Here is a 410,000-nt window from a genome sequence, read left to right as displayed (position 1 = left end):
TGCCCTTTACGTTACATCTCACTGGCTTAGAGCAGAGGAGCTGCAGAGCGATTTGCATACTTACGTGCCCTTTACCAAACAACTTCCTTCTTACGCGCCGGTTGCCAAAGAAACAGCCTAGACTTGTTTAATCATTATTAACCAAACTGCCCTGTAAATCCTAAAGGTCACCGTATTGAACTACCTGATTTATCATTTTCAACTCATACTGACTATTTTAGGTTTATCTCTTTTGTCTTTTCTTATTAGAAATTGTGTTGCTGATCTGATCCTAAGTATTATATTTGTTTTCCCCAAATGTCCTTTTTGTGGTCTCAATAACAAGTGACTATATACAGTATTTTTTTAGTCGTCTATATAAGTCTGCAAATTTTTCAATAATTCTGTCTGTGCTTTATAACTTTCTTATACAAAGGCAATCTATTTGCTGCCTTTATTGTCAGAAGGCTGCTGTCAAAAGGTTTTCAGGCACACTCACAACAACAAGCTGCTGATGTCTAACAAGCTCTGCACTGGTGGCAACACTATTGTGCAGGACTGTCTCAGAAAGAGACAGTTCTGGAAGTTGTTAGTTACTCTTGGACGTCCTGAAGTCTTCTTAGCTGCAACCAAATATCCAACGCAAAGTTCTTTTACTGGAAAACCGTTCTTTTAGGTGCAAAGCGAGGATTCCAGCATTAGAGACTGTTTTGACAGAGAGTGCTTGGACATTTCTGATATTCTGGTTAAAGGTTAAAGTAGCAACACTAATGTTGTGTTTTCCAACTTTGCAGCCTAATTGAATTATAGATTTTTTAAAATTATTGCATAGAGGGATTTTTAATGCCTAAATGTGATTGACTGGAAACATTGCAAATATATGCTCTATTACAACATTTAATGTCTGAGGAACCACAGTGAAAAAGACCAAAAAGCAATGAACATTTTTACCTGGTTTTTGGTGTTTTTTAAACTCTTGTGGATTCTGACACTCATAAAGTTTGCTGCTGCAAAGATAAGTCTGTACATAAATAACTTTTCTCACTAGTTTCAGTTTATTTAAAGCAATCCATGTTCACTGTGTGCTTTACTCAGAGAAAAAAAGGTATTTCAGGTTAGGGTTATTTTTTTCCAGTTAAATGATATAACATAGAGTAATTTTATTTTACTTAATGGTCAAACATACATGTGATTATCATCAATACATTTTCACATTTGCATTTTCTTAGGGAATGGGAAAATTAAATGAAACTACTGCTCGTCTAAATTTAATTTGTCTTAACCTACAAGTTTTCTGTCCCTTTTCTAGATACAAATAGCATATAAACAAGACAAAGAGGGTGTTTTTTTTTTAAAGGAAATGTGTCCAAACAAAATTAGGGACAGTAAAGGGCTCATAATTGTGGAACATGACTTTCAGTCCTGTGTTCAGGGGAATATTTGGACTGTAATGACCCACTAGATACCACTAGATGGCAACAGAGGATCTGTTTGATGGCAGAAACGTTCTTTGCCTCATGTAAACATACGTCAACATAATTACAAAGTCCCATAATTTTTGTCAAACAATTGGGGTGGAGGGGGAAAATATGCTGAAGAGCGTTGCATGATCAAAAACATCATAAAAATTTAAAAGAAAATTCAATTTAGTAAAAAAAAAAAAAAAGATTTTTCTATGTAAAACATACAATGATAATGTCCACTTAACAGTGGAAATTAAATAAGGATCATATAAATTATAGATATTTAACAAAAATAACAGATAGATAGATAGATAGATAGATAGATAGATAGATAGATAGATAGATAGATAGATAGATAGATAGATAGATAGATAGATAGATAGATAATTTTCAGCCATACTGATCTTATTGAAAATATTTGGTGAAACCCAAATTCAGCATAACACTGCCATAAAACTATTGCTTTTGTGACAATAGGACACTGTAGACACAAAGTTGACCATTAACTTTTTAAAACAAAGCAGAGAAAAATGTTAGTTAGAACTTATTTTAATTTCTAGCGTTTTAATTGATTTATACAAACTGTTAATTTCACTATCTGTTTTAACGCATTTTAAAAACTCTTCTATTGTTTTAACATTTTATTTATGCATTTTTTTCTGTTGTAAATGTGCAGACTTGATTTTGTTTAGTGTTTAATTTTCTGTTGCATTTGCTCTCTTTGTGTGCACTTTGAGAAAAGCTAATTCTGGTAAGGGACCAGTTTGATTAAAAAGCAGGCAATGCAACAAGGCCGTGCAAATAAAGAGTTATAATTATTACATTGTACAATAAACCATCCATTATCCATCCAACGTCTGGTGCCTATCCTCAGCATTCATTAGGCGGGTCAGGTTACCACTCCATCACAAGGTACAATGACCCCAACAACCTGAATTCACCATTCATGTATTCAAATTGATTCATTCATTATTTATGTAGTTATTTATCATTATTTGTGTTTTCATGTAGTTTGGGTTTCTGTTGTTACCTGTTATTGCCTCTAGGTGGCCTCGGCCCAATCTGACCTTATCTCCTGCTCGCCATGTCACCAGAAGTTACTCATTACTCCTCACACACCTGCGTCTACCAACTGAAGAGTTGCACATTGTGGCTAATCTTTTGTTCTTGCTATTTGTTTTTAGTACCGTCTTTGAATTGTCCCTGGATTTAGATTTTGAGCCCAGTTCTGGACCGCCTCTCCAGTCCTTTAAACATTTAATTCTGTCACTTCTCTCTCTACTCTCCCCTGGTTCCTCTGACTGATCGGGTCCCGGCGTTTTATCCTGATCCAGCAGAAATAGAGATCTAGCGTGAAAACTGTGATTTATTAGTCAAACACGCAGCTGAACAGTGTGTCACTGTCACCTGTGTAATGGTGCACAAGTAGGGCCCTTGGGGCAGGCCTCTTGTCAGTGTGGCTGCTGCTCAGTAAAAGTCACTCCAGCACGAGAGGTCAAACGGCGTGTGACTTGGCACGTTCCCCTCCGGATCAGTCAGCGTGGCCATGTGCCACAGATAATGCCGCCTTCAATCCCTCCTTATCCTGCAGCTCAACCCTTCACCTAAAGAGGAGGATCTTCACTTTCCCTGCAGGTAGAAGCACACCTTCCCTGTCCTGTTGCAGAGTTTTTTTTTTTTTTTTTTTAATGGTTTGATGTCCAGCTGATTCTTCTGCCCGACATCAACATGATGAAGGAGGCTTTTGTGCTTGGACACAGCGGGAGCCTTCCTCTGCAGACGGCTCAACACAACCGCCCTTATAAATCACGTAAGTGGCAGCTTTAATCTGTTTTTCTATGAGCGGTTTTCACACAGACTGTTACTGCGGCTTTTTAATAAAGCACATTGTTTCCTGTTGCTTTAGACTAAATGCTGGCAAAATTACCCTTAGTTCCTCTTTAAACTTAAGCATCCAAAGCTATGAGATATATCAGGGAAAGAGTTATTTTAGACTATTTACTTTAGCAGTAAATTTGAGGAGCTAGTTCTTCAGACCGTCTCTGCTGAGTGGCTCTTTGTTGTCCCATTGCTGACCGCTCCCACTGACATCTTTAAAGGGCAAAATGTCACTTGCTATTTTCCTCCCAGATCCCGTTGACCTTTTTAAAAAATGTTATCACATTTGCAGGTGTCTCAACATCGGCATCAGGATGTCGAACATCTTCCTCTGCATCCGTTATGGGATCAGTGGTTGAACTCTACTGGGAATAAACTAAAACTCACTGATTTGGGCAGTTTTTATGTCAAATCACGGAGGCTCCAACATGCATGTGAAATATTTTGGGTTTAAAGCTTTTAATGTGGAACTTCTCGTCCTAGCTTCAAATCTACACAATGTGCATCTTTTGCAAGACAACTGAACTGAGAGAGACAAGGTGACGGTGCAAGAGATCAAAAAAGGTTGTTAAAGATTTAGGGATGAAAAAATTAGCCCCCCCCCCCCCCCCCCCCAAAAAAAAAAAAAAAAAAATCTTGATTCAAAGGTACATGATCATAAAAACATAATTCCCTTTTAATATTCTGGTTACATATAATTTTATTCAGTTTTTTTTTGGATGCACTTAGTTGTTCTCAAACTTTGTTTTCTCATTTCGGTTTCTGCTCGATTTTCTGATCTAAGAAAAAAACTAAACAATGACATTGCAAATAATAGTGAAACATTCATTCATGTGTAAAATGCTGAATTCAGATCAGAGTAAACACATTGGGACTTAGGTGTTAGTAGAAGCGGTTTTCAGATTGCCACCGCTCCGTTTTTATTAGTTAGGAGATGAAGATCGGAAATATCACACACGGTGCATCGGGTTTCTAAGTGGACACCAAACCTCTGTTGCTTTCATGGTTTAATAGGATTTAAGTAATTTTAAAATCTGCTAGAGAGCAGATCATTTCTACATCCAAACCCTAAAACTTGCAGAGTTTCTATATTTTTACTATAATTGAAGGATAAACTTAATCCAGGACCAAAGGGGAGAAATAATCTTAACTCTTTACAGATGACTAACCATTAAATCATTTTAGAAAGGAAAGTATTTCTCCAAATATTTAACAGAACAATCTAATTGTTCTTGTTTTCCGTCCTCTATAATAACTGGTGCTAAAAAAAACAAACGCAAAGTATTTGCTAGTAATAATCATATTTGTTTAGCATTGCTTTCCAGTGCAGCTTCTTTTTAATTAATCCTGGTTAGCTTCGGAGGAATAATTCTAGATATCCAAAAAGGATAAAGGGACAAAGAAAAATGCTTAATTATTTAGCAGTGACTCTCAGTGGTGTCATGCTCCACTGAACTAATGACGGCAGCAGCTGTCAGCAGCGCAAATTAAATCATGTTCAAATTATTCTTCTGTTCTCAAGGTGAACTACAGCTCAGGGGGTAATTTACAATGATGTCACACAAATTCATAGCTCAACACCAGATTCCAATCATGTGAAAGTATATATTTGTCTTTGTATCTTCATTACGTATAATTGTTTTTTTTATTTATTAACTACCAGACAAATTTGCATGTTCATGTATTTTACATAAAATACTGATTCCTTTTAAAAACTGAAGTGACTACATAACGAAGGAGCACCCCCATTGCGTATAATGACTGAAAAGTAAATTTTCAATTAACACATTCTAGGCTGGAAATGTCCGGCCTGACTCTCTGATTGTGCCCAGCATGCAAAGCAGGCATTCTTTGACTGTGCCCCCCCCCCCCCCCCATCTCACACACACACACACACACACACACACACACACACACACACACACACACACACACACACACACAGTTGTGAGACGTTAAAATCAGACATAAAGTGGACAATAAACCTCCGTCGCTTCTCTTGTTGTATCGAGCTAACTCGCTAATGCAAAAGGAATGCAAATACTTTTATTCGCTCCTCCTTTTATTTGATGGTGAAAAGAGTCTTTCACTCGGCCTCTGCATAATACGGGGTTGCTGCAGCAACAGCCTCCCTCCTTTTTAAAAAGAGAGCAGCTTGACTGAAAGCCACTGTTACAACGGGCCGACATGTGCCACTGAGCATCTAAAGGCCGGTTTTTAGAGGAATAACTTCACGTGATAACAGACAAAAGTATAAATACGGCATTTTAAGTCAATATTTGAAACAAAAATAGCCTGTTTTAAATCATTTTTATTTAATAGGCTGCACTTATTTTGTAAATATGAAAAGAAAACCAGTTTGTGTTGAATAATTAAAATGACCAAATGCATCATCTGCCTTATATATTCCTATGCTGACCCTCTGTTATATCCACCCAACCATCCATCCATTGAGGAAGCGACATTTATTATTTATTATTTTTAGTTTCTTCAGAGTTTTAAGTCCACCGGAAGAAATCCTCCCTCTGGTGTTGTCCATCGTTATCTCCAGTCCTCGATTATCTGGCCAGTTTTTCAAAACACTTACCTCTGATTATGAAATGTTGCTTTAAAGATTTTAGTTTACTGTAGATGGAAAGGGAACCGTTGAGCCGCTCAGTTAAAATGTTTCTTTGTTTTATTGCTTTTTCATTTATGTTTTGTTTATGATAATGATTGAGTTTGTCATCCTGGTTCTGTGCATGACCAGTTTCATTTGTGGGTTGACTATAGGACTCCGTTTTTTTGAAATTCACAAATGGAAATCTTTATTTTCCTTGCCAGGCCCCATTTGTCCAAGATTATAAATTTCTACTTTTTATAACAATGAATTGTGGTCTTAGTTTTTTTCCCCCTCTGTCAACTCCTTTTTCTTCTGGACAGTTCAGATATTGCAGTTTTCTTCTAGATCTAAATTTGTCACAAGCATTCATCTCATCAGGTTTGTCAGATTTAGATTTTAAAATGGCAACACGTCCAAGTGCGGAAATCTTTGTAAGCTTTCTTTTGATCAACGTTAAACTGACATTTCTTTCTTCTGTTTAGACCTTCTTTTGATTATTTAGAAAGATTACATTACAAATTAGAAACAGCCTTTCTGTCTGATCACAAGGCGAAAATGAACACAGGTCGTTTCCTAAACCATCTTTGACATTGTGATCAGACTTCAGACAAACTGCAATGTGGGATTTAAAATACTTTTAATTACACTGCACTGTGGGAAAGTAAACAAAAAAATTCCACCTGGCTCCCATATTCTGCATGACAGCAACTGAAGTTAAATAATTTATCTTCAAGGCTATTTTTATATGTGTAGGCTATGTAATATTAACAAATGCTCTGCTGGTTGGGATCCCCAGCCTCCACTGGGCTGGATAAGCCTTGGCTGCATGCAGCTGGGAGCCCTCCCCTTTTATTGTCGGCAGGTCCCTTTAATAAGTGAAGTGGAAGTGAGCTGAGGCAGCTCGTTGCCAGAGAATCTAGTTTTTCTCTGCAGAGCAGCACAAAGGCTGAGGTCTGTGGACAGAGGGAGGGGAAATCCCAGAAATGATTGGAGTTTGTCAACAATCCTCATTGTATACATTTTATGCAGATTAGACAGCATTAAGGTGAGTCTCTACGGTAATTTTTGATGCTAATTCTAATTTTTTTCTTTCTTGTAAGAGTTTTGATAAAATGCTTTAGATACGTAGCATTTCTTAATAAATACAAAGTGCAGCCCAGCCTGACTTTGGAGAATCTCCCCTCTTTGTTTTTATTTGCAGGTGACGAGCAGCAAATGCATAGCTATGCTTCCTTTTTACAATCTGTGAAAACTGTAGATAATCTTTTTTTTTTTCTTCGGATGCACAGCTAGTCTCAAAACGAAACTTGGATCTTCAGATTATTGATTGATTGATTGCTTTATTCAACAGACTCGTGGTCCACAAAGAGATAAAAAACAAAACAAAAAAAAAAGAAACAAGACAAATTTAAAAAAAACTAATAGAATAAAAGAAAAATAAGTAGAATAAATACATAAATAAATCTTATAAAACACTTGCATACCAATGTTTCCACAGAGCCGACTGGAATCTTAGCGCACTGAGAGAGGGATGTGAAAACATTACAATAAGACTATTCAATGAGCTGCCCATATTTATAAAAATAATCTCTTTTAAATCACAGAATATGACCAGTGTGCTGTAAGTAACGCTTGTATTTTGCAACATGGTGCAGAAAAAACATCTTCACTGTGATAAGCTCTCAACCGATTTGCCATGGAATATTACCTTTGAGTCGAGTCGATTCATTAAACCTCTTGATTAAGTCTGAAAATATAAAGTTTTTAGAATAAAGATCTCGTAGTCTAACCTTATTTTCAGCTTGCAGATTTCCCCTAGATTATTTTAGATGGTGCAAATCTCATTTCAGCTCAAACTGAGGAATAAATTCAGGCGTAACAGTTATGTTGGTAGTCATAATAATCGGGCATTTAGATGCTTCTAGATCTTTTCTCCAACACACCTGAACCAAATAAACAGCGCGTTACTAGGCCTCGGCATCGCTGCAACTCTTGCTGATAAGGGAATTCAACCATTTTATTTGGGTGTGTTCAAAAGTTGCAGGACAGTAGCTCTTGAGGACTGGAACTGGGGATCCCTATGAATACAATCAACATCTGAAATGAGTGAAGTTCTGATCTGACACAATCAGAATGGACAAAAATGTGTATTTTTTTTCTTTTGCAGCTCAGATATTGAGAAATTGGATAACTTCAAACTTTACAAATTTTATCAAAGACTCAAAAAGCATCCTGCTTGCTTTTCAGGACCAAAAACTACTGAAGGGTGGTATAAAGTCTCCAGTGTGATAAAACTGCTGTGTTGGATTTTAAAGAATGAGGCAGAGCTACATAACTTGGATACCTGGTGCCTCTTTATCATCTTTTCGTATATGTTTTGTTGATTCTCATTAAGAACTTGATAAAACAAGTTGCTCATTCTGGTTTCTGACAGGTTTTATTTATGTGGGGACCTTTTGAACTTTTAATCTTTTGTAACTCGTGGAAGGAAATCTTCCACAGAGTCTTTATTTGGTGGCGCGCCTCAGGGGTGAGTCCTGGACCTCGCATTTTCCTGCTAAGGAGCAACGACTAAAGATTTTGTGCCTGTAAATACGGCAAACTTTCAGGTTATTCACAACATAGTTCACATGTTCTGGAGAGAGGCAGAAAAAAATGTCAGACTGTGTTGCTCACGATCTGTTAGGGATAAATTAAGACATCCAGGATGGACAAAAGTGATACCAGAGGTTGATGCTGTTCCTTAATACTCATGATGATCTGGCAGCGTGTCCACGAGCCACAATGTAAGCGGATTAATTTGTTACTCTCCATGGTTGAATCTCATCAATATCCCTGATGTCAAATATGTTTTAAGGCGATTTGTTTTCAGTCCCTCTGACTATATAGATGATAGTTCCTGCTGACAGAGATCCCAGTCATGTAGTAAAGTCTGCATAAGTCTCTCACTGCTGTAGCTTTTCATGCTGCAGTGGCAGCAGAGGATCCGTGGGAGTAGGAAGCAGCCGCTAAGATGACTCAGTGCTCCAGAATGATGTAAAATGTTCTCTTTACTCCACTGATAAATGCAGCAGTTTTTTCAGACCTATCACTTTGCAATGAGCATCAGAATGCTGTTTTTCAGGCATGTGCAAAAGTTTTGAACCATCTACGACTTATTCACACCCAAGACTTAATGGGAGGCATCACTCATTGATTTCTTGACCTTTTTTTCATTTTTGTGATTTGGTCAGCATTACATGCCTCTGAAAAAGTCAGATATTTGACTTAAAATGAAAGAAAAGTCAGCAAAAGATTGAAAAATAAATACATTTAGATCTCCAGAAAGACCAGAGAAACGGAAACAATGGGCTTAAATTGGGGGCAACCGGACTTTCGTTCAGTTCTTTCTGAAAAATGTTTCCACACCTATCCAGGAGTCTTTGTCTATTCTGGTGGCTCGCACTTGAAAGTCCGTTTGCCTCCAATTTAAGCCTGTTTGCTGTTGAGATGACCCGGATAACTGAGAATTTGCACAGACATTGGTCAAGTTCATCATCCATTTAATTTAAAATGCTAGATTTGCCTTAAAAGTAAAATGTAAAGAAATAAAGGATGACGAAAGACCCAAAAGTATCAGAAACTGCACAGGTTTCTGTCATCTTCTATCACAATCCAATCACAGCTTATCACAAACTTCCCAAAGCTGAGACGTGACTAATTTTTCAACTTAGAAATGAGTTTGGAAATGAGTTTTGAATCTAAGGCAAACGAACACAAAAAATAAGAACTATAGTATAATTGACTACAAACATCAATTCAATGTAAAAAGGGAAAAAAACGGAAAAAAACAACAATCTGAATCCAGACTTGCATATAATTCAGTTAAATTTTATTTATATAACACCAATTAACAATACGTCATTTCAAGGGACTTCACAAAGACTAATTCACAAAGAGGCAATGATCCAGGAATACACTCTTATCTTGGAGGTAGTTGGCAGACTTGCTCCATAGGTGGCTGAGTCTAGGAAAGAAACACAGTTAAGTAGACACACACTGAGCCAGTTTTCCAGTCAACAGGAGAAAAACGAGCACACGTACATTTAGTGGCAGTAAAAGCTCAGCCAATAGCTCTGTCTGGGAGAGAGACAGGGTTGGACTCTAAAAGACAGAGTCAGCTGTAAAATCTAAAAGATTGAATTGATGAAAGCAGGGACTGCCCCCCAGGATGTTGTTACTGCTAAACGGAACGCCATGACAGACGTATCCACTATGAAGAGAAAAAAGACAGAACAAGACGTTGAAATAACAACAAATAATGCAAAACTGGAGAACAGTAGGAGAACTCTATAGAGTGAGAGAAACAGACCCTGATGTCCTCCAGCAGCCTATAGCAGCATAACTATAAAGGTAGCTCAATTTGTATATTACTTTAAGACCAATACAAACAGAGGCTTTCCAGAAAATCTGGCCAACTGAAGAGTATGAACATTAAAAGTATGAACATGAAAAGTATGAGCATGTACAGCACTTAATACTTAGTGTGGCTCTTTTTCCCTGGATTACTGCAGCAATGTGGCGTGGCATGGAGTCCCTCAGTCTGTGGCGCTGCTCAGGTGTTATAGAGCCCAGGTTGCTCTGATTGAGGCCTTCAGCTCTTCTGCATGGTTAGGTCTGACTTATCCCATCTTCCTCTTCCCATAGTTTTCTATGGAGTTAAGGTCAGGCGTGTTTGTTGGCCAATCAAGAACAGGGATACTATGGTCCTCAAACCAGATACTGGTAGCTTTGGCTCTGAGAGCAGCTAAGTCCTGTTGGAAAATGAAATCTGCATCTCCATAAAGTTGATGAGCAGCAGGGAGCGTGAAGTGCTCGGAAACTGATTCCGCTTTGAGACTAAGCATGATGTTTTTCTGTTGCCTGTGCTCTACTGCTGGTATCGATGTTGATGTTCTGACCTGTTGGACCTCTCAGAATGACTGGACTCACAGAATCACTGTGAGCTCTGCTCCTGACTTTACGCAGCAGCGTAGGATGGAGTAAAGCTTGATTAACACGGGACATCAGCCGGCCAGGTGGTTCTTGTCTGACTGGGACAGATTTAAAAGTAAATGTTGATGCTGGATGTTGTCAAACCGTAAAAAGGAAGGGTCGCCGTGGAAATTGGGGCGAACGTTTCATCGACGGAAGAAGTCGTGTATAGTTTTTGATTAAGTTTAATCAGTTAGAAAGTGAACCAGAAGTCTAGCGGCAGCTGCTTCTGAAGAGCTCTTCACGTTTCCCCGATGTAAATCTGAATGGAAAACTAATCGGATTTCAGTATTTCTGTTTCAGTCAGGGGCCGTCTGCTTTGCTGTGAGTAATCTAGTTAAAGAGGGGCGGGGGTTTGTTCACAAATTCATATGTCCTCTGCAGACTGCCTGTAACATAAAAGCTTTAAAGAGACGGGGAGACTCTCTGGGGACGTACAGGTCTGTGACAGGTGGACGTCAGTGTCAAAGTGTGTGGGTGGGTAAGCACGAAAGAAATGCATGAAAGGTTTTTGTTTTCGACAAACTAATATTCCCCTGCCAAGATGTAGTAAAAACAATTGCATGCAAACAATAAGAGGAAGGCTGCCGTCTTGGCAGCTGCGTTTGCACAGGATGTTCGTTTGATCAACTTGTTTTTGTAATGTGCAACTGAGGCCTGATATCTAAAACCACACTTTGCAAAGACTAGGGTTAACGGCGAGTAAATTTTTCCCTTTGCCTGCTTCTAGATTGTGTTTAACTCTAAATCCGTTTGGCAGCTGGTCCAGATCTTTTTGATTTTTAGTCCTGTTTTGTCTGTAGTTATTTTTTCATCACCAACCTTGCTTTGATCCCTTCAGAGCCAAAAAAGGACAGAGCAATGGCTTTAGTCCAGCTAGTTTACCATCACATTTATTGGAAAACAAGATTTTGAGTTTTAAAGGTTTCACTTGGGCAAAATTATGAGGCTCTATCTAGGGATGCAACGATTATCCTTGAGATGAATGGAATCAGATGATTTCATTATTATGTCAAGCGTGAGCTGTAAATGTATCACCACAGCTATTATCAGGGTTGCTGCTAAAAGCTAATCGCCAATGTGCTTTTTTAAAAAGAGATTCAGATGGTTGACATTGTTTTGGCGGTTTTTTCACCTGCTCAGCGGTGCTGCTCAATCCACAAATGTATTTTCCTCGCAAGTATGGGGGAGAGGAACAATAAACAGGTTTTCCAACAGTACAAGATTGTTAATTTCCTAACTTTTTGTGCTGTTTCTATAACGACGGCTTTATATTTCCTTTTGATTTCTGAAGACCCGTGTTTCATAACGAAGAGCCGTCAAGTTTAAAATTTGGGGAGGATGCTGTCTCAGCTGAAATCTGGCGTCATGAAAGAATCACGGCAAAGTCTCTGGTCAGGAGCTGAATTTGGTGGTTTGTGGCCGTTCGGTGTGACAGACACACCAACCTGCAGTTCAGCACAGACCCAACCAATGGTGACTTGGGAAAAACATCGGGCCCCTTCTTTATTTTCTGGGGAAAGCTTCCAGTATGACTGCTGCTGCAAGCTCCGTCTGATTGCTGTGATGCTAAAATCTACACCAAGATGCATAGGTTGCTGTCCATTTATTGCTGGACCGGTTCTGCAAGACAACATTTTTGCTGCAGCATCAAGTCGTGCAGTACAGCTAAGATTTTTTTTTTTTTTTTGGTGTCTAGCATGCACAGTCTCATGTGTATAAGCCATTTTAGATATTTGTTATCTTTAATTTATGTCGCGTGTCAGGCTTTAGAGACAAATGGGAAGAATTTTTCTGGCAGAAACCAGAATCTGCAGGATATGGTTTTGCAAACATTGGAAATCAGTGCATCTCCAGTTTATTTTCAGCTGCCTTGCAGGAAATTAAAGCTTATTCATAGATGTGGACAATCTGAGAAGAGATGGAGGCAGAAAGGGGAACTGCCGTCGCCTTTTTGTTGCACACCACTGCACGGACTGTATAAAGTGTTGCAGGAGCTTCAGACTCCCTCTTCCTTTTGATGTACCTTTCAGACTTTTGCCCTCTCTAGGCTTACAGGATTTAAGCCCCTCCTCCCTGGCCTCTCTCACTGTCCTCTGATTGGTCCTTTCTTTCCCTGTACGCCACCACAGGGTCCTCCCCCTCCTCTGGCTCTACCCTCCCTGTGGCTGTCAGTGTGTTTGGATTATTGTAACCACTCAGGCCTCTCACATGTGCTCCCTCTGTTCATCCACTGTGCGCACCACAGCATAGCAGCCATGAGCAGGATTAGGTGACAGAGAGCAGTCTGCTTCCCCTTCTGAGAAAAGACAGGAAAGGAGGCAGCCATGGAGTTAAAGTAAGTGGGGGACTTCTATTTTTACCTTCAGTTTAAATGGAAAAAAGGATAAACGTAAGGACAATCTTTATAATTTAAAGGAATGGATGATCTGCAACAAGAATGAGGAATGCCTTCTGCCTTTTGCCTGATGTTTTTTTTTTTGGCTTCTAGAAGAGGAAAGTCTTTTTTAAAATACCTCTTCAATTAGGGTTATTTCCCTAGGGGACATCTCCGGGTTAACTCTTGAAAGACGAGTTCCAGCTGCAGATTAAACCGCCTCAGGTGCTCACATAGAGCAACACATATTTATGTGCCCATGCCTTTTCATTTACGCTGCACCTGTAAGTAAACAACCAAATTGTTGAGTTTATGTAATCAAAAGCCATAAAAATCAGGAAGTATTCGATGTCAATTTTGTATTTATAATGAATTTTCTAAGGGCTTTTCATCTGTGCTGGAGTTGGGATTCATAATAATGATTCAAGAGGCGTACTTTAAGCAGATATAAGCCTGCTAAACAGAGCTTATGTAACAAACTGCAAAAATCTTAAGTGATAAACTTAGATACAGTATTTATCAAAGTAGAATAGTGTTATTTAACAAACTGACTCCACGCTGGAGCTTTTAAACATCGCAAACGACGATAAATGTCAACCGATTCTGATACTAGAACAGTTTTTTTTTGTTTGCATTTCATTTAGAAAGCGCCGTCTGTCTGAACGTTGAGCTGCAACGTTTTCAGCTTCACTGGATTCAGCTTGACAGATGTGCAGCATGGACGGTTTCCAGTTTCCTTACAGCTGCAGAACTGTACCCTTCGGTTTTTTGTCAGCGGCGAAAACGCATGCACTCTGACACGGAGACACAGAGCTTTGTCTTATCTCCTGCGCGCAGAGTGCAAGGTTGGCTGATATATACGGCCTGGCGGTTTCTTCCCTCTTGTTTTCATTTAAAAAGCGTGTTTATAATTAGAAAACGCAGAAGTTTCCTTCCTTTTTGAGCAGCAAAGCAAATGTCGTGTGTCCAACATATAAAAGCGTTAAAAACCACCCAAACTAGAACGTTTGAACCTGGTTGAATACGCAATGTGACCCGTTGGTTCAGACGGATGGGTGGGATGCCGGGTCAGATGTCGAGGCGTGCTCTGCCGCCGTAATCTCTCATCATCCCGCCACCGCTGGAAGTTTAAGATTAGCCTGAGAATGTTACAATGGATGGCTGTAGCAGAATTGGCTCATAACTGATTTCACTGAAAAAGGAGGTTCTAACTGTAGGAGACTCACCAAAGCAGCTGAAGACAAATCTAGTGAAAGGCCTGACATCCAATCCTTGGATTTATAAGTTTTTAGCTGCAAAAAACGTAGAAAACAACCAAACTGTTGGGTCCCGTATAAACAAACCCATTAAGAACCAAAATAACAATCAGGGATGGCGATCAAATCCCCCCTGTACCCATTCTCCCAAGCCGCCCAGTGGAGCCTAAGTCAAGATGGTGAGTTAGCGGCCCAGAAATCCTGTCGTATGCTGAAGCATTGCTGCCATCACTTAGTAGACCTCTGCACTCCTGACACAGCTCACTTCAGTATTTTAAATATAGCTAAATACAGCAACTATTCGTTTTTCATCCAGGTTTGAAATACAGCTAAATATTGGGAAAAAAAACTAAAAGAAAACGCTTCACTGCACTGTACCAGATGCCATTATCCTCTATTAAATAATAAAAAATTACATAATCTTAATGATATTGGGGTCTGTAGTTGTATAATTATTTATTCATTATGGTTTATGCATTATTTTTTACATTCGTAAATAAGTTCATTCAAAGCCACATGATTAAAATGCATGCAGAGGATTTACAACTTCTACAACTGTTTCCAAATTATACATATTACAAATTACTACTGAAATGCTGGAGATGGGCACCAACACCCCTCGCGACCCCATGAGGGATAAAGCGAGTAAGAAAATGGATAGATGGACAAATTAATACTAGTATTCCTTATTCCCATTCCGTAATTGCCCAGTGTGTGTGTGTGTATATATATATATATATATATATATATATATATATATATATATATATATATATATATATATATATATATATATATATATATATATATATATATATATATATATATATATATAATAGAAAGAGCACCTGCTAGCTAACCATTATTAATAAAACTTTTATTCATAATAAAACTTTTGAAATGATCCCCCCCTCTGTATTTTTTACAAATCGCTATATATATATATATATATATATATATATATATATATATATATATATATATATATAATAGAAAGAGCACCTGCTAGCTAACCATTATTAATAAAACTTTTATTCATAATAAAACTTTTGAAATGATCCCCCCCTCTGTATTTTTTACAAATCGCTATATATATATATATATATATATATATATATATATATATATATATATATATATATATATATATATATATATATATATATATAATAGAAAGAGCACCTGCTAGCTAACCATTATTAATAAAACTTTTATTCATAATAAACTTTTGAAATGATCCCCCCCTCTGTATTTTTTACAAATCGCTATATATATATATATATATATATATATATATATATATATATATATATATATATATATATATATATATATATATAATAGAAAGAGCACCTGCTAGCTAACCATTATTAATAAAACTTTTATTCATAATAAAACTTTTGAAATGATCCCCCCCTCTGTATTTTTTACAAATCGCTATATATATATATATATATATATATATATATATATATATATATATATATATATATAAAGGGGTTAGTAGAACATAAATCAGTAGGTGATGGGCCGGTGAAGACCAATTGCTGGGACACTGTCGGTGCTTTAATAGCTGCCAAAAACAGAATGGGGGAGCACTTTTTTTCTAAATCAGTCCCTCAGTCTGACTGGGCAGAGGTGCTGTTGTTGTGGAGTGTAACACAGTGGGTTGTGTGTTTGGAAATAAAGAGAGAGATGGTAGAAACAGCTGAGGTCAGTGCTCTGGAAAGAGCTGCGAGAGACCAGCAGAGAGACCTGAACCGTCATCCAAAAACTGGGAGATGTAATCAAAATGAAGCGGTTTGCGTGTCGGTGAGTGGAACGGCCTTCTTGTTTGTGCTCGTCTTTGAAGGCTTCGTGGTTCGTAATGTGGATAAGAGTGAAACAGATTAATCAGGTTAAGCTGCATATTTATGCACTTTTAGTTCAAACATGTGGGTGCCTCCAAGCTGTTACAGTTTTTTGTTTGGTAATTTTGTGTCTTTTACTTTATGTAACTGAAAGATTATGTCAGGTCCTTTTTCCCTTGGCCTACATGGGATTCTAACCAGCAGTCTTTGAGTAATCTGCAAAAGACAGGTGTTTTTCCACTAATGAGGAGTAAATATCTAACTCATTGGGTGCTTTTACACTTTTGTCGAGTATCTAGCTTCAGAGTACCCTGGGTATTTGATTGTTTGGTAAAATTAAAGCAAAAACAAAATGGACAACAGCTGAACAAATTAGAGATGGGGCCTGATCCGTTATTGGTCTACGACCCAATGTCTGACTGATGTTATTGGATGCCGGACCGAGAATAGTGACCCAGACTTGTATTTTGGCACTTTGAAAGTAGAAATGAATCTTTATTCAAACCGACGTTTCATACGTAAACGCATCAACAGACGTTTGTTAGATTTGGCAGATGACTTTAAAATGTAATTGTAAGGTGGAGAACCATGCTGGTCCTCCACTTGGCCTTTTTTGGATAGACGGTCATGTCTTTAGCGAACATTTAGAAGAAGACTCCATGCAGAGACTTGGATGAAGGATAAAGTGTTTTATTTGTCATTATACATACAAGGTACATACAACGAAATCACGTAGATCAGATGGAGGGTTAGGGATCCACGGAGGAGCAAACTGCTGTTCCACTTGGCAACAACAACGGTGCTAATCAGTAATAAAAGTAAAAAAGCTAACAAATGTTTACCATCATATGTTGACTTGTTTAAATAAGAAGCTCCTGTTTTATTGAGCTGTTTGGTGTGTTTTCTCTAAATTGCTCACCTACACCCGTTGTTTATTGTGACCTCTGCTCGTAAAATCAATCTTGTATATATATATATATATATATATATATATATAAATATAAATATATATATATATATATATATATATATATATATATATATATATATATATATATATATATATATATATATATATATATATATATATATATATATATATATATATATATATATACTGCTGAAGAAAAGAAATGTGCACAGTGTGCGCCACTACAGCTGATAGTATTTGTATTGTTTATTTGTATTGGACTGGGATTAAAAAAGAGCAGTATTGATCAGAAAACCTTGACATCTACAGATATTTATTTTTCATATAGTTCTGGAAATATTGAATGTTGAATGTGTTTTGACAGAAGCTGTGTGCTGCGGGGACGCTGGTGTGTATATTTGCATGATCAAAATGCAAATACCGTTTCTACCTGCCAAAGATCCAACCCGACTTTATTTGTACATTGCTTCAAAACAACATAGTAGACCATAGTGGTGTACACAAATATTAAGTAAAAAGACATGAAATAAAAGTACTAAAAATGAATAATAATAAAAAGGTTAACACTTTAAACTGAATTAAAAGTCAAGTAAAATATGTTTTAAGGAGAGGATTTAAAAACTTTAAGTGCATTTGTCTAGCTGATATATAAAGGTCATTTAATCCACAGTTTAGGGGCAGTGACTGAGAAAGCAGGATCCCCTCTAAGTTTGCTCTGTTTTTAAGGATGGCCAACAACTGCTGATCTGAGTAAACATGAAGGAGCATAGAGCTGAAGCAGATCAGACGGATTTGCTTTAGAGAAGAGCAGCTGTCCTCCAAATGTAAAGTATTGCTTGTAGATTTCATAGAAAAACACTCAAAACAGTTTTTGCATGTAAGGCTTGCCTTTCTGGGACATTTTATAGGTTACAGCTCTTGGATTATGGCGTATTTTCCCTTTTTTAATTGATGAGAAAATTTAAAGTGATTGGTCTAAGTAATTTTTAATCCCATTGCTTGTTGCTGTCTCTACCCTGACGTCATCGTCACATTTCCAGGCTTTCGGTGCAGTTTTCTTCTGCGTTACTCCTCTGAGTGAGCTCACTGTGTTTGGACAGGGCTGAGATGAGATCACTGAACACAGCTGTGGAGCTGCCACATATACCGACATGTGCTGGAAAAATGTCCGATAACACCAGAAATTTCTGACAAAGCTCTTCCTTCTTCACAAATTTCCGCCTCAGTAGCCACAGAAATGGAAGATATGCTAAAAATCTCTTCCTACCAGGGCCGGTTGTACGCTGGGGCAAGAGGGGGCACCCCATCCCCCTCACTTTGGTCATTGTTTATGATCATTTTTATCTCTTTTTTTTAAAGTTATTGTTAGTTATTAGGGTTACTTTAATTTGAGATATAAATTTGCTTAATGGAAATCCATAAAATTATGTAGTTGTTAAAATTTAGGTGAAGGATATTTGTTTTGTTCTTTTCCCTGCCTTTCTCCTCATATGTGTGCCTAAAACCGGCCCTGCCTCCGGTAGTTACTTTCTTGCGTATTTGTAACCAAACTATCTTAATAGTTGAATATCTTAATTCATGATTTTGATTTTTAACAAAATTCTGCTCTGCCAGATTTTTTTTTAATGTGTAGGATGTTTGATACGTACAAATGAGAATAGGAACATCAACTCCGTTAAGCTCGATACATAAAAAAGGCCTTTTCATGAGTTTTTTCTCACTGTTTTGTTTTACGGTTGTTTTTTATAATGTTAAAAATGTCCTTTTTTACAAGACAATTTTTTTTGGTGGAACAACTGTCCAAAAACATCCCTGTTAGGTTAATTGGTCTCTCTAAATAGCTCTTAGGTGGAGGTTTGTGTAGTTTGGTTTGTCCTGTATGTCTCCGTGTTGCCCTGTGATGGACGGGCGACGTCTCCAGGGTCTTTCCCACATTTCGTCCAATACACGCTGGAGATGGCCACCTTGTGTTTTCAGCCTTTATCTGCATCTTATGACTGAAGAGAAAGGGTGCTGGACCAGTATATTGAGAGATTAGCTCTGCCTTCCTTTACCTCATTAGAAACGGTGCTGTTTTACTCCCACTTTTACTTGAGGTAATGACGGGTTTCTGGTCTGCAGAGACCTGTCTACCATATTCCATCTGGAAACCAATGCTTCAGATTTGGAGCTGACTTGAGCAGCTCCAGTGCACAATGAAGGCCATGACCTTGAAGATGCCAACAGCACCAAAGAGGGATTCCCAAACCAAACACGTTCATCTCCATGACACGAACGCTACAGAGAAGAGTAAAGACAAGGTGGAGTCCAGTGGTGGAGAAAGTACTCAAACAATGTACTTAAGTAAAAGTACAAATACACAGACAAAAATGTACTCAAGTAAAAGTCAAAGTACCACATTATTATTTTAAGTAAAAGTAAGAAAGTACAAGCTTTTAAAACTACTTAAGTATTAAAAGTAAAAGTACTTGCCAACCATAATACCTAACGGCTTATATAATGTCATTAAGTGTACCTATCGTATTTAGTTTTAACTGTAACTGTTACATGGAGATTATTTTAATGGCGCTAACATTTATTTAATAACCAGGACGTGAAGGAGTTTAGCGTCAACTTATATGTAACATTCATGGCGGGAGACGTGATCACGACCGCAGTAATCACTGTTACTTGCAAGTTCATGCTAGCTTACAACAATATACAGTAATCGTATTTATTTACTGCAGTCGAGTTCAACAAAAAGCTTGCTAAGATTACATAAAACTTCACTAACACAAATTAATTTAACATCGATAGCGTTTAGCAACTTAACTTACCTCAATATGTTTTTTCAAATTTGATGGTGAATTTTTGAAAAATAGAATTTCATGCTTTTAGGGAAAGCAAAGGCGGCATTGGAATCTCCAGGAAGCGTTTTTTGACCCAGTTATTTCAAAGAAATCTTTTAAATAAGGCCATGGGTGGGGCAGGTCTTCTGGAGGATGACTATCCTTGGACTCCATTCTGGGAGTTAATGATTCTGCAGGTCCTGCGTACTTTGCTGCTTTTCTTGAGGGAGGGCCTAATGGTTATTTCCCGCTTTGGATTGGTTCAGCAGACTGATTCTGCTCTCGCCATTGGATACTTTCAAACTAACAAACAAATCAAAAAACCGAAATGCGTCTTGGATGTAACGAGTAACGAAACGCTGTATAGAAATGTAGTGAAGTAGAAAGTACAGATACTTACTGTTAAATGTAGTGGAGTAAAAGTAGAAAGTATCCATTATTAAATCTACTTAAGTAAAGTTCAGATACACGGAAATTGTACTTAAGTACAGTAACGAAGTACTTGTACTTTGTTACTTCCCACCACTGGTGGAGTCCAACAAAAATATCAAGAGTAACAAGAACGTGGACACAGCTCTTGCTTTGGCCCTTAACAGCATCATCAGAACCCCAACAAAACTCAAAAGTCCAGACAACCAAACTCTCATGACCTGCTCAGGAGCTCCGAGGATAAAGATCTGGTCCACCGTGCCACACAGTGTTCTTCCTGAATCAGAGTTGTGACAATCTATCCGTCTTCTTTCCAACACCCTAAAGAACTCATTGTATGGAGCTTTACGAACGTCAGCACTCGTGACCGACCTGAACTCTGCCCCTTTTTCCTTTTTGATGGCGTTCTGTCTTTGCTTCCAAAGCGTATTTACTGTCTGACCTTCCTTATGTTCCTTTCTCTGTTTCTGTTTGCGCTGTGACTCAGCAGCCAGACACACCCCCACCCCCCACACACATCAACCCAGGAAGACCTTTATGTTCCTGGCCATGGTGGGAACCCTCTCCCATCCGTTTAACGTATGTCTGCTTGTCGGCTCACGTGCAGTCAGCCAATGCTGCATGCTCTCGTTGCGCCAGGCCTGGAGTGACGCAGCATTTTCTGCTGGCCGGGTGAGGGGAGGGGAGGGGGGTGGGATGGATGAATGGATGGGAGAGAGCTGGGAATAGAAGAGATGGGAGGAGAGGAAGTGTTGAAGAAGAGGAAAACGGGGAGGGATAAAAGATGATGTAAAACTGAAACGCAATCTGGCACCGGCTAAGCTTCTCAACTTCGCTCCTGTCTGCACACACCCATGAGAGCACGAAAGAAGCCTGCGATGCTCTCTCACATCCCGGCACCCCTTGTTCGGATGGAGGCGACGTCTCCGGTTAGGACATAACTTGAAGGTATGTTTACGGTGATTTGATGCTTTACTTTATCGTCCCGGAGCCTGACAGAGGACAGCGCCTGTTGATCTGCTCAGCCGTTCGTACCGGAGCCTTGATGTTGTCCCATTCCCTGCATATCTCTCTCTCTCCTCCACTGTTCTTCATGTGTACCTCTCTCTCTCGCTCTCTCTGCTTGGTGGATGACGGCGACCACATCAAGCAGGAATTATTCCGCTTAGCTGCAGCGGCTCTGATTATATAAGAGCGGAGCGTTGTGTGCGGCTGCTGCGACCTTGTGCACTGTCAGCACAGCACTCGCTGTTGTGTTGTGGCTGTCTGCGGGATTTAGGAGTTTTACTAATCAGAGCAGCATTTGATGCTCCGTTCATCTGCACGATCGGCTCTGTGCAGCTGGTGAGTTAAGGATCTCATCTGAGCTTTGGGTTGTCTTCATTCAGATCATCCTCCTGCTACAGTTTTTACGTAAGGACACCCATTTTGCCATTTAAAAGATTTGATCATGTTGTAACTTTAAGCTGTACTTGGATATTTATCTCTCTGTCTGCTGAAATGCTAGCTTTTTGATCTGCTTTAGCAACATCAAATATATTAAATGCATAACATTTCTGCTACTTTGAAAGCTCATTAGCTTTTTTGGATGATATGCCTGGTCTTGGAGAGGAAAATCTGTATAAAAGAATCAGATTAAGACGAAAAGGGGGACGAGGACGTGCACTCAGGACAAAAAAAAAGAAAAGAGATCGCCCCCCAAGGGTTTTCTTTCCAGCAGCAGAGGCGATCTGTTTTTGTGTTGAATGTGAGGAGACAATGAAAGCTGTGACACACTTTCTAAGTTAGCTGCCAGATTTTGTTACAGAAAGATGAAAGGGAGGATTTCTCTGCAGAGTAACGGAGCAGAACTGGTCAACAGATTGTGAGCGATGCTCTTTCAGGCTCTGCTTCCATTTCCTGCGAGTGCTTTACTTCCCATTTAAATATTAATCGCCTAAAAAGCCTGTCTTGACAAACATAAAGTGTTTCCCAACACAAGCATTGAGACTCATAACAGAGTCTTTTTTTTCTTCTTAACCTTTATGTTGCTTGGTGGATTGTAGCAGGACGTCACTTTTCAAGTACATCAAAAACTGAAGCATTTTCATTTGGTCAGTAGCTGTTTTGTTGGAGTTCTTGAAATCAAGGGGAGTTTAATTAATTTGTTTTTTAACTTCACAAAATGCCTTATTTTAATTCAAATTTTAAAAAAGTTTGGTTTATTCACTTACAGACCCTTTGATTTTAGAGGATGGGTTGCTTCAAAACTCATTGAATTTTTTATCTTCTCTTTTTGATATCAGTTGTGACGTTAAATGGTATATTTAAATAATCTCTCTGTGCTGCAAACAGCTACAAAATTAAAAAACAAAGTGTAATAATACTTTCAGAAAGAGCGTTTTAAGTGTTTCGGTGACACCAAGCTGGCTCTCTAGCTTTGGAAAACCTGCACACATATAACGGATCTAAAACAAGTAAAATGTTCTTAAAGTTAGTCTATTCGTCCTTGATTTGAGCCAGTAAATAAGGTTATCTGCCAATGGAATGAGTATCTTTGCCCCTAAAATAAGATAATTAGACATCCTGCACTTGAAATAAGTTAATGGAGATGAATTGTTCCTATTTTAAGTGGAAAAATCTTATTCCATTGGCAAATCATCGTATTTACCTGCTCAAATCAAGGACAAATGCACTCATTTAAAGAAAATTTTACTTATTTTAAGTACTGTTTTTGCAGTGTGGTGTATGGGTCACACCTATCCAGTGTCACAAAAAGAAATTTTTCTTGTAACCGAAAACTTGGATCATTCTCACTCAAATGTATTTATTTTTTGGGGTAATCCCAATGACGCTGCTTCTGTGTTTGATCGAACTCTCTGCACTTTCTTCACTGTCTGTTCTCCACTGGCTTGATTTGTCACTTTGCAGGGTGCAGCATAAGAGGAAGCGGGGCTCCTGTTTCAGAGTTTTAGGATGGCCACGGAGGGCTCCACTATTCCCAGTCCCGTTGTCCGCCAAATCGACAAGCAGTTCCTGATCTGCAGCATATGCCTGGACCGCTACGAGAACCCCAAAGTGCTGCCCTGCCTGCACACCTTCTGTGAGAGGTGAGTGGAGACGGTGCGATACGGCATGTGGGACAACACCCATAATTCTGTGAATTTTATCTCCATTTTTTTCTTTGAATAAGGAATAAGCAGAATAACATGTTGTAAAAGGTGGATGACTGTCTTCTTTGGTCTAAATGTTTCTGGATTGTCATGTTACATTTGTCAATATATTTGTCCCATTAACTTTTTTTTTTTTAGCCTTTTGTTTGTGTAGTGATAATAATTTTGGCATTTTCATTTATTTTAAGTAAAGTGGAGAATTTTCCACTTCGTTTTTTGTTTATTTAGTTGTTTTCCTACTCAGAAAGCAGAAGAATCTGGTAATACCGTTAAGTTTTTTCAGGGGTTTTACACCAGGCAATTTGGATTGGTGACATAATGTTAAACTGTGCAGCAATGCTTAGATGTATATAAAAAAAAAAAATCTGATTTTATCATGTTGCCCTGCTAAAACAGATTATAATGTAATTGAATTTGATGTGGTTTAAAACTTTTGAGCTGGACTGTATCTCCCTAGATTTTCTGATGTTTCAACATCATGCATAGTGACCAATAAAAGCTCAACAAATCCATGATTAATTGGAACAAAATCAAATGTATTATATCAAATCCATCTCCAGGTGCCTGCAGAACTACATCCCGGCCCACAGCCTCACCCTGTCGTGCCCTGTGTGCCGCCAGACATCGATCCTCCCGGAGAGGGGGGTGGCGGCGCTGCAGAACAACTTCTTCATCACCAACCTGATGGACGTGCTGCAGCGAAGGCCAGATACCTGCAGCCAGGAGGCCGCCACCCTCAACAACATCACCGCCGTGGCTACGGCTCAGCTGCTCTCCTGCCCCAACCATGGAGGAAGTGTAAGAGATGCTCCCAACACAACCAGCCTCTTTTAGTCTACTTTGTGTTTTTTGGCTTAATTTCAGTATTTGAGTTAGATTATGTTTTTATTCACTATAAAACGGATTTACTTCCTGGGTGTTCTTTGAAAGAGATCAATAACTGCAGAATGGAGGAATGAACAATATTAGACATTCATATAAATGGTGAACAGAACTGGCCCCAGGATATACACTGCAAAAACGGAACTAAAAATGAGTAATATTTTCTTAAAATAAGAGTATTTTCTTAAAATGAGAGTACTTATAATGAGAGTATCCTTGATTTGAGCGGGTAAATAAGATGATCTGCCAATGGAATAAGACTTTTGCACTTAAAATAGGAACAACTCATCTCCATCATCTTATTTCAAGTGCAGGATGTCTAATTATCTTATAGTAGGGGTCAAAATACTCATTCCATTGGCAAATAATCCTATTTACCTGCTCAAATCTAGGACAAAAACACAAATTTTAAGAACATTTTGCTTATTTTTAGATCTGGTTTTGCAGTGTAACCCTGGGGAACACCCTTTATACATTGCCAGATTATCTGAAAAGTGGTGTATTGGGAGGTTGCATTCAGAATCTGGAATCTGATTCTGATAAACGGTTCTGATAAACTGATAAAAGTTGGGGTGCTGAACGCGGCTGAGTGAATTGGTGTGAACACTTTGTGCGTTTTAGGTGATGGAGTTTTACTGTCCTCCGTGCGAGACGGCCATGTGTCAGGAGTGCACCAGTGGCGAACATGGAGAGCACCCGACCGTGCCTCTTAAAGACGTGGTGGAGCAGCACAAGGCCTCGCTACAGGATCAGCTGAACGCTGTCAAGAAGAGGTAGAACGCGACAGCTCCACTGTTTCCACTGGATTTTGGAGGAATCCCTCCTTTCCTTTCTTTCTTGGCTAATCACTGCACAGTGCCCCCTCATCCATCTAGGCTGCCGGAGATAGACTCCGCCCTGCTGACGCTGTCGGAGATCCTCCAGCAGCTGACCAACCGGAAGAGCTCCATTGAAGACGACATCCATACGACCTTTGATGAGCTGCAGAAGACGCTCAATGTTCGCAAGAGTGTGTTACTCATGGAACTGGAGGTCAACTACGGGCTCAAACAGAAGGTGAGGACGGGGGGGACGTAATGTCCGGAAACGGATCACACCCGGTCTGTGTTCGCTGTAGGTTTACACGGAGCTTTAGGGGTCTGAATATCCTGCTGGTTTTCCTTTCTTCCCTGACTTTGTATAATTAGTCATTAGTTAAAACCAGAGGTTGGTAGTAACTAGTTACATTTACTCAGTTACATTTACTTCAGTTACATTTTGAATAAAATTTACTTTTAGTAGTTTTACTGCCCTGTAATTTTTACTTGAGTCACATTATTACTCAAGTATCGCTACTCTTGACTAAAGCTGCTCTACCTGCTGTGAGTAACGTCATGAATAAAGAAAATAGTTTTAACCAAATGTGCACCCCAGAGACAAAAACACAGAGTTTATGTTAAAGTGAAACATCTTATTTACACACAAGCTTTTTTATGAGCTTATTGAGCCATTTGGGGGTCAAATGAACGTACAGTAAACAGTAGATATTGTCATTGGAAGTACTTTGCACTGTTCTAACATGCTATATATACATTAGCTGCTGTAAGTGTTGCTTTCAAGTTTAATGTTGGAAAACGATGATTGAGAAAACTGTTTCTTCTGCATGAAATTGTTGTTTTGTGATCATGTTACTCTGCATATTTAATTTTTGTCTTTAAAATACTACAGTTTGCACATAATCTTATATTTTAGTCTGCACAATTGCATAATCTTTAAATATTAAATCACCAGTTATTAGTTTGTTACGGCTGCAGTTACATAGTTACTCAGTACTTCAGTAGCATTCTTACTGAATACTTTTTTTTACTCTTGAGTAATATTTTGGCTGACTACTTTTTACCTGAGTAAAAATATGTTGAAGTAGTGCTACTCTTACCACTCTACCCACCTGTGGTTAAACCCCTGGATAATTTGAAGCCAGTGGACAAATTAAAGGCTTCTAAACGATTATCTTAACAAAACAGGAACTGAAGCAGCTTTTTTATTGACATTTACTGATATTCTTTGGTAAAGGCCCAGCCCTATATGCTCCTACAAAATAAAAATGTCTATAGCTCCAAAACCTTCTTGAACCTTGAGGAAAATATTAAATATGTGGCCAAGTTATATAAATATATGGAGTTAATTACAAAATTATTCATACCTCCTGTCAGATTTAGGTTTAAAGTATTTTTTTTAATCGTGTTGTAAGGAATCACTTTCAAAGTTTTAATTTTATTCAGATTTTACTGATTTTTGTTTTTATTTCAAGGGCACGTCATTATTGCTAATAGCGTGGTTTCATTTTTGCTTCGCCGCCCTCCATTGCGTGGTAAATTATTGAGAATTATTTTTAGAGACTGGACGTGTTTATTACACTGCAAAAAGGGAACTCAAAGTAAAATTTTCTTGAAATGTATGTATTTTTCCTTGATTTGAGCAGTTAATAAGACTATTTGCCAATGGAATAAGATTTTTGCACTTAAAATAAGAACAATCCATCTCCACCGTCTTATTTCAAGTGCAGGATATCAAATTATCTTATTTTAGGAGTAAAAATACTCATCACATTGGCAAATAGTCTTATTTAGCTGCTCAAATCAAAGAAAAATACACTAATTTCAGGAAAATTCTACTTACTTTTAGTTCCTTTTTGCAGTGTATGTTTGCATAGAAGAGTAAAGGATAAGCTGCTCTCCTCTAACTCGTCCCAGTTCTCTCACCAGGCTGCTTCTGGTGGTCTGTTTGTCAGGGCTAAAGTTTCCCTCACATCCAGTGACCCGCTGGGGGATCAGAGCGAGCCACCCTTCGCTCGGGGAGTTCGCTCACATGTGCAGCTAATGATTTACAATTCACTGACTGGCCTGAAGTCAGCACACTTGACCCCTGGGGGAAACCAAACATGTGACGTTCTGTGGTGCCGGCGCTGTGGCTAGATGGAGCCAGTGAGCCGTGATGTTTTTTTTTTTATATACTTCTGGGTTGATCTGGGTGTGTCATGTGCAGTGAGAGCGTACAGTACAGCTCTTCCCTTCACTCTGGAGACACTTTATCCCCGCTCTGGCTGCGTCTACAGAGGGTTACTTAGGTTTCTGAGCTTCCGCGAGAGACAAATGAAGGGGTTTGGATGAGATTTATGAGATAAAACCATTAATGGCATCATACTCTGAAAAAGAAGATGACTCTGATGAACAGATGTTGGTGAGTCGCTCTACTGATGTTCCAGGATTTACGTTCACCAGCAGCTAAATATCCCTGGTTTGTGATTTCTTGTTAATAGTTTTAAAGCTTAACCATAAAACACGTCACATGCGGGTAATATGTAGCCAGTGCTCTGCTCTTAGTGTGATTACCGTAGTTCATGCTTGATAGATCTTTTCTGTGCAGCAACTTTAAACGCACGGCTGCTGCAACTGACGAAGCACCTCTTTCCTTTTTTTAATAATCTAGTTGGTGTTTCTCTTGTAAACAGGCAGAAGGTGTCGAAGTAAACTGAAACAAAAACAATAGTTGACGGAAGAAAAACAGGAAAAACTGGCATTTGTTTCCAATCAACATTATGCAGGGCGACCTAACGTATCATGTAACATCTTCCAGTTTACTGAAAGGGATTTATGGGGCCGTGAGGCTGAAATTACCGCAAACATCTTTACAAGCCGATGCAGTGCTTTGTGAAATTATTCATACCCCTTTTCCTCCTTTTACCATTTTTTTCACAGTTTGTCACATTACAGGCAGAAACCTCTGTGCAGATTATTTTATATGACGGACAACGACAAAGTACTACACGATTGTGAAGCAGAAGGGCAATCTGAAAAGTGATGTGTATATTTGTAGCTGGCCCCCTTTTTACTCTGCTAACCCGAAACAAACTCCTGTGCTGCGAAGGGCCAATAGAAATACAGCTGCTCCATGAAGATGTGTGTTAGAGAGCATTAGTGAACAAACAGCATCACCGAGACCAAGGAACACAACAGGCAGGTCAGGGATAAAGTTGCAAAGTTTAAAGCAGGGTTGGGATATAAAACAAAATCCCGAACTTTTTTCAATTCCTATTGACTGACAGGTTGCATAAGGAGAGCATTATCTGGCCATAATGGAAGAGTGGCAGTATGAAAGCCGTGATTAACATGTTTGCCGTTCACCTCAAGCTTTTAAACGTTTTGACCTACGTGCAAAATTGTGTGACGGAAGAGGAACACGTCATCCTGAACACACCGTGCCCACAATAAAATGGTGTTGGCAGCATCGGTCTGTGGGAATCTTTCAGGAAAGGTCAGTTTTGTCCCAGATTTAAAGGAGGAAGGACAATCCTTAAAGAGAACCTGCCAGAGGCTCCAAATGACTTGGAGCTGGCAGTGACCCTGAACATAATCAGAGCTACAGTGGATTCAGATCAACGCGAAAATGTCAAAGGCCCAGTGAAACGCCAGATCCTTTGTTTACACCTATGTAATTACCACAGGGAAGCCTTATTAACATCGTAAAAAGCCGATGTTAACATAAAGCAGAATCATATTGCCTGTAATCAGACACAATTTGGGTTTGACTGCGCATAAAATGATCCGTGTCTGTTTTCTGTTGTGCTTACACCCTAATGTTGGCTTCAGATTGGTTTATTTGAAGTAAAAGGCATCATTTAACCCCAGTGTCCCTCTGCTGCCCCCTGGTGTCGCCATGCGTAGGTTCTCCAGGCCCAGCTGGACACCCTGCTGCAGGGCCAGGAGGGCATCAACAGCAGCTGTAACTTCACCGAGCAGGCCCTGAGCCACGGCACCGAGGCCGAGGTGCTGCTGGTCAAGAAGCAGATGGGCGAGCGCCTCGTCGAGCTGGCCAATCAGGAGCTCCCCCTGCAGCCCGGCGAGAACGACCAGCTGGACTTCCTCGCGGAGACGGATGGATTAAAGAAATCCATTCACAACTTGGGCACCGTGGTGACCACCAACGCCGTCGCGTCCGAGACGGTGGCCACAGGCGAGGGGCTGCGGCACTGCGTGGTGGGCGTGCCCACAGTCATCACCATAACCACCAAGGACAAGGACGGGCAACTGTGCAAGATGGGCAACGCAGTCATCACGGCGGAAATCTCCTCCCCTGACGGGAGCAAAGTTGACGGAGAGATACTGGACAACAAGAACGGCACCTATGAGTACCTGTTCACTGCTCCCAAAGAGGGTTCCTTTAACCTATCGCTGCGCTTGTACAACCGACATATCAGAGGAAGCCCTTTTAAAATAAAGGCCAACCTGCACGCGTCCCCGAATGCGGACGGCACAAAGAAGAGGCTGAAGTCTCCGGGCAGCGGACACATCAAGCAGAAGGCCATCAAGAGGCCGGCGAGTATGTACAGCACGGGGAGGCGGAAAGAGAATCCCATCGAGGATGATCTTATCTTCCGAATAGGTGAGGAGGATTACATTAAGTTTCCCAAGTGCTGCAAGAAGGTGGTGGGGTGTAGTTGGCACAACAATGCATACATTAAACTTATTAAACTTAAGGCACAACCTATGCACAAATGCAAATATGGTACCTTGCAAATGTCTTGACTCATCCCTCATATACTTTACTATCAAGTGCCAAACTGTCTAATAGGTCCCTAGTGCATTTAAACTAGATTCTGTGGGATTTTTGCTGACTTTTAAGTTTTTCTTTGAACTCTGGATGCTGCTTTACACGTTTCATGGCAGATTTTTGTGCCATTTTAGCAGAAAATGAGTAAACAGGACCGACTGTATGACAAAAGAAGTGTCAGGCCTAGACAAACCTATCTAAAAGTCAAAGCAGCAGGGAAAAAAATAAACTGATTATCTGGACTGTGCATAATTAACAGCAAAGCAAACTAAAAGTAAGTCAAAATGTCTTAAAATGTATATTAGTCCTTGATTTGAGCAGGTAAGCTCAAATAATCTAACAATGGAAAAAGATGTTTGCACTTAAAATAGAAACAACAGATCTCCATCTTATTTAAAGTGCAGTATATCTAATTATTTTAGGCTTAAAAAAAATTTAATTCTATTGGCAGATAATCTTAATCACCTGCTCAAAACACAAAGACAAATACACTCATTTCAAGAAAACTTTACTCAATTTTAGTTTCCTTTTTGCAACACCATCATTGCTTAGGAACGTGCGTTTTATAGTGTTCTTCTGTATTTTTTTCTTAAATTCAACTAGAGAAATAATAATAAATTGTCTTTTATACAAGAAGCTGGTTTAAAAAAACCTGCCTAAGTCAATTCGCCCTTTCACTGGTTCCCTTTCCATTTGTTGTTTTTATCCATCATGCCATTTCGTAACCATTATAAAAGAATTTGTCTTATTAATTAAATGAGCTTGATACATCACTTTTCTACTGAGGTGGTTTGTTTGCTGCGTTGTTTCTCATGTAGAGCTGAACATCAACAGCAGAAAGTTGTTAGCTGTGGGTAATGACACTATCTGCTTCAGCCAGCATTTTCACAAGGTCTATTGTTTTCCTGGGTTTACCTGCGCATTCAAAACATGTGACCGGGTCCAGTGGTGTTTATCACTGAGAACAAATGACCTTGGTCCCTCAGATAACTGGTTATTGAACCAAATGACGCACCAAACTTGTTGATGTCCAGAATCCTCCTCTAATATCATGCCTCATCCTGTTTTCTCATGTCAACAAAGAAAGCTGCTTGTTTAAGGTGTTGCCTCGAAATACTTCCACATAGCGCACCTCCACTTAAGCGTCATGTTGTGAATGTATCTATCACGAGCTTACAAAGCCGACGACATCATCATCTGGACTTTCCCACTATGTTTAAGGTTTAGCAGTCAGGCTGTGTGGAAACGTCTGAGTTTAAGGAAAGTTGAAAAGATTTTCTGAAAAATGTTTGCAGATTCCCATTTTTATCCTCCATCAATTTCAAGATATGGTAAAGGGAACGTCGATCTTCTTTTCTTTCAGGTACCAAAGGAAGAAACAAAGGAGAATTCACAAATCTGCAGGGAGTGGCAGCCTCCTCGCAGGGAAAAGTGCTGATAGCGGACAGCAACAACCAGTGTGTTCAGGTACATAAAGTATTAAAATGTATGCAAATATCACCGGAGGAGTTCATGGAGTTTCTTCTATTATTCTGGATTAAATCTACTGGAAATCTGTCTTCATTTGGTCAGGTTGTTTTTAAGAATATTTCTTCTGGGTATGTTTCACACGCTGCAGGTATTTTCCAACGACGGCCAGTTCAGGAGTCGCTTCGGGATCCGGGGCCGGACTCCGGGTCAGATGCAGCGGCCGACGGGCGTGGCTGTCCACCCCAGCGGTGACATCATCATCGCCGACTACGACAACAAATGGGTCAGCATCTTTTCAAGCGACGGCAAGTTTAAGGTACGTTTTTATATTGGATCTTTGGTCAGGTATAAGGTTCTTTAACCACTAGTTGCAATAACACTGGTTGTCTGCAGTACTGGGAGAAGATTAGTTCCTGCTCAAGTAAACGGGTCTAAGATAAGATAAGATAGTCTTTATTGATCTTACAATGGAGAAATTCACTCGTCACATTGGCTCATACAAGAAGGTGCAGAGTAGGGAAGGTGCATTCAGTTATATACAGTGAATCTTCATATATACGATGGATCAAAAAGCATACCAAAAAATACAAAAAAAAAGGAAATAGGAATGGGCATATGGGTCTCCTAAACGCTCTCACTTCTCCAGAACAAAGTGGGCTCGGGGAAACTGATGGGGCCTAAGGGCGTGGCGGTGGACAGAAACGGACACATCATCGTGGTCGACAACAAGGCCTGCTGCGTTTTCATCTTCCAGGCCAACGGCAAGCTGGTCACCAAGTTCGGTAGCCGTGGCAATGGAGACAGACAGTTTGCAGGTACGCCCAAAGACACTTCAGAGATGTGGCTTCAAACCCATCGTATAGACACATAAGTCAACACAGGTCCCTTTTTCCATGGCTGACAATGTAACGGCCCCCCTTTTCTGGTTTGGTGCATCGCTAAAAGTTAATAAATATAGTTTATTCGTTTCCATTCATGAGCTACAATTTAGAAATGTCTGAAATGTTTTGTTGTATTCAACGTATTCCAGGCCCCCACTTTGCTGCTGTCAACAACAACAACGAAATCATTGTGACCGACTTCCACAACCACTCAGTGAAGGTGAGCGCATCATCAGAGCATGTGGTCCATGGCGGACTCTTCACTCACCCCCCAGAAGTACAGAGTTTAGGTTTTTGGAATCAGAATCAGAATCAGAAATGCTTTAATAATTCCAGAGGGAAATGATTTAAATGCCGGTTGCTTGAAGAATTTATGTTTCACGTTGACATAACAGAGGAAACTTGAACAAAATCTCTAACAAATTAATGCTTCACTGTAACTTTGTGATTTTTTTTTTTTTCTTGTTGGCGTCCAAAATTTTGTATATTTTTCCTGAAAATACTCAGTGCTGCATGCAGATAATGTGAATTTATCTTTAAATTCACATTATCTGCGTTGACAATCGATGTGTACCGAGTCAACAAAGTAAACGAAGATCATAACTATGTTAAATGATTTTAAAAAAAAGGAGACGACAAGGTTTTTAAAGCGAGTACCCGTCCTTTTCAGTAGCCTTAAAGACATTTTTTATCAGCAAAAACCTGGTCGGTAACGAAGACTCTAATAAGCCAGGGTTGATAAAATGGGGTAGTTACACACACGACTTCATGGACATTATGTCTGTTCTGCTGTTTAATAAAACATGCAGGTGTTCAACACGGAAGGGGAGTTCCTGCTGAAGTTCGGCTCCAACGGCGAGGGGAACGGCCAGTTCAACGCCCCCACCGGAGTGGCAGTGGATGTCAACGGGAACATCATCGTAGCCGACTGGGGCAACAGCAGGATACAGGTCAGCAAACGACTAAACCTCTTTAAAAAGTCCACACTGAATTCAAACTTGTCCAAAGCCCTCTCCATACATAAAATTATCCTTGTGAAGTATGCGTAGAAAGAATTGGAATCATTTTTATTTAAGGAGCATAATACCACTAGAAAAAAACAACCTTTCTATAAGATGTATTGAGTAGGTTTAAGCTACTATAGCTCTAATGCTACACTCCAATCATTGTTGGTAATGCTCTGTATGGACCTCTCATGCCAATAGAACAGCCTTTAGTCTTACATATGTGTTACATGTTCATAAGTGCTTTACATGAACAGCACTAGGAATCCTAGGAATTGTAATGGGCTGATGTCAAGTTAAACCTTCTGGTATTTTACACCTTTCACTTAATAAATGTACTGGAGACGAGGGAAAAATAAATGTTAGTTTGACATTTTGCTTCTGCAGAAATAAAAAAAAGTTTCTTTTTATTCATCTTTTATGAGAGTGATCAGTAAGTTTGATTAGTGTGAAACACGTTAACCAGAGAAGAAAATATTTTTAAACACTGGAGTAAAACCTTAATATAAAGCAGCAGATTTATAAACTCTTTTACCCCTATTAGTTTGTACTCTAGCATTCATTTAAATAAAACTAGTGTATGAACCGCTTTGAAGATTGGGTTACACTTTATTTGAAGGGGTGTACATAAGACTGACATTACACTGTCATAATCATGACATAACACCTGTTATGAACATAAATGACTCATTATGAATGTTTAGGACTGTTGTCATTCGGTAAATTATGACACTATTAAAGCAAAGTTGACATTGTTTAAAATGTCTTTATGACAACTTGACATTGACAGAGACAAGGTTAAATTTAGGGCTTGATTTGGGATTAGATTAAATTACGGGCTTGATTTGGGATTTGGTAAAGTTAAGGGCTTGTCATAACACAGATATTTCAAACAATGTCAACTTTGCTTTAATAGTGTCATAATTTACCGAATGACAACTATACATTCATAAAGAGTCATTCATGTTCATAACCAGTGTTATGTCATGTTTATGACAGTGTAATGTCAGTCTTATGTACACCCCTTCAAATAAAGTCTTACCGAAGATTGTTTTTTAAATAATTTTTGGAATGCATTACCTGCCTTGGCAGAATCCCAGCGCTGATGCCGTTGATGCTTCTGTTTCGCAGGTGTTTGATGGCAGCGGCTCTTTCCTCTCCTACATCAACACATCGGCAGACCCGCTCTACGGCCCGCAGGGATTGGCGCTCACCTCCGACGGACACGTGGTGGTGGCGGATTCTGGCAACCACTGCTTCAAAGTCTACCGCTATCTGCAGTAGCTCACCTCTTCCCGTATGCGTACCGCTTAGAAACTGTAGACCGGAAGCCTCTGCTCTCATCAACTCATCCATTCCTTCCTCCCACCGTGCCATCCGTCAGACTTCTTTCTCCTGATTCTGAACAACTTGCTCACAGGTCGCCGCTGTTGGTTGGTGCTTTCAGGAGTCGACCACAATCTCGTTCATATTCCATTTGGAGTTTGTTGATGTGACAAGGGAAGCTTTAACGGCGATACACCTGTGATATCTCAACAAACTGCGGAAAACTGCAAACTGAAGCTGCTGCACAGGCTTTGAAAATTACTTGCTTGTTAATTGAGGTTAAGATAAGTGTATTAGACTATAGTTTAGGTACCTGAGAGAAAAAAAAAACGGATTTTAGAACTTGTTACAGCACCTTTGAGTTAAAATGCCCTTAAGACGACTCACGATTTGCCTGTTCACTACCTGAACACCGAGTTTGCTGTAGGATGGTTTGGAGCATGACTAGGCGTTGCTGTGCATGCCGTTTTTAACGAACATCTTCAATACTGCAGTGCACTGTTTTCAAAAACAAAGGGTTCAATATCACTACCGTAAATTTTTAATGAAAAATTATGAAAAGACAAACAATTTGGCTGTCACAATTTTAAGTAGAGTTGATTTCTTGATTAGTTTAAAAAGTTTAAATTTGTGCATTTATATCACAAACATAGGCCACAAAGTGACACAGGGTCATATAATAATATTTAAATTGATTAAAGTTAAACTGGGCATACAGATTATAAATGTATCCACAATTGATTGTGCCAATAATTATTTTAAGCGTAATTGATTAAATGTGAAATTCCTTTATTAAAATTGTAAGTTATATTCAAAAATCCCTTCCAGTTATTGTAGTTTCTATTTAATTTGTGGTTTCTGTCCCACTGAGGACCAAACGTGCCACGATCCAACAATAATAAATACATTCAATAAATGTGTCATTACAAATGTTAATTTGCCCAATTCAATAAATGTGTCAATTAATAAAACTTGGATTTATTATGTTAAAATAAAGTCCATGATAAAACATTATTCACTCTGGCTCATACCATAAAGGCTGCAACAAGATTGAGAAATAATTAGCCCAGAAAAACTTTCGATATTTTTATTCATTTAGTGTATGCATTTGCAATGTTGATCACATATAAAAAAAATCCACTATCTATTGAATAGTGGGACCTTTGGTGCTGAATAGTGCAGCAGTGCACCATAAAATAATTTAAATTGTCAGCGTTGGTCATCATATGTACCCTCAGCCTCTGAATGCTTTACCTGCACAGCAAGTTCACTTCAGGCCATAAAAGTTTTTTTTTTTTTTTAAATGGATTGTTTCATAACGGATTGCCACGTTTTAAAACTGTTTTAGTTATCTATAAATTCTGGTACGTTTGGACCTCCACAGGCATCTGCTGTGTATATGTGAACATGATGGGCCTGTGTTCCAGATGTGCAGGGATCCTACTTGAAAACTGTCCCCATCCTGCAGAACAATGGCTTTAATTTTACACCACTGGTCCCAGAACAGCTAAAGTGGGATGACCCTCACTCATCCTAATGTGCGCTTATGTTTTTTCAACATTTTTGCAAGTAACCGGTTGATGGTGACCTTGTAGACCTAGAAGATATGATTATGTATATATACATTTGGTGTACATGTTGTACAGTAAAATTCACATCCGTTTTAAAACCTTCGTCATAATCTGTCTCTAAGCACACAGTTGTCAGTATTTGTCTAAGTTCGGTCATCCAGTTTTTACACAATCCTGTAAAGTTGTTTTATTGTCTTGTGTATATATATTTGTAATGCCAAATTGAATAAAAGTGCCCAAGAAACAACGGCAGTGTTTTAAATTAATGCAGAAAATACATGGGAGGGAGGGGGAAGAAGAGATAAAATTCTGTGGTAAGATGATGTAGTTTAAAGAAAAATAGATTCATTATACAATGGTGTGGTATAGTCATACGGTGTTTCTAATTTAATCCAGAAGAGGGCAGCAGTAAATCAGACGATCACGTTGATGCCTTCAAAGATAATCGGGAAATAAAATGAATTCACTTTTAAATAGATTTTTATATATGTACATTCGTACTTTCAATTTAGGGGGGCCATTTCTTGCTTCTTCTTCATTATAATCTCGAGTCATCTATTTGCAACTCAATGATTCAGCATTCTTGCCTCTGAATTACATGGAAGTATGAAAATGTACGGGGTTACCTGAATGCAGCATTCAGGTGACGTTGCTCCGCGGGAAACTCTCCACCACCCAAACGACATAACTTTGTTCGGGGTACAGATGTACTAAAAACGGTGTCTTTCAAATAAGTTACCGGAACATACATACCCAGTGTTACTTGTGCAGTCCCGTCTAAAAATGGTAAGTCTGTGTTTTTAGCTTAAAATTTATCATTTACGGCCAAGTTCTTTGTGTACCTAGCTAGATTGGAGTTGTTTTCCAAGCTAGAAACGCCACCCAGCTGTCTACCTGCTAAAACACAGCGAGACACCCCACAAAAGAGTGGAAATGACGCACGGTTCTTCATTTTATGGCCTTAAAAGCAAATCCCCGTCGAGAGAACGAAGAGTTGACGTCTCGTTTGACCTGTTGAAATGGATACGTCAACCCGTCCGCCATATTGCGGGGGGCAAATTCGCCTTCGAAAACAAAGATTGACGTCGAACTGATATTAAAATGTCACAATATACACGTGCTGTAGTATTCGTAATGGTGGTTAATGCCAAAAACTAAAGAGGACTGCAAATCAGCAGGGAAAAGTTAATACAAAACACTGCGCTGAAAATGCTCCTATCTTATTTCACCTTTAAAATATACGATAGACTACTTAATTTGATCACAAGTTATTTAAACTGTGTATTTTAGACTTTTTCCATCTTTTTTCTCGTGATTTTAATACTGTTACTATGTGCATTAGTGATTAATTTGTCTACTCACAATCATTACGTCAGACACATTTCCCCAGTTTTATGTCAGTTTATGTTAACATCGCCAGCTTCTAACTAACGTAGTTGTTTCAGAACAGTAGAGTTAAATGAAGGCACACTGATTTACACTATTGTGGTCATAGTGTAAATCAACACACAGCTTTTTTGTTACGTCATGGGTGAAAAAAATCCAAAGAAAACTGTCAAGATATCAGGAAGATAATTTGGGACCTCTAAGTGTGGTCCAACCTTGGGTTCAATTTGCAGAAGCCTGAAGAAGCCCCGTTCTTCTGTTAAAACAATTGGATCCCAACTGTTAAGTAGGGGGGTGGCAGCATCATGATGATGTGCAGATGTTTTTCTGCAGGAGGTAACAGTACATTTCACTAAATAGATGGCTTCATGAAGAATTACTATTACCGTATTTTTTTTAAGACCTACCGGATTATAAGGAGCATTAAATATTCTTCTCAAGTGTTCTGTTGGGATGACAGAGTAGTTGAACTACACTGCCCTGTTTCTAATAAGATATGGTAAGCTTTATTGATTTCACATTGGAGAAATTCACATGTCACATCGGCTCAGTAATCAGTAGTCATAGGAAAGAGGAGTCAAGTAGGACGAGGTGCATCAAATATATACACAGTATGTCCTCGTTATACCATGGATCAAAAGGAGTAGGTAAGAAAAAGCAAAAAGAAAGAAAAAAAATTATTAGCCAAAAAAAATTTAACTTTCATATTGAATTACCTTTCTATATTTATTGTTGCTAGCGCGTACTCCGGGCGTGGGCTGCCTTACATGAATGCACTTCTAGTTTAGACATTACAGTCAGGCAGTCTTGTGGACAGCTCGGGTGTCTGATTGGGTAGTGACCACTGAGCTATATAATACACTGGAGTGCTGATTTTGCCGAAAAACTGAAGTCACTGGCTGCCATCCCATAGGATTTGGTTGCAACAACAAGCAGTTTTCTGGCTGGGTGAAAACGTTTCACAGGTAATTCTACAGTCAGTGGATGTATTAACACTATCATCTACTAGGAAATTAGGTGCTGAAATATTTTACATGTTATTCATATTAAATATATATGTATATATAAGTATGTGTATATGTATATATCTAGACATATGTATACACATATGTAAATATATGTTTTTGTACATTGTTATTTATATATTTATAAATGTTAAACATATATATTTAAATGAATAAAATGCAAAATATTTCAGCACATGACTTTCTCAGTACTTAATAGTTTTAGAACATAACATAAAAGGCATTTGACATTTTAAAAGTCTTAAGCCCCCCCTGAACATGAGAAAATCCTCGTTATTCGATGCTGTAGCGCACATATTCCCCAGTTACTAGGGGGAAATAGGGAGTACCAATATGGCGGCTGGTGGCTTCAAAGCGACTCGTTCAAACAGACGGTGATTAGCACTCCAGTGTATTATATAGCTCAGTGGTAGTGACGCAGTGTACCATAATGCTCCGAATATCCATTGCACATTGTACTTGCACATTTTGAGAGATTTACGGTAAGTACGGTAATCATATTAAAAGGCGCACCGGATTATAAGGCCGTAGTCAATTTCTGAAAAAAATTAAGGATTTTAAGTGCGCCTTATAGTCTGAAAAATACGGTATGTGGAAACACTGAAGCGACAAAGTTAAAGCTTGGACGCAAATGGTCTTCCATATGGACAGTGACCCTATGCATACTGCCACATTAATGACACTGAAACACAACAAACAAACACCAGTTCTGTCAGGAAGAACCAAATACTGACCAAGTGTATGTAAACTACTGTTACTATTATGCTGGTATTTACTAAATAGAAATTATTTTGGTAATCACAACTTGTCTAAAACTTGAAATGTTGATTCTGTTTTGATGAGGCTTTTTTTTTTTTTTTTAAGAGTATGTAAAATCTAAACTAACTAACTAAACTAACTAAATAAACTTAATATAAACTTAAATAAAAAAAATAAATCTAAACTAAACTAACTACATAAACTAACTTTCTGGCCTTTTTCGTTGAGAATTATGCAAAGCCGCTTTACAATTTTATGTGGTGGCGCCAAATTATGATCTGTACATCCCATGTGATGTAGTTTTTGCAGAATTCACAGTAGCTAGCATCTTAAAGGCGAACATTACTGGCATCTGCTGGCCGGAGTTATTTATATATATTTTTTTTTCAAGTCTGTTCAGCTTTCATCATTCTTGTTTTTGCAGACGGTTTCCTGTGCCCGATCAAAAGCTGCTCTACCAGCTTTGCAGACGAGGTTTAAAATAAATAATTTAGATTTTTTTCCCCCCACTATCCCAGGTTTGCTTGGTAGTTTATTCATCAGGGACAATGGTTGCTTTCAAGCATTAAAGTGAATCAACGCTAGAAGGTACAGCCACACGATTACATCCAATTGTTTTAACAGAAGAACGCGGCTTCTTCATGCATTCTCTGTAACATTCCCCTCTTTAGGATTTTTTTTTTGTCAGGGTGGTCGTTGCGTTCCTGGCCCCCATACCCCTCTGTCTCTTTAGGAGAGGCGCGGCCTGTTAAGTCTAGTTCTTGGAAGTCTGTCATGGCATTAATTTATTAAAGTCAACTGTGCAAAAGAGCAAACGGCTCAGAGCGCATATCCCTCTGGCATCACATGACAACTGGACGAACCGTAGCATCGCCGAAGCTGCCAGGACACTTTTGAAAATGAAAAAAAAAAAAAAGAAAAAAGGAGCAAAGATGTTTCCCCACCAGTTGTTAGAATATATATTGATACAGCTAAAAGACGAGGGTTGACAAGTTTTCTTATTTGGCGCACTGGCTTAATGAAATGATGATCTTAATCTAAACCTGGAAGAAAAAGCTAAAGCTAGGAATGTCTTCTTGCGCAGCGTCAGAAACCACTGTTTTATATTTGAGCTTTTTCTTTAGCAGGGATCCGTGACTTTTCTTGTGTTGAAGCCCCTATTGGCACGGGATGAGCATTATCCAGGAACCCCGTGTAATATAAATGACGTCTGCTTTTTACGTGGCGGGTTCCCACGGGTTAAGACATGAGATTTTGCTGACATTTACCGACGTCTCCCAGGTCCGGTGTTAACCCGCCGCGTGTTGCGAACCCGTCTGAACCAGGGAGTGAGTTGATGTTAAAACTATTTTGCAGGCTAAGGCCGGTGGGCCGGTGCCGTGTTACTGCCAGCGCCAGCCAGCTGGCAGCCAACAAAAGGAGGAAAATGATTCTTTTCACACACCGCGAGGCATGACCTGATCCACCAGTAGCGTCTGACATCGCTCCTTCCCTCCAGCCTTTTCTTTTTAATGCCGTACGTTACGGACCTATTGGGTTTCGCCGGCCCCGGGACCCAAAAGCTTTTCTAAACGCGCCGATGCAGCCTGGATTATTGACGTATAAGGTTTTTCTAGAGCCCAGTTAAAAAAAAAAAATATGAATATCAAATGCCATTACAAAACATTGTTTTTTTTCCACATGAACCCAAATTAATTCTTGAAATTAAGTGATTTTAGTGTTTATTTAGGTCATTTTGGCTGTGGCCTTTCATCTGGTGCATCTAATTTATCTTACAGTTGCATATACTTAGATGTTTTTGGCACCCTGTGTAATTTAAAAGGGTTATGATTTAGAATATTAGACTTTCTGTCAGTTTTTGTTAGCAATGAACTCACATTTTACTCTATAATTTCATAATCTCCATCTTAACTGTAGTTCACTGGCTTACTTTTTCTGTAAATTGTGTAAAACGAATCAAACTTAAATGCATGCCTATTCACATTGTATTCGTTTTATCACAAGACCTCAGAGGTCAGCAAAATAAAGTAGGTAATTGACGGAGGAGTTTTTACTTTACAAATTACTGACATGGCCGATTAGCACAGGGTTAAAAACACAGATGATCTCCGTATTTATTATAAATCACATGGGGTCATTAGGTAAAACTAATCTTGTTAGAATAGGTATCCATCAGGTACACCTTAAACAAAAGAAGGGGTACTGCTGTCCATGGTGCAACACCCAGTAAGTTTTTACTTTTTTACTGATTAAAATGTCCCTCGAGATGCTGCGATACACTAATCTCACAACTAAAACCTGAAATTTATTAGTTATTGATCAAGTCATTTCTGACAGAAAAATGTATTTTACTATTACAGCATTACAACATAAAACGGTATAACAACCTTAAACTAGTCATGGATGTTATTTAGGAAGCGCTAAATAAGACTGGGATGAGTAAGTTTGGATGACCATATTTGATTAACTAATTTCTGAGCTGTTCAGATATAGATTAGGAGTTTAAATGCAACATGAGGTTATCACCGTTTGTTGACAGCAGGCCAGAACTGGTAGGGAGACATATTTTAACAGAAACTTAATTTGACACGCCAAGTTTAGATTTAGATTTATTAACACGTACAGCATAACTTTTGTTTTTTTTAAAAGAATAAGTTGTAGTTGTGGATTGAAGGGCTGGTGGTAGTATAATCCAAATAGAAGTTAAACTTCAAGACTGCCTTTTGTCTTTATTTACTAAACTGGGTCAATCTTTTTTTCTTTAAATCTGCTTTTTATTAAGTTTAGGAATTTTTCAAAGACAACAAATTTTATTTGTATAGGCTGTTCAATTCAAATACTTAAGTCTCAGTTTTTTTTTTTTTGTTTTTTTTATTACTGTATCCAGGTTTAAATGTATAAACTGTTTTACCACTAAAGGGGGGTTATATTTATTTCTCTGTGACGCATCTCCATGGAAGTAAAATAATTATCCAAGGAAACATTTAAATACAAACACATTCAATTTGTTGAATCCTGTGCTTCTGCTGTATTATACTGTTAAAAAGCTATTTAAGAAAAATAAAATAAAATAAACTGAGAAGACAGTGAAGCCAAATATGGAGCGTGGAAATCTGCGTTTGAATTAATTTCCCGCTAATCGCTGTTCTTGTTGCTTCCATATGTTTGCTAATGACATTCGACTCTCTGTTGCAGTCAAAGAAGAAAGGACTCAGCTTGGAGGAGAAGAGAACTCGCATGATGGAGATTTTCTTTGACTCTGTAAGTTTTTTTTGTTTTGTTTTTTAGTTGCCGGTAAGCTAAAGAGCTCTTTGTCTTCTGTTATTAGATCTTTATACTGTTCTGAGGTCAAAACATCAGATTTTTCTGTATCAGTTACACGCTGAAGCAGAGGTGATCTCAGCGCACTCTTCCTGGTTACATTTTGATAGAGAAGTTCTCAATCAATGCAGGTGTGTCCCAAAAGAGTTGCTCATACCCAGCAGCAGGTGGTGTAATGGGGCGTGGTTGGTTTTGTTTGTAACAAAATGTTTTAAAACCCAAAAAAACATTACTTTGCGTCTCAGCTGTCTGTCTCCACAGGTGGCTGGAGTTAGGACTCTGTGATTTAAGATAAGATAAGATAAGATAAGCTTTATTGATCTCACATTGGAGAAATTCACTTGTCACATCAGCTCACTAGTCAATAATCAGAAGAAGGTGCCAAAAGTAGGACAAGGTGCATCGGTTATATACAGTGTGTCCTCGTTTATACAGTGGATCAAAAAAAGAAGTAAATAAGAAAAATAAAAATACAAAATAGAAATAAGGCAGAGGATGTCTTATGTACATTCACGGTGACTTATATACATGTGTATTGACATATATTCAGGTGGCAATAGCAGCAGAAGTCACTTCTTTCAGGATTATTGCACAGTGTATTAAATAGAATTGCACATTAGTTATTGCACGTTGGTTCTTACAGTTATAGTTACAGTTATAATGACGTTTATAATTACAGTTATCGTGCAGCATTGTATAATCTGATAGCAGCAGGGATGAATAACCTAACGTAGCGCTCCTTTTTACAGACAGGATGTCTTAAAATCTGTTCCAGTTAAATGTTAAATTGTTATTATTGAAAATGTCGGCTCTCTGCAGAGGGTGGTTGTGGTAAAGCAAGTTGCCCAAATCCAGTCCTCTAAGGCTACGACGCAGCAACTTTCCAATGCATCCCTGCTCCCTGAATTCCCTCTCCAGCATGTCATTCGATGTTTAGGTGTGTTGGGGAAGGGATGCAGCTAAAAGTTGCGGGATAGTAGCTCTTACGAGCCCCTTTACAGTGAAAGTCCCAGGATTTAAATACCAAAGAATTTTTTTTTTCTTGGGCAACTCCTAAATAGTTTGTGTGCTTCTGTTTCCATTTGCTTCAAGAGACATCAGAAACATTATATAAATCAGCCGAATGATGTATGCTGAGTCCAGCTGGCGGTAGTAATAAATAAACAAACCAAAGACCAAACACTCAAAGTCCAGCTGAAAAGTCTCTATCTCGCCATTTCACAAAAACAAGATGGAGAACGCACAACTGGCAAATGTCCCCTTCCTTTGGTCAATTCAGCAACAACACGCAGGTCTCACATATTGCGGGCGAAAGGAACGCAGAAAAACCCAAAAAAGGGTCCAGCAATCCCTGTGGCTGAGCGGCAATCCCGGCGTAACTCCGAGACCAAGACCTTTTATCTGGGAAAGTGTGGAAATTGAAGTTACTTTGGTAAAATTGTGTCGAAATATGCGAATGGCTTTCAAAGTGCCATTTAATGGCTGAAAGTCCCTGCAGTGGAAAAGGGGGGCTTGACTGGACTTTGGCAACCATGGGGTAATATAAATTGAATTGAACTTGAAGACTTCATTGTCATTGTAAAGAAAAGTAGAACAAAATTACAGTTTAGTTGCAGAAAATTATTCCTGGAAAAAAGGGTTCCTAAAATAAAAATCATGCCTCAGATATAAATGTACGCATCAACTTTACAAAATAAATAAATGGAACTAGTACATTTTCAGGCTGAGTATGAGCCAAACGGAAACGGATCGGAAAGGTCAGGAGGAGTTCCACTTCTGCTTCGTTGACACGGTGGAGTTCCAGACGAGGAGTTCTACTGAATGAGGGAGTCGATTGTGGCATAAAAAAAATCTGAGGCTGGTGCAGGACATGTGCAAACAAAGAGAGACGGTGGTGAGGTGTGTGGTAGGAGTGACAGATGGGTTCAAGGCGGGGTTGGAATTACATTAAAGAGCAGCTGTGAGCCTATTATGGCGTGAAATGATGACAGAGAGGCAAAACTTCCTGTATGCAGATGACATTGTGATCTGCAGTAAGATTAGGAAGCAGGAGCCCAGAGAAAGAGGAAGGACAATTTTCTGTTTGAATAAATGTTCTGTAAAAAAGACATTGCTTAACAGTGTGGCTGAACAAAGTTTCACTTTTAAGTTTTCCTCAAGATATACATTTTTAACAAAATGTTATACTGGGACTCTTTATAGGATGATTGGTTTGGTTCCAAAGCTGTTCTCTCACATCTTGGTCGAAACAAAAAACAAAATCAGCCATAAATCTGATCATAAGAATCACATTCAGTCTTTTTATGTAGAGTTTGTTGGAAAAACAACATTGCTATTGGAAATAAGGCAAGCTTCATGCTATTATTTAAATTATTAATTTAAAGTTCATTTGGAGTTTATTGAGCAGTTTCGGTGCAAATAGATTCCCAGCAATTAAAGGTACGTGGAAATGTTTTAGGTTTTGTTCAGATTTCACAAATGATTATCCTCCATGGAAATTATTCCATCTCATTTGCGTTGCATTAGTTAAAATATCAGGGAACTAAGTCCTGCCTACAGATATTAAGCGATTAAAACAGATTCTGTGTTTGTTCTTGTTGGAGAAATATGAATGTAATCATTTTATTTCTATCAAGTTACAAGAATTTGGTTTGTTTTAAGAGTTTGCTTTCAGGAAGTTTCTGTTGTTTTTAACCTTAGACAGGGAGAACAAATGGTCCTCCCAGATAAGGAATGCCTTGCCTTATCCAGCTGTGCATGAAGCTGGTGACTGATCACCATCCGCAATAAAACTTGTTCCCTTCTTTGTTTTCAACCCCCATGTTGTAAATTCCTGAATCCCTCTGACCCAACCCTCCTGACCCTTTTTTGATGTCTGATAATAAAGGCAAATAGACAGAGGTAACCAGCGCAGTCGAACTCAAGCTTGTGATAGAACAAGCCTCATCCTCCTGGTTCTTCTGCCCTCTTTCTGATGGAAGAGTCTAAACTTGTGTTAGTGTTGGTTTTCTTTCCAGGGTTATTAAACTTAACTCTATCAGTTATTGTTACAAATAAACATGTACACCCTAATTTAAGCGTATAACATTTTGCATAACATTTTCATTTTAACATCAACCCCTTTTTTTTTTTGCAAATCATCTAAAATATTCCTTCACTTGGGAATTATCACACCTCCTCATGTTATTTCCAGGGAGATGTAATTTTCTTCAGCATCACTGATCTCTAGCAAATGAAACTCTGAAAGTGAAAGTGAAATTATTTTTGCTCTTTTCATACAAATGACAGGGAGTGGTTCTAATTTGAATCCGTATGTTGCCTTCTGCTGTCGCCACTTCCAGGGTGATTAAAATTCAGTTATTTCACAGGTTGTTTTCCTGACTCTGACTTATCATTGTGATTTAAATGAGATACAACATACTTTCTCAAAAAGTGTTTTTTTAATTATTATTAAAGTGCTATAATGGATAATATGGGCATTTTATGGGCTTAATAAATAAACATGATACAGTTTTGTGAGGTTTCTGTATTTTTTTAAAGCCAAAGTTAAGTATGCTGAAACCATAAAATGTGGAAGGTTACGGGAAACGCCTACAAAACTCCTGTTCTTGTACTAGCCTTCCGAAAAGCTAAACATAAACTAATACACATGTAGATGTATTTTAAATGGCTCCAATTCTATTAGCATAAAACCATTAAATTCAACTTCCTAAACATGTTCTCTGACTTTTTCCAGAAAGACGTGTTCCAGCTTAAAGACATTGAGAAGATTGCCCCCAAGTCAAAGGGCATTGGTGAGTAATGATCCTTTTAAGTTGAATTATTACCCCTTAGTGGTGCCCGGTTATACGCAGGGGTTACAAACCTGCTCAAAATACAATCATAGTTTACTGACTGACAGTAATACAATATGTACAAATTGTGGGAATATGTTAGGAGGGATTTCACATTCCTTGCACACAGACATCGCTCTTGCTTGGACTTGCAGGGAAGTTAGTTGCTTCCAGGGTAAATGGGTTGGGCCGTAGAAGCTTCTGCTCTACCGTGTTCGTCTTTGCAGAGCTCTGAATTGTTTACCTGAAGGCGACCGCCCTTGATGTCCTGAGAATCGGCATGGGTTTAAGTTATTTAATGTTTAATAAATAACTCTCGGTTTGTTGGGTATTGTTTGGTGAATATCAGCCCAAACAGCTGATATTAGGTCAACAGTTGAATTGAAAGATTCGAGCACTGGCGTCCTTTTAATCCTTTTTAACAGCACACTCTGCACACATACGGAATAAAAGAGTGACAGCTTCTCTTCAACTTCAAGAATTTATTAACAGAATTAAATGGACATCTAGAGAACAGCCCTATATAATGCTGTTTATCTGAATTAACACTATATTTCAATTAACAAATCCTCACTACTAGGCTAGTGTAAATTAACTAAAACTACTAATCAAAATGAAGACAAAAAAAGAAGCTGAGGAGCTATGTACAGTACACACAAAAGAAACAAAGACAAAATAAAAATAGTTGAAAACCATTATCATAGTGATTCAGTGAATCCCGGTTCACTGCAGATCCAAGTTAGAGAACCAAAGTTTATCTTGAAGGTGCATTTGTGCAAGTTGCGCACATTTTAAAGTTAAATATTATTTACTTTCTTTCCTATACATGCCCTTACAATTGCCTGATGTGTAAAATGAGTTTTCTTCTATTTACCACAGTTGCCTCTATACGCCCCATTAGCCAGCTTATAAGAGAGCAATTTGGCACATGGCGCTCAAAATATGCCGTTCTCTCACCCTGATGCTAGACGTTACCGGTATATATGCTAAATCCAAAATATATAAATTCAACCTTGGAGATTGGAATAAAACTGCTGAGTTTGTGCTAGTGAAATAACACCAGAGATCTGCACTACCAGCACATTTCCTTCACAAGAAGAGATATTATAAGTAGTGTTGCACCGATACCAGTATCGGAGGGGCCCCCAATCCAGCACTAAAATGGTGGTATCGGTATCGGCGAGTACCAACAAATAGGCACCGATACCATTTTGATGTTTGTATGTCACTTGAACGCAGCCTTATCTCTCCCGACTAGTATTATACATGTTATATAAGTTCATGAAAGTTGCACTATTTTGGCATTTGAGAGCCTAAACTCAGGGTTTAAAAGAGATTATTCAATTATTAATGTAATTTTACTGTCTTACTGTTGCACTATTGTTATACATGTTATAATTTCACGAATGTTGCACTATTTTGGCCTTTGAGAGCCATAAGTTTATTCAACTATTGTCACCCATTCCAGGCTATAAAAAGTTCTACTACCCTAAATAATATACCTTCATATATACACACACACATCAATTTCAAACAGATGGTATCGTTATCGGCCAATACTGCACAGCCAGGTATCGGGTATCGGTATCGGGGCCAAAAAATGGCATCGGCGCAACACTAATTGTAATAAAAGAAGCCAGTGGGGTATCTGAACTGTGCAGAAGCATATTAGCCGTTTTTTTTAGTTTTTTAGTTTGCACGACCTGTAGAGGGGAGAGCTTGAAGGGACTAGAAACAGTCCACTCAATGTTTTTTAATTTCATCCTCATCTCCAGCCTGGTTTTTGCCGTTGTTTTACCTCCTCTCAGTGGGTGAGCTTTTATTTTCAGTTTTAAAAGAGAGGAAAGCGTGTGAGAGGATCACATTTCACCGCTAGCTGTGTTCTGCTCCATTACAATCGCTCATGCAACAAGCTCTCTAAGGCCAGCGTTAAAGTAGCAGCCCGGCTGCAGGTGTGTGTTTCCTAGCTCAGCGAGTTTCTTGACTCTTTCCTGCAGGTGTCTGCAGAAGTAAGACCTGATGGGGATGATCCTCCAGATCACATGATGTTATCCCTAATGCCCGATCCAGACATGGCTTAGCTTGTAGTTCTTTTTAAAAATCCCCAAATGGCATTTATTCCCCAGAGAGGCCTCACTTTATGGACGGCTGTGCTTTCAGCTCCGATGACGGTGAAGGAGGTGCTTCAAAGCCTGGTGGATGACAACATGGTGGACTGTGAACGGGTCGGCACATCCAACTACTACTGGGCTTTTCCAAGTAAGGCCTTGCATGCTCGCAAGCACAAACTGGAGGAGCTGCAGAAACAGGTGAGAGCGGACAGTTTCTGTAGCCTTGACAGTAGAATTACTGTAGAGAACTCTGCTTTAATGGGCCCCAGGCATGGGCCCAAAAACCTGTGAAAACCTCAGTTAAACATGCCATCGCTAGCTGAAATATTTCCAAACAGCAGAGATTGCTTCACCTGTTGCTGACAGGCAGTGTGCAGCAACAGGTGGGGGGTGGATAGCGCCACAATAGTTCAGTTCAGTTCCGTTTATTCATTTAGCGCCAGTTTATAGGATCATCTAAAAGCACTTTACAAAGTCAACGATATCGAAAAATTCAGAGAGATCGGTGAAAATCTTTGTAAGGAAACGAAGCAGATTGCATCGAGTCGTTGACATGCGGCGTTCACTCCTCCTGGATGAGCAAGTAGAAGCAGTGGACAGTCGCCTGCCCTTGCGTGAACATTTTGACTCCGTTTGTGAACATAGTATGTCTGGAAACAACAACCCTTCGATGCAAGACTAATTTCAGACTTGTTCAGATTGAACAAGTCTGAAATATATATATATATATATATATATATATATATATATATATATATATATATATATATATATATATATATATATATATATATATATATATATATATATATATATATATATATATATAATAAAGGAAAAAATATATGCAAAAATATAGCCTAGAATAATCTTCAGAGAAAAGCCAAAAGTAGACTGGTTTCAAATAAACAAAACTGAAGTCTATGAACACATTTAGTTTTAATATTTTGACTATTAACACACGAATCGGGGTTTATAATTATATATATTTTTTAGATCTCAGTTTTGAAGGGAAAACTCTTGTTTTCTGCTCATTTTCAAGAGGATTGTTGTGACATAAAAGTCAGTCTGTGAAGAGTTTCTAGTCTGTGATGACCCATTTCCATCTCTGGCTGCCTGGTTGACAGATGGTGTAATGTCAGCATCTCTTCTTAGACTATCAGACACCATCTTATCTATATCTGCAGTGCAGGAAAACAGCTGTTCAGTCAGAAATAAGTAATTTGACAGCATTTGCTAATGTGGTCATGTAATACAATCACTTTACAAAGCTTCTTGTTTTATCACTGGTGGAAACAATCTTTCCTGGATGTTATTATTTTTTTATTTTTTTATTGATTTTGCTTGTTCATAGCATTAAGATTTTCTCATGTTGGCAGTTTGGTTCTTGTCAGCATATGTAAATGTAGTTGTGCCATGGGCTGAAAATAAAATCTCAGATTTTTGTATTAATTTGCTGTTGAATGTTAATATAATAACTACACAGTCATGCAATTCAGATAACAGCTACTAAAATACCAGCCATCCAATTTGAGGTTCGATCTGATCGAAAAGAATCGATCCTAAATCTTGAGAAACGGAATCAAATCGATTTTTTGAAATTTGAGTCGATACCCAGCCTTAGTAGACTGGGTGCCATTCCGAACTTAGTCCCGCCCACAACGTTTTAGGTCGGAAAGTTCGGTCTAGCATTGCTCAATAGTAGCGCGAGTATGCTCGCCCAATATCTGGCGGGCCAATCAAATTGTCAGGGCGGGCTTTATACGATGATGGACAGATGATCAACAGTAACGTAATCAACCACGTCACCAAAGCGCGCTTGGGTTGAATTCGTTTACAACAACGGTGGCTGCCGCTGGAGAGTTGAGGTGTGTAGATTCTGCTATTAGGTCTGTTCTAGAAGATATCGACAGGTTTGTGTGTTGAAGGACTCCTTGGATCCTTACATTCTTTTTGCAACACCGGCAAAAATCGTTAACGCTCATCTTCTTATGCTAGGCTAACAGTTGAGTTCCATTGACAACAACTATGCGTCGCTTAACATTCGTCACACACTCCATTGCTCTTATTGGTTGTAGGTCTATCCAATTGAGTGCAGAGGAATTTTTTTTCCTGGTTCGTTCGAAACACGCCCCATAATCACAGCTCTATGGAGCAGTATCAGACTCAAATTCTGACTAGAATTGAGTATGATCATGTCAGGCTACAGCCTTAGGCAAGGCAAGGCAAGGCAAATTTAGTCCTTACAGCCGCCATTAACTACAATTACTTTATAAATTTGCTGTTGAATGTTAATATAATAACTACACAGTCATGCAATTCAGATAACAGCTACTAAAATACCAGCCATCCAATTTGAGGACGGATCTGATCAAAAAGATTCGATCTTAAATATATTTGTATAGCACATTTCAGTACAAAGACAATGCAAAGTGCTTTACATGATTAAAATATAGGAAAATAAAACGGAATAAAAGCAAGTAGCAATAAAGTGTAGAAACAACATAAAACATGGGAGAATAGAAACTAAAAGCAAACATTAAAAACAGTTGGACTACAAAGTTGAACTAATGATGTTTCAGTAAAACAGTTTAAATTGAACAGTCGAAGGCAATCCTAAACAAATGTGTTTTTAATCTTGATTTAAAGGAACTTTCAGCACTTTTACAGTTTTTTGGAAGTTTGTTTCAGATAAGTGAAGCATAAGAACTAAATGCTGCTTCTCCATGTGTGGTTCTGGTTCTGGTTCTGCAGAGTAGGCTGGAGCCAGATAACAAGTCTGTGATGTACTTAGGTACACAGCACAGACGCACCTTTAGTATCAGAAATGTCTGCAGGTTGGAACAGAATTTTCCGATCTGTTAAAACTACGTTGGGATCTGAACCCAATAACGGTACTGGATCTGATCAGCCCCACCTATAGAAACCCTGATGTTGTTTTCTTTTCTTTGTCTGTTTTTTTCCTCCAGGTTTCCGACGCAAAGCAGCGGAAAACGACTCTAAACAAAGCAGTTGAAAAGGCAAAAGTGGGACGTGAGGATACAGTAAGAGACCTTTCATGCGACAGAGAAACTCGCACAATAATCATTACAGCTGTGCATAAAAATCGATACAAAGGTTAATATTGATGTTTTTAAAAACGATTTAATATCGATATTCTGGCCTTAAATATCCATATACCTCCCAACCCCTAGGGGGCGTTATTACAGTGCGCCATTACCGTTCACAGCGAGGAAGAACATATGAGATGAATTTGCGGAACAGCCGACAGGATTTAAGAAGTGCCTTCGTCCCTAAAATCAGACGTTTGGGCCCATTTTTGGTTTCTGTGAAACAATAAATGCATTGAACCAAATGCACTTTATTTTCCCGCTAATATATCAGTGTTTAATAAACTGAACATAAATATAATATTTGGCTGGTTTTGTTGATTGAATGACTTTGAGCGATGTATCGGGAATCGTATCGAATCGTGAGCGATGTGTCGGGAATCGTATCAAATCGGCTCATCCTACATGATACCCAGCCCGAATGATCATGTTTGCTGCATGTCGGTCTAACGGGCAACGTGTGTGCGTGCAGAAAGAAAGAAGCTCTCTGCTGAAGGAGCTGCAGTCCCTGAGAGACGAGCGAACGCAGCTGCAGGCCGAGCTGGAGAAGTACCGCGAATGTGACCCAGAGGTCATCGAGCAAATCAGTGAGTATATTCATCCACAATCAGACTTCAAAAAGTCTGACGTTTCAGGGGGCATCTTGATTTGTGTACTGCTTGAGTTCATTATGGCCGTTTTCGCTAAACAATGAGTCCCACTGTGGGAAAACTAGAAAAATGTCCTGAACAGGCCACCTTCCTGACACAGTCAACGTCATCGAGATAGAAAACGTGTCTGTTCAGCAGCAAATTCTCACAACATGTCATCCTACAGCATTCACACACACCCTGCTGTCTGTTAAGAATCTCACCTTGAAGCTAAACCAGTTGATTACTGATAATAAGGTGTGTGTAGAGCAGAAGCAAAGGGCTCACTTTCTCCTGAGGTAGAAACTGGGTTTGTATGAAGAGCCTAGATCAAGGGTCTGCAACCAGGACCGTCCCACAATGCCTAAAAAGGATAAAGAACTAACTAAAACAGAAAGATGGTGAACGAACCAGTAATATTTTTTTTTTTAAGATTTATTTGCTATTAGGTTGGAAACTATGTGCTTATTTTTTTTAAGATCACTTTTCACAAATATCAACATCCCATAAAAAGGAAAATGTATTTGTCCTCCTTTTGCAGAAGCTTTTTTTTAGGGTTGAAACAAAAACAGAAATAAATGGCGGTTCTTTAAATATGACAGGAAATACTTTGTTGTTAATATTTTTTTCAAAAAGGTCATGTATCATTGGCAGCTCGGAATGTTTTTTTTTTTAATTATTATTTAGCTGGACGAAGGGCAAAAAAAACATCTCTTTAGCTGGTAAAGGCTGCAGAACCCTGGTCTGAGTGAACCTTGGAGGTTCTGGTCTCACGGCGCTGCTTTGTCCACTAGACGTAAACCGTTCCCTGGTTCTTGCACACAGGCTCACCAACAGGGCCACACGGTGCACAGAGCGTTCAGGACTTCACGCTGCTTTTTGTTTGTCTTGCTCTGCTGTGTTACAAGGACCGGGTTTCTTAATGTACCCATGTGACACTCGGGTGGTGTAATAAAACTATCTGCTCTGTTTACTTACACCTCCTGATGTTGCACCAGCCCTGCATCATGTTTACACTCGTTTCCCCTGTTCTTTTCCACACCGGCGTTTCCATCTTCTCTGCATGCAGACGCTCGGAAATGCACACAACTGACTTTTTAGACCTCCACCAGGCAGGTTTTTCCCCGGCCAATAAAAACGGAGCATTAAATACTTGCTTGTTGCAGAATGACTGAAAATAACAGTGTTTAGTTTTTAAGGATCTAATGATTTGGGGGAAAATCTGAAAATCTTATCACCATTCTGACCATTTACTGGTTTTATATTATATAAAATGTTTATTTTAATAATTTGGGTCTTCAGGACCTCCTTGATTCGGCCTTACTTCAGTAACGTTGGTAGGAAAACATTCCCACGGCTCCTTTTAGGCCTCACCAAAACATTTCAGCGAGCTGAGGTCTCGAGTTGCGCTGTTATTGCAACAATTTGACCCTCTTTCAGACAATCTGCGGTAGATTTGCCTTCCATTTTATTTTTGTCCTGCTGCATGAACCCCTTTGGGGAAACCTTTATTTTATAAAACAATATATTTTTGTTGGACGGCAAGGTGCTCAGATACTGTAGCTGCAAAACAAGCCCAAATCATCAGTCCTCCTCCTCTGTGCTTCTCAGCTGAATTGAGGAGATTGTACTCATAGTGGATGTTTTTCTCCATGCCTGTATGTGCATTAAACATAAAGCAGAAGCGTTTGTTTAATTAAGATCCTTGAGATCTTAAGATGTACCAGATCAGAAAACTGCCAAATTCCAATTGGACAGTTTTTGCTAGAGCAGGAGCTAAAACACAAAATAAAAATCAGCTAAAACCTAAAGAACTCTCACTATTTTCAATTGCAAGACGAACTTCCTAACTCCTGTCTAATGATCTAATTAACTTTCTCTTATTTACCGTATTTTTCGGACTATACGTCGCTCCGGAATATTAGTTGGATCAGTCAACAAATGCGTCATAAGGAGGAAAAGTACATGTACAAGTCGCACCAGACTGTACTCATTTATTTAGACATTTATTTTACACAATCCAAGACTAAAAACTGACATTTAATCTTGTGAGCCAATGTATGAAATTACACAGCTGCATCCACAACCGCCTGAGTAACATGGAACACACCTGGGAGGATGAATGGGGTGAATTAGCAACTCCAACCAGCGATGTTTTATCCAGCGCATTTCAGTGTAACGGGACGTTCTGATAGTTGTCAAAATTACTCTGAAATTAAACGGTGAGCGTAACGGTGCTACATACTAAGCTAACAGTACGACACAGATGTGTCAGAGCAACATAAAGCTAATGTGCATTAGTGAAGTTGTAAACCACCCGGACAACAGAGCTGTAAGCTAACGCTAGCTGTTATTAGCTTCACGGACAGACTAATAACAGTAAGTAGTAATAGTAATATCATCTTTATTGTCATTGAAGCATACATTGAAACATACATTACAACGAAATTACAATTACAAGACCCTTAACTGGGGTCTTGCTCAGGGACCCAGAGTGCAGGCACTGGGGATCCTACCGGGTACTTGCATCCTTTTCAGAGCGCAAGCGCACTGCTCTAACCACTCGGCCACGACCTCCCAGGTCTGGGCCCTTCGAGCTGCACCACGCAACGCTCCGTTGTGTGAATGCAAACTGAAACAGCTAAACAACGTACAAACATGTGTTCAGTCTTTGTTGTCCATAAGTTAATGTTTTAATAAATTTTTTAAGTGGTACAGGAGCAGGATATAGTTTTCACAAGCGAGCCCTATAGACAGTAATGTTTACTCCTTGGTTCATGCTGGTCAGCATGAATTACCATTTAAAATTTATATATTTAATCGTACCTGAATATAACTCGCAGGATTGGCCAAACTATGAGAAAAAGTGTGACTTCACTGCAAAAAGGGCACTAAAAGTAAGTAAAATTTTCTAGAAATTAGTCTATTTTTTTATTGATTTGAGTAAGTAAATAATACTATTTGCCAAATGGATTAGTAGTTCTACCCCTAAAATAAGATAATTAGATATTCTGCACTTGAAAAATGATGATGGAGATGATTTGTTCCTACTTTAAGTGCAACATCTTATTCCATTGGCAAATAATCTTATTTACCTGCTCAAATCAAGAAAAAATGCACTCATTCCAAGAAATATTTACTTCATTTTAGTTCCCTTTTTGCAGTGTTATAGTCCAAAAAATGCGGTATGTGTTACAGTCCTTGGAAATTAAAATTGGTCAAAAAGTGAATTTGTCTGATCAGACCTCGAAGTAATCTTGAAGAAAAATATGGTCTTCCACTGGTATTTTATATAATCATAAATAAACACACCACAATCTGAAATCTAACAAACAGTTTGAGACAGTGGATTGTATCTGCTCTGTTTTCACTCATCTGTCTGCACACGCATATGGGTCTGATTTCTCTAGCTTTTCCCCTAAAACACACACACACACACACACACACACATTCGTGTAAGACCTACGGAGTGAGGACCGAGTAAAAGCACTCACAAAGTGAGGACCAGTAGTTCTGAGCTACTTAGAAAGATAACGTTTTTATTTTCTGTCACCAGGTGTCACAGACACACAATACACCACTTCAGATTTTGCAAAAGAATTAAATTACCAAAAAAGTTTTTTACCATCAGTGTGAGGACCGAGGAGTTCAACCAACTTTTTTGACATTTTAAGTAATTAAGAAGTAAATGTACTTAAGATTTGAAAACAAACATGTTTTTTACGTTTTACTGATTAATGCACTGAAGAATAATCCAATGCTGTACTAAAAATGAAAGCTTGAGGTTGTGTGGCTCTGATTTATTACCCCTTGATAAATTAAAAGTTTTAACAAAATAATCCATTGTACTTTGAATAATGTTTATTTTAGAAACAAAGCATTTTTTGTGGACATTAGCAGAGCCTAACAACTGTTGTTCCTAATCTGCAGCATGAATTCCTCTTGCACATTGCAGAATGCACATGCATGACTCTGATTGGATAATAGCTTAATGGGCCATCTGCAGGTTGTGAATGTTGCAAAGTTGAGGGTCGGGGAGGGGTCACTCAGTGGTTGCTGGCTCAGACTTAAGCCTGAGATATTTTCTGTAAAAACAGGCATGACTTTGCACTCACTTTTATTCTAGGGGCATATGTTTAGGATTCTTTTTTAGTTTTTCTGTATGATTATTATTAATTTAGTTGTCATTGGTATAAAAATATTTTTGTTTATATACAATAAACATGCTGTACTGCCCTAAAAAGCTCAATTTAATTAATTTATAGAAAAAGGTTTGTGTCATAATTTTAACCGAGGCTGTCATATATTTAATCATAACAGCAATTCCTCTTTAAACATATTTTAAACAGCAAAGAAATCTACTGTTCAAAATGTTAAAACTCAGAAATCCAAAATTAAAATTACTTTACAGGAAGAAAACAAGATACACTATGATTTCTATGATTTCTTAAATATCTGCCCATAATAAGCATTAATTGGTCCCCAAGGTAATTTTATATAGGGCCTAAAGTGATACAGGCAAGATCTTTGAATGGAGTCATGAGGGAAAATCTGCCATTTTGTGAAACACTTGTTTTGCCTTCCTGCTGCAGGTGGGAGAGGTTTTGGCAGGAATGCATGGTACCATTTGTAGGGGAAGAGTTGATAAAGAGACTGGCTCATGCATGACATTTTAACTATATCCTACAGCCTGCAGTATGGTCCATCACTGTTCTGCACTGACATACCAGAAATGGGATTGTGTTTGACACTGTTGTTAAGGCTAGGAAGATTGGATCTGGATGTGTGTGGTATTGTTGTGAAGAGCCTGATTAGATGATTAAAACAAGTCCTCCCCCTTTTTCATAACCCATTTTCAAGTGCCAGAACTCAACCCTAAAATGATGATTGTGGCCTTTGAGGCTTTCTATTAGGCATAGGCTGGAAGCAAATACTCTCTTTCATCAAAAGCTTAAAAGCAATCTTTTTCTGGGGCTGAGTAGAGGGCAGCATGCAAACAATTGGAGCATGCACAGAAAGTTGAATAGAGGTTCCCTCAGTGTCCGAGAGAGACATTTGTCATCTAGTCTCTGAACCTGCTAGGAACAGGTTGGAGGCCCAGAAATGATCCACCCATAGTGTCACCAACCTATGGAAAGTGGCATAAGATTATTTTTTGGTCAAAAGTTCAATTTTGGCCCAGATTTGGTGAGGCTTTGTGACTGAAGGAGACCAATCTCACAGCTGACCTTTTGTGACCTTTAAGGTTTTTCCCTTTTTTGATGCACTTTTCAGTGGAGGATTTTGATTAATCTCACAATGTAGCATCTCCTGGTATTGCGGAACACAACCCCATTAGCGGCTAAGAACTGTCATATAGCTAACCTGAAGTACCTGTAGGAAGGTTCCTGTGCTCCACAGATACACCAGAAATGGGAGTGTGTTTGACCCGGCTGCTACGGCTAGGAAGCTCTGATCTGGATGTCCATGTTATAGTTGTGAAAAGCCTGATTAGACGATTAAAACGATACCTCCCCTTCCTCCATAACCAGTTGGCAAGTGCCAGAACTCAACCCTAACATGACAACTGAGGCCTTCTATTAGGCATAGGCTGGAAGTAACGACTCTCTTTCATGAAAATCTTAAAAGCTATAATAATTTTAACAAAAGAATCCATTGTACATTGAATAATGTTTATTTTAGAAACAAATAATTTTTGTAAACATTAGCAGAGCCTAACAACTGTTGTTCCTAATTTGCAGCATGAATTCCTCTTGCACATTGCAGAATCCACATGCATGACTCTGATTGGATAATAGCTTGATGGGCCATCTGCAGGTTGTGAATGTTGCAAAGTTGAGGGTCGGGGAGGGGTCACTCAGTGGTTGCTGGCTCAGACTTAAGCCTGAGATATTTTCTGTAAAAACAGGCATGACTTTGCACTCACTTTTATTCTAGGGGCATATGTTTAGGATTCTTTTTTAGTTTTTCTGTATGATTATTTTTAATTTAGTTGTCATTGGTATAAACAAAAGAATCCATTGTACATTGAATAATGTTTATTTTAGAAACAAATAATTTTTGTAAACATTAGCAGAGCCTAACAACTGTTGTTCCTAATTTGCAGCATGAATTCCTCTTGCACATTGCAGAATCCACATGCATGACTCTGATTGGATAATAGCTTGATGGGCCATCTGCAGGTTGTGAATGTTGCAAAGTTGAGGGTCAGGGAGGGGTCACTCAGTGGTTGCTGGCTCTGACTTAAGTCTGAGATGTTTTCTTAAGTAAAAATAGCCATGACTTTGCACTGAGTTTTATTCTAGGGGCATAATGTTTAGGATCCCTTTTAGATTTTCTGTATGATTAATTTTAATTTTGTTATCATTGGCATAAAAATATTTTGTTTATATACAATAAACATGCTGTACTGTCCTAAAAAGCTCATTTTGATTAATTTATAGAAAAAGGTTTGTGTAATAATTTTAACTGAGGCTGTCATAGATTTCATCATAACAGCAATTCTTCTTTTCACATATTTTAAACAGCAAAGAAATCTACTGTCCAAAATGTTAAAACTCAGGAATCCAAAATTAAAATGATTACTTTACGGGGAAAAAACAGCATACTCTATGATTTCTTAAATATCTGCCCATAATAAGCATTAATTGGTCCCCAAGGTAATTTGATAGGGCTTAAAGTGATACCAGCAAGATCTTAGAATGGAGTCATGACGGAAAATCCGCCATTTTGTGAAACACTTGTTTTGCCGTCCTACTGCAGGTGGGGGAGGTTTTTGCAGGAATGCATGGTACCATTTGTAGGGGAAGAGTTGATAAAGAGACTGGCTCATGCATGACACTTTAACTATATCCTACAGCCTGCAGAACTGTCCATCGCTGTGCTACACTGACATACCGGAAATGGGAGTGTCTTTGACTCTGCTGCTAAGGCTAGGAAGATCTGATTTCGGTGTGCGTGGTATTGTTGTCAAAAGCCTGATTAGACAAATAAAATGAGACCTCCCCTTTCTCCATAACCTGTTGGCAAGTGCCAGAACTCAACCCTATTATGACGATTGAGGCCTTTCAGACTTTCTATTAGGCATAGATTGGAAGCAAATACTCTCTTTAATCAAAAGCTTAAAAGCTATATTTTTCTGGGGCCGAGTGGAGGGCGCCAAGCAAACAATTGGAGCATGCACAGAAGGTTGAATAGGGGTTCCCTCAAATCAGATAGAGACATTTTCCATCTTGCCTCTGAACCTGCTAGGACCCGGTTGGAGGCCCAAAAATGACCCACCCATACCATCACCAACCTATAGAAAGTGGCATTAAATTATTTTTTGGTCAAAAGTTCAGTTTTGGCCCAGATTTGGTGAGGCTTTGTGACTGAAGGAGACCAATCTCACAGCTGACCTTTTTTGACCTTTAAAGTTTTCCCCCTATTTGAGGCACTTTTCAGTGGAGGATTTTGATTAATCTCACAATGTAGCATCTCCTGGTATTGCGGAACACAACCCCATTAGCGGCTAAGAACTGTCATATAGCTAACCTGAAGTACCTGTAGGAAGGTTCCTGTGCTCCACAGATACACCAGAAATGGGAGTGTGTTTGACCCGGCTGCTACGGCTAGGAAGCTCTGATCTGGATGTCCATGTTATAGTTGTGAAAAGCCTGATTAGACGATTAAAACAATACCTCCCCTTCCTCCATAACCAGTTGGCAAGTGCCAGAACTCAACCCTAACATGACAACTGAGGCCTTCTATTAGGCATAGGCTGGAAGTAACGACTCTCTTTCATGAAAATCTTAAAAGCTATCTTTTTCCGGGGCTGAGTGGGGGGCAGCAAGTGAACCATAGGAACATGCACAGAACCTTGAATACAGATTCCATCAACAGCAGAGAGAGAGACTTCTGCCGTCTGGCCTCTGAACCTGCTAGGACCCAGTCAGAGGCCCAGAAATGACCCACCCAGGCACTATAGCGTCACCACCCTATGGAAAGTGGCATTAGATCCCTTTGTGGTCAAAAGTTCAGTTTTGGCCCAGATTTGGTGATGCTTTGTGACTGAAGGAGGCCAATCTGACTGCTGACCTTTTGTGACCTTTGAAGTTTTTCCCCTATTTGAGGCACTTTTCAGTGGAGGATTTTGAATAATCTCACAGTGTAGCATCTCCTGGTATTGCGGAACACAACCCCATTAGCGGCTAAGGACTGTCATGTAGCTAACCTGAAGTACCTGTAGGAAGGTTCCTGTGCTCCACAGATACACCAGAAATGGGAGTGTGTTTGACCTGGCTGCTATGGCTAGGAAGGTCTGATCTGGATGTGTATGTTATTGTTGTGAAAAGCCTGATTAGACGATTAAAACGATACATCCCCTTCCTCCATAACCAGTTGGCAAGTGCCAGAACTCAACCCTGACTTGACAACTGAGGCCTTCTATTAGGCATAGGCTGGAAGCAACAACTAATTTTCATCAAAAGCTTAAAAGCTATCTTTTTCTGTAGCTGAGTTGGGTGCAGCAATTAAACAATAGGAGCATGCACAGAAGTTTGAATAGGGTTTCCATCAATGTCAGAGACATCTGCTGTCTGGCCTCTGAACCTGCCAGGACCTTTTGTGACCTTTGAGGTTTTTCCTCTTGTTGAGGCACTTTTCAGTGGAGGATTTTGATTCATCTCACAGTTTAGCATCTCCTGGTAATGCAGAATACAATCTTGTTCTTACCGTTTCTCAGTTCAAGTTTCAAAATTATACTGTCTTTTCCTGCTCAGTGGTCCTCCAGAGAGTTCAGCAGCCTTAATGAGCTGAGCTCTGCTTTCATCCTGTCACCAGCCCGTTAACCCCATCATCCCTGCTGTTACCAGTCTGTTATTATGTCTACCTGTTACCTGCTTCTCCAGGACTCTTCTGCCATCTACACATTGTTTAATTGTTTAATTAATTTTAATCTACACATGATTATATTACAAAAAATTTCAACATCATGTCTAGCTTGAATATCATGTTCCCTGTCTGAGCATTGAATAAGTCTGAAGGCATATTACCATTTTTATTTATGCATAAAGCCTGAAAATACATATTTGGTTGATACTGATTCAATCTATGTTTTGCCTACACTATAAAAAATGTACTGCCTATATATTAAATAATAAACTGATCACTAAAAAAGGCATTCAATCTGGGAAGATTTGGGTGCAGCGCCAAAAGAACACCTATAGGGGGAGCAGTAGAGAACCAGTTTGGTGGAAACCTGAGTGCAGTTGCAGAACTATACACTAGAGGGACCTAGTGAGAAGAGAATTGTGAACCTTCAGACTTATTTTACATTAAAAATGAGGACCTTTTATAAAAAAGACAGAGTAACATCTATATGGCTAGTAGAGCTCATTACTATATGAAAGACAGTGAGGACCAGGAAAATGTCCTCACTTCCCAAAATTTACCTCACTTTGTTGGTTAAAAACTGGTGATGGTCCTCACTCTGATGCAAGAACAAACACACACACACACACACACACACACACACACACACACACACACACACACAGCTCTGCTGCAGATAACCATCTCCACTCAGAAGACAGCAGCATGCTGCTGGGTGCTGACTGTGTCAAACTGTTACGTCTGCTGCACAGAGGGTCTGATTGAAGTTGCACAGCAGACCTGTACCTGCACAACAAAGCCCACTGAGGACATCGTATTCAGTTTCAGGGAACATCGGACTCTGCTTTACTTTCACTTTAACGTGCATTAAGCCAGATCCATATCACTGACTTTGTTCTGGACTAATCGTAGGTTTAAGTTCATTCTGTTTTAAAAAAATAGCCTACATGCATTTCTATTCTCCCGTAATCCCCGAGACAACTAGGCAAACAAAATGTCAGACACATCCAACTTCAAAATACGTGTTAAATCCATATTGCCACACCCACATACACCTATAAACTTGTAGTGACAGGTCTTTTTTACTGGTTGGGGAGTGGTACTTTTACCAACTAGTATTGGTAAAAAGCCTTTTGTTGTAGGCATTTAAAGCAATTACGTATGAGCACAAGGGTGGAATAACAATGTTTAGGATTCATCAGGTTTCAGTGTTGACACTGGCCGCCACGCCCGCAGTTACCAATAAAAGGCTGTGACCTAACAATGTTTTTTTTGTAATCCCTAAAAAGCTTGTTATAAATCACAACAGCCTACCTGTAATTATATCTGTACACAGCTTACACGCTGTCATGGAAAGTGTGAAGTCGGATTTCTATCATGCTCCACTTCTGGATATTAAGGGGAAAAGAAAAAAATGTACCGCTCTATCTATATCTATATCTATATATATCTATATATATCTATATATATATCCTGCACATGTTGCACTCTTTGTGTCAAGTATCCAGAGAGGGTGTCAGAATAACCCATCCTGCGCTTATCAAGGTCGCAGAGTCTGTGGAAAGACAGAATCCACATTGTTTGAAATCTAGAAGAAAGTTTCCACAGTCAGTGACGATTTTGGTGCCCTGTCATCTGCTGGTTCTGGTCCACTGGGTTTTCTGGAGTCCAAAGTCAACACTAACCTGACCCTAGCCAAATGAATTTCGCTCCGCCTAGCTCCACTCATCCATCTGGAACTGATCCATAGGAATGGCGTTTCAGAAGGCTGGGCCTTATCAAAAATCCTTGCATATGATTGGATAAGCCACTTGTCTGTCATCTTTATCGACGTGCTATTTCAACCACTCACACTGAAGCCAACCCGTAACGCTGATGAGAGCGACGCAGGAAAAAACAAAACTTGCCAAATCCGGTCGGGAGAAGGGCGAAAACATCGTTTCCACCAACAAAAGCCTTCAGAGCCGTTCTCTGATGTTCTTTTAATGAAACAATATCAGGTAGATTGGACAACACAGAAGAAATAGCAGCATCAATGTTAACGCTTGCTTCCTCGACGCAAGCCGCCATTGTTGTCTGAATCAAAACAGTCTCACGTCGCGGTCGCTTCTCCACTACGTCACATCTATGAAACTCCAGCCCTGCGTCCTGATTGGCTGGACAATAAAATTGGTTGGAGAATCTCTCTATGGGAGAGATCCCAGATGGATGTGAGTGAAGCTAGGCGGAGCTAAGCGGAACGAAATTCTTCTGGCTCGTCAGGTTACTTCAACGCATCCGTCTACCAGGAAGTTTTACAGCACTTCGAGCTTCCTTTTACTAGTTTTATAAAATATGCTGGTTTCATTTTCCACCAGGCGTTTGGTACTGGCCCACTTGGCCAAATGTACCAATAGCTGGTTCTCTGACCCTGGTGTTACTCGATTGACCAACAAATGGAACTGACCTAAACCGCGTAGAGAATTTGTGGGATATTGTCACGAGGAAGATAAGCGACACCAGAACCAACAATGCAGATGACCCGAAGGCCGCTACCAGAGCAAGCGGGGCTTCCTGAAAACCTCAGCAGAACCACAGGCCAATTGCCACCATGCAACAGTGCCGTTACGCTGTAATTCATGCAAAATGAGTCCAGACCAAGTACAGCGAGCTGGGAAATGAACATACTATTCAGTAGCCGGACATTTGTTTTTAAAATATCCTTCTTTAATGATCATATAATATATTCTAATTTCCTTGAGCACTGAATTCTAGGTTTCAATTATCTGTAAGCCCTAATCATCAAAATAACAAGAAATAAAGGTTTGAAATATTTCCCTCAATTAGTATTGAATCAATATTTTCTGAAATCAGTGACAGAAAATATTGACCTTTTCATGATACTCTAACTTTTCATATACAGGTACATTTAAAAAAAATAAATGTTATGGTGTCAGATGTCCCCTTTAGCTTTTCCTTGTGGGCTCAAACAATGTGTACCACCTGTTGTAAAAGTCCAATTCTGTAGTTTTATAGGTTTGAGTATCTTAAACTACCCTTTAACTATGGAAAAAGAATCTCCACCTTTTCACATCACTGGCTGTCAGATTAAACTGTAAAACTTTGCTCTGTTTGACTCATTGAACCATTATTGTAAGAGTCCAGCATCTTTTTGAAGGTCTTGTACTGTCAGAAATGCACTTTGTTTTGTGAAAATTTTATTTGCCTCTGCATTTGTCTCAGGATAAACTTGAGGCAATGTGATGCAAATGCTAATTGTAAAATGTGTCTTGCAGGAAAGTCAAACGTCGTAGCAAAAGAAGCGGTGTCCAGATGGACGGGTGAGTTCTTGATGTTGTGATAAACGTATAATCATTAACAACTGATGATCCTATGACATTAAGATGCACAAATCACCTAACTTGCTGGAGTAAATCTCCTAGTTTTTCCTATTATTGTTAATATGTAGTGAATTCAGTCGATGAAATGGTTTAACGTTATAGTTATGCAAAATATAAAAGCAAGAATTTAGTTTTCCATACTTGCGGATGTGCATAAACTGTCTTAATGGCAGTGAGTTGATGCAGTCTGCTTTTGTTTTTAGACTGGAGTTTCATTATCAGCTGAATTTACCCAAAATATTTTGTTATAATTAGGAGTGAATGGGAATGTATTGGATTAAATCTGAATCTGACTCTATAATCATAAAGAATTGGTTTGATTTGAATTGAATCCGAGCTAATTGGGTCCAAATTGGTCGTATTTGTTACGTTTCTTGAGTTTACATTGTCAATTGGTGCTCTATAAATAAACTGGATTGCAGCGGAGTTTCTCCATTCGTTTCTCCACTGGACTTGTTTTCAACTACAGAAATAAAGTCCAGTTGCTTTGTTTTTAACTTTTTTTTGGAACATTCGTTAAAGCAAACTTTTCACTAGTGAAAACATGAAGAGAGACACAGGGTAACGTATGTGATTTTATTTTCCGAAAAGTTTTAAAGGGGATATATCATGCAAAATTAGCCCTTCAATACATTTTGTTGTGCACTTAGTCTCTAGATAAGCAGCAAAGTTTTATTTAATCTTTCTACGAGCTGCACAGATAACTTCACATTCTTTCTGGGACATATTTTAAGCTCAGTTTTTGCTGTTCTCTATTCGTTTTTTTTTTTTTTTTTTTTTAACAAATGTCACAGTATTTGCTGCGAAGCTGCTAAACAAGGTTGTGGGCTTCAGGCTAACCCATTTTGTGAATTCACCTTTTTTTTTTTTGGTTTCTCAGAGCGATTTTGTAGTCAAAGCTGAAGGGTGCAGATGCTACAGGTGGATAAATAAAAAAATATTCGGTTGTTGGGTGTATTAACCCACATAATTCATTACACCATCCCCCAGCATACTACAAAAATGGCCAAACAGGGTGGAGTGCAGAGCTCTATGATCTGGAGGGGGTGGGGTGCATTTAAAGGGACGGCACCAAAACGAGTTGCTCTCAGACGCATATCAGAACGGGGGTGAACAAAGGGGGATGTGGGGGTAAACTAACGGAAAACTGAGACCATAGTATTGCAGTTACACTTTATATAGACCACAAGTGATAGATTTTATTGTGAAAAGGATGAACTTTAAAGCATAAGCTGTCCCCTCTCAAACACTGCAAGTTCTGTTTTCATCTTTGCCGTGGAGTCAGTTTCCATTTTATGTCCAAATAGATTTCACTTGGAAAATGTGCAAGAAACAAGAGCCTTTTTAATGTCATGGCTATTCGGATACTTTCATCTTTCAGTTTATTAAAGTTTAAAAACTACAGGAAAAAAATCAGTCCATGAAAAACCTGAACAAAATATTAATAATCATTAAAAGAGGATTGCAACATTTCTATATAAGTGCCTATTTTCGAACAAGGTAAATAGTATTTCACCTTGGTTGCCTCTCTCTCTCTCTTTGTTTTCCACTTTTGCTCAGAAATCTCAACAGTGCCTCGTTTTCATTACGTTTGTTGCAAAGATCAGATTTGCCATAATCGGCCAAATCCTTTCCAGGTGCTGCAGATCCTTTAGAGCTGAGAGGACTTTTTTCTGTTTTTTACAAATTGTCTAATCTTCAGCCAAAACCTCAACGCTGACAGAAACAAAAACACGAGGGGTTTTCTGTCCGTCAGCTCAACCGGGGGCTTCCAGGAGTCGTTTCCCAACTGACTCCGTTTTATCGAGTGACATTTAGACCGTTTTATTTAACAGTACTATAATATGTAGTGTTGAGCGTTTGTTTCCTCTTTCAGACAATGTTTTTGCCATCAAGTCTTGGACAAAAAAGAAGTTTTCTTTCGACGACAGCCGCATCAACAAGGCCTTCGGCATCCCTGAGGACTTCGACTACATGGACTGATCAGGACGCCTTCCGTGAAAAGGGAAAAACGGCCAGACGAATGTTTGTTAGAGGTCTCTGTTGGAACCCTAGTTTTCTGTTTTGTCCCCTGGAGCGAAGATGACGGCACCAGGATTCAGTTGGTTTCACCGCTTTGAAAAGGGGCTGTTTGTTGGTGAGTCCGCCGACCCAGATGGACTCGGTCAGCAGACGCGTCGCATAGGTGCAACTGGAGACGAGTCGGAGCCAAGCATTAGCGGCTGGCTCCTTGGACACCTGTTTGGATGAAAACCGAGACCGCCGAGCTGACGATGGAAACAAATCAACACTCGGTGCATCGGTACCTCTAATTGGAGCATTTATATGTCTTATACAGATGGTTTGGGATCAAATAGTGGGGTACTTCTTCGTCTCCATTTTCCATCCTTGTTCACCATCGAGCAGCCTCGATTTGCTGCAGCAGAATAAAATGTTGAAGGCAGCTTTAGGGAATAGTTTGTAAATATTTACTTTCTGAGCTGCATTAAAGTTATTGCAAATATATTTAAGCCTTCATTTTGTATTTCTGCTACCAGTTGAGGTTTGTGGTGTTAAAACTTTTAGATTTTTTTTTTCTTTAGACCAGGCCTTCTGCTTTATATATTTATGCAGAATCTTTCATTAAAGCGTTTCTCCCACCAAAGCTGCACTTGTGCCTTCCGTGTGTACAAATGGGGAACTGTGTTGTCCTAAAATGTTGCCCTGTTTCCTCTCGTCACGTTCTGTTTTAAACAAATGCAAAATCTGGTATTTGGTTGTTCTGTGTTTACTCATCTGACCTAGATGAGACGCGTTGGTTGGCCGATTTAAATTTCAAATGTGCCATGTGCGGGCGGCGCAGCACCACGTTGGTTAAAGCTGTCTCCGGTTTTTTGTGTGAAGTTTGCATTTTTTTGTTATTCCACTTTGATCTTCTTGGGTTTCCTTTCCAATAAGCAAGACCTCCGTATTATATCTTTCTTTTTTTTTTTTTTTTTTTTTTATGGCCCTATGGGAGTGACTGTGTTCATCTTGTGATGGGTTGGCAGTGCAAAATGGGTGTAACCCACCTGATAACAGCTGGGATCGGCTCCAGCTCCTCCTCGATCTTGAACAGCAGGTTTAGCGCACTTTAAAAACATGCATCTGCGATGGCAAATCCACTATTTTAATTGAGCGTAATTTTTCGGGTAGGGCTCGATGTCCAGTTAGTTTGGCCTACAAACGTCTGCAGCGATGCAGCCGATGGGGGAAGTGGGGGGGGGGGGATGTGCTCTAGTTGCTGACACACCCACATGTGTGAAAAGTGGCTTCATGCAGGTACCTGTCCAACCTGTCCCAGCCATGATTCATTCACATGACATGCTGCCTGTCGACACTTTCATAACAGATGGAGTTTTACTCACTGACTTTCACAGAACTATTAAGTACAGCTTGTTTTGGTGAAGACGGGTTAGCCTCTGGCTCGGCTCCCTGAAGACCTCTCAAAGTATTTGCATACACAAAAGAACAGCTAGTTCCTTGTAGTGATTGGTAAACTGCTAATGCTCATTAATCAGTGTTGACATCAAGCCAGAAATGGGACAAGAATGCACACATTCTGTTTCTGATATACTAATGCAGATATGAGTAGTTTTTTTATTTTTTTTTCATCGCATTGTCTTAAATGACTTAAAGGTCCCCATTGGTCCTTTAAATCATTACTTTGTAAAGTGGAAAGCAAAAAAGGGTTCTAATTTTTGGATTTAACTTTGCATTAGATGCAAATAAAGCCTTGGGAATATCAAAATGATTATCAACTCTTACACATGGAAACAAACATCTTGTGCAAACCAGTAAAAGGCCAAACATGACACACGGTTGCATACTTCTGTGGTTTACAAGTATTTCGTAATGTAAAAAAAATACACTGGAGAATGTATAAAAGTAATTAGATCCATAATATGTCTCTAATTCTCTGTATCTCCCAGGCTCAATTGTCCCCCCCCCCCTTTCTTAGGGAGAAAGGGGGGGGGGCAATTTCTAATTAAGCTCATAGTCCACTCTGGCTCCAAGGAGAGCTCCGAAGCATCGCAGACCTGCGCACAAGACCAGGAAAGCGTTAATTCAGAGTTTTGTCTCACATTGGAAAGTTCTGCACCTTCTTTGGACCAGAACTACCAGGTTTTGCTGATGAAGAGGCTGATGTGCAATTAGGCGTATGGGGGGGGGGAAAGAGCAGTTTAGATAGCTGTTCAAGAGAAAAACGTAAGAAACCGTCCATATCTCACCTTGACCTGTTGAAAGTATATGTTATAAAATACTCTTGAACTTGATTTGAAGGTTTTAGCGTCAATAAATTAAAATGTTTTAAATTGTTTAAACATTTTTTCTTCAAGATTTAAAGGAATTGGTGTGCTGCTTTGTAAAAGTACAAATAATAATCAGCATTGTGTCAACATTGTTACAAATGGCATTGTGAATTAAGATTTATGCCATTTCTGCTACCAACAGCATTTTTTGGGGGGTGGACACTCATCATGGTTCTGGGCCCTATCTGAATACCCTTATAGAGCAAGGACTCTTTAACAGTGGAAGTGCATCAGCGGTCGCCATGATAAGTGCAGGAAAAGAAGCCTGCATGCTCCCTTCCACGGCTAGTTTGCCAAGGAACCACGCGATGTCCCTTACTGGCGCTTAAGGTATCCCACAATCCTCTGCGTGACGTGACGCATAAGCACAGCCTCCTCACAGAAATCAACGAAATCGGCCAGACAGGAGCTAGCTCGCTCTTTGTAGTTCATTTCCGGCCTGGATTTGACTCATCATCCATGTGTGTTTCTGTGTCGTAGTGACATCGGAGTTATGAAGGCTAGGAGCTACTATTAAGGGTATACGGATGGAGCACTGGTTCTGCTGGAGGTTGAGGTTTAATCCTGACTAGAGGTCAGGATTAAAGTAATTTCTCTCCACTGTCGCCGCATGCTTGCTCAGGAGGAAATTCTGAGGATTCATTGCAATCTGCCTTTTTTTTTAATGGACAGGTTTCTACTACTTTGATTCTGCTGTTTGAAAATTTTTATTTAATTTAACATGATTTTGGCCTTTTGGTTTGACTATTTTGACTATATATATATCTCTATCTATCTATCTATCTATCTATCTATCTATCTATATATATATATATATATATATATATATATATATATATATATATATATACACACACACACTTCATATGTATGTACTATATGTATGTACTATTTTGTTAATTGCTTTATGAGTGATCATTTGTATTTTAGGATTGTCTATAGCACTTTGGTCCTGGTGTTTAAAGTGCTTTATAAATAAAATTTGGTATGGTGTGTATATATATATATATATATATATATATATATATATATATATATATATATATATATATATATATATATATATATATATAATGATGTAATGAGCAGCCCGACCTGAACCGGATGTTGTCCCTAAACCCTAAAATGTGAAAAATGAAACAACTCCATAATAAAAATGTGTTTACATTCCACCGCCGCGGAGCACTTTAAACAAGCCTGACGCCTTTCCGTGGCGCTTGCTAGTGTCAGCCCCAGCCCGCCGCCGGAGACGTGCCAGTGACAGCCCCGACGATGGGCAGCTACACCCACTGCACGCCGAGCCTGTGCGGGCGGTGAGGAAGCCGCCGCTGCCGCAGCCCAGTGAGACAGAAGCAGCAGCAGCAGCAGCAGCGCGGCGGAACACACGGCAGGCTGCTAGCTGAGAGGGCGGCATGGCGCGGCTACAGGACGTCCACCAGGGCAGCCGCTGTCACAGGAAAACCTGGATTAATGTACTATTAGGAATACTTCAAATACTTCTGCCACACGTTCAGCACGGAGGGGCTCAGCTGCAAGGTTTGTGTTCACCTTTATTTTAGGTTTTTCTCTTTTTTTTTTTCCACGGGGGGAGGAACAATAACACAACCGTTGCTGCGAGAGAGAGAGAGAGAAGGGGGGAAAAAAATGAAGTTAGCTACCTGACAGCGTTACGCTAAAAAAATGGCAGAAGGGCTCGACTATCTCCCTATAAAGGAGGTCTGTTCGAGCTGGTAAATCTAAATAACGGGTTTTAGGGCAATTCTGTGCCGCTTAATGTGGTTTTAAGAGTATTTATTCCAAGTTGGTTAGCCTCTGAGCTAGCCTGCTGCTAAACCAGCAGCTAGCCTTTGTCAACTTCCCGAGCTGGACTCGTTTTCGTTTGTGTGTTTCACTCCGATTTCAGATCTTTATTTATTTAACCTCCCAAATAATTTAATTCAGAGTAACGATATAGTGCTAGTTCACAACATAAATCATCTCTTGATTAAATTCGGTTTTATTTCGTCCCAGTTCATACCTTTTTTTTTTTAGATTCAAGTCCCAGCCACAAACTGTTCAGTTCTAACTTAATGTTGTACAGTTCAACAAAGATAAGCAGAGCATGCAGTGCCAATTAGAAGGAAATAAAAAAAAGTTTGCCTAAAATCACCAGCTGATTTAAACAGACTGGACCATATATGCTTTCTATGAGACATGCCACAAAGTGAAAGAAAATCTTTGCAAATAATAATGCATGTGTAGGTTGTAGGAACAGTAAGCGACAATAGTTGATCGGTATGTCATCCAGCAGGTGCCTGCAGAGATCCTAACTATACATTTTATCAAAAAGGAAAGTTTTTTTTTTTTTAAATCCAAGTCCTCATGGTCCGCCGGATGTTTACGTGAGGGGGGAAAAAAAGTGGGAGCTTGGTCTGCAGAAGCTCCCATTCTACTTTTAAAATCTCTTTAAATGCCATAAGACAGGTTCGCTACTCGTTTTTGCATTTCGATTTCAACTTTTCCAGACTGAATTTTCTCGATTTCTTTCATTAGTTCTGAAAGTTTGTTCTGCAAAGTCAGTAGAGCACAATTGTCTTTAAATTACCTGTAAAAGACGAGCCTTACGTTTACTTTCAATTGGGCTGTGCTGTAAAGGACCCTCTATGTCAGGTGTGACCAAACTGTGGCCCGGGGGCCATTTGCGGCCCCTGTGATGATTTTGTGTGGCCCTCCATCTCCATTGTAAGAAAGATTTGGTCCACCTGCACAGGTGGCTGGTGCAAATGCCAACTTTTCATTCTTAATTAGGGCAAAATTCTTATAGACGGGTGAAAATCTTACGATTTAAAATGTTAGATAAAACGCAAAGTGATCATTTTTAGTAACCACCCTTTTTACATCCTCTTAAAAATTCATAATAAACAGGACCACATCTGTCCCAGGATGTTTTCTCAAATTCAGACTTTGGTTAATTTAATTCAGATTTGAATTAATTTGTTAAAATTGGTTAAATAGAGCAAGTGTTTTCAAAGAAATACTGACCCAAATCCTGTTCTTAAGTTGCTAAATAAGAAAGAATTCATTTTTTTCTGTGTTTTTCTATCAAGCCCAAAATAATTTGCTAACTAGATGACCATCCTTTGATAAGGCAAATGAGCAAAAAACCCTTTTAACTTGGGATGTACAATGATTTACACATCCCTTTGTGGCTAAATTTCTGACTAATTTGTTTACCTAAAATTATCATGTTTTGTAGAGCAGTTAAGAAAAAAAATTCACAAAATGTTTTGGTTATTTATTCAACACATCAGAGGACATCTGACCTGACGATTTCGGCCCATGTGGCAAAAAGTTTGGACACCCTGCTCTATGAACGTGGGCTTGAACTGAGAAGTGACTTCCTTGATGACTTGACTCAAGTAGGACGCGAGTCACAGATTTGATGACTCTGTCATTTTAGAAAGTACTTGTGACTTTAATTTGAGTACTAATGACTGGGGTACTAATGACTGGGGGCCCATTCCAGTTGCCCACAAGTGAAAGGCATAAGTTACAAGTTCATTGCAAAGCTGAAAACCTTCAATAATGAAGCGTAACATTTAAAGAATTTAGATGCTCGGTGACATTTAAAAGAACACTTTAAAAAAAATGTGTTGCATTTGATGGATTACTGGTTGTGACTTGCTAACAACTTGACATTTAAACCATAGGACTTGGGACTTGTTAGCCTTGACTAACATCTCTGAACTGAGACTCACCAGACTCGACTATAAAGACACGAGTCTTTCTTGTGACCTGGGAGGTAATGACTCTGACCCAACTCTGCACCAGGAAGCATTCATTCCATTATTGTCTTTAAGCAATAAGATAAGATTGGCTTTATTGATCTCACATTGGAGAAATTCACTTGCCACATCGGCTCATTAGTCAATAATCAGAAGAAGGTGTTAAAGTAGGAAAGGTGCATCAGTGCATAACTATCAACAAATTCAGTGCAGCCCTGGCCATTTTACGCTGTTGCTTAGCGACTTATTTTTAGATACAGAACACACAAACACTGAGTTCAAACTAAACCCTTTATTCAACCAGTTTATTACCAAAACTGCAGGTTTTTAAAAAAGAAAAAGGCTCTTTGAACTCTTTAAAGGGGGCGGGGCTTGGTTCCTGAGTCTACGTTGTGATTGGTTGGGAGGATATAATGACTCTAATATTAACCAACATGGCTAGAATGCATAAGGAAGTTAAACTATTGAACCTTTTTTATTGACCTTTTGTTTCTATCCTCGATATGCGTCTATCAATAGATATATATTCTTATTGAATTATCGTCCAGTACTATTTTGGCATGTTCCTTTTTATGCCGCAGAAGACTTTACCTGTGAAAATCAAGGTCTTTCAAACACGCTGCACCTACAAAGATGAGTAAGCTGGGCTGGATTGCCTGTTGGGACCCGAGGCAGCTTGGCGTTGTCTTAAAGGGCCACTGCCCAGTTTGTAGGCTTCTGGTAGCTCACAGGGCGGCAGGGTGTGGCTACAGCACTTGGTCTGCCAGGTTTAACCAAGCTTCTGCTAGACCAGCTTCTATCGTCTGTTTTTCAAAATTGACGTAACATATTTATCTGGACAACATCTGCATCGTCCCACGATAAAGCAATCCTTCAAGAAATCTTGTTTGTAAACCTTTTATTCTCTTTGTAAAAAACGAAATATTCATAAAGCCTCGTTTAAACTTTGATGTTTTTTTTTTTAGAGGCTGAAAGAGAGATGTGAATTTGCCCCTATTTAAAGTAAATATCTGCGGTTTCCCTGGTGAGAAGTTCAGAGACCGAAGGCTAGACCGAATGTTAGACTTAAACTGTGCTGCTGCAAATCAGAGATAAAAAATAATTTTAATATCAATCGGAAATCCTCTGCGTTTTGACAAATTCAGATGTTAGTGTTGGGGGAAAAAAGTCAATTTAGGCACAAAGTCTGGAACATCAAACCTTACTCCCGTGCTTTTCCAGACTTTAAAAGACAACCTAGGGACCCTTACGAGTAAACCTAAAGTCTGATGGCAAAGTGCTCCGGTGGAATAACATAAAACAACATTTTTTTTTAAATGTAAGACTGAACTTGATGATTTAGAACCCTGTTTATTAGAGATAACGATTTAGCAGAATTTAAAATCCAAGGGGCCGCGTGAGTCCTAACTCGTTAGAGCATTCTGGTTCAGCTGATTTGTCTTTTTGTTTTGCTCCTAATAAAAATAAGAAACTGCATAACATCACCAGTGGCTGCTAGCTCTTCCACAAAAACCTGTGTCTTATTTTCTGATTTCTTCTTCTTCTCCCATGAAGCCCTGGGTCAGATGTCCCCCAGCGTGGTCTGGCAGCCGGAGGAGACGGAGCCATTGGCCCCGCTGCAGGTACTCACTCTCTTCCTTCCTGACTGTGACAGACGGCAGCTTTTTAACGCGTGGATGTGAGAGAGTAGAAACGCCACGCTGAGGATTTAGGACAATTCTTGATTTGTTTGCATCCAAATAATAAATGAAACCGGAATGAGACGCTCTGTTTAGTTAATGCACACTTTAACCAATCTGTGCCGGGTTATTTTCCTTACTTAGGTTGTCGTGCTTGTCTCTTTTCGATTATTTTATTCTATTCCCATCACTTTCCAGTAGGGCTTTGGGATGATTATGTAATCGCGGAGCACAGCGGCCTCACTGATAACCTGTCATGAGGCCGTCACCTGACGCGCTGCGCTACCTGAGGGCGGTGAGCTGCACTTCCTGCGGGGCTCTTATCAAGAGGAGGCGCTTGTAATCGCAGCGAGAACAACGCGGCTGCTTTAGTGCACGGGTGTAAACCTTCAAAGATGTGCGAGGCGCGTTTTTAGTGCTGAATACGGTGGGAAAACATGTTGCAGGTCATTCAGTCTGCAGACAAGTGCAATATGTATGTTTCTCAATACTTCCTCAGCAGTCTGTACGCTGCAATGATTACCGCATTCGTGCCGGTTTAGGAAGCTGGAGAACTGTATTGGTTCGTTTTGGGTTTACCTGTCAGTTCGTTCGGTTGGCCGTCACATTTAACAATGGAGGACAGAGCGTCTGTATCAGTTACACGGGCTGCGGTCAGCAGAGCGTGGCGTTGGTGTCTTTACACGCCGGCGCTGCTGGTAGTCAGCTCGGCGTGCGGCTCAGGCTGAGCGCTCCGCTGAGCGGCGGTGCTGGAGCTGCTGCAGCGTTGGGGTCAGAGGTACGACTCTGCGTCCACCAGGACTTAATTCAGGCGCATCTGTAAAGTGCAGCGCACTGGTCTAATTCTAAAAGACTCTTATTAAGTTTTCTCCTAGTTTACTTTAACTCTACAAGCTTAAACTAGGGCTGAACAATTTTGGAAAATAATCTAATTGCGATTTTTTTTCTTAATATTGTGATTTAATGCGATTTTTTTAAAAATGTATTTATTTATTTTTTCCCCAGTTTAATTTATCATGTCTTTTTAAACATATACAAACAACAAATCATTTTGTTTCCTCGCTGTGCAGATTAGTTGCTAAAAGACCCACAGCATCTAGACTCAGTAATGATTGCGTTCTGCCTACAATATATTTCAACCAAAATTGCAATTTTGACTTTTCTCTGCGTTAACCACAAGCAACAAAAATGTAAACAAGGACTATTCAAAACAAGAACTTTTAATGTTTCTATTAATCAGAATATTATTCAAGAGAACAGCTTTTAGTTGATTTGGACATCAATCCTTGTTGAACATAAAGTGCAACCAACAAGCAAGTCTATGTATTAAACTGATTGACCTGTACTTAATGCTATGTATGATTTATATAAACTCTAAAACAAGTAATACAATTAGATTATCTCACTGCTGCAACTGTCTTCCCTTCCATGTGGAGGCAAACCCACTTTAAACTTTTTACCAACACCTAATGGGCGCGTCTAATTCACTAATTGTTACATAGCCAAAAATTGCAGACTCTGCAATTTGGAAATTGCGTTTTTTTTTAAATCGCGATTATATTGAAAATGCGATTAATCGTTCAGCCCTAGCTTAAACGCATCTTTTCCACTTTAACCTGTTGTTCTTCAGGGCTTACTTGGAGGGAAAGCGATGTCTTCCTCTGTAGTGTACCAGTCCTGAGCTGAGCCAGGGGGGGCGTTGTCCGCTACGCCAGTTCAAACCTTTCAGGTTGCAGCGTGTCTCTTCTTTCAGGAGCCTGTGGTGTTGTAAAGTAGAGGTGTGAGCTAACGTCGTTTCAGTGTGTAATTCACTCATTACGGATCATAATGTGTCCTTTTAGAGGCATTATTTTGAGAAAAGTCATTTAGTGTTTTAGTGCAGGAAGGGCAACGCGACTAGGGATGAGTCGGCACCGAGGGAAAGTGCTATGGTTTCATGTTGTAAATGCCGTTGTTTAGCAAAAGTAGTTTTTACCCAAAATGTCACGCTTCTTGGGACCTGAGCTGGTCTTTGCGCCTATATAGAGACTCTTTGGAAGAAGGCCCAGCAAAGACTTCACTTCCTGCATGATTCAGTCTCCATCAGTGTTCGGCTCAGCGCGTCCACTGACTGGACAGGACCGGTCCAGACTGCAGCGAACTTTCAGAGGGGATCATCGGGGCCGACCGTCCTTCCATCCAGGACGTGTGCAGGTCCAGGGCCAGGAAAAAGGCAGCTCTGCAGACCCCACACACCCTGGACACAAACTCTTTATAGACTTTTACCTTCAGAGGCTGTTTGCTCCTGCAGAACACGGTGGACACCTCACCGCTCGATTAGTCAGCTACACCGCTGTCAGACAAAACAAGCATAATGCAGATTCACACCTCCAAACCTCCCCTGTTTCCTTTATTTACACAGAACTAAACAGCTGTTTATATATGTATACCACACGTCTGACTCCTTGATTGTGCACAATCATGTCTGAACTAATTTTAGTTTTTTCTTTATTGATTAACACTAGTATAACATGCTGCCGTTACCCGGTTAAGAAGCTGGTCTCTCAGCTCTACAGCTAGCCTGTAGTCAGCCGTTTAATGGTTTTATAACACTATTAACTCAATAAGAGGGAAAAAGCAGCTCTGTTTTAGTGTCCATACCAGTCTGTATTAGTAGCAGCTAGAAGTGGTTCCAAATCTCCACATTTGTGTTTCTGGAGAGCAAGCAAAATCTTTCGGGTTCTAGGTCTTAGTGTGTGGCATCTTCTTTTAGCCTGCTGTCCTGACAGTGTGCAGCAACAAGTGGGGGAAGGGCAGCGCAGCATTACTGTGGCTAAAACAGCAGCATCTTATGAACATAAAGTGGAGACCTGAAGAACGATGTGATGGGACATTTTAGCCAGATTGTAACGGTGACTTTTATGAACTCTGATATACTTTGACACGGCTAACGGTTCTCGCCCAGACGGAAACCTCAATCGGCGACTTAACAGGAACGCTTACGCCGTTGTTGATGTTATTTTCCACGGGATTTTATTATTCAGACATGTAAAGCTCTGCGATAATAACACGTTTTTTTTTTTTTTTTTAGTGATGCTGCAGGTTAAAGGACACGAGGGTGTTTGGGATCTTTTTCTTCTTACTTTACTGCTGTTCTGTTGTGTAATCATCTAGTGGCAATGATTAATTGATTCATTAATAGATTTTTTTTTATTATTTTTCAATTATATCCTAACTTTTGTTCTTTGTCTAATATCTTTCCTCATGTCTTTGAAGTTCTCATTCGTGTATTTTCAGTAAAACATCGTCAAGTCCGTCTGAATCGTGATAAAAGACAACAGCCTAAAACAAAAGTTTAACGCTGCAGTCGGCGGGATGTAGCGGTGTTCTTTCACACCTCCGTGTTTTAAAATGAGCTTCAGGTGCCTCATTTTGGTCAACTTCTGTCACTTCTCGTCTCCCCTCGGCTTTTCTGTCTCCACTTCCCCTGCTCACGCGTTCAGTAGGCGGGGCCGGGGCCTGAAAAAGAAAAAGAGTTCAGAGGACGAATCCAGCGTTTTTCAAAATTTGGGATATCAGGAATTAGTGGATGGATTGTGGTTTGGTCCAGTCCCCGACTCAGCTGAGGTGGCAAGCATGGTGCCGTGGGTGGGTGGGTGGGGGGGCATGGGAACGGCGTGGACCGCTGGTGGGTCTGAACGACATCATCAGCTGTGGGTGTGATCAGCAGCGCCGGCCGCTCTGACACTTCCTCGTTTCATGCAGTCATTTAGCAGCAGAAGCATCATGTTTGGCACGTTTGTGCGTTATTTGTCGGCGTAATTCCTTCTGTAACTGTGTCGCTGCCGCTGCTCGTTGCAAACCAGTGGCCAGCCAGGGGCCTAATAAAGTAAAGTCTGAGGAGTACATGTCCGTGTTCATCAAAAACCCAAAATTATTACCAAGACCGTTTCTTTATTTCCTCTTTGCGCAGTGAATGAAGCGTTTTGTTAAATGATTTCATGGTGAAAGCCGCTGGGCTCGTGGCTCCTTTCTTTGGTCTTTGTCGAGGTCAAGATGGCGTCCGCCGTGTGGAAGGAAGGGAAGATCCGCGCCGGTTCTGGTAGTCATTTCTGGTTATTTAGTGAGTCCAGTTAGCCGTGTTCCCCTCCAGTAAGTGTGGTGTCATTACGCGGGACGGGAATTTCATCACATCATCGAGGGTTTTGTGTTTCTGATTTCACAGAACACCACTAATGTAGAAACTGAAACATTATAACACATTTCCATTTTTACTGGGGCCATTTCTTGACTTTAGCCCTTTTATAAAGAACAGGACAGGAAGATCCTGGCAGGGTCGTACCGATCTGGCTTCTTTCTCCAGACTTTTGACTTTGCAGCTCTGGCATTCACATTCAGATGTTTTTATTTATTTGTTTATTTAATCTATGCAAGGACGATAATTCATGGAAAGTATGTGCTGCTGGTTTCTTCCTGAAAGTTTTGAATCCGTGAAGGAGTTCCCGGGTCGGCTTGATTTATGCAACAAAGTGGATCCCTGATTGGTCCGCATCAGAACCTTTTAGCGTTCTGGGGGGGCTTTTCCCACCCAGGACCCTGGGGGTTGGATACTGACCGCTAAGTAAAGCGCCGACGGACCAAGGGACAATTTTCACAATAGTGCTGCAACTCTAAATAATACCTTGTTTCTCTGAAGTGGATCATGTACGGTACACAAGTACAGTTATTTATTTATGACGGCACTATTTATGCACTGTATTTTATTCTTTTCGTCGCTTGTCACACTACTACACATTGCAGGCGGGTACAGTGGCAATAAAGAGCCGTCTTATCTTAAGTCCAAAGATCTATTTGCTTTTGCTTGATGCATTTATGGAGCAGAAATGGTGGGAAATTTTAGCTTCAATGCAATTAACAAGAAGGGAAAAAAAAACACAATTTTTTATTTCTTTCATATTTGGCCTGCTAATCACCAATTAGAGGTTATCAAGTAAAAATTGGTCTATTCTGATGTCTGGCCGATTGACCGATAGATTGTTCTGGAATTTGGACAAAAGACGAAGGCTAGGCTTGCTCCTCTTCCTCTGCGCACAAGGCTAGACGCTGCTGCTGCTTTTAAACACTGCAAAAAGGGATCTAAAAGTAAGTCAAATTTTCTTGAAATAATGTATTTTCCCTTGATTTAAGCATGTAAACAAGACTATTTGCCAATGGAATGAGTATTTTTACCCCTACAATAAGATAATTAGATATCCTGCCCTTGAAATAAGATGATAGAGATGAAATGTTCCTATTTTAAGTGTAAAAATCTTATTCCATTGGCAAATAGTCCTATTTACCTGCTTAAATCATGGAAAAATACATTAATTTCAAGAAAATTTGACTTACTTTTAGTTCCCTTTTCGCAGTGCAGCCTTTCAGATCGGATCGATTTCAACGTGGACATCTCCAGACCTGAGCGTCTGACGCGCAGCTCGGCGAGCAAGGGCGTGTTTTTGTTCTGCTCTTTGAGATTTCTGAATAAGGAGCGCTTCAGTGTCCTGTGTTTGCCAGATTATCAATACCCGGGCTGCTCTCTGCTGTTGGCAGGCGCTCCCCTGGCCGTGTGGGTCTAAGTGAAGCAACATGAGGGGGAAGACAAGTCGTGTCCTGTTGCTGTAGCTCTGAGGAGACGACCACAGCTGCTGGTTCATGTGCAAACCTGGGCTCCTCTGTGCTGCTGTTCGTGCAACAGAGATTCCTTTCTCTCTTATTTTAAATCATACTCGTATAAAGAGATCAAATGTTTTTTTCATTTTCACATGGTGAGCCTAATGGTTAGAGCTTCCAGGCTGCCAGTCCTCCGGTTCAAATCCTGCAGACTTTCCAAAAACAAAGTGAAAAACAAAGCAACTGGACTTGTTTTCTGTAGTTGAAGACATTTCGCTTCCTCTCCAAACGTCTTCAACTACGGAAAAAGAGTCCAGTTGCTTTGTTTTTTACTTTTTTTTTTGGAATGACCAATCCTGCAGACTGCCTCTCTGGGTCCCTGAGCGAGACCCGTAGCCCCAGAATGCTCCCCGGGCCGCTCGTTGGAGAGGACGGGTTAAATGCAGACGACAAAGTGCAATAAATTAAAGATGGTGGTCATTATTATTGTTGTTGCAGTACATGGAAACAGTTTAAGATTCAGATTAAGACCTGACCGATTCATTTACCTGTAACGTGCGTCCAGTAGATACAGTATAACTACAACCACATACAAATACATACAAAAATACTTTATTCAGAATAGTTTAATGGATTATTAAACCCCAATATGGGATTAACGACGAGGGAAAACCGCACAGGTTAGTGCAGATGCCTGAAGCGAAATCTATACATGATACAATTAATTTTGGGTTAATTTTGGATGCAAACGTAAATGTCCTCTGAGGCTAGATGGAAAAATGTTTAACGTACGTTTATAAAGTTGGAGAAAGGCAGCGGTTGGTTCTTAGCGCCTCCTTACGTGCGTAAACCCGCCGTTTGGGAAGCGAGCAAAGGAGGGATTCCTCTGCGGCGCAGAAACCAAACACATGGCTCACTCAGAACACAATCACACCTTGTCTCTGTGTTGCGTAATCCTAACATCCCAGTTCTGTGGCGGTGGCACAAACACAGCCATTAAAGCCACTTCAGCACATTTCTGGTCCATCCACGTCAGAAGATTGTTCTGTTGCACCTTTTAATTAAGCCAAAAATACTGAGATGTTTCTCTTGGTCGTTGTTTAGCTTGTGTGTTTTTCAGTTGCCCTTCTTTGCTTTAATGGATTTCTAATTGACTTTTTGGCACCAAGCTTCACTTTTCTGGTCATTTCATTACTGCAACATCCACCAACAGTATCTCAAATCCCCAAATTTTGCCTGTCAGTTAGAAAAATGGTTATGTGTGTTTTTTCATGCGCTGTATCGCGTTTCAACCGTGTTTGGACGCGCTCAGGCTGGGGTAGCAGCAGTTTAGGCCAGCAAAGCTCCGCTTTAGATGCCTATTTACCAGTAAAGTAATATAATACGGCACAGCTGAGCAGTAGCACTTGAAACCGACTTCAGTTCTGACTATTCCTGTTAAATTGCCCCTGTGATTTGAGCGGCAGTCATAAATCTGTCTATTTAAAACTTCACGTAAGTTTTGGAAACAGAGTAAACATCTGACATTTTTTTCATCCTGTGTTCACCGTCAACGCTTGAAATATGTGCGGCATGCACGAGGTAAAGCACAAACATCCCAGAGCCGAACGAACCTGTTTCTGCAACAACACAGTGGTGAAAAATAAGCTCCTTCACATCGTCAACCTTGCTGAATTGTTTTCCTCTTTATTTACAGGTGGTGGAGGAGCGACGAAAAGATGGTCTTCCACTAGAAGACGGGTCAGTTTCCCTTAAAATAATCCGTAACTTCTGTCTTTTTTCCACCTGTTACTAACGCATTACATTGTTGCAAGATACTTTGAGTTATTGAAAGCAGAGTTGCATCTAAATTGACCCATTTAAAAAAAAAAAAAAAACGCAGATGAGGTCTTTGGGAAGTTTTGTTGCACGCTTGGACGATACAAACCACATTTATCTCTAATTATGTGAAGCCAGCAGAGATCGCATCGAGCCAAGAGGCACGTGGAGGAAATATGACCCGTGCTGCTTTGTAGCTTCATTTTCTAAGGCTTAAAAATGCATAAATGGAGGAGAACTGTCGAGAACAATTTTTTTTTTTGTTTTTTTTGCTCACAAATGACATGTGGTTGCACTTTGATATGCCTGTGTCCTTTTAAAAGCCGTCCCCAGTATGCAGGCGGTTGTTTATGTTAGTAAGGAGGGGGGGGGGGGGGGGGTGACGGGGAGAGTTTGGGGGCGTTCGTTCCAGAGGCACAGAACCAAATTCCTGCCTAATTTTAGAACTCCTTGAAGAAAAAAAAAAAAAAAAAAAGCAGAGGAGGTTATTTGCTGCCTCAGAAAATAGACGTTGCTGTGAGAATATCAGCAGTTTGTCTCGAGCAGCAGTCAGAGTGAAAGCTTGGAAACGGAGCCGTCGTGACGTCCTTTCCTGCTTCTCGTTGTGTTTCCAGGAGGATTGACGATGTGGGAAAGTAACGGGAGTAAAGACTGCCTTTGATAGAGAGGCAGTGGTTATGCAAAGTCTTCCCCTGACATTATATTCATACATTATGCTCATTTATTATCTGCCATAGTTAGAACTCTTTAACGATTAAATGAACTAACTAGTCGGCCTGTTATCGTACGCTTTAGTGGCTCTGCAGAAAAAAAGTTATTGTACAGAGTAGGAGTTATTTAATGGACAAACATGTCTGGGAAGCTTTCAGATTTAACGACAAAGTCTCGTTTGGTTGGTTTGCATCAGCTGAGGATACGGCTATTTATAAATCCAGGTGAGGTGTGAGGCGAATGCTGCTCTGGGCTGTTGGTTAATCTAAAAACAGACGGGGCTGTGGACCGGGAGGCCCCTCGTGTGTGTGGGTTATCAGCCACTCACCAGGCCTGCCATCACCCTCTCCCAGCCTAAAGGGCTAATCAGGAAGCACACGCAGAGGTTAATGACATTTCCATGTGTGCGAGGCCTCAAAATGTCCGATCTTCGCCGCTCGCTTTGGATCTTCGGTCATTTGAAACGACTCCCTTCTCAAGTGCCTTTTGTCACGCTGTTTGTTTCTAACGCACCAATCTGTGTGAATAAAAGCGGACTGAAGTTCTTCTTTTCTCAACCTCTCCACTGGAGCACAGCTAAGGTCAAAGCACACGGCAACTTTGTTTGACTTGCATCCCGGGGATCAAATGGCACCGAACACAAGTTGTTATTTTAGTACCGAGCGGAGCTCAGGACCTGCGCTCACTTTAATACAGAGCAGCACTTGTCCGTAGGAGATGGAGTGTTTTTTTTATTTTATTAAAGGGAACATCCTGAAAAACCTGTCATGCAGTGAATTTATGCAAAGTTATAGCGTCTTGCAAACTTCTTCGTTCCCTTTGTTGTTGTTGTTTTTTCTTTCATTTTGTCTAACTACAGCAACAGACCTCAGGGCGTTGTATCTGTTTGCTATCATGCTTTGCATGTTTTGCTTGCTTTGCCCTCTACTTCAGGAAAACTGCAGAGGAAATTGCCGCAGTTATTGTTAGCACTCTTAAATAAGGGATAAATTTGGGCCATGCAGAAGTATAAGGTCTGCCACCTGAGCTGTGGCTCTCTGCAGCTCCTCCAGAGTTACCATGGAACTTGGTTGTTCCTCTGATTAATGCTTCCACTGCCCGACGTTTTAACTTAGTTGAAGGAACGTTTCTTGCTTGGTTGCAGTTGTGTCAGACTCCTTCCGGTTTGCGCTGCGTTTTATTTAGAAGGGATAGCACGAATGGTGGCCGATGTTAAAAAAGTTCAAGTGGGCATGAATACGTTTCACAACACAGTATTACCGATTGTCTGAGAGTTTTCGTGTTTAAATTGATAAACGGTTATAGGCTGTATAAAATTCCTGACTTGATTAAGGTTGTTGCAAATAATCCAGAAATCGAAAATTTAACAAGAGCTAACATCTGCAAACAACACTTGTCTGAGGCAGTGCAACAAGAAACTGGTTTTCTGAGGTTATGCAAACTGCAAGAATAAAATCAGCATCAACTGCAACATTTCTGGTTGTCTGACACACAAATGAAACCACAATCGGAACAATATTTTGAGCTATTAAACTATACAGCTAGACAACAACCAGTTAAAGCAAACATCACTCAATCGACATGCCGTTTTCTCAACTACACTTCAAAAAAAGGTGCATTTAAAGTGTTTAAGGCACACGAGAGTTCAAAAAGTGCTCAAACAGCAGCTATAATCTGCTCTGCTGGTCCATAGGTCAGTTGTTCGTACACTGTACAGTTTTCCTTCAAGCTGCAGCATTAATGTTTGCTTTGTTGTGCGGTACAACTCCGGGATTTGAGTGTGCATGAAGTGGTTTTGTGAAGGAAGAACATGCCGTGGATTTAGCTACACCAGAAGTTGTTGGAATCCGGGTTTCTCCACAATGTGGGATACTGATCCTCACAGATGTATTCGGCCACAGCCCCCGTTTAGTTTCACAGCCTCTGGGGACTTGGGGTCTCTACTTATCAAACAAGTGGTAGAGTTGGCTGTGCTTCACTCTGCTACTGTAAGGGAAAACACGTCTGAGTAATGTTAGCTAGCTAAAAGATGCCTAGCCGCGGCTAACGACGAATAAAACGACTAACATTTTAACATTTCAGTTTAGCAGCAAGCTAAACGCGGCTAGCGCTGCATTAGCATGCCAGCCACAGCTAATTGCACAACATCAATGCGGACCAGCTGTGGCGCTGACAGCAGTGATACGTTTAACACAATAAGTTAAATTACGAAAGGAAACTTTAATTTACCAACGTGTCAGAATTCCTCACGAAGGCCGGGGTGTCGGTACTTCACATGTTTGGCCGAGTTCGTTGAACTGCTCGACTTCTTTCCACCACTTTAAACCACAGTTTGCACACATGCATGTAGAGATCTTTGGGTTTCCCTTCCCTACACCTCATATGCAAGACATTTGCACATTAGGTCTTTTTTCTTTTTCGGCTAACACTGGTTGGTCTGGTCTTCTTGCAGCCAGGCTTGTAGTAGTAATAGCAGATACATGTGTGTGTGTGTGTGTGTGTGCCTGCACAACGCCAGTCGCTCGCTCTGACTGTAGAGCGCGTCCACAGTGCAAGTCACACAGTATCCATACCCTAGCAACTCCGTATTGTGTCCAAATACAACATTTGAGTATCGGTACTTTTGGGAGTATCGATATTTTTGACAACCCTACTTGATACGGCACTAAATGCTTTATTACCTGCACCGATTCTCTGTGGACGTTTGCAGAGAAAGGCTGCATCGCTTTCAGAAATACTTTAAATACTTCATTAATTTTTTTACATACTTTTTACATTTGGCCCTTCATTTGCTTATCTATGCAGTTTTTTTTTTTTTTTGTGTGTGTGTTTGGAACGCATTTTAAGCTGTACTGCTTGGCAAGTTATGAATTAACAAGCCTTTACAGCAGTAGATTGTCAGAGTTAGCACTTCTCCCCTCCTCTTCCGTCTGTTTCACCCCGTTAGCACATGTCTACCAGCACTATAAGCTTATGCCTTATCAAGCTTCCCTCTATTAAAGTTTTTTTTACTGCCAGAAACGTGCAGTCCAGCTATGGGTCTCTGTTCTCACATATGTGAAGCTTTTACTATGTAGAATTTTACAATGAGGCTATTTTTCACTCATTTATGTTCGAGATGTTTACAAAGTGGGGAATTTTTTTCAATTGTAATAAACAAACTTCTTTTTTTACGCATTTAAATGGACATTTTAATGAAAATAGAAGAAAGGAAACTTGATGAGATTAATGTGTATTGATTCAGTCTTAATCGATACATTTACAAGCACATTTTAAACTTGAGAAAGGGCTCAAAACAGAAATGTTGTTAGTAAAGAGTCGCTTTTGTTAAGCAAAGCGATGCAGTCTTATGTAACCCTTCATAGCTTTACAAGGCGAAGCCTGCATATCGCACATTTTCTGTTGCCAAATGCATGACGTGTGTGTTTGCACACAGTTGATCTGAATCCAGGTTTTGGTGCCTGCGACCTCAGACTGAAAACCTGCAGAGAGGCTGCAGAGAGGCTGCAGAGAGGCTGCAGCGCCGCGTCAGTCACTTCCTCTGCTCTAGTCCTGCATCCACGATAAGCGACCCCACCGCGCTGCGGCGGAGGGACCGGCGTGGCTTGTGGACTGAACTGTAATGAGAAAAATAACAGCAACTGTTGTCCTCGATGTGACCGCCAAAGACGACAAATACAAGAGGATCGAGTTTAAAGTTGCTCTGCTCGCTGGCAGCCAGCCTATGTTTACTTTCCTAGTAGTTTTGTTTTGTTCCTTTCTGCTTTAACTGGTGATTTCCTTATTTATGTTGTTTCCTTAACGCTGTCATGTTGAGCGAAAAGTCGTCTCATTTCGCCGCATTTTAGGTTCTGACCCACTTTTATGTTTGCACTCGTTTCGGTGAGGATTGTTTCTTTATGAGACGTTTATCTTTAACTTTGACACACCGCAAACAGTGCATTTGACTTCTGCTTTTAGCCACTTTTCTGAAGCCGGTTTTAGGAGTTGTAATGCAGCTGTAGAATAAAAGCCCTCCTTTTAAAAAATGTATTTCCTGGTCACGGCTTCACTGTCAGTTGTTTTACTGGGCTATATAAAGTGGGAAAGCATAAACCAATGAGCTTTCTCGTGCTCTTAGGGCCTCTCACTGTTTATTGACAGGGATGCACGGAGGACAGCTACCGTATGCGTCAGCTGCTGCTTTCCAGCTTAGCCTCACCCATTTCTAACGCTTAGGATGTAACAATAAGCCACCAGAGGTACAGCTGATCAAAACGTCTTTAACATCGCAAAAACAACAGCAGTACATCGATAAACAAAATGAACATGAGTTTAGATTGGACATTTGAAACTAAAAATGAAAACTAAAAGTTCATGAGGAGAGGCGTCCTCATAAAGGTTCGTTACATCTCATTTTTTAACTCCAGGAACTTTACTAATCGAGTTACTGCAAATTATTCAAGGAATTATTTCAGCTCCACTAATAAGTATTAATAATTACTGAGGAGCAGCCAGTGTCATTGGATTACATGTTGACCCATGTTAAGGAATCCAAGAAAAATGTTTGAACTGGAGCTGCACAAATATACTGAATCTCAGTAAATTAGTAAAATGTTCTTAAAATTTGTGTTTTTGTCCTAGATTTAGGCAGGTAAATAAGATTATCTGCCAATGGAACGAGTATTTTGAGCCCTAAAATAAGATAATTAGACATCCTGCACTTGAAATAAGAAGATGGAGATGAGTTATTCCTATTTTAAGAGCAAAAATCTTATTCTATTGGCAGATCACTAAGTTGCCCTACTTTTTACATCATTGTTTAGTTTGAATCAGGGGATCACAGATCAGTCCGTCTTGTTTATATGCAAATGCTTTGTTTTATAGATACTTCTGCGTGTTTGGTCGTCTTCATTTGGTTAAACTCAGAAAGAAAAGCTAAGACGTCTTCCTGAGTCGGCCATTATTTAGTCGTTATGGTCTTTCCATTTTGCACATGGGAACGAGACAAAAATAGTTTTTACAAATTGGTTGCGTCTTACTGGCACAAAATAAAAAGTCTTCAGTCTTTAAGGCTCTGGTGATTCCCCTTTTTGTAATTTACACAGACTGAACTGACTCAGCTCTGTAACCGCCGTGCACCGGATAAATTCGACTCCACGTTTATCTCTTTCTACAGTTCATTGATAGATTTGTGCAAAAGGGACACGCTGTATTTGTTTGGACGTTTTCCTGATGTAACTCACGTTTTAACGCTTTTTCTATGTGTTTTCTGTCGAACAGCTCCTCTCCATATACGCAGGAGAACGGGATGCCTCTGCATATTCAGCCCCCAGTGTTGGATTTTGGGACACAGTAAGTGCTTTAGTTAAAGTTCCCGCTGACATGACAAGTTATCCAAACGTCAACAGTTTTTAAACACACCTTGCTTCCTTTAAAGTGGACAACTCCACTTTCAAATTCAACTTAGCTCATCTGCATAGCATCAATTCACAACACGTCATCTCAAAGCGCTTTACAGTCAATCATTCAAAGTTTCCTATCTAAGAAAACCCATCAGAGGACATCCCTCCAGGACATTACCGCTAAACAGAACGCCAGGCCAGATGTTGCTACTATGAAAAGAAAAAAACAAAGAAAACTAAAAGTTGAAGTAATGCAGAATTGGAGAGCAGTAGGAGAATGTAGCCGACTCGGGGAGGGGAAGTGGTCATTGTGTTCCTCCAGCAGCCTAAACTTATGGCGGCATAGCTACACAGTTTGCTTTGTACTCATAGCATTGAACTTTAAATGAGATGATGACATCACTTCCAGCTGAAGTATTATTTTTAAAAAGCAGGTTACGTCCTTCCTAAACCAACAATCCAAATAAAGCCAGAAGTTTGCTTTTCCAGTATTCACAGATACTGACCTTTATCAGAGGGTCTGAGAACCTCACTGTTTACCTTCATGCTCCAAAAACAAATTAGAAACCTTAATGCTCTGACCCGACTGCGGTTTCAGCCGGTCCTGTCGAGCACAAGCGGTGATACAGATGATTTATATCCTGAATCTGGAATGCAGAAACTAGGCACCCCAAATCCCAGCAGCATTGGAAAAATATTTCCCCAACTGGACATAATCGCTTTAGGGAATTTTTATCCACACAAAATACGTACTGTGGGACCAGAGTGCCCCCTCATCAATCTTGTGGTTTCGTTTTTTCATGTAAGGATTGTGGGAACATTTATATTATTACTGGTCAGCTGACTCATAAAGACTATTAAAATTAAATCATAAATGAATGTGGTGTTTTGAAGAAGGACTAAGCACCGTTTTTAAATGGATGGAAAGAAGAGAAAATAAGTAGCATTTCCAGGAGAACACCGTAATATTAGATTTTTTTTTTAGAGCTTTCTGGCAAAGCTAAAAGATAGAATTATTGAACTCAATCTCCTAGTTTCATGTTCGTCCAGGCCGTGCTGCAGTTCCCTAAAATGAAAGTCAAGCCACACTCTCAGACAAACAGGAAGTGAGAACAGTTCAGATGAGGCTTCACAAAATGTCTGATCACAAGTCCGTTTTCTGGATTCCTACACACTTTTCTATGTTCTACTTGCAGTACTTGAATAAAGTAAGGGTTATAATTCAAAACCCTTCATTTATGAGCATTGGTTTAGGTTTATATGCTGCAAATTAATCCTTGGTCTGTAAATCTTCTGTTTAATCTCTCATAGTTTATTTTTTTAAATTATGTCTTACAACTGTAACGATCCTTTGAGACTGTTTTGCATTTGTTTTGATTTTGCATAACTTGTGCAGAAAAGAAGTGCATATTCTTAGTAACCAATAAAAAAAAAAGTCTTGTATTGCTTTCTATTATTAATTATCTTCAAATACGGCTATATACCCAGCATTATAAGCACTACAAACATTTTTGGGGGGTAAAACGTATAGAAACAAAAAAGGGTGTAACATTTTTCACAGCTGCAACCAGTCAGATAAAAACATATGGGTGCTTTTTTTTTTTTTTTTTTTGTTTAATGCCTCAATGCGTGATTCAAACCAAGGTGTCGCCCAGCTCGACAGATTCTCTGAAAAAAACATCGAATGCCCAGTTGAGGATTGTGTAGGAAGCTGTTACTTCAATCTGTCTTTTTTTAAAGTCACTAGTGAGTCAAAAAAGGAGAAGTATTGAACACTGTTTTGAAATTACATAAAGAAAGATTAATCTTCACTCAAAGCAGCACCGTGTAAGTTTTGACCCAAGTATTATCTTAATTAGAGACATTTAAAGGATTTTTCAATGGTCCATGCAGGGTGCCCTTCTCAAAAACTCTCCTATGTGACTTGAGAGCATTGGATCCGTGGTTGAATGGGTCATGTGACCCGGAGCGGCGCTCTAGGTCATATTTAAAAAAAAAAAAAAAAAAAAAAAAAAAAAAAACAGATATGGCACCTATCTCATCAGAGATATTTTTGGTTCTCTGATGTAGGACTTAATCTAGAGGGGTGGATGTGGCCTTTTCTTTACAAGTAACTCCATGACGTCTCCATCTGCTGGTCCAAAGTGGTCTGCTATCAGATTCCAAAACACAGAGGGAGACTGTTTAATTTTACAACAGAGCAGTGTTGCCAGTGGCCTTCAATTCAATTCAATTTTATTTATATAGCGCCAATTCATGAAACATGTCATCTCAAGGCACTTTACAAAGTCAAATTCAATCAGATTATACAGATTAGGCCAGATTATACAGATTGGTCAAATCTGGGGTGCTAAACCTGGAAGTTACAAGTCTAGCGCCCCTAGTGGCTGTACGTTGCACGGTGCTGCTTTTCAAAACTACTTAACTAAATGGGAGAAGTCTCGGTTTACACTTGAAACTAATTTAGTAAAATCTTCATCTTTTATACACGACCTCAGCTAAAAACAATAAGAACGCTGAAGCTAACTCAAATAATGCAGGCCTACATTATAGTTATGCCTCCTGTTTTAACCCTGCAGTCGAAAATTAAGAGCGCTATAATTGCATAAGTTTAATGCTCCCACTTGCCTTCAAATTATAAGGAAGATAAATATTAGAAGAGATATGATATTTTAAGAGGAAGTAGGACTTTTTTCTGCTTTAGTTAGCTTTGGATGCTGGCAGAACAAGAGGTGTTTATTGGTTTTAAAACTTTTTTTGTCTTTTGTTAGGAGGGAGTCGCAGTGTCACTGATTGGTCAGGAGCATAGAGATAATCTTGGTGCTGATCTCATAACATGCTTCTCATTAGCATTCCCTCTCTGCGTATTAGTGCATATGCAACTTTACTGCTGAGAATACAGTGGTTTCAGGTTAAATGTGCAGAGCTCATAGTTGCAGAGCTCAGAGTGCAAATGACTTCTGGCTTCCTCATGCTGACAGAAAGCAATACGCTGATCTGTTGTTACTAGCAGAGGATGATGAGGCCTTTCTTACTGGAATACTATGAATATGTTTACACTTTTACTCAGCACGTTGTGTAGCGGATACGTTTAACATCTAAAAGTATGTGTAATTCCAGAAAGGAAATGGATGGTTTTGCTTCATTTTGGGTGTTTTGCTCCCCTTTAATTCAGCTAGCCACCATGCTTCAGGAGGAATGTTTTGTGTACATTTTTGCTGATCTTAATGCTCTGCTGTCTGCAGGCCGCTGGGGTTGCCGAGAGCTGAAACCATATATATACACAACCCCAGCCAGGAAGTCCCTGTGACCCTGCTGTCGATGTTTACATCCAGCATGCATTTTTACATACCTTCCTTTCACCGAAGAGTAAGTGGGCTCAGAGTATTCACACATGCCACTGTCTGTTGTCGCTGAAACGAATTGTGTGTGTGGCGCTGAAGTGTATTAAAATGTGCTTTCGTTTAATGTCGCAGGTGATCCCACCAAAGGGGAAGGCATCTTTTAAACTAATTTTCCTCCCATCTGAGGAGGGCAATGTAGAAAACACATTATTTATAAACACATCAGCTCATGGGCTGCTTTCATACCAGGTGAGTATAATAATAATAAGCTCTCCCAATATGCTTTTCATTGACTCTGAAAAGCTTCCCACTTTACTGTTGAGATCATGTGTTCATGTAGTATTCCCCCACGTCCGGTATATTTCTGTTTATTCACTAATGTGCTCTATCAACACTGATGGCTTAACATAACCTGGATTTATATAGAGAATAAATTCCACATAAGTGGGCTCTATTTAGTGTTTAAGTGATTTCTGAAGGTGACCGGTGGTACTGGATTTTATTTAGGGGAACAGAGTAACGGGGGATCAATCATGCACACCTGACTTATCATATTATTATTTGTGAAAATCTTTTTTAATTCCTCATATGTTGTGCTGGTCCAGAAATAGAATGACAGTAAAATGCTTTAAGATTTGCTGTATCAAGTGAATGTATATATGTTTTTGGCTTTCCTGCAGTTTGAATCAGTTTAAAAAAAAAAAAAGAGCTCAAAATTGCTATTTATTTAGTTTGTTTCAACTGTTATTAGAAACTGGAGCAAGTCCAGCCTGGGCATAAACTCGTATAATACTGCTTTGTTTGCTTTTTTTGTTGTTTAGCAAAGACAGAAGTTCTTGTCCTTCTGTGTTGTTGTTTTTTTAGGGAAATTTGATAACTGCACGTGTCAGAGTTGTATTCTGAACAAAGCCAGGTGCATATGATAATTAGATTGATTTATTGTGTGCCTATATGAACAGTAAAATCTGATTATTTTTTTTAATCTTAATACATTTCAGTCTGATCGTGAAATTTTGTGCATGTAAACATAGCTAATGTGTGTTTAGGTAATTATCTAGACTAACAGACATAAAGTGCACTACTTTCACACAAGCAGTTCTTTTTAAGTCTTAAAGCTTGGATTTATTTCTCCTAATTTTAGCGTGTTTTTCTTTTGTCAGTATCATTCCAATGTCTTACTCGTCCTGTAGTTTGCGTCTTTGTTGCGTTTCTACCCTCACTGATTGATTTCCCAACAGAGAATCCAGCTGATCTGTTTGATTCAATTCTACAGTGTTCTGTTGACTTTTCGAGTGAATCTTCCTGTTTTGTATTTCAGTGTTCAGCTGAAGTACGGTAACTTTAACTTCTTCTTTTTTTAGGTTTTTGGTGTGGGAGGCCACCAAACCTCATTAAAATCTTCCCAAAGAAAGGAAAGTCTAATATTCCCTCACATCCAGAGCATAAAGCTGACCCAAACTCAGGTACGCCTCTAAATGTTTGTGAAGGCTGTGCATAACAGTCAATAACAGCGCATCATTGGAAACAGCTGATTTCCCTTTTCCTGCTAGCCCAGATAAATAAGCCCACACACACACACACACACACACACACACACACACACACACACACAGACAGACGTTCACCCACTCTGATTAAATTACTTGGTGGCTGTTGAATCAGCAGGAATTATGAACTTTGCTTTTGTTTCCGTTAACACGGGCTCCGTGTTTTCAATATTTGACATTTCTCAGCGTCACACAGGAGGAAGACCAACGTCTAGCCTGTGCATAGATGTAGAGACGGTCTAAGGCAGGGAAAGTGTGTGTGAGAGGCATCTGAAACAAATTCTCGCCTCCACAACAGGAAGTGGGGTGACAGTTTGAAAATGTCAGCATGGCTGTGAGCTCTCACAATCACCCTGGCTGCTGCCTAATTGGTTAGTCACTTGGGACGCACTTGAGCCTGTTATTTTTCTATGTATTTTCAGTATTTGATGTTACTGCTAATGCGGTTTAACTTCATTTTAGGGGCGCTTTTCTCATACAGGTGGATGCGGCACACAGTGAGATATATGAAAAAACAAACGACATTTCAAACTTCAAAGAAAAATGTCATATGCAATAAAATGGCAAATTATAGCATAAAACAGTCCCATAGATAAGAATATAAAACTTATTTCATCTTCTTTTGACGAAACACAAAATAATAAAGTATAAATGAAAAGTAACTATTAAACCTCAACAAAAAGCCAGACTGAATAAGTGTTTTTTTGTTGTTTTTTTTGTTGCATTTTCTATTGAGAAAACAGATTTATCTTTTCATCAAAAGATAACAATTAAGAAAATTACACTGCAATAATAATAATAATACACAACATGTGACTGGCTTCAGTGCTGAAAGCTGCAGGATCTTAATTTTCAGCAGCACACGGCATGCAATGGTGTAAAAGGCAAGAGTTAAACTGTTAACACAAAAACTGCATTATGCACACACAAATTTCAGTATATATAATTAGGATCTTATCCAGACGAATGTAAAGTGCCGCTTTATTGTATGGTGGAAGAAAACGAATGAAGGTTTTGCCTTTTTATTGTATTTGTTTTGCAGATATAAAAAGTGTGGAAGCTGAAAAATGTGATCTAAATTCATATTCAGCCGCTCCACTCTCCAGTCCTCAGATAAAATCAGACGTCTCCTAATTTGTACAGAGATTCCACTTTTTCCTCACCATGTAAAAATAAACTGGCGGGACAGCCGTATAACACAGAGCTGCTCTGTTATTCTGCAGGAAGATGCCTCCAACATCACCATTCTGGGTCTACTCCTGGAGTGCAGATTAAAGGAGAGTTTTCTGAGCAGTCCTCAGGTACCGTTTGTCTTCTGCTTCAGCGTTTGTCTCTCTGCCCACTTTAGCTTGAGCTCATGTCACACACGCAACTCAAAAAAACATGCCCCGAAATAATTTTTTTTAAATTTAAAAGCTAAATATGATGTAACGTTGAAGATGGTATGCAAAAGAAAACATTCTATATCAATCCTTAATATTAATTGGACGTATTTGGGTGCTTAAGCTTTTTTTTCTCCTTTTGATTAAACCAGAGAACCAGGTTCTCTCAAACCTTGGCAGCATTGCTTCCTATGTTGATTTGTTTCTCTGGGAAAGGTACTTGGATCTCTTGCCCAACATTTAATAACTTTTCCAAGAGATACCATAATTACTACAGAACTCTTCACACTCATCATGTAATACAGTTGAAAGCAGGTCTTTCCACAACATTATCATTACTGTGTAGTTGTGATTTGATAAACTGAAATTGTTCCTTTTTGATCTGTTGGACCAGCGTCTGTTCAGCATATAGCCAATATAGATGTAGGTGTTTATCATTTTATTTCTTATTGTACCATTTCACATCATAATTTACATTTATTGTGACTGTATTGTTGTGCATTGCTTTTATTTTTACAATTTTCTCCGCTGTTTGTTCTGTCTGAGAATCAATAGATATCAACAACTTCAAAAAAATATGAATATAATCACACTTAATGTAACCTGTGTCCTGAAGAAGCTAATCTCAAAAGGCTTGTTTTTTTTTTTTAAGAGCTGTATTTGTGTTTGTGAGGCTTTGATTTTCAAGTGGTCCTCCAAAATTGTGGCCATTAGTTGGGGAGGATGTTGTGCAAAGATTAAGTAACAGTAACAGGAAATTAGTTTTGATTTTCTTGGAGATTAGGACAGCTCTACTGTCAGCAGATTGACACTCACTGAGAGAAATGTTTGTGGTTAGGGGGGGAAAAATTACATGAGCCCACCTCTGATGTTAAGCTTTTATGAAGTCGGACACATAAAAATTATCTCATCTTTACCAGGTTCTGAAAATATCTATTTCTACCTTCAACTTTCTAACAGATTTTACAGCAGAATTATTAGTATTATTAATAACGTAGATTTGCAATGTTAGATCTGAGTGATCTTTTGCCCTAAGTGGAAAATAGACCAAATTGGAGATGTTTGACCATAATGAAGAGCGTCATGTTTAAAGAAAACCAAACCCTCATACCAGCTGATTGGCTTGGTGGTGGAGGCGTGGTCATTTAGGCTTGACCTGTTGTCATGGTAGCAGCTCGCAGACATCGAGTCAACCACATCCTCTTTTGTTTTCAGACGTATTCTGGAGTCAAATCTTGCACCATGAGAAGAAAGTCTGCCAAAACTGGGTCACAAACAGGACGATGGTCCTAAACTCAGCAGCCAAACTGAAAATAATCAAGGGGTTGGAATGGCCTAGTCAAAGTCCAGACCCCAGTTTAATTAAAAGACAGAGGTGGGGCCGTAACCCTATAACGCTAAATGTATTTATTCATGATACCTCTACCTCCTCAGCAGTCAGTATTTTTCTGAACATACAATTTACAACATACAAATGAAAATATTTTACACGTCCTATATAAAAGTTCAGAAAATAGACCAAAAATCAAATTTTTGGTCTAACATATCAATTACAATACAAAGAAAGCCGGACTATTATTATTTTTATTTTTTTTAAGCAGCCAAAAATATTTTATTCATTTTTTTTTCTTTAAATGTGAAGTTTACTCACAATTACCTTTTTATCAGGCTGTGAAGAGATGATTTGCAAACACCAAACGTTAAATTCCTCCACTGTGGTGAAGATCATGCACTGTAATTAGTTTATTTTTAAACAGCTACAGTTTCTCTTTCTTACTGTAATATTTTTAGAACCTGGTGAAGGCCTGAACATTTCTATTATGTTCTGGTACAGCTTGCTGTTTAATTCAGTAAAAGGCTATGTTGTTGTTTTTGTCTTTGATTATAAGAGTTGCGTGAAAAGAAAATATTCAGCAACCGCCTGAGAGTTCTGTAGTTGTTATGTGTAAATGTATTAGACACGAGGTTTGATAAATACCTAGCTGACTAAATATTCTGTAAGAATGCATATTTGTAATATTTTCTCTTGTTATTTTTATTTTTTTGATAGGTTTAAGGTTGTTGTTTAAGTCAGTTTTTTCTTTCATGGTTTGACTCGCAGGCTTGTTGCCCTCCTGTCTTCTTGTTTCACTGATAAATTGGCACCAGTTGGCCCTTGTCTCAGTAAAGTCTTTCTAATGCTTGTATTGCCATATATCTATAAGTTTAGTCAACATTCATAACATACTAAAGCGCAAACTAATCGTCAGTCTAATCTCTTTTTTTTTTTTTTAAGTTCTCCAGTCTTTCCTCATTCTTCTAATGCTTCCTTTTCCTTGCACTTGGTGGCTGACTGGTATGCCTTTCCTCTGCCCTCCCAGGGGTCCTGCCTCCAGAACGAGGAGCGCCTCAGTCTGCAGATTAATCTGTCTGCTCCTGGTGACCGACCCGCTGAACTGGACAAGCTCAAGCCCTACGTCATCGAGCACATTTTGTTCCTGTTGGTCCCTCCCGATGTTGGACCAGCAGCCTTTGGTGGGTGCCAACGAGCCGAAACTAATCTAAACACGAGTCACACAAGAATCGCAGATGTGAAGCTTAGAGTTAAATTCTGAAGGCTATTTAACAGTTTTGGTTTCAGTTTTTAAATTACTTTAAGGCAAAGGATATTTTTTTTAAGCTGTCGTTCTGAAGATTACCCAGAATCCCTTTAAAAAATGTTAACATAAATATGGGTTTATTTATAACATAACGGTTTCTATCAACTAGAATGTTTCAAAATTGCCACATTTTTTTAACTATATAATATTAACAACAAATACAAATTGCTTTTAGCCTGACGCGTACCTGCAGTCAACTTTTAACTAGCTATGAACTTCATATGGCTTAAATATTATCAAACCATTCATTTTTAAAGAGAAACTTAAGCTACGTTAAGTTTTGTTCTACTTTAGGAGTTTATTAGGCAACGCAAATGTATTTGTATAGCAGTTTTCAGTGCAAAGACAATGCAAAGTGCTTTACATGACTAAAAAATAGGAAAATAAAACAGAATACGTTGGAATAAAATGTAGAAACTAGTGCTGTCAAGCGATTACAAATTTTAATCGTGATTAATCGCATAATTTCAATAGTTAACTCGAGATTAATCGCAAATTAATTGCATATTTAATCTTTCTATTTCTGAAAGTGTAAAAGCCTATTTGGGCATTTTAATATGCAATTTTTCAATAAATGATACTACTAAAAAAAAGAACATGCTAGCACAAAAATATATTTTTATTTTCAAGCACTTTTCAGAATTGGAATAAAAACATCCTGGCACTATAAAATGTTAACCCCTTGCCAATAATGGCTAAATCACTAATCATAACGCCCTGATGTTTACACAATGTGTAGTCAAATGTGTAAATAAATGAATATTTCATGCCGAAATATTTTTTGCCTCTTGAATAAAGATAAACATGGCATTAAGCATTTACATATAAAGTAATACTAATTTTACATTTTAATAAAGTCACAAGTTTTCACTCTCCCACACACATCTAATCCTGAGCTTTCACACCAACGACAATAACTTATTCGTATATCTTTGCATGCTGATTATATCTCTGCTTGAAATGGTGATCTGCACCACGTAATCTACTTTCAGCAGGGCAACATTGCTCTTTCTGCCTTTACTCCCTCGCCTCCTATGTCAGGATGCGCACCAGCGCGTTATGAGGCCGAGGGATATTTCAGCTGGTCATACTGTAGTGCGGCAGCGCCACTTTTTTAGAGCCCAAATAAGCGACTTCCCTTTCAGAAACAAGCCCAAAAAAACTGCAACCCGCAACTCATGAAACGTACAAGCGACTTTAGAAAAAAGAAGCCAAAGTTGCATGAAATAAGCAGACTTGGCATTAGTGAGCGCGGGTCTCTTTTGCTACAGTCTCTAGCATTCTTGGAACTACGGAAAGCGCTGAGGGCAAAAAAAACACACACACAGTCCGCAGAGCGCTGGCGGGGAAAAACAACGCGATTATTGCACGTGAAAATAAATGTCGTCGTTATGGTCTAACAACGCTAACGCGTTAATAACGCGTTAAAACTGACAGCCCTATTAAAAACAAAATAAAAAATGGGAAAATAGAAACCAAAACCAAATATTAAAAACAGTTGGACTACAAAGTTGAACTAATGATGTTTCAGTCATGTTCATTGAGAGTCATGTCATGCTTTCGGGCCCATAATTTTCAGCATGAAATCAAATGAATATTAAAGGTATTCATCACACTACTGACTGCAGGTACAGACCAAACAGCAGGGGGTGCTGTTGTCACATTCAGAATGATTTAGAAGCCCGGCATTTTCTGGACAAAAAAGGCAAATTTGCTCTTAAAATTACAATTGAATCGCTGTAGTACTAATGGATCTTCCTCACTTTGTATTTCTTTAACAGGATTTTTTTTCTCATCTCAATAAAACATGTTTGTACACCAGTGAGGCTAATCTTGTCTAATCTATCGGCATGTTCTTTCACAGGGGATGGAAAAATAGGAGTTTATATGTTAAATTCTGGAGCCAAGAAGCTCTATATAAAGGTGAGATTGTATTATTGTTTTTTTTATCATAATGTTGACCTACTATTTGGACTCTAACGCGATGTTTTCCTGTTTAACAGGACATGCAGGTGCTGTCAAAGGTGGAGGCCAGCCTCAACTTCAACAAGGTTCTTCTGAGACCAGAGGCAAAGAACTTCACTCAAGTGGCCTCCTTGGCCTGCAGAGGTGAGGCGTCTTCTCTTCTCGTCAAATTGCGTTTCCGTCAAACATTTAAGCTGATCAACTTCGTCCCTCCCAGGTTTATTGCCAGGCCACGGACAGAAATGCATAAGCCATATCAGTTTAAAAATAATGGGGAACAAGACAGCCTACAGCTTCCCAGGATTACATATCACACACAGGTAACGCGCGCGTTTGCTGCCATGTTGATGTGTGGTCTGGTTCGGATGATGATAATAATATTTTTTGCCTTATCTGTGCTTTCTGCAGATGGACAGTAGGGGATTTGTTCAGCTTGTTTCGAGTGAAACAAAGAAGCAGCAGTCAGATGGATCTGTGGTTCTCCAACCCTCACCCCCTGCCCTTCACCGTGATAAACGCCACTCTGTCTGAGAGGTTACAGGGTGCGGTGAAGGTGGGTGACCCCATCTCAGAATGATGATGTGTTATAATTCTTCCTCGTTTTTTTTGGTTGTTTTTTTTTTTAAACAGTTGTCTCTGCTGCCCCCTGTTTGTCAGGTGGTGAACTTCAGCAGTCCGTTGAGAGTTTCCACAGGCTGCTGGCACATCCTCTCCCTGCAGCTGCTGAACGAGTCTCTGCCTCTGAACCACATGCTGACGCTGAGTCTGGACACCAGCCTCGGCACCACCCTGCACCTTCCCTTCTACTTTCATTCAACTTCGTCAAAGGTGAACCTCAAGCTTTTCTGGCTGCTGCTTTTGGGAGTCTGAGAAGTAAATGGGAGGTGATTTAATAATCGTGTGTGTGTGTGTGTGCCAACAGGAGGAGGGGATGTTTGAGGCTGAGCACGAGTGTGCACGACAATGTCCTCTTCGCTTATCTGAAGGAGGTGAAATTTAGCCCCTTAAAACATCTGCGTGAGACAAGAAGTTGCCTCCTGGCGATTATTTGACTTAATGTTCCTTTTGTAACGTCTGCCAGGCCGCTTGGAGTGGCAGCACTCCCTTCTGCCAGAACGCTTCACCTCTTCCTGGGACGTAGACAGCAAGCTGGCTGCAGAGCTCTGCTCTCGATGGCGGAGTCACAAAGATAAATTACCTTGCAGGTGAGCTGCAACACCAACCCTCTTCTCTACATTTATGTTGTTTGTCCTCTCCGATCATTAAATGAATGTCTCTTCAGGTGGCCCAGGCTTCCTGTTGAGGGATCCTCTCCTCTGAACTTTGGCGCTACGCCTGTCAATGAGAGTAAAGTAAGCAACGTGTCATGCTTGGTTGCTGGAAAAAAAAGGCTTTTTTAACTTGTTGGATAAACCTGTGATATATATAATGTTCTGTCTGGTCCAGGTAAAGACGTTCCTGCTAAAGAATCCTTCGCCTTCAGGTGGTTTCTGTGGAGATTCGAATCCTTTCCCTCTACCCTTCTCCCAGCGAAGCTCTGGATCTTTTAACCAAATGGTAAAGCGTAGTAAATTAATAAAGTTTTGTGCTTGTGCCGTTTAGAGCTGTTATATTGGAGCACAGCATCCTGGTTGTTTATTTCCTTCTTCTCTATTAACAGGTTTAATTTCAGCTCCCAAACCGTGAACATCAGCACAGCAGAGTTTTCTCTGCTGACCTCTTCTCTAAAGGTTTGTCGTTTTAGTTGAACTTTAATGTAGACACAACTTTCTTGTCTTTTTTTTTTGCTTTTGTTGCAGTCTCTGACAGCATTTTCTCCTTTTCTGTACAGGAAGGTGAGAGCGTAGCAGGCGTAACAGGGGCGGGTGTCCTGCGTCTGCTGTTGCACCCCTGGGAGACGAGAGAGGTTGCTGTGGCGTTTACGCCCTCTGAACACAAACCAACCACCACCATTCTTGTTATCAGGTACCCTGCAAAGTTTTTTTTCAGTAGTTTTAGCCGAATACTGTATTTTTCGGACTATAAGTCGCTCCGGAATATAAATTGCATCAGTCAAAAAGTGCGTCTTAAAGAGAAAAAATATATAAATCGCCCCAGAATAAAAGTCCACTAAATCCAAGACTAAAACTGTAGGCAACTTATTCGATTACACACATACATCCACAACCGGCTGAATAACATGGAACATACCTGGGAGGATGAATGGGGTAATTTAGCAACTCCAACTGAGAAGGTTTTCTCCAGCGCATTTGAGCGTAACGGCCCGTTATGCTGAATGTTGTCAAACTTATGCTGAAATGAGACCGTGAGCGTAATGGTGCTACATGCTAAGCTAACAGTACGACATGAAGGTTTCAGAGCAACATAAAGCTCAAATGCATCAGCGACGTTGTAAACTGCCTGGACAACAGACCTTTAAGCTAGCGCTAGCTGTTATTAGCTTAACACAGCCCAATAACAGGGTTCTGTCACGGTTTGGGTCCTTTGAGATGCACCACACAACGCTTTGCTGCATGAATGCAGACTGAAACAGCGAAACAACATACAAACATGTGTTCAGTCTTTGTTGTCTATAAGTTAATGTTTCAATACTTTTTTTAAGTGGTACAAAAGCAGGATATAGTTTTAAGAAACCTAAAGCGCCATCTTGTGGCTATAGACGGTAAAGTTTACTCCTTGATTCATATTGGTCAATATAATTTACCGTTTAAATTTGATATATAAGTCGCTTCTTAGTATAAGTTGCAGGATCAGCCAAACTATGAAAAAAGTGCAACTTCTAGTCCGAAAAATACGGTACTTTGTTTTTACCCATTAACCAATCGGATATTTTTGTAAAGTTGTGTCTTCGCAAAACCAATTTTTGCCAATACTGATTTATTTTTAAGAGCTATTACTGACAGCATTCATGATAACTAAAAATGAAATTTCCTCACTGTTCTAAGCAGTTATTTATATTAGCCATCAATATGACTAGCATTACTAACACCTAACAACACGAGCCCTCTAGGGGGTGCTAGAGAGCTCACGAGTTTTCCTGAGACTTTATTGGCATTTAGTGAGTGTTAAAATCATTTTGAGCATATGCAAAATAAACCCACTCCAAATTATTATCAAAACTCCTTAATTTTATCAAATCTTCCTTCTATACACACACAAGAGCTCCATCTATGGCATTAGAATAATTTAGAGTAATAAAAATATGCTGTTAAGTTGAAAATCATCAGATTTTACTATCCAAACATTTCTCTGTGCGTTTCTAATCTATTTCTGTCTGTCAGGTATGCACGGTGATCAATGGTGTTCTTTTGTGTGTAATAAGAAGTTCTGCTTCCTTGTTTTTTCAGGAACAACTTGACAGTATTTGACATGGTGACCCTACAAGGCCACGGGGCCAAAGAGCTGCTAAGAGTCGGAGGAAAACTGCCCGGCCCGGGAGCGTCTTTACGCTTCAACGTTCCTCAGTCGACTCTAATGGAGTGTCGGGACGGTGAGAGCAGTGCTCTGATTTAGTCCATGCGCTGTCGCCACTTTTGGCTTTGGTTGAGCTAAAAAAGCTGAAAAGGATTAATGTCTTCCGCAGGTCTGCGCACCAGTAAGCCTCTTTTTGCGATCAGAAAGAGTTTTAAGGTGGAGAACGCAGGCGAGCTTCCTCTGACGGTCATGTCCATGAACATTAATGGTTATTCGTGTCAGGGCTACGGCTTCGAGGTGCTTCAGTGCCGCTCCTTTAGCCTTGAGCACAACACCTCCTCAGAGATCACAATTGCGTAAGAAAAAGTCAAATTTCTTATTTGTTTGTTTATTTATTGCTGCAGACTTTCCTTTTCCTCTCAGACTGTTACATATTCACCCTGTTTTTTTTTCTTTCTTTGTCTTCCTCTGATCTGTTTGTAGGTTTACGCCAGACTTCACCTCTTCCTGGGTGATCCGTGACCTCACCTTGGTGACGTCCCGTGGCAGCGCTTTCCCTTTCACGCTCAATGTGACTCTGCCCCACCACATGTTGCCGCTCTGTGCCCAGGTGGTACCGGGCCCCAGCTGGGAGGAAACCTTTTGGGTTGTCACCCTCATATTCACATGGTTAGTGAAGATTCACTGTTGTCCACCTACAGGGAAGGGGGGACGTAGTCGCCCCTGATTAAGGCGTTTTTCATTTCCCAGACTAAAGCATGAAAATCTGAATCTGAAAATCTGAGAGTAAATTATTCTGGGCCTGAATAAATGAGATTTAAATGCCCAGAAATAAATTCTGCCTAAAAAAACAGCAGATGTTTACATACAAAACTGCTTACTTTTGCTGTAAAGGAGGAAATAATAAATAAATGAATTGTAACTACAACATCTTGGTTACATCTGTAGCCGGTTTGGTCTCCACACAACAAACAGTTGAGAAGTTATGCATGTTTAGATGGAAAAAGAAATCCAGCTACTGGGCCATGTTTGGCACAATTTTTGGGATTTATTCCTTAATATTGAGAATGTGGTCATGAATCTCTTTATTTACACTCTGATTAAATAGAGTGTAATAATGAAAAACAGAGTTATGCCAATGAGTTTGACTTCGACGGATTCAGAGTTTTGTCGGCGCTTCTACGTGTCGAAACCAGGCCCACCAGGACACACACTTTTGGCTGAATGCGTTTTGCATGGTGTTTGAACTGTGGTCAGTGGATATTAGAGTGAATTAGATACTTTTTGGGGAGAAGATCTGGACATTTGATAAATGTGTTGGTCTCAGTCAGTCAGCTACAAGTGTTATTGTTGCTCAAACTCTCTTAAAAGGGGCTCGCAGCCTTAAGAGGTTTAAAAACCGCCTCCCTACCAGGGCCTTTTTCTGGGGTAAACTCTTTCACTTTTAATTCTAATAAACACGGTGGAAACTGTGGGCTGGTAAGCAGTGGCTCCAGAAAACTTCTCTGTTTTCCTGGAACAGGTTGCTGCAGCTATCGGCGTTCTCCGCCACCCGACCCGCTGTGCTCAGATCTCCCCAGACAGCTGTTCATGTGTGAGTGATGGCCGCCAAGGGAGCAGCTGAAACCCTAGTTAGCAGATTTTGCAGCATCCAAAGCAAAGGTCTAAGCTTTTAACGTCAGCGTTGCATTAAAGCGACCTGCATGCAAACAGACTGCAGCCGCAGAGTCGAGTCGGATCGGCTCTTAGAAACGGATCATGAAGCTGCGTGTGATCCAGCTGAGCGTTATGAAAATGTAGAGAATGCCTCTTTTAAGGTAATTAGTAGGGGTGTGCATTGGCACTGCCCTCACGATTCGATTCGATTACGATTCATTGCGATGCATCAAAATTCTGCTGCACACAAGGCAAATTTTTCATCAGTCATGAGGCAACAAAAGCAATCAGATAACATATTTTATTGGCTGCTATGTCTGTATCTTTGACATAAATGTCAATGTTAAATAAAATAAAATTGGTACAGGGATACTGGATATGGCATTCTCTCTGCTTTAGAACCTAAATTAAAATTAAATAGAGCAATAACAGCCAACTTTTCCCAGCAGTGACCATAAGTGTTTTTTTTAGCCATCTTGATTGTTGTTGTCATGCCCCCGGAAGTAATTGAAACTTCACAACTTGTCCATTTGAGGCCAGAAAATAAACAGTGACATAATCGATTATGGCACGTTGCCGCATCGATGCCCCGCATTGCAATGCATCGCTGAATCGATTATAGTAATTAGTAGTAATTAGTTTAGTTAGTAATTAGTTTACCGGGGATATTTAGACTTGGACAGCTTTGTCATTTTGTATGCACAAAGTGCGTACAGAACGAAATTTCGTTTGCATACAGCTTGAAAAATCACAGTAAATTGCACAAAATTTCAGGATAAAGATGCAGCAGCGATTTATATAAACAACTGAAATGTAAAACAATGTAAACAATGCAGGGGAAATAGACGGTGTGCGATTCACGGTATCCAGGAGAGTATTATTAAAACCGTGTAATATACGAATGTGGTGCAGAGTCCATTTGTGGCTTCAGCATTTCAACAGTCTGATCAATCCACATCAACAGATGCTTCATCCCAAGTAACTCGGATCGTGTTGTGACAAAAAAAAAAACCCTGATCAAAATGCCGCCACATTTAGGTAATTGGTGATTCTGTTTGTGTTTGCAGCTTCTCCTTGGTTGGCGTGTGTCTGATGGCCTTTCATCAGGCTCAGTACATCCTCAGGGAGTTCTCAACCCCGACCATCAGGAGCAACCACAACTCTGTCCTTTCCCGGGAGAACAGCTCCGTCAATAATATCACCCCCAATGGAGTGAAGTAAGTCCAGCACCGTTTATTAAGCACCTCGCTAAAGTTTGTGTCGCTATAATAACATACAAACTGTCATCTTTGCGTGTGTCTGCAGTAAATCCAAAGGCAGCTGTAAGACCTACATAGACACCTGTCACACGTCGGATAAAGGAAAGGGCCGCGGGTCTTCGGCTTTGGCCAACAGCCCCACCCCTCGTTCTCAGGCCTCCAAGAAAGGCTCCGCCACCGCCACCTCCCAGCCACAAAAGAAACACAAGGTGTCGCTCTATTACACCAAACATAAGCCCAGCTCAGCCGCAGCCGCAGCCGCCACCATGGATGAAGAGCAGGAAGACCTGAGCCCAGACAGCCCCCTCACCCCGGACTCCTGCAACAACAACAACCAGCCAGCGTTCCCCAGCGAGATGGAGAGCAAGACGCCCGCGGGCTTCACAGAAGACCTGCCAGGTAGTGTCGAACACGACGAGTCGGCAGCAGTTATGTTTCCCGTGGAAATACCTGCTGGGTTCCCTGAGAACGTCAAACTGGGTCCAGGACCCAGACCGGGCCTGTTGATCTGCAGCCCTGTGGAGCGGAGCTGCAGCGAGCGCTACGCCGAGAAGATGGCTTCAGGGAAAAGGGACGGCTCTGAGCTGGAGGTACGAACGGCAAGTGGCTGTTAACGTTTGTCACTCCGGAGATTCAGAGATCCCTCGGCTAATCTAGACACGTTTTCTTTTTTATTTTTACAGATCCAGTTTGAAGAAGATGCCAAAGACCAGAAGAAGAAAGTTGTGAATGCAGAGACTGGCCCAGCAGCGGGGAACAATAAGGGAAAGAGGAGTCGCAGGAAGACAGACAACGTCTCAAGGTAGAAAACACGTTCCTTCCTGTTCTACAAATTTACTGAAAGACGGGTGGAACCGACATTTACCACAATCCTGCCTGGTTTAACGTGGAAAAGTGTTTAAATTGAGGTTTTAATAACATTTCTGGTGCCAATATCATATATATATATATATATATATATATATATATATATAATATATATATATTAGGGCTGGGCAAGTTAACGCGTTAATTTCGCGTTAATTCATTAGACTATTAACGGCGATATTTATTTTATCGCGCATTAACGCATGTTGCTCACATGCTTTCAGTCAGGCAGCACTCTCCCGCTCCCCCTCCCCTCTCTTACATGGTCAGCGGCGCCAGCCAATCAGCACGCAGGCTCAGCCTGGCCCGCCCACTCAGCTCTCACACAAACTTAACAAAGAAACAGCTGAGAGAGACCGCAGCAGCGAAAAAACATGAACAGAGGAAGTAGCACCGTTTGGCTTTATTTTAATACCGTAAATGAAATCAAGCTGTATGTTTTGTAAAAAGCCGGTTCATTTCAGTGGAAACACAACCAATTTATCTAAGCACGTGAAAAAACATGAAAACGTCGAGCCCCAGAAACGGAGAGAGGAGACGAAACTTCTGTCATTGCCCCGACAGACCGACAGACGTCTCTGACTGAGGCGTTTCAGTCCTCCAGGGAACATCCAGGTAGATCAGTGGATGGATGGATGGATGGATGGATGGATGGATGGATGGATGGATGGATGTTACTGGAGCCCACACATAACATGTAATTAAGACCTTGAAAGAACCCAGTACATATATTAAAAAGTGTTATTTAAGATAAGATAACATTAGCTAATCCTTTTTTATCCCACGACGGGGAAATTTATAGGATTAAAGCAACAGGCAGGTGCACACAACACAGACAAAATTACATAAGGATTGAAATATATAAGAGGTGGATTAGCGAAAAAACACTGAACATAACATTATTATTATTATTATTATTATTATTATTATTATTATTATTATTTAATTGTAATAATAAAATAAAAACCACAAAACCCAAAAGATCAACAGTTTAATGATACATCAAGCTTAGGGACTGGCTAATATACAGCAGGTCAAAAAAGGCCATATTTTGGCTGCAGTGCTTGCTGTTCTCTTATGAAGAAAAGATCAACTAGTGCACTAAATTCAATAGATGGGTTGAAAATATCCAGTATAAAATAAGTGCTATAAATGTTACAACACTTTTGTTCATATGGCAGCAGAACATTAAAATAAAAGTGCTCTTTACACTACTTTTGAATTCATTCTTGGAGTTTGTAAATACAATGCGATTAATCGCGATTAATCAGGGCGATTAATCGCGATTAAATATTTTAATCGTTGCCCAGCCCTAATATATATATTTTTTTTTTTTTTTTTCATCAATCCTTCCAGTAGTTTTTAGAAATATTTTCATTTTATTTATCTTTTAATCTTGTTTTGGCAATTTTCAGACAGAATAATTTTTTTAATTCTGTGTTAATTAAGGGTAGAAAACTGTCTCCTCTTCACTAACAGACTCAAACGTCTCTGGAGGCACTTTTCGTTCCATATTTTAACCGTTTTTACCTGTTAAAACAATGGTTTTGCATGAAAAGCGCTTTACAAATAATTCTGATAGATTAACAAAGAGGTTTTCTACTAACCAAACCTTAATTATCCTTAGATAAATAAATTATTTCACTTTGTTGTTACCTGATGGCAATATACATTTTTTGTATATATTTTTCCAAATGTGTTGTTTAATAATTGTGTTTTGTTTTTTGATATTCGATTATGTTTTTCTATTTTTATCAATCCTTCCAGTAGTTTTTAGAAATATTTTCATTTTATTTATCTTTTCATCTTGTTTTGGCAATTTTGAGACAGAATAAAATTTTTAATTCTGTGTTAATTAAGGGTAGAAAACTCTCCTCTTCACTAAAATACTCAAACGTCTTTGGAGGCACTTTTTGTTCCATATTTTAACTGTTTTTACTTATTAAAACAAAGGTTTTGCACTAAGTTGCATGAAAATCGCTTTACAAATAATTCTGATTGATTAACAAAGAGGTTAAACCATAATTATCCCTGTTTTTGTTGTTATTTTCCCCCATAGTCCTCCAGAGCACAATGTTATTACAGTACCAGTAAGGGAAAAGGAACCGGACTGGAAAACGGCGGATCGCAACATGAGCGCAAACCGCAGCAGAACCCGCTTCTGCAACGGCTTTAAGTCAGAAATACTAAAATTCGGACAAGGTGCTGAAACCATCCTTAAACAAAATGGTGGGTTTGATGCTATAAGCTGCAGAACGTTGAACTGAATCACAGCTGAAGCTGAGCGTATTCAGTTTAAAGGGAAAAACTGACTTTAACGTCACTCTGTGTTGCATTTCCGGCAGGCGTGTGTCCAGCTCGCAGTCGCAAACGGTGTGGAGCGGAGCGGCGCGCGGGGGGAGTGTCGGAGTCGGGCTCGGACTCGGGCAGCTCGTCGGGAAGCGTGAGGGCCAGCAGGGGGAGCTGGGGCAGCTGGAGCAGCGCGAGCAGCGTGGAGGGAGACAAGGAGCACGGCGCTCGAATGCACGCCTACGCCGCCTCCACCAGAAAAAGTAAACGCCTTCCTTTGTCACGCTACTTCTGTTAGAAGTCTCACAGTTGGATAAATATGTCATGTTGGCAATAATTAATCCTCAGGATTTAAATTTTTTAAAGTGATTTATTTATTTTTTTGTTCTCCAGGAGATTCCATGCAGTATTGCGTCTACCCCGCAGAACCAGACTGCTACCAAACCACGAATAACAACTACACGCCCGCCAGGTAAACCAGAAACACCATCCGCTTAAAAAAGGCAGCGAAGAACGCAAAAAAAAACGTAAGGCTGAAATTTACTGTTAGCACAGCTGGATGCTGAAGAGGCATCTGTGACGGGACGAAGCGTGGGAACGGAGAATTTATACGTTGAAAACTAAAAACTAATCTCAGTTCAGAAAAGATGAAAGCTGTTGCTGTGGAAATTCATCACAGTCTGAATATTTGATGCTTTTCTTCAGGTGTTTTTCCTTAAGTCTTAAACTTGTTCATGTTGCGGTAAAAAAAGGAAAAAAAATATTTTCTTAGAAATAATCTGCCGGCATTTATTTGCTGTTGGGTTGGAGTACATTATGGCAAATCTACAGACCCCATAAGGGAGGGAAGTGATGATCCCAAACATTCAGACTTCCCCTAAAGCCTTCAACAACAAACAACCCCTAAATATAAATCATAAAGGTGCTAAAACAAATGTAATTTAAATCGCTGAACGATCAAACACGTGTAACCTGAGCTTTTCTTCCTATCCAGTTAGGTTGTAGCATGTTTGTGAATAAAGCTGCAGGATCTGAGACTTTCTTTGCGCTCTTCTTCTTCTTCTCGTCTCTTCTTCCATCGCTCAGTGACCGTTAGCGTTTTGGGCTAAAGTGTGACGCCTGCTGCCATGAGACGCTATAAATGTCTCCTCTCCTCTGACCGTCGTCTTTGTTTCTTTTCTTTTCTTTCAGCTCTAACCATTTGTACAACAAAGAGACGTGCCAAAGCCAAGACCCTGCACCATCAACCTTCGCCCCGACTTTCGCTGACGTCACTGCGAGAACGGACAGGAATATGGGTAATAAGACACGAGCGCTAAACGGACTCTCACATTGGTGAGTTTTTCCCCTTTCAGCTCTGATGGCGGCTTTCCTTTCACCCGCAGGTCATTATGTGCCGGAGGACACGTGGGCGGCTCCATCCATCCCTCTAACCAACGAGTTCAGATACAACACGCACGAAGCTTACGTACCTCAGACGGCAGTCACCGCATCATACAACGGGTAGGCGTCGGAGCGGACATGTTCTCCTCTACTGATGTCCCGCAGCGCGTCCGTGAGAAGATGTGTGCCACCTTACGGAGATGAAAACGGCCTAATTTCCATCAGTTTTTAGTAGTGCTGTCAGTTAAACGCGTTATTAACGGCGTTAACGTAAACCCATTTTAACGCGACAATTTTTTTGTCGCCGTTAATCGCGCGTCAAAACACACATACTAATGTTTTTTCCCCCGCCGCGCTTTCCGGACTGTGTTTCTTTTACCCTCAGCGCTTTCCATAGTTTCAAGAGTGCTAGAAAACTGTAGCAAAACAAACCCGCGCTGCAGTTTCTTTTACCCTCGGACACATGTGACTTTGGGCTTCTTTCTAAAAGCGCTTCTAAATTTCATGAGTCACGGGTTGCGTTTTTTTTTGGGCAGGTTTCTGAAAGTGAAATCGCTTATTTGGGCTCTAAAATAGGTGACGAAATAGGGGTTATTAAGAGACCTGCCTGCACTACATTTGAGTGTATCCAGCTGAAATATCCCTCCGCCATAGGAGCCGACGGTAGTAAAGGCAGACAGAGCAACTCTGCATGTATTTTCTGCAGTTTACGGTCCAATAACCGGTGATAACTGCTGAAAGTAGATTACATGGTGCATAATACCATGTCTATCTTTGTTTAAGAGGCAAAAAAAATATATCGGCATTAAAACAGGTATTTATTTACACATTTGTTTACACACTGTGTAAACATCAGGGCGTCAAGATTAGTCATTTAGCCATTATAGTCCAGAGTTTAACATTTTTCACTAGGATGTTTTCATTCCAATTCTGAAAAGTGCTTGAAAAATAACAAAATAAAAATATGTTTTGTACAAGCATGTATTTTATTAGTGTCATTTATTGCAAAATTGCACATTAAAATGCCCAAACAGGCTATTACACTTTCAGAAATAAAAGGATAAAATATGCGATAACTACCGACATTATGCGATTAATCGCGATTAAAATTTTTAATCGTTTGACAGCATTAGTTTTTAGCTAATATGTTGTTTTTTTGTAAAATATAACAAATTTTTCAACCATTGTAGTATAAACGGTTTGATGATTTGAACAGGTTTGGTAGTTAGTGATGCTTTTTGTTTTCTGAACACATTTCTTGCGCTAACGCAGTGAGGGTTTGTGGGTAAGGAGACGGTTACTGCGGTCTCATGCATCGATTTAAACGGCTCCAATGTTTTGTCCTCTGCAGGTTCACTTGGAGTAGCGCCAACAGCCATTGCACCAGTCCCTGCAGCTACATCGGTAAAAGCTCAGAACATCCGTCCAGTCATGCTGGCCGTTCCCCTTTTAACTTTTCTTTTTCAAACAACTTTAACATGTTTTCAGTAGATTTTAATCCTCTGTATGTTTGCTGGATCACTTCTTCAGGTAACGGACCGTTTCAGACTGGTTTCCCCCATCAGGACGTGCAGAACGTGCATGGCGGTCAGAGCAGCTGGACTGAAGAGCAGCCTCAGGAATCTCCCACCACCTGGAACGCAGCAGCCTGTGTGGGCAGCAAGGTGACGCCTCACATGACCCGACTCCACTTTTATTTCTGCTCCAATCCTTAGCTGTGGTGCTTAAAATCCCTTTGAGCCCAAACAATGAGACCGCAACGTGGGCCATTAGATAAGCGATGCGTTCAGCTGCTTCCATTAATGTCCGAAGGAAACCCTGCGGGAGGTTAGCACTCATGTTTCCAGGGGCTTTAACGAATGGCCGCCTTTATTTTAGCTGAAAAAGACACATTAAAACACATAGGCGGTCATTCAGGGTTCCCACGGGTCCTTGAAATCCTTGAAAGTTTGTGAATCTGAAAAAATAAATTCAAGGCCCTTGAAAGTTCTTGAAAACAGCCAAAAAAACACCTTGTCCTTGAAAGTCCTTGAATTTTTTTGTGGGGTTGAAAGTTCACACGGATGACGACTCATGTGTGATTATTTTACTACCACAAGATCTTTTAAAATGATGTTGATTCCGCAGACTTTTAATTTGCAAAAGTACGTTCGCTCTTCTTCGTTAGTTGGTAGGCTACGGTTTAGGCCTACGTGCGTCCAATAGGTTACATTCACACAGTGTTGCCAACTCAGCGACTTTGTCGCTATATTTAGCGACTTTTCAGAGTCAAAGTCAAAAACTAGCTTAATCAAAGATGAAAGTAAAACAAATTGATATAATTCTGAACATCTCAATGCTGCACTTTTTTCCATAAAATTCCATGAAACGGTGGGCTAATGTACATCTTATATGTAATGTAGTATGGCAAAGCCATGTACTGTGGATATAAATGTAGGCTATGAATATGATCAATATCAATGTAGGCTATAAATTAAGTCCACTTTCTTGCATCGCTTCTGACCCAACAACTTCTGTGCCGTTTAGTCTTTTTATTGAATTTGCATTGTATTAAAATATGATAACCTATTCAGCGGTCACAGTAGGTAAATGCCGCCACGTGTGGTCCTTGAATTTGAGGAAATTGGTCCTGGAAAGTCCTTGAAAGGTCCTTGAATTTGATGTTTACCAAGGTGTGGAAACCCTGTCATTGAAAGATCATAAATCAGTATTCACAGCAGTCTGTGGTAACGAATAAGTTCCCATTAGGCCAATTATATTACAGCAACGGAGGTTTAACTAATATAAACACAAATAAATCAGACAGGATTTACATAAACATCCATCTGTGCAAATAGAGATTCCAATCATAGCATAAAAAAGCCTTAAAACTTTGTTCAAACACACAGTTGCAGTGTTCAGCATAAAAAGAACGTTAGCGCCACCATGTGACCAGATAAAACTTCTACACCATGCCGGTGAGGCCTTTCAGACCAACACACATATGTCCTGCATCCGCTCCGTGGAAAGGAACTAAGGCTACGTTCACACTGCAGGTCTTTTCATTCATTCATTCATTTATTTATTTAAAAGGGGACATTAATCAACATTAAAACAATGTAAATGTACCCGAGTTAGCTAAGGAGTGCTAATTTTCATCGCTAGTCCCCCAGCCAGGTGTAAAAAAAAAAGGCAACCTTAAAAATAATCACAATTATAAAATCACAAGATAAAATTACAATGCATATTACATAAAAAACATTATGGTTAAGAAATACAATTCATGTAAAAAAAAATTATAAATTATTTAAATACACACAGATAACCTTAGTGCCCACAAGTTTGGCTCTCTACAAGCCATTTTTTTGCATTCTTTTTAAATTCAAAGAATGACAAAGACTCTTGATGCTTAATTCCAATTTTGCGCTGAAATCAGATATTTTTTAGGTGGCTTTTACTGTTAAATGCAACCGTAATCAGACGTCTGTCTGAACGGTTCAGGACCGCAAAGTGACTGGCGTCTGCAGATAGCAGAAAAAGAAGTCACACAGCAGCGCGTTTCTACAAGAGTTTTGTTTAAAAAAAAAAAACTCAAAGAAAAAAAAAACACAGCCGTCGTCTCTCCTTGTTATTAGAAAGCTGCTGAGTAATGGAAGCTGACAATATTAAGACCACACCGTAGAAAGATGAAGAAAGCAGCGCAGCTATTAGCAACAGTCTTTTATGGAGCGCTAGCTGCTGCTGCTGCTGTGTGGATGAGTAGAGAGACAGGAGAGAGATGTGAAAGACGGATAAAATGCAACATGACCGTTCAGACTGGATGCTTTGAGAAATATCTGAATTAGTGCCACATATGGAGGTGGCACAGATCTGATTTTTTTTTTTTTTTTTTTTTTTTTGGGCGGTGAAAATATCGGAATTGGGCCGGATACGGGTCGCATTTCCCTGCAGTGTGAACGTTGCCTAAAAGTCGCGGCAAAAGTCCAGATTGGAAACAAAAAGATTTTAAAGTAATACGATGGAAGTATTCAAAAAAGTCCCATTAGCGTCATCGGTTCAGATACATAAAAGACTTGATCAAGGTTGGCTTGTTGTTCCTCATCAGCTTAACACTCGTAGCGTCATTTATAAGGGGTTCAAACCGGAACGATAGTTTTACCGTCGAGTGGAAAGCAAACTGAACTGGAAGTTACTGTGTCTTCTTCTGGATTAGCAACAAATAAACACAGAAATTATGTCTTCATCATTTCCCATAACAGCATTTTCAAAATGACTTTACAGGAACAGAACAGAAAATGTTGGCCTAGAAATTTAATTTAATTTAGATTATTTTACATCAACATGGTAGCTAAACTGCTGACTCGTCCTTCCAGGCATGACGAGTGTATATATATATATATATATATATATATATATATATATATATATATATATATATATATATATATATATATATATATATATATATATATATATATATATATATATATATTTATTATTATTATTATTATTATTATTATTATTATTTTTTTTTTTTTTTTTGCAAGAGATAAACTAAAATCCCCCACCCTTTTTGTGTCTTAAAGCACATCAACCTGCAGCATGTACTTTTTTTCTGTTTTAATTTAAGAAGAATCAGGAAAAGGTTTAGGACAGGTGGTTTGATACATTTGGATGATTTAGATTTACCTTTTTTTGCTGAAAACTACTGTCAAGGACTGCAGCACATCTTTTGTTTTTTTTTTTATTTTAGCCATTAAGAAGAAAAACTCAGAATTAGCAGGTCAGACCTTAAGGAAAACAGAACGGTTTTGACAATCCTGATCAGTACATCCCAGGAAAAAATCTTAAGAAACCAAAAATGTTTAAAATAACATCATTAGTCCCAATTCTGTTTTCCAATTATTCTCTTCCTTAGTTCTCCACATGCAGCTGAAGCAAGTTGTTCCCAATCTCATCGCATAATCCTGACATGATTTCAAAATTAACCACAACAGGAAACAAGTCAGCTGTTCTATTGTAGAAATATAATTTTTTTATATTCATTCTAAAGTGACCAAAAGGAGTTAAAACTCTGGATATTTGGGAAGACTCCTTTTACAACAGTTGAATTAAAAACAGGGTTCCTGCGGATCCTTAAAAAGTCTTAAAAGGCATTGAATTCTGTAATATAAAACTAAGGCCTTAATTGGCATTAAAATGTCTTAAATCAGTCTTTCTTAGGTCTTAAAATTGTTACCAGGTCATAAATAGGATTTTATTTTTGTAATCCTTACCAAACAGTAAAATAATTGACACAATTATATTTTTTTTTAATTTACCGAACAGCTCATTGTAACCATTATTGGTTCCGTCCCGATAGCAGAACCAATAAAAACTGTTGCGGCCGGACCATAGCTGTGAAAAAGAGTTGGCACTGATTTATAGTTTATTTTAGTAGGGAACAAAACAAAGTTTGTGAATTCAGTTCAGTAGTTGTTAAAAATATATCTGGAATTTGTGTGTTTTTTAGCTTTCTTCCTATATGGAACATTTGGGTGAAGTTGTCGCAACCAGGTTTATCTTGTTTATCGTGAAGTTGGTCTTAACTTTTTATTTCAAGTGGCATTAAAAAGTCTGTGAATTTAACTTGCCTTATGCTGTAGGAACCCTGAAAAAAGTTCTCCATTTACCTTCTGCTGTTGATAACTCACTGAGAACAAAAGTGATGTTTCAGGAATAAAGGAAAAGCAAATCCTAACACCACAAAACTGCATAAATCAGCCCAACATCTAAAGATAATCTTTTCCTTTCTTCCCTCACAGCCGTATTTCTCCGGCACCCGCAGCCTCTCTCCCATGTCCAGCTTGTTCGGCTCCATCTGGACCCCCCAGAGCCACTTCCCACCCGAGCGATCCGCCCCGGTGTCGCCCATGTCGCCCATCACCCCCATCACCCCACCGCACTCCCCGTTCACCCGGGAGCCGGAGGGCACCTACAGGCCCATCCAGTACTCCAGCTTCAACCCGTTCGGGCCGCACATGAACCTGGACATCTGGAACTCGTCGTCCAACCGCAGCTCCAACTCCCAGCTCTCCAACGACTCCGGCTACTGCGGCGACGTGTGACTCGAAAAGCAAAAAGCAAAGCGGGACGGCGCAAAACCTGATCTATAAAAGAAAGGAAATAAACAAGAATGTTCTTTTTATCAACAGTGGGGGAAAATGTGAATATTTCTTTTCTTTTATGTTCCAGTTTTCAGATGTTAAATGTTGTGAGAAGGTGAAGCGTTTGTTGTATATTTTTCTAGATGTTTTGCAGTTTTGATCATAGAAAAATAATAAAAAAAAAAGGTTTTGTACTTGAAGAACAATTGTCTTTTATTTAAGTGACGCAGTGAAGTGTTTAACTTATTCAACGCTGAACGCAGAACCTGGCATCTCTGATGCAGATGAGCAAAAGAAAGCCTTAAAATAAACGCATTCTTTCATTAATATCATAATATCACTGCACAGTCTAGAAAAATCCAATATTTAGATTCGATTTGTTGGGGTAAAACTCTCACATTTGGAAAAAAAAAATCACTTTTTTTGCAAAAATTACCGCTTCCACATTTATTGGCGCCCCTATAAATTCATTTAAAATGAATGTAACAAAGGATAATTTTTGCTGCTTATAACTCACTGCAGCGTAATCCACCACTCCGTTTCCCTGAGGTATAAATATGACATCACAGACGGGCCAATCTCATTCATATCATTCAATCATTCATTCAATATCATTCATTTATCATTTGCTCATTTACAAAGTTCAACCAGTGGCTTGTCACACAAGGCTGGATGAGGACCTGTTTATCTTTCCCTTTCACACCGTGAGCAGGACGGTAAGGCGAGTCAAACCAAATCTCCACGCCTCTGTGTTGGAGGATGGCAGCAAAGAGGGAAAAAAATGAAAGACCTCTAGTCTGCATGACAGCTTGACTGGACCTGCTTTTGCCAGCCAGGTGTTTGGGAGTGACACCAGGAAGGAAACCTAATCCTACCGTAACAGAAGCGTGACGTTTGCTTAATGCATCTGCAACTTTAGCTGCAACCTAGTGGTGTGTTCAAACAAGGCAAAAAAAAAAAAAAAGGTGATTTTGAACTAAAATTAAAGGGCTGATTATTTGGAAAGGTAGCTTGTGGCCTCTGTTCGGTTCGTTGGAGGATTTGGGATGCTGTGGGCTTTTGCTATTAGAAGGTGAGATTTTTCTTTTAGTCGCAAAGTAATTCTACTCTCGGATGTCATCTTTATTTATCTTTATGGTTAAATGAAAGCATAACAAAGCTTCTCTGGTCAGGTGCTCCACCTCACAAATTGTAAGCCCATTGAAATCAGCTTTGCATACACATGAAAATATAAAAAAAGTGCATCATTCCTGCCAGCACATGTCTCTCATAATATTTGTAAAATACACTTCCGGCTCTCTCTAAATAATGCACTTTAGTCTTGAGTCTTCTTATTTTACTTTCTCAAATTGTCGGGGCTGATGGACGAATGCCCAAATGAAAACATAAGGCAAGGCAAATTTATTTATATAGCACAATTCAGTACAGAGACAATGCAAAGTGCTTTACATGATTAAAATATAGGAATAAAAGCAAGTAGGGATAGAATGTAGAAACAAAAAAAAAACATTTAAAAACAGTAAAACAGTTTAACTTGAACATTCAAAGGCAATTTTAAACAAATGTGTATAAAACGTCTCCCACGGCCATGTTGGCCTCCAGGCCTCAATCCTGTAGAAAACTCTGAGGCTAACGCTGAAGAGGAGAAAAAGAAGAGAGGACACAGGACTCTGGAGAGATTGTGCAAAAAGGAACGGCCCAACATCCGTCTCTCCAAATGAGCAAAGGTGATAGAAAACGTGTGTGCTAAAGTTAAAGGTTGCATTTGTCAGAATTTTCAGTTTCAGGTTCTGCTAAAGTAAAAAAAATAAATAGATTTTTTTTATTTTTTATTGTTACTGCCTCCTGATTTATCTCACGTTTCCCTTTTCTTCCTGAATGAAACGGGTCCGGTGGTAAAAGTCTTGAGTCTTGCCAAGTCTACGCCTGTTCTCCGGGGCGTGGTAGGCACTGGTTATTTGATTAAATGAGTAAATCATCTGTAAACTGATCTTCTCTCCACCCCATTCATCACTGGCCTGGGAAACTTCAAACCTGCATGGTGGCAGCAGCCAAAGGGGCCATTTCAGCTTCTTTTTTTGCAGTCTGTGGATGTTTACGGCTTAACCGAGAATCCAGAAGTTTTACTGTCACTGTGTGTTATAGTGGTGAATTTTCTTAAGGACATACTCCGGCGTAGGACACACACAACAAACAATAAACAATAGGTGCAGGTAATAACAGAGTGAACAATACAGGTTATTTTTAAAAAAAGATAAGTGCATACAAGATAGTCTTTGTGGTCTGAAGTCCCACTTAAACGCCATCCATTGTGTAGGATCAATCAGACGGCATCCCACAATTCCCTGCGCTGTCCTCACCACCCGAGCCAAGCCTTTCTTCTCCTTCACCGTGCAGCTCTGGGAAGTGCCGGCATCCTCTTGTCACGTGAGGCATGATGATGATGCAGCAGGAGGAACCCAGAACCCACTGCACCAGCGTAGAGCCACAGGGGAGAGTCGTCTGCATTGTTGATGGCTTTGCAGCAATCCCTCATACTGAGCAAGCATGAAGCGACCAGTGTTGTATAGTAATGAAATAAAAATACTTTACTACTGTATTTAAGTATATTTTGGAGTACCTTATACATTTCTCGAGTACAAAATTTTTTGATAACTTTTACTTTCACTTCACTATATTTCTGAACTTAATTGGATACTTTTACTCCAGTACATTTTCAATGTTTGGTTTTGTTACTCGTTACAAAAAGAGAGAGAGAGAGACTCACTGATTGACTGCGACAAAGTCAGGACTTGCCTGGGCTTGTTCATCACCACCAATGGGATAAGAAGCTGGTTCAGTGGTAAAGCAGGTTAAGTTAAACTTGTGGTATAGGTAGAGCATCTAATAGCAGAGAGTCCTAATTTTCTTAACTAAATGATATCTGCAACCACAGGTGTATCTTTTAGCACGTTTACCACTTCCTGTAGGTTAACTATCACTTTATCACTTAACCATGTTCTTAGTATACACCCCCTTTTCCTGCACTTGGTTGTGTACAATTTTAAAGTGCATTGCACTGACCTTACATGAAGAAGGAAAACTGAAAGCTTACAAAAAGGTTGTATTTTCTGTCCAAACTTGGTCTAAATTTCTCCTGCACTTGGCTGTTTATATTATTTCCAGTGAATTTGACTTTCAAAGTTTACCAAAATCTAAAAAAATGTCATTCAAACTGCATTTGCTATGTTTTACTTTTTACTTCTACTTTTTATTACATTACTTGAGTACATCTCTTTTTACAGTAATTTTCATACTTAAGTACAAGACATGTCAGATACTTTAAGACTTTTACTCAAGTAACATTTCAGTCATTGACTTGGACTTCTACCAAAGTCATATTTTGGAGAGGTACTTACTTTTACTTGACGAGATTTCAGTACTTTATACAACACTGGAAGCGACAGTGGAGAGGAAAACTCCCCTTTAACAGCAGAACCAGGCTTAGTGTGAACGCTCATCTGCCTCGACCCACAGGGGGTTAGAGAAGACAGAGCAGAGACACAGAAAGCTCAGAAGGACACATTGATCCAGGAGTACTTTCTATGTTAGAGAGGGTAATGCAGTGGTCAGTACCTAGGACCAGATGCCCCAGAACAATTCAATTCAATTCAATTTTATTTATATAGCGCCAGTTCATGAAACATGTCATCTCGAGGCACTTTACAAAGTCAAAATCAATCATATTATACAGATTGGTCAAAAATGTCCTATATAAGGGAACCAGTTGATTGCTTTAAAGTCCCGACAAGCAGCATTCACTCCTAGAGAAGCGTAGAGCCACAGGGAGAGTCGTCTGCATTGTCCATGGCTTTGCAGCAATCCCTAATACTGAGCAAGCATGAAGCGACAGTGGGAAGAAAAAAACACCCATTAACAGGAAGGAAAAACCTCCAGCAGAACCAGAACCAGGCTCAGTATGAACGGTCATCTTCCTCGACCACCATCCGTTATCTCAGTGGTTCGTTAATCTTAAGTTAATCAGGAGCTTCTTCTCTATTAAATGTATCCCTAATTCTGAAATTAACAATTCTACGTAGGTTTAATGGAAAGAAGTGCAGCTGTATTAGCATCCCTCTGAATTTCTCCTGACATGTTCTTGCTTTACGCCTTGTTTTTATTAATGGTTGTTGTCTCACAAGTTGGTGTTGTGCAGCAAGAAGGTCCTGAGCTTGAATTCTGGCCAGAGGTCTTTCTGCATCTGTGTAGGGAGCTAAACATTAGGGTGATGGCTAGGAGGCTTTCTAACCTTAAAGACTTGGAGCTCACCACCAAAGATATACTCCTAGAATACCAGCACAAACATGCAAAAAGCTGTTTAGCAAACTGAGGAAGGGTTTGGTGGTTGTAATGCATCAAAGTTATTTTTTCCATTGATAGTTTTCTATGTTTGATTTTTTTTTTCCCCACTTAAATAGAGATAACATTAAATCTATATCGACCAGGGGTTTAAACAATTTTGGTTGTATATGTTATAACACAAGTATTGTGTCTGTGTGTAGTTTGCCACCAATTTTTCCCCCAAAGAACTATTAGCAAAGCAGCTCTTACTGAGATGATCAACAAAATTCCTCAGAGAGAATCTGGTGTTTGCTGTTTTATTTTTCTTAATCCCTGCCACTTAAATGTTTTATTGTCTGATAAATTTAACCTTATTCAGCTAAATGTCTGTTAAAAAAGAAGTATGGTTCATGACTTGCATAATAAAGCATTTAAGTAAAAAAACAACCTTTTTTAAACCATGGAATTAATAGTTTAATCAACTTTCTCCCTAAAGTGTGATCAGTTGTAAGTAAGCATGAAATAAAACCGAATATCTGAGCGTGCTTTTGTGTGTTCAGGTGCTTGTGTGCCTAAAAACGCGTGTAATTCTTTGTCAGGCTCTCAAGAGCTGACATATTGCAGCTATTGATCTTTAGTCCTAAAATCAACACAGAAGCCTGGATACTGATGACAGGGAAGGCCAGAGGAGTCGGGATATCCTGATAACGCACACAGCATGCACATGTGCACGGAGGTACAGAGGTCTGCAAACATCAGTCAAACTTTCTCTGCAGGATTATTAAAGTTGCCGTTTTGTAAGGCCGATATTTATAGATACTAGAGCGTTATTTATTGGTTTAAGTTTTACTTCAGTCCACAGCTTATTCCTGACTTTATCTCCAGTAAAGATGACATGCATCCGCCAACAACAAACAGCACTTTGCAGAAGGATTCACACTTTGAATATGTTCATATCTGATGTGTTCTTTGAAAGATTTTACAACAAAAATATCTGAAAAGTGTGGCGTGCATGTTTTTCATAAGTTTGGGTATATCTGTCGGTTCACTGCAAAAACAGATCTAAAAATAAGTGAAATGTTCTTAAAGTTAGTGTATTTATCCTTGACTTGAGCAGGTAATTAAGATTATCTGCCAATGGAATGAGTATTTTGACCCCTAAAATAAGATAATTAGACATCTAGCACTTGAAATAAGATGATGGAGATGAATTGTTCCTATTTTAAGTGCAAAAAATCTTATTCCATTGGCAAATTCTCTTATTTACCTGCTCAAATCAAGGACAAATACACTCATTTTAAGAACATTTTACTTATTTCTAGTCCTGTTTCTGCAGTGATTTGCATAGCTAAGAACTGAAACGTTTGCCTTTTTCTTGAAGCTAGCTGACTAAAGCTCAGCCAGAATGGATGGAGTATCTGTGAAAGATTTCTAAGTATTGACACAAATTCTGAGTTGCATTTATTGTAGGTTTAAATGGACCCTTCTTGTACACTGATATGCTTTGATTCAAACCAGACCTACAAAAAGGTTGACCTCTTACCTGGCCTGAAGGTTTTTCAGCCTCTAACAGCTTTTCTTGCAGAATCGCCTTATTAAATTTAATCTTATTTAATCTTTTACTCTGACCAGACTCCCTGCCTCTGCTGAATAAAAGCCTCCACACAGCATGATGCTGCCACCTCCACATTTCACCATAGGGATGAAGTGTCTTGCATCATTCATTTTGTCTCTTAAATCTTGGTCCTTCCTTTTAAAGCTCTTGATTTACACTCATGCCTGTGCCTTGAGGTCTTGACGCTTTTAGTCATTCCCACCCAGAGCTTTAGGATCAGATGGGATTGGACCTTTCCGACCTCGATCCGTTGTCTATATCTGCCTATCCTTGTTGGGTTGCTGTTGCAGATGTCCAGCTATCAGAGAAGCAGAGGACATCTTGGACAGGTTGCCAGTCCATCAAACACAGAGACACACAACCACACTCTTACATACGGATAGCAACGATGCTACAAACTGTACCACCACACACACAGCTACTGGCTGTGTCAGCACCAAATTGAGGATTGTGAGCCCTTCTGTCCTTACATTACCTGACTTCTTTATTATTTCAAGAAGCAGCAAACCGCTTTTTTTTGTTCAAGCAAGCTTTTATTTTGACCATGCTATTTCAGGGCAGTGTGTCTTCAGGTATGGTACTTCTATGCCGTTTTATTATTCCTTGTTGTGAAGCACTTTGTTGCTTTCTATCTGTAAAAAGCATTTTAGGAATAAACTTTACCAACTCTTACTAAAGTTTTCCACCACACAGCATTTTGCACGTGTTCCACAAAGATAAATTTTTGTTTTATCTGACCAGAGTCGCATGTTTGCTGCGTCTCCCATGAGAAATAACAGGACATCTTGTTGCGTTTCAGTAATTTTGAGCTTCTTCGGTTTTCGTGGATTGCTTTAAAACCCAGACCTGCTTTAAATGACGTCTGCACTTTATCCCGGACCTGGTGAGGTCTTTGGTTATCCAGATGCTGTTTGTGTCGGTCGCTGTGGTTTTTCTCTAGATTGATCAGAACAAAAGGGGTGTAACACACACGCAGGCCACTTTTTTCCACATTTAAAATTAAAATTGTGCCTCACAATTTAGCAATAGCCCTTTGTTGCTCCGTCGCAGGGGTTTCAGACTCCAGTCCTCTTGGACCTGTTCAGATGAGTCCCTGGATTAACACACCACCTCTGTGTCATCAGCATGCAGGGAAGATCTTCAAAATCCTGCTGAGGACCCGATTGTTGGATTCAGGTTTGCCGAGACAGAGAAGCATCTGATGGACACCTAAAAACTAGATTGGCTGTGATGTGGATGAAAGGAGAAACGGTTTAAGGAGCGAGAATACGTTTGCAAAGCACCGTAATTAGATATGTTCCTGCTCCTCTGAGAAGTTGTCTGCCTTGTTCTCTCACTGCTTTATCTGTTGACTCTGAGAGCGTTAAACCACAAAAAGGTAACAGTCACCAACTGCCTCCCTGCAAATGTTTTTTTTTTTTTTTTAAACTTACTCAAAGTTCAAGTTTCCGATTTGTACCAGGCCCGTATTAAGACAATGTGGTGCCCCTGGGCACTATACCTCAAAGGCCCCCCCCCCCCTTACCCGTGCTGTCCTCCGGTCAAAAACATTAGACATAATCAAGGGGATTTCTGTAATGTAATTTACTATTTACTAACTTACACAACTACATGTAGGCATACGAGCAGTGAGCGATATACAAATATCTCATTTTAAAATGTTGAAATGAAAAAGATTTTGATTTATTTATTATTATGGTGACATCAGTGTTCACAAAATGAATAATGCATGGTCTTTCAACAATTTCAAGTAAATAATATAACAATTTATGAAAAATGTATTTTTAAAGCATGTGTCATGTGGAGCCCCCCCCCCCCCCCCACCATGGTTGGTGCCCCTGGGTACCGGCCCACTGGCCCCTTATGGATAATCCGGCCCTGTTTGCACGCATTGTTCAAATGCTTGTTCCAGAAGGCCAGAGGGTTGAAAACACATTAGAAAGGAAATTAAAGCTGCACATCTGGTTTTGTTTGCACATGTAAAGCCCAGCGGATCGTCGTGTTTTGGGACGTCTGGGTCTGATCGGGCCTGATCAGGCCAGGCGAAGGTGACCCCCCCCCCCCCCATCCCTCCCTCCTCGCCCCCTTTAAAAATCAAAACAGCGTGTGATCGGATTTCACGCTCTTTTATCCTTTAACTAGCCTGATAACAGGGACGGAAAAAGCAATGATGAGCTTGTGTACACGTGAGTAAAAGCTCTCCATCGTCCCTTAGCAGAGCGTCCATTAGGCTCGGACCCCTTCCCAGGTTGCCCGGCGATTGAGTAAACACGGCGTGTTTGACCGACCCGGCACGCAAATATTTGTTTTAGGAAGCTGCCCTCGTCCGACACGCGACACGCGTCTGCTGAGGTATATATACAGAGACGATGCTGCTGGACCACTGAGGCCCATCAGCTCACAGAGATTCATCTGTGACCCAGACCCTCGTTTCTAGGACACACGCTGAACACAGCCAAAGCGTCAGGGTGGCAAAGCACTTCCGGACGTGTTCAACGCTTCACATGGTCCTCTGTCTTGTGAATTCCCACTTCTCATCAGGGCCTCTGGTCTCTGCAGGTTTGGGAGGCGACATGGCCACGGGGGTCATCAGGAACTTCCACATCCAGGCCCCGACTCCGGCCTTCTTCCCCACTTTCCTGGACTCTCCGCGCGACAAGGATGAGGGCCGTCAGCCGAGGGAGAAGCCGCAGGAAAGAGAAGACGACGAAGATCAAGAGGAGGAGGAGGAGGAGGACGAGGAGGAGGAGGAAGACGAATGTTTGGAGCCGTTCGTTTTGAATCCAGCTCAGACCGCGGTGGACGTGACCAATCAGCTGCTCAGGTTCGCGGAGCTCATCAGCCGTGACGTCCAGCGGTATTTTGGCCGCTGCTGCGAGGACCGGGAAGCCTGCGACATGTACGACGACTCTGTCTCCGTGGTGACCAGCGGCCGTCTGCGTTACTACGACGACCTGCTGAGAATCGCGGGCGCGGGGACCCCAGAGGGGCCGGCGAGCGGTCCGGAGGCCCCGGACGACCGTCCTGGACTCGGCGTGCCAAAGGGCGGCAGCGGCTTGGGGCCTCTGGCCGAGCTGTTCAACCACCGGGTTCTGAGTCAGGTCAGAGGTCAGCCCATGATCCACAGGCACCTGCCGCTCAGTTTCTGGACAGAGCCGGTTCCTCGCTGCCCTCTGGTCGGCTTCGGCGGCCCGCCGGACGTCACGCAGGCGAGCGGCAGCACTCAGGCCGACGGACACGTCAACCCGCCGCCGCACCACAGCATCGCCAGCAGCAGCGAGCTGGACTTCAGCGACCTGCTGGCTTACTGGGATCCAAACCCGGAGTTTCCTCACGCGCTCATGGAGGACGTTCACACAGAGATGAGCGCGCAGCAGCTGCCCGGAGCCGGCATCTGAGACCTTTGCAGCTTTTAAAGAAACAGCGAATTTTCTGTTTGTGCTCAGACGGGGAAAATGTGTTAAAAGCTCCAAGAGTGTTTGAATTAGCGAAGTGTCTTAAAATCAAGCGGAGCACTATGACGAAAGCAGTGAGGCTCCATTTGTAAAAGTAAAACCTGTTGTGCTCTTTTTGGCATTAAGACAGCAAATTTTACTATGCTGCTTAAAAAATTAAAAGTTCAGAGACTTTGAACTATTTCTGATTTCTTGATTTTGAAATGCAGGTCATTTGTATTCTGAACTGAGGGTGAACGTCTTACTTGATACACTGCAAAAACACAACTAAAAATGAAGAAAATGTTCTTAAAATGTGTGTATGTTTCCTTGGTTTGAGCAGGCAAATAAGATGATCTGCCAATACAATAAGATTTTTGCACTTAAAATGGGAACAATTCATCTCCATCATCTTATTTCAAGTGCAGTAGATCTAATTATCTCATTTTAGGGGTCAAAATACTTGTTCCATTGGCAGATAATCTTATTTACCTGCTCAAATCTAGGACACAAACATTATTTTTGGGAACATTTTACTTATTTTGAGATCCATTTTTGCAGTTTAGTGAGTTGAGGTCTACCTGAGCGCACAGCTGGTACCAGGATCCGCTCCGCTGACGGGTGTGAGCAGGTGAAACAGCAAGACACCTGCTGGCTCTTCAGCTAAAGCTTTAAAAGAGTTCAAAGAGCTTCAAATGCATTAAACGACTTTCTAACGCAGAACTGTTCAAAGTTCCTGACTTTGTCCGTGTTTACCTGTGTTTGGGCTGAAGTTTATCCATTTTTTATTTTATTTTATTTATTTATTTTTTACTTTGACTGCTTGTTCATTCGTAATTTTTCCTCTCTGATCGTATCTGATAGACCAGCGTGAAGTAGTGCTTAGTGTGAAGAGGAGGAGAGGAGCTGAAGGTTTTATGCATCTAACAGCTTTACGCATCTAGAGACTGAAACGCTCTTCTTTGCGACAATTCAAGCCCAGGAAAGAAAGCCCACAGCATGATGGCACCCCCGCCGTGTTTTAGCATGGGGGTCGGTGTGATCAGTTTGATGTGCAGAGTTGGTTGCTCTCTCTCTCTCTCACACAGCATTTTCAATGCAGGGCAAAATGTTTAATTTTGATCTGATCTCAGTATAACTTACCTAACTTGTGGCAAACCAGAATCAGGACACCGTATTGCTTCCTTCTTGCTACCCTGTCACACAGAGCCACGGCTGTTGATCGTTTGCCTGGTGGACAGGATTCTCCTGTCTGAGCGGTCGATCTCTTAGCTGCTTCTGTGATCTCTGTGATTAATGCTCTTCTTTCCCGGCCTGTCAGGTGAGGTGGACGGCCACGCATCGCTAGTTTCACAGTTGTACTTCTCTCCATTTCCACAGGATAAATCGAACAGGTCTCTATGTGATGTTTATAGCTTTAGACATTGTTTTATAACCCTAACCCTGAATTAAACTTCTCCACAACCCTATCCATAACCTGTGTGGCGTTTTCCTCGGTCTTCGTGATTCTTTTTGTCAAACAAAGTCTCCATAAATATAAAAACAGGAAATATGTTGATGTCTGTGGTTGTAATGTGAACAAATGTGAAACTAGGGAAGCCGGTGTTAGTATCGTTTTTCACGAGGCACAGTGAGGCCAAACTTAATCTGAATCATCAGCAGGACCTGCCGTTATTTTTCCTGCATCCAGCTTCATGTCATTGTTTGAACTGTGAACATAATATGATGTGTGAACGGTGAGCTGGTTTTCCTCCCGTCTCCGTCACGGGGACTGTTTTTAGGAAAATGAGGTTCTGATAAGCACCAGGAAGTAGTTACTTAATAAAAAAAAGTGTTCAAATGCAAATATCTGTTCAGGATCTAATTGCAAACATGGCAACAAAATAGGGGAAAAAAAAGCTGTGAAATATATCAAATCTAATGAGTTCAGACCTAAAAAACGTTTTTGAACCAAATCTATTGCTTCACATGGCGTTACACGATTGGCCCCAAAGGGCCCTCGGCAGGCGCGGCCTCTGATTGGACGAGAGAGAAGGCCAGTCACATTCTGACACACACTCTCCGTCTTAGATAAATAAACGTAGGAACTTTCTGGGACGCATGTTTTGCAGGTTTCCTCACACCTGAGCCGAGGTGACAGAGCAGGTCGCACACACAGACATGAGGACGCACAAGCTTTTATCCATCGCTCTGCTGGGCCTGCTGCTGCTGCTGCTGCTGGGGGCCTCCAGCATCCAGGCCGCAGACCCCGATGGGGACCCCGAGGAGGCAGCAGAGGCACGGGGGGACGCATCGGCGGAGACGTCAGAGGACACCTCGGAGGAGACGGACGAGGAGCCAAAGAAGGAGAAGACAACCGAGATAGAAGAAGAGAAAGACGTTTTGGTTCTGCACATCAACAACTTTGACAGAGCTCTCAGCGAGAATAAGTATTTACTGGTTGAGTTCTGTAAGTAGAAATATTATTCCTTTTCCTATTAGGATTAAAAACAAGTTTAAAAAGTAAAGAGGCAGATTTTTGTTCGGGATGTGGTGTTTTAGAGAAAGCTGACATAACATATGTTATATTTGTGCTGAGTTTTTTAAGACAAAAACATTCATTTGAAGACGTGTGGATCTAAAGGGAAAATCACTGAAAGACAAAAGCATATGTGAATGTTAAGCATGAGCATTTCTGGCAATATCTGAAATATCTATATTAATAAAATTAAACAGGCGGCAAAGATAACCACGAGAAATCACCAAGCGTTACATCTTATTATCGTGTACTAGTGGGGGAACGTTATAAGTTGTCCTCCAGTATTTTCCACTCTGAGATACTGAGAAACAAATGGAGAAATGTCTCCACACGTGTGCTGTCATGTCCAGATGTTGTCCTGCTGCAACTCTCCCACACCTGAGCTCAGCAGCACAACAGCAGAGCTCCCCACGCGGAAATGAAGGGAGCGAAGGGGATGAAGGCCGAGCTCAACCGCCTCTGCTGCTATCAGCATCTAATTTCCCTGGGGAACGAGTGAACGAGTGATAGCAACAGGACAGATAACGGTTCCAGCCGATGGATGTCCACTCAACGCGTGCATTGTGCTGCGTTAAAGAGACTTTCTGTGTGCGTTTGTTTTCAAGACGCTCCCTGGTGCGGCCACTGCAAGCAGTTCGAGCCGGTTTACGCCGAGGCCGCGGAGAAGCTGAAGGACGAAGAGGCGGGGATGCGCCTGGCCAAAGTGGACGCCATCGAGGAGAGGGAGCTGGCCGACGAGTTTGACATCGGCAGCTTTCCCACTCTGAAGATGTTCGTCGGTGGAGACCGGCAGAAGCCTGTGGACTACACTGGTAGGGGCACAGACACTTTGATCTCTGACCAATAACCCAGAGTTAACGTTCAACCACCGCAAGTCCTTTTTAGTTCATCCATCTGGCACAAATTCATGACAAAACACTTTCAAATCGTATCCAGGATAACAGAATACATTCCATCCAGTTATGAAACAGTCAAATTCAGTTGACGCTGACCCGCGTGTGCATTCCGTGACAGAGATAAATAATGCGATAATGCAAATTTAATGGCTGCAATAACTGCATGCATAAAGGCACAATCCCAGATTAAGTAGAGCAAAAACCAGCAGGCTGAGTGAAGAGGTCGCTGTGTGCTCCGGCAGCTGAAGCCTGCAGCAGTTTATCTAAAGAGGTGGTTCAAGATAACCTAAGACACTAAGATCTTCCATCTGACCCTCTGACCCAAATGTGGCCCATTTCAGTCCTTCGGGGCTGGTGTCCTGCATGTTTCTGATCAGCTAAAACATGCAGTAGTTTTACTAGTTCTACTAGTTGAGTTTACTGCTTAGTCAATTAAACAAGGGGGCAATGAAAGCACAAACGGCTAATATATTGACTAGTTTTAAGGACAGTTTCTAAATATTTAACATTTATACCATAAATATGCATCACCGTTATCATGATTAGGTTGACTTTGGAAAAGGATCTCCAGAGCCCACATCTGCTGGTTTAGGCAAGGCAAGTTTATTTATATAGCACGTTACAGTAACAAGACAATTTAAAGTGCAGTACATAGAATATGAAAAAAGAAAACAGTACAGAGGAAAGCACATTTCAGTGGAATAGTAGCAGCAGGTTAAGATATAAGACAAGTTGGACTACAAACTCCAACAATAAAGGGGCTATAAGTAAGATTTTTACTGTAAAATCAACCTAAATCATTCCCACTTGTCACCCAGAAATAACATTCCCTATAAATAATCAGTCCTCTCCATCAATGATGTCTTAGTCAGAGTTTTCTCCTATCAAACCTAGAGGTAGGGTCCGCAAGTATTTCTGTTCAGAGTGCAGCCCGTGTTTACTTCCTGGTTCCTCAGCCAATCACATGAGAGTTCCCAGGGTTCCTAACACAGAGCGCAGCATTTGGTATTTTATTTTGGCAAAAGAGCAGCAGCCTGTAAACATAGAAGCCAGTAAGAGAAGCGGACCAGAAATAGAACAGAATACATTATATATCCTGTGTTAGTAAAAGTTCACAACAGCAACACACCGTTTAAAAACGGCATATTAGATTGTTGTGATTGGAAAGCTGTTGTACCGATTTGAGCCACAAGGTGTCAGTATCAATTGTAGCTCCTATAGCATTCAAAGGCAACTCTAAACAAATAGGTTTTCACCTTCGATTTAAAGAAACTCAGGGATTCAGCTAGTTTACTGTCTTCTGAGACCAAATGCTGCTTCTTCATGTTTGGTTCTGGTTCTGGGAATGCAGAGCAGATTTGAGTCAGAAGACCTTAGTGGTCTTGAGGGTTGATACCTTGACAACAAGTCAATCATGTATTTGGGTGCTAAGCCATTGAGTGATTTATAGACTAACAGGAGCATTTTAAAGTCTATTCCCTGAGATGCAGGGAGCCAGTATAGGGACTTTAGAACTGCGGTGAAACTTTGTGCTGTAAAGACTCCAACTTTGGGAACCGCTGTTCAAGATGTTTCCTCTGTTGCAGCAGAAATGGCTGAAAGGGTTGTATTACCTCTTTAGTAAACCATCACTCAAGTTCTGAGACACGCTAATGACTTCAGGCCAGCCTCTAATCATGTGTCTAACCATATCCAGTTCATTTGATTAATTAGTCTAATGCTCCACTGAAACAGGGGAATTACCTGCAGCAGATGGTAGCGCGCATATATTATTTAATATCTGTGAAGGAAGATTAGAAACACAAAGGTGGTTTTTAAACAGATAAATATACTGAAAGTTGATCTTCTTTTTTTTCTTCGAGTATAGAGTTACAAATGAAGTCAAATTAAATCCATCAGGATTAAACAACACATTATAATGATCGTTGTGAGGGATCTTTAAACTGACGTGGACATCTTTGTTCAATGCTTTACAGTAAATGCTGTAAAGTGATTAATATGTAATTAAAAAGAGATGTTAGATGAGAAAATATTTTGTTTTATAGTTGATTTATTCCTGCTCCACAGAATCAAATGGGATGCCTCACCCCTCAGCTTGAACTCTTGGGTTGGGGTTAAGGATGAGGGACAAGGGGAGAAATAGGTTCCTCCATGTGTGTTGAACCAGGGCGACCTTCTGAATCCTTTTAAACACATATTTGGGTGTAAATCCTTCTACTTAATAAAATAATATTACATTAAATGTAAATCGAATGCCCCATTATTCTGAAGATTTCTCTAAAGTGTGCGGTTATACTTTATTTTCCAAACATATAATTACAACAAACAACATGTTTTGGGAGTCATGTCTGTGGTACTCACCTTGGCCAATTTCTCTAAACAAATATCTCTGTCTATTATACATATTTCCATACATGCATCTCTTGTCTGTCTCTGATTTCCAGGTAAAAGATCAGTAGTAGGAATAATTCAGTGGATGAAGCGTCGCGCCGGTCCCGCTACGTCAAATCTCGATTCTGTGGACTCTGCGGCAAAGTTCATCGCCGCCCACAACATCTCTGTTGTTGGATTCTTCAACGTAGGTTTTCCTGCTGTGTTTTCGCCGCACTCAGCATCTTCCTCTTCCATGTTTAAAATATCTGTGCGGTTTCATCTCGTTCCTTTCCTCAGAGCCTGGAAAGCGAGTCTGCCAAGGTGTTCGAGGAGGCCGCTTATGATTTGACGGACGTTGAGTTTGGAGTTACTTCAACTCCTGAAGTGTTTCAGAAGTACGAGGTGAAATCAGACTCTGTGGTGCTCTTCAAAAAGGTACGAGGTACATATATTGCTTGGCAACCATGTTGGTGTTAAAATCCCCCAAATGTGCCTGCAACTATGATTATTTATATAACATTATGAAAGCAGCACAGATTCTAGATAAGCCCGGTACAGCAGGCTGGCAGAGAAAAAGAAGAATTCTTTAAGGATTTTATTGAGACATAAACAGATACTTATACGCTCTTTTGCTTCAAAAGATTAATCTTCTGCTTGGCACCACTTAAAATATATCATTACATTTTGAAACTAAACTAATACACAAGGAAAAATCACAAATATCTGTTGAAGCATGAAAGTAACAAACGGATGAAAAGTGAGCCTAGAAAGGAGCTGAAAGGCGATGAAGAGTGATTGTATCACAGAGCCCTCCAAGGGGTGCTGAAGTCTCACAAATATGCATTTTAAATTGAACAATCAGCTTTAAAATATTAATTAATATTAGTCATGTAAAACATTTTGGCACTAAAATATGCTGAATGTCAAAATTGTGTCTGAATTTCACACATCAGTTTTACAGGAATGCCATAAAAAGAAAAATGAATTGTAATTGCTGACATTTCTTCTAAATGTAAAGTGTTAAAATCACACATATATTCTTACTATTATTACTAATTAATCTCCAGTCAATTGTTTTTTAAAGTCTAAATACATTTATATTAGTTTGGTAATGCCTGCTCTCGTGTTTCCGCCAGTTTGATGACGGCAGAGAAGACTACATTTGGTCAAAAGAAGAGAAACTAGACATGTCCAACCTGACCTCTTTCATCAAGGAGAGCAGCCTGGAGCTCATCATCCCATTCAGCTCTGAGGTAACGCGTGAAGGCTCATCAACGTGAAATCGGAAATACAAATTTGAACTTATAATAAAGGCATTCCTGCTGTCAGGTAGCAGACAAGATCTTCACGTCTCGCATCCGCCTGCACAGCCTGCTCTTCATCAACTCCACGGTGGCGAGTCAGGCGGAGCTGCTGGAGGAGGCCAAACCCATCGCCAAAGAGTTTAAGGGCAAGGTAAAAACCTGGGCGTGTTGATCGATTAATCGATTATGTTGCACAGAAATAACTCGCTTTTCCACAAAGTGTGTTGGAGACACGAGTTCTCGCTGGAGACAAAGAGATCAGCACATAACAAGACACACTTTGTTTTACGATGGAGCTTCAGTGATTGTTTCACGAAGTAACTGAGAACACCACTTCCTGTGTGTGTCACCTAGATGCTGTTCATTGTAATTAATGTGACCGAGGCCTTGTCACATGTGCTAAATTATTTCGGAGTGTCAGAAAGCGACGCACCGACTGCAAGGCTCATCAACATGGAAACACAGAAGAAGTTCAGCATTCCCTCTGGAAGTCTAACGGCAGATTCGCTACGGCGGCTGTGTCAGGAGGTTGTTGACGGCAGTGCAAAGGTAAAGCAGGCCCACTCGTTAAATGCGGCCATTTGTCAGGATCGAACCCAATAACCCGTCCTGTTTTTTTACTCCAGCCGTACTATCGTTCTGAGGAGATCCCGGAGGACTGGGACAAAGAACCAGTGAAAGTCCTGGTGGGCAAGAATTTTGAATCTGTGGCTCTGGACCCGACCAAAAACGTCTTTGTTGAGTTTTGTAAGTCCTTCTGCGCCGCATTTTCCTCTTCCTTGTGTAATTAAGGTTTTTTTAAAAACTGTGCCTTAATATTTGGTAACATTTGGTAATGCCAAACAAGTTTGTTAAAAGGAGAGCCACCTCTCATTAAGATAACATAAGATAAGTCTTTATCGATCTCACATTGGAGAAATTCACTTGTCACATCGGCTCAATAGTCAGTCAATAGTCAGGAGTAGGAAAGGGTGCATCAATTATATACAGTGGATCAAAAAGAAAATGAGAAAAACATAAGAATATAAAAAAATACAAAAGAAATCATCCAATTCATTAATTGGATGAACACATTCCTGTGACCTCATCATCATTTTAAAGTGAAATTAGGAGCGAAAAATCCCCAAAGATGGTCGTTTTAAACCTAATTATACAAACGAATTTCAAATTATACAAACCTTTAGATACATACTTATAATTGTAAATTTTAACCTGCTCCATGCAATGAATGGAAGATCAAATTTATTCATGTTGCACATATTCAAACAACTCCTTGCTGTCCCAGTTTGCTGTACAGTGTAAGTAGAAACACGGAACAATAACATTAGATAAACACAGCACATGGATACAAGTGGATAAAAAGAGGGGAAAATTGTAATACAGTTACCTAGAAATAAATAGATAATAATAATAATAATAATAATAATCCGTATTCCTAACAACTGCCACATATACTATAGTTGTGAATCTAAGTTTATATATAAAATTTTTGTTAATTTTATTCATTACTTTAATGAATATTTTGTTTTATATGTTGTTATTTTGTACTTTCTTTAAATTGACATTATTTTTATTCTATACTTTAGGTTTAAGGCTAATTATTATTTACGTTTGGTCAAATAAATCATACTATCTTATTTTTCACGCGCCAAGTGTAGCTTTAGGGACTAAACTGAACGTGTGACCACAGAATACCACTGGGTGGCGCACTGGAGCAACAGAGAAGTGTTTTTTTTTTAGAAGCGATGGGAAGCGAAACGTCTTCAGCTTCAGAATAGAAGTCCAGTTTTTTTTTTTTAACCTTCTTTGGATTGATCATGACCTGAATGACGGAGAATATTCACCAACGTGTGTTTTAGAAGCGCATCACTTTGCACTACCGCCGATGGCCACTAGGGGCTGACTTGTGTTTTGGTACAAATTTGTTGTCTTATTGATTAAAAAGTATGTAGAGTTTTTTCAATATTACTCATAATTTTCTGTCCATCCATCCATCCATCCATCCATCCATCCATCCATCCATCCATCCATCCTCTCTCAGTGGGATGTGAGCAGATCACCCCCCGACCAGAATCCTAAGCCTCAGATGAATTATTTTGATGCAGAGAACCAGTGACTCTACTCCATGATAAAACTGCCTTCTCTAAAGCAGAGCCTGGCCTGAAAACCCTACAGTGGAAGCTGCTTGTATTCGGCTGAAATGTGTGTTTATTTAGTTAATTTCTCTGTAATAGAGAGCATCAAATATTCCAAAGAAATGGCTGTAGTGACTTGAACATTATAAATTCTTGTTATTCTGTCTGCAGTGGCCTTGGCTCCCCTAACCTCCTGTTTCTATTTGCGTAGATGCTCCATGGTGTGGACACTGCAAGGAACTGGCTCCTATTTGGGACCAGCTGGCACAGAAATATGCAGACCATGACAACATCATCATAGCCAAGATGGACGCCACCGCCAACGAAGTGGAGTCGCTGGTCATATCTGGATTCCCAACTATCAAATATTTCCCAGCTGAGGGCAAAGAGGTACAAACGCTCGGCTCGCCGCGGCGATGCGGATGAAACCAAGTGGACGACCTTTTCATTTCCTGCTTTCTCTCAGGTGGTCGACTACACTGGAAATCGGGACCTGGAGACATTTTCCAAGTTCCTGGATAATGGAGGAGTTTTACCAGAAGAGGATAGCGGCGAGGATGACGACGGTGACGATGAAGATGATGGTGAGGAGGATTCAGATGCTGAAAAAGAGGACGACACTGATGACCAGAGCAAGGTTAGCTTTTATTTTAATACCTCTTTAACCTTATTTAGTCATTTTACAGACACAAGCACAGTTTTCTCTTTCTTTTTCTGTTCCTCAGGAAGTAGACGAGTCTGCAGAGGTTCCTGCCAACAAGACATCCAAAGACGAGCTGTAATCATGCTGAACGCCAATTAAGATCAAGCTATCTCCCTCCAGTTTTCTTAATAAAAGTGATACAACTTGTAAATTCTTGCCTCTGCGCTCATGATTATTATGAGGGGTAAGCCAGTCAGTTAAAATTTAATTTGAAACCTTGACGGTAAAGACGGAAGTTGGATTAAAGGAAAGAAACACAACTGTTTATTCTCCTTATCAGAGTAACAGTTTTGTGATAATGTGGGACAATAGACCCAACAAAAAGCTGCACAGTTTTTTAAGAACCGAAGACTTAATGTGGAATGGTTGATGAAACAAAGGCATCATGAAGGCCAGTGAATGTAGCAGGCACGTCAGGGAAAAAGCGTTTAAAGCAGAAAGAAGTTCTAGAACAACATCCCACCAGAACATCACCAGAAACGTGAAGGAGTACTGAACAACTACAAACCTACCAAACATGGCTGTAAATTGGACAGACCTGGAAAGGAGAGCGTTAATCAGAGATACACCCAACAGGCCCACAGTAACTCTGGAGGAGCTGCTGAGGTCCACAGCTCAGGTGGGAGAATCAGTCCAAAGGACAGCTATGAGTCGGGCACTCTGCAAACCCGGTCCCTAAAGTTGCGTTTACACACGACATTTGGAGTGAGCGCTGTACATCTCGTCCCCACATAAAAGAGCTTTCAGGATCGTATTAACGTTCCGCGACGCGAAGGAAACGTTTAGAGCGATGCGACTGCCATGATTTGGGCAAATACAGCAAAGCAAAACTGCGAATAGAGCGAAGTTCGAGTTAAAAAAATCGGAACTTTTCTGTCAATTTGCGTCACGTCAAGTCTCCTTCTCATCCATTTATTTAAGCACAAAAATGTTTTTTATATGTTGCATATTTAGAGAGTACAGTTAGGAAATATTTCTATGGAGCAATGATGGATTTAATGACTGAAGACGCCTGCAGTTGGTGTCTCGGTGGGACATCCGTCCCCTGAGGGGCAGCAGGTCCTCATGCTGGTTCCTGGAAATGGAAGTGTAAGGTAGTGAGGTCAAGGGTCAGCAAGGTGAACCGAAGAAACCGCCTCAGTCACAGTTCCAGCTTCTGAAGACTTTTATTTTCAACCGGATTCTGAACATTTCTCTCTCTTCTCTGAGCTTCCAACAGCTCTGTTTTATAATCAAGTGGAAACACACCTGACACCAAACCACACCAAACCACAATTAAACAGGGAAAAGGAAAAACATATGAAAACTAAATAGAAAAACAAAAAAAAAATTATTAATCTAATTTAGAAACTCCTCTATATAATAAAATGGTCTGCAAAATAAACCATGTAATACAACAGAAGTCAAAAAGTTACTTTAAAGAAATAGCAATACTCCTAAAGAAACCCTCTAATTGGTAGCATCCAGCAAGACAATCAGTGACATCACTCAGACACTTAAGCAGGAAGTACTGGGCCGGCCCCTCCCATACTCCTGCAGATCTACAAGGGACAAACAATGGTGAGTAAAAAGGTAAACAAATATGAATATACTTTGAAACCAAATAAACAAATTCAACCAATAATCCTGGAGTAGCTTTAACCTAAACATATAGATGGAAACGGCAACACAAACAAACCCAGGATAGTAAGTGGAGCAGAGCTGCAAACTAATGTTTAAATTTAAGCAATATGGCCATCTACAGAAAGTAAATGAATCAGAAATAAGAATAAGGGACAAATGGTGAACACGAACTGAACCACTTTGTCACAGGAAGTACCGCTGGAAACCACCGTCCTCTTAATGCAGCTACAGGTGGAGGTACTCGCCGAACCGGGTGCGTCTCTGGAGGATCTGGCTGGGGGGGGGGGGGGGGGAAATGGCTGCGCTGTTAGGTGAAATGTCAAGCGTCCCACAGCTGGCGAAAAAATTTCCCCTGGATCACATTAGGTGTGAATGTATCTTTAGAAGGGCAAGAGGAAAAGAAACCCCCTGTTGAGGAGGTCAAAAATCTGTTTTCACACAGACCATACAACCAGAGCTACATGTGGAACACTTTAGGCTGGGATGGCCTAGTCAAAGTCCAGGCATGATTCCAATTAAGACTTAAAGAGTATCTTTACAAACTCTAGCAATCTAATCTGAATGATCTGAAGGAATATTTCTAAGATGAATGGGCAAAAATCTCAAAGCTGTTAGAGACTTACACTTCGAAGAGTTTCAGCTGTACTTTCTATAGTTGTACCAAGTGCTGACTCAGAATGCAAATGCACACTAGATAGTACAAATATTTGTTTGAATATATGAAAACAATGTATAGTCTTACCTCCATTTGTAAATCAAAGGGTGCGTTTTACCAGCAGCTTTTCATGAAGACACATTTTTTTCTCTCTGTTTTTTTTAAAATGGTAACATTTACACCGACCGACAGGTAGAAAATTTCCTTTCAGTCCGAGCTACCATCTGAAAACCTGCCGTTCGGTGGACGATCAGCTGCAGGATGAAGCGTCAGGTTCTGTGTCCCGTCAATGACTCACAAGTCTGTAATTTCTTTTTCCAAAATTGCAAAAGTCTCTGAAGAGCACTGACAAGTATTTGCTGATGTTGGCCCGTCTGGCAGCTGGAATGTTACACAACAAGGGAAAACTAACTGCTTCCCTCTCAGTTAAACATTTTTAATCTGAGTTTGCTATTTTTAATTGTACTGTATTTTTATCCGATGCCATGAATTTGCCCTCGCTCTACGGTCTTGTGGTCCTGTTTTCTGTTTTTATATTTTTACCCTAATCTGAATCGGCATGCTTCCAGTCGCCTATCGCTTTGCTACACTTAAATTCCCCCACAGGATATTTGTTATTTTATCCTCTATTTATATTACAGTTTCTTGTTTCCAAAACAATAAATAAAAAATACAAATAAAATAAAGTGATAATAATAAAACATGACAAAAAAATCCTAACCAGTGCCAACATAAGCACATTTTTGCAGGATTTAGCTGCAGAAAACTTTCTCTTAGATGTTTTAAATTCATATCTAGATAAGATAAGATAAGATAGTCTTTATTGATCTCACAATGGAGAAATTCACTCGTCACATCAGCTCATACAAGAAGGTGCAGAGTAGGGGAGGTGCATTCAGTTATATACAGTGAATCTTCATATATACAATGGATCAAAAAGAATACCAAAAAATACAAAAAAGGAAATAGGAATGGGCAAATGATGTCTTATTTACATTCTTAGTGGTCTATATATATATATATATATATATATATATATATATATATATATATATATATATATATATATATATATATATATATATATAAACATATCTATATACTTAAATATATACATATATCTATGCGCCTACATACATGCGTACCTACGCGTATATATGTGCATATACATTGTATACATTTGTACATACATACATACATGTGTACTGATTTATGTTCAGGTGTTGATAGCAGCAGAAGTCACTACATCAGGATTATTGCACGGGTTGTAGGACAGTGTATTAATTAGATTATTGCACATTAGTTATTGCACATTACTTATTACAGTTATGGTCACAGTTACAGTGCAGCATTGTAAATCATTGTAAAATCTGATAGCAAATATCTGAACATATTTGTCATGTTCAACTAACAATTCTTAAAATATAACTCAGTACTAGGTTCTAAATGCGTCAGAGATAGGCTGAACTACAACGATAGGCTGTATTTGTTGAACTGGGTGAAAGAAGGAAGCTCTCAGTGTAACCCAGATGCTTTACCGCCACAGACACAACGGTTTTATTTACAAACGCACATCTAGCCGTATTTTCCTGCCTAGATGTGCCCGTGTGTCTATATATAGAGCGAGCAGGTGAGGGCCTCAGGTGAGCCGGCTGTCTCCGCCCAGGGGAAACCAGGACGGCTGGTTTCACTGTGTGACAAGTGAAATGTTTCTAATTCCTGGAGGGAAACAGGTCCGACAGGCAGTGATGTCACGGCTCTTATCAACATGGTACGCATTTCCTTCTCCCAGCCATGTCTTCAGTCAGGCCTACTCCTTTGTCTGAGGTAAGTCCACCGCTCTTAGAAATCCTCCGTCTTCCTGTATTAATTGCGGATCAGAACCCTGTGGGTGTGTATGTTGGTTTGGACCCGGTGCTTTGGGTGGATGTGTGAGGAGTGGAGTTAGGATCACATTCAGTGGACAGGGCTCAGATGCGTCTTGTTTACTTAAGAACGGAGCCCCGAGTGAGCTGAAGTAACCTGGCTGTATTCAACAGGTACATTTAAAAGGCTGATTCTGTTGGTTTAGAAGATCATCTGCATCGTTTTTGGTCACTCACGTTCATCTTTATTGCTTTATTCTCAAGGGCGGATAAATAATTAACAATCGTTTAAAGAAAAGTGCCATTTTTTTTAAATAGACTTCATCTCCAAATCTGTTAGATTTCATTAAAACATCTCGTTTTCAAATTATTACCAATATGAAGTAGGTATAAAATGTTCCTCTAATTCATGTTTGGGCTATTTAAAAAACAACAACTGAGTATATCTGTCACTTTAAGTCTGTTGGGCAAGCTGAGAGAGGTAAACTCACGGTTAAAAACACACCCTCTCATTGTTTAGCAGCCTGGGGGAGGAGACGGTGCTTCCACAGCTCAATCAGAGCTCCACACTCAGATACTGCATTAACTTTGAATTGTAAAGACCTACACAGCTCATTAAGCACCCACATTGTTCCCAACAGACTTACTATTGCTAGTATCAACATGTGTGCTCGGTCCAATTGAACAAACTGGCCTTCTGTTCTGACTAAAGCAGCAACAAGCCTAGGAAATGTTAAATAAAACCTTGTTTTTTACAATGTTTTATCATCATGATTATTGCAATATGTGTTTTGCACTGTTGAGCAGTTTTCTTAAATCATGCCTTGTTTCTTCAGTTTTTGCTTCCAGGATACCCGAGTTTCTTTTAAGCATTTAAAATCGTCTGGAGCGATGTGTTTCCAGAGTTTATAAGGGGCTTTTAAAATTTCTGATCCTTTTTTAATTTAATATCTGCCCAGTTTTAAAGGATTTTTTTTCTTTTTTCTTTGTTAAGACTTCACTCTGTCTGTCACAAAAAGGCTCCTATTAACTGAAGGATCAGCCCCATTGTGTCCCCACAGCCTGTTGGTCATTCTGGCCTTTCCCTATTCCAAACCTTAGCAGCCATGATGTTTCTCATACCTGACTTTTTTATTTTATTTGGTATGAAAAGGAGATTTCTGCAACTAGAGCATATCGACCATGTCTGATTAAATAACCTCTTTGACAGCACATAATTTGAGTCATGGGTGTCCAAAATGTGGCCTGGGGCTCATTTCCGGCCCTCTGAAGGATTTTGCTCGGCCTCCAACTGCAATTCAAGAAGGAAGGCTAGGGCTGCAACAATTAGTCGACGTAATAGACATCAATTATGAAAAAAATTAGTTTAAAAATATATAAACATTGCTGTTTTAGGATGCAAGTTATTGATTAATAAGTTAATCTAAAGTTGACTGATCTTATAGATTGACTAACAATTAATTAATAAGCGTCCATTTTCTTAAAAACCTGAGTTTTCTCTTGTATCAAGAGGCTCTTTCCATAACATGAAGGTCTATTTCTTTTTACAAGAGGGAGATCATTATATTTTAACAATTTATTGTCCCACTTGTACTAAATAGTGACTGAATAAACGCAACTTGTGGTTTTGTCACACATGTATAAACTTGAGCATATTTATAAAATATACCAAAACAGGAACCTATTAGATTAGTGAATACAAGCAAATATATTGAATAGAATAAAATACATGCAACATTAAAAATCCCCACGAAATCTCTGCTTCGCAAAGCTGCACCGCTGAATGGGAGCTATTTAACCGACAACTTAAGGAGCTAGTTGAGTAAGGAGCTAAAAAGTATATCTAAAAACAGAACCGCATAAAGAGCGTTTTTTAATGTCGTCATTAAACAGTAAAAAAAATAAAAATAAAATCCCACACGACTCTGTTTGGAAAGCTTCATGTTGGGTGCGCCACTATATGCATGTTTAGTATATTAAGAAGCAGATCTGGGGAAAAAAATAATGACAAATTTATCATTTATGTTTCCATTTTTATATGTTAAAAATAGATTTTTGTTAACCTGGTTAGCCAGATTGATAATGTGTAGCGTTCTCTGTCCTGCACATTACCATTCTGGCTCTGCTCCCATCGAATCCGTTCAGGGAAAGGAGGGACAGTAAGCGGAGCTTTCCAAGCTGATTGGCCAAAGCAGCACTTAGTGCCCGCCTACCAAAGGTTGGTTTTAGCCAATCACGGCATCAAGAGAGAATGTCAAGCAGGAGGTGTCATGAAAACAACAGCTTCTAGTCAAGTCACTTCTTGCTGATCTTCTTTAAAGATAAACTCGTGAATTCTTACAAAACAGATGCGATAGCAGCAGCTAGTGCTTGCTTTGGTTCTGCTTCCGTCACAGCTGGTATGTCCCAACTTAAACCATAATACTGTAATGTGATATGCCGACCTGTTTTTGAGTTGGTCCTCCAACGGTTGAGAGTGAGACAAGATGGATTTTTGTGTGTTTGTGAACACACACATACTGCAAGAATTGAGCTTGCAGGCAATGTTAGATTTTTGTTGACCCTCAAGTAATCTCTAATTGACATTATTAATTTAATTTCACCTTTATTTATACAAGTAAATCTCCTTGAGACAAGAGTTCTCAGTTCTCACTTTCAACAGAGACCTGTTTGGGGGAGTGGTGGCCTGGTGGTTAGAGCATTGTGCTTGGGTCTCAGAGGTTCTGAGCTCAACTCCCACAGTCTGCCACTCTGGGTCCCTGAGCAAGACCCTTAACCCCACACTGCTCCCCGGGCGCCGCACAGTGGCAGCCCACTGCTCCCCAAGGGGATGGGTTAAATGCAGAAGTGAATCTCTCCATTGTGAGATCAATAAAGTTTAAATTATTATTATTTCAAATTTATTGTTCATGTAAAACAATGACATGTTAAGGCATATTATAGCCAGTAAAATAAATTAATGAAGAACAGGAACAGCAAGCCAATGATGTTTCTTTTTCTCTACTGTCCTTAAATTTTTTTTTAAAAACCTTTTGTTCAATTAAGCTGCATGGCTTCAGGTCCTGCCACAGTTTGCTCCAAGCAGCATTGTCAGAAAATGGTTCTGATCACATTCTGTCAAAGGGAATGGAAAATGTTGGTCTTAACTGTACATGAAGTTTGAGTATTTTATTAACACTTGTCAAATACTGCCAACGGAAATAAACATATATATGCAAGGTTTTATATGTAATTTTCTGGAATGTAATGGGAACTCTGGGAAATTAAATGGAGGGAAAAAAAGGAGAACTGACCTGCAGATGCGTATTATTTAATGACAACTGTTGAAAAGAATACATTTTATGTTGTAACTTTATGCATGTTATTGCCAGCAGTCAAAATGATAACATCTGCTAATTTTTCGTGTTCTAATATGTAACGAATATCAAAGATAAGATGGTTGGACACATGATCGACTGAGGGATGATGCGTCTTACTATTACTATTACGTCTTACTATTACTATTACTTTCAGGTCCAGCGTCAGGCCTATGTTGTTTCCTGCAAACGTTAAGGATAGATTCAAGTCATCTGCTGCAGGTTTTTCTGGTGTCCTCCAATTTTCTACTTTACTCTTTTTGAGCACACACGGTACAGTGACGCTTTCGTGCTCCGACACAAACACTAGACATAAAATAAGGGAAAAAGCAGCACAGCTTCCAGAGAACCTGGAGAGCCACTGATTTAATTCACTTCAGGAAAGTCGAAGAACATCTGGCTTCTTGGCCTCATCACTAACATTATTACCCTGAAGCCATACAACAACAACAGCTGTTTACATTCAATCAAGCTTACCCAATAATAAAACCAAAAAAGTAATCACAACCAATGATAATAGAGAATGAAGTCATGGAAATAATTTTTTTTATGCAAGTCTCTTAGAGGAACCATCAGCAGAGCCTCACACCTTCATTCCTGGGACAGCTCTCTAACAAACCAACAAACATTGAAGATGTTCTTTTAGGTAAACAAGGAGAAGAATTTCAGAACTACCCCAAAGACCTAATAAGGAGTCATCTCTAACCTTTCTTTGCTGCTGGTCTTTCCTCTTTCTAAGCAGGGGCCTGTTTGACTGGGTGATTTGCTGATGGAACCACCTTCATACGAGGAGGCCAGTCGCCACCTTTCTGTTCAGCTCGCAGGAGACCCGACCCAACCATCTCCTCCTTCCTACACCTCCGGCCAGTCCCCATCGACGCCTCCTCCGACCTATGTAGAGGCCGGTAAGATGTCTGACCCCCCGTTTTCAGATAACATAACAGTTTTCAGGATATTCTCTTAGGTAAAAAATGCGGAGGCAAATTTTAACATTAATTATCTTCCAGTCATATCAAAGCTTTTCTCAATGGCTTCATTTTACAAGACAAACTTCTACTTTCTACATGACCTAATCAGAGATGCACTAATTACAGCTGTTTAGGCTACATCTAATTTCTGATTGTTAGTCACTTTTACTTGTACAATTTTTATTTTAGCCGGTTTTAATTGCAATAGTTTACAGCATGCATCATTTTCTGGATTTCAGACCAATTAAAGATGCTTTAACATTTTCTGCACACCTGCAGGCAACAGAGCTTTCCGTCTCTTTGTCCTGCGGTGACCCCAATGCATGCAGACCTACTGAGTTCCTCCTGTCTTTGCAACTTTCTTTCTTTATGCAATTCAGAAGATGTAGATCAGTGGTGTCCCAACTTTTTGTCAAAATCCAGTGGAAATCACTTGTGGGCGACACTGCTGCTCTTGGTGAATTGTTGTCGCTCCTTTGGGACGTCTCTCAGTCTTTATCTCAAAAATATCGGTCAGCTGAGCCACTGCAACAGGAACATGCTCAGATACAGTACGTTAGCACAGATATGAATCTTTAAAGTAACTGTTAGATAATAATAGTGGATAAACCGCCTCGTGAAGATCAAGGGACACAGCAGACAGGTGAGAGGCAAAGACATGGAGACACTTAAAAATGTTGAAAATGCCACTTTGCTTTGCTCTGTTCAGTCCATAATCTGAAGATGGAAACAGTGGAAAGCAGAGGCAAGCAGAGAAAGCATTAATCAGGGAAGCTAAACGTTTGTCCCTTTTCTGGACTCGTGCAGCATACACCATGTCTAGATCTTGTAGACGGCGTCCTACAGTCCCATGTGCTGACCTCACCACCCATGCTAAATCCTTCCTCTCCTGTGCCGTGCAGCTCTCTTTCCCAAACTTCACGTAGATAAGTGACTAGAAGAAGGCCACTTAATAAAATATATAGATTACAGTTTGCAGTTTGGAAACCAGCCATGTACGAAACGAAACTCATCAAACATGAGGAAGGAGGAAAAGTTTAATGGTTTATCGTAAATTAAGAATTAAAGGGGAGGCGCTCATAAGCTGTTTAGCTTCAGCCGGCACCCTTTTCATCTTTGTAACTACTTATGATTTAAATTTGAATCTAATAAATGTATTTGAATTTTGATGAATTGTTGTCTGACATTTAATCATAAAATTTTTGTTCAAGATCATATAATAATAATAATAATAATAATAATAATAATAATAATAATATAATTTATTTAAAAGGTGCCTTTCTAGACACTCAAGGTCACCCTACAAAAGGATGAAAAAAAAACACAATGTCAGAAACAAAGTCAAAACACAGAATAAAAACCATTAAAAAAGTACAAAGGCTGGGACAGGGAAATTTATATTAAAGAGAATAGGCCATCTTAAACAGATGAGTTTTAAGTTGTGATTTGAAATGGAAAACTGAGTCCGTGTTTCTAAGTAGGAAACATATAAACTACTAAACAAGGTGTTCTGGTCAGATGGGCCCAACCTTTTTACCTGCTGGCTCAATGCAACTAAATGCTAACACTGCAAATCATCCTGAATGCATAATTCCAACAGTAAAAACATAGTAGTGGCAGCATCATGCTGTGGGAATTCTTTAGACCAGGTGGGAATGGGAAGCTGATGAAAGTTATTGGGAAGATAGAAAATAAGGAGCAATAATGGAAGAAAACGTCCATCTTCTGTCATGCTTATACCTGTTCGGGTCGTGAGGCATGCTGGTGCCAATTTCCAGCATTCAATGGGCAAAAAGGCGGGGTACACCCAGGACAGGTCACCAGGGAACACAGACACACACTCACACCTAAACAACAAAAAAATCCTTTGACGTTTGTGACAGAAATGTGAGAAATCGGGAATATGTTCAAGGTGTAAATTTGCAACTATCATGGTTTGGTTTAGGCAAGGCAAATTTATTTGTATAGCACATTTCAAAGTACAACGCAGAGTGCTTTACATGAATAAAACGTGGGAAAACAAAAACAGAATAAAAGCAAGTAAAAAAAATTCACAAAAACAACAACAGTTGGAATAAAATGTTGGAAAATTGAAACAAAATAAAACACAAGAAAATGATAACTTAAAGCAAATATTAATGATTTTAAAAACAGCTGGATTACAGACATAAACCAATGATGTTTCAGTTAACAGTTTAACCAGGTTTAACAGTCAAAGGCAATCCTAAACAAATGTGTTTTTAAGGAGGACCCAAGTTCAGGATGAGGTATTAGCAAAAAAGAAAGGCTTAATGATTATTTAAAAACCTTTAGAAATAGTCCTCAATTGGAGGAAGAGGATGGCAGGAGGCATTGGCCCATGGGTGAACCCAGCAAGGGAAAGAGAAAACCATACAGCTTTAATGCAGGGGAGAAGTGGGGAGAAGGTCGAAGCTCATTTCTCTTCCATTTAAGGGCTGAGAGTAATAACACAATTGAGCTGAGGAGAGAAAAGCAATGAACTGAAGGGGAAACATAGGAAATATGAGAAAATGTGCATGGATTCACTAACTAATCCACAAAATAACTAATATTAACAATCACTCAAGGATAAATACTCAAGGAAAGCACGATCTAGGAAACTTGAACAGATCAAAACACATTCACAAAACAAAATCAAATCGTCACAGTATATCGTTAACACCATCACTCATGGACATGTTTTCCCTCATCTCCTTTAAGGATGTTAAGGACCACAGACCTTTTTTATTTTTGTGCTGAAAATAAAATCAGCTTTCTTTTACCCCAAGGTGGTTTTAATTTGTATTTTTTTAAAGCAAACTTTTAAATGAAGTTCCTCTTTTCTCTTAACAGTTCACCCGAATGCCTTTCCTGTCCTGACTCTACCCACCGGGGAAACCGCTGTGGTCCCGCCACCTGGAGTCACAGTCCATCCTCTTACACAAAGTATTCAGTTTAATTTCAAACACTGTTCGCTACGTGCTTCCTAGTTCCTTGTGCGTATTTGACTCTCTTTCTTTCATTTTTTTTTAATGGCAGTTGATGAAAGAGCAGCCAGAAGTCACAGAGCTCCGTCTGTAGTGGTTGTGTCTCAGCCACAGCCAGTTCCCATCCACGTGGCAAGTCTGAGAGACTCTCCTGGTTTTGTTCGCTGTCCTCACTGCCAGCAGCTCGTCACCAGCAATGTCAAGTATGTGGCTGGGAGCTCTGCGTGGTGCACCTGTGTCATTCTTGGGTTGCTGGGGTGAGAGCAGAACACGCACACTCACACATGGAGGAGATACTATGGTGCTAATAATGTTGGATCTAAACGCTCTCCGTCTGTGTTTCAGGTTGATCTGCGGTTTCTGTCTTATTCCACTTTGCATGAAGAGCATGCAAGATGCACATCACTCTTGTCCAAACTGCGGCAAAAAACTGCACATTTATGAAAGATGACACGCCGTCAAGATCCATAAAGATGCTGCTTTCCCCCGTCAGCTCAGGATCTTGATAAATATTTATGTCACAATGTTGGTAAATGAATTTTTGAGATGTAAGTGCAGCTTGCTGTGACAGACTTGACGTTCCTCCATGTCTACCTTGATCTGTCACTCAGACTAAGGGTAGCGTCTCTTTGAAAAGGAAAAGCCACCTTTAAAATGTAATGTGAGAGGCAAGAAACATGACATCTTATTGATTACCTCTGCTGGAGCAAGGCACCAACCCCCTCCGCGACCCCGCATGGATAAGCAGGTATAGACAATAACTGGATGGACGGATGGTTACCAAACAGTTGATACAGGTTGATGTGTTACATATTTTAAGGTATTTTTCATAAGCATTTCTACATTATTTATAGTTGAAATGTTACAGGTGTTTTAGATGAACACTTAGTGCACTTTTCATGTTTTCTAAAGATTCCTGAAGTGATTATAAATGAAAGGCAATGATGAGAAAAGACCATGTTGAGTGCAGATCGAGCAAGCTTTACAAAACTTCAGACTGTGAGATTGAAGGAATATTTCTGTAATTTGTCATATTTAATTTTTCTGTTGTTTGTTTCAAAAGTTTGGCAATTTTTTTTTTTTTTTTTGGGGTTCTGTGAAATGGTTTGAGGAGTCAGTATGTTACATTCAGTTGCTGGTATTCGGAGTGGCTACAGGAAGAAGCTATGACTTAAACTAACAGAGTAACAAAGTGAGTCCAGTGCCAAAGGGAATTTTTGTCAATCCAGAAAAGATATGTTTGAAAACAATTTTATGATTATTTATGGCAAAATAAGTTTTGTTTAAGATGGTTATTTACTGAAAACTGTGTTAGCCTAAAGTCAGTTGGCCACAGCGGTCCAGTTAAAGAGAAAATAGCCAGGAATGCTTCACATATGCCATTTTCTAGCATGCGTCATGCGAGGAATGTTGTTGGTGAGTGACCCTTCACACGGGACCAAAGGCATTTTCACACCACAGCTTTTTAGTCCACTTTGAACAAGAGTGGCCCAGAGTGTAATTCCTCATATAGACCATTTTGTTTGGGTAGGTGTGAAAGCTTATCCAAACCCTGGTGCCAAACAAACACACAGACTCTGGGCTGTACCCTGCACTCTGGTGCAGTTGGACATCTTGCTGAGTGCAGAGTGAACCAAACCAAATGAAGCTGTGAAGTGTTGCTGTGATAGCAACCTAAGATTCAACTACAACAATAGAAATAGAGATTTCAGCAGGAACTTAGAGGGGTCTTCTGGGTTGCATCATTTCACTCCCCACTGTCCCCGATTAAGTGTGAGAGTTCCCTGACTGATTTTGATAGAATAGAATAACACAAATTTGTCAGTCCCTGGTGAAGGGACTGACACACACACTTCCAAATTGCAGATATGTATGATATCTGTGTCTTTTCTTTGCAAAAGCCAAGAAGTGAAAATGTAGTTTGAGCACAGCAGGGTCACGACTGCTGCCATTTGAGTCCTCTCTATGTTAATAACGTCCTATGCTTGGCTTATTGAATAGCAATAGCTCGAATTGCTGCAAAGTATTGGGGACTGGAGTTATTTGAAGATGTAAGAAGTTGACTTTGGAAGGCAGCAGAGTCTGATTAGCTACTAGCTTGACTCTTGGTTGAAATCACTTGATGTCTGTCCAAACACAGTTTGTTCAAATATTTTCCCCTTGCTCATAGTTTACTTAGCTGCACGGTGGCCCAGGTCTTACTTCCTGTGACAGTCAAAAAACATTACTGGCTAATTGCTTAATTGATCTCTAAATTGCTCTTCGGAATCAGTGTGTGCGTAGATGATTGTTGGTCCTGTGTGTCACTGTGTTGCCCTGTGCCCTGGGGACCTGACCAGGGTGGACCCTGCCTATCGTCCACTGGAGATCAGCATCCCCACACACCCCACTGCCCCTGCCAGGACAAGCCTGTATAGCAGATGGGTAGACAAAAGAAAGAAAGCCACACACACACACAAAACTGGACATTTAATTTAAATATATTAGTAATGTCAAAATACAGACATTTAGTATTTTTTTTTACTCAGATGTAATGAATGTTTACTTAATTAGGTAAGTTGAGTAGAGATGTTTCAGAAAACGAATTGATTTTGTTGCTCAGTTCTTTTCTGTAATGATCATTATTAGTAAATATTTTCATGTGTCGATCTTTTGATTGCCTTTGTGTTTTGATTGCGTCTGGCACATTATAATGAAATAAAAAAAAAAGACCTGGTCTAACCCCACTACTGTTCCCAGTTCCTTTCTTACACACCTTTTTTATATCTCACTAAATTACAACATCTTTAAACAATTCGTTAATTTATGTAATTCATTTAAAAATGTGAAACCTGTTTATAGAGTCATTACACGCTGACAGATTTATTTCTAACCTTTATTTCTTTAAGTTTTCATTATCAGTGCTTGTTTTTTAGAAAATATGATGATCCATAAAATTAATAAAGAGAAATTGTAATTCAGAAATGTTATATTAAGGTCCGTCATTGGGAAGATCGCTGACTCGGCGATTGTCCAGCAGACAGTTACTGACATCCTCCACAAGGACGATAACCTCCTTCTTAGTGAGAGAGAGGTGAAGGTTATGTACGTACAGTACGCGGAGGGATATCAGCCGGCCCGTTTACTATCTGTGGTACGGCAGCAAGCCCGGCCGGATCTCTTTAATTGTGTTAATAGTCGCTTATTTTCAGAGGTGGGTAGAAACTAGTTACATTTACTCAGTTACCTTTACTTGAGTAACTTTTTGAACAAAATGTACTTCTAGGAGTAGTTTTACTGCACTGTACTTGTTACTTTTACTTGAGTCATATCATTACTCAAGTATCGCTACTCTTACTTGAATAAAATGTCTGGCTTCTCTACCTATTGTGAGTAACTTCATGAATAAAGAACATAGATGTTTTAACCAAAATTGTACCAGAGAGACAAAAACCTAGAGTTTGTGTTAAAGTGAGACTTCTTATTTGTACACAAGCTTTATTATTTTAATGTTATTTTCTGCTGATCTCATTGAGCCATTTGGAGGTCAGATGAACGCACAGTAAACAGTAGATACTGTCATTGGAAGTACTTTGCACTATTCTAACATAGTATATGTACATTAACTGCTGTAAGTATTGCTTTGAAGTTTAATGTTTTAAATAATTATTTAGAAAAGTGTTTCTTCTGCCTGAAATAGTTATTTTTGCTAATTATGTAATTCTTTGTATATTTTTTCAGTTTTGCCTTTAAAATACCAGAATTTGCACATAACCTTATATTTTTGTCTGTACAATCGCATAATTTAAAGAAATTAAATTCATTTGTTATGATTAGTTACTCAGTAATTGAGTAGCCTTCTTACTGAATACTTGTTTGCTCTTACTTGAGTGATTAATGGGCTGACTACTTTTTACTTTTAACGTGAGTAAAACAAAGTTGAAGTAGTGCTACTCTTACTTAAGTACAATGTTTGGCTGCATTACCCACCTCTGCTTATCTTAGAGCCCAAACGTTGACTGCACGTTCAGAAACGAGCCCAAAGAAATCCTGATTAACGGAATTTACAAGAGACTTTAGAAAAAAACAACTGGACATGACAACACTGGCAAAAATAATTTCACACGATGACCGTAGCTATTAGCCTCAGCTAATACATGGAGGACATTTTACACTTATTATACTCCGAAGCTTCCATATTAGCTACCGCAAAGTCGGCTGTAATTCATTTAGCGCACCACTAGATGTTATGGCCTTTAGCCCCCCCAATAGAACCACATGCTCTAAGCAATGCTGCATTTATGCAGTAATTCATGCAAAAGGAAACTCAACCAAGTATTGAGTGCTAAAATGCACACTACATGCTTTTGAGTCAGATGAAATTCCTGTCTTTTGTTGTAATTTATTAGATTGTAAAACATCCATCCATCCACTTTCTTACTTTATCCATCATGGGGTCATGAGGGGTGCTGGTGCCTGGACAGGTCGATTGTAAAACAAATCTTCAAAATATCACTCAGGAAGTGCTGTGACTCTGTTGAATACATTGGTTTTACTTTTTAAACTCAGTTACAAAACAAGCGTACATTTGGATGGCATTCTAATCTACGCCATCGCATGTCTTTGTACTTAAACAAAACTTAACACCAGCCAGTTGACGTCAATTCCAGTTAAAAAAAAAGGGGAGAGGGAAAGGAGGGCCAATTTGCATTAAAAGGAACAAGTCAGTCACCTTTGACTGGAAGCTCGGTGACAGGAAAACAACAAAAAACTCTCTCTGTAATGGGAAAAAAGCTTTGGTTGGCAAACTGGTTGGGGTGTGGGGGACAAAATGGACAGCAAACAATAAACACTGAGCAGGCTGGTCTGACAAGCAGGTTATTGACTGCATGGAGAAAGGGAGGCAGGGCGTAGCTTGTTGGGAGGTTCACCTGGAGCTTAAGCTTCTAAGGTATGACTGTGTTTCCTATTAGGCAGTCTAGATCCACGTGGAAGTGTTTTAATGTGTGATCTAGACACAAAAGAAAAAGTAAAACTAAACAAAACAGGGAAAAGGAGGACAACAACTCTGCAGCCATTGGAATTGGCAGCAAAAAATTGGAAGCTGCAAAATTAATGCTATGTGTTTTACCTGAATGGTGTTGTTCAAAATGGTTTTGCGGATCAATCAGCCTAATGTCATGGTTCCTTGTTTGTTGTACAACACCTAAACAGAAATGTAAAACAGAGACAGCTCAGGTGCCGCACATTACGCCACCAGCGTTTGTTTTTGGTTCACAGTCACCCGGTTAGCTTTCCAGGAATTTCAGAATATTCCCTCTAATTATCCTTCAGGACCACAATGTAACAATTAGGTTGTAGAAACAAATTTCCTCCCTCTTAGCACCTCACAGTGCAACCCTTCAACCCATTATCTGGAAATGAAAAGAATGTGTCCCAGCTGCAAGCCTACCAATTAATGAACTGACAGGCCGGGAAGTCCATGGTAGATCTGGAGGAGCTACACGGCTCAGGTAGGAGAATCTGTTGACCAGACAACTATCTGACGTATACTCCAAGAAAGGCAGCAAGAACAAAACCAATGTTTGAAGGAACAGCATCACAAGTTTGTAGGCGACACAGCAAATGTGTTAAAGAAGGTGCTCTGGTCACATGAGAGCAAAGTTAAACGTCTTGATTTACACGGCTGCAGCTGACTCGAGACTGGAGCAGAGGTTAATGGTCCAGCAGGAAAATGACCGTAGACATACAGCCTGATCTGCAATGTAATGGTTTGGATCAAAGATGTTAACAGAACGGCCTAGTCAAAGCACAAGGCTGGCAGCAACTGCAGCACAAGGTAGTTCTACAAAGCATTGACTCAGATGGGCTGAATACAAATTCATGCCACACTTTTCAGATTTTTGTTTGCAATTAACATTGAACACTGATCCTACAATATTTTAATTTTTACAACTATAGACAGCTTGATGTTGGTCTATTGGAAGAGATCCAGATCAAATAAATGTAGGTCTGTATTTGTAACAGAACAAGATGTGGAAAAGGTTCAGGAGTATGAATAATTTTGCAAGACACTCTACCACAATATGAGCATGTATTGTTCCAAAGTTTAAAAGGACACGTGCACAATGTTTTAAAATAAACAAAGCTGAAACATCAGATTGCTTCTCTGCTGTCTGTAAACAAAAGGTACGAGGAATAAACATAGATAATTGCCGGCATTTGCCGACTAAATAATTGTCCAAATTATTTGTGCCTTCTAAAAGAGCTGTCCAAGTTGACCCAATACCAGAAAAGTTATAAAAATATTCACATGATGTTCCATTCTGCAGCCAAAACAGTAATTTGTGTTTGTTCAATTAAACAATGGCTGTTGCATAGAAAAGTTCTTTTAGTCTGGAGGTTTAAAGGTTCAGTCCTGAGGCGCCCTCTAGAGGGCCAAGGTTAAATTACATCGGTGCTGTCTTCAATTCAATTAAAATTTATTTATATGGCGCCAATTCTCAAGGCACTTTACAAAGTCAAATTCAATCAAAATAACCAGATTGTTTGTAAAATTATTCTGTAAATTAGTTGTTAGTTGACATCTCCCGTAAAAATGTAGAAATAGCCTTAAAATAAATTAATAAATACTTTTGTTAATAACAATATATACACATTACTGATTTTTTTCTGAAAGAAAAAATTATGTATTATTATTATTTTGGCACATGCAAAGATAAAGTAGTGTTTTCAGAGGGGGGTATATTTATTTATTGTGTATAACATAGATCTGAAATCATTAACTTCCTATTACTATAACTGTCTGCTTTGCTCTAACTAAGGGAGCACTAACGGCCAATTCAGCAAGTTTTTTTTTTTTAGTATATATGAAATGATGTATTCCATTTTAATACAAAACAGCAAGAGGCCATTGTTTGCTTTCGCTACTTGTCTTCAACTTTCATGCATCTTGTAAATTATGAGATAGCTGTTTGCATTTTGACCTTGTGAAGGTAAAGGACTCGCTGATATTAGTGAGCTGATATGATTCAAGCAGCAGCCAATAGCAGAACTACAGCAGGCCTCTGAGAGGGAAGTTAATCAGCAACTGATTGGTGGGTCTGTTTGCAGATAACAATAGCGTTGCCACACACCTTCCACCGTCTCACCTTCTCGTGAAGAACGTCCTGGGTCCGGTTTGTCAAACTGTCCGCTTATCCGTCATGAAGAAGCCGGTGCTGCTGCTGCTGCTGGGAGCCATGGTGTCCTGTGTGTGTGTTTCTGTCGCAGCGGACACACAACCTGACCTGAAGGAAGACAACGTGTTTCCAGGGAAGGAAGGAATTTTACAACTAGAGAAAGGAAACTTCAAACGGGCTCTGAGAAGACACAAGCAGCTGTTGGTGCACTTCTGTAAGACGCACACACACACACACACACACACACACACACACACACACACACACACACACACACACACACAGAGAATAACCTCCTGTGATTCGTCTCCCAGATACTCCGCTGACATCAGAAGGTCAACGTGTCGCTGCCGCGTTCGAAGCCGCCGCTGCAGAGCTTCAGGGGTCAGAGGTCACGCTGGCAGTGGTTGATGTGAAGAAGGAAAAGGACTTGGCGAAGACGCTCGGTGTCTCCGGCCAGCCCACAATCAGGCTCTACCTGTCTGGGGACATAAACAACCCGGTTGCCTGCCCTGGTATGTGCAAGCCTGCAACTTTTACACAATAGTTATGTGTGGTTCGTGCAACGCTCAGTAGATATTTTTTTTTAAAGATTTAGCCGAGGAAGATAAAGCGTATTTATTTATTTTAAATTAATTTGATCAGGGACAAGCTGGATGATGTGGATCAAAAATAATATCCTGATATTTTAGGCTGAATGCCAATATGCGATATTTACCTTGATACGTTTTTCTTTTTGTAGAGTAATTATAAAAAGCCGTCTCTGAATCAAAGCTTTATCCCAAATGTCTCAAACGTACATATTTTTTAACAGTTGATAAAAAATATGTGAGACAGCTGAAAAATAACCTACTGGAATACAAGTATAACTATGATGCAACATAGACCATCTCAATATAAACTGTATAATCTCATTTTATATCTCTTTTTTAAAAAATTGTGATATTTTTAAAATCTCTATATATTGCCTGGGCCTAGGGACAAGACATGAAACAATGTTACAATTAAAATGAACCGTTGTTCTGTCCACAGGACCTCTGGGTCAATTCGCAGACACAGTCACTGCTTAGGTTTTTAGAAGTCAACCTTTAAAAATAATAATACAAAGAAACTTAATGAAAACAAGACTGCAATGGAAAAAATAATACATAAAAAGTGCTGAACAGTGTAAGCTCTACAAGATACAGTTATAGCTTTTCTCTAAATTATAAAGGAAATAAGTGTTTTCAAGATAGAGAATTAAATCTGATATACTGGCAATAATATTTTTAGGTAGGACTATATTCTCCATTCCTGTCAGGATCACCTGTAAATCCTTTAATTTAAATATAAAAAAATAAAGGCACTTTGAAGAACGCTACACTAATTCACAAACAGACATTTATCACAAGATTCCTGTTTCTGCACGAATTCGAACCATGAATGAGGAGAACAGTTTAGTTTGAACTGTAAGCCCCTGTAAGAGAATTAAGTTTTTCCCCCATAAGAAACCCTGAAAATGTACCTCATGCTTGTGCACAATCTTTCAGAGGAAACAAGGCTTCATCGAGGGGCTTTTCTTCCTTTTCTTTGACACAAATGGCTACGTCTCGGATAAATTATATTTTCCTATGGGAATGGTCAACGTACCTCGTTGTGCCATTGGAAGAGAAAAGACGTCCCGGGAATGAACAAACTGATTAGCCTTTCTGACATTTTCTTTAAAGCAAAAATGTAGTATCTATCTTAACGTCTACTGGTCTGTGCTCAGGCATGTAGCTCACAATAGTTATATTCAATGTTAAAACTCAGGAATAAAGTAAAACACAGAGGAATCAAAAAACATGAGCACCAGGCAGTCAAGCATCCAGCCAAAAGTTATAACGTCATACTCAGACATTAGGGTCACTTTTGTACCAAAGCTTCTTGAAGAAGCTGCTGAAACTTTTAGGCTTTTAGTAAAGAATCTGAGTTTTTCTTCTCATGGATTGTTATAAAGTTCCTCAGAGCTCAGCTTCCATCTTGATCTGGCTGCAAAGGAGGGCGGGGTCAGCTGCTGACCTCGTTGTGGATCTCAGCCAATTAGAGGCCTCAGAGGAGCTAACTGTGGTTGGGTTCTTCAAGGTAAGCAAACACTTTTTTTTGTATTATTTCATCTAAGTTTTCGAGCTTTTCTCAAAGTCTTAACCTTTCTACATGTGAAGGAGCTGAACCATGAGTACGTTCAGGTGTTTTACGCTGCGGCCATCGACCTTCCTGACATCCGCTTCGCTGTGGTGCAGAGCGACGAAGTCATCAGCAAATACAACGTTCCTCAGGATGTTGTTCTGCTGCTAAGAAAGGTACAGATAGTAAAAAAACACAAAAAATCCTCTGAGTGAGAAAACTACAATAAAACAGTAAAAAAGGTTATTAAAACATTAGATATATGAATTATTAGATTGTTAATTCTTCATTTTAAATTGGTCAGCTGACAAGAGTGATAGAAAATCATTATTTAATTAGTTAAGTTTTAATTAGTTAATTAGTTAATCATTAAGTGGTTAGTTATCTAATTACTTATTTAAGTAATAAGATAATTAGATAACTACTTACTTAGTAGTTATCTAATTACTTATTTAAGTAATTAGATAACTACAACGGATATGAAGAAATAAAATAACAGAGGGATAAAAATTTCTACCATCAACTCTGAAATAAATTGTAGTTTTTTTTTTTGCTTGGAAGAACTTGAATATTCTCTGATGTTGTGAAGTGTTTTCCTCTAAAGCAGGAGTTTCTGAGCTAAAGAATAAAACACAAGGACATTTTTGGTTATTGCTGCATTATAAAGATATAAACAGACAAAACTAAACAAAACCTTGAGGGTAAAATTCTGAAATGAACAGAAAAAAACTCAGATATTTATTAATTCTAACCTTTTTTGCACAAATTAAAAACTTTCCAACATCAGAGAATATTTTACATTATTTATATTCTTCTTAGAAACTCTCATTCTCCTTTTTCTCAGATATTACCCCACATTCTACAAGGTTTATTTTTGTATGTATAACGGTCCTAATATACCATAATAGATAACAGTGAGCAAGCTTGTTATAAAATTACTAGAAAAAAAGCAAAATAAGGCATTTGATGAATGAATTTGATCATGTTGTGATGCTAAATATATTTACAATAGGGAAAAATCTTGTATTTTCATGTTTGTTCTTGTTTTTGGAATCCATCCATTCTGGGTTCTTATCTTTGATCGGGTTTCAGTCTCAGCTCATCCAGACTCACGAAATGAAGCCAGAAACATCCAAGGAGGAGCTGGTCGTGTTTATCTCCGTCTACCAGATGGATCCGGTCACTGAATACAACGGGCAGGTACAAATAAAAGATTTCCAGATACAACACAGTGCAAAGACCTTTAAATCAGCCTTAATTCAAAAAAGAAAAAAAAAATCAGCCTTAAGGCTCTCTAAAGCTTTTTCAGAGTTTCTCTCTTCATTTAAATGGGCAAAGTGAAAAAGTGTAAAGCTTAAAACACAATCCTCAACAGATTAACAGTATCTGACAGTCTTGTCTTCAGGGGATAATATATAAAAAAAAAAAATCTAAAGATCTATTAGGTGTCTCCTTTTGATAAAATCCACTGTAATGCACTTCAGCTTTGCTATCTTTGGTACTTTCTTTGGGTCTAAATAAAGAAATAGAGTCTCTGTGACAAACTGCCTGCAGTCTACAGTTGGCTCTCTGGCATTTATTTTCCACGCCTAAAGGATTAGGACCACCATTAACTGCAGTCACGGCTGTGGACTAAAAATAAGGGGAAAAACTGATCTAAGTCTAAAGAAAATCTTTGAACCATTGAACCTTGATGTAACCTTTCTATGTTCATGAAGCAGAAGAGGGAACAATTTAAGACTTTTGCACACTGAATACGTTCCCTCCACCTGGCGTCTGGACCTGCTGTTGTGTGCATGGATGTTTACTCTCTCTCTCTCTCTCTCTCTCTCTCTCTCTCTCTCTCTCTTTTCCTGCAGACAGCCTCTCAGATCCTAGGTTCCCCGGTGTTAAACCATGCCCTGCTCTTTGTCAACAAAAGCTCTGAGGACTTCAGAGAGATTTTCTCTGCTTTCCACGGCGCTGCAGAGGCCTTCAGGATGAAGGTACACACACACAGACGTCCTCGCCCACTTTTACGCTAGTTTCACCTCAGTCAGTGGCATAACTGTATCATTCTACCCCAAAACCAAAAATAGATGTAAGGAAAATGATCTTACTATATAGAAACTTTCGCTTCAGGACAAGTGAAATCTAATATTAGATTATAATACTATATATAGTTTTTAAAAAGCTATATTATGTAAAACGTGTAAAGAAACAATACTACTTAACTACGGCGATGCAAATACATGTAATTCTGACTCTCACATCTGCTGAACATTTGAGCACTGCCAGGATTAATCTTGTTCTCTTACTGTCTGGTTGTGGGACAAAAGCTAAATGTCCCTCAGAACAGCCGGATTCATACTGAGACTAAATTACTCACTTGTTTGCGCTGGATTTTATTTACAGATATCAGAGTAAAGGATGCTGAATGCAAGCCCTGGCTATTTATTTTGTATAATTTCTTAAAATAAATAAGTTATTCATGACCTTTCCCTCCACCTCATAGTTATACATTACATTGTGTTGGTTTATCTTGTTAAAATCCCAATAAACCAATTGAGGTTTATTGGGATTTTAACGATGTGACTAAATATGGAAAAGTTCAAACTGCAATTGTGTGCACATAAACTGAGTAGTTTCAGTTAAATGAACCCGCTCATCCATTAGTCTTTTTTTTTTAAATCCGTTGTTTTTTAAGGTCTGCATTTAATCTGTTGAAATGTGCTGGACCTTCTTGTAATCTTTCTCTCTCCCTGAAGGTCTTTTGTTCCCTTTTTTTTGGACTTTGGCTGCTTTTTCCTGCACATTCTGCTGATTTTCAGAGGAATGCTTTTTGTGTGCTGCTCTGTTAAAACACACAATGCTAACTTAATAATTGTGTGGCTAATTTCAGATCAAAGGTTTTTTTGTAAAGCCTTCAGAACGTCAGAAATGTCCTGAAAATAAATGATGAAAGAAATGAAGGTTGTTTGGTGGTTGAGTGGAATCCTGCCTGACAATTAACCATGTTAATGAGAAAGTCTGGCTCTAAGCATTTTAAAACATCTGGGGGGCTCTTTAAAACTTGTGTGCAACCCTGTAAATGTTTATTATTAAAGCTGTATTGTCAACCGGATATGAGTATTTAAGGTAACAACCATCTGAAGCTTTTCCACTATCACACCCTTGATCGTCAGTCAGATGGTGGGAACAGAGACGCCTGCTCCAGCTCTCGTCAAAACGATTGTGCCTCACATCTGAAACTAATTATGCAAATACAACGGATATATTTAATGAGCGCATTGTTTGGGATGAGAAAATTAACAGAGGAAGGGCAAGGAGACGCAGGTAGCTCTTATGATCTACAGCAGCAAACTGGAAGGGCAGAGGAGTTTGAAATTATTCTATTTTTAAAGGTTGATTTGCACCGTTTTATTTATATGATCGTTTTAGTCGAACTGTGATTTAGTAACTCTTGTTGCAATTGTATAGTTATTTACTTATTATTAAGGCACTTTCAAAAGTCAAAGTCAATCAGATTATACAGATTGGTCAAAAATGTCCTATATAAGGGAACCAGTTGATTGTTTCAAAGTCCCGACAAGCAGCATTCACTCCTGGGGAACCGTAGAGCCACAGGGAGAGTCGTCTGCATTGTACATGGCTTTGCAGCAATCCCTCATACTGAGCATGCATGAAGCGACAGTGGAAAGGAAAACTCCCCTTTAACGGGAAGGAAAACCTCCAGCAGAACCGGGCTCAGTATGAACGGTCATCTGCCTTGACCGAGTGGGGGTTACAGAAGACAGAGCAGAGACACAACAAGAGAAACAAAAAAGCACAGAAGCACACATTGATCTAGTAATCTGTTCTACATTAGATGGTAGTAGCGGATGATCTGTCTTCCCTGGATGATGTCACAGCTAACAGAACGCCAGACCAGGTGTACCTTCTATAAAGAGAAACATGACAGAGAGAACAAAAACTTAAAAGCTGAAAAGATAAGATGAAGTACAATGCAGCTGATCCTTGCATCCAAGGCAAATTTCTCCAAAGTTAGACCAATAAAGATACTTTGACTTTGAAACCGGCCATTTGATCTCCGAAGCCTTGAAGGTGTGCCTTCATGTCTCTTTGTCCAGATTCTGTTTGTCTTGGTGAACGTGGATGAGCATCGTAACGGCAGGCTCATGGAGTACTTCCGGGTCCGGCACTTTGATGCTCCTCACATCCGACTGGTGAACCTGACGGATCACGTGACCTACGGTTTGCCGTCTGAGACCTTGGATGTGGAGATCATAAAGCAGTTCTGTCAGTCCTACCTCGAAGGCCAGGCTAAGGTAAAACACGCACCGACATGCCGGCAGTCATGCAGTCGCATTGGCTCGATTGTGACACGCTTTGTTTGCTTTTGACAGCCCAAGATGCAGAGTGAGCCCATTCCCGAAGGATGGGACGAGAAGCCCGTTAAGGAGCTGGTGGGAATGAATCTAGAAAAAGTAGCATTCAACCCCAACAAGACCGTTTTTGTCTTGTTTTGTAAGTAAACGTCGTGTCTGTCTTCGTAGAGACCGTTAGCCCTTTTAATTTAACTTAAGAAATATTTTTATTAACATTTTCCAGCTCAGTTTGAATGCAGCGTTACGTGCTTCTACATGAAAAGTTCAGAGATGTCTTTACTGCTAAAATCCAGTAAAGTAAATGTGATTTTAAAAGCGAACATATCAGTGAAATTGTACCACCCGTTTTAAAAATTGTAGATGATATACGTAAGGAGGAGGGTTAGGGATGCTGTGGGCCAGGTTCTGCTCCGAAAGGGATCATGAACTTTTTGAAATACTGGGGCAGTTTATATAAGAATCTGTGGGATGTTTAGTAGTTTTTAAGCACTAATTAATGGATTTATATCTGGGTTTTACAACTATAGACCTTCCACTGTTGCCGTTAATGACTGGACAAAAATGCAAAAGAATTCAGCAAAGTTCTTAAATGTTATGGTATATATATATTTTTAAATATCTCCTAAGCATTTTTATGTAACACCTGCACATTTTTAAAAGTGTGAGGAATATTCTTTTCTGCCAATAGTTTGCAAACGACCTGATTTCTTTTGTTTTACAAAACTTGACGAAAATGCAGTAAGCCTAAAAGAAAAAATATATATATTTAACAAAACAAAACCTAAACAAGCTTCCTGTGGTAGTAATAATATAAATAACTAAAGCTATTGATTCAAAATGTCATGTTTCTTTTGTGGCTCTAAACAAATGTTGTTGAGGTGGAAGGAGGACAGAAATGACTCTCAGGGTCGTAAAGGTTGCTAATGCTGACCTCTTGTTTACTGGATGCCAGACTTTACCACGCAGTAACTAAGAACAATACCATATATTTCTCATATCCTGTCATCAAGGATACATGTGATTGCAGCACACAATTCAAGAATTATTAATGGTAATAAGGTTTAATTTGATTAGCTTTAAAATATACAATTTAGTATGTTTATAAAATGTATCTTTTTTTATGCTGCTCCAGACAAATTCTATTTTGTAGCAGCAGGGGCCAAAATAGAAAGGAAAGGAAAAGCATGCAGACCCCTGATCTGGAGAGATCAGACAGCTAAGGTGCCTTTGTGATAATCAGGTTGTTCCTATGAGATTGTTTTCTCCACAGACCACTGAAACCAAATTAAGAGTTGCATTTTAATAACAAATTTAAACATGATGATATTTTGCTGCAATAAAAAATATGTTTATTTGAAATTTTCTTAACTTTTGTATGTGAGCAGACTGCAAAACAACACACTTCACATAGGCTGCTCAGCAGTGGCGGTTCTAGACCAAATTTACCAGGGGGCCCAAGGTGGGGCTTGTGTATTTTTCATAGCGGGACATAAAAGAATGAAACAATAAAACAGGGCAATATTTAATCATTTAATAATATTAAGTGAGCCACTTGTGATTTTGTAATTGCAGGTTCCAGACCCTGATCTAGCAGAGGAAAACAGTGATCACATCTCAATATAGCTGAAGCTAAATGTGAAATATTTAGCTAATATAATCTTGTTAGAGTGAAACTATGAAGGGGGAAAAAATCAGTTATGGTTTCTTCACCAGTGCATATAATCGTCAGAAGTGTATTTATTGTTATGTCTTTGGTGCAGGGGCCAGGGCCAGTTCTACATGGGCACTGGCCCCTGTTGGCCCCCGTCTAGAACCGCCCCTGCTGCTCAGGAGAAGCTGCTTTACGTTTTATGTGATTTCTCAGCTATGGTTGTTTTTCTCTGCTACTTACTCAATTCTGAGGGCTGCACAGTGGCAACGTCGGTAGCACTGTTTCCTTGCAGCAAGAAGGTCCTGGATTCGGACCCCAGCCTGGGGTGTTTCTACATGGAGTTTGGATGTTCTCCCTAAAAATGGGTGGGATCTCGCTAGGTACTCCGGCTTCTTCCCACAGTCAGCTAAAATCGAGATTGTTAGCTCAGTTGGTCTCACTAAATCGCCTCTAGGTGTGAGTATGTGCTTGGTTTGTTTGTCCCGTGTGACTCTCCTGTGATGGACTGGTGATCTCTCCAGGGTGTAACCCGCCTCTTGCCCAATGACTGCTGGAGATAACCAGTCCCCCTGTGACCTTGCATGGATTTTTTTTGTCATAAAAAAAAAGTCATAAAATCTGATGGAAGAGACCAACTTTCTGGAAAACCTAAAATCCCAAGTAACTGGCCCTTTGATGCACTTAATGAAACCTGAAAGTGACAGAGCTGTACTAGTCAGGGCAGGATCTCACTTGACATGATAGAGATTCTGCTTTAACTAATTGGCCCAAAACAAAACTGCACTGGTAAAAGTTTTTGGAGTTAACTCACCATCTGACTGTTGTTGCTTGCTGTGGCTTTTCCTCCCAGATGTTCCGTACAGTGAAAAGTCCCGCGCCGTGTTTCCGCTGTGGGAAGAGCTCGCCCAGGCCTTGAAGGACCGGGAGGATGTGGTGGTCGCTCGGATCGACTCCTCGGCCAATGACATCAACATGTCGATGCAGGGGCCCTACCCATCGCTCTGCCTCTTCCCTGCGCTGTACGCGGAGCGGGTACGCAGCATGCATGGACTTTTTGTAAAAATGGGAATGCTTCTGCCTGTTTAAATAATCTATAATGCGTCTTTCTTTCTTTTTTTTTTGGGACTGCTAGGTGGTGGTTTACACTGGGAAAAGGAAGATAAAAGACTTGGTCAAGTTTGTTGATAAAGAGATGAAAAAGGCCCAAAAAGACAGAGTTAAGGTAAGTTGTGCATCAGTTTTTTAAGTTTGTGGGCGCTGTGATCTTTTTGCGATGAAATCACATTTTTGTGTTTTGTTTTTCCAGGAGGATGAAGACAGGAGGAAGTACATTGAGGCCATGAAAGAGGAGGAGGAGGAAAAAAAACAAAACAAGACCAAAGATGAGCTTTGATACAACAACCCAGACAAAGTGGTGCCTGTCTAAATGTTGTTCGGCTTTATATCTTTTTTTCTTAAACAAGGGTTTAGTTTCTTTGACTGAACTACTTGGCTGAGAAAAAGCATTTCCTTAGCTGTCAAATTTCCTTTGCTTGACCATGAAACATCATGAATAAAATGAAAATAACTGTATTTTTATATTCAGTTTCACCAGCAACATCCAGGCCTTATTACTGCCAGACCTGTATAATTGAGAAATCGATCAATAGAACCCGTCAGACAAGATGAAGTAGGCTTAAGATCTGAAAAACAAACTCAACGGCCCAATTGAAGGACATTCGAGAACAGATGGGTGCCATGGGTGGTACAACACATTTCCTCCACATAGGGATTTTACTCAGGTTCTCTGTGTCTGATATAAAAAAATAGTTTGATGATAAAAACATTTTAGAGTAATAAAAAAGCAACAAAAAACCCAGAATAGATATAAATGGGGAAAGGCTTTTTCTCAGCACCGTAAGATGCCATAAACAGTTTGGCCAAGTTATCAAATCAAACTTCACTTATCTCACGCTGACAGCTATAAGCATTTCTGGCTAGTTTGACAGTCTTTTTTTTTTTTTTTTTACAAAAGCTTCGGTTACTTCCAATATTCCACCAACACATTTTCATCCTTCTGTGCTCTGCAGAAGTGTGCAATCTGAACTATAAAAAGGAATTTTTTTGTCATAGTTTTGTACACAAGAAGACATAAGAACTCAGTATGGAGTCATATTCATTGAACTAGAACATTTTTCAAAAGTAAATCTATCTCACTAACCCAATTCACTATTTAATTACACACAAACAGGTGTTTTAAAACATTTATTACTGTTAACTATGATGGTTTTCTGTTTACAGCTACTGAAAACACAGACTAGAATATTACATCAAACCAATAAAAAAAAACAATTTTTAAATACAGAAATGTTGGTTTAATTAAAGAACATTTAATACCTGCGTAAAGGTTATTTTTGAAAAGGTACTTTTAATCTGAGAAGATAACCTCATCGGGGAAAATATTCTAATTCTCTGAATATTACTGTATGTGGACACTGACATCTTCCCACTATTAAAAAAATCGTTAATCATGGCATGACTATCTACTTTTTTATCAGTAGTGGATTTTGATATGGGCTATGTTCTTAATCTTAATTTAGTTTGAATATATTTTTTTATATAATTATTATTAAAGAGGTTGAAAATGATTGAATGGATGGATGGATTGATGGATGAATTATGAATCGATGATGGATTATGGATGGATGGATGGATGGATGGATGGATGGATGGATGGATGGATGGATGGTGGATTATGGATGGATGAATGGATTATGGATGGATGGATGGATGGATGAATTATGAATGGATGGATGGATGGATGAATTATGAATGGATGGATGGATGGATGGATGGATGGATGGATGGATGGTGGATTATGGATGGATGAATGGATTATGGATGGATGGATGGATGGATGGATGAATTATGAATGGATGGATGGATGGATGGATGGATGGATGGATGGAAGGATGGAGACGTGAAGAAAAATGCTGAATGCCCCGAAAGAGCCTGACTAAAACCCACTTCTTAACAGTGGAATAATGAAGTTATTTGCGCATCTTTGTCAGTCCTGCTGGTTGTAAAAAAATTCAAACGTGCATTTTTTTAAAAGCATGTATTTTTTATTAAATAATTATGTTAAAGCCAAAATCTAAAGTTTAAACCAACTTGGTGAAATAAACCGCGTTAGTCGCCAGCCAGCAGTGCATTGCGGCACATCAGGCTGCATTAAGGATCTAAACTCCTCTGAACAGCAAAACACCAACATCCACAAACGATAAAAGCAAACAACAAGAGGAAACAGAAACGCAGAGGCGCATTTGTTCAGATGTAGGCGCCGAGATTCGGGCTGCAGACACTCCGGAGACGCTGCAGCCTCAGACGAGCCTCGGTGACGCGCTGTGACTTCATCCGGAGGCTGGAGGAGGGACGCCAGCGCTCCAGGCTGCTCTCACACCGCCTCTTCTCGCCTTCTCAGCCGCGTCCAGGCAGCTGAAACCCGGGGAGGGATGGAGACAGCGGGCGCGTACGGCGCCAGGAAGGCCGGGAACGTCCCCTTCGATCCGGTCGCCTTTTTCACGCATCCCCGCACCATCCTCAGACTACTGTCGTGGGTAAGCCTCCTCTGCCATATGTGGGATGCGGTTCTGCGTAAATGGACGGGCCTGGCTGCAGCCCCCCTTCTCTCTGCCCCTCTGCTCCGCGATAATCTGACGCGTTTCCACTCAGGTGTTACAGATGTGCTTTAACACAAAGCTTAATTACCAGATGTAAGGAACCGAATTGATCCGTTTCTGTCTATAAGAGCCCAACGAGATGCGGCTTCATGCTTTAAAAGCTTCTGATCAGGTTGAAACCCCGTTTCCTTTGTGATGCTGTGCGGCTGTGAGTCATCATGTGTTCGTGTTTTCTCTCATTATCCAGAGGAACACGGTTTAATAGAGGCAAAAAGGTGCATTCGCAATAAAATAAAAATAAAATAAAATAACATCAAAAACTAAATGTCGAAGAGGAACTCCCGTGCATTTAACAGATCGATAATATAGTCGGCGCAAGCATGGAAGCTGTGAAGAATTAATAATTCATAATTTTTGCTTGAGAATTATAAACAAAATCGTCGCCAGACTGCCTCCATCTCTCAAAGTGACGCCACTTGAATTGTTAAAACAATGAAACAAAAATGTCTTTGTTTTCACGGAAAACAAAGAAAAAGCAACGTTTCCAAGCGAAGGACAAGAGCCTGAAGGAAAATCAGCTTTTTATTCAGTAATCTGAGAAATCTCCGAACACGCAGTAGATTCACCAGGTTGGGGAACCAGAAGAAACTGTTCTGTTTCAGTTTTGACACACATGATTCAGATCAGGTGTCCATAAATGGGGCATCCGTGGATGAATCATAATGGATTCATTATGTTACAGGCAGTTACTGAAGCATCCAACAGTCAGTAAATAAAGTTAACAAAACTAGATTAAATTTAGTTAAATCCATCCATCCATCCATCCATCCATCCATCCATCCATCCATCCACCGACTATTAATCCTTCTGGGTAGCTACTCAATCCTACTTATAATGCCCTTAACACAAACACAGAGGCCAAAGTGCTAGATTAAAGCAAAAATATTAAATTATGAATACATCTACATAAAATTCATAGTTAATTATTAATTATTTTGTTTGAACACAATGAATGAAATAGATTTTGTTTTATAGAAATAATAAAATAAAAAAAGGGACAAGTAAGAACCTTTGTGCAAATCTGCCTTAAGTTTCATGGTTTGGTCGCGGTTTGAAAGTTTGCAGTATTGTTGATGAATAATTATAACACTTCCAGTGTCTAATGTAATCTTAGGTTGCATGTAACTACATTTCGGCTTGGTTTTTCAGACGAATGAAAGGTTTTCGAGCATCGGTTTGGGCTCATCCCCTCTTAGATGACAACTCTTCTCTGTCTGCAGGTTTTCTCCATCGTGGTGTTCAGCTGCATAGTGAACGAGGGCTACATCAACATCGGCAGTGAACGTTTGCTGTGCGTCTTCAACAAAAACTCTGATGCCTGTAACTTTGGTATGACCATCGGCGTGGCCTGTTTCCTCGGCAGCATCTGTTTCCTGATCCTGGACGTTTACTTCCCTTCCATGAGTAACCTCAATGACCGAAAACGAGCCGTGCTGTTTGACCTCATCTTCTCTGGTAATGAACAGGCAGGCGAAATAAAAATCCTGTTTCTAAACATGCTTCTGCCTGATTTAAGCAAAGGGAGAATAGAAAGTTTCAGAAAATCCAAAACAAAGGATAGACGTGGGAAAGTGTAAAAACAGGCTTGTTTGTCTCCTCCAGGTGTTGCCAGCTTTCTGTGGTTTGTTGGATTCTGTTTTCTGGCCAATCAGTGGCAGGCCACGTCTCCAGACGAGCTGCCATTGGCCCAGGGCTCGGACGCCGCCAGAGCCATCATCGCTTTCTGCTTCTTTTCAGTCCTCAGCTGGGTCTGTACCTTTTTTATTCTCTCCATCCTTTTACAGTGGCTCTATCTATTTTAATCATCATCACCATCATCTAGGTCATTTGTTATCTGGATTATTTGTGTCTGCTGGACATAAAACACATTTATTTCCTTCATGCGGACAAAAGGGCACTCCCCACCTCTTGTGTTGTTCCATATTAAAACACACATTTACACACACTGCAGTTGTATGGAGGCACAAAAGTGCTTCAGGTCCACAAATAAAATAAATGCTTAAAACTAAAAACTAAAATAGAAAATAAAAACGTGAATATTTTACTCAACATAACAATCTATTAACCTGACCCTAGCCAGATGAATTTCGTTCCGCTTAGCTCCGCCTAGCTCCACTCACATCCATCTGGGACATCTTCCATAGAGAGTGATTTCTTCAACCAATTTTATTGTCCAGCCAATCAGGACGCAGGGCTGGAGTTTCATAGATGTGACGTAGTGGAGTAGCGACCGTGAGACTGTTTTGATTGAGACAACAATGGTGGCTCGCATCGAGGAAGCAAGCGTTAACATTGATGCTGCTATTTCTTCCGTGTTGTCCAATCTACCTAATATTGTTTCATTAAAAGAACATCAGAGAACGGCTCTGAAGGCTTTTGTTGGTGGAAACCATGTTTTCGCCCTTCTCCCGACCGGATTTGTTTTTGTTTTTTCCTGCGTCGCTCTCATCAGCGTTACGGGTTAGCTTCAGTGTGAGTGGTTGAAATAGCACGTCGATAAAGATGACAGACAAGTGGCTTATCCAATCATATGCAAGGATTTTTGATAAGGCCCAGCCTTCTGAAACGCCATTCCTATGGATCTGTCCCAGATGGATGAGTGGAGCTAGGCAGAGCGAAGTTCATCTGGCTAGGGTCAGGTTAACAATCTATGTCATTGGCTCAAAATCCTTTGCTGTAGCATCATTAGAGAAAAAGATGAGACAAATGCTAAAAGGGAGAAAAGGTGAAAAAATAGAGGAGAGGAAAAGGAGAGCGCAAGATAACATCCTCGGAGTCTGCTTCTACACCTGCAAAGAGAGATATAAAAAGAACAGGAAAACAAACCGACAACGTTTTACAGGCACAAACAACCAACGTCTTGATACCATCACTGAAGAATACACAGTATTATTTAATACGGGATGTATAAAGTGACAGATAAAGATAATAATAGGGGTTTTCTGTATAGAAGTGCATCTGTAAGCACCTGAATCCAAACACCTGTAGGTGTTTGTGAGAATGCACTTCTGTATGTAAAGCAGGGATAGCTGTCTCCCTCCATCCCAGGGAAGAGCAGAGAGGAGCCCCACTTGTAAATTCTTGACACATTTAAATGCTTTTGTGCATTTATTTTTTCATTTAATGTCAATGTTTGAATTTAGGCCCAAGCCTTTTGCCATAGAGCATGCATGTTCTTCTCATGCCTAAATGTCTCCAGCCTTCTCCCACAGTCTAACACCAAGCTAGTTAGGTTGAATGGCCACTTCCTTAGAGTGAGCATGTTTGTTGATGGCTGTTTGTCTGATTTGCTCTGTGGAGGGTGGACCCTGCTTTTAGAGCAAGCCAGCGCTCACTGCTGATTCCAGCAATATGTGAGATCTCTCATTAAGTCACAAAAATGAAGAAAAAGACTATAATTTCTTTTTACAGTGAGTGAACATTCCTTATGTCCTGTACTAGATTGTTTTAAAAGATTTGCTTCTTTTTGTTAAAGTCCTTCACTGGAATTAAATTGAGCGGTTTGTGTTGTGAAGAGCTATATATTTCTACAATAATTAAAATAGATCCAGAGAATTTTTGAGGGATTAAACCTTTTAAAAGTTCAAAGTAGAAATCTCAGAACTGCTCTAAAAACAACACAATGTACAGACCTATAATTGCAAGGCTGTATTGTCTAATCAGCTTTGTGGATTATGTAAGTTTTAAGCAAATGTGCATTGTGATCTTGACTTGCGTTTAATATAAATTAGTTTCCTGGTTACTATTTTAGGTTATAACTTAAAGTTAAAGTTTGATTCTAAGCTTCTTGCGTTAAAGCCCTAAAGCAGGGGTGTCAAACTCATTTTGGTTGAGGGGCCGCATTCAGCTTAATCTGATCTCAAGAGTGCCACACGAGTTAACTCATTGCAAGATTAAATAGAACTAATAAATGTGGACTTGTTGATTTTTATATTAAGTTAATTTCACTTTTACACAATATATTATGAATAATCTCAGCGTTTTTAAGAAAAGTATGTGCAATTTCAACAATACTTTTACACAGTTAAATAGTTACTGGTGCATTATGCATAAGAACTGATCACAGTGATTATACAATGTTGAAAAACATTTATTCACATTTTTTGGAACTTAAAAACACTGTCCTGCATGACAAAATACATCAAACAGATAAAAATTAAGAAATGATTTGAATTTTTCCACACCTGAAGGTTAATCTGTTAATTAAAACACAGCGCCCCTCGTGGACAATATAGGAACTGCATATTTTCAATTAAATGAAGTACATGTTTTTTCAATAATTGTTTTATCATTCTCTTCCTTTTATCATTTATTATTTTTTTTTATAATGATAATGCATTTAGCCACAGGGCCGGACTAAATTGTTCGGCGGGCCGGATCCGGCCCGCGGGCCGTATGTTTGACACCCCTGCCCTAAAGCATCATTGAAACATGAACAAGGGGTTGAATAAAAAAAGTTATCATCACTTAAAACCTTTTGCTAACATTGAGAAATCATAAATATGATTCTGCATGCCATTTAATCTTCAGACCAAAACAATAGAGGAGGCCTTCATCATGACATTAGAAAGCATAAAAATAGGTTTTTATAAAAACTTGTGGAGTCTATTTTAACAGCTTTCCTGTGCGTTATTGAGTATTTTCAGAAATCTCTGTTCCACTCGTTCTGTCTGATGGCTAATGCTGACCCAAAAGAGTCAAATAAGATTAATTCAGAGGAAAACAGAACCAGCAACAAGAGCAGATCTTAATCAGAATCAAAGCAAAGCCTTACCCGTTATTTTAAGCTTTGGTTGAGTAATTTTGTACACTATCCAATCTTTAAAGCTCCAACCAACCTCTTTTGCAAAAAGTCATCACCCAAAAACATTACTCAAGAATAAAAATGTATTCGGTACAAAAGCTACATAATTATTGAGTTCTTAAGCAGTACTCATTACATTACATACAGTTAAAATATAATATTATGTGCAGGTTCTGGTACTCAGAATCATAAGATAAAAAATAAATAAAAATAAATCACATTGATATATTAAAAAAAATAATTCTGGAGGAGGAAAAACACATTTCCAGATCTCAGTTTTTCCACAACATAAAACCTTTGAAACCAACATATACAGTAGGTCATGTATACATTTTAGACGAATGGTCTTCCATTGACAATATCTCGTGTTTATCTCCTGTTTATCGCATATTCAGTTTAACTTCAAATGGCAAATCAGACTCATCAGATACAAAATAACGTTAGTAAAATGAAGCTTGTTTGCAAACTAGAAGCCTCACAAGACGTCTGGTGGGACTGTGGTTAAAATGTGTTAATTAATTATTTAGTTAAAGGAGCAATAAGCAAAATATAAATTTTTTGACAGAAATAACTAAAAAAAAGGGTATGTGAAGAACTAAAGGTATCTTTTTAGATGGATTATGGTATGACGTCACACCACATCTCTCTATGTTGTTCTCCAGTCTCGTGTTTACATAGCCGGGCCGGCTACGCATGCATGTACGTGCATGTGAACAGCTGCCACTCAGGGCTTAGCCCCTCCCTGCCCTAAAATGCCACCATCAGAGCAGCGCAGCATTGGAGCAACATGGCGAGCACCCCCAGCAGATCAAAATGTTCTTTTGCTAACAGCGTTATAAAGTTATGAGTTACTTACTTCTTCCAAAGAAATGTTCCTCTTAAAGGTGATGCTGTTTTGCTGTGTCCTTTACAAATATGTGCATATAAGGCGATGAGTAGGAAGAGAAAGGAGGGGCCAGGTGGCAGCTATAGTGGAGGTAGAGAGGCACACCTTGTCTTGTTTTGGTCTACAGACAGAGCTTAAACACCACCTAGTGGTGAAATATCGCTCTTTGCTCCTTTAATTGACCGGAGGTGGGTAGATTAGCCAGAAATTGTGCTCAAGAGTGGTGTTACTTCAAAATACTCAGGTAAAAGTAAAAAGTATACTGCTGTTAACTTCTCCTTAAAGTTTTTTTTTTAAGTTACCCAAGTAAATGCAAAGTTACTACCCGCTTTTGTTTGTAAATTATCTACTGATGAACATCTTTCTCTTTCAGTGCAAACCTCTGGAAGCAATATATATTGTTGTTGGCTTGTATCGCTAACAGTAGTTAGCACCAAAACCAATAGCAAATCCCCACCGTTTAACAACCATTCGGGTGTGATGTCATTTCCTGCACCAAACGCCAGCCTGCGACACAAACTCAACCAAGCATTGGTCAACTCTAGAGAGAGAATTTTAGCTTTATGAAGCCTTTCTTCTTATCTAAATCACAAAAGGGGAGGAGTTAAATGTTTTTCTTTTTGGCTTCAGGGCTTCCTTAGAATTAGACTAGTTTTACAAAATGCCATTCCGTTCTGGAGTAAAATTTCTATTGTTTTTTTAAACTTATTTTGTAACATGAATTTGAGCACAATCTATATACTGAGGCCCTTATTATGTGTAGTTTCCACAATAATGAAACACTGCAATGCCAAAATGATGCTAAATAAAGAGCAATTTCACTGTTTTGGTAACAACCAGGCTAACTTTGATCACCTTTCTTTCAAAATCTAGAATGAACACATTCAGATTCTTCAAAGCAGTTTCTTTACACTGATACCTTTTGTTCCTAAAACTTCCTAAAAATTGCAGTTTTGTCATTTTTCTCCTTTTAGACACATCATAAGGACCTTTGGTACAGTTCAACCAGAATTTAAAACTGCCATAATATAGATCAGGTAGTACAATGGAGCTTTTTAAAAAAGATTTTAATGAGTGTCTGTTCATTAAGTAAGCCGAAGCCCAAATACTGATTTGTAAACTATTAAAATCAAGGTTTATAAGGAAAATCAAAGAGAAAGCACAGCAAATGAAGAAATCGAAGTAGCAATCAGCTTTTGTCCTTTTAAAAACTGAAAAACAAATAAGCCAGGATTAGATTCCTGAACTGTGCAATAATTGTTGATCATTTAAAATTCTTTGTTTTCACAAAAATATTGCCATTGTCTCAATCTCTTTTGTCTATCGTCTTGCATCTTTACACGCCTATAGTTTGCATCAAAGCTGACTGAGACCTCTGAACATCTGAAGACTGAGTCTTAATTATTGTTTATGCTTGTGTCACTACCAGGCCGTGTTGACGCTCAGCGCGCTTCGACGCTACATGACCGGCGCCAACACAAACATATTCACCTGGCAGCACCTTGATCCACCTCCAAGAAACGTCCGGGCCACTCCGTACCCCATCCCCAACGGCGGCACCATCGTTACCACCAACCCTTACCAAGCCCCGCCCTTCACCGAAACCCTGGACCCCCAGAAGCTCACACAGCAAAGACCCATGGCTCCTGCTTTTTAGAAACACAGATAGAGTTGACGTGAGCTGAACGACACGGCACACCGAGGTGGACCTGGGGGCCACGCGCCCTGCCGGTTTTAACTGGGTTTTAACTCCCCTCCAGGGGAGCGGCGGGATTCTGGGTCATGTGATGTTACATCTATTTTCACCAAGGCAACTGCTGGCTGAGCTTAGTTAGTCGTAACACTTGTTCTGTACACGCGCGCGCACACACACACACAGACACACACACAGATATCGATGCACGCGAGCGCAGATGTTCTCACTTACCACCTGAATGCAGTCGCACACCTGGAAACACATGTACAGATCCACACAGAGAAACATCCTGGCTGCATGTTCATACGGTGAAGTGGAGATTAACATAGACGTAGACCAGTGAAGACGCTTTACCTGCCTTACGAGCGGACGCAGTAGGGGGAGACGCGGAAGCTTTGTAGCTCTTTATTAAACACAAGCTGGTCACCATGCAGCTGAAGTCATGACCGAGATATTGTGAAATGAACGGGAGCGGCGGCAGCACCTGCAAGAAATGCAAGTTTCCTGGCAGGACTGCTTAGTATAGTTTCAGTGTAAAATATTGATGTGTTTGAATATTTTATTGTGATCTGTTGGTTAAAAAAAATGAAATAAACAATTCATCAGCACCAGTGATCCGAGCTATGATTCTGGCTTCTGTTCGCCTGGCCTCTTTAAGCGTCTTCTTTTCTTCCCCCGATCTTGGAAACAGTTTTCAATGTGATTATGTATCGCAAGCGACATCCGAGGATGTGTTAGGCATATTAATCAACATCTGCTGGAAGCCCGTAATTAGATAGAGTCGTGCTGAATTCATTAGCAGTAGCAGGCAGCTGCTGAATGTCGGCCGTATTTTTAGATTGTAGGACAGGCGCAGGGTAGAAACCAGCATCGTCTATCAATCCTTAGGAGGAAAAAAAAAAAAAAAAAGAATCAGGAAAAAAGAGGCGTATGAAAGTCAGACAGGAAGTGGTTTTATTCCAGCTCTGTCCAATCACGTATAGCTCACTTATCGATATAATCCTGATAAACTGACATTCAGAAATGTAGAAATACAGCTTTCTCATATCGGACTTGCAGTTTTAATAAAATATAACCTTCTCTACAAACGGTAAGCATTGTTTAGTCACTTGCATAAGCCCTTCTGTAGCTCCATCTAAGTCGCCTCCCTGCTCCCGTGCAGCTTTGTCTCTTTAAACAATGAAGAGAAAAAGGGGGGCAGGCTCCAAGTTCAGACAACAGGGGGCCCTCTAACTCTGCAGAGCTCCAGTCACATGCTTCACACTCAACTGTGTCTGCACTACTTCTACCCTGAGAATACAAAGACGTCCAAAGGGAGGGGAGAGACAGAAAGAAAGGAGAAAAAAAAAAGGAGTGAAGATACAAATGGATGGGAGCAGGGGAGGAAGAAAGAAGAGAGGTAGACACAACTAAAGCCCAGGTCACACTACATGCTTTGATCTGAACGGTTCAAAAAGCTAAATTGATTCTCCAGGCCTCTCGGGAACTGGGTGTATCCAGTCATGTTCCTCACAGAAAATCAAAAACGCATCAAGGTGCTGCAGATTTGCAATCAATGAACAACATTCAGTGGCACCACTGGTCAATACGCCAGAGATGAACAAAGGAGAAAGATCACATTTAAACCAAAGCAGTTTTCCTCTTTACATTTCTTTAAGACAAACAAACGTTCAGGGTATAATCCAATTACACCTTCAATCTTTTGAAACATCCAATCATTAAGTTTTGATAGCCACCGTAAACAAAAGAAATCAAGTTGGACTTAAAAAAAATATGTTTAAGACGTGAGGAGATTTTGTTTGGTGAAATCACTTAATAAAACTGGTGAAACAACAAGATGAGCATCAGCTACTATTATTGTCAGTTGTGACAGGTGTTCAGCTTATTATAAAAAATGTGTTTTGGCTAATAAGTTGTTTTGAACAATTGATGCTTTCTGATCAAATAAACAAATGCAGTGCCTTGCTAAAGCATTTTCACCCTTCAAACAGAATTTTTTAAACCACAGACTTCAAAGTATTTTCTTGAGATTATATGTGATAGACCAACGCAAAGTCATACATAACAGTCAGCTGATATATAAATGTTAATCATCATAAAAATCTGAAAAGCTTGGCATGCATTCAACAGCTCCTTTTACTCTGATACCCGTAAATAAAATCCAGTGCAAGAAACTGACCATAGAAGTCACTTAATGAGTCTGTACGTAAATAAATCCCTGTTCTAAGGCAGCTGCTCTGTGAAGAACTGAGGTTTGTTGAACGACGTTTGTGAGCAAACAGCATCATGACGACCAAGGGACACAGCAGAAAGGTCATGGAGAAAGTTGCAGAGAACTTTACAGAAGAGTTAGGTTAAAAAACAATGTTCATCTATTCCATCCACCATCCAAGAATAGAAACACTACGGCACAACTGCAAACCCAGCAATGCGTGGCCTAAACTGACAAGAGGAGCAGTGAACATCTGGACAAGCTGCGGAGATCCATAGCTCAGATAGGCGTATCTGAGGAGAGATGGCGATAAAATAAAGCTAGTAGATGACTTACGTTTGCAGTTTGCAACGAGCCGTGCACAGAACACAGCAGCAAATGGCTAATATGTCAGCTTCTGGCTGAGAAGATGCTGTGTGGGGCGAATAAGTGGAAAATCACCCTGAACACAGCACCCCCACCGTCAAACCTAGTGGTGGCAGCGTCAGCAGGAATAAGAAAACTTGTAAGAGGCTGAAAAAGACTTAAGCCATGGGTGGAAGATCACCATCCAGCGGGGTAACAGCCCTAAACACCTAGGGAGGGCACAAATGTGATTCAATTAACATGTTTATATTTATGTAGCGCCTATTTAAGACACATATCATCTCAAGGCACTTTCCAAAGTCAAATTCCATCAAATCATACGGAATGGTCAGAAAGTATTCTATCTAAGGAAACCCAGCAGGTTGCATCAAGTCTCTCCAAGCAGCATTCACTCCTCCTGAAAGAGCGTAGAGCCACAGTGGACAGTCGTCTGCATTGTTGATGGCTTTGCAGCAATCCCTCATACTGAGCATGCATGAAGCGACAGTGGAGAGGAACACTCCCCTTTAACGGGGAGGAAAAACCTCCAGCAGAACCAGAACCAGGCTCAGTGTGAACGGCCATCTGCCTCGACCGACAAAAAGCACAGAAATACGATCCATTGATCCAGGAATCCTATCTATGTTATATGGTAATGGCAGATGATCTGATAATGGCAGATGATACTCGCCATCCAATCTGACTGAGCATGAGGTGTTTTGCAAAGAAAAATGGGCAAACGATTCATGGTCTTTCGATGTGCAAAGCTGATAGAAACATTTAATTCAAGATGTAATTGCAGTAAAATCTGGCTGAATGTACTGACTCAGGAAAGGTTGAACACAATGACACACCTTTCAGATTTTTATTGGTAAAACATGTCGAAAGCAAGGAATCAATTTCATTTAGATTTGCAATTACGCACCACTTTGTGTCGATCCGTCACAGGAAATCCCACTCAAATGCACGGCAGCTTGTTTTTGTGACGTGACAAAACGTGGAAAAGTTCAAAAAGGGTGTGAATACTTATGCAAGGCACTGCGCAGAAGAAACGTTACAATCTCTGTGTTGTACTCTGACCTAGGCTTGTAGGAAAAAGACGACTGATGGGGAGGAGAGCAAGCAAGAGGAAGGTTTTACCACTTGAGTAAATATAGCCGAGACGTGGCAGCTACCGTGCCTGAACTAAAGCTAAGACTATGATAGAAGAAAAGGAAACTTCTCTTTTACGTGTGCATTTTCTTTGTGAGCAAGAATCACAAAAGTGTCTTTAGATCTCCTCCCTCATACACACATCGTGACTTGTTCTCACACACTGAGTGATTCTGAAAAGAGAGCAGGACAGGAAACCCTCCCGTTTCCCATGGCAGCTCCCGTCCTTCTGATGCGTAGATCTTTAGTCAGTCATCCACGGAGCTCCCCTCCTGCTGATTAGGAGAGAGGCATGTGGCGTCAAACGACAGAGTCCGCCTCCTCAGCTCGACGCTGCTGTCTATAAACTGAGTCGCCATTGTGACTGGCTCCTCCCCCGGCGGCGGGCTCATCCGCTGCTTCCTGCTCCTCCCTGAAACGGGCGACGCCGAGTCACTGAGCCGATTCCGGTGCTCCCCAGGACTCGGGGAGAGGTGTCCGCTTGTCTGTAAAGAGCCGGGAGGAGGCTGTGTGACTGAGCTGTTTATAAGATCGACCTCCTCATCAGCAGCGTCCAGCTTGGGGGCGGGGTCTGATCCAGCGCCAGCGCCAGGGCAGGCCGCTCTGGAGTAAGAGAGCGGAGAGGAAAGGGTGGATTCAGTGCTGGTGACCTTCAAGCTGCACGAGTCCTGCGGGCTGACGGGCCTTTTCTCTGCGTCTGTGTCTGGCTGCGAGCCGCAGATGGCCTGCTCAGGTACGTGTTCGTGGGTAGTGGTCTCGCTGTGGCTCCGGCTGTGGCTCCTGCATGAGATCACCCTCTGGGGGTGAGCGTATTTCAGTGTGTGCACGCTGGACGATCGCTGGCGCGACGGAGATGACGAGGCCGTGGGCACAGTGAGGCAGGTCTCTGCCAGGTCGTCAGCCGAGCCGCTCTGATCCAGGGAGTCGCAGCGCACGGCCTCCTGGACACACACAACATGCACAAACACACACGTGTGCTGAGATATTATGAAATTAATTGTCACGACATCATTTTAAATGTGCTTCTTGATACCTGCAGACCATCTGCAAAATCTGCAAGGATTTGCTGCTTTTGCTGCTGTGGAGTGGTTTACCACCAGAGCTACAAACTAAAAACACATCTGATCAGACAGGCCTTTTACTTCTAGCTGTTCAATTGTGGATAACTTTTGTTTATTTCATGGTTTTATTTTTCTATGTAGCTCTTAAAATTGTTTTGAATTGTGCTGTTATGCACATTTTAGTTTTTAATCAAATTTTCCTACACATTTTTATATTTTATCTATTTGTCTCAGCATCTATTTTTTTTTAGCTTTTAAAGCACTTTGTGCACCATATGGACTGTTGAAAAGTGCTATATAAATAAACTTTGATTGATTGTACTGAATAAAATATTTTTGTCACCATGTTTTCCTTTCAGTATGCAAGTTATTTAAGCATCAGTTTTATAAATCTTTTTTTTTTTTTAATTGGCCATTTTGCCCACAAAAGCAATGATGCAACAAATAACTAAGGTAATGTGATGCAGGTAGCCAGAAATCATTTGAAAATAATTTAAAAGAGCAATAAGTAAGAAATATACTTTAAAATCAACCTAAAACATTCTTATTTGTCACCTAGGATGGAAGTAACATTCCCTATAAGCAACCGGTCCTCTCCATCAACAATGTTTTAGTCAAGTTTTTCTCCTTTCAAACTTAGTGTGTAGCCTGTGTTTACTTCCTGGTTCCTGAGCCAATCATATGAAAGTTCCCAGGTTTCCTAAAACAGAGCGCAACATTTGGTATTTTATCTTGGCAAAAGAGCAGCAGCCTTCAAACATAGAAGCCAGTAAGAGAAGCGGATCAGAAAGTAGAACAGAATACAACATCATAGACCTGTCCTGTGGAAGTTAAACTTGAGTGAGGTTTCACAGCAGCAACGGACCATTGAGGAAACGGCATAGGCTGTTGTGCATGTGTTCTTCCAATTTGAAACCCTAGGTGTCATTATTACTTATAGCCCTTCAAAAAAAATCCTTAAATATTATTTCTACAAAATGATAATTTTTAAAAGGTGTTCATCCATTAATGCATGCAATCCTCTCTTTGAACTCCTAAATCTCTTCTTGGTACCATTTCCAGCCGAGGAAGAGGAGCGATCCAAGCCAATTGATACATACAGTAGTTCCTCGAGTAAGTTCTCTGTTTATCCCTTAGTCTGCTCCTCATGGGAGGTGCCAGAAAAACCTTCAAAAGGAGCCACCAAGGACCTTTATCTCTATTTTCCAAAACATGCATACTCATACTTTATAAAGCATTTCTCAGCTTGTATGATGCCTAAACTGCTAATCTTGTTATCAACTAACATAGAGGTCCTGGAGGATGATGTGGATGTGAAAATTTGACAGTAAAATTTTCTGGGCCTGAGTAAATGAGATTTAAATACCTAAAAAATAAATTTCGCCTAAAAAAGGCAGATATTTACATACAAACTTCTTACTTTTGCTGTAAAGAAGGAAACAAACACGATCTGTAGCCAGTTTGGTCTTCACACAACAAGCAATTGGGAAGTTATACATGTTTAGATTGAAGAAAAAATAAAAATCCAGGCGGACCCCTATTGTTTTTATGCCATTTTGGCACAGTTTTGGCACAATTTTTGAAACTGAAAATATGGGATGCTATTATATATTTGGTAGATACTTTTGTGGAGGAGTCTCATATAACATATGATACGTGTGTGTCGGTTAGCTACAAGTGTGTGATTGTTGCTAAAGAGCTCGAGCTCCCTTGAAAAGATGCTCGTGGCCTTGAAAAGATGTTAAAGTGACACTGTGTAACATTTAGCCACTAGGGGCGCTAGACCTGTAACTTCCAGGTTTAGCGCCCCTGAAGGCCTCCGGCACTGTCAAACAAAAACAAAACTAAACAGTGTCGATCGGTGTTGTGAAATCTGATCACAGACCAGCAGATTGAGAAGTCATCATGTTACTTGTAAAGACAAGGCCACATTGACTTCTAGATGAAATCCCACATCAGAACCAAAAATATGTCTGATCAGCTAAGTGTCATATCTGTTTTGTTTTGCTGTTACCAGCTCAGACTGCCATAAACTAGAATGAGCGGCGCGCTAGGTCACATGACCCATTCAGTGAAGGATCCGACCCTATCAAGTTACATAGGTGGGTTTTTCAGGAAAAATCATTTAAAATATCTCAAATTAAGCTTATACTTGGGTCAGAACTTACATGGTGCTGCATAATGAGGCATTTAAAGCAGAAAATTTGTCGCTGCTTTGTGCACCTCTCAATGGCTCGGATGCAAAGTAGAGACCCTGAGTCTGCCATATTCTTGGTATCAAAATACAAGTGTCCACAGCGGATGGATCACTTTGAAACTACATCTACACGTACATTTCTAAATGACAAAAAAAGATGCCCAGCTGCCTCACAGCAAAGTTTACACAAACACCAATTTCACTTAGCAGTCTGTGGGGAAATATGCACAGATATATTGAGTCGATTTTCTCTCCTTAAATGTCTGCCTGAATGCATGTATAAAAGGTTGCCAGTTTGTTTTGTAGCAGCTATCTGAGACAAAGTCATGTTCTGGTATTTTCAAACGCTGGGGTCCCCGGGGTGCATCTCCCTGCATGTTGAAGATGTTTTCATATTTCAGAGCTGAATATTTAAATTAATGTGTGATTAACAAGCCTCCCGAGGCCTTCATGACAAGCTGTTGTAGTAATCCATTCCTTTGAACCTGGTGTGTTTCAGCAGAGAAATATTTAAAAACAAGCAGGGCGAGGGAAACAATGGATCTTCAGTCTGAGTCAAAATGCAACGCTGCGTTCGAGCCCTTCGTGGCAGGCTGAACTCGCAGCGGATGGAAATTATACAATCTGCCACTTTTCTCATGTCTGTTCTGTTTGCACATCATTTGATAGATTCAGCTCAAACATTTTAACAGTTAGCAAGGGACAAGAGCAAGAGTCCCGCTGAAATCTCTTCAGAAATGGGAAAGCCTTTGTTACCAAGAACATTTTATTCTAAGCACAGCTTAAAGCTGAGGTTGTGTTTTTTAATGGATTTATTTTCTTTAGTACAAACTTACATAACCAGACTCACCACCATTTCAAACATGCAGCATAATCTGCTTTAATCCAGGCTTTAAATTAAGTGAGATTATAATATTGTTAGTGTAATTTAAATGCAAATGAAATTTAAAAGTTTCTGTGCATCAGTGAACAACTGAAATGTGAATTTAATGGGAGATAAAAGCGGAAAATGACGCACCTGTCTCCTTAACTGTCTGCCTGCAGAGCGGAAGGATGCGGGTCTCTTCAGGACCGAACTCTCTGGAACGTAGGTGGGACTGAGCTTGTTTCTGTCCAGACTCTCCTCAGGACTGAGCCAGCAGGCGCGTCTGCTCTCAGCATCTGTAGGACTCAGCCTGACGGACGGATATCTGTCTATACTGTGGCTGGACAGCAGCTTCGGACTGTCTGTGTTCGGATCCGGGTTCAGCCTGTATCCGTCCATGCTGTGAGTGGAGCTGAGTCTGTGTCTGTTTATCCGATGCGTCGGACTGAATCTGTACCCGTCTATGCTATGAGCTGAGCTCAGTCTGTGCCTGTTTGTCCGATGAGCCGAGCTGAGCCTGTATCCGTCCATGCTGTCGGCTGGAGTCAGTCTGTGTACTGGGCGCCTGTCGGTGGCCGGAGAGGCGCTGAGCCAGATTATTGGCCTGGTGCTGCGTCCGGACCCCAGCGAAGCGTGGCTCATTGCAGGCAGAGCTCCTGGAACCTGCAGCAGAGAGCTGCCTCCGCTGGAACCCAGAGAGGACATGGAGCCTGTGCGCAATTATCCAGTGATTGGACATAAAAACAGATTAGGATACAGGATTTCGCTACAATGAAATCAGTACTTTCATAATTAAAACTTATTTAACATGAATTAAAAGTGGAATCTTTCTTCAATTCATTCTTTAAACTCATTGCTACTTTACAGTGCCCCATAAAAGTATTTGCACCCTTTTCATTTTTTCAGATTTTGTTAAATTGAAGTATATGAATTTTGCTGGGATTTTACGTGATAGACTAACACGCTTAGCCGTACTGGGTTGCAGGTGGACTGGTGCCCATCTCCAGCGTTCAATGGGTCAAAGATGGGGTCCAGCTGGTTTTCAGTGTGGCATCCCTTTATTTACTCCGATACCCTTAAATAAAACCAACCAGTTTCCCTCAGAAGCCACTCCTTTTCAATCTTGAAACTTGCTCATGTGAGCTCTCTGTCCAATCAGACTGAGTTAAACTATTTTGCAAAGAAAATGGGGGGAAAAAAATCAATCTCAAGATGTGCAAAGCTGGAAGAGACACGCCCTGAAAGACTTGCAGCTGGAAGTGCACAAAAAAAGATGGATCCACACAACATTGACTCAAAAAAAGCAGTTTTGATCAGTTAAAATCCCAATAAAACATCCTTAAATATATGATATTAATGTGGCAAAATGTGGAAAAGTTCAATAGGTATGAAAACTTTTGCAAGGCACAAATTTCCCATCTGATGTACATTTTTCTGCTATTGTTGCTAGACAGCAGAAAAACACTTAATTTCAACAGACATTCAGACTATTTTTCTAATCACAGCTATATAAAAAGCACAAATTTTTAAGACGTTTGTTGTAATACTTTGGTGTCACTTGAATTCTGGAAATGAAAAGTCAGAAAATAAGAATCAAGATCAAGGATTAGTTGTGTAACAGCTGACGACTCGGACTCCATCTTATCCTCATAGGGAAATATGAGGGACTCCTTTCTCCACAAAGTAGCTAGATTGTCCTAAAAAGGACATGCATGGTTTAAAGTCTTCAAGTAAAAAAAAAAAAAACAGCTTAGCTAATTATTAAAATGCTCATGAAGGTGCTCATTTGAGCCAAGATCCAGGTTGAATGTGTGTTCATGCATAACATTGACTGTGCTCTGGGCCCAAACCAAGCGCACAGAAACATGATTTATATTCAAAAATTTTAATTAAAAAAAGTTTTTTTATGTGTGCAAATCACAAGTGTCTCTGTAGTTTAAAGATTTAAACTATGCTACAAGCTCAGAATACGTTGATTTGAATCGATCAGAGAACCACAGATGGTCCAAAGAGCAAAAAAGCAAAAAAAGATACACTAAAAATAATGGTTTGACAGTAAAAAGGGTTTTTCATAACAGCTACTTCGTTTAGAGATATTAAGTGGACATTTACATCTAGCTCATATTTCAATGGGATCATCAGTTTAAAAACAAGAACCAAGTTGGAAGTGGACCAATGATCCTCTTATTGATATCACACTTAACCTTCTGAGCCACCAAGCCTACTAATCACATCTGGGAACATCACACAGTAAAGTGGACTTTGTGCCTCTGGAGTAGTCAAGGTTGAACGTTCTCAGTGCTTGTGTGTGCACATTTTTACTGTGGTTGACCTCCCTGTTTTACATTAACATATATAAACACTCGTACTGCAATGTCCTTGAAGGCTCTCTCTGGCAGCACAGAGGCTGTGGATTTCCATAGTTAGGATTTTTCTTTTTTTTTTACAAGATGATAACCACTGGAGCAATGTCCCAGCATCTATAATTGTTGCATTGTTTACCAATTTTTTTAGCTAATTGGTAGAACATATTTTAAAGTTTTGATATTTTAATCTCAGTTTAGTATATTCATAAAAATATTGATTTTGGGCTTTTAAGGGCGGTAATGATTTTTCAGGTTGAAATGATTATACAACACATCTCACTGAAAAGCAAGTATTGGTTGCGCACTTTTAATTTTTTGTGGCTTTTCTCTGATACAAGCAGCATAGAATATGGTGAAGGACATTTGAGGTGGTAAATGAGCTATAAAACCAGTTTGAGCTGACCGAGCAGCCGGCTCCTAGGACTTGGTATGCTGTCATTTGTAGTCATTTTGGTAGTTATGCAAGATGAAATGAGGATTTTGCAGGTATTTATTGGATAAATTAATTGTTTTGTGTCTTTATGCTTTGAGATATCATTATCATCTTAATTGATCATTTAACAAACAGCATAGCTGACTTGTGGTGGTATTTACAGCATGCTCCTAAGCTCTGTATGATATCAAGAATTAGCTACAAGTTTAACTTTAATTTTATTTATTTTTAAGAACATTTAATTCTAATTTCAGCTTCAAATATTATTTTCATAATTGGAATGAAAATATTGATAACATAGCTGTCAAGCAGATATTAAGGGGCACAGCAGTGTCAACTTCAATTTATAAAGTATTTAGTAAACAATGGATGTAACCAGTTTAATTTTAATGGAATATTTAAGTAATCATTTATTTATTTATTATATTTTTTACATTTGTCTCCTCCACTGCCAAGAATTAAAACTCATCTTAAAACCCCTTTTTATTCTTTAGCTTTCACACCAGTGGAACTTAGTTTGACCTTGTTTGTTTTAATTGGTTTTACTGTGTTGCATGTTTAATTGTTCTTATGTCATATTTTCATGTGTGTAGATGTGTAGAATCAAGGCAATGCTTAAACTGGAACTGCCTGGCAACATGAAGTAGATTAAATGATTACAAAAAGCAATACTTAATGACCCGATACAAAGAAATTCAGACAAATTAGAAACAAAGTCAACATAATTGACGTCTATCAGATATATGTATCAAGCGTATAAATAATTTGTATAAAGAAATTCATATAAAGCCTTTTCTGAGGCTTTGGGACTCCAACCAAGTGTATTTAGAGCTATTATAGAAAGATGGACAAAGTGTGAAAAAGCAGTGAGTTGTGTGTGTTGACAACTGATTCAGGAAGTCCAAGGAAAATATGACTGGTAGTCATAAAAAACACTAAACACTTTGTTTTATAATCATTCCATATTGAGAAAAGACCCTTTAAATGAATCTGTAAAACCCTACATTGATATGACATTCATTCTGATGAGGAGGGTAAGTACATTTCTGACTGGAACTTGGATTCTATTACTCACTGGGAAATTAACACACACAAAACATCTAAATGAGCATTTTAATGATATTATTTTTGGTTTGATTCACAAAATATCAATTTAAACACAATTGGATAATGTGCGCTAAATCTGCTTCAACTAATTTGTCGTGAATCTTTAACAACCTGCCTAGGGACGCAATAACAGTGTCGCCTTTTTCCAAAGCGTCACATCTCAACTGTCGGCTAAGCTATTTATGGAAGCAATAATCGTCACAGAAGTCCATTTTGTGGTTACAGGCCTCTAAAAGCTGCTTCTCAATCTCTATTTCTGCTAAAAAAAAAAGCCAAATTACCTGAGTAGCTGTAGCCGGGGACGGCCTCCTGGCTAATGGGAGCGTAAGAGGAGCGTCTGAGAGGCGGGACGTAGTTGTCGCTGGGGAGAGACAGCATGCGTCCCATCCTCTGCAGGTTTCCATGGGAACACTCCTCATCCTCCACCTGCACCTGCCCGATCAGATCAACGCCTCCGTCACCGTTACTGCCATCCTCAACCTCCTTCGCCGGCTACATCCGAGGACACGCGGACGTTACCTGGACAGGTGTGTCCGCGCTCATCTCCAGGTCTCCGCCCACCGACGCGCAGCTGAGACGCCGGGCCGCCTCCTCCTTCTCCCTCTCTCTCCTCTCCTCCATCTCCTTCCGCTCCTCCCTCTCCTCCATCTCCTCCAGCTGCGCCTCCTTGTTGCTGTCCTCCAGGTGCTTCATCAGCACGGCGACGACCACGTTGACGAGCACGAACTGCGCCGTGAGGACGAAGGTGACGAAGTAGACGGGGGAGATCAGCGGCAGGTAGCTGAGGCAGTGGCGATCGTTTGGGCGGCAGTCCCGCAGCGTGTCCTGAGCCAAGATGGAGAGGAAGTTAGAAAGGATAATTAATTATCGCGATAAATGAAGTTGTCGTTCAGGTGGTGATTTGTTTTAGTTTTCAAAATGGGAAGCTCGGTACGCTGCTAAGACGCATTACACAATGATGTATATCAAGAATTCATTCCTGTTCAGTTTCTTATAATGTTAGAATATCACATAAGACCAAAAAAATTGATTTTTAATACAGAAACGTCAACCTAATTTAAACTATGTCTATGTACTGTACAGTAAAGGTCCTTGATACTTGTTCAGGGCTCCTTTTGCATAAATTACTGCATCAGTGCAGCGTGGCGTGGAGGTGATCAGACTTTGGTTTTGCTGAGGGGCCGTGGAAACCTAACCTGACGAGCCAAATGAATTTCATTCCGCTTAGCTCCGCCTAGCTTCACTCGCATCCATCTGGGACATCTCCCATAGAGAGTGATTTCTCCAACCAATTTTATTGTCCAGCCAATCAGGACGCAGGGCTGGAGTTTCATAGATGTGACGTAGAGGAGAAGAGACCGTAAGACTGTTTTGATTCAGACAACAATGGCGGCTCGCATCGAGGAAGCAAGCGTTAACATTGATGCTGCTATTTCTTCCGTGTTGTCCAATCTACCTAATATTGTTTCATTAAAAGAACATCAGAGAACGGCTCTGAAGGCTTTTGTTGGTGGAAACCATGTTTTCGCCGTTCTCCCGACCGGATTTGTCGGCTGTTCTGTTTTATTTTTTCCTGCTTCGCTCTCATCAGCGTCACGGGTTAGCTTCGGTGTGAGTGGTTGAAATAGCACGTCGATAAAGATGACAGACAAGTGGCTTATCCAATCATATGCAAGGATCTTTGATAAGGCCCAGCCTTCTGAAACGCCATTCCTATGGATCTGTTCCAGATGGATGAGTGGAGCTAGGCGGAGCGAAATTCATTTGGCTAGGGTCAGGTTAGTGGACACCCACTGCAAAAGGGAAACTAAAAGTAAGTAAACTTTTCTTGAAATGAAGGAATTTATCCTTGTTTTAACCAAGCAACTTTAAATGGTGTGTCAATCGAATAAAATTTTAGCACTTAAAATAGGAACAAATCATCTCCATCATCTTATTTCAAGTGTAGTATATCTAATTATTTTTATTTTAGGGGTCAAAATACTCATTCCATTGGCTGATAATCTTATTTACCTGCTCAAATCAAGGACACTCATTTCAAGAAAGTTTTACTTACTTTTAGTTCCCTTTTTGGAGTGCAGGTTGCTTTAATAGACAGCTCATCTGCACGCTTTGTTCTGGTTCTCATGTGTTCTTCTTGACAATACTCCTTAGATCCTCCATGAGGTCTCCAGAAGGTCATGAGAGTCTTTTAGCCAATGAGGCACAGGAATACCGTCGTCATTAAAGCCGATTGTTACCTTTGGCAGTGTGGGCAGAGCTGGTGGAAAGCATGAAGTGAACTTACTAAAATAAAAGACATGCTCATTTATTGAGATGCACCAGTTCAACGGATAAAGAGGAACGTATTAAAGCACATCAATGTGCTTCCAGCTGCTACCAACAGGGGGAGATGTTGAACTGACCGTGATCCGTGTGTGAGTCTGTCACAGAGGAGTTATCCACGCTCTAATGTCAGCAGCTCCTATTCTGTCATGAAAACAGTGATGTGCTCTCTGCTTAATGCACCGCCTGCTTCGCTTTCAGAGACGCGCACGGTCACGAACATGCACTCTGGCTTTCATCCCAAGTTCTCAGAGGGGGAAAAAAAAAAACAGACCTAACCTTCATAATCCCATTCCAGTTGTCTCCGGTGGACACCCTGAAGAGCGTGAGGAAAGCCATGCCAAAGTTGTCGAAGGTGGCGTGGCGACTGAGACCCTCGCACGGGTTGTCGTCTGAACACTCTAGAAGAGGACAAAAAGAGCATTAGAGGCGATAAATGTGGGAAAGCAGAGAAAGGGGAGGGTGGAAGAAAATGAGTTGTTTGTAGATTAGAGCTCTGATTGTCATAATTAACGTTTGCAAGTCAACAAAAATTTGTTCTTGTTATGCAATCCACAGAAATCACACCAGTGTCAGCTGAGGCACACTCTCATTACCGATTCAACACCGGTTTTATATGCACACACACACACACACACACACACACACACACACACACACACACACACACACACACACACACACACACACACACTAACCCAGTTTTCCAAAGAGCTCAACTCCCAGAGCTGCATAGATGAAGAACAGCAACATGAAGAGCAGACCCAGATTCCCCACCTATAGACGGACACACAACACGCACACACAGATATATAAGGCATATGATACACAGAAAGTGAGACATGAACAGCAAACATGAAGAGAGAGAGAGAGAGAGAGAGAGAGAGAGAGAGAGACGCAAACATGCAAACAAATATAGAAATAAAGCGCAAACGCAGAGACCGCTAAGTCTTACTCAAGCTGACGTCTAGTACTTCTTTAAAAACTAACAGCAGCCTTTAAAAAAAACACCTGGAGCAGAATCAGATTTCAGTTCAAGAAAACATTATTGCACTGTAACGAGCCTGGATCCAGCCCTGATGAACTTCAAAGCTGCTTGTTTATTCTAATTCGAACACAATCCACTCATCGGTGGAGGCGTGGAGATGTTTAATACGATGATGGAAGACCCGACTGACGAAGCGCAGGAGGTGGAGGGGGGGGGGGGGGGGGGGCTTCTGGACACCACAGCAAAGAGCCGGGACTGATCCCTCGCAGCAATAAGCTACTTCAAAGAAACCTGTGAGCGTGGGCAGGCAGGAAGGGATCATGGATAAAGTGACATGCACCAGTGAGCCCCGCTGATGGGCTGGAATACCAGCGTGGACGACTCCTGTATCTACGGGCAAGAAAGCTTCATGAGTGCTCGTCTGATTTGGGAGAAAAACCTACAAAAGCTTCATTTTGTTTGTTATTGGTCACCGTGTTGCAGGACAGCAGCACGGCCACGTCTAAAACACATCTAAATGTCCACTAGATGTTTCCTTTTTAACGTTTTATTCACATGTCAGGATTTATAAGGGGTCGATTCTCCTACATTAAACAACATTTACCATACGGGCTCAGATCTGGCCTAAAGGGTTTCCCTACCAACACAAGTAGATCCAATCCGGTCGTGGAAAAAAACTTCCAAACAGTGGTCGAGTCTTTAGCAGCGAAAATGTCTCAGCAGTCATTTTCTTTCTTACTTTAGAACACGTCTCTCAGATTGTCTGGAGGAAATTTGGCCATTGCTTCAGTTCATTTGAGGTTAGCAGACACTTGTTTCTGCACAGCTCACTGCCACATTTTATCAGCCTGAGGTCTGGACTTTGACTCAGACATTGCAGAAACTTGATTCTTTTCCCCTTTCACACAATCTGGTATAGATTTCTATAAGATACTCGCCCTGCTGAATGGCCTAGTTTAGATCAAGCCTCAGTTGTAAATGGCCTCATATTAAAGGTATAGTGGACGATCTTTAATACGGCTTCCAGTTCTGGGTGGGATCACCTAATCTATTGATTGTACCACATGCCAGTCATTTTTGAAGTGCTCACCTAACACCAAAGTCCCTGCATATGCTCGTTTCCTCTTGCTGTGCATGCACACTTCTAGTATTTATGTATCCAGTTAGCTTCAGTTTCAGCCGTTCATTGTAGCTCCACTGCTCACTTGAAAATGTCTGAGAGTTGCCAGACACAAACCTTCCTACACGTTCATTAGAAGAAGAGGAAGGCATCAGAAGAAAGAAATAAGACCCGATTGTATTGGGGAGATTCTTTCACGCGATTCCCCAAAGGAGCGGAAGAGCAGGTAAGATGCCGTTGGCCGTTTATTACCTACATTGCTGTCAAAATCATTGACTCTACCTTTAAACTATAGAATGCTTTGGTTTACGGAAGAGCTCATTCTCAATTTATTGGCTGCCAAATAGCTGAACGAGCCTGTATCACTGCCCTCCCATCCCCCTGTTTGCAAGTTAGTATGAAGATGTTTCTGGGCTTTCTGGTCAAACATCTCCACTTTGGTCTCCTCTGTTCAAAGTTAAGTATTTGCAAACCTAAATCGTGCTGCTTATTGGCAAACTTGTTCAATCTTCTTCCAATTGACCCCAGAAACTTAAACGTCCAACATGCTCACAGATGCCTGTATTGTCTGAGATTTTTTTTTATAATTTCTCTGATCATTGCTCGGTCTGACCTTGGGAGTGAAATTGCTGGAAAGAGTGGTAACCATAAATGTTTTCACTGGTGAATGATCTGTCTCACTGAACAAAAACGGACTTCAAAAAGTGTGGAAGTGGCCTTATAACCTGTCGCAGCAGCAACTGCTTCTCTAAGGTCGTTGATTATGTCTGTCAGCCTTGGTATTGTTTCAACCCGCAGCTCTATACTCCAGAGGAGCAAACTAACCGTGCTCCTGCTTTAACAGAGGAGGACATGCTTGCTGATGAACAGAAAATCAAGTATATCAGCAGCATCCACTGCTACTTTTACTCTTAAAAGCCGTGGAAGCAGCTAGGGTGTACTTCTTTTTTTTTCCTGTTATGTTGATGAGCAAAGTCTGACAACATTTGATGTTGATCATTATTTTAGTATGGTTTGGGCCAGTCTTTCAGGAGAGAAAAGTCTCAACCTCAACACAATGGAAATTATTAGAAATGGCCTGCCCTGAAAATCACAGTTCGTCCACCGGGGCACATGATTATGTAAAGTAGTGAATGAAGATTTGTATTCATCTGACTCATCGGCATACATAACGTATTCTGAGCTTGTAGCAAAAAGGCAGCTTATCACAGTTAATTTTTCCACTTTATAATTGATTTGTAAAATGATCTGTTATCACATATCTGTGAATTTTGGGGATCAGCAGATAGACTGAAGGTGAAGTTAAACAAAGATGTTTAATCAATGAGGTGATCATAGGGTATAGAAAATCTGCAATGTTCCTGAAACCCAAACTTATAAATAACTAAATGCCGTTTTCCTGTCGTCCTGTAGCACTGCTTCCAGGGAGAAAGCTGCTGCTGGTCTGTGGTTTGATAAGGTGGCGTTTAAAAGCTTGAAGGTTGACAGTAAAGATGGATGGAAATAAGTACAAAACAATCGGAGAAAACCTGCTAGAAACTGCAGAGGACTCGAGACTGGGATTCTTTCGTCAAGACGCTTAAAATCTGTTCATTTAATTCAGAAATATTGTGCTTGTAAAAAGAAATACATTGCTTGCATAATAGAAAGTATTGTGGAAAAGGTATGATTGTTTATGCTACTCATTTCAGAAAGTGAAAATAGCCCCTGTTTATAATGTGTCTGTGCATAGTGACTCTTTATAGGCTGACCCCAGCCTCAGTCTAAATTCCTCAACGGATTTTGCTTCACAATCCTATCAACACACTTCTTCCTTCCACTCAACTTTCTATGAATCTGCAATAAACTTTGTTAAAATATCCTAACTCTCTCAGCAACTGAATTTTGGGTTTTCGTTATCTGATTATTAAGCCATAATCATCAAAAGTACAAAAAAAGAAGAAAAACCTGGCGACATTTCACTCTTTGTATAATCAAACTCCATAAAATATGAGTTGCGCTTTCTGAAATGAGTGACAAAAACTTTCTAATTTTTTGAGATGTACTTTTAATACCCATAGGCATGTAATATTGGATCAGTACAGTGAATAAAAACTTTTGTAAAAATTGTTTTGCAGTACCTATTGCCTTAATTTAGGGTCTTTCTAAAAGTTATTTAAGCAGATTTATAACAAAGTTCTCAGGGGTTCACAAACTTTTAAGTGCAACGGTTCTTCAAAACTCGGGACATTCATTTGGGGGTTTTGAATTTATTTCTAATGTTACATAGACATATTTATTTTTTACTGCTTGAGGGTGTCACAAGTAAACTTATTAAGTAATAAGTGAATACAATAAAAAAACAAAAAACAAAGGGTTCAAAATAGAATGAAATCAAATAGATTTCATTCTGAGAAAAGTAATAATTAAATAATTAAAAAATAATAATACTGAATTAATAAAAATTATAATGAATAAAGACGTTATAAAAACTAGACTTAATAAATGTTTTAATGCATTAATAAATATAACGATTAAATAAACAAGTTTTTAAAAAACGCTCCTCTGATTCTTTTCTACATATATTCAAGTTAAACACATAAATCTATTTGGACCTTTTAGTATTGCTCTAACTTGACTGTGTTTTTCATCCTGCTGTTAAAAAGCGTAAAAGCTTTGTCTTTTGTAATAAGAGGCTTTCAGGCCGGGCTCATACTTTTATCTCTTCTCGGGTACCTGGCAGCAAAACAAAGCAGCAATAAATCCGTGTGCTGTGTAAACATAATCAAGCTGGAGATTTAAATGCAACATGGATCAAGACTCCGCAATCACCCTGTAGCTAAATTGCCTCGGGCTAATTGCTGCTGTTGCGCGGCGCTTCGTTGGTTTTTTGCAGGTTCAACGTTGGAGGAATCAGGGCTGTTTGTTAACCGTGCAGACAGCGGTCACTGGCAAGCTGACGCGTAAACCAGCATAATAAACAAGCAGCCTGCCTTTCATCAGTCCTGGACACCAGGCGAGCAGTTGAAAAGGCTGCTTTTTAATGCCACAGCACCAGGCCTGCTTCTTACCTGAGGCAGGGCTTGCATCACTGTGTCCAGCAGAGCCCTCATCCCTGTGGCCATCTTCAGCAGCTTCAGCACTAAAACAATCACAACATGTCAGCGCTGGCACATCACGGTGTGTGTGTTTCTGGCCCAGTAGATGAGCGCGTTACCTCTTGTTATCCTGAGGACCCTCATGATCCGTATGATTGTGGGATTGATGGGGAGGGAAGCATTCAGGTCTATTTCCTCCAGCGTGATTCCCATTATAGACAACAACACGATGGCTAGGTCCAGCTGGTTCCATCTGATCACAGAGACGCTTTTAGCTTCGCAACTAAAACATAAAACTCGGCGTTTTTAAAGAGAGGTTCTGTTTAAGAGTTAAAAGCAGTTCATGGAATAGGTTGCCTGCAGTAGTAGTTAGCCAAAGCTAACAGCTAGCCAGAGACAAAATAGCAACGAAGCCAACTTCTGCCACCTTTAAAAAAAAAACACAACTTTGAACCTTCGTCATCTTTGCACAGTAGTTGTAATTTAACAATAAGACAATAATTATTTACTTAGGAAGTGAAGATTTTGTTATATTTCAATCAGACAGGAATTGTCTGATTATAAATATACCAACGAGGAGGGCATATCAGACAATCGTGCGATGGCAATTTTATTTTTTAAAACAGCGATGACAATGTTAGCTGCGATGAATCCTCATTTTCATCTGTCATTATGATGCCTTCAGCAGCCTCTGTGACCTTTACTATCCTGGACACTGTCTGGTGGGAGCCTCTACAGCAGTGAGATTACATCCAACAGGCAAAATATTTCACTGACAAGCAAACTGGGAATTTCTGGCACTTATAGTATGATAGTCAGTAATGGTTAGTATTCCAAACATCCATCCGTTCATTTTCTTACTCGCTTTATCCCTGCTGGGGTCGCAAAGGGTGCTGGTGCCTATCTCCAGGGTGTATTCCAAACAATCACATGCAATCTTAACATTGCATATACGGATATTGTAGAGTGATGACAGAGAGATTTTGTAAAATAGCCTTCGCCTTGACCATTATGAAGATTTGAGTCTCCAGGACCAAATATCCTGGAATTAAACTAAATAACTGAGGACAACTTTTACAGCTCTCCATTGCCTCTCTGAGGCCCTAATAATTTTCTGACATAATAACATTTAAAAATTAAATGTCTTATTTATATCTTAATTGGATTTATCTTTAATTATTTTCCGAAGAAATAAACCAACTGGTACTGACCTCAGTAACTTTAAATCAGGTCCTTGTCGCAACATGTATGCTCAGTATGACGGATTGCTGCATCTAGCTTAAATAATTCAATTAAATTTTCAATTCTATTCTATTTATGCAGTGCCAATTCATGATACACGTCATCTCAAAGTTGAATTCAATCAGAATATACAGATTGGTCAAAAGGTTTCTAATCTAAGGAAACCCAGCAGGTTGCATCAAGTCTTGACAAGCAGCATTCACTCTTCCTGATATAGCATAGAGCCACAGGAGCACAGGGTCATCTGCAATGTTAATGGCTTTGCAGCAATCCCTCATACTGAGAAAGCATGTAGCGACAATATTGTTTATTATACACCAGTAACAATGATGCCAAAAGTATACATTTAGGTAGTCAACATAATGATAAATGCAAAATAATTGGTGCACCAATGTTTAAGAGCAAATAGGTGAGTAAACCTGCTGTATCTGCGATAGTTTAGTAGTGAACCTCCCAGACAGCATAAGCTAACGCTAACTCGCATTAGCTTGATGAACACGGACGGCCCAGTGATCGGGTATTGTTGATCTGTGACACAGCATTCCCCCCAAGTCCGCCATCCAACACTCACGTTTGGCCAATCATAGCGAACCACCTGGACAAAAACTGCCTGTGCCAAACATCTGGACCCGGTCCAGTCCGCATGGAGCAGACAAGCTAGCTATACGTTTACGGCAGGCAAAGATGCTAACTGCTTCTAACCTTTCACCAGAACCTCGCATCCACTAATCCTGACCCGTCCTTTTAAGGGGCTTTTTGTTGATCAGTGCTCTAACCTCTCTTTGAAAAACCGTCGCAGACCGAAAGCGATGAGCTTCAGGATTGCCTCGATGACGAAAACCAGCGTGAAGACGTAGTTGCAGTATTTCAGTATCTCGTTCAGGTACTGCGAGACAGAGACAGAGAAAGAGAAAGAGAAACACGCTGTACCTCTGCTTCATTCTGGGACAGGTATGGTGGTAGGGGGTTGCCATGGTTACCTGAGGCTGGTTGTAGTGCTCCATGCTCATAGTGAGGAGGTTTGTGAAGATGATGATGGTGATGAAGAGATCCAGGTAGTGGCTGGTGCAAACTGTGTGTATGGATCGGCGCAGTGGGGAGTAGTCGGAGTAATATGGCTTCTCCAGGGCTCCTGTGAGACACACACACACACACACACACACACACACACACACACACACACACACACAGTCATTAAAATGCTTCTGAAAGAAAAAATATTATATGGGCTATGAAGTCACTGACGAAACGGGTGCCAAGTGGCACTCCGTTGCGTGTGTGAGTGTGCCGACCAAATGTGCCACCTCAGGAGTTTAAACCTATCCATCACGCACACACACACTCGCCGTGGCACCTCAAGGTGTCTTTGGGCAGAAAACCCTCGCTATCTGCTGCCAGACAGTTCAGCGACTAAGAGGAAAGCACTACTAGAGATTACACTGCAGAGAAAGAGTGGACAGAGTGAGTCACCAATGTGGCTATTAAAAAAAAAAAGAAGAAATAATGATGAGTGTGTGTCTGTGTGCGTGTGTGTCAGTGCTGAGTGTTAAAAATGTAGAAATTACTCTGTGCAGAAAATAAAAACATTTTGCAGCAGTGAGTGTATTATTTATATATAAACCAAAAGCAAAAGGCTATGCAGATGTGCATGTGTGTGGTTGCGTATTTGATCAGGTATCCCATATTAAATTAGACAAAGTCCTAAAGGTCAAATGTGTAGAAAATTATGTCTCCTTAAAACAACGAGCTGATCACACGCTCCAATATCCTTTATGAAAAGCCTAATGTCTGGAACAGGCTCAGTGTTTCATGGATGAAATTTGCTTATAAACCGACATTCATGTCACCTTTTTGGGCCAAATTGCTCCACTCAGAGGTCTGCAGGAGGGAGTTGTGTCGGCCTAGAGGTCAGAGCAGGGTGCTTGAGTCCTGGGAAGGCTGCAAGTTCCCTGGTTTGAACCCCACAGAGTGCAACTCTGTGTCCTTGAGCAAGATCCTTAAATCCTTATTGTGGACATCGCATGGTCCTGTTTGCACTTTGGTCCTACTCCAAATCCAAAGAACATGAGGAGTTTGGCCATATTTCATCTGGCACTTTCCTCTCTCTGCATTTCCCTTTCATAAATACTTTATATTAGGAATAGAAAACCCTTCAGTCTAATTTCTGATTCATACTTCAAAGGAGAAAAGACATGACCAAAATGAAAAAAAATATAGTTTTGCTGGTAATCAAACAGCTGCTGATGTGATAGAAGACCCCAAAAAAAAATAGTTTAGTTTGGACAGAAGCCAGTGTTCCCCACCTGCGGAGACACTTCTTGTAAACAAGCCTGGCAAAAGTGTTCCCACCCCTTTGACTTTTTACACATTGTGTCACGTTGAAGACTTGTGAAGTGTGTCTTCCTGGGATTTTATATGACACAAAGCTGTAAATAATTGTGGTGTGGAAGGGAAAGGATTATGGAGGATCATAAGAGTCACTGAAAAAGAAAAAAACATTTAAACTTTAACATTTAAATCACACAATTATAAATCCAATTTGAAAAGCGTTTTTTAATTGCACTTTTTAAATTGAATTATTAAAGAGGAATTTGAAGATGTCTTTATTAATCCATTATTAAATACTGCAATTTGAAAATGTATTTTTTAAATCCGATTTCTAATTGGAGATTTCAAAACCGCAACTCATAAGTCCGATTATAAACATCTTTCACTATCAAATATTTAAAAGGGTAATTCCTTTTTCCAATTCCCCTTTCCTTTCCACCTTGCATTTTCTAATCCTTTTTGCTATTGCATTTTCTTTTTACTTTACCCGCCCCCTTTAGCATTTACGTGACCCTTCTGGTCCCTGAGCACACTGAAAACCAAGTTAAACCAATCACAGCTGCTCTTCAGATGTAAACAGCTTTCTCATTGGTTACGGTGGCCGTAGTGTTGTGATCCAAGTCTGGCTGCCTAACCAAGCAGAAGGTAGTGGAGACGTTTAAAGCAGATCAATCATCTGAAATGGAACTAGTATGGCAAGACCGAAGCATATAAAGACGTGACCGTCCACCTGAACTGACAGGCTTGGCAAGTAGAGCATCAATCAGAGCAACCAGAAGACCCCTGGTGACTCTGGAGGGGCTGCAGTGCGCCACAGCTAAGGTGGAAGAATCAGTCAACATTCCAGCTATTAAGCACATCAAAAATCAAACCTTTGCGGGAAAGTGACCAAAAGAGAGCCATCATGCTGTGGGGATGTTTTTGTCAGCAGGGAAGCTGGTCAGAATTGATGGAAAGATGGATGGAGCTCAGTGCATGGCAACACAGGAAGGACAACTGATAGAGACTGCTGATTACTTTATACCCGGAGCACAGGACAGTGCCTTTAAACGTACAACCGCAGCTGCAGTGCAATGGCTTTAATCAGAACATATTTGTGTTCTGATTAAAGCCCAGTTGGATGGCCCAGTCAAAGTCCTGACCCAAATTCTACATGTAAGTCTCGGGCAAGATTTGAAAAGCACATACTCATGGATGCTCTCTGTCCAATCTGACTAAGTTTGTGCAACCAGCAGAAGAAGAATGGACAAAAACTTCAGTCTTGTGATTTACTAAGCCGGTAAAAGACGTAAAAGAGCAACAAGCAAAATTTCATTATTTCAGAGAGAAAGTAAACGTATCTTTTCAGATGGTACTATAACGTCACGCATCATCTCTCTGTGTTGTTCTCCAGTCTCTTGTTTACAAAGCCGTGCATGTACGTGCATGTGAACAGCTGCCACTCAGGGCTTAGCCCCTCCCTGCCCATAAATGCCACCATCAAAGTCATGTAGCGTAGGAGCAAGATAGTGCAGAGCACGCCCAGTGGATCAAAACATTCTCTTTCTAACAGCTTTATAAAGTTTCCCTAGACCGAAAGGTGATGCTGTGTATTTATCCTCTGCAAATATGTGCATACGAGGCCACGGGTGAAAAGGGGAGGGGGGGTTTTCAGCTGGAGTGGAGGTAGAAAGAGGCGTGGCTTGTCACACATCTTGTTCTGGTCCACTGACAGGGCTCAACAGCCCCACCTAGTGGTGAAATGTTGCTTATTGCTCCTTTAAAGCTGTAACTGCAGTGATAGGTGGTCCTACAGCACGGCTGAATACAAACACACACCACACCTTTCAGACTTTTAAACACCATGAACCACGTAAATACTGCATATCTTACTTTTTATTTTTATTCCACACAAAATCCCAATAAAATGTGTTTTGACTAAAAGCGTAAAAGATTTGGGGAAACTATCAGGGTATCAGAATACTTTAGCTAGTCTCTGAAAGGGTTTTATTTCATTTCCTCTGTAACACTGGCTGTCCCACTGGCTGTTTTACTTATTTCCCTGTCTGTGCCCATCCCCGCCCACCACCCCGATGCTTTCTCACTTCTCCTCCTTTTCTCCAGCCGCTTCAGTCGTTTCTCCTCCCTCAGCCTGGCTTCCTCCTCCTCCTGCTGCTGGCGACACTTGTGAAAGTTTTCCACCACCACGCCCACGAACATGTTGAGCACAAAAAAGCTGACAATGAGGAGGAAAGAGATGAAGAACAGTAGCATCCAAGGGTTGTTGTTTCTTTTCGGCTGCAAAAAAAAAAAAAAAAGAGACGCAGAGAAGAAAGGAGAGGAGTTAGATGAAACAGGAGGACAGAAGAGTAAGTAAAGTCAGCAGAGAAAGGGGGGGGGGGGGGGCAAACAAGAAGACAATGTAAACCCTGACTCAGCAGAGAAACTGCCAGCACTGTCACATCTATTCATTCATCTCTGTTTTCCCCCCTTACACCTCCTTACATCCCCTTTCCCTCAAACACTCAGCCTGAAATGGACAAAAGACTAACAGAAAGATTCACTGCTCCTCTCACCTGCTGGTCCACCCCAACAGCGTCCAGGCCGTCGTACATGATGCTCACCCAGCCGTCCTTACAGGACAGCACGAAGAGCGACATCAGCGCCTGGGTGAGTGAGGCGAATTTAAATCAGTGCCACGCTGACAATCAGTTTCCCACTAGCAGGTGTCACAGCAGAGATGTGTGGGTGTGTGACAAACCTGTCCGAGGTTGTCAAAGTTGTATTTCCGCCGAATCCAGCGATAACCCGCCTGCAGACACTCGGTTTTGTTGCTGATGTTGGTGACATTTAGCCCGTCGCAGTAGAAGAATTTGCCCTTAAAAAGCTGCACACACACAGAGAGGCGAGAGTGCAGAAAAACACATGTAGCTCTGACCCCCGAGATGTTATCAAGCCGCAACACAGCATCACGATGGGTTTTGTTGGTGTGCAGTGAAATGAAGCAAACGTCTGACGATGGGTTTCTCTGCAAACCAACTGCAGAGTCTCCTCTTATTAGAGAATAATTAGCTGCCTCATCTCCTCTGCAAACTTTAAATGAGAACATCTGTGTGAATATCTGCAGTATGTACAGAGTCCCGGTAAAGAATCCCGAAACACTTTGAACCTTTTCACGTTCAACTCAGTTACAAGCACAGAACTTCATTGTGCTTTAATCAGCTCTTATGTCAACAATGTTCATAATTTACAAAGCGAATGGACACTGGCATGTGGTTTTTTACATATTTTAGCTGATAAAAACAAAAAACATCTTGTGTACATTTCTATTCAGACCCATTTTTCTGATCCCCTTTTATAAAATACTTTGTAGGTTCACCAGAGTCTAAATTAATCTCCAAATGTGTCGGCCTCAAACATTTGTTGGAGAACCCTAGCTTATGAGAAGTGAGAAACAACAGCTGTGTTACGAGTAAACCTGTGGATTGGTCGGCATCATTGCAAAATGTAAAATTAAAATGTAAAAATCCCAGGTCAACACAGTATTTACAAATCCTGGTCCTTTAAAAACACTTAATTTATGAGCTGCAGACCACCAGGATGAGCAGTCATCTGGCAGTTCATCTGAGTTCAGCAGCCTGTTGAAGTGTCTTCAGGCAAGGCAGTGAATCCCAAGTTACCCACTGATGTGCAGCTCAATATCAACTCAGTCCGTCCACAGTGCTGCCTCGTTTAGACGTTTTCCTGCTTCAATAAAGCCACGCTGAGCTTGATTTGTCATAATCAGTCTTCTGTTGAACTTGATGAAAAGTGGTTGTCTTCATTCAGTCACTCAGACGTGTTGGAGCAGGAAGACATTTAAAAGTTGCAGGAACCAGAATCGAACGATCGGGGCTTCATCTTAAAACGCCTATTTAAAGCACCTGGCTCCTGTTCCTTGACCTTTCACAAAGACATACTTTAATAATCCCAGAGGTCATCAGTAAGAACTCTGTTGTTGGGAGGAAAGGAGCTTCGGACGTCTGTGCCGATTTCAGACAGCCTTTAACGCCGACGTCATTATGTGACGTAAACACACATGGATAATGCTTGTGAAATTCGGGCCTACAGCCTTCCGAAAATTAACTATAAAGTGTGCACTATCTTCTCTCTGGACATTTTCGTTACTTTCTGTGAGGAGGGCTGCGCTTATACGTCATGTCACTCAAAAGGATTGTGGGATTCCTTATAGCACCAGTAAGGCACATCGTAAGGTTTCTACTCTAAAGGAGCTACGAGAGGAAGCACACAGGCTCATTTTCCTACCTCATTTCTCACTGACTGCACTATTCGGACAGCACTGCTGCTGTAAAACCACTCTTTGCCTGAGGCTCAGTCACTTTGGTGGAGCCTTACCTGTTGGCTTTCATGCCAAGCTCGTGCCACTCTACAAACCTCTGTATCAGCGCTGACTCTGTACCTTCGATTCCCAAGGATAAGTGGCAGGCAAGAGTGCTTATCAAATGCACATGCAGATCAATTGATTGATCAATCAGTGTGATCATCTCTATAAAAGCAGCTTCCTGTTTGACTGAGCAATGCTCAAAGAAACGCTCAGGAACCAGAGAGGTCCCTCTCAGACGCTGCAGCGCTCAGACAGTCAGCATGTTGAATGTTAAAGTTCACGAGAATAAATTCTTTCCTTTGGAAGCGCTCCCATGGGAAGGCCTGTTCTCTCTAAAAAGCACACGCCATATAAGGGTAGCAAAGCTGCATTTAAATGAACCACTAGACCGAATGTCTGGCCAAAGCAGATATATTTGACCATAATGTACAATGCTAGGTGCAAGGTAAACCAAACACAGAATATCGGCACAAACGCCCCATACTGTCATGCACAGCGGTGGCGGTTGATGATATGGGCTTGATTCAATATGAACGTTTTCTTGTGTCAAATCTGATACCATCTGTCTGACAGCTGAGGCATGGTCCAAGCTGATTTAGCCCAAACACAGCAGCGATACTACTAATAAAAAACCTTATTCAAACGCTGTGGTGGGACCATAAGAGCTCTATGAATAAACAAACGCCTGCAAATCTAATAAAAAAATACATAAAAATAAGCAATGTTGTAAAGAAGAGTGGTCCAAACCTCCCCAAAAAAGGATGGGAGAGACTGCTGCAGCCAGACAGAAAACAGCTCAGAGTTATGACTGCTGAAGGAGCTGTTGCATGATCTAGTGTGCTTTATGATATAAATAAATACTTCCATTTATAGATTCAAAGAGGGGAAATTTGTCTCTGCGTTAAACCCATCTCTTAACGAGAAGAGGGCTGCCGCACTGAGTGGTGCCTGGGGAGCAATCTGGGGCTAAGGGTCTTGTTCAGTCATGGCAGTCTTCAGGGATCGAACCGGGTTCTTGGGCGCTGCTCAAACCACAAGGACACCACTCACACTTAACCAGGTACATGGCCTGGACAGAAAACTTATGATAAAGGAGCCAAAGTCCAAGAAATCAAAACAATCAATGCACTTTCAAGGGTTAACGAGAAACTCTCTCTACCAGGAAGCAAAAAAAAAAAAAAAGGAAACTGAAGGAGTTCAAAACTTTTAAACCATCCTTTAAATATACAAAATATTTTCACGTTCTAGTTTTAAAGTTTTAGTTCTACCATTCTTATTAACAAGCGTACAAAACCGCACGTTCCTACATTAAAAACAATACAAATGAAGCTTTATTCAATAACTTATCGATGTAAAAATCTTTAAGTTGGTCCAAATCCAATTCAAAGAATCCCTTCTCAGCACAATCCCTCTGTAGAGTCATTGTTTTTTTTAATTACTTCAAGGGACTCTTTTGCATAATCAGCAACTCATTTGCATTTCCTCACAATTTTCTGCCTCACTTTCCATTACCTGAAGCCTTTCTGAGCCGTGCCTCATTTATTTCAAAGCCCTCGAAGCGGTATCTTTCTTTCAGCGGAAAACACCGGCATGTTTGGGATGAAAACGGTTACATTAGGGGAGTTGTATCTGTAACCAAGCGGCAAAGACGAATAAACCGCGTGTTTACCTGCACTCCCAGGATTCCAAACACGATGAAAAACGCGCAGCAGATGAGAACAATATTTCCAATCGGTCTGAGAGATGTGATCAGCGTCTCGACGACTAGCTTTAAACCTGGAGCCCGACTTATCACCCTGAAAGAGACAAAAACAACACTTGTTGTCAACAGTGCTGTGGATAACTATTTGCCCTCCTACAGAGGGCAAATAGTTATTCTAAATATCAGAATATTAGAACAAATTCTAATATCAGACTAAGAACCCGAGTAAAGGAAGCAAGTTCTCAATTATCTTTTGATTTACTGAGAAAAGCTTAAAAGAAAAAAAGGAGTAAAAAGCTATTTAAACCAACCTGGCCTTATGTCTGCCCCACTTGTTAAATCATAAATTAACTGTGATTAACCATATTTATTGGGTTCAATTTCCTTAGCCACACACATGCATGATATTGCTTGAATTGTAGAATCAAGACGCCCCTTGCATAATGCAGCCCTAAAGGGGCCACAGTGTCCTATTTTGGGCCAGTCCCAAGGCCGGATAAATGCAGAGGGTTGCATCAGTGAACACATCCAGCGTAAAAAAATTTACCAAATTTACCATGTGAGTCAATAACAGGATCTTCAGATGACTCGCTGAAAGATTAAAGCTTAAAGAAGAAGAAGAAATCACTCGCATAAAACCTATCTGACAACACGAAGAAGACTAAAAGATCTCAAAAAGCAACACATCACGCTCCGGGCCAAATAAATACAGCAGTTGAGAAGAAAAGTCACTGACATCTATCAGTCTGGAAATGGTTGTAAAGCCTTTCAGCTTTGGACTGCAGAGCAAGCCATTATCCACAAATGGTGAAAACATGGAGCTCAGGTGAACTTTTCCATGAGTGACTGGCCGACCAAAATTACTTTGAGGGACATCAAGACTCATCCGGGAGGTCCCATAAGAGCCCAGGAAAGCATCTGAAGCTCTTCAGGCCTCAGTGGCCTCGGCTAAGGTCAGAGGTCATTACTTTGGGGTGGTTTTGCCATTATGTCTTTCTGTTTCCGTTCATTCCTTGGTTTGTTTGTTTTATTTGGATCCCCATTAGCTTCAGCATAAGCTAAAAGCTATTCTACCTGGCTTGTTGAGTTTCTTAGTTGTTTCCTGTGTTCTGCTCTTTGTGCAGTTGGTTCAGTGTTACCCTTTAGCTTTTAGTAGATAAGAGTGAATTGAGAAAGCTTCCGGGAGAGGAAGCGAAACGTCTTCAACAACGGAAAACCAGTCCAGTTGCTTTGTTTTTTCCTTTTGTTTGGAAAGTAGATAAGAGTCTTTTGTCTCCTGTTCAGTGGTTTCTTTGTCTTTACTGCTCACCTTTCCTCAGTTTGCTGCTTAGACGTTCCCCAAAAGGTTCTGAGATCACACGATTTACCAACACTGGTTCCATGCCCTGCATGCCAAGCGCCACATCTGTAAGCTCCTTTATTTTGATTATTGAGTCTCCTGGTAGCCATGTTTCTGCGACTGTCAGCTCTGCACCTGGGTCAGTGCCAAGTCCAAATCCCCCGTTGACCCAAAGAAACACAACGGCCTGACTGACGTTTTCCCAAACAATATCTTGATGATCCCCAACACCTTGTGGGAAACATCGTTTAGATTGACAAGAGATCAGCAGAACTTTCTGGAGGATGTGTGTCCCATTACTTTTGAGGTAAAACTAACCTCAAACCGACAGTCCAACACGGTGGTGGCAGTGTCATGGTGTGGGGATACTTGGCTGCTTCAGAATCTTGACAACACGCTGTAACTAAAGGATCCATAAACCCTGAGGGAGAATGTCTGGCCATCAGTTCATGACGTATGCTGGTGAAGATTCTCAGTCATCCAGGTCATGGTCATTCAAAAAAAAAAAAAAGTAAAAAACAAAGCAACTGGACTTCTTTTCCGTAGTTGAAGACGTTTTACTTCCTCTCCAGGAAGCTTTCTCAAGTCAAAAAGTCTGGAGTAATGTGGAGTACCAAGCTTTATACTACTGCCAAATAAAGGCCTTGTAATGGCTTAGATAACATGCAAATTCAACAGAAACAGGTCCACCCCTTAGTAATGGGCAGTCGTTAAAGCCATTAAGCCAGCAGATTGAACCAAAACTGGTCCACTCCTCTGTAACAAGGAGTCGTTAGGGTTGTTATTGGCCTGGCTTAAAGGAACGATGTTTTGATCACCCATATAATGGTGAGAATTGAGGTGATGATTGGCCGGAATTAATCCTATAGCTGCATTATAGGTTTTTGAGAGTTGGAACAGTTTGAGAGTTGTATCAGTTCATGACATTAACCTCAAGTGTACTCGGGTTATGCAGCAGGACAACACCATAAAACACACCCAAAAGTCCAACTCTGGAAAAAAAAAAAAAAACATTTTGGAGTGGCCCAGTCAACCTAAATAGGTAAATCCAGTCGATATGCTTTGGTAGGGCCTCAAAGATAAATAAAGAAGATGTGGACCGCAATTCATCCATGCTCAGTTATCTCAAATGCTTGATGGCAACAGGATTCTAAATTACAGAGCCAATTACTTTTTTCACACAGGGCCAAGTTGATTTGAATAGCTTGTTTTCTGTTAACAATTTTTCTCTTTACTCAGGCTATCACGGTTGTACATATTGAAATGTGTTTGATAATCCAAAACATTTAAATGAGACAAAAAAAAAAAAAGTATAACTAGAAAAAATCTGTGAGGGACCCATACTTTGTACTCCAGTATAACAACATAGTAAACACAAGTAAACACAGGAGGAAACGTCCCGCCCTCCTACCTGAGCGGCCGCAGGGTGCGAAGCAGGCGAAGGACTCGCAGCATGCCCAGGATCCGATTGCTGCCCGCCGATGCGATGGAGACCAGGATGTCCACCATGGACACAAACACCAGCACGCCATCCAGGACATTCCAGCTGCTCTGCAGGTACACGCCTTCTCCAAAGTACAGGCCCATCGCCGCAACCTTATTGAATGCACAGATCCAACTAAATTACTTAAATAATAAAGAAATGGCGAGCCGCCAACTGAGACAGAAACGCACCTCTCGTCCCCACCCGGGAGGAAAATTGCCTCTTTTTATGACTGAGATTAGAAAAAAAAGCCCTTTGAGTGGAATGCTTGTGCAGTAAAAGGGTTCTGTTATGGTTACCTTGATCATCATCTCGCCCACGAAGATGACGGTAAAGATGTAATTGGACACGCTGAGAAACACTCGCTCCTGTCACAAACACACACACACACACAGGCACATGTGTGAGAGCGTTCACCGACACAAAGCAAGAGGCGCATTTGTCATTTCAAAGGTTATGTGTCCCAGTGGCTTTGGCTTTGATCCTGGATGGAAACGTGTTACATAACGAGCTGGAAAAAAAAGGCAATAGCAGATGTTTTGGAAACAAAAGCATACAAGCGACACATAAAATGATCGCTGGTCTCAAACTAACCTCGCATCAGCTACAAACGAGTAACCTCCTGCCTGTGAAGACTGACATTTTTTTGTCCTGTTTCCACACTAATATCACTGCACGGTAAAGTTTTGCAGCATGTAAAATGAAATTGTTCTCTTCAACAGAGGAAGCAGCACCTTTAAGAAACTTTATTGATTTGGTCTAATGTACATAATTAAAAGAATTAGTATGGAACGACAAACAGTTTGCCAGGTTAATACTCTGATATCAGCCTATTAACTATTGCCTGAGGATGATAAAACAAAACAAAGCCTAATTAACTAATAAAAAGGTAATAAACAAGGCAAACTCCTAATTGTAAAATACAGCTTCGAATGATAAAAGGATCTCAGAAGCTATCAGGAGTCTGACTCTCAGATGTCAAGAGAAAGACTATTTTTGAGGGTCTATTATGTAGTTTCATAAAGTAACTTTCATTTTAAAAAATGAAAGGTTTTCATGTGACAAACCGCGAGTGAATCTGCCCACATTTTTACATCAGCATCCACTCGGGTGATGGTAACTTTTAAATTTGACATGAGCTGTAATATGAGTTCCTTATTTGACCGGCGGTATCTCCACGGATATGTGAGCTCCCTTTTGAAGCATTTCTTTGAATTAGAGACAAATCTCTCCAGATACGACCACTGATTCTGTAGGTTTATGTCCTTTTTAAACAGGAGAGCGGGGGAGAGGTCTTTTTTCGCCGAGTTTGGATGTCTGGAGGCTCCTTACTTTGGATTCAGAACCGTTTAAGTAGTGCAAAGATGGCATGCTCAAAAAAGGTACTGTAAATGGTTAAATTAACGTGGCTTACATTGTAAAAGACTAGTCGGTTCTGTAAAAGCTTTCTGAGAGTATGATCATAAGGACCACATTAGAGATATTTCTGCCCAGACCAGCTCAACCAGGCCCAATAATCAACCAATCAAATGCTGGCTTTCAAGCAACTCGGGGGTTTCATTGTATTATCCAGAACACGAGTAAAGCAAGTCTAACATTAACCAACCAAAAGACCTCTTCCCTTAGGACATGAATAGATGCCATGTCGGTTTGCACATTAATGATCATGCAGCAATGAACCTTGCTGTTATTAATTTAGGATAACATCTGTATTATGAAGCAAATGCTTTGATTGTAAAATGAAATGTGAGATACTTAAAGCCCCGGTGTGTAAGATTTACACACCGGTGAACCATCAAGTGGTGCACTAAATTAATTACAATCGACCTCGCCGTTAAGCGCGTAATAACTACTACGGAAGCTGCAGAGAGTCATAAATGTGACAATAGCCCCATTTACACTACCCTTGTTAAACAGATCCGAGCCGAGACCAGTCCGAGCTTGGATCAATTAACTAAGCCGAGCCGACCGTTTACACACCAAGCTTATCTCGGTTCCTTGGTTGCTCCTCGCATCTTAAGGCCCGTTTACACTACACTTTTTTAACCGAGTTGAGCCGAGACCAGTCTGAGCTTGGATCAGTTAATCAAGCCGAGACGACCGTTTACACACCACACTATCCCGGTTCCTTGGTTGCTCCTCACCTCCTAGTGACAATCTGCAGTACTACTGCTCTCTGGGATTGAAGGCGGGACAAAGCAAATCAAAATGGCAGTGCCCGTAACATTCAGGAAGTTATGGTTGGACAGAGTCTGCTTTTGGGACGTGGATAAGACAAACGAACGTCTAATAAGGATTTACAGACGCAGGAAACAACGACAGACGCTGAGGTTCATCACACTGCTAAGCAGAATCATCTCTGGAAACCGTGTGGCACGGTAAGGAAGCTGGTATTATTATGAATGTCAGAAATTTGTCTGAATGGAGTGTGAATCGGGAGGTGCAGACAGACACGGCGGAAAAACCGCGGACAGTCAGCTGACTGTAAGAGGATGACGCGGTCTGCTCATGCGCTCTTCGTTATCAGATAACCGGGACAAAAAAAACCAGGCCGAGACCTGCTCAGGAACTGGTCTGCATTTAGCGCGGTCTGGTTATGTCTAGCTCGGTTCAGTTCAGTCTGCTGACCGTTTACACTCAAGAGTTATCTCGGTTACCGAGCTCGGACTGGTCTCGGCTCGGTTAAAAAAAGGTAGTGTAAACGGGGTAAATGTCAACATGTCCTCCATGCAGCTGGTACCAAACTACTAGCTAATAGCTAATGTCATCGTGGGAAATGTTTTTTTGGAACTATTGCCAAGTCTTTGGGCTAGTTTTCTTTCTAAAGTCGCAGGCTGCAGTTTTCCGGGCTCGTTTCTGAACATGCAGTCACCTATTTGGGCTCTAAAATAGGCAACCATAAACACGAGTTATAAAGAGACCCGCTTACGCTGCTGTGCTACAGACCGGATGAACTATCACTCCACACCTCCACATACACACATATCCCTGAGAGGGAGATAAACAAACTAGCCGTCTCTGCCAGGAGGACAGAGTGGTTGCAGACTACGCTGCCCTGTTTCTAACAAAACAGCAAAAATAAACGTCACTGTTATATTGAATTAACTTACTTGCAACCTCTGCATCTCCACTCCACCTGGTAATAATAGCTGTGGCGATATAGACTCTCATTTTCTACCGATTATTACTTCTTTTTTTTTTTTTTTTGGTTACTTCCTCTTCCCTCTCGCTGGACAATAAGTATGGAAGGTCCTCCATTTCAAAAGAAAACTGCAAATAGAATGATCTACTGTTGTCTTTGCTTGTTTTTTACTCCTCCTCCACCAACAGCATGTCGTCATATAGAAGACAGAAAGGTAAAACGCGTATGGCTGACAAATTTGTCCCCTTTGGCTACTGTAATCAGAAATGGCGACGCAACATGGCGTCTCCCAGTGGTGCACTGACACCTATGCATTTATAAACAACTAATTCTAAGTTATGAGAAAGCTTTCATTTTTGATTTGATGTTATTAGACTTTGCCAGATAATACATTTATAAAAGCAATACTTGATTTTTGCAAATTAAAAGCTAAATTAGTTACACACTGTCCCTCTAAAAATGTAAATGAATAGATTATAAATAGTTATACCTTTAACCATATTTTAACTTGTTAAAATCACTTTAATGACCCATTTATTTATTTATGAGACACAATGCTATGAATGGTCTGGAAAGTGTTATTCAAAAGGAAGCAGACGAATTACCTCCCATGTCTTTTCCTATATATTTTTGCCCGAATTCACTTAAAAACATAACAAAGAAAAGGTGAAAGGGATCTAACAAGTTATTAGGGATGAAAGCAGTTCCATTCTAAAAGCAGTGTTCTGCGGTTTCTTGCATGATGCTGACCAGGATTCATCCAGCTGGCATCTATTAAATGACTCAATTTAAAAGTGTAATGAATGCGGCATAAAGAAAATAAAAATTTTGCACATTGTAATGCAGCCCATACTCTTACTGTGGTCCCTAAATGCACAAGTTCAGATTAAAACGACTGAAAATAACTGAAATGTGCTTTAAAGCTACTGCCTTTCACAAGGCAGTGTGGACGTTATCCCTTTTTTGTGAAGGACAGTGAAGCGTGTCCTACTCTGAGAGGTATTTCAAACGAAACCCTGTAGCTTTTGTTATGATTTTTTTTTTCTTTTTAGAGATATTAACTCGCTCTGTATCCAGAGGGCTGTCATTTTAAGTGCAATGCAGCTTAAAGGAGCAGGAGCATCGATAAGCCTCCGATTTTACTGTAAAACGTTTACATTAAATTTTTATCCCCACCTAATCCTGGGTCACTAAAGGATGGGTCATGTCTTTTTCTAGAGGTCAAATTAAGATATTTTGGGCATACCCTTAACAGGTTACCAATTAATCACAACTAATTGCAATTTCACCATGTCTAAATAACATAACATGCTTGCGGAGCCAATGTGCAATTAAACAAATGCGACATACAAACTCCTCACAAATACGTTTACGTTTTAGTCCACATTCCTCCCTAAATCCATGCTGTCCTCCTCTCACACTTTGAGAATTGTGTAGGCATCAGAGGTTCGGCACTCAAATGGTTCTGCTCCTATGTGTCAAATAGGAGCTTTGCTGTTATGATTGGTAAACTCTCCTCATCGACTGCTCCTCTCTCTTGTGGGGTACCACAGGGATCCATTCTTGGCCCTATTCTGTTCTCATTATAAATGCTACCTTTAGGGGCGATCATAGGGAGTCACTTCATTGCTACGCAGATGATTTGCAAATATATTTGCCTATGAAAGCAAATTACACTGTCACACTAAACTCCCTGCTTAATTGTATTACTGATATTAAGTTGTGGCTTTCAGACAATGTTCTTAATTTGAATGAAAGTAAAACAGAATGTATTATTTTCAGCACTCCAGGCATGCAGAATGGTCCAGCTTTGAGTTTCGGAGCTTTGGCATCGTACACTAGATCGGCTGTCAAAAACTTGGGGGGTTACTTTTGATTGCAGCATGAAATTTGATAAGCAGATCAGTAACGTTGTTAAAATTCCTTTTTGACAAAGCTTATAGTTAGAGTGGCTCATGTTACCCTGAGCTACCTCTATAGTTATGCTGCTATAGGCTTAGGCTACTGGAGGACATCAGGGCCTATTTTTTCTAACTCTACTGAGTTCTACTGTTCTTCAGTCTACTGTTCTCCAGTTTTGCATTGAAATGACTGTTGTCATTTCAGCTTTTAACTTTTTGTTCTCTCTCTTTTTTTCTTCATAGTAGGTACACCTGGTCTGACGTTCTGTTAGCTGTGACATCATCCAGGGGAGACAGATCACCTGCTATTACCATCTAATGTAGAACAGATTACTGGATCAATGTGTGCTTCTGAGCTTTTTTGTCTCTCTTGTTGTGTCTCTGTTCTGTCTTCTGTAACCCCCAGTCGGTCGAGGCAGATGACCGTTCATACTGAGCCCGGTTCTGGTTCTGCTAGAGGTTTTTCCTTCCCGCTAATGGGTGTTTTTTCTTTCCGCTGTCGCTTCATGCTTGCTCGGTATGAGGGATTGCTGCAAAGCCATGGACAATGCAGACGATTCTCCCTGTAGCTCTGCGCTTCCCCAGGAGTGAATGCTGCTTGTCAAGACTTTGATGCAATCAACTCGTTCCCTTACATAGGAAATGTTTTGACCCAATCTGTATAATATGATTGAATTTGACTTTGTAAAGTGCCTTGAGATGACATGTTTCATGAATTGGCGCTATATAAATAAAATTGAATTGAATTGAATTAAAATGAGCTTTTTCTAGCTTTGTCTGCTGGCTAAAGTTAAGCCTTTTCTGAGCAGGCACGACCTACAAAAGGCCATTCATGCATTTATTAATTTAAAGCATGGACTACTGTAATGCTCTTTATGTTTGTCTGAATCAGACGTCCATCTCACGCTTTCAACTTGTGCAAAATGCTGCTGCTCGCTTTTTAACAAGTACATCTAGACGTGCACACATCACTCCTGCTGTCTTCACCCTGCATTGGCTCCTGGTGCATTTTAGAATAGATTTTAAGATTTTATTGTTTGTTTTTAAAGCTTTAAATGGTCTCGCCCCAGAGTATTTGTCTGAAATGTTAACTTTGCGGGAGCAAAACCGGTCACTGCCGTTTGTTGTAAAGTGCTATATAATTAAATTTTGATTGATTGATTAATTGATAAATCTGGTGAAAGCATTGCTATAATAAGTCCAAACATGAAGTTAATGTATTTCTTGATACCTGCTGATTTTTAAGTTAAAATGTAACTAGATGCAACACAACTAAAGCAGGTGAGAAACTGTAAATGTGTTTCTAAATACAATATTGAGAAAAACAGCTCATCTACTTTTTAAGAATAAATTAAGTACCAAACATATTTTCAGGATCACTTAATTATTGGTTTTGAAGTAAATTGAAACAACTTCTTATGTTAGACAACATGAATTATTCTTATCCCACATGTGTTTTTAAGTTTTAAAGGGATAAGATATGGATTTTGTTTCCCCCAAGGATGTACCATGGAGGAGTAAACAGTCTTAGGATGTTGACAGGAACAGCTTTAAAGCTTTACTTCCACTAATAAAAAGCTATTGATATATTGTGGGAACTCCTAAAAAGACTCTTGCAAAGAACCCAATCTTAGTGCTGAGGTGTCTGGGATTTTCTTAAGGAAGTTTTTCCTCATCTTTCTTTTACGGGTTTGATGTTTTCTCTTTCAGTTCTTTCATATACTTTTTTTTTTTGTTTTATAAATCGGTATTAGTCTACTGTTTTATACAGCAATCCTATGCATCCATTTGTTTTATATATTTTCATTAAAGATGGTGTAAAAGGTGGTGTTATGTATTTAACAATAGATTGTTTGGTGGTACTACTTTGTGTGCTAGGTGGAAGAACACAAAGGGTGTTGTTTGTTGTTTTGACCTGTTGGCAGTACTCCAGCAAATAACGAATAAAGAAGGTCATGTTCTACTGAAGGTCTCGCTTGTTGCCCAGAGGTGATAAGATAGAACATAACAGGTGGTAAAACACATCCTTATGACTTCTCCCCGCCCCGCACCGTCACACAGTGAAGCCAACAGTGTCTCCTCCTAGTTCTGCCGAATCACATGACAACAGACAACCCAGCACAGCGGAAAAGAGGAGGACAAGAAGCAAAGTGTTGAGAGGAGATGTGAGACGGCTGGTGTAGCCCAACGGACGTAAAGGAGAACAGCCAAACCATTGTCGATACCATTGCATTAGTATCGACCGATGCCTGTACCAACACTGGAATTGGTGCGATCAATGTTTGGAATTGATCCACGTATCCCTGGAGTGCAGGCATTACACCACAAACTGGCAAATGAAAGCGTGTACAAAAAGGGTACGAGTCTAATGTTAGTCCAGAGGATTTCCACTTTGATGTGTGAAGCTTTGAAGAGTCATAATGATCCCTGGATAGTCCATGGTACATCACAAAACTGTGTGGGCAATGAGAGCTGATTAATATATGAAAAACCTGCCATCACAGAGTCACTGGGTTATGTAACCTTAGGAAGGAGCAGTATAATTTGGGCTGGTGTGTGTAAGGATGCTTTCAGTGTTTTAGTTCTTTAACAAATAGCACAAAAACATCACCTGATCTCGGCCGCTGTGTTTCCAGACATTTAAAGGTTCAACACACTTTTTTGTTGCATCAAGCTGCTGCCATACTTTCTTTGTGTAAAGCACCACAGTGTTTGAACTGGATGCCTGCAGTTTGACTCCAACAGATCCAAATTATGCATACAGGCTAAACAGATACATTCACCTCCAGTAACACGTAGTCCGCTGTCCCTTGGAAGGCTGCAGAGAAACCCTTCTGACGTAATTCTGGCTGGATATTTTACTACTTCTCTTTTCAGACACGATATAGTATGTTTATATCAGTTGGTTTTGTGGCACAGACGTGATTTTTTCAGCATAGTCCATACACTGAAACAGGGTAAAAATTAGAGCTATTCCAGGAGCTCAATATTAGCCTGCGTTATTTATATCAAAACAGGTTTTAATGTGCGTTCAACATCATTGTTTAACTATTTCCAGGTTCAAGCTGTTTTAAGACAATATTGACGATAACCATCCCCGTTCCTGATTTTGTCTAGTGGCCCTCAAACCGGGGTCCCCGGACTCCCGGGGGTTGACGAACCACGGGTTGTGGGTCTGTGAAACGCATGTTGTCAGGCCTGAGGAGGCACTGCTGAGGATGCGTCGCTAAGTAACACAATGAACAGATATTTAACTCCATCCACTTCATCAAGTAAGGTAAAAGCTAAAATTAGGAGGTATGACAACAGTTACATCGAGAATGAGGGTCTAATCAACACCAAATCTCTAATATTAGGTGTATTTATATATTACTAACGGGTCCCTGACCACGAAAAGTTTGAGAACCCCTCTATGCAATGTATCTGTAGCACTGGCACTAAATTAGCCCCGCAGCATAATGCTACCACCACCGTGCCGATTGGCTGGTCATTGTGTTTGAAACCAGCACCTTGAACCCTTCAACTGAGATTTTTGCTAAATAGAAGTTGTACGGTGTTTGGAGCAGAGACAATATAATTCAAATATATTAATTCAGATAAAAAGAAAGCCAGAAATACACAAAAAAACACTAGTTGATGGAAACAATCGGAATGGTTCAGGTGCAACATCAAATATATTCAAATATTTGTTGTGCTGTATGCATAATTTTGACTCAATTACAATAATTTTAAACTTGGGCATCCAGTTCTTGTTTTGTTTTTTCCACAGCACTGGAGTTGACTCCACCTTAAAAAATGCACCATAAAAAGCCCCTAATCCTTATGAATTTCACCTCCAAAAAATAAACTGCTGCTCTGCACTGTATTAACTTCAGCCATTAACTGCTAAACCTAAAAAAGGTTAAACTTTGAGTTCATTTGACATTACTCACATGTGTTGTACAAATGTGTTTGTCTGCATGTGCTTACTACCATGCTTTTAGGAGGTATGTCGGGCCTCTCCAGCGCTATGGTGATGCAGTTCAGGAAAATGAAAAGCAGCACAACGTGATCGAAAATCTTGTGACTTATGACCCTCTGACACCAGAGCCTGAACCTAAAAAGAGACACAACCAGAAGAAAGCAATCATCATCGGTTACATATCAGGACTTTACATAAAACACAAGGATCACGTCTTTCAAGGCATTTCTCCACACAAGGTGTATGTTTCCCCTTTTGCCACCTTTAATTGAAATAAGTGAAAATTGCATTACTGAGCCTTAGCGTCAGGATTCACACGTTCCCTGTGAATTTTCACACTTGCTGGGGTTTAACCACCCAGACCACACAGGAGACTATCAGGGACGTGTCTGTTTTTTGTGAGCATGGGGGGGTATTTCTGTTTTTCTGATTTATTTATTTATTTTTTGTGGGGTTAATTTACTCGTTATGTGGAGCAAACAGATACAGCGACCACTCTTCATGCTCTCGGCACCACTGTGGCTCATATGGCTCCAGCAACTTCTTCAGCCTCTTACATAAACTCTGCAAAAAAACACACACATACACACCCAAATTAAACACGGAACAATTGTACGCTTGAATGCACCATTACATTAAACATGATGTATATGCTGTTAATTATTTTATAGTACACATGCATTAAACATTTGTTTCAATACAATGTTTATGCACTAATTAAAAGTTAATAATTCAAATATGGTTGCAAAAACATCCCAACACAAATAAGTATACAACTTTATCACAAAATTTCTGCTTAAACACAATTTTACATGTCTTGATCTGATATTAGCAATTACATTGCCTTGCAAAAGTATTGACCTCCCTTGCCTACAACTTTGAAGATGTATTATTTTTACGTTTGTATTTATTGTCTTTATTGTGAAGCAAAAAAAAAAAAAAACAATTAGACAAAGTAGCAGAAAACCTCAGCTTGTATAAATATTCACCACCCTAAGGTCAATATGTTGAAGAGACACCTTTTTCCAGTACCTCCAAAAGCACGTCCACGCCAGTGAAAGGGGTGCCAAAATAGCTCCAAAAATAATCTTTTGTGCCATAATATTGTATTTTCTGTTTTGCTTACTGTTATTTGTCTGCCTGTTTTCCTTCTCCTTTTTTTCACAATGTCAGCATTGGAATCCAAAGTCAAACAGTTGCTTGTTTATGCCCACAAACTTGCCAAATAATGTTGATTCTGATTCTGAAATGTCTTTGGATCAGTCTCTTTGAGCTCGCCATTGTTTGCCACTGGGGTTTTTCTCCATTCCTCAAGGCTAAACCTCTCCAGTTCCTTCATGTTGGATGGGTTTCGCTTGTGAACAGAGATCATCAAGTCTAACCACACATTATCAACTGGATTGAGGTCTGGACATTGACTAGGCCATTCCAACACATAAAATGTTTCCCCTTAAACCGCTCGTTGCTTTATCTGTGTGCTTCAGGTCAATTTCCTGCTGGAAGGTGAACCTCCGTCCCAGTCTCAGATCACAGACAGACTGACATGATTCCGCTCCATGATATCCCCATGTTTAGCCACATCCATCTGTTCTTTGACCCAGACCGGTTTCCCAGTCCCTGGTGCTGAAAAACATCCCCACGTCATGATGCTGCCACCACCATGTTTTACTGTAGGGACGGCATTCTTAACGCGACTTGATGTTTTGGGTTTGACAGCATTTTCCTTGGTGGCTGAAAAGTCCAGTTTTAGTCTCATCTGACCACACCATCTTCCTCCAAACTTTTGGGGAGCTTCCCACGTGCCTTTTGGCAAACTCAAAATGTACCTTCTTATTTTTAACACTTAGTAATGTCTTTTGTTCTGGCCTGTCTTCCATGAAGCCCAGCTTTATGGAGGGCACAGCTTATTGTGGTCCTATGGACAGATCCCCCAGTCTCTCCTGTGGAGCTCTGCAGCTCCTTCAGGGTTATCTCTGTGCCTCTGATTAATGCCCTCCTGGCTCCGTCTGTGAGTTCTTTTTTTAATTTCTTTTTTTTATTTAGAAATAAAATAAAAGGTTTCATTAATTATTTTATTTATTTTTTTTTTTTTCTCATTTCACTTCACCAACTTAGAATATTTTGGGTGAATCAATCACATAAAATCTTATTAAAAACTATTTAAATTACAGGTAGGAGTGTAAGAAAACACGAGAAATGCAAAGTGGATGAGTACATTTGCAAGGCACTGCACAGATTTTTTTTTCTTTTACCTCTTCGAGCTCTTCCTCTTCAGGATCACTGTGGTAATATGACATGGTCTCATCGTAGCTTAGCTCCGGGAGGTGAAACGTGGTGCCGTTGCAATCTGGCGAGAGCAGCATGGGCACCTGTAGGTGGTCCGACTGGTCTAGAGACTGCTCCCTGCTGCTGTGGCTGGAGCATGTGTGCATGTCTGACAGAAGGGACTCCATCTCTCCCGACTGGCTCCTCCGGTGCAGGCTGGGGGCTCGGCTGATGCTCGTCCAGCTGGAGCGACGGCTCTCCGGACCGCTGTCCCACAGAGACTGCGGGGGATGAAAAAGAAAAGCTAAAATATCTTAATTTTATTTTTTGAATTCGCAGTTTAATTACACCCTGCTGAGAATCCTAAGTATATGTAGAATTATAAACAAAATATGAGTATTCAGAAAATTTCTGACCATCCTTAAATTCTTTGTAGATCGATTCTAAAGAGCTGAACCTGGTGAAATATGTTAAAATGGCCTTTATATCATTCTCCAGGTTCCGAAGGTCTTTCCCAAACTAGTTCTCACCTGGAGTGAAGAACAGGTGGGGAAACATTTATTTTTTGCCTTTTATTTACATCCCTGTTCTCTATATGCTGCTGTTAAATAGCCATCCTTGCATGTCAGCGAACTTTCCACTGAGATAGTTCCTATATGTACCCAAATGTGCCAAAAATACTTAATAAAACTATTCTGTCACTCATAGTTAGTGGTTGTGGCCATGTTGTGAAAAATAATGTTTTCTTCTGGCCAAAATTTGCCATCCTGCCATTATAAATACCTTTAAAACCTTCTTACATGTATACACAAATCTATATATGATTATTTATGAATATATGCAAGCTTATATAAATAAATCTAAGGTGCTAACCCTTAATTCTGGATATTAACGCAGCAGTACGTCGTGTCTTTTCATTCTCTGAGGGTTTCATGACTCAGTGAATCAACAGTTGGTGGTAGTAATAAGCCAGCAGAAAGTCATTGGCTGCTTTCAAAATATTTGCCTTGGCAAATGTTTCATGAAAACAGAAATGGATTCAAGTGGGTCCAAAAATTCAAATTATAGCAGTTGCAGAAAAAAGGAAAACTCAAATTGTGAATTAATGGTGTTTTTTTCCCCCCTTCGGGGTCATATGTTTCCATAAATTTGCTGTAGGATTTAGAAATTGCATCTTTCATACAGGTTTCTGTTGAGACAGGAAACACGGCCCCACCAGCGATCTCTGCTCCAAGCTGTTGACCTCCATGGAGACTCCGCTCGGCCTGCGGGACTGGTTGGTGTTCATGGTGGGCGTGGCTGCGGTGTGTGTGATGACGGGCAGCAGAGGGGCAGCGTGTGGAGGCATCGAGGCTTTGGGGTTCAGGAGACCATTGGGGCTCAGCATCATGGCCTGGATCTTGAGTTCTGCGCCGACACAGGGGAGGAAACGGGGAAAAGGATCACAAGCACATTCAAAAACTCCACTATAAAAAAAGTACTAATTATCCACATACATAAATACACAGATAATAAATTAGTAGCTGTACACAGATCAGTACTTGTTTCTTACTGATAAACTTGGATTAGATTTAATAACAATAGCATGATATTTACAGTAATGTTCTTTACATCTACATATACTGTAGTTCCCTTTTTCTGTTTAATTATTAACATGTGTTAAAACGGTGTTATGTAACGATAGAGACTGAGTGTGAAGGACCCTAAGAATACAGCCAGAGCTTCGTTGGAATGGCTTGGATCAAAGCATATTCATGTGTCAGAATGGCCTAGTTAAAGTCCAAACTCTAACCCAGTATATGATGTGTGGCAAGACTTGCAGAAATTCAGTAATTTCAGTCTCTAGACGTACAAAAGTGGGTAGATACACACTCCTGAAAGACTTGCAGCTTTCACCTGCATCGAAAGGTGGTTCTACAAAGTATTGACCCTGGCAAATAAATATGCACATCTCACTTTACAGATTTTAAAAATAAAAATAGCCTTTTGTTGTTATCTATCACACTAAATCTAAATAAAATACCATGACGTGCAAATTTTGCATGGCACTATGTTTTGCAGTTCTGTTGATTGTTCAATTAACTATTTATACTGCAAACAATAAATCTGCCTTTTTGGTTCCCATACTTTGAGCCCTGGAAGGTTACATTTCACAATTAACAGGGAAACAGGCAAGTAATTACTCTACTGTGTTGGGTAATTTTCCTGCAATTTAAAAAGTTGTAACTTTTTTCCAATTATCTTACTTATGGCCACATTCAGAAAGTATCAGGGTCAAGAGGGACGCCCTTAGGACAAGGACTGGCCAACTTTCAGCTGGTTTTTCCCTCAGCAGTGACTGTTTGGTCCTAAAATTAAAAGTATTGTATTTTTCTGCTATGGGAATGCATTGTGTTGAGTGCTACCAGGTCGCACTGACAGCAACACTCTTCAGTCTGGATGCTGTTACAGAGAGAAGACTCTCATCTTCAGCGTCACTGAGGAGGGTTTCTGAAAGGTCTTGAAAGTCATAAAAATTTATTAATAGAAAATCTAGCCCTCAAAATGTCTTAAACAAGCCTACATTTCCCACCCCAGTTTTAAAATACATTTAGTCATGCTTTAAGAAATAAAGTCCAGTTATTCATCGCTTACTCAATAAAACTATAATAGATGTGCTTATAGCATTTCTTTGTACTTTTTTTTTTTTTTACATAGTTTTGATTTATTTGGCTGCTCCCTTGACCCAAGTCTCTGTTGTAAAATACATTTCTGGTGTGAATTTGACTTCCTGGTTTAACAAAGGTATAAATAATACAGAAAACAATAATCAAAAATTACATCCTGCTGAAATAAAATGCTATAGAAACCTAGTTTTATGTCTGCAGACTGTGACGAGGCGAAGCATGCAGCTGCTTTATATGGCTACAGAGGTTTCTGAGTGAAGAATCCACCAAAACACATTAAAATAACCAGGACTGCTTCTCCACTTCAATGGGAAAGTATCTATCTTTAGGCAACATCGTGCAATATTGTATAATTCTGTGTTGTGTAATTGCATCACCAGGAGGTTGGCCTGCAATCCCACTTATGTGAGGGGCAGCTATTATGATGCTTGTAAAGAGGCCAGGCCAAGATTTCAGGGGTGAAACTCGTTTACCTGCAGCGTAGAGCTCCCTGAGCTTCTCCTCATCCTGATAGCCGAGTGACTGCCTCTCGTCATCGGACTCGGATTTGTTGGCGTCGCCCTGAAACACACAAGGGACACCCGGCCACCGGGACGACCCCCCCCCCCCTGTCGTCACAATCTTTATCGTCACCACAGTGCTTTTGTTGCAACACACTGCTGACTGTTTTTAAGACACGAGGATGCCGGGGAGGGAATGATTAAGAAACAAAGAGCCGGAGACAGACGGGGAGAAAACGGGAATCTCCAGTGCTCCCTAGTTGAGCTATGTGCATTGCTCTGGCAGCAATCTCCTGTAGTCACGCCAATAAAGCCTTACTGAATTTAATTAAAATTCACGCCAGAAAGATTGAGGCAGACGGCTTTGGCAAAGGGTATCTATACGTGTGTGTGTGTGTGGGTCTGTGTGCATGATGGAGAGCAAGTGTTCTCTGATGATGGAGATAAAAGATGGAAACTAAACAACAAAAGCGCACCAGCTGTGAACGACGAGCGATATCAAACAGTTTCCTACCCAGGAGAGTATTGTGAGTGTGAGTGCGAGCGCGTGTCGGCGAGAAAGACAGATAGACAGAGGGAGAGAGAGAGAGAGAGAGGCGAGAGAGGAAAGAGTGATGAAAAAGAGGGGGGAGATTATTTTCCAGTAGGAAGCTTTGGTATCATCAGCACAACAGAGCGCAATTAGGCTCATTTCCTCTAAGTAGCTCAAATAAAAGCTGCATGTTTGCCCTTACTTCAGCCTGAAAGCCCTCGACTAAAATGGCAACGAGCAGGTTGAAGAGGACGTAGTTTCCGAACGTCATGAGGGCCACGAAGTAGAGGGCAGCCAGCGGGGAGGTGGAGGCCATCCCGTTGTAAAGCACGGCGTTCCAGTCCTCCTGGGTGAGGATCTGCAGATTAGAGGAGACGTTTTAGAAGTCCCACTGTCAGGCTAAGACAAACACACGATGCTGAGTTACTTCTAACGCAGGATCACTTGCAATCAGGGGGGTTACGCATGAAAATATTTGCATTCTTCTTCTCATTTGAGCAATAATGATTTCTCACAAGTGTTGGAATAATCTCCCGTGGAGACGTGTGTTTTACTGCTGCTTCTCTCCTTTCTGATTGTGAAGCAATTTTTACCTGCCCACTGGGAGGTTTTTTTTTATATTTCGCTAAAGAAAAAAAAAAAAAAAAGAGCGTGGCAGCTCTCTAACTGGGGGAGATGAAATAACAGAGAAGATAATTAGCAGATGCAGTTTGAATTTTACTCCTGTTACTGTAATATTACATCCACAGCACATGCAGGGCTGTGAAAAAGCGTTTTGTTCTCGAAAGACTTCTCATATTTTTTTTTTGCTTTTTTGTCCCAGCTCAGATGTTGTTGTTTTGTTTTTTGTTTTTTCAGATCAACACAAAGGCTTCAGAATCAGACAAATATCAGATGAATAAATGCAGTTTTTGTTTCTCAAGAGGGAAAATCTATCCAAACTAATTTAGCCCAAAGTGGAAATAGATTTACGGGATTGTTAAACCATTAATTAACTGTGATTAACAAAATGATTTACATTTAATTTCACCAGCAACACACAGGTGTGATTACAGCCAGAGCTGTGCAATCATGAAGTAGGCTAAAAGATCTAAAGAAAAATGACATGATCCAAAGAAATTCAAGAAAATATAAGAAAAAAAACGTTACTGCGATCTAACAGCCTCAAAGGAGTTAAAAGCCATTCCATCAATTTACTCTTTTGATGTACTGATGTTTAACTTTTTCTTCTCTACAGCATGATACCATCTATGTCTTGAAACACGGGATTTAAACAAAATTGTATTTACTTACTTAGTGTCAAATCCACACATGGATAATATGAAACAGACCTGAAGAGGCCAGCTAAAAGGATTGAAATGAGAGCGCATCAACAATTCATCCAGAGGGTCACAAAATAACCCAGAAAAGCATCTAAAGCGTGGCTACAGGCTCCACTCGCCTCAGTTTATGATTCAGTGATAAGAAAGAGACAAAAATGACATCCATGGGAGATTTCCAAGGCAAAGACCACAACTCAGAAAAAAAAAAAAGAAATCTGATTTCTGCCAACAACAACTTCATGACTCCCGACACATTTGGGACAATGTTCTTTGGACCGTGGATCTTTTGACATGTTTGTGTACATTTGGACTAAAAGTTTAAGGCCAGTGCATCCTCAGCAAGAACAGAGAAGATTGTTCCTTTACCTGAGGTGATAACAACAAGAACAACGTTCTTTCTGGCGAGGACGTGTCATATTTCACAAGAAATTAAACGCAGGACTCTTGGGAAGTCGTCATACCAGTTCCTCCTATTGCAGCATTTGTATTTGACAGTTTTCCGACTCAATGCAGGAAAAGACCTCTGCCTAAATATTGTATCAAGAACAAGCTGCAAGAAGATCCAAACGTGGGCTGCAAGTGCAAGTTCAACTACATGTTGTAGTATTTTGTTCTTGCAGCCCTGGTGTAGATGACGTTCATTTCTTGTACCTTTTCAGCAGAAGAACATTATACCATCCGTCAAACATGGTGGTGGTAGTGTGGTGGTCTGTAGCTGCAGTGATTCTTTAGGTCTAGAGGAGGGTTCACCAACACGGGGCCCACGGGCACCTAGTAGCCCCCGAGGACCACATGTGGCGCCCAAGAACCTGTTCTAAAAAATGGCACAACCCGCCTGTGAGCTGCATCTAAAACTTCATTTTATTCTGTTACTCTTTCTGTATATTCACACTTGCACTTATATAGATTTAAAGACGACAATATCTATGACAAAGCATGAAAAATGTGTTTATTTCACATAAAGTTAAGGTTAACTCTGGCTGTTCTTGTTCAAAGGTCAGTACTGGTAGCCCTTCTTATGACACAACGCCAGTGAAGTAGCTCTCAGTTTCAAAAAGGTTGGAGACCCCTGGTCTAGGATGATGTGTAGCATTTCATAGAAACATTAAATTCTGATCTCTACCAGAAATGGGAACATCCATCCATCAATTCATGGCCTTGAGTTCAAGCCCGCATAGTTTATGAAGCAGGATAATGATCAAATACACACCAGCAACTCTCAGTGGTTAAAAAAAATGCAATGTAGGTTTAGGAGAGGCCTAGTCAAAGTCTGGACTGACGATGAAGAGGCCATTCATGATCCAACCATCACCCCAATGCACAGAAGAGTGGGTCAGAATTCCTCCACATTAATGTGAAAGACCCACTGACAATTACTGCAATGGTTATTTAGGTTGTTGCCAAAAAGGGTGGCACCACCGTTTATGTTTTAATTAGAAACCTGTCAGACTTAAATTGACTTGGCCCCATTTGAAAAAGCAATTACTTTTAATCAGGTCATCTTTGTCTGAAAAAAAAAACAGCAGCAAAAACAGATAAATCTGTAATAGGGCAAATACGTATTCACTGCACCGTATTTGATGCTCCAGAGTCTTTCGTGTTTATGCACATGTTCTGGTGAAGATTCTCAGTCATCCAGGTCATGGTCATTCCAAAAAAAGTAAAAAAACAAAGCAACTGGACTACGAAAAACAAGTCCAGTTGCTTTGTTTTTTACTTTTTTTGGTATGCACATGTTGCTTCAGACCGAAGATTTAGTATGAGTTTTCCCTTTTGGCTCTGCTACATGTTGTTATATTTCTTATCAAATAAAATAGGAGCTTTTTGTTTTTGTTTTGTGTTAATATTCATTGTGAGGTTTGAATTTGATGGGGACATTTATACCTGAAACACATAAACTAAAGGTGGCTCATCAGATGGTGTTAAACATAACGGTGCAGCATTTTTAGGAAAATCTTCACTTTGTGCGTTGCTCATCGTTGCGTTTTTCCACATAAGATGAATCAACTTATTAAAAACTTGAAAGGGTCTGAAGCGCACTAAAAACAGGGTGCTGAAAATCCTCTACCACGTTTTCAGTCGGCGTGTTTGGTCTCTCTGTCTGCGTGGAGTGTTTGTCTTACCTGGAACACGGTGACGGTCGCCCACAGCAGAGAATCAAAGTTTTTCCTGTCTGCCAAAGTTTCTCCGCTGTCTTGACGCAAACCAAACTTACAGCCAAACAGATGCATCCCCAAAATGCTGCAGAACACAAACACACAGACAAGAAATCACACACATTGCAGAGTAATTTCGGGTTTATGAGAAAGGAATATGATGAACAACATTTTACTATAATGAAGCTGTTGCTGTCATGTTTTTTTCTGATGGAAAGTACCCCTGACACAGAGCTCCGATTTAGCTATGTTTCTGTCTCAAATAAACCAATTAAAAGAGCTGTTGCTGCCATCAATTCTTTCTCCTCCTTGTGTTTATTATTTATAGAAAATACCCCAAGCTCAGCTCTCATTCCTGGTTAAAGCCACTGAGAAAGTTATTGCTCCCATTAACCTTGGGTACTTTCATTGTTTTCTCTATTGAGAGTACTTCTGGCTATGTACCTCTGTTGTAAGCTGTGTCTATTTCTGAGATGAAGCCACCAAAGGGGATATTGCTTCCATAAACTGATCTATTTGTTTTTAGAAGAAAATACACCCTTGTTTGATGCATTTGTGTTTATTTGCGTGTTTTTGTTTCATAGAAAGTACCCCTGACTTAGTGGTTCAGTGTTCACTTGAATATCAATTAATTTCCAACTCATAATTGGCGACCGTTAACTCTGTGTGCTATTGTTTTGCTTTTCTAGGGAAAGGACCCCTGACTTAAACCTTTAGTAAGTGTTTAGTAGTGCGATTGCTCACTGACTGAGCAATTTCTCTCGTTAACCCTGTTTACTAAGTTTTTCTTTAAAGGAGACGTGTCATGCGAAATCCACTTGTATAACCCCTAAACTTATTTTGTCGTGTAGTTTAAGTCAGTGCAGAGTACAAATTTGAAAGTAGTCTCTCCCTGTACTGTGCAGATATTTTTATATTCTCTTTGGGTCATATTTTTGAGCCGTTCGGTTTTCTCTATTCTCTCTTACGCTTTTCGAACAATTACGTCACAGTATTTGCTGCAGAGCGGCTAAACAAGGGCTTGTCTTCTAACTAATTTTGTGAATCCACCATTTTTTTTTTCTTTTGCTGCAATTTTGTAGTCCATGCTCAAGGATGTCAAGGAGTGAAAATGTTCGGTTGCACCTCAGACCTCAGGCTGTGGGAGCAACAATAACAAGGAATTCAGACCAAAGCATTGCAGTTCAAACGTATATCTACCACAACTAAATTATTTAAATGTGGAAAGAAAGGCATTAAAAGCATGATATGGCCCCTTTAGCATAGGCAATACTCCTAGACCATAATTTTCCTGGTTTTCCTGTGTACCTTTCCACTCCTCTCGACCCAGACCTGGTTGAGGAAGATCTGGCGTGACCTGTTTCCTGCTGGAGTTTGTTTCCTGTTGGAGGAGAGGTGTTCCTCTCTATTATCGTCAAATTATTGCTAAGTCTAAACAATTGCTGAAAAGTGAACGACCGTAGAAAGCTGGTCATCTGATTCCAACTGTATTGTAATATAATGTGTTTGAATTAGACTCCATGTAATGGGATTTAGACCTTCCTATATGAGTAGATTCCATATCATTAATGGACTTCTTTGTTTTGTTGAGTTACTTTTGGTATGGGTGGAATTGAACAGAGTCGCAATTGCCCGATAAATCTCATACAAATTAAAAGACCTTTTAAATACCTGAATATGAAAATGAAGAGCATTAAGAGCATGCAGAATGTGGCCACGTTGTCCATGGTCTTCATGAGCACCACCAGCTGTCTCCTCAGAGCAGGAAGGAAGCGCACCAGCTTCAAAACTCTCAGCAGGCGAAAGGTACGCAGCACCGACAGGCCTCCCTCAGCCTCGCCCACAATCTCCCACACACTGAAACACACACACACACAAGTCACGGAGGAGTTAATATCCATCACTGGCAAACACACAGTCAAAAAAAATAATCTCTTAATTAGTGGAGAGAAGTAAATTATTTTCCATGTGACATATGGTGGCTGAAAAACTGAATTTACGGTCCACGGATCATTAAAGGAAGTGGGAGCAGCGTGAAAGGACGCAGTGAACAAGTAAAGGCTTCAAACACAGATGCATAATTCAGCTTCTAGTACTACATAATAGAGTGAACACAAGCCCTCCGGACTTCATGTGCAGCCATTTGGCTGAATCACCTCAGTCAGCATCACTGTGACAGCAGCTGTGAGGCCGTGCAGCAAGGATCAAAAGGATTTCCCAATAACAAGGCGAGGGTTTAATGACAGAATTTCCATTTCCCTGCAAACACACGGACAAATACCCCTCCCCCCGCCCACACACACCTGATTATGACAATGATGCTGTCAAAGCCGTTGTAAGGGTTCTTGATGTAGCCAAAGAGCCCGAGAGCCAGCACCTTCAGGACCATCTCCAGACTGAAGAGGCTGGTGAACACCATGTTACTGATCTCCAGAATATCCGTCAGCTCCTGCGGCTAAAAGGGAGATACACGGGGAGAAACAGAAATGAACAAATAAACCGAAACAGGCAGTTACTGTGCAGTGCGGTTGTTCGTCAAGGTTTCACTGTTGGTCTGTATGGATCAGTGAGCACCAGAACTACCATAGCCACTGTTTTCTGCATTTTTTTGCATTTTCTGCATATTTGTTTTTATCACTAAGGACATGAAAGTTACTTGAGGCAGACCTTGCAGAACTTAAGGCTGCACAAGAAAGGCACAAATAAGAGCAGAAAATGCTCAATCCCGTTACTAAGCGTAGATCATTTGGTTCAGTAAGGTTTATTCAGACTGCCCTCAGAGTTTTTTTTTATCATGGTACACATGGACCGCATCTTATGACTGCAGTGAAAATTTAAACTGAGGAGCTCATCACATATAAAGCTGATGGATTTTTTTTTAAAGCGCAAAGAGGGGAAATTTTCACAGTGCATTTCAAAAGTAATTCCTACCTTTTGAACTTATCCACATTTTGAAGAAGAAGCCCAAACATCCTTGTATTTTACAGGACATTTAGATGCAAAGACTGAAATAAATATAAATAAATCTGTTTCTAGTTGGAAAGTGGAAGGGGTCGAGCTAAAGCAATTTATATTATTGTTAATGTTATATAGTGTAACTGTGGCAATGATGAAACTTTCTAGTTGTTAGAAATCATACATATGTTATACATTTCAGGAGGGATTCTGAGTAATCTTCAGAATGAAAGCTTTAACGCATTAAAACAGAAAATGATAAAGGTTACATTTTTGACCCATTTTGTTGGGATGAGGGGGCCTGAAATATTTTCCTTCTTCAAAGGGCGGTATGAAAACATTTGAGAACCACCACCATAGGCCAATTATCTTTTTGTCCCATCTGTCAGTTTAGGCGGATGGTCATGTCTGGGCAGGTTTGCAGTTGTGCCATAACTGGACTGGGAATGAAGTTTGATGATGAAATGTTTAATGCTGAAATGCTAGTCCATGCATTTGTTACTTCAAGGTTGGACTATTGTAATTCTTTACTATCAGGAAGTCCACAAGATGCAGTTCAAAGCCTCCAGCTGATCCAAAATGCTGCAGCAAGAGTTATGATGAAAATCAACAAGCGGGATCATATTTCTCCAATTTTAGCTTCCCTTCATTGGCTTCCTGTTAAATCAAGAATAGAATTTAATAAAGGTACGTATAAAGCCCTTAATAATAAAGCTCCATCATATATCAGAGATCTGATTATCCCGTATGTTCCTAACAGAGCACTTTGCTCTCAGACTGCAGGTCTGCTGGTGGTTCCTAGAGTCTCTAAAAGTAGAATGGGAGGCAGATCCTTTAGCTATCAGGGTCCTCTCCTGTGAAACTAACTCCCAGTTTTGGTCCATGAGGCAGACACCCTGTCTATTTTTAAGACTAATCTTACAACTTTCCTTTTTGACAAAGCTCTAACTTACAGTTAGAGTAGCTTAGGTTACCCTGAGCTACCTTTATAGTTATCTCTGCTATAGGCTTAGGCTACTGGAGGACATCAGGGTCTGTTTTTCTCACTATACTGAGTTCTCCTACTGTTCTCCAATTTGTCCAATTAATAAAAAGTGAGCCATTAGAGCCACGAAAAATCTCCAAAAATAAATAAATAAAATAAATAAACTCCCTAATTTACTGCACCAAACAGTTTGCTATGTTCTTTAATCTTCCTGAAGCTGTTTGGTTCTCTAACAAACCTCCAAGACCTTTACATAGCCTAGATTTTTACTGTGGATAAATTACACACAATCATTTACTAATTGAGTGACTTTTTTTATTCAGTGATTTGGTGCTACTGAATTTCAATTTGAGGTATCAGAAGAGGAGGCTGAATACAAATGTGCATCACACTTTTCACGTTGCTATTTGTAAAAACATTTGAAACCAGAAGCATACTTCATTTTAGCTGTGAGTTACATTAAAAGCTTGAGGTTGTAACAAAATGAGTTTAAGATCAAGGGGTGTCACCTATTTTTGCAACACCCTACCTCTTTGTAACTTTTTTAGACATCAGATTTGTGATCCTAAAGTCAACGTCTTCCCAGGGAATCAAATGACAAATAAAAAAAAGATTTTTTGCCTTTTTCAGGGATATAAGGACAAGCAAACATTTGATTGCCTGGTGCCTAAAGGGAGAGATGCTGCAGGGAGAAGGTTGTGCACACCTCTGTGTCTGCTCAAATATAAAATAAAAAACAAACTGTGGATTCTAAACAGCTGAAAATTTGCTCACTTCTGATGCAAATTCAAATGAAGTGCAAAATGCCACGGCACTAGCTGAACCTTACACCTTTTAACCACCAGTATGAAAATGAAGTGACTATAATTAAAGTTAAATTACATACATTTTACCCACATTCATTTTAACTTCCAGTTCCAGCAAGCATAAACATTCACAACTTTTTCTGCAAAGCCAAAGGTGTTTTGAGAGTAAAAGGATCTCAATAAACTGTAAAGGAAATTATTTGACTCATTATGTCATAATCCTTAGGTGTTTGAGTTTTGATTCTGTTATTTTAGGATAATGCCTACTTAATTTATTCATCCTTTAATATTTGCTTATTCTTTAACTTGTTATTTAGTTGGATTCGTTTAGTTCTTTTGGTCTTTATTGATTACTCTTCCTGGGCTTTCTTCGTTTCTGCTTCATCTATTATTCTCCCTCTATGTCAGTTCTTCACCTTCATCACTTTAATCCTTATTTCATCCGATTACTCCACCTGGTCTTCAAGCTTTCTCTCTCCGTCTGTGCCCAGTAATTAAACAGTGTAGTTTTATGTGTTTGTCTCTGGTTCCTGCTGTTTTCCACGCGCGGTTAGTTCTGCCTGTCCATGTGCTAATCTCCTGATTGTAAGTTTTATTTCGTCATTAAACATCTTAGTTTTCATTCTACATCTGTGTTTGGGTCGTCTGCCTACTGAACCGTGACACATTACGCTTTAGGACTAGATTGGACGCCTCCGGTGTTCGGAAGGCTGAACCGTCAAAGGCCCTCTTAAAACTAGCATGAGTTATGATAATCAAATATTTACTGACGTGTTTCAACTACTAATCCTAAAATGGACAGAGATTTGTAATGGAAAAAAATTAGGATGGTAAAAGCTTTCCTGAAAGATTTTTAGTTTTCTAAAGGAAAACTTCACATGCAGCCACTTTGGGCCATGAAAGCATAAAAATCTAATTTACACAAAGTGTGTTAGTCTTACTAGAAGCACTTCCCATCAGAGAACCATCAAATAAATCTATCAGATTATAGTTACTTGATTTTGAAAAGACGGGTTGCCTTGTAGCAAAATCCTATATAATCTTCATATAAATGTGTGAATTATAAACAAAAAGTTTAATGCATAACATTTATCAGATCATACAAGTTCATAAATGTACAAAATAAATAATTTTTTTACTTAAGTAACATAATCATATAGGGCAAAAAAAATCTTTAGTGTTTGACAGTTTATTCAGTTAAAGTTTCCAGATAAGAAATCACTTGTGGGCGTGGCGGAGGGGTAACGAGCGCGACCAATGTATGAAGGCCTAAAGGTGCATTCCCACCAGGTGAGACATTTGCCTGGACCACCTGCCGTTGGAGATAAGATTTTACCGACACATGGGTTTTACCCTTGACACATGGGTTTTACCCATGTGTCGGAAAAACTAATCCATGCGTTTATTTTTAGTCGAATAGATTACTGCAACGGTGTTTTCACAGGTCTGCCTAAAAAGTGGATCAGACAGCTGCAGCTGATCCAGAACACTGCTGCCCGCGTCCTCACCAAGACTAAGAAAGTAGAGCACATCACCCCAGTTCTAAAGTCCTTACACTGGCTCCCTGTATCTCAGAGAATAGACTTTAAAATACTTCTGTTAGTCTATAAATCCCTGAATGGTTTAGCACCTAAATACATCACAGACTTGTTATCAGCGTATCAACCCTCCAGACCACTAAGGTCTTCTGGCTCCAGCCTACTCTGCATACCTAGAACCAGAACTAAACAAGGAGAAGCAGCATTTAGTTCCTATGCTCCACTTATCTGGAACAAACTTCCAGAAAATTGTAAAGGTGCGGAAAGCCTGAGTTCCTTTAAATCAAGATTAAAAACACATTTGTTTAAGGTTGCCTTGAACTGTTCCAGTTAACTGAATCACCACTTTTTGTTCTATTTTATATCTACATTTTATTCCTACTTGCTTTTATTCTGTTTTATTTTGCTATATTTTAATCATGTAAAGCACTTTGCATTGTCCTTGTACTGAATTGTGCTATATAAATAAATTTGCCTTGCCTTGCCGAGTGAGTCACGGTGCTGTACTTAACATGGAAAAGCTAAACAACGGTGTTGGCGACCCTGCGTCCACCAGATCCTCCAGAGAGGCACCTGGTTCGGCAAGTACCACCACCTGTAGCAGGAAGATGGTTTCTTTTTAGCGGTACCGTACTTCCGTCTGTCCAGGACCCAATATGAGGACCTGCTGCTACACTTTGGGGCCGGAGGACAGATCTCCCTCTGGGACACAAGCTACTACTTTGGTGAGTAAATCCACTTTTGCTCAATAGAAATATAGCCTAATTGTGCTGTCTAAATATGTAACACAAACAAATAAATGGACGACGAGCACCTTTAATACGCTGCAAATTGATAGAAAAGTTCATACCTTTTAACTCAAGCAAAATGTTTCTTTATTCTGTTCACCTATTTCGTGCCGTTCGCACCTCTTGGAACGCCTCGTTTGTATCGTGGACTATTAATCCGCTCCTGAACGTGCCTTTACACAAAATGTAAATCACTTGCTGACTTGGTCTCATTTGTGTCCTTGACATGGCTGTTCTGGGTTCGAGTCCCAGCCTTTAGGCCTTTGCTTCATGTTTCCCCTCTTTCTCTCTCTCAGCCATAGTTACTGTCAGCCTACTTTCAAATAAAGGCCTCTAAAAGAAAAAAAATCACTTGTTTCACATCCATTGGTGCTCCTACCAATTCAAATAAAAAAAAAAAGCAACTGAAGTACATTTCTAATTCTATACTTTTCTTTTTTAGTTAAGTCTAAGGTCTACAACCCTTTCGTTTTTTTTATTTTATAACTTTGCCATTTTCTAGGGTATAAATGTTACAAAGGGAGGTTGATAAAAATCTTCAAACTCACTAAAAAAGACATTAAACGAGACTCATTAACAGAATAAGCCATTTTGCCAATGAAATTTGGAATTTCTTTCATAAATGCATCTCTTATACTCACCTCTGTTGCTCAACACATAAACGACATTTCCCCTCAAATATTTAGCACCACTTAGTTGCAAATAGACAGCCGGTCACACAGTGCAACGTTTATCTTCAAGAACCATTGTTATAACAAAGCATTAAATGGCCAAACACAAATTTCCTTACTTCTGTTGACAAGTACATGCATTTTTAAGAGATTTATCTCAAAGTTCCTGTTAAAAAACTATCTGGTGACTGGAATCTGTCAATTGTTGTATCATATTACAATTCTCTTCAGTGTGGATGTGTTACTGAGTGAAAAAGAATCAAAGTTAGCAAATTTCAATATCTGTGCAGTGCTTAAAATGAAGTCAGGGCACAGAGATTCAGAAACTATTTATATATTTCAAGATATTTCTACAGTTCATTCAGGCTGGGAGAGAGAAAAAAAGTTCTGCAGATAATAGGAAGGCCCCGCTTTATCCTTTTCAATATTTACCTTTTTTATGAATATGGGAAATGTCTTTGTAAAGCTCTACGTTCTCCAGGGAATGTACACAAAGACTGATGTTTTAGTAATGCCAGTTGTTCTAGCAGTGCTAATTGCTAATCTAAGATGCGGAAGGGTTTAAAATATTATTTTTGTAATAATTTAGGCATCGCTTTAAAGTACAAGTAAAACCCTATTTTGGTGTCATTCGCCTCCTAATGTAACATGGTTCCTGTAACATGGTTCTGAAAGGGAAATCAGAACTGAGTAAAATTGATGCAAGGTGGGGGAGCAAAAGCTTTGCAAAAACTAGACAGGAATTTTTTTTGCAGCTGTCCATTTAATTATAAATCACTGTGGTTTCTATGACCCTGAAGAAAAAGTGTAAATTTCTAACCGTACAGAACAAACTTGCATGTTTGGTCCGCTGCTGCTCAGCCAGTCAAAACACATGAACTGAATATATCGCAGGCATGGGTGACATAGTGTTGTTACGTCAGTGAACACACCCATTATGGGTTATTCCTCACAGTTTATGCAAACATGGCGCTGGACTTCTGAGCATGCTCAGTGACGTCAGTCTGACACCGAGCTGCTCACAGGAGATTATAACATCTCTGAGGTGTTTCTCTGAACTGCAATAATCACTCTGAGGCTTTTATGATCCTATAGAATTTTTACAGGATTATAATTTATTTAATGACATTATTTCAACACTTAGCTCTGATGCCAAATCTGGACTCCACGGTGAGTCTGTGGCCCTAAAATAAGATAAAATGAGTCAGGTCATGTTCCTAAATATTCATCAATCAGGGAGTTATGGTCGTCCAGATGTGTCACTCTGTTTAGGAGGCAGGGCAAATGAAATGCCCCCTCATTTCCCACAATCTACTGCTGCCATTCAGCCTATCAGAGCGTCAGGTCGGTCCTCCTCCCAAACCTGATTACTCCCTTCCCTCCCGCCTGCTCCTGCGCCTCGGCTCTATTTCCGCACCGCTCATTCTCCCGCTCCTTTCCCAGGGTCACGCTTTAATTAACACTTGAGGTCTTATGAGTTTCCCCATCTCCTCGCACATGCCCGCACACACCCACACACAGCCGTGCACGTACGCTCGTGTTGTGATCCCATATGCTGGATGCTGTAACTGTGTTGATTGGAGGGTAAGTTTGTTGACTCTCCCACACACGGCGATTAGCACGTCAATCACACCGGAGTCACATTCGGTCTGAAGGAGACGCGCACAGAGCAACGCTTGTCAACACAAACACGCTGGCAATCTAAACAGCTCACCTGCTCGTGGTACTCTATGCCCATCGACAGAGTGTTAATGAGGATGGCAATCATGATTCCTCGGCTGAAGTATCTGCTGCCGACGATAAGTTCCAGCTTGTTTTGGAGTCTCAGCCAACAGCATTCCCAGAGTCTTGTCTTTGGCTCAGACGACTGCGGATCACCATGACAGGGGCTGTCACTGTGACACGGGCTGTCGCTGTTGCCTGAGTTTCCATGGTGCTGGTCCTCCAGCTGCTCGTTTGGATGTTCGCTGAGTTGGTTGTAGTAGACGCAGTACGGACACACCGATGGATCTCCGAGGGATTCACCTGGCAGAGGCAAAGAGGAACGCCCCGTAGAACCACCTGTGAACACATCAGGGTGAAGGGGATGCAGATGTAACACTTGCATGGTAAAAACGCAAAAGTCATGCCTCAGTTCCTTCTACAACGGGGGAAAGAGGTGTTTGATCCTCTGCTGATTTTTCTAAGTCTGCAACCAAAATCACAGTCGCTAAATTTTAGGGTGTATTCACATCAGGAAAGTCTGGTCTTTAAAGCAGATCAATGGGGCTGGTTGCGAACACATCCTTACGGTACTTTCATTTTAATGCAGAAAATATTTTTTAAAAATCAGGGTTAGGTTATAAAAGCACTCCAAGGGGTTGTAAACACATCACAAAAGATTACTGGCTGCCCTGCCCTCCCTGGAAGGCTTATACAGCGACTGCTGTCTTAAAAAAAGCACAAAGTATTATAAAAGACAGTTCTCACCCTGTTCTCACACTGTCGCCACCAGGAAGACAGCACAGAGTAATGAACACAGGGACTAATAGACTCAAAAACAGTCACTACCCCACAGCAATAACCAAACGTAATGCTGTAAAAAAAAAAAACAGCCTATGTGTGTCTGAATAGGTTCCTTTCGCATATTTTAGCTACTCTATTGTATTTGTTTTAGCTATTTTATTGTATATTTCAGCTCTTCTGTTGGGATGATGACGCAATGGCTGATGGCACTATTGATTTTGTCGTTTATGTGACAATAACAAAAAAGTTTCTGTCTGTCTGTAACACTAAATATTTCATGAGTGCCGTTCAATCCATCATCTGAAAATGGAGGATGGCACAACTTGAAACCCACCAACACATGGCTAAAACATTTAAAGCTATAGTTGGTAATCCTGTTCAGACACACTTTTTGATATGCTGGGTTAAATGGACCCACCATCCTGACAGTAGTAAATATGTATTCAGAAAAAGGAGGTTAAAAAATCAATCTGTGGGAGCTGCAGGCACTTGGAGTGTTTATGTATCCGGTTAGCTTAGCGGTTAGCTTAGCGGTTAGCTTAGCGGTTAGCTTCGGTGTTAGCTGTTCACTGTAGCTTCTCTGCTCACACCGTATATTTAGAACATGGCTGAGAGTCACAAGAAGCAAACAGTGTTCATGTTTATGAGAAGAAGAGGAAGTCCTCAGTAGTAAGAAATAAGACCAGAGTGGATCTGTGGGATTTTTTTCCCCACAATCCCCCTAATGAGCGGTAGAGCAGGTAAGATGGTCTTGCACAGTTATTCAAAAAGGGACTTGGGGAAGCTTCAGGACTCTACCTTTAATAACAGATTGAGCAAGAGGAGCACTAAACAGAGAGGCAGCTGAGAGAACCACTACAATTCTGGAGGCGCATCAGAGATCTAAACCTTGACTGGAAAATCTGCTGGCAGGAAAACTATTTGTGGTGGACTTGGCAAAACTAGGCTGGAAGACACAAGAGAGCTCTTCTTATAGTTTGCCTCACACTGTGTTGTACCAAATTATCATAACTAGCTCTTAATTTAATTCAACTACCTGCTAATGAATGAATGTTCATAGTTCACCACCTGAATATTTTGAACAAAGTTCAAAGTTCCAACTTTAACAACTTAAACTTATGGCGTCACTCACAAATTGCCATATGGATTATCCCTTTGCTTACCATCCTTTTTGATTCTCCCCGGTTATCTTTGCTCACATAAACTCTTATGATGTCTCGATTTCCTAAGCAGCTGCTCTGACTCATATTTTAATAGTTTCAAGGTTGCCTTATTGATACCTGTAGTTAAAGTTGCTTTGCAGTGAATCAGAACATCCATACAAACATCTTAACACAACCAGAACGTTTCAAATAAACACAATAGGGCTCAAAGGGCTGCAGACTCCACAAATCAAATCAAAGCAGGACACAGAAGAGGAGAGCAAGAATTAAAAAGGATTAATTTACAACTTAATTAAATTTGTTAAAATGATTAAAATCCAAGGAAAGTGGCACTATCATTTCAGCTTGTTCAGTTCAGTAATAGCGGTTGGGACAAAGATGTTAAAAAGGGTCTGGTCCTGCATTTAGGAAGGAAGACGCGTCTTCCAGGAGGAAGAAGCTGAAACTGCCTGTGGAGGGTATGGAAGTCATCATTTACAACAGAAGTGTCGTGTTTGTCGTGTTGTTAGGACCAAGGTGCAGACAGGAGCTCAGGAGTCGCATGTTGAATTGTAGAAGAGTGATTTATTGAAATAATGCAAATAACGGCTTACAAGATGCAGGGAGGACAGGAACCAGGAACACGGAGAGGAGAGGAGAGGAGACCAGAACGGGGTAGTTTGACAGAGGACCTGACAACCGGTAATGGCTGATTTAACTGAATATATAGGAGGGAAGACAGGAGGAGCAGCAGGTGGAGCAAATTAACACATGTGAGAGGAGTAAATTAAGGAGAAAGGAAAGGAGGGCAGTGAGCTGGCAGGGGCCGAGGGAGAACTGAATAGGAAACATGAAGACTGGCCAGACATGAAGGAATAACCTAACTAAACTAAGGATGGGCAGGCAGAAGGTAACGATCTGACAGAACTACTAAACTCATAATGAACAGAAGCTGACAGACACAGGGACCAAATCTAACAGATACCCGAATAAACTACTAACATAAATATTGAACAGAAAATTAAACTGATGACAGAAACAAGGATCTAAGGATAAACAATTTGCACTAAAAGTGCAAAATATAAACAGGCAGGATCCCCAGGGAGCTACAATAAGTAATCAAACCCTTGTGGATCCTGACAAGAAGCTGCCTGCTGTACAGGGATGTGAGTGATTGCTGGGACTCCCTCATCAGCCTGAAGGATGGTTTCACAACCACCAACCAAAGAAAATGTAGACTGAAAAAAATCCATACAATTTTAGACTATCTTTGTGACTGCAGTCACTTTTAACCGTTTTATTACAATCAAGTTAGCAGAGATGAGACGTTACAGATTTATTTCCCTTTAAACTGTTTTTGCACAGTCCAAATCCTGCTTTTTAAATACAGTAATAATGTTTATTTTGCCCACTAACAGATCACCATTCAATGAGGTCAAGATGAGTAGGGATTTATTGTTGTTTCTCACTTTATTGTTGAATTAGAAGTTCTCGATTTGGGCCCCATTGTTTTGAATGCCGTCGTGCACAACACTGGGCTCTAGCCATGTAAGAGACGCAGTAAACATTTTTAATTAGGTAGTCTGGCCAGGTGTAGCAAAATGTAGCTTTTTAGCCAACACGCAAAATGTAATGTGCTGCTGATCATCACTGTAAAAGCAACATCTCCACTGTGAAACATGGTGGTGGCAGCAGCATACTGTGGGGATGCATTTTCTTCAGAAGGGGCACAGAAAAGAGAGAAACAGCAGAAAGAAAGCCTGTTACAGACTATCAGAGCGTGATATACAAGAATATATAACCAGAGGTGAAAGGATATGGTTTAGATCAAAGCTCACGTGACACAAAAGGCCAAGTCATATCACGTCCAGCTGAGAATCTGTGGCAGGACTTCGAAACTGATACCTGCACAGGTTCTCAATCCAATCTGAACGAGCTTGACCTAGCTTGAGAAGAATGGGCAAATATATTTGTCTCCGGATTTGTTGTGCAGAAATAACCCAGGAGAGTTGCACCTGAAGAAGCCTCAGAGTATTGACTCGGGAGGGTTAATTACAAATACACATCACACTTTTCATTATTTATTCGTCCGCTGCACAAATATGTGCTACTCTGTCACATAAAATCCCAAAACAGTAAAATGTTTAAGGGCTATAAATGCTTTCCCGGGGAAACTGTAGCACAGTTTGACGGGCAGAAAATAGGATGTTGGCACCAATGAGGGGATTCCCAAAGAGCTGTTAGCCAAAAACTTGGCATCAGCAAAAGGATGACGCATCTCTTGGGTCCTCTGTCAGGTCTGTACTGAATTTTGTTCCCCATTTCAAAAAGACGTGCCTTCCAGACACTTTTCATCTAATGACAGATTTTTTATAAGCCTGAGACCTTCTTCCTTTGTCCTCCACATGTCAACTTTCCTCAGTGTTTCAAGCACACGCTGCGCAAGAAGCTGTTGGGGTTGGGCACAAGGTCTGGACAAAAAAAAAAAATGACAAGAGAAAAGCAGTGAAAGCAAAACACTTAACAGCCTTCAAAAGGCTTGACGAACTACTGATCAGGCTTAAAGATTCAAAGAAAGTCTGGCTCCTTGGAAGCAGAATAGATTGAAATTAAAGGTGGTCCGAGCACGGTAAAAAGCCGTATTTAAATGTTTCTCTCATGGGCACATTTAGTCATTCAGCATATTCTGCCATCCAGCAAAGGAGAGAACCTTCTTTTCATTTCGGGGAGACAATAACATGAAAAACCACTGTGGAGTTGGAGCGCTTTGCACAGAGGGAGAGCTGTTTTATTAGAAAAGGGAAGTGTGTATGTGTGTGTGTGTGTGTGTGTGTGTGTGTGTGTGTGTGTGTGTGTGTGTGTGTGTGTGTGTGTGTGTGTGTGTGTGTGTGTGTGTGTGTGTGTGTGTAAACACGCGTGTTCCTGGGAGGCCAACAATTCCGGCATAATTCATTAGGAAGCCGCTCGGGAGGAATGCTCTGATGACATAACAACCACTGCTAATCTAGCACGAGGACTTCTCTTGTCATCTCGGTTTTTTCACAAATTCACGTTTCACCAGAGGCAGATATAAGGAATCCAATATACTCATTCAGTGGTCTGTGTCTACAGATAACATAGGTTCATCTCTTAGCAGGAGGACTTATAGAAATGACCACTTTTACTGTAGAAAGACAGACTGACCTCGAGTTGCTTCTGTTGTGTACCAGACGATCTACTGAGTCATTTCTCTTCTCCTTCATGAATATGGAAAGTGCGCCAGTAACACATTATTTATTGCTCAACCAGATGAAAATTTGATGTGCATTTTCTCTATTGCCGAACCTGTCTTGTATTAATGTCTGTTGCAACGGTTAGCACTACTCATACCGTTAAACCACAAAGAAAGAGCCCTGAAACATCGGGGAGATTTGTAAAGACTAAGTAAAAAGTTTGGGAAGATTTTAATTTTAAAATGTTTTGAAGCAGAGTTTAGATATTATGACTGGAAAAGTATTTTTTTTTTTATTGTGCTTTAAGCTTAACTTGTACCAAAAAATCAGGTTTCACTAGCAAACGTTTTGTTAGTAACAGGAAATCCAAAATTACTTGAATGAACATGTCTAACATCTGTTTTCAGATCATTAATTTGAAGATTTTCTCCATTTTCTCTAACAAGAATATAGGAGTATCCAAACAGTGGTCCAGAGGCCATTTGTGATTCTTGGAATTATAAAGAAAGGTAAAGCAGGTTGAAGCAAATAATAGATTCTCTTAACCTTCTAGGGTGAAATTTTCACTGACAAGTAGCCCTTCAAAAAGGCTTGATTAAAATCTTCTTAAAATGAAACATGTTGAGTAAAACACAAAACGTTAATGTTTTATTAACCTTTGTGTTGCCATTTTTATAGTAGAAGTGATTAAAAAATGGTGTTGGGGGAGCGGCACTAGATGTTAAAACACTAAACTTAATAAATTTAGGACATTGTATGTCTTCCCTACTGATTGGCATCTACTTTCTGTTCATTATGCGATTGAAGCATCAATGACTCTTCCATGCACCTGCACAACTACAACCTTTAAGAGCTTTTTGCAGATGAACGCGGTTATATTCACAGTTTGCCTCTCCAACATCTGGCAGATATTTTTGTGAGGCATTATGGGAAACGTGTCACATTAACGTATTTCAATCAATCGAGGAGGGTTCTGAATTATCAGTTTTGTAAATACAAGGACAACTGTAGAGTGAAAAATGAATGAGAGCTTTTTGTAATAACAGCTTATACAACAACCTAACACTGGGTGTTTACATAAAAAAAAAAGCTTGGAGTTGGAAAATATTTATATTATTATTATTATTATTATTTTAACTTCAGACCAAATCAGAACCTCAAATTAGAGAATCAGATTACCTCTAATTGCATTCCCATTTTTGTAGTCTAGGACTATGGACCCATACTCAAAGTACCCTGCAGAGTGATCATGTGCAAGAGAAACACATCTGTGCTGCTTTGTGAGTATTAGCCAGAACATCTTTACACACCCGAGGGTTAATGCAGTCTGCCAGCCCTCTCAGTGCATTGCAAAATGTGCGACCCCCAAGGAAGCTGAGGAGCTGTTTTAATATCCTAAAACACGGCTGGATTTTCACAGGAATCAGGAGATCATAACCGTGAGAAAACGCAATCTTTCAAGGCCCTGGGGGACTTCACTGTGGTCAAGACGGAGGGAACAAAGCAGTGTCCCTAACTGGAAGCTTCGGGTTGATTTTAATAGTGACAAAAGTCAATCAGGACATCTAAAGATTTGACGGTTTTACACCACTTGCATCATAACCATAACTTGTTTATTTGATTAAATTATTTTTTTTTTTAAATAGTCAAATGGGGTCAAATGGGTTGTTTTCCCCTTTCTCCTATTGGGCTTCAGTGAGAGGTTAATTAAACAACATGTCCTGAGATCTGTAAGATGTTCAGTGATCTGATTGGCTTCAGTTAGCTTGTGATGGATGGTTGCAGTTATAAAGATGGCTCAGTCTAAACTCCTCTCAGCGACATGCATGGCCCCTTTCCAAACACAGAGTGATTTCCCAGAAGGTTTTCTGTGACAACCCATGCAGTGCATCAGGCTTTCAGCGCCACAACTTTAACAAGAGTAAAACCCGAGATCACTCTGTTGAGGGTAAAATCTGATCAGCTCATTATCTCCAGTGATCGTCATATGTTGTCTCGATGCATGGGTGGAGAGGATGAGCTCCGCTGGGGCACATATTGCTTCTCAACAGGGGAGAAACGGGGATGTACTTTTAGATCATACTTCCACAACAAACATGCAAACAAGAAGCCATATTTCAATATTGCACAAGCCGACGTGGCCCCATCACAACACAGTGTGCTGTGCAAACACGCAGCCAGGATCTCAGAAACAGAAGCGTGTCCAGTTGTAGTTCTATGAATAGCTTCATGGGAGGCAGCAGAAGGAGAAGCTGCAGACTACCCCCCCCACCACCACCACCACCACCACCACCACCACCCTCCTAGCAGCTTTCATGACACAGACATCCACAAAAAAGGTCCCAGTTTGTCAAGACATAATTTCCATCAAACGTCCCGTTTGATTGTAGGTGAAGGTTGGACCTCACCCCTGCTGTAGGTCATTCCTTGAGCACTTTGTGATTAACTAACTTCAAACACTCTTATTTTCCAGCTGTAAGCAGCAACCAGGGGGCAGCTTCTCAATACAACTTCCCATTGACTGCACATTCAGAAAAAAAATAGGAAAGTTGTTAAACGTGCAAGTGACCAACAGATAAGTTAAAGATTTCCTCTCCACTGTCGCTTCATGCATGCTCAGTATGAGGGATTGCTGCAAAGCCATCAACAATGCAGACGACTGTCCACTGTGGCTCTACGCTCTTTCAGGAGGAGTGAATGCTGCTTGGAGAGACTTAATGCAACCTGCTGGGTTTCCTTAGAGAGGAAATGTTTTGACAAATCTGTCTGATTTGATTGAATTTGACTTTGTAAAGTGCCTTGAGATGACACGTGTTGTGAATTGGCACTATATACATTTTAATTTACTTGAACTACATTAACTCCGGCTTTCTCCCACAGTCCAAAAACATGACTGTTAGGTTAATTGGCTTCTCTAAACTCTCCTTAGGTGTGAGTGTGTGCAAGAATGGTTGTTTGTCCTGTTTGTCTCTGTGTGGCCCTGCGACAGACTGGCGACTTGTCCAGGGTGTACCCCGCCTCTCGCCCGGTGAACGCTGGAGATAGGCACCAGCACCCCCCACGACCCCATGAGGGATTAAGCGGGTCAGAAAATGGATGGATGGATGGATGAACTACACTATGTTCCGCGTTTAGGCTACTGCAGTTGTGTAAAGCTGTTCTTATTAACGCCAGTTCACAACACGTGTTGGCCTTATATGAATAAAATTGAACTGAATATGGTGTAGTGCGCCCTCCTTTTCTAATGTCGCCCTGGGCAACTGCCCATATCAAAAGCCATCACTGAGTGTTACCTATTATTCCAAAAAAAGTAAAAGAACAAAGCAACTGGACTTGTTTTCCGTAGTTGAAGACGTTTCGCTTCCTCTCCAGGAAGCTTTCTCAATTCAAAACGTCTGGAGTAATGATGAGTACCAAGCTATATACCACTGGCCAAACAAAGGCCTTGTAATGGCTTAGATAACATGCAAATTCAACAGAAACAGGTCTGCCCCTAGTAACCATGACCTGGATGACTGAAAATCTTCACCAGCGTGTTACCTATTACTCGGGATTAAGCAAAAATGTGTGTTGTGCATTTCTCCTGTACAACTATAGTTTAAGCAATGATGACAGATGAGCTCTTTGTCCCAATCTCCCACAAATTGTCCAACTCCTTGTTGCACATCACCCTCCGCATCTTATCTGCACCAGATTCTGCTGAAGCAGAGGTTCACATCTGACCCCCATTCCAAGACGGTGCTTCAAGATGATCACCAAGGCAAGATTACAGCCTGAAGCTATCTTCTGAAAGGAGCAATCGACATAAAAGCATACATCCAAGAAAAATTGTGTAATATGGAGGTAACACAGGCAAACCGGTTGGGTATACAGATGGTTTAATGTACGCAGAGCTTGTTTGTCCGACATGAGCCCCAGAAGACATAGGTGATAGCAGCGTCATGAGTCAGAAATCCAATACGCTGTCATCAGACACAAAGGACGCCTCCTAAACCTATTCGATAGCATTAGCCACACTTAATAGAGTTTGATAGGGGTTGCATTTTGTAAAAACAGGAAACAGGCAACTCTCAGCCACATGCTCTTTAGAAAAGCGGACAGCATAACGGGATGTGTGTGGGCACCCTAACCCACTCACTATCAAGCCGCTGAGACATTGATACCCCCTGACAGTCTGTAACATATTGCTCTACCTGAGACGTGTGCCTTCTTGCATATGTCGCCTCATCATTCAGCGATAATCTCATAGCGGTCCCATGCCTACCGGATTACCAAGAGAGAATTCATCTATGCGTCAGAGAAAACATGCAGACTCCACGCAGAAAGGTCGAGACCCAAACCCAGGACCTTCTGATCTGTGAGACAAGCCGTGTTAATCAGCACACTGAGTTCACACAGAAAAAATAAGAATAATCACGTTTGCTAAAATATTCAAGGCAAACAAAAGCAGATGAACGAGAAGGTTGTGTGAAATACATAAACTGTTGGTGTGAAGCGGAAGTCCATTCAGTCACCCGCACCCCTCTAAGACCCTCAGCCCAATGTAAGAGCTTTCACACACTTCCACACACACAAAAATAAAAACACACTCAATCGACTCACCGTGCTCGAGCACCAGCTGCGGCAATCTGTTAATGGTCTCTGTGGCAACCATCCTCTTCTGGTCCCGGTCCTTATCATCCAGGTGACTCAGGAGCGGCGATATGAAGGGATAATTAAGCCCGTTCCCTCCGTTGCAGACGGCCAGCTCCGACTGAGGCTGCTGCTGCTGCTGCTGCTGTTGTTGGTGATGATGGTGATGCTGCTGGTGATGGAGATGATAAACTTGATGAAGATGCAACAAGTCGTTGGGGGCGTGGCCCGAGTGCCGGTTGGCGAGTCCGTTCATCTCCCCGACTCCGGCCCCCCGAGCCGACTCGCTCCCCTTCCGGCAGACGCACGCGCAGCGGAGACGCGCACGTGTCCGAGCAGTCCAGCGGGAGAGCCGCCGCCACGCCTTACGACTCAGGTGGGCCAGATAGCGGATGATCTCCTCGTAGCAGCTCCCGGGCTGGCTGTAGCTGGCCAACGTGGAAGCGGACTGGTGGAGCTGGCGGGCGCGCTGCTCCGACTTCATTAAGGCGTGTTCTCTCTGTTTAGTTTCAGAAAACTGGGTGGCGATGACGACCAGGCACAGGTTGATCATAAAGAAGGAGCCCACCTGGCAGATGGTGCACACACAGCCGTTTTTAGACACGTTTGGCGTTTCTGAATACATCTGCGGTTTGGTGAGTTACTTACGATGATGAGAAAAATGAAGTAGATGAAGTTGTAGAAGGAGTGCGCGTCCATCACGTAGTACATGATATCTACCCAACCCTCCAGGGTAATTACCTGAACGAAAGAACTCAAAAGGTAATCACCACTGAGCTATATAATACACTGGAGTGCTGATTTTGCCGAAAAACTGAAGTCACTGGCCGCCATCTTGCTACTCCCTACTCTCACATAATCCCATAGGATTTGCCTGCAACAACAAGCAGTTTTCTGGCTGTGTGAAAACGTTTCACAGGTAATTCTACAGTCAGTGGATGTACTAACACTATCAACTACTAGGAAATTAGGTGCTGAAATATTTTACATGTTATTCATATTAAATATATATATATATATGTATATATAAGTATGTGTATATGTATATATGTATATATATGTATACACATACGTAAATATATGTTTTTGTATATTGTTATTTATATATTTATAAATGTTAAACATATATATTTAAATTAATAAAATGCAAAATATTTCAGCACATGACTTTCTCAGTACTTGATATTTTTAGAACATAACATAAAACTATATGGCATTTGACATTTTAAAAGTCTTAAGCCCCCCCTGAACATTAGAAAATCCTTGTTATTTGATGCTGTAGCGCACATATTCCCTAGTTACTGGGGGGAAATAGGGAGTACCAATATGGCGGCTGGTGGCTTCAAAGCGACTCGTTCAAACAGACGGTGATTAGCACTCCAGTGTATTATATAGCTTAGTGGTAATCACAGCGTTGTGCAGCTGGAAGTTAACAAGGAATGAAACATGTTATACCTGAAATATAGCGATCCATGCATATCCGATATTATCAAAGTTGATAGCTCCTTTGTGAGGGTTTATTTCCCCAGTCCGGCACTCGTTGTAGTACTGGTACCAGTTCACACACGACGCGGGCCCGTCTGCTGTGAGCGCCGTCTCCGACTGGGCTTCCTCAGCACCCAGAGAGCAGTACGTCCGTCCCACGCGACGACGAGGCACGTCGGAGCACCGAAGCATCCCGTTCTCCCTCTCCATGGAGCAGATGAATGGATGGTCATCTGTGCCATCAGGCCGGTAATAGCTATTGAGGAAGGTGATGTTGTATCTCCTGAGAGAGAAGGGTGCCATAAAAATCAGTGTGTAAAAACAAACAAGCTTTGCTTCAACCTGTTCACCCGTTTCAAGTGGCTTTGATGGTTCTTTGAGAGGATCTTTTGAACTTTTTTTCTACTGACTTCCACTACCGGTTTTTAGACTCATTTTCTGACCATCCTTTCTACCTGACTTTTACAGCAAAGCTCAGTAAATAAAGCAAAAAGCACAGAGAGCTCAACCCAGTAATAAAACACACATTGAGGTATTTCCATCATGGTCTGAACATCTAACAACTATTACAGAGCCCTGCAAAAGTATTCCTACCACTTGGACTTTCATGCATTTTGTCACATTTCAACAACAAACTTTGATGCAATTCATTAAAAGTTTACATGATAGACCAAGGCCAGTTTACTTGTGAATTGGAATGGACAAAACTTCAGTTTTGTCCTCATCTGAACAGAGCTTCTTCTGTTCTTATTCTGACCTCTACATGGTCTGTGGAGAACTGCAAACTGCACTTCTATTGTCTTTCTGCTAATAATGTATTTCATGTTATCAGTCTTCCAAAAAGCCCAGATTTTGTCACTGTACACTTCATGATTAGTTTATTGCATTAAACCCCGATATATAATACAATGTGGTTGTAACGTGGCAAAAGGTGAAAATAATTTGTAGCCCAGATGTCTATAGTCAATTTAGATTTTTGTATTTATGTTCATCAAAAAAAAGAAAATGTTCAGTTTGCTCTCAGCTGCATCTGTTTTCAATTTTCAAATGGAAAATTTAGAAGACTGCCTGAAAAACAGATTTAATCAATAAATAATTTTACCTACTCTGTGGATTCCAGGAAAGTATTTTTTTTTTTATAAACAGATGGTGTGAAAAACACAGGGGTGCAGATTGAAGAAATGAGCATAAACACATAGAGGAAAGATATGGATGAAAGGAATGGAATTAAAAAAAGAGAGGTTGCTGAGGATAGATAAGCCATCAATCAGCGTCGAGGTAGAAAGAGGGTCACAAAGGAGCAATGCTTCCTCGCTTCTTGTTAGGGAAGGTAATGCTGCTCTCAGGAAGAAGAAAATGCATCCAAATTGCAACACTGGCCATGGATGTAAGGAGGAATTAGTTTTGAGCAAAAAGGTAAAGGCTGTTGTGCAAACACATGAGGCTCAAACAGTGCAATGGCTGCAAAGCTGCTGTGTGTGAGAACAAACAGAAAAACGCTGCTCAGTGGAGAAAATCCTGATCAATTTTAGTCAACGCTGTTGCTTTTGGGCAAAATGTTGGGGATGCTCCTTTAACGGGTCTCATGTTCTTTCTGCCGATTCAGTTTGAAGACTGAAAATAACACCATTTCTGCTAGAATGCAGCGAAATCAATTACTGGCTCGAAACTTGCATTATATTGCCTGAAAACAGGCTGTGGTTCAATCTTGCCGATCTAATCTTTACCAATGCTGATTACCTGGGTCTTCCCAGGTCATAAAAACTGCACCGCATGTTCCTACCAGCCCAACATCCATCCAGGCAATAAACCGCTTTAGTGCTTGCACATTTAATATCTGCACCACGCACATAACACATAAATGTTCATTGCTCAGCTTTGCAGTGAGGGAGGTTTTCCGGCTAAACGTATTCCAGCGTTGAGCGCCAACAGCCGCCAAGCGCAGCAACAAAGCAACAGGTGCTGTCAAAGCAGCAGCTCATATGCCTGAGAACGACGGCCTTCATCGTGAGGTGGAGGTCAGGCTCAGGAGAAGAACAACCAATTCAACTGCTGTGAGCGCCATGTTTACACCATAAGCTCATTGTCTCGCCGATGATTTAAATCACCCATGATATGACGCATGCCTCTCAATGCTCTGCAGAGAGCGGCACTCTCAGCTGAATTTGCAGCTCGGTTTACAAATGCTGTCAGCGCTTTATAAATCCTGCTTGAAAACGCACGCGTAACTTCCTTTTGCAGCTTGTTTCAAAAACAAACAGGCTGGAAAAGCCAGTCAGATGTGTGGAGATCATTCACAGGACAAAAAAACTAAAAGAAATTCTGAAACAGTGTTTAAAACGATGCTGTTCACTAGCGTCAGGACAAGAAAAGTGGCGAGAAAAGTGGTCTTCAGCCGATGTTTTATACATATACATACACAAATTTATACACACACATATATACACACACACATATACATATATATATATATATATATATACATATATATATATATATATATATATATATATATATATATATATATATATATATATATATATATATATAAGTGTGTGCGTAAATGGTTGTTTGTCCTGTCTGTCTCTGTGCTATCTTCGCCCATAGAACGGTGAAGGTAGGCACCAGCACCCCTCGCGACCCCATGAGGCAGAAGCGAATCAGAGGATGGATGGATCTCTCTCTCTCTATGTGTGTATATATATATATATATATATATATATATATATAAAGCAACGTATCATCTCATGAGCTGGTGGTGTTACTTTGCCTCTACCCAGTCAATATTTACATCTGGGGCTGATACCAGTAGATAGAGGGTTGAATAATAGACACCACATAGGTTTGGTCGCTGGTTGCATATTAACCCAATGCTAATTGCCTGACTGGGATAGGTTTGGTACAGGATAGCTCTGGGTAAACAGTGGGGCCTCTAGGTCCAAGAAGTGGTCCTTTACAAGATTGACAGTCGTTGTCCAAAGTCCAGATGAGGCCCATATACACATGCTGGTGTTTGCAGGGATTATGGGGCAAATAGTAGCTATGTTTACAGGCACAGAATTTCACGATTGGATTAAATAATCGGATTGTATGTGGGGACACAGTCAATTAATCCGATCATAATGTGCGTGTCTATGCACCTGGCTTTATTCAGAATAAAATCACTCTGACATGTGCAGTTATAAAATTCCCCTAAAACAAACACAGAAGAAGAAGAACTTCTGTCTTTGCTAGACAACAAAAAATAGTAACCAAAGCAGTATTAGCGCCCAGGCTGGACTTGCACCAGCTTCTAATTACGGTTGAAACGTTACTGAGTAAAGAACAATTTTAAGCTCTTTTATTTTTTCGAACAGAAAGGTTGTATCAGGAGTTTTGCTTCCTGATGTATTTCCACCACTCAACAACGCTGAAATACATCATGTTTACGTCGGGCGCACATGCACTATTGGGTCAGTTTGCCACATTCTGAATAATTTGAGCCAGATTATCAATCAGCATAAACAACTCCTCTCATTCGGATTACAATTTCATTCCAATTGAGCTAAAGGCGATTATAATATTCCGATTGGCTTGTTTACGTGACGCATTTTTAATCTGATCCGCCCCTTATTCCAATTACTTTTGTCCGTGTAAATTAGCTACTGAGATGTAAGTTGATAAACTCATTGAGTTTTAAAAACCCATGAGCTTCAAAAATAAGGTTCAACTTCTTTGACAAACAATCGGGTTCTTAACATTTCTTTAATAGAACCAATTGGGTACTGCCTCTAGCTCTAACCATGGTCTAGCACCAGAACCACTTTAGTGGAAAAGCCCAATGACCCTGCTGATTCCTAAAAAAAATGAAAGGCTGTTTTGTCTCCTTTTAGTGTGAAAAATGTGAAATCTTCACCATGGCCTCATTATTTTTTTACTTTCTTTGAGCCAGCTTGTGACTCAGATCCGTTCGTGAGGTGCAGCAACGGCAGACTTAAAGCAAACCAGCTCTGCAAGAGATCTTATGGGCAAGTCAGGTGGGGAGATGAGAGGTCAGAGGATGAAAATGATGTCACCTGATGCTAATCGCCCATGTGTGTGAACTAGTGTCATAGCGTCTGATTTGACTCAGATAATAAACGCGTCCCTTCTGTCAGGTGTTTTCCCCCAGTCCCTAAAAACAGCAATTATCAAACCACTGCTGAAAAAGAACAATTTAGACAGACTTCTACTCCAGAACTACAGGCCCATCTCAAACCTCCCCTTTATCAGTAAGATCATTGAAAAAGTTGTATTTCAACAATTAAACACCTTCTTAACAATGACCAGCCGCTTTGACGTTTTCCAGTCTGGCTTCCGTGCTCACCACAGTACAGAGACCGCCCTGATCAAGGTGTTTAATGACATCCATATAAATACAGACTGTGGAAGAACCACCGGTTCTATTGGACCTCAGTGCAGCATTTGATACTGTTGATCACTCCATCCTGTTAGAACGCCTGGAGAACTGGGTCGGCCTTTCTGGTACAGCTCTCCACTGGTTTAAATCCTACTTAAAGGACAGGGACTTTTTTGTATCAGTAGGTAACTTTACATCAGAGATGATAAAAATCACATGTGGGGTTCCCCAAGGGTCCATCCTGGGTCCCCTCCTCTTCAATATCTACATGCTCCCTCTAGCCCAGATAATAAAAAACAACAACATCAGCTACCATAACTATGCAGACGACACACAGCTTTACATCACCATGTCACCAGGTGACTATGAACCAATTCAGGCACTGAGTAAATGCCTAGAAGAAATCAATGCCTGGATGTGCCAAAATTTTCTCCAATTGAATAAAAACAAAACTGAAGTAATAATATTTGGACCAATAGAGGAGAGATCAAAAGTTAGCACACAGCTTCAGTCGCTTCAGCTAAAAACCACTAATCAGGCCCGAAATCTGGGAGTAGTGATGGACTCAGACCTGAACCTCCAAAAGCATCTAAAGACAGTTACAAGGTCGGCCTTCTATCACCTGAAGAACATTTCCAGGATTAAAGGACTGATGTCTCAGCAGGATCTGGAAAAACTAATCCATGCGTTTATATTTAGTAGAATTGATTACTGCAACGGTGTTTTCACAGGACTTCCTAAAAAGTGGGTCAGACAGCTGCAGCTGATCCAGAACGCTGCTGCACGCGTCCTCACTAAGACTAAGAAAGTAGAGCACATAACCCCAGTTCTAAAGTCCTTACACTGGCTCCCTGTATCTCAGAGAATAGACTTTAAAATACTTCTGTTAGTCTATAAATCCTTAAATGGCTTAGCACCTAAATACATTACAGACTTGTTATCAGTGTATCAACCCTCCAGACCACTAAGGTCTTCTGGCTCCAGCCTACTCCACATACCTAGAACCAGAACTAAACAAGGAGAAGCAGCATTTAGTTCCTATGCTCCGCTTATCTGGAACAAACTTCCAGAAAACTGTAAAAGTGCGGAAAGCCTGAGTTCTTTTAAATCAAGATTAAAAACACATTTGTTTAAAATTGCCTTTGACTGTTCTAGTTAAACAGTTTTACTGTTTTTAATGTTCTTTTTTGTTACTACATTCTATCCCTACTTGCTTTTATTCTATTTTCTATCTACATTTTATTATTTTGGTATATCTTAATCATGTAAAGCACTTTGTATTGTCTTGTACTGAATTGTGCTATATAAATAAATTTGCCTTGCCTTGCCTTGCCTTGCCTAGTGAGTGGTAACAGAAGCCAGACGGTGATCAAGCATGACAGGACGAACAGTAATAGTTTGATTCACAACACAAACAGACGATGAGACCCAACCTCCGACTAAACAGACACAAAAAACTTATTTAGCCCTGTTAGCATTTTTATTTACCCCTTTGTGGTGCTTTAAAAGTCCACATAGAAATATTTATAGATATACTGCTTCTCAAACGGATCTAATTAGAGCACAAATAGGATCGGACCGTCTGTGATATCAACACTGAAAGGATGTGCGCTTTATCTACGGACACAGAATTCAAAAATATTAAGGCCACTTGATTGGTCGTTGTGACTTCTGCCTGGCTTTTCCACAGACTCACATTCTGAAATCTTCCCCCATGAAGCAGCGGTTCCTCAGTAGCCCCGCCCACAGCTGAACGCCGACGATGCCGAAGATGAAGAAGACGAAGAAGCAGAGCGCCAACACGTTGCCCAGCATTGGAAGTGTGTCCAGGAGGAGGGTCACCAGGATGCGCATGCCTAAAAAACACACACAGCGTCAAAACCAAGACAAGAAGCTCAGACAAATAGACAGCGGTCGGTTTCTATTAAGTTCCTGCAAATTAAATTCATTTAGATGCAACACAGTGTAGTGTTCCCCCTCCCCCACCCGTTTCTGTTGCCCTGTCATTCATTTGTGCACTTTCACCAACGACGGAAAACTCCTCTGCACTCTCCCCCTTATTGAAGAAACCGCCAACTTAACTATTTGGGAAAATAATCCAGCAGCAATAACTGCAGTCGATCATAGCTTTATGACCAAAGGAGCTTAATACTTCACTGTTTCTAAAATAACTTTGAAACAGATGTCGGCAATTAGCATGTCTGTCTGTAAAGTAAACTGCCTTCTGCAGATTCACTACTGGAGCAAACAACGCGGGTTATGAGACGGCAAACAATAATTAGTCAGCCGATGAATGCTAAAAATGAGCAGACTTTTTGTTTCAGAGACATTAGGAAAAGTCGGGGTTGGATTTCATCATTGTGTGGGAAATTTCCTTTGTACAGCGAGGAATGATACATAAATACCCACATCTTCAAATAAAGACAGAACCAACCATAGATGAGATTTGTGGGGGGTAAAGTAAAATATGAATCAATTAAGATTTAGTAAATTGGTCCCACTGCATGGAATGATCAGATAATTTTAGACCAAAAACATTTCCTGTCAGATATAATGGTAAAACATCACTAATATTAACTTTTGCCCTTTTTTTTCTTCTTCGTGGCAGCATCAAAATTTCTCTGTGACTCTGTGGGATATTCTCAGCCACAGACAGGCGAAGCAGATTGCTGCTCAGCGTGGGTGTTTGCTCCTGTTAAACGGGAGTCATTCCTCTCCACTGTCACTCTGTGCTTCAAAGTAAAGACTTGATACAATTTGTTAATTTTGTTTAATAAAAATTAAAGTTAAAGTTTTTTCTTTTTGTATTGAACAGAGAAGGTTGTGACTGAGATGAATGAACCGATTATGACTAAATTTAGGTTAGACCTGTTTGTTCTTCCGTGCAATGTCCTCAAATTACACTTTTTGTTATATGACTAATTAATACATAAACTGAAATTAATTGAATCATAAGTATATTTTGCATTTTTAGATATGTTCAGGCTGCAGATCTGTTTGGAAACAAAATATTTCAATATCCATTAAAACAAGCTGCCAGTTTCCAGATGTTTTGGCTCACGTTGAAATTCATTTCAGTACTTGAGATTGAATTAGGGCTTTAACCACAAAACACAAAACCCTAAAACATCTACAATGTAACTGATTTCAGCCCAGCATCATGAGCATGAAATGGTTCATAAATCATTCATTCGGGTTAGGTCTTTGCCATGTTAAATCAATATGTAATGTCCCTTTGCAGCCGAAGTCTTAGCTGCTGCATTGCTGTTTAAATAAAAGCATTCACATCAAAATACACACTTTCTTCTAAAAATGTCTTTTCATTTTAATTAATATAGTTTAGGAAATGTCATATTTTTTGTGAGAAATGTATAACCAAAAGGCCACCTGGCCATAATTTTGCAACCGTCATATATTCATACTACACACAAGCAAAGAATTATACAAGTTTAGTTTAATTACAAAACTAATCATTTATAATCCACTCTCCCAGATGTCCCACAAAGTTTTTCTTGCTATGTTCAGCCTTCGGGATTCACACACCGTCACATTTTACAAGATCTCGGGCTGAGCTGTGCGAAGGTCGATGGGTGCAGTAAAGTAAAACGTAAAGTTGGCTCGGAAAGCTCGGCCGCTTGGCTGTGGAGAACGACGCAGGCATCCCAATTATTTCACTGACTTTGCTCACCCTGCCCTGATTTGTTTATGCATGCAATGATCAAACCGAGGGCCGCAGCTGTTGACAGATGCATGTCTTCTGTTTCCAGTTAAAGAAATGAAGCAGGTTTTACATCATGGTCAGAGATTACAAGGGCGCTTCACACATTTCTCATTTTCTTGGCTGACTTTCAGCAGAGGGCGTTTTTTTTTTTTCATCAGATCAGCGGCGCAGAAACTGCAGGTAATTCTGTGCACCGTCAGATAACGGGACCTGAGCGTTTTTATTAACTTAGGTTCATATTGCAAGATCTACTTTGAAGTTTTATTTACTCAGTGACTTTCTGGAGTCTACAACCCAAAGACAGCAGCGGACTGTTGGGATCGCTCCTGCTGGTGTCCTGCCAGGCATTTCAAGCAGCCGTCTTCTTTTGCATCCAGTTTGGTCTCCAGCTCAAATTAAGCACACAATAGATTAAACTGCAATCAGGTCACCGACTTGTCGGGCCAAAAAAGCACTTTTTTTAATTACTTTTTAACATATAATTATTTAATTTAATGTCATTCGTCTTTGAAAAGTTTGCTGCACTTCACTGTCTTGAGGAAAACAAAAGGCTCTACTACACAGTCAAAACGACTCAAGAGATTAGAGAACTAATTTTATCCTCAATAACCAGATTCTAATCTTAAAATAGAGATTCTAAAATGCTCCGTTTTAGTTTCTGTCATTTCCAGGGGCGGAGATGACAAACAAGTGGCCATGGTAGCGTTGGCCTATGGAACCTATCTGGACACCTCAAGTGGTACCCAATGTAATTGACAGGTTACTAAACCTCTATGGTTGTCAAAACTAAATCGATATTTAGATATGAACAATTTAAAAAATCAATTATTCAAATATACACAATTACACATCTATGTTACGCTGACACTGAACGCGTTCTGAGCGTCAGGGGCGTCTGGTTTACATGCAAAGACAATGGTGGACGTGCGTCTAGGAGCGTTAAGAGGTTCTGCGGAGCGTTTCTTCCTTCGCAGCTGCAGCACGTTTTCAGATTTCAAGCATCTGAGCGTCCAAAGCGGCAGACGCTGGATTTGGAAAAGATGAACTTTTGTAGCTCGATGCAGAGCGTCAACTAATCAGAGACTCCCTGCTATGTGACGTAGTGGTGGATTTTCCAAAGGAAGGGAAGTACCATGAAAAGCTGGGAAGTCCACAATGTGCCCATCCTATTACCTATGATCAGTCGAGCTGTCACTGCAGAGACAATAAAAGACCTTACCTGGAGGAGGATTAGTAAGGAAGTAGGGATTAAAACTTTAAACTATATATATATATAAAATATTTCATTTGAGGAAATTAACAGTGTGGCTCCTCCCAACCAGTCTGTCCACACTAGCGTCTAAGTTAAGGCATTGTGGGGGAGAAATATGTGCATTAGACAAGCCTACATCATTTCGTTTACACTTATAGTAGCTGGTTGGTTCAATTTAAAGGTCAAAACGGACACCTACGTTTAAAGAGTCGCCCTAACGGCTGCACTGCAAAAACGTATCTAAAAATAAGTAAAATGTTCTTAAAGTTAGTGTATTTGTCCTTGATTTGAGCAGGTGAATAAGATTATCTGCCAACGGAATCAGTATTTTGACCCCAAAAATAAGACAATTAGACATCTTGCACTTGAAATAAGACGGTGGAGATGAATTGTTCCTATTTTAGGTGCAAAAATTTTATTCCACTGGCAAACCATCTTATTTACCTGCTCAAATCAAGGACAAGTGCACTAATTTTAAAGAATATTTTACTTATTTTAAGTTCCGTTTTTGCAGTGTGTATGTTTTTTGATATCTCAAACTGTATACTGGTTAAGTATAAAGTGTGAAATATGCCTTTTTTTCCTCTCCCTCCCCAAATGTGGCTCCTATCTTTCCACAGGCGGGGTCCTTGGCAGCAAGGCCTCAGTCAAATTGTTCCCCCAAAATGTTTGTGATGTTTGTGATAGACGGTTGTTCTGGAACTGTAATTTCCCTCTGGGATTATTAAAGTATTTCTGATTCTGATTCTGATAACACAATAGTGATGATAATATGATACCTAAATATTTTATTAGTCTATGGACCTCCTGATAAAGCCTTGCCCATCCTCTGGCCACTCCGGGTATAAATGTCTAGTTGCACCAATGGTCTTTAAATAGTCTAATTTAAAAATAAATGGACATTAGTCCTCTTAGTACAAGATTCATTCTAGATCGAGAGAACGTTCTTCTGAGTACACAATATATCGGTCAAAGTCCAACACACATGCTGTCAAAACTGAAGCCCTTCAAGAGAGGAGCAATGGCGTTCTTCTTTTAGGACATTTTCTTTGACTGAATAATTTATGAAGCTCTGATTTGAAGAGCTGAAATAACAAACCTGAGTGTTACACACATCTAGTACCAGCTTACTATTGACAGTCACGGTATTTTTTTTTTCCTGCACGGCACATGTTAGTGACAGGTTACATTCATTAGCATTAGCAATGCTGTCAGAACCTTCTTTTAACTTCTTATCAGAGTTTTTTGCTGTCTTTGGCTGATGGGAAAAAAGCTCTGTTTTACATTTTCCCTATTTAGCATTTGTTACTTTTTGTGTGTGTCCTCTTTATTTGCAAATTTAACAGACATGAACAAAGCTAAAAAGTCAATTTTGACAGCCTATTTTGTATTATATTGGTACAATTGCCTATTGCGGGCTACTCGGCCCAATGGTTTATTCCACCTCTGAGTTGGGCAAAATAATCTTAAAAGCAGACAAACACTTTTAAATCAGCAGCTTTTTGCTGTCATTTAAACACTTCTTTGGCAACATGACATTGAAACATGTTATGATAGATGTGGGTGGCATATTGCAGCTGTTCTTAAAGCCTTTGAATTCCTTTAAAATGCCTTCACAATGGCCCCAACAAAAACAAAAATCTCACCCATCCTTTTTAGCGGCACAGATTGAGTAAATAAAAAAGAAAACTTGGGCTACAAAGAAAGTGCTCCAGGCGTGCAGAATTGCTTTGTGAGGTTTGGACCTTGAGAGTGAAAAGTTGCACAAAAAGCTGCACAACATCCTGAAAGAAAAGGGAACGCTCAGAAATCAAGATTCAACCTTTAGAAGAGAGGAAACGAGGTCAGTGGTTAATGTCAACCACAGGGAAACGGTTTCACTTAGAAATGAAAAAAAGGCAATAAATATACGGAATAAAGCGTCTTGAATGAGAAACAAGGAGGAGATAAACCTACTGGGAACTCTGTTGATGGCTCGTAGGGGGCGGAGAACCCGGACAGTCCTGATAGCGGATAGGCTGACGTTGTGTCCGTCCAGCGAGTATTCCAGCATTCTGCAGCGTAGAGAGGGGGGCAAGGCACCAAAATGTTACTGGCATCTGGATCAGCCTGACCTTGGTAAGCCCTGGGAGCCCACAGGGAATGCATTATTTGGGATACGCAGCCTTTTAAGCACAACTCGCCATGGTCCGTTTCCCTCTGAGGGACCTTAGCGATGCGATTGTCATTCCATGAAGCCTTCGCGCGCACACGCAAACATCTCCCGACATGTACGTCTCGGCACGGGCGAACACACGCTTGACATTTAACTGGCATTAAACAAGTGTCTAAGCTTTACCCAAAACACACACGTACACACATTTGGCTCACAGTTAATGTCACATGAGTGTGTGTGCTTGTGTGTGTGTGTGTGTGTCTGCGAGGCACTCACCCCACAATAACGATGAAGAAGTCCAATCTGTTCCATGTGTCGCCTAGATAACCCTTCTGACCAATGACCCCCAGAGCGACCATCTTCACCACCATTTCCCCGGCGAAGAACGCAAAGATCCCATCGTCCAGAGCCTACACACACACACACACACACACACACACACACACACACACAAATGGAGGATCAGCACAAACTCATTAGGAGAATAAAAGTTGAGGCCTGATAATAAAGTTACAAAGCTGTATGTAATTAGTTTTTAAGTTCAGTGAATGTGTGTGTGTGTGTGTGGGGGGGGGGGGGGGGGGGTGTCTTGGGGTGTTTGCTTTACCTGCAGCAGGTATGAGGTGTGGCCACAAGGCTGGAACATCCCCAGAGTCACACAGTTCAGCAGGATGGCCAAGATGCTGACTCGCTCGAACCACGTGGAGCAGAGTTAAGGGTCGTCACCATGGCAACATTTATTTCAGCTTGATAACTTAGTTTATGTTCACCCGGCAGTCACATCCGAAGGTCCTCCATACATTGAGACCAATAACGATTGGTTTTATCTCTTCTTATTCCCCCGGGTGGTATGACTATCCATCATACAACCCTACTTGTTCTTAAAATGAAGAGATAGGCGTACAAGTTTAGATTCACTGTGGATTTTAAAACACAGTCTTCATGTCAAAACTCCATTTCCCAGAAGCGTCAGTGGGCGTTTCAGCGGTTTTAAAGCAATAAATTTATACCATGAATTTATAAGCGATATTCCTATAGACGAAGACGGATGGATGGTAAATGGATATAAATTATGCATCAATTTTCTAAGAATGTCAACCACTGAAAGAGCTTCACACTAGAGAGACGTTCGCCCACACGCACGCACACATTCATACACAGATCAGCAGACAAGTTGGGGTTAAGTGCCTTGCCCTGGGGCACATCAACATGTGGCAGGAGAAAGCTGGAATCTAAACCACTACTCACATATTGCAAGATTACTATTTGAAAAACAACATTGATGGATGGATGGACTGAATTAAAACTAAATCTTTAATTTAGTTTACATAACTTTCCAGATTTTTAAACAGTTTTTAAACCGTAAGATATCACACATACAGCCTCAAACATGCACCTATGCTCTCTAAGGTTTCAAATGTCCGTCAACACGCTGCACATCAACCTCATGAGTTTTCTAACCATCAACAGGATTCTGCCTGAATAATCCTGGGTTTAACATTTACCAACGTCTGTCCAGCAGGATTGCTAGACTTCATTTAAACTGGCTGGTTTCCTTCCACTGTCCACGCTTCAAAGCGTAGAACATATATTTTTAACAAGGTTAAAGTCTCGTTCATTACAGAAGCTCAATTTAAGACTATTTCTCAGTTTAACAACCAGTTTCCAGTCAGATTTGGACCATTGACCAGTTGGAACGTAGCAATATCCAATTAGGAGGAACACCACATTAATTTATCCCTGTTTTGTATTCAATTCTTCCTTCATGATATCAACAATCATGTAAAATGAATTAACATTTGCAACATTTGGTTTTACGGCTGTACATTGATACGTTGTCATTCCAGTTGCAATGAAGTGATAGTTGTGATGGAAGTCCTGACATTGTATGCAGCGAGGACGATGGAGAAGGAGGAGCAGCAAAAAAAAAAAAAGACGCAAGGAGTGTTTCCCTGAGCTTATAATAGTTGCGTTGTGTATACAGAAATCATATGCCCCTTAAAAAAAAAAACTTGGTGTGACTCGCTCAAATTCAAAGAAAATTACTAAAAAATAGATTTTTACTACCAACAAAGGCCAAAGCGAGTGCCCACAAAGTCCTAATGTACGCCCCATTCATCACAGAAAACGCCTTCACCAGCATCTCTTATGCTGTTGATAAGCAGATGGAAAAAATGTATATTTCTGTTGTTGAAACTGACGGTAGAGGTGCAGAAATCTCTTTCATATGTATGCAGAAAGATTCCATGGATTGTGAGGCAGCAGCATTGAGTGGGAAGGCACTTTAACTGTTGTGGAGGTCTTGAAGACCGTAGGGCAGTCTTAATCTGCTGTAAAGAGAGCCTTACTGGAGGGCTTATGTGTTAGAATGGATTGGGATCTAATTACTGTGCAGATACTTGTCACATAGAACTGCTCAGCGAGGAGAAATGGACTAAAACTGGACCACACAGACATGAAGTCGCCAACTGCAATCACAGTGTGTGCAGTAATCACTCATGTCTTCGTGTGTCAGATCAGACCTTTGTGATGGAGAACATTAGCTATTTCTCATGTCCCGGTTCTTCCAGAGCACTTTCAAGGTTAAAAAGCTGGGGAAAAAATGATTAATCGTGAATTTAATTAAATGTCTTTCTCTACATTCGCTATAGCACCAACCCCTCCCTTCCCCTGCAGAACCTGGCTCCTTCCTCCTCCTACCAGCTGTGACTGCCGGCCAGGTCCGGAGACAGCTGGAGAGACTCCACCACTAGAAGACAGAAGATTCTGATGGCATCAGCCCCATGACTCTGAACGACCTGATCCCAGCGGGTATCTCCTGGCCTAAAACATCTCTACAATCTGAGCCAAGGGGAAGATTCAGAGGGAATACAACCTGTTGCTCTCTCTGGTGAAGATTCTCAGTCATCCAGGTCATGGTCATTCCAAAAAAAAAGTAAAAAACAAAGCAACTGGACTTGTTTTCCGTAGTTGAAGACGTTTCGCTTCCTCTCCAGGAAGCTTTCTCAATTCAAAAAGTCTGGAGTAATGTGGAGTAACAAGCTTTATACTACTGCCAAACAAAGGCCCTGTAAAGGCTTAGATAACATGCAAATTCAACCGAAATAGGTCTACCCCTATGTAATGGGCGGTCGTTACAACACTAACGACTCCCTGTTACAGAGGAGTGGACCAGTTTCGGTCCAATTTGCTAGCTTAACGGCTTCAACGACCGCCCATTACTAAGGGGTGGACCTTTTTCGGTTGAATTTGCATGTTATCTAAGCCATTACATTTGTTTGGCAGTAGTATAAAGCTTGTTACTCATCAATACTCCAGACTTTTTGAATAGAGAAAGCTTCCTGGAGAGGAAGCGAAACGTCTTCAACTACGGAAAACAAGTCCAGTTGCTTTGTTTTTTACTTCTTTTTAATAACCTGTTGCTCTCACACCGCATACCTGTCCTGCTGCTCGATTGTTGCTTATTTATTTTATTTATTTTATCTATATGTGCAGCACTTTGGAAACCTTGTGTGTGTTTAAACCGTGCTATATAAATAAAGTGGATTGGATTGGATTGGATTATAAGCCCCATTTGGGTGTTGCTCTTGGAGAGTGGGTGTAACACCGTGAGAATAACTTTTTGTCCCCCATTGCTGCAGTGCTTTTAACACCCATTCAACAGATCACAATTTGCACAGCTGGGTGCTGGTCAGTCTGATGTGGAGAGTAGGAGCGGGACAGGGAACCGTGCTGTCGGACGTCCTCTACCACTCTGGAGTCAAATCATCTGCAGGAGGTTTATGATGACACGGCCGCTGTTAGACGTATCAACAGGTGTCAGGAGGAGGATTACAGAGAAGTGGTGGAGAACCCTGTGGAGGCAGGCGGAAAAGGAATCACCTGCAGTTGAACACTGACAAGACAATGGAGACGTTTATTGATTGCAGGAAGCACCGCCTTTGCAGATCCAGGGGGAGGATTATAAGGGAGGTGGAGAACTACCTTGATGTCTCCATCAACGTCAGACAGGAAATCAAAACGCCACACCAATGTCGAATCAAAGGAGGGGGATCAGCAAGTTTCCGAGGAAGCCCGCATTCTGTGTGCCGCAGGATGTTGAACGTCTTTACGCAGTCTGTTGTGGCCAGAGAACTTTTTATTTCCGCCGGCTTGTCTGGGGAGTAGCACCGGACTCGGCAAGAACAACAGACTGAATTAACCGATAAGAAAGGCTGTCTCCATAATTGGCTGCGGACCGGACACTCAGGAGATGGTGGTGGAGAGGAGGACGCATGGATAACCCTGGTCAGCCTTCTCCAGCACACGCTGGGAGAGCAGCAGAGCATCTTCTCCAACAGGCTGCGACATCTCCACTGCCGTAGTGACCGGTACAGGAAATCTTTCCTCTCTCAGGCCCTCACGCTTCACAAAATTCAGCTCTGACTGCAATATTGCTGCCTCTTTCCCACAGTTGATTCCTTCTCTGCACATTTTCTGCGGTTTCAACACTTTTAAGCTAGTCTAAATAATCTTCTGCATCTGGCACACTGTATATAATATTTACAAAAATCTATTTTTATTTCCCAACAGTTCCTTTTTTATGCTTTAGATTTAAAATGTCTTCATTGAGAGCAAAGTGGAAGTCATTCAATGCAGGTTGCGTGATGTTATATCTCCGATTCTGGATCATTGTCGGCAAATGCGTCCTGCAACCCAAAGTGGTAGCATTAGCAACACTGAGGGTTATGTTTTTTGTCAGATGTCCGGCAAGAGTGGCTCGTTAAGTCCAAAAAAGCCATACGTCTGCTGTAGTTGGGTTTATATTCAGCAAAACTCTTCAGTCCGTTTGGACCTAGACCACCTCAAAAAGTGGCTCTTGGTCTGGTTGTTCGGTCTGGACAAGGGTTCGCTTGGCCATATTCACACCTGAACAGAAGGTCTGGGCCAAAGGGGGGAACTCTGGCCGTGTGAACACACCTTGGTCATCTCCTCTGCATTGCTGTCAGATGTGAGCGTGTGCTTGCACGGTTGTTAGCCTTGCGATGAACTGGCAACCAGTCCAGGGTGCACCTCCCTCCTCACCCAAATGTGAGTTAAGTCTGGCTAAAAGGGCACAGATGGATCTTTCTGCGTGCATATCATTTATGCAAGCAGTTGTGAAGGCCAAAGCATATAATTCACATCATTTTCATACTCATCAAAGCATTGTGTGACCCCTCATGCCCCAAGTGGAATCATCTGCATTCATTATCTTCCTCTAGTTTTTTTTTTTTTTTCCTGTCTGTCAGCTTTCAGAATCACATCTAACAGTCATATCTGCAGCAACCTAGGGGAAGCCCTGGGAAAACTGTCTCATTTATGTTAAATGCCTGATTTGGACTCTGGATTTTATTACATTTAATAGTATTTTTTAAAGACAACAGCAGAAATGATGCAATGGATAAATAACCATTGTAAGCATTGAAACCTGAACCTAAATATGTTTCATTCCAATAAAAAGTTTACAGACGCTCATGATCCTCAAACTTTAATGCGTTTCCGACGCGCTCTTGAAGCAATTTTGCTTTACCGGCCGGTCATGGGAAGGTTTTAATTTGTGGTTAACGATTCTCACTGTGGTTCACTGGATTCCCAAAGCCTTAGAAGTGGCTTTGTAACCTTTTCTGATTGATGGATGTTAGTGACGTTGTTTCTCATCTGTTTCTGAATTTCTTTAGATCAGGATTTGATACGATGCTTTTTGAAATCTATTTGTCTATTTCATGTCGTAAGACAGGTTCTATATAAGTAGCTTTTATATTCTATGAGTCTGGAAGTAAGCAGGCCTAGGTGTGACAAAAAAAATTTTGTTTAATATAACTAATTAAAGATGTAACCACGGGGGACAATTACATTTTCACACAGGGCCAGGTTGGTTTGCATTATTTCATTAATTAAATCATCATTTGAAAATTGCCTTTTGCATTATCTGATATGGATTTGTTTTGGGTTATTTGAAACAAGACAAAAAGAAGAGGAAATCTCAAAATACATAAGTATTAGAGGCGACCTGGTGTGTAAATGTGTGTGGTTTAAAGCGTATCTGCAATAAATTCACATTTGTGCCTCCAATTATGAATTTAAGGAACACCTGCAGTTAAATGTTGCCCTATTCATCCACACGGGGGGTAATGATGCCAGTGATGAAGTGATGTAAAGATTCACCTAGGAAGCATAGTTTCACACAAAACATTGTTGAATGTTTAATATTCAGCACTGTTAAAGATGAAAGAGGCAGCATACTTGGAAGTCAGTTTCTCGTTAGCCGCAGCGTTTGCTGCAAAAAACCGGAGGACAGAGCAAGCATCAGAAGTGAAAGGCAGCAAGGTTGGAAAGTGAATAGACTCTGAGGGAGAAAGTTAAAGAAATAAAGCGTTGGACTTGTACTGAACACATACAGTTGTGAGTGCCAACTGAATGGATGACAGGAATGTATTCACGGAGCAAGGACGCATACATAACAAAGCCCGGAGCTCCACGAGCACACGGCGCACACACAGAGTCCCCTTCCCGGACACTTTGCTCCCGAGAGGGCGGAAGATATTAATGAGAGTAAAACCCTTTATCACCCTTGAGACAGAGAGTGACTGAGAGAAAGAGAGAGAGAGAGAGAGAGGAAAAACGGGAGGAAAGACGGAAAAGAGGGGGGAGAGCGAGGGTAATCCAGTGTCCTCCCTTCACTCCGGTTGCCATGGGAACCCCCGTCTCACCGTGGGAACTGACTCCGGAGTTTCACGATCCGCTCGCATCCTGTCTGGACCGGAGCACAACACAATTAACGGCGCGCTCAAACCAAACACGAGAACACAAACAGACAACGGGAGGCCGCTCCCTCTTCCCTCTGATCTCCTCACAGCTGACGGGTTCCCTTCTTTAACGCCGCCGCCTCCATCTGCACACGGAGCACACGTGGGCACGCGCGCATGGATGAGCACGGGGGTCGAGAGGGGTCAAGGTGTGAGGGATGGATGGGGGGGGGGGGGGTTGGACGCCAACGATGAAAACACAAAACCCAAAATCTCTCTTTTTCACTCCCTCCTTTATTTCCTTTATCTCTTCTCACACCCAACCTTTGTCACTATCATCTCTCATTTTCTTCTCTTTGGCCCAATTATTTTTTTTTTTTCCTCTGTGCTTTGCTCCTCCTGCTCCCCATCTCTCCTTCTTCCTTTATATAGCGCTGCATAATTTCCCATCTTTATTCCGTATGACTTCCCCGCGTATCTCCGTTCCCCATCCACTCTCCTCTTCTCTCTCTCTGCGGAAAGCCTCCGCTCTGTGCCACCCTTGTCTTCGTCTAACATCTCCGTATATTATCGCCCTTGGGTAGGGTTCTAATCTATATCAGAAACCTGGATCTCTCCGGGACAGATAAAATACAACCACACTTAATAATTAACATGAGCAGCGAAAATGGAAAGGCGGGGAGAGGATGACTGACAGAGATACGAGTGCAGTGAAGAAAGAGGGATAGCGGAGGAAGGTGAAGGGAACAAAAACTGTTAAATACTCAAGAAAAAGGGGATGATAAAAGGCTTTGGGTTTAATCTCTTAATTGTGAACAATTGTAAATGCCTTTGTCTTCCCTCTTTCTCCCTGCGCTCCTGACTCTCCTCTGCCTCTGAACTCTCCTCTCCTTGAGTGCCAGCACAGGTAATAAAAGGTCAGGCAGACATTATAAATCAAATCAGATCACATCAACCTGATCTTTCTGGCATCATCCCCTACCCTTGGCTCGGATACACATGCCGAGGCCAGCGTGTGGGATCGTTTTCATGCGAAACGTTCATTAAGTTAAAAGGATCATCCGGGGGGACAGAAAGGCCGTCCGGAAAGGAGGAGAAGGTTGCAGAAAGTGACGCACAGGTTCGAAGAGATCAGACGTTTCAGCTGACACCACTTTAAACCTTTGAACAGGACATTTAATGCTCATTTCTGCCTATTTGGCTTCCATCGTGACTCTGTAGTAGTTTTTTTTTTTTTTTAGCATGATTCATCTGCTACTCTCCTTTTCATCTGGTCCCTCAGGTCTGCTGTTTCTTTTCTACCGTCGGTATCAAGGCCTCGGTACCTACAGCGCATGTCCAACTTTTCTCATTTTTGCCATGCTTAAAACCGGGGCTTTGAACTGATTTTTTTTCCCCAATCGGTTCGTTCCGAACAGAAATGGAATTATAACGTTTCCAGTTACGAGTTCCACCAATAAATTGACGTTCCCGAACCGGTTAGAACAAAAAAATACTGTTCCCGGAACGGTTAATTTCGTTCCTGTCAGCTGTTTAATGCTACAGAATTATGTCACATCTTTCTCATCCAGCTTAAACCAGCTATTGATATTGTGTTCGGAATGAGCGTTTTACTTAACGATGGATCGTAATTTACCTCTTATTTAAGATGTGTAGCTCTAGTGGAGACACCACTCTCTCTCCATTCAGTCAGCGAATGTGTGATGTGATGTCACACAGGAAGTGAACCTCAACCGTCATTGTAACGTGCGCAGGAAAATAATTACTTTTTTAGTTAGTTAGGCAACGAAAACTTTGAGGAACGAAATAAAACCGGTATTTACCGGTTACCATTATTTTTAAATAAGTGTTCCAGTTCCAGAACATAAAAAATAATAACGTTTCCGGTTTCGTTTCTGTTCCCTGTAAAATACAAAAAGTTCCCGGTTTTCGTTTTCGTTCCTTGAACCGGTTCAAAGCCCTGCTTAAAACCATGGATTTTCATGTATTTTACTGGGAGAGACCAACACACAGCAGAGCTTAAATGTGAGGTGGAAGGAACAGGACATGGATTTAGGGTCTGGACTTTGACTAGGCCGTTCTAACATATGAACATGTCTGGATCCAACCCGCTCTGTTGTGTAGCTCTGGCTGTATGTTTACCGTTGTTGCTGGAGAGGCAATCCATTCCCATCGCCATCATCATGTGTCACTATGGGGACGGTGTGCCTAGTTTAAAGTGCGGTACTGGTGCTTTATAAGTTACAGCTGATTGTAGTTCTGTCAACGGATTCTACCGTGGACTCAAACGTGCACATCCCTGATCTGTCGCTTGGGCTGTTAATAACCCGTTCTCTTCCTGTTTTCCTCAGATTTATCCATCAAATCTGAAAAGCTTCTCTGTCCTTACCAAAGAAACCAGATTACCAGAGGACGACTCGACCGCCACCATGTTTCCCCCCTGGAGAGGTTGTGTTCAGGGTGAGTTACAGTTTTTTTTGCCCATGGGGTAATTTTGTTTTTGTTTGGCCAGAGCACCTTCTTCAGCATGGGAGTTCCTAAAACTTTCATTCTCCTTGCAACTCTTGTAGGCCAGATTTCTAGAGTCCTTGACTAATAGTTCTCAGGTTAACAGATTCTCCCAACTAAACGAGGAATCTCTGCAGCTCCTCCAGAGTTACCATGGCCCTCTTGGCTTTTTCTCTGGACGCTAGCTTGCTATCATGCTATACTTTTCTCTGTTATTACGATGTAGGATTGAATAGAGTTCTGTGAGACGTTCAAAGCTTAGGACATTGTTTTATAATCTTAACATCTTCCTTTTTACTTAACATAAGCTTTTAACATATCCCAAACTTTTTCCCTGATCTGTCTGCTGAGCTCTTTGGCCGTCATTATGCTGTTTATCCATTAATGTTCTCTTGAATAAAAAACATCTGAGGCCTTCAGAGAAAAACTGGCTTTGCACTGATATTAAATAATACACAGGTGGCCTCTAATTACCTAATAGGCTAAAGGCAGATGGTTACATTATTTTTATGCATTATTTAGGGGCATCAGAGTAAAGCAGGTGGAACAAAACGCAGGTCACAATTTTTGTTAAAAACATTCAATACCCATGTCATTTTTTCCCTCCCTTCCACAGTTATCGGCATCTCGCCTAAACTCCAAATAAAATGGACTGATCTTTGCGGTTACACTTGAACAAAATGTAAAAATATGTTTGAAACGGAATGTGGAAGTCTATTTTGTTCAGCCTCTGCAGAAAATAGCCACAGGTCAGCAACTATTTGTGTCTACTTGCTGATCCTGGAGTTGAGAAAACAAACTAGTTTTATATATATATAGTTTTATATTCTTCCAAAATTTCCAGGGGCCCAAATGTAAAGTGGTAGAGCACTCTCTGCGGATGAAAATATGTCTTACTACGAAACACTGCAGTTCATTTTGTGAGAAAAATCTTATGCTGCTGTTGCAAAACAATTACAGCATCTCCCTGCACTCTCGGTTAAATTGAGTGCATTAAATTCTACTCAAGTAAGCTGATTTTGTGAGACTGTATGCATATTGCGCATTAATCAAAAAGAAGACAGTTCTGTGGAATAGCTCACCATATAAGGGAATCCTTCGCTGACCTCACAAACAGTATGAGAACCAGAGGATTTTGGCTGTTTAAAAAATATGGCAAACTTTTCTTATAGTGTGCAAAAGCTTTAAACTACACTCAAATTCTTAGTTTTAAACAGCTTGAAGTTCTAGTATTATTTCTAAAGTTTCATGATCAGTAGTTCTCTGGGCTTTCTGAAGGTCTCAGCTCCCTGCTTTCATTCTACCTCAGCTGTTCCTCGTTATCTCTTGATTGCCCCGCCTGCAGCCCATCGTCCTCCTCTACACCGCCTCAGCATTTCAGCTCCTGTTCACTGCCATGAACTCTGTTTCTTCATAGGTCTGCCTGCTTCTCGTCCAGTGCTCTGCACTGTGCTCTCGTAGTACCTCATCACCTCTAAATCTGCGTTTGTGATCTGTTACCAGTCCATATATGCACTTGGGTCCTCCTCTAAGTAGGACCCAAAAAACTTGCTGTCATGGAACATGCAGGCAGCCAACTTTTCTGTATAATATGCCTGAAATGCCGCAACATGACACGGGAAAACTAAACATTACAAGAAATAAAATAAGTTGAGGTCAAGTGACGGAGCTGTAATATGATGGTCCAAAGGCAGGTTTTAAATGAGTGCAAAAGCAAGGAGAACAAATAAGGCACTTTTTAAATAAATGCATTACAATACATACACATACATACATACAATACATGATCAATGTGTGTTTCTGTGCTTTTTTTGTGTCTCTGCTCTGTCTTCTCTAACCCCAAGTCAGTCGAGGCAGATGAGCGTTCAGACTGAGCCTGGTTCTGCTGGAGGTTTTTCCTCCCTGTTAAAGGGGAGTTTTCCTCTCCACTGTCACTTCATGCTTGCTCAGTATGAGGGATTGCTGCAAAGCCATCAACAATGCAGACGACTGTCCACTGTGACTCTACGCTCTTTGAGGAGGAGTGAATGCTGCTTGGAGAGACTTGATGCAACCTGCTGGATTTCCTTGGACATTTTGACCAATTTGTCTGATTTGATTGAATTTGACTTTGTAAAGTGCCTTGAGATGACATGTATCATGAATTGGCACTATATCAATTTTTATTTGATTTAATTGAACTACATTATGTTCCGCGTTTAGGCTACTGCAGTTGTGTAAAGCTGTTCTTAATAATCTGTAAAACAAAGCACACCTGCCCATTAAAACTAATCTCTTCCCTTCCAGCCACTCCAACACCAAGGGCTTAAAATAAAATGCTGTCAAAATATGTCGAGGACAAGATGATAGGACTGGAATTAGCCCCAAGACCATCAGCAAAAAGTGACAGCTGTTGGAAGAGATAGAAAATGACCATCAGTCGCCCTCAGTCCTGAGCTCCATGCACGATCCTGCTTCAATCTTGCTTCGTACACAGAGGGTGATTATGAGCAAGTAGAGGAACCAGCCCAAAGCTACGCTGGAGGAGCTTGTTAATGATCTGTTTGGACCACAGTCACCAAGAAAGCCACAGGTATCATAGCCGCACTAGATTGAAAGCTTGCAGCCCCCTGTTGTAGTATCTACATGAACAAGCAGGTATTAGAGATGTGGATTGGAAAAATAAGGGGGTCAAAATGCCTTCTGGGGTTTTAAAAATCAATTAAATCCAAATAATATGAAACTTTTATTTAATGTGCATTTTTATTTTAATTAAACTACCACAAATTTTGTTATATTATAAGAAAGTGTAAAAAAGAATATGCCTTTGGGTTGAATAATGATTTCTTAAACTCTGGCACCATACCGTACTTATGACAAAAAACAATAAAGATTTCTTTTAAATAACTCTAATAAAACAGCTCAAGTCCCTGTGCAGCTTTTTGAAATTAATTATCACTAAAGAGCAGACATGTTTTCCTCATATAAACTATTTAAAATGTGTTTTTCTTATGTTGCTTATGCTGTTTTTAGGTCTTTTTTTTAAAAGCTCCTACCTCTGAAATTTGATCTTAACACAAAAATACCATAAATACAGCACAGTTTTAAATATGGATTAAAGCAAATACAATGCTAACATAAAGCAATGTTAGGAGACAAAACATTTTCTCCTACCTTGGGTCAAACCCGGGTTAAAACTAATTTTGATATTTGAATTTAGGAAAGAATATTGTTCCCATAGCAATCCGTCTAAATTGATAAAACTGAAAAAGAAACTCTAGTCAAACTTAGACATAAAGCCACTATATGCCCTAGTACAACAAGAGCATAATAATACACAGCTAGGCTATAAGACAGGAGACTGAGTAGTTATTTTACTTTTTTGTTGTTATTTTTCCTGTCTAAATTGATAAAACTGAAAAAGAAACTCTAGTCAAACTTAGACATAAAGCCACTATATGCCCTAGTACAACAAGAGCATAATAATACACAGCTAGGCTATAAGACAGGAGACTGAGTAGTTCTTTTACTTTTTTGTTGTTATTTTTCCTGTCAACATGTCAGTCTTGCTAAAATAGATTAACTTGTGCATAAATTAACCCTGAAACATGCAGTAAATTCTAAATTAACCTCTTATGATCTCTAATGAAACCGTGAATTATTCATAAAGCACGAGTGAAGCCACTTGTTACAATTCATAACCTCTATAACGTGGAAATCTTAGGAGGAAAAGGGTGCTGATGAGGCGGTGACATGAGATGAAGATATGTGTGTTGAATGGAGAGGGTGTGGGTTTAATTATCTCTGCCTGGCCTCACATCCCTACTCTGGCATTCACACACACAGACTTGATTAAATATAACCTAGTTAAGCTCAAAGTCCTCCGTGTGTGTGTGTGTGTGTGTGTGTGTGTGTGTGTGTGTGTGTGTGTGTGTGTGTGTGTGTGTGTGTGTGTGTGTGTGTGTGTGTGTGTGTGTGTTGGAGACTATGACATGAAGTTGGGCCAGAACAAGTCGTCAAGTTTCTGACTCCACCCTCCTGGGAGGGTGACAGCTGGTAACGATGGAAACACTCGCTGGAATCTCGTTAATTGGCTCGAATGACTCTGACGGCTCACCCTACTTTGAGTAGGATCTGCTAGGATTCCTCGTTGTTTCCCAATCACCTACTTACAGCGCCCTGCGGAATCGGTCGCACCCATCTAACAAAAATGACAATAATTCAATGCATTTTAAGGGGATTTTAACTGATACACCAACCAAAATTAGAGCATAATTATTAAATTGAAAGAAAAAGATTTGGATCTGACTCTGGATTTTGAGTGGGCCATTTTAACACATGAACATGCTTTGGTCTGAACCTAAACTCTGTAGCTCTTGCTGTGTTTCTAGTTTTCTACTAAAAGGGGAAGTGGTGCATAATTGTGAACGGAACGGCAAACGAAACATGGAATTTCTGAAAAGTGTGTCAAGCCAATTTAGCCTCGATGACTCCGCTACCACTTAGTGCAATAAACTGCCTTCAGAAAAGTTTCAAGCTTGCCCTGAGTCGTGTAGTGGGCACAGCAGACTTGTTGAAGAAGGTGCAGTAGTCAGAGGAGAGCTCTGAATTATACAAAAAAAAAACACTACATGTGGCGGCAAACTAACGCCGCAAATCCCCTCCCTGCAGTCCCACCCTGAAACACGGCATTAGCAGCTCCATAGAGATGCTTTTCTTCAACAGAGACACGGAAACTGGTCCACGTCGACGGGGAAGATGGATGGAGCTGAACAAGGGTAATGCTGGAAGAAAAGAGACCGCACAAGACTTGTGGCAGAGGAGGACGCTGACTTCCCATCAGGACAAACAATCCCCAACATGCTGGTGGTATGTAGCAGCTGGAGCAAAAAGTGGTTCTTCAAAGTTTTTGACTGAGGGGTAACTGAATAGAAAATGTCACACTTTTCAGAGCTTGTGACTGCAACGCCGTAAAATATGAAGAAATCTAAGGGGTGTCAATGCTTCTGCAAAGAACAAAACAACAAAAAAAACACGCCCTGCATGTGATCAAAAATACAAAAGGAGAACGAGCAGAAAAGCTAGGTACACGTAAAAGAGTGAGTGACTTAACTTTTCTCATCCTTAAACAAAAGGAAAACGCCTCATGCTCTGCTGAATAAGTTATGTCCTGTGTGGTGTAAATAGAAATGTGCAAAAGCTGCATGCTACCAACCAGTTTGAGTCATTAGTGTGTGTGTGAGTTAAGTGTGTCATACATTAAAGTGTTATGTGCTACATATAAAGATCATAATACACCACAACGCAAGATGTATTCTTCAAAGTTAACGATAGCATCCCCTCTCAACAGGAAATGATGAAAGCCAGTGAAGCAGACAGAAACAGAAAAAAATGTTATGTAAGAGTTGTAGTCAGTTTCGCTCTAGGAGTAAAACTTTCCTGTGATTTCAGTGGTTTTCATTCATCGTTTTCTTTTTCTTTTTTTATGAGCAGCCTGTTTCAAAGACGCTATTTGTTCCCTTTCATTCAGCAAGTTATGAGTCAAGGGTCAAGATATGATAACACTGGTTAGAAATAAGATTTTATATACATAAAGAGTTATACATTATTTAAAATAAAACAAATATTCTCAAGTTTGTTATTTTTAGAGATGCACCAATCAGGTTTTTCTTTGATGTCAAATCTGCCATAGGTTTTAACATATAAGAAAATGAAGGAATTAAATGATTTACCTGTTTATGCATTGAACCAGGGCTCCCTAACCTTTATCTGATATTAATTAGAAAAAGAAAAAAAGGGTATGCTCTTGGTTTAAGTGTTCATAGGCTGAAAATGGTGGAAGGTTTCAGCTTTGATGCTTTTTATCGAATGGGAAATGGAAGGAGATTTTGTAGCATTTGACCATCACATCAATGATAACAGCTGTTTATATTGAATTCTAAAATATTTTAACATTCAATCTCACAGGGAATTTAAATGTTGTTGTGACTTGTATTATGTGTGTTTCTTCAAAGAGTTGTTGTTGATGCTGATGGCTGTAGGGCAGGAAGCATCTCCTGTAGTGGTCAGTATTCCAGCACATCTGATGAAGACTCTGGCTGAAAAGTCAATGAGAGTCTGATAAAGATGATGCTCAGGGTTGCGCATAATGTTCTTTAATTTATAAAGAATCTCTCTTTGCACAATCATCTCCAGAGGTGCTGTAGGAGGTCCCAGAACAGAACCAGCCTTCTTAGCTTGTTGAGCTTTTGATAGTCACTGATTCCGATGTTGCTACCACAACAGATGATGGCGAAAGAGTTGACACACTGAAAAATGCACTTATCAAAGATATGTTATCCTGCTGCAAATACAGCATTAGCTCACTGGCAGTGCAAAGCGACAGGTTTAAGAACGTCTTTGAGTCAAGACCATCGAGAAAACGTAAAAACAAAGGAAGGTTGTTCCACAGGTGTCATGAAATGGTTTAGTAGTTATACCTACTACTACTATGAGTACTGGGAGTATTCTGTTTTAACAACTCTGCTATCTAGGGAGAGCCCAACTTTACTCGTGTAAAGTGTGTATTTCTTTCTAGAATTTCTCAATTTCCTGCTTTGACACCAACCAAATATTTCTCAAATAATCTAAAAAAGCTACGGGATGTACTACGACATTTTTCAATAAACTCTACAAGGAATTACAGCAAATAAAAGCATAGTGGGTGACTGTGGCTTGATGGGTTGAGTAGTTGTCTGACAATCAGAAGGTTGTGGGTTCAATTCCAAATCCCTTTGGGCAAGGCAATTAACCCAGAGTCGCTTACCGAGCTGTGTCTCGGTGTATGAATGTGTGTGCGTTAGTGAGAGCGATTGGGTGAATGTGGCTATAGTGGTCAGCATGACTGGAAATGCGCTATATAAGTTCAGTCCATTTACCATATATTAGATCAGAAGTGCAAAAGAACTCCATAAGCAAAGCTTTATGGAGCTCAACAATTTTCAAGAGCTTAATAATGACTTTAACACAGGCTGCAGTAAAAGTGTTCTAGCTGTTGTACATGATGAGGGGGGAAAAAACAGTATATTGGAAACAAGGTACAAAGTAACATGTTTTTTTTTTCTGTGGAGTGCAGAAACTAAAGCGAGAAGCCAGGTGATTAATATGTAATGGGTAATGAGAAGAAAAACAAGGCTGAAGGAGTAAAGTAGGAGGAAACAGGACTTTCATCAGTGCCGATCAACCTCGTCCCCAGGCACAGTGCCATTATTGCCTGTGTTGAACAAACTCCAGCCTCGTTGCTCTCCTTGCACATCACTCCGAGCGATTCACGCTCGCACACAGAAAAGGTTTAAAGCAAAGAACTCTGCTTAGCATGCACGATCAAATGAGACTGTTCCCAGTTTACTGTGTTGCACAGACAGAGAGCGCTAGGCAACATCTGAGGGAAATAAACCTGCAAGCGGAAGTACCCGGGTTGTCTGGGTCGAGCTACACTGTTTCCAAGCAACCAGGTGATTCCTCCGAAGAGCCTCTCCTGGGGAGATTCCCTTATTTATGTGCGGGCATTTACTCACTTGTGAGTCCGCACGCTGGCTCGCGTGTGCGCTGCTGTTTAACTGTATGGTGGTGGAAATGTGTGTGAGTTAGTGCTGACACAGGGAGAGTACGGGGATATGGGATGCGGCCATGGTAACAACTCAGCGGGGTGCTGTGGAGATATGTTCATCGCTTTCAGGCACTTGGAGAGACATGTTTGCTTGTAGGACTGTCATTACTGCCATGAATATTCTATTAATTTAAAGGCTTTTTTTTTTCCTCATGCATTTGAAATGTTTCTTTTGAAGAGTGTAACACTAACACCGCATAAAACTGTTATTATTATCTTTTTAAAACAAGTCCGGGGGCACACGTTTGAGTTTATTGTGGGTTTCTTTAACCTACATAAAGCCAAAACACACATCCATACAAAAAAAACTCCAAAAAGTATTTGCTTGAATTTGTCTTAAAGGTATACTATGCAACCGGGGTTGATTTTCCAGCGAGGCTCCCCCCAGAGGGCGAAAGTAAAAGTGCACTGTCATAAAGATGCTAAGCTGTTCTGGTTTCTCCAGCAAGCCAGGCGCGGTTGTTTTGAGCTTAGCAGACAGGCGAACGCAACGAAAAGTGGAAAAAAACGGCAGTACAAACAATGACTAACAGTGAAAGTACATCAGGGTTTCCCGCAGCGCTATCTTGGCCAAACTCACGCTACCGCCTCGCCAACATTCAAAAAATAAATAAATAATAAAAAATAAATAAAAATAATAATAATAATAATAATAATAATAATAATAATAATAAATAGTCGATATGCTTGCATGTTTATTTGACATATAGTGAATGGCAGGGTAAAAACACATGGAGTTCTCGCCGTAAAGCAAGACCGACCCTTGTGGTCTTGCACGAGACTTTTGAGCCTGTGTGTGCGGGCCGAGGGCTCCTGCAATTGCAAGTACGGTATTTCCCCCACAGACCACCAGGGCGGCCGAGAAAACCTTTGTTCGACCTGAAATTACTCATTTAATCATCCAAAACGGTATGGAACACATTAATTAACTGAAAAATTACATACTATGCCTTTAACAAGTCACATCACGCCCTGCGACAGACTGGCGACCTGTCCAGGGTGAACCCCGCCTCTCGCCCAGAGAACGCTGGAGATAGGCACCAGCAACCCCCGCAACCCCATGAGGGATTAAGCGGGTCAGAAAATGGATGGATGGATGGATGGAAGTCACATCACTGCATGCTTTATGGAGCCATCAAGAAGGTTCAAGCGTAATTGGGGCTTGATGCGTCACCGTCTTCATGGCAGAAACGGTTAAGTTCATTTAAACTAGCTGGTTTCAGACTTTTTTTAAACATGATAGCACCCAACCTTTAAAGCGAGTTAAGGATGAGGCCAAACCAAAAGGGCAATGATCATCTTCTACAGAAATTTGCAACATTGTCTTGTTAGAACACCCAGTTTTGTTCACATTTTCAACAATCTGATCCAAATTGTCCCCTTTAGGTGAAGGGAACTTTCACAGATTCAAGCTTATGACAGGCTGAAAGATGCTGGGAAAGTTTAATAACGCCGTGGACTGAGAGGGTGCTGAGCGACCAAGACGGAAGCCAGCCTCTAATTAAAAATCATCTCGCAGGCCAACCCTCCTAAAACACTCCTAAAACACAACCACATTTGTACTCTCTAAAAGCCGTTTAAATTAGATTTATTGAATTCCCTTTAGAGCAATTATGACACAATTTTTATCCCAGGAGTCTACAAAAGTGGTTTAGGTATTCTTGAAAGAAAAAATATTCAGAAGCAGAAATGTTATACAAAGCAACGTAATCTCTCCATGAAGTATTCCTTTCCCCCATAGGGCAAACCTTCATGACAATAACGCCGCTCATCTGTAACACTGACAATAACATGACTTAATCTAATTCAGTCGACTCTATAAATCTAAACGAGTCGCAACACTTTTTATTTTTCTTCCAAATGTTAATGGATTTCCCCCTGTCCAGAAACCAAATTTCCTCCACACTTGTGCAGAACGGCCACCCTGCAGCACACCTCCCAGGACCCCTGGCCTTGCTCTGACAGCTGGGTCCGTGTATACGTGCACAGCGTCTATCATACTAAGTTTTGCACTTGGTTTTCTTGGCCTGGGCCCGATGTGAGCAGAAAAACCGACAGAGACGGAGGTAGAGGTGCTGACCTCCAGAGCCATCAAAGAGGTGTGCAGTTAGAGACAAAATGGAAAGCCTCTCTGTGCAGCTTCACCCAAACTGAGATGCTGCCTCACGCACACATAAATCTGCACAAAAGCAACGTTACGGAACATTTTCATTGCATATGAAAGCACAGGTGTTTACAGGCTAATGTTTTTGCTAAGTGTGAGCCACAGTGATGCATGTGGTGCCAGTACATTTGGCACATTTCTCCTAACAGACCCAGTGTAACTGAGTCAGACTTGTGGACCACTTGGCTCGGACGCACTTCTTAAAGTCTGCCAGCAAATATTCTAGAGGTCTGAGAACAGGGCTGTGTGATCCATTAAGCCATTTTATTATAATGTGTTTTTTTAAAAACCTTTCCAGCTCATGTCTTTAGATGTTCATCAGCAGTTTCACATAATTTTCTTTCCTATTTTGTGAAGTGCACCAAGTTATTCTGCCACAAATCACAAAACATGATGCTGCCACTCCTGTACTTCACATTTGGGTTGATGTTCTCAGGCTTGCATGCTTCTCCTTTTTTCTCCGCCAAAATTCACCAATGGTCTTTATGGCTGAAGCAGTGTGTTATTATAGTTATTGACATTAAAATGCCAGAAAGAAAAAAAACATTTTTAGTGTTACTTTATGTATTCTAACGTTACAGAAATTGTAAGACTAAAACTTGTGTCGGCAGGTCAAGGCATTTTGCAGATTGCTTCATAGTGGCTTTCACCGATGTGGCAGAGAAGGTTTTGCAGAGGATAGTGAGGACAGAGGAGTGGTGATTTACGGACCGATGCACAGAATATGGTTGGATGTTTCTCACAAGCTCTTATTTGCATCTTCTTGAGAAGTTTTAAAACCAAAGGTGACAGCGCCTTTATGGCAGCGGCACCGAGACTCTGGAACAACTTGCCTTGGCATATTCAATCGGCAGGCTCCTTGGAGGTTTTTTAAATCCTCTCTAAAAACACATTTCTTCTCCCTGGCTTTTAATCAAGTCTAGGTGGACATTTGGAAAAATTATATTTTATTTTAACATTTATTTTGCTTAAATTGAAACATTTATCCTATTATATTTTATCTGCAGTCAATTTTTCTTTTTGCATTGTGTTTATGTATTTTAGCATTCAGTTTTTATTTTATACTCTGTGATTTCTGTACAGCACTTTGGTCAACCCCGGTTGTTTTAAATGTGCTTTATAAATAAAGTTTGAGTTGAGTTGAGTTTTTGGACTCCTCACATCAAGCGAACGGTACCACAACATGAAAATCAAAACCACCAGGCTGCTTTCGGCCTCGATCAGCGGAAATGCTGCACTCGTGTTAAGATTATGCACTCAATATTTCTGCGCGCAGATCAGGCATAACATTATGGCAACATGCTTAATCGTGCGATGACTCCCCTTTTGTCACCAAAACATCCCTGATTCTTTAAGGCACGGATACTGTTAGAGCCCTGAATGTGTGCTAAGGTAACTGAGACCCAGATGTGGGCTGTAGATCCCACAAGCCCTGTAAGTTGTGAGGTGAAGCTTGGTATGGACCCGTGTGACCAATTTAGAGAACAATTCAACACCTCAAACTGTTTCTGAACCAGTTTCCCTTCATGGCAGAGAAATCATCTGACTGATACAGGCAACGGCATTCAGGGAACAGTGTCTCTATGAACGTATACATGGTCTGCAGCAAGGCTTGGGTACTTGATACACGTCAAAGTGACGTCCACATGGATGGCAGGACTCAGGTCTTCTCTGCAGAACATTTCCCAAAGCCTCCACTGCCTTTGTCTCATACTACATTCAGGTGCCACTTTTAAAACATCTCATTTGACACAAAGTTTGCCTGCGGCCCGATATTTCCAACAAACAAACAGATGTTGTGTCGAAGAGACAATCAGCGTAAAACTGCACAATATTAGGAAAACATGCACCATGCAATACAGTTGGTGAATATTATGACACTATTTATAGTTCATGTCTTCCTGCTTTGGGGGTTGTTGTCACCGTGGAACTTAGATTGTGAGTAGTCTATTCAGATACTTGCCAAAACTAACATAAAACCAAATAACCCAAAGCCTGTTTTTATTGAAAAAAATTCTATATTGCTAAAAGTGCTGTTATGCTAATTAAGTTGCACAGCAAGAATAGGATAATAAAACAGTTTCTTAAAGACGCTACATCTTAACAACCTCTTAAAACACATTTTGCTGCACTAAAATCATAAATGTATGACAGACAAACAGATCATGAGTGTATGCACTTATATGATTAGCTGAGTAATCTTTTGCAACACTTGATGAGGTGCAATATATTGCAATATATCGTGCAGCCTTAATTGTTGCTATTCACTTCACTGGTTGGTGCTCATAGTGTTTTGCCTAATCTATGTACTGAATATATTTTATCTGTATGGGATATTCTTTTTAATAATATTTTACTCTAATTTGTCCTTCCTTTAACATAAACGGATGCTTTTGTCTCTTTCTGCTCTGTCCTCTAGAACCCCCGACCCGATACGGGACACAGCCGCACTCACACTGATTTGGGTTCTGCTGGAGGTTTCTTGCTGTTAAAAGGGACTTCCCACTGTCGCCACGTGCTTGCCAAGTATGAGAGATTGCTGCAAGTCAACGAGTTGCAGCAATCGGCCAAGTCTCCTTGGAGGGAAAACTTTTTTTTAACAACTAGCATAACACAGACACACATAGATATAGAGACAAAGCAGAACTCAACAGTCTCGTTTTGTAACCTACTTTGTAGTATAATGTTTGTAATTGAATTTGAACCCATGACTGGTTTGTATTGGACTGATTGGTTCACATATTTCTGAAGATGAATAATGCTTGTTTGTCTTACAAAGCACCTTGAGGGAGTCACGTGGGACCGCCGAGGAAGATGGCAGCACGCTAGGAGAGCTCCGGAAACCGACAATTTTTTTTCACATTTAAATGGTATATATACCTCTCAATTTATCCGGACATAAATACATTCGATACGCTAAATCCTAAAGTCATTTTACAAAACCAGATATTAATAATTCACCGACGAAATGTCAAGCAACAACAAAGCTAACTTTTTCAAAGGTGCGACAACGAGGGGTAAGCTAGCAGCGAGGACCAGCCCCACACCTGAAAGCACTGCTGCAGAATTAAGCTGCGTTACAGAGAAACATACCGACTCCAACTTCATGGAAGAAATACGGAAAATGAGTGCAACACTACAAGTTGTGGCGGCAGATGTTGTCTTGATTAAAGAAACAACTAAAGAGCTTAAAGATTCCGTGGAGAATATTCTAATTAGGCTGGGTGAGGTCGAACAGCGAGTGTCCGACATTGAAGATGCTAGTGCCCAGATGGAGAAATGTGTGGAGGTATGTGACAAGAAGCTGGCGACTCTTTGGGAACGAGTGGAGGACTTGGAGAACCGGAGTCGGAGGAACAATGTGAGAATGGTGGGGTTGAAAGAAGACAAAGAAGAAAAAGGAAACGTGCGTCAGTATGTGGAAAGGATCATTGCTCAAGGGCTCGGCCTCACGGGCGGCGAGTTCGAAGTGGAGCGGGCCCACCGCTCACTGGCGCCTAAGCCTGATGTCAATAAACCACCGCGAACCATCCTGATTCGGTTCCTGCGCTCATCGGCTCGGGACAAGGTGCTGCAGATGGCCAAAGAAAAGCGTGGGCTGGAGTGGGAAGGCTGCAAACTATCTTTCTTTGAGGACCTGTCGAAGGAGCTGGTGGAGAAAAGGAGAGCTTTCAACACTGTAAAGAAACGCCTCCGGGAAATGGAGGTGAAACACCGGCTGCTGTTTCCAGCGACACTCCTCTTCACCTGGAAGGGCGAGAGGAAGACTTTCCGGGATAATTCAGAGGCCGAACGGTTCCTGCAAGAAGCTAAGTGAAAAACGAGCGTTACTATTTGAGGTGTATACTTATCAAAACATTATGTAAAATTGATGTCGGTTTTGTGCGTCGGAGTTCGGATGGCTGTGCTGCCCAAGGACGATTTTCAAGGCGTTTCACGGACCAAGTTTAAATAGAGGGGTTAAGAAAAGGACTAACAGCGGCAGCATGTTCTGTGTCGCCTTGCTTAGTTCTGTGTTATATTTCTTTTTTTTTCTTTTTTTTCTGCACCAGGCCAGTGTTCTTAAGTTTGCGAATGTTGTTAGTATTAGTTATTATGTTGTTGTGTATGTACCTCGTTAAGTGGCAGATCAAATCACGCAAAGTACCAAGTAGCAAAAGATGTCTAAGGGATATATCAACATAATATCGTGGAATATTAATGGATGCGGGCACCCAATTAAGAGACAAAAAGTTTTGACTTATCTAAAATCCAAGGGCGCTGATATTGCACTCATTCAGGAATCACATATAACTGGGGAGGAAGAAGCTGCCAAGTTTAAAAGAGGCTGGGTGGGTAAAGTGTACCACAGCTCATTTTCAAGCAAACGAAATGGTGTAATGATTCTTGTTAATAAAAATATAAGTTTTGTTATGCTTAAACAACATAATGATAAGGAAGGGCGTTTCATATGTATTGAAGCCTTGCTGAATGGAATTAGGACTGTCCTTTGCAACATTTATGCTCCTAACCAGGAAGAACCAGACTTCTTTCATGAAATTAATAATATAATAGGAAACACTGAGGGACATATTATTCTGGGAGGCGATTTCAACCAGGTGATGGACGGATTTATTGACAAAAGTACGCCGGGGAGGAACTCAGCACCTAAGGATAGGGCTGCCATCCAAATGGTAGCACAGGACTGGAATTTGGTTGATATATGGAGACTGATAAACCCAAGAGAGAGAGAATATACCTTCTACTCTCACAGTCATAAGACATATTCTAGAATTGACTTTTTCTTAATATCTAATAAGCTAGTGGAATCCGTAATGGGCTGTGAAATAGGAGCAATTATTATAAGTGACCATGGCACAGTGGAGTTACATATAGACTTCAAGGTGGAAAAAGAAAGAAGAGGACGTTGGAGACTTAATACTATGCTACTTCAAGATGAGGCATTTAGTAATTCTATTCTGGAGGACCTTAATTTTTTTCTTCAAGTAAATAAGGGTTCCACCGATAATATAGCCTCAGTGTGGGAAGCCTCGAAAGCGTACATTCGGGGTAAATTCATTGCGTATGCATCAAAAATTTAAAAAGAAAATAATGAGAAAGAAAAAAAGTTGGAAAAAGAAATTTTTGTGTTAGAGAAAAAAATAGCACAGAAATACTCAAATCCTCTATATCAAACACTATGTAATCTTAAATATCAGTTACATGAGCTATATAATAAGAAAGCTGAATATGCATTATTCAGACTTAAAACAAAATTTTATGAAGGTGGGGAAAAAAATGGCAAATTATTAGCAAGACAACTTAAACAACAAGATAATTCGAATAACATTCCAATAATTAGAAAAGATGGCAAGACATTTACTGCAGTCAAAGACATAAATAGGATATTTGTAGAGTTTTATAAAAACCTTTACACATCTGCTAATGAACCTGACTCAGAAGAAATTAATGCCTTTTTCTCATTACTGAAGTTACCAACCATCTCCAATGAGCAAAGAGAAAAATTGGATTCTCCTATCACTCTAGAAGAAATCAAAGCTACGATCTTGTCAATGAAACCTGGAAAATCACCGGGCCTGGATGGCTTCCCAGTCGAATATTATAAGAAATATATCGACAGCATTGCCCCAATATTATATGATGTGTATAGAGAAGCCTTTGATTCAGGCTCTCTACCTGGCACTTTAAATGAGGCTCTGATATCACTTATTCCTAAAAAAGACAGAGACATTTCAGATCCATCTAACTTTAGACCCATCAGTCTTATAGGAGTAGATTGTAAAATACTAACAAAAACACTAGCATCGCGATTAGAAAAAGTACTTCCGGATATCATAAATGAAGATCAGGTAGGCTTTATTAAGAACAGATCTTCAGTCGACAATATGAGAAGGCTTACTCATCTAATACATTTGAATAATTCTAATCCAACCCCTGTTGCGACATTTTCTTTAGATGCTGAGAAAGCCTTTGACCGCGTGGAATGGGGCTTTCTTAAAACAACACTTCTAAAATTTGGATTTGGATCCATGTTCTGCAAATGGGTTGACTTATTATACTCTAAACCAAAAGCAGCAATTATGACGAATGGTCAGTTATCTGAATTTTTTCATCTTTCTAGAGGGACAAGGCAAGGTTGTGCCTTGTCCCCATTGCTTTTCACGCTGGTGGTGGAACCACTAGCCGTGGCGATAAGAGTCAACCCAAGAATTAAAGGAATTTATGCAGGAGGAAAAGAGCACAAGCTACTTATGTATGCGGATGACATCTTAGCTGTTATAGCAGATCCAATCGTCTCTGTCCCAGCTCTACTACAGTGTGTTGAATCATATTCAAAATTTTCAGGATACAAGATTAATTGGAATAAATCTGAGTGTATGCCCATATCCCAAACATGTCATTCAAATTATATTACACAATTTAATTTTAAATGGGTGCCCTCAGGTTTGAAGTATCTGGGTATAAAACTTCATCCGAATGTAGAAGAAATAATGCCACTGAATATGGAACCGCTTCTTCAGAAAATAAAAACTCATCTTAATAAATGGGCAAAATTGAAGCTCTCTTTATGGGGAAAGGTGAATGTAATAAAAATGGTGATAGCCCCATTATTTAATTATGTGTCCATGATGGTACCTGTTGACATCCCATCCCAGGTTTACAAACAGTATGACACTTATGTTAAGGACTTCCTTTGGGACAAGAAGAAACCCAGAATTAGTATTAAGAAAATGTGGTGTGCAAGGGACATAGGAGGCATGGCCCTCCCTAACGTAAGGTTGTATAATCTTGCATTCGAAATGTCCAGGTTGTCTAAATATTTTGAAAAGGGAGAAACAAAATTGAGTTGGATGAATATTGAAGAAGAGTTGGTGAACCCATTCAGACCAATAGATGTCCTTTCCCATGGTAAATCGGATAATAGACAACCTCTGTCTGCAAATCCAATATTAGCACATTCCAAAATAGTATGGAAGGAGATGCATAAAATATGTAAGATGTCACATTTAAAACAGTTGTATTCTTCATTGTGGTTTAATCCATCCATTTGTATTGGAAGAAAAACAGTTTATTGGAAAGAATGGCTGGTGAAAGGAATACGTATTGTGGATGATCTATATACAGATGGGGCGTTTATATCTTTTTCAGATATCATGCTAAAATATAACATAAAAAAAGATAATTTCTGGAAATATTTACAAATCAGAGACTGTATTATTAAAGACAATTTCATATGTAAGGATAATCCGATACAAGAGTTCATGGGCCCAAGCAAAATCAAATATAAAGCATCTATATTTTATAGATTATTCAATAACATGCCTAGGGATGTGTGTAAAAGTCTTGGGATTGTCTGGCAGAGGGACCTTGGTTGCATTTTTAGCGATGAAGAATGGTTGAAAATACTCTCAAATAATGGTAAATATATCAAAGAATCGAGAGGGAAATTTACGCATTATAAGATGATACATAGATTCTATTTCACCCCATCCAGGCTCCATAGAATGGGCCTGCTGGCCGATAATCTATGCTGGAAATGCAAAATGGAATCAGGAACTTTTATACATGCGATATGGGAATGTATATGCATCTCCCCTTTCTGGAAAGCAGTATTACAACACATTGGAAGTTGGATAGGGGTGGGGATACCCATGTCACCAAGACTATGTTTACTGGGGGATCCAACTGTGATGCCTAATTTGTCTAAACACCAAAACACCGTGGTGCAGGTGGGGACGGTCACGGCTGCCAGAATAATCCTCAGACTATGGAAATCTTCAACTGTTCCGAATGTTAAAAGCTGGTTGGGATTAATGGTGGAAATAGTGTCATATGAACAAATGCTAGCTAAGCTAAATGATGACATAGAAAACTTCAAGAAATCTTGGAACTACTTTCTTTCCTGCAATACTGGGACAAGTAAACTTCTTTGATGAACATTTGTTTTGAAAGTATTATTTACTGTAAGCTACTGTTTACTATGGATGTTTCTGCTAACATCGAGGATATTTGTAAATGTCAATTTTCTGTGAAACTTATTGATTTGATATGCGCTGGCCTGGTTGCTTTGGTTGTTTGGTGTTTTTGTTTTGTTTTGTGAGAGGGTTGGGAGGGGTTATATACTTATGTTGTGAAAAATAATAAAAAAATTTAATAAAAAAAACAAAAAAAAAAACAAAGCACCTTGAGGTGACATTTCCTGTGAATTGGCACTATTAAAATAAGCTGAACCGAATTTTATCCAAGCGCGGTTCGTTTGCTGTGCTTCTTGCTGCTTCTGAGAAGTAAATTGTTAGGAGGGCTGCCACTCCACGGGGCTCCCACGACCCACGCTAATGAAGGCACGTGTTTCCTTTTCCTATGTTACTCCTGGTGTACATTTTATTTATTCAGCAATTATATCTATATTGTATGGAGAACACAAAGTGCTGACTGTTGCACCTACCCACAGACGAGCACGTAACAACACACTCACACACACACACACACATACATAGATGGGCTCACATAGAGTCATAAGCCGTGGAAAATATTCAATTTGGACAGCCTCGACAAATCCCCGAGGTGCTGCTGACGTTTATACACGCTTCAGAGTATTCCTGGCTGCTCTGTCACACACACACACAGCGCCGATAAACGCGCCGGAACACTCTAACACCTTTACGGCGGAACTGGATGGAGGCAGCGAGATGGCGAGAAGGACCGGGAGGTGAGATGATAAAGACAGAAGCAGAGTTGGTTTTCGGGAGGTGACGCGTGTCTTCTTCGCCGTTTGCAACCTCTCCTGCCGTATAAATAGAGGCCAGTAACAATGCGACTGACAGGCAGCTGTAACCTTGCAGATTCATTAGGGCTTGTCACTATGGAAACCTGCAATCAGGACCAAAATGCTGGCCGTCTCTTTCTACAAGTAATGGGCCCAGGGAAATACCTGAGCTCTTCCGAAGACACAGCCGCATGCAGACGCGCACACGCGTGCACGGCGCTGACCTTCTCCCCACCCCTTTCCCGTGTTTAAAGGGAACATAAACATCTCGGCGCTTGTTACCTTGCATCTACACCGGTTCTGAGAAAGTACAGAGCAGAAAGCAGAGACACCGGAGTTATGAAAAGAGAGTCGCAGTTCAGGAGCACTTCCAGCAGTAAAGGATATGGGTGGCAGACAACACGGAGGCACCAGGAGCGGGGAGGGCTGGTTTGGGTCAGCGCCAACAGAACTACTGGTGCTAGGGAGGGGTACGGCAGCTCTTCCTTTTCCTTCTCCTCCCCTTCCTCCCCTTTGTTCTCCAACTCTTGTTCCTCCACTGACACATGTACCTTCTCCCCATCGTCGTCCTCGTCCTCGCCCTCCTGCGTCGGTCCTCCATGCTGCTCGTGCAGGTCTGGCTCCTGGGTGCCCGTCATGGCGGCGCCGTGAACAGCCCCAACCTACGAAAGGGGGCAAAGGGGCACCATCAGACCGTTCCTCCTCCGCAGGCTTTGGCCATCTGCTCTGGTGCCTCCGAAGCGAACTGGGACCGATTGTCGACAGACTCGGCGATCCAGTCCGGGAAACATGGATCTACAGAGATCTAAACGACAGTGAACTAAACGGTGTGGAGGAGGCGAGGAAAACAGGGTCAGAGATGACAACAGGAAGCACTCAGGCCTTCTGGTAATAATCCTGTACACTTCTCTGACAACACCAGGCCATTACTGCTGATGCGTTAATCCAGACTGGTTCCAAACAATCTGGACATAAAAACGATCCTGTGTCTGTCAACGTTTTTTTTTTTTTTCCCTGTCAAAAGCAGAACAAAGTCTGCTTTTTTTTTTTATTACAGAGCTTTTACAGCAAAATCACCAGTACCAAATCAACTCCAACACTTCTGCAGTGTCTATATGTTGCTTAAATCGTTTAAAAAGTTGGTACCTTAAGTTCAGTTTAGTAGCAAACACTGGCTTTATCTGTATTTAGCTGTAAAACACTAACTAGCCCTGACTACTGTTAGTTCTTAGGTTCTAACTTTGTCGCAGGATTTATTTGTCGGACGTAGAGTGGTGTATACAGAACCTATAGTCCTAAGCACAACTGTCCTGGGTTTGATTCATGACCTTAAAACCTTTGCTGCCCCTTCTTCCTCTTACAATTTCCTGTCTGATTACTGTCAATAAAGCCCACTAGCAGCGCAAGAAAAGGATTTATTTGTTAATTACACCAGAGTTGCTCCACTATTAAAATCATTGGGTTTCAAGGTAATTAATCCGATTTCCCAAAACCTCCTAAAATCAGAGCTTCATTCAAAAAGAGGTCATGTTGTCTTGAAAACACCTTTTTTCCCCCAAAAGCAGGCAGCACAAACAATTTAAAAACCTGTTTCAAAGTATGAAACATAGAACAGCCTTTAATTAAAATCCTGCAAATCAAAGGGCCTGAAACGTCCAATGCCAATTACAGCACGTTTGGTGCTTTTTTGTGGAATACAGCATGCAATAAAGTGAAAAGTGTTGGAAGAGCACCTGCTCATGAAAGCATTTTGTTTGTGTAACAAGATGTACCACATTTTCAGGTAAAAAAAAAAGCATTCAATCTAGTGTCCAGTATCAACATTTTCTTGCTAATTTGTAGGTGTGTAACAATACATTGAGCCACACTAATTCATCAATTAGATGATTAAAGGAGCATAGCGCAAGTTCCAGGATTTTTGCAGATGAATGCCCCCTCTGGCGACACCAGTTTTGTTTAGAGCCATAATGTCTTTTGAGGTATGAAAGTCATAAATATTGAAGTTAGCCCGTGTTCTCTCGCTAATGCATCGATTACGCTGGACACTCAACAAAGTAGCCAGGAGAACAAGAGTGCGCACACTCTTGTGCACGCCCAGAGGATTCAGCCCGAATCAGTCTCTCATGAAAGGATTAATCCATAACCTGACTCTCGCCAGATGGATTTCATTCCGCAGAGCTCCACACATCCATCTGGGATCGCTTCATTGGAGATGTATTTCAGAAGGAGGGGCCTTATCAAGAATCCTTGCATATGATTGGATAAACCACTTATCCGTCATCTTTACTGATGTGCTAATTCGACCACTCACGTCGAAAGCAACCTGTGACGCTGGCGTTAGGGAAGATGAAGCACTCGCCAAACCAGGATGGGAAAACATTGTTTCCACTAATAAAAAAACCTTCAGAGCTGTTCTCTGGTGTTCTTTAAAATAATTAATATTCAGTAGATTGGACGACACTGTTGAAATAACAGCATCAATGTTAATGCTTGCTTCCTCGCTGTGAGCCGCCAATGTTGTCTGAATCCAAACAGTCGCTTCTCTGATACGTCACATCTAGGGAAATCCGGCGATCCTGATTGGCTCTTCCATTTTATGTGGTATTGAAATCCCTCCCAATGGCAGCGATTCCAGATGGATATGGGGAGCCATGTGGAGCTCGGCGGAACTACATCCATCTGACGAGAGTCAGGTTAATTAATCCAACCTATAGAGGCATCTGTGGTAAATAGAGGATAACTCATTTTACATGCTTGAGCAATTGTAAGACCATGTATGGGAAAGGAAAATAATATATTTCACTTCAAAACGTGCACTATGCACCTTTAACGATCCAATTAAATGAATGCAAAATGAAAACATCGATTTATATCGCCATCTTCAAGACACATCTCTATTTTGAAATGTACCATTATCATTATTGTTGTTGTTGTAAGAAGAAAAAAAAGAAGAATGCCATTTTTTTGCCTGATGCCCATAAGAGCTCAGAAATAAAATGGTCAAATCATATTTGTTTTTGTTTTGTGAGTTGATATCAATGTAAATAACAGCGTCAGAGGGGCAGATGATATTGCAACATATCGATCACAGACTTGTGTATTGAATTTAATGGAAATCGTATCGTGACGGACTCTGTGATATCAGTAAACATCGCATCATCATCCAACCAAATCGATATAACATTGTATCATAATAAAGCTGGTGATTTACACCCATACTAATTTGCAGACACATTTAAGCACATATCTTAATTTTACTTAATTCTTACAAAGAGGGCTTTGGTTCAATTCACAGTCACAGAAACAATATACACCCCGTTTAATCGTTAATATTTTACATCCTGAAGAGGTTGGTTAAAACCTCCTAGAAGAGCTTTGGTTTTTGGCTTCAGCTTCCTCAACTATTATGTGCATCCATATCTAAGGGAGGGGACTGTGACTATGGTGATTAAAAGATTTTGTGAGTTGATGTTTTCACGGTCCCCTCCTCCAGATTTGATTTTAAAAAACGATTTATAATTAAAGAGCTTCTTCAGTGCATCCTTGGTTCACAAAGGAGCGTAATGGCAGATCCTTCCTCCCAGCAGCTGTTAAATTTTAATCTATGCTCCCAACAAACTGAATAAGTCTCTGTTGTAATTTGCACAGATTTTTATTTATTGAAAATATAGTCTGATGTTGCTTTTTATCCACAATAAAACATGCACAGTATTTCATATCTCCCTGTATAGTTGCACAATTATTTGAACCTGATTCTGCTGTTTTTAATCACTATACAAAGAAAATTTCATACATAATACATTTTCCCTCATCCTACAATTTTTTTTTCTTTCTTACATTTAATGATATCTGTGTGCTCCATTTAAATTTCACTTTGCTGCTGGTACACCTGAATTTCTCCTCTGTGGGACATTAGGGGATATTTCTGTTCTATTCTAACTCCCTCTGTATGTCAATTAGAGTTATTTATCAGGAGTCTAACTCTTCCTCGTGTCTAATCAACGCTGCTCTTGCTTAAATTTTTCCAGCACCAAAAACAGCCCTGTATTTGCTGAGTTGCAAAATTAGACACTCTCTTGTTACAAACATAAACTACGGTGTACTTTAATGGGATTTATGGGGATACAGACACACATAGTGCTTGTAAAGTGGAAGGAAATGAGACATGTTTTTAATTTTTCTATGAATATAATCTGAAAGGTGTGGCAGGCAGTTGTGTACAGACTTCCTAAGTAAATACTCTAGAGCCAGCTTTCCTTGCATTTACGGCTACAAGCCTTTTGTGTAATGTCTCTGCCAGCTATTCAGATCTACAGACTTAAATCTTTGCCTATCTCTCTTTACAGAATATCTTGAGTTCATTCAGGTTGGGTGAAGAGACACTGATCATCAGTTTTCAAATCCTGCAATCTATTCTCAATTGGATTTAGGTCTGGACTTTGACTGGGCCAATTTAAAACACGAATATGCTTTGAGCTTACCGGTGCCACTATAGCTCTGCCTGTATGTTTAGGGACGTTGCTTTGGTGAATATCCAACCTTGTTATGTTTTAGGGTTTTGTTTGTTTGTTTATAATCAGCTCTGTCACCTCTCAGCCACAGAAACCCTCCAATTGGCTCACTCCACTTCTCAGTCAACAGACCAGTTCCACCTACTGCCACTAATCAGTTCCTACTCTGCTCCCCTGCTCACCCACTCACTGCCAGACCGCCTCGTCTCCTACCATGTGCTCTGCCATCGTAACGCTCCCAGTCCTGTGTGCTCAACCGGCTGGACGTGGAAACTCTGCCTGTGTTCAGTCCAGACTGAAGAAGTTTTCCTTTCTCTGCGTGCCGCTTGTCTGCTCTGTTTCCCCAAAGGTCCTGCAAGTGGCTCCGCCCGGTCTGGTAAACCTTCGGCCTGCATCATCTGATCAAGTCCCCTCCTACATTCGCCACTGGCTCAACTTTATCACTGCGTGTAACTCCTGGTCTGTCTGCATCCTCTGGAGTCTCCTTCCCATTCCTGCCTGCCTGCCTGCCTCGTCTGCCAGTATTCTAAGTCTCAATAAACCTTTTAAGACATACTCTGTGTTGGCTGCATTTTGGGTTCACACCTACAAATGTGACAACAATAGTCTATAATCGTACAAGAAGTACTTGAATGCAGTGTTGCAAGGTCCTCCTTGTATTTATCTAAAGCGGCTAATTGGTGGCTGAGCAGAAGTAACTGGTGAGCTTCTCGATGCTAGTGCACACTGTTTGTTGAGTCTGGACACTTATCACCACGCTGTGTGATGACAGCAGAGTCAAAGAAAGCAGCATAGCCTAAAAATAAATAGAATCGATCATACTTTTTTTTAAAGTATCTTAGCCTTATGTAGCTTTTTAGCTAATCCCAGTTAAGGGATGTGCTGCAACTCCTGGGGAGGGGGGAAAGTAATGATCCCACATCATGGTTTCTTCAAACTCCACCCAAACTTGTCAATCCGACCAATCATGTCTTACACAAACTCCTCCCACACCACAAGAAACTCACTGCAGAGACTTCCTTCTTGTTTGATTACGCCCTCTGTCACATTATTTCAACCCATAAACTTGAATTCATGTCCACCGCAGTGAAGATTTTGCAGTCATTGAAGTTAAGAGTTGTTTGCACAAGACTTTGCACTCACAGCTTTTAGGCTTAAACTCACATAAAACAATCGGAACCCACGCAATTTCTCAGTCTCACCTATGTGACAGTAGAATTTTGTGCAGCAGTATTTTTACTGACATACAAATATAAAAACAAATTGTTAGAAGCATGCACATATTTTTTTACAGCTCTCTTACTCCATATCAACAGATTTTTTTCCACCTGAGCTTTGAGTTTCTGTGGTTCCTCCAGAGTTTCCAAGAGCCTCTTTCCTGCTTCCATGGTTAATGTATTTTGTTGTTTTGTTGGTTTTTGTTTTTGTTTATTTTTTTTGTCTGGCCATGTCTTGCTAGTTTTACAGTTGCAAACTGCTTTTTCCATTTTCCAATCATAGCTTGAAGAGCGTCACACGAGATGTTTAAACCTTTGGATACTGTTTTCATAACCCCGTTTTTAAAGTTCTCCACAACTCTACTCATGTGTTCCTTGGTCTTTATGATACAGCTGGAAAGCTGGATATCTGTATTTATCACTAGATTTAATCCAAACATGTGAACTTTGGTGACTTCTGTAGGTTATTCATTTTATTCGATTTTATAGGGTCATCAGAGATAAATGGCTGAAAACAAAAGCATGCCACACATTTCAGATTTCTATTTGTAAACACATTGATTTTACTTCTGCTTCACAATTATGTGCCACTTTGTGCTGGTCTATAATATAAAATCCCAACAAAATACATTAAAGTGCATAAAAAGTGAAAGGTTTTGTACAGCACTGTAACCATAAATCCATCCTTATGATGATGATGATGATGATAATGAGAATTACAATTTTTCATTGACTGCTAATTTAAGATCAAATGAAATACAGGGACATTGATGAGGTACAGCAGCCAGTGGTTAATTTTTAAAGGCACTGATGGAGATTTCTCTAAGCGCGGAAATAATCTCGGAAACGTCAAACTGAATGATGATGTCAGTTTGAACTGAAGATGGGAATCATTTACTTTTTATATCCCCTCCAGCGTCAGGCTATCAGGCAGGAAAGGATGCAAGGTGGAGCACGCAACAACGCTCCCACGTCGACAGGAGTATACACACAGCAAACGCTGCCCACATTTGGTCCGCCAAATGCTCCTTCCATCACTTATGGGTCCCCTGAGATCCTGGGAGGAAGAATCCCTCCAAAAGGTACAAATTTCTTGTGAAGCTGGCACCAAAAATTCTAATTAGTTTTGGACAAAACAGCACAGGCATGCATTCTCTGGCATCTGTGTAGAAAGAAAAAAAAAAGTCCAACAGGAAAGCTGGCAAGAGAGCTCACCGTTTAAAGAGGAGCCTTTCTGTGCGTGAATGTTTGATGAAAATAATGAGATCGTATCCGCCACTATCCCTCCGTTTTTCGCTCAGTTCACTATGGAAACTTAGCTTGGACAATGAGTCCTGAGCTGCACAGTAAAGAGCCTCTTTGTTGTTATTCACCAGTGGCTATTGGGTAGACATCAATTAACCAGCAAATAAAAAAGGGAAGTAATTTATTCTACCTGAAAATGGGCTGACGGGCCCTAAACATTATTTTTAAAACTCTTTTAAAAGCCTCCCTTGCAGACAGTTCGGCCATGATGGAATTAAATCATCTGGGGAGTCTCAAACACGCAGTCTCCATAACGCAATACTGTACATCCATGCATCAACAGGACCTGAAACCCCCCTGAGGGGATCATATGAGTAATGTGGAATCAGCACGCATGCATTTATCGCCATAGATCTCCAGTAGTGGCTGAAGTGTCTAATTCTGAACAAAAAAAATGTAAATAATCTGCAAATCTCCAAAAATCAAATAGGCTACACAACTGTTCATCCGAAACAGGGATGGATTTATTTTCCCAGAAGGCCGAAACGGTGAAAATGTATGACGCGACTGTGCCAGACAAATGGCAGATTAAGGCAAACATTAACTGTTCTTCCAGTCTAAACAAAATATCTCAAAACAAGTCTCAATATTTCTATGATACAGACTTTAAATACAACTCATTATCCATTCCACAATACAATCAATGACTCGTTTTAATGCATAGACTTGGAAATTAAAAAAAAAAATCCATTATGTACAGAGCGCAAATGACAAAGAGCGACACCACATCCAGAGATTTTCTATTGTGCGACCCATTCAGCGCTGAACACGGGACAGCGCAGCAATAAAAGTGCAAATAAAAGCTGCACAAATCGCTAAAAACTTTGCCAGCGCTTCTTACCGGTGAGCAGCGTCCATTTACCAGCGTCCCTCACTCCGGATTTGCCGTGCGCCCTGAGCTCCAGGAGCCCCGGTGCTCCATCTGAGAGCCGCTCAGCGCTCCCCTGCCTCCTCCTCCCGCCCCTCTGCCAGAATCCAAACTCAGTCCGTCAGCAGGATGACAAAAAGATGAATCAGAGGATGATAAGGGGAAACAGAAGCATGAGACGCACAAGTTTTCACCAAAAGGTAAAAGTGTAGTTAAGTAGGAGCGGGCGTTTCTTTCGCTCCCCGTGCGTCTGCGCCCCCTTCAGCCGCTGGACGCTCCGCTCGGTGCTCAGGTACCGGAGTTTAGGCGCACCGGGGAGGAGAGCTGCGTCAAGCCAGTCAGCTAGAGGCAGAACAGAAACACTCGGGTTTTACCTTCAAAATAAGACGACCCGATCCAGGAAGTTTCCTTTGAGATTCTGCGTTTCTTTTAACTTTTGAGACACAAGGCTTAAAGGTGCAGATGTTTCTTTCTGGGGCCGTTTCTTATGATGAATATATAAACCTTCGCAGCTGCTAATCGTCAGGTTTAACTTTGTTATCCAGCTTTTAAGCTGACCATATACAGTTATTTACTGATTAAAAACACAAATATCTAGACGGAACTATCACGCTTGAACAAATGTGGGGATCACCAGAAAAAACAAAAACAGAATGTGACTTTTATTTTGAAAACTTTATAAAGACATTAAAATATTCAAATAATGTTTTTTGTGCTGGTTTCACACATTTCTGTCTAGATTGACTTCTAACATTTCAACATTGTATTCCCCAGAGAGCATTTACATATGGGACCCATGATGACTTTAAGTAGGCTGCAAAAATTAGCCCCATGATGTGGATTTGCTGATTATGGTTTGATGCAGGTTAGCTGTAGGCACTGAGTAGGAGTCATTGGGTTCCTGACTTCAGCCTTTTTGCAGGTACTAAGAGAAACATGGGAACCATATTGCTGGAATTAGGCTAAAAAAATTGGCATTTTGTGAGATATTGTGAGTGTTTGGTGATATAGCTTTGATGTTGGTCAAATTCATATCAGCACACTGACAACTTGATCTTGATGCAGGTCAGGTATGAGCCACATTCACAAGTTTGGTATAGTCGTGGTATTGGAACTCGCCTACAGGTTTGCTAGATTAGGCTTGATGTAGGTCAACTGTGAGTAGTAACGGCGCCCATCGGGTTCCCATCTTCAAGTTTATTTTGGCTACTTTATAAAATATGGTTGCAAAATTTGTTGTGCACAAGTTCCAAAATGGCCCCACTTTGCGTATCTATTATGGTTTAATGTGGGATAATCCTGGGCAATAAGAGGGACCCAAAGGGAATTATACATAAAATGGCTAGAAGAAAAGGCTGAGCACCTGATCTTTACATTTAATTAAAGGGACAGTATGTAACTAAATTCTCTTTTGATTAGCAAAAAATCAAGTATTGCTTTTATAAATACATATTCTGGCAAAGTCTAATAATGTCACATCAAAAACAAAAGCATTCTCATAGGTTAGAATGAGTTTATAAATGCATAGGTGGTGGTGCACCCACATGCTGTGTCGCCATTTCTGATTTCAGTAGCCGAAAGGGGACAAACCTGTCAGCCATATGTATTTTTCCCGTATGTCTTCTTTATGAAGATGTGCTGTCGGTGAAGGAGCAGCATAAACAAGCAAAGACGACTGTAAATCATTCTATTTGCTGCTTTCTGTTGAAAGGGAGGACCATCCATACTCTTTGCCCTGTGAGAGGAAAGTGAAAGTAACCAAGAAAAAAAAGAAAGAAGTAAGAACCAGGAGAAAATAAGAGTCTATATCTGATATTATTACCTGGTGAACCCTCCGCCGGTTCACTCTTGTCTGAAGCGCTCAGCGCGAGCGGGTCTCTTTATGACTTGTGTTTATTGTCGCTAATTTTAGTGTCTAAAAAAGCGACTACACGTTCAGATAGGAGCCCAGAAAAATGCTATTCATGGAATTTAGACACAACTTTAGAAAAGAACAAAGCCAAGGTTGCTTATAATAAGTGGACTTGGAAACAGTGCCAAAAACCATTTCACACTATGACCGCAGCTATTAGCTATTAGCAGTAGCTTGGTACCAAATCCATGGAGGACATTGTCACATTTACTACTCTCCACAGCTACTGTAGTAGATATTACCCACTTAACGGCGAGGTCGTTTGTAATTAATTTAGCACAACACTAGCTGGTGTGCCGGTGTGTAAACCTGGGCTTTACCAAAAGGTTTTTCGATCCCTCTTGGATCCTCGTCAGGTCACTATACACAAAACCTATTTTGGTCCCATCTCTAAAGTTTTGCTTCGTTACTTTGTGGAATGTAATACATTTGACCAATCAGACCCACAGGTGATATAAGCTGAGCTCAGAGACAAGCCACTGATCCTCCATATCATAAGGAGTTAGCCTGGATCATGCATTACTACTAAGCCTCCCATTGGAGGTCTTCCAGGTGCCACATATGGGAGGAGAACCAGCGCTCGCTGTAGGGATTTTAGATCCCTACCTGCTAAAAAATGTCTGGGAATCCCACAGAACGAATGGGGGGGTTACTAACAGCAGGGATGTGTACGTGTCCCTCTTGAAATGGTAAACTACACGACCCAATGTGGTTAAGTGAAAGACAATAAGTGGATGAATGAATAATAGATTGACACAGAACCGTAACAGTCTTTGCCAATCTTGAAAAATAGAGTTTATATTGCATATGAAGCCCATTTAAGTTCAAAGTAAGGACTTACTGTATATCTTCTACCATTCTGGTATTTTAATGTTGCCACTTTACTGAATTTGCTAGTTTTTCCTCCACCTCTGTTATGGGAATTTTGCACCGTATGCCACAGGATCAGTCATTAGTAATCCCTTTTCCTCTGAAACCTTACAGGGCATGTAAGCAGATTTGAAGGTATTGTGTGTTGGAGCTTTCTGGGTTTTAGTGAGTTGACACCCCTGCTGAGTGTGAAGGCAGAGCATCATCTCACACATGACAGCCCTCTCTGCCCACACACCCACTCGCCTGCTCCGTCCAGTGTCGCTGACTGCCGAGATAACTGGCTGGCAGAGGCAGGATGAGGGATACTGGGAGAGCGGCGCACCATCAGGCGGAGCAGATCGAAGGGACAAGTCACATGCTCTGACTCGCTCTGTCAGTGTCAAGTTATGCAATATTAAGAATAAGCCCCAACAGTCTAAACTTTCAGAATAAAACACTTATTGGAGACGACAGGCTCATCTCATTCAAATGCTCTCACCAGTAGCTTGTATTAGTTCAGAGCTACTTTTGTGTCCCATTATGCAGTCAAAACGAGTAGCTCCGCAATTAAAGGGAGAGCCTTTTTGACCCTGCTCTCAGAAATATTTCATTGCAGGCAAAGCTTATTAAAAAGAGAACGACAAAGAGAACCTCACAGGCAAAGACGAGCTATCTGACGATAACTACGAATTCCTTTGCTTTATTCCTCCCTTTCCAAACCTCCATAGTTGTCGGTTATTTATTGTAGTTGATGAACAACAAAACATGAAAGACCACCCACAACTGAACAAAATGTCAAATGCCTGTAGTATTTAGAGCTCAGCAGTCGGCGTACACTTTTAATCTTCAGACTCCTTAGATTGATCAAAACCTAACTTGTCACCTCATTGAGCGTGATGTAAGGGCGTGAAATCTGAGCAGCTGCCACGTTGTTGTTCTCTAAGACCCCTTGTGCAGCAACAACTACGGCCAACTGAGGAGGCTTCACGTGGTTTATAAACACAGACAGGTCGGTGAATGTTGCTCCAGGGTTCAGGAAAGGGATAGGCGCAGAGGAAGAGAGGTAATTGTTAACAAGATGTCGAAAGGGGGACTGCACAGTGACCCAGTGGGTGGGAATAAAATGCCTTGCAGCAAGAAGGTCCTGGGTTCGAGTCCTACCCTTGCCCTGGGTCTTTCTGCATGAAGTTTGCATGTTCTCCCTGTGCATGCATGGATTCTCTCTGGGTACTCCGGCTTCCTCCCACAGTCCAAAAACATGACTGTTAGGTTAATTCTCTCTAAATTGTCCTTAGGTGTGAGTGCGTGCATGAATGTTTGTTTGTCCTGTTTGTCTCTGGGTTGCCCTGCAATGGAGTGGCGACCAGTGTTGTAGTCAAGTCACTTTGCCTCGAGTCCGAGTCCAGGTTCAAGTCTCCAGTGTTCACGTCCGAGTCAAGTCCAAGTCATTAGAAAAAAATCCTAGTCGAGTCCGAGTCAAGTCCACTACTCATCCGAGTCAAGTCCGAGTCGAGTCACTATTGATCAAATCGAGTCCAAGTTCCGCACTAAAGTAAGCATAGCCTACATGTTTTTAAACTAAAAAAAAAAATCCACATAGCTGTGGTGTCGCAGCTCATAGGCACATCCTAATGGCGCCCGCTATGGACTTTTATATATAATTTACCTTCTGAACTCACTCTAGCGGTGCTCATCATGACTACACTCCTGTCCTCTTAACTCACAGAAATGCAAAACTTAAATGTGCTTTATTTGAACTGCACATAACCGTCTGTCATAAATAGCCTATGTAGTACATAGACATATTAAAATTATAGCCTAATGATATAAAAAAAAAAGTCAAGTCTTTTTTTTCAATTTCCGAGTCAGAAAAATCTGAATGTAGGAGTCCGAGTCCAAGTTCGAGTCATCAGTGCTCAAGTCCAAGTCAAGTCACGAGTCTCTAAATTTAGCTAATGACTCAGACTCGAATTTGAGTCTCGGACTCGAGTACTACAACACTGCTGGCGACCTGTCCAGGGTGTACCCCGCCTCTCACCCATTGACAGCTGGAGATAGGCACCAGCACCCCAAGCAACCCCCAAAGGGGATAAAGCGTGTCGGAAAATTTATGGATGTTGACATTGCCGATGATGACGGTGACGAAGAGGAGATGGTAGAGATCCAGGAGGTAGGTGAGTGTACCCATAGAGGCTGAGGTTGGCAGCACAATCCGTTGTTTGCTTCCAGAGGGAGAAGGATGGCGAGGGGGTGTTGGTGGAGTATGGAGGCGTCCAGGGGAGCAGCAGGAGGAGCAGTGAGGAGATTAATTGAGGGATTTCAGGAATGGGTCCTCCTAATAACACTGAGGACTAGGAGGCAGCGGACTGAGGTTTAGGATGGATCTGCGGACTGGAGACGAGGATTTCACTCTGTGACTAGAAACAATCCGGCGTCAGCCTCAGGGAGACCCGCTCCTCGAAAGCTCCTCTTGATTGGCCTTGATGCAGCTCTGTGGAATCAACTGATCGTCACGGCCTGTAAAGCAAGAGGTGAAACACACACACAGCCCTGTGGATATGACAGCAGTTTTTTTGTGCATAGGATGCAAAAATGTACCTAATCTAGAGATTACTTGAATTACAGGCACATATAGAAGAAAGAAAAGAAAGAAAATATGTATTTTTTACTGAATTACTTGAAAGTAACAAAGGACTACACAGACACAGAGTTTATTTTGTGACACAAAGAGCCCTTCAGACCAGTTATTTTCTGCAATGCAACAAATATAGATATATGCCTGATGTTCCCTCCGTTTCAGCATAGAAATAAGTTTTTTTTAAGTAATTGTTTATTCCGTTTTTTCAGTGGCTAACATGACAGTTCAGGTTTTTCATCGTCCAAATTTTGAATACTATCAGTTGAAATGATTAAAATTACAAAGAGAGGAATTTAATGGCATGAGCATAATCTCATCTTTTGAAGCAAAATATGGAAAAACTAATCAGCATTAGCTTTAATTGCTAAGTTTGTGCTCACAAACAAAGAGGGGTAGGGGAAGCTGACGTCTACTTGGTGGTTTAAAACCTTTGCACGTAACCATGTGTTGTTAGAGTAGTTTGTTAAATCATACGCAATAACGACTGAAACATCAGAAGGAAATTATGTGAATGTGTTGTAAAAGAGACACTAAAAGATTCCAATTAAGTTATTTGGTGCATGATTTCCTTCATTTCTAACATATACATGTCTCGTTTGAAGGAAACGAGCTGACGCTGAGACTGAAAGTTGCAGAAGAACAAAGCTGACGATCCTAAAATAGCACTCAAGTTACACTGCTGCTAATTTTTCTGCAGGCTCCAAGAAATTCCCAGATGGCCTTCTAGCGATACCTGGATCCCACTTTGGGAGCAGAAGAGAGCACATCGCAGGTCTTAGCAAACAGCTTGAGGGAGCAGTAGTCTTAAACCATCTTCTAATGACTAATAATATACACACAGGCTTTTAAACCAACTGTGAGGGATGTTTGCTTAGTGTTTGCAGTCAAACAGAGAAAAGCAGCAATGGCTCCATTAACAGTAAAACGCTCATTAGGAGCAAGAAAACTAAATGAACGTTTAAAAACGTGTCATTCTCAGAGTCGACTGGTGGGTTAAAGATAAAAATCAAGGTTTCTGGGAGGGATTCCTCCTGGTATGGGAACAGATTTAACCTCAGAGTTCAGACCGCTTTAAGATTTCTCTGATAAATTTTTTTAAAGGTAAGCAAAGCTCTATACAGACAATGAACTGGATCAATGTGTGCTTCTGTGCTTTTTTGTCTCTCTTGTTGTGTCTCTGCTCTGTCTTCTCTAACCCCCAGTCGGTCGAGGCAGATGACCGTTCATACTGAGCCCGGTTCTGCCGGAGGTTTTCCTTCCCGTTAATGGGGAGTTTTTCTTCCCACTGTCGCTTCATGCTTGCTCAGTATGAGGGATTGCTGCAAAGCCATGTACAATGCAGACGACTCTCCCTGTGGCTCTACGCTTCTCCAGGAGTGAATGCTGCTTGTCGGGACTTTGATGCAATCAACTGGTTCCCTTATATAGGACATTTTTGACCAATCTGTATATTCTGATTGAACTTGACTTTGTAAGGTGCCTTGAGATGACATGTTTCATGAATTGGCGCTATATAAATAAAATTGAATTAAATTTAACAAAGGTCTGATATAAAAAATAATACTAATAAAAATTTGCAAAGCTGCAAGATGCAGGCAAATAGGGTGTCTGGATCAGGGCGGTCACCAATATGGTGCCAGGTAGCCCCCAAGAGCCATATGCAGTGCACACAAGCACAACCCTCCAGTGAGCTGCACGTAAAATGCTATTTTATTCAGTTACTCATCCTTTTTAATCATTCTTGTATTTATATAGATTTTGAAATGACAAAAGCATTTAAAACATATTTTTATATTATGTAAAGTTAAGGTGAGCTTGGACTCTTGTAGTTCAAATGTCAGTACAGGTAGCCCTTCATATGACACAGTACTGATGAAGTAGCTCTCAGTTTTAATCAGGTTTGTGACCCCTGGTTTAGATGCAATATCAACAGAAGGACTTGAGGAGTTTTGAGGTGCGATTGCCCAAAAAGACGGCCTCCACATGCTGTCAGAGACCGTCTTGCATGGCGTCACATTTATGGGTGCAGCTAACGCCTGTTCAGTAGCTTGTGTCGGACAAGCAGAAACACCTGCATCTCCGCAGCGCAGCAGCTCTCTTTTCTCTCTTTGCTTGTCAAAAAGGTGCTTCTGGACAAAATCTTGAGGAAATTACAGTAGTGCTTTAAAAAAACAAAAAAACAAAAAAAACAAACGACATTCCTGCTTTTACAGATTTATTTTGTCTTTGATTTCATACAAATGTTTCTGATCATCAAGAAAAGTTAATATAAGACTAAGGGGACCTGGGTAAAGACAAACTGCAGTTTTCAAATGATGCTTTAACTTATGAAGAAATTAAAACAGGTTCTATCCTTAAACGTAATTGTCCCCTAAACATCATAACAGCTTAAAAACATTGATGGGTTTTTGAGTATGATCGGCCTGTATAAGGACAAGCCACATCATCTCAGTCACATTTAGGCACGGACTTTGACTAGGCCAGTCAAAAATCTGTGTTTTAAACATAAAACATAGTAAAAAAAAAAAATAACAGCATTTAAAAGAAACAGGATCTTAATAGCTGTCAAACATGGTGGTGGCAGTGTGATGGTTTGGGGTTTCTTCCCTGTTTCACAACCTGGACAGCTTGAAGAAACTATCAATTCTGTAACAGAAAACCCTGAAAGACAACATCCAGCCATCAGTTTGTGACCTAATAGCATCAGGGTTATGCGACAGGACAATCATTTGAAAAAAACAGCTCAAATGGCTCAAAATAAAAGGTTTAAGAGAAGTCTAGGCAAAGTTTGGAAACAAATCTTATAGTGGTGCTGTCGTTACCTTACACAGGCCTTTCAAGCTCAAAACTGCTACAAAGTGGTTGAATAAAAACGTTTCTGCTCAGAAAGGGGGGTCAGAATTGATGGACTGCGATGTAAAAGACTAATTTTCTGCTATCAAGAACGCTTGAGGTGACACAACCAATTATAAGGCTTAGGGGGCAATTACGTTCTCCCTCAATAGGGAACGCTCTGCCATTCAATAAAGGCTTCTTGTTTTTAAACCTGGTTATTTTTGACTGATGTTAAAATTGGTTTGATGATCTGAAATATTCAGGTATGTTTTTACTGCACTTTATCGTGTTTCATGATGTCAGAGGAAGGCTGCCTATGTATAATCTGTAATTATACACAGTTATAATCTGTAATTATAACTGTAACCAAAACTGTAACTATAACTGCAACTGTAATAACCAACATGCAATAACTAATGTGCAATTCTATTTAATACACTGTGCAATAATCGTGAAAGAAGTGACTTCTGCTGCTATTACACCCGAATATATGTCAATACACATGTATATAAGTCACCGTGAATGTACATAAGACATCCTCTGCCTTATTTCTATTTTGTATTTTTATTCTTATTTTCTTATCTACTTATTTTTGATCCACGGTATAAACGAGGACACACTGTATATACCTGATGCACATTGTCCTACTTGGCACCTTCTTCTTCTGATTACTGATTACTGAGCCGATGCGACACCAATGTGAGATCAATAAAGCCTATCTTATCTTATCTTATCTTAATCAAAGTCTTATGCAAGTATAGCTCCTCGTTCCAGACCTGCAGAACTCTCCTTCAGATGCTTCCAGGTGAGCAGACTGAGCAGCAAACAGAAATCCCAGGCTGTGTGTTGTTTCCGGTGTGATGGGTTTGCTTTGAGTCTCTGTCAGTTTTTGTGCCGCTTTGCAGCGAGCAGCAACACTTCCAGGAGGATTTTATTTATTTTTTTCCCCACCACTGGATCAGGCCTATATCTCAAGCGACATCTGCAGACACATGGTGCATTTCCTGAGCGGCCTGCCCATGAGGGACATTCTAAAACACTTAACGTGAAAAAGCTTAACGTGGCTTAAGGTAGGAAAACAACGAGGAATCATCACCAAATTTCGCATGGCCATATCTTGTCATGAAGACTTAAGCCTGTCAAAAAAAAATTAACCGAAATCCAACGATTATAGAAGATATCTCACATTAACGTTTTCTTCTTCATTGGCGCCTATGGCGAGAAAAAGGCTTAACGTGGTTTAATGTACCTAATCAACGATCAATGATCACCAAATTTCTCTTTCATATTGCTCCTAATAAGCACATAAAACTGTCAAAATGTCAAACCCAAAGTACAATTATTATGGACGTTATATGACATTAAGCGTTTCTGCTTCATTGAGGCCTATTGAAAGGAAAAAGCTTAACGCAATTCAATGTACCTAAACAACGCTCAGTGATCACCAAATTTCTCTCATATATTGCTCCTCATAAGCACATGAAACTATCAAAAAATCGAAACCAAAGTCCAATTATTATGGACGTTATATGACTTTAGCGTTTGTCTTGAGCCACGTTAAGCTTTTTTCTTTTAATATAGGCCAATGAAGCAGCAACGCTTAATGTCATATAACGTCCATAATAATTGGACTTTGGTTTCGATTTTTTGATAGTTTCATGTGCTTATGAGGAGCAATATATGAGAGAAATTTGGTGATCACTGAGGGTTGATTAGGTACATTAAACCACGTTAAGCCTTTTTCTCGCCATAGGCGGCAATGAAGAAGAAAACGTTAATGTGAGATATCTTCTATAATCGTTGGATTTCGGTTTATTTTTTTTTAAAGGCTTAAGTCTTCATAACAAGATATGGCCGTGCAAAATTTAGTGATGATTCCTCGTTGTTTTCCTACCTCAAGCCACGTTAAGCTTTTTCATGTTAAGCGTTTTAGAATGTCCCTGGCCAGGACGAAAAGGGCCAGAGTTCTAATTACAGGTGAGATTTCTGCAGACCTCTGAAGAAGTTATGACACATTTTAATAAACGAGAAACCCAGTAAACAGTTGTCTGAACGCAGGTTTCCTTTAAGGGCCTCTGCTGACACCCGAGCTTCAAATGAGGGACTGCTGAACCTTAACGAGGTGATCATTATCGCCCAGTTTAGCCACCGGTGGGTTTTAATGGTGTCATCCCCTGCGGTATCAGTATTTTTACTGGGTGCTGAGAGGCGCATTTACAAAGACTGATCAACTCTAAAGATAAGATTTTCCCTCCGAGTGGGGGGAAACACCATGCCACGCAGCCTGTAGTCCCAACATCTTGTTACGGCGCACACAATCACGGCAAACATCAAAGATTCATCTCAGCAGCACAGTTTAAAATATATCTGGGACAAATTTACCCACAATAAGGCTGCGGCGGCTTCACATCTCACCGTCCCTGTGGAGGAAACCGGTGAGCACCAGCCTCTGTGCACGTGGGAGGTGTGTGTGTGCGCGTGTCCACGTGTGTGTCGGCTGTCATCAGTTGTTGGGTCTCCCCGTCTGCTTTCCCACTCCCACTCCCACTCCACGGTCTTTTCCCCTCTCCCTCCGCCTCACATGTACGGTCTTTGTGTAACTCGTTCAGGAATCGTTTCATGCATTTTTTACTGCGCTGTGTTCAAGTTGCTGGTTTTACGTGAGGACACAGACAGGAAATGTCGGCTGGGCTTTTGGGTATCTAGGCCAAACGGCTTTATCGGCGCGCGCGCTGTGTGGCCGCCCTTTGGATGCGTTTCCATGGTGACCACCACACGACCTCACACATATATATATGGGGAAGCGTTATATCCCGTGCCATCACCGCAGCCACACACACACACACACAAACGCACGCACGCACGCACGCACGCGCGCGCGCGGACGGCGCGAGAGTTTGATTGCAGATCGATGACCCGGATCAATGGCGGAGAATCCCATGACAACCAACCTCTGGGCTCCTGCTGATTTAGAGCCCGGCTTGTAGACTTCACGGCTTCCCACGTGCGGCGGCGCTGAGGCTTACTACAGCTTTCCCAGAACCCACTGGGGCATTTAATGAAGAGGTTAAAAAAGACACAGAGACCCGCATAAACACACAGCTCTGTCCAAAAGTACTCATACTGTACCTCTTGAACTTTTTCATGGGCTTACTTGGTATTTTTTTTCCGATGCAAAAACCTGGAAAAAAATATTGTGCATTTTTGTTCCATCTGAGTCAGTATTGTGCAGTTCCATCCATCCATCCATCCATTTTCCAACAGGTATACATGTATTTATTGCCATTGGAATTCCAAAGAGAGACAAAACACTCACACCATTACCATGACGCTTTATTTAGATTTTACCTGACATCCTACCCCATGGTGCTGCAGGGGATTTGTCAGCTCAACACATCTTTAATAGACTGACCCGCCCCTTACAGAAAGTCTAGGAAGGGGAGGACCCTGCAAAGTCTCCAGGCGCCCCAAACTAAGGAAATCTGTTCTCCCCTGAAAGCTACAAGTACTAATCTTAATTTATAACCCAGGTGGTCTCTTAGGGGGCACCCAAGATAACATTAAGAACCATAAACATCCTGTGACTTCATGCCCGGCCTCCGCTTGAACAGATCTACTGTTTTCAAATGAATCTGCAAAAAAAAAAAAAAACATCCCAAGTCCAAGCCAGTATTTAATGATGACAAAATAACTTTTTCGGCATTTTTTAATGCATGTTAACACAAAAATGATTATATATTTCCATAACACTATCTCCAGCTGCCAATGGGCAAAAGGCGGGGTACACCCTGGACAGGTCGCCAGTCCGTCGCAGTTTCACCACAGTTACAGACTTAAAATAGTAGAGCATCAGTTTTTCACAGACTCTCAGCTTTGACTGGGCTATTCTAGCTCTTTGATTTGAGCTGATGTTTAGTTTTATCATCATCATCCTGCAGATCTTCTGCACCCTCCAGCCTGTTTTCTTCCTGGTTTGCCTCTCTTTTAGCTTCGTCTATCTTCGCACCAACTCTGACCAAGCCTCCCTGTCCGTGCTGATGAAAACATCCCATGGTATGATGCTGCCGCCACCATGTTTCACTCACAATCAGGGTACAATGCATTGTTAGGTTTTAGTGTTTTGACATTCGGTCTCATTTGACTGGAGCGCCTTCTTCCACACGTTGAGTGTGTTTCCTACGCGGTTTGTGACTAGCTGTAGCACAGATTTGTGTGTTCCTGTCAACAGATTCTCCTGCCTGAGCTGTGCAGCTCCTCAAGAGTTACTGTGATCCTCTTCTCTGATCAACGTTCTCCTCGCCTGTCCTCTTGGTTCAAGTGGACAGCAATGTTGGTTAGCAGTTTTGCGTTCATCAGAGGATGGATTGAACAGAGCTCTCTGAGACGTTAAAAACTTGGGATATTATTTTATAACAACTGTTTGGACTGGATTTTACTCAGTTTCATTTTGAAAGTCTCCACAATCACACATCACTGTCGTTGCACTCTTAACGAGTTTTGTGCTCCTTTGTGTCGGTCCATCACATACTAAGACAAATGAAGGTTTGTCTGTGCGAAGCAGCGTGAACTCTTTTAGAGCCGTTGCTTATGCATGGTGTTTCTGTTTCCGCTTCTCAAAGTTTACAGAGCACTGCACTAAGGAAAACAACACTTAGCATGTCTTTAGTTTGCTGCCGTAGCACTCTCACTGATGAGATGTTTATTTGCATTGAGTAACGTCTCTGAATAACAACCTGCAGATTACAGAGGACCTATTAGACTTGTACTCGCTAGGAGAAGAAAAACTGAGGCTAATAATCAATTAATCAACCACGGCCCGTCTCAAAAAGAACCCAGGTTCACTGCAGTGTCGCTCAGAGGCTGGTCCTCTGCATGAATATCAATCCATTTTGGGCCTTCTAATGATTAGTCTTGACCATATTGTATTTATTTTTTTCAAGCTGGATTAATAATACGAAATACAACTTCAATAAGTAAAAAAATAAAATAAAATAGGTGCGCAAGTTTGAATCTATTGTGGACTTAATCTAATCGAAGGGAGCTTAGATTTGTACATGTAGGCACAAATATGTACATATAGCACTCATGATATGTTGGTGAAGATTCTCAGTCATCCAAGGTCATGATCAATTAAAATAAATAAATAAATAAATAAAACAACTGCACTTCTATTCTGAAGCTGAAGACGTTTCACTTCCTAGTGTGGAGTCTCCACACTACTCCAGACATTTTAGATTGAGAAAAGCTTCCAGGATGGGAAGCGAAACGTCTTCAGCTTCAGAATAGAAGTCCAGCTGTTTTATTTTTTTAACGGTTTTTTTTTTTTGATTGAGCGCCCCTAATATTTGAAGTAATGTACCGTAGACAGCTGCATAGAAACAACACACTTCTAAAAAGATCAGAAAGCCTCTGCTATAATCAGCAAACCCACAACATGGCACAAATTTGCCTGCATATTCAGCAGATAGAGTTTCTGAAAAGGATCCAACATTTAGGCACATTTAATTAAAAGTTTCAACATGGCTGATGTCGGGAGTCTACCAGAAGAACAATGATTGCCTTTAGGATGTTGAGGAAGGACTTATGGCTCAAGCTTGTCAGGACATGGGACCTGCAGGACCACCAGCATCACCGTCCACACTCATCGCCTAAATATTAATGTTTCATATTATATCAAATGAAACCTTAATTAGGTGTTCAAATGGTTGTTTACGCTTCAAAATTATCAAAAATATGGTAACTCCACCCTATGAAGCATGTTTTCTTGTCCCTTGCACATAAGAGAAACAGCATGAGGAAAATAAGCCTTTTCTCATTTGAAACAATAACAAAATAGAACAAATTTCACCCAGAATTAAGGGTAAAACAGCATTTAAAAACATTTTGCATATAACATTTAAAACATGCAGCTATGCCAGCAGGAGTTTGATAATAATAAAAAAAAAAAGTGAAACCAAACATCCTTTTTTATCACAAATATTCTGAAGGAAGTTTGGGTTGACGGGGGGGAAATAGTCATACTTTTGTTAATTTCAAAGTTTTTGTATTTTTTTTTTCACTTGAACTATAAATAAATTTAAATATCTCCCTTTATAGTCCCACAGAGGGTGAAATTTGTCTCTGTGTTTAACCCATCCCTTAGGGAGCAGAGGGCTGCCACACCGCGGGGCACGCTGGGGGCACGCTGGGGGCAATCTGGGGCGAAGGGTCTTGCTCAGGGACCCGTGGCAGCGGTCAGTGGGCTTCAAACCGGGTCCTTGCAACCTTCCAAAAGAAGACAAGCACGCAGCTCTAACCACTAGGCTGCAACTTCCCCATTATAACGTAATGTACCATTTTATCATTGAGCCTGTATACATGCTCTGTACTGTCTCCGTGTTGTTCTTTGATGCATGTTGTTTTTTTTATGTCAACGCCTGCAGATTAAAATTAGCCCTTAAAGCTTTAATCTGGTTATTTGCATCAATGTGGAGATGACTGCAAGGGTGCAGACGAAAGAAAAGATTGTCCTTTCTGTGGCGGGACACTTTTAAGGACGTTGAATGCTGTGTTGTAACAAAATAAATAAATAAAGACCAATCCATTTTTTCAAAGCCCAAAACTAATAAGACATTCTTGTCCCTGAAGGAGAGAATGTAAACTCTTGGGCACAAGTGTCTCAGGACGAGTAAGTGCTTCAACGCAGATTCACGAGTAAATGGAGAGCGTTACCTTTCGGCTCACCTCAAGCTTTAACACAAGAGGCTGAAGCAGCATATCATCATTACTGCAGATGATCCATTGATCCGTCTTCACGTCTCCCGCTCCGTCCAGCAGTCAAGCGTGACGAGATTCAGTGCCTTGCAAACGTATTCCCCTCGCTTGGCACTTTTCACGTTTTGTTGCCTCACAGCCTGGAATTAAAGTGGATTGTTTGAGGGTTTTTTTCACCATTTCATTTACAGAACATGCCAACAACTTTGAAGGTGTATTATTATTTTTTTATTGAAAAGCAGGCAACAAATAAGAAAAAATGTCAGAAGTCTTCAGGGTATATAATTGTTCAACCCCCCTCTAAAGACAGCACCATCTTCTGTAGCAACTCCAGCAGCATGTGTCTTTAGATCAGTCTCTATGAGATTTTTGTCCAAACTGCTCCAGCTCCTTCATGTTGGATGGTTTTCTTAAAAGATTGAGATAGAGGATCCAGATAGAGGTCTGAACTTTGACTAGGCCATTCCAACACATTAAATGTTTCCCCTTAAACCACTCACATGTTTCTTTATCTGTGTGCTTCAGGTCATTGTCCTGCTGCAAGGTGAACCTCCATCCCAGTCTCAGATCACAGGCAGGCTGACTCAGGTTTTTCTCCAGAATATTTCTGTATTTAGCACTATCCATCTTTCCTTTGACCCGGACCAGTTCCCCAGTCCCTGCTGCTGAACAACATCCCCACAGCATGATGCTGCCACCACCATGTTTCACTGTGGGGACGGCGTTCTCTAGGTGATGGGTGGTGTTGGGTTTGTGTCAGACAAACTTTTCCTTAGTGAACAAAAAATGTGATTTTAGTCTTATCTGACCAGAGCACCTTCCTCCATACATTTAGGGAGCTTCCCGTGTGCCTTTTGGCAAACTCAAAATGTACATTCTTATTTTTAACACTAAGTAATGTCTTTTTTTCTGGCCTTTCTTCCATGAAGCCCAGCTCTATGGAGGGTCCAGCTTATTGTGGTCCTATGGACAGATCCTCCAGTCTCTGCTGTGGAGCTCTGCAGCTCCTTCAGGGATGCATTTCATCTTGTGACGCCTCTGATTAATGCCCTCCTGGCCCCGTCTGTGAGTTCTGGTGGGCGGTTCTCTCTTGGCAGGTTTGTTGTGGTACCAGGTGATTTCCATTTGAAGATTAAGGATATAATGGTTCTCTTGGGGAGCATCAAAGATTTGCATAATTTTTTAATAACTGCACCCTGACTTGTACTTCTCAACAACTTTGTCCCTGACTTGTTTGGAGAGCTCCTTGATCTTAATGGAGCGATGCCTCTTGCTTAGTGGTGCTGCACCTCTGGGGTCTTTTAGACAAGCTGGGTCAATATTCACACTTAGATTGCCCATCGGTGAATTTCATTAACTAATTTTGAGACTTCTGAAGATAATTGGTTGCCACAGAACATTTTAGATGCTTCACAGCAAAGAGATTGGATACATTTGCACATAGTGATTTTCATTTTCATTTATTTTTTTATTGTCTTATTATATTTTTTCACATTTCACTTCACCAACTTATACTATATTGTCCAGATCCAGATTAAAAAAAAAACATTTAATTTACAGGTTGGACACTGAAAAAATAGGCAAAAAGTCAAGGGGGTGAATACTTTTGCAAGCCTCTGCAATTGACCTCCTTGGATGTAGCATTTTTCCCATCATGACATAACTTGACAATCAAATCACTGTCAAAAGCTACAGAGGGCGATGCCCTCTGCTCTTATGTTAAATGAATGAATATTAACTTGGAAATTTTAACAATAAAAACGAACTCTGTCATTTTGTCCCAAATCCTGGTTAAACTGTTTCACTGATGCATATACAGTGGTGAAAAAATGTTTTGCCCTCCAAGAAGTTTCTAAATCCTTAAAAAAATGTAATCAATCTCCGACTAAGATCACCTGAGTGAATGCTAAATGCAGTTTTTGAAAAAAGTACTTGCCTCCTAAACCTCATAATTGCTTGTGCCACCCTTGGCAGCAGTGAGTCATTGGCATCACTGCTGAATAACTTTGGCCCGCTCTGCTCTGCAGAATTATTTTACTCAGCCCAAACGGAGGGTTATCCAGCATGAACAGCCTGTTTAAGGTCACGCTACAGCGTAGCAATTTAAGTCCAACCTTTGACTAGGCCAACTCTTGACCTGTGGCTGCGCTGAGACTCTGGAGCGGTCTTCCCTTGAATATTAAACCATCCCAATCTTACATTTTTAAGTCTTTGTTAAAAACCCACCTGTTAGCAGATTATTTTCTTAGCTTTTATCATCTATTATTATTTTTCGTATTTTCCAGTATTTAAATTTTTTTTATTATTATTATTCTTATTTCATGTTGTGAATTTCTATAGAGACGAATTTTATTTATTTATATTGTTCGTTGTGCACAGCATTTTGGACAGCGGTGTCTGTTTTAAATGTGCTGTATAAATACGCTTGACGTTGGCATCAGTTTATTTTGAGCCATTCAGAGGTGGACTTGCTGCTGTTAGTTCAGATCTTTGTCCTGCTGCATAATCCAAATCACTTTGTGTTCATTGTTGCTCATCTGTGGTTATCACATGGAGACACTCTGTCCCTCTTGTCTATTATTGAGTACTGATCTTATTTGAGACTGGTGAGGCCTGCAGTACTTTAGAGGATTATTCTGGGGTCTTTGTGACCTCTTGGATGAGTCGTTGATGCACTCTTGGAGTAATGTTGGTAGGCTGGCCACTCCTGGTAAGATTCCCTGATCCATGTTTTGTCCTCCTTTCTCCTTTAGTGGGCTACAGTTCGGTGGTACTTTGGACTGGACCTTTTGTGTAGGTGTGAATACACACAAGCGAACCCTGGTCCAACCCAAACAACCGGACCGAGACCAACTTTTTGAGGTGTTCTTGGTCTGCTGTAAACAGACTCTGGTGCGGTTTACTTCTGGTCTGAATACAAAACAGCCACTGTTGGGATTTCAGCCAAGTGAAATAAAATCAGACTGTTTTGGATGCTATAAGAAGCAGCAGGCACCAAGGGACTGCCCCTTACAGCGCGCTACCTAGCTGCCCAGTCCAATTTTTTTTGACTGTTATGGTTATAGAAAGCACTTTTGCATTATGGTTAAAGAGTGACGCATGGTACACTCCCGGCTCCCGCGCTGTGATTGGTCCGAAGAATCTAAGCATGTCCAGACTGACTGGCTGTGCATTGAATACACGTGGTGTAAGTCAGTCTGGCTGGCCAGGCTACAAACATTAGCCCTTAGCGCTGCTAACGCTGACACTGTGGGCTAAGGTAGCTGTTGTTTCCCTCGGCTTGCCCCAAGCATTCGCGGATGCCCCTCCAAAATCAGAGATATAACGTCATTGAATGAGCGGATCTTGACATTCAAAATGACGTTGCAGCTGTAACAACACCACAAATGTGCGCCACAGCGATGCAGGACTGGGCGTTCGTAAATTCCCAGGTCGGTGCTACGTCACGTCCTAGCCATTTCTGTCCCATGGAAGCAATAATCGTCACACACGGGGGGCTCTGTTGCAAGTTATAGTTCACTTCCAAAACGTACAATGTGAAAGAAAACCACACCAAAAGAAAGAAAAAAAGAATCTGTTTTTGGCCCAGACTAAACAAACGGACCGGAGGGCTTTCCTGGTCTGAATGCACCCTTTGTTTCCCGTCTGTTCTTGCATTTCTACTGATCAGGCCGTGCTGTTGTTGCTACCTGAGATGGTTTAGCCTTCTTCCTGCAGGTTCCATGTAAGAGATCTCCTGATTCTAAAGCAACTTCAACAAAATGAGCAATCATGAGTTAATAGGGCCAGGTTGCTTTAAGAATTTAATATGGATTTGAAAACCGCTCGTTGCATTTATCTAATATTAACATAATTTGATCTAAACTGAAGCATTTTGTAAGCAGACAAAAAAAAAACACTAATCATAGCGCCGTGTATCGTATATATTATCTGGTATGTTTGCATGCCAGATGATTGCTTCGGATGCATCTGTGAGCAAATTACGTCCACATGAGCAGCTACAATCAACGTTCTGCGTGACTTTTGACTCCCTTTAATGAGCTGCTGGAGTTCATGTATCAGCAGGTTCAAACCGGGGTTGAATGATTCATTTTTATCAACAATCCTGACTCATCCTTTTTTATTAAACTGAGGAATGGTGAAAACCCATCAGAGGAAACCTTTCCATTCTCCTGTCTGTCTGTCTGTCTGTCTGTCTGTCTGTCTGTCTGTCTGTCTGTCTGTCTGTCTGCGCCCTCGTATCAATGCGAGGCAAAGCCAGCTCAGATTCGACATCTCCGCTCAGACATCGCCCGGTCAGGCACAGTTAGATGGTCAGCGGAGAAGAGAAGCATCTTTTCTGACAATCACCAGCGAAGGGAAGTTGCTTAGCAACCTTTGGCCTTGATGATAGGAAATGATGTAAGGCTGTAAAAGACACACACGAGAGAAAAAAAGAGAATAAAAACAGGCGAGCAGATAACAGGTGCACACATGCAGAGCGAGACATGCAGGATGAAGGGAATAATGAGTTTTTGATGTTAAGCTGAGGAAGGGGTTAAAGTGATATGTTAATCTTCTCTAATGGCCTCACTGATCTCAGTCCATTAATGGTGACCTTAAATATATAAACACACACACACACACACTCTTGCACAAGGCGTGCACCGGGCCCCGCTTCTTACTACTCCTGCTATTTGAGGTAAAACACATCTGATCGCCTAAGGTTCCTGCGTCCTCATCCATCCAGCCCCCCCAGTGAACCCGACTTCAGCCCTCCGCCTGTTTTCTGTGATCAGCAGTCACGCCATCCTTCACGCAGGGTCCTAACACACACACACACACACACAGGCATGATGAGGCTTATTCCTGTCTGCTCTCAGAGGGAGAGGGAGGTGGTGACATGTGGAGCGATATTTGGGAGGCAGTTTTTTTTTTATTTGTACTCTCTCCTCCACCCCTGCTACACAGCACAAGACTTGGAGCGCCACCAGGTGTTCATTTGGTGTCACTGCTACCGCCTTCCCAGGTCAGCACCTTTGCTTGAGTTCTTGATTTCGATAAGATAACGAGCCTCCACAGACCTCACAACTCATCATGGTGTCTGAGGAGATTTGCTTTCATGGTTATTTTTTATATTTTTTTCAATGAGTCCAAAGCAACTCTATTTTTTTTTTTTTTTTTTTTTTTTTTTTAGAGCTACGCAAAAGTAACGATGAATCCCCTCCTCTTTTGAAATTGAAGTGCCTTTAAGTACAATATACATGATGAGGATATGTGCAATTAATTTCTATCCAATGTTCATTACTTGCGGTTCACTCTTAATCCTGATGTTTCTGCCAACTTTATGTATTATTTGTTTATACAGTTTATAACTTTCTTTCTAGTTTACTTTCTCACCTACAATTTGTTTATAACTCCTTCCCACAAAGATGCAGACTCTTCAATCGCTCTTAAACAGCTTTGTTCTTAATCTGATTTTGTTTAATCTATGACTAATCTTCACTTTGATATTATTCCGTGTGCGATGACAGACAAATGATTCACCCACATAAAGTCTCAGAAATCAAGAGATTATCTGGTGTTTTGTTAAAATAGAACAGACCACTTTGCAGGGAATCAATGTAAAGTGTACTCTTTCCCGATGTTATCAGCAACCAGTCCCAAGGACACAATTTGTTTAATTTCCTTTAGATAACGATAGATAGATAGATAGATAGATAGATAGATAGATAGATAGATAGATAGATAGATAGATAGATAGATAGATAGATAGATAGATAGATAGATAGATAGATAGATAGATAGATAGATAGATAGAGTTAAAACCAGATATTAACATACACTGTATAAATTAAATCAGACAAATGCGACAATGAGAGATAATTGCTTTCTTCAAATTCTGGGGTTCACATACGTTAAGAATAGTTTTACTTTAAATAGTTTGAAATAGCCTAGACGATGATGATTATGTCATGGCTTTGTAAGGTTCTGATTGGTTAATTCTCAACATTTGACTAGCATGGATTCATTTGAGGCAAAGCCACATCACATTGTGACCTAATCGAGAAATCTAAACACATCGGCCAAGATATATGGAAGGCAAAAAATAAATAAATAATTCAAAAATGCAATCCTGGTTCAAACTGTCCCCTGAGATGCCACCTTCATCTGTTCAGGCAATCTTTTCCAATTATAAACAGTACGGGAATGTCCCAGCATCAGAAGATTAACCTGTTCTGGTTCCTATAGGAAGAAATGAAAGAATGAAGGACACAAGGACAGAGTGAAGATAGGATGCAAGGAAAACAGGAAGAAAAACATTTTTGTACGACAAGGCTTGAAAGAAGGGAAAAAAAAGGTACAAGAAGGAAAAGTAACTATGGACAGAATGAAGAAAAGGACAAGTTTTAAGGTTTAGGGACACTAGAAAGGAAAGTGAGTGGGTAAATCACAAAGATGGAAGGACAGAAGGAAGGAAACATAATTCTCATGTTTAAACATCAGCTATAGTCAAAAGCCTAAAGCTGAGAATTTATGTGGTCAGTGAAACACATTTAGAAATGTTGTATAATTTATGTTTAAGATGCACAATGGTTCTTATCAAAAACCCAAACTAAAACCAATCTCTTTTTTGGGAGTTTACTTTTGATAGTCCACTCTCCTTCTGAATGTCTGACACGCTTCAAAGCACGGAGGTTACTTTGTCAGCGGACGTCAACGTCTACCGTTCATTCAGGTTTAATTATTGATTATATAATCTCACATTGCATCATTTACAGCTTTTAGAGACATTTCAGCCCCACTTTTGTCGGGTCAAACGTGAACAACCCACAGGTCACTCCACAGACGGGAAAATCAAAGTAAAACTTTATTTATATGGCATCTCAACATAAAAAAATTACAAAGTGCTGTTGTGGAAAATTTTATTGACATATATGTAACTCTGATCATATCTGGTCTGGATGCACCTGCATAATTTTCCCATGTGAAAGAAGCTCACATACTTACAGCTTTACTATCATGTTTCCACATCCAAGGACACATAGAAGAGTTGCGTTAGGAACTGGATCGTACCAGCGGGTTTATTTCCTCTGAAGATTACGCCCAATTCCTATGTTAACCCAGAATGTATAAAACTTTAGTGTGCCCTTTTCCTCTCGCTCCGTTTCCTGACTGCGTTGGGGGACAGAGACGTTCAAACGCTTCTCACCTTTGAATTAAAACTTAAAAAGAAAAAAAGATGCATCTTTATCTTTCTCATGAGTGGTGTGCTCGCTTAATTGATAAATAATATCCACTGCAGTGATTTACAACAGAAGATAACAGAAAAAAAAATTAAACAAAAGCAGATTTAAAAAGATGTTTTTAGCTGGCCTTTATAATAAATCAGTATGCTGATTTCAGAGGAAGGCAGTTCCTGAGCAGACATCCACACACTGGTATATATTGGCATTGAACCTCGAGAAGAGGTCATAAATATGTATTTTACACTGCAGATGCATTCAAAAGGTTTTAATCAACATAAAGACCTTTTGTAAATGTTTATACTTTAGCCTGGATTTGTATCTTCGCACCTGCAACGTATCTGTGGGGTGTCCATATTTTGGGGCGTTGCTGATTGCTGTTCAGATGTTCGACTGAATAAGATCCAAAAGGGACTGAAACTACAATCAAGAGCGCCGGCTTTCCATCCACACTGGCAGCTTTTCAGCCCTGCACCTTCATCTGCTGATTGCATGTGTAGCCATCCTTCTTTTAAATGCAGAAAAAAAAAAAAAAAAAAAAAGCACAAAATGCAATTTTGTTGGGTTCAAAAACCATTTTTTATTTAAAAAAAAAGAAACGTTATCATTTTCACACCAGCTTCACCCACAAACACATTCTGATGCAGCGACTGTACCTTAGAAGCACGACTGACGCGTCATTAAATAAACATCCTTGATTTACACAATTCAGTGTCTGCGATCCTCTGCTTTTCACAAGAAACAAAACCAGAAATTTTGTAAGTTTTAGCTAAATAAACTTTATTTTTCCTTGTACCTTTTATTTTTTTTCATTTAACTTTGCGAAAAATCAGCCATCAAAAATGTTTCATGTAGATTTAGTCTAATACAACAAAAAATAAGTAGCACTAGCATAATCTAATAAGATACTCAGAGTTGAGAATAATTTTTTTTTGTTTTTAAATAATAAACGCTAAAACATGCAAAGCTCCTCGCAGAGTTCCCTACAAAGAAACGGGTCAACAGATGCGAATAAAAACGACAGTTGTTCAACGTTCTAACCATGGAAAAGCAAACGGACGTGAGCGAAGAGAACCGAGGGAGAAATGATTTTAAAGCAAATCTTTATGTACAAATTAACCAGCGGAGGAAAGAGCAGCAATTCCTCCTCTGCAGGAAGCAATCACATCCCTGAGTACAGTGTGTAGTGTTCCTATCGGTTACAGACGGCCGTGATCAGCCGGTCCTTCCTGGTCAGGCGCTGAGCTCCGCGGCGTCTGTCCGGACCAGCCAGGCCCGGCAGGAGATCCGGAGATCCAGATGTGTCCAGAGACCCAGATGTGTCCAGAGACCCAGATGTGTCCAGAGATCCAGATGTGTCCAGAGACCCAGATGTGTCCAGCAGCAAATGTCCGAATAACACAAAGAAGCTCCTCCTGAACCACCGTCCCCACCCGTTCAACTACAACTTCACAGGCTGTCATCATTTTTTGGCCAGGGTGTTAGCACGGCGCCTCTTCCTCTGGTTTCTCCTTCTCCTCTTCCTCCTCCTCCTCTTCCTCCGCAGTCGCCGTGTCTTTGCTCTTTTTGCGTTTCTTCTTCTTGTGTTTGCTCTTGTGTTGCTTGGGCTCCTTGTTGTCTTTGTCCTGGCTGCCGCGCTTCTTGTGCTTGTGCTTGTGCTTCTTCTGCTTCTTGTGTTTCTTCTTCTTCTTGTCGGCGGCGGCGGCGGTGGCCGAGCCGCTCTGGTTGCTCAGCGAGGGGCTCTGGGAGGGCTGGCTGAGCGACGGCGCGGGGCTGCCGCTCCGGCCCCTCTCCGGCTCCGAGCCCTCGCCCTCGCTGTAGTCCGGCACGAAGGCCGCCTCGTCGGTCTCGCGGGTCAGGTCGGAGCACAGCCGCTGCCTCCGGGGCTCTGGGTTGCGGCTCTCCTCTCGTCCTCCGGCCGCTCTCTCCTCCTTCCCCGTCCCCCCTCCTCCTCTTCTCTCCTCTTTGACGGACGGTCTCCTCTCCTCCTTTGTTCCTCTGCTCTCCTCCCTGACAGACTTGGGTCTGTGCGGTTTGTCTGCGTCTTTTGGTGTGGTCCTGCCACCCTTGCCCGCCTCCTTCTGCGTCTTCCCCTTCTTCTCCTCCCTGACCGCTCCCTTCTCCTTGGGGGCCTCCCGGGCTTCGCTTCGTACGGGTTTAGGCGTGCTGAACTGGGCCTCGGTTCTTCGGTTTCTCTGCAGCGACGTCGAGGGGTCCCTGGCGGGCGGGGTGGGCTCCTCATCCAGGCCTTCTTCGTCATCGTCTCTCTCCCACTTGGAGCGTGGAGGAGGCTGAATGAGCGGCACCTCCTGAGCCGGGCTGGGAGGCGGGCTGACACTCGGGCTGCGGTCCTGGCTCCTCGGGGGGCTCGGTGCAGGCTGCTCGGCAGGCTTAGAGGAGGAGGAGGAGGAGCTCTTCTTCGGCTCTTTGTTGGAGTCCGGCTTTTTCTCTGGAGCCGACCTGCTGGAAAACGTTTCAGGAAACAGCAAAAGATTACTGGCTATGAAATGCGACTAAATATAGTATAAAAATATACTAAATATTAGCGACTAAATATTTCATACATCGTCTAAGACATAAGACATGAAAAACTTCTCCCACCGCTTAAATAGGGCTGGGCGATATGGATTAAATAATAAATCTCCGATTTTATCATACCAAATCCGATTAATCGATTTTTTCCCTCCTTTTTATTTCATAAAAAGAAATTAAAGAAATTATTTTAAAATCTTGCTTTTTATGTCAAGCATTTCGTCAGGGAGTTGACCTGAATTCAAAGTGCAACTAAAAACAAGCTGTAAAAACATGCTTGTAAAAACAAGATGGCAGCCGTGCCATTATAAACAATGAAAATATAACAAAACATTTGCTGCTAGTGGTATTACACATTGAGCTAAGAACAAGCTTCACTGCACTTGTGAACTTCAAACTAAGTTAAAAAAAAAAAAAAAAGTAAATAAGTAAATGAAGTACCTCGTATTATGGTAAAAAAAAGTTTCCACTTAACAATATTTTGACAATATATTTGCCTAAACATTCATGGAAACCCAATGAGTGTATTGGCAAAATAAAATCCAGATTTTCCAAAAATGAAATCTTAAAGAATTGTAAATTCAAATGAATCGATTAAATCGACTTATCGCCCAGCCCAACGCTTAAATGACCCGACTAATAAAATGACCCTCTTCTACTGACATAAGCAGCCAACATTTTTAGTTTTTAAGCCTAAATTTAAGGTTTATGAACTTTCACTAAATGCTTGTACCCTTACATATTAAAGTAACATACTTAATTGTAATTTTTTTGCAAGCAAACAAAATATAACAAAGCTGCTGTTATTTGTGGTTGTACGGCAAACAAGATAACAGAGTGGAATGTTCTTCTTATTCACATGTTTAAGTTATTTGTATGATTAAATGTATAATTAGTCCGTTTTTTTTTTTTTTTTACATCATACGTCGTTAGCTAAAGTTACTTTTAGGTTTCTGGGATGTTTCCGTGTGAACTTAACAGCTGCTAACGATGTTGCTTCCCTCCAGGTAAGAAATCGCGTTCTGGTCCAAAGCCGGACTGATGATGGCAGATTCTTGCTTTACTAAAGTTTTTTTCTCCCTTCGTTTCATGGCAGTGGTGCCGAAATGTCAATTTTATGATCTTTCAGCAACTTTCCCACCATGTTTGCTTTAAATCGTTTCTCTCCATCATCATGGCAATGACCGTTTTCTCTGCATATTCTGACTCCACCTTTCATTCACAGAGGCTTTCAGCAGATTTCTATTGAAACATGAGAAGCTGCTCCATATTCTATTATCAGAAAGCTTCACTGTGAACCCAGAGTTCATCTTTTCCTTTCCAGACAAATGGTTCTCTAGATGCTGTCTTACTCAAATTTACCCACAGATCTTCTATAGGACTGAACCCCCCGCCTGGACATAAAAAATTACTGCCCTGAACTCTTTTTAAATCTGAGGGTATTCCCGAGCTTTCACCTGCGTACTGTGGGCACAAACATTCAGCATGTGTCACTAGGGGACCTACAGGGCCGTCTTGGATGTTAATATTAACAAAAATTAATATTAATATTAACAAAGAAAGATTTTATTGAATTGAAACAAGTTAGTTCAGCCTCTTAATTGACTAAACCTGAATGAAAGCTGAACCTAATGATGTTGTGATAGCAGAAAATTTATGTTATACTGTGTAGCTCTAGTGCGGCGGTCTGTAACCTGCGGCTCTTAAAAACTTTAACCAACTTTTTTTTCCCCCCTCGCATTTTAGGTTTATGTTCCTAAATGTAAAAGGTAATTTAAACTTGCTAGCCTTAGGATGTATTTAGTTCTGCAATACATGCATAACATTTCCAGAAAGAAACTAATGGTGTGTAGAATATTTTACTATAGCTAAATGAAGCATCTTTTTGTTAATAGGTCGCTTTTTCATCATTTTGATGCCATTTGCTATAAAAATCAAATGTCGAATTGAAGAAAACGCATTGAACCTAAACATAAAAATACTTTTGGTTTAACAATAAAAACTGTTGATCTTTAATTAAAAATAATGTAAACAAATTTCCTATAGTACACTATAAAGACAAGCTCTTGTTTTAAAGAGAGGTGTAGGTTTTCTGGCTCTAAACAAAATTTGTTTAGCTGGAGCGAGGGTAAAAATGGCTCTGTGGGTTGTAAAGGTTGCTGACCCCTGGCCTAGTGGAAACGTGAGAAAATGAAACACAAAAAATTTAGGGCTGAACAATTAATCGCATTTTACATATAATCGCGATTTAAAAAAATGCAATTTCTAAATTGCAGAGTCTGCAATTTTTGGCTATGTAACAATCAGGGAATTAGACGCGTCCATTAGGTGTCAGTAAAATGTTTAAAGTGGGTTTGCCTCCACATGGAAGGGAAGACAGTTGCAGCAGTGAGATAATCTAATTTTATTACTTGTTTTAGAGTTTATATAATCATACATAGCATTAAGAACAGGTCAATCAGTTTAATACATAGACTTGCTTGTTGGTTGCACTTTATGTTCAACAAGGATTGATGTCCAAATCAACTAAAAGCTGTTCTCTTGAAGAATATTCTGATTAATAGAAACATTAAAAGTTCTTGTTTTAAATAGTCATTGTTTACAAACATCTTTATTTAGAGGCCATTTTTGTTGCTTGTGGTTAACGCAGAGAAAAGTCAAAATTGCAATTTTGGTTGAAATATATCGTAGGCAGAACGCGATCATTTCTGCTCAGAGTTTAGATGCTGTGGGTCTTTTAGCAACTAATCTGCACAGCGAGGAAACAAAATGATTTGTGGTTTGCATATGTTTAAAAAGACATGATAAATTAAACTGGGGAAAAAAATAATAAAAAAAATCGCATTAAATCGCAATATTAAGAAAAAAAAAAAATCGCAATTACATTATTTTCCAAAATCGTTCAGCCCTAAAAAAAATGTTACGGATTTAATGCCAAACAGACTGACCTCGTGGAGGTAGCCACGTAGCTCGGCAGGGCCTTCCGACTGATCCTGGGTCTGCTTTTCGCTGCCGCCTCCTGGCCATCTTTGACCGCTGTCAGGGAGCAGGAACGAAAGCATTAAAACTTGTATGAACACTTTATTCAAAGCGAAGACAAAAAAAAACAACAACAATCATCTCCTGCAGCACGGCTCTGTAGATCTGTTAATTACCGTCTCTTTGAGCCGCGGCTGATTTTTCTCCTGAGTGGCTGCTCCTCTCCGCTCTGTCCTTGGACCGACTCCTGGGAGAGAAGAGACGATAATTACATGCAACAACTGTGTTCACAGGAGGAGCCAACGCTTTGTGTTTTCCACCAGGACAGACCAGCGCCTGACAGGCAGCAGAGTGAGACGTATAATAACCTGTCAGCTTTAGCGGCTCTCTCCGAGCCGTCGGCTCTCTCCTTAGAGGACGCGCTCGGTTTCTCCGGATCTGCCACTTTCCTACAAATGGCAGATTTCTCTCCGATCGTCATTTTATCCACGGAGACGGACCGGCCTCCTGCAGTTGCACTGCTGGGGTTTTTTCGCTCTGCCTTCACCTTTTCTCCCTCCTCATCTCTGTCCTCGGACACTTTTTGTTGGCCTGACCCAGATGGCTTGTCCTTGTCCCGCTCCCGGTTCAGGCCTGAATCCCTGTCTCTGTCTGAAGCAGAGGTTCTGTCTCTCTCTCTGTCAGACCCACGGTGCCTGTCTCCAGCGCTGCTCGGCCGCTCCCGGGAAACGCCTCTATCTGCGGACGTCGGTGGCTCCTTCCTTCCTCCTCCCTCGGACGCGCTCTTGTGTCTGTCTCCCTCAGAGCCGTGAGCTGCGGCCGATCGATCCGAGCTGGAGGAAGATTTCTCAGAGCTGGACTGGGTTCTGTCTGAAGGTGCCGTCTCACTGCTGCCTCTTCTTCCCAGATCTCTGTTCAGCTTGATCCTCCTCATTGGCTTCTGTTGACAAAAGCAGAGAAAATACTCCGGTTGGCATGAATTAAGAATTGAAATTGCATTTTTTTCCCCCTTAAAACAAGGTTAAAGCTTCTGCTGAGAACTGGACTGCTGACTAGAATCGGATCCATTTTGGCTTAAAGGGAGCGAATTGGCAATTTAACGACTGGAAAGTCGTTAAATTGGTCTGGCTACTTCAACAATCAGGGACCTCCTGGTTGTGTCTGGTGCTGCAGTGTTCTTATTGGGTAAAACACCTTTAAATCTAGTGGCTGAGCACATAAAAGACAACCTCCTGATAATATAATATGCAAAAAACGCCACCAAACGTTATTAACGCCACCGCACGTACTAGGCCAATAACCTTTTTGTTTTATTTCTAGCAGTAATTACTTCAGTTTGTATTTTATTATGCTGCTCATAATGCAATGACTACACTGTGTTAGGTCATTGGCTGATCTTTAATAAATGTTTTAACCAGTGTATCAGACTCATTTTGAATTGATCTGACATTAGGTTGGTACAACGTTAAGTAGCTTCTGATGTAGTTAAGCTACTTTTAACACATTTGTGTAACTTAGCTTGCTATATTTCTATAGGTGGTAGCTTTTGTGTAGTGAAGCTTAATTTATTGTTGAGTAACTGATAGCTTAGCTCACTACACTGGACAAGTAGCTTGCCCAACACTGCTAAAGAACATGGCGGCTTCAGCCGATGAAACTAGCGTTAGCGTGGCTATCGAGCAAGTTTTATCCGAATTACAGAGTATTTCTTCACTGAAAGAAGAGCAAAACACTGCTCTGGAGGCTTTTCTCAGAGGAAAAGATGTTTTTGCTCTTCTCCCAACTGGTTTTCGGCAAGAGCTTTTGGTTTTGTTTTCGTCGTCGCTGTCAGTACGTCATATGCTTCGTTAATCTGATTGGTTCATTTGGCCCGTCTATCACCAACATAGGCCAATCAGCTAACCAGTATTTTCGCCCCTTCCCAAAATTACTTCAACGGAAGGTTTCCAGATGGATATGCGGAGCAAATCCATCTGGCGGAGTCTGGTTAAGTGAACGCACCATACCCAAGTTAAAGTTGTTAGCGAGAGCAGAAACACAAAGTTAGCCTGTTTTTCTTCTTATCACATTTTAAAGCTCTTGTTTCATTCAAAATATTCTTTTAAAACATCTTTAAGGCTCTCCAGCTGCCAAGAACTACTGTCCTGCGTCCCCTTTCCAACCCACCCGAGGCCAGTGAACGTCTCATCCCCAGGACCCGTGTTCCTTCAAGCTAAAGGTTGCCACGCAGCAGCTCAAGCAGATCAAAGCTTCCCTAAACCGTTTAAAAACTCACCGGAACATCGGCCGCATGTCCTCGGTCTGAATCCATCCGGCCCAGCTCCCGGGTCCCCATCAGGGGGAGTATGGCGGGCCGGTCGGAGGAGGAGGAGGAGAGCGGGAGTCGGTGAAACGGGGTCGGATGGAGGTGGGACATGCCGCCCCCTCCGTCGATTCTCCTCAGCTTGTCCGGGGGTCCGAGGAGAGAGCGGCAGTCCTCCCCCATCCTCCTCCGGCCGTCTATGGGGGACGGAGGCGCGGGGAGGAGGGGGGCTCTGTGCAGAGGGAGGAGGCTGGAGCTCTTGGGAAGATCTCGCCTGCTTTGCGAGTCGTAGCTGGAGCGGGGGCTCTCGTGCAGAGAGTGGTGAGGCGGAGGCTGACTTGGGGAGGAAGTGGGAGGCGTCTTGGCGGCCGGTCTCACCGCAGAGCTTTTTGGCTTCTCCTTTTTGGGCGTGGCCGAGTTCGAGGCGTCGTCCGACTTGGTCTTCATAGTCTTCACCAGCTTGACAGCGGACAGGGTGGTCGAGTCCTTCTTGGTGTTCGTCACGCCTTCTCCGGGCTTTTTCTTCACCTTCTCACTTTTTGCCTTAACCTGCGTTTTAGCTTTAGCTTTCACCTTCGGAAGCTTTTCCTTCGCTTGCTCGGCCTGGGTCTTTGACGTTGACTTGGTGGCGGGTTTAGCCGGTGCAGCTGTGCCTTTGGAAGATGTAGCTTTAGGCGTGGCAGCGCCCCCTAAAGGCAGAGGCCTTGAGGAGATGGGCGACGTTTTAGAGTTGGACGATATTTCATCCATCGGCTCGTCTCTGACCGGAGTGGCATCCCCTCTGTGCAGAGACTGCTCTGGCTCCTCCCCAGACCTCTTCTTTTTGATCTTCTTTGACTTCAGGACCTTGGTGCTGGACTTTGCTCCCGACGAAGACGACAACGGAGGATTATGGGGCGGGTCACCTCTCTCCTCTTTCCCTCGTCTTCCTCTTCCCTGGGGGGAATAATCTCTGGACGGCGGCGGTATTTTCTCCCGTTCTCGGTCTCTGCTGCCGTGTCCTCGGTGATGCACGGAGGGATGCTGGTTGTTGAAGTCTTTGTAGTACTTGTTGTACCAGTCTGCGTACTCCTTCTCCCACTGTCGGTACCTTTCTCTCTCCCAGCGATCATGACTGGCAGGACTATGTCCCTTTAGCTCATATGCTTGTAGCTCCCGAGGAGGGGGCTTCTTTCCACCGGGGCTGCGGTTCCGGTAGCCGCCAGGGGAGCGCGACCGCGTCCGAGACCGGTAGGGTCTGGGACCTTCTGCTCCGTCCCAGCCTCCTCCCCGGTAGGGAGGAGGAGATCGAGGCGAGCCGGAACGCCGATAGACGTAGGACCTCGAACGAGAGCGGGACCTCGATCTCGATCGTCCGTAGCTACGTCCGTTACGTCTGGAATACGGGGAGCGGGGATAGGACCGGCCGTGGGATCGAGAACGGGATCGACTGGGAGAGAACGAGTAAGATCGGGATCTGGATCTAGATCTGGATCTAGAGCGAGAATACGGGGAGCGGCTGAAGGGTGAGCGGCTGAACGGAGAGCGGCTGTATGACCTGGACCTACAAAAAGCACGAGATTGAAAGAGACAGAAAACCTGTATTAGAAAATGTGAAATAAAAAAATAAAAAAAACACCAAATACAACTTCAAGCTATTCAGTGACTAGCAGAAGTATTCAGACCCTTTCGTTTCATATTTTGTCACATACCTACAAATGTTAATGTATTCTGTTTGGATTTATTGTGAAAGATCAACACAAAGCAGCACAGAAGGTGAAGTGGAAGGAAATAAGAAGTGCGGCATACATCTGGATCCAATGCCCTTTGCAATTTCACCCCGAAATAAACTCCAGATAGTGTCCAACTTATTTCCACTTTAATAACAGAGTTTCTGTGTAGACCTCATAGGTATGTCGGGGAACAGAAGTACACAAACAGTGTCGTAAAGACCACAACAGACTGCTCATGGATAAAGCAGATTATAGATTAGATTATAAAACAATATATCAAGCCCTGGACATTTTACGGAGCACGGTTCAATCCATCATCTCAACATGGAAACAATCTGGCACAACTGCAAATCTACATTTACATGGCTGTCCACCAAAACCCAACAGCCCAGACAGTGAGAGCACTAATCAGAAGGAGCCATAGATTATGACTTAAAGGCAGCCCCCAGAGTCCCCACTAGGACTTTTGTTTCAGCACAACGGTGGACACTGGCAGCGGCGGGGGGGGGGGGGCTAGTGTGTTGTAGGGCTGTCACGATTCACTAAATCATTCGAGGACCTTGATTCATAAAATTCATTAACACAAATGTATCCGCCTCGAAGCTTCGTTACGTTGTTTGTTTATTCAGCGCACCGTTTACGGCCAGGCGGCTAACGCTAATCATAGCCTAGCATGCTAGCGTATGGATGCCAAGTGTGGAAATCCACAATGGAGACAGAAAGCAAAAAGCAGCGCAGAAGGACACGTAAAGTTTTAAAAGGTATAGGGACTCACTAAATTTAACAGAAAAGAAAACAGCGCAGCGAGCTGCCGGAGTTTCAAGATCCTGAAGATTAGCGCTTCTCTCGCTACTCTGCCCCCACCTTCCCACTCTTGCCCGAGATTGGTCAACATGGCGACCAAACAGCCAATCACATGAGGGCAATACCATTATGTAAAATAACAGGGGTGCAGCTGTGAGTAGAGGATGAGTTTGTTAGGTTGTCCAGTAAAATTAACAACAAGGAACAGGAGAAATTACGTAACTTATCAGTAAATAAAGGACAATACCCGTTTGAAGGATCACCTTAAATCCGAACTGCCATAAACACACAGCCAGGGCTACGATAAAATGTTTAGATGAAAGCATATTCATGGTTTTAAATGGCCCTGTCAAAGTAAAATCTAAATTTGACGGAAAATCTGTGGACAAAAAAAAAAAAAAAAAGCTGATAGAGAAAAGGATTTCCAGCTTTAACTACAGCAAAAAACGGCATTGGGGAAGAAGTACAAATGGAGCCTTCACCCATTTTCACGTTTTAATTAATAAATCATGTAAAACCAAGCATACATTTTCTCCACTTCATAACTATGAAGCACTCTGTACTGGTACTGGTGTTTGTAAAATGAAACAAAGTAGGTCTTAATACTTTTAGGCACCACAGTAAATAACAGTCCCTTATTCCAACCAATAACAATGAGTCAGCAGCTTTTTAGCAGGTATTTAAACTTATAAAAAACAAACAAACAAATGACAGAATTCACCTGGAATACGATCGCCTTCGTCTCTTCGATGCATTTCTGTATTTCATGAGTTCCTCGTGGAAATCTTTCGTGAACTCATCCAGTTTGGACGTGACTCTGTCGTTGACAAGACGACACAAACATAGTCACCATTTCATTTCATGGTCAGTCTGCAGAAATCACCAACCAGCTAACCGGGGAATAAAAACCTACTTGTCCTGACGATGGTGTCTTTGTCTGTAGAAGTCTTCTTTTGAGAGAGGAGGCTGCGACATGGAGGGCGGTAGTGGCATGAGGGGGGGCTGGGCACCCTGGGGGACCCATGGGGGGTTAAGCCCAGGGGGTCCAGGCGCGTAGAGAGGTTGAGGCTGGAAACTAATAGTGGGAGGCGGGATGAGGCCCGGCCCTGAGCTGTACTGAGGAATGTAGGGCTGCGGTACCGGTGGGTACAGGGCGGCTGGGTAGATTTGAGGGGCGGGTGCAGGAGGTTGAGCCGTCCGCACATGAGAGGAAGGATGCTCTCCTCTGTTTCTGTACCTGAAGGAAAAAAAACAAAACCAAAGAATGACTTACGCTTCCTATACGGATTAAAGAGACCGGACCGAACGTGTGTGCAGGTCTTACCAGTGTCTGTTTCCTCCTCGGTGAGGTGGGTTGGATCGTGTTTGGTGACCTAACAGAGCAGAGATTCGGTTCAGTTTCATCACATCGTTAGATATATGCAAAAAATAAAATAAAAAAATTCTCATTTTAATTAAAAAAAAACTCCTGACCTGATGGATGATTTGGTCTTGCAGGCGGCAGGTGGCCAAGCACGGGTAAACTGTAGCGCTGTGGCAAAGACATGAACAATCTGTTACATTTCACAAGCCATAGATCGTTTTCAGCCGTGTATTTGTTTAAATTTGTTTTAAATCTATACATTTGAAGTAGGGCTAGGACAGTATAGGTGAATATTTTATCAATATCAGGTGCAGGGTTCTCCCCAAAGGATGGAATAAGGACGCAGGGCCGCTATACCCACAGCTCGGCGCCGCTACACTCATTTTCAAATCTCGGGCGTTTCTTTCCTATTTTCTCCGATCGTTTTGCTAAAATTTATTAAAATTTCCTCGCTCCGCGCATCACTTTCTACGGGCGCCTTAGTCTTCCAGTGAAATGTCAGAGTGCCGTCATCTCATGATATTTCAGTGCGAGACTTTCTTCTCATTGGCCGGTTGTTCTGTTCTTGTTCAAATGAAACGCCGTTGTTGGTGAAAATCTGGTCACAAGCCAAACCTTTAAGAGACGTTTGTGAGTGAATTCTAATTAACTTTTCCTGACGAAGGAAACGAGACGAATCGCGACAAAACACAAGCGTTACGTGAAGCCTGATGATCAGAGCGATCTTTGCGGTTTTTGTTGCGTCCTCGGCGGTAAGCACCGCCCAGGTAGCTAAAGAGGAGCGGTCAGAAAAATGTCCGAAAAAGCCAAACCCAGCAACTAGCAGGAAGACTGAAGGTATTACAGCAAAGCTACTCGGTGTTATTCACTTTCAGATTGTGAGGCGTCTAATGAAGAATACCGTGGAATATGACATTTCTGTGTAGCAAAATCCAAAATTGGAAATATGAACCTCTTTCGGCTATTTGAACACACTGACAAAGACCGTGCAGAAGGTCATGGGAGACTGAGCTAAAATCATCTTCCATGGCTGTTTTAATACGCAATATTTAAGAACCTCTAGCCAAAGTGATGAATGGTTTATTTGCTTGTCAATGCAAAAGATTAATGAAGAAAATGCTGTTTAATTACGTCTAACTGTTACATCAATATCAATAAATATTAAATTTTATGTTTTCGGCATGTCATTTGTGGTTAAGGGTGGACAATAGTTCAACATCAATATATATCGCGATATAACTATTTAAAAAAGGTGATATTCTGGGTTTTATTTTTTTTTTTAAATCCCATATTTCTACAATATATTATATTGGAGGAGTTTTACAAACATGGGAAACTAATTGTGATAAGTTTGTACAGGAGCCGTTTGTGAGCATTCTTGGCTGTGCTTCTGAGGCTTTTATTTAGTTTATATCGATATCGTAATTATATTGTATAACAACTGCAATTAAGAAATATACCGTGATAGAAGTTTTGGCCATATTGTCCAGCCCTACTTATCTTTTTTTTAAATAAAATCGCATCAGCAAATCACAGCGAGAATGATGCAGGTCAGACATCAGTAATAAATCTGTGATGAATGCATCACTACCTTCCAAGTCTTTATTTACAACATGAAGCTGTGTTACTGCATGTAATACAACCAAAGTGTGAACAGATCAGTGGCACAGAAGATGCACATCCCTACTGTAATTTCAGATAAACACACCTGTGACGGTCTTTCAGGGGTCCCAGAAGCAGCTCGTGTCACAGGAGGTTCTGGATCGCTCTCCCTAAATAAAAAAATAAAATAAAAAAAAGGATGCATTTAAACTACTGAAGACAGATCCTGCTTCTGGAGGACACATGAGCCTAAAAACAAACCAAACCCCGTAGACTAAGCTTACCCTGGTGAGGGTGGCTCTCCCTGGCTATTTGAGACCACAGGTGAATGGCAGTCACCAGCGGGTGCAGGAACTGGTGAAGCCTCCTTGTGTTCAACAGCAGCAGCAGGAGGAGGAGGAGGACTTGGAGTCGCGGGAGTTGTTGAGGGTTCGGGAACGGATGGAGCGACAGAGGCGGTGGAAACAGACAGAGCGGTAGAAACAGGAGAGGCAGCCGCCGTGGTGGAGACGGGAGGAGCAGAAGTGGCGATGGAAACAGGAGGAGCAGAAGCAACAACAACAGGAGGAGCAGCAGCCGTCACAGGTGTAGGAGTTGGGACTTCTACTTTAGGAACTATAGTTGGTGCAATCGCGGCGGGAGGTGGAGGGATAGCAGCATTGACCAGGAGAGGATCCTGCTGTCTTGACTGCAAAGGCCGGACCAACTGAGGGCGAGGGGGAAGGGGAGCGGCGTGGTGGACCGGCTTCCGTCCATGTTTGGTGTATCCAGTCTCATTCTTGAAGTTGTTCACAGCCTACAACAAAAAAAAAAAAAGACAAGAAAAAACACTTAAAAAAGGTAAATGTGCCCCGAAAACCTGCTTCAGAACGTGTTCGCCTGAGTAAATTACCTGTCGAAGAAACTTGTTGGCGATGAGGTTATCGGGTGAAACATCCGACTGTTTGCAAGAGTAGCAGGTGTGCTCCTCAGAGTCCAGCAGAGCAGTCCTGATGCCTGGAAACAAGCAGGCCAGCGTGGAAGTTTAATGTTTAACGTCTCTTAAACCCACCCAGCTCTGTTAGCAATACAGGCGGGAAATGGAACAACGTTATATCATCAAGGATTAGACCATCTGATAGAGCATGACGTCCCAGTGTGGGAACTCAAAGTAGAAAAAAAAATTTATATAACATTATGAAAATATAAATAAGACCATTTTGTTTACTGAAAGGACGCATTTTAAGACCATATTGTCTGCAGCAGCTGCTAGTCTGTCTGAAGCGACTAGCTCTGCCAAGGGTCAACTTTCAATCAGATCAACAAGCAGCTGATGCTGATGTGAAAGCAGTTAAGAGCTTTGACGTTCAAAGCAGGACCGTTTTATAAAAACAGATCTAGGACAGACACTGATAAAGGTCCATATGGAGTTATTCTTTGGGAATAAAGCTACACATGTTGCAGGTGAAGCGCTGTCAGAACTCAAGCTACAACCCAGATAAGTCCAGTTTTGATTTTACAAAAAAAAAAAATAAAAAAAATCCTACATTCACGGTTAAATTAAATTTAACAGATGAGACCGGGAGCAGGATAAAGGCGTCATCAACCCTGACTTTACACGTGACGAGCAAAAATCCCCCAGAACATCATGCTCATGTTACTCTGAGCTACCTTTATAGTTTTACTGCTATAGACTTAGGCTACTGGAGGATATCAGGATCTAATTTTCTCACTCTATAGAGTTCTACTGTTCTTCAATTATGCATTATGTGTTGTCATTTCTGCTTTAACTTTCTGTTCTCTCTCTTTTATCTTCATAGTAGGTACACCTGGTCTGGCGTTCTGTTAACTGTGACATCATCCAGAGAAGACGGCTCACCCGCTACTACCATCTAATGTAGAACAGATTACTGGATCAATGTGTGCTTCTGTGCTTTTTTGTTTCTCTTGTTGTGTCTCTGTTCTGTCTTCTGTAACCCCCAGTGGGTCGAGGCAGATGACCGTTCATACTGAGCCCGGTTCTGCTGGAGGTTTTCCTTCCCGTTAATGGGGAGTTTTTATTCCCACTGTCGCTTCATGCTTGCTCAGTATGAGGGATTGCAGCAAAGCCATGTACAATGCAGATGACTCTTCCTGTGGCTCTACGGTTCCCCAGGAGTGAATGCTGCTTGTCGGGACTTTGATGTAATCAACTGGTTTCCTTATATAGGAAATCTTTGACCAATCTGTATAATCTGACCCAATCTGTATAATATGATTGAACTTGACTTTGTAAAGTGCCCTGAGATGACATGTTTCATGATTTGGCGCTATATAAATAAAATTGAATTGAACATACGGGGAGGAAGAAGGATCTCTGAACTGAAGACTGACTGAAGACTCCATTTTACATAAGCTGAAGATTAGAGCTACTCGCACAAGTTTCCCCGCCGGCTAATTCAACAACTCACAATCATCGCAGTAACTGTTTCCGCAGCAGGGTATGACGACCGCGTCGGTCATCAGGTCATTGCAGATGGGACACAGGAGTTCGTCTGGGATGGGGTCGGTATCGTCCTCGGATGACGACTGGTCGTGGGGAACGAACGGAGGGCGTTCCTTCTTTCCTTGAGCGTAGGCCTCCCTGTTGACAGACGGTGTTCTAATGAGCTACGCTTACAGCGAAAAACTAAGTCAATAAAAACCTTGATTAAAATAAATAAGCAAAAACTATGAATGCATTACATACGCGTCTATGGCAGGTATAGCATACTCTCCGGTGCTCGTCAACATTGCTCCCTTGGCGCCAGGGTCAGCTTTCACCATGAAGCTCTGCGGTATGCCCTTACTGATTCTTACTTGTTTGGGACCCTCCACACTTTTATCCTGTACCTAACAAAAGCAAAAATATATATATAAACCACTGTCATTACAAGTTTCATAACCCCTCAAGTCTCAGCAGCAGTAAGACGCCTAATAGAGTTGATACTACTGAATATTACAAATAAAACTTTACTACCAATAGCAAGGGGCAGTTCCGGATGTAGTGACCGCTCTTGTTGCAGCGATAGCAGGTATAATGAGCTGGTGGGGGTCCAACTGCTTTCTTGGAATAGCTAAAAAAAAAATACATTTTGGTAAATCTCTACAGAAAGTTGAAACACAGAAAAGCCTGATTAGAAAAGGAACGCATCCGTTTACTGACTTTATTGGATCGTATTCATGGTTCGATTGAGACATCATGGCTCTAATCTTGTCCTCTTCTGAAGCGTTTGCGTCGACCAGGTTTGGGATCTGAAGCGCATAACGAAAACACGTGAATACCGAACCATGGGGAAGCAAATGTCAGATTCCCTCCTCTGAGCACAAACATCTTTGAAAAGGAGATACCTTGGCGAGCTGGGCGAGAGTCAGAGAAGGAGAGGAGTCCGTCTGCGGGGGAATCAAAGGTATACAGATTAAAAATGTTAACTCGCCTCCGCGACACATACTGGAGGATGAGCCCAGACAGTTCACCACATCCGTGTCCAGTCCACTCAAGTCTTCACAACATCAGCAGCTTTTCAACACACCGAACAGGCATCAAAACAACGGCCCAGGCCAGGACACGGAGCAACACGCGCTGGGGATTAGCGTTTGACATTTCTTCAAAACAGACCTCAAGAATCTGTCCAAAATGGTTTATATGGGCAAAAATGCTGTGTTAGCTGTGCTTTTTTGGCATCTGTCCCTACTGCAGGCGATTTCATTCTCTTTAGAGGTATGAGAACTATTATAGTTCAGACCCCAAGATCAAAACAAGTTACTTTTACAAGTGTTCTCACAAATGCTTTCTTTAAAACTCATCGTAATCAACCAAATATGGCTGCTCGTCATGAGAAAGCAATCAGCATAATTGGGCTTGGTAAACGTTTAACAGGTTTTACACCTATTGTTTCATTGGTAAAGCGATGATTTCTCCTGTATAAGCACCTTTAATGCCACAAATTATACAAAAAAATAAATAAAATGAAAATTGAAGAAGCTGCTGGTTTTAACGGCTCTCTTAACCGGCCCAACAAGACAAAATATCCCGTTTCCCCCGATAATGGATGGTCCCAACCTTTAACAATTACAGAATATGTGTTTAATGAGATGGCAGAATGCAACCATTTTAATTCGGGATAATACGGTACATTACAAGGTTAGTTTAACATCTAACTGTTGAGACTAAACTTTAAACTTATTTAAAAGGGACTAATTAGTAAAAAAAAAACAATTATCTCTCAAGCTTTCCCTAAACACAGCTTTTATCTACTAGTCAGGGGAACTCATGTTGCTATGTAGGGGTTAGAATTAGGTCCAATATACAGACAAAAAAATAAAAAATCTGCCCTGTCCCAATTTTGAAGAAGCTGTCGGGGAACAAACTACTGACAATGGGGCGGGTCGACGGGAGCTACGGCGTTTAGAGAAAGAAAACGTTGCAGGATGCCTTGGAGGGAACACACAGGGATCTGGTGCAAGCGGTTCCGACACCGAACCACTGAACAGCTTTATTGACAGGTTCTGCAGCTTACAGCACACACTACACCAGTCTGCTTCTCACTGCAGTAACCGTGAAAGGCCTCCAGAAATTCACAGGGCGTTCGTCTCACTGGATGCGCCTCGATAAATTGAGTCACAACATCACGGGTTTGAGGCCAGATTACAAAAGAAGCTTCATACGGAGTCCCTAAACCCCTTGTAAAAAATAAAATAAAAACTTAGAACTACTCTTAGGTGTCTTGAAACCTAAAAAGCTGAAAATTAAATGTCTGAAAAATAGAACGTAAAACTCAGCAGAGTAAAAGCCGAGTGTTTTTAACGTTTAAAGGGGTGTGTTGCAGTCCATCCTTAATGGAAAACAGAATATATTCATGATGAAGTTGTACAACACAAAACTGACATAGATAAGTGTTACGGGAAAACATTTGAGGATATTTATGCTAAGCACGAAACACTTCCTAACATAAAAAAACAAACAAAAAAAAACAAACCCTGAGAGATCTACTCAACTTACACACCTTTAGTCTTTAAAGGGCAATCAAAATTAATAACAATTGATCAATGGCACACTTTAATTGCTTGGGTTCTTTACCCAGATAAAATATTTTCACAGAAAACAACAATGACAATAGTTTATCAATACAAAAATACCATTTTTTTTTCTTCTTACAAATACCTTAAGAACATTGGCCTTAAAACAGGCTACAAAACCACTTCATTATGAAAAACATGAGTTTAAATGTTTTAGTGAAAACTATAGAAAGTGGCAACAATTCAACAGTCACTTCAATGCACAGAAACAAAATAGCTAATTTGTTCCTTTAACGCCATCACCTTTAGCCGGTATTTACGTTAAATTACTATTTCCAAAGTAGAAATAAAGCATTGTTTTCAGTAACAAAATTACTTGAACTGTAGTGACTTGAACAAGCCCTCGCCAAAAAAGACATTAAACAACAAGGTTGCGATCTCAACAACAGAATAAATAGAAACACAAGGGGAACAGAATATTCAACTGGATTTCTGTTGACAGGATGTTCTGGAGAGAGATGACTAAAGCCAGATAGAGTGGGAGAGAGAGATGTGAGGAGGAGGACAAAGTGTTGTTCTGGGTTTGTTTTACATACGGGTCTAGAAGATCCAACCACAGCTGTGTCAGAACGATCTCTGCAAAAACACAAAAGGAAAATAAATTAATTAATAAATCAGTCAACGGACTGATCAAGTTTTGTGCTACAAATCAGAAGCCTTAAAAAAAAGTCTTCACCGCTAAAGCGACAACAAATATACGCACACAATGAACGTCCTGCCAGCCGGCTTTACTCCGCCGATCGGAGTGCGGCGCACGATGACGGATGAGTGTTTTGGGATGTGGGCTTCATCGTCTGTGTATTCTTTAAAACACAGAAGCAATCGTTAAAAAACAAACACTGAACATGAAGACAAACACATTCACCAGTATCATGTGCAGAACTGGGACTGAAAAATCTAAATTTGTGCATCTGTCTGCCAAAACTGTGCTTTGCTGCTGCCACTGTTACATAAACAAACATCCTCCAGGTACAAAACAGAAGTCACCAGCGGTAGTTTTAACGCTGATCTTGCGTAAACTCATACCCACCCTAAGGGGCATTTTATAGCCACTTTGATTACTGATTACTTTAGATAACGTTGTATAGGCTAATCAGTTTACTCACTTCTATGAAAACTAGCAGATGGAAAAAGGAAGGGATAAAATGGTGACGTGCTGATCTAAGATGGTCATACACATAGGTGAAGAAGCACACAGATTAAGTCCCCAGTGCAAAACAGAATTGTCCATTTATCCATTTAACCAGTAAAGAGTGGAGTAGAGCGGCATTCAAAAGGGACCGTGACTATGGCTGTGCACAAAAAATAAAAAAAATATTGCTAAAGATTAATATCGATATAAACGATTTAATATCGATATTCTTGCTTTCAATATCAATATACCTCCCAACCCCTAGGGGGCGTTATTACAATGTGCCATTACTGTTCACAACGAGGTGCAAGTGAGACAAATTAGCGGAACGACCGACAGGATTTTAGAAGCGCCTTCGTCCCTAAAAGCAGACGTTTGGGCACATTTTTGGTTTCTGTGATACATTAAATGCATTGAACCAAATACACTTTATTTTCCTGCTAATATATCAGTGTTCAATACATTGAACATAAATATGTTTGGCCGGTTTTGTTAATTGAATGACTGAGTAATGTAATAAATATCAACATTGGAGTCAAATCAAATCAAGTTATATCGAGAATCGGATCGCCTCAAAGATAATACCCAGCCCTAACCGTGACCATGTAACTAAAAAAAATTAATTAGTAAACATTCCCTTTAAAACACTAAATGGGCAGGCTTTAAGATATCTTGAAAACAAACCTAATATTTACCACTTTATTTATAAAGCACTTTAATCAAATACTGAATCAAATATTCATCAATTCATACAAATAGTATAGTGGCTTTTGATTCAGCGTATGTTTACATTATGCCCTTATTGCTAAGGAATTGTTTTAATGTTCAACTAGGGGTAGGGGAGTAAATGATATTCTAGGACTAATAATATCTCTAGGTAGATATTAGTTTGGTAAGGTTTTGTTAGTGACACAGGGTGCCCTTAACGAGATCTGCAACAGAATACATAAAAAAAATGTAAAAATATTTCGTGCAGGGGTGCTGGGGGCCTAAAAGTCCAATTTGAGCATTTCTATGACCCGATCTCTCCACTCATGCATATGAATAATTCGCCACTTTTACCGACAGCAGTGAACATAATCAGATCAACTGGCCAAACACATAAAACAAAATGCATATAAAACTATAGACAGCTTTGAGCCTTTTATTTAATTCTAAATGCTTAAAAACAGCAAATATGACTTTCATTCCCCGGCATATCTTGATTTAATCTTACAGAATAAACGTTCAACACTCATGAGTTAACAAATACCTTCTCGCGTCTGCGCATTGGTGATCTGCAGGTCGCAGTCTGTGGCCTTGAGGCGCTCCCGGGCCATAATCTGCCTCTTAAGCTCGCTAAGGGTAATATGTAGCCCATCGAAAGTGACTGTGTTGTAGTCCAGTTTGGAAGAAAATTTATAGTGAACACACGACATTTTGACAGGCCTACTTAGAACCTCAATCAAGCACAACTTAAGGGGGGAAACAGATCTGTTATATAAACAACAGCGTCAACACTGAACACATGAGGGCTAAATGTTTAGACTTTAATTGGTAAACCTTCTGTCAGTTTGCTGAAACACTGTTGACAAGAGAAAGGGCTAATACGTGGAAAGGCTGAGCTCGCAGAGGACGACAGAGTCCGTATCAAATAAGTGCCAAAGGAAAAACGTGAGGCCAAAGCGCCACTGAGAGGCACCGCACCAGTCCTTTAAAGTTCATGAAAACACATCGTAATGCCACCAGATCCAAGAGAGTCCATGCAGCACAGTATATTTTATGATACGAATATAAACGAGGCCAAGTCCTTGGTGAATTGTCCTTGGTGGAAAGCCCAAAGCCTCGCAAGCCGCTCAGGTGGCTAGCAGCGGGCCTTGGCCTTCCCGAGCAACAGTCTTTTCAGTGCAGTTCCTTTTTTAACTACCAAGCCTGAGGGGAAAAAAGTCCAAAAAAAAAAACCTCCGGAAATCCTCCCGTAGGAGTCCACGGCGATTCTTTTGACACTCCTAGACCCCTAAAATGTCTTTCTGAAGTCGTTAGTTCCGTATAAATGCTAACTAGCATGCTACTCAACACATTGTGAAACACCAACGGCCTAACAAAAGCTAACAGCTAACGCTTAACAACGCAGTCGGTGGCCGTGCAATCTTCTAAATCCGCCAGTTACACGGTCGGGGAGAAAACGGTCCACTTCGACGATCATTTCCCAAACAAAAAAAATGCCAGTCATCCAGATAACTGTTCAGTTTAAATCCATAAAATCCATGTCGCTGGTCCGTGGGGTTCCTCTCGTCTCCTCGCTGTTTCATCAAAATGGCGCCGGACGGAACCGGATGTATGCGGTATTTTGTTGTGGTGGGTCTGGGAGTGACGTCACACGCTTTCTACCCGTAGACACAAAGACGTTTTTGAAAAACAACAACAGCACGAGCGAAGCAATTTAAATGTTGACAATAAAATAAACTGATAACTGATAAAACCAGAAAATTAAAAATCCGCTTTAAACAGAAATATATTTAATATAAGGACATTATTATCCAAAGCAGAAGGTATGCCTATAACCATAGTATGCCGGCATTAAGATTTAACATTGCGGATTTAAAAAAAAAAATAAAAAATGTGTCAAATTTACAACATTGTAAGGAAACAAAATGAAACACTGTTCTATAAACCAATAATTCAATACAAGTCACTAATAGGCTGACACCAAGGTTTATTGCCTAGCTACCCTATTCAATCCATAAATCTAAACTCAGCAGTACATAAAAAGAAAAACAACTGTCTATAAACATACATACCCACAGACATTTACCGAAAAGAAATTACACACCACATCCATGTACGTACATGGTTACATAATACACGGTGATACAATACATGTATACATCTACCTAACAGTATTAGCTTTTATAATTTTACATTTTAAGAAAAAAAAAACTTGATAAAATGCTCCACAGGTGTACATGAAACAGTAAAGCACATTACATCAAATGTTCTGTGCTATTAAACCCTATTTATTGAGGTAATCTAAACTTTTTAGACCTGTCCTCCCCACCTCTCCATCTAGCATTATAAATGCTACCAAACTCTCAGTCCTTAAATGCATTCTTGCACAAATGCCCTTGCACAATCCAATTCTGTACATACAATGGTTTGTATATTGTGACCTTCTCCTGCATTGTTTACATTTCAATTGTTTTTATATTGTATTTTAAATCTATTGTTTACTTTTAAATCTCTGCTGCACCTAAAACTGCAATTTACAAAGCTGTATGCAACGAAATTTCGTTCTGTACGCACTCTGTGCATACAAAATGACAAATAAAGTTGTCTAAGTCTAAGTCTTAGTCTAAGTCTAAGTGACACATATAAAATTAATTGGATCAGGAAATTTTATTGAACTCAGTGTCAAAGTGGGATTTTATTCCTAATTATATTTTCTCTAAACTTGGTAGCCTTTCATTTTACTTAAGTCACATATGGAAAATCTGCCCCTAAAATTAGCCAATTATCACAAAAAATTCTCCTATATTTCTTTGTAAACCAATTGTTTAACTCTGAAGGGTACCCACCATAGACATCATATACGTAGACGCGTCATAGGGCGCAGGTTCGCACGTCAACGTCACCGCCATATTGTATGTGGCAGAAAAAAGTCGAGTTCTGTTATTGTGAACGCGAATCAGAAAAGATGCCTCATTCCTGTGCTGCAATAAATACACACACACACACGCATATATATATATTAATATATATATATATATATATATATATATATATATATATATATATATATATATATATATATATATATATATATATGTGTGTGTGTGTGTGTTTATGTGTTATGAATATAAGGATAAATTTGTTAAATCTAAACATTGTGGTCTTCATTATTTCATTAAACCGTGTCACATGTGAACCTTTAGGAACAGACTTTTTGGGTGAGTATTAAAGAGGTAAAATTATTATTATGAGGAAAAAAAAGTCCTAAAGTAAAAATAAACTAACAAACACAAAAGTGATAATGTTATGATAAAAACATCATATTATGAGAATTAAGGGGGAACATTTCCAGAATAATCACAGTTTGCAGAATTATTTCACTCCTGGAGTAATAGGGCCAGGTTAGATTATTTTAATTATTTTATTCTTTAGAATAAATTCAGGAGAATGAAGCTAAAGGGATACGAAAATAAACTTGTAATATTACAAAAAAGAAATACTACGAATACAAAGTATATTCAGAGATTAAAGTCCCTCTGATACTGTTTAAGTGACTGAGTAACTGCCGATTTGCCACATTTAAGATGGCGGACGCTCTGACGCATCGCAGCATAGGCAGAACCCGCCCAATGACGCGTCTACTCTTATATTATGTCTATGGTACCCACCTTATCCTAGTCACCCCCAGAAAATTGCCCGCTTTAGCTTCTCTGAGGTGTTTGCTTGTAGAATCATGCATATTTAGTTTTCTCACACCCTTCTGTAAATGCAGTTGTCTTTCTGCTGTTTAATTTGAATATTGACATTTTTTAAGTAATGTATGCATTTTTACTGGAATGTGCCGTATTATCAATGAACATTTTTCCAGTTTAAAGTTCATTCTCTTCTGCTTTGGAGTTTAACTTTAAATTAGCTTTTTTTATTCGTTTTACTTAATCTAGTGTGTAACTCTGTGTGTATCTTGTCTACGTGTTTTTGCCACTGTCAAGTCTGAAATTCCACATTGTGGGAAAGATGTTTCCATTCTATTCTTATTTCACTTTAAGCTCATTCTTAGCATTTGTCTAGCCAAAATGATTTCAAAGTGGGATTCAAAGTAGACCTTGACATAAAATGTAGTTTTTGGGAAAATCCACACAGAATCTGTTACATGTTTATTTTGGTACTGCTGTTTTGCAACAACTGTGTGGTTTTGTTGCAGAAAGCATTGTTAAAGATGTTGAGATGTTGGCTGTTGGGGGGTTTCCTGGGGCTCCTCTTTGCTCTTCCCTGGGCTGGGGGAGGCAGCTATCCTTGTGCTGGTCCCTCTTGGGCACCTTTGTCCCTTTAGGCATCTGGGTTCTGGTTTCCCCGGCATTTGCCTCGGCGCTCTGGGGGGCAGATCTTTGGCTCCTCACAAACATTAAGCATTTTTCTTATGGATAAACCTTACATACACAAGTGCACTCTCACAAACACTTACAGATGCTTGGATTCAGGTGATTCACTTTTATACAGAAAAGCCCTATTATTATCTTTAGCTGTCACTTTATGCATAACATATACTGTAGATAATACTGTGTATTGTCCAGTGATGGTATCAAGGCATCGTTTTTTTGTACCTGTAATATTTCATCGGTTGGTTTTGCTGTTCTTTTTATATCTCTCTTTGCAGGTGTAGAAGCAGGCTCAGAGGATGTTATCTTGCTCTCTCGTTTTCCTCTCCTCTCTTTTTCACCTTTCCTCCCTTTTAGCATTTTGTCTCGTCTTTTTCTCTTCTTTTTTCCTCTGCTTCCTTCCCGTTTCTGTGTCCATTGAACATGAAATAGTCCCAGAATGAAATCTAACATAGCTTTTCTCATGTATAATCAAACGGAGCACTATGGTGAAAGCAGTAATGCTCCACTTGTGAAAGTAAAATTAAGACAGCAATTCTTAGTGCTACACCAGACAGGACACGGGAAAAATAAAGAAAAAAAAGAAAGAAAATATGTATTATTTGCAATGTGTGACACAAAGGGTGTCTCTATCATATTCTAATACAGAAGTATAAGAAAACTACATTTAAGGTTTTGGGACACCAGTTATTGCTTCAAGCAAGAAACCCGCTCTTAAAAGCTGAAGGAATATCAAGGCTTGCTCATGTTTCGCTGCTTCTTACCTATTAAAAGTAAGCTACAGATTCAGGAAATTTATCAGGCAGTAGGAAAACCGGTTAGAAATATTTCCTACACCCAGAACATTGAACATGTTCTTTACCCCAGCAAGTTTAGCTAAATGCAAATAACCTTAGTGAGAATCCAATGTCCAAAGAAAATCTTTGAAAGAGATCCAGAAAACATTGAGAAGAAAGCTAAGAAATCCCACTTTTCTACGTGGAAGGAAAATATAAGTACATTGAACAGAACAGCAAAACATAGAATAAAATAAAATAGAATGGAAATAACCATAATTGTCTTTTAGTGGGGAAACCCAAGTGCACCAGCAGCAAAGTGAAAGACAAATGGAAGCATAAGGATCCACACGAAGGGAAAAATGATAAAAAACATTTTAAAAAAGAGAGACTGTTTAGTAAGCGTATTTACAACATAAGAAAAAATACTGTACAGTTATTAAAAAATAGCATACTCAGATAAAAGAAATGTGCAACCGAGATGGGTGATTTTAAAAAATGGGCTTACAGATAAAAAAAAAACAAAAACATGTTTACAAGAATGAAAAAAACAGCAGGGATGGAAAGAACTTATGGAGTTTGTTGGGAGCAATGATGGCTATAAAGCAGTGGTGCAGCATCCTAAACGCTGCAACCCTGCAGGTGGTGGGAGTCCTGCTGTCTCCCACCACCTGCACTGGGTCCAGGGGGCATCTTCGAACACTTCCTGTTGAGCTTATCTAACCGCTTCCTCCTGGCTGTAGATAAGATGCTGCTCCAACAAACTACACCGCAGGTAATGGCTGATGCCACCACAGAGTCAGAGAAGGTCTGATTCAAGTATGATTCAAGAGAAAGCACCGTTCGAGTTTAGCAGAAAATAAGCCTCAAGCAAGCTTTAAAACCCTCAGCAACACATAAATAAATGTCCTCAAATAAGGCAAAACTGGGTTCATGGGTCATGTGCTTAAGGTATAAACACTAGGAATGCAAAAGAATATGCTACTGAAACTGCTGTGACCCCTTGGAGTGACCGGATCTACTACTTTTAGCATTACAAGCCAAACCTCAATGCTTGCTGTGCTTTAAAGATCGTTAGAGGTCCGGTTTTTGCTCAACAACATTATTCTGCAGAGGCGTCATAAAACTTTGAGAACTCAGTCCAAACGCTACCAAGCTTATTATTGTCATGACTTTCTGTAAAAACAACAAAAAAAAAAAGAGAAATCTTCTAAACGACTTCCAAAGGGAAGCTTCAGCTCAGCGTGTGTTATCTTCCTGCTGCTGACAGCAGACACATGAAACGTGAACTCAGCGTGAGGCCATATAAAAAAAGGTGGACCTGACGGCGTTTCCAGCTCTTTTATTGCGCGGCTGCATACAGCACAGCTACTTTGAACGTGTCTCTGAAGGCTACTGCCGCTGCCATGGTAATGGGCCTCGTTTCATTGCCTGCCCGCTGTTGTGGAGATGTACAGTTTGTCCTCTGGAGCTGTTTGCTCTGCCCCGCTGCGATCTGTAACGCGGCTTATTCATGCACGCTCACACACAAGGATCTGATTTATCATTATTTTTTCTTTCCCAGTACGTGGGGTCAATTATTTTTTGATGAAATGCTTGTTCCTTTGCTCATATATTTGCTCTTGGCTTAGACATTTGTTTCCTTGTGACTAATGCGAGGGCAGATATTTGAATATTCCCTCTCGCGCACAAAGAGACACCTGAGAAGCAACAGAAAAAGCAACAACCGTACACATCGAACCAAACCTATATTTTGCCACAGTTTGTTTATTCATAAGCTTTATTTTCTGTAAACAAGGACTCGGTTACACAATCAAAAAATGGCAGACACTTAGATCACATGTACGCAGCGCTCACTTACCCGTACGCGGGCACACTGAGAGACAGAAAGGTTGCGCTCTAATGCGTCTAAAGGGGTTTCGATTTTGAACATGTAGGACACACAAAAAGGAGGACAGGAACGAGACCCAGTTATGTCACTGTCAGGTGTGTGGGCGTTCTCATCGTTGGGTCACATTTAGCTTTGTTGGCCTCATTCGTATCGGCATTACCATTTGGAAGAACATTCTGCGCATATCTTGCAGTGTCGACCGTCGAGATGGAACCATAACAAAGAGTCCGGTGCTTGGCACGTCTCAAAAATACTCAACACATTCAGAGAGTGGACCCCTGACATCTCAACAGTTTTAATTGGCCAGCGATACCCAGCCATTTAAAACCCAACACCTCCTTACGTTACTTAAACTTTATCACTGAATCTATTTATCAAATAGAAATTAACTTCAACCATAATGACTTTTCTGACCACATAGTCCTCAGGATTTTAATAATATGCTGCACAGCTCCAGGCCAGATTGTAATCAGTGCATTATTCATTTTATTTATTTGTTTGCTTTAATTAGTCCTCATCTAAACCGGTAACATAACTTCCAGCTCTCTAAGTTGTGAAGAAATAGAAATGACATCTCATGAGTTAGTTAGAATTGAATTTGTTGACAGGTAAAGCATAATTTGCATAGCAGTACTTCTTAATAGGAGGTACCTCCATTTGTTGCTTTGACTACTTTTTCCTTTTGCTTTTTTGTTTTAACCAGATGGTAAATATTTATTTTCATTTGTTGAACAGCTCATCCTTTCTGTCTCTGAACATTAAAAAAAAAACATTCATGTGCAACCAAACTACAGTCACATTCAAAAGCAGAGAAATAAGCTTTACAATAAGACACAAAACCATTTATTGTCCTCACTGTCTGGCTTTAAATAAGAGAAAGCTTTTCCTGTTTTGGATCAGTTAGAATTAGCAATATTTCATAACCTTATTAAAACCATTATGTTTGCAAAGTAGTATTAGGTGGAGGAATCTGTTTTCCTTGAGTCAGCTACTTTAGGAAGCTTTGCACAATAGTTTGCTGGGATTTGGGCCCATTCCTCCTGAACGACATGGCCTTCCTAAATCAGGTTTGTTTGTCCCCCTGCTCAGCCTTCTCAGCTCTGCTCATACATTTAATGAGAAAATGTAAGTTTTGCTTTCCTTAACCCAGTTTCTAGCTAATGTGGGGGTATAGTTAAAGTCCATTTGGACGACTAATTTCTGCCCAAGCCTTAACTTCCTGGTTGATGTCTTGATTTAACTTCCACGTACGTAATGTTGCTTCATCATGACGTTGTCTATTTGATGTGGCGTACCAGTTCCTCCAGCAGCTAAAGCCTTCCACAACAACTCTGTACTTCACAGCTGGGATTTTGTTCTCAGACTTTTACCCTTTTATCCCCAAATGTAACGATGGTCATCATAGCCAAACACTTAAATATTTGTTTAATTGCCACACAGGACAGGTCTTCAAATTTTGATGTTGCTTTGGCAGCAATGCTTTTTTTTCTTCTCCTTTCAGCCCATGTTGAAGCAGAATTTGTTTCACACTGGAAAATGAAACTCTATTACCAGATTTAGGTCTACAAAATCTTTTTTTTTTGTCCTGGTGTTGATACGTATGCACCCAACCAGGTTAATCTCTGATCAGAACCCGTCTCCTTCCTGAATTATAGGGTGGCTGTAAATCTAAATAGTATTTATACTTGGATATAACTGTGGATATCGAGCATCTTTGGACAACTGTAAGTTGCACCAAAGGATGACCCAGACATGAATTTCTTCCTAATATCTTGACTGATTTCTTTCATTTTCAATTATGTTCTTCAAGGAAGCTATTTGTTTGAGTTCTGTCCCTAAAATACATCCCCAGGCGATTCTCCATTGAGCTAAAAAGTTGTAAACGACGCTTACAAAGTTAATTCATCATCTGGGCTTTCTTATAATGTTTAATGACATGGTAATCTTGGTACACTTCTGAACATTAAAGAAAGGCATAGAAGAAATCTCTCTCACTATCTGATTAGCTGTCTTTCTATGGAGCTAGTCTACTATTATCCTCTCTGATATAGAAAGTACTCCTGGATCAGTGCTTCTGTGTTATTTTGTGTCTCTGCTCTGTCTTCTCAAATCCCCATTCAGTCGTGGCAGACGGCTGTTCAGACTGAGCCTGGTTCTGCTGGACGTTTCAACCTAAAGGGGAGTTTTCCTCTCCACCATCGCTACATGCATGCTCAGCATGAGGGATTGCTGGAAGGTCAACGACACAATGCAGGCAAATGTCCACTGTGGCCACCTGTGCGTCAAGGGGAAGCAAATGCTACAAATCAATGACTCGATGCAATCTGCTGGGCTTACTTAGAAATTTTTTTGACCAATCTGGCTGTATGATTTGATTGAAGTGACTTTGAAAAGTGCATTGAGATCACATTTGTTGTGAATTGGCAATTTATAAACAAAATTGGATTGGATTGAGTCAAACTTAATGTCAGGAGGTGAGAAATGTGGTTATGTGTCCTTCTATATAAAGCCTATTCTTTCAAATCAGCATTTTGAAACAGTAATCCATGCCTTTGTAAGTACTCGGTTAGATTACTGTAATGCACTTTATAAGGGAGCCTGTGATTTGTGCATTTCCCAGCTTCAGAGGGTATAAAATGCTGCTGCACTTCTCTTAACAGGTACAAAAAACTTTGAGCATATTTCCCCTGTTTTAGCCTCGCTACATTGGCTGCCAGTTCATTTAAAAATCCTTTTAGTTGCTTTTAAAGCTCTAAATGGCCTAGCTCCACCTTACCTGTCTGAGCTGCCACATCCCTACACACCCTCCCGTTCCCTTAGATCAGCTCACCAGTTGTTACTGAGGGTCCCGAAGACGAAGCGGAAAGCCTCTTCTGTTTCTGATTTTAAATCCCTTCTTAAGACCCATCTCTTTTCCTCGACTTTCAACACAATCTGAGATGTCGACTTTGTTTTACTGCATTTTAATTCTATTACCAATTTTATATACCATTTTGCTCATGTTTTATGAGTGATCATCTGTGTTTTATGATTGTGTACAGCACTTTGGTCCTGTTTGTCTTTAAAGTGCTTCATAAATAAAATTGGTATGGTATGGGGTATGGTATGTAAATAAATTTGTTTCAGCAGTATATCAAATGTACCCTAGCAACACCATAAACAAAAACAAAAAAAAGTGACTGGACGTAAAACTGCGTTTTTGTTGACTGGTTATTTGATCAACAGGACATAAAAAAAAAGTCTGCACTCTTATCGAGCCGTGAAGAGGACTTTGAAAGGACTGTCTTTTTTTTTTTTATTCCTTATCCAGCCTCTCCAGTTTGGCTCCTCTCAGACCGGCGTGGTTCTTCGATTGGACGCGCAGTTTCCCGGCAGCATGTCCGTGTTGAGAGTGGCTGCGGTTGTTAAGTCCTCCACAGCCATGTCAATCTTGCTCTCCTTCAGAGGAGAGGTTAAGGCGTACAGCAAAAACTCAGATCCCATCGTCACCGGCGTAGACAAACCAGCCATGGCGGCGACCTTAGGCTCAGCCGACACGCAGGGCTCCTGGTCGCGTACCGACGACGGCTGGTAGCCGTGTGTGGTGGAGTCTGCCATGCTGTGGTTGCTCCTGTAGCTGTAGCGTCGGCTGCGGTTCTGGTAGTAGCGGTTGCGGTACGATGATGGGATTCGGGAGATGGGAGGCTTCATGAGTGAGGGTCGGCCTTTGGTGCGAAGCTGCCTGTGCTTTTCTATAAACACGTGCACTGCTAGGACGCCCACCATCTCAGCCAGCACAAACGACAGGGCCCCGAAATAGAATGACCAGCCGTAGGAGTAGCTCTTCTTGTTGTCACTCTGACTGGGGTCCCCTGAGTTGGCCGATATGTACACAATGATGCCAATTATGTTACTGAGACCTGCACAAGGGGACAGAGACAGAACAAAGGGGTTTAATGTTTTTGCAAGTTAAAGCAACAAATTCAGGGAAAAGAAGAAACACTTTTCTAAATCACCTTTTTTTTAACATAAAACGTCATTTAGAACAGTGGACAGTACTTCCAAAGAAAATATCTACTGTTTACTGTATGTTCACTTGACCCCTAAAAGGCTCAATGAGCTCAGCAGATAGAAAATACTACTAAAATAACAAAGCTAGTGTACAAACAAGAAGTCTCACTTTGATGTAAACTTTAGGTGCGTCTCTCTGATGCATTTTAGGTTAAATCAATTGTGTTTTTTATTCAATGAAATTACTCGAGGTGGGTAGAGCTGCCAGCGATATTTCTTAATAATGTGACTGAAGATAAATTAGTGCAGTAAAACTACTCCCAAAAGTAAATTTGGTTCAAAATGTAACTAAATAAATGTAACTAGTCACAATCCACCTCTGGGTGTACACACACACACACAAACACACACACACACACATACACATATATATATATATATATATATATATATATATATATATATATATATATATATATATATATATATAGATAGATAGATAGATAGCAAGAGAGTGTATGTATATATATATATATATATATATATATATATATATATATATATTTATATATATACACACATATATATATATATATATGTGTGTGTGTGTGTGTGTGTATAGTGTGTATATACACACACACCGTGCTTTTATAAATAGGAAGACATGTTTGGATTGGTGCAAATAAGCATGGTATTGATCTGGGCACACTGACTGTTAAGTGTTCAACAGATTTACAGCCTGGAGGAATAAACTAAGTAAATAAATAGATATTTCCATTTATAGTCCCAAAGAGGGGAAATTAGTCTTTGCGTTTAACCCATCCCTTAGGAAGCAGAGTGCTGCAGACACCAACCCTGAGATTCCACTGAACGTGGAAGCGCCTTCGCAGCTGACTGCAGTAACTTTACTCAGTCAGAACGCTTCTACCTGGTGCTCCCCTGATGCGCCGGCGCTCGCCGCTTCTCTAAAATACGCGCCCGTTCTATTTTTGCTGCTCGCTGCACCGACTCCATGTCGATCTGGAGCAGAGGGAAAGATTCAGGCAGGTAACTGGTTGATGAAAAGCAAAGTGGAGCCGGTTGAGTTTACAAGTAAAAGACTATATGGAGTCTTTTGCTACATGGGTGGAGTGGTGGCCTAGTGGTTAGAACATTGCACTTGGGTCTTGGAGGTTCTGAGCTCAACTCCCACAGACTGCCACTCTGGGTCCCTAAGCAAGACCGTTAACCCCCGACTGATCCCTGGGCGCTGCACAGTGGCAGCTCACTGCTCCCCAAGGGGATGGGTTAAATGCAGAAGTGAATCATGGAAGAATAAAATAGAATAACACTTTATTGTCACCACAAGGGGGAAATTCATATGCAAAAGCAGCAAGTAAAGGAAAGAGTTTCAAACAGAAGAAAAAAATACTGTACAGTTATTAAAAATGGTATACTTAGCTACAGACTGGAGTTGTGATTACAAAAACCCAGAAGGAGCCACAAAGAAGTGGTTTGGATCTAGCATATTTATCTTTTACAATTTTCTGGCTACAGCCAAGATCAAAATCCTTTTGAGAACCTGAAGCAAGACTTGAAAATTAATGCTTACACATGATCTTCACCGAGTCTGATGGGGCTTAAGCTATTTTGAAAAGAACGGTGGACAACATCTTCAGTCTCTGTGTGCAAAGCTGGTAGAAACATATCCCAAAAGACTTGTTTCTGTATTTGCAGACAACCGGTTCTGTATTCAGTCCCATTGACTCAATGGGGCTGAATACAGAACCATAATATTCAGATGCCACACTACTCAGATTCTATTTATTAAGAGATTGACAATAATTTTTTTTCCCACTCAAAAGACGTGCACTTATGCTTTAATTTGTGCTGGTCTGTCAAAGTTTGTGGTTGAAATGTGACTTCGGAATGACTAAAAGTACATAAAGTCACTCAAAAAGCTACAAGATACAAATTCACAACGGCACTTTGCTTATTAGCTCAACAAAACCAAAAGAGGAAACTTAAGAGCAGCCAAAACATTTTTTGTCCAGCCAAACAGGCCGCTCATTAGCCTTAGCCGAGGCTTTATTTCTACAATATTAAAAAGGTTTAGTAGGATGAAAGTGAAAAAAATCGGTTTGTGTCTGACCTGCAGAGACAAAGAGAATACCAGCAGTGAGGATGACATTGTAGCGGGACTTGTAGAACTCGCTGGCAGCTACACACAAACCCCCAAGAAAGAGGAGTCCCACGCTGAGGATTGGGAAGAGGCTGGATGCTCGAACTGCTCCTGGAGACAGACATTTGGGGGTATTTAGAGCCTTTGAATCTACCACTTGAAGAAATAGATCTCTCTCCTAGATATGCTCATCTGCTACTCACGTAGTAAATACTCTGCAGCATCCTGCTCGTAGTCTGCATCGTCAGGGAAGTGATCAATGTCTTTACAGACACCTTGAAATATTCCTGAAAAACAAGGAAATGGACTATGTTTGTGACACATACACTCTCTTACATGCTGGCTCGAGCTAAAGGAGATCCTTACTGTACCTTTCCTGATTTTTAAACTGTTGCAAGACAGCCATTGTGTACATCACCGTATCTGCCATTGGTGCAAAATTCATTATTTTACTTACAGGAAACACTTAAGTTAGAGGCAAGATAAAAACAGAAATGACTTCTTAAAGCAAGTAAGTTTCTTGGTTAAAAAAAAACAAAACAATGAAAATGTGACCTCAAGTTTGTAAAGTGTGACAAAGCGTACTTAAAATCCTTAAAATGGCAGTGCACCTTATAATTTGGCAATCTGAAAATATGTACCGTATTTTTCAGACTATAAGGCGTCCTTAAAATCCTTAAACTTTTTACAAAAAATTGATGGTATGCCTTATAATCCCATGCACCTTGTATATGATTAAAGTTGTACTTACTGACCGATTTTATGTGGTACAATGCGCTCAAAAATCTGTTATAACGACTTTGGTTAGCAATGAAGCCACTACGCTCAATGGATATTTGGAGCATTACGGTACACTGTGTCACTACCTGATTGGATCCCTGAGCTGTCTACAAGACTGCCTGACTGTAATGTCTAAACTAGAAGTGCATTCATGTAAAGGCCCCCTGCTCCCGGAGTACGAGCTAGCAACAATAAACCAAGTAAGTTAATTCAGTATAAAAGTTACGTTTACATATGTTACAAACAGAGCAGTGTTGTCCAACTACTCTGTCCTCCCGACAGAGACGGATAGCTCTCCCTCTCAGGAGAGGGCTGTGTTAAGGAGGAAATACACCGGACGAGTTGCGATGCGTAAGCGCAGCGAAGCAGCATACGCGCGTCCTACGCTTGGGTTAACTTTTCATTTTAATCAGTCAATAAATGTACTCCAGAAACATAGCGCTACGCGATGGCTGAATTATACTGAAGTTCTAATTTCAGACACATATTTGCTTCTGTTTGGCAGGGAATAAACGGGAAAACATCCTGTGTCAAAGTTCACTTCCGGAAGTCTCCCAAAATAAGAGTCATCAAAAATAAAGCGTTAAGGATGATGTTGTTGTGACAAGCTAACAAACAAAAATATGCGATTTCTAATCAGATATGGTCAAGACACAGACTTTCAGGTGATCAACATATTACTGATAATTTATCTTTCTTTAATTACTTCCCCATGACGAAAGTTCTCTCCACAGGATCACGCAGCTGCGTACTTTGCAGCGTCTGGTGTAAATTTGCGCTTTTAAAACACGCCTGTAAGCTGCGCCGCTTTCGTTAGGCAGCCAGTTTATTTCCCTCTTAAGGGGACCAGATTTTATTTCTGTAATGAAAACTGGGGACGTGAATCTCTGCCTGGGGATTGGTTTGTTTTGTCTGTACTGCAACGCCAACGGGGGGCGGGAAAGGTGCGTTCGACAAACCTCTCTACTACGTCGGGAGAGTGGCAGGACCGGGTAAATACCTCTTGTTGCACTAAACGTTTTTACTCCATCATGATACACTGAAATTTGTGACATTTCCGGGGACAACTTTCGTCAGGGACAGGTTTTCCAAAACGGGGTCTGTCTCTGGAATTCGGGGACATTTGGTCACCCTACCAGAGGGGTGGAGTGATATGACACACCTGTGAAGAACATGTAATGCGCCTTATAATCCGGTGCGCCTTATAGTCCGAAAAATATGGTAATCCAATTATGTGGTCCCCATCTCAATGCTACTTTGTGGCTTTCACCATTGCTCGGGCACAAGGACTGTTGGATGCATTTCTTTAAAGCCTGTGTGAGTCTGCAAAAGGTCCACTGAGCCGCCCCGTTGCTACTAAGCACAACTAACCTTTCTGCAGATTTTAGACAGATATTAGATTTAAGGTGAGACGAAAAGGGAGATATTCTGTTATTATCACATCTAAGGCTCCACGAATGTGTTGAAATACTGTGGAGCAATTAAATATCTGTCATGGATTACATGTACTCTTTGTCTGATATTGATTGAACTTGTACAGAAACACAGAACTAGAAGAAATCTGAAACTGGGCGTCTACTTTCTCACAGCAAGGTAGGTCAGAGTGAAGCTGCATTAACGGGCAGAAGATTTGTGAAAAAGTATCCAGGGTACACAGAAAAAAGTTCAAACAACCTCCTGGTGCACAAGAACTGTAGGTCAAGACCATTTTCAGAGAACACATGATAGGGGAGAAAATGTGAATGGAATGAGGGATCTCGTAAAGCTTCTGCAGCTGCACATTGGAGCAGTGGAATGCACTGTTGCCTTGCAACAAGAAGGTCAAAAGGATTCAAATCCCCATCATGGAGTTTGCATGTTCTCTATGGTTCTCTCTGGGTACACCAGCTTCCTCCAACGGTCCAAAAATGTGACTTAGTTTTACTGGTCACTTCCAAATCGTCTTTAAGTGTGTGTGCATGGATTCTGTGTTGTCCTGTGACAGACTAGCATGCTGTCCAGTGTGTGCATCGCAACTAGCCTAATGACCGCTGGAGATAGCCACCAGCGATCCCTCTACTCTGCACTGATAAGCGGGGATAGATCATGGATGGAAGCTTTTGCACATTGTTGTATATTCCCTGCTTGGATCTTTTTCACAGCTTTTGTCCACAAATTTGATGAATGAACATGTGCGTTGACAGGCAAACTTCCCACTCGCTGTTGTGTGATGACGTGAACCAACACAAAAATGAAAGCTGAGCTGAGCTCATGCTTCCTGCTGCCAGCGAGTCCTGCTGTGCCCGTCAGCATTTACACACACAGTAATATATTGATAAACTTGTCCCCATCTGCCATCCCCCATCTAAGGGTTGCTGTTCATGGTCACTAAAACACAACTTATTTTGGTTGATACAACTTAGCCACAGCGATCAAATCAGATACGCTGTATTTAACTTTTTTCTTACTTTTTATGTGACGTTACAACAAAGAACCTTTAATGTACTTAACTGAATAGTTCTAGACAAACAAAAATGAGCCTATGATTGTGAAGAGAAAAGAAAATAAGACACGGTTTGATGTCTCATAAGTGTGGCATGCATTTATTAACCTGGCCAGCCAGATTAATAATGCGTGATGCTCAAATTCTAATACGGTACGTTTAGCATTGTTGTCCTTCAGGGTTCCGTTTCAGAAAGCTGGGTTAGTGGATATCCAGAGTAATTTCTTGGGTAAATTCCTGCATACCCTGACTTTTCCGTTTCAGAAAGCTCGGAAGTTGTTACTCCTGTCAAATTATGACAACAAAATACTCTGTGAAATAACCCTGCTTGGAGGCAAGGTTGTTTGGGCTAAGCCTGAGTTTTTTTCTTCTTTTTAGCTGGAATCTGCACAAGGAAAGGTCCAAAAGGGCGTGTCCTTTTGTGGAGGAGTCTGTATGCTGGAGGCTGATCAGACCACGATTAAACGTCTTATCATTTATTCATTTTTTCACTTTTTCAGCATTGTCAATGATTTATCTTAATATTCTCAGCCCCCACAAGGCTTTTCTAACACAATGATGGGACGCTCTAAGTTCTGAACAACTTCTTTGTGCTGCACTTTGTTTTTATATCCACTGCAGCTTTTTAATAACGTAGATGAAGCAGAAAATCTTTCAGAGGCAGCTGCATGTCGCACTGTCAGGAATGTTACTGTTGCACTCAGTTATGGTCGAGTTTAAAGGTGTTCCATAGTCAGAGAACCACAAGATTAATAAAATAACTACACAGAATGAAAGCAATAATTTATTTTGCATCAAATTTTGACTCTTCCATCTCTAATCTTCCATTCATCTATTTTAAGTTTAATAGGCTGCATGGCGCTCACATTCCTTCCTTTGTTTGAGGGTTTCTTCCTCCCCAACATCGTTAGAGCCACAGCACATATGTTCACTTAAATAACGCCACCGTTATTTCAATGTAAAGTATAAATGTGGCTGATTGCACAAATTATACACCTACAAGAAAATCAGTTAACTAATTTTTTAGAAGAATGCATGAAGCCAAATGCTGGCAAAAAGATGAATGAACATCTCAGTGTTATTTCAATAACTCACACCATCCCAGCATTAAAAACATATGTTGAATATACCCAAATTGGCAATATTCAACATATCTATTAATTTTAATGCTTTAGTTGATTAAGGTTAAACATTAGAGTAACTTATACCTGGACCTTGCCTGATTAAACTATATTTTCCTACTTCAACTTGGTTTGCTGCCACGTCCCTTTTATACCTGTCGGGTTGCACCTAGACACGTAATAAATGTCCCCACCCTTTTTTTTGGGTGGTGAATAAGTGCAGTGTGAGAATAAAGCTTTAATTCACCATAAAATAACACTCATATCACTCATGCATTCACTTCTTCAGCAATTATCTGCCTTTAATTCGCTTTTTTCGGCAGCAACAACATTGTTTCTTTTTGTTAATTACAGTTTAATATTCTCCACATGCCTTCATTAAAGGTTTTTAATTTCACTTGTGGGAAACACGCACATCGAGGCTTCTCATTTCCCGACGTTGCCATGGTGAATTAACCTGACAACAGCCAGATGCATGTCTCGCTCCGCCTAGCTCCACTCACATACATCTGGGACCTCTCCATAGGAATTCCCTTTATTGAAGGCTGGGCCTTATCAAAAATTCTTGCATATGATTGGATAAGCCACTTGTCTGTCATCTTTATCGACGTGCTATTTCAACCACTCACACCGAAGCTAACCCGTGACGCTGATGAGAGCGACGTTTTATTGACAGTGAGCTGACAGGAAGAGGGGGAAGACAGGCGGCAAAGCGCCGCGGGTCGGAGTCGATCCTGGGCCGACCGCGTTGAGGACTAAAGGCCTCCTAATATGGTTCGCGCTAACCGCTAACGGTTAGCGGCTAACCGCTTGTTAGCGGCTAACCGCTTGCCAAATGCGGTCGGGAGAAGGGCGAAAACATGGTTTCCACCAACAAAAGCCCTCAGAGGCGTTCTCTAATGTTCTTTTAATGAAACAATATTAGGTAGATTGGACAACACAGAAGAAATAGCAGCATAAATGCTAACGCTTGCTTCCTCGATGCATGCCGCCATTGTTGTTGGAATCTCACGGTCGCTTCTCCGCCACAGACATATATACGTAGACGCGTCATAGAGCGCAGGTTCGCACGTTAACGTCACCGCCATATTGTATGTGGCAGAAAAAAGTTGAGTTCTGTTATTGTGAACGTGGATCAGAGAAGAAGAGAAGATGCCTCATTCCTGTGCTGCAATAAATACACACACACACATATATATATATATATATATATATATATATATATATATATATATATATATATATATATTTGTGTGTATGTGTTATGAATATAAGGATCAATTTGCTAAATCTAACATTGTGGTCTTCATTATTTCATAAAACCGTGTCACATGTGAACCTTTAGGAACAGACTTTTTGGGTGAGTATTAAAGAGGTAAAATTAATAACATGAGGAAAAAAAAGTCCTAGGTGAATAAAGTAAAAATAAACAAACAAACACAAAAGTGATAATGTTATGATAAAAACATCATATTATGAGAATTAAGGGGGAAAATTTCCAGAATAGTCACAGTTTGCAGAATTATTTCACTCCTGGAGTAATAGGGCCAGGTTAGATTATTTTAAATATTTTTATTCTTTACGAGAATAAATTCAGGAGAATTAAGCTAAAGGGATACGAAAATAAACTTGTAATATTACAAAAAAAATACTACGAATACAAAGTATATTCAGAGATTAAAGTCCCTCTGATACTGTTTAAGTGACTGAGTAACTGCAGATTTGCCACATTTAAGATGGCGGACGCTCTGACGCATCGCAGCATAGGCAGAACCCGCCTAACGACGCGTCTACTCTTATATTATGTCTATGTTCTCCGCTACGTCACATCCAGGAAACACCCGCCCTGCGTCCTGATTGGCCAGACCATAAATTTGGTTGGGGAAATCACTTTCAATGGGCGATGTCCCAGATGTATGTGAGTGGAGCTAGGCGGAGCGAGACATGCATCTGGCTGTTGTCAGGTTAATGGTGAATCGCATTATCTGCGTTTCATTGATGGGGGATTCTTTCACGTTAGAAAGCGTGACAGAGTGAGGTAGAACTAGTCAGAGTAGATGCTTTCTACACAGGGTAGATTGGTAATTCTTTCTGAAACTGGGCCCAGGAGGATGAAACCTCTATCCCAAAGAATAGGGTATTTACTAGCCGCTAACAGGTTTTCTCCCTGGATGTTCACGCATTTAAGGACCATCAATCAAGCCTTCCCACAGCATGATGCTGCCAACATGACACGTGGGAGTGGTGAGTTCAAGGTGAAATGTAATTAATTTTCCTTCAAACACAGGATTTTTGGATGTATGTTGGCTGTGTCCCTTATGGCTTGTGGCAAACTTTGAAAAGGACGTCTTTTTGGTTTCTTTCAACAATAACTTTCTTCAAATTGTCCTTTATAGACAGGTTGTCCAGTCACCATATTCTCCCTTCTGTGTTGCTGTTCTCAACAACTCCTCCAGAGTTACCACAGCCTATCAGATTAGGTGGACGGCCATGTCTTGCTAGGTATGCAGTTCTGTCATACTCTCCTTTTCCAGATGATGTCCATGAAATCTCCAACTCAATCCCTGACCTGTTTGCTATGTTTCTAGGTTTTGATGATGCTGTCCGTTCATGCATCTCTGTGGCCTTCAGAGAACAGATGGATTTATTATGCGGAATAACTTCTAATAGGTGACTTAGACTTTAATGACTTTAACGACTTCCCCTTACTAAGGGGGTGGACCTGGTTCTGTTGAATTTGCATGTTATCTAAGCCATTACAAGGCCCTTGTTGGGCAGTAGTATAAAGCTTGATGCTCCACATTACTCCAGACTTTTTGAATTGAGAAAGCTCCCTGGATAGGAAGCGAAACGTCTTCAAACTACGGAAAACAAGCCCAGTTGTTTTGTTTTTTACTTTTTTTGGAATTCTAATAGGTGGACTCTTTTGTTAATTAGAGACTTCTGAAGGCCATTAGTCCACTGGATTTTATTTAGAGGCATCAGACCGATGGAGGATGAATCAAATATTTGACACTTTAAAAAAAGTATTGAATGTACTTCTTCTGCAACATTTGTGTGGGTCTGTAGCATCCAATCCCAATAAAACCCATCATAGTTGGTTTCTGTAAAGTAAAAAATGTGAAAGAGTTTAATGGGCTTAAGGATCTTCTCAAGGTGGTGTATGTCTATTTGCTTAACCTTTGCAAAAACCATGTCTCTGAGCACCTGATTTAATCATCCATCCATTATCTATAATTGTTTAACCTTTCTAGGATATGGGGGCAGGCACCTATCTCCAGCAGTAATTGGACAAGAGGCGGGGCACACTCTGGGCAGGTTTTCAGTCCATTAAACGGCAACATAGAGATACAAAACAACAATGCACACTCGCGCACACACACCTGAGGCCAATTTGGAAACTGCAAATTAACTGAACAGTCGTGTTTTGGCCTGTTGGTGGAAGGCGGAGTACCCGAAGAGAACCTGTGCATGGACAGAGAGAACATGCATACTCCTTGTGCACCTTTTCTATCTCCCTGTATTGATTTTAATGATTGTTTTTAAATTTGTGGTTTTTGCGGTGATATATAAGATTCTAAGCGTGTTATGTGTGGCAAAGTCAGACTATTTCAAACAAAGACATGTAAACTAATGAAAACTTTAACTCTCAGCTACAGATTATCCTGTTTGTGGCTTTTATTGACTCAGACTGGCACACAAACATACTGTCACACACAATGTTGTAAAAGTCATTGATGTTTTTACATGCGTAGTTGCCTCTCCATTAAACCACTTTGGAGCAGAGAGAGGGAGGGACTAGGCAGATCAGCAGGATGAAAGAGAGTCAGCGTTTAAACTTTATCCGGAAAATTAGAAAAGCATTTAGGAGGACAATGGAGAATAGGAGGAGAAATGCTGCCATTAAACGGCAATTAATACTTAAATTTTTTTTACTTCCATCAGTTCTTGACCCTGTGCTCAGTTTCTGTGCCATTTCCTTGTGCAAGAAAAATCCTTAAAAAACTGATTCCCCTCAATGAAAAATAAATCAATCTAAAATAAAATACAGGATGCAGTGCAGAGAAACACTTAATCTTTTAATACATCAAAAACCTGGTTTTCAGTCAATATAAAGATTTGCAATCAAACGACATCCGATTTATCTAAAGACTTTTTTGCCTTTAGAATGGGGAACTAATAAATGTGAAAGCTTATTTGTAGTTGGAAGACACATCTCAGGAGAAGCTTCACGTTTACAGTGTGTGTAAATGTTTAACTGGTATTTTGTTAATAATAAAGACAGAAATTAGTCTTAATTATCATTAGATATAAGCTGTTCTGTCCATGATAGGTTCTTACTCCCCTTTAGGCTATTTAAATCTAATTATTTACTTATTTATGCAAATGTATACATTTAGAGAGAAAACATGATATATCATTGAGCACCAATTATTATCTGTTGAAAAAAAATCCTTGGAAGATTACACTAAGCCCGCTTTTTAAAATGTACTCTATAAAAAGGAATTTGAAGAGCATTAAATATTAACCAATAAAACTCTTTGAATTTTAAGATAGGATATTAGACTTATTTTTGTCACTCCCACACTCCCCACTTGTGTCCTCCTTGAACCTAATCGTGACAGAACCATCCTCTTTTCTGAAATCTTCCCAAACTGATGAGGTAGGATTTCATACAAAAACAAAATGTTTCCAATAATAAAAAGAAAACTTGGGAAAAAAAAATAGTGTCACACAAAGAAGCACAGGAACTGGACAGAGCTTGGAGAAATTGACAAACAGCGGGACAAGGAATTAGGCAGAGAACAGAGGCAACGGAAAGTTCGGCACAGCAACAGGGAGCGGGCAGAAACCAGCAACAAGGGACAAAAAGCCAGGGAGCTTAAATACAGAGGAACATTTGGTGTAAGGCAGGGCAGCAACAGGTGAAGGTAATCAGGAGGAGATGAAGAACAGCTGAGGCTCATGAAGGCAGATGAGCTGAGAAGAGGAGTGCAATGAACAGGATCTGAAGGGAACTGCATAGGAAGAATCTAACAGAAATAATACAAAATGTACATAGAATGCACTAAGAACATAACCTAAAAAGATATGAATTAAAATGGGAGGAAATAGAAAAGCATAAACAGGAAAAAAAAAAAAAAATAAAGAAACCCAAAAACTCAAACACCTAGAGATCGCGACAGGTTCAATCAATAGTAAGCTAATCCCCATTCTCTATGTACGGTGAGAACAGGAAGGCAGATGTGGTTATGTAGGGTGTAATTAAAGGAATATTTGAACTGGGGATACATCAAGAGCAGTAGAGAGACTGTTGCTTTTAAAAGCTTCTGTGACAGAACAAGAATTTGAGTTTTCAAAATGCTTTAGCTGGATTAGCGACAGCGCTACGCTAAAGTCAAACATGCTAGCAAGCCAAGCTTCTTAACCCCGAGGCATCCATCATCGTTAGAATAGATTTATCCATCAAATTAAACAATGTTTCATAAATATTTTAGGCATTCATATTATTGTTTATTTTAAACATGGAACCCAAATCAGATGTATTTATGAAAAAACAACAACAAAGGTGTTAAACAATGAATCTGCTGCCAAGAAGGACCCAGTAGAGGTTGTGTGTTGTTGCTGATGGGATCCTCAGCACCTATAAAACTTGAACTCACTAATGACCAATACAATGAGAAACTACATCATTAAAAATGACTACGAAGTAAAATTATTCTACATTTGAAATTTAAATGCCCCTATCCAATTATAAACTAGTGATTGCTGTTTTGAATGTCCGATAAAATAAATTGAAAATTACAAATACGGTCAGTTATGACTCCATAAAACAAAATAGTTAAACCGAAACTAAATTTGAGTAATATGTATTCAAATATTGATCAGAAAAGATCTAGAATTAACTCAGTAAAGTATTTAAAAATTGCACAGGTAATTTTATTTGGGTGTTTTGGCAAACTTGCAGGAATATGAATAAATAGCCTACTCATTAAAATCTAGCCAAACAAAATATGAAAAAAGCTGGCAATATATATATATATATATATATATATATATATATATATATATATATATATATATATATATATATATATATATATATATATATATATATATATATATATATATATATATATCTTTTGTTCAAAATCTATAAGTTTTCGCTGAAAATACTGACCCTATGCCATTTAGCACACAGGACACAAAAGGTAGAGGTAAATAACTTTATTTTTGACTTGTGCATACATTTTTCTTTCACTTTCCTGTATATATTTTTCTTTTAACTGGTTTTATTGTATTTTTATTCTATGGGCTTGTAAAAAAAAAAATTCTTGGATTTTTTGTGTTTTTATTACCATCCCCATGGAGCGGTCATGGCAACGATTCAAGTCGCGCTCTTAAAGTTCCCCTTGCATCTCTCACTGATATCATTTAATCTGGTTTGTGCGTGGAAACGTGAGCCGGCGTCCTACCCTCGGTGCAGCAGGTTCTCCAAAGTCCCGAGTGGGTCAGGACCTCCTCGTTTTTGTGGACGGTCTCGTTGTCGTTCAGGTTCTTGGAGCGGCACATCCCGCGGGAGTAGAGCCAGTAGTCCGTGCCCACCGCGATGGTCATGAGGCTGAATGCGCAGAAAGCCCCCGCCGTGGTCAGAAGCATCATCATCCCCCTGTTACAAACTCTCATGTTGGCCTGTCCCAACCTCCTCAAACCGAGCAGTTTCACCCGAACACGCACACTTCGGGATTCAGAAGCCGATCAGAACCGGTCCCCAATGTCTCATCCCGGCGTGGCTCCACTTGGATGAAGGACGCGCGGATTTGGAGAGCATTGTCCTCTGCTCGCAGCGCGAAACACATAAAGTTGCGTCCGTGAAACTTTGGTCAGAAATTAGATCTCCGAGTCTGATTATGGCACAGAACGGGAGCAGAGCTGTTGCTGGTCCCGCAGAAGCGAAGTGGAAAGTTCAGAGAGTAAAGGCTGTCCTCCAAAGAACACCAGCGGCGAGTCTGTGGACGCGTTTGATGTAGCTGGGCACCGCCAGCCTGGAGTGATAACCCCGCCTGTCAGGGAGTGGAACCTGTGGATGTGTGCGTGTGTCCGATCAGGGAGGATGGAGTGGGCCTGCTGGGTCACAGAGACCAGCTGCACTGGGCATCATGGAGAGCAGTACAGAGAACAGCGGAAAATAAAGGAGCAGGGAGTGAAGAACACTGTTCAAAGTTCTTCACTTTCATCCAGATCTGTTAAACCTGGACTCAGTTTCAAACAATTTAGACCACATGGATTCAGGTCCAGTTTAAAAATAGAAAAATGCTCACTTGTCAACCATGAAATGGATTGTTTGTCATTTGAAGGAGGAATGTTCACATCTGTAGAACCGTGTCAGGTTTTGTCGTGTTACAATCTTTTTATTTTATTGGCTGTTTCTGTCACTGACCAACAAAAGGTACAGCAGTGCAAAAATCTGAAACGTGTGGTATGCATTAGAATCCAACCCCCTTTACTCTGTTACCCTTAAAATCCAGCACAAAGATTTGCCCTCAGAAGTAACGTCCTGTAATAGAGTCCACCCGTGTGTAATTGTATCTCAGTATACATCCAGGTGTTTTGTGAAGGACAGACAGAGTCCATGGTGAATGTGGAGGAGTTGCAGCAATCTATAGCAAAGGTGTGAGATCTTACATACCACCACAAGTCTGACCTTTGATTGAAGAGCGGCAAAAAAAAAAAAAAGAAGATAAAAAAAAAAATTGTGCTGTGTGGGAAGTTTGCTACAAGCCATGTAGGGGCAGTACAAACATCTGTGGTAAGATGCTCTGGCCAGATGAGACCGAAATGTAACCTTCTGGCCAACATGAAAAAATACACAGAGCACTTGAGAACACAGCTCCCCCATGCTCAAGCATGGTGGTGGCAGAATCATGCTGTGGGGAGGCTTTTCTTCAACACAGACAGGAAAGCTGTCACGATTTGGACTGATTGGCTGTTTGGCCCCATTCTCTACTTCACTCTCCTCAGCCATCGCTCAGTTCACCCCACTGAGCTATATAATACACTGAAGTGCTGATTTTGCCGAAAAATTGAAGTCACTGGCCGCCCTCTTGCTACTCTCTACTCTCACAGAATCCCATAGGATTTGGTTGCAACAACAAGCAGTTTTCTGGCTGTGTGAAAACGTTTCACAGGTAATTCTACAGTCAGTGGATGTACTAACACTATTAACTACTAGGAAATTAGGTGCTGAAATATTTTACATGTTATTCATATTATATATATATATATAAAAATGTTATCCCCACATGCAGTATGAAAAGGGACCCACTGGTTCCGATCCGAGATAAACTGCTTGAGATTCTGAGACTTTTACACAGATACTCACATAAAACGACTGGTGATATTATCCATTTGCAGGAAGACTGAGATAGGCAGTTGTCTGTGTAGCAGAACAGTGGTACTCTGGTATTCTGAATGCACTTAATTATATTAGTGTATTAAAAGGCACCAGTTGATGTGCTATAGTTGACAATATGCACCATCTTGCTCCCGATGTCCATTCCCCTTTTATTGCTCAAGCACTGGTGGAAAAACCCTATTTGAGAACCACCATGTCAGAATTTAGAGTTACAGATTTCTGTTTATCCAAGCTTAAGTCAGTGAGTTCAAACTACAGCAGGTTAGATGATTGCCTTAAATTTCTCCACATAACCCCCCAAAAAAATAAAACTACATTTCTTTTTCTCCAATGTATTTGGCCGCTTTCTCAACTCTTCCTTAATTATAAGGAAAAATGCTGATGACAGCAGTAATTGTGTTTTTATTTTTCTAATAAAAACCCAATGTGTAATCCAGATGTCTCCATTTTAAAGGTGTGGTTTCACTATTTAGTCAAATGGGTTTGCAGGTATCAAACAAAACAGACAAATTACAGGTTTAATGTCATGATGATTTTTTAATGTTTCGTTTTTTATTTGTCTCTTCAGGTAAAGATGATGCATGCATCATATCTATACTGTCCTTTTATTTATTTAAGTCTTTTTTTCCCTTTTCCTGATGAACTTCTTCCTTTTGCATAGTAATTCTCTCCACCTTCCCCTTTTTCTTCATCTCGTCTTGATCCTTTCTCTACCTTCAAATGTAGATATGTCAGCGGTAAAGAAGTAGGATAACAAATGGACAAAAGTAAAGTGCAGATTTAAAGCCAGAAAGTGCATAAGAGAAAGAGAGGGAAAGACAAAAACATGAAAAAAAAATGGCTATCAGTGGAAAAACAAAATGGGAGTGGACTGTAAGGAGCAGTAGAGAAGTGTACGATTACATGTAAAACACTCCTACTTCTACTCCTCGCTCATATTTACACATACACCGAAACACAAGTCTTACAGAAGTATACGTCAAGTTTTTAAGTTAGCCTCCGAAAGTTTCATAATCTCCATACAACGCTTGAAAAAAAAGCAGACTTTTCAGCTGTGAACTGTTCTAAGCGCCGAGGTCATGTTTCTGAGTGGAAACTAAAGCCCGATTCAAGCCCGAATATTTTCAGAGACAACTTGGAAAGATACATTCAGGACACCTCAGAAGGTTTTCTCCTCGATGACGTCAAAGAAACAAAAAGTCTTAAAACTACAGCACCACAAATATGGCATGCATAGAGGAGCTCCACCACAAGAACTGTAAAGGCCTACACAGCACTAACCCACTGTAATGCAAACAGGGTCATGAGGACATGTGAAAGAGAGAATACGTTTTTCTTTTTTTTTCTTTTTTTGCATCAACTTGGAAGACGAGACATGCTTAAGACTAAGTACAGGACTAGCTCAGACATGAGGTTATAAGTCCCACTTCTGAATCTTCCTCCCCTGAACCGCCGCCTGCTGTGTTTGACTTATTGATCGTTAAATGTTTGTGACGTCACTCTTGCCAGCAGAGGAGAAGGAAATCAAGTAAACAAACACTCGGTTCGTTATCAACAGAGCACAAAAGGTACACATTTGCAGTAAATCTTGACGTGTTTATGGTAAGGTCCTTTGAACGTTATCCACTGCTGCCGTTTCCTGGAGACCCGGCAGTCACCACGCAGGTGGACGGTGATCTGTCAACTCAGGCCCCTGCAGGAAACTATTGTTGCTCGTTTGTTTGTAGAAAGCCCCAAATGCTTCCGGGGATTGGCTTGAAAGCGTAAATGTTTTAACGATATGTCACCTTGACTTCCTGACATGCATTGAGGTTGGCGGAAAAGGAGGGAAATATGCAGTACTGTGCAAAAGACTATAAAACGTCCATTATTTATTTATAATTTGCTTCCATGGAACCATATTTTCATAAAACCGTGGTCTGATCAACCGTCATTTAGGTTTTCTGAAGATGAGTTGGCGTTTTCCTCGGACTTTGGCATCTTTCCTCCCCTCATTTTCAGTCCAGTATCCGAGTTTTCAGAGGAGCCTTCTTTGTGAAATACCTTGCATAAAAATACTCTTAAACTAAAGATGAAGCCATTTCTACCATTGAATCTTTGAAAACACCAAGGATAACACAGTTCAAGCGAAGGGAAAAAAAAGTTTCCATTAAAGAGAAAGTGACTCCCAAAGAGCCATTAGCTGATCATGAATCATCTCTCAGGTCCGGTCTAGTGTTATGGCTCTTAGACACCTGTTTTCATGGCTAGTTGATTCAGCAGCTACTTACATGGCCACCCTCCTGGTGCACTGTAAAACGGTCTGTGCTTGTAAAGTTGGAGTTTAGTTTAGATGACATAAAAGCAAGTCTGTCATAGTAAGTTATTAGCTTTGAGTTGACAATACAAAAACGTGGTTGGAGACTTTAGGCTATAAAAAGTAACAGGCTGTGCTCTTATGACCCTATAGATATTAAGCTAATCAGTTTTTAAGTCAAATCCAGTGTGTAAATTAACAAGTGAAAATCCTGGATACATACAGTAGTAATTCAGCAGCAATCAAGCAGTTTCATCCTTCTCATTATTGCCGTTTAGTTTTGTATTTTACTTTCTCTAGCTAAATTCTTGGTTAGCTTAAAACACTAGCTAGTTGATTATGGCTTGCAAATTTAAATGAACACATCAAGTGAAAGACGTGAGAGATTTTGTTAGCTACGAATACTGCTTAGAGAAGTGTCTTTAGTTCCTCGGTTTTGTGGGTTGAGCTTCAAACCATGTGTGCCTACTTAGCATCGTATGGTACTGAAACTGCAGCCATAAAACCAAAGATCCACATGGGCGATAGCTTGCCAATTAAACTTTAGACATTTATTTGGTCTGTACTATAAACACATTTTTCTAAACTCCCCGATTAATATCAGCACCTGGTGCTTTAACCGAGTGTTACATTATTCCTCAAGTACCAGTTCTTGTAAACAAAGGGTGCCCCACATGATAGTTAATATACAATGCCAAGTTTATACTCGTGACCAGGGCTTTTAAAGCATGAGATTTGTTTTGGTAGTAAGATCTTTCAGTCATTTGTTTTACAAGCTAAAAATGTACGTTTCTGAGCACAGAATCAGAAATTTGAAGTGAGCCTTCTGCTAATGCTATCAATTTACCATTGCAAATTTGAATAAACAGATCAATGGAAGGGTTTTAGTAACTCAACTACAATTACTGCTATTGGACCCAGCAATTTGTCGCTACATCTACAGTTTTACACGTTGAATGTTGGGTGAACACGTGTGCCTAGTCAGCATTTTATGTTAGCAAAATAGCAGCGTTAACAACCAAAGCTCCACAGTACGGAAGAGGATTAGGGCCACTCAAAAAAAAAAAGAAGAAAAGTCTACTCAATTCTGACTTTTTTCTCAGAATTCAGATTTTTTTCTCAGAATTCTGAGATTAAAGTCAGAATTTTGACTTTAATCTCAGAATTCTGACTTTAACCTCAGATTTCTGAGAAAAAAAGTCAGAATTGAGTAGACTTTTTTTTTTTTTTTTTTTTTGAGTGACCCTAATCCTCTTCCGGCTGGGTCGCCGACTTAACTTTAGACTTTTGCTCAACCCGTTATTTTAACCATCTTTTTCTGGTATCTAATTCGGTTCTGGTATTTGGTTTGTCCTGAAGCACCAGTTCTGCGGACCAACATTTTAACTCAAGCTTGGCTAATATTACATGCCTATTTCCAAGCTAGCAATCCGGGCTTTAAAGTTTGAGAATAAGAGGAGATTTTTTTCCCACCCCAAGACCTCTAAATATTTGATTTACCACGTAAAAAAACTTAGTAACTGCTATTTTCAGCGAAACTTGAAGGCATTTGACTCTAACTTGTCCAACATTTTTTTTTAAAACGAAGAAGGCTAAACATGTCAAGATGCTGTCATGGATGGATACAAGGATTTGACAGAAAGTGAGGAGAAAAAAGCAGATAAAGTCCAAAGGAAAGCTTTGTAAGGCCTTCAGAAAGCGGAGAGAACTTTTAGCTCGGTTATAAGATTATAAGGCATTTTGGCTGTTGAGAGGAAATGTATAAATCATCTGGGGTTGTTTAAAACTTTTGCACAGTACTGTAGCTGAGCTGTTTGGATTATTATTGGACATCTAGTCACCAGGATGTCCTCAGACTTGTATAACAAATTCAGGGTTGGTGTAGGAGAAGCCTTGGAACTCGTTCTGGTCCAGGTTCATGATGAAGAGCTTGTCCGTCGGTGTGAGCTCCACCGCCATCTTGGTGAACTCCTTGTCAAAGTTGCCGACGTCTCTGCGAGATTTCTGCCAGAGAGAATGGAAATGAGTTAGAAACCTGCAAGGATGAAATGTTAGCGTGACAGTAGACATCAGTAAAATGACAGTTCAGAAAGAGTGGGAAGAAGTCTGACAAGAAGCGCCATTAAAAGGTTAAAAAAAAGCACATAGATGAAGGATAAAGAAGGAGGGACATACTTTTACCACATTCAGAGGCACAGATATAATAAACTGCAGAGCTGGAACAGTTAGTTTACAAACTAAGGGCTAAAATAAAAAAATAAATAAAAAACCTTATGCCCAAACTTATGAAAACTGTTAAAAATGTGAAAACAATCAAACGTGTTTCCACTGTCACCTTAACATTATGTTTGTGTTTAACATGGTCTCACATTACACAGAGCATATAAATCTTTATTTGCCATTACAACATATATTCCAATGGATTTTGTCCTGTGCATTTATCCCATCCATTTTAGGGAGATGTTGGTAGGGAAACATAACTTTTTCCATTGCAGGGACTTTCGGCAATTTAATTGGCTTCTGAAAGCTCTCTGCGCGCATCAATATAATTTTAACAGAGTTATTTAAATTTCCTGAGTCCACAGTTTTCCAGAATAAAAGGTCCTTGTCTTGGGGTAGTATTTTCAGAATACCCTGGGATTGTTCAGGGGCGGGTTGATGGGGATTGTTCAAGAGGAAGCAGAATGTCGGAAGATAGTGGGATTAAAGTTTGATATATTACATTTCCTGTGACACAAAATACATTTTCACTGTTTTTAGGCGAGAATGTAAAGAAAAATCATATATTTTGGATGCAAATTTGCCCTTATTGCAAAGACTCCTGTTCTTATTTTTTTGTTTTATATTTTTGCCTTCGTGCGTGTTTCCATTTTCACTCTGCTGTTGGAATGCATACATTTCCCCTCTGAGGGTCAATAAAGAATATTCCTATTATATTGAGTCTATGCTTGAATTTGGTATTTCCAAATAAAAGCCTTTGAAACTGATAAAAGTTTGGGGCATTAACTGTGGAGTTAATTTAAACCCAGTCAGTTCCATTATCAATAATGAATTTTAACAAAGACCTGGACAAACACAAGACATGAGTTTAGTGGCGAGGTTAGTGATTAGCCTTTGTTTTAAAAACAGACCGGGAGCTGTGAGTTTGAAGTGGTAAAGTTAGTAATAGTAATATAGTAATAGTTAGTAAAGTAAGTAAAGTATAGTAATAGTATAGTAAAGTTAAATCTGGGATAAATTTCAGTTCTGTTACATTAGGTCAGCGGTTTTGGTGACACCTCTAAGTTATGGCACTGCTGGAAGCCTACACTGTAGAAAACAGACTAAGAGAGCAGGACGAGGAGAGCAACTCCACAAATAATAATAATAAAATAAAATAAAAAAAACACAGACACGATGCCAACAACCTCAGAAAAAAAACATTTAAAAGATGGGAAAGGGCCACCCAAATCACATCAACAGCACAGATGCAGAAAGACTGAGCACAAACTTCAAAAGCCAAAGAGAGGAAATGTTCCAGTTCAGAGCAGAGGACAAAGATCGATACCAAACTAAACGACAGCCGGAAAGGATTTCACACGGGAAGGTCGAGCAGCGAGCCCTTGGCAAGACACACGTACCACATGAATTACACAGAATATTTTTAATCTCCTACCTCCTCCTTATGTCTCATCACTGGTTCCAGCTGAAATGAGGAGGGGCTCAAAGGTTTTCACCTCTTTCAGCTCATTGTTGATCATGAAGCTGCACATTTTATCTTTACATTGTACATGTGTGATATACAGAAATAAAATATATTATGCAGCAGTGACAAATACAGCTAAAAAAAAAAATGTATATCGTGAAAAAGCTACGTTTTTGTTACATTTCAGAAGATGAAATGCATATAGATTCATTACATTGAGTAAAATATTTAAAGTAAATATAAAATATAGAAAATATTTAAAGCCTTTATTTCTTGTAATTTTTAAAGATTATGGCTTACAGGTAATGAAAATCCAAAATTCAGTGTGTTGGACGATTAGCATACTGTGAAAAAGTTAAATACTAAGGAAATAGTGATGGACCAGTAACAGGGATAACTGCAGCATTGACAGGATTGTCAAGCAAAATCTATTCAAGACTTTGGGGAAGCTTCGCAAGAACTGACGCTGGAGTCAGTGCATCAAGATCCAATACGCACAGACGAATCCTGCAGGAGCTACAAATGTAGCATTCACTGTGTTAAGCCAAGACAATGTCAGAAGCATCTTAGCTAGGCTCAGGAGAAAAAGAACTGAACTGTTGCTCATTGGTCCAAAACCCTCTGTTCAGATGAAAGTTTAGATTTCCTTTGGAAACCAACGCCCCAGAGTCTAGAGCCGGGGTGTCCAAACTTTTTGGCAGGTGGGCTGAAATTGTCAAGTCAAAAGTATATGAGGACCAAAAAAACTGACCAAAACTAACCAAAAAAATACGTTGTGATTTTTTTCTTATCTGCTTTACAAAATATAATAATTTTCATTAAAACAAATTAGTGAGATTTTCTGAAGTAATGGGATGTGTAAATAACTGTAGATCCAAAGTAAAAATAAAAATAAAAAAATGATTTTGCTTAATAAAAAAAAAAAAAAAAAAAAAAAAAAAAAAAGATGGTCACCCATTGTGGAAATGATTTTAGGCTTGGTTGGGGAAAAAATGGATTCTTTTTGGTCTAGCAATATAAAGAACAGAATTTACTTTGAAAACATTTGCTGAATTTAGTCATTGCAAAAAAGTAAAAACAAAGCAACTGGACTTGTTTTCTGTAGTTGAAGACGTTTCGCCTCCTCTCCAGGAAGCTTTCTCAATGCTTTTGACATTATTATTAATATAATTTGCATGTTGTCTAAGCCATTACAAGGCCTTTGTTTGGCAGTAGTATAAAGCTTGGTACTCCACATTACTCCAGACTTTTTGAATTGAGAAAGCTTCCTGGAGAGGAAGCGAAACAACTTCAACTACGGAAAACAAGTCCAGTTGCTTTGTTTTTTACTTTTTTTAAATGACTATGACCTGGATGACTGAGAATCTTCACCAGCAACTTGCTGAATTTAGCTAATTTTAACAAATTAATTTAAAACAGGTTTTTATACTTAAACGTTTGTTTTACAAGTCATGAAATAGATATAATCCTATTTACTATGAGATTAAAGAGAATAGAAAAAGTGTGGCTATTAAAAGATGAATACCTTTTGTTGTATCTAACATTTTCAATTATAAGATAACCTGTAATAATTTTGCCCTAATAAAAATAAAGAGTTTCCGTCTGCATCAGCTATCTGTGCTGGTGGACCAAAACATTCTTGGAATGCAGGTGGGGGGGGGGGGCACACACACACACACACACACACACACACACACACAATCAGTCCAGGGTCCACCACTGGCCCCAGGCCGGACGTTGGACATGCCTGGTCTAGAGGAAGAGAGGCACAGAATCCACATTGCTTCAAGTCAAGCATAAAGTTTCCAGTCAGCGATGATTTGCAGTGCCGTGTCGTCTGCTGGTGTTGGTCCTCTGGGTTTTCTAAAGTCCACCGTTAACGCAGCCATCTGTCAGGACATTTTGCAGCACTTCATGCTTCTTTCTGCTGACAAGCTTTATGGAGATGCTGATTTCATTTTCCAGCAGGACTAGGCATCAGCCCTCACTGCCAAAAGTCCCAAAAGCTGATTCAGTGGCCCTGATGTTACTGAATCAAACTGGCCTGACGTGAACCCCGTAGAGCAGGGGTGTCCAAAGTGTGGCCCGGGGGCCATTTGTGGCCCCTGTGCTGATTGTGTGTGGCCCTCCAACTGAATTTCCAGAAAAATTTGTCCAACCAGCTCAAGTGGCTTTTTGTAGATAGAAACCTTTTATTTTTACCGTAAATCGATTACAAATTAAAGTCTTACAGTTGAATGTTTAATTGAATGTTCGGCGCAAAACAAAACATTTGTCTTTTTAAATAAGCACGCTTTTTACACCCGCTTTAATATAGTACAAATAGGGTGACTTTTACTCAAATGCAGCGTTTGGTGCGTTTTGTTGGGCAGGGTTAGTATTTTTGGTTATTTATTTAAAAAGAAAATTAACAGTTTTGTCCCAACAGCCAAAAAGTTTTCTGCCCCTTCCATAGAGAATCTATGGATTGTTAAGAGGAAGATGAGAGGCACCAGAACCCACAGATGACCTGAAATGAAAGACACCATCAAAGTAGTTAAAGAGAATTTCTGCCACATTGACGCCGTGAAAAAGGAGGTCTAAAGCAATACCAAGTGCATAAAAATTAACTCTTTTCAGAAGCAAGATATTTCTGTTAAAAATATCCTTTTGTTTTATTGATCTTATGTGATATTCTAATGTTTTGAGTAATTTTGGCTTTTCAATATCTATAAGCCATTATAATTGTTACAAGTAGTAAAGGAGTGAAAAATGTCACTTGTATACAAGTTTCACATTCCTGAATGAGTAACAAAAAAAAAAGAAGCAAATTTTCACAATATTATAATTCTTTCAGTACTTGTACCAGAGGCACATACTAAATTATGGCCCAAAATAAGCGTGTCAATACATTTCAAATGTCCTATTCCAAAATTGTTTTGTCAATAAATTTTTAATAAAAAGGCTTATTTGAACATAATATATCTAACATAATTTTGTTTAGTTAAAAAGATTTAAATGTGTGGTCACTAAATAAAAATGGCTTAAAATACATAAAAACAACCTTCATTTGATGACTTTTGACTCAAATAGCGCACTTTCATTTTACTCAAGTGGCTACTAGGGGAGCTATAAAGACAAGGCTATATAACCATTTTTATTTTTTTTTTTGTCATAAACTAGATGACATTTGGTAAGTATTTTTGGCATGGATTCATTGACTGTTTTTTATATGACAAGGAAATAAATCTGCACACAACTAAACATTTCAAAGAGTCACAGTTTTAAAAATCCCAGATTCAAAAGTACTTTTAAGCTGAGAGTTGTTGGTCATATGCGTATGATGGCCAAACAAAAAAAGAATTCTTTACATTTAAAAAATTTTTTGCTAAAAAAAAAAAAACAAAGTAGGCTGTAGTGTAACAAATGCTTTCGACAAGCTGGCACAGTTGGCATGCCTCACTGTCAAAAAAGAGCTGACTCCAAACTTACACATACAGTTAATGTTGTGAGGGTTTAAGTGAAAGGTAACTGGTTGCTGCTGCTGGAGGAAATTTGTGCTTGATCAATTATTTCTTTGTTGTAATATTGCTTCTTGGCAATGAATTTCATACGTTGTAAAGTCTGTTTAATCATCCTGAAATTGTGCCATATTTAAAAAAATAAAATAAAAATCAAGAATCTTTATTGTCATGTGACTATAATGACATTTTGGTTAGAGATATTAGGAAGGAAAATGCATTTGTGGGTTGAGTACCAAAGTTGAAACTTGCCTAATGATCTTTCTTGGTGTCATTTATTGGTCTGGATAATTGAAGAAAGAAGAAATAAAAGGAATTTGATTATTTATTCTTTTAACAGGCAGGGGTCTAAATTAGGGTGACCAGACTGGGTGACCTGTCCCCGGCAAAGGCTGTCCCCAGATATGTCCCCTATTTTTAGTTTTTATGATGGAGGAAAAAAGTTTCACGCACCAAGAGCCATTTACCCGGTCCTGCCGCTGTCCCGACGTAGAAGGGCGGAGCCGAGCTCAACTACGTGTTAGACAAATTTGGCTGGTTTAGTCACTCTGGAACACAGGACACCCAAGCTGATCCCACAACTGTTCAATGGGGCTGAGGCCAGGGCAGGACTGAACTGCCATGTTTAAGGGCAATAATTGACCCCGCGTCCTCACTAAGACTAAGAAAGTAGAGCACATAACTCCAGTTCTAAAGTCCTTCCACTGGCTTCCTGTATCTCAGAGAATAGACTTTAAAAAACTTCTGTTAGTCTATAAATCCCTGAATGGCTTAGCACCTAAATATATCACAGACTTGTTATCAGGGCATCAACCATCCAGACCACTGAGGTCTTCTGGCTCCAGTCTGCTCTGCATACCTAGAACTAAACACGGAGAAGCAGCATTTAGATCCTATGCTCCACTTATCTGGAACAAACTTCCAGAAAACTGTAAAAGTGCTGAAAGCCTGAGTTCCTTTAAATCAAGATTTAAAACACGTTTGTTTAGGATTGCCTTTGAATGTTCTAGTTAAATGGAAACATCATTAGTTTAAGCTTGTTGTCCAACTGTTTTTAATGTTCTATTTTTGTTTCTACACTTTATTCCTACTTTCTTTTATTCTGTTTTGTTTTCATATATTTTAATCATGTAAAGCACTTTGCATCGTCTCTGTACTGAATTGTCCTATACAAATAAAATTTGCCTTTCCTTGCCCAATACTGTAGACAAATGAACTTGAATTGACTGCCACAGGTTACAGAACCTTATCTTCATATCTCTCTCCACAGAGACTGCCTCCAAAGATGACAAGCCTTGTTTTTTTCCCAGTAATGGAGATCAAGGTCCACACCATCACATGGCCTCCGCCAAAAACTGTTTGGTCAATGGCAGACAGGATTTGGCAATTTTTTCATAATAGCAACCCACGTCCTCCATTCTGCTGCTAAACCCACAAATGAATATTCCTTACAAATGCGGTGCCAATTAAAGTTAAATAAACAGGCTTTCCAAAGGTTTAAGACTTATTGCCGAGTAGCATGGCTACAACAACCAAAAACAATCTATTGCTCTGATTAACCTCTCCAAGATATAACCCCATGTGGCCAAAACAAGGTGTTGAACAAATAGTCAGACGTGTCGTGGCAACAGTAAGAAGGCAGACACAGCAGAAGTAGTCTGGCAGGCACCAGTGAGTATATTATCAGTTTCCAGTCATACGGGGCAATTACACAATCAACAATAGCATCTCTCCCATTCAGAAACAACTTTTTCAAATATTTCTCTGATATAGAACTCGCATATATATTCTCTGGTGTATCTCAACACTGATTTTTCACAGTTACCATTATCACGATTAGTGCTTATGGTTCATATCTGGTAGAATCGTGGTATTTTAAAAGGCAGGTGTCTTTGATGTTGTCTTCCTGCCACCTAGTTGTGTGATACAAGCTCAAAGAACAAGATTTGACACATTGTTACGACTTTGTATCGTTACACAGTTACAAAAGTATGATACAACTTAAACATTTCATCTTATATATGAAAAGGACTTTCAAGGGACGTTATAACGTTGGTGAACAGTTAGGATAGGCTGTAATGCGTATCATAATAACCACACCTGTATTGCAAAATGGCACAAGATGGCTGCTCTTTATCACAGCTGTTAGGAGCAGTATTTCTCTACATCCTCATGAGTCTGAAACCTATTTTGGCACTTTTGGAAATCCAAGTTTCTGGAGGATAAACAACTAACAACTTCACAAAAGTCTAAAGGTCTACGTCATGTGGTAAATTCTGAAAAACAATTGTTTACATGAAAAGATATGCCCTCAGTCAATAAAAACACAGTGTAACAGGGAAAACTTGTCTCCAGAGAAAAGCATTGACCTTTCAATGAAAACAAAAGAAATCTGTAAATCTTGCTGCTTTTGTGCACAAGGATCATAAACCAGCAGAAAGAATGCAGGTAAGTTCACCACAACACCAAACAGAAAATGTAATAGTATTTGATCCTGCTAAAGTAAAGCCAACATTAGGAAACTAGTAGTCAAACAATTATAGCATAGCAATCGGTCAGTTTTCACTTACACTGTATGAATTACCAACATGTGATCATAGTACACTCATCAACAACAATGACGGGTTGTCCTAATCAATATGCAGTTTACAGGGAGGGCAACACAGAGACGTAGCACGTTCAGGTCGGACTCCGGCATCCAGCAGCCTTGCTGATGTGAGGCATTCAGATGCATGCAACATTTCTGCACTGAAGATAGAAATACAGCCAGTAGAGCTGACACAAGAGCATCAGTTACAAGCTAAACTACAGTGGTCCCAGAACAGAGTCGCTACTGGAAAACATACTGGCCTGGCATCTTGAATCATGAATATATATATAATCATTTGGGCTGGCTGCATTCAGTTGTGCATATGTCTGTATTTCTATCTGAACAATATTTAAATGAGCTGGCATTTGGGGGATGCAATATTGCTTTCTTTTCAAAAGTCAAAGTCTAAAGTTTTGTCTGGTACAGAGGTGGAGAGGTGGAGAGGGAAGGTGATAAGCTTTGTTTAGAATACAGAGAGCAAGCTGGAGTAAAAGCGCCTTTCAGATCCCTTTGGATCCATCGTATGCACAAAGAGATAAAACAACTCTGTGGTATTCAGCTGCAGTATAGTCTCTGACATCTTTACAAGAGAAATCATCAGCGTTCGGGAGATGGACATTTATCTTTTTGAGTCTATTTAACTAGCCAGTATTGATTCACCTCAACAGTTTTTACCATGGCTGCAGAGAAGAGGTGGCAGCTATACAAGGATGTAAACAGGTAAAGCCTTAGCTGCACTGCTTGGAATGATTTTGACATAAATATATTTTTCACTTTAAAAAAAAAAAAGTCTGCTCAGGATAGAATCCAGAAATAATAAAGTAGACCCAAATATCCACGTCACACCAATGACAATGTTAAAATTAATTGAAAAGAAGAAAACTATTTCTATGTTAGGTTAATTTGGCTTAAATAATGTCTGATTTAATTGACAACAGCGATTAAATTACTTTTGTTTTCTCTCAATAATAAACAGGAGGGAAAATAGAAAATAACTTTTTTCAAGTATTCATGTAGAGAGGTTAGCCATTTTATTGTTTTAGACTATAAAATGCACGAAATAGTATTTAACAACCATTTTTGAATCCAGTGCTTAATATTTTTTTTTCCCCTCGCTGCTAATTTAAGCCAACTACAATTTTTGTTTCAACAATAAATGTGATATTTAACAAACCATAAAAATAACACCAAAGAATGTATCAGGTCTTCCACGATGTGTGTCTGTTGTAAAAATAGTAAAGATAGGCCTACTGGTTCCCACATAATTCTGACCTTTATGCTACTGTAAGCTAAGCTAACACTGAACTTTATGCTCTGCTCAAGTTAGCCAACAAGATTATTTAAGGCAAAAGGTTACAAAGCTGTTTTTTGTTGTTCACGAAATGAAACAACTGCTGTTAAAAAAGACGTGTAGCAAGTAGGTTGGAAAAATAGGCAAATTAGCGGTTTCTAAATGCTTCTGCGTTTTTTTTTGTTTTGTTTTTTGCTGTGCTATATGAAGCTAGCTTATTCAGCTACATCATTGATGAACCAGTTTGCTGTAATTTTATTTTTCACTTTTTAATTGTTTTGCTGTGTTTTATCAGTATAGTTCATAAAAAGAAAGAAAGAAAACTGTTAAACAAGACGTGCAGTAAATAGGTTGTAAATTCTGTAAATTGCGGTGCTAATTAAGCTAACATGTTCAGCCCCTTAATTGATGACCCAGTTTGGCGTCATACTACTTTTCCATTTTTGTTAGTAGTATCTTGGTGTTTAATTTTTTTAAATTGATTATAAAACTATAAACAACAAGAAAAACATGACCAAGATGTCTAGTAAGGAGGTTGGTGAATTGGGTAAGGTAAGCGGTTTATGTAATAAGCTAATTGCAAGATTTCTCTTAAATTAGATGAAAAGATTTAACTTGTACTGAATTTTTCCCATATCCAACAATCACTGTTAAATAAGATATTTAGAATGTAGGCTGTAAAAAAGGCAAGATTTCAGTTTACAGATAATTCGGGAGGTTTTAGCTAGATGCTAAACTAAGCTAACACCTTCATCTCCATCTTACCAGTTAAGTATACTTAACACACTTTTGGAAAAAAAAGAAGGTAACAATACTCTTCCCCAAATGCTCAAACATCTCTGAACCTTTTAGACCTGAGTCATAAAAAGTGCTAATATGTTACATCAGGTCTTAATGGGTTAAAGTCTGCCGAATGCAACTCTGATATGACATCATAAGAATTCATTTTTGTCTGGTTTTTCCTTTTAAAGTATGCTTGTGAAGTGTGGATGATTTCTTATAAAGCCAGAAGATATGTTACATGGTCAGTGAGTTGGCCCGTTGTACTCAGGGTTAACAAATGAGAAGCCATGGAAATCTTCCTGGTCCAGGTTGGATATTACTTCCTGATCTGGGGGGGTCAGCTCTGGGGGGTTGCGTGTGAAAAAGCGATCAAAGTTCCCTGCATCACGCCCACACTGCCGTGGAGAGGAGAGAGATGGAGGGATGGATTGAGTTTGATGAAGGGTGAGGGGAAGAAAACAGCAACAAACGACAAAAAGAGAAAAAGAGAAATACAACTAAAATATGGCATCAACCAATCAAATCACTCACAGCCAAAACTGTGGAATTCCATTGGTCTAAATGAAAGCAGTGAGCATACAGGTTCATCATTGGTGACTACACCAACAGGTCCTTGGCTTCGTATTTGTCGGGGTAGTGACCAATGGTAGAGGATGGTTGTGTTGTTGAGTTTTGGTGATGAGGGATTTAATCATATCTAGAACTTACCTTACAGGCACGATTAAACGGCCTCCTTTCTTATCATGGATAATTTCTAAAGCAAACATTAGGAACTGGATACCATCATTAGATGGAAAGTGTGTAAGAGCGCAATATACTCACAGATTTTGGTTTGAAGGGAGGCTGGACCTCCTTATTCTCCAGCTTTTTCCAGTCGATATAACGGAAGAAGGCATGCTCCTTGATGTCCCTTTCTCCTTCTGGACCACAGCCCAGACGCTTCGCTGGGTGTTTTGTCATCAGCTAAAAGTATACATTTATAAATACAGATAAATATAGAGGTATAACAAATGACTCAAGACCTTTGCACAGTTCTGTATGTACACTGAAGTGTGGCCTCACCCCCTTGCAAATAGCGACAGCTTCTTTGGACATGGATTTAGAGTAAGAAACGTGGTGCTCCATGATCGACTGGAACAGCTCATCTTCATCCTCACCGTCGAACGGAGGCTGCAGAGGAACAACAACACTCCATTTTCAGTTCCTTCTAACTTAGATATAACAATTTAGATTGAAATTTTGCCAAGTTTAACCATCAGTTCCTAACAGCGCTGCAGGTAAAATTAGTTTTTGTATCACTAGAATTAAAATGAGCCGTTCAACTTAGTTAATTATCGGATACTGATTAATACACAGAGATCCCCCATTAAATAATGAACTCTGTTAATTATGATGGTGTCATCAACAGTGTCAAAGGCTCCTGAAAGGTATTACAAAAATTCCTCAGCAGTCATTGGACACTCATTTCAAATGGTTTTGGTCATGTGCTTTCCTTCAGCAATGGCTCATGGTGAATGAAAAATAGCTTCTCATTAAAAAATTGCACAAACCTGTCCAGCAAGCATTTCATAAAGCAGTACCCCAAAAGCCCACCAGTCAACAGACTTCCCATAAGGCTGGTAGGCTATGATCTGCAGGAAAGAGAAACATGTCTCAGTCAGCTTCTGTAAAAACCCATCAAAAAAGTTAGTTGACTGAAGGAGAAAACATAAACACCTCGGGAGCGATGTAGTCTGGCGTCCCACAAAAGGTCTTTGTTGTGATGCCGTCAAACATGTTCTCTTTGCACATGCCAAAGTCTGCTATCTTTATGTGGCCTTCAGCGTCCAGCATCACATTGTCCAGCTTCAGGTCTCTGCAAACATGCACAAATACCCACAAGCAACTTATTATTGTACTTGCAGAATATGAACAGTGCACAAGATGAGTGGAGGTGACTTAAAAACAGACTCACCGGTACACAATGCCTTTGGAGTGAAGGAAGAAAAGACCAATTGCAATCTCCGCTGCATAGAACCTGAAATGCAGAACAACAATGAAACTTTAACGGTGAAAATGTATTTATTCTGGGGTAATAACTCTCATATTTTACATGCATTTCATTTGTATCACACTAAGCCCTTTGGAAATGATTTTTAGATAACTAATGTAACAGACATACAAAAAGCATTTTTTTTCATAAAACGGATGCGTTCAGTTAAAAAGCCTTCTAGGAAATGTAATACTTATCTGAATTAGGGTTCTTACTGTGGAAAAAGCTACTCTGGGTATATCTTTAGATAAGAAGTGTAACTTTGCAGATAACTGGTATCTTTTCTTGTGATAAAGTTTCACTGCAAGACTAAATGTTGCACAAATTAGAAACTATAAGATTATTTTAAAGCGCTGAAAGAAAACAACAGATGTTTGCTCTGTGTTTGAACGTCCAATCGGGGGAAAAAAGGAAATACTATGATTATGAAAAATAAAGAGAGGAACAAAACTTAGTCATTTTTTAAAAAAAATAATCTACTCCCAATTCTACATTGTAGTTTTATATATTTTGTATCTAGGATTTTCTTTGTGTACCAATTTGCTAACAAATGCTTCCATGTTGGTTCCCTTTGTCGAATAATTGTGCATGTTGGAATAGGTGCCGCTTGAGTTTGTATATCTGAGGTGATATTTGGTATATTTTTCACATCCAGACAAAAGACAGAATAATTTTAAAACGTCAGACTTAACAGGGAGTATACTTTCTTTGCATCTCGGTTGTCCTAGAGCAAAGGGCCACAAAGCACCAGAGGAAAAATATTTGATGCAGAAAAGCTGGAGGACGTTTCAGATGGATTAGATATTGGATGGTTGTAGGGGCTGGAAGAAGTGGGTGGAGGAACAAACAAATGGATGGATAGACTTTCTGGATGCCTGGACTTCTTGAACAGACGGACAGAAGCATGATTCTGTCGGATGGATGAATTCAAAGGACAGACTGGAAGGATGGATGTTAACCTCGGCTGTCATCTCTGCCAGATCTCCTGTTCAGACCTTTTCTTCCCTAAAATGGTTTGTTGGTCCTTTCGTACACTGTTTAACAATCCACAGGGATCCCAGTCAAATTGTTCACTGCAAACAAACTGGCCTGGAATGAACACCCGCGTTCAAAAATCTGCTCAAAAATCAGTTGATTGTAAAAGTGAAGACGGCCACGTCGTTTCACGATAGCACAGTCAGGCTGCTGTTTTTAAATCTTTTTCATAAAGAAACCCAATCTGGACTCCAGCCATGCTTCTGCAGCAGCCCACCTCCTGCAGGCTGAGACGTTTGCCTATCGAAAACTCTATGATGCATGTACGTATAACAATCTAAGCCTCTCTGCGGTAGAATACTAAACTTTAACATCAAGCATGACCCTAAAGACCAATTTTTCACAAAGGAAAATTCACGTGCATGAATACTCACACAGCATGAGGCTCCTTGAACTTGCCAACCTGTTGGATTTGGTACATGAGGTCTCCTCCGTTGATATATTCCATGACAAAATACAACCGGTCCTAAAGGGAATTAAGGAGAAGAAAATAGGAATTTATGGATAACTCAAAAACTGAAACTGAGAAGATTAAATCTAAACAAGAAAAAAACAACAACTGAACATCGGTCAATATTATGATTGGAGAGAATCTTTTTTACCGCGGTTTGGAAACATGAGTGCAGCTGAGTTAGGAATGGTGGTTTTCCACCCAGAGCCAGAACTCTTTTCTCCACCATGGTGCACTCTACGTCGTCATCTTGGATCACCACATCTTTTTTTAGGATTTTGATGGCATACAACTCATCTGTACCTTTCCTCTCTGCCAGCATCACCTAAAGAGGAGACGATTTTAATCAAACTTGATTTTGCTTTTACATGACAACAAAAACACACCTTAAAAGGGGAGTTTTTCTTTCCACTGTCGCTTCATGCTTGCTCAGTATGAGGGATTGCTGCAAAACCATGGACAATGCAGATGACTGTCCACTGTGGCTCTACGCTCTTTCAGGAGGAGTGAATGCTGCTTGTTAAGACTTGATGCAACCTGCTGGGTTTCCTTAGAGAGGAAACTTTTTTTGTCCAGTCTATATAATCTGAGCCAATCTGTATAATCTGACTGAATTTGACTTTGGAAAGTCCCTTGAGTTGACATGTTTCATGAATTGGCGCTATATAAATGAAATTGAATTGAATTGAAGAGAAGTATCACCTTTCCAAAGCTGCCTTTTCCCAGAACCATGACAAAGTTGAAATCTGCAATCTTGACGCGATCCTGATTGCCATTGCTGTCGTACTTGTAAACCGAGGACGACTCTTTGGTCTTTCCGGGACCTATTTTTGTGTTCTGCAGGAGGTTAGAACCAATGATGGAAAGGAAGCCCAGTTAGAAACTAATGAGCAGAATCAAAATTGTGATTTTCTATTCGTGTGAATCTTACGTTCATCTGTTTTCGTATGCCCTCGTCGCCGTCTTCTCCGTCCGGCTGGACAGGAACACTGAAGTATTCACCTTCTTCCTGGGACAGCAGCTTAAACCTGAAGTCCAACATTCACACCTGTGTTACATCCTGCCTTTGTTATCCATCTTATCCCACATTACAGTGCATTGCAATAGACCCTTGAAGCCTTTCCGCATTTTGTCACCTTATGACCACAAACATCAATGTGGATTATGGGATTTTATGTAAACATTTTGCTAGAAAATAGCTTTTTTTTATTTGCTTTCACTAATAAAAGCAGATATTTGAGAAAAGCTCAACTAGCAACTGTCCTGTCAACACATTCTTCCACCCGAGCAGTGGATCTCTGCAGCTCCTCCAGAGCTTTCATCGGTTTCTTGGCTGTTTCTCTGATCAAGCCTCTCCTTGTGTTGGCTGTCAGTTTAAGTCAGGGGTCTGCAACCTTTACCGTCCACACAGCAGTTTTTGCCCAGAATTCAGCCAAATAAAACTTGTTCAGAGCCACAAATGTTACCTTTTAACAAAAGACAGCTTATAATTAAAGAAAATATACTATAGAAAATGAGTTGTATTTTTTACCGAACCACCATTTTATTTCTATCTTTAGGTTTTAAATTAAAAAGGCACAAAGAGCATAGATTCATTTTCTTCCATGGGATGGCCTAATTTTGTGGAAAATAATGTTAAATAAAAAGCTACTTTCCATTTATTGGTGCTTTTAGTGCTATGCAATTAATGGAAGTTCAATTCCATGAAAATTTGCATGTGTTTTATCTGTATTCAACAACTTTAGTTTATTCTTTGGTATTTTAATCAAAGTTATGAAGTGCCACTTGTGTCTCCAGAGCCTCGGATTGCAGACCCCTGGTCTAGGTAGACCATTTAGATAAGGTAGATTCACAGTTGTGTCGTACTCAGGAAATGCACAATAAACTTCTCCTCACCTGTGTGCTGTGCTCCCTGGTCTTTATGATGCCATTTGTTCTGTAATGATCTCTAACAAACAGGACAGCTGAGCTCATAGAGAGTTTAAATAGCTCACAGCTGGACTCTATTTAACATTCAGGGTCATTCTAAAAGAAACTGGTTCCACTGGAATTTATTTAGGGGTTTCAGATTAAAAGGGGCTTGCTATAAATTCACACCACGGTTTTGTTAATTTTCATCTGTAAAACATATTCTGCTGTAAATCATGCATCCTTGTCATCCTGCTTCACACCCACGCCTTACTTTGTGTTGGTCTAACACACAAAATCCCAATATGTACAGATTTGTGTGGTCGTAACAAAGCGTGGAAAAGTTAAAGGGGGTGAGAATACTTTTGGAATATAATCTTCCGTCTCACCATCCATCCACTCCTTGTTTCTGTAGCTCTGAGATGCCGAAGGAGAGCGAACCCATGAAGTCGTTCCGGCTGGTCAAGTCCCAGTCCCATACCTCCACTGAGAGACGGCGGTCCTTGTCGGTGTCTTTGAGTTTACTAGGAGATGTCAGCAGAAAGCAGGACTTTCACTTTAGAAACAGATTTAAATAAAAAAAGGAGGGTGGCTCTCTTTTTATTTCCGCGTGGGGAAATTGCCACTAAATGACTTTCTGTTGTTGGAGGGCACAGTAACCCAGAAAAGCAAAAACCAACCCTAAAGAATAAGGACAGACCTGGTTTCAAAGGCGAGTTTTGTGCTTACGTGACTGAAAATGAGGCCAACCTTTTTCTTTTTTATAGAAAAGAAACAAGCTGATATGAAAATTAACACAGAGAGGGGAAAAAGAGATGTCTCACAAAGAAAACGTTTCATTCCAGGTGGGGTTGAGGTTCCCTTTGACGGTCTTCGTCTTCTGCTTGCTCTCACTCTTGGGGTCCGGGATCAGCTTGAGCTTAACGTACGGGTCTGACAGGCCATTTGGGTCCATGGGCACCAGGTTCTTTCCCTCTTTGACTGACAAGGATTCAGGAGAGAAACATAAGTTAAAAGGAAAAAAGGAAAGGTGCAATATAGATAGTCTGGAGGTTGGCGCCCGTCTCTGCCTGCCCCGAATAACTCTGCATCTGACAGCATTAAAACACCTGTTTAGTTTCTCTTCCATAATCAATCCACAGCTGTCTGGCAGCGGAAGCTGGCACGTGGCTGCACATCACGCTGGAGATGTGGGTCAATCGTTGGATAATTGAACGACTAAATGGACTTTCCAGTTTCAGTCTTAGTCTGATGGAGCGCTTTGCTTGGAGGGTGCGCGCGTGTGTGTGAGAGAGTTTTTCAAAGCGAAAAACGAAGAGATCAACGGACAGAGAGCACTCACTGGTGACGATGAGAATGTTCTGGTCGATCTGGGCGGAGATCTGGATGCGTCCTCTCCTTTCCGTGTGATCCGTTCCGCACAGGCTCGGGACGTTGGCGACACATCGCTTGTGGATGTTCATCATACAGTCTGAGAAAACACCAAATACACACAGACAACTATCAAACTTCCTTCTAATCAACAGTTTTTAGCTTGTAAGTAAGAGCTCTGCTGTGACTTGGAGCAGCTAAGTCCAGACATAAATAACTAAAAGGGAGATGAGGACAGCGAAGGCTAAAAATCACGTTTACTGTATTTTATTATTACACTTGAAAAATAACTTCTTCCTTTCATTTGAAACTTTTGGAGAGCTGGTTCTGATTTATTTTATGGCGTGTAGTTAACCTAAACCAAGAAAAACAAATAAAGCTTCTTGTATAATAAATTTGTGTCTTTCTTCCTGAATAAAGAAAACAGTCCAAATTGAAAAAGGACAACACAAAAATATCTCAGCCAGCAAAGTCACATTAAGAACTAGTTAGTGTTGCGCCGAAGCCATTTTTTGGCCCCGATACCGATACCTGGCTGTGCAGTATTGGCCGATACCGATACCATCTGTTTGAAATTGATGTGTGTGTATATATATGAAGAACTGCATACTACTTAGGGCAGTAAAACTTTTTATTGCCTACCTGGAATGGGTGACAATAGCTGAATAAACTTTTGTCTCTCAAAGGCCAAAATAGTGCAACATTTGTGAAATTATAACATGTATAATAGTAGTGCAACAGTAAGACAGTAAAATTACATTAATAATTGAATAATCTCTTTTAAGTTTTGGCTCTCAAATGCCAAAATAGTGCAACTTTCATGAACTTATATAACATGTATAATACTAGTCAGGAGAGAGAAGGCTGCGTTCAAGCGACATACAAACATCAAAATGGTATCGGTGCCCTATTTGTTGGTACTCGCCGATACCGATACCACCATTTTAGTGCTGGATCGGGGCCCCGTCCGATACTGGTATCAGTTTCGGTGCAACATTAGAACTAATAGTAGTCAATAGTCAGCTGACGGCTTCTAACTGCATCTTGTGGACTTCCTGATAGTAAAGATTTATAATAGTCCAGCCTTGGACACGTTTTTCTGTGTCACTCCTGGACAAGACATTTCTAATTTTCTATTGTTTTTTTTCTAAGTGTCCCACTGCAGCATTTCAGTCAAACTGAATACCTGACTTTGACTGGACCCTTGATTCTTTCCATTTTCACCCATTCAGCTGTATATTTACTACTGTGTTTGAGATGATCGTTCTGTCGTTGACCCAGTTTGTGGTGAGCTTTGGCTGAGACTAGTTTGACTATTTATCTTACTTCAAGGAAGTTCACTCAATTAATGAAAGTTGCAACTGATCGCCTCGCCACCACCGTGCTTGTTGATATGAGCCGTTTGTGCTTCTTTAATGTTTGTTCTTCTGAGTATTATTGCCAAACAATTCTACTTTGGTTTTTCTAGTCTTCAGAAGTCTTGTCCTTACGGTAAATATTTTTAAATTTTGCCACGCTGCCATATTTTTTAGAAAGGGGGTGCTTTCTCTTTTATCCCCGCTTGTTTTTTATTTTTTTATTTTGGTAATTTCTATGAAAACCGCTCCACCCAACAGTAGGAGGATGTTTCAGGAACATCCACTAAAGGAAATATTTGCAACTGTCCTGAATTTTTTTCATTTGGGAAGAATCTTACTAAAGGTCATAGAGAAATGGAAGCATAGACGAGGAAGAAGGGAAAGAAGTAAAAACGGCATTCATTGCAACTGATTTTGTCCAGTATCATCACTCTTGCAAGATTTTCTAATATGGTGCATCCCTAATTAACAGCAGAGAGACATCTACAACATAACTGTTATAGTCAAGAAAAATATGCAACAGGAGTTTCAAACAATATGTTGTTTGAGTTTAAGTTTGATGCAGGAGACATTAGAGGAGTCATCTCCTGCTCTAAATTCTCTTCTTGCACATTTAGCTCCTCTTTATTGCAATGTTTGTAAGGGGACTCTAACATGCATACAAATATTTGCACAGAACCTGTAGTCGCATATTGCTATAACTAACAAAAGCAACCTTATTTTCTCAAAACGAGACATTTCTTAGCATTTGGTACCAAGTTTTACAAACTGGCAAAAAACAACTTTATTTTTAGCTCGTGAGTAAAGAGGGAGCCCTTCAATTCTCAGTCTGTCCACTAGATGGCAGACCTCTCTGATGCCAATCATTAAGCTCCAATCTGCAATCAGTGGATGCTGGAGCTGCTCTGCAGAGATGTTAATCTGCTGCTGTTGGTTCTTGTGTTAGGTTTTTATCTCACATCTCCAACAGAGACAAAACATACCATTCATTCATGCAACCTGGCGTCTGCTCCCACACAGCAAAACGAACCAAAAGGGGGGAAAACATGCCGTACATGTCCTTATACTCTGTGCATTTAGCATTTTTAGAATTTAGACATTTAGCACGTATATAAACGAGAAAATAACTTTCAGTTTCTAAGATCTCAGAGCATTATAATGTGCATTAGAAAACGGGTTGGTCCTCAGGATGTCTTAAACCTAAGCAAAGGAAATCTCAGAGGAGGCCAGATTAATCTGCTATATTCCTTCTTAGGGCTTAATAATGGTATTAAGAGCATACGCAGCAGCCAGTTTCTGCCAATAAGATGTACTGGAGTTGTGAGCGCTGCTGTAAAACAGACATGTCGGCTGTTCCCTGGTCTGCAGCAAACAGGGTTGTACTATCACGGCGTTTAAAGTGACGATTGTGGAGTTATCCAGGGTTATACGGTGATTTACAAATAACTTAGAGAACACTCTTTTACAGTTAACAAGTGAATTCACATGTCATCAAAAAGTTAATTCATAATAAATCAAAAAGCAAAACTCGTCTACAGATTTCTTGCTGAAATATCTATTTCATAGGCTTATTTCTGATGAATATGACTCAGCTAATGAAAACATCAGAATGTTACAAAGATCGGTAGACAGGTTTTCAATAAAAAGGTTCACATTCTGTTGAGACACTCATTCCTGGGTCTGCGCCCAGTTTTATTTCAACTTTATCCTTGTGGCGTGGCATGCAGGAGATCAGCCTGCGGCTCCGCTGAGCTGTTCAGGAAGACAAACTTGCTTTGATGGCAGCTTTCCAGTTGTCTCTCCCTTCAAGTGTAGCTGAACACCAATAATGTGAGAGTGAGAGTTGTAAGTCATGTCCTGGAAAGGTTTGTGTATGGTGGCTCTTGAAGCACCGACATTTTAATAATTTCCTCGTTTGTGGACGATCTTTTTCACTATCGTGTAGGCCACAAGATAACATTCACATATTAAAATCTTTTTTCTTTAATTGGTCTTATGTTGTCTAATTATCTGATCAACTGAAGTTTTGGTTTTCATTAGCCATAATAAGATAAATCAACAGCAATAAATAAAATTGAAATATCACCCTGCGTGTGACGAGTCTGTGCAAGTCTCACTTTTTGAGCTGAATAATTGAAATAACCTTTCAGTGCTGTTCTAATTTATTGAGATGCACCTGTGATCTAAGCTTGAATATGGTCCAATTTTGGTTATGTAACTTGACAAGCAAATCAGCAAAGTTCAAAATGGTCCTCTCCAGTCCAGAAGATCCGTAGTTCAGCCCAAATAAGCGTTCTAAAGATTCTGTTCTTGTAGTAACGCCTTTCAAGCAAATGTGAATGTACCCAGGTTTTCTATCTGGATACTGTACGTTTTTATAGACCCATATTACACTAGACCTGTTAGTAAATTATGTAAAAGAAGCTGCTATGGTGTAATATAGCCGCTTGAGTCAAAGTCCATCACACATTGTGTGCATTCAATGGGTGCAATGAGGAAATATTAATAATGGTCATAGTTAAATCAAGCTCTGCAGAAACACACCTCCTTTTTGTATCGCCGATAAATTGGCTACGCCGAGCAAATATAAAAACCTCACCATGAGCATGTGAATTCCTAGAAATGATGCATTCGATCTAAATCATAGCAGGAAAGCTGCCAGCATAATTTTTGATCCGCCGTCTACGTTATTAAAAATACAATTACTGACAGCAAGTGTTAAGCACCAAGACAGAGAGCTGGAAATTAAAAAGAACTGTACATGCAGGAAGGTCATATAAATGCAATTTAATGATTACAACATCTGATTAAACAGATGAAATCTGATCAAATTTGTGTGTAAGCCTGCCCATGCCATTTCATTGTTGAATGTAACATTGTCATTTACATTTCAGCCACATTTCCTTTCCGTTTATTCTGTTATCATCATATTCCCGGCGCTCTCCCTTGGCTTAAGCATCTCAGTGAGATAAATTCAAGATGTTCGGGCTCAACTGCGAGTGAAATCCATCCAACCAACCAAGTTAATCACTGAGATGCAGAGCGTGGCTATTGAAATATTACAGCGTACCACCTATTGCACCTAAGCAGTCCTTTGAGGTTGCAATTGCACACATGTCGATAATTGTGATTGTATATTGTTGTGTAGCTCAGGTAAGAGCTGATGTCTGAACTTATTTCAACCAAGTTTGATCGTGGGAAATTCAGGAGACCCAGCTGTCGACGGATGGAAGACTGATGTCCAGACGCTTAAATCACAACCAGAGGTGACCTAAACAGATCATGTGTGTCATTCGACAAATTTACAGGAATTGGTCATTTTCCCTAAGAGGTTTATTTGATGTAATACAGAGTCAAGATTCTTGAAGAAATGTGTTTGCGGGTGCTAAATGCGTATAAACCCGCATTTGCGCGTGCTCCCATTTCTGAAAGAACATAAAGTAGCTCTGCTCCTTAAACAGCTCTACCAAGCAAATAAGTGTCTCTACTTTGGAACAGTTAGCCCGTATTTAAAAAGGACATAAAGCATACTGTTAGGGGAATGTCAGCAGATATTTATTAATATTAACACAAACTGAAGCTTGAGTAAAAAGCTTGGTGTTCTCAAAGAGCAGAGCTGTTTGCAGATTGTGAAGAAAATATTGTCTGTTAAAAGCAACTAGTAATTTTAGTGTAGGAGGAGAAGAGAGACATGTTTAGTTGCTGGAGAAGAAGGGTTGTGTGTTGAGAAAGTTGCAATATCCAAACACAGATACCAAACATTATTTTCTAATTAGTTCTATAAAATAACCAGGACGTAATTACAGCACGGGTGTAGAGTACAAACACAGACACCATGTAATATTACAATTTGAAATACCTTTTAACTTTAATGATTTTCATCTCTAGAAAAATGTGCTAAACCACTTACTACCTGAAATTATTTTCCAATAACACAAAAAACTATTATTTGTGTTTTTGCTTTGTGTTAAATTAGGTAGAGATTGTTGCAAATTAATATAAATCCAGTTATTTAATACAAAAACTAGTGAAAGAAAGTATAATTGGAGATGAGTCTGACAACTAGCTGGTGGCAAATACTTTAAATGCTATCCTAGGTATGTGTAGAATACGCATCAACGGGCATTAATGGTAAAAACAAGCCACCATGGCTTTAAGGTGGTTTAAGGAGTTTAAAAAAGAAAACAGGAAAGCATTTTTCTCTGTCTCCTTAAACTGCATCTATTGCGTTGGTGGCTGACGAAAGAACAACTGCACCCTGATAGGGGCTAATTGCTCCCATCTGCTGGACCTGATCTGTGTGGCTGCGTCGTGTATCCAGAGCAGAAATAAAGCAAACAGAGGGAGCAAAACAGTTGCAAAAAATGGAGAACATCCCAGAGGAGGATCTGTGTGGTTCAAACTCACTTTGTGGCCTCCACAAACACAGCTCTCTATATTCAGGCTAAGCACACAAGCATATCCAAATACTTTGTATACTTACGGTCGCATTTCATGCCCTGGTGTATCAGCCCATACAGGAGGGAGCCACAGTGGTCACAAAAGGTGGGACTGGAGTAGGAGTGGACCTTAAATTTGTGTTTACTACGAGGATCCTGGAGAAACACGAAGGAGAGAAGAAAGTGTTAAAAACAACAACAAGGCTCATTAGCATATCTGTTAGAACTCTAGAAGCATAAAAATTATGAAGTCATTAATTTGCTCTGAGCGCTATTTTTTATAGAGCTGAGTCACCACACTTTACCAGAAAACCGTTTTATTTTCTGGCTCGGAAGAGAGTTCAACTAAGCATTTTTTTGTGTGAGTTTGTGGATTTGTTTAAAAAAAAAAAACAAGGTTCAGAGTATAAATGCAGAGGAATGCTACGGCATATCAATATGTGAGGGCAAAATAATTTATTTCCACACTGCCACCGCTCTGAGCTTCCTATTATGTAACTAATTAAAAACAAACAAGAAGAAAATCCTGAGAACTGGCTCCCGTTCAGCCGTTAAAATATAAAAAAGTAGCTGGTAGTAGAAGCTGTTGTGGCTCGTCGTTCCTTCCATGGAAACACTTGTTGTTGGGAATCCCTGCAGGCTAATTTAACACGGGAAAAAAAAATCATCTTTACAGGCAGGTTTTCTGAAGAATCATGTTTGATGTTGCATGCTGATGCAAGACTGCTGAGAAAAAAGTAAAAAGAAAAACAACGGAAAAATTGACAATGGATAAAAGGGACTCTTAAGATTTAGGTGAATCAACGTTTTGATTGGAGATTATTGAAGTGGAACACAGTTGGTGGACACAGTTAGAGATTCATAAACATCAGCATATGACTGCAAAAATACATGCCGGGTAAAAGGACAATGTAAGAGAAGCACACTGGGTCATTACCCCAAGCAGCCAGGCAGCACATTTCCGCTTTATGGACATTTCTTAATAGGATTTAGACCTTGCAAGTCAACAGAGGCCAAAGTCCACAACTTAATACATGTGTGCAAGAGTGCTCACCCAGCAGCACATTAGAGACAAAACAACGTGCATGCTGCTCAAAACATGTACATAACTTCATTGAAATTATTTTGTTGGGATTTTGTGTGATAGACTAACCCCACATAATGCATAATTGTGAATTTTGAGGAAAAGGATAGATGGTTTGCAAATTTTTTACACAAAATAAATCTAAAAAAATATGCCGTGCATTTGCATTTAGCCTTTCTTTGTAGAATCAGCTCTGAATTTTTGCCCATTTCTTCCTTGCAACATAGCTCAAACTCAAGTCTCAATTCCTGCTGCAGACTCCCAGTCGGGTTTAGTTCGGCACTTTGACTGGACCAAACTAACACATGAAGATGTTTTAACCAAACCAGCGGCACCTAGTTGTTGCTCAAGGGTTGACATCCTGCATGTTTAAGAGTTTTCCCTGGTTTGACACACCTGAATAAATCTGAAGCTTCATTCCTAGGCCTAAGTGAGCTTTAAGACATACTGAGGAGGTAATTCAGCTTAATGGATCGGCTCTGCTGGAGCACATGCACATCTACCAGTTCTGGAGGATCGGACACCCCTGATTTAACCATTGTGTTGTAGGTCTGGCTGTCTATTTGTTTTCCTTTTGTCCTGCTGGAAAGTAAAACTCCACCCCAGTTTCAAGATTTTTAGTGACTCTAAAAAAAATAATCTGTCCATCATCCCTGACCAGCGACCCCACAGGCGAAGCTGCCACCACCAGTTTACACAGTGACGATTGGTGATGTGCGAGGTTACGCTTCCACAACACATTGCATGTAAAACATAAGACAAAAAGTTCAGTTTGTGTTTTAATCGTGTTAAATCCACATCTGCTGTGCCTCCAACATGACTTAAGGTAACCCACTGACGGTACTCCTCATTGCTTTCCTCCTTCCACCCACCTGAGCATCTCTGCAGCTCCTCCAGAGTTATTACTTAGATTTTACTGGATTTTAATATTTTAAGAGTATCACAGCAAAGTAGGTTGAATACAATTTTGAACTTTCATGTTTTGTATTTGAAGGAAACTTGAAACCAACGCACCATGTTTTTTTCCCCTTACTTCACAATTATGCAACATTTTGTGTTGATGCATCACACAAAATACTAATAAATTACTTTAACAATTGTTGTTGTAACATGACAAAATATGAAAATTACCAAGGAGGGCGAATCTTTTCCAATAATACTGTATATTTTGTAAGGAGCATAAAACAAAAATAGCCTGGAACAGGTTTTTTCTCTATCCCTCCAGTTTTCAGCGTTTTATTTTTGCATCAACAATGACTTCCTGTATGGCCACAAACGTGACCCATTTTCACAGATCCTGACCACAATTAAAGGACGAAGAAATAAACATTTACGAGGAGCGGGTGTGTCCGTAAACTTTCATTACTTACGTCAGACGCAGGTCCTTTGTCTGCCCCCGGACAGGAAAAAGTGACAAACTCATGACAGCGCTTATGGACCACAAAACAGCACACTAAAGAGGAAGAGGGGGGAAAAAAATACAAATATTAACTCCGGCTTCATCACACTGCCAAAAATGGCCACGAAAACTGAAACACAGAATCAAACAAGACGGGAATTTATGTGACACAAGTCTCAGCACAACAAGCAACTATAATCTCAGAGGATCAATTTAGATAAAATGCTCTTTAAGTGTTTTCTGTGTAAATACCCTTTTGGCTTTAGTATAAATTACTGCAAATGGAGCCATATCAGCCTTGGCATCATAATTACCCCCAGTGACATTAAAGCCGAGACAGGAAACTTCCCACATTAGTAGCTTCAACAGTAGAAAGCTTTGAATCTGGTGTTTTTTTCCCCCTGCTCAGTCGGTGAGGCGAGTGACTGAAACAAACACTGCTCATACTGTCAACACAGACATGTTTGTCCAACCAAAGACATTTTCCTACAAGTGCTGCAGTGCTCAAAACGTCCAAGTTTGGCCCTGATGAGAGCCGTTTAAAACGGATCCGTACCAGAAGGAAAAATCAAAATGTTGAACGTTAGCTAAAGAATGACAGATCTAGAGTTTTAGTCATTTAACCACAAAATATTTTTTTTTAAACTAAAGCATAAAATGCAGCAGATAGTCTCATTCTGCTTTTTGCAACACTGACTAATTGGCAATGTAGACAATGTTTTAAAATTGTATACTGCATATTATTGCCTTAACAAGAACATAGTAAAGTAAGGCACTCTGAGTGAAACATCTGTGAAGAAATTAAACATAACTTATTTTATGACTGTTCAAGAGCGATTCATGTCATAATTTTTGTAAAGTTCTGTTCTGGCAAGTTTGAAGGTAACAAAAAGTATGTCCTCCGTCTAGGAATATGATTTGTAGATTAACCCATATTCTTCCACTTATCCTAGATCAGATCACTGGGGCAACAGGTCCAGGAGGGAAACCCAGACATCCCCACCCTTGGCAATATCCTCCAGCTGATCCTGGGTCTGCACCAGGGTCTCCTCTCAGTGGGACGCGCCCGGTAAACCTCCAAAGGGAGGCGCCCAGGCTGACATCCTGATCAGATGCCCAAGCCACTTCAACGGACTCCTTTCGGTGTGGAGAAGCAGTAGCGGCTCTACTTTGAGCTCCCTCAGTATAACAAAGCTACTCGCCTTATCTGTAAGGCGGAGCCTGGCCACACTCCGGAAGAAGCTCTGCTGCTTGTTGCATGACAACAGATAGTGAATTGTGGATATAATATTTGCTATATTTGTTATTTGTGGCAAAATCTAATTTCTGTAAGCAATGTTCCATGTCCCTCGAACGTTAAAAGTTTCATGTCAGAGCGACGTGACACTTAGATAAAAATGTTCCATGTACATGTCGAACAACCAGTGGGATCTAGTCTAGCTACTAACACCAGCTGATAATGTATTTCTCTAGTTTATTCATTTAAATACTGTACGTTGCACGGTACAATGTGTGGCCAGATTTAATGAGATGCAAACTGACAGAAGTGCAAATAAGCAGCTATCATCACATTTCTATGCACTGCAGCCAGGTCAGATTTTTTTTTTTTTTAAGATGTTGCTGATGAAAAACGTCTGATTTTTCTTCTTTTAAATTGGAATATGGAAATTGTGACTATTGTGAGTATTGATTATTGTGCTCGAAAAGGAATGCTCAATACTGGAGCTAGCTGTGCTTTGGTGCGCTAACTGAAAGGAAATAAAAAATTATCCGAGGCGATTCATCTGGTGCAGTCCTGCATTTGATAACAAACATCCTGTGTGGTCTACATAATAACATCAAACCATAAATAAATAAAACAGGACAGTATGCATGTTTTTCTAACATTTTTGCACATGTGGATCTTTAATAACAATTTCAACACTACTGAAACGTTTTAGTAATTGCAGTAAGAAAATTGCTGTGTGTAGCAATACAACGACAAATAAACAACTGTACGTTCTTCTAAACACTTTTTTTAAATATTTTTTTCTGGAAAATGTGACAAAAGAATCCGGGTAAAGATTAAATTAGGACACCTGCACATTTAAAATGGATAAAAATCACAAAGCGAAAGTTTCATTTCAGTATTTTGGAGTCAGTTTGCCCTCTTTAAACCTCAGACATTTAGCTGGTTATGCTCCTGAATGCTGCAGAGGGAGTAAAAGTCATGGTGGGATCCTAAGAGATGTTTAGATTAGATATCCACAATACATCGGCATTAATATCAGTATTGGTCATGTGGTATTTGTTTGGTCATGTGACTGTGATGGTGATGCATTGTGGGAGGTTTAACTGAAGCAGAGAAGCAAAGTCAGTTGTGTGGTAATTCTTTTCAAGGTGTAAAAAGGGAGTATATGTGTAATATCAGTAAAAACCGGTTATCGTCTATAACACCAATGACACTGTATGTCAATACTAGCCTAAGTCTTCGTAGCAATGCACCCCTATGTGGGATTTAAAGAGGTTGCAGAAGAATTCCCCTCCAAGGAAAAGGGAAAAGTACATTGAAAACAGCTGCTAGAATGCACTGATCTGGCCATCCGTGCAAGTTCACAAATAAAGCAGACCACAAGATGCTCCTCGAAAACCCGAAAATATTAATTTAGGACTGACAGCAGACTCTTGCTACTGTTGATACGAAAGTGGGTGGCTCTACGGAAAAGACACTGTACAGGTTTAACTTTCATGTCCAAGAAAATAATCTTTCTTCTCTAAGAAAAACCATTTAGTCCAGATTGAAGTTTTCTAGACAGAAGACAGAGAAAGAGCCGCTCTTCTGGAATAACGTTATTTGGACAGATGAGTCTAACAGCTGCAATATTTGAACGCCAGTACAGAGATAATCTTTGGCATTGACCAAATACAGCCTTTCTGGACAGGAGCCCCATGCCAACAGTGAAGTATAGAGGTGGAGGTGTCATGGTTCAGAAATCATCAAAATCAACTTTACTGTCTACTTGCTACGTAAACCAGATTTGAACCCAAATTAAGATCCCGATCCACACAGTGCAACGTGCAGCAACAAGAACCAACATCTAAAACACAAACAAGCAACATAGAAGCAATAAAATAGGCCAAGGTAACACAATGCAATGAGGATGAATGAATATATGATTAGAATGAACGGATGAAAAAGTGGCTGGTGCAGTCCAGGACTTGCTTATGTTTTTATGTCCCGGTGCTCGTATGGCGCAGTTAATTCATAGAGAGAACACCGGAGACCCCTGAAGATGACAGGATCCTATTAGTTGATCCTACTGTTGATCCTATTAGCTGAGAGGGAGGCAGGTGGATGAAGGTCCAGAGTTTGTTTGTGCATAGGCTAGAACGGGGGCAGGGGAGGAGTTAAGCTTCCTCCACAGCCTGATGAATGAAGCTGTTCTTTAACCAGCGTCCTTTCTGAGTGGCTGAGAGATGGGTGGACGGGGGTCACCGGCAATCTGCAGAGCTTTGCAGGTGAGGCGGGCGTTGTAGATATCAATAAAGGGAAGAGAGAGGCGCATCATACCAGTGAAGTCGACCAAGGATATGGAAATCCCTGGGTTTTAATGTCACTGAGGAGCTGTGGGGTGACTTGAAACAGGCCCTGCATGCAGGGAAAAGCCTCAAAGGTCTCACAGCTGAAGGTGAGGAGGGGAGAAACCTTTTCCTCAGACTGATGTCAGAGACCGAAACGTCTCACTGAAGTCATTTCAGCCGGAGGGTGGTAACGCCAGCCATTAGGGGAAGGGTGTACTAACTTTTTCCTCATCTAGAAAACAACTTTCTTGCTTAGATATTTTGTTTAAGAGAAGAAAAAACAAATGAGATGTTTGTTGGTTATTTAAAAGTTAAAAGATTGTATTCAGATTACATAAAAAATACGAGATTAGACCAACATATTAGCATTGTTCTTTTTTCCAGATGACTTTATATGAAGAGATCAACAGAAAGCATGTAAGATAAATTATTATTTAATTATTGAAATGACTGCATACTAATAGTGTGTCTAAACGGTGAGACACTCATGTTTGAGCAGTGCATTTACTGGTTCAAGCATCAGTGAAACATTAAGACCAGGCAGCAGTAAACAGCAGTAAAAGCATTAGAAACAGATGCATGGGTCTGTTCCACTCCGGGTCAGATGTAGATAAACTACAGCCCTACAAACAAAGATGAGACGATCAGCAATCGTGAAACCCCAGGAGAGTCAAATAGGACGGATCGGTGACATCCAGTCGTCTCTAGAGTCGCATCAGTGTGCTCGAGCCTCGTATAACAGCTGGAATCCAATCTAACAACATTACATAGAGCTGATTTAAACCACATCCACCTCACCGTCACTTGCAATGGCATTAGGACTTGACAGCTTCACAATTGTTAGACATGCATCATAAAGATACTTACATCCCGAAACAAAGGCCGGCTCCTAAAAATACTCAGGGTGACATTGCTCAGCTTTATTCTTAATTATTCAGCTCCTCGTTAAGGTTTAATGAGGCACCGTGGCAACGGCAGACACTTTCCACAGCATTCATGGAGTTAACCAACAGAGAGCTCATGTTTGTGTTTGTTTGTGCTTATTAGTGTAGGTGTGAGAACGTGTCACACTAGCTGAATTCAACTCAGATACCACAGTCAAGAAAGCACCAAGGCGGGGGGGGGGGGGGGGGGGGGGGGGGGGGGATTTGACTAGCAGGCTGGTTGGACTCTACTTATGGGAAGGCGTGCAAAAGGCAAATATGCTTTAAGGTTGTAGAGGGAAAGAAAGAAAGAAAGAAAGAAAAAGACACAGGAAGCTGGGCCAAGAGAAGAAAGAGACGAATGCGCGAGACAAGAGACTAAGCGTGTCGGTAATCACTTTCATTTTATACAAATTGACACAAATTCCTAAGATGGTATCACTTGGAATCAGTCATAACAGCAAAACAGAAAAATATGTCACTTGGTTGGTGGATTTAAATCTTCATACTTTGATAACCTTCTAGGGATACCACAAGGCTCTATCCTTGTTTTATTTTTATTTATTTATTTTTTTCACCAGATGTCCAAATGTGATGTGCAAAACAGTCATGGGCAGATATGAAAATGAGACACCTGAGAACCCTGAGCAACAGTGCCACAGTGCCATAGTATTTAGGTATTAAAAAAAGATATAACAACTAAAACCGAAATTACCATTACCAGTATTTCTGCGACTTAGTGTCACATATTTCTATAATAATAATAAATAGTAATAAATAAAGAATAATAATTACATAAAACAACAACATTCCAACAAAATTTACCAAAAAGCTCAATCTACCTTGAGCCTTGATTAATGGTTCATGCATTTGCAGTAATTTAATAGATAATTTGAACACTACATAAACAACAATAAATACTATTTTAATATGCAAAAAAAATATTCATAGCAATGTCATGGCCTACACGATCATAGAAAAGGCTGCTGACAGCTACAGCTTTGTGAGAAGAGTAGACTGTGAATTCAATTCAAATTTCCAAACTTCTTGTTCAAGTGTTCTTGAGCAATACGCTAAACCCAAGTGGTCTACCATATCATATCAGTGTGTGAATGCGTGAGCAATAGACAGTGCAGATAAGCGAATGTGACTCATAAGTGTAAAAGCTTTAAGCAGCCTAGAAAAGACTAGAAAACATCTACGGAAGCCTTTTTATCCTTTACTGGGGAACCTGGGGGTCCACAGAAAGCTGTATCTGAGGAAAGTAACGATTGAGTGGAGGGGAAAAACGTCTATCAGAGAGCTGGTTTAGATGGAAACCTAAGTGAAAGCAGAAAGTGTAGAGATTAAAAGGGAGCCACGCCCTGCGAGGATTGTAAAGAATAGTTTAAGAGTTTGAGGGAGATTCATAAGACATTTTGCTGTGGCTGGAGTCAGAGCTTCAAGTGTAGCTCACACCCGTACCAGAGCCCAATCTCACTCGCTAACGGTATTAGACACAAAAGCAGGATTTCAACGTGCAGTAATTTGTCAAAAATATATAGGATATATAGACAGCACTATAAGACAACCACGTTAACAGTTTATTAACTGAAAAAAGCTGATTTGGGGGTGAGTTACCCTTTAAAGGGTAGATTAATCTAGGATCTGGACTACAACTGTGACACCCCTCGTGTCAGGCCAATCTTGAATCAGATATTAAAGAGAAAACAAAAAACTGTTAGTCCCGAAAGAGACATGTCTGAGGCCTTCAGAAAGACGACTGTAGCAGCTTACGAGTCTGAGGTATTTAAAGAGGTTGCAAAGGGTTTCAACATCGAAGTCTCCAAAAACCTGAACGTGACTTTGGGGAACTATCATCTGCTGGTATCAACTGTGTTTTTATCAAGTTCAAATGCAGCAGAGTCGTCTACCAGGACATTACAGGCACTTCATGCTTTCTTCTGCTGACAAGCTTTAAGATCGATGCTGATTTCATCCTCCAGAAGGACCTGGCACCTGGCCACACTGCCAAAAGGTAAAAATACCTGCTTTAATGAGCATGGTATCGCCTTAAAGCAACCTGGGCTCAGCAGTGCCACAGGCTGGCTGCCTCCATGCCACGCCGCATTGATGCAATGATTCATGCAAAAGGAGCACAGACCAAGTTCAGACAGCGTGTACTGTACAGTGCATGAGCACAATCTTCAAAAGGCTGACATTTATAAATTAAATAGCCCCATTTATTGAGCTAATGTAATATTTACATTTTCTGAAAAACAGATTTTTTGTGGGGGGTTTCATTAACTGTCATATTCAACAAGACAAGCAGAAATGCATGCTTGAAACGTATCACTCTGTGTTAAATGAAACTAAAAGAGCTTTACCAATTAAACCTAAATACTGAATTTATTTTGAGTTTGTACATGTCTGTCCATTTGTTTGCACATTTTATTATTATCTCTGACATTATGTCATCTGCCTGCCTGGAGACTGTGGGTAAAAATTAGCCTGCAAGGTCAAATCTGGTACATTTTCAGGATGTACCCATGCTCACTAATGTGCACTGTCCAATTGTAATAAAAAAATAAAATAAAAAACTGAACCTGGAAGAAGTCCAGGACTTTTGGCTCAAACAGAGCGTCTACGCTGTCACTGCGCCCAGGGATGATTTGTGGATTTAAATTAAAACAGGTTTGGGCAAGTGTAAGCATTACACTATATATTTTATCTGACATGTAGGGCTGTAAAGGAGGGTAAGGGAATGCATCATTTGCAATGAGGGTCCTTAGAGGCATGGGGCTGACAATGTGTGTGTGTGTGTGTGTGTGTGTGTGTGCGTGTGACACAGAGCGAGTGAAGGGATGCGGGCACAGCTGGGTTTGAGGCGACATGAGGGGGTGGAGACTCACTTGTGTTTCTGCAGCATGTCAGAAAGAGCTGGAGCAGCAGAACAGAGTGTAAAACTGCGATTCCACTTTAAAGCCTTTTGGTTATAAATCTGTTCTGTCACTCAGTCGCGCAGCTGCACATGTACTCAAACACACAAACAACGCAAAGACGGGCCTGGTGACCTGGCGAGGGGGTCTTTGCTCTGTTTCCTAGCAACCAGGCTGAGCCCTACAGTCGAGGCGACGCGTGCCACCTCGTTTTTTTTTTTGTTTGTTTTTTTTTCTCTGACTGACGGTATCGACGGCCAATCAGAGCCAACCACCAAATAAAAAGATCTGTGCAACGAGCCGGCAGGATAACAGCAGGCCGACAGTTTCTCATGGACGGGGAGGACAGCCGGGAAATTCCTCCATCTTGGATGAGGACCAGGATACGTGCCGCTGACGGATGCATCACCGCGATCAGCGTTCAGGCCTCGACACGCCGCGTTTAAATAAAAATCCCGTTCCCCGTTTCTTCAGAATTGAGACGGAACACCACAGAAAGATGGAGAGGTCTGGTGTTGTTGATTCAGTCACTCCCATTTAGATCCACCTCCTCTCCACAGTGCCAGGGTTTAGCTCACACTGAGATTTCAAAAGCAGTTTCTGCCCCTTTTGCTTCGAGGCAGAACAACCTTCCCACCAAATCCACATTCTTACCTTACCAGAAGTACAACAAGCAAAAGGGCCCACTCAGGCCACCTTGAACGGTTTGAAATCATGCCCCGCCCACTTTTATATATTGCCCTCTCTTAGTGAATTTTGCAGCGCATCTTGTTCAGCCTCTAAATTTCTGATTAAACCGCCCACAGCTGAAGCAAGCTACCTGTTTGGCCGTGGGCACACCTCAGCATGATGCATCCAATGTGTGTCAACGATGGCAACTGACACTTGTTGACTGACTGTGCAGGTCCACTGACAGCAGGTTTACCAGGACTTTGAAACCTCTTAAAAAGTGTTAAAAAAAAAACTCTTTAAAAAATGTTCCCACATCACATCTGGGCGGTTTAAAGTTCTTCTAATGAAAGGTCAAGGAAAGTGCCAGAGTGATCAGACTTAAAGTCAGCTGTATGGAGCATGGAGCAATGCAGAGCTGCCCCCCTCCCCCACCTGTTGCTGAACAGTGTCTGAAAGAAGGCTACTTTACCTTTCCCTCGCTTTACAAAGACTGATAAAGATGTTTGGGAGTGTATCTGGTAGCAAAAAGGCCTGGAGAGGGAGATATTGGAAACTTAATGAGGGCCAACAATTAGTCATGCTAGCAATTCCCTAGGAAAGCCAATAAAGCCATGGACATAAAAATATGTGTATTGTTGAAAGTATCTAGCTCATCAAGTAACAATTCTATAGTAGTAATAGTGAGGTCCCACGTTTGTGTTTATTTGGCCATCAATTGAAGGTATTAAACCATTGGACACAAAGAAGGCTGTGCAAAGATTGTCATTTATAAAACTTTATAATATAGAAATCGACAGAATTTACAAAAAATTAAAAAAGGTTTAAATATTTTCCTTGCATCCAATACATTGGAGAGTGTTATTTGAGCCTGGGAGAGCAAGAAACTGGCAGCAACGTCAATTCTGACCAATTTAAAAATGTTATATTGAAAAAAAGGAATTAAAACGTGACTTTTTTTAAAATCCCGTAAATTTGTATTGGTAGATATAGACTATTCACGGAAAAAAAAAAAAAAACATGACTTTTTGGAGAGATTTCAAAAATAAAATGGCAGTGTAAAATGGGAGCCAATTTTTTAAATTAGCTTCTTATTCATTACTAATCTTGTGTGTAACTCCGTCTGTGATTTTTAGCCACCGTCTCGCCCAAATTTCCCCACTGTGGTACGTTGAAGGTATTTATTACCTCTCTCACTTTTAGTTTTGCAAAAAAAATAAAAACATTCTGTCCAAACGTTATGCCATATGCGCAAACAACACCAAAGTTGTACAATAATAAAATATATATGAAAGAATGAACACCAATAAAGTACACCCCAAGTATCTTAGTTGTTAATAATGAGCAAAATCTTGTATTTCACAATTTTAGATCATTTAGATTCAAGATTTAGATCATGAGAACAAGTTTGACTTATTTTTGCAACTGAATTCACACTAAATAAATGGGTTTACTTTACTTTCTGTGTTAATTTTTCTCCTTTAGCATGAGCTAAAACCTCTTAGAATAACCTGCATCTTCGTTGTTTACCAGCGCAGCTTACAAGCCGCCTTACAGCATGCAAAGCAGATATGTACAAGGGTGTTTACATAGGACACAAAAGACTTTGCCTGTTGAATGTTTCTTTTTTTCCCCAAGCAAAAGCAGCATATTTTAATTATTGTGCAGAACTGACACTTTATGCATGTTTGATTACCGATTTTCGGGCAGGTTGAGGACATCTGACGGACTGGATTTGGCTTGTGGGCGGCAAGACTACAAGGTTTGGCTTAACGTGAAGCCCTATTAATAACCACACAATCTTATTGCCTAATATTTTTAAAATATGCAAAAAATAGAAATAATTGTATTTAATCGACGTAATTTCATTGAGTTGAGATTTTACATGATATATAAGGGTTTAATAGGCTATATATTTTGAAAGTAGTAGCACTACAGTTTTTTTGATTCCTATTAAAAATTGTGTCAGTTTAAGAAATGCAACACTAATTACTTCAATTGCTTCTTGTATCAAAAGGTGATGGTCAACGCATGAGGAAACTAATCTCCAAGCCACAAAGCATTTCAAAGCTGAGATATTTAAAAAAAAAATAGGATGCATGTGAAAACGACGGGCCCTCTCCAACACCTCCAAAACTGAGAACAATCGTTTTCAACAATTGGCCACAAAACTGAGAAAAACAAAACTGCTTCGCTTGAGTCACTTTTTGGTGGAGTTAAGCGCAGATCAAATCATTTGTGATACAACTACAACCAGGCAATTCGATAAAACTACACTGAAAAAGGTGAACCAGGGCAGGTGTTCATTTTATGTTAACATTTCCTTTAAAGTCAACACAAAAAAAACGTGTCAGTTTAAACCGATTTATTTTCTATTAAACATAATACAATTACTTGTTTTAACCCAACTAGCACCTTTTTACTTGTTAACTTGAAATGAAACGTTAACATACAGTGAACTACTTTACTTTTTAGTGTAGAAGCTCAGTTTAGTTAATGTCTGCCCAGTTTAAACTGATAAGTGGACCAAACAGGAAAACAAATTATTTTGTGGTCTCCAAAAGAAACGCAAAACAGCTCAAGTCAGTGTAGCATAACAGAAAACTTTAGCTGCAAATGGAAATTAGCACAGTCAAAGAATACGCATAAGAAACAAAACATAATGAAAAATATACACAAAGCACAGAAAAGGCTGAAAGGAAAATATTTTCAAAGTTTTTGTTAAGGTATGAATATGAAATTGTATGCTGGTGTACAGTTTAGGAGCAGAAAGAGAAGGAAAGAAATTCCTCCTGTGTCCATCCAAAAGCATTTTCCCTCTCCTGACCTCAGACATCTCCTTGTAGTGTGCACAGTCGGGCGATCTAAGAGATAAAAATCTGCTACCTAATTCAATGAAAGGAATAAATCAGTTAAGCCTTAAATGGCATTGAAAGGTCAGCCTCCAGTTTCAAGTCTTTTGCAGCCTCCACCAGGTTTTCTTCCAGGATAGCCCTGGATTTAGCTCCATCGACCTTCCCATCAACTGTCCAGCTTCCCTGACTCTGTTCACAACAAATCTACTCCGCAGCATGGTGCTGCCACCATTGTGTTTTATTGTTGGAACGGTGCGTTTAGGGTAACATCTGCCATCATGACACTGATTTTCAATCTAGCTTTTAACAACTTGCAAAATCCCAGCTGGAAAGATGCTCCTTTAGAGCCAGAGCTGCACAGACAGCCAATATTGGTTTCAAATGGTCTTGCTTTGATCCGGCTGCATAAAAGAGAACAAAGACTGGCAAGGAGAAATTTATTGCACAATTCAGTCTGAGAATAAAGGAAAGGACTTGAAATTGACAAGTAACGCTGTAAAAAAAAAAAAAAAAAAAAAAAAAAAAGGCTCCAACAGCTTGTCGTCATCAAATGGAAATTTTTCCTAAAAAAAAAAAAATACCACAAGGTTTGTTGCAAGAGAGTTTCTTAAAAGTGTTCAAGGGTGGAAGATCTGTGATATGGAGGGAAAGTGTAGGTCAGATGGTTCGGAAAGTATAACAAATGCTTTTAACTGATTGAGATAACTGGGAGAACCCAGTAAAGTATTTTTTGCGAGAATGTAGCGTTTATTTTGAGCAGGTAGATATAGTTGGTAATTGTCAACATAGTGGAAGTAGATTTGACGTTTGCTTAGAGTGGAGCTGAAAGGGAGCACAGCAAAGCGAACAATAGCTCATTTTCCCATTTTATAGTTCAGAAAATGTGAAAGCTGCTCATATAAAAATGCATTCACAATTGCCATTTTCAACCTGATCAAAAGGATCTAAAGAGGTTTATAAACATGGTATTTTTATATTGGTTCCTGGAGTTAATTGAATCTCTCTCTTAAAAGCATGTATAAAACCATTAGCTGCTGTATTCATAAACACAGGTCAGTGGTGGTCAGAGGTGGAGGGTTTCATTAGTCCCAATGGGCCCAGTCCGTATATTCACTTCTAACATTTAGAAAAGCAAAAAAATTAAGGAAAAAAAAACAGACAATGTAAATGAAATGTCCCATAAGCCTTTTATGCATTTCTGTAAACATTAGCAGTGTTTATTACCGCAAGACAAACAGTATTACCCACTTAGATTAACACTTGGTGCTCCTGAAAAAAAAAAAAAATCGGTCACAGCCTGAAGGTAGTAGCCTACAGAGGATTTTGACATTTCTGTGCAGTCTCGGATTTCTTCTTTAAAAAGGAAGTTCATGTTCTTCTTTTGAACTTTCGTAATCATGAACAGGATGTTATTTACGCGGGCTTTACATTTCATCAAAAATCGGCTTAATTTCAGTTCTGATGATGAGACTTTCAGTGTACAACAGGCTTTAGAGTCAAAAAGTGGAATGGGAGTCACATCTTCAAGTTATCAGCCTCCTCTCCAGAGACCGACAGTAGTCAGTGAGGTAGACGCAGCGTCAACTTTTAAGATTAGGCCTAAAACCTTCTTATGATAAAGCTTATAATTAAAGTGGCTTAGATTATTCTAAACTATTTCCTTAGATGTGCAGCTAAAGGCTTAGGCTGCTGGACGACATACCAACTACCTTTACTCACTCTGCTACTTTCTCCTACTACTCTCCAATGATGCATGATCTGCAGTTATTGCTTCTATTTAACTTTTCCTGTCTTTCTCCTTGTAGAGGTTACACCCAGTCCAGTGTTTCTGTTTTTAGCTGTCATAGCTTCCTGGAGGAGAACATCAGATGAGTAATTGCTGTCAATAACATCCAGTTCTCTCTCTAAAGATTATACACTTTGACAATTCTTTCCGTGTTTAACCGCGTCTTTGTCATAGCTAAAGCAAATGTAAGTGCTATTCCTGTAGCCGACTATATGTAATCAGGTTAGCTGTATTTCTCTCACTAAAAGAGCTACTGCTGTCATTTACGCTTTACTTTTTCTTTTTTCTGTGTTTTTAGTGCGTCTGCTTTATCTTCTCAAACCACCAGTCGGTTGCGGCAGATGGCCGTTACCACTGAGCCCTTTTAAAAAAAAGGGAACTTTCCCTTCCACCGTTGCCACGTGCTTACATTTAATTAAAAACCAATGAAATAATTAAATTTTAGTGAGACACCGGCTCAGAATTCACATATAACACACAGACACAAATCAAAACCCTCCATGTAAAAACGATTACCCTAAAAGAAAAAAATTTAAAAAACAGTATGAAAAAAGGCTAAATGTAAAGCTAAGATCTACAACAGAAGATAGAGACTTATTAGAAGGGGGAAAAATACCGTGCAATTGTTGATGGATAGTTAGAGAATCAAATTAAATTAAAATGTTCAAGTTGAATGTACCAAACACTTCCTGAGACGCTAAAAAGTGGGCAAACAGTCCTTAACGCCTGATGATTAAGAGGGCTTACTGCAAAGATAACTTCATAAAATGATGTAAAGATCTCTTTTCTTCAAAAGCCAGACTCCTTTTTCTGTTATAATAAAACATCAAGTGTTTAAGTTATTCCTAAGAAGGAAATAAAATATTAAAATTATATTATTTTTTGCACTTTAGTATAATTACAGATTTTGCAGGTTACTTTTTATTCAATTAAAAATAAAAACTCCTAGTTTAAAGCCATTGTATGCAGCTCACTGGTTTATAACCCGCGTTTACTTAGTGTATTTTTTGCTGCTACTAGTGATGAACCCATCTCATTAGAGCAAGCTGCTCCCACTATGTTCCCAAACGCATACAAATGTTGCATGATTTTTGAAGCGCCATCCTAATTTGTTGTGCAAGTTGACTCCAATATTCATAACTTCTGCAGTCATAGGTGATAAATGAGTGTTTGTGTGACATTTGTTCAAGCATGACGAATTTAAAGTGGTTCATGTCATATTTGAAATGTTAATGAGCTGTGTGGCTGTCCAGCTGAATCATAACATATTAACTGTACAATAGAGGTAAACTTAGTAAAGAAATGAGTGTTACTTTAATCAAAACAGATATAGACCAGATTTATAACGACGTTATTTTTATTTTCTCCCCTTTTCCGTGGCAGCCGGTAGGTTGGTGTGTGATTATAAGCAACAACGCTTTAAAACCTATTTATGTGCTCACTCCATCTCCTCTCCTTAATCACTGGTGCCAGGGGGGTTTCTGTGAAAAAAAAGAAATTAACACACAAACAGCACATTCAAGCTGTAGCCTGAGAAAATCAGTACTTCAGCCCTAAATATTGCCACAATTTATACATGTGTGCCCTTTTGCTCTGTGTTCTGTCCTACACCAACAGCCTTAAACGTTTTAGCAGATAAATCATGTTAAACTCACAGATTAAGGAAAACATTAAAGGTGTTTTGTTAGGATTTAATAGGTATACTGTACAACATTACATTAAAAAGGTATGTAAACTCTATTGCTGCCATTTTTGACTTGGTAAACAACAGCGAGAGTCAAAAATTTATATTTTTGTGTCATTTGAACTGGTTGGGTACTGCTATATTAGCTCACAAATTCATCGGCACATTAAAGATGGTAAAAAAGCACCACTGAAGATTACGTTTAATCAAAACCAAAAGTCTGAAATCATGATGGCATCTTATAAGATAAGCAAATTGATAACCCTTGTGGGTTTAAATATTCTACTCCTTGTCCTTATTGGTATTATTTTCAGTTAAGAGCATTACTTTATCGGCAGGGACGAGGCTACTTATCCTCACTGTATTCTCAACTACAGGTCTTCACTGATTATTCACATTTCTTCTTACATTATTCTTAAGTAGCAACTTGTTTTTTTCCTCTTCTGTAGAAAGAACTGCAGGCTCAGTGCTTCTGTGTTTATCCGTGTCTCTTTTCTAAACTGAGCCACTTGTGACACAAAATTAGCATTGGTTTTCAGTTTTATTTTCACATAAAAAGTGGTGCCAGTTTAATTCTTCTGTTGTTTTTAATTAAAATCAAAGGCATTATGTTTTTAACCATGTGTCCTTCTGGAGAAGGCACTAATATGCACCTTTTTTCCCTCATAGAAAGTATCGCCGGCTCAATGCTTCTGTGTTTAGCTGGGTGTCTTTCGTAAGGGGGCGTTAACCCCCGTCACATCATAGTTCAGCAACAAACTCGCAGGAGCAGCTATTACAGATCACTAAATTCGCAAACGAGTGAAATTTATTTACGTAGCACTTTTCACAGAATAAAAAGCAATAAAAATCACAAAGTGCCTTACAGTTAGGACAGGAGTACAACACCGTGGCAAAAATAATCTCATATATAAAATTATAAAATAAGTAAAATTTAAGGGTAAAAATAAATATAAATCCTTAAAGCTCTCAGCCTTCACCCGCGGGGGTGAGCTTGTGTCCCCACCCTCATGCATGCCATCTGAATTAATTCAGTGCTTCAAATATAAGCAAAGTATTTGAAGCAAGAAAAAAAATAAAAAAGTGATCCTGGATTAATGCTTTCATCTCTGAGTATTGTTCCCACTGACTAACGTGTTACTGCCATTAACTCTGTGTACACTTTTTGTTTCTGTCCACACAAAGTGAACCCGGCTAAGCCAGTCAGTGTATAGAAGTGTTTCTGAGGTATTGCTGCCATTAAATCAGTTTCCTATGAAAAGAATTACTGGCTCAGAGCTTTTGTGTTTTTTCTTTGTCTCCTTCACAGTCAACACTCCCTGTTAAAATGGGAGTGTTTCCTCTCCACTGTCACTGCAACCTTGCTCAGTAAGAGAGATTGCTGCAAAACAAAAGACTCAATCGAATTATTAAGTTTTGATCCACTCAGCAGAGTAAGACCAACAGGAGTTGACTGTATATTCCTTTGTTAAAAGGTTTGCTTATATTTATCGGAATGGATGATTGGTTGTTGTTGACAGATGCCTCCTACATGATAGGAATTACACCCGTTTGTCATGCCAAGATGATTTTGTGTGATATATCAAAACTATAAGCCTAATAATAAATACTTTTCTAGCCCACCAGGAAACTATTGTCCCACTGGGGACAGCAAAACAAAAACTGCTTCACAGAGAAACAGAAAACGTTCCTTTCAAAGGCCCCGGACAGGCCCTGACTTTATCTTACCGAACTACTGCACAGCTCAAATGAGCAGCTTGATTCTCCCTCTACTCTTAGAGCCAAAATACAGCTTTTGTTTAGGTTTATGAGAGTGAAATTTCCCAGAAACCAACTTTAAGTCAAGCGAGTGCCTTTACTGTAAACACAACGTCTCCTGTGTTTTGTGTTTTTAACCCATTCAGCCATCTTACTTCATACCAACTCTGCTTTACGCCTCTGTAGCTGCAACAAATACAACTAAGAAATGTTGTGCAAGTTTGAATGAGAATTTATCGCTCTGTGGTTTTAATCAGCACTTTGAATCATCTTGTTACTGAAAAGTGTTAAATAAATAAACTTGCCTTGCCTTGAGATCAAAATAATACAGGTTAGTTAATTCACTAGGAATTAAATGTGCACTTGTACATGGAATCTAAAGCTATAAACTGCTAAATATACAAGAAACGATATTCTGAAAGGTAAATGAGATGTTTATAAAATTCAAAAATTGTGAAAATTGTCAAGTAATTAGTTTTAAAGGTGTTTTATATAAATTAATTCATAGTTTTAGATTTCACATTCAAATGCCTGTTTATTTCTAAATGAATTAATAATAAATGGTTATATTAATTTCCAGTTTTACTATAATTTTGTAAATGTATTTTTACAATTTTAAACTTTAGTCAATTAATACTTTTTATGTATAATTAAGAATAATAGTATTAATAGTATTTATTTGTAGTTTTAGATTCAACATAGAGGTGCTTATTTGTTTCTCTATTTTTTCTTATTTAAAATTCAAGTTAACAGCAACCATTCATAATAGGAATAACATTAACAATAATAATTATTATAGTTCCAGGTCTTTTAACTACACAGGATTTTTAAAAGCTACAACTACCTTTTACAGCTCCATAAGAAAATTGCAGGTCATTAAACTGACATCTTTAAGAAACAAACAAGCCCCATAGCCACAAATATGCAGATGTCAGACATTATTGTGTCAGAGTGGCTTTGCTTTTAAAATGTCAGATCTTTGAGCTACTTTTGCAGGTTCCAATTAAAGAAATGCTATAGCAAGAGATCTTGTTAAATATAAAGCTCTATCAGATTGTGTCAGTTATACAAACAACCTTATTTCTTCTGGGCTGGCGGCCTGTGGGGGGTCCGAAATTTGCATGACTTTGGTTTCAGAACATCACCATTTAACAAAAAAACAAAAACAAAAAAAACCCACACAAAAAAAAAAATTATCATTGAGCCAACATGGCCACCAGTTGCCGGTTTTTCGATTAACACATATTTTGCAACGGACATTTTGCTGTGGGAGTAAGCTGAAGAACCAAGAGACGACCCATGCATGCACAAAGAAAACACGCACATTCCAGGATTCGAACCCAGGACTTTCTTGCTGCAAGACAACAATGCTACCAACTGCTCCACTGTTAAAACAACTCAATAATTAAATGCTAGTTGTAATCTATACAGGAACACTAAAAAATATCTTCCATTTTTGCTGTAATCTCATAAATCAGATTCTACTTTATTGATTTTACAGGGTTTTGGTTTTTCGTACAGCCTCAGCGTAAATCACCGCAGCACGGCTGTTAAATGTTTTGTCCAAGAGTGCATGACGCTCCAGGTGAATGCAAAAGAAGGAAAACGTCAATATTAAAAAAGGTGGGCGTGAGGTTTACTCTAAACAGCTGATTAAGAGGAAAACCGGTTGTGATCACATGGTGCGGTTTATCCACGGCATCCGTCCTTCTACAGGTGACACCGCCATCCAACCAGAGCCTACAACAACAACAGCACATGGGATTCTGTGGAAGGCCCGAGCCGTTAGTGTTTGGCTTCAAAAAGAGCTTTACACAGACATCCTGAGTCCTTAATCTCTTTGGTACCTGGTTCACCGCCTAACAGGCGTGAAAGAAATGTTTTACTGCAGCTTGAGTCAAACATGGAGAACCAGACAGAGGGGGAAACCTGGAGACAGTGAGCCTTGTCGCTCCAAGTATACAGAGAGAAATTTGGGCCAATATCGCTACAAACAAAAAATGCAGGAAAACAAAGGATTTAGAATTTTTTCAAAATTTGACTTAGAAAAAAAAAGGTTCAAAACAACGTTTAAGAAAAATTTTAAATGTGCATGCAAAGGTTAAACCTCCATTTTGCGGTTTGCTGTTTTTTTTTTTTTTTTTTCCAAAATTTCCGTTTTTGAGACTGAGTTTTATGATTTGCGTTTTGTCTTTTCAAATTGCATTATCTGTTCTCAATGTCTGTGAAGGAATTAGAACATTTGAAAATCTCGGTTAAGGGAAGGGAGTACATTCTCTTCGAGATATACAGAGTTTAGCAATGCTGTCTATGCTAATTTAAAATAAAAATGCTAAAGCCGGTTTTGCTTTGATGCAGTTTTTTTTCTCAAACAACTGTGCACCTTTGAATCTGATCCTATATATAGAATTATTTGGCTGTTCCTGCCACCAAGTTAAATAAAAAACAATTTTGACTGCTGTTGTTTTTATCTGATGGTATCGCTTTTTCAAAGAAAATCTGAATTTGAAAAAATTGGCATCGGCAATCCAAAGCTTTACAAATGCCGGACATTATAAATCGAACAATGAGCGGTCTGAGCAGTCACTTTTCCACCGTATGAAAAAATGTGCTACTCGTCATCTCTTCTGGCTTTCTCAAATATTGGAGGCAAGTATATAGTCATGCCATATCCCCCCCCATTGGCTTCCCCCGACACATTCAGGACCTTTTCTTTTACTGGAAAAGCTGAAAGGTCCAACTCTGGTACTGGAAAACTGTGTCTCGGGACCAATAGTGCATTCCATTTCCCACATTCCTGTGTTCTAGCTGCAAGCTGGAAAACCAGAGGAACCAGGCCAACTATTATCAGCAAAACAAACAGTTAATGCACTTATCAGTGTTTAACAGACTGAAACACAAAAGGAACATGCTGTTAGAAGTGCCGACATGAAGCTAGATCACAGAAGCTGTCAATAAACCTCATATTAGCTATAGAGGATTTTCAAGGGATGTTTATTTTCCCCCCAGGAAAACTTTTCCTTTCCCCAGTCAAAATGCCAACTTCAATCGGAAATCAACCCGAGTCGTCTGATTTTTAATTGGGGATTCCCAAACCTAATGCACTGCATGTCTTTAACGAGTCACTCAAAAATAACTGCTGTCTTCAGGAGCTCCAGGTGGAGATCAAAAGAAATCAAGATCATGGAAATGTTTATAGAAATGGAAATTTTTAAAAGACACCGTCTGGCATCAAACCCCAGTGTGTCTCATGTACAATGGCAACACTTAGTAATTTTGGGGCCCCAGGCCAAACTTTTGTGATGGGGCCCTCTACTGAGTCTGCCCTGATTGGAAAAGGATCTGTCAGGCTTCATGCTGCAAAACTGTGGAAACCAGACAGTTGCACAACATTTTAATGTAGTCCCTCCCATGGCCACTACATCAAAAGAATGAGAGACGTGAGCCTACAGCGTTAATAATGAATTTGTTCTCTGCGGGAGCTGCCAATTACCGAGCGTGTGCACCGGTCTTCACAACAAATAATCTTTGATGCTCCTCCGTCAGCAAGGCTGCGGCTCCATCATTCCAATTTTTCAGTATCAGACCGCCAGTCCGTCCATCTCTGGTCGGGTAGCTTATGGTGTTAGTTTATGGTGGAGCGGGTAGTGATCATATGGAACGCAATAGACACAAATCTGAAATTTTAAATGGAATAATCACATATTGGGGCTTAATGCACCTCTCTAACAGACGTCCAAATGCCTTTTTTCCGTTCTCTTTCTGTTCAGAAAACATCATGGGGCTTCAACCAATTTTAGTAAAAATATAGGTTTCTTGGGTTTTCCGCTTTTCAGCTCTAGTTTTGGCGGCGCCGTTTCGTCTTTTTCCTCTTGCATCCCTCCCACTGCTCGCTCAGGCGGCACACTGCATTGCCGGGAGTTTTATGTGATGACATGGAAGAGTCCATTTTAGTCCATGGAAAGGGAGAAGCAGAAGTCAATAATACCTTGTGTCACATTTTGTTTTGTTTTTTGTTATTAATTGGATTGTAAATTGTAATTATTTTATTTCAAAACACACATAAATAATGTAGGGGCACTGTTAGTGGGTGGGCAATCAACGGAGCCCCCTTACTGGTAGGGGTCCCAGGCGGTTGCCTGCTTTGCCTCTGCCACCCTTTGGAGGAATTTATAGGATTTTAATAAAAGAGTTGTTTGACCAGGGGATTTTTAGACACTTTTTCTGTGACGTAAAAAACTCTTTATGGGTGTTTTGTCCAGAAAATCAATTTCAAATCATGCTTTTATACTTTTTCCTGCCTCAGTTTTGTTTTGTTTTCAGTCCCATTTTAATGAAATGGACCGCCGAGTACAAAGAATTATCTACTTGGGTTTTCTTGTCCCCCCGCAATAAATCATAAAACAAGCTTTGAAACTGGCTTCTGACTCAAATTCCTCTTTTATTTGATCTGGGAAAACATACATCAGTTAAAATCTACAATACGTTTATCCTAGATAGATCCCTTAAATCCCAGCTTGACACCAGTGATGCCTTGACTTTAACGATTAGTTTTGTATCTTATTCAAACTCAGTTGAGAACCTTGGGGTAAGCTTGAAACGTAGAGGTAAAAGGATCTAGAGGCCATAAGAGCAGGAAAATTACACTTTTTCTGAATTCTGAAAAGATTTTGTGTTGAAATGTTGGCAGGACTCAGAAACTAAACTGGTTGACAACAAAAACTGAAGTTGTGACGCCTGAATAAACAATTTTAAGTATTTTTCCTAGAAATTATTTTTTATCCTCTAAATATCAGGGTTCCCAAAGTAGAGGGGGGGGGGGGGT

General features: G+C 40.3%; 13 protein-coding genes and 1 long non-coding RNA gene across 26 annotated transcripts; 8 read left to right on the top strand and 6 right to left on the bottom strand.

Annotated features, from left to right (window-relative positions):
* Positions 1-2,570: 2,570 nt before the first annotated feature.
* trim2a (tripartite motif containing 2a) lies at positions 2,571-36,728 on the top strand. 6 transcript variants are annotated; one of them, XM_012873893.3, is made up of 13 exons: positions 2,571-3,077; positions 3,180-3,252; positions 23,517-23,695; positions 24,319-24,556; positions 25,262-25,413; positions 25,516-25,696; positions 29,344-30,061; positions 31,593-31,696; positions 31,848-32,015; positions 32,346-32,514; positions 32,730-32,800; positions 33,390-33,530; positions 34,716-36,728. In XM_012873893.3, exons 3-13 carry the CDS (start codon positions 23,562-23,564, stop codon positions 34,866-34,868), a joined length of 2,229 nt encoding a protein of 742 aa, XP_012729347.2. In that variant the 5' UTR covers positions 2,571-3,077; positions 3,180-3,252; positions 23,517-23,561; the 3' UTR covers positions 34,869-36,728. The 6 variants fall into 6 exon arrangements, with proteins under 6 accessions (XP_012729347.2, XP_021177906.2, XP_012729350.2 ...); XM_021322231.2 differs by lacking the exons at positions 2,571-3,077; positions 3,180-3,252 and adding an exon at positions 6,833-6,967; XM_012873896.3 differs by lacking the exons at positions 2,571-3,077; positions 3,180-3,252 and adding an exon at positions 13,097-13,273.
* A 399-nt stretch (positions 36,729-37,127) lies between these two features.
* On the top strand, positions 37,128-67,496 carry mnd1 (meiotic nuclear divisions 1 homolog (S. cerevisiae)). The gene is made up of 8 exons (XM_012873843.3): positions 37,128-37,267; positions 42,847-42,912; positions 46,709-46,766; positions 48,966-49,114; positions 51,886-51,960; positions 52,499-52,613; positions 64,802-64,846; positions 66,783-67,496. Exons 1-8 carry the CDS (start codon positions 37,265-37,267, stop codon positions 66,887-66,889), a joined length of 618 nt encoding a protein of 205 aa, XP_012729297.2. The 5' UTR covers positions 37,128-37,264; the 3' UTR covers positions 66,890-67,496.
* Positions 67,497-70,487: 2,991 nt separating this feature from the next.
* On the top strand, positions 70,488-116,285 carry tmem131l (transmembrane 131 like). Its single transcript, XM_012873856.3, is given in 35 exon segments — positions 70,488-70,773; positions 74,556-74,623; positions 82,005-82,048; positions 88,100-88,171; positions 91,467-91,590; positions 91,698-91,814; positions 92,927-93,028; positions 94,336-94,413; positions 96,855-97,008; positions 98,998-99,056; positions 99,137-99,242; positions 99,316-99,418; positions 99,507-99,651; positions 99,756-99,926; positions 100,021-100,087; positions 100,180-100,303; positions 100,381-100,450; positions 100,545-100,580; positions 100,582-100,655; positions 100,759-100,828; positions 100,930-101,063; positions 102,446-102,588; positions 102,682-102,868; positions 102,996-103,181; positions 105,236-105,385; positions 105,474-106,017; positions 106,111-106,229; positions 108,354-108,523; positions 108,640-108,846; positions 108,977-109,055; positions 109,775-109,881; positions 109,969-110,086; positions 111,318-111,370; positions 111,497-111,630; positions 115,750-116,285. Coding segments are annotated over 35 exon segments (4,542 nt in total). The 5' UTR covers positions 70,488-70,649; the 3' UTR covers positions 116,053-116,285.
* An 8,143-nt stretch (positions 116,286-124,428) lies between these two features.
* On the top strand, positions 124,429-125,424 carry LOC118563067 (protein PERCC1). Its single transcript, XM_036136675.1, has one exon. It carries the CDS (start codon positions 124,531-124,533, stop codon positions 125,422-125,424), a length of 894 nt encoding a protein of 297 aa, XP_035992568.1. The 5' UTR covers positions 124,429-124,530.
* Positions 125,425-127,551: 2,127 nt separating this feature from the next.
* pdia2 (protein disulfide isomerase family A, member 2) lies at positions 127,552-135,540 on the top strand. Its single transcript, XM_012873857.3, has 11 exons — positions 127,552-127,909; positions 128,584-128,790; positions 131,319-131,452; positions 131,545-131,682; positions 132,384-132,500; positions 132,577-132,702; positions 132,906-133,100; positions 133,178-133,298; positions 134,898-135,076; positions 135,153-135,323; positions 135,412-135,540. Exons 1-11 carry the CDS (start codon positions 127,621-127,623, stop codon positions 135,466-135,468), a joined length of 1,734 nt encoding a protein of 577 aa, XP_012729311.2. The 5' UTR covers positions 127,552-127,620; the 3' UTR covers positions 135,469-135,540.
* A 1,283-nt stretch (positions 135,541-136,823) lies between these two features.
* Positions 136,824-148,700, top strand: si:dkeyp-75b4.8 (lipopolysaccharide-induced tumor necrosis factor-alpha factor homolog). 6 transcript variants are annotated; one of them, XM_036137459.1, is made up of 5 exons: positions 136,824-136,949; positions 143,631-143,793; positions 146,710-146,802; positions 146,896-147,100; positions 147,189-148,700. In XM_036137459.1, exons 2-5 carry the CDS (start codon positions 143,658-143,660, stop codon positions 147,292-147,294), a joined length of 540 nt encoding a protein of 179 aa, XP_035993352.1. In that variant the 5' UTR covers positions 136,824-136,949; positions 143,631-143,657; the 3' UTR covers positions 147,295-148,700. The 6 variants fall into 6 exon arrangements, with proteins under 6 accessions (XP_035993352.1, XP_012729316.2, XP_012729314.2 ...); XM_012873862.3 differs by lacking the exon at positions 136,824-136,949 and adding an exon at positions 139,389-139,494; XM_012873860.3 differs by lacking the exon at positions 136,824-136,949 and adding an exon at positions 139,394-139,494 and having other exon boundaries at positions 143,628-143,793.
* A 2,605-nt stretch (positions 148,701-151,305) lies between these two features.
* LOC118563215 lies at positions 151,306-154,385 on the bottom strand. The gene is made up of 4 exons (XR_004931103.1): positions 154,297-154,385; positions 153,974-154,111; positions 151,954-152,028; positions 151,306-151,833 (listed from the first exon to the last, which is right to left on the bottom strand). It is a non-coding gene; the product is annotated as an uncharacterized LOC118563215 (long non-coding RNA).
* Positions 154,006-164,678, top strand: zgc:136472 (uncharacterized protein LOC678514 homolog). Its single transcript, XM_012873858.3, has 11 exons — positions 154,006-154,217; positions 154,318-154,518; positions 155,982-156,106; positions 156,187-156,324; positions 157,241-157,348; positions 158,008-158,133; positions 160,258-160,455; positions 160,534-160,654; positions 163,017-163,198; positions 163,299-163,388; positions 163,473-164,678. Exons 1-11 carry the CDS (start codon positions 154,028-154,030, stop codon positions 163,557-163,559), a joined length of 1,566 nt encoding a protein of 521 aa, XP_012729312.2. The 5' UTR covers positions 154,006-154,027; the 3' UTR covers positions 163,560-164,678.
* A 709-nt stretch (positions 164,679-165,387) lies between these two features.
* On the top strand, positions 165,388-173,886 carry LOC105934046 (synaptogyrin-3). Its single transcript, XM_012873859.3, has 4 exons — positions 165,388-165,762; positions 167,106-167,340; positions 167,488-167,633; positions 173,005-173,886. The coding sequence occupies exons 1-4, from the start codon at positions 165,658-165,660 to the stop codon at positions 173,230-173,232; spliced, it is 714 nt and encodes a 237-aa protein (XP_012729313.1). The 5' UTR covers positions 165,388-165,657; the 3' UTR covers positions 173,233-173,886.
* Positions 173,887-176,412: 2,526 nt separating this feature from the next.
* On the bottom strand, positions 176,413-291,709 carry cacna1hb (calcium channel, voltage-dependent, T type, alpha 1H subunit b). Of its 2 annotated transcripts, XM_036137457.1 has the most exons (35): positions 291,354-291,709; positions 283,867-284,141; positions 256,254-256,347; positions 255,923-256,056; positions 255,448-255,545; positions 250,215-250,374; positions 244,111-244,423; positions 243,304-243,396; positions 242,626-243,223; positions 232,879-233,225; positions 225,725-225,876; positions 225,093-225,278; positions 223,389-223,506; positions 220,146-220,301; positions 219,385-219,472; positions 217,462-217,652; positions 216,233-216,526; positions 214,444-214,544; positions 213,989-214,115; positions 205,276-205,344; positions 204,905-205,089; positions 202,122-202,248; positions 198,830-198,955; positions 198,645-198,734; positions 198,174-198,366; positions 194,742-194,893; positions 194,538-194,647; positions 192,639-192,772; positions 192,493-192,563; positions 188,033-188,111; positions 187,614-187,735; positions 185,529-185,834; positions 185,291-185,441; positions 181,257-181,813; positions 176,413-177,921 (listed from the first exon to the last, which is right to left on the bottom strand). In XM_036137457.1, exons 2-35 carry the CDS (start codon positions 284,115-284,117, stop codon positions 177,229-177,231), a joined length of 6,666 nt encoding a protein of 2,221 aa, XP_035993350.1. In that variant the 5' UTR covers positions 284,118-284,141; positions 291,354-291,709; the 3' UTR covers positions 176,413-177,228. The 2 variants fall into 2 exon arrangements, with proteins under 2 accessions (XP_035993350.1, XP_021177902.2); XM_021322227.2 differs by lacking the exon at positions 291,354-291,709 and having other exon boundaries at positions 177,229-177,921; positions 213,992-214,115; positions 283,867-284,117.
* A 22,442-nt stretch (positions 291,710-314,151) lies between these two features.
* Positions 314,152-331,510, bottom strand: LOC105934049 (E3 ubiquitin-protein ligase RBBP6). Its single transcript, XM_036137455.1, has 17 exons — positions 330,239-331,510; positions 330,054-330,142; positions 329,868-329,964; positions 329,598-329,740; positions 329,320-329,492; positions 327,783-327,886; positions 327,175-327,686; positions 326,997-327,060; positions 325,399-325,456; positions 325,250-325,298; positions 324,839-325,162; positions 324,647-324,742; positions 321,383-322,952; positions 319,476-320,047; positions 319,284-319,354; positions 319,077-319,164; positions 314,152-316,059 (listed from the first exon to the last, which is right to left on the bottom strand). The coding sequence occupies exons 1-17, from the start codon at positions 330,335-330,337 to the stop codon at positions 315,078-315,080; spliced, it is 5,091 nt and encodes a 1,696-aa protein (XP_035993348.1). The 5' UTR covers positions 330,338-331,510; the 3' UTR covers positions 314,152-315,077.
* Positions 331,511-331,929: 419 nt separating this feature from the next.
* On the bottom strand, positions 331,930-335,414 carry LOC118556034 (E3 ubiquitin-protein ligase RBBP6-like). The gene is made up of 3 exons (XM_036137456.1): positions 334,351-335,414; positions 332,670-332,769; positions 331,930-332,542 (listed from the first exon to the last, which is right to left on the bottom strand). Exons 1-3 carry the CDS (start codon positions 334,514-334,516, stop codon positions 332,236-332,238), a joined length of 573 nt encoding a protein of 190 aa, XP_035993349.1. The 5' UTR covers positions 334,517-335,414; the 3' UTR covers positions 331,930-332,235.
* Positions 335,415-343,348: 7,934 nt separating this feature from the next.
* On the bottom strand, positions 343,349-358,430 carry LOC105934051 (voltage-dependent calcium channel gamma-3 subunit). Its single transcript, XM_012873869.3, has 4 exons — positions 357,860-358,430; positions 347,204-347,287; positions 346,971-347,111; positions 343,349-344,748 (listed from the first exon to the last, which is right to left on the bottom strand). Exons 1-4 carry the CDS (start codon positions 358,068-358,070, stop codon positions 344,180-344,182), a joined length of 1,005 nt encoding a protein of 334 aa, XP_012729323.2. The 5' UTR covers positions 358,071-358,430; the 3' UTR covers positions 343,349-344,179.
* Positions 358,431-363,320: 4,890 nt separating this feature from the next.
* LOC105934050 (protein kinase C beta type) lies at positions 363,321-389,071 on the bottom strand. Of its 2 annotated transcripts, none has more exons than XM_012873868.3 (15): positions 388,993-389,071; positions 386,583-386,694; positions 380,713-380,841; positions 380,195-380,351; positions 379,760-379,894; positions 378,394-378,490; positions 378,165-378,299; positions 377,614-377,787; positions 377,386-377,477; positions 375,899-375,961; positions 375,661-375,799; positions 375,495-375,575; positions 375,007-375,114; positions 374,767-374,907; positions 363,321-364,099 (listed from the first exon to the last, which is right to left on the bottom strand). In XM_012873868.3, the coding sequence occupies exons 2-15, from the start codon at positions 386,593-386,595 to the stop codon at positions 363,947-363,949; spliced, it is 1,617 nt and encodes a 538-aa protein (XP_012729322.2). In that variant the 5' UTR covers positions 386,596-386,694; positions 388,993-389,071; the 3' UTR covers positions 363,321-363,946. The 2 variants fall into 2 exon arrangements, with proteins under 2 accessions (XP_012729322.2, XP_012729321.2); XM_012873867.3 differs by lacking the exon at positions 363,321-364,099 and adding an exon at positions 370,931-374,339.
* Positions 389,072-410,000: the final 20,929 nt, after the last annotated feature.

The sequence above is a fragment of the Fundulus heteroclitus genome, chromosome 5 (genome assembly GCF_011125445.2).
Source record: "Fundulus heteroclitus isolate FHET01 chromosome 5, MU-UCD_Fhet_4.1, whole genome shotgun sequence".
In the NCBI taxonomy this organism is placed as follows: Eukaryota; Metazoa; Chordata; class Actinopteri; order Cyprinodontiformes; family Fundulidae; genus Fundulus; species Fundulus heteroclitus.
Note: the sequence above shows the minus strand (reverse complement) of the source record. Positions and strands in the feature narration are given on the sequence as shown.

Coding starts and splice junctions, on each gene's coding strand:
- trim2a (XM_012873893.3), top strand. CDS start 23,562: ATGGCCACGGAGGGCTCCACTATTCCCAGTCCCGTTGTCCGCCAAATC. Junction 23,696..24,318: donor CTGCACACCTTCTGTGAGAG/GTGAGTGGAGAC, acceptor ATCCATCTCCAG/GTGCCTGCAGAACTACATCC. Junction 32,016..32,345: donor CAAGCGACGGCAAGTTTAAG/GTACGTTTTTAT, acceptor TCACTTCTCCAG/AACAAAGTGGGCTCGGGGAA.
- si:dkeyp-75b4.8 (XM_036137459.1), top strand. CDS start 143,658: ATGGAACCACCTTCATACGAGGAGGCCAGTCGCCACCTTTCTGTTCAG. Junction 143,794..146,709: donor TCCGACCTATGTAGAGGCCG/GTAAGATGTCTG, acceptor TTCTCTTAACAG/TTCACCCGAATGCCTTTCCT. Junction 147,101..147,188: donor GTCATTCTTGGGTTGCTGGG/GTGAGAGCAGAA, acceptor TCTGTGTTTCAG/GTTGATCTGCGGTTTCTGTC.
- LOC118563067 (XM_036136675.1), top strand. CDS start 124,531: ATGGTCCTCTGTCTTGTGAATTCCCACTTCTCATCAGGGCCTCTGGTC.
- LOC105934051 (XM_012873869.3), bottom strand. CDS start 358,070: ATGAGAGTTTGTAACAGGGGGATGATGATGCTTCTGACCACGGCGGGG. Junction 347,112..347,203: donor TGCTGCAGAGTATTTACTAC/GTGAGTAGCAGA, acceptor GTCTGTCTCCAG/GAGCAGTTCGAGCATCCAGC. Junction 344,749..346,970: donor TATTCTCTTTGTCTCTGCAG/GTCAGACACAAA, acceptor CCCCTTGTGCAG/GTCTCAGTAACATAATTGGC.
- LOC105934049 (XM_036137455.1), bottom strand. CDS start 330,337: ATGTGTCGCGGAGGCGAGTTAACATTTTTAATCTGTATACCTTTGATT. Junction 327,887..329,319: donor AAACAGTTACTGCGATGATT/GTGAGTTGTTGA, acceptor GCTTGTTTCCAG/GCATCAGGACTGCTCTGCTG. Junction 327,687..327,782: donor CCAACAAGTTTCTTCGACAG/GTAATTTACTCA, acceptor TTTTTGTTGTAG/GCTGTGAACAACTTCAAGAA.
- zgc:136472 (XM_012873858.3), top strand. CDS start 154,028: ATGAAGAAGCCGGTGCTGCTGCTGCTGCTGGGAGCCATGGTGTCCTGT. Junction 154,519..155,981: donor CAACCCGGTTGCCTGCCCTG/GTATGTGCAAGC, acceptor ATTGTTATAAAG/TTCCTCAGAGCTCAGCTTCC. Junction 156,325..157,240: donor TTGTTCTGCTGCTAAGAAAG/GTACAGATAGTA, acceptor ATCGGGTTTCAG/TCTCAGCTCATCCAGACTCA.
- LOC105934046 (XM_012873859.3), top strand. CDS start 165,658: ATGGAGACAGCGGGCGCGTACGGCGCCAGGAAGGCCGGGAACGTCCCC. Junction 165,763..167,105: donor TCCTCAGACTACTGTCGTGG/GTAAGCCTCCTC, acceptor CTCTGTCTGCAG/GTTTTCTCCATCGTGGTGTT. Junction 167,634..173,004: donor TCTTTTCAGTCCTCAGCTGG/GTCTGTACCTTT, acceptor TGTCACTACCAG/GCCGTGTTGACGCTCAGCGC.
- LOC118556034 (XM_036137456.1), bottom strand. CDS start 334,516: ATGTCGTGTGTTCACTATAAATTTTCTTCCAAACTGGACTACAACACA. Junction 332,770..334,350: donor CAATGCGCAGACGCGAGAAG/GTATTTGTTAAC, acceptor TGTGTTTTAAAG/AATACACAGACGATGAAGCC. Junction 332,543..332,669: donor GCTGGCAGGACGTTCATTGT/GTGCGTATATTT, acceptor GTGTTTTTGCAG/AGATCGTTCTGACACAGCTG.
- cacna1hb (XM_036137457.1), bottom strand. CDS start 284,117: ATGACGGGCACCCAGGAGCCAGACCTGCACGAGCAGCATGGAGGACCG. Junction 255,546..255,922: donor TTCTTCATCGTTATTGTGGG/GTGAGTGCCTCG, acceptor TCTACGCTGCAG/AATGCTGGAATACTCGCTGG. Junction 214,116..214,443: donor CTGTTTGCTCCACATAACGA/GTAAATTAACCC, acceptor GTCTCTTTTTAG/GTTCAGGCTCTGGTGTCAGA.
- pdia2 (XM_012873857.3), top strand. CDS start 127,621: ATGAGGACGCACAAGCTTTTATCCATCGCTCTGCTGGGCCTGCTGCTG. Junction 132,501..132,576: donor TCATCCCATTCAGCTCTGAG/GTAACGCGTGAA, acceptor TCCTGCTGTCAG/GTAGCAGACAAGATCTTCAC. Junction 133,101..133,177: donor TTGTTGACGGCAGTGCAAAG/GTAAAGCAGGCC, acceptor TTTTTACTCCAG/CCGTACTATCGTTCTGAGGA.
- LOC105934050 (XM_012873868.3), bottom strand. Junction 380,352..380,712: donor GAACATTCTCATCGTCACCA/GTGAGTGCTCTC, acceptor AATCCTTGTCAG/TCAAAGAGGGAAAGAACCTG. Junction 375,576..375,660: donor CAGACTACATCGCTCCCGAG/GTGTTTATGTTT, acceptor TCTTTCCTGCAG/ATCATAGCCTACCAGCCTTA.
- mnd1 (XM_012873843.3), top strand. Junction 49,115..51,885: donor TGGAGGAGCTGCAGAAACAG/GTGAGAGCGGAC, acceptor TTTTTCCTCCAG/GTTTCCGACGCAAAGCAGCG. Junction 51,961..52,498: donor AAGTGGGACGTGAGGATACA/GTAAGAGACCTT, acceptor GTGTGCGTGCAG/AAAGAAAGAAGCTCTCTGCT.